Source organism: Ovis canadensis, chromosome 10 (assembly GCF_042477335.2).
Source record: "Ovis canadensis isolate MfBH-ARS-UI-01 breed Bighorn chromosome 10, ARS-UI_OviCan_v2, whole genome shotgun sequence".
In the NCBI taxonomy this organism is placed as follows: domain Eukaryota; kingdom Metazoa; phylum Chordata; class Mammalia; order Artiodactyla; family Bovidae; genus Ovis; species Ovis canadensis.
Genome location: NC_091254.1, coordinates 84436699 through 84992906, shown reverse-complemented (window position 1 = coordinate 84992906; position 556208 = coordinate 84436699). Strand labels below are relative to the sequence as shown.

At 41.0% G+C, this 556208-nt stretch overlaps 2 protein-coding genes, 2 long non-coding RNA genes and 1 pseudogene across 7 annotated transcripts; 3 read left to right on the top strand and 2 right to left on the bottom strand.

The window, feature by feature from the left end:
• Positions 1-8740: 8740 nt before the first annotated feature.
• LOC138446670 (ATP-binding cassette sub-family C member 4-like) lies at positions 8741-170307 on the bottom strand. The gene is made up of 30 exons (XM_069601899.1): positions 170203-170307; positions 169507-169627; positions 160032-160256; positions 152597-152686; positions 151125-151288; positions 149830-149955; positions 148384-148633; positions 145937-146038; positions 134382-134471; positions 132300-132491; positions 126491-126585; positions 126181-126267; positions 110088-110184; positions 107479-107676; positions 105991-106131; positions 105228-105265; positions 104468-104562; positions 101130-101276; positions 96388-96467; positions 92690-92840; positions 83804-83923; positions 82531-82641; positions 71131-71231; positions 69840-70031; positions 54179-54337; positions 38795-38884; positions 21467-21639; positions 20922-21027; positions 13369-13494; positions 8741-10608 (listed from the first exon to the last, which is right to left on the bottom strand). The coding sequence occupies exons 1-30, from the start codon at positions 170256-170258 to the stop codon at positions 10510-10512; spliced, it is 3822 nt and encodes a 1273-aa protein (XP_069458000.1). The 5' UTR covers positions 170259-170307; the 3' UTR covers positions 8741-10509.
• LOC138446675 (uncharacterized) lies at positions 119042-124344 on the top strand. Its single transcript, XR_011259507.1, has 2 exons — positions 119042-119260; positions 122891-124344. It is a non-coding gene; the product is annotated as an uncharacterized lncRNA (long non-coding RNA).
• Positions 170308-197754: 27447 nt separating the features above from the next.
• LOC138446666 (ATP-binding cassette sub-family C member 4-like) lies at positions 197755-505674 on the bottom strand. 4 transcript variants are annotated; one of them, XM_069601887.1, is made up of 32 exons: positions 505556-505674; positions 505090-505229; positions 458923-459033; positions 457734-457854; positions 435313-435537; positions 423153-423242; positions 418578-418741; positions 417293-417418; positions 415905-416154; positions 379805-379906; positions 373282-373371; positions 367595-367786; positions 349552-349646; positions 349240-349326; positions 329468-329564; positions 322218-322427; positions 320864-321004; positions 320073-320110; positions 319589-319683; positions 317597-317743; positions 291836-291915; positions 285614-285764; positions 278123-278242; positions 276719-276829; positions 275663-275763; positions 274420-274611; positions 263360-263515; positions 256989-257078; positions 247596-247768; positions 246909-247014; positions 237373-237507; positions 197755-199617 (listed from the first exon to the last, which is right to left on the bottom strand). In XM_069601887.1, exons 2-32 carry the CDS (start codon positions 505161-505163, stop codon positions 199579-199581), a joined length of 3909 nt encoding a protein of 1302 aa, XP_069457988.1. In that variant the 5' UTR covers positions 505164-505229; positions 505556-505674; the 3' UTR covers positions 197755-199578. The 4 variants fall into 4 exon arrangements, with proteins under 4 accessions (XP_069457988.1, XP_069457987.1, XP_069457990.1 ...); XM_069601886.1 differs by lacking the exon at positions 505556-505674 and having other exon boundaries at positions 505090-505351; XM_069601889.1 differs by lacking the exons at positions 197755-199617; positions 237373-237507; positions 246909-247014; ... (6 more) ...; positions 285614-285764; positions 505556-505674 and having other exon boundaries at positions 278129-278242; positions 505090-505351.
• On the top strand, positions 381057-383408 carry LOC138446977 (glutamyl-tRNA(Gln) amidotransferase subunit A, mitochondrial pseudogene; annotated as a pseudogene).
• Positions 504697-518799, top strand: LOC138446676 (uncharacterized). Its single transcript, XR_011259508.1, has 3 exons — positions 504697-505112; positions 505236-505502; positions 517740-518799. It is a non-coding gene; the product is annotated as an uncharacterized lncRNA (long non-coding RNA).
• Positions 518800-556208: the final 37409 nt, after the last annotated feature.

Sequence of the window (556208 nt, the reverse complement as noted above, 5' to 3'; positions counted from 1 at the left end):
ATAGGGAGAAATTCGTCTCTTTCTCTTCATCAAGATTATCTCCACAGGTAACAAAGGAAACAGCCATTAAAGGTAAGGTGGGGCCCTTAATATTCAGGGAGGCTGGGCTGTGATGGAACAGTTACTGACAAAGCCCATCAACAATTTCCTGGAGTAAAAGTAGAATCTGGATAATGAAATAAAGTGTCACCTTTTTTCTCTCCCTCTGTGCTGTCTTGTTTCACTTGCTCACAGGGCACCTCGTGCAGAAGCCTCACACCTGGCCCTTCAGACAAGACTCCCTGGCGTGAAAAGTCACCTCAGTTCTGAGGGCCGTGTGTCTCTGCGCCCGGCACTGTGATTCAAGATGGCGGCCCAGGGCCAAGTGCAGAGATGCGGAGCCCAGCTCTATGATTCAAAATGGCGGCAATGGAGCCGTGTGCAGAGATGCTGACCCAGCATTACAACCTGGAGCCACGAGCAGTACAGCTGAGCCTGTCCTGTGAGAACCCCTCCATCCCCCAGCTGATGAGAATCACACACAGCAGTCCCAGGAGTGCTTTTAGGAGAGGGTGTGTTCTCTAGAGCACATTCTATTGGGACAAGCCACACCTGGCAGAGGGGCTTCCCAGGTGGCTCAGCAATAAAGAACCTGCTTGCCAGTGCAGGAGACTTGTGTTGATCCCTGTATCAGGAAGATCCCTTGGAGCTGAAAATGGCAACCCACTCCAATATTCTTGCCTGGGAAATCCCACTGACAGAGGAACCTGGAGGGGTGCAGTCCATGGGGTTGCAAAAAGTCAGACATGACTGAGTGACTAAGCACACACACAAACCTGGTTAAAGGACTCCCAGCCCCCCCCGTTTGGGTCTGACTGGGGAGGGTCAATAACAAACTAGGGAGAAATCAAACCATCTTTGGTTTTCCTGGTGACTCAGATGGTAAAAAAATCTGCCTGCAATGGAGGAGACCCGGGTTTGATCCCTGGATTGAGAAGATCCCCTGGCAACCCACTCCAGTATTTTTACATGGAGAATTCCATGGAATTCTGGTGGATGGACAGGGAGGCCTGGCGTCCTGCAATTCATGGGGTCACAAAGAGTCAGACACAACTGAGCAACTGAACTGAACTAAACTGATAGTCCATGGAGTTCCAAAGAGAAAAGACGGAGTGACAAACATTTTCTAGCAATGAAAACTACTGCCATTTGGGAAGAAATGAGATCTTTTGTTTCCAACAGAGGTCCTCTCTTGGCTGCAGGGTGTAATTACCTGTGGTGTTTTAAAAAGCGTTGCCTCCTGCCTTCCCTCTCCCGAGATACTGATTTAACTGAGATGAGGCTTCAGCACTGGGATTTACAGAGCTCCCCTGGTGATTTTACAAACCACAAACCTTTGCCATGTTTAAGCTATAAGGACTCTATCTGGACAAGGAACAGAGTAAATAAATCAGGTGATTCTGTAGGAGCAGGAGTGTGTTCTTCTGTGTCTAGGGTGTAGATGAGGTGGGTGAGGTGGGGGCCTGTGATACCTCTTGCCGCTGAGAGGTCTTCCTGTCGCCTCCTTCCATGGCCTTTCCACGCTGCTCTCCTGGATACATGGATTCCTCTGCCCCCTGGTGGTGATGTTCAGTATAGCACAGTTGTCCTTGGAGGTTTCATACCAGCCCAGCTTAGTTGAGCTTCCCTGGTGGCTCTGGTCGTAAAGAATCTCCCTGCCAATACAGAAGCTACAAGGTTCAATCCCTGGTTCAGGAAGATCCCCTAGAGCAGGAAATGACAATCCATTCCAGTATTCTTGCCTGAAGAATCCCATATGGACAAAGGAGCCTAGCAGGCTACAATCCTTGGATTCACAAGAGTCGGGCATGACTTAGTGACTAAACCACCACAGCCTTAGTTCATCACAAACCTGAGCCTGAGTCCCAAGGTGTGGCTTGCTGGGAGGGAAATCCTGGGAACCTTATAGGATGAGCAGCTCAGCAGTAATTTCAGGAGTCACTCCTGCGCAGGGAAGCTCAAGGAGCTCCGGGCCACTGGCCAAGCACGAGTCTGTAACAGGGCTGTGAATGGAGTCTTCCTGTCCCTGGGGTCTGAGGGGTGTGTGTGTTCAGTCATGATGACTTTTGGGGACCCCAAGGACAGAGGATGGGATTTCCCAGGCAGGAATACTGGAGTGGGTTGACATTTCCTCTTCCAGGGGATCTTCCTGACCCAGGAATGAAACCTGCATCTCTTGGGTCTCCTATAGTTGCAGGCAGATTCCTTACCACATGCGCCCCCTGGGGGATTGAGGAAATTGATCTTATCAGGCAGTGACAGGTGCTTCCCAGCCTCAATGGCCAATGCAGGAGACACAGGAGAGGCAAGTTCCCTGTCTGGGTTAGGAAGACGCCTGGAGGAGGAAATGGCAACCCACTCCAGTATTCTTGCCTAGAGAATCCCATGAACAGAGGGGTCTAGCAGGCTACAGTCATAGGGTTGCAAAGAGTCAGACATGACTGCGCACAGCCAGTAACAAGTGGCTATGCATCAAGAAGTGCAGAGGTGTAAGGTAATGAGAGTCCCAGTAAACATCAGCTGCCCCTTATTCTGTTCTGTGTGCCAGGATGTGTTTTTACTTAACTATCACATTTCATTATTTTTTGGTATATAAAAATTTATTACTATCATGCTTTCTTCATCAGAATTTATGATCTTGGTCTTTCCTTCTTGCCTTTTATAAGGCCAAAAGAGAGACACTGGCTAATCTGACAACCTTCAAGAGGACTCCAGGAACGTCACCAACAGCATGACCTTTGCAACCAAATCCAGCAACCAGAATGTCATCATTTTCCTCAATAGAATCCAAGCAACCATCACTGGGTACAAAGGCTGTGACTTTTTGCCATTCTTGATGAGCTGAACCCTGACACATTTCCTGATGGCAGAATTTGGTTGTTTGGCTTCAACCCCTACTTTTTTGAGCACAATTCTCTTGGCATGAGAAGCATCTCCAAAAGGGTTGGGCTTCAGGGCTAATCCAAATGGGCTTTCTTGTACTACTTACCATGCCGCTTCTGGGCTTGTCGGTGGCTACAGAAATTCCTGGCAGTATGAAGACTGTGACACTTGCCCGTTCTGCCAGTGTCACGGGCCTGAACAAAAGACTATCATGTTTAATTTTAACGCAAGCTCAGAGGGTATTAGAAGCCCCATCTTACAGCACTTTAGGACCTTGATCAATGTCATAGGACTCCTAACTGACAGATGCAGCCTGTGAGCCCAGGCAGATGGGACCACACGGTCTGTCCCCACTCCACCCATGTCCCGCAGGACCAGGAGGTCTCCCTGCCCAAAGACCTGCTCAGCAGCTTCAGCCTGACTCCCCGGGTGGGTCCATGAGGTCCCTCCAGGCGCTTGCAGCCCCTTTGCTCCTACTGCCCCTGACTCACGTCCTTCCTTCTGCAGGGCAGCCCCCAAGAGCCCCACGATCGGCAGGAGGACACCCTTGTCCCATTCTGGTAGCTTCTCCCTGCAGCCAGCTCCCAGGGGTGGGATCAGGCCAGGCTGTGAGGAGAATCAGGAGAGAAGCAGGAAGGGAGTGAGCTCGTGGTCAGCACTTACCTCTGACCTGGGACCTCCCTCTCTCTCCCTGACACCTCCCACCACTCGTGGCAGCTCCCCTCCACGACACTCTCTTCATTACACGTGCTCCTGTAGCTCTGCTGTGGATCAGAGTCACCAGAGGAGGGGTCAGAATGCAGGTTCCTGGGCTCCATTCCCAAAGATCTGATCCAGAAGGTCACATAGCAGGGCCTGGGATTTGAATTTTTAACCAACAACCCAGTGGGTTTTGATGCAGAGAGTCCTCTGAACACACTTTGAGAAGCATTTAACAGACCTGTCACTCACATCTGTGGCCCCAAGTCAAGAGTACAAATGAAGCCCATACTATATGTTTAAACAGTTAAATGTTATAAATCAGTCAATCAAAATTGTCAAGTACACCTTCCTAACTATTAAAACCTGGCAGACTGGGGTTTTGGACACTGAGCTCCAAGCCAGAAGGCAAGACAGCAGAAGGAGGAGCCGCCCCAGTGCCCAGCCCTCCCCCTGCTCTTCCCACCTCTGGCTTTGAGCCTCTTTGTGCCCTGAGCAATCTGCTGCTCAGAAAGAGCACCCCCAGCCTTTAAGTCCAAGCCCAGACCACCTTCTTCTGCCTCTTAAAAAGCTGAATCTTGACCTCCTGTCGGGCTGGGACATCGGCCCTGGGAGGGAGGCCGGCACTGGCTCTAGGAGCAGGGATTTTGGGGTCCAGGTGCTCAGAGCACGGCCTGGAGGGGGCGGGGCTCCTGGTGGCCACCCCTGGTCCCCTCCGTCTGCCCCTGGAGAGGGTGCAACCACAGAATGATGGAGCAGGGCTTCTAAACCAGCGCTTCTCTGACTGTACTGTGAGCAGGAGTCACCTGGGATCTGGAGATTCTGAGTCAGTGGGTTTGGATTAGAGACAAGATTCCGTGTTCTAATAGCCTCCCAGGGCAGGCCAAGGATGCTGGTCCACAGGCCTCGCTTAGAACAGCAGGAGTCTGGAGTAGGGTGGGTGGAGTTTTCCTGTAAAGGACCAGGAAGTATATTTCCAGGCTCTGGGGGCCTTATGGTCTCTGCTCAGGAAAACATCTACTTCTGCTTCATTGACTATGCTAAAGCCTTTCTGTGGACCACAACAAACTGGAAAACTTAAAAGAGATGGGAATCCCAAACCACCTTATCTGTCTTCTGAGGAATCTGTATGCAGGTCAAGAAGCAACAGTTAGAGTCAGACATGGAACAACTGCCTGGGTCAAAACTGGGAAAGGAGTATGACAAGGCTGTATATTGTCACCCTGATTTAATTTATATGAAATAGAATGTATGTATCTCTATAACTGAATCACTGCTGTACAGCAGAAGTTAACACATTGTAAGTCAACTATACATAAATAAATTTTTAAAGAAACAAACAAACAAAAAAGCTAAGGGTGTCATTAGGTTCATTATTGTAATGTTTATTTTGGTTACTTGCTTAGCCTGGTGTTTGCCAGAGTTTTCAACTTAAAAATATAATTCTTCCCTAAAGAATTAATCTGAGAAAATATTTTGAGTCCACGAAAATGCCATGTCTCCCCCAGCCCCCAAACATTCACTGTCTATTCAGCCAATGATGAAATTTGTCTGAATTATTTATGACAATGATGGCTGCCATATGGTACTTTTCTGTCAGTCTATTTAGTTTTGTGAGTTGGCATTCTACTGCGAAAAAGAGCTTTCCCTTTCTCCTATTTTCTGTCTTATTGGAATCAATATAAATTCAGATTTTAAAAAAATTTTATTGTTGTGAAATGTAGGGTTTTAAAACCCTCAATCCTCTGTTTATCATTACTCGTGACATTTCTAATGTGATATAAACTACATCTAGGAGACTCATTCTTTGTCTAGATAGTCTGCAAAATGTAATTTGAAAAATGTATTTCACATAATGTTCTCCATAATTAAATATGATTAGATTTTGGATCAAACACTGTTTTGGAATATCCCAAGCTTCCGCCTATTGGGATGGATAATTGCGAGCATGGTTGCTGAGTGAAAGAATGAATTTAGTCAGAACCATTCAATGTATACTTTGTGTGAAGCATTTAGTGTGTCTTAACCTTGTTTCTTCTTAAAATACACACACACACACACAAACACACAATCCCAGTTTGACTCCTAAGGCAAGTCAGATGGGTCTGGAGTACAGATGGAGGTTTCATAGTGCTGGGCATGTTATTTCTTCTTGTAATGTTATTTTTTAGGTCTAAATTCAAAAAAACATATGTTTATCCCAGTTTTCAACACATATTGCTGTTTTAGTTTTTGGGAAAAAAAATTTCTTAGAACATCTGTGGGAGAGGGAAAGGGTGGGATGATTTCGGAGAATGGCATTGAAACATGTATAATATCATATATAAAATGAATCGCCAGTCCAGTTTCGATGTATGATACTGGATGCTTGGGGCTGGTGCACTGAGATGACCCAGAGGGATGGTACGGGGAGGGAGAAGGGAAGGGGGTTCAGGATGGGGAACACATGTATACCTGTGGCAGATTCATGTTGATGTATGGCAAAACCAATACAATATTGTAAAGTAATTAACCTCCAATTAAAATAAATACATTTATATTTTTAAAAAATAAAATACAAAAGCTCAGTTAATCCCTCTTCTTTCTGTTTTTAAAGGAAAATTAAGAGCTCACACATAAAATCTTTTATGTGTTTAAAAAACTCTGAAGAGCTTTAAAGTAGCCTGTTGTATTTCCAGGTACCTTCTTCAACTTTAGGACCATGTTGCTGATTCAAGAATAGCATCAGTATAAATACATGCAGAGTATTGCATTGGGGGGGGGGACCTCTAAACGTAAAGAGAAATTTAATTATTTCCAACTTTTTAATGCTATTACAAATATTGACAATGTACAGTAGGGCCTTTTGAAAGCCCATATGGTCTCATTTTAAGCATAAGTAAGATGGTAACAATTAATAAAGAGGGTAGTGCTGGAGAGGGTAGTACTGGTTGAAAGCTAATTACACATCCAGCATTGTTCAAAAGCAGTGTTTCTCACCTGTCTGGGATTAAGTATCAGTTTTATTTAATTTCACATTTTCAGCCCATTGCTGCCTGATCAGTGACCCACTATGCACTGCTAGTGTGCAGCTCAGCCCTGTGCCCCTCCCCCTGCAAGCGCAACACCCACACTGGTCTCTGGGATGTTCAGGATCCCACCATCCTGAGTGTGGATGTCACAGCCATAGCTGATGGCTGAGTTTCTCGCTTTCTTAAATTTGCTGTGCGTACTTCTAACCTGGTTACAAAGAGTTCATGGACTGGCACTAGTGCACAGACCTATTGGGGGTGTCACTGTCATAGATAATCTTTGCAACAGCCCTCTGAGAGTCATACTATCCCCACTTCAACTTTCAGACAAAGACACTGATGCACAATGGGCTTCCCAACCTTAAAAGCCCATGACTAGCAGGCAGCTGAACTTGTATCTAAAACCAGTCAGGGTCCGGAGGAGCCAGGATTTGTTCCTGGAAGGCTAACTCCAGAGCTTGCGCTCCTCCCCGTGTGCTTGTGTCATTTTAACTACATGTGAAGGAGGAATAGTTTGGTTTAGGCCATCAGATAAAGACCTCCTCAAATACACCTTCTACAGTCTATAAACCTCCTTCATCCACACCCATTTTGCTCTTTTCTCTTGGTGATTAAGAATCATCAAGGTCAGTGATTGCACCCTGTGACTTTGGATGCTCTTGGTCCACCCATCATCCCAACCAAAGCAATGGTTCAAGAGCAGGAATTATATTCATTTTCCAGACAAAGTAGCTGAGAGGCAGAGGCTAAGATACTCTCCCAAGCATGAAACTAAGTCTACATGGCTGTAGGGTGTCCAGAGCCCGCTTTATCAAGGATGGGGCCAGTTCATTTCCCTGGAATCTTGGCTGGGTATCGGTTTCCCATCACTCTCAAGCGTCCCACTCTGGACAATACATTCTTTGGACACTCACACTGCTGGTGAGAGCAGAGAAAGACCCGACAGGCAGGTCAGTGTGACTGATTCCAAAACCAGGGCTGTCTGTTATCCCAGGCTACCTCTTAGAATTTCAGAATTATAAATTTGAAAAGGCAGGTTTGTTCTCAGTCTACATTTATTCATTCAACAAACATTTACTGAACATCCCCCACATGATGCACACTGTGCTGGAAGACGTAATTAAAAAGTGGATAGGGCACAATTTCAAGTCTTTTTCTCACTTGATTTAACGAGAAAACAGACCACGTATGAACACTCACAATCAGGGTGAAAGTGAAAGTGAAGTTGCTCAGTCGTGTCCAACTCTTTGCGACCCCGTGAACTGTAGCCCACCGCCAATGGGATCCTCCAGGCAAGAATACTGGAGTGGGTTGTCATTTTCTTCTCCAGGGGATCTTCCCGACCCAGGGATCGAACCCAGGTCTCCCGCATTGTAGGCAGACGCTTTAACCTGTAGGCTACATCATATAGAAGCAGCGCATGATGGAAAGAACAGACCCCTTGTTTACAAATGAAGAATCTCAGGATGGTGACAACAGGGCACTAACCAAGCATGGTTCAGTTTAACAAACGAGAGGTGCTCAGGGTCCTACAGAAATACGAGTTACCTAGGATGACTTCCTAGAAGAGGTGACAACTGGGCTGACTCTGGAGAATGAGGATATCTCCCCTGTATGGACCTTCTCTATTTTTTAGACCAGAGGGTATTGAGAAGAATCACTAAATCACTGTTTTGACTTACATATCAGTCATCAAGAGTTTCCTCCACAGTACACCCTCATCACCTACCTCTGGAGCTGTGATACATGCTGTGGGGGGAACATGGAGACGTGCTGTCCTGACCTCCCTTCAAGGACTCACTGTCCAGCTGCTGAAGGTGCTGCCAGTGGGCAAGTTTAAACCACCAGCCTCTCCAAGAGCAGCCCATGTGCACTACCCATCCAGGGGGAGGTATGACAGCCTGGCCAGTGGACATGTCAGGACAACCCTGGAGAGCTATCATCACTCCAAGACCCTCATGTGGTCAGCTAAGGCCATCTGGCCAGTGTTCCTCTGCCCTATCCTGTTTTGTCCCTCCTGATTCCACAATGTTGACCCCAAAGCACCCCTGACACACATCCCAGCACTAAACTCCATCCGAGTCTGCATTCTAGAGAATCAGCCTGCATTTATCAGAAAACATTCCAGCACTCAGGGAGGATATTTATTTGAAAATTACTGGTTACATACATATTTATAACATTAAAAAAACCCCAAATAAAATACAAAATGTTAGAAACAATGATTTTTTGTGTGAATGTGGTTACCTTTGGTTTAAAATCCACAATCTAATGTCTGACCAAAATGAAATTGTTATACATTAATAACAAAAGAAAATGATATTTAACCATATGAAAGTGCCATTTTATAGCTTATAAAAAGACTGAATGTTAGCACGTGCACATGGTTCAATCTAATAGAAAAAATCCGTTAGCATTTGAAACTTAGAAAACATTATACTTATGAATAACCCATAGATAAAAGATAGTTAATGAATTAAATTAGTATTTAGAAAATACATAATACTTTGACTATTGATTGTAGTAGGTATCAAAACTTGTAGGTTATGGCTAAAGTGGATCTCTGAAAAAAATGTCAGCTTCATATACTTATATTAGAAAAATAATGACATTAGTAATGTTTCCAATTTAAGAGTTTAGAGAAAAAAAATCTCAAAGGAAAAGTTGAAGGGAAAAAAAATGATGTGAGGAATTAGAAAAAAAAGAAAATGGAGCCTCAATAAAACAAAAAGTTGATTTTTTGAAAATAGGAAAAAGTTATGCAAGATTGTTAATAAAAAAGCGAAAGCTTAAAGAAAACTAAAAGCCAAAAGGACAGAGATGCTGCAGAGATTAAGCATATAAGATACTGTGAATATATTTATGCTAGTCAAGCTCAAAACTCACAGGAAACAAATCCACTTCTAGAAAAATGAAATGTACCAGAATGACTCTGCAGAAATAACAACCTTTACCAAAAGTTACCTAGACAGTGATGGTTGCACAACCTTGTAAACATGATTCATGCCACTGAATCATATGATTAAAAGTGGTTATAAGGCAAATTTTATGTTATATATGTTTTACCATATTTTTTTAATGTAAAAAACATTAAGCCCTGTATCTAGAAGACAGTCATATCCCACATTTGTCCTTCTGAACAAATCCCAGGAAGGGCTCCTACTTTGAGAAAGCATATTTTCTCTTTCTTCTCTTTTAGAGGGCTTCCCCAGTGGCTCAATGGCAAAGAATCTGCCTGCAATGCACGGGACACAGATGAACATAAAATATTGTCCTATATTTTAACCATAGTTTTTTTGGATGGTGACACCTCTCTTTCCTATAATGTCACTTAAACTACATGTATCATATGTTTTCCCTATTAGTTATCTCCAGTATTTTAACCAGAGATCTTTGAGTGGAAAAATGGATCATAGTTTTAAAGGAAGTAGTGACACAAAACAGCAACTTCACACTATCTTCAAGTAAACAGAAGCCCTGACATAACTGGAAAGTAATATGTAATTCTGGAAACAGTAAAAAAAAAAAAAATTGTGACAACTTTGGCTCAACTCTTAGAAAATGAGTTTGGCTCTGGAGTCTCTCAAGACACAAAACCTGGGAGACAGGTTTATTGGTCATCTGCACTCTGATTTGGATAAGAAAGAAAAAAACTGTAACATATAAATAAAGATAATAAATCCTTTTGCAAGAGCTTGAAAGCACCGAGTGAAGGAGGAGGAAAAAATTATAGAAAAAAGTAAACATCTTGTGATATGTAAATATTTGTTGTTAGTGCAAAAAAAGTACAATTTATGCAGCACAAAAACCTATTGGAAAAATGCCTTTGGAATAGACATGAACTCATGGTAGAATCACAGAGTTGACTCAAAAATTGCTAAGGCTGAGGGCTGTCCCCTAGACATTCATAACGTTCATAAAACCACGCAGTCACTGTGAGTGATATCCGGCTATTTCCTTCAAAATGCACCTGGGGCTGGGGAAAGACAAGAACAAAATGTTTAAGCATTTTAAAGTCCTTCTCCTAAGGCAACACATTTCTAGGTGCCTTCTTCATTTGAAGCAAATCATATCTACTAGAGACACAATTTAAAGAAACAGGTGTGCTTATTCTACGGAGGAAATAGCCTCATTAGAACCCTGAACTTAATGCCAAACAACCTGTAGATCCACTTGAGTTCCGATCATTCTGATTAACAAGTTTTATCACTAGAGCAAATTGATAAGTAAAATCATTTTACTAATTCGAAGCCTGGAGATAAACACAGAGTGACAAAGAGGCTGGGAAATCTATTAATACTGTCTGCCCATGGGTTTCTCATAATATGAGCACAACAAATTTGGATGTTAATATCAGGTTGTAATCCCTCTGTTTTAAAAACTCTGCATGACAAGTATTGAAAATAAAGAGTAGGAAATGGAGAAAGTGTAACACTATGTAGCCATTAAAACGAATGAGACAACTATATGAATTGATATAACCTGAGATATAATATTAGCTGAAACAAAGGAAAAGAACAGCTGTCATTTGTGCTTAAAAACAGGAAGACCACATGTTCAAAAGTTCTTCCTGATGCACAGAACAGTCAACAAGACAGTCAACAGTGGTGCTGGGGCTCCATCTGGGGAGGAGCTGTGTGATGACAGGAGTGATGGGTGATATACTTTCTGTTCATAAATCCTTAAAAAATATGTTTAAAAGATTTTAAATTTTGTAGCAGTATATGTATCATTTGTTTCAAAACTTATTATTAAAAATACCCTTTAATCATTTGCAGCAGCAGTCCCCAACTTTTGGCAACAAGGACCCAGTTTCATGGAAGACAAGTTGTCCGCATTCAGGACAGGGGTGGGAGGGGAGGAGGTTCAGGTGCAATGTGAGTGATGGGGCACAGCAGATGAAGCTTTGTTCACCAGCCCACCACTCACCTCCTGTTGTGTGGCCCAGTTCCTAACAGCCCATGGAGTGGTACAAGTCTGTGGTCCAGTGGTTGGGGATCCATGATTTAGAGTCTCTGAAGCTACTTAGAAGAACCATGGGTATATTTATTTTATTGTTGGAGGCAAGACCTTCCTTCCCTCCATCCTCCCATCAACCCTATTCCCACTCCCACCTTCTTCCAGAAAAACTTACAGATGGCTATATGACAATGGCTAAGTCTCCTAAACTAGACCTCAGTTACCATCTCACCTTTGTTTGGAAGATGTCACATGACCTGCGTGTTACCCATCAAGCACCTTCCTCACACCATGCACAGTGCTTAGTGCCTCCTCTCTGAGAAAGTGCTCTGTAAACCTTCAGGCACCATTCAGACTACAGTATGAAGGTATTGTGAGTTCCCGATTTGTCCTGATGACAATTTCATTTTCTAGAAGGTAGAGGAAGCCTGGGGGTGGTGAGTGGCAAATACACCTAAGTCTAAACAACAAAGAATTAGGGAGAAGCTGACAGTATCATGTAGACGTTTTCTTCACAGATTGGAAAACAGAAGAGACCTACACCTTTCTCTGGAGGATCTTCCTAGAATCAAAATATTCCAAAAATTATCCCCTGAACTCTCAAATTTCCTGGATATTCCTTGACAGAACTTGCATTACAAATATGCTGAGCACCAATCAGAATGAAAGTGAAGAGGAACTAAAAAGCCTCTTGATGAAAGTGAAAGTGGAGAGTGAAAAAATTGGCTTAAAGCTCAACATTCAGAAAATGAAGATCATGGCATCCAGTCCCATCACTTCATGGGAAATAGATGGGGAAACAGTGGAAACAGTGTCAGACTTTATTTTGGGAGGCTCCAAAATCACTGCAGATGGTGACTGCAGCCATGATATTAAAAGACGCTTACTCCTTGAAAGAAAATTTATGACCAACCTAGATAGCATATTGAAAAGCAGAGACATTACTTTGCTGACTAAGGTCCGTCTAGTCAAGGCTATGGTTTTTCCTGTGGTCATGTATGGATGGCAGAGTTGGACTGTGAAGAAGGCTGAGCACCGAAGAATTGATGCTTTTGAACTGTGGTGTTGGAGAAGACTCTTGAGTCCCTTGGACTCTAAGGAGATCCAAGCAGTCCATTCTGAAGGAGATCAGCCCTGGGATTTCTTTGGAAGGAATGATGCTGAAGCTGAAACTCCAGTACTCTGGCCACCTCATGTGAAGAGTTGACTCATTGGAAAATACTCTGATGCTGGGAGGGATTGGGGGCAGGAGGAGAAGGGGATGACAGAGGATGAGATGGCTGGATGGCATCACTGACTCGATTGATGTGAGTCTGAGTGAACTCTGGGAGTTGGTGATGGACACGGAGGCCTGGCGTGCTGCGATTCATGGGGTCGCAAAGAGTCGGACATGACTGAGTGACTGAACTGAACTGAACTGAACTGAACTGAATCAGAATGAATGTAAAGGGTCTGCAAAATGAGAGTGTCCTGTGCTCTATGAGAATCTGAACGCAGAGTCCAGAAGTGTGGAAGTCCAATCTGAAATCTCTGTCACAGGCACATGTGTGTGCACACAGAAGGGTGCACACATCCTGACCCCACCCCCACCACTGCTGCAGATTCCCAGCAGACTTGCTCTTAACCCGGCATGTGCTGTTAAGACCTAGTCATGAAGCTTAGTCTCTGGAGGCTTATAAGGGCACAGAGTGCTAGTTATCAGACCCCTGATAGAGGAGATCTTGTGAAGAGAGAACCTGGAGACAAACTTTAATGACAACTCCCTGTCCTATTTTGCCCTTTCAGTGAAGACAGCTACTTCCTCTTTGCCCAGTTGTTGCACCATTTTGTAAAATAGACTGTTTCTATTCTGCAGCAAATCATTTGGCTGACCAGTTTCTTTCCGTGTCCCTGAATCCAAAACCTGTAAACAGCAAAAAGAAACCCATTAGTACATAATGTCTCCCAGTAACATATAACTCAGACAATATTTCAAAAAGTGTCAGGATAGGGAAACAGAGAATATCTATTTGGGTGGTAGAGCTGGCTGATGTTTTAATAGTTTGATTAATTTGTTTTACTAGGCAGACAAAGGCCTAACCTGACGTTTTAATATCATAATGTTACAGGAAAGAAAGAAAATAGAAGCTTTAGACTATGACTACTAGTACTCTATAGCATCTTATTTTATGTTCAGGGCATTTGGGGTTTTATCATTAGCATTTTTAGCTCTCAGACTGAGTTTTGAGATAATTTGAGTTTATTCAGATACACAGAGTTGGCAAATATCTTCATTCAAGAAAACCAAACTCCATTTACCTAAAAAGTAGGTTGGTGTCATACAAACCAGAGAGCAGTGCTCTGACAACAAATTAATGGTCGATTTGAGAATCTGAGCAATATTTGGGGAAAAACGTAAAGGCTTCCAGGATTTCTTAAGGATCTTGGATTATGCCAGCTTCTAAGAGGAACAGAATCCTTGTCCAAGGGATTGAGATGCTTCTTGAAGCTGGATGTGGTTACAGTTTATTTTTCTGAGAGAGAGAAAGCCTGGCAAAAGGAGCTGGTACATAAACAGCTTTTGCAAAACTGCTCTGTACAGAAGAAATCTCTAGAAATCCAGTTTTCTCTTTGGATAAGACTAAAGAAGCAAGTAAGAAATTGAGCTCCAAATTCCAGTGATCATGGCCTACAGAACACATGGGGCCTCTTTCTTCAGTTGCTTTCCTTTCACCCCTTTTATTGCTCATTAATAAGTCTGCTAAATGCAAACTGAAAGGGAGAGGAAGGGGTCCTTCACTCTGCCTTTCTACTTATTAGTGACTTTGATTAATAGTTCTGGATGGGGAAAAAGTGTCTGAAACAATTGTCCCAAGTGATATAATTATAAAAACAGTTCTGATGTTCAGTAGTATTTAATTCTTCATTTAGGTCATATTTGAAATAAATGCGTATTAAGAGAATATGCTGGATGGGCTTCCCTGGTGGCTCAGCGATTAAAGAATCTGCCTACTAATGCAGGAATCTTGTGTTCCATCCCTGGTCCAGAAAGCTCGCAGATGCCACAGGGCAACTAAGCCCATGTGCCATAACTACAGAGCCTGTGGTCTAGAGCCCAGGATCCTCAGCTATTGAGGCTACATGCCTAGAGCCCATGCTCTGTACCAAGAGAGCTCATGCAATGAGAAGTCTGCACATGGCAATGAAGACTGGCCCCTACTCGCTGCAACTAGAGAAAAGTCTGTGTAGCAAGGAAGACCCAGCACAGCCTAAAATAAATAAATAAATAAAAGGTTTTTGTTTTTTTTTAAAGAACAGAATATGCAGGAACTCTAAACAACACACAGGTTGTTTTTCAACATATAGATACTACAGTAAATTTAATCCTTTGCATTTAATTGGAAACATTTACTAGTCTCATAAAGGCCATTTTCCTGTTAATCATTTGTTTAGTACTGTGAATCACTGCTAAGGGCAGCTTTCTCAAAAGAGTCCGAGAAAATAAAATCTGTTTCATACACTTAATGGGCTTCCAAGGTAAAGTGGGTAAAGAATCTGCCTGCAATGCAGGAAACACAAGAGACACAGGTTCGAAACCTGGGTTGGGAAGATCCCCTGGAGAAAGGCATGGCAATCCATTCTAGTATTCTTGCCTGGAAAATCATATGGACAGAGGAGTCTGGTGGACTACAGTCCATGGGATCATAGAGAGTCAGACATGACTGAGCAACTTTCACTTTCACATCTGCATAATAATTTAAACGTTCAGTGAAAGTTGCTCAGTCATGTCCGACTCTCTATGACCCCATGGAACTGTAGTCCACCAGGCTCCTCTGTCCATGGAATTCTCCAGGTAAGAATACTGGAGTGGGTAGCCATCTCCTTCTCCAGGGGATCTTCCTGACTCAGGGATTAAACTCAAGTCTCCTGAATTGCAGGTGGAATCTTTACCATCTGAGCCACTAGGGAAGCCCTGTAACTTGGCATGTCAATTTAGATGTCTCAAATGTGAAATTCTACTTAAGCATAGCATTACAGAACATAACTACCACTCCTGATGTTGAAGAAGAAAAACTGCAGTTTTAAAACACTGGTCTCCACACATCTACATTAATTAATCTATGAAACAGTACACAAGAATTGGAGAAAAGACAGTTTCTATGGTAAATAGTACTGGGAAAGCTGAACACCTGAAAATATATGAAATTAGACACTCCCTCACATCATGCACAAAAATAAACTCAAAATGGCTTCAAAATCTAATATAAGGCTGGGAACTATAAAACTAAATGAAAACAAAGGCAAAAGACTCTTTGACAGAGTCTTTTGCAATATTTTTTTTTAGATTAGTCTCCCAAAGCAAAAGAAATAAAAGCAAAAACAAATGAAACATAATCAAACTTAAAAGCCAAGGCTCATGTAGGGGCTACAAGAGCTGAGATGGGACACAGACGAAAAAAGGCCAGAAATAGAATTTTACCAACTTAGCCTTTACATTTACTGGTTTGGTAAAAGACTCTAGATATTTCAGAACAAATAAACATAAAACAAATCCAAATTCTCATTATGTACAGAAAAATAGGTATAATTTTGGATTTTTAACATCCCTTATAAGAAAAAGCTCCTACAATCTCCCGTTAGGTCCCCAACTCTTCTCATAATCCAAGATAAACTATTAACTACGCTGGACTGGAAGAAACACAAGCTGGAATCAAGATTGCTGGGAGAAATATCAATAACCTCAGATATGCAGATGATACCACCCTTATGGCAGAAAGTGAAGAGGAACTAAAAAGCCTCTTGATGAAAGTGAAAGAGGAGAGTGAAAAAATTGGCTTAAAGCTCAACATTCAGAAAACGAAGATCATGGCATCCGGTCCCATCACTTCATGGGAAATAGATGGGGAAACAGTGGAAGCAGTGTCAGACTTTATTTTGGGGGGCTCCAAAATCACTGCAGATGGTGATTGCAGCCATGAAATTAAAAGATGCTTACTCCTTGGAAGAAAGGTTATAAGCAACCTAGATAGTATATTCAAAAGCAGAGACATTACTTTGCCAACTAAAGTCCGTCTAATCAAGGCTATGGTTTTTCCAGTAGTCATGTATGGACATGAGAATTAGACTGTGAAGAAGGCTGAGCACCGAAGAACTGATGCTTTTGAACTGTGGTGTTGGAGAAGACTCTTGAGAGTCCTTTGGACTGCAAAGAGATCCAACCAGTCCATTCTGAAGGAGATCAGTCCTGGGTGTTCATTGGGAGGACTGATGCTAAAGCTGAAACTCCAGTACTTTGGCCACCTCATGCAAAGACTTGACTCGTTGTAAAAGACTTTGATGCTGGGAGGGATTGGGGGCAGGAGAAGAAGGGGACGACTGAGGATAAGATGGCTGGATGGCATCACGGACTCGATGAACAGGAGTCTGAGTGAACTCCGGAAGATGGTGATGGACAGGGAGGCCTGGCGTGCTGCGATTCATGGGGTCGCAGAGAGTTGGACACGACTGAGCGACTGAACTGAACTGAAACCACATATTCAAGTTGGTATGATAACAATCCCCAAATCCTAAGATCTCTCCAGGAACCCCAACCCTGAACTGCTTATCAAGCTCTAGTAGGTTAAGTAAAAATTACATTATGTTGGATGAGTAAGTCAGTTACATAAGCTCAATGAAGATGTGTTTATGAAGCCTGTTTATGTGCAAATATTCCAGACAGCTGTCCTAGAAATAAAAATGAAATGGACCCACTGCAAGACAATTTGATCCTTTTCACTGGCAAGATGTCATCAGTGATAAAGAAGAATGCAGGGAGAGGTGGGTCAGTGCACTAAGAGGTGGGGGTGCCCAAGAGAGGATGGAGGAGAAGCCTGATAAGAAAGATGCTGGAAATGATGACATCAATGGAGAGTTCCCACTGTGCAACAAGCAGAGTGGGGAGGGGGAGATCTGAGTGTCAGATTTGTCTCTGGCTGCCTGGTGATGACACGGGACAGCTGTCCAACCCTGGAAGGTGGGTCCTCATTGGGAAAATGGGTGCCTGTGATTTTCTCAGTGACTGGACAATGTGGTGAGTATTAACTCAAAATCCTGTCCTGGGTCTTGAAATAGTAAATCATTCTTCTCACTGGGGAGGGATGAACGCTGGGTCAGGGTGACCTCCACAGCCGCTCTCCCAAAGCTGCTGCCTTTGCACATAAGTGCCACCCCCCATAAAGTATCTCTTCTTCCCAACTGTACTTTCTACCTCAGTGTTAGTTATCTTTCCTCTGAAAACTTGAGTGAAATCTCTTGGAGTGTTTTTGAAGGAGCTTTTCTCTTCTCAAATGTTCTAATTACAGCATATAGGTTTATGAAAGAAAAGTTCCATTAAGATAAAAAACAGAATTTAAGTAAAACTCTAGTTAGGTTGAGCTGTTTAGTCAGGTAGGGATGTTACAACCATTTCTGATTTTCACTTCTGTGGGAAAAATTCTAAAAAGAGGTTTGAGATGAGGAAGAAACAAAGAATATAAAACCATAAGATGGACTATAAACAGAAGAGGTGGGATCTGAGTTTCTCAGCTCTGCTTTTGGTTCTTCATCATTCATTTCCAGAGAATTATCTGAGGACAGTGAAAGTGTTGACCACAGATAACAGTGTTAGAGCAACTGCAGATTGTCACATGCTTCCTTTGTTCACACCAACAGGAGAATCCGGGTGATATGAAGACGTCAGTGTTCACAGACTGGAGGGAAGAGGTGGGCTGTTGGCTGCAGAGAAAGCAGGTCATGAGCACCCAGCTACTCTCAAAAACTGCAGGAAGAACCCTCTAGTGTAGAGAGTGGTGAGTCTTAGGATAAAGAGTATTTCTAATTTGTCTGTCTTGCTCCACTGTTTTGTGGCAACAGAGAAAGTAAGGAAGATTATATTGGTTGTCATTATGACTCCATCATGTTTAATAAACTTAATATTGAGAGAACTTCCTTGTGGAATCAAATTCTAAGCCTGACATATGAATGGTGCTTAATGAATCAAAGTGGCTAAATCCTTTAGGAGAGACGACACATACACAAAGCTATTAATTAAGTCACAGTTGTTTCCCAAAAAGCCCTTTCTCGGATTTACTTACAGTGAACAGAACCATATCCATCTAATCATTTCAAGATATTTGATAAAAGTGACAATTTGGAAAATATATAGATGTCTAAGTTTTAGATTAATTATGCTCTATCCCTATGATGAAATTTTAGGCAGCTTTAAGAATTGAGCTGTGGAAAATTAATAAATGACATGGGGAATTTTAAGAATATATAAAAATTCTGGTAATGAAATATTCTGTTTTACAGAATAAAACAAATTATTAAAATGGCTCTAATGTTATCCAAATAATATAGCACTATATAACTGCCACTTTCTGGTAGTGGGTATTTTGTAACCTTCCCTTTATGAGATTTTCTTTTATTTTCCTATTTCTACCTTGCACATTTATTGCTTTTTTTAACAAAAAAAATATTTTTATGGATTAGATTCAATTAAAAATATAATTTAAAAAAACATATTCATCTATCTTTCTGCAGAAGTATTCACATGCAATAAAATGTAATTATTACACCTTATCACTTGCAATGATAGGACTTTATGGTGACAACCCTGTCAGTTATGCCCTTCATGAGCATCTGACACTTCTGCAGCTACTCCTTGAGGCCGGTCACGTGCCCTCTGGAGCATCAGGCTTTGAAGCAGACTGACTCATCTTTTTACCCACATTAAAGCTTTCAGAATAGACAGTCACCTGTTTTCCAGAAAGGAACGAGGTATAGTTATCCCTCAATGTGGGTGCAGTTCCAGAACACCTCAACAAAGTGAATATGGCAGTAAAGTGAGTCATATGAATGTTCTGGTTTCCCAGAACATACAGAAGCTATGTTTACATGACACTGGCCTTTCAAGTGTGCAACAGCATTATGTCTGAGAAAACAATGTAGAGACCTTAGACTAAAAACAATGCATTGCCATAAAAAATACTAACCAACGGAGGGGACTTCAGTAAGTCAGAGCAGTAACACTGATGGTGCAGATCACCAGAGAAACTATGATTGTGAAAAAGTTTGACGTATAATGAGAATTACCCAAAGGTAAGACAGCGAACTGGAATGAGGAAATACTGTTTGAAAAATGGCGCCCATAGAGTTGCTCGATGCAGGGTTATGATAAGCTTTCAATTTGCAAAAACATAGTATCTGGGAAGTACAATAAAATAGGGGTGTCTATTTCTAAAGCAAGAAATATAAATAAGGTTCAAATTGGGAAAGGAGCACGTCAAGGTTGTATACTGTCACTCTGCTTATTTAATGTATATGCAGAGTACATTATGCTAAATGTCGGGCTGGATGAAGCTCAAGCAGGAATCAAGATTTCTGGGAGAAATATCAATAACCTCAGATATGCAGATGACACCACTCTTATGGCAGAATCAAAGAGGAACTAAAGAGCCTCTTGATGAAAGTGAAAGAAGAGAGTGAAAAAAGCTGGCTTATAACTCAGCATTCAAAAGACAAAGATCATGGCATCCAGTGCCATCACTTCATGGCAAATAGATGGGGAAACAATAGAAACAGTGACAGACTTTATTTCTTGGGCTCCAAAATCACTGTAGACAGTGACAGCAGCTAAGAAATTTAAAAGATATTGTTCCTTGGAAGAAAAGCTATGACAAACCTAGACAGTGTATTAAAAAGCTGAGACATTACTTTGGCAACCAAGGTCTGTCTAGTCAAAGCTATATGGTTTTTCCAGTAGTCATGTATGGATGTGAGAGTTTGACCATAAAGAAGGCTGAGCACCAAAGAACTGATGCTTTCAAACTGTGGTGATAGAGAAGACTCTTGAGAGTCCCTTGGACTGAAAGAATATTAAACCAGTCAATCCTAAAGGAAATCAATCCTGAATATCCATTGGAAGGACTGATGCTGAAGCTGAAGCTCCAATACTTTGGCCACCTGATGCAAAGAGCAGACTCATTGGAAAAGACCCGACTCATTGGAAAAGACCCCGATGCTAGGAAAGCTTGAAGGCAGGAGGAGAAGGGGATGACAGAGGATGAGATGGTTGGACAATGTCACAGACTGAACAGACATGAGTTTGAACAAACTGGGACATAGTGAAGCAAAGAGAGGCCTGGTATGCTGAACTCCATGGGGTCACGAACAATCAGACATGACTGAGCAAATGAACAACAACAATTTTGAGGAAAAGAGGAGAAACTAAGAGAAAATTACATTGCTGGAGGTTCCTATCAAATTTTATAAGGAAGGATACATTGAAAAATTGAACATAAATGAAAACAACTAAAGTGATGAGAGTCTTACCGATATCCGTTGACAGTCAATGACATTGCTCAACCTGTGTGTGATGGTTAGCACAGTGCAGTGAACAAATTTCTCACGAATTTTTTTTTGTATTAACTCATCAGTTCTAGAATCAAAGAAATTGATTTAGTTCAGTAAAAACAGGAAAAGCAGACTTTTGACTTAAAAAATCATGATACTTTTAATAATGTTTTTAAAAATCAATACCTTAATGTATAATCTTGTTCCTAAAAAATCTAAGTATAAAAAGTCTATTTAGAAATGTATTGTTTTTCAAAAATGGACAATAGTCTTCCCTCAAAATTGCTTGAGATTATAATGAGCTGGATTTAGGAATCTAGCTCTCTCAGGATGTCTTATAACAACATTAACCCTATATAACATGTCTTGGTTTTTCCTTTGTTTTCTGGAATTAATATTAAGAAATATCCATGAGGCCAAGAGAACACTTAGAAACATTTCTAAGCATCACTATGTGTTTTCCATTTACCACCTTTAGAATTCAAGGATTCAAATTCAAGTTTTCCTGGATCTCAGCTCCATACCTTGGATCCACATTTGATGTGGCTTTGTCAATAATCAATATCTGATTTTTCTTGAGAATAGTCCGAGCAAGGCACACCAGTTGTCTCTGTCCAACACTTAAGTTCAACCCAGATTCTGCTAATTCAGTATTCATTTTACCAGGAAGATGTTCAAAGGTGTCTTTAAGTTGCACCTGTGGATACAGAAAGAATGACATTTTCCTAAGCAAACTGTTACTGAAGTAGACAAGCCTCTTACACATTAGAACTCTGACGTCCTCAAGACTTCTTATGTATCTTACATGTACAGCCAGGTGATGTGGAGAGCTCTTTCCAAAGAGTGTTCACTGAGAAAGATGGTGGGGTCAAGTCAGGACAGAAAGATCTCAATCTCCCTCATCCGTGCCACAGGATAGCCTCCAGAAACTCCACCGAGGGATTAGTTAAGGAAGTCTCTCAAAAAATGAAGCTATTTCTCCCAATGCGGTTTAAACAGAAAAGTTAAAACAATCTTTATGGTTGAGTCAAGTTTCCCAATGTTCATTTTGCATAGGAGTTGGTACACTAAAAAAAAACTTCAAAAATTTTTACAGTAAGTGTTTTTCTCTGAAGATAAAATCTTACCGGTACATTTGGTTTTAGAAAAGGCAGAGGAACCAGAGATCAAAATGCCAACATCCGCTGGATCATGGAAAAAGCAAGAGAGTTCCAGAAAAACATCTATTTCTGTTTTATTGACTATTCCAATGCCTTTGACTGTGTGGATCACAATAAACTGTGGAAAATTCTGAAAGAGATGGGAATATCAGACCACTTGACCTGCCCCTTGAGAAACCTGTATGCAGGTCAGGAAGCAACAGTTAGAACTGGGCATGGAACAACAGACTGGTTCCAAACAGGAAAAGGAGTACATCAAGGCTGTATATTGTCACCCTGCTTATTTAACTTATATGCAGAGTACATCATGAAAATATGCTGGGCTAGAAGAAGCACAAGCTGGAATAAAGATTGCTGGGAGGAATATCAATAACCTAAGATATGCAGATGACACCACCCTTATGGCAGAAAGTGAAGAACTAAAGAGCCTCTTGATGAAAGTGAAAGAGGAGAGTGAAAAAGTTGGCTTGAAGCTCAACATTCAGAAAATGAAGATCATGGCATCCAGTCCCATCACTCCATGGCAAATAGATGGGGAAACAGTGGAAACAGTGACTGAATTTATTTTGGGAGGCTCCAAAGTCACTGCAGGTGGTGATTGCACACGTGAAATTAAAAGACACTTACTCCTTGGAAGGAAAGTTATGACCAACATAGAAAGCATGTTAAAAAGCAGAGACATTACTTTGTCAGCAAAGGTCTGTCTAGTCAAGGCTATGGTTTTTCCAGTAGTCATGTATGGATGTGAGAGCTGGACTACAAAGTAAGCTGTGTGCTGAAGAATTGATGCTTTTAAACTGTGGTGTTTTGCATACAGGGTCGTCATTGCCATCTTTCTAAATTCCATATATATGTGTTAGTATACTGTATTGGTGTTTTTCTTTCTGGCTTACTTCACTCTGTATAATCGGCTCCAGTTTCATCCATCTCATCAGAACTGATTCAAATGAATTCTTTTTAACGGCTGAGTAATACTCCATTGTGTATATGTACCACTACTTTCTTATCCATTCATCTGCTGATGGACATCTAGGTTGTTTCCATGTCCTGGCTATTATAAACAGTGCTGCGATGAACATTGGGGTACATGTGTCTCTTTCAATTCTGGTTTCCTCGGTGTGTATGCCCAGCAGTGGGATTGCTGGGTCATACGGTAGTTCTATTTGCAATTTTTTAAGGAATCTCCACACTGTTCTCCATAGTGGCTGTACTAGTTTGCATTCCCACCAACAGTGTAGGAGGGTTCCCTTTTCTCCACACCCTCTCCAACATTTATTGCTTGCAGATTTTTGGATCGCAGCCATTCCGACTGGTGTGAAGTGGTACCTCATTGTGGTTTTGATTTGCATTTCTCTAATAATGAGTGATGTTGAGCATCTTTTCATGTGTTTGTTAGCCATCCGTATGTCTTCTTTGGAGAAATGTCTATTTAGTTCTTTGGCCCATTTTTTGATTGGGTCGTTTATTTTTCTGGAATTGAGCTGCATAAGTTGCTTGTATATTTTTGAGATTAGTTGTTTGTCAGTTGCTTCATTTGCTATTATTTTCTCCCATTCCGAAGGCTGTCTTTTCACCTTGCTTATAGTTTCCTTTGTTGTGCAGAAGCTTTTAATTTTAATTAGATCCCATTTGTTTATTTTTGCTTTTATTTCCAGAATTCTGGGAGGTGGATCATAGAGGATCCTGCTGTGATTTATGTCGGAGAGTGTTTTGCCTATGTTCTCCTCTAAGAGTATTATAGTTTGGAATTTAGAAAGATGGCAATGACGACCCTGTATGCAAGACAGGAAAAAAGACACAGATGTGTATAATGGACTTTTGGACTCAGAGGGAGAGGGAGAGGGGGGGATGATTTGGGAGAATGGCATTCTAACATGTATACTATCATGTAAGAATTGAATTGCCAGTCTATGTCTGACGCAGGATACAGCATGCTTGGGGCTGGTGCATGGGGATGACCCACAGAGATGTTATGGGGAGGGAGGTGCGAGGGGGGTTCATGTTTGGGAACACCTGTAAGAATTAAAGATTTTAAAATTAAAAAAAATTTAAAAAAGTTAAAAATAAAATAAAATTTAAAAAAAAAATAAAATAAACTGTGGTGTTGGAGAAGACTCTTGAGAGTCCCTTGGACTGCAAGGAGATCCAACCAGTCCATCCTAAAGGAGATTAGTCCTGGGTGTTCATTGCAAGGACTGATGTTGAAGCTGAAACTCCAATACTTGGCCACCTGATGTGAAGAGCTGACTCATTTGAAAAGACCCTGATGCTGGGAAAGATTGAGGGCAGGAGGAGAAGGGAACGAAAGAGGATGAGATCATTGGATGGCATCACTGACTCAATGGACATATGTTTGGGTAGACTCCGGGAGTTGGTGATGGATAGGGAGTCCTGACATACTGCGGTTCATGGGGTGGCAAAGAGCCGGATATGACTGAGTGACTGAACTTAACTGAAAATACACAAATTCAAACAATTGCAAACTGCACCTTATACATTAGTAATCCTGGAACCTGCTCTGGTGATGGTTCTTTCCCAAGTTTACTTCTATAAATACTGGACCAATAAAATGCATTTTCCTCAGTGTCATAAATGTCTTGTAGCGAATGAAAACTCATGAAAAATAAAACACAACATCTTATTTCCCCCAGAATATGGATATAGGTGATGTTTATATTAATCTATCTTCATAAAGTTATACTCCAAAGATTAGAAAAAACAAACTTTTAACTGCCAAAGATAATCTGAAACTACATTTGGTGGTAGGGATAAGTTCAATAAATATTTATTTTGGAAAAGTATTATAGAGCAAGAACCAAACTCAGGCTTTACTTGAAGTTGAATAACAAAGAAGAAATACACTCCAAATTAAGAGACCAACAAATTGATGAGTCATGGCTGATAAATTACCTGACACTTTACAATGTCAGATAACAACACACCAAGGATGAGTGAGCAGTGTTTTTAATTTTTCTTTTTTCAGGTATCCTAAATGCTGGAGCACATCTATGAATGTGAACCTGAATTGTGTTCCAGATGGGAGTCTGATCCCGTGAAAAAGGAATCCTGAGTTAGAATTAAATATGGTATTTGTAGATAGTGTTAGCATGAAAAGTACATAAAATCTAAAGAGTAAGATTTAGATTGTGGTGCAAGTGGTTGGACTTGCTTAAGACTGACATCCTGACTCACACTTGCCTCTGACTTGGATGACGTCTCATCACTAATTTGATTTTATACTTTCCTTTGAGTTTGTCCATATTGGAGTCACAAGGAAAAAGGGTTGTGAGGGGAAATGTTTTTCAGAAAATGTTAATTTCTGAGATTCTGTCTTTATTTATAAATCAGGGATGGTGATGAGAATATATGAATATGAAGGCTCTCTGTAGTATAATGATAAAATCAAATTATAATTAAGTATTAAAATGGGAAAAAAAGGACAATAGAAGCAGAGACAATAATAACTAGGAGCTACAATTAGAGAATCTGAAAACATACTAGGTAATAGTATAATATTACTTTTAAATGTATTGATTGACATGACTGTGTTAGGACATATAACGGAACGTGCTTGTTCTTACAAGGTGTACATTTTTGTATTTAAAGGTGAAATCCAACTTTTAATAAACGTTTCTACAACTTAGAAACAATTCAGCAAAATGTAGATTATATTGATGGAGAAAACATGGGAAGACACTAACAGCTGATGAATGAGGTGAAGGTGTATATGTGTTATCATACTATTCCTTCCATGTTCCTATGATTTGAAAATTTTAAAACAATAAATTGGAGGCTTGGGAGTCCCTGGTAGTCCAGTGGTTAACAATCCACCTGCCAATGCACAGGACATGGGTTTCATCCCTGATCCAGGAAGATCCCACGTGGCAAGGAGCAAGTAAACCCATGTGCCACACTACTGAGCCCATACCCTAGAGCCCACGGGCTGCAACTCCTGAGCCTGCAGGCCACAGTACTGAAGCCTGTGTGCGCCAGAGCCCAGGTGCCACAACAGAAGGAGCCATGTCAGTGAGAAGCTGTATACTGCCACTAAGATTAGCCCCTGTTTGCCACAACTAGAGAAAGCCTACAAGCAGCAATGAAGAACCAGCACAGCCAAATGAAAAAAAAAAAAAAATGGAGACTTGAAGCCAGACAGCCTGGGCATAAGTCCTGCCTGGCTCTGCCAACTGGGCAAGTTTCTAAACTTACTCTACCTTAGCTTCCTAAGCTCTAAGACTATATTATTATAATTATAAAGATGGGTACCTCCTAACATTGATAGAGTATAAAATGAATCAGTACATGTAGAATATTTGACAGATCAATAGATATTGCCCAATAATAATGCTGTCAGCTGGCCTCTCTTCATGTTCTGCTCCATTGTCCTCCTTTGCATGTATCAACACTGAGACCTCGTTACATATGCATTGACTTGTTTTCTATCTTCTCCAAGAGACTTTAAGCTCCAAGGGTAGGGATTTTGTCTTTTTATGACTGTGACAGCCCTACAATCTGCAACACTGCCTGTCTAACAAGCTCTCAGGAGATATTTGTTGCCTGTATGAATGAAGGCATGAGTGAATCTCATCGTGTAACACATCTGTTCCAATAAACTAGAAAATAAATCCACATATATAAATAATTTATACATAATACTATCTTCTTATTAAGTTTAAATATAAAAGGAATATATTATAACAATTAACTGGGTCCAAGATATCACAACCTCACACTTTAAACAGTGGAAAGCACTGAAAAAGTTATGATTTAAGGAAAACAGAGTAAATAATACTATTCAAAACTATACATCTCAGTAGAGAATCCTTCACACTGTTTTTGAGTTTGGGAAAATAACAGAATATAGCAAAATTGAAAAATAATACACTGAAATTGAAGGCGCCCTGTTTCTATCACTATAAACATTTTAATGTAACCTACTACGTGTACTGAATCTACCAACCAGGCACCAACACCCCTCTCAGGAGATCAACACAGATGTCAGACGGTTTCTATATTTTGTGGAACCTTCTTACTTTTCAAAAAGAAAGGCTGGTGTGGACTGAAGGAGACACTGAAATGCAATCAACAGATGGGGAAGAACTTTCACTAGAGCAGGACTGGCAGTAAAGGAAGTAAAGGGGAGCCCGTTCACATAACACAGGCCCGGAAGTGGACATGTGACCTGTCTCCACCACAGGGACGGAACCACGTGGTTCCTGATGCAGAGGCTGCTGATGCCCAGGCTTCTGTATCTCAGTTTCCTGTGTGATGAGACACATTTCTGTCCAAACAGAGACACTATCAACATCGAACATTTGACTGCATGATTTCTTCCCCAGTTTTGACAGGACAGACCATATGCTTAACTTCATATCCCAGAATCCTAGCTGCTTTGTTTTCACTTTTTTAACAGAAGCAACACATTACTGATTAATCTTGAGAGTTTTATCTACTGTGCTCTTTTAACCTTTGAGTGATAAGGTGCTTCCTCTTCAAGTACATTCATGTTTTATTTGTGGCATTATCTTGCTTCTTAGCGCCCCAATCAGCACTAATTAACTGATGAATTTTTGTCAGTTTGTAGTAAGGTGGCTAGTTTTCAGTATACGAAAAATGTATTTTCAGCATATTTTGAAAAATAACCAAGATGAGATGGGCAGAATCCATTGCACTGCCTCCCTTCTGAATGTCCATCTCTCTCAAGGAAGAAGGAGAAAACAGAACTAGAGGACTTTAAAAAAGGAAAACATAGTGTTTCCCTCCTACTCACTCTCAGGCCACCTCTGTGAGTTTGGGTTCACGTGTCCAGTTTGGAACCATTTACACACTAATAACTATGGTTTTGAGTTCATATAAAAATTGACCTCACTGATTTAGTGATACCTCTTAGAGTGACAGGCTTTCCAGGTGGTACAGTGGTTATGAATCCTCCTACCAAATGGAGGAGATACAAGAGATGAGGGTTCAATCCCTGGTTTGGGAAGATCCCCTGGAGGAGGAAACAACAACCCACTGCAATATTTCTTGCCGGGAAAACTCCATGGACAAACGAGTCTGGCAGGCTATAGTTCCACAGAGGGTCACAAAATGTCAGACATGATCAAGCATGCACACACACACACACACTTAGAGTGATAAATCACCCCATTATCCTATTTCTTCAGGAATTTTTCTTTATCACAGGTGTATGTTTTCAATGAAAGATTTGGTAGGTTTTCTTTAAAACAGTCAAATAAGCAATTCCTAGAGAAAAACAATGATGGGATGATTTCTGTAAGTGATATTAGCAAAGTTAACATGGTAAATTCCAGAAGCAATATATGGAAACCACAAACTTCACTTTTGAAATACACTCATGTCTATTTCTTTTTATAGAAAGCTCCAAATATAGTTAAAATAAAGACAGATCTTAGTATTATCTACCCCTTCCAACACTTCATCATTTTTAGAATTTAGATAAAATTTGCCTCTCTGTCCATGGAATGTGTTCAAAAATTCTAGAGTAATTTTTCTACCTGAGAATCTGTGAAAAAATATATCAGCTGGGAAACAAATAGAAAAATAATTTACCAGTTCTTCCAGTATTTTTCTTAAGATGTCATAATTTCACCATTAAATCTGTCCTGTGAATTCAAGATCAGTTAGTTCAATTCAGTTCAGTCATTCAGTCATGTCCTACTCTTTGCGACCCCATGGATTACACAATGCCAGGCTTCCCTGTCCATCACCAACTCCTGGAGCTTACTCAAATTCATGTCCGTCAAGTCAGTGATGCCATCCAACCATCTCATCCTCTGTCACCCCCCTTCTCTTCCTGCCTTCAATCTTTTCCAGCATCAGAGTCTTTTCCAATGAGTCAGTTCTTTGCATCAGGTGGCCAAAGTATTGGAGTTACAGCTCCAGCATCAGTCCTACCAATGAATATTCAGGACTGATTTCCTTTAGGATGGACTGGTTGGATTTCCTTGCAGTTCAAGGGACTTGCAAGAGTCTTCTCCAACACCACAGTTCAAAAGCATCAATTCTTCGGTGCTCGGCTTTCCTTATAGTCCAACTCACACGTGACTACTAGAAAAATCATAGCTTTGCCAAGATGGAACTTTGTTGGCAAAGTAATGTAACATTTAAAGTAATATGCTGATTCTTGCCTGGAGAACCCCATGGACGGAGGAACCTGGTGGCTACAGTCCATGGGGTCACAAAGAGTCGGATAGGACTGAATGACTAACACTACAACAACACCTCATCTCTAGGATTCATTGGCCCGTTGTGTGGTCAGCAGAGGAGCTTGGACTTGGTAACCACATCTTCACTGTTTAATCTTTGTGCTTGGAATGGAGTTGACTGAAGCTCTGGCCCCATAGGCGGATTCTTTACTGCTGAGCCACCGGGGAAGACCTCAGACAGAGATGCGGCCTTCCTCAAAAGTATCCTCAGATTTTTAATCTTTGCTCTTAGGTGTTTATTGCCAATTTTGTACATTTAAAAACCCAAACTTCACTACCCCAGTTTACCTGAGAGCGAGATTACTGGCTTGACTACTCTCTCCTCCTCTGGACTCTCCTTTTTCTCCACCAGGTGGCCTCTGTCTCTTTTCTCCCCCATCTCTCCTCTATCCAACTCTGTGAATCTCTGTGTGTTCCAGACTGTGGGGAACACCTAAGGAACAGGTTACTGGCAGGATTTGTCTCTCTCCTACTCATTCCTCTCTCTGATCCTCCTGGTCACCTCTGTCTACTTCCTCCCTCTCCTCTTCACCGTATAACTCTGTAAATACCTCTGAGCGGTCCAGACTATAGAGCGCACATAAGGAAGTGACTACTGGCTAGCTTGTTCTCTTCTCTTTTGATCTCACCACATCTCATTCCAATTACCTCTAACTACCTCCTCCATCTTCTCTTCTCCTTATAACCCAGGGAACCTCTCTGAGTGTCCCTCAATGTGGAGAAACTTTTCATCTTTAACCTAGATGTTTTATCATCGGTGCTATATAGATGGAGAAGTCTAGAGGCTACTGTAAAAATAAAACTGAAAACCAGAAGCAGGAGGCTTAAATCCAAAGCCTGAAAACATTAGAGAACTCTTGAATTCAGGGAACATTAAGCAATAGGAGCCCATCTAATGCCTTCATACCTACACCAAAACCAAGCTCCACCCAAGGGCCAACAAGTTCCAAAACAAGACATACCACGCAAATTCTCCAGCAACACAGGAACACTCCCCTGAGCTTCAATATACAGGCAGCTCAAAATTATCCCAAAACCTTTGATGTCTCGTAACTCATTACGGGTTACTCCACTGCACTGCAGAGAGAAGAAACCCAGCTCCACCCACCAAAACTCCAACACAAGCCTCCCTAACCAGGAAACCTTGACAAGCCACTGATAGAACCCCACCCAAAGTGAGGAAGCTCCATAATAAAGAGAACTCCACAAATTACTAGAATATAAAAAGGCCACCCCCAAACACAGCAATATAACCAAGATGAAGAGACAGAGGAATACTCAGCAGGTAAAGGAACAGGTGAGTTGCCCACCAAACCAAACAAAAGAGGAAGAAGTAGGGAATCTACCGGAGAAGGAATTCCAAATATTGATAGTGAAAATGATCCAAAATCTTGAAATCAAAATGGAATCACAGATAAATAGCCTAGAGACAAGGATTGAGAAGATGCAAGAAAGGTTTAACAAGGACCTAGAAGAAATAAAAAAGAGTCAAAATATAATGAATAACGCAATAAATGAGATCAGAAACACTCTGGAGGCAACAATTAGTAGAATAACGGAGGCAGAAGATAGGATTAGTGAAATAGAAGATAGAATGGTAGAAATAAATGAATCAGAGAGGAAACAAGAAAAACGAATTAAAAGAAATGAGGACAATCTCAGAGATCTCCAGGACAATATGAAACGCTCCAACATTCGAATTATAGGAGTCCCAGAAGAAGAAGACAGAAAGAAAGATCATGAGAAAATCCTTGAGGAGATAATAGTTGAAAACTTCCCTAAAATGGGGAAGGAAATAATCACCCAAGTCCAAGAAACACAGAGAGTTCCAAATAGGATAAACCCAAGGCGAAACACCCCAAGACACATATTAATCAAATTAACAAAGATCAAACACAAAGAACAAATATTAAAAGCAGCAAGGGAAAAACAACAAATAACACACAAGGGGATTCCCATAAGGATAACAGCTGATCTTTCAATAGAAACTCTTCAGGCCAGGAGGGAATGGCAAGACATACTTAAAGTGATGAAAGACAATAACCTACAGCCCAGATTACTGTACCCAGCAAGGATCTCATTCAAATACGAAGGAGAAATCAAAAGCTTTACAGACAAGCAAAAGCTGAGAGAATTCATCACCACCAAACCAGCTCTCCAACAAATTCTAAAGGATATCCTCTAGACAGGAAACACGAAAAGGGTGTATAAACCCGAACCCAAAACAATAAAGTAAATGGTAATGGGATCATACTTATCAATAATTACCTTAAACGTAAATGGGTTGAACGCCCCAACCAAAAGACAAAGACTGGCCAAATGGATACAAAAACAAGACCCCTCTATATGCTGCTTACAAGAGACCCACCTCAAAACAAGGGACACATACAGACTGAAAGTGAAGGGCTGGAAAAAGATATACCACGCAAATAGAGACCAAAAGAAAGCAGGAGTGGCAATACTCATATCCGATAAAATAGACTTTAAAACAAAGGCTGTGAAAAGAGACAAAGAAGGCCACTACATAATGATCAAAGGAACAATCCAAGAAGAAGATATAACAATTATAAATATATATGCATCCAATATAGGAGCACCACAATATGTAAGACAAATGCTAACAAGTATGAAAGGGGAAATCAACAATAACAAAATAATAGTGGGAGACTTTAATACCCCACTCACACCTATGGACAGATCAACTAAACAGAAAATTAATAAAGAAACGCAAACTTTAAACGATACATTAGATCAGTTAGACCTAATTGATATCTACAGGACATTTCACCCCAAAACAATGAATTTCACCTTTTTTTCAAGTGCTCATGGAACCTTCTCCAGGATAGATCACATCCTGGGCCATAAATCCAAACTTGATAAATTCAAAAAAATCGAAATCATTCCAAGCATCTTTTCTGACCATAATGCATTAAGATTAGATCTCAATTACAGGAGAAAAACTATTAAAAATTCCAACATATGGAGGTTGAACAACACACTTCTGAATAACCAACAAATCACAGAAGAAATCAAAAAAGAAATCAAAATATGCATAGAAACTAATGAAAATGAAAACACAACAACCCAAAACCTGTGGGACACTATAAAAGCAGTGCTAAGAGGAAAGTTCATAGCAATACAGGCATACCTCAAGAAACAAGAAAAAAGTCAAATAAACAACCTAACTCTACAACTAAAGCAACTAGAAAAGGAAGAATTGGAGAATCCCAGAGTTAGTAGAAGGAAAGAAATCTTAAAAATTAGGGCAGAAATAAATGCAAAAGAAACAAAAGAGACCATAGCAAAGATCTACAAAGCCAAAAGCTGGTTCCTTGAAAGGATAAATAAAATTGACAAACCATTAGCCAGACTCATCAAGAAGCAAAGAGAGAAAAATCAAATCAATAAAATTAGAAATGAAAATGGAGAGATCACAACAGACAACACAGAAATACAAAGGATCATAAGAGACTACTATCAGCAGTTGTATGCCAATAAAATGGACAACGTGGAAGAAATGGACAAATTCTTAGAAAAGTACAATTTTCCAAAACTGAACCAGGAAGAAATAGAAAACCTTAACAGACCCATCACAAGCACACAAATTGAAACGGTAATCAGAAATCTTCCAGCAAACAAAAGCCCAGGTCCAGACGGCTTCACAGCTGAATTCTACCAAAAATTTCGAGAAGAGCTAACACCTATCCTCCTCAAACTCTTCCAGAAAATTGCAGAGGAAGGTAAACTTCCAAACTCATTCTATGAGGCCACCATCACCCTAATACCAAAACCTGACAAAGAGGTCACAAAAAAAGAAAACTACAGGCCAATATCACTGATGAACATAGATACAAAAATCCTCAACAAAATTCTAGCAATCAGAATCCAACAACACATTAAAAAGATCATACACCATGACCAAGTGGGCTTTATCCCAGGGATGCAAGGATTCTTCAATATCCGCAAATCAATCAATGTAATTCACCACATTAACAAATTGAAAAATAAAAACCATATGATTATCTCAATAGATGCAGAGAAGGCCTTTGACAAAATTCAACATCCATTTATGATAAAAACTCTCCAGAAAGCAGGAATAGAAGGAACATACCTCAACATAATAAAAGCTATCTATGACAAACCCACAGCAAGCATTATCCTCAACGGTGAAAAATTGAAAGCATTTCCCCTAAAGTCAGGAACAAGACAAGGGTGTCCACTTTCACCGCTACTATTCAACATAGTTCTGGAAGTTTTGGCCACAGCAATCAGAGCAGAAAAAGAAATAAAAGGAATCCAAATTGGAAAAGAAGAAGTAAAACTATCACTGTTTGCAGATGACATGATCCTCTACATGGAAAACCCTAAAGACTCCACCAGAAAATTACTAGAGCTAGTCAATGAATATAGTAAAGTTGCAGGATATAAAATCAACACACAGAAATCCCTTGCATTCCTATACACGAATAATGAGAAAGTAGAAAAAGAAATTAAGGAAACAATTCCATTCACCATTGCAACGAAAAGAATAAAATACTTAGGAATATATCTACCTAAAGAAACTAAAGACCTATATATAGAAAACTATAAAACACTGATGAAAGAAATCAAAAAGGACACTAATAGATGGAGAAATATACCATGTTCATGGATCGGAAGAATCAATATAGTGAAAATGAGTATACTACCCAAAGCAATTTACAAATTCAATGCAATCCCTGTCAAGCTACCAGCCACATTTTTCACAGAACTAGAACAAATAATTTGAAGATTTGTATGGAAATACAAAAAACCTCGAATAGCGAAAGCAATCTTGAGAAAGAAGAATGGAACTGGAGGAATCAACTTGCCTGACTTCAGGCTCTACTACAAAGCCACAGTCATCAAGACAGTATGGTACTGGCACAAAGACAGACACATAGATCAATGGAACAAAATAGAAAGCCCAGAGATAAATCCACACACATATGGACACCTTATCTTTGACAAAGAAGGCAAGAATATACAATGGAGTAAAGACAATCTCTTTAACAAGTGGTGCTGGGAAAACTGGTCAACCACTTGTAAAAGAATGAAACTAGATCACTTTCTAACACCGTACACAAAAATAAACTCAAAATGGATTAAAGATCTAAATGTAAGATCAGAAACTATAAAACTCCTAGAGGACAATATAGGCAAAACACTCAGAAATAAATCACAGCAGGATCCTCTATGATCCACCTCCCAGAATTCTGGAAATAAAAGCAAAAATAAACAAATGGGATCTAATTAAAATTAAAAGCTTCTGCACAACAAAGGAAACTATAAGCAAGGTGAAAAGACAGCCTTCGGAATGGGAGAAAATAATAGCAAATGAAGCAACTGACAAACAACTAATCTCAAAAATATACAAGCAACTTATGCAGCTCAATTCCAGAAAAATAAATGACCCAATCAAAAAATGGGCCAAAGAACTAAATAGACATTTCTCCAAAGAAGACATACGGATGGCTAACAAACATATGAAAAGATGCTCAACATCACTCGTTATTAGAGAAATGCAAATCAAAACCACAATGAGGTACCACGTCACACCAGTCAGAATGGCTGCGATCCAAAAATCTGCAAGCAATAAATGCTGGAGAGGGTGTGGAGAAAAGGGAACCCTCCTACACTGTTGGTGGGAACGCAAACTAGTACAGCCACTATGGAGAACAGTGTGGAGATTCCTTAAAAAATTGCAAATAGAACTGCCTTGTGACCCAGCAATCCCACAGCTGGGCATACACACTGAGGAAACCAGAATTGAAAGAGACACATGTGCCCCAATGTTCATCGCAGCACTGTTTATAATAGCCAGGACATGGAAACAACCTAGATGTCCATCAGCAGATGAATGGATAAGAAAGCTGTGGTACATATACACAATGGAGTATTACTCAGCCATAAAAAAGAATTCATTTGAATCAGTTCTGATGAGATGGATGAAACTGGAGCCAATTATACAGAGTGAAGTAAGCCAGAAAGAAAAACACCAATACAGTATACTAACACATATATATGGAATTTAGGAAGATGGCAATGACGACCCTGTACGCAAGACAGGAAAAAAGACACAGATGTGTATAACGGACTTTTGGACTCAGAGGGAGAGGGAGAGGGTGGGATGATTTGGGAGAATGGGAATCCTAACATGTATACTATCATGTAAGAATTGAATCACCAGTCCATGTCTGACGTAGGGTGCAGCATGCCTGGGGCTGGTGCATGGGGATGACCCAGAGAGATGTTGTGGGGAGGGAGGTGGGGGGGGTCATGTTTGGGAACGCATGTAAGAATTAAAGATTTTAAAATTAAAAAAAAAAAAATATATATATATATATATAAAAGAAAAAGAAAACTATTCGACTCTTCTCCCAGTTAAATTCTTGGTTGTATGTGCACACAGGGAGGGGCGTTTCGGGGCGGAGGGGTGGGCAGTAGACTATTTTCTAGTGTACTCCATCTTAACTATCAATAATCTTTTTGTGACTCCACTTAAAAAAAAATAAAATAAAAATAAAGTAATATGCTGTCAAGTTTGGTCACAGCTTTTCTTCCAAGGAGCTAGCGTCTTTTAATTTCATGGCTGCGGTCGCCAAGTGAAGTGATTTTGGAGACCCTCAAAATAAAGTTTTTCAGTGTTTCTATTGTTTCCCCATCTATTTGCCATGAAGTGATGGGACCAGATACCATGATCTTCGTTTTTTGAATGTTGAATTTTAAGCCAACTTTTTCACTCTCCTGTTTCACTTTCAACTGCAGCTTCTTCAGCATTCTTCAGCAAGATCATTGGATCATCCTATCTTTTATTATATTTGATAGTTAACTGCTCTCCCCTCTTCTCTTCTAGAATTTCACTATAGACTCAAAGACTTAAATGAAATCAGAGGTGCACTTCTTTTGGGGCAGGAAAAGGTAAAGCAATTGGCCTGATTTAGGAAAACAAAATCCTCATGTTGCTAGAAAGCCAGGTGGGTGTGTAAAGACTCAGTGCTGACATCCTTCAGAAACCAGAATTTCTGGCTGGAAATGTATGACCCCCCTGCTTACAGTCAAGGTTCATCTACATATTACATATTACAGATTTCAGAGCTTGCCTGTAAGGGTAACACTAAATGAAAAATACATCAATTCAAAACAACACGAACAATTACCCAGATTTGTAACGAAAAAAAATTTAAGGAACTATGCCACACTTTTCTGAAATGAAGAGAGCAATTAAAAATTTAGTATTTATGTCAAAGAGTGTTTTCCCTTTGTTTTCTCTAAGAGTTTTATTGGATCTGGTCTTACATTTAGGTCTTTAATCCATTTGAGTTTATTTTTGTATATGGTATTAGCTGCTGCTGCTGCTAAGTCACTTCAGTCGTGTCCGACTCTGTGTGACCCCATAGACAGCAGCTCACCAGCCTCCTCTGCCCACAGGATTCTCTCGGCAAGAATACTGGAGTGGGTTGCCATTTCCTTCTCCAATGCATACATGCATGCTAAGTCACTTCAGTCGTGTCTGACTCTGTGTGACGCTATGGACAGCAGCCCACCAGGCTCCTATGTCCACGGGATTCTCTAGGCAAGAATACTGGAGTGGGTTGCCATTTCCTTCTCCAATATGGTATTATGGAGTGTTCTAATTTCATTCTTTTACATGTAGCCATCCAATTTTTCCAGCACCACTTATTGAAGAGATGTCTTTTCTCCATTCTATATTCTTCCCTCTTTGTCATAGATTAGGTGATTAGGTGACCATAGGTATGTGAGTTTATCTCTGGGCTTTCTGTACTGTTCCCTTGATCTATATTTCTGCTTTGTTTTGTGTGTGTGTGTGTGTGTGCGTGTGTGTGTGTGTGCGTGTGTGTGTGTGCCAGTACCATACCATCTTGACAACTGCAGCTCTGCATTGAATTTGTCAAAAAAAGTTCATTTTGGTATTTCTATAATATCGTATGTAATGAACTTTTTGGCCAACTTAATAATGTAATCTGAAATCAGGGAACCTAATCCCCAGCTTCATATTTTCTTTCTTAAGATTGCTTTGGCTATTCAGGATCTTTCGTGTTTCCATACATATTGTAAAATTTTTGCCTTAATTCTATGAAAAAAAATGCCATTGGTAATTTGACAGGGATTGTATTAAATCTGTAGATTCTTTGGATAGTATAGTCATTTTCACAATATTGATTCTTCCAATCCAAGAATATATCTTTCAACCTGTTTGTATCAATTTTGGTTTCCTTTGTCAGTAAATTACAGTTTTCTGAGTACTTATCTTTTGCCTCCTTAAGTAGGTTTATTCTTACATATTTTATTCTTTTTGTTGCAATGGTAGTGGGATTATTTCCTAATTTCTCTTTCTGATCTTTCATTGTTAGTGTATAGGAATGCGTGTGCTTACTTTTCAGAAGCAAAAGACTGAGCTAGGTCCTATGAAAAATTCAAAGACTATCTGTGGTTTAGAAGTCTAGAGTTTCTGCCCTCAGTAGAATCAACTTGTAAAATGAGGGCAAATATACAAAATAATTTGCAATAAATATTCAAACAAACAGCAAGATAATAGTCAAAAATGTTTCATGCAAGGGTAAGGAAATTCAAAGAAGTGGGGCAAGGAGAAACATGACACAAATGACAGAAAATTCTCAAGAAATGAACCTCTCCATACAAAAGCTCAGCACATTCTCCAGGGTTCTGTTACCTGCAGTCATGCTTCAGCATTAAAATGACATAATCACCAATAAATAATCATTCTCACATTCCAGGGCTTCCCTGGTGGCTCAGACAATAATCTGCCTGCAGTGTGGGAGACTCAGGCTTGATCTCTGGGTTGGGGAGATCCCCTGGAGGATGGAATGGCAACCCACTCCAGTATTCTTGCCTGGAGAAGTCCATGTACAGAGGAGCCTGGCAAGCTACAGTCTGTGGGATCGCAAAGAGTCAGACATGACTGCATGAATCTCTTTTTTCTGTCTTCTTCTCACATTCCAGCTATAAAATATACTTTTATAGACACTTTACTATGAAACTTCCTCATTTTATTGGCCTGATCTCATTCACATCTTTCAGTTAATAATGAAAAACTACTATTTTCTCCACTTAGTGGATGTTCCCTAAGACCAGAGGAATAAAACGAACACTGGAGGGTAATTACATCACTAGATCACTAGTAGAATTTGATCCCATAACTTTAATGTCTAATTTAGTGCTCTGCAAAGGACAAGATAATGTGTCTAGTCATTCAAGGTTTTAAGGAAAAAAGCTAAGATGGAAACATGGCATTATATTGTTGGTTTTCATCATCATCAATTAATAAACATTGTAAGTATACACATGTCATCAATGTTCTTCTAGGAGGTAAACAAAGTCAGTTAAACTGTTAAGCTCCTCTTAATTACCTGCAGTGCTCTAAATGTACACACATGGATACTGATATTTAATATTAGTAAATTACCTCTTCTAAGGCATTCCACAGTTCCTCATCTGTATGTTCATTAAAAGGATCCAGATTGTTCCTCATTCTTCCAGTGAATAAAACAGGTTCCTAAATATCCCAAAATACTGAATGTTATTACCTTAACCTCTTTACATTATATCCCAATGCTTACAGAACAGAATTAAAATATAAAACATCAAAATTTAATGTAATTATTAATAATAAAATTGCAAATGTATATTTAGAAAACACTATCTATAAAATAACTTTCCAGCGTGCTACAAAATATCCTCCAGACTATTGAACATTAAGAGAAGAAAAAAATGTTGAAGAAGTTTTTTATCTTAAGAGAAACCCTGAAGAAGAGAAAGGAGGACTTGATTCTTTAAAAAACAAAACAAAAAAAGGCTTCCTGGGACCATGGGCTTAAGCACACACACGCAAACTGAGGATATAATCACTGGAGAAACTTTACATCAAAATCTACTTAAATTAATTATCAATCTTAGTGTGACTGGGAAATATCAATAGCATGATTAGTTGAGGTTTGTGCCTCAAAGCAAAACCATTAAATATTTATACACTGGCACTGAAGAATAAACTCGGCTCTTTTCTCCACTGATCAGTCTTATAGGATATGGAATCTCTCCATTTGTGTGAAAGGAACATCCTCACACGTGCGAAGAGAAGTCAGCTCCTGGGGTCTGCAGCATCTCTGTCCAAGGAGAGATCTCCTTGGATTCTACATCAACCTGATCCCCACATTCTCTCACCTGTGTGTCAGGATGACCTGCCTCACAGAGCCTCCTTACTACTAACTGCAAAGTCAGGATGACCTGAAACCCATTATGACTGGGTCATAATAAAATTATTCAAATAACTTTTCCTGTTCAACTTTTGGAGGAGCCACAAGTAAATTACTCTAGAAATGTATGTGTCCTTCCAAGTTTCAGGAATTCCCTGGTGGCTTAGAGGGTAAAGCGTCTGCCTGCAATGCGGGAGACCCAGTTTTGATCCCTGGGTCGGGAGGATCCCCTGGAGAAGGAAATGGCAACCCACTCCAGTATTCTTGCCTGGAGAATCCCATGGATGGAGGAGCCTAGTAGGCTACAGTCCACCAGTTCGCAAAGAGTCTGACACGATTAAGCAACTTCACGTTCCTTTCCTTTTTTCCAAGTTTCAAGAGAGAATCTTGTACAAAAGCTCCTGTGGATGACTTACATATTCCTCTGGAAGGCTCTAGTAAGCCAGGCCACAAGAATATGGGCAGCAGAGAAGAGCCCAACTGGCTCCTTTCAGTAAAGGGGGCAGGACAAGGGGAGAAACATGTGTGGGAACAAGAGGAGACCTGACACTTCCACAGTGCCCAGAACTGCTCGGAATCACCAGCCTCAAAATCCTGCCTGGCCTTGGGGCTAGACTTTCCTCCTCACTTCACCAAAGCCTGAGAAGATGAAGAAGACAGACATTTCTTTTCCCCAGTCATGAAAAAGAATAACACTCAGAGAGCCTCCTGTACCTTCTTTCAATATTGTCTCTGTTTTAAGTCTGGTGAGAGACGAATGCAGAAGACTCAGGGTGTGCCACCAAAAAATGTGTATCCCTAAGCAAAATCCAAAATTAAAAAGACATTATATAGGAGCTTTATTGTACAAAGTTGATTAAGTGGCCAATATGCTTCCAAAGTGGTGAAATCACTGCTCATACATTTCAAAATGATTACCGAACTGAAAACTCCAGAGACCCAAATTTAAGGTCTCCCTTAAAATTCTTGAATTTAGGACCAAGACCAAACAACCATCTGCAATGGTAAGAGTTCCTTGTTAGGGGAAGCATCATTCTACTTCAGATTTATACAAACATTTTTACTCTTTGTAATTATCAACCCTAAGATTCCTACGGGCAGGCAATTTTTCATCCTTCAGTTGTTTCCATGAGGTTAAAACAGATGACATGGTCAGGCAAGGGGAGGCTGCTCCCCAATGCTCTTCTTTTCTCTATCTTCACTTCATTTTCCAGATCATTTCAGATACGCAGCTGCTCCCTGAACATAAAATCTCAGTCAGTGTTCTTTCTGAGAAACATACTTAACTACTTCAGATACTCAGCACAAAGGATGAACATACATACTACCTGTTCTGTTCAAGGAAATAACTTAGGAAGAGCTTTCATTTTTGCTCATTCCTGAACTTTGAATGCAAATTGAGAACTACCTTCTTTAAAACACAGTATTCACCTTCGAAAGAGCCCCCAGGACTGATGGTCTATGTCCCCACTCCCCTGTCTCTGGTTCCTACCCAGGTCCTTGCTGCTATCCCATCTTCCCCAATTCTGATCTGCTCATGCAGGGTCAGCAGGATGGTGCGACGAGCCTGGGAGAGAGGTAGACAGAGGATCCCAGAAGCTCGCTGCTGTTCCAAGGATCACAGGGAGCAGGCAGCCAGGGAACATGATCCAAGTTCATTATCCAAGTGGCTCACACGAGTGGGGCACTCAAAGAAACAGCACTGGGCTCCCCTTCTGCGGAGTCTGCTCTCAGCTTCCCTAAATTAGGGTGTTGAGACACAAGCATCACTGCTTCCTACTCATTTAGGGGGAAGAGAGATTTAAGTTTTCTGCACTTAGACAACTTAACTTCATGTAACCAAACCAACAGACTTTCTTCACCTCTGAGCCAGTAAGACATTGTAAAGACAAAGAGCTCTAGCTTGGGGAGGGGTACGAGTTTGAGTATGTTTTCCTGACACTTATTAGCCCAAGACACATAAACAAATAAACCCATTTCAAAACTGATACAGTCCAAATGAGGGACAGGACAATAGGAGTAGTATCTTCTGGCTTTGCTCCATACTTATTCACTTTTGTTATGGTTTGGGGGATCCTTTTGAGGATTTTTTAACATAAAATGTTATGTTAAAAAAAATCAGGAAAATATCTGACAAGAACATAATTTAGTTTAACATTTATTGAAAAAAATAAACTTGGAGTCAGACAATTCTCAGTTCTGATTTTACTGCTCATTAGTTATTAGACTCAGGGTAAATTATTAATCTTCCCAAGACTTACTGCAAACCTGGGTTAGCCTTGCAGGGCTGCTCTGAGAATCTGGAATAACAGGGAAGCTCCTGCTGTGATGATAGCATGGACCAGAAGCCCCCAGCAGGGGGACAGTGAGGGACAGTGTTTGTCAAAATGCAGGTACAAAGAATGGATCAGGAAGTCAATTTTGTGCCTCGTGACCATCATTTTGTCATTTATATGAACTAGAATAGAACTTGCATCACAGAAAATATCAGAGCACAGAGCAAGAGTAATGTGAAATTTTTGTTCCTTTGTGTATATTTGTGTATGCACATGGAGGCACATGAATCACGATACAAATCAATTGTACATGGACCACACTCAACAGCCACTTGAAGGCACAAGCAGAGTAATTTGCTGCACAGGCTCTGGAGTTGGGAATCTCTTTAATTTTGAATCCTGTTAGTATATTTTGGAAATTAATACCTTGTTTGTTGCAACATTTGCAAATATTTTCTTCCTTTCCAGAGGCTGTCTTTTCAGTTTTATTTATGGTTTACTTTTTGCTTCAAATTCTTTTAACTAGGTCCCCTTTATTTTTGCTTTTGTTTCCATGACTTTAGGGGACAGATCCAAGAACATATTGCTGTGATTTATATAAAAGAGTATTCTATGTTTTCCTCTAGGATCTTGTCTTACAAATCTTTAGGTCTTTATAATTTATTTTGACTTTCTTTTTGTCTATGTTATTAGAGAAAGTTCTAATTTCATTCTTTTACATATAGTTGCCCAGATTTTCCAGTACTATTTATTGAAGAGACTGTCTTTTGTCCATTACATATTCTTACCTCTTTTGTCTTAGATTAACTGACCATAAGTGCATGGGTTTATATCTGGGGTTTTTAACCTGTTCCATTAATCTGTGTGCCCGGTTTCTGTGACAGGAATATACTTTTCATTATTGTGCATCTGTAGTACAGTTGGAAATCAGATCCTCCAGCTGTGTTCTTCTTTCTCAAGATGGTTTTGGCTATTTGAAGTCTTTTCTGTTGCCATATACATTTTTTTTAATTGTCTTTTGTTCTAGTTCTGTGAAAAAATGCCATTGGTAATTTGATAGGGATTGCACTGAATCTGTAAATTGCACTGTATAGTTTTGCCATTTTTAACAATATTGATCCTTTCGATTTAAGAACACAGTATATCTTTTCATCTGTTTGTATTGTCTTCAATTTCTTTCATCAGCATCTTATAGATTAAGGGTCTTTTGCCTTCTTAAGTAGGTTTATTCCTAGTTATTCCTAGCATTGTTGTTGTTTCCCCGCCCCCCACTTTTGACATGATGACCAATGAGGTTGATTCCCTAATTTCTCTTTCTGATACTTTGTTTTAGTCTATATAAATGCAACAGATTTTTGTATATACAACAGCTTCTACAGCTCAATATCAAAGATAGAAACAATCCAATCAAAAAATGGACCAAAGATCTTAAGAGACATTTCTTCAAAGAAAAACACAGGTGGCCAAAAGGCATATGAAAGATACTCGACATCACTAATTATTAGAAAAATGCAGATCAAAACTACAATGAGGTACGACTTCACACTGGTCAGAATGGCCATCATGAAAAAGTCTGCAAATAACAAATGCTGGCAAGGGTGTGGAGAAAGGGTAGCTTCCTACACTGTTGGTGGGAATGTAAACTGGTGCAGCTACTATGGAAAACAATGCAGAGGTTCCTTAAAAAGCAGAAAAAGAGTTCCCATGGGATCCAACAACTCTAATCCTCAGCATATATCCAGAAAAGATAAAAACCCTTATTAAAAAAGATATATGCACCTGAGTGTTCACATCAGAACTGCTTAACAGCCAAGATATCTCCATGGACAGATGAATGGATGAAGAAGATGTGGGGCATACACACACATGCACACACAATGGAATATTATCAGCCATATAAATGAACCAAATAATGCCACTTGCAGCAATAAGGAAGGACCCAGAGATTGTCAGGCTAAGTGAAATAAGTCAGACAGAGAAAGACAAATATCATATGAGATTGCTTATATATGGAATCTTAAAAAAATGATAGAAATTAACTTATTTACAACCCAGAAATAGACTCACAGACATAGAAAACAAATAATGGCTACCAAAAGAAAAGATATAGAGAGGGATAAATTAGAAATCTGGTAATAATAGATACACACTGCTGCTGCTGCTGCTGCTAAGTCGCTTCAGTCGTGTCCGACTCTGTGCGACCCCAGAGACGGCAGCCCACCAGGCTCCCCCGTCCCTGGGATTCTCCAGGCAAGAACACTGGAGTGGGTTGCCATTTCCTTCTCCAATGCGTGAAAGTGAAAAGTAAAACTGAAGTCGCTCAGTCGTGACTGACTCTTCGCGACCCCATGGACTGCAGCCTACCAGGCTCCTCCGCCCATGGGATTTGCCAGGCAAGAGTACTGGAGTGGGGTGCCATTGCCTTCTCACTATATACAAAATAGATAAAAAGGATCTATTGATAGAACAGGGAACTATTTGTAATATCTTGCAATAACCTATGATAAAAGTATCTGAAAAATATATATATTTGTATATACATGCATATATATAATTGTATATAAATATATATAGTATATAAATATATATAGTATATAAATATATATATTATATAAATATATACAATTATATATATTTTATATACAGTTATATATATAAATATATATAACTGAATCTCTTGGCTGTACTACTGAAACACTGTGAATCAACTGTGCTTCAATTTAAAAAAATAAACAGACACACACAAAATAAATCCTAACTCTGTCCCTTACTTAATAGGTGGGATAAACTCCCAGTGCCTCAACTTTTAAATCTGTAAGGATAACAAAAGAATTGTGAGGATTAAGCAGGAAGTGAGAGGATAAATGGCTAAGACATGTTAATGATTCCACAAACGTTAGGATTTATCAATACTCATGTCACTTGCCAGGGATTATAAGACGCACTAGAGGAACAGACATGAGAAATATAGGCTCTGTTCTCAAGGAAAGGAAGAAAAGAGTTGACAGTGTGAGGCGGACTAAGAAGGCCAGAGGTCTTGGGGTATAAGCAAGTAAATAAGAAAGTGCCAGTGTGTACAAGGTGGTGATCAGGAGAGAAGCTGGTGGGAGGGGAGCCAGAAATCAAAGCACAAAAAAATGCTAGTCTGTCTTCTTGCTCTTGGTGGAAAACATCAGATACATTTCTCTGTTACAGTTTTCCCCAAAATTCCTACTGTGTTTTTTGTTTCTTTGTTTACTATTTATATTTATAAAAACAATTTAGTTTATATTGTAACAATAAATATAAAGAAAATAACCAAGGACTATAAACATATAAGCAGAAATTAAAGAGTAAAGTCACTCCAGAAGGTGCTACTCTTTTTACTTAAGCAAAAATAATACCCAAAGGTCTGTGCCCTGATCCTTAAGAATTAGTTCTTATTGACTGAACTTTCCTAAGCACTAGACATAGGCACAAACATTTTCACACCCAGTTACATCTTCACAGCAAATCTGTGTGACAATGATTCCCAGACCTGATTTAAGGATGCAGCCAGGTGACAGCGTCAAGGTCCCACAGTCATATGAGGCAGAGCAGGAGTAAAACTATGGGTCACATTGACACTCGGTCTACACTTTTAAAAATTCTACCCCTGTCTGCCTTCTGAATGGTTTCCTGGCATCATTTACATATTACAAGTTCTCTCTAGATTTTCTCCCTTTGATCAACCAACATTGCACCTTGGAGAAAAAGGCATATAACGTGGAATTTACATGGATACAATTTCAGCTCAGTTACTCAGTCATGTCTGACTCTTCATGACCCCATGAACTGTAGCACGCCAGGCCTCACTGCCCATCACCAACTCCTGGAGTTTACCCAAACTCATCTCCGTTGAGTCAGTGATGCTATCCAACCATCTCATCCTCTGTTGTCCCCTTCTCCTGCTCTCAATCTTTCCCAGCATCAGGGTCTTTTCAAATGAGTCAGCTCTTCACATCAAGTGGCCAAAGTACTGGAGTTTTGGCTTCAGCATCAGTCTTCCATGGGACACTCAGGACTGATCTCCTTTAGAATGGACTGGTTGGATCTCTATGCAGTTCAAGAGACTCTCAAGAGTCCTCCCCAACACCACAGTTCAAAAGATTCAATTCTTCTGCACTCAACTTTCCTTATAGTCCAACTCTCACATCCATACATGACTACGGGAAAAACCATAGCCTTGACAAGACAGACCTTCATTGGTAAAGTAATGTCTCTGCTTTCTAAAATGCTGTCTAGGTTGGTCATAACTTTCCTTCCAAGGAGTAAGCATCTTTTAATTTCATGGCTGCAATCACCACCTGCAGTGATTTTGGAGCTCCCCAAAATAAAATCTGTCACTGTTTCCACTGTTTCCCCATCTATTTCACACGAAGTGATGGGACCAGTTGCCATGATTTTAGTTTTCTGAATGTTGAGCTTTAAGTCAACTTTTTCACACTCCTCTTTCACTTTCATGACGAGGCTCTTTAGTTCTTTTCACTTTCTGCCATAAGTGTGGTGTCATCTGCATATCTGAGATTATTGATATTTCTTGATCAAGATTTCTTGGCAATCTTGATTTCAGTTTCTGCTTCATCGACCCAGGTTTTCTAATGATGTACTCTGCATACAAGTTAAATAAGCAGGGTGACAATATACAGCCTTGATGTACTCCTTTTCCTATTTGGAACCAGTCATTTATCCCATGTCCAGTTCTAACTGGTGCTTCCTGACCTGCATTCAGGTTTCTCAAGAGGCAGGTCAAGTGGTCTGGTATTCCCATCTCTTTCAGAATTTTCCACAGTTTATTGTGATCCACACAGTCAAAGGTTTTGGCATAGTCAATAAAGCAGAAATAGATGTTTTTTGGAAGCTTCTTGCTTTTCCAATGATCCAGCGGATGTTGGCAATTTGATCTCTGGTTTCTCTGCCTTTTCTAAATCCAGCTTGATCATCTTGAAGTTCAGTGTTCATGTACTTTTGAAGCCTGGTTTGGAGAATTTTGAGCATTACTTTACTAGCGTGTGAGATGAGTGCAATTGTGTGGTAGTCTGAACATTCCTTTCTTTGGGATAGGAATGAAAATTGACATTTTCCAGTCCTGTGCCCACTGCTGAGTTGTCCAAATTTGCTGGCATATTGAGTGCAGCACTTTCACAGCATCATCTTTTAGAATTTGAAATAGCTCAACTGGAATTCCATCACCTCCACTAGCTTTGTTTGTAGTGATACTTCCTAAGGCAGACTTGACTTCACATTTCAGGATGTCTGGCTCTAGGTGAGTAATCACACCATCATGATTATCTGGGTCATAAGGATCTTTTTTGTACAGTTCTTTTGTGTATTCTTGCCACCTCTTCTTAATATCTTCCACTTCTGTTAGGTCTACACCATTTCTGTCCTTTATTGAGCCCATCTTTGCATGAAATGTTCCCTTGGTATCTCTAATTTTCTTGAATAGATCTCTAGTCTTTCCCATTCTATTGTTTTCCTCTATTTATTTGCACTGATCACTGAGGGAGGCTTTCTTATCTCTACTTGCTGTTCTTTGGAACTCTGCATTCAAATGGGTAGATCTTTCCTTTTCTCTTTTGCTTTTTACTTCTCTTCTTTTCACAGTTATTTGTAAGGCCTTCTCAGACAGCCATTTTGCATTTTTGCATTTCTTTTTCTTAGGAATGGTCTTGATCCCTATCTCCTGTACAAAGTCAAGGACCTCTGTCCATAGTTCATCAGGCACTGTGTCTATCAGATCTAGTCCCTTAAATCTATTTCTCACTTCCACTGTATAATCGTAAGGGATTTGATTTACATCATACCTGAATAATGTAGTGGTTTACCCTACTGTCTTCAATTTAAGTCTGAATTTGGCAATAAGGAGTTCATGATCTGAGCCATAGTCAGCTCCTGGTCTTGTTTTTGCTGACTGTATAGAGCTTCTCCATCTTTGGCTGCAAAGAATATGATCAATCTGATTTCAGTGTTGGCCATCTGGTGACGTCCATGTGTAGAGTCTTCTCTTGTGTTGTTGGAAGAAGGTATTTGCTGTAATCAGTGTGTTCTCTTGGCACAACTCTATTAGCCTTTGCCCTGCTTCATTCTGTACTCCAAGGCCAAATTTGCCTGTTACTCCAGGTGTTTCTTGACTTCCTACTTTTGCATTCCAGACCCCAATAACATCTTTTTTGGATGTTAGTTCTAAAAAGTCTTGTAGGTCTTGTTAGAACTGTTCAACTTCAGCTTCTTCAGCATTAATGGTCAGGGCATAGACTTGGATTGCTGTGATATTGAATGGTCTGCCTTGGACATGAACAGAGATCATTCTGTCGTTTTTGAGATTGCATCCAAGTACTGCATTTCAGACTCTTTTGTTGACTATGATGGCTACTCCATTTCTTTTAAGGGATTCTTGCTCACAGTAGTAGATATACTGGTCATCTTAGTCAAATTCACCCATTCCAGTCCATCTTAGTTCACTGATTCCTAGAATGTCAATATTCACTCTTGTCATCTCCTGTTTGACCACTTCCAATTTGCCTTGATCCATGGACCTAACATTCCAGGTTCCTATGCAATATTGCTCTTTACAGCATCAGACCTTGCTTCTATTACCAGTCACATCCACAACTGGGTGTTGTTTTTGCTTTGGCTCCATCTCTTCAATCTTTCTGGAGTTAGTTCTCCACTGATCTTCAGTAGCATACTGGGCACCTACCGACTTGGGGAGTTCATCTTTCAGTGTCCTATCTTTTTGCCTTTCCATACCATTGATAGGGTTCCCAAGGCAAGAATCATGGATACAAAGCTTAGGACTATTTTGTAAACATGCTGTCTGGAATGTACATATAGAGCATACTCAAAGGAAGGGTGGAAACCAACAGGACAGAACCAAAACATGTTGAGGCAAAGGTTTGCTTGGTCTTTGTTCGGATGTGCTTCCAAACATTATTAGCAGAGCCAAGAATAATCTAATGATATTTACTTATAGTGTTATTTTATGTACACAAGCATACAACTTTTTTTCCTGTTGAGAAGCATTAAAAATAATGTAGGGCATGTTTTTAAAGCCTTGTATCCAAGGACTTTACACACATGCCCTTTTTTTCTGTTAACTGATCATCTCACTTGACCACTTCAGAGAGGAATACCATCAAAACATAAAACTTGGCAATCTAAGCTCACTTATTTTCTACTGTAACCACAAGTCATAAATCTAATAGCCAGAAGAAAAATTTCTAATATAAATTTATTTTTAAAATTTATTTTAATTGGAGGCTAATTACTTTACCATATTGTATTAGTTCTGCCACACATCAACATGAATCCACCAAGGGCATACACGTGTTCCCCATCCTGAACCCTGCTGGGGACTGAATGTGGTAAAAATTTCTTCCCATTTTTCTTGAATGAACACCTTCGAATAATATTGTTTTAATTGTAGTAAAATACACATAAAATTTACTAGCTTAACCACCTTTAAGTGCACAGTTCACTGGTATTAATTACATTCACACTGTTGTACAACCATCACCACCTTCCAGCCACAGATCTCGTTTCATCTTGCAGAACTGAAAATCTGTACCCATTAACAACTCCCCTTTCTCAGCAGCTTCTGGCACCCACCATTCTACATCCTGTATCCATGAATTCAGTACTCTAGGTACCTCCCATTAGTAGAGTCATACAGTATTTGTCCTTTGTGACTGGCTTATTCCACTTAGTTTAATTTCCTCAAGGTTCATCTGTGTTATAGCATGTGTCAGAATGTTCTTCTTTTTGTAAGGGCATATAATATTCAACTCTATGTATATACGCTACACTTTATTGATTCATCTGTCAGTGGACTCTTGGGTGCCTCCACCTTTTTGCTGTTGAGAATAATGCTGTTATAACATGCATGTAGAGGTATCTCTTCAAGACCTTTCTTCCAATTCTTTTGGCTTTATACTCTAAAGTAGGATTTCTAGGTCATATGACAATTCATCTTTAACTTTTCTGAGCAAACACCAACTTGATTTCCATAGTGGCTGTACTATTTGACATTCCTACAAGCAATGAATAAGGTTTCTAATTTCTCTACATCTTTGCCAACACTTGTCATTCTCTTTCTATCTCTCTTTTCTTTCAGAGCAGACATCTTAAAGGCTGTGAGGTGGCATTTCACTACAGTCTGAAAAGAATATCTTGATTTCAAAAGTACTTAAGAGTAATTCCAGGTATTTTAGAGGTCACGGGTAGGTAGCAACAGCTGCACCCAAGCCCACATTCTCCTTCCCTTTGGGTGCCATGTTCTATATGCTTCCTAATAAACAGGCATTTCAGGGCACATTACACCCACATTCCAGGAAGCACAATTACCTGGCTCATTTTGTCTCATCTCCTTTCTGTTTTTCATCTCAAGAGGGTATTTTTTCTGAGCTTCCTTTGATGAGCAGATGATTATCAAGTATATTAAAAAATTCAAATCCTTTTTTTTAACCATTTATCATTTATTTATTATTTTATTATTATTATTTTTTTTTTACTTTACAATATTGTATTGGTTTTGCCATACATCAACATGAATTCACCACGGGTGTATACGTGTTCCCCATCCTGAACCCCCCTCCCACTTCCTTCCCCGTACCATCCCTCTGGGTCATCCCAGTGCACCAGCCCCAAGTATCCTGTATCCTGCATCGAACCTGGACTGGCGATTCGTTTCTTATGTGATATTATACATGTTTCAACGCCATTCTCCCAAATCATCCCACCCTCTCCCTCTCTACTAATGCATATATATGGAATTTAGAAAGACGATAATGATAATACTTTTTTTTTTTTTAAATCAGTGAGTCTGTCAAAACAGAGTGCAGGATGGAAGATGAGGACACAGGATCTAGGATGACTTTGGCTATATACCTGAAGGATAGTATTTTCCCAGTAAATATTCACCAAATTATGTTGAGTGAATTAACCACAAGGAATGACAGACATGTCTACTGTGCATATAATCCAGTCTCCAAAACACTCCCTGAAAATTATACTTCTTTAAGACACAAAAGAAAAGAAAACAGAATCAGAGTCCAGGAAAAGACTGGCCAATGGCCAATTCCAAGCTCCACCATCACAGCAGTCACATCTGGGGGTATGTGAAGCACTTCACAGTTAGTCACCTCAGCTCAAGGGATTGGTACTGTTAGTTACCTTGTAAGACAGAGAAAACTTTTCTGGAATTGAGCTGCATAAGTTGCTTGTATAATTTTGAGATTACTTGTTTGTCAGTTGCTTCATTTGCTATTATTTTCTCCCATTCAGAAGGCTGTCTTTTCACCTTACTTATAGTTTCCTTTGTTGTGCAGAAGCTTTTAATTAGATCCCATTTGTTTATTTTTGCTTTTATTTGCAGTATTCTGGGAGTGGATCATAGAGGATCCTGCTGTGATTTATGTCAGAGAGTGTTTTACCTATGTTCTCCTTTAGGAGTTTTATAGTTTCTGGTCTTACGTTTAGATCTTTAATCCATTTTGAGTTTATTTTTGTGTATGGTGTTAGAAAGTGACCTAGTTTCATTCTTTTACAAGTGGTTGACCAGTTTTCCCAGCACCACTTGTTAAAGAGACTGTCTTTACTCCATTGTATATTCTTGCCTCCTTTGTCGAAGATAAGGTGTCCATAGGTGTGTGGATTTATCTCTGGGCTTTCTATTTTGTTCCATTCATCTATATTTCTGTCTTTGTGCCAGTACCATACTGTCTTGATGACTGTGGCTTTGTAGTAGAGCCTGAAGTCGGGCAAGTTGATTCCTCCAGTTCCATTCTTCTTTCTCAAGATTGCTTTGGCTATTCGAGTTTTTTTGTATTTCCATACAAATTGTGAAATTATTTGTTCTAGCTCTGTGAAAAATATGGCTGGTAGCTTGATAGGGATTGCATTGAATCTGTAGATTGCTTTGGGTAGTATACTCATTTTCACTATATTGATTCTTCCGATCCATGAACATGGTATATTTCTCCATCTATTAGTGTCCTCTTTGATTTCTTTCACCAGTGTTTTATAGTTTTCTATATATAGGTCTTTAGCTTCTTTAGGTAGATATATTCCTAAGTATTTTATTCTTTTCATTGCAATGGTAAACGGACTTTTTTCCTTAATTTCTTTTTCTACTTTCTCATTATTAGTGTACAGGAATGCAAGGGATTTCTGTGTGTTGATTTTATATCCTGCAACTTTACTATATTCATTGATTAGCTCTAGTAGTTTTCTGGTGGAGTCTTTAGGGTTTTCTATGTAGAGGATCATGTCATCTGCAAACAGTGAGAGTTTTACTTCTTCTTTTCCAATTTGGATTCCTTTTATTTCTTTTTCTGCTCTGATTGCTGTGGCCAAAACTTCCAGAACTATGTCGAATAGTAGTGGTGAAAGTGGGCACCCTTGTCTTGTTCCTGACTAGGGGAAATGCTTTCAACCCAATCAGAAAATGGGCCAAAGAACTAAATAGACATTTCTCCAAAGAAGACAATACGGATGGCTAACAAACACATGAAAAGATGCTCAACATCACTCATTATCAGAGAAATGCAAATCAAGACCACAATGAGGTACCACTTCACACCAGTCAGAATGGCTATGATCCAAAAGTCTACAAGCAACAAATGCTAGAGAGGGTGTGGAGAAAAGGGAACCCTCCTACACTGTTGGTGGGAATGCAAACTAGTATAGCCACTATGGAGAACAGTGTGGAGATTCCTGAAAAAATTGCAAATAGAACTGCCTTGTGACCCAGCAATCCCACCGCTGGGCATACACACAGAGGAAACCAGAATTGAAAGAGACACGTGTACCCCAATGTTCATCACAGCACTATTTATAATAGCCAGGACATGGAAACAACCTAGATGTCCATCAGCAGATGAATGGATAAGAAAGCTGTGGTACATATACACAAAGGAGTATTACTCAGCCATTAAAAAGAATACATTTGAATCAGTTCTAATGAGATGGATGAAACTGGAGCCGATTATACAGAGTGAAGTAAGCCAGAAAGAAAAACACCAATACAGTATACTAACACATATATATGGAATTTAGAAAGATGGTAATGATAACCCTGTATGCGAGACAGCAAAAGAGACATAGATTTATAGAACGGACTTTTGGACTCTGTGGGAGAGGGAGAGGGTGGGATGATTTGGGAGAATGCCATTGAAACATGTATACTATCATGTAAGAAACGAATCACCAGTCTATGTTCAATACTGGATACAGGATGCTTGGGGCTGGTGCACGGGGATGATCTAGAGAGATGATATGGGGAGGGGAATTCAGGATTGGGAACTCATGTACACCCGTGGCGGATTCATGACAATGTATGGCAAAACCAATACAGTATTGTAAAGTAAAATAAAATTTAAATGACCCAGAGGGATGTTGTGGGGACAGAGGTGGGAGGGGGGTTCATGTTTGGGATTGCATGTACACCCATGGTGGATTCATGTTAATGTATGGCAAAACCAATACAGTATTGTAAAGTAAAATAAAGCAAAAATAAAAGTTAAAAAAAAAAAAAACAGAGAAAACTGAGGTACATAGAGACAGATTTCTCAGTTACCTGCTCTACCTCACTATTCTATACTGCCTCCCTGGTGAAAATTATTTATTAATGGATGAAATGTCAAAGTCTCCCCAGCATCTATATACCCTGTAATTCTCAAAGCTCAACAGTTTCACAGAAAGTCTTCCAAGCAGATTATCACCTTTGAAAATATGTCCTCATTTCCCACAGCAAAACTCTATCTGTAAAACACTTAAAAGTCATGTTTCCCTATAGGAACCTCTCCAGCGCTAGACAAACCATTTATCCTTTTATTCTCAGAATTATGTGGTTATCAGTGGATAAAATTGTGGCAACTGAGGAAGACTGAGTCCAGAAATCTATCTCAGTAAGTTGTCTGACGCAGGATATAGCATGCTTGGGGCTGTTGCATGGGGATGACCCAGAGAGATGTTATGGGGAGGGAGGTGGGAGGGGGTTTCATGTTTGGGAACGCATGTAAGAATTAAAGATTTTAAAATTTAAAAAATAAAAAACGAATAGAAAAATAAATAAAAATAAATAAATAAATAAATCACAGGCACACAGAACTAATGAATGAACAAAGAAAACATGGTATCCAATGAAAATATCTATGGAAAATACCTGATGCTAAAAATATGCTCTATTGGGAAAATAAGGATCAACCCTTTCATGTAACTTGAAAATAAAAATCAAATTAAAAGCAATTAAACTTATATACCTTATTAAAAGAACATGTGAGAATGCTCTGATATGCATACCTGAGGTGCAACTGACATTTTCTTCCTTAAATCATGAAGTCCAATGTTGGTTGTCCAGATCCCATCAATCCAAATGTCAGGTTCTTCAGGTTCTGACAATCTAAAAAGAGCAGCGATGAGGGAACTTTTTCCAGCTCCTGTTCTTCCCACAATGCCACGCTGTAAAGAGACCCAGAGCAATTAAACCCTGCTTGTTGAAGACGAATTTTCAAAGTTTTATTATATATAAAGTGTAGTCTATAGTTTCTCAAGCATGGTCTTGGTGACATTTGGGTCCAGATAATTCATTGTTGTGGGATCTGGGTACTATCTTGCATATTGTAAGATGTTTGATAGTAGCAATGAACTCTACCCACTAGATAACAGATGCAACCCCCAAATTGTGGCACCAAAAATGGCAGATATTTACAAGTGTCCCTCCTTGAGACCACCATCAACCCAAGCATATGTAATATAAATGTGAGTGATTTTTATGCCTTCTTACAGTTTTATTTATGTAGTTTTATTCAGATTTCCCTGAAAGTGAAAGTGAAATCACTCGTCGTGCCCAACTCTTTCTGACCCCATGGACTGTAAACCTACTAGGCTCCTCCATGGGATTTTCTGGGCAAGAGAACTGGAGTGGGTTGACATTTCCTTCTCCAGAGGATCTTCCCGACCCTGGAATTGAGCCCAGGTCTCCTGCATTGTAGGCAGAAGCTTTACCATCTGAGCGACCAGAGAAGTCAGATTTCCTGAAGGAATGCTTAATATGCTAAAAATTGTTTGTTTTCTGTGATTATCACATAGTATCCATTATGCAGTAGGTTAAAAGGGGGAGACATGTACTGTGTGTGGTGTGTGTATTTACATGTGTATGTATGTGTGTAATTAACATTCATAAATAAAGCAAGAAGATAACTTAAAAAAAAAAATCTGCTGGCATCGAAAAAACAGCAGTCTCCTAAGTGGTGCATATGGGGAGGGAGGTGGGAGGGGGGTTCATGTCTGGGAACGCATGTACACCCGTGGTGGATTCATGTCAATGTATGGCAAAACCAATACAGTATTGTAAAGTAAAATAAAGTAAAAATAAAAATTAAAAAAAAAAGAAGTCAGTTTTTAAATTAGGTTTATTCCTACTGCCTGGGTAATCTGACCTTGAGAATTACATGGGTAACTTTACAGAGATGTCAACAAGTCATAAGTGCTATATACAAACAAGTACTCACTTTCTCAGGGATCTTTTAAGAGGACTTATTCTTTGGTACAAAAAATGACATCTCTTCTTGATATCAAATATCTTAATTACATTCTATCTTAAAACAAATTAAAATATAAAATAGACAAATGCACATAATGAGATTAAAAACAGCACAAAGAAAATTTATTATTTACATGAGACCTTTCATCAGAGCAGCACAAAAGGTAGTTTATTTAAAAATTAATACCTACAATTGAATTTTGGAAAAATAAAAAAAAAAAGACATGTCAGTCTATTTATTAATACCAAAGCAGAGAGAAATTAAATGACTAACAATAAAGTTAAAGAATCTATACAGTGCAGGTTAAATGCTGGTAAGGAATAAAACTTCATTCAAATATGTATGTAGAAACTGGCCTTTTTTATCAATGAGTTTGAAAGTACAAGAAAGTATTAGTCACTCAGTCTTGTCCAGCTCTTTGCGACCCCATGGAATGTAGCCTGCCAGGCTCCTCTGTCCATGGAATTCTCAAGGCAAGTATAGTACAGAGGGTTGCCATTTCCTACTCCAGGAGATCTTCCTGACCCAGGGATGGAACAGTCTGAGCCACCAGGGAAGCCCAACTCCAAATTCCCTGAAGTAAGCTTCCCAAGTGATGATTTCATCTCTATTTAGAATCTGGAATTGATGACAGTGTAAGACATGCTTTTGATCACTTGTAAATCAGTAAAATTTTAAAACACATAGCTTTAAATGGAACAACTAAATCTTTCTGAGCAATATAACCAGAATTCTTGGAAATTTTCATATTTTCTGATTTGAATCTCTAAAGTTTTGCATCTTAGTCTGTTAAATCAATCATGGCATTTCAAAGCAGAATTTACCTTTAAAGAGATTAAACATAAGAAAAAGTGGGTTTAGCTAATTTTATTATCTTACAAAGATAATACAATGTCTATAAGATAATTTGTTGTTGTTGTTTAGTCACTCAGTCACATCCAACTCTTTGTGACCCCATGGACTACAGCACGCCAGGCCTCCCTGTCCTTCATCATCTCCCTGAGCTTGCTCAAACTCATGTCCATTGAGTCGGTGATGCCATCCAACCATCTCATCCTCTGCCATCCTCTTCTCCTCCTGCCTTCAATCTTTCCCATCAGGGTCTTTCCCAGTGAACTGGCTCTTCTCATCAGGTAACCAAAGTATTGGAGCTTCAGCTTCAGCATAAGTTTTCCAATGAATATTCAGGATTGATTTCCTTTAGGATTTACTGGTTTGATCTCCTTGCTGTTCAAGGGACTCTGAAAAGTCTTCTTCAACACCACAGTTCAAAAGCATCAATTCTTCAGCACTCAGCCTTCCTTATGTTCCAACACTCACATCCATACACGACTACTGCAAAAACCATAGCTTTCATTACATGGACTTTTGTCGGCAAAGTAATACCTCTGCTTTTTAATACACCATCTAGGTTTGTCATAGATTTTTCTTCCAAAGAGCAAGTGTCTTTTAATTTCATGGCTGCAGTCACCGACCACAGGGATTCTGGATACCAAGAAAATAAAGTCTGTCACTGTTTCCATTGTTTCCCCATCTATTTGCCACAAAGTGATAGGATTGGATGCCATGATTGTCGTTTATTGAATGTTGAATTTTAAGCCAGCTTTTTCACTCTCCTCTTTCACTTTCACTCTTTAATTCTTTTTTGCTTTCTGACATAAGGTTGGTGTTATCTGCATAACTGAGTTTATTGATATTTCTCACGGCAGTCTTGACTCCAGCTTGAGTTTCATCCAGCCCAGCATTTCACATGATGTACTTTGCATATAAGTTGAATAAGCAGAATAACAATATACCGCCTTGACACACTCTTTTCCCAATATTTTTTTGTTTTATTTTATTTTTTAAATTTTATTTTTATTTTACTTTACAATACTGTATTGGTTTTGCCATACATTGACATGAATCTGCCATGGGTGTATACGAGTTCCCGATCCTGGACCCTCCTCCCACCTCATATCATCTCTCTGGATCATCCCCGGGCCCATTGCAATGAAAAGAATAAAAACTTAGGAATATATCTACCTAAAGAAACTAAAGAGGGAGAGGGTGGGATGATTTGGGAGAATGGGAATTCTAACATGTATACTATCATGTAAGAATTGAATCGCCAGTCCATGTCTGACGTAGGGTGCAGCATGCTTGGGGCTGGTGCATGGGGATGACCCAGAGAGATGTTGTGGGGAGGGAGGTGGGAGGGGGTGTCATGTTTGGGAACGCATGTAAGAATTAAAGATTTTAAAATTTAAAAAAAAAATTCATCTGTAAAATAAATAAATAAATAAATAAATAAAATTTAAAAAAAAAAGAAACTAAAGACCTATATATCAAAAACTATAAAACACTGATGAAAGAAATCAAAGAGGACACTAATAGATGAAGAAATATACCATCTTCTTGGATCAGAAGAATCAATATAGTGAAAATGAGTATACTACCCAAAGCAATCTACAGATTCAATGCAATCCCTATCAAGCTACCAGCCATATTTTTCACAGAGCTAGAACAAATAATTTCACAATTTGTATGGAAATACAAAAAAACTCGAATAGCCAAAGCAATCTTGAGAAAGAAGAATGGAACTGGAGGAATCAACTTGCCCGACTTCAGGCTCTACTACAAAGCCACAGTCATCAAGACAGTATGGTACTGGCACAAAGACAGAAATATAGATCAATGAAACAAAATAGAAAGCCCAGAGATAAATCCACACACCTATGGACACCTTATCTTCGACAAAGGAGGCAAGAATATACAATGGAGTAAAGACAGTCTCTTTAACAAGTGGTACTGGGAAAACTGGTCAACCACTTGTAAAAGAATGAAACTAGATCACTTTCCCAATTTTTAACCAGTCTTTTGTTCCATGTCCAGTACTAACTCTTGTTTCTTGACCTGAATACAGGTTTCTCAGGACATTTTGTACCTTATTTTAAACCCTAATCTGTATAATATAGATGGGCCATTCTGTGCCCACAGACAGATTGTAGTGTGTATATATGTGGCTCATGTGTGTATACAGGCAGAACTCGAAGATATTTTGGATTTGGTTTCAGACAACCTCAATCATGTGAAAATCACAAAATAAGTTATACGAATTTTTTTTTCTCTGTTCAAATAAATTTATGTTTATACTATATTGTAGTCTACTAAGTGTATAACAGCATTATATATTAAAATGATGTGCAACCTTAATTTTCAATACTTTATTGCTAAAAGAATGCTAACCATCACCTGAGCCTTTAACATTAAAATACACTGATCACAGATCAGAATACTGTGAGAATTACAAAAATGTGACACAGAGACATGAAGTTAGCAAATGCTGTAGGAAAAATTGTGCCAATATACTTGCTTGACACAGTGTTGCCATAAATGTACAATTTGTTTTTAAAAATGTGTTATCTGTGAGGCACAATAAAACAGGTGTGCCTATATTTCTGGGTGTTCTCATACACAAATCATCACATATCAGGACACAAGTGAGAACTGTATCTGTGAGAATGTGTATATGTTCCCATGTTATCAGCTCCACTGAAACTGATCCATTTTGCAAACAGGAACATTTGTAGACTTTGGATAAATGGACTGAGATATGTAGGAGCACCGAGGACTGCTCATAACCACAGGTCTGTGAACTCTATACTCCAGTGAGGAGAATAAAAGAAAAATAGAAACAAAAAAAAAAACAAAAAACAAAAAAAATGGGGGGACCTCCCTGGCAGTCCAGTGCTTAAGATTCTGTACTCCCTCTGTTCAGTTCAGTGGCTCAGTCGTGTCCGACTCTTTGCCACCCCATGAATTGCAGCACACCAGGCCTCCCTGTCCATCACCAACTCCTGGAGTTCACTCAGACTCGCGCCCATCAAGTCAGTGATGCCATCCAGCCATCTCATCCTCTGTCATCCCCTTTTCCTCCTGCCCTCAATCCCTCCCAGCATCAGAGTCTTTTCCAATGAGTCAACTCTTCGCATGAGGTGGTCAAAGTACTAGAGTTTCAGCTTTAGCATCATTCCTTCCAAAGAAATCCAAGGGCTGATCTCCTTCAGAATGGACTGGTTGGATCTCCTTGCAGTCCAAGGGACTCTCAAGAGTCATCTCCAACACCACATTTCAAAAGCATCAATTCTTCAGTGCTCAACTTTCTTCACAGTCCACCTCTCACATCCATACATGACTACTGGAAAAACCATAGCCTTGACTAGATGGACCTTAGTCAGCAAAGTAATGTCTCTGCTTTTGAATATGCTATCTAGGTTGGTCGTAACTTTTCTTCTAAGGAGTAAGCATCTTTTAATTTCATGGCTGCAGTCACCATCTGCAGTGATTTTGGAGCCCAAAAAAATAAAGTCTGAAACTGTTTCCACTGTTTCTCCATCTATTTCCCATGGAGTGATGGGACCGGATGCCATGATCTTCGTTTTCTGAATGTTGAGCTTAAACCAACTTTTTCACTCTCTTTTACTTTCATCAAGAGGCTTTTTAGTTCCTCTTCACTTTCTGCCATAAAGGTAGTGTCATCTGCATATCTGAGGTTATTGATATTTCTCCTGGCAATCTTGATTCCAGTTTGTGTTTCTTCCAGTCCAGCGTTTCTCATGATGTACTCTGCATACAAGTTAAATAAGCAGGGTGACAATATACAGCCTTGACATACTCCTTTTCCTATTTGGAACCAGTCTGTTGCTCCATGTCCAGTTCTAACTGCTGCTTCCTGGCCTGCATACAGATTTCTCAAGAGGCAGGTTAGGTGGTCTGGTATTCCCATCTCTTTCAGAATTTTCCACAGTTTATTGTGATCCACAGTCAAAGGCTTTGGCATAGTCAATAAATCAGAAATAGATGTTTTTCTGGAACACTCTTGCTTTTTCCATGATCCAGTGGATGTTGGCAATTTGATCTCTGGTTCCTCTGCCTTTTCTAAAACCAGCTTGAACATCAGGAATTTCACAGCTCATGTATTGCTGAAGCCTGGCTTGGAGAATTTTGAGCATTACTTTACTAGCATGCGAGATGAGTGCAATTGTGTGGTAGTTTGAGCATTCTTTGGCATTGCCTTTCTTTGAGATTGGAATGAAAACTGACATTTTCCAGTCCTGTGGCCACTGCTGAGTTTTCCAAATTTGCTGGCATATTGAGTGCAGCACTTTGACTGCATCATCTTTTAGAATTTGAAATAGCTCTACTGGAATTCCATCGCCTGATGAACTATGGAATGAGCTTCGTGACATTGTACAGGAGACAGAGACAGGGATCAAGACCATCCCCATGGAAAAGAAATGCAAAAAAGCAAAGCGGCTGTCTGGGGAAGCCTTACAAATAGCTGTGAAAAGAAGAGAAGCGAAAAGCCAAGGAGAAAAGGAAAGATATAAGCATCTGAATGCAGAGTTCCAAAGAATAGCAAGAAGAGATAAGAAAGCCTTCTTCAGCGATCAATGCAAAGAAATAGAGGAAAACAACAGAATGGGAAAGACTAGAGATCTCTTCAAGAAAATTGGAGATACCAAAGGAACATTTCATGCAAAGATGGGCTCGATACAGGACAGAAATGGTATGGACCTAACAGAAGCAAAAGATATTAAGAAGAGGTGGCAAGAATACACAGAAGAATTGTACAAAAGGATCTTCACGACCCGGATAATCACGATGGTGTGATCAGTCATCTAGAGCCAGACATCCTGGAATGTGAAGTCAAGCGGGCCTTAGAAAGCATCACTACGAACTTCCTCTGTAGGAGGTGTGAATTCAGTCCCTCATCAGAGCACTAAGATCCCAGAGGCTACCTGGCCACTGGCCCCCCAAAAAGAAAGAGCCAACTCAAAGAAAATCTGGCTCTGGCTATCCTGCAGTTCAGTCATCAAAACTATAGTCTGAATGCCTTTTCTGGGTAACCAAAGGGTTTTTACCAATTGCCCATGAAGAGTGTCACCAGTATTAGTAAGCCCACATTCTTCAATTAAAGACACTTGGAGGGCTTCCCTGGTGGCTCAGTGGTGAAGAATCTACCTGCCAGTACAGGAGACATGGGTGAAATCCCTCATCCAGGAGAATCCCACATGCCACAGAGCAACTAAGCCTGTGTGCCACAACTATTGAGCCTGTGCTCTACAACCTGGGAACCCAAACTACGGAGCTACATGCCACAACTACTGAAGCCCTCATACCCTATAAACTGTGCTTTGTAACAGGAGAGACCACCACAATGAGAAGCCCAGGCACACAACTAGAGGAGTCCCCACCCACCACAACTAGAGAAAAGCCCAAGCAGCAACAAAGACCCAGCACTGCCAAAAATCAATAAATAAAATTATAAAAACACTTGGAAAAAATATTATATTTGCTTTGAAATGGCCCCTTTCTGTTTTTCCAGCCAGATTGGTCTCTGATGATGACATCAACTTGTTAGACATTTGCACCTGGATTTCTCTCTACACACCAAACTCAACATAATCAATACAAAATCCCCGACACAAAGCAACCACTTCCTCTGTCTTTCCCACATTACTCTCACGACTTCATTCCCAGCTTCAGGGGCTGAACTGTCCACCTCCCTTCCCTGAGTCCAGCATGGTGCCAAGCCTTGAAGACTCTACTCTTGCAGTGTTTTATGACTCAGTTCATTTTAAGATCCACAGTCAGCACTGCAGTGCCAGGCTGCTTTACCTTTTAAAAAACAAGTTAAAACAAACTTTATGATTTATTAAAAAAAACTATTTTATGATTATGATCCTTAATCATAATCAGTGCAAATAAATTTGAAAAATAAATAAATAGCTATACTTAGCACTCTGAAAAAAACATTTTCAAGATATTTTTACTTTCTAGACTTCTGTGTGTGTTCTTAAAGACACAAGTTCCCATATATAAACAAAATGGGATTAATATGAACATATTGCTATGTGTTTTCATTTAGTATTTCATAAGAATATTTATTTTAATGGCTACAAAATATTACAGTATATGTGATCATTTAACAAACCCCCTACTGCTGGATATTTAGGCAGTTTCCAATAATTTGCTATTATAAATAACTGCTAACTATCCTTGAAGCTAAATCTTTTTTGCAAACATTCTGAAGCATTTCCTTCAGATAAATTCTCAGATGTGAAACTGCTGAGAATCAAGTATGAACATTTTCAGAGGAAGCTCGATTCCCTGCACATTCACAAACCCGAGTGTTATATCTTGGTTTTAATCGACATCAGTTTGATTCCAAAAAAAATGGAATCACTTTCCTGGGGCATTTTCCTGGAGGCACAACAGCTCCAGGTTCCCCGCCTCCTGCATCTGCCCACTCTGGTCCTCAGGCTCTCACTTCTCAAATTAAACTCCCAAAGGCCACAGGTTCTGTGCCCATCACTCCACTCCAGAATGTTTCTTCTACAAAACTGTTCCCATTGACCTCTCCATCCTTCATGTCCACAAGTCACCTTCCTTGGGGGTGACTCGGGAGTTTTCAGGGTTGAACATGAAAATGTCTGCTACACACCTGGTAGCTGATTTTCCTGAATGCTCTGCAGGTGCCTAGTTCATTTATTGGATCAGGGAATCATGCTTTTGCTTATGTTGACTCCACCTCCTAAAGCACTTTCACATGCATTTCTGCTAAATGCATCTCCACCTGCTGAAACCCTGACCACACATCTCTAAGTTGTCTCACATGCCTAAATCCTTGGAAATGCTCTCCCTATCCCCTCATGTGGGCTTGTCCCAACCCTAACAGATGTTAGGTCATTTTTGTAAAAACATCTATAAAAATTATTATGTCTTTCTAGCTTACAAAGCTAATATAGTCATTTTCTTGTTTCTTCAGATGAACTGTAAATGTTGACCACAGAATTTGTATTGGATTTGACTGTCTTATTTGTATTACCTGTGGTGTGTTGAGAAAAAGAAGCTTCCATTGGGAACGGAGATTTCTAACTCAGGCCAGACAAATTCATGGAAAATCTATTACTGTATTATTTAAGTATATGATAAACCAGACAGAGACAGACACAATAGATGGATCCTACAGCTATAGATACAACTCCAAGTGGTCAATACCTCTTTTCTCATGGAACAGACAACTTTTGAGTATAAGTGGTTATGGTCATTTAACACCCAATGAAATGATGGCCATCTTTATCCAAGCAATTAATCTAATCCCTGCTTTACATTTACATGTCTTGTCTTAAGTTGTACAACATCCCTACAGGTTACATCCTACTGCTCCCATTTTGCAGAAGAAAAGATTGAGGCTTAGTGAGATGAATTAGTCTGCCTGAAATGTCAGAGCCCATAAGTCACAGGATGGGACTTAAATCCACATCCTCGGGCTCTTCTCCATCTGCTGATGGCCTCCTTATCACCTGGATGGCCTGGCACCTTATCATGTCCCTCTGTGTAGCCAGAACAGAGAAAGTGGGGAGAAGTGTAGCTGCACTTAAAGGCACAAGCCTAACATAGAGATCCTACAACCAGAAGGTTAGAGTATGATGTGAATACAGGCATATACATGGTGAGTGGGAGCAAGAGTGTGCCTGAGGTCAGGTGGGCTGGCTGTTAGCAGGAAGAACTGGCACCCACAGCAGGGCTGAGAGAAACCTGCAGTTGAGTGGGGCATGTGGTGCCTGGGGAACAGACCAGACAGACTTCCTGCCCTGCTTGGGGCAGCAAGACTCATATTTCATCCCGTCAGCTGGTGAAAGAGCCACACGTACGCTCAGCAATCTCTGACTGCCTTGCTCAGCTATCTCTGACTCCAGTTCAAGCCAGGGCTGAGCCCATGGGAAATTCCTCCAGTCCCTGCAGAAGGGTGGTGTAGAGAAGGACGGACAGCAGGATGAAAACTGTGATGAAGACAGACTCCAGGGAAAGATGCAAATAAATACAGTAGAATCACAGAATTAGATTATACTGTAAAGGCCCAATTTATAGAATATCAGTTCAGTTCAATCATTCAGTTGTGTCTGACTCTTTGCGACCCCATGAATCACAGCACGCCAGGCCTCCCTGTCCATCATCAGCTCCGGGAGTCCACCCAAACCCATGTCCATTGAGTTGGTGATGCCATCCAACCATCTCAACCTCTGTCATCCCCTTCTCCTCCTGCCCCCAATCTCTCCCAGCATCAGGGTCTTTTCCAATGAGTCAGCTCTTCGCATCAGGTGGCCAAAGTATTTGAGTTTCAGCTTCAACACCAGTCCTTCCAAAGAATACTCAGAACTGATCTCCTTTAGAATGGACTGGTTGGATCTCCTTGCAGTCCAAGGGACTCTCGAGAGCCTTCTCCAACACCACAGTTCAAAAGCATCAATTCTTCAGTGCTCAGCTTTCTTTATAGTCCAACTCTCACATCCATACATGACCACTGGAAAAACCATAGCCTTGACTATACAGACCTTTGTTAACAAAGTAATGTCTCTGCTTTTGAATATGCAGTTTATGTTGCTCATAACTTTCCTTCCAAGGAGTAAGTGTCTTTTAATTTCATGGCTGCAGTCACCATCTGCAGTGATTTTGAAGCCCAGAAAAATAAAGTCTGACACTGTTTCCACTGTTTCCCTGTCTATTTCCCAGAAGTGATGGGATCAGATGCCATGATCTTTGTTTTCTGAATGTTGAGCTTTAAGCCAACTTTTCCACTTTCCTCTTTCACTTTCATCAAGAGGCTCTTTAGTTCTATTTCACTTTCTGCCATAAAGGTAGTATCATCTGCATATCTGAGGTTATTGATATTTCTCCCGGCAATCTTGAGTCCAGCCTGTGCTTCTTCCAGCCCAGTGTTTCTCATGTCAAAACAAAAACAACACCCAGTTGTGGATGGGACTGGTGATATAAGCAAGGTTTGATGCTGTAAAGACCAATATTGCATAGGAACCTGGAATGTTAGGTCCATGAATCAAGGCAAATTGGAAGTGGTCAAATAGGAGATGACAAGAGTGAACATTGACATTCTAGGATAAGGTGGCCTGGAATGGGTGAATTTGACTCAGATAACCAGTATTACTGTGGGCAGGAATCCCTTAGAAGAAATGGAGTAGCCATCATAGTCAACAAAAGAGTCCGAAATGCAGTACATGGATGCAATCTGAAAAACGACAGAATGATCTCTGTTCATTTCCAAGGCAAACCATTCAATATCACAGTAATCCAAGTCTATGCCCCAACCAGTAATGCTGAAGAAGCTGAAGTTGAACAGTTCTATGAAGACCTACAAGACCTTTTAGAACTAACACCCAAAAAAGATGCCCTTTTCATTATAGGGGACTGGAATGCAAAAGTAGGAAGTCAAGAAACACCTGGAGTAACAGGTAAATTTGGCCTTGGAGTACAGAATGAAGCAGGGCAAAGGCTAATAGAGTTCTGCCAAGAGAATGCACTGGTCATAGCAAATACCCTCTTCCAACAACACAAGAGAAGACTCTACACATGGACATCACCACATGGTCGACACCAAAATCAGATTGATTATATTCTTTGCAGCCAAAGATGAAGAATCTCTATATAGTCAGCAAAAACAAGACCAGGAGCTGACTGTGGCTCAGATCATGAACTCCTTATTGCCAAATTCAGACTGAAATCAAAGAAAGTGCGGAAAACCACTACACCATTCAGATATGTCCCAAATCAAATTTATAGAATATAAACGTAAGTAAATCTGTAGGGTAAGTGGCACAGAGCTTTCTAGTGCCTCCTGCTCAGTCACAATAGGGGTTTGGGTGATTCATGAGCTCAGTTTCAAACTGTCAAAGACATTTTTTGGAAATCACAGGTCATCAATCATCAAACACTGCCCATAGAAGAGAAAGGACTTTATTAGGAGGTCCTGTTTAAATCCAATGCTGAGAAGGTGGTCTGAATGGGCCTGAGACCCTGCATTTCTAAGAAGCTCCAGGAGATGCAGGTGCTGCTGCTCTGGCACCAGAGTCTGAGTCACAAGGAATGAGATAGCTTCACAGGGGAAGCAAGACAAGCTGAGAGTAAAGGGAGGACTTTATAAGAAAACAGTACATAAAAAAAGAGAAACTATAGAAACTAATATTTTTGCACATTATAGCAAAGTCTAGTAAGCATCTGTAAAAGTGTATTATCCAAGTAAGAGCTGTGAGCAGGAACAAACAAAATCAATCTACCTCAAGAGCTGGGAAATGCTTTAATATGGCCCAGGACTTTCTAAAATGATCAAATCAACCACTGCTACTGCTACTGCTACTAAGTCGCTTCAGTCGTGTCTGACTCTGTGCGACCCCATAGATGGCAGCCCACTAGGCTCCTCTGTCCCTGGGATTCTCCAGGCAAGAATTCTGGAGTGGGTTGCCATTTCCTTCTCCAAACTCTTCACACTACACTACAGCTATTCTTAGCTGACAAAATCATCTAAATGAAAAACGCAGCCCATGTTCAGAATCTAACCAGGAAGCCTAGCATGCTATTTATTTCATGCTGTTTTTTTTTTCTAATTGTTGTTTGTTTGTTTGTTTTTTAAGTTTTTGGCTGTGCTGGGTCATGGTTGCTTTGGGCAGGCTGTCTCCAGTTGTGATGAGTGGAAGTTACTCCTTGTTGCAGTGTACGGACTTCTCACTGAGGTGGCTGCTTTTGTTGCTGAGCACAAGCTTTAGTAGTTGTGGCACGTGGGCTCAGCAGTTGTGGAGCACAGGCTCAGTTGCTCTGTGACATGTGAAATCTTCTCAGTTCAGATCAAGGATTGAACCAGTGTCCCCTGGTTCAATTGGCAGGTGAATTCTTCTCCACTGTACCACCAGGGAAGTCCTGGTTCTTTATTTTCACTTGTCATTTTTTCCATGGATTAAAGTCCTGCATAGTACCTACTACACTTTCCTATTGATGGTAACTTCCAGGAATCATGACAGGAGAGGAAATGAGGGAAAGAGAATAAAGCCCCGCTTCTGTTAGGCTGGTTCACTCCCACATCCCCTCCCCACTCACAGCAGCCTCTCTCAATCAAATCCAACACCAAAGGTGTGTCCTTGAGTGACAGGGGTGGGGACCCACGAGCAGGAGAGGAAACCTAGGGTCACATAGGTGGAGTGAAATGGCTTCATGAACATGCTGCCTGGGTTTCATCTCCCCACACAGAAATGAGGCTAATGGCGATACTGTGTCAAGTTGCTGCAGTTATTAATTCAGTCTCCAAATTTAATTTGCCCTCAAACATTTTAGAATCTCAATAATCCTATGACTTGCAGGGTTTAAGAAGGAAGAATAAGAATCTCTTATGTTCCTAAGTTTTACTACAGAGTTTCTTAGATAATTCATATTCTATGGCTTTGGGGAAATTTTAAGACAAGTTAACAGAATTACATTTACAATGGAAAATCTGATAGACTTATTGTCTGAGAGTAAACAAACATCACCTTCAGAGCTCTCAGGGACAAAACTATAGCAAGAGCTGTGGTGAATGTTTTCCTGACATGGCAGTTCACCTTCTTCCTGACCTACAGTGGAACTAGAAATAATTAGAGCCAGCTTTAGCCCTGTGACTAACTGAAGCTGCTCCCTGAGTAGCATTTATGCATTAAGTTGAATATTTATTTTTTCATTTTCATGTTACAAGGTTATCATTCATTAAATTACAGCTACAGTCCACTAGGTGGGTCTGGGGTGGTGAGAGTTTAAGAGAGCATTTCTTTTGGTTATTTACAGAGTTGTCTTCTGTGTGTGTATTGGTTCCTGATTGCTCACACCTGTATATTACTCACTCACCCTGTCATCCAGCAATCCCTCAGTACTCTCTCTGTGCCCTGCAGAATGCCAGTTTCTAGGGAACAAAGATGAAAATAAGATGCTTCCTGATTTTAAAACGCTTCAAGGTACTATGAGATACAGACCTCAAATTACAAGGCATGTCACAGGTGCTATCTTTTAATTTAATTATGATAAAATTCACATAAGATTTAATTACTTAACCATTTTATTGGACAGCTTGGTGTTCCATACATTCACATTATTGTGCAACCAAGCTCGAGAATTTATTTTTGCCTTGTAAAACTGATATTCTATACCCTTTAGACAAACAACTCCCCTCCAGCAGTCCCTGGAGACCACCATCCTACTTCCTGTCTTCTTGAATTTGACTGCTCTAGGAAACTCACATGAATGGAATCAGAGTTTTCATTTCTTTTGTGTCTGGTTTATTTCATTTAGCAAGATGTCCTCCAGGTTTATCCATAGGCCAGAATTTTCTTCCTTTTTAAGACTGAATAATATTTCATTGTAAGGAAGGATTTAGTTCCTTCTAACTTTTGCCTGCTATGACCACAAGTGTACTGTAAATGCTATGTTAAAAGAAAACATAAGACACTAAGGAAGAATTGAGTCTCGAAGATGCATTAGAGTCGCCTCAGAAAATGAGGAGACTTTCACCATCCAGATGACAGAGGGGATGGGTCTCTCAGGTTGAGGGGCAGACTGCACACTGGAAGCTGGGAAAACATAGCTTTGGGAGAAGCTACACATAACCCGAGTGCAGCGGTGTGTGTAAATCAGAAGACATACTGGCTGCAGAGGGAGATGGAGCAAGGGCTTCCTACCACCTTATCTGTTCTGGTTTGATCTCTTCTTCAAGAGTCTGCCCTGGTCCCAGTTGAGGGTCCCAATCTGAGCATGAAAGGAACATCATCAGCAGACATGGACGCCAGCAGGTCCAGGTTACTAGCCTCTTGCTGTCTCCAATGTGAATCTTCCCTGCTCCCTTCAATTTGCTTTTGACTCAAAACGAGTGTCTGGGCCCTGTCTACATCTGGGGCTCTGGTGCCTCACCTGTGACTGAATTGTGATTCTGGCTCTTCTCTAGCGGCAACGAGCTCACCCCACAGTCCCTACTGGACTGGGCTTGGGGCTGTGCTGTGGTTCTACCAGCAGCTCACCCAGGCCAGTTAAAGTCAGATCTGTGCTTCAGAAAGAAGCAGTCTGCAGGGTGGGGCAGGGTGATGGCAGTTCAGTGTCGGTGAATGGAGGACATGTCTACAGGAAAGGCTGATGGAGAAAGGAGAAAGCAGCAACCAAAGGGCACCATAGGAGGAGGAGGAGATCTCAGAAATACAAAGAAGAAAAGATGGAAAGGAGGGAAGGTGGGGGATATTGGACAGTTAGTGGCAGGGAGCCAGGGCTGACTTCCCAGACTTAGTATGAATAAGCTGGTGTCCTTGTGAGTGTCCTGGGTCAGGTTAAGATTAAGCCCTGGAGACCAGGACCCATCTACCACCATGAGGGAGCTCACTCCACAGGGAAAAAATTGCTGGTATCCCCATTCCATGTTCAGTTTCCAAGAAAGATTCACCTATGGTGTCACTGATCTAATCTGCATCCATTAGGAACAAAGAGTCTGCCTGACACACTGACAAGGAAGCCAAGAGCAGATGTGTTGCTAAATCTTTAGCTGGATTTTAAAGAGGCAAATGGCTTAAACTAACCTTTTCTCTTGGGTCAATGAGCGTGTCCAGATTCTTCAATATCAGAGGCCCATCTAGGCTGTACTTGATGTTAACATAAGTAAAGTAAATCCTTCCTTCATGAGGCCAGGACGGTGGTGGACGATACTCGAGTTCCCACGGTGCTTCTTTCTCAAGGTCTATATATTCAATCCCCCTTTCTACTGAAATCATCTGAAATGCATATGACATCACATGAGTTAGTATCAGACAGTCTTGCTTATGAATTTTAGAGATTGCAAGTGAAACCTTCTGCTTTTATATCTTCACATTTGCTTTTATACAGTATAGAATATCTCCGGTCTCAGCATCCACAAAGGACAGAAGTAGGAGTCATGGGGCCTTGGGTGATTTGCAAATTTGTTCATCATCTTCAACCCTTTTACTTACAATTACTTCCTTCAACTTTATCTTAAAGCTAAAAGAATCAGAGAAATGCATGTTTAAGATTTTATTGCTCTACCTCTCACATCTGAATATTTTAAAAAGAGAATTTTTTTCAAAGAAAAGAACACATATGGACACCAACTAGTAATGTGTGGTTACAGAAGGGCCACATGTTACAGATGAGCAGGACTGGACGGTCATCAAACTTCATTTTAATAATTAGTCACGTTCTACACTGTTAGAAGACCAAAATGAAAGACTTCATTTTTATTGTTTTTCTCCCTTTAGGAGAGGGTGCAAATATTTAGAAAGTGTATAATTTACATATTGACTAAGTCCTCTTAAACAACTAGAACTCAACACCTTTGAGAGCACATTTTGAGAGACAGCTTATCCTACCAGAAAGAAGGGCTTCCAGCAATTTCAGGTGCTCAACCCATACAAGAATAAATGATAACATGGGTGGGGGGAAAGGCAGAGGAAACTGTTAATTAAATAAACAAACCTAAAAGTACTGACTTCTTTTTTTTTTTTTTCCAAAAAATGAGGAACTACCCCTTAAGAAACAAAGATAAACAAACTGCTAAGAAATTAGCTCATATTCTCTCCAGGATTACATGACCTCCCTCCTGCAGAGACATTTATTATACTTGAGAATAGTTTGTGACTATAAAACCTGTTGACATGGAGCACATAAAACTGAGAAAAAGATGTATATATTTTATTTAACATTAACTTTAAGCAGATGGAGAAGAATATTTTTAAAAATCCCTCTGTTAACAATGATATAAAAAGGATAGTTTTACTATTTTACATTAGAATTGCTTTTATTCCATTTAACAGCAAGGAGACTTGAAAAGACTAAGAACAGAAAGATAAACATCACCATATTCTCAACTTCGGTACTTTGCCTGATACACCACTGGAACATCCCCGCAAGTGTGACGATTAGAGACAGGACCAGGCCAACCTCCCCAGGATTCAAAACTAAATGAGGAAGAAGAGGAATAGTCAGTCTCCTTCTCCACCCCCTCACCTAGTTCCTTCTGTCACTTTATGAAGAAGACTCCTTTATTTTTATAATTTTTATTGGAGCATATTTGATTTACAAAGTTGTGTTAGTTTCAGGTGTACAGTAAAATGAATTAGCCACACATATACATAAAATCCATTCATTCTAAAATTATTTTCCCATATAGGCCATTACAGAGTATTGAGTAGAGTTCCCTGTGCTATATAGTAGGTCCTTAATAATTATCTATTTTTTATTAATATATAGTAGTGAGAAGACTTCTTTATGACATGTTAATCATTTCCATGTAATGATAATATCACTCATAATATTACTGTCTATTGATTGGAACCATAATACGGTGAAAAAAACACTATGAATTTAGAAAGAACTAGAAAGGTGATTTTATTAATCCCAACTGGATTGACATATAGTTGACAGTATTATATGAGTGAGGATCATGTCATTATTCAGACTTTCATCATTATGGCTTCAATTATCATTATGTAATCTCACTTTTTATGTCCAAGGCAGCTGCAGTTGAAATCACAAAAACAAGGCAATCAATTCTAGGTGCCAGTGCTTTTAAATCTAAAGTATCATTCTCATTTTTCATTATCAAAGACTATGATTCAGAGTTATTACTATGAAATAGTTAGGGATGGTGAATTCATGCCACACATACCCACATCTGCTAATCTTGTACCCATACAGCAGTGAGGATATTGATCTTTGCTACAGAGAATATTTCTCACCCCAATGTGCCATTACCAATAACTAAGAGATCCAAGTAGACCTAAAGCTAAAACCTAAACTTTCATTTGTGGGAAAAGTTTAATAGAAAACTTGATTATCCCCTCCCAACTACAGGACATTACCTGAAATGTTCAGAATGTCATGTTGCTACAGCTGTGTAGACCTCAACTCATTCAAAGAAAGATGAAAAGATAAAAGGTTTCAACAAGGACCTACAGCAAATAAACAAAGAAACTACCCAAAGCAATCTATAGATTCAATGTAATCCCTATCAAATAACCAATGACATTTTTTACAGAATAAGAACAAAATATTTTACAATTTGTATGGCAACACAAAAGACGATGAATAGCCAAGGCAATCTTGAGAAAGAAAAACAAAGCTGAAGGAATCAGACTCCCAGTCTTAAAACTATACTACAAAGCATCAGTAATCAAAACAGTATGCTACTGGTACCAGAAACAGAAATATAGATCAATGGAATAGGATTGAAAGTACAGAGATAAACCCATGCTCTTACTGTCACCTAATCTATGACAAAGGAGGCAAGAATACATAATGGAGAAAAGACAGTCTCTTCGATAAATGGTGCTGGCAAAACTGAACAACTACTTGTAAAGGAGTGAAATTAAAACACTCCCTAACACTATACACAAAAATAAACTCAAAATGGATTACAGACATAAATGTAAGACCAGACACTATAAAACTCTCAGGTGAAAACAGACAGAACACTCTCTGACATAAACTTCAGTCATAACTTTTTAATCCACGTCTGAAAGTAGTGAAAATAAAATAAAAAATTAACAAATATGACATAATTAAACTTAAATGCTTTTATACAGCAAAGGAAACCATAAATAAAATGAAAAGACAACCCATAATATGGAGGAAAATATTTTCAGATGAAATAACTAGGAATTATTCTCCAATACATACACAGTCCATGGTTCAATATCAAAACAAACAAATAACCCAATCAAAAAATGGGCAGAAGATCAAAAATGACATTCTCCAAAGAAAACATACAAATGGCAAAAAAAAGCACATGAAAAGATGCTCAACATCTCTAATTATTAGAGAAATGTAAATCAAAACTACAATGAGGTATCGCCTCACAGCAGTCAAAATTACCATCATCAAAAAGCCTACAAACAATAAATGCTGGAGAGGATGTGGAGAAAAGGGAAACCTCCCACACTGTTAGTGTGAATATTAACTGGTATAGCCCCTATGGAGAACAATACAGAGGTTCCTTTAAAAACTAAAAACAGAACTACCATATGATCCAGCAATTTCACTTCTGGGTAAATATCCAGAGAAAACTGTAATTCCCCCCAATGTTCATTGCAGCACTATTTAAAAAAACCAGAACATAGAAGTTGGACATAAATGTCCACCAACAGAGGAAAGGATAGAGAAGAGGTGGTATATATACACAATGGACTATTACTCAGACATAAAAAGGAATAAATAATGCCATTTGCAGCAACATGGATGGACCTAGAGATTGTCATAAGTCAGATTCAGAGAAAGACAAATAGCATATGATATTGCCTATATGTAGAATCCAACAAAAGGCTACAAATGATCTTATCTACAAAACAGAAATATACTTACAGATGCAGAAAATACAAGGGCTAAGGGAGGGGAGGGATAATTTGGAAGATTGACACATACACACTACTACATATAAAATAGACAACTAATAAGGACCTACTATAAAGTACAGGGAACTCTGTAATAACTTATAGGGAAAAGAATCTAAAAAAGAGTAGATATATGTATAGCAGATTCACTTTGCTGTACACATGAAGTACTATACACTAAGACAACAGTGAAAATCAACTATACCCCTATAAAATACTTTAACAATAAAAATAAAAGAATGGCCCAAATGAGTCAAAGCAGGCACCCAAGTCACCGCAGGTCAGCTGGAACAGGAACATTCATACCTGGTCTTTGTTCCTGAAGATTCCAAAAGCCAAAAAGAAAAATTCTTTCCAAAGGGGCCATTTATTTGAAGTATTATTTAAAATGAAAACTACTAAAAATATTCATGCAGCCCAATGTTCATAAGGCAGAAAAACAGAATCCAAAAAATGGGGATATAAGTATAACAGATTTGGGTTTCCCACGTGGCTCAGTGGTAAAGAATCCACCTGCTAGGACAAGGGAGGCGATAAGTTGCAGCGACCGCACTCGCCAAACACTTGGTCACCTGAGCTGCTCGGACCTGGAAAGGGCACAAAATGCAGGCCAAACCGAGTCTGCACCTCTGAGGTGCAGGTACCCAAGTACCTGAACCTGAGCGGCTTAGACCTGGGAAGTGCAAATAACCCAGGGCCGGCCTCAGACAATTCCCGGCAGAGCAACCTAGAGCCTAAGCAGAGTGGACTGGGAAACCACACACGCCGTGAGCGGGGACAGACCCAGTGTGGCTGAGACACTGTAAGCACACACCAGTGTTATTTGTTTGCAGAGTCCCTTCCTCCCCACAGCACGACTGAACAAGTGAGCCTAAAAAAGTGTCCACCAAAAAAAAAAAAAAAAAAAGTGTCCACCACCACCCTCTTGTGTCAGGGTGGAAATTAGACACTGAAGAGACCAGCAAACAGAAAAGGCCGAAAAAGAGGGAGCCTCCTTGGAAGTGACAGGCGCAATAGATTAAAACCCTGTAGTTAGTACTGACTATATAGGAAGGGTCCTATAAATCTTGAGAAATATACGGATCAAGGAACCATCCGAAAATGAACTGACCCCACACTGCCCACAACAACACCAGAGAAAGTCCTAGATATATTTTTACTATCATTCTTCAATCTTTTTTTAATTTTTTTTTAATTTTTAAGTCCTTTATTACTCATTTAATTTTCATTTTTATAACCTACTATTACTTTGCAAAAAAAAAGATACCCTATTTTTTAAAGCAAACTTCATATATTTTATAATTTTTGTGAATTTGGTTTTTTTTTTTCTTTAATATTGTAATTTTGAAAATCCAACCTCTACTCTAGATTTTAAATCTTTGACTTTTGGTATTTGTTATCAATTTTGTACCTTTAAGAAATCAATTTTCAGTACCCATTTTTACTTGGGAGCAAGATTACTGGCTTGACTGCTCTCTCCCTCTTTGGACTCTCCTTTTTCTCCACCAGGTGGCCTCTATCTCCTCCCTCCCCCTTCTCTTCTCTACCCAACACTTGAATCTCTTTCTGAGTTCCAGATGGTGGAAAACACTTAGGGAACTGATTACTGGCTGGATCTGTCTATCTCCTTTTGATTCCCCCTTTATCCTCCTAGCCACCTCTGTCTCCTACCTCCCTCTTATCTTCTCTTCTCTGTATAACTCCATGAACATCTCTGAGTGGTCCAGACTGTGAAGCACACATAAGGAAGTGATTACTGGTTAGCTTGCTCTCTCCTCTTTTGATTCCACTTTACCTCATCCTGGTCACCTCTATCTCCCTCCTCCCTCTTCTCTTCTCTATGTAACTCTGTGAACATCTCTGAGGGATCCAGACTGTGGAGAGCACATACGAAAGTGATTACTGGCTAGATTTATCTCTCCACTTTTGATTCCCCCTCTTCTCCTCCTGGTTCCCTCTATCTCCCTCCTCCATCTTCTCTTCTCTGTGTAACTCTGTGAACATCTCTGAGCCGTCCAGACTATGGAGTGCACATAAGGAAGTGATTACTGGCTAGCTTGCTCTCACCCCTTTTGACTCCCCCTCTTCTCCTCCTGATCACCTCTATCTCCCTCCTCCCTCTTCTCTTCTCCATGTAACTCTGTGAACATCAATGGGTGTCCGTCACTGTGGAGAAACCTTGCACCTTTAACCTAGATGTTTTACCAATGGTGCTGTATAGATGGAGAAGTCTTGAGGCTACTGTAAAAATAAGACTGAAAATCAGAAGCAGGAGGCTTAAGTCCAAATCCTGAGAACACCAGAGAACTCCTGACTCCATGGAACATTAATTGATAGGAGCTCATCAAACACCTCCATACCTACACTGAAACCAAGCACCACCCAACGGCCAACAAGTTCCAGAGCAAGACATACCAGGCAAATTCTCCAGCAACACAGGAACACAGCCCTGAGCTTCAATATACAGGTTGCCCAAAGTCACTCCAAACCCATTGACATCTCATAACTCATTACTGGACACTTCATCGCACTCCAGAGAGAAGAAATTCAGCTCCACCCACCAGAACACCAACACAAGCTTCCCTAACCAGGAAACCTTGACAAGCCATCCGTACAACCCCACCCACAGAGAGGAAACTCCACAATAAAGAGAACTCCACAAACTGCCAGAATACAGAAAGGCCACCCCAAACTCAGCAATATAACAAGATGAAGAGACAGAGGAATACCCAGCAGGTAAAGGAACAGGATAAGTGCCCAATAAACCAAACAAAAGAGGAAGCGATAAGGAATCTACCTGATAAAGAATTCTGAATAATGAGAGTGAAAATGATCCAAAATCTTGAAAACAAAATGGAATCATGGATAAATAGCCTGGAGACAAGGATTGAAAAGATGCAAGAAAGGTTTAACAAGGACCTAGAAAAAAGAGTGAGTATATAATGAATAATCAAAAAATGATATAAAAAACACTCTGGAGGGAACAAATAGTAGAATAACGGAGGCAGAAGATAGGATTAGTGAGGTAGAAGATACAATGGTAGAAATAAATGAATCAGAAAGGAAGAAAGAACAAATTAAAAGAAATGAGGACAATCTCAGAGACTTCTGGGACAATGTAAAATGCCCCAACATTCAAATCATGGGAGTCCCAGAAGAAGAAGACAAAAAGAAAGACCATGAGAAAATACTTGAGGAGATAATAGTTGAAAACGTCCCTAAAATGGGGAAGGAAATAATCATCCAAGTCCAAGAAACCCAGAGAATCCCAAATAAGATAAACCCGAGGCAAAAAAAACCCAAGACACATAGTAATCAAATTAGAAAAGATCAAACACAAAGAACAAATATTAAAAGCAGCAAGGGAAAAACAACAAATAACACACAAGGGGATTCCCATAAGGATAACAGCTGATCTTTCAGTAGAAACTCTTCAGGACAGGAGGGAATGGCAGGACATACTTAAAGTGATGAAAGAAAATAACCTGAAGCCCAGATTACTGTACCCAGCAAGGATCTCATTCAAATATGAAGGAGAAATCAAAAGCTTTACAGACAAGCAAAAGTTGAGCGAATTCAGCACCACCAAACCAGCTCTCCAACAAATGCTAAAGGATCTTCTCCAGACAGGAAACACAAAAAGAGAGTATAAACTCGAACCCAAAACAATAAAGTAAATGCAACATGATCATACTTATCAATAATACCTTAAACATAAATGGGTTGAATGCCCCAACCAAAATTCAAAGACTGGCTGAATGGATACAAAAACAATACCCCTATATATGTTGTCTACAAGAGACCCACCTCAAAACAAGGGACACATACAGACTGAGAGTGAAGGGCTGGAAAAAGATATTCCATGCAAATAGAGACCAAAAGAAAGCAGGAGTAGCAATACTCATGTCAGATAAAATAGACTTTAAAACGAAGGCTGTGAAAAGAGACAAAGAAGGACACTACATAATGATCAATGGATCAACCCAAGAAGAAGATATAATAATTATAAATATATATGCACCCAACATAGGAGCACCGCAATATGTAAGACAAATGCTAACAAGCATGAAAGTGGAAATTAGATGTCAATTACAGGAGAAAAACTATTTAAAATTCCAACATAGGGAGGCTGAACAACAGGCTGCTGAATAACCAACAAATCACAGAAGAAAACCAAAAAAATCCAAATATGCACAGAAATGAATAAAAATTAAAACACAACAACCCAAAACCTGTGGGACACTGTAAAAGCATTGCTTAGGGGAAGGTTCATAGCAATACAGGCATACCTCAAGAACCAAGAAAAAAGTCAAATAAATAATCTAACTTTACACCTAAAGCAACTAGAAAAGGAAGAAACGAAGAACCCCAGGGTTAGTAGAAGGGAAGAAATCTTAACAATTAGGGCAGAAATAAATGCAAAAGAAACAAAAGGGACCACAGCAAAAATCAACAAAGCCAAAAGCTGATTCTTTGAAAGGACAAATAAAATTGACAAAACATTAGCCAGACTCATCAAGAAACAAAGGGAGAAAAACCAAATCAATAAAATTAGAAATGCAAATGGAGAGATCACAACAGACAACACAGAAATACAAAGGATCATAAGAGACTACTATCAGCAGTTATATACCAATAAAATGGACAACTTGGAAGAAATGGACAAATTCTTAGAAAAGTACAACTTTCCAAAACTGAACCAGGAAGAAATAGAAAATCTTAACAGAGCCATCACAAGCACAGACATTGAAACTGTAATCAGAAACCTTCCAGCAAACAAAAGCCCAGGTCCAGACAGCTCCACAGCTGAATTCTACCAAAAATTTAGAGAAGAGCTAACACCTATCCTACTCAAACTCTTCCAGAAAATTGCAGAGGAAGGTAAACTTCCAAACTCATTCTATGAGGCCAGCATCACCCTAATACCAAAACCTGACAAAGATGCCACAAAAAAAGGAAAACTACAGGCCAATATCACTGATGAACATAGATTCAAAAATCCTTAACAAAATTCTAGCAATCAGAATCCAACAACACATTAAAAAGATCATACATCATGACCAAATAGGCTTTGTCCCAAGGATGCAACAATTATTCAATATCCACAAATCAGTCAATGTAATTCACCACATTAACAAATTGGAAAATAAAAGCCATATGATTATCTCAATAGATGCAGAGAAGGCCTTTGACAAAATTCAACATCCATTTATGATAAAAACTCTCCAGAAAGCAGGAATAGAAGGAACATACCTCAACATAATAAAAGCTATATATGACAAACCCACAGCAAACATTATCCTCAATGGTGAAAAATTTAAAGCATTTCCCCTAAAGTTATGAACAAGACAAGGGTGCTCACTTTCACCATTACTATTCAACATAGTTTTGGAAGTTTTGGCTACAGCAATCAGAGCAGAAAAAGGAATAAAAGGAATCCAAACTGGAAAAGAAGTAAAACTCTCACTGTTTGCAGATGACATGATCCTCTACACAGAAAACCCTAAAGACTCCACCAGAAAATTATTAGAGCTAATCAATAAATATAGTAAAGTTGCAGGATATAAAATCAACACACAGAAATCTCTTGCATTCCTATGCATTAATAATGAGAAAATAGAAAGAAAAATTAAGGAAATAATTCCATTCACCATTGGAATGGAAAGAATAAAATACTTGGGAATATATCTACCTAAAGAAACTAAAGACCTATATATAGAAAACTACAAAACACTGATGAAAGAAATCAAAGAGGACACTAATAGATGGAGAAATATACCGTGTTCATGGGTTGGACGAATCAATATAGTGAAAATAAGGATATTATCCAAAGCAATTTATAGATTCAATGCAATCCCTATCAAGCTACCACTGGTATTTTTCACAGAGCTAGAACAAATAATTTCACAATTTGTATGAAAATATAAAAAAACTCGAATAGCCAAAGCAATCTTGAGAAAGAAGAATGGAACTGGAGGAATCAACCTGCCTGACATCAGGCTCTACTACAAAGCCACAGTCATCAAGACAGTATGGTACTAGCATAAAAACAGAAACATAGATGAATGGAACAAAATAGAAAGCCCAGAGATAAATCCACGCACCTATGGACACCACCCTTATGTCAGAAAGTGAAGAGGAACTAAAAAGCCTCTTGATGAAGGTGAAGGAGAGTGAAAAAGTTGGCTTAAAGCTCAACATTCAGAAAACGAAGATCATGGCATCCGGTCCCATCACTTCATGGGAAATAGATGGGGAAACAGAGGAAACAGTGTCAGAATTTATTTGGGGGGGCTCCAAAATCACTGCAAATGCTGACTGCAGCCATGAAATTAAAAGACAGTTACTCCTTGGAAGAAAAGTTATGACCAACCTAGATAGCATATTCAAAAGCAGAGACATCACTTTGCCAACTAAGGTCCGTCTTGTCAAGGCTGTTATGGTTTTTCCAGTGGTCATGTATGGATGTGAGAGTTGGACGGTGAAGAAGGCTCAGCACCGAAGAATTGATGCTTTTGAACTGTGGTGTTGGAGAAGACTCTTGAAAGTCCCTTGGACTGCAAGGAGATCCAACCAGGCCATTCTGAAGGAGATCAGCCCTGGGATTTCTTTGGAAGGAATGATGCTAAAGCTGAAACTCCAGTACTTTGGCCACCTCATGTGAAGAGTTGACTCATTGGAAAAGACTCTGATGCGGGGAGGGATTGGGGGCAGGAGAAGGGGACGACAGAGGATGAGATGGCTGGATGGCATCACTGACTCAATGGACGTGAATCTGAGTGAACTCCAGGAGTTGGTGATGGACAGGGAGGCCTGACATGCTGCGATTCATGGGGTCGCAGAGTCAAACATGACTCAGAGACTGAACTGAACTGAACTGATGGACATCTTATCTTTGACAAAGGAGGCAAGAATATACAATGGAGAAAAGATAATCTCTTTAACAAGTGGTGCTGGGAAAACTGGTCAACCACTTGTAAAAGAATGAAAGTAGAACACTTTCTAACACCATACACAAAAATAAACTCAAAATGGATTAAAGATCTAAACATAAGACCAGAAACTATAAAATTCCTAGAGGAAAACATAGGCAAAACACTCTCTGACATAAATCACAGCAGGATCTTCTATGACTCACCTCCCAAAATATTGGAAATAAAAGCAAACATAAACAAATGGGACCTAATTAAAAGCTTCTGCACAACAAAGGAAACTGTAAGCAAGGTGAAAAGACAGCTTTCAGAATGGGAGAAAATAATAGTAAATTAAGCAACTGACAAAGAATTAATCTCAAAAATATACAAGGAACACCTGCAGCTCAATTCCAGAAAAATAAAAGATCCAATCAATAAATGGGCCAAAGGACAAAACAGACATTACTCCAAAGAAGACATACAGATGGCTAACACATGAAAAGATGATCAACATCACTCATTATCAGAGAAATGCAAATCAAAACCACAATGAGGTACCATTTCATGCCAGTCAGAATGCCTGCAATCCAAAAGTCTACAAGCAATAAATGCTGGAGAGGGTGTGGAGAAAAGGGAACCCTCTTACACTGTTGGTGGGAATGCAAACTAGTACAGCCACTATGGAGAACAGTGTGGAGATTCCTTAAAAAACTGGAAATAGAACTGCCATACAACCCAGCAATCCCACTGCTGGGCATACACACTGAGGAAACCAGAATTGAAAGAGACACATGTACCCCAATATTCATCGCAGCACTGTTTATAATAGCCAGGACACGGAAGCAACCTAGATGTCCATCAGCAGACGAATGGATAAGAAAGCTGTGGTACGTATACACAATGGAGTATTACTCAGCCATTAAAAAGAATACATTTGAATCAGTTCTAATGAGGTGGATGAAACTTGAGCCTATTATACAGAGCAAAGTAAGCCAGAAAGAAAAACACCAATACAGAATACTAATGCATATATATGGAATTTAGAAAGATGGTAGCGATAACCCTGTATGCAAGACAGCAAAAGAGACAGATGTATAGAACAGTCTTTTGGACTCTGTGGGAGAGGGAGAGGGTGGGATGATTTGGGAGAATGGCATTGTAACGTGTATAATGTCATATGCGAAACAAATTGCCAGTCTAGGTTCAATGCATGATACAGGATGCTCAGGGCTGGTGCACTGGGATGACCCAAAGGGATGGTTGGGGAGGAAGGTTGGGAGCGGGGTTCAGGATGGGGAACACGTGTACACCCGTGGCAGATTCATGTTGATGTATGGCAAAACCAACACAATATTGTAATGTAATTAGCCTCCAATTAAAATAAATAAATTTATATTAAAAAATAATAAAACAAAAAATAAAATGGGTTACCAAAAAAAAACAAACAAACAAAAATAGAATCTGCCTGCTTATGCAAAAGACACAGGTTTGATCTCTGGGTCGGGAAGATCCCCTGAAGGAAATGCCAACCCACTCCAGCATTCTTGTCTGGAAAATCCCATGGACAGAGGAGCCTAGCAGGCTACAGTCCATGGAGTCTCAAAGAGCTGACATGGCTTAGAGACAAGCACACAATAACAGATTCACTTGACTGTATATTTGAAACTAATACAATATTGTAAAGCAAATAAATGCCAATAAATCTTTTTTTAAAGGTCTCAACAAGGATCTTCTGTAAATAAATAAGTGGAAAAAAAGATAAAAGTTCTCATCAAGATGCAATGACTTCACATGGACCATGGAAGTCATTTGTGGAGTCACATGCTACAAACACTTTAATACTATTCATTAGAATCAAAGAGTATATATTAGACAAGTGGCAAGAGTTTAAATTAATAACTGGAAATGAAGCTATAAACTGTAAGCATTTCATAAATATTCAGATTTTTACTTACTATCTGCCAGAATCAGGGCCGCAAAGGCAACAATAGTGACAAAGATGGCACAGATGACATCCAGATACATAGCGAGCTGTTGGGACATCGTCAGAAGCAGGAAACAAGCCTCTGGATTTGTGAACCATAATATAATGAATAAAAAACCATGTTAGCTGCTTCTAATGAAGGAGAGCATTTTTCTTAGTTAAACATTTACACAAAGTAGGACAGCAAAGTTACACATTCAAGGAAACTGAAGATTCCAGAAAGCTAAGTTCTGACAAAGACAACACATAGCACCTATAGAATCAGTCCAGCACCTTTGTGAGAAGCCTGCACTGAAAACCTCGACTCACTGGTTATCAACAGAAATACAATCACAAGGAAAAAGGGAAAAATTTATAATCCGCACATTTCCAGCAGTGCTAGACCTCAACATGAAGGTCATCCTCTCACATGTCGACTCTTCCCAGCTCTCTGATAGCAGACAACACAGCTCACACTGTTTCCAGCACCTTCTGTTCTCATTACACGACCCTACATGTGTCTACTTTTAGGAACCAATATCTAAAGGACCATCAGCTAACAAGATCTGCATGTGGCTTTTTAAATGCAGTCATTATCTTCAAAACAGAATAAAGATTTTAGAGATAGGTCAAAATTTTACAGACTTAGTGGAAATTCTGAAATTTCTTCCTAGAAAAAAATTCATTGATACAAAGTATGATCAAGTGGGTGGCAAATCAGGAAATTATATTCCTCAGTCACATCTGCCACCCTGCATACTCTGAAAAGAGAGTCAATAAACTAAAGCCTGTGGGTCAAGAACAGCCACCACCTGGTTCTGTAAAGTTTTACTGGAACACAGCCATGGCCATTTGCTGACATATTTTCTTTGCCTGTCTTTGTGCTACAACAGCAAAGGTGAGTAGCTGCATTAGAGACAGTATAGTACAAAAAGCCTACAATATATTCTACCTGGATCTTTACAAAAAAAAAAAAACAGAAAAAGTTTCTTAACTCCTGCCCTAAAGAGAGAGAAAGCCACAGGGGACAGTGATGGAAGGACAAAGGACAACGCAAACAAGGCAAGGGGGAAAAGTAGGGGACGATGGGGAAGAGGGGCACACAGAGGGATGCTGAGAGGAAGGGCTGGGGGAGGCAGGTGTGCAGAGCGGGATGAGGGGCAGCATAGAGAGAGGTAAGAGCAGCCAGACCACCTGAGAAGAAGGTCAGGCCTCAGAAGGCAGCAGATCTCATCCCTTGAAATCATCTCCAGAAACTTACAGACCTGAGTGCAAATCCTGGTGTGCGTCGAATAGTTTCTGAAACTTGTGTTCAGCTTTGTATGTCCGGATGGTCCCGAGTCCCCGGAGAGAAGATACTAAGTGAGAAAACACTGGACTCTGTGCTGGGGAAGCAGAGACAGACACATGACAGAGAAAGTCAGGAAGGCTGGATATGAGGAAACCACTGCCTCCCAGGCTCTGTGGTCACACATCCCGCCAAAGGGCACACCCAGGGCTTCCTGGAGGGCTGCCTGGGGAAGGAAGCTACTCCTTTTAGAAAGGATCCTCCATGTGACCCTGAAACTCCTGTTCACACCAACCTTCACTTTAACAACCTGGACATTAAAGATTTTCTTTGAACTCACCTTTGACCAAATTCAAACTGAAGCTAGATTTATGTAAAGGAACTCTTTATTAATTAATTCATCAAGGTCCTCTCAAATACACCTCCCTCCAAATTCTTCTGGCATCTCTCCATGTGGAAATTGTTCACAATGTTTTTTAAAACATATTGAAGGATAGTTGACTTACAACGTGTTAGTTTCAGGTATATAGTACAGTGAGTCACTTATTTTTTCTGATTATATTCTATTATAGGTTGTTACAAGATACTGAATAAAATTCCATGCTTTACAGCCAATCCTTGTTGCTTATCTATTTTACATGGTAGTGTTTATCTGTTAATCCCATGTTCCTAATTTGTTCCTCCCTCCCAGACCCCTTTGGTAACCATAAGTTTGTTTTCTGTATCTGAGTCTATTTCTGTTTTGTATATGGTCTTTTACTTTTTAGATTCCACATATAAGTGATGACATATCATATTTGTTTTTCTCTGAATTACTTTACTAAGAAAAATATTCTTTCCATCCGTGTTGCTGAAAATGGCAGTATTTCATTCTTTTTCCTCACTGAGTAATTATTCACTAATTTATGAGTCAGTGGCATTCCAAAATTTAATTCATTAGAGTCCTCACCACACTGAACTTTGGTGAGCTACCTGTATGCTGTCTTCACCTCAGATGAGTAGCCTAAAGGCTGGGATAGAGTCAGTACATGCCCCACCCTACACCAGAGCCAGACCCAGGACAGGGTGAGACGAGTAAGGGAGGGGACAGTCCCCTGCCTCCCCCGTCTTGGGCCTCCCCCTGCACCTGAGCCAGGAGCCTCTGTGCGGGTCACGGAGCACCCAGCACTGCACTGCCCTTGTGTGCTCAGGACCCGGCAGATGAGGAGCCTTTGAATGGTCTTGACTTCCATTCCGGGAACCTGATGGATATTTTTATAACTGCCCTGCTGGATACCTGTCCTGGTGTTCGGAGGCCACTGCGGCATGTGACACTCACATCACCTTTTTAGAATCTGACAGTGTCCATTCTCTTTTGAGTGGCTTCATGTGGGTTTGGGTTCTACTGTCATATGACTGGTCATTCGTTTCCTGACATCTTCTCTAAGAGCACACTGACCACGAGCACCAGGGTCAGGCTCCTGCCCATCAGGGAGCAGGTGGGCTGCAGGGCAGGGAGGACCCCTTACGGTTCTCATTCTCCACCGTAAACAAGGCTGTAACTTGCTGTTGTCAGTGGCAGACTGTGACACTGTGACCTCTGTGCGGGATGAATGATAACTTGTGTTTTATCAGCAGGAAATACCAATATCACCTTGTTACATGTGCATCTCCTGAGAAGAGCTGTTAGTAAAACCTGGGTGTTTAGAAGTTAAGATCACTTATCTTGCAGGCGGCTATGCAGATTTTATAAAATGAAAGGGGAAAAAGTCAGGGGGGAGAACTCCAAATTATTTTCAGGGCCTGACTCCTTAGCCTAACATCCGAACATCTGTCTGGGTGACAGTGTAATCAGTAGCAATGTGCACATGGGCACTGCATTGAGGGTGGGGGCTGAGGTACAAGGGGGCAAAGACACAGAGCCTCCTCTTATGCTTACTGTCCTCAGTTCTACCAGCAAGGAAGGAGCAGGCTTCCTACTGTGAGACACTGGAGCTCAGAAAGGGTAGGAACCCCTGGCTGGGGGAGGACAGCTTGGGCTGGAGGCCAGTTGAGCATCCACTGGACCCTGGTGCTCTTTCCACCTGGGGGTGTCTGACCAGGAACTATAACTATTAGGGCCCCACCTGTGACACTGACTTAAAGGAAAAACCTTCTCGGAACCAGAACATGATCTAACATTTCCCTTTTGTATGTTGTTCAGGCAGAGAGCTGAAAGTGAGTCAGTGGTGCTTTGCCTTTGGTCATCCAGTTGTGTGCCTGTGTTCTCATTTCAGCACCCGCAAGGCTCTCTGTCTTCATTAAGTTGAACAACTTTTTATTTTAACTTCCTGTAACTTTGCCCTTATAAGAGTAACACAAACACAGACCAAACTCATGCTCCAAATAAGAGAGGCTTGGATGTCTGTTCACGCTTTTTCTGCACCCCGGCAGGTGTCCCAATCCAACACCAGAACTCAGTCTGAAAGCAGGGTGCTCACAGGGATGACACAGGTGAGTTCCGGGGCCATCACCCTGTCAGGAGGATGCCAAGGCTGCAGCTCCAGAGAGCACAGAAAACTCACTACAACCAGGCTCCCATTTCCACAGCAAATGTGGTGACATCATCAACACTACTCATCACAGACAAGGCTTCTGAGAAGGAAGCAGACATGACTGTTCACCCAGGGAGATCACGGAACGAACTCTTCAGCAAGGCCTCCCTCACCTGCTTCCCTGTTGGGAGATCAAAGCTGCAACTGATTCTCTCCATCAGGGATGGTGGGCAGGGTCGATTTTAGAAACCAGGTGTCATCTCACCCTTGAACACCAGGGAACCAAACATCCCACCACCTACTTCACCTCATGCCCAAGAGTTACAGTGGGCCAGAGGGAACGCACACTTGTGAAAAGCCATTCTGTTTCTTTCAAACCCCACTTAGGGCTGAGTAGGATGCCAGGATGAGTGAATGGGAGGGTCTGCAAAGACAATTAACTTGTACAGGAGAAGAGGGGATGTCAAGGCTCTGGTATTATGTTGCCCAATGTAACATCCTTTTTCCCACAAACACTGAGCTCACTATCCTGAAGCAGATATGTAACAGACATGGCATCACTCAGCAGTCACAGACACGTGTAACTCTACATTTCATGTTACTCTACACATTTCAGTTACATTTTCCACAACCCTGAGGACACTTGGGAACAAACCCCACAAGGCCAGCACAACTTCCCCAGCAGGGGGAGGCCAGGGAATTGCATGCAAGGACCCTGGGCTGACAGCCTTCCTGCAGGTTATCATTCATGCTCCATGAGACCTGCTAGTTGTTGTTGTTCAGTCCCTAAGTCATGTCTGACTCTTTGCGACCAAATGAACTACAGCATGCTAGGCTTCCCTGTCCACTATCTCTCAGAGTTTGCTCAAATTCATGTCCATTGAGTTGGTAATACTATCTAAATATTTTATCATCTGGTGTCCCCTTCTCCTCCTGCCCTCAGTCTTTCACAGCATCAGGGTCTTATCCAGTGAGTTGGCTCTTCAGATCAGGTGGCCAAAGTACTGGAATTTCAGTTTCAGCATCAGTTCTTCCAATGAATATTCAGGATTGATTTCCTTTACAATTGACTGGTTTGATCTCCTTGCTGTCTGAGGGACTCTCAAGAGTCTCCTCCAGCACCAAAGTTCAAAAGCATCAATTCTTCCACCCTCGACCTTCTTTATGGTCCAACTTTCACATCCATACATGACTATTGGACAAAGCATACTTTGACTATACAGACCACTGTCAGCAAAGTGATATCTCTGCTATGTAATATGCTGTCTAGGTTTTTCAGTTTTTCTTCCAAGGGCAAGTATCTTTTAATTTCATGACTTTGGTCAACATCCACAGTGATTTTAGAGCCCAAGAAAATAAAGTCTGTCACTGTTTCCACTTTTTCCCCATATATTTGCGATCATTGGATGGGATTGGATACCATGATCTAGTTTTTTGAATGCTGAGTTTTAAACCAGATTTTTTTCACCCTCCTCTTTCACCTTCATCAAGAGATTCTTTAGTTCTTCTTTGCTTTCTACCATTAGAGTGGTATCACCTGCATATCTGATGTTGTTGATATTTCTCCCAGCAATTTTGATTCCAGCTTGTGATTCATCCAGCCTGGCATTTTGCATGATGTATTCTGCATATAAGTTAAATAAGCAAGGTGACAATGTACAGACTTGAAGTATTCCTTTCCCAATTTTGAACCAACCTGTTGTTCCATGACCAGTTCCTACTGTTGCTTCTTGTCTTGCATGCAGGTTTCTCAGGAGGCAGGTATGGTGGTCTGGTATTCCCATCTCTTCAGGAATTTTTCAGTTGTTGTGACCCACACAGCCAAAGGCTTCATGTAGTTAATGAAGCAGAAATAGATGCTTTTCTGGAATTCTTTTGCTTATCTATGATCCGACAGATGTTGGCAATTTGATCTCTGGCTCCTCTGCCTTTTCTAAATCCAGCTTGCACATCTGGGTAGTTCTTGGTTCATGTACTATTGAAGCCTACCTTGAAGGGTTTTGAACATTACCTTACTAGCATAGAGATTAGTGCAATTGTGCAGTAGTGTGAACATTCTCTGGCAATCCCTTTCTTTGAGATAGGAATGAAAACTGACTTTTCCAGTCCTCTGGCAACTGCTGAGTTTTCCAAATTTGCTGGCATATTGAATTTGCAGCAAATTAACAGCATCTTTTAGGATTTGAAATAACTCAGCTGGAATTTGATCACCAGCACTAGCTTTGTTTGTAGTTATGCTTCCTAAGACCCATTTGACTTCACACTCTAGGATGTCTGGTTCTAGGTAAGGGATCACATCACTAGTTGTTAATATTTTCTTATTTCTTCTTGTTCAAGGTCTGGTGTCTTTGGCAGTAGCCCGCAAGTACTTTATAAGCAACAAACTCAAGAAATTCTCATAGGAACCCCAGACACTGAGGGATTAAGAACACTCACTGCCCAAGATTAAATAAGTTAACCTACCTAAGTGGTAGAGCAGACAGATGTCAGACCCAACTCTGTTTTATTCCCAAGTCTGTACCTATGTATTAAGTCATTTCAGTCATGCCTGACTCTTGGTGACCCTATGGACTGCTATCTCCTCTATCCATGGGATTCTCCAGGCAAGAATACTGGAGTGGGTTGCCATTCCTTCTCCAGGAGATCTTCCCACCCCAGGGATCGAACCTGCATCTCTTATGTCTCCTGCACTGGGAGGCAGATTCTTAACCACCAGCGCCACCTAGTTCAGTTCAGTCTTTCTGTCATGTCCGACTCTTTGGAAGCCCTTTATTCCCAAGGCTGGGCTTTTATTCACAGCTGCAGTGTCTCTGAGGGAGAAAAATCAGGGTTAAGGATGCCCATGTGTAAATACATGCATTTTTCTCCAGACTTTATTGTTTATATTCAGAAAACTCCCAGATCTAACTCAGCTAATAACTAACAGCTTTTACCATTACCATACATCTTATTAAGCACCAGAGGTTGAACAAAGTTCCTGGAAATCTTGTATGAAAACACCTTAAAACAGCAGACTTAAGGATCCATGGTCTGAATACACCTGAACAACGTGCTAACCCACTGCTACCAAAGCCTGTGGCAGACATTGCTAGTTGATCACAGCAGCCTTTCAAACAGAATTTGCATGTGACTTCATCATTCAGGCACTGCTAAATGCAGAGTGGACCAGACCATCAAAAAGAATGAACTAATACCATTTGCAGCAACATGGATGGACCTAGAGAGTGTCACATGAATGAAGTCAGACAAAGAGGGAGAAATATCATATGAAATCCTTTATATGTGGAATCTAATAGGAAATTGTACAAGTGAACTTACAAAACAGAAATAGACTCGCATACTTAGAGAATGAACTTATCGTTGCCGGGGGAAGAATGAGAAAAGATAGAGGGCTTCAGATGGACGTGTACACAGTGCTGTATTTAAAATGGATAACCAGCAAGTATCTACTGAGTAGCACATGGAATGTTAAGTGCAGCCTGGATGGGAGAGGGGTTTGGGGTAGAATGGATCTATGTATATGTATGACTGAGTTCCTTCATTGTTCACCTGAAGCCATCACAATGTTGTTTGTAAACTGGCTCTACCCCAATACAAAATAAAGTTTAAAAGCAAACAAAAAAGAACTGGCTAGAGAAAGGCATGGAGAAGGCAATGGCACCCCACTCCAGTACTCTTGCCTGGAAAATCCCATGGGCGGAGGAGCCTGGAAGGCTGCAATCCATGGGGTCGCAAAGAGTCAGACAGGACTGAGCGACTTCACTTTCACTTTTCACTTTCATGCTTTGGAGAAGGAAATGGCAACCCACTCCAGTATTCCTGCCTGGAGAATCCCAGGGACAGAGGAGCCTGGTGGGCTGATGTCTATGGGGTCGCACAGGGTCGGACAGGACTAAAGCGACTTAGCAGCAGCAGAGAAAGGCAATCAAACACCATCCAGGTTTTATGCACTGCTCTGTGACTACTGCTATGCTCAATTTTGCAAAAATGTGCTCAATAAACCCATTATAATCAGCTGCATATTCATCATTAAGATGAAAATGTCAGCCTAAGCATCTAGAGGCAACTAGGCAGCAGGATCTGAAACAAAACCTCAGGACTTCAGTGGTCCTTCAGAGCACAAAGAAGAAGCAGGTTTATGTCTCCTGGCCACAGCAGTCAGGCAAGTGAACTTACAAAACAGATGTCAGGTGTCCTTCTTTTTGCTGGTGGTTCCAGCAGTGACCTTAAGATATACTATCAGTTACTATTTAGAGAAAACAGCAGTGTTATTATTTATGGCATAGACCCACCACCTAGAGAGAGAACATAGACAATTCTAATCAACTAGCCACCATGTGGTTATCTGGGGTGTGGAGGAGGGGGTATCTGGATTGAATTTACAGTCTAACATTGCTGCAGCCTACTAGAGTACCAAAACTTCCAATATTCCACAGAGATGGGGCCAAAATTTTCAGATTCTTCAGATGAAAGATTGAGAAAATCCTATTCTGCTTCTTCATTAAAAAAGCCTCAGGAAGTGCCCTTCTCTCCACTTCTGTGTGGATGGGGATTAGCCCTTCCCTAGATATAAATCTTAATCACATGTTCCTTCTGGAACAACCCCTCTTTGAATGTACCAGAGACCTGCTTTTTCCAATAAGACTATTGAATGACTCCAGCTCATGTGCACCCTCAAATCATAAAACGTCTGAAGCCTTGTCTACACAGAAGACTGGATGGAGCTCATCACTTCCTCTTCTGCCTCCCCAAGTCCTACCGTGCTACCAAGTCACATCAGCAGAACACCACACACCTGGACTCTACTACTCCCCATCCATCCAAACACCTCACAAGACCACACCTCACAGGAGTTCAGCTAGTTCTCTTGATGAGTGAAAACTTCTAAAGCTTTTATAAAACAGATGATCACTATTCTTTTTGCAAGTAATTAGAGTAAGTATCTCTTAAGCATTTTTTATTATTAAAAACAAAGCACACAAATGCCACAATAAAGGGAAAAAACTCCTTTGACTGGATGAACTTAGATTTTTTTCCAGTTGGTAGATACAAAGAATCATGGGACTCTATGCTTCTCTTCTTGGCTTGGTTTCTAGAAGGTTAAGTTGGTATTAATTTGTAATAATTATTCATGATTCAGGTCTCTGATATAAACATCTTCCTTCCTTATTTTGTGGCTATAGTTCTTATTACTTTTTAGAAAACATATAACAATTCTACTTTTCTTTTTGTTTTAATATTGATGAAATATGTACATTAATAATCAGATAAATTCAATTATTTCATCATCTGTGATTACCTATAGAATAGAAGGATTCATCATAAAATGCGTTCGCCATTTTTTTTTTTTTTGGCTGTGCTGTGTGAGATCTTAGTTCCCCAACCAGGGATTGAAGTTGTGCCTCCTGCAGTGGAAGCACAGAATCTTATCCACAGGACCACCAGAGAAGTCCCTGTTCCTCATTATTCTACAAGTAGGAAACTGATTGGGGTAATAGACCAAATGCCTACCAAACAGATTCCCCATCCTGGGTCCTCCTAGGGGAATATTTTTCATATAGCATCTCATATAGCTATTCCCATATAGCATCATTTATATGAGAAGTTTTGAGAAAGGAGGGACCACAAACAGTGTGGGATCACTCAAAATACTGGTGATGATAAAGAATGAAGCTGAAAATAATAGGACTTATCTTTCCAATACATTTCCCTGGAGAAGGCAATGGCAACCCACTCCAGTACTCTTGCCTGGAAAATCCCATGGACAGAGAAGCCTGGTAGACTACGGTCCATGGGATCACAAACAGTCGGACATAACTGAGCAACTTCACTTCACTTCCAACACATTTAACAGCTGCAACTTACTCGGACATGTAAATGAATGTATTTTTCAAATATATCACTTCTGATATACATTTCCTTAATGTCTCCTTTCCTTTTCTTAATCTTTTGCTATCCTTGTCATCTCTAGTAGGAGAAGAAAAAATGTAATATTTAGGAGAAGAAAAACTCCTATTTTCCTTCTACATTAGTTCCAACATGATGAAATATTTTATTTTTAAGAAAAGTATTTATAGAGTGGATAATCTGTTAGGCAGTATGTTATAAATAAGACAGAACGGTCCCTGTCCTCATCGTGCTCACATTCATCTTCTTTGTGCTAAAACGCAAAGCTGTAGCTGACCTCTTAAAGGTCACACTGACTCACAGTGGCCATCACATTCAATAATGTCAACTTAGTGAGAAATTCCAGAAGAGAGACTCTCTGGAATTTCAGGGGTATGGTTAATTACAGCATAAATGGAAGCCAGCCTGCATTGCCATCCCAACCTGAGAGCCCCGGTACTCACCTGCAGATTCCAGGCGTTTCACATCTCGTGATGTCCTCAAGAAATACCACTCGACAACAAAGAAAATGATGCCAAAGGGAATCACAAGTATAGCAACCCAAGGAATCACAGCCACCATCATGCCCATCACACCAATCACAAGTAGAAACGTCTGAAATGGCAAAAATAAATACAGAGGGCTCCTTAGGAAGGACACTTTTCAAACTTTAATTGGCTGTTTTGTTAGGATTAAACTCCTTTGCTCGAAAGACTTGTTGAAACAATAAGGAATGCTTTCACATCCTAAGAAATAAAAACTATAGGAGGTCCTCATGATGTTTATTATATGAACCAAACACTATGATAAGAACTTTCTCAGTATTCTTGTACAATTGTAAAGTAAAAAATAAATAATTTTTTTTAATTAAAAAAAAGAACTTTCTCAGTATTCTTGTTCACTTGCTAACTTGAGCCTGACTCTTTGTGACCCCATGGACTGCAACACACCAGGCTTCCCTGCCCTTCACCATCTCCCAGAGTTTGCTCCAACTCATGTCCATTGAGTCAGGTATAACATTCAACCATCTCATCCTCTGTCATCCCCTTCTCCTCCTGCCTTCAATCTTTCTCAGCATCAGGGTCTTTTCCAATGAGTTGGCTCTTTACATCAGGTGGCCAAAGTATTGGAGCTTCAGCTTCAGCATCAGTCCTTCCAATGAATAGTCAGGGTTGATTTCCTTTAGGATTGACTGGTTTGATCTCCTTGCTGTCCAAGGAATTCTCAAGAGTCTTCTCCTAACCACAGTTTAAAAGCATCGACTTTTCAGCACTCAGCTTTCTTTATGGTCCAACTGTCACATCCATACATGACTACTGGAAAAACCATAGCTTTGACTAAATGGACCTTTGTTGGCAAAGTAATGTCTCTGCTTTTAATACACTGTCTAGGTTTGTCATTGCTTTTCTTCCAAGGAACAAACATCTTTTAATTACATGGCTGTAGTCACCATCTGCAGTGATTTTCGAGCCCAAATAAATTCTGTCACTGTTTCCATTGCTTCCCCATCTATTTGCCATGAAGTGATGGGACTAGATGCCATGATCTTTATTTTTTGATAGAGCTCCCACAATTAGGAGTCCAGAAGCATCAAGGGGTGAGTTTCTAGATGTCTTCCTCCCCTGGGAGACTGGAGGAGACCCACGAGGGGAGGGCTTCATAAGTGACTCACACCTGTACCTCAGGACCTCAAATCTATCCCGTTTGTTGAAGGAAAGGAGGGAGAGAGGGAAATACCCTCACCACCTCACACATACCTGACTCACAAACTTAAAATCCAACCAACCAGCAATATATCCTCAGACCCTACATTCCAGATGGACCTCTCTCCTGCTTCAGTCAAACTCCTTCCAAAAATAGCCTGTCTTCACCTCAACGCCTTCCTTCCATGCCTCCTGGATTTGCAGCCCTTTGCAGCCTGGCCTCCTCCCATCTGTATCCTGTTCCTTGAGTCACCAGAAGCCTCCTGATTCAAAATCAACCAACAATTTTCCACAGACTCACCCTCTTATTTGAGTTGAACAGACTTGTCCTTCCTTGGCTCCCCAATCTACTTCCTCCTTTCTCCCTTGCTATTCATTGTGTGTCTCCTCTCCTCCCCTTTCTCTCTGCTTTCTTTCTGAGTATCGAACCTTCTTATCTTGACCCCTAAAACTGCTTCACTCTCCCTGGGTTGTCATCTTCACAGATTCAGCTACTACCTGCTCAGTGAAAACTACACAGGCTACATGCTCATCCCAGGTCTCTCCCTCATTCCAGGTCTCTCTCTCGAAAACCAGACTCTTACTTCCAATGACCTGCAGGATGCCTCCCCCTTCAACTTCAAGATAACTGAACTACAGGGCAAAGCTGGGATTCAAAATCAGTGAGACTAGAATTTTATCTCATTACTGAGTTTGGATCCTACAGAAATCAGGTAGCTTCTATCACTGTCCTTCTATATGTCATGCAAAAATATGTGACGATTCTGATTATGACCACTAACTAACCATATACTATGCACACGGAGGAAACCCAACCTTGGCCTAGCTTGTCATTAACAAAGATACAGAGCCTTTCATAAAATCTTTTCAAAGTTATTCACAATCACTGTTAAAATATAACATTGGTTTTAGGGAAGATTTGTTTCCGGGGATAAATTATGTAGTTAAACTCAGAAGGACGCACTTATGAAATAAGTTTGCAGAAGAGAAAAAAAAAAAAAAAAGAACAGACATCTCTGCAGTAAAAGCACTCTACCTCCAAATCTCAGCTTAATTCACATTGGTAACAGTGAAAGCCATGCCCACAGGCTACACTGTCTGCAGTCAGATATTGACTGCTGAATTTCTACACTCCGCTTTTGATAATGCATTTCACTTCTGAAATTAACAACTGGAAAGAAAATGAAAATTCCCCACAGATTTAATCACTAAAAAGTTGACAATATTAAATAACAGAAAAAAAACACTCCACATGAGCAATAGTACTGAACAAAGAAATGAGAACTGAGATGACCCAACATCATTCTTTAGAACCTCAAATTCACAGACAAAACAGGGGCTGGATAGACAGTATTCCTGTAGGTCTCTCTCTCTCTTTTTTTTAATACCCTTTAAGACAGAGCAATCAACTTGTTAAAAGAAAAACTGCCTACAAAAACAAAAGACATTTTATGAGATGGCTTTGATCATGGAATTGAATTACTGGCTTAATGGCCTTATATCTTCAATAACTGCTCTCTATTGTACTTGCTGGACTTTCCAGGTGGCTCAGTGGTAAAGAATCCACCTGCCAATGCAGGAGATACAGGTTTGATTCCTGGGTCAGGAAGATCTCCTGGGCAAGGAAATGACAACATGCTCGAGTATTCTTGCCTGAAAAATCCCATGGATGGAGGAGCCTGGTGGGCTACAGTTCATGGGGTCACAAAATAGTTGGACACAACTTAGTAACTAAACAACAACAACACTGTCCTTGCTAAAGTATGAATTTTACCTTATTTTTACCACTCTTCTCTTTGTAAGTAACCACACCTGGCTTTATCCAAATAAAATAGTGCAGTAAATATTTGTCCTCTGTGGTAATACAATGTATCAGCTCGTGTTTAATCATGTCCAACTCTTTGTGACCCCATGGACTGTAGCCCACTAGCTTCCTCTGTCCATGGAATTCCCCATGCAAGAATAGTGGAGTGGGTTGCTCTTTCCTCCTCCAGGGAATCTTCTTGACCCAGGGATCAAACAAACATCTCTTGCATCTCCGGCACTGACAAGCAAATTCTTCACCACTGAACCACCTGGGAAGCCTGATACAATGCATAATTTAGTTAATCTAGGCTATCTTTCCATGAGAGGTGATTATTTCTATATTGTGAAATGTGCTCACAGTAAAGCGAATCCAGTGAGACAGCTGGAAGGCAGAGGGAGAACCAATTGCCCAGCATGTCACTACTTCAGACCAACCTTGACGTGACTGTGTAGCCACTCCTGCCCCAGGTTTTTCCCATGTTAACTCAGCCTCCCAATCACAGCTGTACCTTTCTCTCACAAACATGACCTTACACAAGATAACAGGACACATTGCCAGGCTGAAAGGCCCACCCTCAGCCCCTCTGAAATGGCCTTGAGAAACAGGCACTCTACTATTCCCTGTAAGAACTCTGAGAGGATTGGTACATTACCTGGATGAAATCTTGAAATATCTGGGGCAGCAAGTCATCCATATGACCAATGTCTTTGGAGAAACGATTTAAAATTCTTCCTGTAAGAACAGGATACGAGAAATTACTCATTTCCTCAGATAGGAAAAAAATTCACAAACAAATCAAAACACTATTTTTTTTAAGTATATGTATTTAGGGACTTCCCTGGTGGTACAGTGTCCCCAGTGCAGAGGACATAGGTTTAATCCCTGGTCCAGGAAGATCCCACATGCCGCAGAGCAACTAAGCCTGTGTGGCACAACTACTGAAGCCCCTGTGCCTAGAGCCTGAGCTCCACAAGAGAAGCCACTGCAATGAGAAGCGGGAGCACCACAATGAAGAGCAGCCCTGCTTGCTGTAAGTAGAGAAAGCCCGTGTGCAGCAACAAAGACTCAATGCAACTATAAATAAATAAATCTTTAAAAAAAAGAAAGACACCTATTAAATATTTAATGCGCTGGATTTCCCTAGGGACTCAGTGGTGAAGAATCCACCTGCCAATGCAGGAGACAAAAGAGATGTAAGCTCAACCTCTGGGTCATCAAGATCCCCTGAGAAGGAAATAGCAACCCACTCCAGTGTTCTTGCCCAGGAAATTCCATGAACAGAGGAGCCTGATGGGCTACAGTCCATGGGACCACAAAAGAGTCGAACATGATTTAATGATTAAACAGCAAATTTTATATATTATAAATTCAAATGAAATAAGCTGGTGTCTGTGTAAAAGGAAAGAGAAAACAGGATGATACCTAAAGCGAAACAAAAGTACCACCAAATGGCAGTGCGTGGGGAGTTGAAACTGAGCCCTGATTTTTAAAAGAATGGGGGACTCTTGTGGTAGTATCAAGAAGGGTTGGTGGATTTCAGAATGTTCCCTCCCTTTAGAGCCATCCCATCTAAGACTCATTCCAAGTGCTAAGTTGGTAAATAAACAGTTGCAAAATACCTAAATCAATCCTAATGTTACACTAACTTTGCTTTAGTTATCATGATTATTTTTCCCAAGTGATACTCTTTCGGTTCGGTTCAGTTCAGTCGCTCAGTCATGTCCGACTCTTTGCGACCCCATGAATCACAGCATGCCAGGCCTCCCTGTCCATCACCAACTCCTGGAGTTCACCCAGACTCATGTCCATCGAGTCCGTGATGCCATCCAGCCATCTCATCCTCTGTCGTCCCCTTCTCCTCCTGCCCCCAATCCCTCCCAGCACGAGAGTCTTTTCCAATGAGTCAACTCTTCTCATGAGGTGGCCGAAGTACTGGAGTTTCAGCTTTAGCATCATTCCTTCCAAAGAAATCCCAGGGCTGATCTCCTTCAGAATGGACTGGTTGGATCTCCTTGCAGTCCAAGGGACTCTCAAGAGTCTTCTCCAACACCACAGTTTAAAAGCATCAATTCTTCAGCGCTCAGCTTTCTTCACAGTCCAACTCTCACATCCGTACATGACCACAGGAAAAACCATAGCCTTGACTAGACGGACCTTAGTCTGCAAAGTAATGTCTCTGCTTTTCAATATGCTATCTAGGTTGGTCATAACTTTTCTTCCAAGGAGTAGCGTCTTTTAATTTCATGGCTGCAGTCACCATCTGCAGTGGTTTTGGAGCCCCCAAAAATAAAGTCTGACACTGTTTCCACTGTTCCCCCATCTATTTCCCATGAAGTGATGGGACCGGATGCCATGATCTTCGTTTTCTGAATGTTGAGCTTTAAGCCAACTTTTTCACTCTCCTCTTTCACTTTCATCAAGAGGCTTTTTAGTTCCTCTTCACTTTCTGCCATAAGGGTGGTGTCATCTGCATATCTGAGGTTATTGATATTTCTCCCGGCAATCTTGATTCCAGCTTGTGTTTCTTCCAGTCTAGCGATACCCTTTAAATCAACATAATTATATCCTCTCTGTAATTTTTTCCCTCCAGATCATTCACAGCACCTCACATTTGGGGAAACTGTGAGTTTTGACCATTTCCAAGTTGTGAGTTTACTGCTGGGGTAATAAAGTCATTATTTTCAGAGGTGTACCAGGTGTGACAAACACAGACTTAATGAATAAGCATCTAAGAAGATCAGAGGGAAGCAGGCAGGAAAACAAATATATTACTAAATGACTAAGGATCACTTATCATTGATTTTATTTCCCTTTTCAGAATCTACAATAGTATATCCACAACAATATGTATATAAAGGTTTCAGGATTGTAATATGAGAACTAATTTCTATTAAATATCTAGTATGAACTTAAAATACCACTTGCCACATCAGTAAACAAAGGATTCTGCAGCCATGAGGACTCTGCAGCCATCCCTGCAAGGGCGGTGCACCCTGAAGAGACGGAGGAGGAGAAAGCAGAGAGTACTGGCCCCAGATAGGGGGGTGCACATCAAAGGAACTGCAACAAGGAGGAGCCAATACTGACTCCATGCTGGATCTGTTTCTTTGACCATTGCTGTTCACTGCTTTTGTCAGGAAACCCTGCCCCTCTGCCTCAAAGTTAAACTAAAGTGGCTTTTTTCAGCTCACAGGGGGACAATCTGACCCTCACCATCTGTGAATAGCTGTAGAAAAGAAAAAATTAACAAATCCCCTCCAGTTTTGCAACGTAAATGGCTTTACTTCCTCGCTTCCTCTCCTCTGTGTTCTATAAAAGAACCTGGCATCCAGGCCCCAATAAGATGGTTATTTTGAGACATTAGTCTGCAAAGTTTCCAAATAAAGTTGCTATTTCTTGCTTTAACACGTCATCTGTAAGACTTACTGGCGTTGTGAGGCGAGCAGAGCAAGCTTGAACTTGGTAACAAGTAACACTACTCCATGTGGTTCTCTCCTCATGCCATCACATTCCAGAAACAAAGACACCATAAACAGTCTATTACAAATTCTACTTTTGAAAATAAACACAGGGGAAAGTTCAACTTAAGGTACCACCAAAAGAGTAAATAAGTGATGCCCTGAAACCTTTGGGCATATCTTTGCAGCACGTAATTGGGCTTCTATTTCTTGAAAGAAAGAAGTTCTGATAATGGACACAGGATGGGGAGACAAGATATACACTGGTATGTCTGCTGCTCTAGGATTACCGACCTTGAAGATTTAAACTTGGTTCCAAATCCTTGAATAACAAATACATCAGCATCTGGAGAAGCCTACAGGTCATCATCAGCCTGTTGAACTGTGGTCAGGAGCACTCAGGGACTGTGATAACAGAAATTCAGTGCCACTTGATGCTCCCAAATTTATGACCATAGCGTTCACATTAACAGACAAACAGCTTCACAGCCACAATAGCATGGACTCCTCCAATCACTTCTTAGTATGGCTTCAAAATATGATGAGATCTGCATGAGCCTCTGCACCTTACCCATCCTGTGCTCCACACAGTGCCTGGACTAAACAACATGTGTTGAATAAATCTGTGCATTATGCAGCCCTAAACAGTCTTATTTAATCCTCAAACAACAGCCTTGTCAAACAGGAAGGACAGCAGTTATTCCCATTTCACAGGAGAGGAAGTTCCCAGACACTATGTCATTATCCTCACTAAAGTTCATTAGGTACTGCCCGTGTGCTAAAGCTGTGAATGTATTAACCTGCTTAATGCCCACAAAATCAAGATATTGGTGTGTGAATAATATTCTCATTTTATAGGTAAGAAAATTGAGACACAGAGAAATTAAATAACTTGCATATAACTATTAACATAAATATAACTGGCTATTACTATTAGCAACTAGCACCAGGACTGAACCCAAGAAGCTGGCTCCAGAGTCCATACTTATAACCATGACAATATCCTGCCTGGTGATTTGTCTCCAGTAGTATCTACCTACTTTGACCTTGATCACACAGCTAGTTGATGACCAGGCAGCTCCTGTCCTCTCTCCAGTCACATCCCTGCCTTGACAGGTCCTGTCAATCATGACCTACAAAAACAGAGCTGCCGTGGGCCTCAACACAAGTCTAACCAACTGAACAGAGTGGGCATATATGCTGATGAACTATTTGTAGAAACCCAGGTCATGAGACTACCTTCCAAAGCAAGACAGGTCAAAGGCCTCAGAGTGGAGGAAGCAACCACTGGGAAACCTTCAGGGACACTCTTAATTAGTAATGAAGATCCACCTGCTATGTACCACAAGACCTCTTAAATGTAACCAAAATTCCACTGTAAAACTAGAGGGTTGATTTTATTGAAGAGGATGTTTACATTTAACTATCTTGCATTTAAATTAATTTTCCATTACAATTCAGGTACAATTCAAAATATGAGCACAGGCCAGAGCTCTGTGGTCCCAGAAATGGAGGGGCAATGAAAGAAAGAAACACACAGCCTGTCTCCTGTAGAGACGTTTCTGGAAGAAGGTCCTTCCTAGTTAGCTTAACATCATGTAACACGGCCAGCGCCCCAACAACTAGTCAAAAACATTTCAACACATTTGCATTGTATATTGGGTATATATAACAAATGGACTCCTAAATCATCCTGCAAAGTAAACATTAATTTTTTTACAGATGTGCATAAATTGGAATAAAAGCTTATATGCTCCTATATCCAGATTTTTTCCCTACCAAGAAAAGTTATCAATGAAGCTTTTTGTAGAAAATGAAAAAACATGGACAGTGATTTTCTCCTAAGCATATCTTCCATTTTCAAATATGAAAATGTAATCAGGCACTAAATGTGTTAATAAGACATATTCATTGAGAAGCTTCATGTCTGACTTACCTATTGAATTTCTATTGAAGAATAATACCGGAGCTCTCAAAATGCTCTCCAACATTTTGTTGTGCAAAGTTTGTGAAGCATTAGCAAGGACGTAGAATAACAGCAGAGACCTTGTGATGCCAAAAAGGATGGTAGATACAGTTAACCCTGAAATAAAGAAACATCAATCAGCACAAGATCTCTGTCTAATCCTCAACAGTGCTGAAGCATGGTAGGCAGTTTATAAAGATATGATGTATTCAATTCTATAGGTAAAATTTACAGAGAAATTTACATACACATAGAATAAATAAAATTTTATATATGCAAATATATATATAGTAAATTCTGTAAGAGTTTAATGCTTTCACAAAATACATTTATAAAGAAGAATATAAAAATCAATGTTTCACTCTCACTAAATAGAAATAACACAGGGGTAAAAATATCATCTGTTACCTACAGTTTCATTCTAAACTTTCCTAATTCAATTACAAGTTGTAATAAAAACTCACCAGATTGATAATTGCAAAAAGTAGTTGATCTCTCCACATTTCAAATTTCACTATTTACAACATGTCCCACAATCTAAAAGTGAGGTATGCTTTGGTACCAGCATGTGAATTCACAGGAAATAGGAGAAATGATTTATCATTTCCCTATAATTTACAAGGAAATTTACTTCCATGTAAAGCAGCTTAAGAACCTACTGTATAGCACAGGTAACGCTACTAAATGCTCTGTGGTGACCTAAATGGGAAGGAAATCCAAAGAGAGGATATTGTATCATTGGTTCACTTTTCTGTACCACAGAAACTAGCACAACATTGGTGAATATACTGAAATAAAGATTAATAAAAATTTAAAATATTAAAAATAAAGTAGCTACTCTAGGCCCAAGTAACTTTAAAGAGTATAAAAAGACCATGTTAAGTTGCAAGTGGACAATCTCTTAAATAACTGAATTGTAAGAAACTACAAATTATATTCTGGCAGAGATAATTAATCTAAACAATTAATCTCTCACTAAGTGTTTGATAAAACCCCAAAGCATTTGTAAACAAATATAATCATGCAAATTTGTTTTATCAATAACATAAATGAACACTACTATGCATATAAAAATTAAAAGAGCCCTCTAAACATCTCTTCAACTCACAATGCTAAATAGAGTTGGGGTAACTTCTGTAATAAATATTCCATCAAACACTTTTTCCATTCAGCTGACCAGTATTATTTAAATTTTGAAAGCTGCTTAAATTCCTGAATTCCATTAACAGGCCTTTGCCTTAGCACACCATCCTATATGGATGTGCAACAGAATCCCTTCCTTCTTCTCTGAGCTCTCACTGTCCACCAGTTCAGAAGGTAAACTGCTGGTGGATTCAAGTTTCTTGACAAGAAAATAAATGCCAAATCAACAAAATAAATGCCAAATTTCAATGAGTAGATTTTTAAATAACACACTCTTTTCTTTGTACAAGCGTCTGTACAAGCAAACTTTGAAAAGCGTTTTCTGTGAGGATATTTAAATTTTTACTTTTTGTTTTAAATTGTACTAGGGCACAGTTGCTTTACACTGTTGTGTTAGTTTCTGCTGTACAATGAAGTTAACCAGCTATACGTATACATATATCCCCTCCCTCTTAGACCTCCCGTCCCCCCATCCCTCCCCTCCAGGTCATCACAGAGCACTGAGCTAAGCTCCCTGTGCTACACAGCAGCTTCCCACTAGCTATCTGTTTCACACGTGGGAGTGTATGTATGTCAATCCTAATCTCCCAGTTCATCTTCCCCACCTCCCCACCCCTCGTTGTATCTACACATCTGTTCTCTACATCTACGACTCCATTCCTTCCCTGTAAATAGGTGTGTATGTACCGTTTTTCTAGATTCCATATATATGCATTAATATAAGCATTTTGTTTGTTTTTCTCTTTCGACTTACTTTACTCTGCATGGTAGACTCTAGGTCCATCCACGTCTCTACAAATGACCCAATTTCATTACTCTCTATGGATGAGTAATATTCCAGTGTATATATGTACCATAAATGAAATGAAAAGACAGTCCTAAGAATGGGAGAAAATAACTGCAGACTAAGCAACTGACAGGGATTAATCTCCACAATATACAAGCAGCTCATGCAGCTCAATAGCAGGAAAAAAAAAAAAAAATTAAAAATGGGCAGAAGACCTAAATAGACATTTCTTCAAAGAAGACATACAGATGGCCAAGAGGCACGTGAAAAGATGGTCAATATCACTATTAGAGAAATGTAGATCAAAACTACAATAAGGTATTACCTCACACCAGTCAGAATGGCCATCACCAAAAAATACACAAACAATAAATGCTAGAGAATGTGGAGAAAAGGCAACCCCCTTGCACTGTTGGTAGGAATGTAAATTGATACAGCCACTATGGGGAACAGTATGGAGGTTCCTTAGCAAACTAAAAATACAACTACTCTTGGACCCAGCAATCTCACAACTGGGCCTATACCCTGAGAAAACCATAATTCAAAAAGACACATGTACCCCAATATTCATAGCAGCAATATTTACAAAAGCCATGGCATGGAAGCAACCTAAATGTCTATCAACAAATAAATAGATAAAGAAGATATTTAAAATTTTAGGTGAAGATACCCTTTAAGTAGTACATAAAGTGATATATATTCTAAACATTCTTGTGAATAGAGACAGTCACGCTAATATTAGTCTGATACACCAAATGTAAAATTAATCACACAGTTGGGGAGAAGACAACACTGTGATCTCAAGGTAAGAAAGAGGGGGAATCTAATCCCAGGCCCTGGATTTCCCCTGCTTAGCTTCTCTAGTAATTAGTGAAGCCCAAGAGATGACCAGTGTGGTAAAGGGGAGGTTTGCATACCTGGGAAGGAATAATGCTTTTATCTGGGGCCCATGCTGCCAGAGGATTTCACCCAAGATCAATAAAAGCCAGGGGTTATTTAGACTGAATTGGAACAACCTGAACCACAGGGTGGGGATTCATTTCTAATCCCCTTACCCATCAATATAGAGATAAAAGATTTAGCTAAAGCAATCTATTTAATAGACAATAGCCATGTATTCGCCAGGGGCTGATTTTCTGAATGTACAATCCTGGTTTAACTACCAAAATCCAGTACAGAGCAAATTAAGAGTCTTTATTCAACCTCTTTTCTTCAAGTAGATCTTTAAAATAATTACTCTAATTAATTCACAGAGTAAATGAGACTAAGACAATCAGTTAAGACATTGCTGAATTACTTTGGAAGCCCTAGTTTATCACACAGACTCATTATAAACACCTTAGACTCTGCTATAATGGAGCAGATGACACAACTTTACCTGAATAAACTCCTAAGAACCAGTTCAGCACAAACATTACATCTGCAGCTTCTTCTACATATGTCCCTAAATACAGGCCACTTTGTACATTCGCCCTATGGAACAGGGAAGAAAAAATATTACACTATAGATTATACATAGAATTTATACAAATATCAAAAAATTTACCTCAATTCAAGAAATGTATTTTATGCTGCAAAGCATTTCCCAGCTCACAAGGCCCTCTGTGTGTCTTCCTTTTAAAAATCTGAATCACGACTTTCAGCTTTCAAAACTGTCTGTGAAGACAGACTTAGAAAAGGAACTTATGGTTGCCGAGGAGAAGGATAGTTAGAGAGTTTGGATGCTCATGCACACACTGCTGGATTTAAAACAAGTAACCAACAAGGGCTTATTGTATAGCACATGGAACTCTGCCCAGTGTTATGTGGCAGCCTGGATGTGAGCGGGGTTTGGGGGAGAAAGGATACATGCATATGTATGGCTGAGTCCCTTTGAAGTTCATCTGAAACTATCACAACATTGTTGATCAGCTATATTCCAATACAATATTAAATGTTCAAAAAAAGAAAAAAAAAAACTTTCTGTGAAGCTGCTAAAAGGAGGGACATGGGAGAGATCACGGGGGATCACACACCACCCGCAGGAACTTTCATCTTTCTTCAGGGAAACTATGTGAGGGTCAGTCCCCCTGACTCTGTGGGAAAGTGAGGCTTCATGTAGACTTTCAGCACTTTCAGTCAGACCAGGAATCACTCACCAGTTTAAAAGCCACAAATCCTGCAGGACGTAGGCAACCTGGAGCAGGAAACAGCAGTCACTCAGACACAGACATCACTGAGCCTCACACCCCGCTCACCAGGATGGGGGATGGAAAAGCTCCAGAACACGGAGACGGTCCTTTCGGCTCAGGTCTTCACCAAGCCCCCTCCCCAGATGACCACAGGTCAGAGGAGGGCAACTTACAAGTTAATATCTTTAAAAGAAATCCCCTTTTCCCTAGAAGGCTTTGCTCCCCAAATATAATGTATGTCAATGCAAATCCAAGTGGACTGTAAAAGGCAGTAATAACAGTACAAATGTTGGGATTTTTCGAAGCAAAAAGCTTGACAGGTACAGTGATGGTCAGTTCCAGTGTCAGCTTGGCTGGGCCAGTCTCCAGTGTTTCAACCAAACACTCGTCTAGATGTTGCTGTGAAGGTAGTTTGTGGATGTGGTTCACATCCATCATTAGAAGTTAAGTAGAGGAGATCATCCTCAACACTGCGGTGGCCTCATCCACTCAGGCAAAGGCCCCAAGAGCAAAACCTGAGGCTTCCTGGAGGAGGAAGAAATTCTGCCTCAAGACAGCAGGGTCAGCTCCTGACTGAGGTTCCAGCCTGCAGGCCTGCCTTGCTGATTTCACATTCACCAAGCTAGATCCCACAACCTCATGAGCTAATTCATTGAGATAAATCTCTTAATACACAAAAATAATCATAAAATACAGTATAAATAGTATGTAAAGATCAACCTTTACGTACCTGAGCTGCGATGTTTACCAGAATAAGGAAGATGATGACAGGCCAGGGAGCACCAGCTGTGAAGTAACTTGCATAGGTCTTAAACTCCACGTTTCCTTCCAATTGGTCCTCTAGAGGTAGTGTAACCTGTATGTTCTCAGTCTGGAAGGGAAACATGGCAGTGAGAGATGAAATTTTATATAATGAACCCCAAATTTCAAGAGTTCAGCACTGCCCTCCACCGCAAGACTGTGGGGAAACAGACACACCACATGCACTGGCAGGAGCGCCGGATGGTCCATCTCCTACGGAAAAGGGTGTGGGAATATCTGGGCAAACCACATATGCGTTTACTCCTGGACACAGCCATCCCACTCCTAGGACTCTATTAGAAATAAAAGAACATTTGCACGAGGTTATTCACTGTTGGGTAGCTTAAAACAGATCATGACTCTCAGCACACACACAACAAAATCAATTAATGTATAAATGCAGAAGTTTGCTCTAAAATAACACACAAAATGATTGGAGCTAATATATCCCTCTAGATGACTTGTGTCACTCAATGATAGAAACAGAAAACACAGGCTCAAAATACTAGCCAAATACAGTGAACTGAGATCACAGAGAGGGCTGGAGTAATCAGTTTGGATAGCACATTGCAAATGTACGATCTGAGTCTATTTGGTTCTGAAATTTCAGAGTGATTCTTGAGTCTAGAAAGTGAAGAGCTAATCCGAGTAATTATCAGAGTCATCCAGGCTCCTGGATTTGGATATTGAAGGTTTGGATATCAAAGACTATCTGTGTATTTTAAGGGAGATCTAGTACGTTTCTGCATTTCTGTCTGGAGGACTTAGAATGCACTATAGAGTCACGGGAGCCTAAAATGTCCTACTCTATCCTGCCCACTGGGATCCAAGGTCGATAAGATGTGGTTCTTGGTCTTGAAGGGTAAGGAGGACAGGAAATAACACTGAAGTGTCTACCGTGCGTCAAGTCCTTTGCACACATTACCTCTGACTTATCACAAACTATCTGACACCGAGGTAAAATACTACCATTAGTCATATGCAGTGCTAGAACATTCCAACATGCAGGATAAGTAGATGATTTACTGTGGCAAGAGCAGGACTCAGTCTAAGGCAGTCTTCACATTAAGCTTCTGGATGCATAGGAAGTTGGGAGCCATGAGAGCAAGTAGGGCATAACCATGGTAAACTGAAGAGTTCTCAATCAGTGTGAGCCACATGTACCTAGAAATGCACAGCACACAGCAGTGCACCCAGTGCTGACCTCCATAGGATTTTCCAACGACACCCAAAGGAGAACCACTAACAGGCTTGCTCCCTTCATGCTCTTCCATGAATTCCATGGAATAAGACTTTGGGAACTTTGGGGTCTACTTTGGGAAAAATGAAGATATCATATCATTAGAGAAGCAGACTGAAGGCCCATGAGGCCACCAAGAGCAAAAAGACCAGGGCACACTGATGGATAGAAACTCACATCTTCGTCTTCTGGAGCCACATCTTTCAACGAGGGTCTATGAGACTGTAGAGACTGACCCAAAGACTTGGAGATCAGAGTGGGAGTTCCTGGAACTGGAGATGGTTCAGATTGCTTATTCCCCTTGTCGAAAAGGGAAAGAATATCTACCCTAGATTTCAGGAACTCAGAGTAAGTTCCCCTTTTCACTGTTTTGCCCTAAAATTAAAAAAAAATTGAAAGGAATTTATTTACTTTTGATAATATTAAAACAACCTAAATACTAATCAAGAAAAATTATGTGGCCTTAAATTATGGTTTTAGTAAAAATTAAAAAAAAAATGATCCCTGAGACTAGAATTCTTGTTGAAAAATCTAGTTCAGTCAACTCAGTATAGAACTGAGCATTGTGTTCTCTGCCAAACCCTGTGTTAGGTGCTGGGAGATATGAAAGAAACATGTGCTTGTGTGTTTGAAATGCAGGCCATTGACATAAGTACCCTGGGCACTTAGGGAAGCAAAAAGCACAGAGGTTAGTGGGAAGATCAGCACAATCTCTGTTACAGACAACAGGGGAATTGAGAGAAGCCTCCCTGATGGCTCAGACAGTAGAGAATCTATCTGCAATGCGGGAGACCTGGGTTCAATCCCTGGGTTGGGAAGATCCCCTGGAAGAGGGCACAGCAACCCATTCCAGTGTTCTTGCCTGGGAAATCCCATGGACAGAGGATCCATGGGGTCACAAAGAGTCAGACACGACTGAGTGACTAAGCACATATAGCACATCATGTCACAAGCAGAATTTCTTTAAAAAAAGTCAATTGGGGAGGATATTCCAGGAAAGAAATTGAAACTTAACCCAGAGGTGGGGACCAGCACATCTGCATACAGGTAAGAGTCACTCATGAAATTTCCACTGACCACTGTCACTGTCACTGTGCCCGGCTGGGATAATAGGAACCAGCCCCAGACAAAGGTGCTGAGACACAGAGGCAAACAAGCCAAAGAGTGAAGCATCAAATGACCTCTAAGTCTGAACACTTCTCACTACTCTCCACCCCACCCCTCAACCATGCTAGGGGTTGGATGATGCCCCCTCCTCAAATAGATAAGTTCAAACATGACACCTGTGAACATGACCTTATTTGGAAGCAGGGTCTTTGCAGATGTAATCAAGTTAAGATGAGGTCACTCTGGAGGAGGGTGACCCTACATCCAATATGGCTGAGGTTCTTATGAGACTCAGACAAACATGGGGACAATGACCCTGTGACATCAGAGGCAGAGACCACAGCGGTGCAGCTGGAAGCCAAGGAAGACCAAGGAAGGCCGGTGAAATAGGCTGGAGGAAAGGATTCTCCCCTGGAAAGCACAGCCCTACCAGCACCTGGGTTTGGGACTTGTAGCCTCCAGAACAGGGAGACGATAAACTTCTGTTGTTTTGATGTCACCCAGTTTGTGGTACTTGGTTGCGGCAGCTCTAGAAACTGATACTCTAGCCTGAGACCACACTTCTGTCTCCTCAGCTTTACTAAGATTCCTAATTACTTCTTCTGTCACCCCTTCAGTGACCATCAGAGGAATATTTCAAATCCACATCAGACCACATCCCTCCTCTGCTCTAGACCATCCGATGGCTTCCATCCTACAACCGCCCATTGTCCACAGCTCGGAGATCAGCTCCCTCCCATCCCCTGCTCACTCTCCTCAGACACGCTGGTCTTCCTGACATTCCTCCAACCTGCCAGGTCAGCTCCTTCCTTAGGACCCCCTGCCTCAGACCCCCTCCCCCAGGTGGCCCCCACTTTCATGTCACTCAGACCCCGTGAGGCAGCAGCTCCTCAGGGAGGCAGCCAGGATGTCAGTCCACCTCTCTGTGTCACATCCTCCCCATAAGAACAGGAGCCCCGTGAGGGCAGGGCCTTGTCTTCCTGCTGCACAGGCTCCCACACGTATCAGGCACATAGAGACCTGGGCAGGAAGACCAGCAACTGGAGACATCAGCAGAGAGGGCATCTCTGACTCGGGTGCTCAGCTACCCAACCTCACTTCTAGTGTTGATGGAAGATGCTCTTTAGGCAAACTATGTATAACAATCACTTAGATACAATCAGATGTTAGTATCTCTAATTTCTAAGTGATACATTTTGACTTAAGCTGTGAAAGAGGAAAATAAAAACTTCTAAACAAAATTGAATCATTATCCTTAACAGATTTCATCAGAACAGTGACGATTTAGCAGTACTGTTGCACTTTTATATACTTTAGGGTTTATGTGGCTTAGACTGTAGTAGTGTCATTTTTGGACTTCCCAGGTGGTGCCAGTGGTAAAGAACCTGACTGCCAATGAGACAGGATTCGATAGCAAGAGACTCGGGTTTGATCCCTGAGTCAGGAAGATCCCCTGGAGGAGGCCATGGCCACCCGCTCCAGTATTGTTGCCTGGAGATTCCCATGGACAGGAGCCTTGGGGGTTACAGGGCTTTGGTTTCATCCTCCAAGGCATGACCACCACCTGCTCTGAGAAGGGGGTGTTTACCATGAATCCAAGGAGAATGACCTGCGGGGAGGTCTGTTCTTCAACACACCTGAGAGGAAAGCAATTCCCCAGACTTCTAGAAACTACTCACATCTTTCAGTATCAGAATCTGACTTGCATCTTCTAGGTACTGCAACTGATGAGTTACTAAGATTGTGACTTTCTCCTTCAAGGCCTGACGAATACACCTACAAATGCAAAGGCACAGTATGCAAATGCACATTAATGGGGTGCTTCAAACTGGAAACTTATATTTTGAAAAAAATAAGACAAAGACTACATAGTAGTCAAAAATCTGCAGTTTAAATACCAAATCAATACTAAAAATTAAACATAAATCAATTAATCTGACTAGGTTCTTAACATTTATCCCCAGTAAATTTGAACCTAACTCTGCCTATGCCAAAGCCTTTGACTGTGTGGATCACAATAAACTGTGGAGGGAGAGGATGGGATGATTTGGGAGAATGGCATTGAAACGTATACTATCATGTAAGAAACAAAGTGCCAGTCTATGTTCGATACAGGATACAGGATGCTTGGGGCTGGTGCATGGGGACGATCCAGAGAGATGATATGGGGTGGGAGGTGAGAGGGGGATTCAGGATTGGGAGCTTGTATACACCCGTGGTGGATTCATGTCAATGTATGGCAAAACCAATACAATATTGTAAAGTAAAATAAAGTAAAAATTAAAAAAAAAAAAGAAAATTCTGAAAGAGATGGGAATACAAGACCACCTGACCTGCCTCTTGAGAAAGCTGTATGGAGGTCAGGAAGCAACAGTTAGAACTGGACATGGAACAACAGATTGGTTCCAAATAGGAAAAGGAGTACGTCAAGGCGGTATATTGACACCCTGCTTATTTAACTTATATGCAGAGTACATCATGAGAAATGCCAGGTTGGATGATGGAGAAGCTGCAATCAAGATTGCCAGGAGAGAAATATCAATAACCTCAGATATGCAGATGACACCACCCTTATGGCAGAAAGTGAAGAAGAACTAAAGGGCCTCTTGATGAACGTGAAAGAGGAGAGTGAAAAAGTTGGCTTAAAGCTCAACATTCAGAAAACTAAGATCATGGAATCTGGTCCCATCACTTCATGGGAAATAGATGAGGAAATAGTGGAATCAGTGGCTATTTTGGGGGGCTCCAAAATCACTTCAGATGGTGACTGCAGCCATGAAAGAAAAGTTACTTACTTTTCCTTACTCCTTGGAAGAAAAGTTATGACCAACCTAGACAGCATATTAAAAAGCAGAGACATGACTTTGTCAACAAAGGTCCATCTAGTAAAGGCTGTGGTTTTTCCAGTGGTCATGTATGGATGTGAGAGTTGGACTATAAAGAAAGCTGAGAGCCGAAGAATTGATGGCTATTGAACTGCGGTGTTGGAGAAGACTCTTGAGAGTCCCTTGGACTGCAAGAAGATCAGTCCTGAGTGTTCACTGGAAGGACTGATTTTGAAGCTGAAACTCCAATACTTTGGCTACCTGATGTGAAGAGCTGACTCATTTGAATTGACCCTGATGCTGGGAAAGATTGAGGGCAGGAGGAGAAGGGGATGACAGAGGATGAGATGGTTGGATGGCATCACCAACTCTATGGCTGTGAATTTCAGTGAACTCTGGGAGTTGGTGATGGACAGGGAGGCCTGGCGTGCTGCAGTTCATGGGGTCGCAAAGAGTCGGACATGACTGTGCGACTGAACTTAACTGAAAAACTTCTAAACAGTAGTTCAATTAAGGAGGCACCAACAGCTAAGTTTTTTTTTTTTTCCTAAAACTCAGCTTAACAATTATTTACATGTTTCATAAAGAAAAACAACTAAGAGTCCTAAATTTGACCGAACTAAAATACTATTTCATTGCTATGTGGGAATGAGAGAAGAGGGATCTATGTCATATAAAAATGTGTACATTCTAGGGCAACTTTCTACATGATTATAATCAATGATGTAAATATTAGCAATGGAAAAACTAATAGATTCTCTGTAATCTTTGCCACAGTGCATTTGCTAGACACTTGTTCCCAAAGAACGTTAGACAGAAACTGAATCCTAGCGTGGCCTCCATCAATCTCTGCAACATTCCCAGTCCCAATCAGGAAGCAAGACTTCTTTCATTAGGACTGAACACCTTCCAAACATGAAAATAAAAGAACAGAACCCAAAGGGCCCAAATCAAAATGGAAATCATCCAACAGCCCAGAGCACCTATCAGTTCTCTATAGTCAAGACGCCCCTCACTATTGAACCTTAAATTTTTTTCACAGAAAGAAAAAATTACAACTGCTCCTACCTTTTAAAAGCAGGACCCGAGAAACTCAGCCCCAGTCTCATCCCACAGGGTCCACAACCCCTCTAGGGAAGCGAGTGTCCAGGTCTGGCGCCCTGGTGACCACGGGCAGGGCTCCAGGCAGATACTCTGGGAACCTGAGCCCCTCGCAGAGCAAATCTCAGGAGCTTGGGCCACAGCTCAGCCTGTGAATGAGTCAGATGGAGAATCTGGAGGCAGCAGGCTGCAGCTCAGTCCCTCTCATGAGCCTGATGATGTTAGACGAGCAACTAAACCTCATTTTCTTCATCTCAGAACGTCAATGACAACTTCATCCACACGTTCTGAGAAATCAAACCACCAACACACTCATTAAACGTCAGCCCCCTTCTCCGCTCTTCCCTAACCACAAGTGGCCCTGCGCTTTGGACTCAGGACAGAAAAGTCCTAAGGAGACACTCTGGACACTGGGTCTGTGATCAGAATCAGGACCCCAGGACATAGACACACAAACCATTGTTTCATTAAGTCCAAAAGGATTCATTTTTACCCTTTAGCATGTGTTAGTTCAGTGTTCATACTAAGTTTCTTGACTAACACTTTTTTCAGATTTAGTACTAAAGCTTTTAAATATAATTTTTTTCTCCTTAATTCATAATTACCTGCCAGTAGTCTAAGAAGGCATATGTTAATTAAATCTAATGGACTGTAAAGTCCAAAATAGACCAACACAAAAGTTTTTAAATTGTTTTCTTCTTAACATTCCATCACAGATGAGGTAACATAAATAATTACAACAAAGCGATCAGTTGATGCTTTGAATTTTTCCTAGATAATGCTTTTATCCAAATCATTAGGAAAATACACTATTTTCCAGGTTTTCAGAGTAAAGATTTCCAAGTCATGCCAGAGAAATTACTGAGCAGCAACCAGTTGTTTAACTGTTATTCCTATATAAATGCTGTGTTAATCCTATAATCCCACATATAATCCTATATAAGGGCTGTCCCTGACAGCTCAGCTGGTAAAGAATCCGCCTGCAATGCAGGAGACTCTAGTTCAATTCCTGGGTTGGGAAGATATGCTGGAGAAGGGATAGACTACCCACGCCAGTATTGCTGGGATTCCCCTGTGGCTCAGCTGCTAAAGAATTGCCTACAAAGCAAGAGACCTGGATTTGATCCCTGGGTTGGGAAGATCCCTTGGAGAAGGGAAAGGCCAGCCACTTCAGTATTCTGGCCTGGAGAATTCCAATGACTGTATAGTCGTGAAGTCACAAACAGTTGGACATGACTGAGACTCACTTTTCTGGGGAGACACGGGAGCCCTGAGACTCTCTGGGGAAACATCTGGAAGAAGACACAGCAAGTGCAGGGGTCCTGGGACAGAACATGCTGGGCTGAGGCGCCTTCCTGCATTCACAGCTTGGGGGCAGTTGGGGGACTCATAAATGGTCAAGGGCACCCAGAGAGGGCTGTGGGAAGACAGAGAGGCACTGGCGCCCCCTGGAGGAGTGGGAGGAAATGGCAGGTCCCATCTTCTCTGTGGGTCCTGTGCACTGCTCCCTGGCTCTGGGACAGAGGGACCAGTGTGCACAGACAGGCGGGGTGAGAAAGGACCCCACAGAGCCAGCACAGCCAGACACCGAGTCGGGGTGGAGCTGGAAAGGCTGAAGGGGGCAGACGGCAAGGAAGCCTGTTCTCTGTCTGAGGACCTGGAGCTGCTTCCCGAATGTGAAGAGGGGTCTGAGAAGGGCTGAAGCAGGAGGGTGAGCTGTGTAAACAGCAGTGTGGGAGTCTGATCAGGACAGACCCAAAGACTTGATAATGCAGGAGGCGGGGGTGTGGGATGTGGGGCTGAACCAGGACAGGATCCACAGCTGGACACAGGTGAGACAGCATTAGTTCACCTAAGGCCCCTCACCTTCTGTGGGTGACAGAACCCATTTAGTATTCACAGCATAAACTGTAAAACTGACAAACCTTAATGACCTTCCTTCATGACTGAAGGAATCTGCTAATCATAAGTAGAAGTGTGATTCATTCACTTTTAATACAGAACCCTTCACATGACTAAGCTTCCACGTGACCACCATCTCTCACAGCATATTGTTCTATCCAGTTCTCTAGCTTGAGAACACTCTCCAGCTGCTGCTGAGTGATTTCCTAAATTGCTTTCATGCTCTCTGCTTTTGCTTTAAATCACCCTAGAGAATGTGGTTCTGATTAGCAAACAACTGTCTTAAGCCTGCTTCTCTCAAGTATATATCCAAAGTCATACACCCAAAGTATTTGAGAGGATTTTATAAATATCTCCTGTGTTCAAAAAAGAACTCAGGAGAACTTCTGTGATCAACACACTGTACTTCACTCCAATTACCTTCCCCTGTGACATGGATGCAACAGCCAGTAGGATCTGTTCCTGCCCTGATGGGGAACTTGTGCAGATGTTCACAAGATGGGATGACACACATTTGTGAGTTCAAGGTAGGATCCTGGGAATAAAGAGACTGAGATACTCACGATGCCAGGAGGGTGGGGGTAGGGAATCACTGTCACAGCACTAGCTCCTGTCTTTGAACTCATGACAAGACACAGGCACTTCTCTAAGGAAAAATTCATCAAGTCATGAACAGGAGAAGGTGGGAGGTCAGATCAGAGAACTAGAAGCCATGCCATGTGTCATCTGCCCTGTTCTCTCATGTTCTCAAAGATTCAGTGCTACTATACAGTGCCAGGGTCCAGCCCCAGTGGATCCAGGGTAATTTGAAGGGGAGACAGCATGGCATCTTAGAAAGAATTATTTAATTAGAAATATAAGAGAGATTAGGAAGAAATAGTATAGTGGGAAATTTAGTGGAGAAAAGATGCTGAATAATTTGGTTTACGTGGAGAACTAATAAAACCTCAGGACAAGAGATTTGTACCATCTACATTAGGCCACCGGTGCCCATTTGAATAGCGGAGGGTGCCCCACCTTAGGCTCCCTCTCTCATGGATCTTAGAAGCCAGGGCAAGTAAGTAGACATGGCGAGCCTCCACACCCCAAATGGGAATTCAGCCTGAAAAGCAGAGAAGGAGAATAGACCACACAGGGGAAACCAGTCTTTCCAGTGACTGGCCCATCTTCTATTGTCCAGAAAGGCCTTTTATACTTTTTTTTTGTACATAGAGACCAATGGATAATATAAAATTATGCAGCATCAGCAGCCCTGACTCTTATCGAGACCAGGCTTTCTCTCTGCATACCTGGTTGTATACACAAGTCTTAGGTGATTTACATCATCTTCTGGCCAGAGGGCCAATTAACATTTTACGGCCCTTTTCTGATAAGGGTCTGTCAACCAGAGAACTTATTTGTGTTGTTCTTCCCAAAGTCTGGTGCCACTCTCAGAAAGCACTAAATAAAGTTACATACATAGCAAGGATACAACAATTTGTAACAATGAAAGAAGTACAGTGAATTATAACAAAGAGAAAAGTAGTTAACTCAAAAGTCTAGTGTTGCTAACATCAAAACTACTATATTCCTTTTTCTATATCCCAGTTACCTTAATTAATAACCTTCAGGTGCCTAAAAGATAAAGAATATGGAGGCCTGGCTGCAGTCATTGACTCAACAGTGAAACCTGTCACCAATATAATTTTTAGCTCTTTAGAAAAGGCTCTGTATCTTTAAGATGCTTTAAGCTTTGTGCCTCTCATGGTTGGGGGGCTTTAAGCAATTCACAAATTGTAAAAGTCCGGGCAGACCGGTCAGGTAAGTTAGAAAGCTATCAGAGGGGTTTAAGCCAAGATATTCTTTTTATACGCAGGAGACTGTTAACTGAAGCCCTGAGTTAACTTTTTCCAGAGAATGTCAGAAGAGCGGAAATCACGGTACAATAAAACAGGCAGACTCTGGTTTTGGGAGGTAGATGTTCAGGAAAACCCAGGGAGAACCCCTGAAGCCAGATCATGCCTTTGCGTTTTGTCGGGCTTCCTTCCTCATGACCTTTGCCACGGGTGGGATTCCTCACACTGGCTCCCGGCAATGCAGGTTTGTATAAGTGTTACAATTTATATAACATGAAATTTACCATTTTAACAATTTTAAGCATACAGCCCAGTGGCACTAAGTACATTCACATAGTTGTGCAGCCATCACCACCATCCGTCTACATAACTCTTTCATCATCCCAACACTCAGCACATTTTACACCTGGGCAGGTCCCACCAAAGACTAACGACCCCTGTTTAGTGGACATGGAATCCCAGCTCCTTGTGTCCAGAGCTCAGAGTTCCTCACGTCTCCCTCTCACACACTGGACTCTGCTGAAGTCTCTTCACTTTGCTGTTTCTCAGATTCACTTGACACTTTAACCATCAGTTCCTTAGAATTTGGTGACAGAGACTTTAAAGAGTTAATCATTACCCTTAATTATACTGGACCTAATCTAATCTGACTGGTGTGCTTAGATGAAGTGGAGACTAAGACACAAGGACCAAGACACAGGATTGCAAATCAATGACACTGGAACACACCCTCCCACCACGCACAAAAATAGATTCAAAATGGCTTAAAGACTTAATCATAAGACACGACACCATAGAACTCTAGAAGAGATTAGAGGCAAACATTCTCTGACATAAATTATACCAACATTTTCTTAGGTCAGTCTCCTAAGGCAATAGAAACATAAGCAAAAATATACAAAAAGAGCTTTCATGGTGGCTCACTGGTAAAGAACCCATGTGCCAATGCAGGAGACATGGTTTCAATCCCTAGTCCAGGAGGGTCCCACATGCCATGGAGCTTAAGTCCATGGACCACAACTACCGGCCTGTGCTCTGGGGCCCAGGAGCCTCAACTACTGAGCCCACACACCCTAGAACCAGTGCTCTGCTCAAGGGGAGCCACTGAGATGAGAAGCCCACACACTGCCACTAGCGAGAAGCCCCTGCTCATCACAATTAGAGGGAAAGCCCCACCAACAAAGAGCCCACATAGCCATAAACAAACAATTATTTTTAATTTTAAAAAAAGTAAACAAACAGGACCTAAGCAAATTTACAAGCTTTTGCACAGTAAAGGAAACCATAAACACAATGAAGAGACAACCTACAGAATGGGAGAAAATACTACAAATAATGTGACCAACAAGGGCTTAATTTCCACAATATACAAACAGCTCATACAATTCAACAACAACAAAAAATCCAATCAAAAAATAGGCAGAACTAAATAGACATTTCTCCAAAGGACAGACGCAGATGGCCAAAAGAAGCTCACCATTGTGAATTATTGGAGAAATGCAAACCAGAACTACAATTTGGTATCACCTCACACCAGTGAGAATAATAATCATTAAAATAACAGTGGCTGAGAGGGAATGGAGTAAAGAGAACCCTCCTAGACTGCTGGTGGGATTATCAGTTGTTACAGGCATTATGGAAAACAGTATGGAGATTCCTCAGAAAACTAAAAACAGAATTATCTTATAATCCAGTGATCCCATTTCTGGACATATATCTGGGGGAAACTATAAATCAAAAAGACACATGCAACCCTATGTTCATAGCAAAACTGTTCACAATAGCCAAAACATGGAAATAACCTAAATGTCCATAGACAAATGAATGGGTAAAGAAGATGTGATACTTATAGATGATGCAATACTACTCAACCATAAAATAAAAAGAAAGAAAGAATACCATCTGCAGAAATGTTGATGGACCTAGACTTTATCATACTAAGTGAAGTAAGTCAGAAAGAGGACAGATATCACGTATCACTTATAGAGGAATCTAAAATATGGCAAAAATGAACCTACCTACAAAACAGAAACAGACTCACAGACATAGTGAACAGACTTGGGGTCGCATGGGTGGAGGGGGTGTGGGGAAGGGATGGACTGGGAATTTGGGGTTAGCAGATGAGAACTATTACGTGTATAATGGACAGACAACAAGGTCCTATGGTATAGGGCAGCAAACTATATTCAGGATATTCAATATCCTGAGGTAAACCATAATGGAAAAGAGTATTTAAAAGAATGTACAGCTGTGTATAACTGAGCCATTTTGCTGTACAAAGAAAGTAACACAATATTGTAAATTAACCACATTTCAATAAAAACTTTTTTATAAAGAAGGACAGAGACAAGGGGTACTCAAGGACAGAGGGGAGACCATGTGAGGACACCGCACGGTGGCCGCCACCAGCGGGTGAGGAGACGTGCTCAGCAGAGACCAAAGCTGCCTGCTGCTGAATTCCCAGCCTCGAGAACCATGAGAGAATTAATTAATTTCTGTTCTCTAAGCACCTCCATCTGTGACAACTTGGTAGAGTGAATGTTTCTGTCCTCAAAATTCATGCATTAAAACCTAATCCCACTCTTTATTAGGAGGTGGGGCCATCAGGAGGGGATCAGATCATGAGGGTGGAGCCTCCATGAAAGGGATTCAGTTGAGTTCAGTTCAGTCGCTCAGTCGTGTCTGACTCTTTAAGACCCCATGAATCGCCGCACGCCAGGCCTCCCTGTAGGGAACAAGGTATAAGGAAGGTTGAGAAGTGCTTGCAAACGAGACTCTCAACCAGGGCTGAACATTCTTGCAAACGAGATATTCAGCTAAGAATCCTGTTTGTTCCCATGGGAAAAGAACATTGCTTGCACACAAGGATGTTTCTCTGATTCCTCAAAAGGAACAGACCTTGGGACAAAACGGATTCTAAGTTGATAAGGAAGTTCCTCAAAACAAAGTCTTAGCTGCAGTAAATAAGCCAAGGAAAAGGTTATCTCGCCCTGCGCCTGCGCACTGTATAGTCTCTGAATCGTAGTGCTTGGCAGCTTGCCCTGTAGGTTGTTGTGCAAGGGATACAAAATAAAGCAGCTGTAAGAAGCAAGTGTTAAAATATAAAGATTTAAACCACTCTGCAGTGTGGGTGTTTCATTCCGTCGCCAGCATCTGGCGCCCAACGTGGGGCTCGACGGAACCAAAAGGGTAAGCACCCCGGGGCAAAAGGCTAAAAGGGGGACTTTGGGGAAATAGAGAAAAAGAGAAAAGAATAAAAATCTGAAAGGGTAAACACCCTGGAGCAAAAGGCTGAAAGGGGGACTTTCGAGAAAAAGAGAAATAAAAATCCGAAAGGGAGACTTTCGAGAAAATAAGAAAAATAAGAGAAAAAGAACAGAAAAAAGAAAAAGAAAAAACTATGGGGAATTCCCCGTCTTTAAAGCCACAATATATGGAGCTGGTTAAGGGGCTCCTGCATTCTATAGGAATTAAAACGTCTACTCGCCGCTTGAGTGAGTTATTCTGTCTTATAGAGCAGCATTGCTATTGGTTTCAATATCAAACAGAAGTACAGCTGAATTTGAAGGAATGGAAAGTGGTGCAGAAAGAGTTAAGAAGGCAGCATCAAAAAGGAAATGTGATTCCTTTAAGGCTGTGGACTCTATGTAGCACTATAACGCAGGCTTTAAAATTAATGGCTGCTGACAGTGAGGCTGCCTCATGTTATCTTGAGGAGGGGGCTTCACCTCGGCCTCCGCCCAAACCTCCGGATGATAGTAAAAATTCATCCACTGAGTCAGATAGAGATGTGAGTTCTGGGGAGGATTCAGATTCTGTAGAGACAATGACTGCTGCCTTTTGAAAGGTTTTATTAAATAAAAAACAAACTTCCAAGGCTGTTAACCCTTCTGCACCACCTTACGCATCCCTATTTCTGGTAGCTGCTGACAAGGCTGAGATAGGGAGAGAGAGTCAATAGTTTTAAAAGTACGGGAAAAAGTATATTTTGGGGAATGCTTATTAATGACTCTCGTCCTTTAATGTCACTGATTATTGAAGGTAAACAGTTTGAAGGATTAGTGGATACAGGAGCAGATGTTTCGGTTATTTCTCTCCAGCAGTGGCCTAATGACTGGAAAAAAGAAAAAATTCCTCTTGTTTTAACAGGCTTAGGATCAATAGCAGATGTGTGGAGAAGCGCTCAACCTTTGTCATGCCAATTGTCTAATGGAAAGAAAGTATCTATTTCTTTTTACATTGTTAATATACCTATTAATATCTGGGGAAGAGATCTTTTATTTTCTTTAGGAACAACACTCACCATCTCGTTGGAAAACTTGTAGCCACTGCTCAGATTCCTCGAGCTCTCCCTTTGAAATGGTTAACTGATGTCCCTAAATGGGTTGAGCATTGGGCCGCTTCCAAAAGTAAAGCTCTAGGCTTTAGAACAATTAGTAAAAGAACAGCTTCAATCTGACCATATTGAACCTTCTATGTCTCCTTATAATTCTCCTGTTTTTGTCATTAAGAAAAAATCTGGTAAATGGAGAACGTTGACTGATTTAACAAATGTATAGACACGTTAACAAATGTATAGAACCTATGGGAGCTTTGCAATTAGGTCTCCCTTCTCCTGCTTTGATTCCACAGGATTGGTCTTTGATGGTTTTAGATTTGAAGGATTGTTTTTTTTTTAATATTCCTTTGCAAATAAAAGATAGAAATAAATTTGCTTTTACTATTCCAGTGTATAATCATGGGCAGCACGTAAAACGTTATCAATGGACAGTGTTGCCTCAAGGAATGATTAATAGCCCTACACTTTGTCAGGAGTTTGTTGATTGTGCTCTTATTACTGTGAGACAACAATTTTCTAATTGTCTTCTCTATCATTATATGGATGATCTTCTATTGGCAGCTCCTAGTAAAGAGGAACGAGATACATTTTTTATTCATGTGAAGAAAGCTTTAAGTGATTTTAATCTTCAAATTGCTCCTAAAAAAATTCAAACTGAATTTCCTATTTCATATTTAGGTGCTATTTTGGAACGACAAAGAATAAAACCTCAAAAGGTCCAAATTAGACGAGATAATTTGAAAACTCTTAATGATTTTCAGAAGCTTTTGGGTGATATTAACTGGTTACGTCCCATGTTAGGGATTCCTACACATCAATTGCGTCATTTATTTTCTACTTTAGAGGGTGATACTGCTCTTAATAGTCCTCGATCTCTTACTTCTCAAGCAAAAGAGGAATTACACTTTGTAGAGCAATGGTTGAATGAAGGGTTTCTTACTTATCTACAACAGGATCAACCTATATATTTCATAGTGTTCCATACTCCCTATTCTCCTACTGGAGTTATTGCTCAATCTGCAGGGTTGATTGAGTGGGTGTTTTTACCCAATAACTATACAAAAAAGCTTACTACTTATATGGATAGAATTGCTTTCCTTATTTTGAAAGGTCGAGGCCGTATTACTCAGTTAATTGGAAGTGACTCTCAAACAATTATTACTCAACTTACTTCCACCCAAATTTCTAATTGCTTACAGTTTAATGAAAATTGGCAGATAGCTCTTGCATCTTATTCAGGGACTTTTTCTAATCAATATCCTCAATCTAAAATGACAGATTTTCTTCGACATACATCAATGGTTTGTAAATCTCCTATATCTAATATTCCAGTTGAAGGAAAAACTATTTTTACAGATGCCAATAAAAATACTGCTGGCTATTGGACTGATACTACTTCTAAAGTTGTTCCACATTCCTTTTCTTCTGTGCAGCCTGCTAAACTTTGGGCCATTTGTTTGGCATTACAGGATTTTTTTGATATTCCTATTAATATTGTTTCTGATTCTAAATATGCAGTCTTTTCATGTATTTATCTTCCTGAAGCCACTCTACCAGTAACTTTAAAAACTAATATTGATAAATTATTTTTTTCAGGTTCAACAATTATTAATTAGGCGAACTAACCCTGTCTTTTTTACTCATATTCGAGCTCATTCTTCTCTCCCCGGACCATTATCTCAAGGAAATGCAAATATAGATGCCTTACTTTATCCTTTACAGTCTGCAACACAAGAACATTGCTTACATCATACTAATTCTAAAGGGTTACAAAAAACTTATTCGTTAACATGAAAACAAGCTCAACGCATTGTTCGTTCTTGTTCCATATGTGCACCATTTATTTTGCCCTTTGCCCCTCCTGGAGTAAATCCCAGAGGACTACAATCTAACCAAATCTGGCAAATGGATGTTGTTTTTATTTCTTCATTTGGTAAACAGAAATATGTTCATCATACTATAGATACTTATTCTCATTTTCAATGGGCTGCAGCTTTAAGTTCAGAAAAGGCAGATTCTGTTATTACTCATTTATTATTTTGTTTTGCTATTATGGGCATACCTATAGAATTAAAAACTGATAATGCTCCCGCATATCAATCCTCTAAATTATCTCAATTTTTAGAACAATATCATATTAAGCACACTTTTGGTATTCCTTATAATAGTCAAGGACAAGCTATAATTGAAAGAGCTAATCAGACTCTTCGAGAATACATTGAAAAAATAAGAAAGGGGGAGAAAGGTGTGATATCACCAAGGGATGTATTAAATAAAACACTATTAACTCTTAACTTTTTGAATGTCTGGGGAAAAAGTAAGATTACTCCAGCAGAACAGCATTTTGGCAATTCAGAAAAGACGACAAAAAGCTTTGAACATTCCTAGGTATGGTATAAGGATGAGATAAAGGGATGGGTTCCAGCAGTACTTCACTTCTTGGGGCGAGGGTATGCTTTTATTTCTGTGAATAATTCCAGGATCTGGGTTCCATTGAGATTGGTGAAGTTGCAGGATGAGCGACCCAATCGTGTGCCAGTTTCAGGAACTGTCAATGCAGAGGACTTTCACCTTTGCGACAAGAGAGGCAAGCCCACCGACATGGGGACAGTTGACGAAGCTGACTCAAGAAGCTGAGAAAACATTGCAGGGATCATGACCCTCGTCTAGTTATGAATTTCTGATTGTAACTTGACTCAATGTATAAATCGTTCCTGGTGGGAAAATGGTAAAAACAAGATGGTCCATTCCAGTAATTACTCTTTGGTCATTGTGAAAGCACGGACTGAACTCTGGTTACCTGTTAATCTTACTCGACCTTGGTCGGACTCTTTTGCTGTCACTCATCTTGTGAATGCTGTACAAACTCTTCTCCATCGATCTCGAAGAATGCTTGGCATTGTCATCGCATCAGTTCTCGCCGTGGCTTCAGTAACAGCAACAGCAACTGTAGCAGGTCTTGCTTTGCATCAGGGCATACAGACTGCTGATTTTGTCAGGGAGTGGCATAAGGATGCTCATTTATTGTGGCAACAACAGCATGATTTGGACGCTCAATTGGCTACTGATGTATTGAATTTACAACACACAGTTTCCTGGTTAGGAGATCAAGTGACTGTGTTAGCTACAAAGAGTGTGTTAAAATGGGATTGGAACTCATCTCACCTATGTGTAACCCCTGTTCCCTTTAATATGAGTGAGGGTTAAGAAAAGGTGAAAAGGTCTTCAGTGGGACACCAGAATTTAACTGCTGAAATTATGGAATTGGAACAAACTATATTGTCAACTTTTAGTAAGACGCTGCCTGATATTCTTGGTTCTGATATACTGAAGAGTCTTCAAGAAGGATTAGATAACCTTAATCCTTTAGGGCATGTATCTACATTGTTAACAACATCCTTTGTGAATACTTTGTTAATTGTTGCTTTATGTTTTATTGCTTTTATAGTCTACCAGCGCTGGCGAAAAGGGAAACAATTGAAAGAAAAAGCTTTGCGTATTCAAGCGCTTATTCAGCATCTACAAGAAAAGAAAGGGGGAGATGTAGGGAACTAGGTTTAAGGAAGGTTGAGAAGTGCTTGCAAACGAGACTCTCAACCAGGGCTGAACATTCTTGCAAACGAGATATTCAGCTAAGAATCCTGTTTGTTCCCATGGGAAAAGAACATTGCTTGCACACAAGGATGTTTCTCTGATTCCTCAAAAGGAACAGACCTTGGGACAAAACGGATTCTAAGTTGATAAGGAAGTTCCCCAAAACAAAGTCTTAGCTGCAGTAAATAAGCCAAGGAAAAGGTTATCTCGCCCTGTGCCTGCGCACGGTATAGTCTCTGAATCGTAGTGCTTGGCAGCTTGCCCTGTAGGTTGTTGTGCAAGGGATATAAAATAAAGCAGCTGTAAGAAGCAAGTGTTAAAATATAAAGATTCAAACCACTCTGCAGTGTGGGTGTTTCATTCCGTCGCCAGCACCTCCCTGTCCATCACCAACTCCCGGAGTTCACCCAAACTCGTGTCCATTGAGTCAGTGATGCCATCCAGCCATCTCATCCTCTGTTGTCCCCTTCTCCTCCTGGTCCCAATCACTCCCAGCATCAGTCTTTTCCAATGAGTGAACTCTTCACATGAGGTGGCCAAAGTATTGGATTTGTGCCCTGATAAAAGGGACCACAGGGCTCCCTCACCCTTCCACCACGTGAGGACACAGGAATCAGACCCTCACCAGACGCTGAATCTGTCAGCACCGACTTTGACTTTCTCAGCCTCCAAAACCAAGATAGATAAACTTCCATTATTTCTAAGCCACCCAGCTCTGGTCTCCTGTGAGAGCAGCCTGGATGGACACAGTCCTAGAAACTAACATAGGACCTGACAATGAGAATTCCCAGATGGCTTCTCTCTGCCAAAAACCCTGCCTCCTCCAGGCGAGGACATGCCTGCTATTCTCACAGCCCTGCTTCCTCCTCCCTCCACACCTGAGCTTCTATCCTACCTTCAAAAAAGGACTGAGTCCTCTTCTCAGCCTCCACATACCCGCCCAGCCTGAACGCCCCCAGAGCACCACTCACCCAGCTCCGGGCACAGGGAGCTTTCCAACTTCAGGGAAAGCCTCCAGCTGACACTTCCACTTCCGCTTCCACTTAGTACTTCCTACCCTGTAGGGAAACTCTCTAAACTGTGACTCTGCTGAGCTTTCCCAGGCATCTTTTTTAACCAGCTCCATGTAGAGAGAGATTCCTCAGAGGAAGGAATAACAGCTGGGCATCCTAGTCTCCCTTATTCGGCCCAGTGTGGTCCTTCCCCTCTCCTGGCTCACCATCCTCCTTGTAAACTGAGAGGTTTTGTGTAGAAACATCTGTAAGGGCATCAATCTCAGTGTAAACAGCAGGACATTAATAAGTGCAGCTGGAAGGCTCATTGCCTTTACAAGGTGAACAAGAGCAAGGGGTAGATTGTGGAGGCTGTTTCAGAAACAGTGAATTCATGAGGCTTTCAAAGAGGCCAGTCTAGTCTCTATCAGAGGCCTTGGTCAGTGTGTGTTAGGACAGAAAAGCATCAGAGCCCTTCTCCTTCAGGAGTTCTGTGGCCAAGAAAGAGCCACTGATAACAAATTCCAGAAACAAAGTGAGAGTCAGGACTTCAACCAAGACACCAAGTTTCAAATTCAAGGTTACCCTACATGAGGGTCCAAGTATTAATTCTAGTAGGAATCCATGAAGCAATGTTAAATAATTGAGCCATATTCAGATGTGAAATAAATCATTTGTAAATTCTAGCCTTTATTATGTATTTCCAAACCAACAGATTAACCAATAAGCATAAACCAACAGTCTTTCCACAGAAGTCCTATGTCAGTACTGAAAATTTCACTTCTAATGTGTCTTCAACACATGATGGAGGAAAAGGACTGGCATCAAGTTACCAGGTTACCAAGTCCTACTCTCTGATTTACAATTTTTACATTGCCCTTTTTACCCCTGGGGTCTGGATCCATCAACTGCAAGTCATGGGGGAACCTGCCATCTATCCTTCATTCGCTAAAGCATGGACCCCACTCTCCTCCACACACTGGAAGCACCTGCTGTATTTTCCTGTCCTCCCCTCATCATGATGTAAGATTTCTCTACGATGAATCTTCTGTGGAGGGAAGGGAGGAACACCAGGGCAGCGGGAGCTAAGGCTCTTGGAGCACAAAGGCTTTCCTGAGCTCCCTTCCCTGATCCCTACAGGGTTCCTGGAAAGAAGAAATGATATAAAACAGGTGCAAACTCACTGTTCGAACAAGTGCCTGCTGACTTCTGTGTCCACTGCGCTGAGCAGATCGTCCAGGAGGTAGATGTCTGCGTCCTGATACACGGCTCTAGAAAATGTAAAGAGACACCAGGAGAGGACACTTCACACTCCCTGGGTCTCATCTCTGAATCATGACAGCATCCAGAAACCCCATGCTCATTCCAAGAGCCCAAGGAAAAGACCAAGACCCTGCTTCACACAGGCCCTCCCGGTGAGCGGAGTCTGAGTGCTCACGTCCACTAGGAGCCGCGGAGGAGGAGGGGCAGGATGGCAACTGAAACCCCATTTACCTGGCAAGGCTGACCCGGGCTTTCTGTCCTTCACTCAGTGGGGTTCCTCCATCTCCTGTTACAGTTAGATCTCTTTCCTTCAAATTCTGCAAATCCTGTGTGGAGATAGAAAAGGGAAAAAAGAAAAACATTTAAAATGTGTTCCCCTGCCATCCTAACCTTTCAGCATCAGTTCTTCATACAAGTGTTTAAGCAACAGCAATGTGCTTATTTCATAGTGACTAAACTGTAACCAGGAAATTTAAAAAAAAATCTTAGGGCTTTTTACTTGTTTTCATTCTGTATTTTTTCAAAGCATTTATGCATTTTACCACTTTAACAGGTATTTATTGAGGACTGACTATACACCAGGCACCATTCCGGGCACAATGAATTCAGCCAGGAGGAAACAGAGCTCTTAGAATTTCTTTCCACAGTGGGAGATGGGTGATATGGAAAATTAACCTGAGCACAAGGACTGAGGACAAGAAGGAAAAGAAAGCTGGCCCAGAGGGATGGAGAGTGAAGGAGGGAAGTGAGTCCACGTTGGGGCGTGAGGGCTCTGCTCAGAGAGGGTGTGAGCAGATCTGGGGAGGGGGGAGCTCAGGCAGACCCGGAGAGGCTGCTCCTCAGAGGGAGGGGCGGATGCAGGGACCATGGGGAGATGCCCAAGGTGTTCAGGACAAGGAGACAGGAGAGCAGAGTGAGAATGAGGGGGTGAGGGTGGAGACAGAGCAGGAAGAGCCTGGGGGCACTTCAGTAAAAGGGGAAGGGGGAGGGGAGGATTGACATGGTCTGAGGTTTACAAGGAAACTCCTATGCTTTGCAGAAACCAGGCAGTAAGTGGGGAAGGGTGAGGGCAGATACAAGTGAGGATGTTACTGGAATAAGCTAGAGAACAGTAGGATTGGAGAGACGGGGTCACACTCCAGACACATTTGGAAGACAGAGTTGTGAGACCTGCTGATGGGATGGGTGTGGGCTGTAAGAGGAGACTGTGATGTCTGGGGTGAGGAGGGGGAAGGACAGGGTCTCCATTTACTGAGCTGGGGAAGATGGTGGAGGCAGGTTTAGGAGACATCACTTGTGGACAAGCTGAGATGAGCTCTTGGTGATGTCACGGTGCAGCTGGACATGCAGGTGTGAAGGTCTGTGCTAGAGACACAGGTGTGAGAGCTGGTGGCCCAGGAGGCGAAGGCACAGGACTTGTTTTATCCCAAGTTACCAGTTGTCCTGATCTTGGTCTCTGCTTCTCACTTTCAGAGAAGGGATAACACCGTACCAGTGTCTTCACAGTGATACTTAAGGCAAGTCATAGAGTGACAGACAAGGTCTGTACAAGAAATGGGAGCAGAAAGAGCAGGCTGGGCAGGAAAACCAAAAGGAAAGAAAGAGTGTGCTCGACGTACACCCAGCAGATCAGCTGGACTAAGTAGATGCTTGTCTGTGAAAGCAGGATGTATGGCAAAACCAATACAGTATTGTAAAGTAAAATAAAGTAAAAATAAAAATTAAAAAAAAAGAAGGATATGAAGCTTTGACTTGAGGATCTAGGAATCTACCATAAGTTATATTTGAATATTATTTAAGAAGTAAATGGACAAATCAGTCTATTTTCCCCAGAGTACCTGGGGAAATTAAAAAAAAAAAAAAAGACAACAATATCCCCCAAATGGCAAGATAGCAATCAGGTTTAAGTTACACAATTATTATGTTAGAAATCTTTGAATTATCTACTAAACCCCTCAGGCACCAACCTAAGATACACAGCAGTACCTTTCTGCAGATGACGCCCTCACTCTCTGTCTCTACTTTAGCAAATTTGGGGGGAAAGCGGGTAGCACACTGGAGTCTGCCTGATAAACATGTCCTTTGATCTCCCTAGGTCTCACATTCTTCTTCTACAGAATGTGCTACAAAAACCAGAGTCACTAAACTCAAAAGTGCCAACACTCTCTATAAATGGAAAAAGGACTGGAGTTGATTGTAACTTGCTACTGGTGGCTGATGCCTATTTTCCCATCAAATCCACAGTGGGACCACATTCACAGCGTGGGTCATAACATGCAAAGCACATGACCATAAGGAGAAGAAAGAATGTCTATCATAACCCTCCCTGACAGTCACACAGACACACAGGTTCCCTGCTCACTCAAAGCTTAACTAGGTTATATCCAATGAAAGGCAGCAATTGATTTGTTATGAAAATCCATCATTCTTTCATCTTCTTTCTTTGTTGAGTTCAGAAGTTATTACCATGTCTTAATTTGGTTTTCATGAACAACAATGAGCCACTTTAAACAGGTTCCCAGCCCTACATTCTCTCTCTCTCTCTCTCTCTCAAACACACACCCACACACCCACACACACACCCCTTAGCACAGTTAGGGCAAAGAAACAGGCTCTCTCTGAGTCTTGTAGCAAGATTGTGACTGCGTTGTTGACTCTGAACATTATTTATGGACCAGCCCCAAATGGGAAGACCATTTCACAGGATTTGCAACAAAATCCAAGTCAGGCTAAATTCCTAGCCACCATTTTCCAATTAGGTTAAAGGGAAAAGACTGACTTAAGTATAGACTACAATTCCCTGCACTGACAGAATGGTGTTCTTATTCACGTTATTTTCCTTTAAGTTCAGTTCAGTCGCTCAGTCGTGTCTGATTCTTTGCGACCCCATGAATTGCAGCACACCAGGCCTCCCTGTCCATCACCAACTCCCGGAGTTCACTCAGATTCACGTCCATCAAGTCAGTGATGCCATCCAGCCATCTCATCCTCTGTCGTCCCCTTCTCCTCCTGCCCCTAATCCCTCCCAGCATCAAAGTCTTTTCCAATGAGTCAACTCTTCTCATGAGGTGGCCAAACGACTGGAGTTTCAGCTTTAGCATCATTCCTTCCAAAGAAATCCAAGGGCTGATCTCCTTCAGAATGGATTGGTTGGGTCTCCTTGCAGTCCAAGGGACTCTCAAGAGTCTTCTCCAACACCACAGTTCAAAAGCATCAATTCTTCGGCGCTCAGCCTTCTTCACAGTCCAACTCTCACATCCATACATGACCACAGGAAAAACCATAGCCTGGACTAGATGGACCTTAGTCGGCAAAGTAATGTCTCTGCTTTTGAATATGCTATCTAGGTTGGTCATAACTTTTCTTCCAAGGAGTAAGCGTCTTTTAATTTCATGGCTGCAGTCACCATCTGCAGTGATTTTGGAGCCCCAAAAAATAAAGTCTGACACTGTTTCCAATGTTTCCCCATCTATTTCCCATGAAGTGATGGGACCAGATGCCATGATCTTAGTTTTCTGAATGTTAAGCCAATTTTTTCACTCTCCTCTTTCACTTTCATCAAGAGGCTTTTTAGTTTCTCTTCACTTTCTGCCATAAGGGTGGTGTCCTCTGCATATCTGAGGTTATTGATATTTCTCTTGGCAATCTTGATTCCAGCTTGTGCTTCTTCCAGCCCAGCATTTCCCATGATGTACTCTGCATATAAGTTAAATAAGCAGGGTGACAATATGCAGCCTTGACGTAGTCCTTTAACAGACTGAGTCCTTTAACAGACTGAGTCCTGTAACAGACTGGTTCCTTTAAGTTTCCTCAATTCTCACTGAACAGCAGACACACACACTAGAGGCAAACTAGGAGAAGGTGATGCTAGCTTGACGCCATCCGCCCAGAAGCACATCAAGGGCCCTTCAGCAATGGTGGAGACTTACAGTAGAAGCACCAGGGAGCAGACTTCTGAAATGGTAAATGTGGGCCGGACGTGAGGCCCTGGCAGAGGAGGGCTGGACTCTAGAGTCAAGCAGCAGGAGCCCTGCTTCCTTCACAGCTTTTCTTTCTTGTGGAATCGCCCCTCCTCTCACGGCCTGTCAGCATCCTGCCCATCTTTCCAGGCTCACCCCAAGCACACTCTCCCATGAAACCATTCTGGACTCATCTCTACCTGGTGGGTTCCTAAGGCTCTGTTTACATCTCTCATATCTCACGAAGGACCATCTTATTCTGTTCCATCATTTGTACCCGTGTACATGGCTTCTCTCAGCTCCTGAGGGGTAAGATCTGTGTACCAAGCTCTGTGCTGGACCCTGACGCAGATTATCTCTAATCCTCACAACAAGCTCACAGGAAGCTCTGGCCCCATTTCACAGATGAGGAAACTGAGACTAAGTGAAGTCATATCACTGGTCTGAGGATGGTCAGCTGTTAAACAGAAAAGCTGGAATCTGAACCAGATCATGTCCTTTTGAACCACTTGATAACCTTTTGCTCTTTCACATCACATGGCCCACGGGGTGACCGAAGATTGTATCTGAAATGAAGACAACACTAAAATAACTCAAGTCTCGAAGGCCTCTATACCTAGACACAGAAGGATCTTATTATCTATGATTGTCAAGGCAACCTGAAAAGAAAATGTGCAAGTTGCCAGGAGTATGTAAATATGAGATGAAAGTATAAACTTACAGGCATCCAAGAGGGCGCTGTAAGGTCAAGCAATATATATGGGAAAATATCAAACTAGAATTTATCAATATGATACCTTTAACTAGGTAATGCTTAAAACTTTTTAAAATCCTTAAAAGTTTTATTTTTAATAAAATCTTGTTTAAAAAAAACTTAAGTTTTTAAAAGTGGTTAATGATAATATACAAATGTTACATACTATATTGCTTATGGTAACAGAATATGTTTATTGATGATTTATGTGGCATCTGCCCCCATTACTTCCTGGAAAATAGATGAGGAAAAGATAGAAACAGTGATAGATTTTATTTTCTTGGGCTCAAAAATCACTGCAGACATTGACTACAGCCATGAAATTAAAAGATGCTTGCTCCTTGGAAGAAAAGCTGTGACAAACCTAAACAGTATATTAAAAGCAGAGACATCACTTTGCCAACAAAGGTCCATATAGTCAAAGCTATGGTTTTTCCACTAGTCATATATGGATGTGAGAGCTGGACCATAAAGAAGGCAGAGTGCCAAAGAACTGATACTTTTGAATTGTGATGCTGGAGAAGACTCTTGAGAGTCCTATGGGAGATCAAACCAGTCCATCCTAAAGGAAATCAACTCTAAATATTCATTGGAAGGACTGATGCTGAAGCTGAATCTCCAATACTTTGGCCACCTGATACGAAGTGCCAACTCACTGGAAAAGACCCTGACACTGGGAAAGACTGAGGGCAGGAGGAGAAGGAAACAATGGAGGATTAGATGGTTGGATGGCATCACCAACTCAATGAACATGAGTCTGAGCAAGCTCCAGGAGATGGTGAAGGACAGGGAGGCCTGGCCTGCTGCAGTCCATGGAGTCAAAAAGAGCTGGACAGGACTTAGTGACTGAACAGCAACAACAATGAAATGTTTACAGATGAACTTACATGAGATCTAGGATCTGCTTTAGAATCCCAGGGGATGGGGTGGGGTGTTGGGTGGAGGGGTGGCACAGGGCAGGGGTAAAGACCCAGCAAGACTGGCCACCAGCTGACCCTGGCTGAACCTGGGGGTGGGAACATGAAGGTTCATTACACGGTGTTCTCTATTCTTACAAATTTTTGTAATTGTCCATTAAAAAAAGGATCTAAAAGTGAATGATACTTCACCAAATGAAACAAAGGTATTCTGTGACCATCATTATCACACCAGAATTAAAACAGCAACATATATGACTGCATACTTACGCAGAAGTCCAGCATAAAGCAACAAATAAGACCTCACAAATTCAAAAAAAAAAAAAGAACTTTTAACAAACCTTAGAGCTTAAATCAACGTTATCATTATTTGAAATTCGACTACATACAACTCAAGAGTCATTACTCACCTCTTCCAAAGCACAAGCTTTTATTACTTCTTTATATCGCTCTTCTTCATATTTCTTCCCAAATAAAATGTTACTCTTCACAGTTCCTGGAAACAACCAGGGCTGCTGAGAAACATATGCAATCTTCCCAAGCACGCTGACCTTCCCCTGGCTCGGGGGCAGCTCCCCCAGCAGAGCACTTAACAGTGAGGACTGAAATAGACGGCAACACACACACGTGAACAGGGTACACTCAGGACAGAATGTGCCCCGCAGCACAGCCGACCCCACCCGGGTGCCTGATACACGATATCAGAAGAGTATAGAAGTACAGCTTTGGATACTACAAGAAAAAAATGGAAAAGAGCATTATTGGTCACCGTAAAGGTTAATAAGGAATATTAACATGATAACAATCTACTCTGCCTGAGTTCCCTCAGATGAAATGCTCTACTCAGCAAAGACTAAGAATGTTTAATATCCTTCACTAGCAGAGCAGACCAGCAGGATGTGTATTTTCTGTATCTGATGTTTAATGCAGTTGTTCCTGCATCTGGGTATCTTTCACTTGACAAATAGTTGTTCTTAAAAAGCTATGTGGGGCTTCACTGGTGGTCCAGTGGTTAAGAATCCACCTTCTAGGATGGGGGGAAGGGATAGTTAGGGAGTTCAGGACGGACAGGTACACACTGCTGTATTTAAAATGGATCACCAGCAAGGACCTACTGCACAGCTCATGGCACTCCGAGATTCACTGTTACGTGGCAGCCTGGATGGGAGGGGGTTTGGGGGAGGATGGATGCATGTGTACGTATGGCTGACATACACCCTTCACTTTCACCTGAAACTATCACAACATTGTTAACTGGCTACACCCCAGTACAAAAGAAAATGCTAAAAGAACAATAATTATATCCAGATAATAAACACTGAAAAAAAGAAGAATCCACCTTCCAGTGCCAGAGGCTCCGGTTAGATCCCTGGTCCCCTGGTGGGGGAACTAATATTCCACATGCCCAGGGCAACTGAGCCCACATGCCACAATTAGAGATGCCATGCACTGCAACAAAGACCCAGTGCAGCCAAATACCTAAATAAGTATATTTTTTAAAAAAAATTAAGAACAATGTGTGAAGAATATATCCAAAGATTATTATTTAAAACAACTCTGCGATTGTTGTATTTGAAGAACAGAAGACCACCATGCCCAGGGAACTCAAATCCTGGGCTCTGTGACAAATAGGGGGGTGGATGGGATGAGAGGCGGGAAAGAGGTTCAAGAGAGAGGAAACATACGTATACCTACGGCTGCTTCATGCTGATATATGGCAGAAACCAACACAATACTGTAAAGCGATTATCCTCCAATTAAAAATAAATTTTTTAAAAAGTCCTTCATGGAGGAAATCATCACCCCCTCGTGTGTACACCCCACATTTAGGTTTCTGGATTTTGTTGTACAAAACACAGGACACTAAGCGCACACGTACACGTCCTTCACATCTCCTGTAACACAGAGAAATGACATGCCTGTGTCCATGCCGTCAGAGCACTCGCCACACTGGGCTAAAATAGTCTGCCTTCATATCTGTCTTGCTCCAGAACCTGGTTACCTCTGGAGGGCAGAGGTGTCAAGGTCTGGTTCATGCCTATATCTTTAGCTCTAGCACGTGGTTGCACGTTCCCTACATGTGCACTGATGGGACCAAATGAAGTCACATGAAGAAATGCTCAGAGCTTCCTGGAAGAGCCTTCACCACCTCCAGACTTCCTGGAGGGGCCACTGTGACAAAAAGAAGTCCCCACTGTCCCCGTCCATCCTGAACAGCTGCCACATAATCTCCTTCACTGAGACGTGCAAACTCCCCACGAGCAGTTCCCAAGTATTCACATGAGGCATCAAGAAGGAAAACACAATGTGCATTTATCCTGATGTATCTGGCCATGAAACCTTTTTGCAAAACTAATGTTCCTAGAGAAGCAGCTTTCTAGATAGACCCAATTCAAACTCAAACTGAGTCACACTCAGCTCTGGGCTCCACTCTGAGGACTGAACAGGGGCTGTGGCGTTACATCAGGCTGACAAAAGGCATCATAACTTACCTTTCCTGCTCCCACAGGTCCGACCACAGCTAACAGTTCACCGGGTCTGACAGTAAAGGAAAGGCCTTGTAGGGTTGGGGTTTCCGATTCCTGCAAATTAAAGTTTATAAAAATGTACCCATTTCAATAAAGTAATATACATTACTTTAAAAAGTAGAGAAAGTAACGTAATAGTCACTGATATCCTAACATTAACTCACATTTTTCTCCTTCCTATTTTAAGATACTGTGTCCCGAAGGCCTTTCCATCCAATACTAAGTCTTAGGGGGTTTGAAGTAGTTTTAAGTTGCCTTTAGAAAGCCTTCTTCTTTTACTAGATTTATATATGGACACAGCTCTAGACACCCACAGAATTGAGTAGCAGAGATGACAAGGCACCTTCCTGAAATGCAAACTGAATGATACACACTAGTTTATTAAAATAATGTACTTAATACAATATCCAGTGCGGAAGGTTTTTAATCATTTATAAGTTTTCATCAGGACCCTTGGTTTTAACTGTCTCATTAATCTCCGCAAAGTGGCAGCATAAGCACCTGGCATGCCTGGACCTTTACTAAATAAATAAATTGAAAGTGAAAGTCGCTCAGTTGCATTGCAGGAGGATTCTTTACCAACTGAGCCACAAGGGAAGCCCAAGAATACTTGACAGGTAGCCTATTCCTTCTCCAGAGGATCTTCCCGACTCAGGAATTGAACTGGGGTCTCCTGTATTGCAAATGGATTCTTTACCAACTGAGCTATAAGGGAAGCCCTAAATAATTTGAAATCTCCACTAATCTCTCCATTTTCATTTGATAGAATGAACCTCAGTAATGCTAGGCAAGCAAAGAGGCACTTTATATTAAGAAGTCACTCTTGGTAAATTAATTCTTATAAGTAATCTTCAAAGCTCTAAAGAGAGCTTTAATTCAACACCTACAACAACAACAAAAAAAATGGGTAATAAAGAAATTAATTATGACACCATGGGTCAGAGTGATAAAGCCTCAATTTTATACATGATACATGCATTACATATCCTGGCTAAACAGGGCAATAAGGTACTTCTACTGTAAGAAAAATATAAAACATGAAGGTATGTGTGACAACACATAATCCAACTCAAAGGTGAAGGACAAAGTACTCCTCATGCTGGTCACAGGTCACGTTCCTAAGAGACTTAGGGTGTCTGTGTGTCTTTACATATCCTGAGTGTTAAGAAAATAGTAACTTCCATGTTAAAAAAAAAAAGTTTATATGTGATTAAGTAAAACACTCAAAAGACTAAAAGCACACAGTCTGGATTAAAAGTCTGAATAACCTTCAAATGAAATTTTTTCTAGAAAAAACTGAACTGATTAAACAACATTCACATACTAAAAAAATGACAGTGATTTTTCATCACCCAAAAAACTAGTTTCAGATTTTAGGAATGAAAAATCTATCAAAAGAAACTGCATTTTAATATACAAGAAACATTTTTTAAGCCTTTTAAGCTTCTCCACTTTCCCCCTTAGTCAGTCTTTCCATCAAGAAGCTTCCATAAGCCTCTTATCCATCTTCATCAAAGGGCAGACAGACTGGAAACCACAATCACAGAAACTAACCAATCTGATCACATGGACCACAGCCTTGTCTAACTCAATGAAACTATTAGCCATGCCATGTGGGACCACCCAAGACAAACAGGTCATGGTGGAGAGTTCTGACAAACGTGGTCCACTGGAGAAGGGAATGGCAAACCACTTCAGTATTCTTGCCTTGAGAATCCCATGAACAGCATGAAAAGGCAAAAAGATAGGACACTGAAAGATGAACTCTCCAGGTCAATAGGTGCCCAATATACTACTGGAGGTCAGTGAAGAAATAACTCCAGAAAGAATGAAGAGACAGAGCCAAAGCAAAAACAACACCCAGTTGTGGATGTGACTGGTGATAGAAGCAAGGCCTGATGCTGTAAAGAGCAATATTGCATAGGAACCTGGAATGTTAGGTCCATGAATCAAGGCAAATTGGAAGTGGTCAAACAGGAGATGGCAAGAGTGAATGTCGACATTTTAGGAATCAGCAAAATAAAATGAATGGAATGGGTGAATTTAACTCAGATGACCATTATATCTACTACTGTGGGCAAGAATCCCTTAGAAGAAATGGAGTAGCCATCATGGTCAACAAGAGAGTCCAAAATGCAGTGAAAGTGAAAGTGAAGTCGCTCAGTCATGTCCAACTCTTTGTGACCTAGGCAAGAATACTGGAGTGGGTTACCATTTCCTTCTCCAGGGGATCTTCCCGACCCAGGGACCGAACCCAGGTCACCCACATCGGAGGCAGATGCTTTAACCTCTGAGCCACCAGGGAACCTACTTGGATGCAATCTCAAAAATGACAGAATGGTCTCTGTTCCTTTCCAAGGCAAACCATTCAATATCATGGTAATCCAAGCTTATGCCCCAACCAGTAATGCTGAAGAAGCTGAAGTTGAACAGTTCTATGAAGACCTATAAGACCTTCTAGAAAGTGAAGTGAAATCGCTCAGTTGTGTCCAACTCTTTGTGATCCCTTGGACTGTGGTCTACCAGGCTGCTCTGTCCAAGAGATTTTCCAGGCAAGAATACTGGAGTGGGCTACCATTTCCTTCTCCAGGAGATCTTCCCGACCCAGGGATTGAACCCAGGTCTTCCACATTGTAGGCAAATGTTTTACCTTCTGAGCCACCAGAACTAATACCCCCAAAAAATGTCCTTTTCATTATGGGGGACTGGAATGCAAAAGTAGGAAGTCAAGAAACACCTAGAGTAACAGGCAAATTTGGCCTTGGAGTACAGAATGAAGCAGGGCAAAGGACAATAGAGTTTTGCTAAGAGAACTCACTGCTCATAGCAAACACCTTCTTCCAAAAACACAAGACAAGACTCTACACATGGACATCACCAGATGGTCAATACCAAAATCAGACTGATTATATTCTTTGCAGCCAAAGATGGAGAAGCTCTATACAGTCAGAAAAAAAAAAAAAAAAAAACAGACGGGGAGCTGACTGTGGCTCAGATCATGAACTCCTTATTGCCAAATTCAGACTTAAATTGAAGAAAGTAGGGAAAACCAGTTAACCATTCAGGTATGACCTAAATCAAATCCCTTATGATTATACAGTAGACAAGAGAAATAGATTCAAGGGATTAGATCTGATAGACAGAGTGCTGAATGACCTATGGACAGAGGTTCATGACATTGTACAGGAGACAGGGAGCAAGACCATCCCCAAGAAAAAGAAATGCAAAAAAGCAAAATGGCTGTCTGAGGAGGGCTTACAAATAGCTGAGAAAATAAGAGAAGCAAAAAGCAAAGGAGAAAAGGAAAGATACATCCATTTGAATGTGGAGTTCCAAAGAATAGCAAGGAGAGATAAGAAAGCCTTCTTAAGTGATCAGTGCAAAGAAATAGAGGAAAACATTAGAATGGGAAAGACTACAGCTCTCTTGAAGAAAATTAGAGATAACAAGGGAATATTTCATGCAAAGATGGGCACAATAAAGGACAGAAATTGTACGGACCTAACAGAAGCAGAAGACATTAAGAAGAGGTGGCAAGAATACACAGAACTATACAGAAAATATCTTCACTACCCAGATAATCACAATGGTGTGATCACTCACTTAAAGCCAGACATCCTGGAATGTGAAGTCAAGTGGGCCTTAGGAAGCATCACTACAAACAAAGCGAGTGGAGGTGATGGAATTCTAGCTGAGCTATTCCAAATCCTAAGAGATGATGCTGTGAAAGTGCTACACTCAATATGCCAGCAAATTTGGAAAACTCAGCAGTGCCCACAGGACTGGAAAAGGTCAGTTTTCATTCCAATCTCAAAGAAAGGCAATGCCAAAGAATGTTCAAACTACTACACAATTGCACTCATCTCACACACTAGTAAAGTAATGCTCAAAATTCTCCAAGCCACCTTTAACAGTACGTGAACTGTGAACTTTCAGATGTTCAAGCTGGTTTTAGAAAAGGTAGAGGAATCAGAGATCAAATTGCCAACATAAGTTGGATTATCAAAAAAGCCAAAGAGTTCCAGAAAAACATCTATTTCTGCTTTATTGACTATGCCAAAGCCTTTGACTGTGTGGATCACAATAAACTGTGGAAAATTCCAAAAAAGATGGGAATACCAGACCACCTGACTTGCCTCTTGAGAAACCTGTATGCATGCCAGAAAGCAACAGTTAGAACTGCACATGGAACAACAGACTGGTTCCAAATAGGAAAAGGAGTACGTCAAGGCTGTATATTGTCACCCTGCTTATTTAACTTATATGCAGAGTACATTGTGAGAAATGCTGGGCTGGAGGAAGCACAAGCTGGAATCAAGATTACCAGGAGAAATATGGATAAGCTGAGATACGCAGATGACACCACGCTTATGGCAGAAAGCGAAGAAGAACTAAAGAGCCTCTTTACGGAAGTAAAGAGGAGAGTGAAAAAGTTGGCTTAAAGCTCAACATTCAGAAAACTAAGATCAAGGAATCTGGTCCCATCACTTCATGGTAAATAGATGTGGAAACAGTGAGAGACTTTATATTTTGGGACTCCAAAATCACTGCAGATGGTGACTGCAGCCATGAAATTAAAAGATGCTTGCTCCTTGGAAGGAAAGCTATGACCAACCTAGACAGCATATTATAGAACAGAGACATCAATTTACCAACAAAGAACCATCTAGTCAAGGCTATGGTTTTTCCAGTAGTGATGTATAGATGTGAGAGTTGGACTATAAAGAAAGCTGAGAGCCGAAGAATTGATGCTTTTGAACTGTGGTGTTGGAGGAGACTCTTGAGAGTCCCTTGGATTGCAAGGAGATCCAACCAGTCCATCCCAAAGGAGATCAGTCCTGAATATTCACTGGAAGGACTGATGTTGAAGCTGAAACTCCAATACTTTGGCCATGTGATGCGAAAAATTGACTCATTTGAAAAGACCCTGATGTTTGGAAAGATTGAAGGCAGGAGGAGAAGGGGATGACAGAGGATGAGATGGTTGGATGGCATCACTGAATCAATGGACATGAGTTTAAGTAAGCTCCAGGAGTTGGTGATGGACAGGGAGGCTTGGCGTGCTGCAGTCCATGGGGTCACAGAGTTGAACATGACTGAGCGACTGAACTGAACTCCTTTCTTCCTGCCTGACACTTGGGATTCCTAGTTTACTGCTTTTCATTCAGTTATGACAGCAAAATAGTGAACCACCTACAAACAGAAGAAGGAGGAAATGGCAACCCCCTCCAGTATTCTTGCCTGGAGAATCCCATGGACGGAGGAGCTTGGTGCACTACAGTCCACAGGTCACAAAGAGTCGGACACGACTGAGCAACTTCACTTACAAACATCAACGTTCTATCACAGCCCCTCAGTCTGTCAAGGACAGAGTTCACTCCGTGTTCAGGCTTTAGGATCATGCACTGCTCCGGCATGACCAGAAGGGGGCAGCACTCGACAGCTCATGGCTGCTGGGTCCCTCCCTGACTGGTTATCCAGGCTCAGGGAACACTAACTCAACAAACATCATCATCTAAGCCACTACTCTGTGCAGACACGGTTCAAAACCCCGCCCCGGGAGATCTGGAGGCTCCCACAAGACCGTTTGTTTTGCTTATTCTTTTTTTTATTATTTTGGCTGCTGCTCTGGGTCTTTGTTGGGGGTATGGGGGTTTAGTTGCTCTATAGCATGTGAGATCTTAGTTCCTCAACCAGGGATGGAACCAGAGTCCCCCATATTGGAAGGTAGATTCTTAACCACTGGACCACCATAGAAGTCCCTGGAACCATTTATTTTAAACCTTAAAGATTGAGACCAAGTCCCATCATTCCATGAATGAGACCTGGGTCCCTGAGACCTTTCCCACCTGCCCACCTGGCTGTCTAGGGGAGCAGGTTACAGAGCTCACGTCTGTCTGTCTCTTGCCTCCCAGACCAGCAGGGGCTTCATTCAGACTCAGCTTCTCTCCAAAACCCCAACGTCTTCCCATTCCCCTCCGAGGGCTCTCTCACCCATGACCTAACCCGACAGCCCTAATTACTAAAGACCCCAGCAAGGGGCAGAGTCCTTCCACAGGCAAGACCAGGACAACAGAACAGGGTGTTGTAGACCACAGTGCAATTTACACAGAAGTCTGTGACCATGTTATTAAGCTCTTGAAAGAACAAGATAGTTCATTTTAAAATGCTGCATAGTTTGGTACAAAACCACATCAGTGTGGTCACCTGCACACATTAGGGGGGAGGATGCACGGGACAGAAGGACAGACGCAGCGATGGGTCCACTTGAACATCTGCATGGAGGACGCGTTGTCGGGCTCTCCCACCCGCTGCTCCGGGCCGCAGGCTGCCTGGCCATGCTCTGTGTGATGACCAGGTCAGGACACCACCCTGGCCCTGACATGACTGTAGCCTGGCTTTACTGAGCACCAAGAGAGCCCCAGTGTCGCCACTCCTCAGGGGCACCTCTCCAGCCCCAGAAATCTGGGAAACCACAACAGCTGTGTTTCCTGTTTTGATGCTAAGACTGCTAATACTACCTGCTTTTGGACTGAATGAAAGATAAAAACTATTGTTTACATAATTCAAAGTTAGTGACTGCCAGGTGGTGAACACAGAAATCTTTCTGTATCTGTGCCTGCTGTCACACCATTGCCAACCAATTCGAGAGCTAACACCACAACTCCGCCTTCCCCTCTGCAGCTCCCACCGCAGCTGCCACATCAGGTGTAACTAAAACCACTAACTCCGAGCTCACAACCTGCACCAAAGACTGCCTCTGATGCAGCCAGGTTCTTTGGAGTAATTGTCCTTTCTTGGGTGTGTAGGCTGTAATTTTCTTTCTCCATACATTCTGCAAATCTAAAAAACAAAACTACCACACTCTGTGGACTTCCCTGATGACTCAAATGGTAAAGAATCTGCCTGCAATGTGCCGAGACCCAGGTTTGATCCCTGGGTAGGGAAGATCCTCTGGAGAAAGGAATGGCAACCCATGCCAGTATTCTTGCCTGGAGAATTCCAGGGACAGAGGAGCCTGGCGGGCTATAGTCCATGGGGTCACAAAGAGTTGGACCCAGCTGAGCGACTAACACTAACCCCACCCTCTGAAAATTGACCTGCTCAATTAACAAGGGCTGGAATGTAACTCACTGAAACCAAAATATCATCTTTCAATATGCCCCCATGGAAGATGCTATTCTGGGGTCTTTAATTTTTCAAGGGATGCATATCGGAGCATCACTCTTGAAGAAAAATCAATTAAATCATTTTGCTCAAGGGGAATATTTAAAGTAGTCTGCATAAATATTTGTGGCTTCTTCTTTTACCTTAAATGGCTGCTGCTATGGGATTAGATTCTCTCTTCCTGACATGCCAAATGTAACTCTCTAAGTGATGGAAAACACTGTCCTGCTCAGACAACCTCATGACCCTTTTGCAGGTGCAGTGAAAGTCACTTAGCAGTCCCTAGGCAAGATTACTAGAGTGGGTTGCCATTCCCTTTTCCAGGGGATTTTCCCAACCTAGGACCCGAACCTGGGTCTCCTGCACTGCAGGCAGATTCTTTACCATGGATCCACCACGGAAGCCCAATATGGTAAAGTAATTAGCCTCCAATTAAAATTCTTTTAAAAAGTAGTCATTTTAACCCCTGAAAGATGCATTATTTTTATTCAAACTCAGGATGTACTTTAGTGACCAGAATTGAGAAGAAGGTGCTAAATGAGCATCAATCAGGTGAATTTTTAGCTATCATTTAAAAAGTGGAATCAATTTTAAAATTTAGTATCTTTAGAGTAAAATTTTGTGCTTGATAACAGTTATCTTTTCTACATGGAAAAATGATGCCACATCCCAGATTTAAAGAAATGAATGGAAAGAACACAAAAATAGTAAAGTTCAACAGATTATTGTTCATACTTAAAAAGCACTTTGTATCATTTAGAAATTAAAGAACAATGCCTTAAAGTCTAGACTTAACCTAAAGTGCTGGTGATTTGCTATTTCACATTAAAGAAGGCAAAAGTTTGTCTGAGGATGTTAACTGTTGATGTGGAAGTAAAAAATCTGCTCTAAGTATAACTGAAAACTTACCTACTTTATTTCAAGCCTGAGTAACTTAAACAATTTATATGAAGTCAAAAGCCTTCATCTATTGAACCAACCTAAATTTTTATGGCTATTAAAAAGTATAAAGTTGATTTAGTTATATTTTCCTTTGTACTTCAAAAAGTATCCTAACTGTTGTACCTTAAGATTTCCACTGAGCTTTCTTAACATGTAACTTTTATAAGGCAAGAAAGAAGTTTTAGATTTACTAACTCTGTAATGAGACAATCATTTTAAGTTTTGACACAGAAAATGTGAACAGTGTAATTTCAGAAAAAAATTTTAGTTGATCGGATTACTGTCGATTTTTAATGATGATTGCCCTGGGTAACTTCTCACCCATCTTTCTCTTCTTAGTTTCAATCTGTGTGGTATGGTAAGCATGCATACTTTCATCTCTTTAGTTTCCTTGTGAATCACTACTTTTTTCAGGTTTAGAGGGATCCTTCTTCCCTGCCTTTGACACACAGGATTAGTTCAGGGGCTTAAGTCAGTTTAAAATGAGCTTTTGCTCATTAAGGCTCCAGGTCATTAAGCCTTTTTTGTTTTAGTTCCCTTACCCTACAATGGCTGGATTTAGCACTTGGTTTTCAATATTATATAGTAAGAAACAACAAGTTGCTCTTGACCATTTCTTAAGCCAAAATTCCTTACATTTAGATAATTAAAGATTCATAAAATGAAGATTTACTATTTCTTCATTGCTTGCTGGTACAGCTACAGTTTGTTTTACTCGCAAGTTTACACATATCCCTAATGTTTTCAAGTGCCTTAATTGTTAATATCTCTGGCTTCAAAGGCTTCTGGGAAAAGATATGCTTACCTCACATTTTTGTGTCTCCCTCAGTAGGGACAGTCTAGTTAACTCACAAAAAATGTTATTATGGTGCCAGGGCCATTAGTTTTTAGTGAGTGCTATTAGAGACTAGATTCAGTTGAAAATACTTAGAATTTCCATTCCATGGAAGTGGTAAAAAGTAGCTGCAATAGCATAATCATCATTTACCTAGATAGGAATACCTTTGTTTTGCTTTGCTCAGTCACTCTGCAACCCTATGGACTGTAGCCCGCCAGGCTCTTCTACCCGTGGGATTCTCCAGGCAAGAATACTGGCGGGAGTTGCCATTTCCTTCTCCAAGGAAACTTTGACACCCAACAATGTTAACCTTGTATATATTTTTATGAAAATGTAGCTGATGAAGCCTCTCATCTCTGTAATTTTGAATTCTGCTCTAACAGAATCATAATATCCCATTAGTTAGATTTTACAAGAACCTTACAACAGAAGTCATAGCCTTTTCCCCTCTTCCTTCAGCAGTTCAGTATCTTGAGTTAGTAATAAGGTTTTTTTTAACTCTAGAAGCTATATAGAAACCTTTCCAGATTTTTCATCTGATTTATTCACATGGACTGTAGTACAGCTAAAATGCCTTATTCTACCTTATAGGCATTTGCTGCACAGGCAGACTGCTGCACACTGATATTTTTATTTCAGTTAATAACTGCAGAACATATACTGAACTGATTTAAGGTAAATCTCCTGGTGGTTCAGAGGTTAAAGCGTCTGCCTCCAATGCTGGAGACCCGGGTTCGATCCCTGGGTCAGGAAGATGCCCTGGAGAAGGAAATGGCAACCCACTCCAGTATTCTTGACTGGAGAATCCCATGGACAGAGAAGCCTGGTAGGTTACAGTCCACGGGGTCGCAAAGAGTTGGACACGACTGAGCGACTTCACCTTACCTTACCTTACCTTACATGTTTGCTGGGAACAAAAGAAATCAGCTAATAAGTTCATACAAAGTATGTGTTAGCATTTACATAAAATGGTCTTTATAATGGAATTTTAGTGGTGCTTTCTATAAATGCTTCAAGAGCATTACGACGAGAAACACCAACCAGAAGGTAAATCCACCGTATTAAGGTAGCAGAAGCTCTCAGGTTAGATCAGACACCCTGTGTGAGTTTCCATGGACAGAAGGTGCAGGGACATGGTTTCATGTATCTGGGAACAAACCACTGGTGGTCGGTGGGGACGGCAGCTGCTGAGTCAGAAGCAGGTGAACAGGATGCAGGGCGCACCACAGACTCACAGGCACGGAAGACAGGGTGAGTCTACAGTCAGGACGCGTGCTCTGTGGTCCCCACTCTGACAGCCCAGCTCCTGGGCTCTGCTCTGGAGGGTGGACTCTCTGGTGGAGGTGCCACCTCCCTGAGTCCCCCCAGCCCTGGGGGTGGGCGCAGCTTCCTGCCTTTGATAACCCCTGGGTCATCTCACGCACCACCGTTTTGCCCTTACTGCTTTTTTCTCCCTCTTTCATCATCTGCGTAACTAATTCCCTGCATGGAACTCCCTCTCCTGTGGTGGGGTTCTATTTTCTTAATCAGTCCTCACTGATACAGGAGGGTGAGCACAGAAGATCACGGAACCGGGGAAAAGGTGGGGCACTTCAGTTGGTAAAGGGGCTGAACTGGGTGTGCGATACTGACAGCTTCTTGAGACTAGACCCTGTTGTTTTTTCTGTTTGACTGAACCTAACAAATAAACCAAGTGTTGGAAATCACCAGCTCTCCCTGTCAGCTTCCACACAGCGTAATCCTTTAACTAGGAATCACTGATGCTCATTATGATCACCTGCTGTCTTCTCCTACCCTGCTAAGTCACTTCAGTCGTATCCGACTCTGTGCGACCCCATAGATGGCAGCCCACCAGCCTCCCCCGCCCCTGGGATTCTCCAGGCAAGAACACTGGCGTGGGTTGCCATTTCCTTCTCCAATGCATGAAAGTGAAAAGTGAAAGTGAAGTCCCTCAGTCGTGTCCTACTCTTAGCAACCCCATGGACTGCAGCCCACCAGGCTCCTCCATCCATGGGATCTTCCAGGCAAGAGTACTGGAGTGAGGTGCCATTGCCTTCTCCGCCTCCTGCCCTGGCTGCCACCAAAGTATCCAGAACCATCCAGAAGCTCAGGATAGGAGAGCCCCCACTCTACCCCACAGCAAAGATCCAGATCATGGCCTCACTCTGTGTATAATAAACTGGTCTGAAAATCAAGGCAAAAAATATATGCTGATTCTCCAAAGCCTCTTTAAAAACTAGTTGTGTATTTTTTCAGATAACCCATATCACTGTCCAATTCTGTAAATGCTAACATTACAAATGTATGGACTTTAAGTTCAAAATGTGCTAATACTTTGAAATCTCTCTTGAAAATGAGAGAGACAGCAACATGTCAAACATCTTAGGCTGATTTTATAATTAATCTCCATTAGATACAAACATTAGTCCCTATTTTGAAAAATTTTGTAACATACTTTTAGCAAATGAGCAAGTCACATTTTACACCGTGGGTAAAATCTAAAAATTCTCCAATGAATCCTAGTCACAGTTGTCTGTTAGCAGTCATGATCTTGGAATGGAAGATCTGTTACCTCATCCCAAAAAGCAGTGAAATCTTGCATGTCCACCATCACTTCACCATCTGATGGCAGCTGAGTGTTGACCTGTGGTATTTCATCAAGTAATAAAAAATTCTACAGAAACAAGAAAAAAAAACAGATTGTTAAACTGCAGGAAGAAAGCACAAACAAAAACAACTGTTTTCCTGGGATTTGCAAACTTTGAACAGTCTAAATACTGTTTTGCTCACTGTACTTAAAGTATTAGTTCACATCAGAACATATTATGCAATACATGAGGCCCCAGTTTGATTCCTGGGTCGGGAAGATCTGCTGGAGAAGGGATAGTCTACCCACTCCAGTATTCTTGGGCTTCCCTTGTAGCTCAGCTGGTAAAGAATCCACCTGCAATGCAAGAGACCTGGGTTTGATCCCTGGGTTGGGAAGATGCCCTGGAGAAGGGAAAGGCTATCCATTCCAGTATTCTGGCCTGGAGAATTCCACAGAATCTATAGTCCTTAGGGTTGCAAAGAGTCGGACACAACTGACCAACTTTCACTTTCACTCAGAACATATTAACTAATGTATGGAATAATACATTACATAATTACTATTATTACATAATTAATAATTACTATTACAGCTCATGCTACATATAAATATAATCATATAGTGTATTTGTTGTTCCTCAGTCACTAAGTCGTGTCTGATTCTTTGCAATCCCATGGATTGCAGCACTCCAGGATCCACTGTCCATCACTATCTCCAAAAGTTTGCTCAAACTCATGTTCGTTGAGTCAGTGATGCTATCCAACCATTTCATCCTCTCTCGTCCCCTTCTCCTCTTGCCCTCAATCTTTCCCAGCATCAGGGTCTTTTCTAATGAGTTGGCTCTTGGCATTAGATGGCCAAAGTATTGGACCTTCAGCATCAGACCTTCCAATGAATACTCAGGGTTGATTTCCTTTAGGATTGGCTGATTTGATCTCCTTGCAGTCCAAGGGGCTCTCAAGAGTCTTCTCCACCACAGTTCAAAGCATCAGTTCTTCGGTGCTCAGCCTTCTTTATGGTCCAACACTCACATCCATACACGACTAATGGAAAAACCATAGCTTTAACTATAGGGAACATTTTTGGCGAAGTAATGTCTCTGCTTTTTAGTACACTGTCTAGGATTGTCATAGTTTTTCTTCAAAGAAGCAAGGGTCTTTGAAATTCATGGCTTCAGTCAGCACCTGCAGTGATTTTGGAGCCCAAGAAAATAAAGTCTGTTTCTGTTTCCATTGTTTCTCCACCTATTGCCTTGAAGTAATGGGATGAGATGCCATGACTAGTTTTCTGAATGCTGAGTTTTAAGTCAGCTTTTTCACTCTCCTCTTTCACCTTCATCAAGAGGCTCTTTAGTTCCTCTTCACTTTCTGCCATAAGGGTGGTGTCATCTGCATGTCTGAGGTTATTGATATCTCTCCCAGCAATCTTGATTCCAGCTTGAGCTTCATCCAGCCCAGCATTTCTCATGATGTACTCTACATATAAGTTAAAAAAGCAAGGTTACAATATACAGCCTTCATGTATTCCTTTCCCATTTTGGAACCAGTCCATTATTCCATGACCAGTTCTAACTGTTGCCTCTTGCCTTGCGTACAAGTTTGACAGGACACAGGTAAGGTGGTTTGATATTCCCATCTCTTTCATGATTTTCCATAGTTTGTTGTCATCCACACAGTCAAAGGCTTTAGAGTAGTCAATGAAGCAGTACCAGATGTTTTTCTGGAATTCTCTTGTTTTTCTATGATCCAATGGATGCTGGGAATTTGATCTCTGGTTCCTTTGCCTTTTCTAAATCCAGCTTGTATATCTGGAACTTCTTGGTTCACATAATGGTGGGAATTATAAATGTGAAAAGAAGAGGGCAGCTAGGGAGAGAGGATTAAGCAGTAAATAAAGAGGGGCCAGGGATGAAAAGGCAGACACAAAAGGTGGCTCAGATATCAACAAGCAAAACATCTGTGGAGGAAAGAACTCATTTTTGAACACAGAGAATTAAGTGAATCTGAGGCCACTCTTCCTGTCCAAGCAGCAGGGAGCTCTCAGCAAGCTCCTCCCCTCCCGGCCCAGAGAGGACCCCTATGCCCCAGGACTGCACAGTCGCTGCCTGGTCCCTGGAGTCAGCACAGGAGATGCACTCTGATGCTTCTCCTGCTTTTAGACATTTTAGTCACTCTGCAGGCACCACTACACTAGAGCCCTGTGCTATGCTACTTATATATACTACTGCCCCTACATGAGAACCAGTCTTACGACATCTGTAACACACTCTACCTAAGAAGAAAGGGAAGTACCTACAACATTCTGGGAAGACTGCCAGCTTTGGCACTGAGAGAGCTAAATATCTCCCAACTGGAACACAGTGATACCAAACAAATGGGCATTTTACAAAAAATCCACCGACAACTGAAAACAATTATTTGTCCCCAAACCTTGATTCTTCGGATGCTGACGACAGCCTCTGACACCTTCTCGACAGCCATGGGGAAGTAGAGGGTGCTCGAGAACCGCAGAGCCTCGATCAGCGTCACCACCACAAACACTTGGCTGGCTGAGATCCGGTTGTCAAGGAGCTCATTGGTGATGAAGGTGACAAAAATCATAATTTTGCTGATGGCAAAAAATGATGCCAAATTCATGCCCCTAAGGTAGGAACTTTTCAGAATCCTAGAAATTTCCTTCCTGAAAAGGAGAGTAGGAAAGAGGGTTTATTTTATTTTTTTATTATTATTATTTTTTACTTTACAATATTGTATTGGTTTTGCCACATATCAACATGAAGCCGCCACAGGTGTACACGTGTTCCCAATCCCAAACCCCCCTCCCACCTCCCCCCACACACCATCCATCCAGGTCATCCCAGTGCACCAGCCTCAAGCATCCTGCACCCTGCATCGAACCTAGACTGGTGATTTGTTTCTTATATGATATTATACATGTTTCAATGAAAGAGGTTTTAAAAGAAGCATCAACATCCAAGGCATGAGTTCAAGTCCTCACATGGAGACACTACACAGTGCACGCCCAGGGCTCCGTCCCAACACCAGGACACACACTTCATCACCACTTCACTCTCCCAACTAAAGAGAGGCTTCATGTCACCCTTTTAAACACTGTGGGTAAATTGGACTGGGTTTGAACATTCTTTCAACAAGCATTCATAACCACAAGTCCTGGGCCAGGCTCCCCACTTATGACAGAAAGACACAGCCCCTCTCCTCCTGGATCTCATGAACTTGTAGAGAAAGAGGATAAGACACCCCAAAACAGTGAGACACCAAGACATCAGACAGAGGCAGGCACCAAGGCCTCTATGGAAGCACATGTCCTGGCTATCGTAACTAGTGCTGCAATGAGCATTGAGGTACATGTGTCTTTTTGAATTCTGGTTTTCTCAGGGCATATGCCCAGTAGTGGGATGGCTGGGTCACATGGCGGATTTATTCCTAGTTTTCTAAGGAATCTCCAGCCTGTTTTCCATAATAGCCGTGCCAATTTGCACTCCTACCACAGTGCAGGAGGGTACTGTTTGTAGACTTTTTGTTGATGGCCATGCCTACCAGTGTGAGGTGATATTTCATTGTAGTTTTAATTTGCATTTCTCTAATAAAGAGTGATGTTGAACATTTTTTCATGTGTTTATTGGCTGTTTGCCTTCAGAAGCATACATAATTTTTCCTTTAAGAAGATCGTAAGTGGAACAGCAGGTTAAAATGACATCTCCCCTCTTCCACTTAACCCTTCTGCCACATGTTAGGTGTGGATTTCATAGTATTTAAGCTCATCTACATGTGAAAACTTGGTAAGACTTCTAATTTCAGTCGGTAAAAATAGAGGGGAAAATACAAAAATACGGTGTGATATGTACAAAAACTTACCTTCTCAGTCTGGTAATAAGGTCTATAAATGACTTTTCCCAAGCATTCATTTTTACTGTTCTGATGCCAGTTATGACTTCACTTATGATCCTGATCCTGTCATCTGTGAGAGCTGCAGTCTTACTCCTGAGGGGACAGACGTGAGATGAGCCTCAGTGACCACAGCCCAGCTTTCCTCAGCAGCAGCAGCAGGGGGCACAGGGAGGGACCAGGGGATTGATGATTCCCTACAGCTCTTCTGTGCTGACATCACAGGCAGGTCCTTCTCAAAGTGCAAATGGAGAAAAAGACTTCTAGAAGTCAACCATTCAGCCTAATTCAAGGAGTAACTTGGAGAACTCGCAGTACTGGCTGAGGAAGACCCAAAGTAAGTCAGGTATAAACTCTCTGCCCAAGGAGGTCGCAGTTGGGCAGGGAAGGCAAAAAGACACTGAATCTGATGGGAAGACAGTGTCTGTGCTGTGATAAAATAGGAGTGAAGTGCTGGGGAGCAGAAAAGATAGGGCTGTTAATTCCACTGGGAAAGGAGAACAGGAGCTTCAGAGACCTGGTACCATTGGAACAGGGCCTTGAAGGATAAGGAACATCTCTCCACAGCAGACAGGAAAGGGAATTTCAAATAGACAAAAATATCACATGTAAAGTCATGAAAAAAAAAAAAAAAGAAAAAGAAAAATCTCAAGGAAAAAAAAAAAACTACAAAGAGCACAACACCTCCATCACCTGACAGCCTGGACAACGACCCACCTCCAACCCTCTGGGACCTGCTTCAGGTCTATCTCATCGCCATTAGGTCCTTCATCACCAGCCACTGTTCTATCACATATTCCGCTGGGACTGTGGGGCCTTACTAAGACAAAGTTAATTAAGATTGACGTTGTCCTTGAGGCACTTATAAGTTAATGGAAACACTGACTTAAAAACAAGACATGAAAATAGGTACCTGAAAATTGCTCTAACATAAGAATAACAAAAATGCACGCAGCTAAATTTAAGCCTATAGGATTATTACTATTTAATAAAGTTTACATAACATCAACATAGGTACATTCTGCTTAAGGACCCTTCACTTATTCAGCTATGGTAGTGGGAGGAGCCAGTGAGTACCATCTCCTTTCCCTCTTCAAAATCAGCCTTCAGCTTAAGGCTGGAGCCTCCACCTGCAAAGCCTGAAGGGTCTACAACACACTCAAAAAAGAGACCAGAGAAGGCATTGGTGTGAACACAAGCAACAAGCAGATGCTGCAGGCTACTAAGCACATATCAGCTATTTTTTAAACCAGTGTTTCTCTTACCAAAGTGATGAAAACAACACCCCAAAGCAGCTTTGCAAAAGCAGAAGAATAATGAGAACCGCCATCCCGGCAAGACACGACATTCCTATTTCCATCCAGAGCAGGGCAGTCACTGCGACAGCCTGCAGTGGTCCCATCCACAGATAGTGCAAGAACACTGTTACCTTAAAAGAGAAAGACAAAGCCTTCTTAGGACTGCATACAATAAGACCAGTCAGGACACAGTGTGGGAACAATCTACTCTGAAGGAACAGGCAGGAATCTAAACAGAAATGATCTCAGTGAGTTTTACACCTGCTGAAGCAGAAATCCAAGTGTCCACCCCAGATGACGCTGTTCCGGGGCAGCACAGGGCCGGCCTCAGGGACATCCAGGGAGAACCTGACCAGCACCACTGACAGAAGATGTTGATTTTGTCCACAACACAGATGAGCTCAGGGGTTCCCCAAACTCTCTCTGTCCCAAAATTCAGCCCCATCTCCCCCAGAAGAGCCTGTATTATGGCACCTACCACACTCTCCAACAACTGCTTGTGCATTTACCTTTCGGACAGGCTGTGGCCTTTCCAGGGCAGAAATTAAGGCTTATTCATCCTTCAAATTAAGTAGAGGCCTTATGTGATGTTTGATGAATGAATAATTGAAGGAGAAGTGAAAGTGTTAGTCGCTTAGTCATCCAACTCTTTGCAACCCCATGGATTATAGCCCACCAGGCTCCTCTGTCCATGGAATTATCCTGGCATGATAACTGGAGCAGGGTGCCATTTGCTTCTCCAGGGAATGTTCCTGACCCAGGGATCAAACCCAGGCCTCCTGCATTGCAGGTAGACTCTTTACCATCTGAGCTACCAGGGAAGCTCCCAAACTTAAAGGCAGGATCATCCAGGAAAGAGAACTGTTCTATGCAGATCTGGCCAACAGCTCAACACCCTGGTAACGTGATCTGTTCATAAGGTAAGTGTGAAATGGGTATGATGGGACAGCAGACGGGAGGCTGTGCATGGCTTGATATCACCCACTTGGCATATTCCTCAAAGGCTCTCTGTGAAGCAGCACTGAACAGGGTGCAAAGAAAGAACAATCCCTGCCCACCAGGCCTTCATCATCCAGAGGAGGAGGAAGACAATTCAGGCAGCAACACTGACACTGCAGGCCAAGAAGGGCCACTACGAAACTTCTATGGAGGACCCCTACGAACACTAACCAAGCTGTCCAAGAACACTACTGCCTGCCTATTACTGAAGTATATTGCAGACAATGTCAGAAAAATAAACTTCTCATCTACAGGACAAAACATATTATCACATCTAAGTTGCAAACAGAGGAAATGAGCGTTGGATAAAGAGAACCCTTGTCTTATGTCCTCAACAGAACGCTGACTGACACCAAACCCTGGCACCTGGCATCCCGATAAGCTAAATCCAGTAAGGAGAAGGATGGGAATTGGAAGAGGATCCCTCAGGGGCAGCTTACCTGATCAAACCTGTTCACATCGTTGGACATCAGGTTGACTATCTGGCCTGTGGTGGTCTTCCCCATGGCGGAGCTACTCAGGTGAAGTGACTGAAATGAGAGAAAGATACAGAGAATCGGATTCCTACAGTGATACCAAGTCATTCTGAGAAGATAGCAAAATGGAGTGTGTTTTCATGGGGTCTTGTGTGGTGTCAGGACGAGAATGATGCCTGAAAGCAGGGCTTTGGGGACCCATGTTCATCCTTAGACAATTCAATGCGGCGGCTGCCCTGCCCACAAGGACAGCAAAGTGGGGAGCGGGAGACAGAAGCAAAACCCTCCACCCTGTTTCTCAGTGAACTTGGACCTGCCTGAAGGATAAATGAATGTAGGTTTAGACTTACGAACCAACTAAGTAATTTTCAGCCAAAACCTAAACAGCATATTAAAAAGCAGAGACATCATTATGCCAAGAAAGGTCCATATAGTCAAAGCTATGTTCTTTCCAGTAGTCATGTACTGATGTGAGAGCTGGACCATAAAGAAGGCTGAGCACCGAAGAATTGATGCTTTTGAAATGTGGTTCTAGAGAAGACTCTTGAAAGTCCCCTGGACAGCTAGGAGATCCAACCACTCAAACCTAAGGAAAATCAACCCTGAATACTCATTGTAAGGACTGATACTGAAACTGAAGCTCCAACAGTTTGGCTGCCTGATGCCAAGAGCTGACTCATTGGAGAAGATCATTAATGCTGGGAAACATTAAGGGCAGGAAGAGGAGGGGGCAACAGAGGATGAGATAGTTGGATGGCATCCTTGACTCAATGGACATGAGTCTGTGCAAACTCCAGGAGATAATAAACGACAGGGAAGGCTGGTGTGCTGCAGTCCATGGGGTCACAGAGTTGGACAGGACTTAGCAACTGAACAACAACAAGATGAAAGTGGAGAGGCCACCTTAAGGAAAGAGATTAGGGGACTTGGACTATAAATCTGGTCAGTCATTAATACCAGGTGTGACACCATTTAAACACTCTGGTCTTAGTTTCCTCATTCTGAAACTAACCAGTATACTATTCAAAACACTAATCCTGTGAGGAACCTATGTTCTTAACGCCAGTCTGCTGACTTTACAGAAAGACACACACTGTGCTGTACAATCCCTTGATTTGATAAAAAGCTCTGAAAAATTCCCTAGAGAACTGAGAAACCTGAACAGACCACCTTGAGCTGTTTCAACAGACCATCAACTGGAGCCACGGATCCAAACGAAATATCATGGTTCATAAATTCTTTCTATTTAGTCTTCAAGCTAAACAGAAAAATCAATGCTCAAGAGAAAATGTAAAATGATGTAGCCACAATGGAAGAGAGTATGGCATTTCCTCAAAAACCAAACATGAAATTAGTACACAGCATAGCAATTTCATTTCCCAGAATGTACCCAGAATAACTTACAGCATGAATTTCACTGGTTATTTGTGCACCCTGTTCATAGTACCATTATGTACAACAGTCAAAAGGTAGAAACAACTCAAATGTCCACTAACAGATAAATAGATACACAGTCAGTCGGTCAGTACTGAAACTCAAGTCCATCGAGTCAGTGATGCCATCATACCATCTCATCCTCTGTCGTCCCCTTCTCCTCCTGCCTTCAATCTTCCCCAGCATCAGGGTCTTTTCCAATGAGTCAGTTCTTTGCATCAGACGGCCAAACTATTGGAGTTTCAACTTCAGCATCAGTCCTTCCAATGAATATTCAGGGTTGACTTCCTTTAGGATGGACTGATTGGATCTCCTTGCAGTCCAAGGGACTCTCAGGAGTCTTCTCAAACACCACAGTCCAAAAGCATCAATTATTTGACACTCACCTTTCTTTAGATTCCAACTCTCATCCAAACATGACTACTGGAAAAATCATAGCTTTGACTAGACAGACCTTTGTTGGCAAAGTAATGTCTCTGCTTTTTCATATGCTGTCTAGGTTGATCATAGCTTTTCTTCCAAGGAGCAAGCATCATTTAATTTCATGGCTGCAATCACCATCTGCAGTGATGTTAGAGTCCAAAAAAAAATAAAATCTCTCACTCTTTCCATTGTTTCCCCATCTATTTGCTATGAAGTGATGGGATCAGATGCCATGATTGGGATTTTCTAAATGTTGAGTATTAAACCAGCTTTTTCACTCTCCTCTTTCACTTTCATTAAGAGGCTCTTTAGTTCTTCTTTGCTTTCTGGCATAAGGGTGGTGTCATCTGCGTATCTGAGGTTATTGATATTTCTCCCGGCAATCTTGATTCCAGCCTGTGCTTCATTCAGCCCGACATTTCTCATGATGTGCTTGCTATAAGTTAAATAAACAGGGTGACAATATACAGCCTTGATGTACTTCGTTCCCGATTTGGAACCAGTCTGTTGTTCCATGTCTGATTCTAACTATTGCTTCTAACTACTGCATACAAATTTCTGAGGAGGCAGGGTCAAGTGGTCTGCTATTCCCATCTCCTAAAGAATTTTACACAGTTTGTGGTAATCCACACAGTCAAAAGCTTTGGCATAGTCAATAAAGCAAATGTAGATGTATTTCTGGAACTCTTCCTTTTTTGATGATCCAACAGAGCTTGGCAATTTGACCACAGGTTCCTCTGCCTTTTCTAAACTCACCTTGAACATTTGGAAGTTCACAGTTCACGTGCTCTTAAAGCTTGGATTGTAGAATTTTGAGCATTACTTTGCTAGCATGTGAGAGGAGTGCACCTGTGGGGTAGTTTGAACATTCTTTGGCATTGCTTTCTTTGGGATTGGAATGAAAACTGACCTTTTCCAGTCCTGTGGCCACTGCTGAGTTTTCCACATTTGCTGGCATATTGAGTGCAGCACTTTCAGAGCATCATCTTTTAGGATTTGAAATAGTTCGCCTGGAATTCCATCACCTCCACTAGTTTTGTTCATAGTGATGCTTCCTAAGGCCCACTTGACTTCACATTCCAGGATGTCTGGCTCTCGTCCAGTGATCACACCATCATGGTTATCTGGGTCATGAAGATCTTTTTAGTATATTTCTTCTGTGTATTGGTGCCACCTCTTCCTAATATCTTTTGTTTCTGTCAGGTCCATACCATTTCTGTCCTTTATTGTGCCCATCTTTGCATGAAATGTTACCTTGGTATCTGTAATTTTCTTGAAGAGATCTCTAGTCTTTCCCATTCTATTGTTTTCCTCTATTTGTTTGCATTGATCACTGAGGAAGGCATTCCTATTTCTTCTTGCTATTCTTTGGAACTCTGAATTCAAATGAGTGTATCTTTGCTTTCCTCCTTTGTCTTTAGCTTCTCTTCTTTTCTCAGCTATTTTCAGGGTCTCCTCAGACAACCATTTTGCCTTGTTGCATCTCTTTTTCTTGGGAACGATCTTTATCATGGCCACCTATACAATGTCAAGAACCCCCATCCACAGTTCTTCAGGCAGTTTGTCTATCAGAGCTAATCCCTTGAATCTATTTGTAATTTCCACTGTATAATCATAAGGGATTTGATTTAGGTAATACCTGAATCAGTTCAGTTCAGTTCAGTTTCTCAGTTGTGTCCACCTCTTTGCAACCCCATGGACTGCAGCACGCCAGGCCTCCCTGTCTAACACCAACTCCCAGAGTTTACTCAAACTCATGTCCATTGAGTCAGTGATGCCATCCAACCATCTCATCCTCTGGCATCCCCTTCTCCTCGACCTTAAATCTCTCTTAACATCAGGGTCTTTTAAAATGAGTCACTTCTTCACATCAGGTGGCCAAAGTATTGGAGTTTCAGCTTCCGTATCAGTCCTTCCAATGAGCACTCAGGACTGATCTCCTTTGGGATGGATTGGTTGGATCTCCTTGCTCTCTAAGGGACTCTCAAGAGTCTTCTCCAACACCACAGTTCAAAAGCATCAATTCTTCTGTGCTCAGCTTTCTTTATAGTCAAACTCTCACACCCATACACGACTACTGGAAAAACCATAGACTTGACTAAATGGACCTTTGTTGGCAAAGTAATGTGTCTGCTTTTCAATATGCTGTCTAGTTTGGTCAAAACTTTCCTTCCAAGGGAAAGCGTCTTTTAGTTTCATGGCTGCAGTCACCATTTGCAATGATTTTGGAGCCCCCAAAAATAAAGTCTTTCACTGTTTCCCCATCTATTTGCCATAAAGTGATGGGACCAGATGTCATGATCTTAGTTTTCTCAATGTTTTCCCTACTTTCTTCAACTTATGCCTGATTTTGCCAATAAGGATATACACAATATTGTATATACATGTGAAGGAATATGATTCACCTTTAAAAAGGACTTAAATTCTGACATCTGTTCCAACATGGATGAATCTTGAAGATATTGTACTATATGACATAAAATAATAAACATTGTATGATTTCATTTAAATGAGGGACCTAGAGGAGCCAAATTCATAGAAAGATGTAGTAGAGTCGTGATGACGAAGAGGAGGTGACTGGGGAGTGAGTGTTTAATTAGTGCAGAGGTTAAGTTTTGGAAGAAGAAAAAATTCTGAAGATGCAGAGTGGTGATGGCTGCACAAGAATGTGAATGTATTTAATGTCACTAAATGGTTCACTTAAAAACAGTTAAAATGGTAAATCTTATGTTGTGTATATTTTACCACAGTTGTTAAAATTATGAACCAAAGATGATAAAAGTAATTTTATCAAAAGGTAAATAAATGACAAATCATCTTTATATATGATACATCTCCCAAAATCATTCAAAATCACAAACTATGACCATGAGCTTAGCAGCCATCCCATTTCTAAGACCCAATCTGATTTCTCCCCAGGACCAGGGGTCAGGAGGCAGAGCCTAAGCATGAACCACAGACGTTCATAGGGGCATTTCAGAGCTGCTCGGCAGCCCCAGTTTTGCCCTAAGAAATCAGCCCACCTGTTACCTGCATCTCAGTAGGAATCTAGATGCAAGGCTATCCATAAGGAAATTCCCATGTTTCTGGAATTTCAGGTTATGTACACAGTTTCTGACTTTGAAAGAAACAATTATTTTAGGCTAATTAAGCCAGTAAATGAACACTTAGGGAGATGTTCTCAATCACGTACGCAACATACAAGGTCAGATCACATTTCCCAAAAGAAGCATTCCAAAGTGTTAGTGGGAAGAGGAAGAAAACCAGGTGGACACTGGCTCACCTGTGCAGCTAAGAAAGAGCTTTGTTTGACTAAACCATCATCTCAAATCTAAGTTAAGGTTTTCACAGTACAGTTCTGGTGAAATTTACTGCATACTTATGGGAGCTAAGCATGATCTGGAAAGATAAACATCTAGCTATTTTTTGAGGGGGTTGGGGGCTCCAAAATCACTGCAGATGTGACTGCAGCCATGAAATTAAAAGAGGCTTGCTCCTTGGATGAGAAGCTATGACAAACCTCAGTTCAGTTCAGTTCAGTCTGACAACCCCAGACAGCATATTAAAAAGCAGAGTAATTATTTTGTCAGCAAAGATCCATCTAGTCAAAGCTATGGTTTTTCCACTAATCATGTATGGATGTGAGAGTCTGATATAAAGAAAGCTAAGCACCGAAGAATTGATGTTTTTGAACTATGGTGTTGGAGAAGACTCTTGAGAGTCCCCTGAACTGCAAGGAGATCCAACCAGTCCATCCTAAAGGAAATCAATCCTGAATATTCATTGGAAGGGCTGATGATGAAGGTGAAACTCCAATAGTTGGCTACCTGATGTGAAGAACTGACTCATTGGAAAAGACCCTGATGAGGGGAAAGATTGAAGGCGGGAGAAGAAGGGGATGACAGAGGATGAGATGGTTGGGTGGCATCACCCACTCAAAGGACACGAGTTTGAGTAAACTCTGGGAGTTGGTGATCGACAGGGAGACCTGGTGTGCAGCAGTCCAAAGAGGTTCCAAAGAGTCGGACATGACTGAGCAACTGAACTGAATTTGTGGGGAAATCTGAGTATTTTGTCTACTAAATGGTACAGCAAGGTGCAAAAGAATAACAAAGATGATGATGACTGACCATGAAGACCCTTAACTAGAGGGTATGTCACCCAAGGAGAATCTGGACTCATGCGCCATAGCCAAACACAGACAGTGAGATGCCAGGGCCCTGAGTTCACAGTCCCAAGATTTAACAACATTTTACTAAAGGAAAGATGGGGAAAACACATCCTACATTTTGCCCAGAAAAGTATTCCCAAGAAACAGAAGCTCTAGATAAGCAGCAAATAATAAGAGAAGCAAAACTTTTCATTTAAATTTTTTGGTTTTAGCTTTCAATGAGGATTTTTTCTTTTTGTAGTAAAAATTAAATATATTTAATATGTGCAATGTGATGTTTCGATGTAAATAAACATTGGGAAACACTACAGTAGAAAAACAAACAAACATACGCCATCATCACATGTAGTTACCCTTTTGTATGTATGGTGAGAACACTTAACATCTACTCTCTCTGCAAATTTCAACTATAAAATACAGTTATATAATTTTTTTTTCTAAAAAATTGTAAACAGCCCAGGGCAAACAGACATCCAAGATCAAGTTTATAAAGAGCCCTTCAGCTCATAACACTGGTGTATCTGTGGCAATTCCTTTATAAAATCACCAAAAATCCTTATTTCTTTTAAACTAGTTAAGACCAGGGTGAACTATGGAATAATTCTGCAGCGTTTCTCAATACAAAATCACTGAACACATTAAATCAGGTCTTATTAAAAGTGCTAAACTGCATACTTAAGAAAAAAGAAACACTGAATTAAATAACTTGAATGAATAGCAACAAATTCTCACCAAAATACTAAAAACAGGATACAATTTCAAGTTTCAGCCCAACATTCAGCTCTATTCTTTAATACCATTATAAATAATCATAACTATAGAATATAGTGAGCGAGTCTATGTTTGGCATGGATTCCCTTTATATGCTTTTCTAGTTCACACAATTATATTCAATATGATTAGCTGGGTCATTTAAAAATATAATCATTTCCTTTCTCAAATACATTTTTTGCTCCCAGATTTAATTTTATAAATCCAATCACTGAAGTTTACTTTTAAATACAACTTCAATGTAAAAGAAGGTTAATGAACAACAAAAGTTCCACAAATACAGCTATGAGATTTAAGTATGAAAACATTGAAAACCAGTTTGATAATCAGAATCCATTACAAGCTGAGTGGATATTACACAACAACCTGTGGATAAAAGTTATCAAAGGCAGTCCTGACCCAATCTCAACACAAAACTTTTCATTATTTACTGGTAAAGTTTGCTTAAATGACAAGAACAAAATTGGCCTGATGCAAATAGCAAGCCTCTCTAGGAAGGTGTAAATGATCCCAGTTACAAATTTTTAGTTTTCAGACAACTTTCCCAAAATGTTTCTGATACTCCAGGGGAGGTACACACCGTGGTACTGAGTGACTCACCTTGCGGTAGATCATATGGCACATGGCTACCCTCAGCCTCATCCCCGCACGCTGAATGTGATAGAAGTACAAGTGGTGCAGGACGGCCCACACCAGCACGCAGGCGCTCAGCCCTGCCGCGTAGCCATAGGCTTCATGTAAAGCGGCAGAATCACTGGAATCATAGTTTTCAATATAACTAACCATTTTCCCCAAAAATATGGGTTGAACTACTCTGGTGCCTTCCTGAAAGAAAAAAACCTTAATTAGAAATACAAGTGATGTCAGTGTTTCTTAATACAAGCTTTACTTTTATTAAAGTTAAAATGTTAAAAAACCATCTTGAGAAAACGCTACATTCATGGCTAATCTAAAAGAAAAATGCACAGATCCACTATCTCAAAGAAGACAAGCACACAACAGTGTTAGTTTTAATGTAAGCCAAAATCTTACAAAGACAATAAAGCCTTAGTATTGGGTTGGCTGAAAAGTTTTGGTTTTTAAGTAAAAATAAAAGGCACATTTTTCATTTTCACCAAGAACTTTGTTGAACAACCTTTTCAAAGTTCTGTTCCATTACCTTCTTCCATTTTTCAGGCAATTTCCTAATTTCATCTTCCCAAAACTTTGTATCTTTTTGAGGAAAACTCTGTATCTATTTCAGGTGCCTTTTACAGTCTTCTAGAGAATTAAAATTTTCTTCCAGTAAGAGAATTTTGTAAAAAACAAAATAAATGGAAATCTGAAAGTGCAATATCTGGTAAATATGGAAGATGAGTTAGATCCTCCAGGTCAGGCTGTAACAGTTTCTGCCTGGTCATAAAAGAAACATGCGGTCTTACATTATCCTGATGGAAGATAATGCATTTTCTGTTGACTAATTTCAGACACTTTTCATCAAGTGCTGCTTTAAGTTGATATAATTGGGAGAAGTACTCATTGGAATTAACTGTTTGGTTTTCCGGAAGAAGCTCATAATGGAGGACTCCCTTTCAGTCCCACAATATACATAACATCAACTTCTCTGGATGAAGACTGGACTTTGATGTGGCTAGTAGTGGTTCATTTCACTTATCCCATGATCTTTTCCATTCCACATCAGTGTACAGTATCTACTTTTTATCGCCTATCACAATTTGTTTTTTAAAAAGGAGCATTTTATTAATAGTTACATATCAGTAGAGAATTGAGCGTGGAAATATGGTCAAGAAGGGTTTTTTGCCCCCAGCTTAACTTAGGTGGAAACCAAACCACAAAGTGATTAACATAAACAAAATGGTAAAATGACTTTCAACTTTTTTTTTTTTTTTTGGATATTTGGAGTATGTTGACTATCTCCCACATGATATAACATTGATTGCTCTCAATCAATGTCTGGATTTGATCTCTATCAACTTCTACTATCAACTGGTCTACTCAACTGTGGAGCATCAGCCACAAAGAAACCTCCAGCACAAAACTTTTCTCTTTTTTTTTTGGCTGTGTTGAGTCTTCATTGCAGTGCGCAGGCTTCTCTTGTTGGGAACTGCCAGTTTAGTTGCCCTGAGGCATGTAATATCTTACTTCCGTGACCAGAGATCAAACTTGTGACCCCTGCATTGAAAGGCAGACTCTTAGGACCACCAGGGACGTTCCCAGATGGGTTTTCTTTTGAGAGCTCTCTACTGTCTGTACAAAGTTGAGGCACCCACACACAAGAGGAAAGGAAGGAGAATCCAAACCTCAAAATGTGAAGCATAACTAAAAAGCATTTTCTGCTCAACCAACTAGTGCCTGCTCAAATTATTTACAGCAAGCTGACCCCATCTCTCAAATGGATGAGGCACTCAAATGAATGAGGCACTCAAATGGATGAGGCCCTCCTGTATTGCTCTACATATACACGTTCATAGGCTGTAACACCTGCCTTACCTTCCACAAGGTAACGGGAGATTTCATCTACTCCAGAGAAGAGAAGACAATGTTGTGGAAGAATTATGAGTAAGATAACCATATCAGAGTAAGATGACCAGTTTTCAAGAACACAAAGGCTTACTGCTGCATTTCCAGAAAGCCCCATCATTCACCCCTAGAGGTGCTAAAAGCTTAAGAAGATTCCCTCACATCATAGATTATAAAACACACTGTTAATAGAGTTTACTGAGATAGAAGTCTGGAGGCTTACACAGAGAAGCAAGAATGTCAAACTACACAAGGCAGTCCCAGCCCAGATATGATCAAGGGAAGCCCAGTGCTACAGGCTACAAACCTGGGGCTCTCCACCAGAAGCCCAGCAGTAAACCTGCCATCCCAAAGTGTCCTAAAACTGTGATTCTCTTTGGGAATCACTGCTGTTACTTAGCTCTCTATTTGGTCCTAATATCGTAATTACAGGAAAAGTAAGAGTAATGTCACCTACTTAAAGAATAATATAAATGCAACAAATCAAGCCAAAAAAAAAATACTACAAAATAAAGGCAGGTCATTACTGCCTAAATGTCTCAATTTTTCTGCTGAGAGACAGAATTTAATATGCCAGTTGAGCAAACAGCCTCACTAAGGAGTAATGCCAGTCCGGGACCTATAGCTTCTAATCTTCTGTCTGTTCCTAATCCTAACCCTCAATTAGTGAGGTAAAAAACAACTGAGAAAGTATTCACTATCAAACTTGAAACTGGGGGCTCTCCTGATAGCTCAGTTGGTAAAGAATTCACCTGCAATGAGGAGACCCCTGTTTGACTTCTGGGTCAGGAAGATCCACTGGAGAAGGGATAGGCTACCCACTCCAGTATTCTTGGGCTTCCCTTGTGGCTCAGCTGGTAAAGAATCCACCCACAATGTGGGAGACCTGGGTTTGATCCCTGGGTTGGGAAGATCCCCTGAAGAAGGGAAAGGTACCCACTCTGTTAGTCTGGCCTGGAGAATTCCATGGACTGTATAGTCTATGGGGGTCGCAAAGAGTCAGACACAATTGAGTGACTTTCACAAACTTGAAACTAACTAAATTAAAACTTTCTGGATAAGCAGGGAGAAGATCAAAAATTGTTCCCAAAACCTTTCATCTTTGACGTCAGTCTAAGCTTGATCTGGAAAGACTCTTGAGAGTCCCTTGGACTGCAAGGAAATCCAACCAGTCTATCCTGAAGGAGATCAGCCCTGGGATTTCTTTGGAGGGAATGATGCTAAAGCTGAAACTCCAGTACTTTGGCCACCTCATGTGAAGAGTTGACTCATTGGAAAAGACTCTGATGCTGGGAGGGATTGAGGGCAGGAGGAGAAGGGGACGACAGAAGATGAGATGGCTGGATGGCATCACGGACTCGATGGACGTGAGTCTGAGTGAACTCCAGGAGTTGGTGATGGACAGGGAGGCCTGGTGTGCTGCGATTCATGGGGTCACAAAGAGTCGGATATGACTGAGCGACTGAACTGAACTGAAGCTTGATCTGTGAATATTCTTTCCACAAACCAATTGAGATTAGAGTTCTTATTCCTTCACAGGAATTCTTCACAACTGTGAAACCATAAAAGATTTTTAAAAGAGTCCAATACAATATGACAACATTCGTTCAAGTTTCCACAGGAATCTCACAGTATGAGACAGACAGACAGACATTTCACGGTGCAGTCCCTAGTATTCAACCTTCTGAAAGTACCTGACTTTCGGGCCCCATTTCCTGCTTCTTAGGGGAACTTCTCAGAGGGTTAAGTGCTAAAATTTCCTTAGTCAGTATAGTTTCTCCATTACATTTTTACATGTACTTAAAAGGTTTCTTACCCAACTCCACCATCTCCACTTCATAAGAAAAATTAAGGAAACACAGAAAATAGAAACAAGCTATCAAAGAAAAAAACGCTTGAGTGAAATATATAAGCAGAAAAGAATGAGCTTATAAAAAAAATGAATAGAAAGTTTATCTTCAGAAATGGGGGAATAGGTGACAAAGAGTAGAGCTGAGAAAGATCCAGAGCTAAGGAGGAAAAGCAGTGAATCTGGGAAAATAATAACCATTAGGATTCTAAATATAACTTCACTCCTCCTGACACAGTGGTCTTCATCCTGACTGCAGCTTAGCATCACCTGGGAGGGGTTAGGAGCACTCTGAGGCCTGAAACCCAGCCTCCAAAAACTGATATAGGTTCAAATGATTAGAGACGGAGCCTGAAGTTCCCCCTCCCTAGAAGATGCTGGATGCAGAAACTAATCCCATGTAAGCATCTGCTATTCTCCTGCATCATCCAGGCATCTGGACGTGGAGGGGTCATGAATCTGCTCTGAAGGATTTACAAGTGCCACAGAGGGTTTTAACCAGAGTCCCATGTTACATATCATCCTTCTAGGACAATTCCTTACGAATCCAAACTCTTGAGACTCCAATGATGAAATTCAGACCTTTCATTTGACACTACAGAAAAATAGTAAATGTTTATAAAATACTAAATCTACAAAATAAAAACATGAATCAAAATTTGTAATGTTACCTCTAAAAGGGAAGGGAGAATTAGAATGGAGCCAACAAGGATATCAGTCTTCCTTAAAAACAGCCTCTTCTGTTGGTAGAGTTTGAAAACATTATCAGTTCAGTTCAGTCACTCAGTCGTGTCTGATTCTTTGCAACCCCATGGACCACACACGCCAGGCCTCCCTGTCCATCACCAATTCCCAAAGTCTATTCAAACCCATCTCCACTGAGTCAGTGATGCCATCCAACCATCTCATCCTCTGTTGTCCCCTTCTCCTCCTGTCTTCAATCTTTCCCAGCAAAACATTATACAGAATTATAATTATAAAACAATAAAGTTTTAAAAAGCAATTCCTAAAATTTTAGAGTAAAATGAAACAAAAGTTATATCCATCCAGCAGGCTGAGTTATACAAAAAAGAATTATTAAAAGCAGTTGTAAAAAAATAATTTGAAAACACATTCCCTGTGTGATATGCCTAAGGACAATATGAACAGCAAAAAAAAAAAAAAAAAAGCTTCCAAAAGTCACATTATGGTTACTAGTGTTGATACTATAAGATTTTTAAAGGATTAATTATGTTGATATTGAGAACTGGGATTAGGCATGACAGAAAAGAGAACAGATGATGAAAGAAAACAGATACCAATCTAAGAGTTAAAAGATAAAGTAAAAACACTACTGTGCTGAATCTGATTCAGATTGAAAATACCCATATAAACTCAAGGTTTGTTTACTACAAAAAATGTATACTAGCTTTGTCCAATGACAAAGCTGACAAACAGTAACCAACTCAACAGCAATGAGCACCCCTAGTGCCCAGACCATAGTCTCTAAACACCATTTCCCACTAGAAGGAGCCATGGCTGCTTGGAGAAATGGAGACTCCAGGGCTGGGGCAAATTTGTACTTAAGGGTGAGCAGCTTTTTTTGTGTAACGATAAACTAGAAATATTTTGTCACATCAGAAAGCAAAAAATTAGCAAGGATTTCTACAGTATGCACAAAAGACAGGAGTCCTGGGAAGAGATGCATTCTATCCTTAATGGCAGAGGCTGGTTTCACAAAGGGCTTAGAAAACTCATTGCTGTTTATAGGCCATTATGGCTGAATGAGATCTCTTGAGAAAAGTCACTTCTGAAAGCCAACTTTTCTGGAAAGTAATTAAAAGTTTCACTTCTAAGCAGGATTTTTATTTTTTCATCATTACGAAAGTAATCTATTTAAAAAGGAGTCATCTATATCCTTGATTTTTTAAAGAAAATGGATTGAAGGGGATTGGAGGATGAGTGAAATAGGTGAGGGAGATTTAGAGACACAATGTACAACATAGGGAATACAGTCAATAACATTGGAAAAATTTATATGGTAACAAAGGATAACTAGACTGATCAGGGTGATCACTTAATAATGTATAAAAATACTGAGTCACTACACTATACACTTGAAACTAATATAATATTGTAAGTCAATCATACTTCAATTTTTAAAACTTTTTTTCAAAGAGACAATAAAAATACAGCTTTGTAAAAAATGAATTGAAAAGCATTACCCTCATATATGTCTCAATGTCATCACTGTGGATATTACTGACATCTGATGGCTAATGCTATGCTCTCAAGAAGAAGTAGGGCAGGTCTGTTCTGCAAGTCCCTGTCTGCTTGGCTCAATGCCCCCTCCTCCTCTCTCTTGCTCTGTGGTCCTCAGTGGTTGCTCTGAGCCCACATATCTCTGCCACAAGCAGCCACTCCTCAGCCTCCTGGTTGGAGCAGAAGTGAGGGACACATTGAAGAAAGGGTTGGGAAATAAATGCAAAGACCACTCAGCTCTCTGGGAGTGAGTCAAGGCACAAAGCCCTGAGTCCAGGCACAAAGCCCACTTTGGGATACACAGGATTCTACTTACTTCCTGATCATCAGTTGAGCTCCAGTGTAAAGATTTACACAAATATGTGCTTCCTACATTCTCCATCTAAAGCAGAGACAATCAGCAAAAGTGGCCTTGGACAAAGGTCAGTAATTAGACAAGCCCAGGCCATTTCTAAGGTTTCTGGGAAGAGGACATAAACCCTGGTCACTCTGCCCCTCTCAGGGGAAGGAACTGGGTGAACCCTCTCTGGTTCTCTGAGGTCACCCCACTTACACACCAGCAGGTGGAGACCTCATCTCTCACAGAGAAGCCCTGATGACCTGGGGAGGTGGTCTCTGTGTCTCTGGTCCAACAGTCTTCAGGCCCCTCCTCTCCACCCTGAGGGCCCCGGGCAGGCAGAGACCTGTTCTCCTCACCCAAGGTCCCCATGGGGGTGCACACAGGGGCCAAGGTGCTAGGAACTCGCTGGCTGTTCTGTTCTAATTAGGGGTGACCTGCACGTGCTCCAGGTTGGACATTAGCCTGGTACTGGCTTCCCCAAACATTATGATCACTCCTCAATTCGCACAGGACAGAGGTTTCACACTTTGAAATACTAACCCCAAAAGCCTCACCCTGGACTGGCATCACCCTGCCTTTTCCCACTGTGTGCCAGGAATGCCTGTGCTGTGGTTGGTCACAGCACTGTCTGGGAACCACAGGTAACCCATGAGTCATCTGTGCACCAGAGGAATTAAAAGAGGGCAGGAGGTCACAAAGTAAATGTGTTCATGTTTTAGAGAATCCAGAGCTGAGTTTAGATCTTCCAATACCTAAAATTATCACCACTTAGGGATGGTAATGACTGAGTGACTTGACTTTCACTTTTCACTTTCATGCATTGGAGAAGGAGGTGGCAACCCACTCCAGTGTTCTTGCCTGGAGAATCCCAGGGACGGGGGAGCCTTGTGGACTGCCGTCTGTCTATGGGGTTGCATAGCGTCGGACACGACTGAAGCGACGTAGCAGCAGCAGCAGCAGAGATGGTAATGAGGGGAAGCTGGCTTCTTAAGAGGCTCCCAGTCCATCTGACCACAGCATGATGTTGCCGGCATCAACATCCTAGTCAAATCTGGCACCCAGGGGACATGGTCACTTGAAATCTACTCACAATTATGATCCCAAATCTGTCTTCCTGCTCCAGGAAGTTCTTAGCACCCTATTTATTATATTAAAGTTCAAGATGCATGTGTCTGACACCCTGAAGACAAAGCTCTAAAGACAAGCCTTCCTGACCCTGGATGAGCTCTTAATCATTGAGATGATCAGGCTTATAAGTCAGAGTGCCTGAAATGAAACCTCACTTTGTCCTTTAAGCTCCCTGTAACCACAGGCAACCTATGTAATTACTTGGGTTCAGAGTCCTTTCTTCTACAATGAGGGTAACAGGAAACCTACAACTTCGCTGAGTTAGCCAAAGGAATAAAAATGTTATTACACATAAAGTGCTCATAGAAGTTCCTGATATATAACTTATTTCGAGTAATTGCTATTGCTGCACTACTAATAGTATTGTGGCTGCCACCACCAGTACTTCGCAGTGTGACCCCTTGTTACTGCCACTAGTACTTGTAGTACTACTACTGAGATAAGCCCCACCATTTACCAGGTCCTCGACTCCCCACTTTTCCGCCATGACTGCTCAACAACCAGCTCCTGAAAGAGGGGCCGGGGCTCTACCAGTTGCACTTTATGCAGCCCCCAGGCCTGGCCTTCCTGGATCCCCAGCAGGAAGTGTTACTGGGGCTGGACAACTGTGAGATCAACACTCCACCCCGCCCTTCACAAGGCACTGCAGTGCCTCGGTGGTCAGAGTCCTCTCTAAGGTGGCACTCGGCCCCACATTCCTGTCACCACCCTCTGGCACAATAGTCAAACACACCTTTGTTATCAACGAGAGCTCTATCTCCCAGGACCATCCAGTCACCTGGGAGCTGACAGATTCTCTGTCTCTCCAGTTGTGTGGGTCAGACTTCACCTGCCCAGCTGCCCACTGCCCGCAGTGCCCTTCAGTACAACACAGCCTTTAAATAAGAGCCATGCCACCCACCTGTAAACCACCTGACCCATCACCTCACCCCAACACGATGGACTGAGGACAGCACACCCCCTTCTCCACCTAAAATGCCCCTTTCAGAGCAACTGCATCTTCCATCCCTCCTGCTCCCACATACTCACAGGCCACCCGTGTCCCTAAGGCAGCACTAAGGGACCACGGAGAGCACGAGCCCCCCAGGGGCGTCTGCAGCAGACCTCCAGCAGGCTCAGCCAGGACAGGGGGATGACGGCACTGTGTCCCCAAGTAAACTGTCCTCTGGGGGATCTTGACCCAGGATCTTTAGGGTCATGGAGGTCATTGACCTCACAGCTTTCTGTCTCCTGTTTTCTCCTGCACATCCCCTCCTCCACCCTCCTCCAAAGCCAGGATACCAAGACCCGCCCTTCAACCAGCAAACCATCACCACAGCCAGAACAGATACCAGCATGGAGGGTGCATGAATTCATGGTGAAGCTGGAGCTCCTCCACACGGGGTTTCTGACCTGGGTGACCTGGCCCACGGGGAGGGCGCAGCCGAGGGAAAGGCGTGCTCTTGGAGCTCTGGCAGCTCCCGCCCAGATGCAGGGCCCAGAGTTCTGTTCCACAAGAAGAGAAGAAGCAAGGACCCCTTTTTAGGAAACCATTTATCAGATGTGACCTGGGCAAGTTAACAATTACTTGCTTGAGCACCTGTAAAATGCTTCATGTTACTGGGCTCTGATCCAAATATGAGCCTCCAAACCAGGAGGCTCACATTCCTTGAGGTTGTAGGATCTTTTTCTCAAGGATCACTTTCAGCATTTATATCAAGTACTAAGCACTAAAAGTGTCCTAATATGGTATAAAATGTCTTGTCTTGTCAGTGCCATCCTTTCCCATAAGCTGTTATGGGAAAACCTGAAAGAACTTTCAGCCAACTTAGTACTAATCCCCTGGAGGCTCACTCCTTTAAGCTCTGTCCATTCTAAAAATAAACACAACCACTGGGCTACATCATGATGAGATTTATCCTGTGACAAACCGCTGTCCTCTCTCCCCACCATCACATCCATCTCGGTACTGATCTGCATACACTTAAAAGCAACACACAGCATGTAAAAATTTTTACCTCAAGAAAAGTAAATATTCCCAAAACTAGACAGGATTTCCAGTAACACTTTACGATCGCTTTCGTTAAGGAAGGCTCCCGTGCATCCTTCTGGGCTGTCTTCACTTCCTCATCCCAGTGCCTGTGATGAGAAAGAGAGCACAGTGAAGAGCAGCGTGTCCACCAAAGGGGAAAGGGGGCGGGGCGGAGTGCACCAAAGGGGAAAGGGGGAAGGGCGAAGTGGGAGACGAGCCGCACTACAGGGCGCTCTGCAGTTGCGCAATAGATGCTGGCTACCTGCTCACAGGCTCCTGAGAGACAAGCAGTGCAGACCCTGAAGCACTAAAATAAAAGGCTTTGAGGCAGAAAAGTCCCAATTCTGGAAATAAGTTCCTTCCTAGCTTTGCTGGATTCACAGGTCATGAGCAGCTCAGAAGGGCAGACACCATTCTCAGGGACCCCACCTCCAGGGACAGAGCTCGGCCTCCAGGGCCATGGATGCGGGCTCCCTCCATGTCCACAGATGCACAGGAAACACGGGCTCCCCCAGCCTCCAAAGTGGGCTAAGCCCAGGGTCAACCTGAGTGGGTGAGTGAGCAGTGTCAGGGGAGGAGGCTCAGAAGAACCCAGAGGAAACAAAGCCCCCCCAACAGGTACCTTTAGCCCCACGTGGAAATTCTCACTCTCCCTCCCTTACTCCCTGCTGCCTGTGCTCACCCTTGCAGCTCTTCTCCGAGGTGCTGGGAGCGATCTTCCGGAAGCACTGAGTACATGTCATCTTGTTTTAATTTCTGTTCGTGACCAATTTTAAACAAGGGGTTTAGCCACCTGCTAAAAATTAAAAGGACAGTGACATATATCCAAATTCTCTCTGCTTTGCTCAGGTGCTCAATTGTACATCCAAATTATATATCCCTAATTAGAATCCTACATTTATGGGCTTTGTTAAATAAAAACAAAAAACTACATTTTAAATATAAAGAGGAACGGGGGAATAATTAGATATGTGTTTACACACTCACACACATACATACACAACAGTCCCTAACTCTGTAGTCTGAGAGGCCCTGGAAGCAATGGCACACTGGTAGCATTCTAGCCCCCTGATCTTGGGGTTTGGGGTAACATACACAATCACAATTTTTTTCTTGTTGTAAGAAATGTTAAGGTCTCTTGTCAGCTTTCAAATATTCAGAACAGTAGGATTAACTATAATCACCAGACTGCACATTACATCCCCATAACTGACTCATTTTATAATAGAAGTTTGTGCCCTTTGGCCCCCTTCACCCAGACCTTGGCTTTTTAATATCTTCTTCCCTAAAAGGAGACTTCCCTGGTGGCTCAGACGGTAGAGCATCTGCTCACAATGTGGGAGATCTGGGTTCAATCCCTGGGTCGAGAAGATATCCTGGAGAAGGGAATGGCAACCCACTCCAGTATTCTTGCCTCCCACCCACCCCCCCAAAAAAAGGGGCAAATGTCTGGTTCTAAAATTGGGGCAGTGTATGTCAGCATGTGATAATTCTTTTTTTTTTTTTTTACTGTAATATAAGTGCCTGACATGAAGCTTTGAAGACATCCATGTCAAAGACATCCATCTCCAGTGAACACGTGACAGCTACACAAAGAGATAAAGAGCCAGGCCACCCCACCCGTGAAGTTCCCGCTTTAGAAAGCTCTGGCTGACCTGATAACAGACCATCTCATTGCCTGTATGATTCTCCCTTCCTGCACTTTAATTCCCGCCCTTATTTTTTAAATTCGCCAATAAAGAGTGAAACTTTAAAATCCTAGACACCCACTCTCAACCTCAAAAAGGCAGAACCCCAAGGCCAAGCTTGCTCATGAGCTCTCTCTACTCAGGACCTCGCTGTGTCACCCCAGGGGTGCCTTGTACCCTCTAGAGCATGTGAGTGATACACCTGGCATTTCAAAGTTCCCTGATGGTTGTTGCTGAGACGTGTCTCACAATCCTATGAACCACAAGGGCCAATCCAGCCACAACACTGACTGCAAAAGGAGAATTTCTGTGGGGGCTGCTCACAACTAGTATGAGCCCTGGTGAGCAGAGCCCCAGGCAATCCCAGCAAAAGCCTCACCATCTACAGGCCAAGACCAACAGGCAGAGAAAGTCCAAGATGGGTCTGGGACATCTTGTGCCATAAAATAAGGAATCATAAGGATGTGTAGGAAGAACAGAGAAGATTGAATGGCTCTTGCTAGACAAATCTGAGATACTTTGAACACCAAAACAAATAAATGGCAATGAACCTTAACCCAGTAAATAATTAAAGAATCCATGAATCAGTACTGCTACATAAACAGGAGAGAAAGGAAAGTTCTTGCAAACAAATGCAAACACATATAAAAGGAGTAATCAATTACTTTTTACCTGTGTACATAACGGAAAATGTACTATATGAATAATTTTTAAGTGCAAGGTATTTTTTATCTTTATATGAGGAAAATCACTTGGGAACCTGTTTTCTGATTCAATCTATAAACTATGTATTCCAAGACATGTCTGTTCTAGATAGATGCTTAGTCCCTTGTGCAAATCAAGTGCTGGTCCAAAAGACTGCTGAAATTTTATATGCTTACTGATATTTTATACTTCTTTATCCTTCAAGTCCTAAAAAGTTATGTCAGCACAATAAAAATTTTTAACAATTCAAAAAAATAAAAAAGGAAAAATCAAGTCAAGAAAATCATCAATGGAAAATAAAAACTGGCTAAAAGTTTGAAGCAGAAGATGATATTTACATAATCTCAACTTATCTCTCTGCAATTATTTATTACAAAGGGAAAAAACAATAACTGTACAGATGATCCCACCAAAAAACCTATTCAGATCAATCATGCATTATTTAAATGATAATAGTTAGTATGCAGAGACAGCCCATAAGTAAACACCTTTTTACTGATTTTGCCAGGGTAAGGAAATTTCCAAGGCCAGACCATAATAACCCATGGATAGAGATCAAACCAGTCAGTCCTAAAGGAAATCAACCCTGAATATTCATTGGAAAGCCTGATGCTGAGGCTCCAATACTTTGGCCAAGCTGATACAAAGAGCTGACTGATTGGAAAAGACCCTCGTGCCAGAAAAGGTTGAAGGCAAAAGAAGAGGCGAGCAGAAGATGAGATGGCTAGATAACATCACCGACTCAATAGACATGAGTTTGAGCAAACTCCAGGAAAGAGTAAAGGACAAGGAAGCCTGGTGTGCTGGTCCATGGGGTCGCAAAGAGTCAGACACAACTGAGTGACTGAATAACAGCAACGACAGGGATCATATTTCTTTTATGCTGTTATTCCTACGACAACATGGGTACAGATGCTCAAGAAATATTTGTTGAATGTATGAATATCCATGACTCATTAAAGAAGCAATAAGACTGAACCTCAGATTTTGCTAATCCGGGTACCTTGGCACCTCTAAAGAACCCCAATCCAGGAATCAGAAGACTGGATTCTAGTCCCAGCAGTGGTGCTGAGCACCCAGGGCCTCAGCTGTCCTCTGCTCCACGTCTCCACTACAGTTCAGCAGCTCCACCACCTTTAACATCTCTAGTTCTCAGTTTCCTTCCAAAACAAAGGTGTATATCTAGGAGCTTTACCACTAAGCACATTTGAAACATGTTGGGTGATTTATTCCACACTTGTCCCCTCAGAAAATGCTCAGGGTATTAGCACTGGGACTTACCCAGATGATGACACCCTGCCCCCAAAGTGAAAGCATTAGTCACTCAGTTGCGTCTGACTCTTTGCGACCCCATGGTCTGTCCACAGAATTATCCAGGCAAAAATACTGGAGTGGGTAGCCATTCCCTTCTCCAGGGGATCTTTCTGACCTAGGGACTGAAGCAGGTTCTCCTGCATTACAGACAGATTTTTTACCATCTGAGCTACAAGGAAAGCCCACAAAAGACCCTCTTTAAAATTCTGCTTGAAGAGGAAAAGATGCTCAGCATCACTAATCATGAGGGAAATGCAAGTGAAAACCACAATGAGACATCAGCTCACACATATTAGGAGGTCTACCATGAGAAAAAAAGAAAAAAAAAATAGTGTTGGCAAGGATGTGGAGAAACTGGAAATCTGCACAGTGACAGTGGGATTATAAAATGGTGTATCCCACACACAAAAATAAACTCAAAATGGATTAAAGATCTAAACCTAAGACCAGAAACTATAAAACTCCTGGAGGAGAACATAGGCAAAACACTCTCTGACATTAATCACAGCAGGATTCTCTATGATCCACCTCCCAGAATACTGGAAATAAAAGCAAAAATAAACAAATGGGATCTAATTAAAATTAAAAGCTTCTGCACAACAAAGGAAACTATAAGCAAGGTGAAAAGACAGCCTTCTGAATGGGAGAAAACAATAGCAAATGAAGCAACTGACAAACAACTCATCTCAAAAATATACAAGCAACTTATGCAGCTCAATTCTAGAAAAATAAACAACCCAATCAAAAAATGGGCCAAAGAACTAAATAGGCATTTCTCCAAAGAAGACATACTCTAACAAACACATGAAAAGATGCTCAACATCACTCATTATCAGAGAAATGCAAATCAAAACCACTATGAGGTACCATTTCACACCAGTCAGAATGGCTGCGATCCAAAAGTCTACAAGCAATAAATGCTGGAGAGGATGTGGAGAAAAGGGATCCCTCTTACACTGTTGGTGGGAATGCAAACTAGTACAGCCACTATGGAAAACAGTGTGGAGATTCCTGAAAAAATTGCAAATAGAACTGCCTTATGACCCAGCAATCCCACTGCTGGGCATACACACTGAGGAAACCAGAACTGAAAGAGACACGTGTACCCCAATGTTCATCGCAGCACTGTTTATAATAGCCAGGACATGGAAACAACCTAGATGCCCATCAGCAGATGAATGGATAAGAAAGCTGTGGTACATATCCACAATGGAGTATTACTCAGCCATTAAAAAGAATACATTTGAATCAGTTCTAATGAGATGGATGAAACTGGAGCCGATTATACAGAGTGAAGTAAGCCAGAAAGAAAAATACCAATACAGTATACTAACACATATATATGGAATTTAGAAAGATTGTAATGATGACCCTATATGCGAGACAGCAAAAGAGACACAGATGTACAGAACGGACTTTTGGACTCTGAGGGAGAGGGCGAGGGTGGGATGATTTGAGAGAATGGCATTGAAACATGTATACTATCATGTAAGAAACGAAGTGCCAGTCTATGTTCGATACAGGATGCTTGGGGCTGGTGCATGGGGATGATCCAGAGATGATATGGGGTGGGAGGTGGGAGGGGGATTCAGGATTGGGAGTTCGTATACACCTGTGGTGGATTCATGTCAATGTATGGCAAAACCAATACAGTATTGTAAAGTAAAATAAAGTAAAAATTAAATTAAAAAATAAAAATAAAATGATGTATCACAAAGGACAAAGATTTTATGATTTGATTTACATGAAGTCCTCAGAGCAGTCAAATTCAGAGAAACAAAGTGGCCCTGTGGTTGCCAGAGGCTGGGAACAAGGGAAGTGGGCAGTTAGTGCTTTAACAGCACACTAGCACAGGATGAGAAGGCAGTGGCACCCCACTCCAGTACTCTTGCCTGGAAAATCCCATGGGCAGAGGAGCCTGGTGGGCTGCAGTCCATGAGGTCGCGAAGAGTCGGACATAACTGAACGACTTCACTTTCACTTTTCACTTTCATGCATTGGAGAAGGAAATGGCAACCCACTCCAGTGGTCTTCCCTGGAGAATCCCAGGGATGGCGGAGCCTAGTGGGCTGCCATCTGTGGGATCGCACAGAGTCGGACACGACTGAAGCAACTTGGCAGCAGCAGCAGCAGTACAGGATGCAAAGAGTTCTGGAAATTGGCTGCACAATAACGTGAATGTACTTAACAATATTGAACTGCATGCTTAAAAATAGACAAGATTGTAAATTTTATGTTGTGTGCATTTTCCACAATTTAAAAAAAATTTAATCAGAAACAAAAATGGCACCTGATGTGCCTCATTTGGAAGTGTTCCTGTGTTAGAGTCTAGACTTTGTCACTTCCTGGTTACATGACAGTGGACCAGCCACAAAACCTCTCAGTATTGGCCTCGGGAAAGTGGGGAGAAGACCTGGAGAGAACAACTCCCTGGGATGTTGAGAGGGTCAGTGATGCTCTGAACAGGACAAAGTCCCTCCAAAGAGCAGTCATCACCTTCCACAAAGTGCTCGAGTAATCCCACGTGGTCCCTAGTAGAAAGCCTCTGAAAGTTTGATACATGAGATTACAACAACAGCAGTGCCCAACAGGAAGAAGAAAGACTCCTCTCCTTTCCTGGCAAGAATTCAGGCAATGAAAAGCCATGACTCTGAAAGAGCCCTCCCAACTTCTTCACCTCTATAAAAGTGCTCTCCAGCCTTGGCACTTTGGGGACTTACACTTGGCTCTTCACAAATGCAAACCTCAAACTGCAATTCTCTGCTGATTCTGAATAAGCCCATTTTTGCTGGAGAAATATCTGACACTCTATTTGTTCAAGTGAACAGAGGGAAGGGAATCAACATGATTGGGGGACCCGTGGGATACTCCAAAGGGCAAATTATCCACTTGACACATCTGAAAGGACACTTGTCTCAGGCTGATCAGATGAAGAACTATTAAGACCAAAAAAAAAAAAAAAACAAGAATAAACTACAGGAGATAAACTTAAATTTGTTAGGAAGTTTATTTTGCCATAAGGACATACCAGTAAATTTGAATATACCATTGGGATGTTCTACCTCTTGCTTGAGGCTGTGGATATTGCATAAAATTATCAAAACTCATCAAACTAAACAGTTATTGAGAACAGGTCAAGGCCAGAGAAACAGCCCTGCAGAGCTCACCAAGCCTCCTTCTCCAACATGTGGATTTCTGACTGTTAATGAAGAATAACAAGTGGTATTCTGAAAATGGTGCAAAGAGTCCTAGTTTGAAATTTAACATTTCTATGTATTCACAATTGATAGTTACTGAGGGCCTTACAGGACCAACCTCCCTAAACCATCTCAGCACTCAGCCAGTTCACACCCCCCTCCTGTCATCAGCTTCTCTGACAAGAGTCTCTGGAGAGTCTGTCTCAACATCAGTGACAGTTTTCACATCCACACTCACTCTGCAAGGGGACAATTCACTGACTGATATGTGGCCAGTATCAGGGGAGCAAGCATGTAACCACTCCCTGAAGGGTCAAGTGCATCTGGTCCAAGACCCTGCTCCACCTCATCCCTGGGGACAGGTGCTGCACTCGCCCCCAGCCTGCTGGGCTCTGGGATGAGGGTGGAGGGAAATGCAGAGCTCACCCCAGAGGCTGCAGTGAGGACAGCGGGAAGAGTCTCAGCAGACTGGACAGTCCAGTGCCCAGAGGGACACAGTTCACAAACTAGGCCACTGATTTCCAATAATGGGGAAGAAGAATCATTCAATAAATCATAATGGGGAAATGGGCTGTTTAAGAAAAAAAAAATGGGGCCTATGTTACACCAAAAACTAAAAAAATTCTAGCTGCTTTTACTGTTAAAATAAGAAAAAGGCTAAAATTAAACACAGAGATTTAGATGATGTTAGGATTTTTAAAACACATACTACAAAAGCAGCAGGAGAAATCAAAAAGAAAAGCTTCATTTTATTTAATGATACATAATTTAAAACCTCTAAAGAACAAATGAAAATCTGAAAAAGTATTATATGCACAATTACAAGTTATTTCAAAAATATAAATGCCCTATAGGAAAAATAATCTATTAATAGACATTTGAAGAAACACAAATAAATGGTCAGTAGACATAAAAAATCTTCCATCTCTACAAATCAAATGGCAATCCACTCCAGTATTCTTGTCCTGGAAATCCCATGGACAAAGGAGCCTGACAGGCTACAGTCCATGGGGTTGCAAACAGTCAAACTGGAGTAGGTGACTGAGCACACATAAATCAAATAAATTCAAATTAAAACTCTTTTAATTATTTTTAACTTTAGGCCCAGGGAAAAAAATGTAATTCAGGTACTCAAAGTTGACAATGAAATAAGCTCACAAACAGCTGTTAAGAGGGCAAATTGACCTGAACCTAATGGAAAGCAATTCAGCCTTTCACTAATATTCTACTTCTGGGAATTTGGAAAAAGAAAAGATGCACCAAAATATATGGTCATAAATATGCATCACATCCTAATTAGCAATAAACTCTACTAAATAAAAGTGAAAGACTGCATACATTTCAATTAAACACCACATTTTGACAGAAACAGATTCACAGACTTAGAGAATGAATTTGTGGTTGCCAGGGAGAGTGATCGGAGAAAGGGATAGTTAAGGAGTTTAGTAGGAACATGTACACACTGCTGTATTTAGGATGGATAACTAACAAGGACCCACTGTATCGCCCAGGGAACTCTGCTCAATATTATGCACCAGCCTCGATGGGACGGGGGTTTAGAGGAGAATGGATACGTGTTTATATACGGCTGAGTTCCTTTGTTGTCCACCTGAAACTATCATGTTGTCAGTTGGATATATTCCTGTACAAAATAAAAAGTTTAACTAAAAAATAAATGCCACATTTTGAACATTATTTAATGCTATAAATGTTATCGATAGAAAATTAAGAAGGAATCAGGATCCAAAGATATTTAACTTTATAGAAAAGTGTGCATAACACAGCATTGTTAGCAGCTATGCTACAATAAAAATTAACTCTAAAAAAACATGAGCTATAATTTTTATTTAAAAAAAAATGCATGTGCAGATATGCACAAAAATTTCATGGGGAAAGACTAAGAAATAACCAAAGTATCAGCAAGTATAGCTGGCTAAAACACAACAAATCCTTGTTCCTTTCTTCTATGTGTTCAGTCGTGTCTGACTCTCTGCAGAGTAGCCCACCAGACTCCTCTGTTCATGGGATTCTGCAGGCAACAGTATTGGAGTGGGTTGCCATTTCCTACACCAGGGGATTTTCCTGACCCAGGGATCAAACCCATGTCTCTGTGTCTCCACATTGGCAGGTGGGTTCCTTACGTCTGGGCCACCTGGAAGCCCTTCTTCTTCCATGAATTTTTTTATAGAAATAGAAAAATATATATTCTTTTCTAAAATTCACAATTACAAATAGCCGTAATGTATGCCTTCCCTTAGACTCTAAGTCCTACCTGTGCTGTGAAAACACAAAAACCCCTGTGAGGACATTTGTATAAAGACAATAAGCTAGTTATTGGCATTATTTACAAGTTGAGAAAGCAGACGAAATGTAAGAAAAGCAAACACCCAATGAGAAGATGAAAACTCAGTTTCTCTACAAGGTAGATCTTGTCTCTGAGCAGCACTTCCTGCCTAGGTTCATTTCAATTTCCCAGGACAACAGCGGGGGACACGAGGAAATCATGAGGATACCTTGGACTTTACAAACAGGATGGTAATCATGGTCACCAACTAACTTCACAAAGTCTGGACCCCTTTTTAAAAGTTAACACTGAAGGAACAATGCCAATTGGAGGAGTGGCTTAAAGCAGAAACCAGCCTCTACCTTCCATCAGAATCTCCTGGAGCTTGTTTAACCTCATTACCAGGGTTTCTAACTTTACAGAATTGGTCTAGGTGGAGCATGGGGCAGGGGTGGGGTGGGGGTGGGGGTGGTGATTTGCGTTTCTAACAAGCTCCCAGGTGAGGGGGATGCTGCAGGTCTGAAAGCCATATTTGAGAACAGCCACCCTAAAGCTTGTTTATAGAGACGTTTCACATGCATCATCTCCAACAACAAGATCTTTAAGAACTTCCCTTGAGAAACTCCACTTAGCAGACCAAAGGTGTGTTTGGAATCACCTTCTCCCTCCATTTAAGAACAAGAATCTCAACAGAAGCAGCTCAGTACTACAGTTACATCCACAACAACACAGGCTCAGAAGCCAGACTGACTGGTTTGGTATCCAACTCTTACTAGTAGCTGTGTGACTGTAGGCAACCTGGTCAACCTATTGGAATCTGGGGCAGAATGGATACATGTTTACATATGGCTGAATCCCTTTCCTGTCCACCTGAAACTATAACAACATTGTAAATCGGCTGTGAAAGTGAACGTCATTCAGTCGTGTCCGACTCTTTGCGACTCCATAGATTATACAGTCCGTGGAATTCTCCAGGTCAGAATACTGGAGTGAGTACCCTTTCCTTTCTCCAAGGGAATCTTCCCAACCCGGGGATCGAACCCCATTTTCCTGCATTGCTGGCAGATTCTTTACCAGCTGAGCCACAAGTTTATAAAATAAAAAGTGTTTAAAAAAATTACTCAATCTCTCTGCTTCAGTGACTTCACATGTTAAATAAGAGGTAATAGCTCCTTCCACTCCAGCAGAAAAATTGGAAATGGGTGCCCACCCAAATTAATAAGAAGTCCTCACATTCCCATTTCCATTCACATACATTTTGAAAATCCACAAATAGAACATGCCTTGCCCTGAAGAGTTCCTTGCCCTGTCTGAAGTTAAGGAAGGTGTCCCTTAACTTTGTTATTATTTATTGTGGTTATTGTTTAGTCACTAAGTCATGTCCGACTCTTCTGCAACCCCATGGACTGTAGCCCACCAGGCTCCTCTATTCATGGGATTTCCCAGACAAGGATATTGGTGTGGGTTGCCATTCCCTACTCCAGGGGATCTTCCCCACCCAAGGAACAAACCCACATCTCTTGGTCTTCTGCTATGGCAGGTGAATTTTTTTACCACTGAGCCAACAAGGAAGCCTACACCCATATTTTCTCTTCTTGACCCTCTTTCCTTAAGGGCCACCAAATGGCCAAGAGATGTAGTTTCACACACTGAATACACCATCAGAACAAGCACAGAAGCTTGTTTCCTGGGAATCCCCAAGGACCTCCCATATGAAGAAAAGGAAATATCAGAATTTGTGGGAAAGATGGATGGTTTCGGGTCCAGGAAAGAAAGATATAATAATCACTCAGGTGTGATTAAACCCAAAGGTTCCGGCCCACCTAATTAGTGGTCGCAACTACCAGATGGAAAACTTTAGTTAAGAGCTTCACCTCTCTGAGATGCTTTTCATCTGTGTGTTTCCTCCCAGCTCAGGGTCCCCTCAGTGGTTTTAAAACCACAGGACTCTTGGGCAGGACCTCCTGCATCAAGACCATGCACTGTTTCTGGAAAGGCTAGAGATGCAGATAAGACCCCACAGGCTTCAGGGACCCCATCCCCAGGGTGACTCTCAAAAGTGGAAGCAGAGATTCACAGCAAGAGAAGGGGCTGCTATCCCAGATAAAAGCAAAATGGGTTCAAGAGTCATGCCCCCGTTCATTTCTTAAAAAGTGTTCTTTACACACATGAAATTTGTCACAACTAGATACTGGAATATAGTGAGAGATGCACACACACAGAGGGAGGCAGGGAGACATGGTCACAGACACAGTGACAAGGGAGCCCGGTGCAGTTGGAACTCAGCTGTCACCTCAAGAATATGGAGAAAGCTGGGAGTATTATTGGAAAATGGCAACAGAAGCAGAGCACTAATTAGATTAAGGAAGCGGTTCAGGGCTGTTTGCTTAGTGGGGAAAGTAGGAATTAGTTCAGAACTATGAATCCGGAGCTGTCCTGGGGAAGCCGGCTAAGGATGGAGGTCAGGGGTCCGGTCCTTCTCCGGCTGGCGGTGACCCTCCTAGGCAGCCTGGGTTCTCAGTCTCCCTGCCTCCTGCTCCCGGGACTAAGGAGGCTGCCAGGGCAGCGAGCTGCTAGGCAGGGGGACCCTGCGCCCCACCACCAGGTCCCTCTTCCCCTTCCTGCTACTCCTTCCCGCCGCCTCACCCAGAGGGCGCAGACAAGGACCCCCGCGGCCGGCGTGGGGAGACCCCACCCGCTACAAGCAGCCATCGGAAAGGTCCCTCGCCCTGACCCTCGACCCTCAGCCCCTGAGAGGCGCAGCTCAGGCACTGGCCTGAGGCGGCGGGGTGTCTCAGCCCAGGCGGGCTCTCACCAGAACAGCCGGGAGCAGATGTTCGCATCCTGCATCGCGTTGGGCTTCTCCTCCGGGGACACCGGCCGCATCTTGCCGGCCTGTGGGGTGAGGGCAGCCGGGGGCCACACGCAGGTGTGAGGCGAGGCTGCAGGCGCCGCTGGTGGTGGCGGCGGGGGAACCGTAAGGCGCAGGACTCCAGGCGCCCTCGCTCCCACCCTGGCTGCAAACGCTACCGCTACCGGAGGGCGCGCGCTAAGGCTGGACCCCCACACAGAAGGTGGAGAGGGAGGGGCAGGCTGCACCAGAAACGCCCCTCAGCTGTGGTGAAGACCTGGAGAAAGCTGGCAGAAGGAGATAGCAGCCCGCCCTCTGGGCACGCTGCCCTCATCAGGACCAAACCAGGGCTCTGTGGGAAGGTCTTCAACTGGAATGGAGCAGGACCCTGGGGGGCCTTTCCGGGAGAGACCCCACCCCACCACAAGATACCCTGAGCTAGTGGCCAGTACTGGACGGTGGAGGTGAGCACAGATGATGGGCACAAAGCTTCCAGGCTACTGAGATGACAGCCCCAGACTCCCTAGTGTCTGTCCTACTGCTAGGCTGGCCCTGAGGAATCCTGTTTTGATAAGTGGAGGGAAAAGGAAAGACCACAGCACATCCTTCTCGTGGCATGAAGGACAGTTACTCAGCAGTGATCTGAGCACAGAGAAAAAGACATAAGCAAGAAGTCAAGGTTTACTTTGTTTATCCCTCAAATAAATAAATTTTGAATCAGCCAATAAGCAGGTATCAGTGCAAGAGGGAAATAAAGAACTTCAAACTTTTTTTCCATAAAGCCCATATGAATATATATGAAGAAAATAAGTGTATTCAAAACTATTATTTCTGGAATGAATAAACAAAGTGTGGTATACACATACAGTGGAGTATCATTCACCCTTAAAAAGGAAGGGAACTCTGATACGTGCTACAGCGTGAATTAACCTTGAAGACTAAGTTGTGACTTATAATTAGAATACCTATTTAGTCTTCATGCTGTTGCTGGCACAGAACTCCTAAAACCCTTAGGTGCTCTAAGGTAAGAGTGAAAAAGTATCTTGATAATTTTAACAAGCCCCTTTCAACTACACCTGAGTTTTACTGAATGCATCTGTTTGTCAGAAAAACCAAACATCTAATTAAAGGGTTGGCAGTTTCAGCCCACCCCCCATGTCCAGGGAGGAGAGGGACTGGAAACAGTTCAACCAGAGTCTGTGAGCCAGGATTACAGAATGCCATAGAGGGTGATGAAGCGTGTGCCATCCAGCTGGAGAGCAGATGAGAACCAGTTACATCCTTCCTTTAAAATCCCACAGCAGAGTTGATTTTAAAAACAGAATACATTTTTAAAAACATTTGCCCAGAAAAGTGGAAACCAGACTTTGCAAAGTTTAAGAAACACCAGGAAGATAAATAAAAACTCTTCCTAAAACCAGATCATCTGCTTTATAATCAGGTTAGATTTATAGTCCCTATTCTTCATCCTCCACGTTGCAAGTGGTGCAGGAGAAGGAAATATCTCATCCTGGGAGACATGGGAGTACCAGGGACCAGCTTCCAAGTGAGGGGCTTTGGCTTCCTGTGGGAGAGAACTGAATAGGGAGCTGAAATAGAATGAAAATGGACTTTTTCAGGGAGACACACACTCCATAGTCAAAATATGGACCCTCTCAGAAGGTGAGAGGACCCAGATTGTTAGTTGTCATGGACTGGGTAATTTCACACAATAATAAGTGGGATAAATACTCTTATTATTCCAGGGAAGGAACAGAACCAAGAACTGTACCACTGCACACTTTTGAAATGGAGCAGGACCCAATGGTCCTTGCCCCCTGCCCCGTCCTCTGCCTGCCTTTTGTCTGTTAAAAATCTTTAGCCAAAAAATAAGTTTAATCCCAGAGTGAGAACATGCAGAAGCAAAAGAAAACAGTTAAATGAGACCAAATAATAATAATGTAGTCATTAAGCATAGTCAAAGACCTCTTAATTCCTTCCCAAGGGCTATAGATGATATTCTGAGCCGTATCCTGTGAGCTGTCTTATAGTTACTGAAAACCCCTCCAGGTAAAAGAACTACATGATGACCAGACTATAGTCATGATATAAGCTACCACAGTTCTGAGAATGGACCTTGAGAAATGGGAACAAACCAACCCTGGAGCTGAAGAGTAACTATACTTAATAAAGATGAAGCTGATCAGACCACCAGTGACCAATCACACGATGACTGTCAGTGCTGACTGATATTTCTACACATAAACCTCTCCCTCTGTCTATAAAATCTCTTGTCCATTCGTTCTCAAGGGAGAGGGCAGTCAGCATTTGGACAGATGCCCACCCTCCCCCTCACCACAAACTGGCATCCAAAATAAAGTAACTGTTCCTTTCTACCAATCTGGCCTCTTTATTCACTTTTGAGCGTGGAGAAGCCAGACCCGCCCTTTGCTATCACTGTTTGGCTTTCTATGGTCAGCCTGGGAACTATCACAGCACCTGACACAGTGAGAGGGGTGTGAATTTTAGTGTTATAATGAAGGTGTAACGAGTTAGAGGTTAAAGGCCAGACCGTACTCAACACCATCTTGATTTTAGCTGGTCCAAGCCAGTTTTTGTGGGATCCTGATTTTCTCAGTATCTGTGCCCCTCTTCCGTCCTGTCTCACAAGCATAGAAACACTATTTCCATAGTGATGAGGCCATCTTAGCCTGTCATCTGGAAGTCCAGACCTGGTTCTCTGTGTACCCTGATGCCTATGTCCTTTCCTTGCCCATTTAAGTAACACCAGGTTGCCTTCCTCAAATGAAGGGCACCACGGACTCCCAACTTATTTCAGGAGCAACATCAAGCCCCAGCCAAGAGGGAGTTACCTTATAAGTAAGAAAACCAAAACTGATTATATCAATACCTTCCCTTTGGGATCTTCAGGCATAGAAGAGAAATTTGTCTCTTTCTCTTCATCAAGATTATCTCCACAGGTAACAAAGGAAACAGTCATTTAAGGTAAGCTGGGACCCTTCATATTCAGGGAGGCTGGGCTGTGATGGAACAGTCACTGATAAAGCGCATCAACCATTTCCTGGGAGTAAAGTTAGAATCTGGATAATGAAGTTTACCTTTTATCTCTCCCTTTGTGTTGAGTCTTGTTTCACTTGCTTACAGGGGCCCTCGTGCAGAAGCCTTGCACCTGGTCCTCGCACCAGATGAGACTCTCTGGTGTGAAACGGCTGTGCGGACACCTCAGCTCCGAGGACTGTGTGCGGAGTCTCTGCGCCTGGTACTGTGATTCAAGATGGCGGCCAGGGGGCCGTGTGCAGAGATGCTGACCCAGCACTATGATCTGGAGCCACAGGCAGCACAGCCGAGCCGGTCCTGTGAGAACCCACCCATCCCCCAGCTGACAAGAATCACACACAGCAGTCCCAGCGGTGCTTTTAGGAGAAAGTCTGTCCTCTACAGCACATTCTATGGACACAAGCCGTACCTGACAGAGGGGCTTCCCAGGTGGCTCAGCGGTAAAGCACCTGCTTGCCTGTGCCGGAGACTCGCATTGATCCCTGGGTCAGGCAGATCTGGAGCTGAAATTGGCAGCCCGCTCCACTATTCTTGTCTGTGAAATCCTATTGACAGAGGAGTCTGGTCGGCTGCAGTCCACGGGGTTGCAAAGAGTCAGATGTGACTGAGTGACTCAACACACACTCACCTGGCAGAAAGAACCCCCTGGCCTTTGGGGTCTGACGGGGGAGGGTCGGTTACAAAATAGGAAGAAATCAAACCGTCTTTGGTTTTCCTGGCGGCTCAGATGGTAAAGAATCTGCCTGCAATAGAGGAAACCCAGGTTCGATCCCTGGGTTGAGAAGATTCCCTGGAGAAGGGAATAGCCTCCCACTCCAACGTTCTTCCCTGGAGAAGTCCATGGAATTCTGGTGGGCTATATATAGTTCGTGGAGTCACAAACAGACACAACTGAGCAACTTAAACTTATTCACACTTTCTAGCAGGGAAAGCAGCTGCCATTTGGGAAGACATGAGATCTTTTGCCTCCAACAATGGTTCTCACTTGGCTGCAGGGTGGAATCACCTGTGGGGTTTTAAAGTGTTGACGCCTGCCTCCCCTCCCCCGAGATTCTTATTCAACTGAGATGAGGCTTCAGCACTGGGATTTCAAAGAGCTCCCCTGTAGCCAAGTTTACAAACCCCTGGCCTTTCCCATACTGACGATATAAAGAACTGTACCTGTATGAGGAAACAAAGTAAACAGATAGAGTGATTCTGCAGGAGTGTGTGTTTCTGTGTATAACGCGTAGATGAGGTGGGTGAAGTGGGAGCCTGTGACCACTTTTGCCCCGTGCAAGGCATTCCTGGCCCTTCATTCCACCGGCTTTGCACACTGCTCACCTGGACACGTGGATTATGCTGCCCCCTGCTGGTGATCTTCAGTGTGGCATAGTTTTCCCTGGAAGTTTCACACAAGCCCCACCTTCAGTTCGGTTCAGTTCAGTTCAGTTCAGTCGCTCAGTCGTGTCCGACTCTTTGCGACCCCATGAAGCAGCACGCCAGGCCTCTCTGTCCATCACCAACTCCCGGAGTTCACCCAAACTCGTCCATTGAGTCAGTGATGCCATCCAGCCATCTCATCCTCTGGCGTCCCCAGCATCAGAGTCTTTTCCAATGAGTCAACTCTTCGCATGAGGAGGCCAAAGTACTGGAGTTTCAGCTTTAGCATCATTCCTTCCAAAGAAATCCCAGGGCTGATCTCCTTCAGAATGGACTGGTTGGATCTCCTTGCAGGCCAAGGGACTCTCAAGAGTCTTCTCCAACACCACAGTTCAAACGCATCAATTCTTCAGCGCTCAGCCTTCTTCACAGCCCAACTCTCACATCCATACATGACCACAGGAAAAACCATAGCCTTCAGTTCAGTTCAGTCACTCAGTCGTATCCGACTCTTTGCGACCCCATGAAGCAGCACGCCAGGCCTCTCTGTCCATCACCAACTCCCGGAGTTCACCCAAACTCGTCCATTGAGTCAGTGATGCCATCCAGCCATCTCATCCTCTGTCGTCCCCTTCTCCTCCTGCCCCCAATCTCTCCCAGCATCAGAGTCTTTTCCAATGAGTCAACTCTTCGCATGAGGTGGCCAAAGTATTAGCGTTTCAGCTTTAGCACCAGTCCTTCCAATGAACACCCAGGACTGATCTCCTTTAGAATGGACTGGTTAGGTCAGCACAAACCTGTGAGCACCTCATCTACACGCTGCACTCAGAAACGCACACTCCTGCTCCTGAAGAATCACTTTGTTTACTCTGTTTCCTCATTCAGGTACAGTTTACTACCCTCAGTATGTGCTAGTTCAGTACAACCTATGAGCTTGCTGGGAGGGAAACCCTGGGAACTGTAACAGGATGAGCAGCTCAGCAGTAACTTCAGGATCTGCTCCTTCGCAGGGAAGCTCAGGGAGCTCCAGGCCGCTGGCCAAGCACAGGTCTGGCACATGCCTGTGACTGGAACATTCCTGTGCCTGGGGTTTGAGGGGTGTGTGTGTGTACTCAGTCGTGACGACTCTCTGGGACCCCGTGGACAGAAGATGGGATTTCCCAGGCAGGAACACTTGGAGTGGGTTGCCATTTCCTCCTCCACGAACTGTTCCCATACTTAGATCTTCTGCATTGGCAGGCAGATGCTTTACCACTAGCGCCCCCTGGGGGTTTGAGGAAATTGGTCTTATCGTCCAGTGACAGGTGCTTCCCAGGCTCAGTGGTAAAGAATCCACCTGCCAATGCAGGAGACACAGGAGACGTGAGTTGGATCCCTGGGTCCGGAAGACTCCCTGGAGGAGGAAATGGCAACCCACTCCAGTATTCTTGCCTGGAGAATCCCATGGACAGAGGAGCTTGGAGGGCTACAGTCAAAAGGTCGCAAAGAGTCACGCATGACTGAGCACAGCCAGTGACAAGTATCTATGATATCAAGCATCCAAAAGTGCAGAGATGTAAGGTAATGCGCGTCCCAATAAACAGCTGCTGCTGCTGCTGCTGCTGCTGCTGCTGCTGCTGCTGCTGCTGCTGCTGCTGCTAAGTCACATCAGTCGTGTCCGACTCTGTGTAACCCCCACCAAGCTCCCCTGTCCTTGGGATTCTCCAGGCAAGAACATTGGAGTGGGTTACCATTCCCTTCTCCAATGCATGAAAGTAAGAAGTGAAAGTGAAGTCACTCGGTCGTGTCTGACTCTTAGCAACCCCATGGACTTCAGCCTAACCAGGCTCTTCCGTCCATAGGATTTTCCAGGCAAGAGTACTGGAATGGGGTGCCATTGCCTTCTCCGTGACTCCAGGCTGATAGGATTCTAATTGTCATGTGATTTACCTAAGACCACACAGGCCATTTGTGTGAGATGAGGGTTTTTTGACTCCAGGCTGACAGGATTCTAATTGGACCTGAGGGTTTGTACTTCATATGCAGTGCTGATGTGTTCAACACACTGCTTTCTTAAACAAGTTAAAGTTCTTGTTGTTTTAAAGTCTTTAAATTATACTTTTTTCTCCTGCTTGTTACTGGACTATAATATTTTTTTTCTAATTCCCATCCCTGTATCAAAAGAAAGCCCCGTCAGAAAATTTAACAATCCCAGTTTAAACTAGCAGTTGAGGGCCCTGAACATTGTTTCTCAAAGCCTGACAAACTCTTCCAAACTACTTGGAGAATATGGGAAGTCCTTCCCAGACAAACTGAATCAGAACTCCTGGGGAAGTTGAAGCAGGAATCTTAATGGTAACAAGCATCTTTCTTCCCCACAATTAGCAGTGCCATCTACTGGGGAAATGTAGTATGACAACATTTACAGAGTGCAGGACTCAGCTACTGTGGAACAAGTAAAGGATAAAAGGACAGATTAGACAGTGATTATATATTAAGGCGATGGCGAATCTATCTTCTATGAAATAAATTATAAATTCAAATTATTATATGTAATATATATATTCAAATTATTATATATATAAATGGGTATTTGATTATGTTAAAAATTATTGCTAATTGTTTTTAGGTGGGCATTTGATATTGTGGTTATTTTAAAACATCCTTGTGTTTTAGGGATTTGCACAGAAAACCATTACATTGCTGTGAGATTTCATAATGTGATTTCAGTCAGCTGTTAGCTGAGGAGGCTCAACTAGATGGGCTTAAAGATTCCATCCAAATCCCACATCCTGAGTCCTTGTTCTTCACAACAAGCTGGAGCAGGTTTGGAAAAAAAAAAAAGCTTTTATTCAGATAGTACATTTAAAATGAGTTTTAACCTGCTAAAGTGTGAATTTTATTTCATCTAGAGTTGAAATAAAATTCAGTGAAATAATGAATGTGAATCTGGTTGGTACAGGGTTTCCCAGACTGAGCCATGATCTTAACAGTCAGTTCTTTAACAACAGCAGCAGAAAACCTATGCAAGGATATATGTTCTTAAATGTAGTTTTTAAATATATATAAAAACAATGTTCGGAGAAGGTAATGGCACCCCACTCTAGTACTCTCGCCTGGAAAATCCCATGGATGGAGGAGCCTGGTAGGCTGCAGTTCATAGGGTCGCTAAGAGTAAAAAATGACTGAGCAGCTTCACTTTCACTTTTCATTCTCATGCATTGGAGAAGGAAATGTCAACCCACTTCAGTGTTCTTGCCTGGAGAATCCCAGGGATGGGGGAGCCTGGTGGGCTGCCATCTATGGGGTCGCACAGAGTCGGACACGACTGAAGTGACTTAGCAGCAGCAGCAGCAAGAACAATATTAAATATGTTCATAAGAGGTTATTACTAAAACAAGACAATGATACAGCACACCTGGGGAGATCAGGAAATAAGGGCACCTCATGTGTCCATGTACGATGCCCATGGACAGGTAAGCAACATGCTGTCTACTCAACAGTCATCAGCCTGCTATGAGTCATAATTTCAGCACATATTTGGAAGAGTTTCAGTGTTCCTTGTGTATTAAAAGATTTATTTTACTTGTCTTATGAATGGATCTGAAAGACCTGCAGTTTTAAACAAAAAGTCAATTTTGTGGCTCTGAAAACACAAAAAAATTGAACAATGCAGAATGAAGATGAATAATTTTAGCCTTCAGATCCTGAAGAGCAGCCCACTGCAAAAATGCCCCAATATTGCAAAACATGCCATTTATGGTCTTCTCCCCATTGTCATTACACATTCTGTGCTCCAACAGAAACAGAATAAATGAAGAAACTTGATGTTGCACCTGATATGAAGTCTGACACAGCCGCATTGCTCCAAATATTAGTGCCTAATAAAGGGACATACAATAGAGTTCATTAAGAATGTATTCAGTATATTGTTTTATAATACAAAGTATAAACTGAAAAGTGCTTTACTTTATTGTTATATAGATTTTTACAATTTGTTTTCAACAAAATAGTTAAATTTTTATAAATTAATTAATTATCCATTATAGTTAGTTCAGTCACTCAGTCATGTCCAACTTTTTGCGAAACCATGAATCACAGCACGCCAGGCCTTGGGGTCCATCACCAACTCCCAGAGTTCACTCAAACTCACGTCTATCGAGTCGGTGATGCCATCCAGCCATCTCATCCTCTGTTGTCCCCTTCTCCTCCTGCCCCCAATCCCTCCCAGCATCAGAGTCTTTTCCAATGAGTCAACTCTTCACATGAGGTAGCCAAAGTATTGGAGTCTCAGTTTCAGCATCATTCCTTCCAAAGAAATCCCAGGGCTGATCTCCTTCAGAATGGACTGGTTGGATCTCCTTGCAGTCTAAGGGACTCTCAAGAGTCTTCTCCAACACCACAGTTCAAAAGCATCAATTCTTTGGCGCCCAGCCTTCTTCACAGTCCAACTCTCACATCCATACATGACCACTGGGAAAACGATAGCCTTTACTACATGGACCTTTGTTGGCAAAGTAATATCTCGGCTTTTGAATATGCTATCTAGGTTGGTCATAACTTTCCTTCCAAGGAGTAAGCGTCTTTTAATTTCATGGCTGCAGTCACCATCTGCAGTGATTTGGGAGCCCAAAAAAATAAAATCTAACACTGATTCCACTGTTTCCCCATCTATCTGCCATGAAGTGATGGGACCACATGTCATCATCTTATTTTCTGAATGTTGAGATTTAAGCCAATTTTTTCGCTCTCCTCTTTCACTTTCATCAAGAGGATTTTTAGCTCCTCTTCACCTTCTGCCATAAGGGTGGTATCATCTGCATATCTGAGGTTATTGATATTTCGCCTGCCAATCTTGATTCCAGCTTGTGCTTCTTCCAGCCCAGCATTTCTCATGATGTCCTCTGCATATAAGTTAAATAAACAGGATGACAATGTACAGCCTTGATTACTCCCTTTTCCTATCTGGAACCAGTCTGTTGTTCCATGTCCAGTTCTAACTGTTGCTTCCTGACCTGCATACAGGTTTCTCAAGAAGCAGGACAGGTGGTCTGGTATGCCCATCTCTTTCAGAATTTTCCACAGTTTCTTGTGATCCACACAGTCAAAGGCTTTGGCATAGTCAATAAAGCAGAAATAGATGTTTTCTGGACTCTCTTGCTTTTTCCATGATCCAGCGGATGTTAGCAATTTGATCTCTGGTTCCTCTGCCTTTTCTAAAACCAGCTTGAACACCAGGAAGTTCACAGTTCACGTACTGCTGAAGCCTGGCTTGGAGAATTTTGAGCATTACTTTACTAGCATGTGAGATGAGTGCAATTGAGCAGTAGTTTGAGCATTCTTTGGCACTGCCTTTCTTTGGGATTGGAATGAAAACTGACCTTTTCCAGTCCTGTGGCCACTGCTGTGTTTTCCAAATTTGCTGGCATATTGAGTGCAGCACTTTCACAGCATCATCTTTTAGGATTTGAAATAGCTCAACTGGAATTCCATCACTTCCACTAGCTTTGTTTGTAGTGATGCTTTCTAAGGCCCACTTAACTTCACTTTCCAGGATGTCTGGCTCTAGATGAGTGATCACACCATCGTGATTATCTTGGTCGTGAAGCTCTTTTTTGTACAGTTCTCCTGTGTATTCTTGCCACGTCTTCTTAATATCTTCTGCTTCTGTTAGGTCCATACCATTTCTGTCTTTTATCGAGCCCATCTTTGCATGAACTGTTCCCTTGGTATCTCTAATTTTCTTGAAGAGATCTCTAGTATTTCCCATTCTGTTGTTTTCCTCTATTGCTTTGCCTTGATCACTAAGGAAGACTTTCTTATCTCCTCTTGCTATTCTTTGGAACTCTGCATTCAGATGCTTATACCTTTCCTTTTCTTCTTTGCTTTTCGCTTCTCTTCTTTTCATAGCTATTTGTAAGGCCTCCCCAGACAGCCATTTTGCTTTTTTGCATTTCTTTTCCATGGGGATGGTCTTGATGCCTGTCTCTGTCCATAGTTCATCAGGCACTCTGTCTATCAGATCTAGTCCTTTAAATCTATTTCTCACTTCCACTGTATAATCATAAGGGATTTGATTTAGGTCATACCTGAATGGTCTAGTGGTTTTCCCTACTTTCCTCAATTTCATTCTGAATTTGGCAATAAGGAGTTCATGATCTGAGCCACAGTCAGCTCCCGGTCTTGTTTTTGCTGACTGTATAGAGCTTCTCCATCTTTGGCTGCAGAGAATATAATCAGTCTGATTTCAGTGTTGACCATCTGGTGATGTCCATGTGTAGAGTCTTCTCTTGTGTTGTTGGAAGAGGGTGTTTGCTATGACCAGTGCATTCTCTTGGAAAAACTCTATTAGCCTTTGTCCTGCTTCATTCTGTACTCCAAGGCCAAATTTGCCTGTTACTCCAGGTGTGTCTAGACTTCCTACTTTTGCATTCCAGTTCTCTATAATGAAAAGGGCATCTTTTTTGGGTGTTAGTTCGAAAAGGTCTTGTAGGTCTTCATAGAACCGTTCAACTTCAGCTTCTTCAACATTACTGGTTGGGGCATAGACTTGGATTACTGTGATATTGAATGGTTTGCCTCAGAAATGAACAGAGATCATTCTGTCATTTTTGAGACTGCATCCAAGTACTGCATTTTGGACTCTTTTGTTGACCATGATGGCTACTCCATTTCTTCTAAGGGATTCCTGCCTGCAGTAGTAGATATAATGGTCATCTGAGTTAAATTCACCCATTCCAGTCCATTTTAGTTGGCTGATTCCTAGAATGTCGCCGTTCACTCTTTCCATCTCCTGTTTGACCACTTCCAATTTGCCTTGATTCATGACGTTTATTCATGACATGTCATTCATACCCGACATTCCAGGTTCCTATGCTATATTGTTCTTTACAGCATTGGACCTTGCTTCTATCACCAGTCACATCCACAGCTGGGTATTGTTTTTGTTTTGGCTCCATCCCTTCATTCTTTCTGGAGTTATTTCTCCACTGATTTCCAGTAGCATATTGGGCACCTACTGACCTGAGGAGTTCCCCTTTCAGTATCCTACCATTTGGGATAATGGATAATCCAACAAATTATCCATTATAGTGTATGCTAAATCATATAAACTATAATAAGAAACAATTCAAAAGAAAATCTACATGGCAAACAAAGGCAAAGATGTTCAACATCACTAGCCATTAAGGAAATTCAAACTAAAACTAAATGAGATACCACTACACATCCATTTGAATGGCTATGATTAAAAAGACTGACAAAACCAAGTATTGGTGAGGATGTCAGGAAGATGGAATTCTCATTTATTTCTTAACACAAGAAACATTTATTCTCTTACAGTTCTGGAGGCCAGAAGTCTGAAATTAGGGGACAGGCAGGCCCACACTCCCCCGGGAGGCTCGACCAGAGATCCTCCTCTTCCATCTTCCAGTGGCTGTTGGCTTTCCTTGACTCCTGGCTGCATCTCTCTCTGCTCAACCATCACATCACCTCTCCTCCACTTATCTACCTCTAAAGTCTCTGAACCTCTCTTACAAGGATACATGTTATGGTGTTATGGCACTTAGGATCTACCGAGATAATCTAGGATGAATTTCTCCTCTGGAGATCCTTATTTACCCACATCATTTACTGTATTAGGCAATTTTAACAGGTTCCAGGGATTAGGATACATGTGTATCTTTAGACCACTCTTGTTGTTGCACCTCATTTTATGCTGATTGGTTTAGGTCTCATTTCACTGCTATCTATAATCAATGTGTCCAGAAGATGAGAGTCCTCGGATGGACCAGGGGTTTGCCACACCCCTCTGCCCATCAGGATCACCTCTCCCTCTAGTGATCCTGATTCCATAGTTATAGGAGTTGCTGGGCATTAAAGAAACTCCTGAGGTGATTCTACCATGTAACCAGGCTTGTAAACCAGTGATTGGCAGATCCAAAGTGGAGGCTGTTCTTAGAGCAGGGCAAGAGGCCTCTTCCCTGAGCCTCACACATTAGAGAACCCCAGTCTAGTCCTCCACTGACACCCGCCTCCCAGTCCCCATAGGGTGAAGCCTCTGAGAGCCAAGGGGACACAGCCAGTCCAGAGCCCTCTCCTCCAGGCACTCGCTTGGCAAAGTGTGGTCCACAGAGCACCAGCATCAGCATCCCACATGCCCATAGCAATGAAGGAGCAGAGTTTTAACCATTCAACTGACAGGGAATTATCACTATGGTCTACTTTTAAATACAAATATGGTAACAGTAAAGAAGGTAGTTGAGCTAACCACATATCCAGTATTGTTCTAAAGCAGTGCTTCTCACATCTCAGATTAAGAATCAACTTTATTTAATTTTACATTTTCAGCCCATTGCAACCTCATCACTGATCCACTGTGCACAGCTAGTGTGCTGCTCAGCCAATTTCCCCTACCCCTGCAAGTGCAACGCTCACACTGGCCTCTGGGCTATTCAAGATCCCACCCACCCTGAGTGTGGACGTCACTGCAATAGCAGATGGCTGTGAGTTTCTAGCTTACTTGAATTTTCTGTACTTATTTCAGACTTCGTTCAAACAGGTCATGAACTGGCACTAGCTCACAGACCATATTCTGTGAGTGCAACTGCTCTCTGAGAAACATACTATTCCCATCTCAACGTTACAAAGAAACTGAAGCACAGTGGCCTTCCCAACCTTAACAGCTCACAGTTAACCGGTAGCAGAACTTGTATGCAAACCCAGTCAGCAATGCCCAGAGGAGCCAGTATTTGTCCTTAGAAGGCTGACTCCAAAGCTTGTGCTCCTCCCCATGTGCTTACATCATTTTAACTATATGTTAAATAAAGAGGAACAGTTATAACTTTGGCCATCAGATGAGAACCTACTCAAATACACCCTTTAGTCTCTTACCTACTTTCATCCATATCCATCTTGCTCTCTTCTCATGGTGATTAAGAATCACCAAGGTCAGTGATTCCATCCTTTGCTTCTTTGGATGCTTTTGGTCCACCCATCATCCAACCAAAGCAACTGCTCAAGAGCAGAATTTATATTCACTTTCCAGATGGAGAAGCTGAGATTCAGAAGTTGAGACTTACCTATGCAAGTAATTAAGGCTACATGGCTATATGGTATCCAGAGCCCATGTTGTCAAGGTTGGTGCCAGTTTATTATGTTGGTAACTTAGCTAGTTATTTCCTTTCACTCCCAAGTGTCCCAACTGGACGCTACACTTTTTGAACACCCACACTGCTAGCAAGTAACAGATAAAGAATTAGCATGCAGATCAATGTGACTGACTCCAAACCCAGGACTTTCTGTTATCTCAAGCTGCTGCTGCTGCTGCTAAGTTGCTTCAGTCGTGTCTGAGTCTATGTGACCCCATAGACAGCAGCCCACCAGGCTCCCCTGTCCCTGGGATTCTCCAGGCAAGAACACTGGAGTGGGTTGCCATTTCCTTCTCCAATGCATGAAAGTGAAAAGTGAAAGGGAAATTGCTCAGTCGTGTCCGACTGTTTGTGACCCTGTGAACTGCAGCCTACCAGGCTCCTCCGTCCGTGGGATTTTCCAGGCAAGAGTACTGAAGTGGGTCGCCATTGCTTTCTCCAGGGTACCTCTTAAAATTTCAAAATCATAACGTTCAGAAAGACTATTTGTTTTCGGTCAACATTCATTCAGCAATGAGTATCCCTTATGTGACACTGTGCTGCAAGGCTAGCCAGGTGACTCAGTGGTAAAGAATCTGCCTGCCTATGCAGGAGACGTGGGTATGATCCCTGGGTCCAGAAAATCCCCTGGAGAAGGAAATGGCAACCCACTCTGGTATTCTTACCTGGGAGATCCCGTGGACAGAGGAGTCTAGTGGCCTACAGTCCATGGGGTTGCAAAAGAATTGGACACTATTTAGCGACTAATGAACAACAAAGATGTGATACACATTGTGCTGTAAGATGTAATTAAAAAGTAAACAGGGCACAGTTTAAAGTTTTTAGAAGCTCATGGTTTAGTAAGAAAACAAACCACCTATGAATACTCATAGTCAGGGTAGGCTACATAATTTATAGAACCCAGTGCAAAATGGAAAAAGAAGGGACCCTTGTTCAAAAATTATTTCAAGATGGTGAGAACAGGCACTAGCCAAGCATGATTGGGTTTAACAAATGAGAGGTGACCAGGATATCAGAGAAACAAGCAATCACCTGACCTGCCTCTTGAGAAATCTGTATACAGGTCAGGAAGCAACAGTTAGAACTGGACATGGAACAACAGACTGGTTCCAAATAGGAAAAGGAGTATGTCAAGGCTGTATATTGTCACCCTGCTTATTTAACTTATATGCAGAGTACATCATGAGAAACGCTGGGCTGGAAGAAACACAAGCTGGAATCAAGATTGCCGGGAGAAATATCAATAACCTCAGATATGCAGATGGCATCACCCTTATGGCAGAAAGTGAAGAGGAACTAAAAAGCCTTTTGATGAAAGTAAAAGAGGAGAGTGAAAAAGTTGACTTAAAGCTCAACATTCAGAAAACGAAGATCGTGGCATCCGGCCCCATCACTTCATGGGAAATAGATGGGGAAACAGTGGAAACAGTGCCAGACTTTATTTTTGGGGGCTCCAAAATCACTGCAGATGGTGACTGCAGCCACGAAATTAAAAGACGCTTACTCCTTGGAAGACAAGTTATGACCAACCTAGATAGCATATTCAAAAGCAGAGACATTACTTTGCCAACTAAGATCCGTCTAATCAAGGTTATGGTTTTTCCAGTAGTCATGTATGGATGTGAGAGTTGGACTGTGAAGAAGGCTGAGCGCCGAAGAATTGATGCTTTTGAACTGTGGTGTTGGAGAAGACTCTTGAAAGTTCCTTGGACTGCAAGGAGATTCAACCAGTCCATTCTGAAGGAGATCAGCCCTGGGATTTCTTTGGAAGGAATGATGCTGAAGCTGAAACTCCAGTACTTTGGCCACCTCATGCGAAGAGTTGACTCATTGGAAGAGACTGTGATGCTGGGAGGGATTGGGGGCAGGAGGAGAAGGGGACAACAGAGGATGAGATGGCTGGATGGCATCACTGACTCGATGGGCATGAGTCTGAGTGAACTCCAGGATTTGGTGATGGACAGGGAGGCCTGGCGTGCTGTGATTCATGGGGTCGCAAAGAGTCGGACACGACTGAGCAACTGAACTGAACTGAACTGAGGATGATGAATGATCTTGAGATTGCTTCCTAGAAGAGGTGACAACTGGGCTGACCCTACAGAATGAGGATTTCTCCCCTACATGGACTTCCTCCTTTATTTTTTAAACCATAAGTTATTGAGGAGAATCAGTTACTCATTTTAGTTAAACATCAATCACCAAGAGTTTCTGTCACAGTACACACTCAACACCTACCTCTGGAGCTGTGACAGACCCATGAGGGGCATGCAGATGTGCTGCTCAGACCTCCCTTCATGGACTCACTGCCCAGCCACTAGAAGTGCTGCTAGTGGGCAACCTTAAGCCACCAGCCACCCTGGGCACCGCCTCTGTACAATGGCCCATCCAGGTGGATATATGAAGGCCTGGCCAGTGGATATGTCACAACAATCCCAAAGGGTCATCACATCACAGCTCCCATGGGGTTAGCTAAGGTCATCTGGCCAGTGCTCCACCTTGATTTTTTCCTCTACCCTATCCCATTTCTTCCCTCTTGATTCCACAAGTGCTGATCCTAATGGCACCTTTAATACATATGCCAGTACTGAACTCCATCCAAGTCTGCATGTCAGAGAACCAACCTGTAGCACATATCAAAAAACATTCAGTTCTTGGACAGGATTTTTATTTGAAAACACTGTTTACATACATACTTATAACATTTCTAAATCAACAAGTAAAATATAAAATTGAAACAAGGACTCTCTGTGTGAGTGTGGTTACCTTTGGTTTAAAATCCTCAACCTAATGTCTGACTAAAACAAAATTAAGTTTTAGGTTAATAACTAAAGAAAATTAGTTAATATATTAAAGAAAATTTATATGTTGAACCATATGAAATTGCCATTTTTTAATGGTTAAAAAAAAGGTTGGGTGTGATTTTCACACGGTTTAATGTCATAGTAAAAAGCAATTAGCATTTGAAATTTAGAGAACATTACACTTATGGACAACTCATGGGTAAAAGATATAGTGAATAAAATTAAAAATTAGAAAATACCTAAATACTATGGTTATTGATCAGTGCTAGGTACCAAAACTTGTAGTTGCAGCTAAAGTGAGTCTTGGGAGAAAAATGTGGGTTTTACGTACTTAACTTTTAACTTAATCACTTTTCTAATATAAGTTTCGAATTTAAGAATTTACTGAAAAAATCACAAAATAAATGAAGAAAAGTTAAAGGAAAGAAAGAATAATATAGTGAGATTAAAAAAAAACCAACAACAAACAACCCACCAAAGGATCAATCAGCAAAAAAACTTATTCTTTGAAAATTAATAGGAAAAAGTCATTCAAGATTTTTCGGGGGGGGGGGGTGGGAAACAAGGCAGAGTCACAAAGTTAAAAAGCAAAGAACAACATAATTATAGACGCTGCAGAGATTAAACATTTAAGATACTATGAATAATTTTATGCCAATCAAGCTCAAAACTCACAGAAACAAATCCACTCCTAAAGAAATAAAACTTAACCAAAAATGACTGTAGAAATAACACACTGAAAAGTACTAAAATAATTAACCAAAAATTAAGTAGATGATGATTGTTGTACAATATTGTGGATACAATTAATGCTATTGAATTGTAAGTTTAAAAATGGTAATATGACAAATTTTATGTTATCTATACTGTACCATTTAAAAAATGTAAAAAAAAAAAATCCCCAATCTAGAAGACAATCAATTATCATGTTCTTCATTATCAAATGCCCTCAGAGAGCTCCTGTTTTAGAAAGCATGTTTTCTCTCCCTTCTCTTTTAAGATATAAAATTAAATATCATCCTTCTGTATCTTAATCACATATCTTCTTTTTTGGGGCCACAACTCTCCCCTATAATATCACTTAGAGTATATTTTTTGTTTTTTCCTATCAGTTTTCTCTGAAGTATTTTAACCAGAGGTCTTTGGGTGGAATAATTGATCCTACTTATATTAAAGGCAGTTGTGAAACAAAACAGCAACTTCACAGTCTTCAAGTAAACAGAATCCTTTATATAACTGGAAAGTAATATGTAATCCTGGAAACAGTAAAAAAAAAAAAATCTGTGACAAATTTGCTTTATAACTTAGAAAATGAGCTTTAGCTCTGGACTCTCTCAAGGCACAAAACCTGGGAGACAGCTTTTATTGGTGGCTTGCTTCTCTGATTTGGATAAGGAAAAAATGAATAGTATAACCTGTAAAAATAGTGTCATTTTGTAAGAATTTGAAATCATTGTGTGAAGTTGGAGAGAGATAAATCCAAATAAACTAACATCTTGTATGTGTAAATATTTGTTGCTGGTATAAAGAAGTACAATATAGTTTATGCAATGGAAATACTATTGAAGAAATGCCTTCAAAATAGACTTGACTTCACAGGAGGATCACAATGCTATCTCAAAAACTGTTAAGATTAAGATCTGTCCATTGGAAGCATTCATAACCACATGGTTACTGAGCATCATCTGGATATTTCCTTCTGAAGTACACCTGAAAAAAAAGAAATAAAAACAACATGATTAAAAGCTGTAAATTCCTCCTAAAGCAATGCATTTCTAGGGTCACTTCTTCATGTGAAGCAAATCATAACACTAATGGAGGCACAATTTTTAAACCCAGTGATGTGTTTATTCTATGAAGGATGTAGCCCCATTAAAACCCTCAGTGGGACTGGGCTGAATGCCAAATGTGATTCCCTTGAGTTCTGATCATTCTGATTCACAGATAAGCTTTAATCAGTAATTGATAACCAAAATCATTTTATACAATTAAAACATGGAGATAAATTATAAACAAGATGACAAAGAGGCTGGGAAATCTAATGTTTGCATGAGGGTTTCTCACTTTTACACAAAAATGAGCACCATCAATCCGGATGTTAATATCAGGTTTGCCAGGCCTTTGAATTCTTGAATTTTACCAATTTCTAGCTGAGCTGGAAGAGACAGAGGTTTTCTGATAAATGTATAATCAGAACATAAAGGAAGTGAAACTCTGTCAAGTTTGTCTGTTCCACAATCATCAGTTTTTGTAGCTGCACCATATCTTGGTTTCTTGACGAATGCACATAAGAAAATGAAATAATGTCAAGGCTTGTGAGCTCTTACCTCTAAATGTGTTTAGGTGAAAAAGGACTTCAAATGTCATTTTTTTCCCGAATAAGAATGTGTAAAGTTTTGTTTGAGTGTCTAAAACAGAAAATGTGCCATCTATCTGAAGCTGACTCATGTCATGAGCTAGGTTGCCAGGTCATGTGATTCCAGAATCATTTTCTAAAACTTGATTCTAAGTCCATTTGTAGATGCTATCAACAAAGTTATCATGAGAGATAGTGGGCTTCACATATGAAACAGAAAAGCTCTGAGACACCTACCTTTATATTAGGTGTACGTTTTCTCTTATAACTTGCACATTCGCTGCTCCCTAAACAGCAATGCGTATGAAATGCTATATACCAAAATGTCCCTTAAGTTAAGCAGAAAACAAGAAATTCTCCAAGAATATTTAGGACCCATGGATGAAATCTGAGGCTAGTTCCATTACAAATGCAAGGATTATTTTTTTAAGCGTGGGGGTGGCGGGGGGAGGGGGGGGAGGTTGGTGCTTTCTATCCAGTGGTTCAGAATCCACCTGCCAACGCAGGGGACAGGTTTGATTCCTAGTCCAGGAAGATCCACATGTCATAGGGAAATTAAGCCTGTGTGCCATAACTACTGAGTCCACATATCTCTACTATGAATCCCGTATGCCACAACTACTGAAGCCAGTGCACCCTAGAGCTCATGCTCTGTAACAAGAGAAGTCAGAAAAGCCTGCACACCACAACTATAGAATAGCCCCCCTGCTCACCACAACTAGAGAAACCTTTTGTGCAGTAATGAAGACCCAGCACAGCCAAAACTAAATAGATAAATAAAATAAATAAATAATTTTAAAGTAACAAAAGTAAGCCCTTCTGAGATGGCATTGTTGGGGGCACTCAAGTTGAGGGGCAGGCCCCCATAGGAGCTTCTTTGTCTGTGTACTCTGAGGTGGCAGGATACTGCCTACATGAGCTCCAGGGGTGGGTGTAAGCTGATGCTGCCACCTCAGACTCCAGAGGCAGGCGCAGACAGATGCCACTACCGCCTCCAAGGGTCCTGTGAGTTGGTGCAGGTCACTTCCCCCACCTTCCTTGAAGTATGCATGGCTCATCACCACTGCCGAGGCACCCGTGACTGGGAGCCAAGTGCCTTCCTGGGAGAGTACACATGCCATCAGTTCAGATCAGTCGCTCAGTCGTATCTGACTCTTTGCGACCCCATGAATTGCAGCACGCCAGGCTTCCCTGTCCATCACCAACTCCCAGAGTTCACTGAAACTTATGCCCATCGAGTCAGTGATGCCATCCAGCCATCTCATCCTCTGTTGTCCCCTTTTCTTCCTGCCCCCAATCCCTCCCAGCATCAGAGTATTTTCCAATGAGTCAATACTTCGCATGAGGTGGCCAAAGAATTGGAGTTTCAGCTTTAGCATCAGTCCATCCAAAGAACACCCAGGACTGATCTCCTACAACCATGACTGATCTCCTATACCCACGACTGATCTCCTATACCCACACAACTGCACACCCCCTATCAAGGGGAAAACAGCCAGTATATGCTGAGGAAATAGGTGGCAAGCATCAAAACCTAAAACAGTCCTTCTACCAAAAAATAAATAAATAAATAAATCCACAAAAGCTACAGAGGGACACTCCCACATATAAATAACCCTCTAAGACAACAGTAGATAATTGTTTCACCTAAATTCAGAGGAAGAGAAACATAAGCAAAATGAAGAAGAGGAACCACTCTCAGTTAAAAGACCAAGAGAATTCCCCTGAAGGAATAATGAAACAGATCTCTTCAGTCTAATAGACAGCAAGCTCAAAAGGAGGCAATTAAATACTGAAGGAATTAAGAAAGCCTATCAACAGAAATGCAATTTACTGGGAAAAGGAACTAGAAACTATAAGGATTCAGGAGAATGCCTTTGCTGAGACTAAAACTGAGCTCAAGGCAATGAAAAGCAGAGTGAATAATGCTGAAGAAAGAATAAGTGACCTGGAAGATAGAATAATGGCAATTATTCAATCAAAATAGCAGACAAAAAGTCAAATGAAATATTAAAGCAATATAAGAAAGCTATGGGATAATATAAAGCAGGGCATTCTATATATAATAGGGATTCCAGAAGAAGAAAAAGAAAAGAAAATTGAAAATTTATTTGAAAAAAAAATAAAACTTCCTAGATACAAGATGCACAGAGAGCCCCAAACAATATGAACCCAAACAGTCCTATTCCAAGACATATTATGATAAAAATGGTAAAGTTAGAGATAAAGAGAAGATTCTAAGGACAGCAAGAGAAAAACAAAGCTCATTTAAGAGAACTCCCATAGGCTATCAGCTGATTTCTCTACAGAAACACTACAGGCCAGAAGGGAGTTGAAAAGTATATTGAAAGTATTAAAAGAAAAAAAAATCAACTCAATGGACATGAATTTGAGCAAAGTCCAGGAGACAGTGAAGGACAGGGAAGCCTGGCTTCCTGCAGTCCATGGGGTCACAAGGAGTTGGACATGACTGAGTGACTGAACAGCAATACTCTACCTGGAAAGATTATTTAGAATGGCAGAAGAAATAATTTCTCAGATAAGCAAAAACTAAAGGAATACAGCAATGCTAAAACTATCCTAAAAGAAATATTGAAAAGTCACCTCTAAATAGAAAAGCAGCAGGAAGATCTAGGAAGGAGGAAATCATAATTGAAAAGTAAATCACCTAAATTAGTGAGAATACAGGTCAAAAAAAAAAAAAAACCTATTTGTGAAAGCAATGATAAACACAAGGAGCAGCAAAAAGATAACCATGAAGATGTAAAAAGGGACATTAAAATCATATTATGTAGGGAAAGGTGTGAAAGTATTAGTTGCACAGTCATGTCTGACTTTTTGCAACCCCATGAACTATAGTCCACCAGGCTCCTCTGTCCATGGAATTCTCCAGGCAAGAATACCAAAGTGGGTTTCCATTCTCTTCTCCAAGGGATCTTCCCAACCCAGAGATCGAACCTGGGTCTCCCAAATTGCAGGAAGATTCTTTACCATCTGAGCCACCAAGCAAGCCCAAATATGTGGGGAAGGAGAATAAGTAAATGCAAATTCTTTTTCTTATTTTTAGAATGTGTTTGAGCCTATCTGACTAACAGTGTAAAGCAAGCAGATACATAAATGGGTTAACATACTTGAAAAATGGGGCAACCACAAGTCAAAAACATACGATAGAATGACAAAAGACAAAAAGAAGAGAATAAAATAAAGCATAAAGTTAAATCATTAAACTATGAAAAGAAAGACAAAAATAAAAAGAAAGGAACAAAGAAATAAAGAATCAACTCAGATAGGCAAAAACTAAAGGAATACAGCAATGCTAAAACTATCCTAAAAGAAATATTGAAAAGTCACCTCTAAATAGAAAAGCAGCAGGAAGATCTAGGAAGGAGGAAATCACAATTGAAAAGTAAATCACTTAAATTAGTGAGAATACAGGTCAAAAAAAAAAAAAAAAAAGAGAAACCTTGGAAAACAAGGTTTGAAATAGAAATAAATATATATGTATCAATAATTACCTTAAATGTCAATGGGTGCAGAATCAAAAGACACACAGTTGCCAACTACATTAAAAACAAGAACCTAGACTCAGGGAACTCAAACAGGGGCTCTGTGACAATCTAGAAGGGTGGGATGGGGAGGAAAATGGGAGGTCGGTTCAGGAGGGAGGTTCACTGGTGTACCTATGCCTGATTCTTGTTGATGTATGACAGGAAACCACAAAATTGTGTAAAGCAATTATCCTTCAATTAAAAAAAATAAATTAAAAAAAATTTGGAAAAAGAAAAGTACCAAGAGCCTACAAGAGACCCATGCTGCCTACAATACTCAACTTAGGCAAAAGATACACACAGATTGAAAGTGGGGAGATGAAAAAAGCTATTTCATGCAAACAGAAATGACAGGAGAGCAGGAATTGCAATACTGTACTCATCAAAAATAAATAAATAAAAAAGACTTTAAAACAAAGACAATAAAGAAAGAAAGAAGGACATTCTATAATGATTAAGAAAAGGTCATTACAAAAAGAGGATTTTACATTCAGCAACATATATGCACCTATAGGAGCATCAAAATACATAAAACAAATACTAACACACATAACAAGAGAAAGCAATAAGAATACAATAATAATAGAAGACATTAACACCCATTCACATCAATGCACAGATTTTCCATACAGAGAATCAATATGGCAACAGAGGTCCTAAATGATACAATAGAAGAGTTAGACTTAATTGATATTTTCAGAACACTACATAAAAAAAAAAACACCCAAAGTATACATTCTTATCAAGTAGACACAGAACATTCTCTAGGATTTACCATGTATTAAGGCACAAAATTAACCTTAAAAAATTTGAGTATAGAAATTATTTCAAGCATCTTCTCTGACCACATGGCATGAAACTAGAAATCAACTACAGGAAAATAAACAAGAAAAAAAAAATTACATGGAGACTAAATAACACACTACTTAAAAACCAGTGGGTCAATGAGACAATTAAAAAGGAAATTAAAAAATATCTTGAGACAAACAATGAAAATGTAACTATACAAAATCTATTTGGATTCGATTGCTCAGTCATGTCCAATTGTCTGTAGCAGTATGGACTGCAGCCCACCAGGCTTCTCTCTCCATGGGATTTTCCTGGCAAGAATACTGGAGTAGGTTGCCATGTCCTCCTCCAGGGATATTCCCAACCCAGGGGTTGAACCTGCATCTCCTGTGTCTCCTGCATTGCATGCAGATACTTTACCACTGTATGGGGCTTCCCTTGTGGCTCAGATGGTAAAGAATCCACCTGCAATGTGGGAGACCTGGGTTTGATCCCTGGATTGGGAAGATCCCCTAGAGAAGGGAAAGGCTACCCTCTCCAGTATTCTGGCCTGGAAAATTCCACGGACTTTATAGTCCATGGGGTCCCAAAGAGTCAGACACAACTGAGCATGTTTCACTTTCACTTTACCACTGAGCAACTGGGGAAGCCCCACAAAACTATGCTACGCAGCAAAAGCAATTCTTAGAGGGAAGTTTATAGTCATACAGGCCTTCATCAACAGAAAAATCTCAAGTAAACAACCTAACCCACCACCTAAAAGAATTAGAAAAAGAAGAACAAACAAATCCTAAAATCAACAGAAAGAAGGAAATAATAAAGATCAGGGGAAAATAAATAAAATAGAGATTTTTAAAAATTGAAAAAAATCAACAAAACCAAGAGCTAGTGCTTCGAAAGAGTAAACAAAATCGACATACTTCTAGCCGGGTTCACCCGGAAGAAAGAGAGAACCCAAATAAACAAAATAGAAACTCAAAAAGGAAAAATCTCAACTGGTATCACAGAAATACAAAAAACCATAAGAGAATACCAATTATGTGCCATCAAATTTTGCAGTCTAGAAAAAATGGACAATTTTCTAGAAACACATAACCCAACAAAACTGAAGCAAGAAAAAATAGATAATTTGAACAGAGAAATCACTAGAACTGAAACAGAATCTACATTTTAATAACTCTCTACAGACAAAAGTCCAGGACCAGATGGCTTCACAGGCAAATTCTACCAAACATATGAAGAAAAACGCATAGCAATTCTCCTCAACCTCTTCCAAAATATTAAAGAGGAGGGAATACTCCCAAAATCATTCTATGAAGCCACCATCACCCTGATAATAAATCAGACAAAGATAACACCAAAAAAAGAAAATGACAGGCCAAAATCTCTGATGAATCTATTGATAGATGTGAAATTTATCAACACAATGTTAGCAAATTAAATAAACCTACACATAAAAGAGATACACCATGACCAAGTAGGTATGGATATGGTGACCAAGTGGGTATTCATCCCAGATTCATAAGGATGGTTCAACACATGCAAATCAATGTAATATACCACATTAACAAAAGAAATTTTTTTAAAAAAACACCTGATCATCTCAATACATGCAGAAAAAGGATCTGATAAAACTCAATGCCTATTCATGATAAAAACTCTTACTAACATGGGAATAGAGGGAACATATCTCAACATAATAAACGCCATTTATAAAAACCCACAGCCAATATAATACTCAATAGTGAAAAGCTAAAAGCATTCCTGCTAAAATCTGGAAAAAGACAAGGATGCCCATTCTCACCACTTCTTTTCAGCATAGTATTTGAAGTCCTAGCCACAGTTAGAAGACAATTAAAGAAATAAAATTCATCCAAATCAGAAGGAAACAGGTAAAACTGTCAGTATATGCAGATTCCATGACACTGTATAAAGAGAACCCTAAAGACTCCACACCATAACTGCTAGATCTAATAAATGAATTCAACAAAGTAGCAAGATACAAGATTAACGTTCAGAAATTGTTTGCAATCCTTTACAGTAACAGTGAAATATCAGAAAGGGAATACCTTTTAAAACTCATAGCAAAAAAGAAAAAAACCTTGGAATAAACCTAACCAAGGAGTTGAAAGACATATGCTGAGAACTATAAAACACTGAAAAGGAAATTAAAGATGACTGAAATAAATTGAAAAATATTCTATGTTCTTGAATTGGAAGAATCAATATTGTTAAAATGGCAATACTATCCAAAGAAATCTAAAGATTTAATGTGATCCCTATCAAACTACCCATGACACTTTTCTCAGAACTAAAACAAATAATCTAAAAATTTATATGGAACCACAAAAGATCCAGAATTGCCAAAGAAATCTTGAGAAGGGAAAAAAGCACCGAGAGGCATAACTCTCTCAGACTTCAGGCAATACTGCAAAGCTACAATAATCAAAGCAGGGTGGTATTGGTGCAAAAATAGCATAAAAATCAATGGAATAGAATAGACAGCCCAGAAATAAACCCACATACCTACTGTCAATTAATCTTCAACAAAGGAAGTAAGAATATAAAATGGGGAAAAGATAGTCTCTGTAGCAAGTGGTGCTAAGGAAGTTGGACACCTGCATGTTAAGCAATGCAGGTAGAACACACCCTCACATCATGTGCAAAAATAAACTCACAATGACTTAAAGACTTAAACATAAGACATCACACCATACAATGCCTAGAAGAAAGCATAGGCAAACATTCTCTGACATAAATTATACCAATGTTTTCTTAAGTCAGTCTCCTAAGGCAATAGAATTAAAAATAAAAATAAACAAATGGGACCTAATCAAACTTACGAGACTTTGCACAGCAAGGGAAATGATAAAACAAAACAAAAAGACAACCTATAGAATGGGAGAAAAATATTTGTAAATGATGCAACAGACAAGGGCTTAATTTCCAAAATATACAACTGATACAGCTGATACAACTCAACAAAATAAAAACATACAACTCAACCAATAAATGGGCAGATCTTAACAGATATTACTCCAGAGAAGGCATGCAGATGGCCAGTAGGCACCTGCAAAGATATTTGACATCACTAATTATTAGAGAAATGCAAATCAAATCTACCACCTCACACTGGTCAGGATGTCCATCATTAAAACTCTACAAATAATAAATTATGGAGAGGGTGTGGAGAAAAGGGAACCCTCCCACACTAATGGTGGGAATGTAAGTTGGGCTTGATACAGCTACTATGGAAAACAATACAGAGGTTCCTCAGAAAACTAAAAATAGAATGACTTTATGATCTAGCAAACCCATTCCTGGGCATATGCCCAGAAAGAAACTAGAATTAAAAAGATGCATGCATACTTATGTTTATAGCAGCAGTATTCACAATAGCCAAAACATGAAAACAACCTAAATGTCCATCAACAAGGTAATGGATAAAGATGTGGTATTGTTGGGCATACACACCAAAAAGCCAGAACTGAAAGAGACACATATATGCCAATGTTCATTTTAGCACTGTTTACAATATCTAGGACATGAAAGCAACCTAGATGTCCATTAGCAGATGAATGGATAAGGACGTTGTGGTACACATACATGATGGAATATTACTCAGCTATAAAAAAGAATACATTTGAGTCAGTTTTAATGAGGTAGACGAAACTGGAGCCTATTACACAGAATGAGGTAAGTCAAAAAGAGAAACACCAATATTAACAAATATATATGGGATTCAGAAAGATGGTAATGGCAATTCTATATACAAGACAGCAAAAGAGACACAGGTGTAAAGAACAGACTTTTGGACTATGTGGGAGAAGGCGAGGGTGGAATGATTTAAGAGAATAGCACTGAAACATATATATTACCATATGTGAAATAGATAACCAGTGCAAGTTCGCTGTATGAAGCAGGGCACTCAAAACTGGTGTTCTGCAACAACCCAGAGAGGTGGGATGGGGAGGGAGATGGAAGAGAGGGTTAAGGATGAGGGGACACATGTGCACCTGTGGCTGATCCATGTTGATGTATGACAAAACCATCACAATATTGTAAAGCAATTAGCCTCCAATTAAAGCAAATAAAATTTTTTAAAAAGACGTGGTACATAGTGCCAAGGAAAGATACTACTCAACACGGTCTTCATTTAAAAAAAAAATGTTGTACATATACACAATGGAATACTACTCAGCCATAAAAAGAATAAAATAATATCATCTGCAGCATCATGGATGCAACTAGAGGTTATCATACTAAGTCAGAAAGAGAAAGACAAATACCATATGATATCACTTACATATGCAATGTGAAATATGGCACAAATTAACGTATCTACAAAACAGAGACAGACTCACAGTCAAGAGAACAGACTTATGGATGCCAGCGGGGCAAGGAGAAGGGAGTGGAAGGGACTAGGAGTTTAAGGTTGGTAGATGTAAATCATTACATTCAGAATGGATAAAAACAAGGTCCTGGGACTTCCCTGGTGGTCCAGTGGTTAAGATTCTCCTTGCAGTGCAGGGGGCATGGGTTTTGATCCCGGACTAGAAAAATAAGATCCCACATACTGTGGAGAAACGAAGCCTGTGTACCACAACTAGAAAGTCCATGCGCCTCAACAAAAGATTCTGCATGATACAAGGAAGATCCCACATGCCGCAACTAGGACCCAACAAAGCCAAATAAATAAATATATTACAAAAAAAAAGGCCCTAATGCATAGCGTAGGGAACTATATTCAATATCCTGTGATTAAACCATAGTGGAAAAGAACATTAAAAAAAAAGAATGTATCATCAGTTCAGTTCAGTTGCTCAGTCGTGTCCGACTCTTTGCAACCCACGGACTGCACATGCCAGGCTTCCCTGTCTATCACCAACTCCCAGAGCCTGCCCAAACTCATGTCCATCCAATTGGTGATGCCATTCAACCATTTCATTCTCTGTCATCCCCTTCTCCTCCTGCCTTCAGTCTTTCCCAGCATCAGGGTCTTTTCAAATGAGTCAGTTCTTTGCATCAGGTGGCCTAAGTATTGCAGTTTCAGCTTCAGCATCAGTCCTTCCAATGAATACTCAGGACTGATTTCCTTTAGGATTGACTGACTTGATCTCCTTGCAGTCTCCCAAGGGAATCTCAAGAGTCTTCAACACTACAGCTCACAAGCATCAGTTCTTCAGCACTCAGCTTTCTTTATGGTCCAACTCTCAAGCCATACATGACTAGTGGGAAAACTAGAGCTTTGACTAGATGGACCTTTGCCTGCAAAGTCATGTCTCTGCTTTTTATTTTTCTATTATTTTTATTTTTTGTTGTTGTTGTTGTTGTTGACTGTTTTATTGTGGTCAACCTTGAATGGTACAATGTTACAAAGCTAGGAACAAGAATAGCAGCCAAGCTGCCAAAAGGATTATGAGTACATTCTTTGCTCACCATACTTTTAAGACTCAAAACAGTCAAATTAGCCAAAGGAATTTTACAAGAGAAACTATTTTAATCATTTTTGGGGAAAGAAAAAGTTGCTTAGATTTTCTTTTTTGCAGTTAAAACTTCCTACCTCCCAAGTATCAATATATGAATATCAACTATCATATATTTTTATTTCCTTGTTTTTATTTTTTTTAATTTTTATTTTTACTTTATTTTACTTTACAATACTGTATTGGTTTTGCTATACATTGATATGAATCCGCCACGGGTGTACATGAGTTCCCAATCCTGAACCCCCCTCCCACCTCCCACCCCATATCATCTCTCTGGATCATCCCTGTGCACCAGCCCCAAGCATCCTGTATCCTGTATCGAACATAGATTGGCGATTCCTTTCTTACATGATAGTATACATGTTTCAGTGCCATTCTCCCAAATCATCCCACCCTCTCCCTCTCCCTCAGAGTCCAAAAGTCCATTCTATACATCTGTGTCTCTTTTGCTGTCTCGCATACAGGGTTATCATTACCATCTTTCTGAATTCCATATATATGTGTTAGTATACTGTATTGGTGTTTTTCTTTCTGGCTTACTTCACTCTATATAATCGGCTCCAGTTTCATCCATCTCATTAGAACTGATTCAAATGCATTCTTTTTAATGGCTGAGTAATACTCCATTGTGGATATGTACCACAGCTTTCTTATCCATTCATCTGCTGATGGGCATCTAGGTTGTTTCCATGTCCTGGCTATTATAAACAGTGCTGCGATGAACATTGGGGTACATGTGTCTCTTTCTATTCTGGTTTCCTCGGTGTACATGCCCAGCAGTGGGATTGCTGGGTCATAAGGCAGTTCTATTTGCAATTTTTTAAGGAATCTCCACACTGTTCTCCATAGTGGCTGTACTAGTTTGTATTCCCACCAACAGAGTAAGAGGGTTCCCTTTACTCCACACCCTCTCCAGCATTTATTGCTTGCTGTCTCTGGTTTTTAATATGCTATATAGTTTGGCCATAGCTTTTCTTCCAAAGAGTAAGCATCTTTTAATTTCATGGCTGCAGTCACCACCTGCAGTGATTTTGGAGCCCAGGAAAATAAAGTCTCTCACTGTTCCCATTGTTTCCCCATCTATTTGCCATGAAGTGATGGGACTGGATGCCATGATCTTAGTTTTCTGAATGTTGAACTTTAAGCCAACTTTTTCACTCTCCTCTTTCACTTTCTTTTTTTTTTTTCTCTCTCTTTCACTTTCATCAAGAGGTGCTTTAGTTCTTCTTTACTTTCTGCCATAAGGGTGGTGTCATCCGCATATCTGAGTTTATTGATATTTCTCCTAGCAATCTTGATTCCAGCTTGTGCTTCTTACAGCCCAGCATTTCTCATGATGTACTCTGCATATAAATTAAATAAGCAGAGTGACAATATACAGCCTTGATGTACACCTTTCCCGATTTGGAACCAGTCCCTTGCTCCATGTCTGATTCTAACTGTTGCTTCTTGACCTGCATACAGGTTTCTCAGGAGGCAGGTAAGGTGGTGTGGTCTCTTTAAGAATTTTCCAGTTTGTTGTGATCCACATAGTCAAAGCCTTTGGTGTACTAAATAAAGAAGAAGCACAGCAAAGTGATTCAATTATACATGTAAATACATTCTTTTCTTTGTTTTCCTGGAACTTTCTTCTTCTTCTTCTTCTTCTTCTTCTTCTTCTTCTTCTTCTTCTTCTTCTTCTTCTTCTTCTTTTGTTTTTGTTTTTTGTTTGTTTGTTTGTTTGTTTTCTGCATCTCTGTGCATCAGAGATGGACACAACATTGTAAACCAACTATATGTCAATAAAAATAAAAATAAAAGTAAGGCTTTTGGAAAGTCTAATTGCATATCATCTCCCTCTTCCATTTTATTAAGCTAGCCAGATTTTGTGTGGTTATATGCATATATATCCCCTTTTTGAAACAAAAACATCCAAAATAACAAATGGAAATATGTTTCACTTTCTGTTTGCAGTCCTCCCCGAATCAGAGGACTCTTTTTCCCATATCTCTTCTCAATGTAATTTTTATGAAGAAAATGTTATTATTATCACCTTTTAGCCAAAATGGGCTTTGCTTCATGAATGGCTTCCCTATGTATAAACTCCTTGGTTTGACCTTTCTCTCTCTCATCTGTTTGCCCTGGTGTAGATCACACTCTGGCTGACAGCAGGAGTGAGAGAAGGCATCTTTATCACAGGGCAGGTTGCGAAGGGAGTTGAGATGCTGAGCGCTTGTTAGCAGAGTCCTTGTGGATGGGCTGCGTCTGGGATGGAGAAGCCCAGTCTCACCTCTCTCCTGGGACCACTGCTGATCCTGGAAAAATCACTTAAGCTCTCTCCACACCAGCTACTTCATTTGTGAAATGAGACAGTGACCTACCTCCTAGGAACTAAGTGATGGCTACAAACTGCAGGTTGAAAACATGCTGAGCTGAGTGTTGGGTGTGATTATGATGCTGCTCAGAGTGTGGTCCCTTAGCTCATGAAAAGTAGCAGCATCACCTGGCTTGAACAATGAAAACAAAACACCTGGAAGGCACCTTAATGAATCTTCTGATTTTATCTTTAAGCAAGCCCACAGCCTTAGTGGAAAGTGAAAATGAAGTCACTCAGCCATGTCCGACTCTTTGCGACCCCGTGGACTGTAGCCTACCAGGTTCCTCCGTCCATGGGATTTTCCAGGCAATAGTACTGGGGTGGATTGCCATTTCCTTCTCCAGAGCCTTAGTGGAGATGTATTTAATTCAGTGAATATAGTGACCAAGGAGCAGAAGGTGGTTAAAAGATTACTAACTCTTTCTATCCTGTGACTTTGAGAAGTTACTTGGGGACTTCTGTCTTAGTTTCTACATCTGAGGGATTATAGCACCAGCTCAGAATAGCTGTGAAGATTCAAGTAGATACAAGGCCAAAAAAAGTTCAAATTTCAGGGCAAAAAGACCAGTGAATGGTGGGTTTCTTGGCCCTATCCTCTTCCTTCTCTTGGATTTGTTCATTATAGTTCCTCTAATATAGGCTGAAACTAAGTCCAGTATTTAAACTCCAGTTTGTAAATAAAGCCACCATCATGGAATTTGATCTTAAACTGTCTGCCTGCAATGTGGGAGACCCGGGTCTGATCCCTGGATCAGAGAAGATCTCCTGGAGATGGCAATGGCAACCCATTCCAGTGTTCTTGCCTAGAGAATCCCATGGACGGAGGAGCCTGGTAGGCTACAGTCCACCAGGTCACAAAGAGTCGGACACGACTGAGCGACTTCACTTTCACTTTCAAAAGTAACAGAGCTTTAAAAGTTCCCCTGCATGGACAAAGGCCAGCAATCAATGATTTAATATATGTACAATTCTAGCTTAAGTCTCTGACCATTCATTCTCACTAAGCTGCATGGCCCTAGTTCAATCCCAGTAATCCTCAAACTCCTCATATTTAAAGCAACTAACTTTGGTGTACATACTGGCAGATAAATTATCCAAGTTAAAAAATGCTGGAGAGTTAGAAAGGATTTCCACTTTTAACACAATGAAATAATAAAAACTTATCTCTTCAAGAAAATTAGAGATACCAAGGGAACATTTCATGCAAAGATGGGCTCGATAAAGGACAGAAATGGTAGGGACCTAACAGAAGCAGAAGATATTAAGAATAGGTGGCAAGAATACACGGAAGAACTGTACAAAAGAGATCTTCATGACCCAGATAATCATGATGATGTGATCACTAATCTAGAGCCAGACATCTTGGGATGTGAAGTCAAGTGGGCCTTAGAAAGCATCACTACAAACAAAGCTAGTGGAGGTAATGGAATTCCAGTTGAGCTGTTTCAAATCCTGAAAGATGATGTTGTGAAAGTGCTGCACTCAATATGCCAGCAAATTTGGAAAACACAGCAGTGGCCACAGGACTGTAAAAGGTCAGTTTTCATTCCAATTCCAAAGAAAGGCAATGTCAAAGAATGCTCAAACTACCGCACAATTGCACTCATCTCACATGCTAGTAAAGTAATGCTCAAAATTCTCCAAGCCAGGCTTCAGCAATATGTGAACTGTGAACTCCCTGACGTTCAAGCTGGTTTTAGAAAAGGCAGAGTAACCAGAGATCAAATTGCAAACATCTGCTGGATCATCGAAAAAGCAAGAGAGCTCCAGAAAAACATCTATTTCTGCTCTATTGACTATGCCAAAGCCTTTGACTGTGTGGATCACAAGAAACTGTGGAAAATTCTGAAAGAGATGGGAATATCAGACCACCTACCCTGCCTCTTGAGAAATCTGTATGCAGGTCAGGAAGCAACAGTTAGAACTTGACATGGAACAACAGACTGGTTCCAAATAGGAAAAGGAGTACGTCAGGCTGTATATTGTCACCCTGCTTATTCAACTTCTATGCAGAGTACATCATGAGAAACGCTGGACTGGAAGAAACACAAGCTGGAATCAAGATTGCCGGGAGAAATATCAATAACCTCAGATATGCAGATGACACCACCCTCATGGCAGAAAGTGAAGAGGAGCTAAAACGCCTCTTGATGAAAGTGAAAGAGGAGAGTGAAAAAGTTGGCTTAAAGCTCAACATTCAGAAAATGAAGATCATGGCATCCAGCCCCATCAGTTCATGTGAAATAGATGGGGAAGCAGTGGAAACAGTGTCAGACTTTATTTTGGGGGGCTCCAAAATCACTGCAGATGGTGACTGCAGCCATGAAATTAAAAGACGCTTACTCCTTGGAAGAAAAGTTATGACCAACCTAGATAGCATATTCAAAAGCAGAGACATTACTTTGCCAACTAAGGTCCGTCTAGTCAAGGCTATGGTTTTTCCTGTGGTCATGTATGTATGTCAGAGTTGGACTGTGAAAAAGGCTGAGCGCTGAAGAACTGATGCTTTTGAACTGTGGTGTTAGAGAAGACTCTTGAGATTCCCTTGGACTGCAAGGAGATCCAACCAGTCCATTCTGAAGGAGATCAGCCCTGGGATTTCTTTGGAAGGAATGATGTTAAAGCTGAAATTCCAGTACTTTGGTCACCTCATGCGAAGAGTTGACTCATTGGAAAAGACTCTGATGTTGGGAGGGATTGGGGGCAGGAGGAGAAGGGGACGACAGAGGATGAGATGGCTGGATGGCATCACTGACTCGATGGACATGAGTCTGAGTGAACTCCGGGAGATGGTGATGGACAGGGAGGCCTGGCGTGCTGCGATTCATGGGGTCGCAAAGAGTCAGACACAACTGAGCGACTGAACTGAACTGAACTTCCCTTCCCTTACCCTCTCAGAAACACAGCAAGGATATTGGGAGATTTTTAAAAATTTTTCAATCTTTGATGAAATCAGGAGTCATTTGAAAACTCAAATGACAATAAATCAGGAGAGGTTGCCTTAAGCAACTGGATCCAATGGGCTGTGCCAAGACAGAGAGAGTATATAAGGGGAGTGGATCTCAACAATCATGGAAGGCACAGTTCTCCAACTAACTGGCAAATTCTAAGGTATACCCATGAGGAAGTACATAGATAGAATCACTATCTTTGCCTGAAGGATGTACACTGGTCAGATCCTAGGAGAAGAGAAATTCTGGATTGCAAGCAGCATTGACTGCCCAACTTTGCAAGTTAGAGAGGAATACAAGCTAAATGAATACAGGTTCTCATTTGTTTCTCCCTCGCCTATATATGTTCCCTCTCTCTCTCTCTCTCTCTCTCTCTCTTTCTCTCTCTCTCAGCCATGAGGAGCTTCTGTATAAAATAGAGAGAATTCCTTTTAGCCTGAAATGGTTACCTAGCCACAACATCTGGCAAATATATGATCTAGGAAAAAAACATTAAATTCAAAGGTGAGTAGTATGAATAACAACAATAAAAAAGAAGTATAGGATCTGTAAAGACACAAAAAATGAAGAAAAATAACAAGATAAACAGATGACAGATGAAAATACTCACTGAAAGATGAAAATTATAAAAATACATAATGCAATACATTAAAAAATATATACCATAGAACAATCAATCTGTGGACAACAGATAGACAGGAACGTTGGAAAACATGACACAGCAAAAGAAGATGATGAAGCATGCGTTGATAGAGATTGAAAGTGGAGTGGAAGAGGAACACAAAAGCATCAAAGAATGATCATTCTATAAGGTGCCACAAAGATTAGTCATTGCTGAAAAAAGTATGAAACATGAAGGACAGGACTAAGAATGCAAGGCACATAACTGTAAATTAATAAAAATTTTCAAAGGATTAAGGAGATAATAGCTTTATACAATAAACAAAGTATGTACAATATATACATATAGACATTTGTAAAGAAGAGAGTCCAATGAAATAAAAGGCACTCAAAGATATAATTCAAGTAAAGTTACAGTAAAAAAAAAAAACAAAAACCTTGAATGTGCAGACTAAGGAAGTCTTATGAAAAACTAATGACCTTCAACATGGAGAAAGAATTTTTTAAGCATCCAGTAAAGATTAGGTTATTTTAAATTAGAGAGACAACAGATAAATATTTCACACAGTTGATCTTTGATCAACAAAGGGGTTAGAGGCACTGACTCTCTGAACAGTTAAAAATCTGTGAATAACATTATAGTCAGCCTTCTGTATCAACAGATTCAATCAACAATGGATGGTATAGTACTACAGCACATATTTATTGAAAATAATCCACATGTAAGTGGAACCATGCAGTCCAAACCTGTGCTTTTCAAAGATCAATGATATTTACAATTAGTCAGGAATTCTAACTCAAATGGACCCTCCTTTAAGTTTTTACAGCCTTGTTTTCAACCTTTCATTTGTACTGCTACACAGAATAGTAAATACACTTAACGTTACATTGAATCTCAGTATAGAATCACTATCTACAGTTATCTATTCTGAAAAAAGTTTCATGCAATGTTCACTGTTACTACAATGGACACATTGCTACTTTTCTTCTATTCCATTCTTTTCTATCTCATTTCTTAAAACATGCTGGTCATGACTGGACTAAATAAATTTCACAGCCCTACTAATGAATCACAATCCAGAGTTTGAACAACACTATACTAGAAGACAAACTTTAGCAAACTAGAGATGGAAGAAGTATAATTTAAAACAAGAAAGCAAAATAATAGAGGTTAAAATATTTTTAAATATTTGAAGATAAAACACAATTTAAATAACTAAAATGTGGTAGTAGAAAGGAAAAAAGGGAACTATGTTTTTGATGTTTATAATGTGGAGTCAATAATAACAAAATATTCCTAGAAGAAATGAAAGCAACACACATACAATAGTGAGAAAAAAACAAACAAACAAACAAAAAATTACAGACTGAAAACTTAAAGGTTAAAAAAAAAAGACAACACTTAAAACTGAAAGGATAACATAAAAGAATTCATGTAAAACATACCTATAAGGGCTAAGATTAAACTCAGAGCTAAACCTAACTACTTACCATTGCAGGAGACACATCTACAATCTGATATTTAAAGACAGTTAAAAACATTTCAGGCAAATGAAAACAAAGTGAAAACAGAGGACTCCATTTTAGTCTTGAACTAGCTTGGATTCAGGCAAGAAACATTAAAAATATCAAAGAAAGGCACCTCAAAAATAGTGGAAAATATAATTCCTAGTGGAAACCCAAATCATGAATATTTGTGGACTGAAAAATCACTGCATCAAAATTATCAAAACAAAAATGACAAAAACTAAACCTGAAACACGGTGCAAGGTGAGACTAACTCACCTAAGCCCAAGTCACATCAAAAGAACCAAAATAAAGAAGGATAGAGAAACCCTAAGTAATGAAATTAATAACTCAATCTAATTACAAATTAAACTCTGTATCTTGGATTCCCTGGTAGCACAGTGCATAATAATCCGCCTACCAAAGCAAGGGACACAAGTTTGATCCCTGATCTGGGAAGATTCCACATGCCACAGAGCAACTAAGCCATGTGCCACAGCTGCTGAGCCTGTCCTCTTGAGCCTGTGAGCCGCATATACTGAGCCCACACACTGAAACTACTGATGCTCAAAACCCTAGAACGTGTGCTCCATAATAAGAGAAGCCACTGAGAATGAGAAGCAAGCATACTGCAATGAAGAGTGGCCTCTGCTCACTACAACTAGAGAAAGCCTGCATGCAAAAATGAAGACCCAGCACAGTCAGAAATAGAGTTAAAATAGTTGATCTTTTTAAATGCTCAAAGAACATTCACAAAAATTATCTATATACTAGAATACAAAAAGTTATTAACAAATAAACTTTCTGGGTGAAATAGTACAGATAACATTTTTTAAATCACAAAGCAATGAAATGAGTAAAATGAAGAGTAAATTAGAAAACAAATAGGGACGGTCCTAAGATGGTGGAGGAATAGGAGGGGGAGACTGTAAGGCCAGACCTCGGGGGCCATGATGGGCCGCTTCTCTCCTGCCGGCAGGAAAATCCTTAACAGAAGGATCCTCCCAGATCCCGAGGAACAATGACAGCACACTTCACCAGCTAAAACAATCCCCACCCCAGCAGCGTAAAGGACCTATCAGCCTGCATCACCTCAAGCTAACAACCTATCTGAACCCCCATCTACTAACCGTACCTTTTTTGGTGATCTTGCCAGACCATCCCTCACAACAAACGTATATAAACCACCCTCCAACACAGTCCAGGTATGGACTTCCTCCACCTGCCTTCTTCGGGTCCAGGAACCCCGCCCGGTAGCGCTTCGCCATTAAAGCCCTGTTTTTGGAGGGCTGGTCATCTTTTCCCTAACAAAGACCACTTTCTTCCCCACAAATTCATCAAAAGAACATTTAAACGCTGAGTAAATTCCACAAAACAACTTCTGAATGCCGGCAAAGGACACAAGGCACCCAGAAAAGCAGCCCATTGTCTTCAAAAGGAGGTAGGAAAAAATAAAAAAGATGAAAAAAGAGGTAGGGATGGAGTTCCATCCCAGGAAGGGAGTCATAAAAAGAGAGAAGTTTCCAAACACCAGGAAACACTCGCATGCCGAATCTGTGGCGAGCCTTGGAAGCACAGAGGGCAACATAACAGGGAGGAAAAATAAATAAATAACTAAAACCCACAGATTATAAGCCCAAGGGTAACTCCCCCAGCGGCGAAGCAGCACAGACACCTGCAGCCGCCACTACCAAGCGGGGACTGGGCAGGGAGGAGCGGGCTGCATTGCTGCATTGCCTGAATGCCCCGAGGGCAATCTGAGTGAAGTAACTTGGGCTAGCAAACCAGACTGTGGAATAGCTACCATGCAAAAAGCCCTAACATAAGACACCTCCAGGCCCGCACACAGAACAAAGGACTGAACAGAACTAGCCAGCTGCAGGCCATTCCCCTCTGGTGACAGGCAGCCAGAGCCAGAAGGGGGCAATCGCAGCCCCAGAGAGACATTATATACAAAACTGCAAGCAGGCTTCTTTGCTAACTAAGACTTCTTGGGGTTCTGGATGGTCTGTATCCACCTGAGAAGGTGCACCGGTTGTATACCCAGAAAAACAAGCGGCAGAGATGGGGGAGGTGCTAAGTCACAGAGACCGTGCTCGCCAAACACCTCATCACCTGAGCTGTTCGGACATGGGAAGGGCACAAAATGCAGGCCCAACTGAGTCTGCACCTCTGAGGACTACCCAAGTGCCTGAACCTGAGTGGCTTAGAGCTGGGAGATACATGCAGCCCAGGGCCGGCCTCGGATGGTTCCTGGCAGAGCAACCTACAGCCTAAGCAGTGTGGGCGGGGAGGGCACATGCGCCGTGAGTGTGGGCAGGCCCAGTGTGGCTGAGACACTGTGAGCACACGCCACTGTTATTTGTTTGCAGCGTCCCTCCCTCCCCACAGCACGACTGAACAAGTGAACCTAAAAAAACTCCACCACCGGCCCCCCACCCCTTGTGTCAGGAGGGAAATCAGACACTGAAGAGACCAGCAAACAGAAAAAGCTAAAACAGAGGGAACTGCCTTGGAAGTAAACGGTGCAATAGATTAAAACCTTGTCGTTAGTACCAGCAGAGCAACTACATAGGAAGGGGCCTATAGAGCCTGAGAAATATAAGCCGGACCAAGGAACTATCCAAAAATGAACTGATCCCACACTGCCTACAACAACACGAGAGAAAGTCCTAGATGTATTTTTACTATTTTTATGATCATTCTCTTTTTTTTAATTTTTTATAAATTTTTAAGTCCTCTATTACTCCTTTAATTTTCATTTTTATAACCTACTATTACTTTGCAAAAAAAAAGACGCTATTTTTAAAGCAAACTTCATATATATTTTTTTCTATATAATTTTTGTAACTTTGTTTTGTTTTGTTTTCTTCTTTTCTTTAATATTGTATTTTTTAAAGTCCAACCTCTACTCTAGATTTTTAATCTTTGCTTTTTGGTATTTGTTATCAGTTTCATACCTTTAAGAACCCAATCTTCAGTACCCATTTTTACTTGGGAGCGAGATTACTGGCTTGACTGCTCTCTCCCTCTTTGGACTCTCGTTTTTCTCCACCAGGTGGCCTCTGTCTCCTCCCTCCCCCTTCTCTTCTCTACCCAACTCTGTGAATCACCAGTGTGTTCCGGACGGTAGAGAACGCTTACGGAATGGATCACAGGCTGGATCTTTCTCTCTCCTTTTCATTCCCCCCTTTTATCCTTCTGGCCACCTCTGTCTCCTTCTTCCCTCTTCTCTTCTCTGTATAATTCCGTGAACATTTCTGAGCTGTCCAAATTGTGGAATGTACATAAGTGATTACTGGCTAGCTTGCTCTCTCCTCTTTTGATTCCACCTTATCTCATCCGGGTCACCTCTAACTCCCTCCTCCCTCTTCTCTTCTCCATGTAACTCTGTGAACCTCTCTGGGTGTCCCTCACTGTGGAGAAACTTTTCCTCTTTAACCTAGATGTTTTATCAACGGTGCTGTATAGAAGGAGAAGTCTTGAAACTACTGTAAAAATAAGACTGAAAACGAGAAGCAGGAGGCTTAAGTCCAAATCCTGAAAACACCAGAGAACTCCTGACTCCAGGGAACATTAATCGACAGGAGCTCATCAAATGCTTCCATACCTGCACTGAAACCAAGCACCACCCAAGGGCCAACAAGTTCCAGAGCAAGGCATACCACACAAATTCTCCAGCAACACAGGAACACAGCCCTGAGCTTCAATATACAGGCTGACCAAAGTTACTCCAAAACCACTGACAGCTCATAACTCATTACTGGACACTTCATGCACTCCAGAGAGAAGAAATCCAGCTCCACCCACCAGAACACCGACACAAGCTTCCCTAACCAAGAAACCTTGACAAGCAACCCATACAACCCCACTCACAGCAAGGAAACTCCACAATAAAGAGAACTCCACAAATGGTCAGAATACAGAAAGGCCACCCCAAACTGAGCAATATAAATAAGATGAAGTGACAGAGGAATACCCAGCAGGTAAAGGAACAGGATAAATGCCCACCAAACCAACAAAAGAGGAAGAGATAGGGAATCTACCTGATAAAGAATTCCAAATAATGATAGTGAAAATGATCCAAAATCTTGAAATCAAAATGGAATCACAGATAAATAGCCTGGAGACAAGGATTGAGAAGATGCAAGAAAGGTTTAACAAGGACCTAGAAGAAATAAAAAAGAGTCAATATATAATGAATAATGCAATAAATGAGATCAGAAACACTCTGGAGGCAACAAATAGTAAAATAACGGAGGCAGAAGATAGGATTAGTGAAGTAGAAGATAGAATGGTAGAAATAAATGAATCAGAGAGGAAAAAAGAAAAACGAATTAAAAGAAATGAGGACAATCTCAGAGACTTCCAGGAAAATATTAAACACCCCAACATTCGAATCATAAGACTCCCAGAAGAAGAAGGAAAAAAACATGAGAAAATACTTGAGGAGGTAATAGTTGAAAACTTCCCTAAAATGGGAAAGGAAATAATCACCCAACTCCAAGAAACCCAGAGAGTCCCAAACAGGATAAACCCAAGGTGAAACACCCCAAGACACATATTAATCAAACTAACAAAGATCAAACACAAAGAACAAATATTAAAAGCAGCAAGGGAAAAACAACAAATAACACACAAGGGGATTCCCATAAGGATAACAGCTGAACTTTCAATAGAAACTCTTCAGGCCAGGAGGGAATGTCAAGACATGCTTAAAGTGATGAAAGAAAATAACCTACAGCCCAGATTACTGCACCCAGCAAGGATCTCATTCAAATATGAAGGAGAAATCAAGAGCTTTACAGACAAGCAAAAGCTGAGAGAATTCAGCACCACCAAACCAGCTCTCCAACAAATACTAAAGGATCTTCTCTAGACAGGAAACACAAAAATGGTGTATAAACCCAAACCCAAAACAATAAAGTAAATGGCAGTGGGATCATACTTATCAATAATTATCTTAAACGTAAGTGGGTTGAATGCCCCAACCAAAAGACAAAGATTGGCTGAATGAATACAAAAACAAGACCCCTATATATGTTGTCTACAAGAGACCCACCTCAAAACAAGGGACACATACAGACTGAAAGTGAAGGGCTGGGAAAAGATATTCCATGCAAATAGATAACAAAAGAAAGCAGGAGTAGCAATACTCATGTCAGATAAAATAGACTTTAAAACAAAGGCTGTGAAAAGAGACAAAGAAGGACACTACATAATGATCAAAGGAACAATCCAAGAAGAAGATATAACAATTATAAATATATACACACCCAACATAGGAGCATCAAATATGTAAGACAAATGCTAACAAGTATGAAAGGGGAAATTAACAATAACACAATAATAGTGGGAGACTTTAATACCCCACTCACACCTATGGATAGATCAACTAAACAGAAACTTAACAAGGAAACACAAACTTTAAGTCATACAACAGACCAGTTAGACCTAATTGATATCTATAGGACATTTCACCATAAAACAATGAATTTCACCTTTTTCTCAAGTGCACACGGAACCTTCTCCAGGATAGATCACTTCCTGGGCCATAAATCTAGCCTTGGTAAATTCAAAAAAATTGAAATCCTTCCAAGCATCTTTTCTGACCACAATGCAGTAAGATTAGATCTCAATCACAGGAGAAAAACTATTAAAAATTCCAACATATGGAAGCTGAACAACACGCTGCTGAATAACCAACAAATCACAGAAGAAATCAAAATATGCATAGAAACGAATGAAAATGAAAACACAACAACCCAAAACCTGTGGAACACTGTAAAAGCAGCGCTAAGGGGAAAGTTCATAGCAATGCAGGCATACTTCAAGAAAAAAGAAAAAAGTAAAACAAATCACCTAACTCTACATCTAAAGCAACTAGAAAAGGAAAAAATGAAGAACCCCAGGGTTAGTAGAAGGAAAGAAATCTTAAAAATTAGGGCAGAAATAAATGCAAAAGAAACAAAAGAGACCATAGCAAAAATCAACAAAGCCAAAAGCTATTTCTTTGAAAGGATAAATAAAATTGGCAAACCATTAGCCAGACTCATCAAGAAACAAAGAAAGAAAAATCAAATCAATAAAATTAGAAATGAAAATGGAGAGATCACAACAGACAACACAGAAATACAAAGGATCATAAGAGACTACTATCAGCAATTATATGCCAATAAAATAGACAACGTGGAAGAAATGGACAAATTCTTAGAAAAGTACAACTTTCCAAAACTGAACCAGGAAGAAATAGAAAATCTTAACAGACCCATCACAAGCATGGAAATAGAAACTGTAATCAGAAAATTTCCAGCAAACAAAAGCCCAGGTCCAGATGGCTGAATTCTACCAAAAATTTCGAGAAGAGCTAACACCTATCCTACTCACACTCTTCCAGAAAATTGCAGAGGAAGGTAAACTTCCAGACTCATTCTATGAGGCCACAATCACCCTAATACCAAAACCTGACAAAGATGCCACAAATAAAGAAAATTACAGGCCAATATCACTGATGAACAGAGATGCAAAAAGCCTTAACAAAATTCTAGCAATCAGAATCCAACAACACATTAAAAAGATCATACACCATGACCAAGTGGGCTTTATCCCAGGGATGCAAGGATTTTTCAATATACACAATCCAATCAATGTAATTCACCACATTAACAAATTGAAAAATAAAAGCCATATGATTATCTCAATAGATGCACAGAAAGCCTTTGACAAAATTCAATATCCATTTATGATAAAAACTCTCCAGAAAGCAGGAATAGAAAGAACATACTTCAACATAATAAAAGCTGTATATGACAAACCCACAGCAAACATTATCCTCAATGGTGAAAAATTGAAACATTTCCCCTAAAGTTAGTAACAAGACAAGGGTGCCCACTTTCACCACTACTATTCAACATAGTTTTGGAAGTTATGGCCACAGCAATCAGAGCAGAAAAAGAGATAAAGAAATCCAAATTGGAAAAGAAGAAGTAACTCACTGTTTGCAGATGACATGATCCTCTACATAGAAAACCCTAAAGACTCCACCAGAAAATTACTAGACCTAATCAATGAATATAGTAAAATCACAGGATATAAAATCAACACACAGAAATCCCTGCATTCCTCTACACTAATAATGAGAAAATAGAAAAAGAAATTAAGGAAACAATTCCATTCACCATTGCAACAAAAAGAATAAAATATTTAGGAATATATCTACCTAAAGAAACTAAAGACCTACATATACAAAACTTTAAAACACTGGTAAAAGAAATCAGTTCAGTTCAGTCACTCAGTCGTGTCTGACTCTTTGAGACTCCATGAATTGCAGCACGCCAGGCCTCCCTGTTCATCACCATCTCCCGGAATTCACTCAGACTCACGTCCATCGAGTCAGTGATGCCATCCAGCCATCTCATCCTCTGTCGTCCCCTTCTCCTCCTGCCCCCAATCCCTCCCAGCATCGGAGTCTTTTCCAATGAGTCAAAGAGGACACAAAAAGATAGAGAAATATATCGTGTTCATGGATCAGAAGAATCAATATAGTGAACATGAGTATACTACCCAAAGCAATCTATAGATTCAATGCAATCCCTATCAAGCTACCAATGGTATTTTTCACAGAGCTGGAACAAATAATTTCACAATTTGTATGGAAATACAAAAAACAAACAAACAAAAAAAAAACTCAAATAGCCAAAGCAATCTTGAGAAAGAAGAATGGAACTGGAGGAATCAACCTGCCTGACTTTAGGCTCTACTACAAAGCCACAGTCATCAAAATAGTATGGTACTGGCACAAAGACAGAAATATAGATCAATGGAACAAAATAGAAAGCCCAGAGATAAATCCACACACCTATGGACACCTTATCTTTGACAAAGGAGGCAAGAATATACAATGGATTAAAGACAATCTCTTTAACAAGTGGTGATGGGAAAACTGGTCAACCGCTTGCGAAAGAATGAAACTAGAACACTTTCTAACACCATACACAAAAATAAACTCGAAATGGATTAAAGATCTAAACGTAAGACCAGAAACTATAAAACTCCTAGAGGAGAACATAGGCAAAACACTCTCCGACATAAATCACAGGAGGATCCTCGATGACCCACCTCCCAGAATACTGGAAATAAAAGCAAAAATAAACAAATGGGATCTAATTAAACTTAAAAGCTTCTGCAGAGCAAAGGAAACGATCAAGCAAGGTGAAAAGACAGCCTTCTGAATAGGAGAAAATAATAGCAAATGAAGCAACTGACAAATAACTAATTTCAAAAATATACAAGCAACTTATGCAGCTCAATTCCAGAAAAATAAACGACCCAATCAAAAAATAGGCCAAAGAACTAAATAGACATTTCTCCAAAGAAGACATACAGATGGCTAACAAACACATGAAAAGATACTCAACATCACTCATTACCAGAGAAATGCAAATCAAAACCACAATGAGGTACCATTTCACACCAATCAGAATGGCTGCAATCCCAAAAGTCTACAGGCAATAAATGCTGGAGAGGGTGTGGAGAAAAGGGAACCCTCTTACACTATTGGTGGGAATGCAAATTAGTAAAGCCACTATGGAAAACAGTGTGCAGATTCCTTAAAAAACTGGAAATAGAACTGCCTTATGACCCAGCAATCCCACTGCTGGGCATACACACCAAGGAAACCAGAATTGAAAGAGACACATGTACCCCAATGTTCATCACAGCACTGTTTATAATAGCCAGGACATGGGAGCTATCTAGATGTCCATCAGCAGATGAATGGATAAGAAAGCTGTGGTATATATACACAATGGAGTATTACTCAGCCATTAAAAAGAATACATTTGAATTAGTTCTAATGAGATGGATGAAACTGGAGCCTATTATACAGAGTGAAGTAAGCCAGAAAGAAAAACATTAATACAGTATACTAACGCATATATATGGAATTTTGGAAGATGGTAACAATAACCCTGTATGCGAGACAGCAAAAGAGACACAGATGTATAGAACAGTCTTTTGGACTCTGTGAGAGAGGGAGAGGGTGGGATGATTTGGGAGAATGGCTTTGAAACATGTATAATATCATATAAGAAACTAATCACCAGTCCAGGTTCTATGCAGGACACAGGGTGCTTGGGGCTGATGCACTGGGATGACCCAGAGAGATGGTATGGGGAGGGGTGGGTGGGGGGTTCAGGATGGGGAACACATGTACCCCTGTGGCAGATTCATGTTGATGTATGGCAAAACCAATACAATATTGTACAGTAATTAGCCTTCAATTAAAATAAATACGTTTAAATAAAAAAAAGAAAACAAATAAATGTTAAAAATTCCTCTCTACCCAGGAAATTTTAATGACCTCCTTCTCAAATAATTCTTGGACCAAAGAGGAAATGAAAGCCAAAATTATAGAAATCTATAAGTAAAAACCTAACTATAATGAAAGGGCTACACACCAGCCCATAGGATATAACAGGAACAGTATGCAGAGAGAAGTTCACAGCCTTAAAATAGTTATATTAATAAATGAGAAAAAATAAAAATAAACACCTTCAACAAGTGAGAGGTGACAACAAAATAAACCAAAGGGAGGGTGGAATTTTTAAAGATAAAAAGCAGAAAGTGATAGATTATATTTTAAAAAAACACAAACAGTGAGTGAATTTGGGAGCTTCTTCTTAGGGGGAAAAAGCACCAAACTGTAACAGTTAACTAGAAGGGAAAATGAGTACGGAATGGAGAAATCCTAAATACTATGTACCCATTACAAAGAATAACTATGCACTGATATAATCTGAGATATAATATTAAATGAAAACAATAAGGAACAGCCACCATTTGTGCTTAAAAACAGGAAGGTCACATCTGCACAAGTTCTTCCTGATGCACAGAACAGTTAACAGAACAGCCAACAGAACAGCCAACAGTGGTGCTGAGGCTCCACCTGGGGAGAAGCTGTGTGATGACAGGAGTAGAGAGTGATTTACTTTTCATTCATGAATTTTAAAGAATTTATTTTTAAAACTGAAGTTTTAAAATTTTATAGCATTAGATGTATCACCTCTTTAAAAGCTAATTATTACAAATACATTTTATTTATTTTGAGTCTCTAAAACTTATGACCAACCTAGATAGCATATTAAAAAGCAGAGACATTACTTTACCAACAAAGGTCCATCTAGGCAAGGCTATGGTTTTCCAGCGGTCATGTATTGATGTGAGAGTTGGACTGTGAAGAAAGCTGAGCACCGAAGAATCAATGCTTTTGAACTGTGGTGTTGAAGAATACTCTTGAGAGTCCCCTGGACTGCAAGGAGATCCAATCAGTCCATTCTAAAGGAGATCAGTCCTGGGTGTTCATTGGAAGGACTGATACTAAAGCTGAAACTCCAATACTTTGGCCACCTCATGTAAAGAGTTCGTTGGAAAAGACTCTGATGCTGGGAAGGATTGGGGGCAGGAGGAGAAGCGGACGACAGAGGATGAGATGGCTGGATGGCATCACCTACTCGATGGACATGAGTTTGAGTGAACTCCGGGAGATGGTGATGGACAGGGAGGCCTGGTGTGCTGCGATTCATGGGGTCGCAGAGTCGGACACGACCGAGCAACTGAACTGAAATGAACTGAATTGAACTGGAAGCTACTCAGAAAGACTGTAGGTGCATTTTCCTATTATTGAGAAGTAAGGGTTCACTCTAAACCTTTAAAAAAATAATCCCACTTTTATACTGTAAAATGCTCTATAGTCTCAAAGCACCAAAGCATCTTCTCTTTCATCTGATCCTTGAAATAACTGTGAAGAAGCTGGGCAGGGATGTAATCTCTGCTCTATATACAGGTGAGGACTTGAGCCTCAGAGACCTTGGGGGACACAAGGCCACATGGCTGCTAAGTGCCAACTCCATTTATTTAAACTGGTCCAGGCTCCTAGATCCAGGATGAGGGCTTGGTAACTTTGGGGTTGTATCTGGTGATAACACAAATAGAAAAAATGACCCCTCTGTTACAAATTGGAAACAAAGATACTTCAAAAAAATCTCAATCAGGTCTGCTTCATCACAGAAGAAAATGAAAAAAAGCTTTCATCCTTTGTTATGGGCTGAATCCTGTCCCCTCGAATTTTATATGTAGAAGCCCCAACCTTCCCCTATGCATGGAATCTCAGAATGTGACTCCATATTGAGACAGGGTCTTTAAAGAGACAATAAAGTTAAAATGTAGTCCTATAGACAGGTCCTAATGTAATGTGACTGATGTCCTCATGGAAAGAAAGATTAGAACACAGGCACACACAGAGGAAAGACCACATGAGGACACAGAGAGAAGATGGCATCTCCAAGCCAAGAAGAGAGACCTCAGAGGAAACCACCCTACCGACACTGTGACCTCAGACTTGCAGTCTCCAAGGCTGCGAAGTAGTACATTTATGTTGTTTAAGTCACCTATTCTTTGCTGCTTTGTATGGAAGCTCTAGCAAACTAATGAACCCTGCAACTTTATATTTCTAGAAAGTATTTTCTCTACTGTTTTATGGATCACCTAAAAGGGTCAATCAGACAGTGACTGAGCTTGCCTGCACCAACAGTTTCAGAAAAGCAACTACATGGTCAAAAAAATGTGACTTGGAAGCACCTTCTCCCAGATGTTGAGTTTTCTTTTCAAATGAATGAATTTTATTCTATTAGAGTGAAAAGCTTTTTTACTTAGGCAAATGTTCCCAGTGTTACAGCTCTGAACCATGCATTGATATCTGATGCATACACTTTAAAAAAATTGACAATCTGATAGCTTGTTCACCTAAGAGGACCAAGCATATGCAGAAATAATGTCTAAAAGATACTCAGCTGGATGTGGAATCAGGATACGTATTTCCTTATGTTTTCTGCAGAGGTGACCTGAATCAGTGGTAGGACTGAAACCTAAGAGCAACTGATGCTTTGCCACCCAATGAACTTGGGCAATGACCCAACTTGGCTATCAATTAAAGAAGGAGCAGTGTTCTCAGACTCAATACAAAACATAGTACCTAGGGCAGCACCCAGCCTCTCTGCTTCCTGGACCCCCTCTGTGACTTTGTGCTTAGTCGCTCAGTAGTGTCCAACTCTTTGTGACCCCATGGACTGTAGCCTGCCAGGCTTCTTTGTCCATGGGGATTCTCCAGGCAAGAATACTGGAGTGGGTTGCCATTCCCTTCTCCAGGGGATCTGTCCAACCCAGGGATCAAACCCAGCTCTCCCACATTGAAGGTGGATTCTCTACCATCTGAGCCACCAGGGAAGCCCCCTGTGACCTTGGTGGCTTAGTCACTAAGTCATGTTTGACTCTTGTGAGCCCATAAACTGTAGCCCACAAAGCTCCCCTGTCTCTGGGATTTCCCAGGCAAGAATACCAGAGTGGGTTGTCATTTCTTTCTCTGTGACCTTATGTGTGACCAAATCTCTTCATCCATGATGTGGATAAAAAACAACCATCAAGAGGATTAAGTGAAATAATGCATGTGAGAACTATGTAAAATAATTGTAAAGAATAATACAAACATAACAGTGATATTGTTCAACTAGGTGCAAGATTATAGACCACAATCATGAGATTTCTAATTTTATGACCCATTTCTGTTTTTGTATGTCTGTTAAACTTGATTTGAAGCACATACTGAAAAAACAAGTTTCTAATTCTGTAGTATCTGCTGCAAACTAGCAAAACAATGAGTTACATACAACAGTTTCATCTTCCTTCCAAGGAGTCTTAGTTTCCTCATCTGTAAAATGATGATGATGAGCTCTGCTATTAAATATTTGGACCTACCTAAAATTCCCTGGTCTATTTTCTCATTACTCAATTTTGAAAAATATAAAATGATGACACATTTTTTAAATGAAGACTGACACACAGGTGAGGACACGTCCTTTTGATGTGGAATGCGTAAGGTCAAAGGAACAAATGTTTATGAAATTCCTGACTTCTTTGTGACTACTTATTCAAGAAGTCACAAATGATCATCAGGTCTTAGGGGGGAAGTTCTGACTGGGAGACACTCTAGTACAGAGGTCTCCAACCTTTTTAGCACCAGGGACCAGTTTTTTGGAATACAGTTTTTCCATGGATTGGGTTGGCGGGATGGTTCTGGGATGATTCAAGTGCATTACATTTATTGTGCTCTTTATTTCCATTTTGTGGCAATCTTAGGATATTTCACCTCAACTTTTGGGTTAAAGTTCATGCTCCTATGAGAATCCAATGCTGCCACTGATCTGACAGGAGACAAAGCTCAGGGGATATGCAAGCAATGGGAAAAAGCTACAAACACTGATGAAGCTTCGCTTGCTCACCTGCCACTTACCTCCTGCAGTACTGCCCAGTTCCTAACAGGACATAGATCAGTATTGGTCTGTGGCCTAGGGGTTGGGGACCTCTGCTTTGGTAGGTAAAAATGCTCTGCGAGTTTCAGGAATTAAAAATAAAACAGGGCTCCAAGTATACCTTCTCTACATCTGCACACAATATAAGTACTTATGAAAAGTTCAGAACACAGACTTCTTATCCCTATACCAAGAACTGAATTCTGACTCTGCCAACTCTTCAGCCAGCTCAATGACGCTGAGCAACTTCCCACCCTGTGAAAAGTGGAAGGTACTACTTTTCATCTCTAAGGAGAAGGAATGAGGGGAAACGGTGACAGAGGAAATTTGAGCTATATTTTAGATAAATCTCTCACATAGAAATACCGTTCAGTTCAGTGCAGTCACTCAGCCATGTCCAACTCTTTGCAACCCCATGGACTGCAACATGCCAGGCTTCCCTATCCATCACCAATTCCTGGAGCTTGCTCAAACTCATGTCCATTGAGTTGGTGATGCCATCCAACATCTCATCTTCTGTCATCCCCTTCTCCTCCTGCCTTCAACCTTTCCCAGCATCAGGGTCATTTCCCAGGAGTTAGTTCTTCACATCAGGAGGCCGAAGTACAGGAGCGTCAACTTCAGCATCAGTCCTTCCAATGAATATTCAGGACTGATTTCCTTTAGGATTGACTGGTTGGATTTGCTTGCAGTCCAAGGGACCCAAGAGTCTTCTCCAACATCACAATTCAAAAGCATCAATTCTTTGGTTCTCAGCTTCCATTGTAGTCCAACTCTCACATACATACATGACTACTGGAAAAACCATGCTTTGACTAGATGGACTTTTGTCAGCAAAGTCATGTCTCTGTTTTTTAATATGCTGTCTAGGTTGGCCATAGCTTTTCTTCCAAAGAGCAAGCATCTTTTAATTTCATGGCTGCAGTCACCATCTGCAGTGATTTTGGAGCCCAAGAAAATAAAGTCTCTCACTGTTTCCATTGTTTCCTCATCTATTTGTCATGAAGTGATGGGACTGGATACCATGATCTTAGTTTTCTGAAAGTTGAGATTTAAGCCAGCTTTTTCATCTCCTCTTTCACTTTCATTGAGATGCTCTTTAGTTCTTCTTTGCTTTCTGCTATAAGGGTGGTGTCATTTGTGTGTCTGAGGTTATTGATATTTCTCCTGGCAATCTTGATTCCAGCTTGTGCTTCATCCAACCCAGCATTTCACAAGACGTACTCTGCATATAAGTTAAATAAGCAGAGTGACAATATACAGCCTTGACATACCTCTTTCTCAGTTCGGAAGTAGTCTGTTGTTCCTTGTCCAGTTCTGTTGCTTCTTGACCTGCATACAGACTTCTCAGGAGGTAAGTAAGGTGGTCTGGTATTCCCATCTCTTGAAGAATTTTCCACAGTATATATAATAGAAATACTGTGAGATACTTGGAATATGTTTTTAAGAGATATTAAAATATTACACAAGCAAATTTATTCCTTACAAGTGAAAAATCTAGGAAATGCAAAGTATGTTTTTAAGAGATATTGTTTTTAAGAGATATTAAAATATTATACAGTAAATTTATTCTTTACAAGTAAAAAATCTGGGAAATCCAAAGTATGTTTTAAAGAAATATTAAAATATTACACTTCCAAGGAGTGGTGGCTGCACGGGCGCAGGAGGGCCTAGAGGAGCTATCCCATGTTGAAGGTCAGGAAGGGCGGCGGTGAGGAGATACCCCTCTTCCAAGGTAAGGAGCAGCGGCTGTGCTTTGCTGGAGCAGCCATGAAGAGATATCCCATGCCCAAGGTAAGAGAAACCCAAGTAAGATGGTAGGTGTTAAAAGAGGGCATCAGAGGGCAGACACACTGAAACCATACTCACAGAAAACTAGTCAATCTAATCGCACTAGGAATACAGCCTTGTCTAACTCAATGAAACTAAGCCATGCCCGCAGGGCAACCCAAGATGGGAGGGTCATGGTGGAGAGGTCTGACAGAATGTGGTCCACTGGAGAAGGGAATGGCAAGACACTTTAGTATTCTTGCCTTGAGAACCCCATGAACAGCATGAAAAGGCAAAATGATAGGATACCAAAAGAGGAACTCCCCAGGTCATTAGGTGCCCAATATGCTACTGGAGATCAGTGGAGAAATAACTCCAGAAAGAATGAAGGGATGGAGCCAAAGCAAAAACAATACCCAGCTGTGGATGTGACTGGTGATAGAAGCAAGGTCCAATGCTGTAAAGAGCAATATTGCATAGGAACCTGGAATGTCAGGTCCATGAATCAAGGCAAATTGGAAGTGGTCAAACAGGAGATGGCAGGAGTGAACGTCAACATTCTAGAAATCAGCGAACTAAAATGGACTGAAATAGGTGAATTTAACTCAGATGAGCATTATATCTACTACTGCAGGCAGGAATCCCTCAGAAGAAATGGAGTAGCCATCATAGTCAACAAAAGAGTCCAAAATGCAGTACTTGGATTCAATCTCAAAAACAACAGAATGATCTCTGTTCGTTTCCAAGGCAAACCATTCAATATCACAGTAATCCAAGTCTAAGCCCCAACCAGCAATGCTGAAAAAGCTGAAGTTGAACAGTTCTATGAAGACCTACAAGACCTTTTAGAACTAACACCCAAAAAAGATGTCCTTTTCATTATAGGGGACTGGAATGCAAAAGTAGGAAGTCAAGAAACACCTGGAGTAACAGGCAAATATGGCCTTGGAATGCAGAATGAAGCAGGGCAAAGACTAATAGAATTTTGCCAAGAAAATGCGCTGGTCATAGCAAACACCCTCTTCCAACAACACAAGAGAAGACTCTACACATGGACGTCACCAAATGGCCAACACCAAAATCAGATTGATTATATTCTTTGCAGCCAAAGATGGAGGAGCTCTATACAGTCAATAAAAATAAGACCAGGAGCTGACTGTGGCTCAGATCATGAACTCCTTATTGCCAAATTCAGACTGAAATTGAAGAAAGTAGGGAAAACCACTAGACCATTCAGGTATGACCTCAATCAAATCCCTTATGATTATACAGTGGAAGTGAGAAATAGATTTAAGGGCCTAGATCTGATAGACAGAGTGCCTGATGAACTATGGAATGAGGTTCATGACATCGTACAGGAGACAGGGATCAAGACCATCCCCATGGAAAAGAAATGCAAAAAGGCAAAATGGCTGTCTGGGGAGGCCTTACAAATAGCTGTGAAAAGAAAAGAAGCAAAAAGCAAAAGAGAAAAGGAAAGATATAAGCATCTGAATGCAGAGTTCCAAAGAATAGCAAGGAGAGATAAGAAAGCCTTCTTCAGCAATCAATGCAATGCAATAGAGGGAAAGAACAGAATGGGAAAGACTAGAGATCTCTTCAAGAATATTAGAGATACCAAGAGAACATTTCATGGAAAGATGGGCTCGATAAAGGACAGAAATAGTATGGACCTAACAGAAGCAGAAGATATTAAGAAGAGGTGGCAAGAATACACAGAAGAACTGTACAAAAAAAGATCTTCATGGCCCGGATAATCATGATGGTGTGATCACTCATCTAGAGCCAGACATCCTGGAATGTGAAGTCAAGTGGGCCTTAGAAAGCATCACTATGAACAAAGCTAGTGGAGGTGATGGAACTCCAGTTGAGCTAGTTCAAATTCTGAAAGATGATGTGATAGTGCCTCACTCAATATTCCAGCAAATTTGGAAAACTCAGCAGTGGCCACAGGACTGGAAAAGGCCAGTTTTCATTCCAATCCCAAAGAAAGGCAATGCCAAAGAATGCTCAAACTACTGCACAATTGCACTCATCTCACATGCTAATAAAATAATGCCCCAAATTTTCCAAGCCAGGCTTCAGCAATACGTGAACCATGAACTTCCAGATGTTCAAGCTGGTTTTAGAAAAGGCAGAGGAGCCAGAGGTCAAATTGCCAACATCCGCCGGATCATGGAGAAAGCAAGAGAGCTCCAGAAAAACATCTATTTCTGCTTTCTTGACTATGCCAAAGCCTTTGACTGTGTGGATCACAATAAACGCTGGAAAATTCTTCAAGAGATGGTAATACCAGACCACCTGACCTGCCTCTTGAGAAATCTGTATGCAGGTCAGGAAGCAACAGTTAGAACTGGACATGGAACAACAGACTGGTTGCAAATAGGAAAAGGAGTATGTCAAGGCTGTATATTGTCACCCTGCTTATTTAACTTATATGCAGAGTACATCATGAGAAACGCTGGACTGGAAGAAACACAAGCTGGAATCAAGATTGCCGGGAGAAATATCAATAACCTCAGATATGCAGATGACACCACCCTTATGGCAGAAAGTGAAGAGGAACTAAAAAGCCTCTTGATGAAAGTGAAAGAGGAGAATGAAAAAGTTGGCTTAAAGCTCAACATTCAGAAAACGAAGATCATGGCATCCGGCCCCATCACATCATGGGAAATAGATGGGGAAACAGTGGAAACAGTGTCAGACTTTATTTTGGGGGGCTCCAAAATCACTGCATATTGTGATTGCAGCCATGAAATTAAAAGATGCTTACTCCTTGGAAGACAACTTATGACCAACTAGATAGCATATTCAAAAGCAGAGACATTACTTTGCCGACTAAGGTCCGTCTAGTCAAGGCTATGGTTTTTCCAGTAGTCATGTATGGATGTGAGAGTTGGACTGTGAAGAAGGCTGAGCGCCAAAGAATTGATGCTTTTGAACTGTGGTGTTGGAGAAGACTCTTGAGAGTCCCTTGGACTGCAAGGAGATCCAACCAGTCCATTCTGAAGGAGATCAGCCCTGGGATTTCTTTGGAAGGAACGATGCTAAAGCTGAAACTCCAGTACTTTGGCCACGTCATGAGAAGAGTTGACTCATTGGAAAAGACTCTGATGCTGGGAGGGATTGGGGGCAGGAGGAGAAGGGGATGACAGAGGATGAGATGGCTGGATGGCATCACTGACTCGATGGACATGAGTCTGAGTGAACTCCGGGAGTTGGTGATGGACAGGGAGGCCTGGTGTGCTGCAATTCATGGGGTCGCAAAGAGTCGGACATGACTGAGTGACTGAATTGAACTGAAAATATTATAGAAGTAAATTTATTCTTTACAAGTGAAAAATCTGGGAAATGCAAAGTATGAAGTATAAAGAAGTAAGAACGTACCTATAATTTAATGATCAGAGATTTAGTTTCAATGGGGAAGCCTCACCACACCCACTTAGAAGCCTCATCCCACCTCAAGCCATGCATCTCAAGTGGCAAGAGCACCAGACCATCATTCCCTCCTTCCATCCTTCCATCAATTCTCACCTTGTTCCAGAAAGAATTACAAGCAGCTGCATGACAATGACTAAGTTCTTTAAATCAGGCCTCAGTGCAGGCATTCTTGACATTTCTGCTTGTTCCTCTAGTTATAACCACAGAAACCCAAGGCCATGAAGTCAGCAAAGCAAAAATCTCAAAGGAGGAACATTTTGACTGGGGCCAGGGGACCAAAATGACTAGGGATAACATCATGATATCCTAAAAAATAATCAACTATATGTGACACCCGTCATATAGGCACCCTAAAACTTTTCTTTAAATATACCTGCTATCTCTTAGAAGGCAGGATGATAGTTCTTAAAAAATTAGTCTGCTATCCTACTCATTTGCTAGCAAATTAACAAATTTCTTACCTTTATTCTTTGAAACTTGTCTTCATTATTCTCATTCAGCATTGGAAACAAAGACCAAATATTTCATTACAAAACCACATGACCTGAGTGTTACCCATCGAGCCCCTTCCTCACACCGTGCACAGTGCTCTTTGCTTCACACACCTCATCTCTGAGAAAGTGCTGTGTAAACCTTCAGGCACCGTTCAGACTACAGTGTGAAGGTATTGTGAGCTCTTGATTTGTCCTGATGACAATTTCATTTTCCATAAGCTAGAGAAAGCATGGGGGGCAAATGCACCTAATTTGGAACAACAAAGAACTAGAGAGAAAATGACAGTATCAGGTAGGAGTTTTATTTACAGATCAGAACACAGAAGAGACCTACATCTTTCCCTGGAAGATTTTCCTAGAATCAAAATACTCCAAATTTTTTCCCTTAAACTCTCAAATTTCCTGCATATTCTTTGACAGAACTTGTATCACAAATGTGCTGAGCACCAATCAGAATGAATATGAAAGGTCTGCAAAATGGGTGTCCTGTGCTCTGTGAGAATCTGAACCCAGAGTCTAAATGTGTGCCAAGTCCAGTTCAAGATCTCTCTCAGGTGCACGTGCGTGCACACACCCTGACCCCATCCTCATTGCTTCTGCAGAGTCCCAGCAAACCTGTCTTCCACCTGCAACCTGTTAAGATCCATTCATGAAGCTTTGTCTCTGGAGGCTTGTGATTGAAAAGGACACAGAGAGCTTGTTACTGGATCCCTGCTACCAAACTGTGAGGAGTGAACTGTGGAGATAAATTTTAATTACAACTCCCCACAGTGGGCTCACCTGTTTTGCTGTTTCAGTGAGGGCAGCGGCCTTCGCCTTGCCCAGTTGTTGCACCATCTTGTAAAACAGGCTGTCTCTATTTTGCAGCAAAACATATGGCTCATCATATTCTTCCAATCTTCCTGAATCGAAAACCTGTTAAGCGCAGAAAGAAACCTGTTAGTACACAATGTTTCATAGTAATTTATTATAACTCCAGCAATAGTTCAGAAAGGGGCAGGACAGGGAGAATACAGAGAATCTATTTGGGTGGTAAGACTGGCTGGTACTTAAATAGTTTGATCACCCTAGTTTACTAGTAGATCAAGCCCTAACCCTATGTGTTACTATTATAATGTTATAGGAACAGAAGAAAATAAAAGTTTTAGACTATGATTACAGGCACTTAGCAATCTATATCATTGATATTCTGCCAAAGGCATTCGGCGTTGTTATGATAAGTTAGTATTTTTAGCTTTCAGACTCTGAGACTTGAGGGTTGTTTATTCAGACATTCAGAGCTAGGAAATTTCTTAATTCAAGAAAATTAAACTCAGTTTATCTAAAAAGTACAGTGGTATCATATAAATCAGCCAACAGTGACCTGACAGCAAATTAACTGTCAAATTGGTTTAAAAACACTGAGCAAAACTTGGTAGATATATTCCTAAGTATTTTATTCTTTTCGTTGCAATGGTGAATGGAATTGTTTCCTTAATTTCTTTTTCTACTTTCTCATTATTCGTGTATAGGAATGCAAGGGATTTCTGTGTGTTGATTTTATATCCTGCAACTTTACTATATTCATTGATTAGCTCTAGTAATTTTCTGGTGGAGTCTTTAGGGTTTTCCATGTAGAGGATCATGTCATCTGCAAACAGTGAGAGTTTTACTTCTTCTTTTCCAATTTGGATTCCTTTTATTTCTTTTTCTGCTCTGATTGCTGTGGCCAAAACTTCCAGAACTATGTTGAATAGTAGCGGTGAAAGTGGACACCCTTGTCTTGTTCCTGACTTTAGGGGAAATGCTCTCAATTTTTCACCATTGAGGATAATGTTTGCTGTGGGTTTGTCATAGATAGCTTTTATTATGTTGAGGTATGTTCCTTCTATTCCTGCTTTCTGGAGAGTTTTTATCATAAATGGATGTTGAATTTTGTCAAAGGCCTTCTCTGCATCTATTGAGATAATCATATGGTTTTTATTTTTCAATTTGTTAATGTGGTGAATTACATTGATTGATTTGTGGATATTGAAGAATCCTTGCATCCCTGGGATAAAGCCCACTTGGTCATGATGTATGATCTTTTTAATGTGTTGTTGGATTCTGATTGCTAGAATTTTGTTGAGGATTTTTGCATCTATGTTCATCAGAGATATTGGCCTGTAGTTTTCTTTTTTTGTGACATCTTTGTCAGGTTTTGGTATTAGGGTGATGGTGGCCTCATAGAATGAGTTTGGAAGTTTACCTTCCTCTGCAATTTTCTGGAAGAGTTTGAGGAGGATAGGTGTTAGCTCTTCTCGAAATTTTTGGTAGAATTCAGCTGTGAAGCCATCTGGACCTGGGCTTTTGTTTGCTGGAAGATTTCTGATTACAGTATCAATTTCCGTGCTTGTGATGGGTCTGTTAAGATTTTCGATTTCTTCCTGGTTCAGTTTTGGAAAATTGTACTTTTCTAAGAATTTGTCCATTTCTTCCACGTTGTCCATTTTATTGGCATACAACTGCTGATAGTAGTCTCTTATGATCCTTTGTATTTCTGTGTTGTCTGTTGTGATCTCTCCATTTTCATTTCTAATTTTATTGATTTGATTTTTCTCTCTTTGCTTCTTGATGAGTCTGGCTAATGGTTTGTCAATTTTATTTATCCTTTCAAAGAACCAGCTTTTGGCTTTGTTGATTTTTGCTATGGTCTCTTTTGTTTCTTTTGCATTTATTTCTGCCCTAATTTTTAAGATTTCTTTCCTTCTACTAACTCTGGGGTTCTCCAACTCTTCCTTTTCTAGTTGATTTAGTTGTAGAGTTAGGTTATTTATTTGACTTTTTTCTTGTTTCTTGAGGTATGCCTGTATTGCTATGAACTTTCCTCTTAGCACTGCTTTTATAGTGTCCCACAGGTTTTGGGTTGTTGTGTTTTCATTTTCATTAGTTTCTATGCATATTTTGATTTCTTTTTTGATTTCTTCTGTGATTTGTTGGTTATTCAGAAGTGTGTTGTTCAACCTCCATATGTTAGAATTTTTAATAGTTTTTCTCCTGTAATTGAGATCTAATCTTAATGCATTATGGTCAGAAAAGATGCTTGGAATGATTTCGATTTTTTTGAATTTATCAAGTTTAGATTTATGGCCCAGGATGTGATCTATCCTGGAGAAGGTTCCATGAGCACTTGAAAAAAAGGTGAAATTCGTTGTTTTGGGGTGAAATGTCCTATAGATATCAATTAGGTCTAACTGATCTAATGTATCATTTAAAGTTTGCGTTTCTTTGTTAATTTTCTGTTTAGTTGATCTGTCCATAGGTGTGAGTGGGGTATTAAAGTCTCCCACTATTATTGTGTTATTGTTGATTTCCCCTTTCATACTTGTTAGCATTTGTCTTACATATTGCGGTGCTCCTATATTGGGTGCATATATATTTATAATTGTTATATCTTCTTCTTGGATTGTTCCTTTGATCATTATGTAGTGGCCTTCTTTGTCTCTTTTCACAGCCTTTGTTTTAAAGTCTATTTTATCGGATATGAGTATTGCCACTCCTGCTTTCTTTTGGTCTCTATTCGCGTGGTATATCTTTTTCCAGCCCTTCACTTTCAGTCTGTATGTGTCCCTTGTTTTGAGGTGGGTCTCTTGTAAGCAGCATATAGAGGGGTCTTGTTTTTGTATCCATTCGGCCAGTCTTTGTCTTTTGGTTGGGGCGTTCAACCCATTTACGTTTAAGGTAATTATTGATAAGTATGATCCCGTTGCCATTTACTTTATTGTTTTGGGTTTGGGTTTATACACCCTTTTCGTGTTTCCTGTCTAGAGGATATCCTTTAGAATTTGTTGGAGAGCTGGTTTGGTGGTGCTGAATTCTCTCAGCTTTTGCTTGTCTGTAAAGCTTTTGATTTCTCCTTCGTATTTGAATGAGATCCTTGCTGGGTACAGTAATCTGGGCTGTAGGTTATTGTCTTTCATCACTTTAAGTATGTCTTGCCATAAAGAAACTAAAGACCTATATATAGAAAACTATAAAACACTGATGAAAGAAATCAAAGAGGACACTAATAGATGGAGAAATATACCATGTTCATGGATTGGAAGAATCAATATAGTGAAAATGAGTATACTACCCAAAGCAATTTACAAATTCAATGCAATCCCTATCAAGCTACCAGCCACATTTTTCACAGAACTAGAACAAATAATTTCAAGCTTTGTATGGAAATACAAAAAACCTCGAATAGCCAAAGCAATCTTGAGAAAGAAGAATGGAACTGGAGGAATCAACTTGCCTGACTTCAGGCTCTACTACAAAGCCACAGTCATCAAGACAGTATGGTACTGGCACAAAGACAGACATATAGATCAATGGAACAAAATAGAAAGCCCAGAGATAAATCCACACACATATGGACACCTTATCTTTGACAAAGGAGGCAAGAATATACAATGGAGTAAAGACAATCTCTTTAACAAGTGGTGCTGGGAAAACTGGTCAACCACTTGTAAAAGAATGAAACTAGATCACTTTCTAACACCGCACACAAAAATAAACTCAAAATGGATTAAAGATCTAAATGTAAGATCAGAAACTATAAAACTCCTAGAGGAGAACATAGGCAAAACACTCTCAGACATAAATCACAGCAGGATCCTCTATGATCCACCTCCAAGAATTCTGGAAATAAAAGCAAAAATAAACAAATGGGATCTAATTAAAATTAAAAGCTTCTGCACAACAAAGGAAAATATAAGCAAGGTGAAAAGACAGCCATCTGAATGGGAGAAAATAATAGCAAATGAAGCAACTGACAAACAACTAATCTCAAAAATATACAAGCAACTTATGCAGCTCAACTCCAGAAAAATAAACGACCCAATCAAAAAATGGGCCAAAGAACTAAATAGACATTTCTCCAAAGAAGACATACGGATGGCTAACAAACACATGAAAAGATGCTCAACATCACTCATTATTAGAGAAATGCAAATCAAAACCACAATGAGGTACCACTTCACACCAGTCAGAATGGCTGCGATCCAAAAATCTGCAAGCAATAAATGCTGGAGAGGGTGTGGAGAAAAGGGAACCCTCCTACACTGTTGGTGGGAATGCAAACTAGTACAGCCACTATGGAGAACAGTGTGGAGATTCCTTAAAAAATTGCAAATAGAACTACCTTATGACCCAGCAATCCCACTGCTGGGCATACACACCGAGGAAACCAGAATTGAAAGAGACACATGTACCCCAATGTTCATTGCAGCACTGTTTATAATAGCCAGGACATGGAAACAACCTAGATGTCCATCAGCAGATGAATGGATAAGAAAGCTGTGGTACATATACACAATGGAGTATTACTCAGCCGTTAAAAAGAATTCATTTGAATCAGTTCTGATGAGATGGATGAAACTGGAGCCGATTATACAGAGTGAAGTAAGCCAGAAAGAAAAACACCAATACAGTATACTAACACATATATATGGAATTTAGGAGGATGGCAATGACGACCCTGTATGCAAGACAGGGAAAGAGACACAGATGTGTATAACGGACTTTTGGACTCAGAGGGAGAGGGAGAGGGTGGGATGATTTGGGAGAATGACATTCTAACATGTATACTATCATGTGAATTGAATCGCCAGTCTATGTCTGATGCAGGATGCAGCATGCTTGGGGCTGGTGCATGGGGATGACCCAGAAAGATGTTCTGGGGAGGGAGGTGGGAGGGGGGTTCATGTTTGGGAATGCATGTAAGAATTAAAGATTTTAAAATTTAAAAAATAAAAAACTAAAAATTAAAAAAAAAAAAACAAAAACAAAAAAAAAAGAAAAAAAAAGAAACATGTCATGAAATAATGCTTAGAAGTTCTCTGTTATGTGTGAAAAAAAAAATAAATAAAAAAAAAATAAAAACACTGAGCAAAACTTGGGAAAAAAGTAAATGCTTCCAGATTATGTCACCTCTTTGAGGCTGAATCCCTTGTCAGTGAGGTTAAAGTGCTTCTTAAAGTTGATTTTGGTTGTAGTTTATTATCCTGAGAGTGAAAGCCTGACAAAAAGGAGTTGCTACATAAGCAGCTTTAGTATAATCGCTCTGCACTGAAGAAATATCTAGAAATCCAATTTTCTCTTTGAGTAAGACTAAAGAAGCAATTTTTCCAGTAGTCATGTATGCATGTGAGAGTGAACTATAAAGAAAGCTGAGCACAGGATTGATGCTTTTGAACTGTGGTGTTGGAGAAGATTCTTGAGAGTCCCTTGGACTGCAAGGAGATCCAACCAGTCTATCCTAAAGGAAATCAGTCCTGGGTGTTCACTGGAAGGACTGATTCTGAAGCTGAAACTCCAATACTTTGGCCACCTGATGTGAAGAGCTGACTCATTTGAAAAGACCCTGATGCTGGGAAAGATTGAGGGCAGGAGGAGTAGGGGACAACAGAGGATGAGATGGTTGGATGGCATCACTGACTTAATGAACATGAGTTTGGGTAAACTCCAGGAGTTGGTGATGGACAGAGAGGCCTGGCATGCTGTGGTTCATGGGGTCGCAAAGAGTCGGACACGACAGAGCAACTGAACTGAAGACTTTGTACTAGCTTTATACATAAATTAAACAAATATGCCCATAAGCATAAATATTTCTCCTGCTTTCTACTGCAATTTTTATTACACTTAGGCTCAAATTATTTTCTCTGTATCTCTTATATATTCACAGAAAAATAAAACAAATCTGATATAGCTTTCAGGATTAATAAAGAGTTAAGTAACACTAGGCAAAACACATTTGAGGAACACAAGAAAATTTTTCATTAATTTCTGAATTATTCAGCAAATATTTATTACACATTTAATTGCATTCCTGTCACTATGCTAGATGCTGTGGAAGAGCCAAACACAAGTAAGTCACAGCCCCTGCCTTCAGGGAGCCTGTACTGAGAGGAGAGAGAGAGAAGGAAATCCTCAAATGTCTACAATGCAAGAGAAAAAAAGACACAAAAAGGAGTTTAGTAACAGATGACTCAGAGGTTCTGAGTATGAGCTTCAAGGAGGAGGTCGGGCAATGAACTGGGCCTCGAAGAATGGATAGACATGAACATGCAGAAGTGGGGGGAGGGTGGACAATGGTCATTCCAGACACAGGGAATAACCTGGGTCAAGAGGGCTGGAGGTGAGACTGGCATCTCCTTAAGTGCAGGGTATGCAATCTCTCTTGTTTGGTGTTGCATCTCAGGCCCCTGGCATTGTACATGACAGGTAACAGGGACGTTATACATGCTCATTGGAAGTTAAATGAAAAGGAAACTAAATTCGGGGCATGAATGAGTTTAGTTTCAATGGGAAAGTTTCAATGGGGAATGAGTTTAGTTTCAATGACCACCCAATGGTGTAATCTGTCAAGACTATAGGATGAGATCAGGGGGTTTGGAGAATGGGTCCAGCTGGCATGGGGAATAGCTAAGGATTAGGGATGTGGACCTGGAGGACCACATGCCCCAGATTGATGACTGTGGCCAAGAGGGACAGTGAGAGGGTAAATGAGGGAGGGACAAAGCAGGGTTGAGGATCGAAACTCATTTACATCAAATATTGGAATAAAAGAAAGAAAAAGGACAGCTCAGAGAGGAGGGAGAGTCGAAAGGAGCAAGAGTTTAGTGCAGCTCAGACTCATGTCAGGCCACAAGAGCTGAGATGGGACCCAGACTGAAAAATGTCAGGAACAGAATTTTACCAACTTAGCCTTTACATTTACGGCTTTGATCAAAGGGTCTAGATATTTCAGAACAAATTGACATAAACAACTATAATTTTTTTCTTTGTGTAAAGAAAAAATAGGTATACTTTTAACTTTTTATTTTAAAACCCTTTAATCTTGAAATTAAAAGTCTCCTGTAAATCTCCAGGTATATCTCCACTCTTCCTGTAACTCAAGTTAAACTATAAACTAAACCACACATTCAATTTGGTGTGATAAGAATCCTTCAACTCCGAACCGCAACGAATACCAACCTCAAATTGCTTGTCACTCTCTAGTAGGTTTAGGAAAAATACATTATATTATCTGAGTCAGTTATATAAGTGCAATGAAGATGTGTTTATCTGGCTTCTGTATCTGCTGATATTCCAGCTAGTTGTCCTAGACATAAAACTTAAATGGACCCAATGCAAGATAATTTAACTCATTTTCATTGGTAGGATGCCTTCAATGACAATGGGGTGGCTGCAGGGAGAGGTGGAGGGCAAGGACAGGGTGAAAGAAAAACCTGAAAAGGGGCTTGAAACAGGTAAAGGTCACAGCATCATTCACTTACTGTGGAAGAAGGATGCTTTGGGGAACAGTATGGAAATACAATGCTGAAAGATAAGAATTAACAAAGTGACAGGTAAAGAGTAGAAGGAAAATGTTACTTTTCCAATTAGCATTCAAGAACACAAATGCTCCATGCTAAACATCTCTGGATTCTAAGAGTCACTGTTCTCCAATCTTGGATTGTCACCCAGTCCCTCACAAACTCTGCGGGAAAAGCCTGCTTCCTACTGAGATGTTCTTGTCCTGTGACCAGCTGTACTGCTTGAAGCCTAGAGCATCCCTTTGGTTGGCAATCCCCTACTCCTGTCACCTGCCTCCACAGAGCTCACTTCTGTACATGTTCAGCTCAGGAAAGTGAGGCTACAGGCACTGCCTCAGTGCTGACAGTCTGGTATATATTCAGTGTCCCCACTGATGATCCCACCTGACAATGCATGGGGAGGAGGGTGGGAGGTGATTTTCTAGAAACTGCCCAAGAAGTCAAAAGCTCCATTATATCATTGGACATAAGGAATTTGAGGTATTACTGACCATTTATTCCTGATTATTACCTGTTTAGTATGGACCATCAAAATCACTGTTTAACTCCATCTGCTGCCTCTTATGCATTGTGCAGGCCTTCTTTATCTATTTACTTCATCACTGATCAGCATCAATTGTAGACTCTGGAGTCTTGTGATGACTGGTAGCTATATAATGGGTGAAATAAGCTCATTGACACAGACGAGCTTAGCCTGAAAATATCTTGCTTTCTTTGGGGCTTATTTGCTACCAAAGGTTTTTCCTTTGAGGGATGATTTCCTTGTCATTTAATAAACCACAACCTAAAATCTACTGAAACTCAGCAAGCAACAGAGGGGAAGAACAGAGAGAGAGAATAGAAAGAAAAAGAAAATGAAGGGAGGAAGAAACGGAAGAGATAAAGCTAAGGAAGGAAATATTAAATTACTAAGGAATAAAGAGCCAATCAAACCTGAAAGACAGACAGTACACAGACATCCAGAGACCAAAGTTTAGAGCTTGCTGTGTCTGCAATGCCTGGATACATTGTATAAGAGACTTGCTAGTAAAAAAAAGAGAGAGAGAGACTTGCTCGTTGTTCATCTACAGTCACTCAGTATCCATCTGCCTTTCTTTCTACAATTTCATGTGTGATGCACAAGTTATCTCTGCAAATCACATTTCAGAGGCTCTTTGGCCTGCTGGCCCTTTGTGAGGTTCTGCCAGTAGGGGGCACTAGAGGGAGGAGAAAGGTGGGAAGCAGAGCAAATGGTGTTCCTGCTTTCTGCTACTTCTGCAGCATAACCCCAGCTTCTATTAGCACGTGGAGAACTAGCCTCATCATGCTCGCTCATAAATATGACCAGTAGCTAGACAATGACCTCCCCTTGGAGGTCTCAGCACTGACTCATAAGGCTTCTTCTCTGAGTCCTTAGGTCTAGAGATCTGTCCTAGGACATAGTCATTGCTTCCTAAAATTATTACCCCAGTGATTCATTTTTCCAGTCCTCCGATTCTTATGTAACAAATTTTCTTTATTAAATCCTTTCTGTTTAAATACTTTTTCTCATTATGCCTTTTCTCCTCAACGACTCCCTTCTGACAGCACATATTGTGAATGTCCCAACAACAGGGAAATTCTGCAACTTCAGCTAACCACTGCCTGGCAGTCTAATGAAATGCTGTTTTTATTAAGGGAATACAAAAATGCTGAAAGAACTGTGACACAGTAAAAATGACTTTGTTGCACCACTCTGAAATCTGAAGTCTCATTGTGAGTTTGGAATATTTTCATGGTTGGATACCTTAAAAAAACAGCAATTCAAGTAAACTTTTAAATGGAAATAGGAAATTACTAAATGTATTACTTAATAGCACATTCTGAAACTATACTTAAGTACTTGAGTTATTGTCAAGGATGAGAGGAAAAAATAAGAATTAATTAATTAGAAGTTGTAATCAAGTTTTACAAGGAAGAACAAATTTTAAAATTGAAGGTAAATGGAAACAATGGAAATCCCACAGGTGAGGACCTTACCATTATCCTGTCACTGTCAATAATGGTGCTCAACCTGTGTGCGATGGTTAGCACAGTACACTGTGCAAATTTCTCACGGATCTTTTTTTGTATTAACTCATCAGTGCTGGAAACAAAGAATTACATTTAGTTAAGTAAAGACAGGTAAAGCAGACTTAAGACTTAAAAATATCACATGATATTTTTTATGTTTTTAAAAATCAATACTTAAGATGTAATCCTGCTCTTAAAAAACTAAGTATAAAAAGTCTTTATTGTTGTTGTTTAGTTGCTAAGTTGTGTCTGACTCCTTTGCAACCTCATGGACTATAACCCACCAGGCTCTTCTGTCCATGAGATTTCCCAGGCAAGAATACTGGAGTGGGTTGCCATTTCCTACTCCAGGAAATCTTCACAACCCAGGGGAAAGTCTACTTGGAAACTTACTATTTTTCATAAAACAATGGAAAGTTGTCTTCCCACCAAAATGCTTGAAACTATCAGGAGCTAGTCTAGCTCTCTCAGGATGCCTCATAACAACATTATTACCACGTTTTGGTTTCTTCCTCTGTTTTTTGGAATTAATGTTATCAGGAGATGTCTTTGGGGCAAATAGAGCACATAAAAAACATTTCTCAATCACTAAATAGTTCCCATTTACCATATTTAAAATTCAGATTCCAAGTTTCATGAATCTCAGCTCCATACATTGGATCCACATGTGCTGTGGCTTCATCAATAATCAATATCTGATTTTTCCTGAGAATAGCCCTGGCAAGGCACACCAGTTGTTTTTGCCCAACACTTAAATTCGATCCAAATTCCACTAATTCAGTATCCATTTTATCAGGAAGCTCTTCGATGACTTCTTTAAGTTGTACCTGTGCATATAGAAAGAAGAATGACATTTTCTTAAACAAACAACTACTGAAGTAGACAAGCCTCTTAGACATTAGAGCTTTGATGTCCTCAGGACTTATGTATCTTACATGTACAGCCAGGTGATGGGGAGAGCTCTTTCCAAAGAGTGTTCACTGAGGAAGATGGTGGAGTCAACTCAGGACAAAAAGGTCTCAGTGTCCCCCACACCTACTTAAGGATTAATTAAGAAAGTCTCTCAAAAAACTAAGCTATTTCTCTCAGTATGATTTGAATAGAAAAGTTAAAAGGATGGATGAGTTAAATTTCCCAAAAATAGAGTTTGCAAAGGATTTACTACACTAAAGTAAGTAAATTAAAAACATATATATATATATATATATATGTTGAGTGTAGGAAGTATGGTTCTCTAAATATATAATCTTATCAGTACCATGTTGCAAGGTCCAAATGTCCAAAAAAAAAAATTTTCAAACAATGGCAAATTGTACCTCATAGATCAGTAAAGCTAGAGCTATTTTGGTGATGATTTTTTCTCATGTTTAATTCTATAATTGTGAACAAGTCAAGTGCATTTTCTTCAATGTTATAATTTTAAAAAGTTTTTTTCTTGAACTATAATTTATTTACCATATTATTTTAGTTTCAGGTATATAGCAAAGTGAATCAGTTTATATGTATAATTTTTTCCTTAAGATTATTTTCCACTGTAACTTACTATCAGCCAGTTCAGTTTAGTCACTCAGTCCTGTTTCACTCTTTGCCACCCCATGAACCGCAGTGCACCAGGCTTCCATCATCAGTGTCCATCACCAACTCCCCGAGCTTGCTCAAACTCATGTCCATCAAGTTGGTGATGCCATCCAGCCATCTCATCCTCTGTCGTCTCCTTCTCCTCTTGCCTTCAATCTTTCCCAACATCAGGGTCTTTTCAAATGAGTCAGTTCTTTGCATCAGGTGGCCAAAGGATTGGAGTTTCAGCTTCAGCATCAGTCCTTCCAATGGATATTCAGGACTGATTTCCTTTAGGATGGACTGGTCGGATATCCTTGCAGGCCAAGGGACCCTCAAGAGTCTTCTCCAACATCACAGTTCAAAAGCATCAATTCTTCAGGGCTCAGCTTTTTTTATGGTCCAACTCTCACATCCACATGTGACTGCTGGAAAAACCATAGCTTTGACTAGACAGATCTTTGTCAGCAAAATAATGTCTCTGCTTTTTAATACGCCATCTAGGTTGGTCATAGGTCTTCTTCCAAGGAGTAAGAGTCTTTTAATTTCATGGCTGCAATCACCATCTGCAGTGATTTTGTAGCCCCCAAAATAAAGTTTCTCATGGTTTCCATTGTTTCCACATCTATTTGTCATGAAGTGACGTGACCAGATGCCATGATCTTTGTTTTTTGAATGTTGAGTTTTAAGCCAGCTTTTTCACTCTCCTTTTTCACTTTCATCAAGAGGTGCTTTAGTTCCTCTTCACTTTCTGCCATAAGGGTGGTGTCATCTGCATAGCGGAGGTTATTTATATTTCTCTTGGCAATCTTGATTCCAGCTTGTGCTTCATCCAGCCCAGCACCTCACATAATGTACTCTGCATGTAAGTAAATTAGCAGGGTGACAATATACAGTCTTGACATACTCCTTTCCCAATTTGGAACCAGTCCATTGTTCTATGTCTGGGTCTATCTGTTCCTTCTTGACCTGCATACAGATTTCTCGGGAGGCAGATCGGGTGGTCTGGTATTACCACCTCTTTAAGAATTTTCCATAGTTTGTTGTGATCCACACAATCAAAGGCTCTGGCATAGTCAGTAAAGCAAAGGTAGACATTTTTCTGGAACTCTCTTGCTTTTTCAATGATCCAACAGATGTTGGCGATTTGATCTGTGATTCCTCTGCCTTTTTAAATCCAGCTTGAACATCTGGAAGTTCACAGTTCACTTACTGTTGAAGCCTGGCTTGGAGAATTTTGAGCATTACTTTGCTAGCGTGTAGGATGACTGCAACTGTGAAGTAGTTTGAGCATTCTTTGGCATTGCCTTTCTTTGGGATTGGAATGAAAACTGACCTTTTCCAGTCCTGTGGGCCACTACTGAGTTTTCCGAATTTGTTGGCATATTGAGTGCAACACTTTAACAGCATCATCTTTTTGGATTTGAAATAGCTCAACTGGAATTCCATCACTTCCACTACCTTTGTTCATCGTGATGCTTCCTAAGGCTGACTTGACTTCACACTCCAGGATGTCTGGCTCTAGGTGAGGGATCACACCATCATGGTTATCTGGGTCATTAAGCTCTTCTTTGTATAGTTCTTCTGTGTATTCTTGCCACCTTTCCTTAATATCTTCTACTTCTGTTAGGTCCATAACATTTCTGTCCTTTATTGCGCTCATCTTTGATGAAACGTTCCCTTTTTATCTCTAATTTTCTTGAAGAGATCTCTAGTCTTTCCCATTCTATTGTTTTCCTTTATGTCTTTTCATTTTTCACTTAGGAAGGCTTCCTTATGTCTCCTTGTTATTCTTTGGAACTCTTCATTTAGATGAGTATATATTTCCTTTTCTCCTTTGCCTTTCACTTCTCTCTTTTCTCAGCTATTTGTAAGGCCTCCTCAGGCAACAATTTTGCCTTTTTGCATTTCTTTTTATTGGGGATGGTTTTGGTCACTACCTCCTGTACAATGTCATGAACCTCCGTACATAGTTCTTCAGGCACTCTGTCTATCAGATCTAATCCCTTACTGTAAGGTACTCTAGTTCCCTGTGCTATACAGTAAATCCTTGTTGCTTCTCTATTTTATATATATTAGTTTGTATCTGTGAATTTCATACTCCTGATTGATCCCTCTCTTTCCCCTTTGGTAATCATAAGTTTATTTTCTATGTCTGTGAGTCTGTTTCTTTTTATATATACATTAATTTGCTTTATTTTTTAGAATCCATATATAAGTGATATCATATAATATTTGTCTTTCCCTGACTTCACTTAGGATGATTTTCTAGGTCTATCCATGTTGCTGTGAATAGCAATATTTTATTGATTTTTATGTCTGTATAACACTATATACATACATATATACATATAAAATATATATATATATATATATTTATGTGTGTATGTTGCCACATCTTCTTAAACCAATTGTCTGTTGACAGAAACTTGAGTTCCTTCTATATCTTGGCTATTGAAAATAGTGCAGTAATGAACCCTGGGGTGCATGTTCTTTTCAAATTAGTATTTCCATTTTCCCCAGATATATACCCAGGAGTATAATTGCTGGATCATCTGGTAGCCCTATTTTTAGTTCTTTTAGGAACTTCCATACTGTTTTCCACACACCAATTTACATTCCCACCAACAGTGTGTTGGGGATTTCCCAAGTGGCTCAATGGTAAAAAAAATCCAGCTGCCAATGAAGGAGATGAGAGAAATGTGGTCCCTGGGTCAGGAAGATCCTCTGGAGAAGGAAATGACAACACACTCCAGTATTCCTGCCTGGAAAATCCTGTGGACAGAGAAGTGTGGCAGGCTACAGTTTATAGGGTTGCCAAGATTCAAACATGACTGAGCATACACACATACAGCAGTGTGTTAGAGTTCCATTTTTCCCACATCTTCTCTAGCATTTATTACTTATAGACTTTTTGATGACAGCCATTCTGACTGGTATGAGTTGGTACCTCATTGTGGTTTTGATTTGCATTTCTCTAATAATTAATAATTCTGAGCATCTTTTCATGTGTCTATTGGCCATCTGTATGTCTTCTTTGAAGAATTTCATAAATGTTTTTCAGTGAAAACTCAGGAAAAACAAGACCACGACACAAGAAGTTATTTCCCCCAGACTATGGGTATAGGTGATATTTGTATTAATCTATCCTCATAAAATCAAAATTGGAAGATTAAATAATCAACTTTTTAACTGCCAAAGATAATCTGAAACTATATTGAGTTGCAGGGATCAGTTCAATGAATATTTGTTTTAGAGAAATATTATAGATTAAGAACAAAATTCAGACTGTGCTTGAAATTAAAGAGCAGAGAGTAAATATACTTCAAATTAAAGGACTAAAGATTGATAAGTGATGGCCAATTAGCAGGTACACAGAATTACAAAGGCAAATTACAAAACACCAGGGTGAGAGGGCAATATTTTCATGGTATCCTAAATGCTGGAGTACTTCCATGAATGTTATCCTGAATTGTGTTCCTTATGAAAGTCTAGTCCATAGAAATGGGAATTCTGAGTAAGGATTAAATATGGTATTAGTATTTAGTGATAGCAGGAAAGGTATGCAAAATCTGAAGGATAAGATATGGACTATAAGGCAAGTGGCTGCAATGAAAATTATCAAATGGAGGTCAGCTTAATCACCCCCACCCCTGCCACCTCATTACAAGGAAGAGGTCTTACTGAATATTCTATGAAACATATTCCATAAATCTAAACTCAAGTGATAGGACTGATCAAGAGTGTAACACAGGCAAGACTTTCTCACTTTTCCTTCTGAGCTGACTTTGGTAATCCTTGTAAATGCAAATTAGTCTTTCTTAAGACTGACATCATGACTGTGAGGAAATAACCTCAAACCTACTGGTGACTCAGATGATATCTCATCACTAATCTGGTTTTTACTTTCCTTCAAGTTGTCTATATATGCCTGACAAGGAATAAGCTGTTGTGAGGTGAAAATGTTTTCCAGAACTCATGGTTTTCTGAGACTCTAACTTCATTTATGGATCAGGGATGGTTATGACAATGCTACAAATAAGAAGACCTTTTGTAGTGTAATCATATAATCAGGTTATAATTATTTAAATGGAAAAAAGACAAAAGAGACAGTAGACAATAACTAGGAGTTACAGCTGGAGAGTCTGAAAACATATTAGATAATAGTGTAATGTAGCGAACTGAAGTGAAAGTCGCTCAGTCGTATCCAACTCTGAGACCCCATGGACTACAGTCCATGGAATTTTCCAGGCCAGAATACTGGAGTGGGTAAACTTTCTCTTCTCCAGGGGATCTTCCCAACTCAGGGATCGAACCCAGGTCTCCCACATTGCAGGTGGATTCTTTACCAGCTGAGCCACAAGGGAAGCCCAAGAATACTGGAGTGGGTAGCCTATCCCTTCTCCAGCAGATCTTCCAGACCCAGGAATCCATCTGGGGTCTCCTGCATTGCAGGCAGATTCTTTACCAACTGAGCTCTCAGGGAAGCCAAATAGTGTAATATTACTATTAAATTTCTTGAGTGAGATATTAGTATAACGTTATTAGGAACATTAGGAGAATGTTTTTGTTTTTAAAAAGTGCATGTTTGCTTACTTAGGATGAGTTGCAACTTTAAAAAAAGTTTCTGCAACTTACTTTCAAACAGTTCAGCAAAATATAGATGATAGTAGAGAGAAAGAAAATACGGAAAAAAATCAACAACTGGTGAATTTTGATGAAGTTATATATGTGTTCATCATACCATTCCTTGCATGTTCCTGTGATTTGAAAAGTTTTAAAACAGAAAATTGGGACCTTGAACCTAGACAGCCTAGGCATAAGTCCTGCCTGGTCTACCAACTGGGAAATTTCCTGAGCTTAATCTATCTTAGCTTCCTAAACTCTAAATAAGACTATAATATTGAAATGAAGTGTCTTCCTCCTAACATTGTTAGAGTATAATGTGAATCAGTATGTGCAGAATCTACAGCAGAGGTTGATATGAAGAGATCAACAGACATTGTCCATTGTTAATAAGGCTGTTGACTATCCTCTCCTCATGTTCTACTTTATTCTTCTCCCTGCATGTTTCAGTACTGAGACTTCATTACACACACATTGGTGGTTTGCTTTTCACCTTCTCTATAAGAAGATAAACTCCGAAAGGATAGAGACTTTGTCTCTTCTGGTAACTGTGATAGCCCCAGAATCTGCAACACTGCCTATCCAAACAACTCTCAATACACATTTGTTAGAAGAATGAATGAAGTGACAAGTGCATCTTATCTTGTGACATAACCTGTCTCTATAAGATAGGAAATAAATCCATACATAATTTTATATAATACTATTTTCTCATTAAATATCATTGTAAAAGAAATATATTCCTTATAACAACAATTAACTGGCCCCAAGATATCATAATATCTAACTTTAAACTATGGAAACCTTTTTTTAAAAGTTGGTGATTGAAGAAAAACAGAGAAAGTAGCACTATTTGAAATTACATATCTTGTATAGAATAGTTCATATCATTTTTGAGCTTGGGAAAATAATAAACTACAGCAAAACTAAAAATAATAAGCTGAACTTATAAGACACCTCAGTTCTATCATCATAAACACTTTCAAATAACCTAGTAAATAAATCATCTTTCTCAACCAGGTGCCAATGTCCCTCACAGAAGGTTAACACAGATGTAAGATGGTTTCCACATTTTGTGAAACCTCCTTACTTTTCAAAATGAAAGGCTGGTGTGGGCTGAAAAGAGACAGTGAAATGCAATCAGCAAATGGGGAAGAGCTATTACCAGAGCAGAGCCAGCAGTAAATGAAATAAAGGGGGAGCCTGTTCACCTAAATACAAGGCCCTGGGAAATGGGCCTGTGACCTGTTGCCATAGCAAGGCTGAACCGCATGCACAGGTTGCTAATGCCCAGATTTCTGTACCTTGGCTTCCTGTGTGATGAGAGCTACTTGTATTTTAAGAGAGATACTATCAGTGGTTCACATAACTGGATGTTTTCTGCACAGTTTTGACATGACATACTATATTCTCAATTGTAAACTCCTGGATCAAAACTGTTTTGTTTTTTCAGAGAAAGCAACACACTGCTGACTCATTTCCAGAGTTTTATCTACTCTGCTCTTTTAATCTTTGAGTGATAAAGTGCTTCATCTTTAAGCACTACTCGATATATTTGTAGAGCTGCTATTTTTTTTTAGGTGCTCTAACTTCTAATGAACATTCTTCAGTGTATAGTAAGTTGGCTATTTTTCAGAAATTGAAAAACATATTTTTAACATATTTTGAAAAATAACCAAGATGAGAGGGACAGCATCCATAGGGCTATCTCCCTCATGGACGTCCATCTCTAACAGGAGAGAATGAGGAGGCAGAAATAGAGGACTTAAAAAAAATTTTTAAGCATCTTTTCCTTTTAGTTAAAGTTCCTAAAGAGTAAAATGGGTGCCCTCTTACTCTCAGGTAAACTGTATTAGTTTTGATTGGCAGTTTCACTTTGGCTTTATTTATAAAGCAATGGCTGGGGTTTTTAATCCACCTAAAAACTGACCTCATTGCTTAAACTGAGAAATCATCCCATCATGGTGTTCCTCTAGGAATTACTTCTTTATGAGATTTACATGTTTTCCAGTGGAGATCGGTAAACAATATATACAAAGGACATAAAGAAATAATTCCCAGAGGAACACAATGATGGGATGATTTCTCACTTTAAGATATATCACTAAAATAATAGGGTTAATTTCAGAAGCAATACACGGAAACCACACACTTCACTTTGTGACATAAACTCATATTTATTTCTGTGTATGGAAAGTTCCAAATGTAGTCTAAATAAATGTAGATCTTAGTATCATGTACCAGTCATCATTTTAGAATTGAGAGGCTACAAAATTTTATTTTAATTTTAGCTCCTTCAGGTGAATTAACAAGTTTTAGGGCCAAGTTCTAAGACAGTTTTTAACAGGATTTATCTCCAATTAACATTTCTTTTCTGTCCATGGAATAATGTTTTTTAAAATTTTAAAGTAATTTTTTGGAGAATCTCTGAAGAGAGATCTCAAGCTCAGAAATAAGTAGGGCTATACCAGAGCTTCCAGTTTAAAATGTGTCTCAATTTCACCAGTAAATGCATCCTATGACCTCAAGAGCAGTCTATCATCTTACCTTTATTTACACTTGGTGGTTTATTGTTCCCACCTCTTTTCTTCTAGAATGTCACTGTAGAAAGACTTACAAACTTAAACGAAATCAGAGGCCCACTGTTTTCCAATTAGGTTAAGGTGAAGTAACCAGCCTGATTTAGGAAAATAAAATTCCCACAATTGCTGGAAAGCAGGGTGGGTGTGTAAAGACCCAATGCTGACAACGTTCAGAAACCAGAATTATTGGCAGGAAATTGTCAGACCTTCAAATCTGCTGACTCATAATCAAAGGCTCTCTATAAATTACACATCTCAGTGCTATCCCTGGAAAAGTGACACCAAAAGATAAAAACACTGATTCAAAACAACAATGTGAGCAATTGCTTTCTGGTATTTTTGACACACACACACACAAAATTAAGAAATAAGGTACAATTCTCTAAAATGAGAGAAAATAAATATCAGTGCCTAAGGCAAAAGACCTGGCTAGGTATTTTCTATGAGAGCCTAGAAGTCTGCCTATTATTTAGAAGTCTAGGTAGAGTTTCTGCCATCAGTACCTTAGAATAAATTTGCAAAACTAGGGAAAATGCACAAAAATAAATAATATTAAATTTTTTTTAAAAAGAGCATCTTAACAGTCAAAATCCTTTTCATACAAGACCAAGGAGATTCAAAGTAGTGGGCCAGAGAGAAACATGGCACAAATAATAGAAAATCCTCTAGAAATGAACTTAGTACAAAGCCTCTCTTAGTACAAACTCTCAGCTCCAGAGTTCTGTTACCAGCATATGCTCTGCAGCATTGAATGATGCAACTGCTAATAAATAATTATCACTTTTCAAATGTATAATATATCTTTAATAAACTCTTTCTTATGAAATTTCATGCCATGTTACTGGCATGATCTCATTTATCTTTTTGTTAATAATGAAAAACAACTGATATCTCCACATAGTAGATACTTCCTAAGATCAAAGGAATAAAATGAATGTTGCAAATTAAGGTATTTAATTCACTAGGTCACTAGTAGAATTTGAACACATAATTTTACCTTCTAGTTTAGTGTTCTATTAAGGGCAAGAAACGTAATGTATCTAATTGCTTTGGGTTCTAGGGAAAAAGGTAAAATGGAAACATGATGCATTATACTGTTGGTTTTCATAAGTACTCATTTCATCTTACATACATTTTAAGTACACCCATGTCATCAATGTACTCCTAGGAGGTAAATGAAGTCAATTAAACTGTTAAGCACCCTTAATTACCTACAATGCTTTTAAATGTACACACACATTAGATATTGATGCTAACAAGTTTATCATATTTAATAAATTACCTCTTCTAAGACATTCCATAGTTCCTCATCTGTATGCTTATTAAAGGGATCCAGATTTTCCCTCATTGTTCCAGTGAACACAATAGGATCCTAAATACAACAAAATAGAGAATGTTATTACTGCAGTCTCTTCATTTCATTCCAGTTTTTAGAGAACAGACTTAAAATGAAAAAAACAACAACAACAAAGCTTACTACAATCATTAATAATAAGGTTGCAAATCAGTTCAATTCAGTTCAGTCACTCAGTCATGTCCAACTCTTTGTGACCCCATGGACTGCTGCAAAACACCAGGCTGCCCTGCCCTTCACCAACTCCTGGAGTTTACTCAAGCTCATGTCCATTAAGTCAGTGATGCCATCCAACCATCTCATCCTCTGTCGTCCCCTTCTCTTCCTACCTTCAGTCTTTCCCAGCATCAGGGTCTTTTCAAATGAGTCAGTTCTTCACATCAGGTGGCCAAAGTATTGGAGTTTCAGCTTCAGCATCAGTCCTTCCAATGAATATCCAGAACTGATTTCCTTTAGGAGGGACTGGTTGGATCTCCTTGCAGTCCAAGGGACTCTCAAGAGTCCTCTCCAACACCACAGTTCAAAAGCATCAATTCTTTTGTGTTCAGCTTTCTTTATACTCCAACTTTCACATCTATACATGACTACTGGAAAAACCATAGCTTTGACTAGATGGACCTTTGTCCGCAAAGTCATGTTTCTGCTTTTTAATATGCTGTCTAGGTTGGTCATAGCTTTTCTTCCAAGGAGCAAGTGTCTTTTAATTTCATGGCTGTAATTACCAACTGCAGTGATTCTGGAGCCCCCAAAAATAAAATCTCTCACTGTTTCCATTGTTTCCCCATCTGTTTGTCATGAAGTGATAGGATCGGATATCATGATCTTAGTTTTCTGAATGTTGAGTTTTAAGCCAACTTTTTCACTCTCCTTTTTCACTTTCATCAAGAGGAACTTTAGCTCTTCTTTGCTTTCTGCCATAAGGGTAACGTCATCTGCATATCTGAGGTTATTGATATTTATCCCAGCAATCTTGATTCCAGCTCGTGCTTCATCCAGCCCAGCATTTTTCATGATACCTCTGCATATAAGTTAAATAAGCAGGGTGACAATATATAACCTTGACATACACCTTTCCTGATTTGGAACCAATCTGTTATTCCATGTCCAGTTCTAACTGCTGCTTCTTGACCTGCATGCAGATTTCTCAAGAGGCAAGTAGGGTGGTCTGATATTCCCATTTCTTTAAGAATTTACCAGAGTTTGTTGTGATCCACACAATGAAAGGTTTTGGCATAGTCAATAAAGCAGAACTAGATGTTTTTCTGGAACTCTTTTGCTTTTTCAATGATCCAACAGATGCTGGCAATTTGATCTCTGGTTCCTCTGCCTTTTCTAAATCTAACTTGAACATCTAGAATTTCACAGTTCACTTACTGTCAAAGCCTGGCTTGGAGAATTTTGAGCATGACTTTGCTAGCATGTGAGATAAGTGCAATTGTGCAGTAATATGAACATTCTTTGACATTGCCTTTCTTTGAGATTTGAATGAAAACTGACCTTTTCAGTCCTGTGGCCACTCATGAGTTTTCCAAATTTGTTGGCATATTGAGTGCAGCACTCTAACAGCATCACCTTTTAGGATTTGAAATAACTCAACTGGAATTCCATCCATCACCTCCACTAACTTCGTTCATAGTGATACTTCCTAAGGTCCACTTAACTTCACACCAGCATGTCTGACTCTAGATGGGTGATCACAGCATCGTGATTATTTGGGTCATGAAGATCTTTTTTGTATAGTTCTTGTGTATTCTTGCCACCTCTTATTAATATCTTCTGCTTCTGTTAGGTCCATACCATTTCTGTCCTTTATTGTGCCCATCTTTGCATGAAATGTTCCCTCGGTATCTCTAATTTTCTTGAAGAGATCTCTAGTCTTTCCCATTCTATAGTTTTCCTCTATTTCTCTGCACTGATCACTGAGGAAGTCTTTCTTATCTCTCCTTCCTAGGACTGAGCAACTGAAACTAAAAATTAAGTTTAAGCATTTCCCATTCCAATAAGGGTACCCACTCACATCTATACTGCTAGTTTAAAAGGATATATTGGGAGATTATGCATGTTCATTTAGCTGTAGTAGATGGAAGAACATAGTTTAATAAATAAGAGTATTTCCCTTTGTTTGACATGCCAAATATATATCTCAAAATCAGTAGAATTTTCATCAAAGCTTATTGAATAAAAAGAATTATATATTAAAATATGAACTGTAGATCTGACTGTAAAAGTGCTCACAGTAGACACATATGCAAGGGCAGATAAGGATCAAAGTAATAACAACAGATATTATTATTACAGTACCCACCTCTAGGCAATGAAGTAAATAAACTAGTCTTATAAATAAGCATTATAAAGATGTTTACAGGCAGAACACTTCAGTGTAGAAATTTACAGAACATAAAAATTTCTTATAAATATACACTAAATTTATTGGTCTAAGTATATTCTTTCTGAAGGTACACAATTAAATCTCATTTAATGAGAATTAGACAGTTAGAGGAGCCTAGTGCGCTACAGGTCACAAAGTGTTGGACATAACAACTGAACAACAACAATAAGAGTTAGCTGGCAAGGCAGAGTCAGGAAAATAAATGCTCTTTGTCAATATAGTGTTTTAAATGGAGTACTAGCTTCAAACCTGTTTTTCATCATGGCATAAAGTTGATACTTTTTAAATTTAACACTTCATACCATATTTAGTAGTAATTTTTCCCTTGTTACTACTGTAAGTTCATATTAGACATGTGACACAAAAATGGCCACTCTGAATCAGAGCATTTAGTGTAGCAAATTGATAATCCCTCAACACAACTGCAAGCCTGAAAATCTCAGTCTTACCGGACCTTTTTATATGCTCCTGGAAGATAAGACTTTCATTATCTTACAAAGAATCTCTGCCCACTAACCTGATGCTTAAAACAGCCTGGGACCTAGACAAAAATCATACAGGTGGTTATAAATGGGGCAGATACAGAACAACAGTTTTAATGATTTGAGTCCCAAACCAGGAAACTGCCCTCCGCTAATGTTTATGAAGCAACACTACAGCTGCTGCTTCCTTGAGTCCTAAACGCTCTGTCCTCATTTCTAATCTGAGAACCTTTAAGGTGCAGCTCATCTCCCTGTTTTAAGAATAAGGACCCAGAGTTGTTTTAAAATCTTGGTGTGCTTCCTTTTTCTTTTTTTGTAACACTGTAGCCTCTAAACGAGTTCAATCCCTGGCTCAGGAAGATCCCTGGAGGAGAAAATGGCACTCCAGTATTCTTGCCTGGAGAATCCCATGGACAGAGGAGCCTGACAGGCTACAATCCGTGGGGTCACAAAGAGTCAGACACAACTGAAGAGACTTAGCAGCAGCAGCCTCTAAATGAACTGATCATCATCCATATTCAGAAGAAAGAATATTGCTTGCCAGCAAAAGAAATGAATATAAGTCCTGTAAAGTTCTCTTTTGGTAGCTCCAGGGAACAGTTCAAAGGGACTTAACAAAAACTTCTGACTGCATTGGTCTAGAGTCTAGTAATAGAATATCAACCTCTTCTGAGTTTTGTTCTCAATGAGGAAAAAAAGGGAAAGAAAGCCAGGTAATTTGGGATGTCTTAGAGAGAGACAGCTCTGATTTACCTCTTTCAACCTACTATAGAAAGCTCAGGAAATAGAAATACCAAAAGAGCAGAGTAGGCTATTTTAAAAAAAAATAGCTAACTTTTGCCTTGATTTTTCAAAAACCTATTACATATAAAAATGAATCCGTTTAATCATAATAAACAGATCTGTGCTGATCTGTGCCAACCCTTGGTCTGTAATCATAAACACTCAATTTGCAAGGCATCTCTCTTCAACTGAAAACATTTTCTTTGTGCCAACAGCATAAGGGTGTCTAGGTGCAGAGAGTCATCCAAAGAAGTTTTGAAATCCATTTTTTCAGATTATTTTAGATAAGCAGCTACTATTGAATGTAATCACTCCATGGTGTTCTTTCTGGGGAACATAACTACTTCACATCATGAGCATAAACGATGCACACACTTCAGCTCCCTGTTGTTTGAGGAAAGTACCTAAGAACTGCTTTCAGTTTTTACTTATTCCTGAAATTTTGAACACAAATTGAGGAGTATTTTCTTAAGAATATAGTATTTGTTTCTGAAAGCTTCCCACCACCCCCCATGACTCCAGGACTGATGCTCTAAGACACCATTTCCCTGCCTCTGGCTCCTTTGCAGGTGCTTGGTGCTATCACATCTCCCCCAGTTCTGAGTTGCTCGTGGTGGGGTCAACAGTGATGGGGATGAGCCTAGCAGGGAGAGAGAGAGAAAGAGAAATGATCCCAGAAGCTCGCTGCTGCTCCCAGGATCACAGGGAGCAGAGAGCCAGGGAAGATGGTGTGGGCCTGGCTCACCTGAGTGGGGCAACTCAAAGAAACAGCCTTGGGCTCCCCCTCTGCAGAGTCTCCTCTCAGCTTCCTAGGTTCCCTAAATCAGGGTGTTGAGACACAAGCATCACTGCTTCCTACTCCTTTGGGGAAGGGGATATGGAATTCCATATCCCATATTCTTCTTCACTACTCTACTGCTTGCCTGCTTGTTGTTGTTCAGTCACTAAGTCCTGACTCTTTGCGACCCTATAGACTGCAGCACACCAGTGAACTTGCAGAACACTTCCAAGTTCTTCACTATCTCCAGAGTTTGCTCAAACTCATGTCCATTGGGTCAATGATGCCATTCAACCACCTCATCCTCTGTCACCCCCTTCTCCTCCTTCCTGCAATCTTTCCCAGCATCAGGGTCTTTTCTAAACAGTCAGTTCTTTACATCAAGTGGCCAAAGTATTGGAGCTTCAATTTCAGCATTGGTCCTTCCAATGAATATTCAGAGTTGATTTCCTTTAGGACTGACTGGCTTGATCTCCTTGTTGAAGAGACTCTCAAGCATCTTCTCCAACACCACAGTTTGAAAGCATCAAATCTTTGGCGCTCATCCTTCTTTATGGTCCAACTCTCACATCTGTGCATGACTAATAGAAAAACCATAGCTTTGTCTATACAGACCTTTGTCAGCAAAGTGATGTCTCTGCTTTTTAATATGCTGTCTGGGTTTGTCATAGTTTTTTTCTTCCAAGGAGCAAGTGTCTCTTAATTTCATGGCTGCAGCCACCATCTGCAATGATTTTTATGAAAAGGACATCTTTTTTTGGTATTAGTTCTAGAAGGTCTTGCTTGTTCAGCATTAGGTGTTGGGGCATAGACTTGGATTACTGTGATGTAGAATGGTTTGCCTTGAAAACAAACCAAGATTATTCTGTCATTTTTGAGATTGCACCCAAGTACTGCATTTCAGACTCTTTTGTTGATTATGAAGGCTACTCCATTTCTTCTAAGAGATTCTTGCCCACAGTAGTAGATATAATGGTCATCTGAATTAAATTCACCTATTCCTCTCCATTTTAGTTCACTGATTTCTAAAATGTTGATGTTCACTCTCGCCATCTCCTGTTTGACCACTTCCAATTTACCTTGATTCATGGACCTAACATTCCAGGTTCCTCTGCAATATTGTTCTTTACAGCATCAGACTTTACTTTTACCACCAGACACATCCACAACTGGGCGTTGCTTCCACTTTGGTTCAGCCTCTTTATTCCTTCTGGAGCTATTTCTCCATTCTTCTCCAGTAGCATATTGGAAACCTACTGACCTGAGGGGTTCATCTTTCAGTATCGTATCTTTTTTGCCTTTTCATACTGTTCATTGGGTTCTCAACACAAGAATGCTGAAGTGATTTTCTTGCCTCATTAATTTTTTTTATTAATCACTCATTTATTAAAGTCTCCCCAAAGCATCCATATACTCTGTAATTCTTAAAGTCCCACAGTTCCACAAAAAGCCCTGCAGGGAGATAATCACCTTTAAAAAAGTTAACTTTATTTCCCATAGCAAAATTCCATCAGTAAGACACAACCTGTGTTTCCCTATAGAATCCTCTCCAGCGCTAAATCATTTATCATATTGTTTTCAGAATTGTGTGTTATCAGTGGATAAGACTGTGGCATCTGGCAAAATTTTAAGTCTAGAAATCTATCTGGATAAGTTATTAAATCACATACACACAAACCAAAAGAACAAACAACAAAACCTGGTTTCTGATTAAAGTATCTGCTGAAAATACCTGCTGTTAAAAATATGCTCTGCTGAGGGGGAAAATATTAACCCTTTCATTCATTTTTAAAATCAATCAAATTAAAAGCAATTAAACTTATATACTGGATGAAAAGAACATGTGAGAATGTTCTGATGTACATACTTGAGGTATGATTGACATTTTCTTCCTTAAATCATGAAGTCCAATTTCAGTTATCAAGATCTTATCAATCCAAATTCTACCTTCAGGCTCTGACAATCTAAAGAGGGCAGCAATGAAAGAACTTTTTCCAGCTCCTGTTCTTCCCACAATGCCAACCTGTGAAGAGATCCAGGAGGAATTAAGAACTAACAATATGCAACAAACCTGGGAGAAACCCTGGTGGTTGAAGATGAATTTTAAAAGCTCTATATTGAATATAGTCTATATATTTCAACCATGGCACTATTGACATTTTTGTTTAAATACTTCATTGTTATGGGGTGGGAGGCTGTCCTGTGTATTGTAGGATGGTTAGCAATAGCCATGGACTCTACCCACTAGAGGCCAGAAGCACCCCTAAACTGTCAACCAAAAATGTCAGACATTGACAAATGTCTTCTAGTTGAGATCCCCTGATCCAAAGAAGAATTAAAAATAGCAAAATCAATCTATTAGCAACAAAAAAATCACAAGTTGCTTAAGTGTTCCACAAGAAATAAATCTTTAGTTTTTATTTCTACTGTCTGCATATTTTGAACCTTGAGAATTTTGCGGATAATTTCATAGAGATATCAACAAATCAAATCAGAACTCTTACATATAAATAAGTATGCATTTTCCCAGAGTTCTATTATTTAAAAGGGCTTATACTCTGGGCTTCCCAGGTAGCACTGGTGGTAAAGAACCTGCTCATCAATGCAGGAGATGTCAACGACGCAGGTTCAATCCCTAGGTTGGAAAGATTCCCTGGAATAGGAAATGGCCACCCACTCCAGTATTCTTGCCTGGAGAATCCCATGGACAGAGGAGAATGGCAGGCTAAAGTCCATAGGGTCACAAAGAGTCAGACATGATTGAACGACTGAGCATACACACATTCTCTGGTAGAGAAACTAAATCACTTCAAGGTATTAAATGCCTTGGTTATGTTCTGTCTTGAAAGGAATCATTTTAAAATTGTAAAATACTCATCTCAGTGTCTTAAGAGACAGTAGCTAGTAAGCAAAACACATATAATAAAACCAACAACAACACAAACAACATTTGCTATTTATATGGAACCTTGCATCTGAACAGTTCAAAAGGCATTGTACAAACCAATTAATACTTACAGTTAAACCTTGGAAAGATATATGTCAAGTATCAGTCTGGTTATTTAAAACCAAGTCAGAAAGAAATTAGCACATTGAAAATAACATCAAACGATCACAATAATGCAGGTAAAATGCTGGTTAGGAATGAAACTGTATTGTAAAAGTTGGCTTTTCACTGTGTGCTATAAACATCTATGCAGAGCACTATATAAAGTAGCTTAGACATGGAAGCAGATTAAATGTCCATTAACAGAGGAATGGATAAAGAAGATGTGATACATATATAAAGGGAATACTACTCAGCCATAAAAAGTCATGAAATGTTACCATTTACAGCAACATGGATGGACCAAGAGATTATACTACGTGAAGTAAATCAGACAAAGGCAAAGCAAATGTCATGTTATCACTTACATGTGGAATCTTAAAAAAATGATACAAATGAACTTATTTACAAAACAGAAACAGACTCACAGACATAGAAAACAAATTTATGGTTACCAAAGGGGAAAGTGGTGGGGGGGGCGTAAATTAGGAATTTTGGAGTAACATATACACACTACTTCTGGAGGGCATGGAAACCCACTCTAGTATTCCTGCCTGGAGAATCCCCATGGACAGAGGAGCCTGGCGGGCTACAGACCATGGGGTCGCAGAGTCAGACACGACTGAGCGACTAAGCATAGCACAGCACGTACACATTACCATATATAAAATAAAAAAGGTCCTACCCTATAGCTTCCCTGGTGGTTCAGATGGTAAAGAATCTGCCTGCAATGTGGGAGACCCTGATTCAATCCCTGGGTCAGGAAGATCCCCTGGAGAAAGAAATGGCACCCCACTCCAGTACCCTTGCCTGGAAAAATTCCATGGATGGAGGAGCCTGGTGGGCTACAGTCCATGGAGTCACAAAGAGTAGGACACGACTGAGCAACTTCACTTCACCATATAGCACAAGAAACTATACTCAGTACTTTGTAATAACCTATATGGAAAAAGAATCTATACATCTGAATCACTTTGCTATACACCTGAAAGTAACACAACATTATAAACCAACTATACTTCAATAAAAATGAATAAAAGCATGTATGCAGAAACTGGCTTTTTCATAGCAATGAGCTTGCATAACTGCAGATTCCCTAGTGAGAGCTTCTCAAAAGATGATTTCCTCTCTATTTAGGAATTTGGAATTGATGATGGGCATAAGACATGCTTTCAATCATTTGTAAATTAATTCAGTCAGTAAATTTTTAAAATTCACAGCTTTAAATAGAGAAGAATTAAATCTTTCTGAGCACTGATTATATTCTGGGAACCTTACATATTTCCTCATTTGAATACCTTCAAAGTTCCAAAGCTTAATCTGTAAGATCAATAAGGACACGTCAAAAAGGAATTTATCTTTACAGACATTACATGTAAGAAAAGTAGCTTTAGTTGATTTATCTTTGTAGCCAGTTTTCTATCTTAATTTATTTAACACTGATAGGTCATTTTCTGCATATAGGAAGGTTCTTCTGCATACATGCACAGCTCATGTGTTCTGTGTACAGGCTGATCTGGGCAACATGGCAGGTTCAATTCCAGACCACCACAATAAAATAAGTACTGCAATAAAACAAGTCACACTTTTTTAGTTTCCCCATCTATATAAAAGTTATATGTATGCTATACTGTAGTCTGTCATGTGAGCAATAGCATTACATCTTAAAAAACAGTATTAGTATCTTAATTTTTAAAAACTTTATTGTCTAGAAATGCTAACTATCAACTAAGCCTCTAGCAAATTATAGCAGTAACATCAAAGATCATTGATCACAGATCATAACAAATATAATAATAATAATAAGTTTGAAATATTGTGAGAATTATCAAAATGTGACCCAAAGACATGAAGTTAGCAAATTCTGTAGGGAATGGTTCTGATCCACATGTTTGAGGCAGGGTTGCCGCAAATGTTCAGCTTGCAAAAAATGCAGTATCAGTAAAGCACAATAAAACCAGGTATCGCTGTATTTCTGGGTGTTCTCATATGTGAATCAAAACACATCAGGACATAGGTGAGAACTGTGTTGTAAGAACGTGTGTAAGCAGGACTATAAACTACAAACTCCAAAAAGGAGAGTAAGAAAAAGACAACTCAAATAAAATCTGGCCCGGGCTATTTCTACCAGTTTTCAAAGCTATGTCTGGAAGTCTTTCCCAGGTCACCAAAGGGTTTTGCTAAGTGCCTGTGGGGAATGTCACCAGTATCAGTAATCTTACATTCCTAAATCCAAAGGTACTTGGAAACAGTCTTACCTCAGCTTTACAACTGTTCCTTTCTGTTTTTCCAACCAGGCCAGGGTTGGTCTCTGACAACCACACCAACTTATCGACATTTGCCCCGGAACTATCTCCATACTGATACACTGAACTCCACACGATTAACATCAAATGCCCCCACAAAACAGCCACTTCTTCTGACTTTCCTACTTTAATCTCATTACTTCTTTCCCAGGCTCAACTGTCCACTTTATTTCCAGCTTTCCCTGATTCCAGCATGGTACCAAGGCCTACAGATTCTATACCTGCAGTGTTTCGTGACTCAGTCCCTTATATTAATGACCATAATCATTATGTGAGTAACAGGCTGTGGTTAGCTTTTAAAAAAACAAACAAATCTTATTAATCATAATCAGTGCAAATAAATCTAGAAAGTAAATAAATATTAGTCATCACCCCTGCATGCCAATAAATCCATTCCTAAAATATTGATGTATTTTCTTCCTGGATTTGTATGTGTCTATGTATGTGTATGTTGAAGACAAAAACTAATTTAAACAAAATGAGATATGAACATATTGCAATTTGTTTTCATTTAATATTCACTAAAAATATTTATTTTAATGACTATGTAATATTACAGTATGTGTGATAATTTATTTAATAAACCCCCTATTGGTGGATATTTAGGCAGTCTCTAATATTTTGCTGTTATAAATAACTGTGTTAAATACCCTTGAAGCCAAATCTTTGCAAACAACTGTCATTATTTTCTTAAGTTAAGTTCTCATATGTGGACTTGCCAAGAAAAAGGTATGAACATTTTTAAAGTAGACTCATAAGTACTGCCAAACTACCTCCAGAAATATGATACCAATTTCTACTTCCAGCTCTTTCCCTGCACATTCACAAATCCATGTGTTATAACTTAGTTTTAATTTACATCAGTTTGATTTCAACAAGTGGAATCACATTCCCAGGACATCTTCCTGGAGGCGCAAGAGTTCCTGGCTCCCTGCCTCTCATGTCTGCCCATTCTGGTGCATGTGCTCTCACTTCTCAGATTAACCTCACAAAGGCCGGTTCTGTGCACCTCACTCCACCCCAGGATATCTGACCTCTCCATCCTTCACGTCCATGAGTCAGTTTCCTTGGGGTCACTAGGCAGTCGTGGAGTTGAACATGAAAGTGTGTTATACATCTGATAGTTCGCTTAACTGAATATCAGGTGCCTAGGTCTTCATTCACAGAATCAGAGCATTGTGCTTTGCTTATGCTAGCCCCACTTCCTGGAATGACTTTCACATACATTTCCACTTGCTAAAATTCTAACTGCAAGTTACTAAAGCCTCCCTTACCTATGTAATTCCTTGGAAATTCTGTACTTCTCCCCTCATGGGGGCTTGTTTCAACCCTAACAGATGTTATACCATCTTTTAATAAACTTCCACAAAAGTTCTTACAAAATTAATACAGCCTTTTTCTTATTCCTCAGGTGGACTGACTGTATATGTTGACAGTAGGATCGCATTGAGTTTGCCTTTGTATTATTTGTGTTACCTATGGTGTCCTGTGCAAAAGAGGCCTCTGTAGGGAGCTGAGGTTTTTAACTCAGGCTGGAGAAATGTATGAAAGATCTATTACTATATTGTTTAGGAATGTGATCAGCTGGACAAGGAAACAGACACAGCAGATGGATTCTATAGCCATAAATACAATTGCAAATGGCTAAGCTTCTAATTTTCATGAGATATACAGTTTATAGTAAACAAAGTATAAGTGGTTATAGTCATTTTACACCTTATGAAAATGACAGCTATCTTTGTCCAAGCATGTACTGCATGCTGCTCTCCATGCTGGGTGTTTTATGTATCTTATGTTGTTTAAGTTGTACCTTAGAGATTAGGTCCTGTCACCTCCATTTTGCAAAAGAGAAGATCAAGGCTTAGTTAGATTAACTACTCTGCCTGAAATAATAAAGTTTTAAGTGCCAGGATGGGACTCATTCCACATATGTCAGGTTCTTTTCCATTCTGCTGATGGCCTCTTTATCACCTGGTTGGCCTGACTCCCTATTATGTCCCTCTGGCTAACTAGAACAGAGAAAGTGGGGAGAGGTGTAGCCACAGTTAAAGGAACAGACCTAACATGGAGATCCTATGGCCAGAGAGTTTAAGCAAGATGTGGATATGGGTGAGTATAAACTAGTGGGTAGGGCAAGAAGGACAAAATCTCTGAACAAAGAGCATGACTGAGATCAGGCGGGCAGGCTGTCATCAGGAAAAACCAGCACCTACAGGTGGGCTGGGGAAGAACCCTGCAGCTAAGTGGGACACAAGGTTCCCCAGGAAACAGGCCAAACAGACCTCGGGCACTGCTTGGGGCAGAAAGACTCATTTTTTAATCCCATCAGGTGGTAAAAGAACTGTACATACACTGCTGTGTGGGGCTGTCTCTGATTCCAGGTCCAGGCAGGGCTGAGCCTGTGGGAAATCCCTCCAATCCCTGCAGGAGACTGGTGTGGGGAAGGCTGGAGCAGGATGAAAACTGCCTGTGATAAAGACAGACTCACTGAAAAGATGTGAAGAAATGCAGTGGAATCACACAGTCTTAGATTACAATGTAAAGGCATGATTAGCAGAATATAAATATGAATCTGTAGGGTGGTAAGTGATACAGAACTTTCTAGAGTCTCATGCTCAAACACAAGAGGGGTTTGGGTGATTCATGAGCTCAATTTCAAACTGTCAAAGAATGTTTCATGGAAATCATTGGTTATGAGTCATCAAACACTGTCTATGGGAAAGAAAGGACTTTACTAGGAGTTTACTAGGAGGTCTTGTTCAAATCTGATGCTGAGTCAAGAAGTCTGTATGAGAAAGGGATTCTTCACCTCTAAGAAGCTCCAGGAGATGCAGGTGCTGTTGACCCTGGCACCACAGTCTGAGTCATGAGGAATTAGAGAGCTGGTAAAGAAAGTGGGACACTTTGGGAGTGGGGGGAGGGGTTGCTGAGGAAAACATAAACAAGGAGAAAACGTAGTGAACTAACATATTTGCACATTATATCAAGGTCTAGTAAGCATTTATAAAAATGTATTATCCAAGTAATAACTCTGAGCAAGAAAAAAAAATTAACAAACGAACATCAATCTACCTCTAGAGCTGAAAAATGCTTTAAAATAGCCTAGGACTCTCTAAAATGATCAAATAAACCATCAAATCATCTAAATGAAAAACTCAACCCATGTTCAATATCTACGCAGGAAGCCTAAGGTGCTATTTACCTCATTTTTTGCTTGCTATTTCTTTTATAAATTAGAAACCTATTAATAGTACCTATTAATTTTCCCCATTTACCCTAACTTCCAGGAATTGGGACAGCAGAGGAAATGAGGGAGAGAATAAGGCCCCATTTCTGTTGGTCTGGCTCACTCCCAGCAACCTCAGTCAATCAAATCCAACACAAAAGGATATCCAGGAGTGACGGGGCCTGGGACAAGTGAGCAGGAGAGGAAACCTGATGATGTACACAGGTGGTATGAAATCACCTCATGAATATGCTGCCTGCTTATAATCTTTAAACACAGAAATGAAACTAACAATGATACTATGAGTGAACCATGACACAAAACAAAAGTCAAGTAACTGCAGTTATTAATCCAGTCTACATATTCAATCATCCCACAAACACTTTAGAAGTTCAGATAGTCCTGTGATTTGAGAATTTTAAGGTAGAAGAATACAAATATGTTATATGTCCCTAAGATATAGATAATTCATATTTGATGTCTTTGGGGGAAATTTAAGACAGGAGCAAATTGACAGAATTATGTTTACAATGGGAAATCTGCTAGTAAGCAAACATCACCCATGGTGATTTTAAGCACAGAATTGCATCATGAGGTACAGTTACTATTTTCCCAACCTACCCTGAAACTGGAAATACTTAGGAGCAAGCTTTTGCCATGTGACTAACTGAAGCTGCTCTCTGGACTGTAGCCCACCAGGTTCCTCTGTGCATGGGGATTTTCCTGGCAAGAATACTGAAGTAGGTTGCCATGTCCTCCTCCAGGCCCTGGATGTCATTTGGGCATTAAATTTAATATTCTTTTGTGTCACAAGGGCTTCCCAAGTGGCACTAGTGGTAAAGAATCCCCCTGCCAATGCAAGTAGAGGTAAGAGACCTCTGTTCGATCTCTGGGTTGGGAAGATGCCCTGGAGAAGGAAATGGCAACCCATTCTAGTATTTTTGCTTGGAAAATCCCATGACCAGAGGAGCCTGGAGGGCTGCAGTCCATAGTGTCACACAGAGTCACAAGGGTATCATTCATTAAATATGGCTATGGTCCACTAGGTGGGTCTGAGGTAGATAGAGTTTTAAACAGCAGTTCCTAAAGTATTTAACACATCTAGGAAACTGGTTACTTACAAGCTGTTGCCTTGTGTGTATGTTTTGGTTACTGGTTGCACTTATCCATGTATTACTCATTCAGCCTCACAGCCAGCAGTCCCTCAGCACTCTCTGTGTGCCCTGCAGAACACTTTCTGGGGAACAGAGCTAAAAATAAGATGTTCCCTGATCTTTAGAAGCTTTAGGATACTCTGAGATACAGACTCAAAATTACAAAACATGTCAAGATGGTCTCTTTTATTTTAATTGTGGTAAAATACATATAACATACACTTTGCCAATTTAACCATATTTAAATTGACAGTTTAGTCTTAAGTTTTCATATTATTGTGCAACAAACCTCCAGAATATTTTTTGCCTTTTATTCTTTGTCTTGTAGAACTTAAATTCTATACTTATTAAACAATAACTCCCTACTTTCCATCCCTCTGTCCTTGGTGACCATCATTCTACTTTCTGTCTTTAGGAATTTGACTACTCTAGGAACCCCATAAAAGTGGAATTATATAGTATTTGTTTCTTGTGTGTCTGGCATATTTCATTTAGTATGATGTACTCAAGGTTTATCCATGGGTCAGAAATTCCTTCCTTTTAAAGGCTGAATAATATTACATTGTATGGATCAGGGAGCATCTTCTTTTTAGCTCGGTTCCCCAGAAAATGGCATTCTGCAGGGCACAGAGAGGGTGCTGAGGGGCTGCTGGCTGGGGCAGTGAGTGAGTAACATTCTATTCATCTATTCACCTATTGATGGATACTTATAAGCACACGTGTACGATAAATGCTATCTTAAGGGTATACAACATTAGGAAGAATTGGGAAGCAGACGCATAAGAATTAAGTCAGAAAATGAGGAGGCTTTAAGCAGAAGATGACCGAGGGGAAGGGTCTCTGAAGTAGAGAGGGCCGTGTGTGCACCCTGGAAGGGGGGAGGATGCGGTACTTTAGGAGAATCTACGCACAACCCGAGTGTTCGGGAGTGTGTGAACTTGAAGACTTGAGGCTGGAGAGGTAGGTGGGGAAGAGATGCCTACTGCCTTGTCTGTTCTGGATTAGTCTGTTCTTCAAGACTCTGCCCTGGTCCCAGCTGAGGGCCTCAAGCTGCATGGGAAAGGAACATCACTTGCCAACATGGATGCTGACAGGACCAGGTCACAAGTCTTTCTGCCATCTTCCACCTAGAATCTTCCCTGCTTCTCTCAGTTTGCTTTCATCAAATCTGAGTGAGTCTCTGGACTCTGCCTCCACGGAGGGCTCTGGTTTTTCACCCCTGACTGAATCATGATTCTGGGCTCTCCTCTGGTGGCTCTGAGCTGGCCACACAATCCCTGCTAGAATGGATCTAGGACTGCCCTATGGTTCCAACAGCAGCTCACCCAGTCCAGTAAGGATCAGATCTGTGCTTCAGAAAGAAGCAGTCTGTGGGGGCAGAGCAGGAGGATGACTGTCGGGTGGGGGTTAATGGAGGACAAGTCTATGGGAAGGGCCAAAGGACAGAGGAGGAGGCCATGGCTGAGGGGCATCATAGGAAGAAGAGAAGATTTTAGAAATACAAAGAATGGATGGGGAAAAAGGAGATATTGGAGAGTTAGAGACAGTGAGTCAAGGCTGACTTCTCAGAATCCACATGAATAATCAGGTGTTAATATAGTGTCCTGGGTCAGGACAATCAGGCTAAGTTATAGTTCAGGAGCTCAGGACCCACCAACCACCATGAAGGAGTTCACAACACAGGGAAAGAAATACTGGGATGCCCCTCCCCTGGTCAGTTTTCAAGAGAGATTCACCTGTGATATCACTGATCTAATCTGCATCCATGAAGAACTGCCAAGAGCCAGTGTGAGGAATCCCACCCATGGCAAAGGTCATGAGGAAGGAAGCCAGACATACACAAAGGCATTATCTGGCTTCAGGGGTTCCCCCTGGGTTTTCCTGAACATCTACCCCCAAAAACCAGAGTCTGCCTGCCTTATTGTACTGTGCTTTCCACTCTTCTGACATAACAGGGGGCCATCCCCGATCACCCTCCTCTAAAAGGAATTAACTTAGGGCTCCAGTTAACAGTCTCCTACATAAAAAAAGAATGTCTTGGTTTAAACTCCTCTGATAGCTTTCTAACTTACCTGACCAGTCTGCCTGGACTTTTACAACTTGTGAATTGTTTACAGCCCCCCAACCTCGAGAGGCACGAAGCTTAAAGCATCTTAAAGATACAGAGCCTTTTTTAAAGAGCTAAGAATTATATTGGTAACAGGTTTTCACTGTTGACTCAATGACTGCTGCCAGGCCTCCATATGCTTTATCTTTTAGACACCTGAAAGCTATTAATCAATGTAATTGGGATATAGAAAAAGGAATATAGTAGTTTTGATGTTAGCAACACTAGACTTTTGAGTTAATTACTTTTCTCTTTGTTATAAATCACTGTACTTCTTTCATTGTTATAAATTCTTATGTCCTTGCTATGTAAAAATGTAACTTTATTTAGTGCTTTCTGAGAGTGGCACCAGACTTTGGGAAGAACAACACAAATAAGTTCTCTGGTTGACAGACCCTTATCAGAAAAGGGCCATAAAATGTTCATTGGTCTTCTGGCCAAAAGATGATGTAAATCACCTAAGACTTGTGTATACAGCTAGGTATGCAGAGAGTAAGCCTGGTCTCAATAAGGGTCAGGGCTGCTAACGCTGCATAATTTTGTATTATCCATTGATCTCTATGTACAATCAAAAATATAAAAAGCCTTTCTGGACAATAGAGGATGGGCCAGTCACTGGAAAGACTGATTTCCCCTGTGTCTTCTTTACTCTATTTTCAGGCTGAATTCCCATCTGGAGCATGGAGGCTCACCAAGTCTACTTACTTGCCCTGGCTTCTAAGACCCACGAGAGAGGGAGCCCAAGGAGGGGCACTCTCCGCTATTCAAACGGGCACCAGTGGCCTAATGTAGATGGTGCAAACCTCTTGTCCTGAGGCTTTATTAGTTTTCTGCGTAAACCAAGTTATTCAGCATCTTTTCTCCACTAATTTTCCTACTATACTATTTCTTCCTAATCTCTTTTTATATTTCTAAATAAGCAAGTTTTTCCTCACCTACTCTGTACACCCTTCAAATTACCCTGGATCCACCAGGGCTGGACCCCGGCAAAGAACAAAGAGTCCCCCCAGCACACACAAGAAAGTCAACAGCAAATGTGGCACTAAATCTTCAGCTGAATTTTAAAGAGGCAAATGGCTTAAACAAACCTTTTCTCCTGGTTTAATGTCTGTTGTCAGGTCCTTCAATACCAGAGGCCCGTCTGAGCTGTACTTGAAGTTCACTTTGCTCAAGGCAATCATTCCATTGTTGGGCCAGTCTGGTGGTGGATGAAACTCAAGTTCCCAGGGTGCTTCTTGCTCAAGCTCTGTATATTCTATCACCCTTTCTACTGAAATCATCTGAAACATATATGATATCATGTGGGTTAGGAGCAGAGGGTTTTGTTTATGGATGTTAAGAGATTGTAAATAAGGCATTCTGCTTTTATATATATCTGCTTTTTATATGGTTAAGAATATTCCAGGTCTTAGCATCTGCAAAGGACTGAAGTAGGAGTGTGATGACTTCTTTGATGATTTGCAAACTTATTCATCATCCTGTAACAGTTTCATTTAGAGCTGCTTCCTTCAGCATTATGTTAAAACTAAAAGAATTAGATAAATGAATGCAAAGATTTTATTTATTCACTTTCCACATCTGAATAAAAAGAATTTTGTCAAAGAAAAGAATACTTATGAACACTAATTAGTGGTTATAAAAGGGCCACGTGTTATAGAGGAGTAGAACTGGATGGTCATCAAACATCATTTTAATAATTTCTCACTTTCTATTCTATTAGAAGGGAGAAATGCAAACATTGTATTTTTATTGTTTTTCTCTCTTTGGGACAATATGCGATACTCAAAGGAGAATATAATTTAAATACTGACCAAGCCTCCTAAACAAAAATAACTTGACATCTTTGATAGCACATTCAGAGAGGTAGCTTATTCTACCAAAAAGGAGGGATACCAGCACATTCAGGTGTTTAACATATACAAGAATGAATGCTAAATGAGGCAGGGACAGATATCTATCAATTAAACAAAGAACTACAAAATATTGAATTCTTCTTTTACCAATAATGAGGAATTATCAGTTAAGAAACAATAATAAACAACCTCCCCCCAAAGTGGTTTATATTCTCTCCAAGATTTCAGAACCTCCCTCCTACAGAGACATTTATTACATTTGAAGACAGTTTGTGATGAATAAAAACCTGCTGACATAGCAAACATAAAACTGAGTAAAAATGTACTTTTTTACATTAGCTTTAAACAGATGGAGGAGGATATAAAAACTTCTGTGAGCTAGATGTAAAAACAAGTTTTAATATTTTACATAAAAATTCCTTTTATACTTTTTAATGGCAAGAACTAGTACAAGGTTAAGAATTAAGATAAACATCACCATATTCTCAACTTCAACACTTAGCCTGATGCACCATGGGAACACCACCATGACGTTGAGGGCATAGGACAGTATCAGGCCAACCTGCCCGATATTCAAACCTAAATGAGGAAGAAGAAGGGGGGAAAGTCAGTCCTGTTTTTGACCTTGAGGTCAGTTCCTTCTATCACTTTATTAAGATAACTCCTTTATAATTAAATCATTTATATATAATGACAATATTACTTATACTTTTACTATCATTTGATTGAGTCCACAATACAATTAAAACCTCCCTCCCAAAAAATTAAAACTGCTATGAATTCAGAAAGACTATTAAATGAACTTAATCTCAACATTGTCAATATACAGTAGACATTGAGGAATAATGTTATTATTAAGACTTTTGTCATTGTGGTTTCAAGAACAATCAAGCAATTTCACTTTCTATGTCCAATGCAGCCATAGTTGGAAACCATGAAAAACAAGGCAACGGTTTCTAAAAGCCAGAGCTTTTAAAACTAAAATACCATTCTCATTGTTCCATATTAAATTCTGTGATTCAATATTACTCTTACAGAATATTTACGGCTGGTAAATTCATGCCATATGCACCAACACCTGCTCATCTGGTACCCACACAGTGATGAGGATGGTGTCCTTTGCTACAGAGACTCTTTCTCATCCCAGTGCACCAAGCACCTACAACCAAGAGACCCCAGTAGCCCTAAAGCCAAAATCTAAAGTCCTAACTTGGACAAAAAGCTTTATGGCAAATTTGGTTATCTCCATCCAACTACTAAACACTACCAGGAAAGTTTCTAAGGTCAGCTTGCTATCGCTGAGTAGACATCATCTCATTCAAAGAAAGAGAAAAGAATAAAAGGTCCCATCAAGACCCAAATGACCTCTCTGCATAGGCCACACTGTGGAATCACATGCTGCAAATGCTCTAATACAATTCATTAGAACCAAACTATACTTGTTAGACAAGGCAGCAAGAGTTTCATATAATAACTGTAAACATAGCTATAAATTTTAATCATACCATAAATAGTTATTTATACCCATACTTACTTTGTGCAAGAAGCAGGGACCCAAAGTCAACAAAATAGATGAAGATAAAATAGATGATATCCAGACGCAAAGAGAACCATCGGGTTATAGTCAAAAGCAAGAACCAGGCCTCTGGATTTGTGAACCATAATAAGCATAATGAATAAATTAGAAAAAACACGTTAACTGCTTTGAACAAGAAAGACCATTTTGCTCAGTTGAGCTACAGAATATTTTTACACAAAGTAGGGTGGCAAAGTTATACACCCAAGGAACATGAAGGTTCCAAAAAGCTGTTTTGATACCAGATAACATGGGACACAGAAGAATTAACCCAGGGGCTCTGTGGAACTATATTCAATAGCTTGTAATAATTTATGATGGAAATTTATCTGAAAAAATACATATATAAAACTGAATCATTTTGCTGTACATCTGAAACTAATATACTACTGTTTATCAACTATACTTCAATAAGAAAAAAATTCAACTCACAGGTCATAAACAGTAATATGATCACAATGGAGGAAATGGAAAAATGGTCTCATTGGTGCATTTCCTACAGTGCTAGGCCTCGACATAAGGCTCATCCTCTCTCAGGGCCAAATGTTCCCAGCTTTCTGACAGCAGAGAGCACAGCTCACATGCTGTTTCCAGCACCTCCATGCTTACTATAGGCCCCTGCACAGTGTTTATTCTTAGGAGCCAGTGTCTATACAACCATGAGCTAACTGGATCTGCATGTGACTTTCAAAATGCCATTTTATCTTTAAGATACAGTAAAGACTGGAGAGATCAGCTGGGATTACAGATTTAGAGGGAATTCTGAAATTTCTACCTAGGGAAAAATATTATCAATATTTGAAATAATATTAACCAAGTGAGTTAAAAATCTGTTAATTAGATAATGATTTACCTCAATGAAATCTGCTGCCCTGAATGCTCTGAAAAGAGAGTTGACAAACTATAGCCTGTGGGCCAAGAATGGCCATCATCTGCTTTTGTAAATAAAGTTTTATTGGAACACAGTCATGTGCTTTTGCTGATGCATTATCTTTGCCTGTTTTTGTGTTACAACAGCAAAGTTGATAAGTTACAACAGAGATAGAATAGCACACAAAGTCTAAAATATTTACTATCTGTTGTTTGGAAAAAAAAAAAAAGTATACTGACTCCTGTCCTAAAGGGACAGAAAGCCATAGGACACCATGATGGAAGGACAATGCAAGTTGGTCTGGGGAGAAGAGAGAAGAGGGGAGCACAGATGGGGTGGTAAGAAGAAGGGGTGGGGGAGGCAGGTGTGCAGAGGAGGACATGGGGCAGCACAGAGAGAGATGCTGGCCAGCAAGACCACCTGAGAGGGAGGTCAGGCCTCAGACGACAGCACATCCCATCCTCTGAAATCATCTCCAGAAACTCACAGACCTGAATGTAAGTCCTGGTGTGAGTCAAACAGTTCCTGAAACCTCTGCTCAGCTTTGTATGCCCGGATGGTCCAGAGTCCTTGGAGAGAAGATGCTAAGTGGGAAAACACTGGGCTCCGTGCTAGGAAAGCAGAGACAGACACATGACAGAGAAAGTCAGGGAGGCTGGATGCAAAGAAATCCATTGACTCCCGTGTGCTGTGTTTGCACGTTCTGCCAAACAGAGCACTAGAATTCCTGGTTGGGCTGCCTGGGGGAGAAAGGATGACACCATTTCTGGAGAGAATTCTCCATGTGCTGCTCAAACTCCTGCTCACATCAAGCTTCACCTTAATGACCTAGAAATGAAAGATTCTCTTTGAATCTATCTTTGTGCATCCATGTTAAGTCTTTTCAATTGTGTCTGACTCTTCACGACCCTATGGGCTCACCCACCAGGCTCCTCTGTATATGGGATTCTCCAGGCAAGAATATTGGGAGTGGGTTGCCATACCCTCTTCCAGGGCATCTTCCCAACCCAGGAATCTAACCTGTGTCTCTTGTGGCTCCTGCATTGCAGGCGGATTCTTTACCACTGAGCCACCAGGGAAGCCTGAATCTATCTTTAACCAAATTCAAATCTGACCTAGATTTAGATACTGAAACTCTTTACTAGCTTGTTCATCACAATCCTCAAACATGGCCTCTCTCCAAATTCTTCCCTGACATCTCTCTGGGTGGAAACTGTTCACAAACTTTTGATTCAATAGGATTTTCTTTGACTGCGCTGGGTCTTCATTGCGGCGTGCAAGCTTTCTTCAGTTGCAGTGCATGGGCTTCCATTATTTTAGATCACAGGCTCTAGAGCTCATGGGCTCAGTAGTTGCAGCACATGGGCTCTCTAGTTGTGGCACACAGGATTAGTTGCCCTGTGACATATAGGATCCTAGCTCACCAATCAGAGATCAAGCCTAAGTCCCCTCCATTGGAAGGCAGATTCTTAACCACTGGATTAGCAGGGTAGTCCCAATTCAATAGCATTTTTAAATTTAATTCTCTTTGAGCGTTCTTACCACACTGAATTTTGGTGAGCTATCTATGTGCTGTCTCCAACTTAGATGAGTAACCTAAGAGCCAAGCTAGAGTCAGGACATCCCCTATGCTGAACCAGAGCCAGACATAGGACAGGGGCAAGATGAGTGAGAAGAGCAGTGTGCTGTCTCCCCCATCCTGGGACTCTCCCTGCACCTGTACCAGGAGTCTCTGCATGGGTCACAGAACACCTGGTACTGCACCGCCCTTGTGCCCACAGAACTTGCTTAGCCAGGTATCTGAATGGTCTTGACTTCTGCTCTGGGAATCTAATCCAGGTTTTTAAAACTACATGCTCAATGCTTTTTCTGGCATTTGGAGGCCACTATGGCATGTGACACTCACATCACCTTGTAAAACCTGTGTCCTTAGTGATCATTCTCTTTGAGTGCCTTCATGTGGGTTTGGGGTCTGGTGTCCCTTCACTGACCATTCATTTTCTGCCATCTTCTCTAAAAGGACATTGACCACAAGCACCAGTGTTAGGCACCTGTCCATCAGGGAACAGGTGGGCTGCAGGCTGCCAGGTAGAGAGGACGCTTATGGTTCTCATTTTCACCATGAATGAGGCTGTAACCTGCTGCTGTCAGAGGCAGATAGTGAGCCTGTGACCTCTGTCTGGGGTGAGTGATAACTTGTGCTATATCAGCAGGAAATACTTAAAACCCTCTGTTACTTGTACATCTCCTAGAAAAGACCTGTTAGTAAAATCTGGACACTAAGCCAAAGTTAAAGTCACTTATCTTGTAGGAAGCCTCAGAAATTATATAAAATGATGGGGAAAGAATCAAAGGGGAGAAACTCCAAATTATTTTCAGGTTTTCACTCCTTAGCCTGGCATCCAAATGCCTGTCTGGGTAACAGTTCAGTCATTATCGACATATACACAGGCTCCACGGGGATGGAGTGGCTGTAGGGGGGCAGGGTATAAATGGGCAAAGACACAGAACTCCTCTTGTGCTTAGTATTCCTGTATCTATCATATAAGAAAGGAAGGAGCAGGCTTCCTCCTTTGAGACAGGAGCTCAGAGAGGGCGGGAAGCCCTCAGCTGGGGGAGGACAGCCTGGGCTGTGTCCTAGCTGACCATCTACTCAGCCCTGTGGCTCTTTCTACCTGGGACATCTGATCAGGAACCCTAACACTCAGCTATAATATTGCTGTAAGGAAAAAACCTTCTTTGAAACAGGACATGATATAACATTTCCCTTTGTATCTAATTCAGGCAAAGAGCCTAAAGTGGTTCAGTGGTGTTTCTGACCTTCCAAGGGCATGGCTGTGGTCTTACTTCAGCATCCACACTGTTCTCTCTCTTCATTCTATTGCATGCCAAGTTGCTTCAGTAATGTCTGACTCTGCAATCCTATAGACCGTAGTTCACCAGGCTTCTCTGTCCATGGGAATCTCAAGGCAAGAATACTGGAGTGGATTGCTGTGGCTTCCTCTAAGGGATCTTCCCAACCCAGGGATCAAACCAGCATCTCTTTAGTCTCCTGCATTGGTAGATGAGTTCTTTACCACTAGCACCACCTGGGAAACACTTATTCTCTTGAGTAACATTTATTTTTATTTTTTTTTATTTTAGCTTTAATTTTACACTTTTAAAATAGCAATATGAACTTTTAAGACTGAGCTCATGCTCAGTCCATGGGGTCACAAAGTAAATATGACTGAGCAACTAAGCACATCACAGCACAGCAAGTATTTTACAAGCATCAATTCAAGAAATCCTGAGAGCCCCAGAAGGCAGGTATTAGTATACCTGTGACAGAGGGAAAACCAGACAGGAATTAAGAGGACTTCCTGCCCAAGACTAAGTAAATTAACACACGTAACTGGTAGAGCTGAGTATCAGACCCAGTTCTGTCTTATTTCCAAAGCTGTGCTTTTAATTATAACAGCAGTGTCTCAGAGGAAGAATAATCAGGTTTAAGGATGTCCATGTGTGACTAAACGCACTTTTCTCCAGACTTTGTTTACCTTCAGGAAACCTTCAAACCTTACTTAGCTAACATCCAACAGCCTTAGCCATTACCATACATCATACTAAACACCTTAGATTGAATAAAGTCCCAGGGAATCCAGCATGAGAATGCCTTAAAACAGCAGACTTGAGGATCCATGATCTGAATAAATGTGGCACATGTGCTAAAGCTCCCTCAGCAATGTCCCTTGAAGACATTGCTAGTTGATCACAGAATCCTTACAGACAGGATTTAATACAGATTCGTAATTCAGGCACTGCCAAATGAATGTTTGGCTAGAGAAATATAACCAAATGCCATCCTGGTTTTGCATTTTGGTTATGCTCAGTTCTATAAAAATGAAAAAGTATTATGATAACTGCACATTTGTCACTAAGAGGACAAAAGTCAGCATAATGCTCCAGAAAGGTAGGCAGCTGGATCTGAATATAAACCTCAGGATTTTAGCAGTTTATCAGAGCACAGGAATGAAGTAGGCTTATGCCTTGTGGTTATAGTGATCAGATGTCTTTTTGCTGGTGGCTCCAGCAGTGGCCTTAAGATATACTATTAGTTACTGCATAGAGAAAAATTGTGGTATCATTATTTATGGCACAGACCCACAACCTGGAGAGAGAACATAAACAGTTCTAATCAACAGGCCATCTCACTTGGTTACCTGGAATGTGGAGGAGGGATATCTGCATTGAATTTACTGTTTAATATAGTTGCAGCCTTGGTTCGGTTCGGTTCAGTCGCTCAGTCATGTCCAACTCTTTGGGACCCCATGAATCACAGCACACCAGGCCTCCCTGTCCATCACCAACTCCCGGAGTTCACCCAGACTCAAATCCATCGAGTCCGTGATGCCATCCAGCCATCTCATCCTCTGTCACCCCCTTCTCCTCCTGCCCCCAATCCCTCCCAGCATCACAGTCTCTTCCAATGAGTCAACTCTTTGCATGAGGTGGCCAAAGTACTGGAGTTTCAGCTTGAGCATCAGTCCTTCCAAAGAAATCCCAGGGCTGATCTGCTTCGGAATGGACTGGTTGGATCTCCTTGCAGGCCAAGGGACTCTCAAGAGTCTTCTCCAACACCACAGTTCAAAAGCATCAATTCTTTGGCACTCAGCTTTCTTCACAGTCCAACTCTCACATCCATACATGACCACTGGAAAAACCATAGCCTTGACTAGACAGACCTCTGTTGGCAAAGTAATGTCTCTGTTTTTGAATATGCCATCTAGGTTGGTCATAACTTTTCTTCCAAGGAGTAAGTGTCTTTTAATTTCATGGCTGCAGCCACCATCTGCAGTGATTTTGGAGCCCAGCCTATTAGGTTGCAAAAAATCCAAATACTCCACAGGGATAGGGCCAAAAAGTTCTCAGACTCTACAGGTGAAATATCCTGTACTGTTTTTTGAAAAGGGCCTCAGGAGGTGCCCTTTTCTTCACTTCCATGTGGATGGGAAGTAGCCCATGCTCCAGGAAAAAGTCTCTGAAAAATACTCCTTCTGGAACCATCCCTCTTTGAATGGAACTACCTGCTTTGAACAAGACTGCTGAATGATTCCATTTCATGACTGACTTCAAATCATAAAATGATTGAAGCCCTGTCTACACAAAATACTGTATGGAGCTCATCACTTCTATTCTGTTTTCCCAGGTCCTACCACACTACCAAATCACATCAGCGAAATATCACACATGTCTGGACTCTACTTCTCCATAATCCAATCAAACACCTCACAAAACCCAGACCTCATGGGAGTTTAGCAGGTTTGCTAGACTGAAAATTTTTTCTACAGCGTTTATGATACCAACTGTATTTTATGCAAATACATAGGATGAATGCCTCTCAAGAGTTTATTATTAAAAATGAAACACATACATTTCACCACCAAAAACTGCTTTGTCTTGATTAACTGAGATTTGTCCACTTTTAAAGAATGAGACTCAATATGTTTCTCTTCTTGGCTTGGTTTCTAGAAAGTTAAGTTGGTAATAACTTCCAGTAACTATCCATAGTTAAGGTTTCTGACACAAACATCTTCCTTTATTTTCTGTCCTCATATTTTCTTTAAAAATATTTAACAATTCTACTATCATTGTAATTGTTTTAATATTGATGAAATATATCTGTGCATTAATGAGATAAGTTCCGGATTATTTCATCCTCTGATTATACTGTGGCTCAGATCATGAACTCCTTATTGCCAAATTCAGACTTAAATTAAAGAAAGTAGGGAAACCCACTAGACCATTCAGGTATGACCTAAATCAAATCCCTTATGATTCTACAGTGGAAGTGAGAAATAGATTTAAAGGCCTAGATCTGATAGACAGAGTGCCGGATGAACTATGGAATGAGGTTCATGACATTGTACAGGAGACAGGGATCAAGACCATCCCCATGGAAAAGAAATGCAAAAAAGCAAAATGGCTGACTGGGGAGGCCTTACAAATAGTTGTGAAAAGAAGAGAAGTGAAAAGCAAAGGAGAAAAGGAAAGATATAAGCATCTGAATACAGAGTTCCAAAGAATAGCAAGGAGAGATAAGGAAGCCTTTCTCGGTGATCAATTCAAAGAAATCAAGTAAAACAACAGAATGGGAAAGACTAGAGATCTCTTCAAGAAAATTAGAGATGCCAAGGGAACATTTCATGCAAAGATGGACTCGATAAAGGACAGAAATGGTATGGAGCTAACAGAAGCAGAAGATATTAAGAAGAGGTGGAAAGAATACACAGAAGAACTGTATAAAAAAGATCTTCACGACCAAGATAATCATGATAGTGTGATCACTCACCTAGAGCCAGATATCCTGGGATGTGAAGTCAAGTGGGCCTTAGGAAGTATCACTACAAACAAAGCTAGTGGTGGTGATGGCATTCCAGTTGAGCTATTTTAAATCCTGAAAGATGATGCTGTGAAAGTGCTGCCCTCAATATGCCAACAAATTTGGAAAACTCAGCAGTGGCCACAGGACTGGAAAAGGTCAGTTTTCACTCCAATCCCAAAGAAAGGCAATGCAAAAGAATGCTCAAACTACCGCACAATTGCACTCATCTCACATGCTAGTAAAGTAATGCTCAAAATTCTCCAAGCCAGGCTTCAGCAATACGTGAACCGTGAACTTCCTGATGTTCAAGCTGGTTTTAGAAAAGGCAGAGGAACCAGAGATCAGATTGCCAACATCCGCTGGATCATGGAAAAAGCAAGAGAGTTCCAGAAAAACATCTATTTCTGCTTTATTGACTATGCCAAAGCCTTTGACTGTGTGCATCACAATAAACTGTGGAAAATTCTGAAAGAGATGGGAATACCAGACCACCTAACCTGCCTCTTGAGAAACCTATATTCAGGTCAGGAAGCAACAGTTAGAACTGGACATGGAACAACAGACTGATTCCAAATAGGAAAGGAGTACATCAAGGCTGTATATTGTCACCGTGCTTATTTAACTTCTATACAGAGTACATCATGAGAAATGCTGGACTGGAAGAAGCACAATCTGGAATCAAGATTGCCGGGAGAAATATCAATAACCTTAGATATGCAGCTGACACCACCCTTATGGCAGAAAGTGAAGAGGAACTAAAAAACCTCTTGATGAAAGTGAAAGAGGAGAGTGAAAAAGTTGGCTTAAAGCTCAACATTCAGAAAACGAAGATCATGGCATCTGGTCCCATCACTTCATGAGAAATAGATGGGGAAACAGTGGAAACAGTGTCAGACTTTATTTTGGGGGGTTCCAAAACCACTGCAGATGGTGATTGTAGCCATGAAATCAAAAGATGCTTATTCCTCGGAAGGGAAGTTATGACCAACCTAGATAGCATATTCAAAAGCAGAGACATTACTTTGCCGACTAAGGTCTGTCTCGTCAAGGCTATGGTTTTTCCAGTAGTCATGTATGGATTTGAGAGTTGGACTGTGAAGAAGGCTGAGTGCCGAAGAATTGATGCTTTAGAACTGTGGTGTTGGAGAAGACTCTTGAGAGTCCCTTGGCCTGCAAGGAGATCCAACCAGTCCATTCTGAAGGAGATCAGCCCTGGGATTTCTTTGGAAGGAATGATGCTAAAGCTGAAACTCCAATACTTTGGCCACCTCATGCAAAGAGTTGACTCTTTGGAAAAGACTTTGATCCTGGGAGGGATGGGGGCAGGAGGAGAAGGGGACAACAGAGGATGAGATGGCTGGATGGCATCACTGACTCGATGGGCGTGAGTTTGAGTGAACTCTGAGAGTTGGTGATGGACAGGGAGGCCTGGCGTGCTGCGATTCATGGGGTCCCAAGAGTCGGACACGACTGAGTGACTGAATTGAACTGAACTGAATGCTGACTTAGGGAGCAATTCTAAAAGATATATTCTGCAGGACTTCAGGGGTGTGGTTAATTATGGTATAAATGCAGCCAACCTGCATTGCCATCCAAACCTGAGAGTTCCAGTACTCACTTGAACATTCCAGGCGTTTCACATCTCGTGACGTCTCTAAGAAATACCGCCGAAGAAAAAAGAAAATGATGCCAAGGGGAATCACAGGTATGGCAAGCCAAGGAATCACCACCACTGCCACACCCAACACACCAATCACTTGTAGAAATGTCTGGAAGAGTGAAAAATAGATGCAGGGGCCTCTTTATCAAGGATTCTTTTCGAAAATAAATTTTAATAAACTATTTTGTTGGGATTAAACTTCTTTTCCTGAAAGATGTATTGAAATAGTAGAGAAAGCTTTGCCACCCAAACAAATAAAATTGTAGGTGGTTCTAATGATATTTATTGCAAGATTATGTGTGTGTGCTCAGTTGCTTAGTCATGTCCAACTCTGCGATCACATGAACCGCAGCCCTCCAGGCACCTCTGTCCATGGAATTTTCCAGGCAAGAATACTGGAGTGGGTTTCCATTTCCTCCTCCAGGGGATCTTCCCGACCCAAGAATCAAATCCATGCCTCCTGCATCTCCTACACTGTCAGGTGAATTCTTTACCACTAGCCACCTGGGAAGCTCTATCACATGATTGCTGTGTGCCAAAAATCTTAAGAATCTTCTAGGTATTAGCTCTTTTAATACACGTAGTAGCCTAGAAGGTAGGAATTACTAATTTTAATAGATGAGAGAATATTTGAGGTTCAGAGAGACTAGGACTTGAACCCTAAACTATCATGAGTCAGTAGGTATTACTAGAGATGAATAAGCAGGCATCACAGATAAGGAAACCAGAAGCCTGAGTTACACAGGTAAGGATAAAGAAGTGGTTAATTACAAAGTTAGTGTCCAGTAAAGGAGGAAAAGATACAAATGTGACTTTTGGAAGTGGAAATTTTTCTTTCCTGGTTTTCTATCCATAGTTAACATTTACTGAGTGCTGACTCTGTACAGGGCTAAACATTTAATGCTTGACATGTATTAGCTTATTACTCCTCACAATAGCCCTATCAAGTAATACTATTATCTCATTTTACAGATGGAAACACTGAGCCACAGGGAAAGGAAAATTAGCTTGATGGAAACAAAGCCTGAGCCATGGAGCCAGAGAGTCTACATCATGAGCCATTAGGACATACTTAAGCTTGTTCCCCGGGGAAGGCAATGGCACCCCACTCCGGTACTCTTGCCTGGAAAATCCCATGGATGGCAGAGCCTGGTAGACTGCAGTCCATGGGGTCGCTAAGAGCTGGACACTACGGAGCAACTTCACTTTCACTTTTCACTTTCTTGCATTGGAGAAGGAAATGGCAGCCCACTCCAGTGTTCTTTCCTGGAGAATCCCAGGAACGGGGGAGCCTGGTGAGCTGCTGTCTACGGGCTCGCACAGAGTCAGACACGACTGAAGCGACTTAGCAGCAACAGCAGCAGCAGCAAGCTTGTTCCCAACATACTGCCAACTATTTATTGTCCAGGAAGATTATTTTTACTTATTTGAGCCTCCTAATTTATCTTAAATTTTTCTTCTAAATACTTTATTTAAGGAATTTCAGAGTTCATCAGCATGCCAAATAAAGAACAGACAAAATGAGAGAAATGTGGTAAAACCAATTTTTGGTATTTCCTAGAAATCTGGGGAAGAATTTTGATAATAAACAACTTATAAAACATGAAGTTTTTTTTTTTAATTTTATCCTCTGGATATACATTAAATTTTTATCATTATGATAAAAATGACTATTTTAGGGAGCAGTGATTATAACAACAGGGGGTGCCATTTACCAGGTGTTTGCATGGCACTGTGGTAAGAGTTCCATAATCATTCACTTAAGCATCACATCGTTCCATGAGGTGATTTTATCTTGGGAAATGATCTTGGTCTAAAAACACAGCAGGTAGAATAGAAGCCCAAATCATTGATTGATGCTGATTTAGATATCCATATTTATCAGGAGAAGTATGATACCCTGGTGAAAAGTTTCAGGTGATAGGAATGCAACCAGCACTTCGTATCTATGTGTAGTCTTCGTATCTATGTGTAGTATCTATCTTAGTATCTAGCCTGCTATGAAAGGGGGTCAAAAGTTGAGGATATGCAGATTCACAGAGTTTGGGCCAATGCCTCCAGAGTTTATGATCTCAGATGGAGACAATTCCATGGTGATCTGCACAAGGCACTGGGGAAACACAGGGAAGAACATGTGAATCCTTTATTGAAATTTTGAAGAAGAGATTGACAAGTGAATTTCACAGGCTAGAGAAACAGAGAAGGACATGAATAATTTGGAGTAGCAATCACAATTCCTGGAAATTTTGACCAAAAGGGAGCTGGGCTGGGAAGGTCAAATGGCTTGTCCAAGTTAGCACCAGGTGTTCTGTGTCCTCTTAGAACAAGCATCCCATTTTCACCAACCCAGGGCCTCAGCACTTTGTTGCCCAGGGCAGCTGTTCTCAGGATATCTTTGGCGGATGTATTAGCAGAGTAATGCCTATATCACAAAGACTTGGGTTATCGTTCCACAGCTCTTCCATATAAGTTTTCTCAGATGACCTTCACAACTATTTGTGAATGAGAGAAGCAAGAACTTTCATATCCATTTATAGGTAAGAAAATGGTAAGCTAGGAGGATAAGCGGTTGTCCTAAGTTTTCCCAGGAAGGTACTGCAGGTTATGAAGAAAGACAGGAAGAATCTGTACTCTGGGAATCTCAGAGACACAGTTGTATGCAGAGGAGCCTGAAAGAAGAAGGAAATGTCCAGAACTGTGACTCTGTGTCCAGGAGCCCTTGTGAATCAAACTGCATTATTTGGATGGAGACATGTGCTTTTCCTGTTTCTCCCCATCTGCTGTGGTATCAATATAAAACTCGGAGTGAAAAGCATGGAATCTGAAGGAACAAATTTCAATCATAAGTGGAGAAATATAGGTCTGTCTAACCTCTCTTCTATTATATTTTCAGTTGAACAATTTCTTACAGCCATAGGATTAACTAATGCATCCCACCTTGCTATACCCTTTTCTCATGGGGAGCAGTCCTTCCTTCTGTGTGTGATCTTAAGTCATTAGGTTTGCCATCAGTAGTTGTCAGGAAAAATGATTTGAAATGTCAATTATAAAAAATCCAAATTACAGTTTTTTAGTAGACTCACATTATTTTATTGGACAATATTCACCAGTTTCAATAGCCTGGCTGTCCCCAGGTGAGGGTCTTTTATGACCAACCCAGCATGGCAGATAACCTAGGAAGAAGAGGTAAGATCAAAATGAAGGGCTCCACTTGAGCTGTGCCAATACTTTTTCTTTGAGTCCCCATTAAAGACCTGTAACTGTTGCTCTCAAAAGCTCCCAAATTAGGTCCTTCAGATTTCATGCTCCTTAATTCTGAAGCAATTCAAATAGGCTTTTTATAAGAGTTTTATTTCTATTTACAGGCCATACCCTAATCAGCCTTATAGTGGATATTGGGCTTCCCTTGTGGCTCAGCAGGTAAAGAATCTGGCTGCAATGCAGGAGACCTGGGTTCAGTCCCTGGGTTGGGAAGATTCTCTGGAGAAGGGAAAGGCTACCCACTCCAGTATTCTAGCCTGAAGAATACCATGAACTGTATATTCCACGGAGTCACAAAGAATTGGACACAACTGAGAAATTTTCACTTTCATAGTGGATATTACATATTATATTATATTAACATATATACAATGCATCAGTTTATATTTAAATTTATTTATGCATATACATTTATGAATCTTTTATTGCCAGCTGTCTCAAACTGTTAACAGAAGCTGTCAGTTCAGTTCAGTCACTCAGTCGTGTCTGACTCTTTGCAATCCCATGAATTGCAGCAAGCCAGGCCTCCCTGTCCATCACCAACACCCGGAGTTTACTCAGACTCACATCCATTGAGTCAGTGATGACATCCAGCCATCTCATCCTCTGTCGTCCCCTTCTCCTCCTGCCCCCAATCCCTCCCAGCATCAAAGTCTTTTCCAATGAATCAACTCTTCACATGAAGTGACCAAAGAATTGGAGTTTCAGCTTTAGCATCAGTCCTCCCAAAGAACACCCAGGACTGATTTCCTTTAGAATGGACTGGTTAGATCTCCTTGCAGTCCAAGGGACTCTCAAGAGTCTTCTCCAACACCACAGTTCAAAAGCATCAATTCTTTGGTGCTCAGCTTTCTTTACAGTCCAACTCTCATATCCATACATGACTACTGGAAAAATCATAGCCTTGACTAGACGGACCTTTATTGGCAAAGTAATATCTCTGCTTTTGAGTATGCTATCTAGGTTGATCATAACTTTCCTTCCAAGGAGACAAAAATAGTATCCAAGCAAAAAGTCAACACTCTGAAGAAGGAAACAGCAGATTTCTGTGTGCGACAGAGATCCCTTCCTTGAAGCTGGCCTCATTTCTTTCTTCCTCATTCTCAGGAATTTCAAGGAGCCTAATCCTAGCTACAGACACAATTCTCCCCATCTGATTGGATTTCAGGCCCATCTGATGGCCCATATTACCATGGCCAGTGCTTCTGTACTTCTGTCTCACCATGGCACAAAGACAATGATGTGTGTACAACAAGAAATATGTTGATCCAGAAGAAGTGACCCAAGTCCTGATGATCCAGGAAATAAGGGGAATCATTATTTTGATATGCTTATTTCCCATTGGGAGCACACCAGTTGGGAATTCTATCAGAAATCATGAATCCACATGAATAAATAGAAATAATTTTTTGGATGAATCTTTCACTTGAGAGTACATGGTGATTTTTCACAATTCATAATAATTATTTAGTTTGCAGAATGTGATAACTACACCTAGAGAAGAAATTCCATTAGCCTGATATTGTGCTGAGACGGGGCTTAGTGTTAACATTCTTGAGGGTAAGACTCTATATAAGCTGGAATCAAGATTGCAGGAGAAATATCAACAACCTCAGATATGCAGATTATACCACCCTAATGGCATAAAGAGAAGAGAAACTAATGAGCCTCTTGATGAGTGTGAAAGAGGAGAGTGAAAAAGATGTGTTAAAACTCAATATTCAAAAAACACCATGGCATCCAGTTCTAACACTTCGTGACAAATAAAAGAAGGGAAAAAGGAAGCAGTAACAAGACTTTTATTTTCTTGGGCTCCAAAATCACTGCAGATAGTGACTGCAGCCATGAAATTAAAAGACGTTTGCTCCTTGGAAGAAAAGCTATGACTAACCTAGACAGCACATTAAAAAGCAAAGATGACAAAAAAAAAAGACCAAAATAAGCAAATAAATAAATAAAAAGCAAAGACATCACTTTGCCAACAAAGATCTATATAGTCAAATCTATGATTTTTCCAGTAGTCATGCATGGATGTGAGAGTTGGACCATAAAGCAGCCTGAGCACTGAAGAATTGATGCCCTTGAATTGCAGCTTTGGAGAAGGCTCTTGAGAGTCCCTTGGACTGCAAGGGGATCAAATTAGTCAATCTTAAAGGAAATCAACCCTGAATATTCATTGGAAGGACTGATGCTGAAGCTCAAAAACTTTAGCCACCTAATGCAAAGAGCCAACTCATTGGAAAAGATCCTGATGCTGGGAAAGATTGAAGACAAAAGGAGAATGGGGTGACAGAGGATGAGATGGTTGGAAGGCATCACCAACTCAATGGACATGAGCTTGAGCAAACTATGGGAGATAGTGAAGGACAAGGAAGCCTAGTGTGCTGCAGTCCATGGAGTTGCAAAGAGTCAGACACAACTTAGTGAGTGAACAACAATGACTGTTTTTGTTCAAGTATTATTGGTCACCTTATTATTATTAATCTTTTCTTTGTAACACATGCTTTATCAGAAAAAAAGGTATAGTAAATATTTGTCCTTTATGGTAATACAATACATAATTTAGTTCATCTTGGCTATCTTTTCATGAGAGATCCTTGTTTCTATTATGAAATATGCTTACAGCAAAGGGAATCCACATCAGACACCTGGAAGGCAGAAGGAGAACCACTTATCCAGCATGTCGCTGCTTCAGACCAACCCTGACATGACAGAGTAGCCACTCCTGTCCCAGGTGTTATTCATGTTAACTCAGCCTCCCAATCACAGCCACACCTTTCTCTCACAAACATGGCATTTATTTAAGATTAAAGGACACAACACGAGGCTGAAAGGCCCGCCCTCAACCCCTGTGAAAAGGCCTTGAGAAACAGGCTCTCTGTTCTTCGTGTGAGAACTCTGACAGGACTGATACATTACCTGGATGAACTTTTGAAATGATGAAGGCAGTGAGTCATCCATTTGCCCAATGTCTTTGGAGAAACGGTTTAAAATTCTTCCTGTAAGAACAAGATATGAGAAATTACTCTTTTATCCAGACAGGCCGTTTAAGACAAACAGTTCAAGATGGTGGAGGAATAGGCTGGAGAGACCACTTTCTCCCCTACAAATTCATCAAAAGAACATTTGAGCACTGAGTAAATTCCACAAAACAACTTCTGAATGCCAGCAGAGGACATCAGGCACCCAGAAAAGCAGCCCATTGTCTTCAAAAGGAGGTAGGAAAAAATATAAAAGATACGAAGAGAGAAAAAAGAGGTAGGGATGGAGCTCCATCCCGGGAAGGGAGTCTTAAAAAAAGAGAGAAGTTTCCAAACACCAGGAAACACACTCACTGCCGAGTTTGTGGTGAGCCTTGGAACCACAGAGGGCAACATAACCAGGAGGAAAAATAAATAAATAATTAAAACCCACAGATTACGTGCCCAACAGTAACTCCCCCAGCGGAGAAGCAGTGCAGACACCTGCATCCACCACTAGCAAGTGGGGGTTGGGCAGGGAGGTGTGGGCTGCATTGCTTAGAGTAAGGACCAGGCCAGAATGCCCCAAGGGCAATCTGAGGGAACTAACTTGGGATAGTAAACCAGACTGTGGAATAGCTACCACGTGAAAAGCCCTAACCTAAGACACCACCAGGCCCACTCGCAGAACAAAGAACTGAGCTGAGCTAGCCCGGCCCATCCCCCTGCTTGGTGACAGGCAGGCAAGGGTAGCCAGAGCCGGAAGGAGGCATTCATGGCCCCAAAGAGGCATTATCTACCAAACTGCAAGCAGGCTTTGTTCTAACCAAGACTTCTTGGGATTCTAGATGGTCAACATCCGCCAGAGAGGGCGCTCTGGTTGTACACCCAGAAAACCGAGTAGCTGGGATGGGGAAGGTGATAAGTCACAGCAACCGTGCTTGCCAAATACCTGGTCACCTGAGCTGCTCAGGAAGGAACTGGGAAGGGCAAAAAACGCAGGCCCAACCAAGTCTGCGCCTCTGAGGACTACCCGAGTACCTGAGCCTGAGTGGCTTAGACCTGGGAAGTGCACACAACCCAGGGCCGGCCTCAGACAGTTCCCGGCAGAGCAACCTAGAGCCTAAGCAGTGTAGACAGGGAAAGCACACATGCAGTGAGTGGGGGCAAACCCAGTATGGCCAAGACACTGCGAGCATGAGCCAGTTTTATTCATCTGCAGCGTCCCTCCCTCCCCACAGCACGGCTGAACAAGTGAGCCTAAAAAGTGTCCACCACCGCCCCTTTGTGCCAGGGTGGAAATCAGATACTGAACAGACCAGCAAACAGAAGAAGCTAAAACAGAGGGGACTGCCTTGGAAGTGACGGGTGAAATAGATTAAAACACTGTAGTTAGTACCGACTGCATAGGAAGGGGCCTATAGATCTTGAGAAATACAAGCCAGATCAAGGAACTATCTGAAAATGAACTGACCCCACACTGCCCACAACAACACCAGAGAAAGTCCTAGATATATTTTTGATATTTTTACTATCATTCTTCAATTTTTTTAAGTTTCTAAGTCATCTATTACTCCTTTATTTTCATTTTTATAACCTAATAGTATTTGCAAAAAAAAAAGAAGAGACCCCTATTTTTTAAATTAAAGTTCATATATATATTTTTAAAATAATTCTTGTGACTTTGCTTTTTTTTCTTTAATATTGTATTTTTGAAAATCCAACCTCTACTCTAGATTCTTAATATTTGCTTTTTGATATTTGTTATCAATTTTGTACCTTTAAGAACCCAATCTTCATTACCCATTTTTACTTGAGAGCAAGATCACTGGCCTGAATGCTCTCTCCCCGTTTGGACTCTCCCTTTTCTTCAACAAGTTACCTCTATCTTTTCCCTCCCTCTACTCTTCTCTACCCAACTCTGTGAATCTCTTTGTGTTCTGGACTGTGAAGAACACTTAGGGAAATGATTCCTGACTGGATCTGTCTCTCTCCTTTTGATTCCCCTCTTTTATCCTCCTGGCCACCTCTGTCTCCTTCCTACCTCTTCTCTTCTCTGTGTAACTCCATGAACATCTCTGAGGGATCCAGACTGTGAAGACCACATAGGGAATTGATTACTGGCTAGCCTGCTCTCTCCTCTTTCGATTCCACCTCATTTCATCCTGGTCACCTCTATCTCCCTCCTCCCTCTTCTCTTCTCCATGTAACTCTGTGTACCTCTCCAGGTGTCCCTCACTGTGGAGAAACTTTTCATCATTAACTTAGATGTTTTATCATCAGTGCTGTATAGATGGAGAAGTCTTGAGGCTACTGTAAAAATAAGACTAAAAACCAGAAACAGGAGGCTTAAATCCAAATCCTGAGAACACCAGAGAACTCCTGACTCCAGGGAACATTAATCGACAGGAGCTCATCAAACACTTCCATACCTACACTGAAACCGAGCACCACCCAAGGGCCAACAAGTTCCAGAGCAAGACATATCATGCAAATTCTCCAGCAACACAGGAACACAGCCCTAAGCTTCAATATACAGCTTGCCCAAAATCACTCCAAACCCATTGACATCTCATAACTTATTACAGGACACTTCACTGCACTCCAGAGAGAGGAAATCCAGCTCTACCCACAAGAACACCGACACAAGCTTCCCTAACCAGGAAACCTTGACAAACCACCCATAGAACCCCACTCACAGCAAGGAAACTCCATAATAAAGAGAACTCCACAAACTGCCAGAATACAGAAAGGCCACCCCAAACGCAGTAATATAAACAAGATGAAGTGACAGAGGAATACCCAGCAGGTAAAGGAACAGGATAAATGCCCACCAAACCAAACAAAAGAGGAAGAGATAGGGAATTTACCTGATAAAGAATTCTGAATAATGATAGTGAAAATGATCCAAAATCTTGAGAACAAAATGGAATCACAGATAAACAGCCTGGAGACAAGGATTGAGAAGATGCATGAAAGGTTTAACAAGGACATAGAAGAAATCAAAAAAGAGTCAATATAAAATGAATAATGCAATAAATGAGATAAAAAAAAAAACACTCTGGAGAGAACCAATACTAGAATAACGGAGGCAGAAGATAGGATTAGTGAGGTAGAAGAGAGAATGGCAGAAATAAATGAATCAGAGAGGAAAAAGAAAAACTAATTAAAAGAAGTGAGGACAATCTCAGAGACCTCTGGGACAATGTTAAACATCCCAACATTTGAATTATGGGAGTCCCAGAAGAAGAAAACAAAAAGAAAGACCATGAGAAAATACTTGAGGAGATAATAGTTGAAAATTTCCCTAAAATGGGGAAGGAAATAATCACCCAACTCCAAGAAACCCAGAGAGTCTCAAGCCTGATAAACCTAAGGCAGAACACCCCAAGACACATATTAATCAAATTTACAAAGATCAAACACAAAGAACAAATATTAAAAGCAGCAAGGGAAAAACAACAAATAACACACAAGGGGATTCCCATAAGGATAACAGCTGATCTTTCAATAGAAACTCTTCAGGCCAGGAGGAAATGGCAAAACATACTTAAAGTGATGAAAGAAAATAACCTACAGCCCAGATTAATGCACCCAGCAAGGATCTCATTCAAATATGAAGGAGAAATCAAAAGCTTTACAGACAAGTAAAAGCTGAGAGAATTCAGCACCACCAAACCAGCTCTCCAACAAATGCTAAGGGATCTTCTCTAGACATGAAACACAGAAAGGGTGTATAAACTCGAATCCAAAACAATAAAGTAAATGGCAACAGGATCATACTTATCAATAATTACCTTAAATGTAAATGGGTTGAATGCCCCAACCAAAAGAAAAAGACTGGCTAAATGGATACAAAAATAAGACCCCTATATAGGTTGTCTACAAGAGACCCACCTCAAAACAAGGGACAAATACAGACTGAAAGTGAAGGGCTGGAAAATTATATTCCACACAAATAGAGACCAAAAGAAAGCAGGAATAGCAATACTCATATCAGATAAAATAGACTTTAAAACAAAGGCTGTGAAAAGAGACAAAGAAGGACACAACATAATGACCAAAGGATCAATCCAAGAAGAAGATATAACAATTATAAATATATATGCACCCAACATAGGAGCACCATAATATGTAAGACAAATGCTAACAAGTATGAAAGGGGAAATTAACAATAATGCAATAATAGTGGGAGACATTAATACCCCACTCACACCTATGGACAGATCAACTAAACAGAAAATTAACAAGGAAACACAAACTTTAAATGACACAATAGACCAGTTAGATCTAATTGATATTTATAGGACATTTCACCCCAAAACAATGAATTTCACCTTTTTCTCAAGCACACACGGAATCTTCTCCAGGATAGATTACATCCTGGATCATAAATCTAGCCTTGGCAAATTCAAAAAACTTGAAATCATTCCAAGAATCTTTTCTGACCACAGTGCAGTAAGATTAGATCTCAATTACAGGAGAAAAATATTAAAAATTCCAACATATGGAGGTGAACAACACGCTGCTGAATAACCAACAAATCATAGAAGAAATCAAAAGAGAAATTAAAATATGCATAGAAATGAATGAAAATGAAAACCCAACAACCCAAAACCTGTGGGACACTATAAAAGCAGTTCTAAGAGGAAGTTTCATGGCAATACAGGCTTACCTCAAGAAACAAGAAAAAAGTCAAATAAATAACCTAACTCTACATCTAAAGCAATGAGAAAAGGAAGAAATGAAGAATCCCAGGGTTAGTAGAAAGAAAGAAATCTTAAAAATTAGGGCAGAAATAAATGCAAAAGAAACAAAAGAGACCCTAAGAAAAATCGACAAAGCCAAAAGCTGGTTCTTTGAAAGGATAAATAAAATTGACAAACCATTAGCCAGACTCATCAAGAAGCAAAGAGAGAAAAATCAAAACAATAAAGTTAGAAATGAAAATGGAGAGATCACAACAGACAACACAGAAATACAAAGATTATAAGAGAATACTATCAGCAATTTATGCCAACAAAATGGACAACCTAGAAGAAATGGACAATTTCTTAGAAAAGTACAACTTTCCAAAACTGAGCCAAGAAGAAATAGAAAATCTTAACAGACCCATCACAAGCACGGAAATTGAAACTGTAATCAGAAATCTTCCAATAAACAAAAGCTCAGGTCCAGACGTCTTCACAGCTGAATTCTACCAAAAATTTAGAGAAGAACTAACACCTGTCCTACTCAAACTCTTCCAGAAAATTGCAGAGTAAGGTAAACTTCCAAACTCATTCTATGAGGCCACCATTGCCCTAATACCAAAACCTGACAAAGATGCCACAAAAAAAGAAAACTACAGGCCAATATCACTGATGAACATAGATGCAAAAATCCTTAACAAAATTCTAGCAATCAGAATCCAACACATTAAAAAGATCATACATCATGACCAAGTGGGCTTTATTCCAGGGATACAAGCATTCTTCAATATCTGCAAATCAATCAATATAATATACCACATTAACAAATTGAAAAATAAAAGCCATATGATTATCTCAATAGATGCAGAGAAAGGCTTTGACAAAATTCAAAATCCATTTATGATAAAAAAAAAACTCTCCAGAAAGCAGGAATAGAAGGAACATACCTCAACATAATAAAAGCTATATATGACAAACCCATAGCAAACATTAATGGTGAAAAATTAAAAGCATTTCCTCTAAAGTCAGGAACAAGACAAGGGTGCTCACTTTCACCACTACCATTCAACATAGTTTTGGATGTTTTGGCCACAGCAATCAGAGAAGAAAAATAAATAAAATGAATCCAAACTGGAAAAGAAGACAGAAAACTCTCACTGTTTGCACATGAAATGATCCTCTACATAGAAAATCCTGAAGACTCCACCAGAAAATTATTAGAGCTAATCAATGAATACAATAAAGTAGCAGGATATAAAATCAACACACAGAAATCCCTTGCATTCCTATACACTTATAAAGAGAAAATAGAGAAATTAAGGAAACAATTCCATTCACCATTGCAATGAAAAGAATAAAATATTTAGGAATATATCTACCTAAAGAAACAAAAGGCCTACATATAGAAAACTATAAGACACTGGTGAAAGAAATCAAAGAGGACACAAAGAGATGGAGAAATATACCATGTTCATGGATCGGAAAAATCAACATAGTGAAAATGAGTATACCACCCCAAGCAATCTATAGATTCAATGCAATCCCTATCAAGCTACCAATGGTATTTTTCACAAAGCTAGAACAAATAACTTCACAATTTGTATGGAAATACAGAAAACCTTAAATAGCCAAAGCAATCTTGAGAAGGAAGAATGGAACTGGAGGAATCAACCTGCCTGACTTCAGGCTCTGCTACAAAGCCACAGTCATCAAGACAGTATGGTACTGGTACAAAGACAGAAACATAGATTAATGGAACAAAATAGAAAGCCCAGAGATAAACCCATGCACCTATGGACACCTTATCTTTGACAAAGGAGACAAGAATATACAGTGGAGAAGAGACAATCTCTTAAACAAGTGGTGCTGGGAAAACTGGTCAACCACTTGTAAAAGAATGAAACTAGAACACTTTATAACACCATATACAAAATAAACCTACACAAAATGTATTAAATATCTAAATGTAAGACCAGACCATAAAACTCCTAGAGGAGAACATAGGCAAAACACTGTCCGACATAAAACACAGCAGGATCCTCTATGACCCACCTCCCAGAATATGGGAAATAAAAGCAAAAATAAACAAATGGGATATAATTAAAATTAAAAGCTTCTGCACAACAAAGGAAACTATAAGTAAGGTGAAAAGACAGCCTTCAGAATAGGAGAAAATAATAGCAAATGAAGCAACTGACAAAGGATTAATCTAAGAAATATACAAGCAGCTTCTGCAGTTCAATTCCAGAAAAACAAACAACCCAATCAAAAATGGGGCAAAGAACTAAACAAACATTTCTCCAAAGAAGACATACAGATGGCTAACAAACACATGAAAAGATGCTCAACATCACTCATTATCAGAGAAATGTAAATCAAAACCACCATGAGGTACCATTTCACACCAGTCAGAATGGCTGCTATCCAAAAATCTACAAGCAATGAATGCTGGAGAGGGTGTGGAGAAAGGGAACCTCTTACGTTGTTGGTGGGAATGCAAACTAGTACAGCCACTATGGAGAACAGTGTGGAGATGCTTAAAAACCTGGAAATAGAACTGCCATACAACACAGCAATCCCAATACTGGGCATACAGACCGAGGAAACCAGAATTGAAAGACGCACGTGTACCCCAATGTTCACTGCAGCATTGTTATACTAGCCAGGGCACAGAAGTAACCTACATGTCCATTAGCAGATAAATGGATAAGAAAGCTGTGGTACATATACACAATGGGGTATTACTCAGCTATTAAAAAGAATACATTTGAATCAGTTCTAATGAGCCGGATGAAACTGGACCCATTATACAGAGTGAAGTAAGCCAGAAAGAAAAACACCAATACAGTGTCAGTTCAATTCAGTCATTCAGTCGTGTCTGACTCTTTGTGACCACGTGAATCGCAGCACACCAGGCCTCCCTGTATCACCAACACCCGGAGTTCATTCAGACTCACGTCCATCGAGTCAGTGATGCCATCCAGCCATCTCATCCTCTGTCGTCCACTTCTCCTCCTGCCTCCAATCTCTCCCAGCATCAGAGTATTTTCCAATGAGTGAACTCTTCACATGAAGTGGCCAAAGTACTGGAGTTTCAGCTTTAGCATCATTTCTTCCAAGGAAATCCCAGGGCTAATCTCCTTCAGAATGGACTGGTTGGATCTCCTTGCAGTCCAAGGGACTCTCAAGTATTCTCCAATACCACAGTTCAAAACCATCAATTCTTTAGCGCTCAGCTTTCTTCACAGTCCAACTCTCACATCCATACCTGACCACTTGAAAAACCATAGCCTTGACTAGATGGACCTTTGTTGGCAAAGTAACATCTCTGCTTTTCAGTATGCTAATTTGATCATAACTTTCCTTCCAAGGAGTTCAGTTCAGTTCAGTTCAGTCTCTCAGTCATGTCCGACTCTTTGCCACCCCATGAATTGCAGCACGCCAGGCCTCCCTGTCCATCACCAACTCCCGGAGTTCAATCAGACTCACATCCATCGAGTCAGTGATGCTATCCAGCCACCTCATCCTCTGTCGTCCCCTTCTCCTCCTGCCCCCAATCCCTCCCAGCATCAGAGTCTTTTCCAATGAGTCAACTCTTCACATGAGGTGGCCAAACTACTGGAGTTTCAGCTTTAACATCATTCCCTCCAAAGAGATCCCAGGGCTGATCTTCTTCAGAATGGATTGGTTGGATCTCCTTGCAGTCCAAGGGACTCTCAAGAGTCTTCTCCAACACCACAGTTCAAAAGCATCAATTCTTCAGTGCTCAGCCTTCTTCACAGTCCAACTCTCAAATCCATACATGACCACAGGAAAAACCATAGCCTTGATTAGACAGACCTTAGTCGGCAAAGTAATGTCTGTGCTTTTGAATATGCTATCTAGGTTGGTCATAATTTTTCTTCCAAGGAGTAAGCATCTTTTAATTTCATGGCTGCAGTCACCATCTGCAGTGATTTTGGAGCCCAGAAAAATAAAGTCTGACACTGTTTCCACTGTTTCCCCATCTACTTCCCATGAAGTGATGGGACCGGATGCCATGATCTTCATTTTCTGAATGTTGAGCTTTAAGCCAACTTTTTCACTCTCCTCTTTCACTTTCATCAAGAGGCTTTTTATTTCCACTTCATTTTCTGCCATAATAGTGGTGTCATCTGCATATTTGAGGTTATTGATATTTCTCCCGGCAATCTTGATTCCAGCTTGTGTTTCTTCCAGTCCAGCATTTCTCATGATGTACTCTGCATATAAGTTAAATAAGCAGGGTGACAATATACAGCCTTGACGTACTCCTTTTCCTATTTGGAACTAGTCTGTTGTTCCATATCCAGTTCTAGCTGTTGCTTCTTGACCTGCATACAGATTTCTCAAGAGGAAGGTCAGGTGGTCTCATATTCCCATCTCTTTCAGAATTTTCCAGTTTATTGTGATCCACACAGTCAAAGGCTTTGGCATAGTCAATAAAGCAGAAATAGATGTTTTTCTGGAACTCTCTTGCTTTTTCCATGATCCAGCGGATGTTGGCAATTTGATCTCTGGTTCCTCTGCCTTTTCTGAAACCAGCTTGAACATCAGGAAGTTCATGGTTCATGTATTGCTGAAGCCTGGCTTGGAGAATATTGAGCATTACTTTACTAGCATGTGAGATGAGTGCAATTGTGTGATAGTTTGAGCATTCTTTTGCATTGCCTTTCTTTGGGATTGGAATGAAAACTGACCTTTTCCAGTCCTGTGGCCACTGCTGAGTTTTCCAAATTTGTTGGCATATTGAGTACAGCACTTTCACAGCATCATCTGTCAGGATTTGAAATACCTCCACTGGAATGCCATCACCTCCACTAGCTTTGTTCATAGTGATGCTTTCTAAGGCCCACTTGACTTCACATCCCAGGATGTCTGGCTCTAGATGAGTGATCACACCATCGTGATTATCTGGGTCATTAAGATCTTTTTTGTACAGTTCTTCTGTGTATTCTTGCCACCTCTTCTTAATATCTTCTGCTTCTGTTAGGTCCATACAATTTCTGTCCTTTATCGAGCCCATCTTTGCATGAAATGTTCCCTTGGTGTCTCTAATTTTCTTGAAGAGATATCTAGTCTTTCCCATTCTGTTCTTTTCCTCTATTTTTTTGCATTGATCTCTGAAGAAGGCTTTCTTATCTCTTCTTGCTATTCTTTGGAACTCTGCATTCAGATGCTTATATCTTTCTTTTTCTCCTTTGTTATTCACCTCTCTTCTTTTCACAGTTATTTGTAAGTCCTCTCCAGACAGCCATTTTGCTTTTTTGCATTTCTTTTCCATGGGGATGGTCTTGATCCCTGTCTCCTGTACAATGTCATGAACCTCATTCCATAGTTTATCAGGCACTCTATCTATCAGATCTAGGCCCTTAAATCTATTTCTCACTTCTATTATATAATCATAAGGGATTTGATTTAGGTCATACCTGAATGGTCTAGCGGTTTTCCCTACTTTCTTCAATTTAAGTCCAAATTTGGACACGGTTTCCACTGTTTCCCCATCTGTTTCCCATGAAGTGATGGGACCAGATGCCATGATCTTCGTTTTTTCAATGTTGAGCTTTAAGTATAGTAGCCCATATATATGGAATTTAGAAAGATGGTAATGATAACCCTGTAGGCAAGACAGCAAAAGAGGCACAGATGTATAGAACAGTCTTATGGACTCTGTGGGAGACGGTGAGGGTGGGACGATATGGGAGAATGGCATTGAAACATGTATAATATTATGTGAAATGAATTGCCAGTCCAGGTTCAATGCATGATACAGGATGCTTGCGGCTGGTGCACTGGAGTGACCCAGTGGGATGGTATGGGAAGGGATGTGGGAGGAGCTTCAGGATGGGAAACACGTGTATACCCATGGTGGATTCATGTTGATGTATGGCAAAACCAATACAATATTGTAAAGTAATTAGCCTCCAATTAAAATAAATAAATTTATATTTTAAAAAAGAAAAGAAAGACAATTCATGTTCAAATAAAATAATGTTTTAAATGCATATTTATTTAATATATTTCAGAAGCATATGAAATAAGCTGATATCAGTGGTAAAGGAGAAAATAGGATAATACTTTAAAAGAAACCAAAATACCACAAAATAGAAGTGGGTGGGATTGAATTAGCCCTTGGTTTTTAAAAGAATGGCAGGGGGAAGGGCGGGGAATCTTGTGGAAAGGTTGATGGGTTTTAGAATATTCCCTTCTTTTAGATCCATCCCATTCAAGGCTTCATTCCAAGTGCTTCTTATCATTGATTTATTTGCTTTCTCAAAACCCACTAAAATAGTATATCCTAAATGCTGCAGAATTGGAAGATGAGAATTTCTAATATCTACTGTTTTTAATAATTTAATTCAAACAACCCTGAAGCTACACAAATACATATATGCTGCTGCTGCTGCTAAGTTGCTTCAGTCGTGTCCGACTCTGTGCGACCCCAGAGATGGCAGCCCACGAGGCTCCTTCGCCCCTTGGATTATCCAGGCAAGAACATTGGAGTGGGTTGCCATTTCCCTCTCCAATGCATGAAAGTGAAAAGTGAAAGTGAAGTCTCTTAGTCGCGTCTGACTCCTAGCAACCCCACGGACTGCAGCCTACCAGGCTTTTGCATCCATGGGATTTTCCAGGCAAGATTACTGGAGTGAGTTGCCATTGCCTTCTCCAAAATACATATATACACACAATCAATTTTGGTATATCCAAGGAAATGTCTTTATCTACCCTGGGAAATGTGTTTATCTACCCCTCTGAGCTTCATTTGTAATTGAAGCTTCAGGAAGCCAGCCTGCAGGTGAGATGTGGGACCTCTGCTCTTCCTGACCTCAGTCACAGATGACTTCCTCCCAAGGCCCTTCACATCAACCCACAACAGGATGGTGAATGAGCAGTGGTTGGGGGTTGAGTTTCCACTGCTGCTGGGATGTGAGGCTCTTCTGTTGTCCACAGGATGGGTGGCTCACCAGAAGCACAGGGTGTGCCCACACCAGGAACTGGAGTCACTGGAGGCTTTCACCTTTGGCCAGGCCAGCATTACAGACTGGGCCTCAATTTTCCCATCTCAGACTTAGGAAATACAGATGCAGAAACTGTCTTTTAGTGACACCTTTGGCAGATCTGGTGACAACTTTTCTGATATTGTAAGAATGCCTGCTTTAGAGGGTGATTCTCAGGATTAAATAGGCTCTTGCAGGTGAAAGAACCCAGTCAAGATGCCAGGTAAGTTACCAGGCAGTCAACCACCAAGGTGAGATGATGATTCTGACCACCAGGTTCTGCAGCATCACATCCCCTGGGAAAGTCCACCAGGCACTGTAGGAGGGTCCACGTGTAAAATGCAGATTCTGACTCAGGAGTTCTGGGGGAGCCAGAGAGTCTGCATTTCCTCCAAGCTGCCACATGACACCCTTTCTGCTGTTTCCCACACCACACTACGAGGGGCAAGAGGTTGGGTTATTTAATCAGTTCTGCTTTAGGAACATTAAAATCAAATGGGTTATTTTTCAAATATTCTAGAGAATTTTGTGACCTACATAGTCTTTTTTTTAACATTTATTTATTTATTTAATTTTTGGCTGTGCTGGATCTCCATTGCTGCACATGGGCTTTCTCTAGTTGCAGCACGGTGGTTTCTCTTGTTGCTGAGCATGGATTTTGGTCACACAGGCTTCAGGAATTGTGGTGCATGGACTTAGCTGCCCTATGGCATGTGGATTCTTCCCAGGCCAGGGATTGAACCAGTTATCCCTGCATTGTCAGGTGGATTCTTAACCACTAGACCACCAGGGAAGCCCTGCATGGTTATTTTTTAACTTCTCAAAGTAATAATACCAAAATAAGGGAGATGTATGCCAAAAAATGTTAGAGATACAGTTTACATGCATATAGTTTCATCAGTGGAAGAGTACAACTATTTAACATAGGCAGGATTTGGAAACACTGTAAATACAATTCAGCTTAAAAAGTGTTCAAAGCAATGATGAAATTTTTTTAAAGATGAAAAGTCTACCCAGAGATTAACAGTACATGAAAACCACCCCTTTAACGTTTCACCAGATGTGGGTGACTTAAGGTCTGAGAGACTGAGGATTAGCAAAGATTGTAATTTTTACTTGTAGAATATAAGAAAAACAAAAACAATGAGAAAAGCCATCTCTTCACATAATAACTACAAAACTGAACTAAATATCAAATATATATATATATATATATATATATATATATATATATAAACTCTTATCACCAATCAGCTGAGTGCAGAAAATGTGAGGTCAGCAGGTTTAACAGTTGCTTCTTGCACTAAGAAACGTTAAGAGAACAGATAGTGATAAGCCCACAGCAAGTATTATCCTTAATGGTGAAAAACTGAAAGCACTTCCCCTAAAGTCAGAAACAAGACTAGGATGCCCACTCTCACCACTGCTATTTAACATAGTTTTGGAAGTTTTAGCCACAGCAATCAGAGAAGAAAAAGAAATAAAAGAAATACAGATTGGAAAGAAGAAGTACAATTTTCACTGTTTGCATGACATGATCCTTTACATAGAAAACCCTAAAGACACCACCAGAAAATTACTAGAGCTAATCAAAGAATATAGTAAAGTTGCAGGATTATAAAATTAACATACAGAAATCCCTTGCATTCCTATATACTAACAATGAGAAAACAAAGAGAGAAATTAAGGAAATGATTCCATTCACCATTGCAAAGAAAAGAATAAAATACTTAGGAATAAATCTACCTAAAGAAACAAAGACCTATATATAGAAAACTATAAAATACTGAGGAAAGAAATCAAAGAGGACACAAATAGATGAAGAAATATACCATGTTCATGAATTGGAAGAATCAATATAGTGAAAATGAGTATACTACCCAAAGCAGTCTATAGATTCAATGCAATCCCTATCAAGCTACCAACGGTATTTTTCAGAGAACTAGGACAAATAATTTCACAATTTGTATGGAAATACAAAAAAACTCGAATAGCCAAAGCAATCTTGAGAAAGAAGAATAGAAAATAGAACTGGAGGAATCAACCTGCCTGACTTCAGGCTCTACTACAAAGCCACAGTCATCAAGACAGTATGGTACTGGCACAAAGACAGAAACACAGATCAGTGGAACAAAATAGAAAGCCCAGAGATAAATCCACACACATATGGACACCTTATCTTTGACAAAGGAGGCAAGAATATACAATGGAGAAAAGACAATCTCTTAAACAAGTGATGCTGGGAAAACTTCTGGTCAACCACTTGTAGAAGAATGAAACTAGAACACTTTCTAACACCATACACAAAAATAAATTCAAAATGAATTAAAGATCTAAATGTAAGACCAGAAACTATAATACTCCTAGAGGAAAACATAGGCAAAACATACTCTGATGTAAATCATAGCAGGATCCTCTATGACCCACTTCCCAGAATAATGGAAATAAAAGCAACAGTAAACAACTGGGACCTAATTAAACTTAAAAGCTTCTGCACAACAAAGGAAACTATAAGTAAGGTGAAAAGACAGCCTTCAGAATGGGAGAAAATAATAGCAAATGAAGCAACTGACAGAGAATTAATCTCAAAATATATAAGCAACTCCTGCAGCTCAATTCCAGAAAAATAAGCAACCCAATCAAAAAATGGGCCAAAGAACTAAACAGATATTTCTCCAAAGAAGACATAAAGATGGCTAACAAACACATGAAAAGATGCTCAACATCACTCATTATCAGAGAAATGCAAATCAAAACCACAGTGAGGTACCATCTCATGCCGGTCACAATAGCTGCTATCAAAAAGTCTACAAACAATAAATGTTGGAGAGGGTGCAGAGAAAAAGGAACCCTCTTACATTGTTGGTGGGAATGCAAACTAGTACAGCCACTATGGAGAACAGTGTGGAGATTTCCTTAAAAAACCGGAAATATAACTGCCATATGACCCAGCAATCCCACTGCTGGGCATACACACCGAGAAAACCAAAATTGAAAGAGATATGTGTACCCCAATGTTCATCACAGCACTGTTTCCAATAGCCAGGACAAGGAAGCAACCTAGATGTCCATCAGCAGACGAATGGATAAGAAAGCTGTGGTACATATACACAATGGAATATTACTCAGCTATCAAAAATAATGCATTTGAATTGGTTCTAATGAGGTGGATGAAACTGGAGCCTATTATACAGAGTGAAGTAAGTCAGAAAGAAAAACACCAATACAATATATTAATGCATATATATGGAATTTAGAAAGATGGAAACGATGACCCTATATGTGAGATAGCAAAAGAGACACAGATGTAAAAAACAGACTTTTGGACTCTGTGGGAGAGGGAGAGGGCAGGATGATTTGAGAGAATAGCATTGAAACATGTATATTATCATATGTGAAATAGGTCACCAATCCAAGTTCCATTCATGAGGCAGGGTGCTCAGGGCTGGTGCACTGGGATGACCCTGAGGGATGGGATGGGGAGGTAGGTGGGATGGGGAACACATGTACACCCATGGCTGGTTCATGTGAATGAATGGCAAAAAACTTCACAATATTGTAAAGTAATTAGCCTCCAATTAAAGTAAATTTAAAAAAAGAAGATAAAAAGAGAGAGAGAGAACAGATAGTTTTTCAGAATATTTATTTCCTCTGGCTTTGAGATAGATTGTTTTAATCAGAGCTGTAATTCCAACTTCATGGCCTTGCAGTATTAAAGTTCTCTCAAAGGTCTCTACGTGAAAGACTTATGATAAACTCCCTTCACACACATTCTAGGACTATTCATCTGAATGACACAGGACACATGGCCCCTACTGGAATATCTCCAGGAATACAGAGGGGAAAAGGATTCACAGTAAACAAAGGGAACCCAATCCATTTTCAGACTATTCTGTTAGGGCTTTCTCACACTAAACTGAATCTTGTCTTCCTGGAAGATCCAAACTCTGATGTTTATTCACTCCTTATAAGCACACAAAGTGAATCTAATTTCTCTCAATATGCCAGGCTTTCAAATACTTGAAGGAAGTGAATCATATCCTTTCCAGCCACTACTCCTTGGTGCCTCAGTGATCTCTAATAAGGCATGGTCCTATCCTGGCTGCTGCCTCTTGACCAGACTCAGATGGCCAGTCCCAGTTAATGCCTTGTGCTCAGGAGTAAAATCACCACCTCCTTCATCCTGCATAATCAGTCACAAAGCTGACAAACATGGTAAATTCTGGAGGCCAGATCACATTTTGAATATGGTTATAATGAAAATCCACATCAATCCCATCTACAGCACAGGTAAATTTAGGGGAACAATTAAGTAATACATATAAACAACTATAAAAGTACATCCCTTCTCACTCAGAAATTCCATTTCTAGGGATGTATCCCAGGGGTTTAAAGTGCATCAAAGATGTACAATATAAGCCTGCAATATATATGTACAATTTAAATTTTCTGTGGTGTTTTTCTACAATGACTATCTTTACTTTATAAAAGGGTAGAGTTGAGGGGAGAGCAAGAGAAAGACTGGGGGAAAGAGGGAAGGGAAATCAAGTGTTAAGGAGAGGAGGGAGGTAGTAGAAAGAGTGGAGGAAGGTAGCCTCCTTGAAGTCCATGGTATCTGAGAACCAATAAGGGTCCTCTTAACTACTATGGTCCACATTTCTCTATTTTGCTCATGAGACAGAATACTATGAAAGATGTTACTGAACTTCTCATCAAATCCAAATTCACAATGATCATATTTTATGTTGACTCTGAGTCTGGCTTCTTTTATTCAGCCTAAGGTTTTTGAGGTTCACCTGTGCGGTAGCATGTGTCTTTTTAAGCCCCATTATTATTGTTATTATTTTTACCACACAAGTGGTCTTCAGTTCAGTTCAGTTCAGTCACTCAGTCGTGTCTGACTCTTTGTGACACCATGAATAGCAGCACGCCAGCCCTCCCTGTCCATCACCAACTCCCGGAGTTCACTCAGACTCACGTCCATTGAGTCAGTGATGCCATCCAGCCACCTCATCCTCTGTCGTCCCCTTCTCCTCCTGCCCCCAATCCCTCCCAGCATCAGAGTCTTTTCCAATGAGTCAACTCTTCGCATGAGGTGTCCAAAGTACTGGAGCTTCAGCGTTAGCATCATTCCTTCCAAAGAAATCCCAGGGCTGATCTCCTTCAGAATGGATTGGTTGGATCTCCTTGCCATCCAAGGGACTCTCAGGAGTCTTCTCCAATACCACAGTTCAAAAGCATCAATTTTTCGGTGCTCAGCCTTCTTCACAGTCCAACTCTCACATCCATACATGACTACTGGAAAAACCATAGCCTTGACTAGACGGACCTTAGTCAGCAAAGTAATGTCTCTGCTTTTGAATATGCTATCTAGGTTGGTCATAACTTTTCTTCCAAGGAGTAAGTGTCTTTTAATTTCATGACTACAATCACCATCTGCAGTGATTTTGGAGCCCAGAAAAATAAAGTTCCTCGTTGTTTTCACTGTTTCTCCATCTATTTGCCATGAAGTGATGGGACCGGATGCCACGCACTTAGTTTTCTAAATGTTGGACTTTAAGCCATCTTTTTCACTCTTCTCTTCCACTTTCATCAAGAGGCTCTTTAGTTCTTCACTTTCTGCCATAAGGGTGGTGTCATCTGCATATCTGAGGTTACTGATATTTCTCACAGCAATCTTGATTCCACCTTGTGTTCCTCCAGCCCAGTGTTTCTCATGATGTACTCTGCATATAAGTTAAATAAGCAGGGTGACAATATACAGCCTTGACATACTCCTTTTCCTATTTGCAACCAGTCTCTTGTTCCATGTCCAGTTCTAACTGTTGCTTCCTGACCTGCATACAGGTTTCTCAAGAGGCAGGTCAGGTAGTCTGGTATTCCCATCTCTTTCAGAATTTTCCACAGTTTATTGTGATCCACACAGTCAAAGGCTTTGGCATAGTCAATAAAGCAGAAATAGATGTTTTTCCTGTAACTCCCTTGCTTTTTCAATGATCCAGTGAATGTTGGAAACTTGATCTCTGGTTCCTCTGCCTTTTCTAAATCCAGTTTGAACACCTGGAAATTCACAGAAGAACTGTACAAAAAAGATCTTCACGACCCAGATAACCACAATGGTGTGATCATTCACCTAGAGCCAGAAACCCTGGAATGTGAAGTCATGTGGGCCTTAGAAAGCATCACTACAAACAAAGCTAGTGGAGGTGATGGAATTCCAGTTGAACTATTTCAAATCCTAAATGGTGATGCTGTGAAAGTGGTGCATTGAATATGCCAGCAAATTTGGAAAACTCAGCAGTGGCCACAGGGACTGAAAAATGTGTTTTCATTCCAGCCCTTAAGAAAGGCAATGTCAAAGAATGCTAGGTCTTATGGTGGTTTTATTCCTAGTTTTCTAAGGAATCTCCATACCATCTTCTATAGTGTCTGTACCAATTTACATTCCCACCAACAGTGCAAGAGCATTCCCTTTTCTCCACACACTGTCCAGCATTTATTGTTTGTAGACTTTTTGATAATGGCCATGCTCACCGGCCATCTGAATGCAGAGTTACAAAGAATAGCAAAGAGAGATAAGAAAGAGTTCCTTAGCAAGCAATGCAAAGAAATCAAGGAAAACAATAGAATGGGAAAGACTAGAGATCTCTTCAAGAAAATTAGAGCTACCAAGGGAACATTTCATGCAAAGATGGGCTCGATAAAGGACAGAAATGGTATGGACCTAACAGAAGCAGAAGATATTAAGAAGAGGTGGCAAGAATACACAGAAGAACTGTACAAAAAATATCTTCACGACCCAGATAATCACGATGGTGTGATCACTCATCTAGAGCCAGACATCCTGGGATGTGAAGTCAAGTGGGCCTCAGAAAGCATCACTATGAACAAAGCTAGTGGAGGTGATGGCATTCCAGTGGAGCTATTTCAAATCCTGAAAGATGATGCTGTGAAAGTGCTGTACTCAATATGCCAGCAAATTTGGAAAACTCAGCAGTGGCCACAGGACTGGAAAAGGTCAGTTTTCATTCCAATCCCAAAGAAAGGCAATACCAGAGAATGCTCAAACTACTGCATTATTGCACTCATCTCACACACTAGTAAAGTAATGCTCAAAATTCTCCAAGCCAGGCTTCAGCAATACATGAACCGTGAACTTCCTTATGTTCAAGCTGGATTTAGAAAAGAAGGAGGAACCAGAGATCAAATTGCCAACATTCACTGGATCATGGAAAAAGCAAGAGAGTTCCAGAAAAACATCTACTTCTTCTTCATTGACTATGCCAAAGCCTTTGATTGTGTGGATCACAATGAACTGTGGAAAATTCTTCAAGAGTTGGGAATACCAGACCATCTCACCTGCCTCCTGAGAAACCTGTATGCAGGTTAGGAAGCAACAGTTAGAACTTGACACAGAACAAGGGACTGGTTCCAACTTGGGAAAGCAGTGCCTCAAGACTGTATATTGTCACCCTGTTTATTTAACTATATTCAGAGTACATCATGTGAAATGCCAGGCTGGATGAAGCACAAGATGGAATCAAGATTGCTGGGAGAAATACCAATAACCTCAGATATGGAGATAACACCACCCTTATGGCAGAAAATGAAAAGGAACTAAAGAGCTTCTTGATAAAGGTAAAAGAGGAGAGTGAAAAAAATTAAAACTTTTTCACTTAAACTCAGGGCTTAAAACTCAACATTCAAAAAACAAAGGTCATGGCACCTGGTCCCATTACTTTATGGCAAATAGGTAGGAGACAATGAAAACAGTGACACACTATTTTCTTGGGCTCCAAAATCACCATGGACAGTGAAAATCTTCTTCTATGACATACCTAGACAGTGTATTAAAAAGAAGAGACCTAACTTTGACAACAAAGGTCTGCCTAGCCAAAACTATGGTTTTTCCAACAGTCATGTATGGATGTGAGTGTTGGGGGCATAAAGAAGGCTGAGCGCTGAAAAATTGATACTTTTTAACTGTGGTGTTGGAGAAGACTCTCTAGAGTCCCTTGGACTGCAAGAAGATCAAACCAGTCAATCCTAAAGGAAATCAGTCCTGAATATTCATTAGAATGACTGATGCTGAAGCTGAAACTCCAAAACTTTGGCTGCCTGATGTGAAGAACTGACTCATTGGAAAAGATGCTGATGCTGGGAAAGATTGAAGGCAGGAGGAGAAGGGGACTACAGAGGATGACATGGTTGGATGGCATCACCAACTGGATGGACATGTGTTTGAGTAAGCTCTGGGAGTTGGTGATAGACAGGAAGCCTGGCGTGCTGCGGTCCATGGGGTCACAAAGAGTCAGGCATGAATGAATGACTGAACAGCAACAACAATATTGTCTTCCATAATGGCTGTATCAGTCTACATTCTCACCAACAGTGCAACAGAGTTCCCCTTTCTCCACACCCTCTCCAGCATTTATCGTTTGTGGACTTTTGGATGATGGCCATTCCGACTGACTTGAGATGACACCTCATTTTGGTTTTGATTTCCATTTCTCTAATAATGACTGAGGGTGAGCATCTTTCCATGTGTTTATTAGCCATTTATATATCTTCTTTGGAGAAATGTCTGTTTATGTCTTTAGTCCACTTTCTGATTAGGTTGTTTGCTTTTTTGGTATTAAGCTAAATGAGCTGCTTGTATATTTTGGAGATTAATTCTTGGTCAGTTGTTCTAGCTAGAAGGATTTGAGCATATACTTGCTGGCATATGAAATGAGTGCAATACGATTATACAGAGTGAAGTAAGCCAGAAAGAAAAACACCAATACAGTATACTAACACATATATATGGAATTTAGGAAGATGGCAATGACGACCCTGTATGCAAGACAGGGAAAGAGACACAGATGTGTATAACGGACTTTTGGACTCAGAGGGAGAGGGAGAGGGTGGGATGATTTGGGAGAATGACATTCTAACACGTATACTATCATGTGAATTGAATCGCCAGTCTATGTCTGACGCAGGATGCAGCATGCTTGGGGCTGGTGCATGGGGATGACCCAGAAAGATGTTCTGGGGAGGGAGGTGGGAGGGGGGTTCATGTTTGGGAATGCATGTAAGAATTAAAGATTTTAAAATTTAAAAAATAAAAAACTAAAAATTAAAAAAATAATAAAATAAAATAAAATAAAAATAAAAATAAAAATAAAAAAAAAGAAATTAGTGCAATAGTACAGTAGTTTGAACATTCTTTAGCATTGCCCTTATTTAGGATCGGAATGAAAACTAATCCCATGGGATACAATCTATTAAAATGCAGTTGCAAAAAAAAAAGAAAAAGAAAAAGAAAAGAAAGAAAAGGAAAATACTTCCAGAACCCAGAACTTGATTTTATAATAGCTTTTTACTCAACAACCTCTTAATAAATTTCCACTCAAAGTGTACTTGGAAGCTTGTCATCTTTTTCCTATGTATTAGAGTTTCAACTGAGGGAGAAATTTCTGAAAATTAATCCTGGTTACCAAGAATGAAAAAAACATTCAACAAGTCACAGTTAGTTTCATGACAACATTATTTATGAAGGAAACATCATTGCTTTTGTTCAGCCTACTGTCAAAACATTTGTAGCATGCTTCTAAAAGGCCAAGAGAGAAGCGTGTGTAGAGATTACCAAGGGCAACAACGAAAGTTCTGGCTTCCCTCTTCTTTCCCTAACACACTTTCTGAGATGAGCTTTAGCACCTAGACTGTCCTTGGTGGCTCAAGAAAGCATTTAAGTATCATCAGGAGTCTGGATACTGAGCTGAGTTTGCTGTAAGTTTAGAGATGATAGTTTAAAGAAAAAAAATCAGTTTCATTTCCTAAATTCCTCTCACATTCCCACTGGTGTGATATCATTTTGAAAACATTTCATCTTTAAGTTCCAGAACAGTGTTTAGAAATTTTTTGAAAATAAAGGCAACAACTTATATAATTGACTATGAAAAAGAAATGCACCACAGGGCTATGCTTATCAGTGTCTGTGTTGTGTGTACATGTGAATTGAGATCTCCAATCTACAGCTGTATTAAATTTTGGATCTGTATCTTTTCTATATGGAATCATAGAATACTGACATGACATTAAAAAAAAAAAGAATCAATCCATTGTCTGCAATTATTTACATTTTCAAATACCTTGAAGACAGGGACTTTTTCTCTAGTACTTGGGTCCACAAATAACAACAAGTAGATGACCAATAGAGTGAAAAGGCCCCCACTTCTTACATGTTAAAACCTGAGGCCAAGAGGAGAAAAGTGACTGGCACAGCAGAATTGGGACGTCACAGCATCTTCACCTACATCCCAACTCTCTGTCCGATAATAGATTTTAAGTGTCTACTGATGTTTTAAAATGGATAAATTCCAAAAGACTGCACAACCAATACAATATTGTAAAGAAAAAAAAATAATAATTTTAAAAAAGAAAAAAATAATAAAATGGATGAATTCCTCATTTTTACTTCATAAAGGCCTAAGTTTGTGAGGTAAAGCTAATTTCAGATATCAAATATTTAACCCACATAACTTCTTTAAAGCATAAATAACCCCCAGGGAAATGTATTAGTTGTTTAACAGTTTCAGTTCCTTGACTGACAGACAACAGAACTTGGAAGCCTGAATAGTCTGGATCTATGAACTGCAACTTCCAAAGGACGACTATATGTGGTTTGCTCTTCATGCCATCACATACAAGAAAGTCCACCACAAATAATTTATTATAAATTCTACTTTTGAAAATAAACTATAAAAAGGAGTTTAATTTAACCCACCATTAAAAGAGCAAATAAATAATTTTTGGCCCCTAAACTTTTGGGGCAAACTAGGCCTGTCTTTGCAGTACTTATTTAGGCTTCTATTTTCTTGAAAGAATGAAGTCCTGCTGAGAGATACAAGGAGAAGGAAGCAAGATAAACACGAGTGTGCCGACTGCTGTAAGATGAGCAACCTGAAAGATTTAAACTTGGTCCCAAACCCTTGAAAAATAAGGAAATCAGCATGTGGAGAAGCCTACAGGTCTTGAACATGATGAGCCTGGTAAACTGTGGTCATGAGCACTCAGAAGCTGTGATGAAAGAAATCCAGTCCCACTTAATGCTACAAACTTTATGACTGTAGTTTTTGCATTAACTGACAAAGTGGAACAACTTCGCAGCCATAATAGCAGAGACTCCTCCAATCACTTTCTCTCTACAGTTTCATAGTAAGACGAGATCTGTGTGGGCCTTTGCAGGTTATTATCCTGTGTTTTATCCAGTGCCTGAACTAAACAAGTGCTGAATAAATCTGCACAGGATACTACCCGAAACAGTCTTATTTAATTCTCACAAAAGTCTTATGAAACAAGGAGGGCAGCCATTATTCCCATCTCACAGAAGACAAAGTTCCCAGACACCATGTCATCATCATCACTAAGGTTCATTAGGCACTGACCATGTGCTAAGCCCTCTGAATGCATTAACCTGTTTAATTTCCATGGTATTGTGATATGGTGGATATGAATAGCATCTCTATTTTACAGGTAAGGAAACTATGACACAGAGAAATTAACACGTATTAACATAACTACAATCAGCTATCACAATTAGGAACTAGCACTGGGACTGAACCTAGGAAGGTGGCTCCAGAGTCCATACTTATATCATGACAATATCATGCCTTGATATTTGACTGCCCAAGTAGTATCCACTTGCTTTGGGCTTGGTCACATGATTAGTTCATGGCCAGTCCAAGACTACTTCCATCCTCCCTCCAGCCCACCTTCCTAACTCAGTAGGTCCTGTCAATCATCACCTGCAAAATCAAAGCTGCCCTGGGCCTCAGCACAAGTCTAATTAACTGGACAGAGTGAGCATGTCCAATTAACTGATGAACTAACTCTTCACAGAAACCCAAGTCAGGAGTATACCTTCCAAAGACAGGTGAAAGGCCTCAAGGTGGAGGCATCAACCACTGGTAAACCTCCAGGGACTATCATATTTGAAACTTACTATTGAAGATTCACCTGTTAGATAACACAAAGCCTCTTATATATAATTGGAAGTCATTACCTTCTTAGGAAAACCTCATAGTTGGAGAACATGCCACAGCTGTGTGATTCCAGGAATGAAAGGGCAATGAAAGAAAGAAACATACAGCCTGTCTTCTACAGGGAGATTACTTATAGGAAGGTTCTTCATATGTGACAACCTAACAAAATCACTGCAGATGGTGACTGCAGCCATGAAATTAAAAGATGCTTACTCCTTGGAAGAAAATTTATGACCAACCTAGATAGCATATTCAAAAGCAAAGACATTACTTTGCCAACAAAGGTCCGTCTAGTCAAGGCTATGGTTTTTCCAGTGGTCATGTGTGGATGTGAGAGTTGGACTGTGAAGAAAGCTGAGCGCCAAAGAATTGATGCTTTTGAACTGTGGTGTTGGAGAAGGCTCTTGAGAGTCCCTTGGCCTGCAAGGAGATCCAACCAGTCCATTCTGAAGGAGATTAGCCCTGGGATTTTGGAAGGAATGATGCTAAAGCTGAAACTCCAGTACTTTGGCCACATCATGCGAAGAGTTGACTCATTGGAAAAGACTCTGATGCTGGGAGGGATTGGAGGTAGGAGGAGAAGGGGACGACAAAGGATGAGATGGCTGGATGGCATCACTGACTCAATGGACGTGAGTCTGAGTGAACGTCGGGAGTTGGTGATGGACAGGGAGGCCTGGCGTGCTGCAATTCATGGGGTCGCAAAGAGTCGGACATGACTGAGTGACTGAACTGACTGAACTGAACTGAACTTAATACTATTTAAGAGTCCATGTTTTAGCAACTAGTCTAGGACATTTAAATATGTTTATATCAAATATAGGGTGTTTCCCTCTTACACTGATGGTGGGAACGCTAACTAGTACAGCAACTATGGAGAGCGGTGTGGCAATTCCTTTAAAATCTGGAAATAGAATTGCCATATGACTCAACAATCCCACTGCTGAGCATACACACTGAGGAAACCAGAATTGAAAGAGACACATGCACCTCAATGTTCTTTACAGAACTGTTTACAATACCTAGGACATGAAAGCAACCTAGATATTCATCGACAGACAAATGGATAAGGAAGTTATGATACATATACACAATGGAATATTACTCAGCTCTAAAAAAAATGCATTTTAGTCAGTTCAAATGAGGTGGATGAAACTGGAGTCTGTTATACAGAGTGAAGTAAGTCAGAAAGAGAAACACCAATATAGAATATTAATGCCTATGTATGGAATTTAGAAAGATGGTAACTCCCAGAGTTGGTGATGGACAGGGAGGCCTGGTGTGCTGCGATTTATGGGGTCACGAAGAGTCGGACACGACTGAGCGAATGAACTGATCTGAACTGAATTAAATGACAATCCTGTATGCAACGCAGCAAAAGAGACACAGAGCCTGTAAAGAACAGGCTCTTGGACTATGTGGGAGAAGGCAAGGGTAGGATGATCTGAGAAAATAGAATTAAAACATGTATATTACCATATGTAAAATAGATGACCAGTGTAAGTTCGATGAATGAAGCAGGACACTTAAGACTGTACTCTGGGACAATCCTGAGAGATGGGGTGGAGAGGGAGCTGGGAGGGGGGTTCAGGATGAAGGGACAATTGTGCACTCATGGCTGATTTATTGATGTATGGCAAGACCACCACAATATTGTAAATTAATTATCCTCCAGTTAAAATAAATACATTTTTAAAACAAATATATGGTGTTTCATAAGCCACATGACAAATGGATTCCTAAATCATTCTGCTAAGTGAACATTCATTTATCTTCCCCCACACACATAAATGAAAAGTTTATATACACCTATATTCAAATTTTCTCTAGTAAGAGAAAAATATCAGTGAAGATTTTTGTAGAAAATGAATCGACAAACACAGTGATTTCTTCCAAGCATCTCTTCCATTTTCAAATACCAGAACATGGCAAAGGGCTAAATGTGTTAAGATATATTTACTGAGAAAATTGGTGTCTGACTTACCTGCTGGATTTCTATCAAAGAACAATACTGGAACTCTCAAAATGGACTTCAACATTTTGTTGTGCAAAGTTTGTGAAGAATTAACAAGGATGTACAATGCCAACAGAGATCTTGTGACACCAAGAAGGAGACTAGATCCAGTTAAACCTGAAATAATGAAATGTCACTTATAACACAAAATTTCTGCCTTTTCTTCAATGATACTGAAGTACAGCAGGCAGTTTATAAAGATAATATGTATTTTCCACTATAAAAGAATTTACATATAAATTTTATATATAGAATGTGAAATAAGTAAGGTTAGATATATATATAGAATGGATTCTGTAAGAGCTTAATGCATTCACAAGATACCTTAAAAAGAATATGAAAATCAGTATTTTCCTTTCACTAAACAGAAACCACGTGTGAAGAAAAAATGAAGTGTAAACTACAATTTCATTCTAGGCTTTCCAAACTCAATTTGAAAGTTCTAATAAAAACTCAGAAGAAAAATTAATTATAGAAAGTAATTAATCGTTCTTTCTCCATGTTTCAAATCTCACTATTTACAAAATTTTCCATAATGTGAAATTGTGGTGTGCTTTGGTACCAGCATGTGAATTAACAGGAAACAGGAGAAATTATTTCACTTCATTGTACAAAATACCCAGTAGTTTTAAAAAATAGGAAAATACCATACTAAGTTACAAGTAGAAAATGTCTTAAATAGTTGAATTGCAAGAAAATACAAATTATATCTTAACACAAGATAATTAACCTAAAAGAGCATCTAATCTCATTGTTTTATAGAAACAAAAAGCATTTGTAAATGCATATAATTATTTAAATTTGTTTTATTAATGACATAAATGAGTATTTACTATGCATATAAATATTAAAATAGCCCTCCAAACATCTCTTGAACCCATGATACTAAGGAAACTGGAAATAACTTCTGTTATAAATATTCCATCAGGTATTTTTTCTCCTTCAGCTTTTCACATCACTGTTGTGAAGCTGTTCGAATTTCTGAATTCCATCAACAGGCATTTGCCTTAGCCCACTATCCTAAATGAATATACAACAGAATCTTTTCCTTCTTCCTTTAAGCCCCCACAGTCCACCAATTCAGAAGGTAAACAGCTAACGGATTTAGGTTTCTTAGCAAATGATCAACAAAAGAAATATCAAATTTCAATGAGTGAGTTCTTACAAAGATCTAATTCACTCTATCTTTGCAGAAAGTTAGTATGCATGTTTCTTGTGCAAATATTTTAAAATTTTAGATGAGGATTTCCTTTTGAAAGTATGAAATGCTACACATATTCTAGGCACTCTTGTGAAAACAGAGCCATATTAATTAATATTAGTCTGGCAAGCCAGATGTTAAAATAATCACACAACTGGAGGTGCAATAACATTGTGATCTCAAGGTAAGAAAGAGAAGGAATCCTAATTAATTTCCAGACACTGGATTTCTCCCTATTTAGCTTCTCTCTTAAGTAACTGGTGAAGCCCAAGAGATGAGCAGTGTGGCAAAGGGGAGTTTGCATACCTGCAAGGAAATAGTGCTTTGGCTTGGGGGCCCTTGCTGCCAGAGGAATTCATCTGAGTTCAATAAAAGACAAGGTTTATTCAGACAGAACTGGAAAAATTCAAATCACAGGGTGGGGATCCATTTCTAATCCCCTTGTCCATCCATATAATAAGATTTAGATACAGCAACCCATTAGAATAGACAGTAGCACATGTTTCCAGTGGCTGATTTTCTGAATGTTCAATTCTAGTTTAACTTCCAAAATCCAGTATAGAGCAAATTAAGAGTCTTCATTCACCTTCTTCTAGTAGATGTTTTAAATAATTATTCCAATTAATTAATAGAGTAAATGCAACTCAGACTCTTATTTGTTGAGGTATTTCTGAATTTCTCCTGGAAGTCTTAGTTGTGCATGCAGGCTCCTTGTAAGCACCTCAGACTCTAGTAAAATAGACCAGATGATTCGGCTTTACCTGAAAAAATTCCTAAGTACCAGTCCAGATCAAGCATCTCTGTTGTATTTCCTTTTTTATCTGCGATGATATTCAGAGTATGCTGTTCATTTGCCCTATGGAATAGGGAAGAAAAAAATATTATGCTATAGATAGAATGTACATATATACCAGAAAAAAATTAACCTTGATTTAGGAGATGAATTTAATGCTAGATAATGGTTCCAACCTCTAAGGGCCCTATGTCTCTCTACCTTATAGAGATACCATTTGAATCACAACTTTCAGTTCTCAAAAATATCTGTGAGAAAGCTTCTGAGAGTGAGACATGGAGAGAGACCATGGGAGGGTCACAGTCCAGCAGGAACTGTCATTTTTCTTCAGGGAAACTACATGAGGGTCAGAAGAGGAGGCTGAACAACCCCACCCCTCCCCCTGACCCTGTGGGAAGGTGAAGCTCCATGTAGCCTTCACAGCACTTTGGGTCAGAGCAGGAATCACTCACCAGTTTAAAAGCCACCAGTCCTGCAGGATGTAGGCAACCTGGAGCAGGAAACAACAGTCATTCACAAACTGACGTTACTGAGCCCTCACACCCTGCTCACCAGGATGGGGGAAGGAAAGGTTCCAGAACAGGGAGAAGGTCCTTCCGACTCAGGTCTGTGTCAAGCCCCACATCCCAGGTGATGCGCATGTTATATTTTAATATCTCTAAAAGGCATTCTTTCTTTTTTCTAGAATCTGTCACAAACACACATCAATAAGCCTCACTTATTTTGTTACCCAAAGATAGCATATTTGAATGCAAATCCAAGTACATGTCAAAAAAAAGTAGGAGTATAAATGCTCAGGGTTTTGAAGGAAGACTCTTGGCAGGTACTGTGATGGTCAGTTTTCTGTGTCACCTTGGCCATTCCAGTCTCTGGTCATTCAATCAAACACTCCTCTAGATATTAATGTGAAGGTATTTTTTGTGGATCATGGTTCATATCTATAATTAGTCAACTCGAGTAAAAATAACCATCAACAATGTGGTGGGCCCCATCCAGTCAGTTGAAGGCTGTAAGAGCACAACCTGAAGCTTCCCGGAGGAGGAAGAAATTTTGCCTTAAGACTGCAGCTCCTGCCTGAGGTTGCAGCCTGCAGGCCTGCTCTTCTGCTTTCAGATTCACCCAGGTAGATCCCACAGCTTCATGAGCCAGTTTTTTTAAAATAAAATTAAATAAATAGATACAGTATAAATAGTATGTGAATATCAAGCTAAGGGCACACACCAAAGCAAATTTCCTTACGTACCTGAGCTGCTATGCATACTAGAATAAGGAAAATGATGACAGACCAGTGAGCACCAGCTCTGAAGTAATTCTTGTAGGTCTTAAAACCAACTTTTCCTTCTAAACGTCTCTCCTTAGATAGTGTATCCTGTATATTCTCAGTCTTGAAGGGAAAAATGGCAATGAAAGACAAAATTTTAAATAATGAGTGACAAAACTACAAAAGTTCAACAATGCCCTAAATTGCAATTCTGTGGCAAAAACAGACACACCTCACATGCTGGTAGGAGTACAAGATGGTCCATCTCCTATGGACAGGGTATGGAAATATCTAACCAAACCATATATGCATTTACTCTTGGACCCAGCCATACTACTTCTAGTAATCTATTAGAAATAAGGAAATATCATTTGCACAAGGTTATTCATTGTTGTGTGGCTTTGCTTAAATTAGCAGTGCTGCGTTATGATCTAGATGTTTGGGACAGGAGTATGGGGGGAAAGGGAGTCCAAGAGGGAGGGGATATATGTATATATATAGCAGATTCATTTCATTGCACAGCAGAAAGCAACACAACATTGTAAAGCAGTTATACTCCAATTAAAAATAAATTATATGACTAAAGAATAAAAATAGGATATCATGACTTTCGGCACACTCAAAACATATCCAATTCAAATATGAATGCAGAAGTTTGTTCCAAAATAACACACAAAATGATATGCAGTTAATGTATCCCTCTAGATGACTTGTGTCATTCAAACATAAAACATAGCTGGTCCTCAAAATAGTAGTCAAACACAGTAAGCTGAGTTCACACAACAGGTTGGAGTAAGGTGAGTTTGGATAGCAGGAGGACAGCATATGATCTGAATCTACATGGTTCCTGAATTTCAGTGATTCTTGAGTGTGGAATGTGAGGGACTAATCAGTGTCTGCTGTGTGTCAGGTCCATAGCACATGTTATCGCTGGTCTATCACAAACCTTCTGACACCAAGGCAAAATATGACAATCAGTCATCTGCTGTGCCAGAACATTCTAATATGTAGGGAAAATAGCTGATTTAATGTGATCACAGCAGGATTTGATAGGAGAGGGTCTTCATAGTAAGCCTCTGGGTGTAAAAGAGAAGCTGGGAGCCATTATAAACATACACCCAGAAATTCATAGCAGTGTACCCTCTACTGATCTTGATAAGATTCATTATCCTATACCCAAAGGAGAACCCTGATCAGAGAGAAATTTAATTCTACCAATTCCATGGAATAAGGCCCTGGAAACTTATATACTTTGAGACAAAGATGTCATGAAAGGAGAAGACTGAACGGCCATCAAAAGTGGACAGACCAGGATGTTGCAGGGTGAGAAACTCACATCTTGGTCTTCTGCAGCTGCATCTTTCAACAAGGCTGTGGAAGACTGTTGAGACTGAACTGAAGACTCGGAGGATGTCTGAGTCCCCATAGTAGGAGATTCAGGAACTGGAGATAGTTCAGCCTCCTCATTCTCCTTCTTTAAAAGGGAAGCAAAATCTACCCCAGATTTCAGTAACTCAGCATAAGTCCCTTTTTGCACCATTTCACCCTAAAATACAAATTTTAAACTTGAGAGGAATGTACTTGCATTAGATAATACTAATCTAATTTAAATACTAATCAAGAAAAGTTAACTGGTATTAAACTATAACTTTTTTAAGAAAATATTTTTTGGGTCTGGAATTACGGTTCACAAATCTATTTCAGTACAAGGCTTCTGTCCTCTGCCAAACCATATACTGTGTAAGGTGCAGGCAGATGTGAAAGAAATGTGTACTTATGTGTTAAAAATAGAGGCCATTGAGATAACTACTGTGGGCACTTAGGGAAGCAAAAACTACAGATGTCAGTGGAAGTATCAGTAGTTTTCTTTTTAGACAATTCAGACAAACTTAACATGACAAACAGAATTTTTTAAAACAGTCAATTGGAGAAGACATTCCAGGAAACAAACAAGATTGACACAGAGGTGGGCACAAGCACATCTGCACAGGTAAGAGTCACTCATCAAACCTTTGCTGACCGTGTCACTGTCACAGGAGCATGTGTTCAGCTGGGACAAGACCTGTAAGAAGTAGCTCTGGACAGAGAATCCATGAGCTGTGTCTTCATTGTCTTTATAACTTCCCAACAAACTCAGAAAGTTCCCAACTGAAAATTCAATATTCTTTCTGTTCAAGTTATTAAACAAGAAGGCCATGAGACTGAAGTGGTTCTAAAGCCTTGGCAGCAAACCAAAACCTAACCCAGAATCAGTGAACTCAAATTTGAGAGGAGACCTTAAAAACAACCAATCACAAGCAGAAAACCAGGCCTCCTCAGATCAGGCAACTGCTTAAGCCACTGCCAATCTAATCAAGTTCTTTGAAAATACATGACAGTTTACTTCAGTTTCCCTTCCTCCAGTTCAGTTCAGTTCAGTCACTCAGTCGTGTCTGACTCTCCGCAACCTCACCTCCCTGTCCATCATCAACTCCCGGAGTTTACCCAAACTCATGTCCTTTGAGTCAGTGATGCCATCCAACCATCACATCCTCTGTTGTCACCTTCTCTTCCCACCTTCAATCTTTATCAGAATCAAGGCCTTTTCCAATGAGTCAGTTCTTCATATCAGGAGGCCAAAGTATCGGAGCTTCAGCTTCAGTATAATTCCTTCCTTCAGGACTGATTTCCTTGAGGACTGACTGGTTGGATCTCCTTGTAGTTCAAAGGACTCTCAAGAGTCTTCTCTAACATCATAGTTCAAAAGCATCAATTCTTCAGTGCTAGGCTTTATTTATGGTCCAACTCTCACATCCATACATGACTACTGGAAAAATCGTAGCTTTGACTAGATGGACGTTTGTTGGCAAAGTAATGTCTCTGCTTTTTAAAATGCTATCTAGATTGCTCACAGCTTTTCTTCCAAAGAGCAAGCATATTTTAATTTCATGGGTGCAGTCACTATCTGCAGTGATTTTGGAGCCAAAGAAAATAAAGTCTGTCACTGTTTCCTTTGTTTCCCCATCTATTTGCCATAAAGTGATGGGACTGGATGCCATGATCTTCGTTTTTTGAATGTTGAGTTTTAAGCCAGCTTTTTCACTCTCCTCTTTCACCTTCATCTAGAGACTGACTCTTTAGTTCTTCTTTGCTTTCTGCCATATGGGTGGTGTTATCTGCATATCTGAAGTTATTGATAAATCTCCTGGCAATCTTGATTCCAGCTTGTGCTTCATCCAGCCTAGTATTTCACATGATGTACTCTGCATAGAAGTTAAATATATAAGGTGACAATATAAAGTCTTCATATACTCCATTCCTCATTTGGAACCAGTCTGCTGTTCTTTGTCCAGTTCTGTTTCTTCTTCATCTGCATACAGATTTCTCAGGAGGCAGGTAAGATGGTCTGGTATTTCCGTCTCTTGAAGAATTTTCCACAGTTTGTTGTGATCTACACAAAGGCTTTAGCATAGTCAATACAGCAGAAGTTAATGTTTTTCTAGAACTCTCTTGCTTTTTCTGTGATCCAACAGATGTTGGCAATTAGATCGCTGATTCCTCTGCCTTTTCTAAATACAGTATGAACATCTGAAAGTTCTCAGTTCATGTACTGTTGAAGCCTAGCTTGGAGAATTTTGAGCATTACTTTGCTAGAGTGTGAGACAAGTGCAATTGTGTGGTAGTTTGAATATTCTTTGCATTGCCTTTCTTTGGGATTGGAATGAAAACTGACCCTTTCCAGTCCTGTGGCCACTGCTGAGTTTTACAAATTTGCTGGCATACTGAGTGCAGCACTTTCACAGCATCATCTTTCAGGATTTGAAATAGCTCACCTGGAATTCCATCACCACCACCAGCTTTGTTCATAGTAAGGCTTTCTAAGGCCCAGTTGACTTCGCACTCCAGGCTGTCTGGCTCTAGGTGAGTGATCACACCATCGTGTTATCTGGGTCATGAATATCTTTGTTATATAGTTCTTCTGTGTACTCTTGCCACCTCTTCTTAATATCTTCTGCTTCTATTCGGTACATACCATTTCTGTCGTTTATTGAGCCCATCTTTGCATGAAATGTTCCCTTGGTAACTCTAATTTTCTTGAAGAGATTCCTAGTCTTCCCCATTCTATTGTTTTCCTCTGTTTCTTTGCACTGATCACTGAGGAAGGCTTTCTATCTCTCCTTGCTATTCTTTGGAACTTTCATATGTAGATGCTTTCACTATTTTCTAACCCCATTAAACAAGACACAGATAATTCACTCAGTGGCAAACAAAATATGAGGCCAAAATTTCAGGATGCCAAACCAATCAAAGGAGGGCATCTGGTTCAGTTCAGTTCAGTTCAGTTCAGTCGCTCAGTCACGTTCGACTCTTTGCGACCCCATGAATGGCAGCACACCAGGCCTCCCTGTCCATCACCAACTCCCGGAGTTCACTCAGACTCACATCCATTGAGTCGGTGATGCCATCCAGCCATCTCATCCTCTGTTGCCCCCTTCTCCTCCTGCCCCCAATCCCTCCCAGCATCAGAGTCTTTTCCAGTGAGTCATCTCTTCTCATGAGGTGGCCAAAGTATTGGAGTTTCACCTTTAGCATCATTCCTTCCAAAGAAATCCCAGGGCTGATCTCCTTCAGAACGGACTGGTTGGATCTCCTTGCAGTCCAAGGGACTCTCAAGAGTCTTCTCCAACACCACAGTTCAAAAGCATCAATTCTTCAGCGCTCAGCCTTCTTCACAGTCCAACTCTCACATCCATACATGACCACAGGAAAAACCATAGCCTTGACTAGACGGACATTTGTTGGCAAAGTAATATCTCTGCTTTTGAATATGCTACCTAGATTGATCATAACTTTCCTCCCAAGGAGTAAGTGTCTTTTAATTTCATGGCTGCAGTCACCATCTGCAGTGATTTTGGAGCCCCCCAAAAATAAAGTCTGACACTGTTTCCACTGTTTCCCCATCTATTTCCCATGAAGTGATCGGACCAGATGCCATGATCTTCGTTTTCTGAATGTTGAGCTTTAAGCCAACTTTTTCACTCTCCTCTTTCACTTTCATCAAGAGGCTTTTTAGTTCCTCTTCACTTTCTGCCATAAGGGTGGTGTCAGCTGCATGTCTGAGGTTATTGATATTTCTCCCAGCAATCTTGATTCCAGCTTGTGTTTCTTCCAGTCCAGCGTTTCTCATGATGTACTCTGCATAGAAGATAAATAAGCAGGGTGACAATATACAGCCTTGACGTACTCCTTTTCCTATTTGGAAGCAGTCTCTTGTTCCATGTCCAGTTCTAACTGTTGCTTCCTGACCTGCATACAGATTTCTCAAGAGGCAGGTCAGGTGGTCTGGTATTCCCATCTCTTTCAGAATTTTCCAGTTTATTGTGATCCACACAGTCAAAAGCTTTGGCACAGTCAATAAAGCAGAAATAGATATTTTTCTGGAACTCTCTTGCTTTTTCCATGATCCAGCGGATGTTGGCAATTTGATCTCTGGTTCCTCTGCCTTTTCTAAAACCAGCTTGAACATCAGGAAGTTCACAGTTCATGTATTGCTGAAGCATCTGGTTAGGGCAGATCATATAGAAGAAAGTGCACCATGACCCTAACTTTGACCCCTCTCATCCTATCCCCTGAGGTGGTCCCCTAGAAGAAACCCTATGAAACCTTTGGGAACCATCTGATACTGAAGAATTAGAATTTTATTCAAGATATATTGTGTCTTGTGCCACTTGAGAAACAAAATGCATACACCTTATTTAATGAAATTACCACTTTCTACTTAGTATCTGTACGCTGCACAAGGAAATTACTACTGGTACAAAGAATAATTTCACTCAGCGGCCAAGCCCTGACAATTCCAAGGGGACAAGAGGGCATGCCATCCCCCCTCTGATGTGAGAGAGGGATCAGACAAATAGAAAGGATGGACCCCAACTCATCCAGGGGTGCTCCCTAGTGGACAAATTTTTGTTCTAAAATTGAGGATGGTATTCTCAAAAGAAGCAATAAAGGGGCCCCAAAACAGCTAGGGACTGGCTAAATATGTTATTGTGCCTCTCACTATTCTGTACTCAATACTGCCAATACATACTAGTATCACCTGCTCTGTGGGTTTCCCTGGTGGCTCAGCAGGTAAAGAATCCGCCTGCAATGCAGGAGACCCTGGTTCAGTCCCTGGGTTGGGATCCAGTATCCCCTGGAGAAGGGATGGGCTACCCACTCCAGTATTCTTGGACTTCTCTGATGGCATAGATGGTAAAGAATCTGCCTGCAATGCAAAGACCTCGGTTTGATCCCTGGGATGGGAAGATTCCCTGGAGGAAGGAATGGCAACCCACTTCAGTATTCTTGCCTGGAGAATCCCCATGGACAGAGGAGTCTGGGGTCACAAAGAGGTGGACATGACTGAGTGACTAAGCACAGCACATCATCTGCTCTGCACATGAAGTTAGCTGGTCTCAAGCTTAAGAAATCTGAGCTCCACATTCCTGGAGGAGTGGAGAACAGTCTATACATGGAATTGCTTTGAGAGGTAGAGATGCTATATTTTAATAATCTTTCTTAGAGCAGAAATTCATTTGATAAGTGAGAGATTTGGCCATGGGTCTGTTGAAAGAGACAAGGGTTAACAACAGAGGTGCTGAGGCACAGACACAGACAAATCAAGGGGTGAGACATCAAACAATTACCAAGTCTGAAAAATTCTCACTAATCTCCAACCCACTCCCAATCATGTGAGGTATCGTGCACTGAATGTGTTAGTTGCTCAGTCATGCCTGACTCCCTGTGACCCCGTGTACTGCAATCCACCAGGTTCCTCTGTCCATGAGATTTTCCAGGCAAGGATACCAGAGTGGGTTGCCATTTCATTCTCCATGGTGACCCCTTAAAAAGGTGTGTTCATGCCCTAAACATGAAATCTGTGAACTGACCTTATTTGGAAGCAGGGCCTTTGCAGATGCAATTAAGCTAAGACGAGGTCACACTGGAGCAGGGTGACCCTAAATCCAATATGACTGATGTCCTTATGAGAACAGAAGAGACTCAGACAAACAAGGGATGATGGCCACGTGGTTATCAGAAGCAGAGACTACAATACTGCAGCTGGAAGCCAAAGAATACAAGGAAGGCCGGTGCACACCAGTGGCAGGAAGGAAAGATTCTCCCCTGCAGCCTTCAGGGAAGAACACAGCCCTGCCAGCACCTGGACTGGGGACTTGTAGCCTCCAGACCAGGGAGACAATAAATCTCTGTTGTTTTGAGGATAGAGAGAACAGACCTGTAGTTCCCAACAGGGAGGGAGGTGGGGAGACTTTGAGTGCGAGGTTTTGGATTAGCAGATGTAAGCATTATATATGGAACTGATAAACAACAAGGTCCTACTGTGTAGCACACAAAGAATTATATTCAGTATCCTATAATAAACCATAATGGAAAAGAATATTTAAAAATAAATATATGTATATGTATAACTGAATCACTTCACTATACAGCAAAAATTAATACAATATTGTGAATCAACTATATTTCAAGAAAACAAAATAAATTTCTGTTGTTTGAAGTCACCCAGTTTGCAGTACTTTGTTACAGCAGCTCTAGAAACTGATATTCTAGCCTGAGCCCACCCTTCTGTCTTCTCAGCTTTGCTAAGACTTCTAACTGCTTCTGCTGTCACCTCTCCAGTGACCGTCAGAGGAATCTTTTAAATCCCCCACCAGACCACATCCTCTTCTACTCTGGACCATCCGAGGCTTCCACCTCACTTCTAGGCTCACTGCCCACTGCTCAGAGACCCGTTCCCTCCACATCCCCCTGTTCACTGTCCTCAGACATCCTGGTCTTCCTGCTTTTCCTCCAACCTGCCAGGTCAGCTCCTTCCTTAATACCCCCTGCCTCAGATTCCCTCTCCCCAGTGACAGCACGGTCCCCACCTTCATGTCACTCAGACCCTGTGAGGCACCAGCTCCTCAGGGAGGCAGCCAGGATGTCACCTTCTTTGTCATATCTGTCCCCATTAGAACAGGAGCCCCATGTAGGCAGGGCCTTGTCCTCCTGCTGCACAGGCTCCCACGTGTATTGGGCACATAGAGACCTGGGCAGGGAGACCAGCGACTGGCAACACCAGCAGAATGGGTGTCTCCAACCCAGGTGCTTGGCTACCCAACCTTGCTTCCTGTACTAATGGAAGATGCTCTTCAGTCAAACTGTGCATGACAATCATGTGAATACAAACAGGTCTTAGTATCTCTAATTTCCAAACAATACAATTTGACTTAAATCCTGGAAAAGGAAAACAAAAAGTTCTTAAAAACATTGCATCATTATCCTTAACAATTTCACTAGAACAGTGATGATTCAGTAGCCTTGCGGTTGTATTTCTATACACTTTAAGCTTTATGTGGCTTAGAGTGTAATAGTGACATTTCTACAGGCATTTGGATTCATCCTCAAATGTAAGAATACCACCAGCTCTGAGAAGAAGGGAGTGTACAACTGAGGGAGAAGAGGGCATTTACCATTAATCCAAGGAGAGTGACCTGTTGGGAGGGCTGGCCTTCAACACACCTGAGTGTCAGCAAGTTCCAGAGACTTCTAGAAATTACTTACCTTTTCCAATAGCAGAATCTGACTTGCATCTTTTAGGTACTGCCACTGATGAGTCACTAAGATTGCGATCTTCTCATGCAAAACTTGGCAAATACACCTACAAATGTAAAAGGTACAGTATGTAAAAACATGAATGGGGGTGCTTCCAATTGAAAACACATATTTTGAAAACATAACAAGAGAAAGATAACACAGGAGTTGAAGATCCGTCGTTTAAATATCAAATAAATAATATAAACTAAGTACCAATATAAATCAATAAATCTGACTAGTCCTCAAATTCATCAGCAGCAAAACTGAATCCAGCTCTCTTCAAATATTCTAAAAACCAGTCCAGTGAAGCAGGCACCAACAGCTAGTTGTTTTTTTTTTCCTCTCAAAAAAATCATCAATTATTTACATGTTTCATGATGATAAACAACTGACCAATACTGAGATTCCAAAACCTGACTAAACTAAAACACTATTTCATCACTATACAGGAATGGGAGAAGAGAATCTATCTGTACATTTTGCTCAGGCAGTTTTCTAAGCGATTGTTTATGATTTATAATGTACAGAGTAACAACAACAAATTAATAGACTCTTGGTAACCTTTGCCAGAGTGCATTTTCTAGACACTTCTTCCCAAATAGCACTAGATAAAAAATGAATGCTAGTGTGGCCTCCATACATCTCTGCAACATTCCATCCCAATCAGGAGTTAAACTTTTCATTTGAACCGAAAACTTTCTGAATATGAAAATGAAAGAGAGTCCAAATGCCCCAAATCAGAGGAAATCATCCAACAGCTCAAGACACACAATTCTCTTAGCCAAGAGCCCCCCTACAAACTATCCAAACTTAAGTGGTTTTTTTACACAGCAACCCCCTCAAACTCTCCCTACATCTTAAATGCAGAACCCAAGGAACTCAGCCCCAGTCTCTTCCTACAGGATCCACAACCCCTTCATAGAAGTGAGTAGCCAGGTTCGAGGCCCCAGTGAGCATGCGCAGGGCTCCAGGCAGGTACTCTGAGTGCCCTGCACCCTCACAAAGCAAATCTCAGGAACATGGGCCAGAGCATAGCCTGATGAGTGAGTCAGATGGAGAAGCTAGAGGCAGTAGACTGCAGCTTGGTTTCATCAGATGAGCCAATAAACCTCAGTTTCTTCATCTCAGAACAACATCAATGACAATCATGTGTTCTGAGAAGTCTAACCACCAGTCTGCTCAGTAAATGTCAGCTCCCTTCCCCACTCCTCCCTAACCGCAAGTGGTCATATGCTTTGGACTCAGAATAGAAAAACTCTGAGGGGACCCTCTGGACTCAGGGTCTGTGATCAGAAAGAAGATCCTGGGATGCAGACACACTCACCATCATTTCATTAATTCCAAACAGATTTATTGTTACCTTTTGACATGTCTTAGTTCAGCTTTTGTACCTAAGTTTCTTGACTGAGTAACCCCTTCCTCCAGTTAGTACTAAAGTTTTTCATGGAATTGTTGTCAACCAGTCCATAAGTCATGTCCAGCTCCTGTGACCCCATGGACTGCAGCACACCAGGCTTCCCTGTCCTCCACTGTCTCGACAGTTTGCTCAAATTCATGTCTATTAAGTCAATGATGCTATCTAACCATCTCATCCTCTGCTTCCCCCTTCTCCTTTTGCCTTCAATTTTTCCCAGTGTCAGGGTCTTTTCCAATGAGTTGGCTCTTTGCATCAGGTGGCCAAAGGATTGGAGCTGCAGCTTCAGCATCTATCCTTCCAATGAATATTCAGAATTGATTTCCTTTAGAACTGACTTGTTTGATCTTTTTGAAGTCCAAGGGACTCTCAAGAGTCTTCTCCATGACCACAATTTGAAAGCATCAATTCTTTGGCACTCAGCCTTCCTTGTGGATCAACTCTCACATCCATGTATGACTACTGGAAAAACTATAGCTATGACAACACAGACTTTTGTCCACAAAGTGATGTCTTTTTTTTTTTAATACACTGTCTAGGTTTGTCATAGTTTTCCTTCCAAAGAGCAAGTGTCTTTTAATTTCATGGCTGCAGTCACTGTCCACAGTGATTTTGGAGCCCATAAAAATAAAATGTCACTGTTTCTACATTTTTCCCTTCTATCTGGCATGAAGTGGTGGGACTGGATGTCATAATCTTTGGGTTTTTTTATGTTGAGCTTCAAGTCAGCTTTTTCACTCTCTTCTTTCATCCTCAGGTGACATAGTGATAAAGAATTTGCCTGTCAATGCAGGAGATAGGGGTTCAATTCCTGGGTTGGGAAGATCCCCTCTAGAAAGAAATGGGAACCCATTCCAGTATTCTTGCCTGGAAAACTCCATGGACAAAGGAGATTGGTGGGCTGCAGTCCATGGGGTTGCATGACATGGAGTCAGACATGACTGAGAATACACGTGTACACACTTTCATCCCCATCAAGAGGTTCTTTAGTTTTGCTTCACTTTCTTCCATTAAGGGTGGCATCATCTGCAAATCTGAGCTTGTTCATATTTATCCCAGCAATCTTGATTCTAGTTTGTGATTCATCCAGCCCAGCATTTTACATGATGTACTCTGCATAAAAGTAAAATAAGCAGGGTAACAATATACAGCCTTGACATACTCCTTGCCTAATTTTGAACCAGTCAGTTGTTTCATGTCCATTTCTAACTGTTGCTTCTTATCCACATACAGGTTTCTCAGGAGACAGGTAAAGTAGTGTGGTATTCCCATTTCTTGAAGAATTTTCCACAGTTTGTTGTGATCCACACAGTTAAACACTTTAGTATAGTCAATGAAACAGAAGTGGATTATTTTTTAGATTTCCTTGCTTTCTCTATGATTCAGTGAATAATGGCAATTTGATCTCTGGTTCCTCTGCCTTTTCTAAACCCAGCCTGTACATCTGGAAGTTCTCAGTTCACATACTCCTGAAGCCTAGCTCGGAGGTATTACTTTGCTAGCTTATGGAATGAGTCCAATTGTACAGTACTTTGAACCTTCTTGGGAATGTTCTTTGGAACCCATGAATTGTTTTTCTTTAGTTCAAAATACCTGTCAATAGTCCCCGAAGGCAGATGTTAATCAAATATGATGGGTTGCTTTATCCAAGATGGACCAACCAAAAAGTTTTAAATGTTTTATTCCTAACATTCCACCACAGATGAGGTGCTATAATTACAATGAAGTGATCAGTTGATGATTTTGAATTTCTTCCCAAATAATTTTTATCCAAATCTCTAGAAACACTACTTTATTTTTCAAGCTTTTAAGAGTAAAGTTTTCCAAGTCATGCCATAAAAAATAATTGCTTCAGTGATGAGCTGTTTACACATTATTTCTAGATAAGAGCTGTTAACCATATAATTCCCTATATCAAAATAATCCTATATAAATGCTGTGTTAAGAGGGGACATGGCAGGTTATTGTAGAAAGGATATATGTAATGCAGAGTCCCACCTTCATTCATTCGACTGGCAGACTTTGGTTAGGCAGAGGTGCTATCCCAAGTGCTGAGGATATACCCACAGGTCAAGACAGTAAACAACACTCTGCACATGGAGAGAGGAATACACTGAACTAATATAGGAAAAATGCACTATTGGGCTGTGATGTGTGCTCTCAGGGAAAAGCAAGGGAGTGCTGTTGTCTTAGATAGGGTGACATGGGAGCCCTGAGACTATCTGGGGGGAAATCCTGGAAGAAGACATAGCAGGTGCAGGGGTCCTGGGACAGAACATGCTGGGATGAGGCGCCTTCCTGCATTCACTGCTTAGGGTCGAGATTTGGGGAGGGGTGGCAGTAAGGGGGACTCATAAATGGTCAAGTGCACCCACTGAGGGCTGTGGAAAGACAGAGGGCATGGGGGCCCCCTGGAGGAGCAGGAGGGAATGGCAGCACCCATTTTCCACCTTCCTTCTGTGTGCTGGTACACTGCTCCCTGGCTCTGGGACAGAGGGACCCGTATGTACAGACAGACAGGGGTGAGAAAGGAACCCCCATAAATCCAGCACAGCCAGATACTGATTGGGTGTGGGGATGAGCTGGAAAAGTTGATGGGGCAGGCGGCAAAGAAGCCTGTTCTCTGTTTGAGTACCTGGAACTGCATCCTGAATGGGGTGGGAGGACAAGGGGGATCTATGAAGGGCTGGAACAGGAGGGTGAGCTGTGTAGAAAGCAGTGTCAGAATCTGATCAGGAAAGACCTGAAGAGCAGATGATGCAGGAGGTGGGGGGTCTGATGATGTAGAGCTGGACCAGGACACGATCCATGGCTGGACACAGGTGTCACTGTATCAGTTCACCTAAGGCCCCTCACCTTATGTAGGTGATCGAACTCACTTAGTGTAGTAAGTGTAACAACATATAAGTGTAAAACTTACGGACCTTAGTAACCTTGGATATAGATTCATGACTGAAGAAAACTGTTAATGGCTAGTAGAAATATTATTCACTCACTTTTAATACAAAATACTCCCCATTATTAAGCTTCAACACAACCACCATCTCTCATTCCATAATGTTGCTGCTAAGTAATGTCCTAAGTATTGCATTCATGCTCCTTGCCCTAAGTTTCCCCAGAAAATGTGGTTCTGATGGCAAAGGACAGTCTTAATTAACAAGCTTGCTTCTATCAAGTGTATACCCAGAGTCATTACACCCAAAATGTTGAGAGGACTTTATAAACACATCCTGGGTTCAGAAAAGAACTTGGGACAGCTTTTGTGATGAGCACAGTGACACTTGACAATCAGAACTCTGTCTTCTCCCCTCCCAGTGATGCAAATATAGCAGTCAGCAGGATCTCTTCTTACACTGATGGAGAATTTGTGCAGATGCACACAAGACAGAGTGACAGACATTTGTGTGTTCAGGAATGGGTATTGAGAACAGGGAGGCTGAACTACTCATGATGCCAGGAGGGCAAGGTGGGGAATCTCTTCCACAGCACTAGAGCCATCACTGAACTCATGACAAGACACAAGGCATTTCTCTAAGGGAAAATTCATCAAGCCATGATCAGGAGAGGGTAGGAAAGGGGGTCAGACCAGAGAGCTGGAGGCCATGCCAAGTGTCAGCTGTGCTACTCTCTTACTTTGAAAGAGTCAGTACTACTGTGCATTTTTTGTGTGGCAAAATACACATAATATGAAATCTACCATTTTAACCATTTTAAGTATATAGCACAGTAACTTTAAGTACATTTACGTTGTTGTGTAACCATCATCACCACTCATCTCCAGAGCTCTTTCATCACCCCAGTACTAAGCACAAGTTACACACAAACTTTGGTAGAACTCATACAATGACCCTGCTCAGTTCAGTTCAGTTCAGTTCAGTCACTCAGTCGTGTCCAACTCTTTGCGACCTCATGAATAGCAGCACGCCAGGCCTCCCTGTCCATCACCAACTCCCAGAGTTCACTCAAACTCATGTCCATAGAGTCGGTGATGCCATCCAGCCACCTCATCCTCTGTTGTCCCCTTCTCCTCCTGCCCCCAATCCCTCCCAGCGTCAGAGTCTTTTCCAATGAGTCAACTCTTCACATGAGGTGGCCAAAGTATTGGAGTTTCAGCTTTAGCATCAGTCCCTCCAATGAACACCTAGGACTGATCTCCTTTAGAATGGACTGGTTGGATCTCCTTGCAGTCCAAGGGACTCTCAAGAGTCTTCTCCAACACCACAGTTCAAAAGCATCAATTCTTTGGCACTCAGCTTTCTTCACAGTCCAACTCTCACATCCATACATGACCACTGGAAAAACCATAGCCTTGACTAGACACACCTTTGTTGGCAAAGTAATGTCTCTGCTTTTTAATATGCTATCTAGGTTGACTTCCCTGGTGGCTCAGATGGTAAGGCACCTGCCTACAATACGGGAGACCCAGGCTCAATCCCTGGGTCGGGAAGATCTCCTGAAGAAGGGAATGGCAACCCACTCCAGTATTCTTGCCTCCCCCGCCAAAAAAAGGACCTCAAAGAATTGACCCTGCTAGTGAATGTGAAATACCAGCTCCTTGTATCCAGAGCTCAGAGCTATCCCCATATGTCTCTCTCTCTCTCTCTCTCTCTCTCTCTCTCTCTCTCTCTCTCTCTCTCTCTCTCACACACACACACACACACACACACACACACACACTGATAACTCTGCTGAAATCTTTTTACTTTGCTAGGTAGCATGGAGAAGGCAACGGTACCCCACTCCAGCACTCTTGCCTGGAAAATCCCATCGACGGAGAAGCCTGGTAGGCTGCAGTCCATCGGGTCGCTAAGAGTCAGGCATGACTGGGCGACTTCACTTTCGCGTTTCACTTTCATGCATTGGAGAAGGAAATGGCAACCCACTCCAGTATTCTTGCCTGGAGAATCCCAGGGACAGAGGAGCCTAGTGGGCTGCTGTCTATGGAGTCGCACAGAGTCAGACATGACTGAAGCGACTTAGAAGCAACAGCAGCAGGTAGCATGAATTGTGAGTTGTGAATGAATTCTTTCCCCTGCAAATGTACATACTGATGTCTTAACCCCCAGTACTTTAGAATTTGGTGACAGGACCTTCAAAGAGGTATGTAAGTTAAATAAGGCCATAAGGGTGGGCCAAATATAATCTGACTGCTGTCCTTAGAAGAGGAGACTAAGACATAAGGACAGAGACACAGGGGTGCACGTGGACAGAGGGAGGATCATGTGAGGACCATGCAAGAAGAATGCCATTGGAAGCCAAGCAGAGAGGTCTAAAGAGAAACCAAACTGCCTACATCTTGATCTTAGACTTTCCCAGCTTTCAAAACTATGAGAGATAAACTTCTATTATTTCTAAGCTTCCCAGGCTCTGGTCTCCTGTGAGAGCAGTCTGGATGGACACAGCCCCAGCAAACTAACACAGGACCTGAAAGCAAGAATTTCTAAATAGCTTCTTTCTGCCAAACACCCTGCCTCCTCCAGGTAAGGATGTGCCTGCTGTTCTCCTCACAGTCCTGTTTCCTCCTCCCTCCACACCTGAGCTTCTACTCATCCTTCAGGAAAAGAACTGGGTCCTCAGAGGTGGTCCTAAGATGACAGAGGAATAGGATGGGGAGACCACTTTCTCCCCCCACAAATTCATCAAAAGAACATTTGAACGCTGAGCAAATTCCACAGAACAACTTCTGAATGCTGGCAGAGGACATCAGGCACCCAGAAAGGCAGCCCATTGTCTTTGAAAGGAGGTAGGGCAAAATATAAAAGATAAAAAGGGAGGCAAAAGAGGTAGGGATGGAGATCCATCCCAGGAAGGGAGTCTTAAAAAAGAGAGAAGTTTCCAAACACCAGGAAACACTCTCTCCGGCGGGTCTGTGGTGAGCCTTGGAATCTGAGAGGGCAAAATAACCAGGAGGAAAAATAAATAAATAATTAAAACCCACAGATCACGTGCCCAACAGCAACTCCCAGCAGAGCAGCAGCCCAGACGCTTGCATCTCCCACTAGCAAGGGTGGGGGGGGGGGGGAGGGATAGGGAGGAGCGGGCTGCATTGCTTAGGGTAAGGACCCTCCTGAATGCCCTGAGGGCAATCTGAGGAAACTAGCTTGAGATAGCAACCTAGACTGTGGGATAGCTACCCCACGAAAAGCCCTAACCTAAGACACCGCCAGGCATGCTCACAGAATGGACTGAGCAGAGCTAGCTGGCTGTGGACTGGCCCATCCACCGCTGGAGACAGGCAGGCGAGGGCAGCCAGAGCTGCAAGGGGGAAATCGTGGCCCCAGAGAGGCATCCTATACCAAACTGCATGCAGACTTTGTTGCTAACCAAGACTTCTTGGGATTCTGGATGGTCGAAATCTGCCAGGAGGGTCGCAGCCAGAGATCAGCTCCCCAGAAGAGATACACAGCACACCTGAAAAATGCACGCCCATTGTACACCCAGAAAACCGAGCGGCTGGGATGGGGGAGGGGATAGGCTGCAGCCTTCAACTGGGGGCAACTACACGTGCCAAGCACCTGGTCACCTCAGCTGCTCAGACCTGGGACAGGTGCAAAATGCAGGCCCAACCAAATCTGCGCCTTTGTGGAGTATCCAAGAACCTGAACCTGAGCAGCTTAGACATGAGAAGTGCATGCAAACCAGGGCCTGCACCAGACAGTTCCCAGCAGAGCAACCTAGAGTCTGAGCAGTGTAGACTGAAAAAGCACACACACTGTGAGTGGGGGCAAACCCAGTATGGCTGAATCACTGTGAGCACACACCAGTGATATTTGTTTGCAGTGTTCCTCCCTCCCCAAAGCATGACTGAACAAGCAAGCCTAAATAAAAGTGACCACCACCATGCCCTTTGTGTCAGGGCAGAAATTAGACACTGCAGAGATCAACAAACAGAAGAACCTAAAATAAACAGAGGGAACCGCTCTGGAAGTGACAGGTGCAGTAGATTAAAATCCTGTAGTTAGCACCAACTACATAGGAAGGGGCCTATAGACTTTGAGAAGTACAAGCCAGACCAAGGAACTATCTGAAAATGAACTGACCTCACACTGTCTGCAACAGCTCCAGAAAAAGTCTTAGATATGTTTTTACTATTATCATCTTTTAAATTAAAAAAAATTTTTTCTTTTATTTTTAAGTCATGTTACAGCTTTAATTTTCATTTTTATAACCTACTCAGTTCAGATCAGTTCAGTCGCTCACTCGTGTCCAACTCTTTGCGACCCCATGAATCACAGCATGCCAGGCCTCCCTGTTCATCACCATCTCCCGGAGTTCACTAAGACTCATGTCCATCAGGTCCGTGATGCCATCCAGCCATCTCATGCTTGGTCGTCCCTTTCTCCTACTGCCCTCAATCCCTCCCAGCATCAGAGTCTTTTCCAATGAGTCAACTCTTCGCATGAGGTGGCCAAATTACTGGAGTTTCAGCTTTAGCATCATTCCCTCCAAAGAGATCCCAGGGCTATCTCCTTCAGAATGGATTGGTTGGATCTCCCTGCAGTCCAAGGGACTCTCAAGAGTCTTCTCCAACACCACAGTTCAAAAGCATCAATTCTTTGGCGCTCAGCCTTCTTCGCAGTCCAACTCTCACATCCATACATAACCACTGGAAAAACCATAGCCTTGACTAGACGGACCTCAGTCGGCAAAGTAATGTCCCTGCTTTTCAATATGCTATCTAGGTTGGTCATAACTTTTCTTCCAAGGAGTAAGCGTCTTTTAATTTCATGGCTGCAGTCACCATCTGCAGTGATTTTGGAGCCCAAAAATATAAAGTCTGACACTGTTTCCACTGTTTCCCTGTCTCTTTCCCATGAAGTGATGCGACCAGATGCCATGATCTTCGTTTTCTGAATGTTGAGCTTTAAGCCAACTTTTTCACTCTCCTCTTTCACTGTCATCAAGAGGCTTTTTAGCTCCTCTTCACTTTCTCCCATAAGGATGGTGTCATCTGCATATCTGAGGTTATTGATATTTCTCCCGGCAATCTTGATTCCAGCTTGTGTTTCTTCCAGTCCAGCGTTTCTCATGATGTACTCTGCATAGAAGTTAAATAAGCAGGGTGACAATATACAGCCTTGACGTACTCCTTTTCCTATTTGGAACCAGTCTGTTGTTCCATGTCCAGTTCTAACTGTTGCTTCCTGACCTGCATACAGGTTTCTCAAGAGGCAGGTCAGGTGGTCTGGTATTCCCATCTCTTTCAGAATTTTCCACAGTTTATTGTGATCTACATAGTCAAAGGCTTTGGCATAGCCAAGAAAGTAGAAATAGATGTTTTTCTGGAACTCTCTTGCTTTTTTGATGATACAGCGGATGTTGGCAATTTGATCTCTGGTTCCTCTGCCTTTTCTAAAACCAGCTTGATCATCAGGGAGTTCATGGTTCACGTTTTGCTGAAGCCTGGCTTCGAGAATTTTGAGCATTACTTTACTAGCATGTGAGATGAGTGCAATTGTGCGATAGTTTGAGCATTCTTTGGCATTGCCTTTCTTTGGGATTGGAATGAAAACTGATCTTTTCCAGTCCTGTGACCACTGCTGAGTTTTCCAAATTTGTTGGCATATTGAGTGTAGCACTTTTACAGCATCATCTTTCAGGACTCGAAACAGCTCAACTGGAATTCCATCACCTCCACTAGCTTTGTTCGTAGTGATGCTTTCTAAGGCCCACTTGACTTCACATTCCAAGATGTCTGGCTCTAGATTAGTGATCACATCATCATGATTATCTGGGTCGTGAAGATCTTTTTTATATAGTTCTTCTGTATATTCTTGCCACCTCTTCTTAATATCTTCTGCTTCTGTTAGGTCCATACCATTTCTGTCCTTTATCAAGCCCATTTTTGCATGAAATGTTCCCTTGGTATCTCTAATTATTACCTTGCAAAAAAAGATGCTATTTTTAAAGCAAACTCATATATATATATTTTACAATTTTTGTGACTTTGTTGTTTTGTTTTTTTTTTTAATATTGTAATTTTGAGAATCTAACATCTACTCTAGATTTTTCATCTTTGTTTTTTGGGATTTGTTATCAACTTTGTACCTTTAAGAACCCAATCTTCAGTACCCATTTTAACTTGGAAGTGAGCTCACTGGCCTGATTGCTCATCCCCCTTTTGACTCTCCTTTTTCTCCAACAGGTCGCCTCTATCTCTCCCATCCCCCTTTTCTTCTCTACCCAACTCGGTGAATCTCTTTGTGTGTTCTGGGCTGTGGAGAACACTTAAGGAACTGATTACTGGCTGGATCTGTCTCTCTCCTTTTGATTCCCCCCTTCATCCTCCTGGCCACCTCTGTCTACTTCCTCCCTCTCCTCATCTCTGTGTAACTCCATGAACATCTCTGAGGGGTCCAGATTGTAGAGAGCACATAGGGAAGTGATTACTGGCTAGCTTGCTCTCTCCCCTTTTGATTCCCCCTCTTCTCCTCCTGGTCACATCTATCTTCTTCCTCCCTCTTCTCTTTTCCATGTAATTCTGTGTACCTCTCTGGGTGTCCCTCACTGTATAGAAACTTTTCTTCATTAACCTAGATGTTTTATCATTGGTGATGTGTAGATGGAGAAGTCTTGAGGCTACTGTAAGAATGAGACTGAAAACCAGAGGCAGGAAGCTTAAGTCCAAATCCTGAGTACACCAGAGAACTCCTGACTCCAGGGAACATTAATCAATAGGAGCTGATCAAATGCCTCCATACCTACACTGAAACCAAGAACCACCTAAGGGCCAACAAGCTCCAGAGCAAGACACACCATGCAAATTCTCCAGCAATACAGGAACATAACCCTGAGCCTCAATATACAGGCTGCCCAAAATCACACCAAACCCACTGACATCCCCAAACTCACTAATGGACACTTCATTGCACTCCAGAGAGAAGAAATCCAGCTCCACCCGCCAAAACACCTACACAAGCTTCCCTAACCAGGAAACATTGACAAGCCACCTGTACAACCCCACCCACAATGAGGAACCGCCACAATAAAGAGGAACCACCAACTGCCAAAATACAGAAAGACCACCACAAACACAGCAATATAAACAAGATGAAAAGGCAGAGAAATACCCAGCAGGAAAAGGAACAGGATAAATGCCCACCAAACCAAACAAAAGAGGAAGAGATAGGGAATCTACCTGAGAAAGAATTCTGAATAATGATAGTGAAAATGATCCAAAATCTTGAAAACAAATTGGAGTTACAGATAAACAGCCTGGAGACAAGGATTGAGAAGATGCAAGAAAGGTTTAACAATGACCTAGAAGAAATAAAAAGAGTCAATATATAATGAATAATGCAATAAATGAGATAAAAAACACTCTGGAGGCAACTAACAGTAGACTAACGGAGGCAGAAGATAGGACTAGTGAGGTAGAAGATAATATGATAGAAATAAATGAAACAGAGAGGAAAAAAGAATTAAAAGAAATGAGGACAAGCTCAGAGACCTCTGGGACAATGTTAAACGCTCCAACATTCGAATCATAGGAGTCCCAGAAGAAGAAGACAAAAAGAAAGACCATGAGAAAATACTTGAGGAGATAATAGTTAAATATTTCCCTAAAATGGAGAAGGAAATAATCACCCAAGTCCAAGAAACCCAGAGAGTTCCAAATAAGATAAACCCAAGGCAAAATAGCCCAAGACACATATTAATCAAAATAACAAAGATCAAACACAAAGAACAAATACTAAAAGCAGCAAGGGAAAAAGAGCAAATAACACATAATGGGATTCCCATAAGGATAACAGCTGATCTTTCAATAGAAACTCTTCAGGCCAGAAGGGAATGGCAGGACATACTTAAAGTGATGAAAGAAAATAACCTACAGCCCAGATTTCTGTACCCAGCAAGGATCTCACTCAAATATGAAGGAGAAATCAAGAGCTTTACAGACAAGCAAAAGCTGAGAGAATTCAGCACCACCAAACCAGCTCTCCAACAAATGCTAAAGGATCTTCTCTAGACAGGAAACTCAGAAAGGGTATATAACTCAAATCCAAAACAATAAAGTAGGCAATGGGATCATACTTATTAATATTTATCTTAAATGTAAATGGGTTGAATGTCCCAACCAAAAGAAAAAGACGGGCTGAATGGATACAAAAACAAGACCCCTATATATGTTGTCTACAAGAGACCCACCTCAAAACAGGGGACACATACAGACTGAAAGTGAAGGGCTGGAAAAAGATATTCCACGCAAATAGAAACCAAAAGAAAGCAGGAGTAGCAATACTCATATCAGATAAAATAGACTTTAAAACAAAGGCTGTGAAAAGAGACAAAGAAGGACACTACAGAATGATCAAAGGATAAATATATATGCACCCAACATAGGAGCACCATAATATGTAAGACAAATGCTAACAAGTATGAAAGGGAAAATTAACAATAACACAATAATAGTGGGTGACTTTAATACCCCACCCACACCTATGGATAGATCAACTAAACAGAAAGTTAATAAGGAAACACAAACTTTAAATGATACAATAGACCAGTTAGACCTAATTGATATCTACAGGACATTTCACCCCAAAACAATGAATTTCACCTTTTTCTCAAGTGCACTTGGAACCTTCTCCAGGATAGATCACACCCTAGGTCATAAATCTAGCCTTGGTAATTTAAAAAAACTTGAACTCATTCCAAGAATCTTTTCTGACCACAATACAGTAAGATTGGATGTCAATTACAGGAGAAAAACTATTAAAAATTCCAACATATGGAGGCTGAACAACACGCTGCTGAATAACCAACAAATCACAGAAGATATCAAGAAAGAAATCAACATATACATAGAAATGAATGAAAATGAAAACACAACAACCCAAAACCTGTTGGACACTGTAAAAGCAGTGCTAAGGGGAAGGGTCATAGCAATACAGGCTTACCTCAAGAAACAAGAAAAAAGTCAAATAAATAACCTAACTCTACACCTAAAGTAACTTGAAAAGGTAGAAATGAAGAGACCCAGGGTTAGTAGAAAGAAAGAAATCTTAAAATTAGAGCAGAGATAAATGCAAAAGAAACAAAAGAGACAAAGATTAATAAAACCAAAAGCTGGTTCTTTGAGAAGATAAATAAAATTCACAAACCATTAGGCAGACTCATCAAGAAGCAAAGGGAGAAAAATCAAATCAATAAAATTAAAAATGAAAATGGAGTGATCACAACAGACAACACAGAAATACAAAGGATCATAAGAGACTACTATCAGCAACTATATGCAGATAAAATGGACAACTTGGAAGAAATGGAGAAATTCTTAGAAAACTACAACTTTCCAAAACTGAACCAGGAAGAAATAGAAAATCTTAATAGACCCATCACAAGTACGGAAATTGAAACTGTAATCAGAAATCTCCCAACAAACAAAAGCCCAGGACCAGACGGCTTCACAGCTGAATTCTAACAAAAATTTAGAGAACACCTATTCTACTAAAACTCTTCCAGATAATTGCAGAGGAAGGTAAACTTCCAAACTCATTCTATGAGGCCACCATAACCCTAATACCAAAACCTGACAAAGATGACACAAAAAAAGAAAACTATAGTCCAATATCACTGATGAACATAAATGCAAAAATCCTTAATAAAATTCTAGCAAACAGAATCCAACAACATATAAAAAGATCATACATCATAACCAAGTAAGTTTTATCCCAGGGGTGCAAGGATTCTTCAATATCCGCAAATCAATCAATGTAATTCACCACATTAACAAATTGAAAAATAAAAACCATATGATTATCTCAATAGATGCAGAGAAAGCCTTTGACAAAATTCAACATCCATTTATGATTTAAAAAAAAAAAACCTTCCAGAAAGCAGGAATAGAAGGAACATACTTCAACATAATAAAAGCTATATATGACAAACTCTCAGCAAACATTATCCTCAATGGTGAAAAATTGAAAGCATTTCCCCTAAAGTCAGGAAAAAGACGAGGGTGCCCACTCTTCCCACTACTATTCAACATAGTTTTGGAAGTTTGGGCCATAGCAATCAGAGCAGAAAAAGAAATAAAAAGAATCCAGATTGGAAAAGAAGAAGTAAAACTCTCACTGTTGGCAGATGACATGATCCTCTACATAGAAAACCCTAAAGACTCCACCAGAAAATTACTAGAGCTAATCAATGAGTATAGTAAAGTTGCAGAATATAAGATCAACACACAGAAATTCCTTGCATTCGCATACACTTATAAGGAGAAAACAGAAAGAGAAATTAAGGAAACAATTCTATTCACCATTGCAATGAAAAGAACAAAATACTTAGGACTATATCTATCTAAAGAAACAAAATACCTATATATAGAAAACTGTAAAACACTAGTGAAAGAAATCAAAAGGACACTAATAGATGGAGAAATATACCGTGTTCATGGATTGGAAGAATCAATATAGTGAAAATGAGTATACTATCCAAAACAATCTATAGATTCAGTGCAATCTCTATCAAGCTACCAACGGTATTTTTCAGAGAACTAGAACAAATAATTTCATAACTTGTATGGAAATACAAAAAACCTCAAATAGCCAAAGCAATCTTGAGAAAGAAGAACAGAACTGGAGGAATCAACCTGCCTGACTTCAGGCTCTACTACAAAGCCACCATCATCAAGACAGTATGGTACCGGCACAAAGGCAGAAATATAGATCAATGGAACAAAATGGAAAGCCCAGAGATAAATCCACGCACCTATGGACACCTTATCTTCAACAAAGGAGGCAAGAACACACAATGGATTAAAGACAATCTCTTAAACAAGAGGTGCTGGGAAGACTGGTCAACCACTTGTACATGAATGAAACTAGAACACTTTCTAACACCATACAAAAAAATAAACTCAAAATGGATTAAAGATCTAAACATAAGACCAGAAAATATTAAAATCCTAGAGGAAAACATAGGAAAAACACTCTCCAACATGAACCACAGCAGGATCCTCTATGACCCACCTCCCAGAATATTGGAAACAAAAGCAAAAATAAACAAATGGGGCGAAATTAAAATTAAAAGCTTCTGCCCAACAAAGGAAACTATAATCAAGGTAAAAAGACAGACTTCGGAATGAGAGAAAATAATATCAAATGAAGCAATGGACAAAGAATTCATCTCAAAAATATACAAGCAACTCCTGCAGCTCAATTCCAGAAAAATAAAAGACCCATTCAAAAAGTAGGCCAAAGAACTAAACAGACATTTCTCCAAAGAAGACATACGGATGGCTAACAAACACATGAAAAGATGCTCAACATCACTCATTATCAGAAAAATGCAAATCAAAACCATAGTGAGGTACCATTTCATGCCAGTCAGAATGGCGGCTATCCAAAAGTCTACAAGCAGTAAATGCTGGAGAGTGTGTCAAGAAAAGGGAACCCTCTTATACTGTTGGTGGGAATGCAAACTAGTACAGCCACTATAGAGAACAGTGTGGAGATCCCTTAAAAACCTGGAAATAGAATGCCATATGACCCAGCAATCACACTGCTGGGCATACACACTGAGGAAACCAAAATTGAAAGAACGTGTATCTCAATGTTCATTGCAGCACTATTTATAATTGCTAGGACATGGGAGCAACCTAGATGCCCATCAGTAGATGAATGGATAAGAAAGCTGTGGTACATATACACAATGGAATATTACTCAGCCATTAAAAATAATACATTTGAATCAGTTCTAATGAGGTGGATGAAACTGGAGCCTATTATACAGCATGAAGTAAGCCAGAAAGTAAAACACCAATACAATATACTAAAACATATGTGTGGGGTCTTCTCTGGTGGTTCAGTGGTGAAGACTCCACATTCCCAATGCAGGGGGCCTGGGTTCAATCCCTGGTCAGGGAACTAAATCCCACATGCAACAACTATTAACAAGATCCCACATGCTGCAATGAAGAAGCAGTACAAATAAATAAATAAAAAGAAATATTTAAAAAAAATAAATAAAGTATATGTATGGAATTTAGAAAGATGGTAACAGTAAATCTGTATGCAAGACAGCAAAAGAGACACAGATGTATTGAACAGTCTTTTGGACTCTGTGGGAGAGAGCGAGGGTGGGATGATATGGAGGCATAACATTGAAACATATAAATTATCATATGTGAGACAAATCACCAGTCCAGGTTCGATTTATAATACAGGGAGCTCAGGGCTGGTGCACTGGGATGACCCAGAGGGATGGGATGGGGAACACATGTACACCCACAGTGGATTCAAGTCAATGTATGGTAAAACCAATACAATATGTAAACTAAAATTAATTAACTAATTAATTTTTTAAAAAAAGAACTGGGTCCTCTTCTCAGCCTCCACACACCTGCGCAGCGTGCAGGCCCCCAAAGCACTTTCCACCCAGCCCCGGGCACAGGGAACTTTCCAACTTCAGTGAAAGCCTCCAGCTGCCACTTCTGCTTTCACTCAGCACTTACTATCCTATATTAAAACCATCTAAATGTCAAGAAGCAACAGTTAGAACTGGACATGGAACAACAGACTAGTTCCAAATCAGGAAAGGAGTATGTCAAGGCTGTATACTGACACCCTGCTTATTTAACTTATATGCAGAGGGCATCATGAGAAATGCTGAGCTGGATGAAGCACAATCTGGAATCAAGATTGCCAGAAGAAATATCAATAACCTCAGATATGCAGATGACACCACCCTTATGGCAGAAAGCGAAGAACTAAAGAACCTCTTGATGAAAGTGAAAGAGCAGAGTGAAAAAGTTGGCTTAAAACTCAACATTCAGAAAAAGAAGATCATGGCATCTGATCCCATCACTGCATGGGAAATAGATGGGAAAACAGTGGAAACAGTGACAGACTCCATTTTGGGGGGCTCCCAAATCACTGCAGATGGTGACTGCAGCCATGAAATTAAAAGACGCTTACTCCTTAAAAGAAAAGTTATGACCAACCTAGACAGCTTCTTAAAAAGCAGAGACTTTACTTTGCCAACAAACATCCATGTAATCAAAGCTATGGTTTTTCCAGTAGTCATGTATGGATGTGAGAGTTGGACTATAAAGAAAGCTGAGCGCCGAAGAACTGATGCTTTTGAACTGTGGTATTGGAGAAGACTCTTGAGAGTCCCTTGGACTGTAAGGAGATCCAACCAGTCCATCATAAAGGAAATCAGTCCTGAATATTCACTGGAAGGACTGATGTTGAAGTTGAAACTCCAATACTTTGGCCACCTGACACAAAGAACTGACTCATTTGAAAAGACCCTGATGTTGGGAAAGATTGAAGGCAGGAGGAGAAGGGGATGACAGAGGATGAGATGGTTGGATGGCATCACCAACTCAATGGACATGAGTTCGAGTAAACTCTGGGATTTGGTGATAGACAGGGAGGCCTGGCATGCTGCAACCCATGGGGTCACAAAATGTCGAACATGACTCAATGACTGAACTGAATTGAGCTGCTTAACTTTTCCCAGCCCTCTGTCTTAACAAGCTCCACATAGAGACACGTTCCTTACAGGCAGGAATGAGAGCTGAGTGTCCTATCTCCCTTAATTCTGCCTAGTGTGGGTCCTTCCCCTCTCCTGGTTGACCATCTTGCTTTGTAAACTAAGAGGTTTTGTGCAGTGACATCTCTAAGGGCATTGATCTCAGGGCACACAGCAGGGCTTTAGTAAGTGCAGCTGGAAGGACTCGTTGGCTTCACCAAGGTGAACAACAGCAAGATGGAGTAGATGTGGATGCTGCTTCAGAAAATGCAAGTTTGTGAGACTTTCAAAAAGACCCATCTAGACTCCACCAGAGGTCTTGGTCAGCGTGTATTAGGACACATTATACACAGAAAAGCATCAGAGTCTTTCTACCTCAAGGATTCAGTGGTCAAACAAGAACTACCAACAACAAATTCCAGACACAAAGTAAGAGTCAGATTCTAGATACCTAGTTTCAAACTCAAGTTAACCCTACATGTGAGTCTAAGTATTCATTCTACTAAGTATTGATGAAGCAATGTTAATGTTTGAAGCCATATGCTGGTGAGGAATAAATCACTTTGAAATTCTAGACTTTACTAAGAATTTCAAACCAACAGAATGACAAGCAAAATAAACAAAGGCCTTTCCACAGAAGTCATATGCAGTACTAAAAACTTGGCTTCTAACGTGCCTTAAACAAATGATGGAAGAAAAGAACTGGCAGCCAAGTAGCAGGTCACCTAGTCCCATTCTCCAATTTTAAAAAACATGCATCCCTCTGGGTCATCCCAGTGAGGGATGGGATAGGGAGGAGGGAGGTGAGAGGGGGGTTCAGGATGGGGAACACATGTACACCCATGGTGGATTCATGTCAATGTATGGCAAAACCATTACAATATTGTAAAGTAATTAGCTTCCAATTAAAATTTTTAAAAATAAGTCAAAAAACAAAAAAAACCTCTAAAGTGTTACACAGAGAGGGGGAAAAAAGAACTAGAAGCTAAGGAGAGGAGAAAAGAGATGTCAGGCAGAGGGGATGGCATGAGCCAGCACTGGAGGTGAGTTTGGGACCAGCCTGGATGACTGGGGAAGTCTCAGGTCTTGTGCCCTGGACAACTTTAAGAAAAGGCTATGTCTAAACCACAAGGCTGTGTGCATAGAACATGTGATGCCAGAGGCAGAGTGAGCCTCCTATAATTTCACATCACTCTAGACTCAAGATTATGCAGAACATTTCCCCCTGACACATACACAAAAAGAAAAAAATAAAAAGCATGCATCATTTTTCTTCTTTTTAAATATTTATTTATTTATTTAGCTGTGTCAGGTCTTAGTCATTTCATGCAGCATCTTTTGCTGTGATGCAGACTCTCAAGCTGTGGTGTGCAGGCTCTGGAGCATGCAGGCTCAACAGTTGTGACCCATGGGCTTAGTTACTCCATGGCATAAGAGATCTTAGTTCTCCAACAGGGATAAAACCCATGTCCACTGCATCGCAAGGCAGATTCTTAACCACTAGACCACCAGACCACCCTATTCATCACCCTTCCTATCCCTGGGGTCTGGATTCAGCAACTACAAGTAGCAGGAGGAAATCTGCCATCTATCCCTCACACCCTAAAGCACAGATCCCACTGTCCTCCACACACTGGAAGCACCTGCTGTATTTTCCTGTCCTGGCCTCAGTATGATGCAAAATTTCTCTATGATGGATCTTCTGTGAGGGGAAGAGAGGGGAGAGAGAGACACCAGGCAGAGCAAGCTGAGTCTCCCAAAGTACAAAGGCTTTCCTGAGCTCTCTTCCCTGATCTCTACAGAGTTCCTGGAAAGCAGAGATGATAGAAAACAGGAGCAAACTCACTGTTTGAACAAGTGCCTGCTGACTTCTGCATCCACTGCGCTGAGTGGATCGTCCAGGAGGTAGACGTCTGCGTCCTGATACAGGGCTCTAGAAAATGTAGAGAGGCATCAGGAGAGCACACTTCACATTCCCTGAATCTCATCTCTGAATCGTGACAGTGTTTGAAAACTCTTTATATTCATCCCAAGAGCCTAGGGAAAGAGCCAAGACCCTGCTTTACACAGGCCCACCTGGTGAGCAGGGTCTGTGTGCTCACAACCACTAGGAGCCATGGAGAAGGAGGGGCAGGATGACAACTGAAATGCCATTTACCTGGCGAGGCTGATCCGGGCTTTCTGCCCCCCACTCAGTGTAGTTCCTCGGTCTCCTATGACAGTTAGATCTCTATTCTCCAGAAACCGTAAATCCTACATAGAGAGAGAAAAGGAAAAAAAAAAACAAATAATTAAAATGTGTTGTCGTCCTGCCATCTTAGCCCTTCAGCATTAGTACTTCATACAAGTGTTTGATCAGCAGCAGTGTATTTTTATAGCAACTAAATTGTAACTTTGAACATTTAAAAAAAATTCTTAGGGTTTAATGTGTTTTCATTCTATATTTTTTTTCACAGTATTTATGCATTTAACCATTATAACAGGTATTTATTGAGCATCAACTATACAGCAGGCATCACTCTGGGCACAAGAATTCAGCCATGAGAAAACAAAGGCTCAGAATTTCTTTCCATGGTGGGAAACGGATGGCATGGAAAATTGACCTGAGCACAAGTACTGAGGACAGGAAGGAAAAGGAAGCCAGCTCAGGCAGATGGAGAGTAAAGGGGGGAGGTGAGTCCACATCGGCATGTGAGGGCTCTGCTCAGAGGGGTGTGAGCAGACCTGGGCGGGGGTGCTCAGGGAGACCTGGAGAAGCTGCTCCACACGGAGGGAGGGATGAGTGCAGGGGCCACAGGGAGATGCCCAAGGGGTTCAGGACAAGCAAGGAGGCCAGGAGAGCAAAGCAGGGTAAGAATGAGGGGAGTGAGGGCGGAGACAGAGCAGGAGGAGCCTGGGGTCACTCCAGTAAAGGACTAAGGGGCGTATTGACATGGTTGAGGTTTTTAAGAAATCAATCCTGCCCTTTGTGGAAAACAGACAATAATGGGAGAAAGGTGAGGGCAGATACACGTGAGGAGGCTACTGGAATAATCTAGGTGAGAGATGACAGTGGCCAGGACCAGAGTGGAAGCAGCAGGAATGGAGAAAAGGGATCACACTCCAGACACACTTAGAAGGTGGAGTCTGGAAGACCTGCTGACAGGACAGGTGTGGGCTGTAAGAGAAGAGGACTATGGTGTCTGGGGTGAGGAAGGGGAAGGACAGGGTCTCCATTTACTGAGTTGGGGAAGATGGTGGAGGAATGTTTAGGAGATTTCTCTTCTGGACAAGCTGAGATGACCTCCCGGTGGTGTCACAGTGCAGCTGGACATGCAGGTGTGAAGGTCTGTGCTAGAGGCACAGGTGTGAGAGCCAGTGGCCCAGGAGGTGAAGGCACAGGTCTTAGTTTATCAAGAAGTAAATGTGTCTTAAACAATATTTTACTGATCTCAGCCTCAGCTTCCCATTCTCTCTGAAGAGATAATATCTCACCTGTGTCTTCCACAGTGATACTTAAGGCAAGTGGTAGACTGACAAGATCAGTACAAGAAATGAGAGCAGAAAAAATAAGAATATGAAAAGATATTCGACAGAAATGTCATTAGGAAATTACAAATCAAAACAAGATACTACTATATCTATTCAGTTCAGTTCAGTCCAGTTGCTCAGTCATGTTCAACTCTTTGCGACCCCATGAATTGCAGCAAGCCAGGCCTCCCTGTTCATCACCATCTCCCTGAGTTCACTCAGACTCACGTCCATCGAGTCCGTGATGCCATCCAGCCATCTCATCCTCGGTCATCCCCTTCTCCTCCTGCCCTCAATCCCTCCCAGCATCAGAGTCTTTTCCAGTGAGTCAACTCTTTGCATGAGGTGGCCAAAGTACTGGAGTTTCAGCTTTAGCATCATTCCTTCCAAAGAAATCCCAGGGCTGATCTCCTTCAGAATGGACTGGTTGGATCTCCTTGCAGTCCAAGGGACACTCAAGAGTCTTCTCCAACACCACAGTTCAAAAGCACCAATTCTTCGGCTCTCAGTCGTCTTCACAGTCCAACTCTCACATCCATACATGACCACAAGAAAAACCATAGCCTTAACTAGACGGACCTTAGTTGGCAAAGTAATGTCTCTGTTTTGAATATGCTGTCAAGGTTGGTCATAACTTTTCTTACAAGGAGTAAGCGTCTTTTAATTTCATGGCTGCAGTCACCGTCTGCAGTGATTCTGGAGCCCAAAAAAATAAAGTCTGGCACTGTTTCCACTCTTTCCCCATCAATTTCCCATGGAGTGATGGGACTGGATGCCATGATCTTCGTTTTCTGAATGTTGAGCTTTAGGCCAACTTTTTTGCTCTCCTCTGCACTTTCATCAACAGGCTTCTTAGTTCCTTTTCACTTTCTGCCATAAGGGTGGTGTCATCTGCATATCTGAGGTTATTGATATTTCTCCCGCCAATCTTGTTCCAGCTTGTGCGCCTTCCAGCCCAGCATTTCTCAAGATGCACTCTGCATATAAGTTAAATAAGCAGGGTGACAATATACAGCCTTGACGTACTCCTTTTCCTATTTGGAAGCAGTCTGTTGTTCCATGTCCAGTTCTAACTGTTGCTTCCTGACCTGCAGACTGATTTCTCAAGGGGCAGGTCAGGTGGTCTGGTATTCCCATCTCTTTCAGAATTTTCCAGTTTATTGTGATCCACACAGTCAAAGGCTTTGGCATAGTCAAGAAAGCAGAAATAGATGTTTTTCTGGAACTCTCTTGCTTTCTCCACGATCCAGCAGATGTTGGCAATTTGATCTCTGGTTCCTCTGTCTTTTCTAAAACCAGCTTGAACGTCAGGGAATTCATTGTTCATGTATTGCTGAAGCCTGGCTTGGAGAATTTTGAGCATTACTTTACTAGCATGTGAGATGAGCGCAATTGTGCAGTAGTTTGAACACTCTTTGGCATTGCCTTTCTTTGGGATTGGAATGAAAACAGATCTTTTCCAGTCCTGTGGACACTGCTGAGTTTTCCAAATTTGCTGGCATATTGAGTGCAGCACTTTCACAGCATCATCTTTCAGGATTTGAAATAGCTCAACTGGAATGCCATCACCTGCAATAGCTTTGTTCGTAGTGATGTTTTCTAAGGCCCACTTGACTTCACATTCAAGATGTCTGGCTCTAGATTAGTGATCACATCATCATGACTATCTGGGTTGTGAAGATCTTTTTTGTACAGTTCTTCCGTATATTCTTGCCACCTCTTCTTAATATCTTCTGCTTCTGTTAGGTCCATACCATTTCTGTCCTTTATCGAGCCCATCTTTGCATGAAATGTTCCCTTGGTATCTCTAATTTTCTTGAAGAGATCTCTAGTCTTTCCCATTCTGTTCTTTTCCTCTATTTCTTTGCATTGATCGCTGAAGAAGGCTTTCTTATCTCTCCTTGCTATTCTTTGGAACTCTGCATTCAGATGCTTATATCTTTCCTTTTCTCCTTTGCTTTTCGCCTCTCTTCACAGCTATTTGTAAGGCCTCCCCAGACAGCCATTTTGCTTTTTTGCATTTCTTTTCCATGGGGATGATCTTGATCCCTGTCTCCTGTACAGTGTCACAAACCTCCGTCCATAGTTCATCAGGCACTCTATCTATCAGATCTAGGCCCTTAAATCTACTTCTCACTTCCACTGTATAATCATAAGGGATTTGATTTACATCATACCTGAATGGTCTAGCGGTTTTCCCTACTTTCTTCAATTTCAGTCTGAATTTGGTAATAAGGAGTTCATGATCTGAGCCACAGTCAGCTCCTGGTCTTGTTTTTGTTGACTGTATACAGCTTCTCCATCTTTGGCTGCAGAGAATATAATCAGTCTGATTTTGGTGTTGACCATCTGGTGATGTCCATGTGTAGAGTGTTCTCCTGAGTTGTTGGAAGAGGGTGTTTGCTATGACCATGCAGTTTCTTGGCAAAACTCTATTAGTCTTTGCCCTGCTTCATTCTGCATTCCAAGGCCTAATTTGCCTGTTACTCCAGGTGTTTCTTGACTTCCTACTTTTGCATTCCAGTCCCCTATAATGAAAAGGACATCTTTTTTGGGTGTTAGTTCTAAAAGGTCTTGTAGGTCTTCATAAAACTGTTCAACTTCAGCTTCTTCAGCATTACTGGTTGGGGCATAGACTTGGATAACTGTGATATTGAATGGTTTGCCTTGGAAACAAACAGAGATCATTCTGTCGTTTTTGAAACTGCATCCAAGTACTGCATTTTGGACTCTTTTGTTGACCATGATGGCTACTCCATTTCTTCTGAGGGATTCCTGCCCACAGTAGTAGATATAATGGTCATCTGAGTTAAATTCACCCATTCCAGTCCATTTTAGTTCACTGACTCCTAGAATGTCGACGTTCACCCTTGCCATCTCTTGTTTGACCACTTCCAATTTGCCTTGATTCATGGACCTGACATTCCAGGTTCCTATGCAATATTGCTCTTTACAGCATTGGATCTTGCTTCTATCACCAGTCACATAGACATATTAGACTGGCTAAAATTCAAAACACTGAAAACACCAAATATTGAAGAGAGTGTGGAACAACAGGTACTATAATTCATTACTAATGGGATGTGAAATGGCACAGCCATTGTGGAAGATATTTTGGCACTTTTCTTTACAAAGTTTAGCATGGAACTTACTACATGATCTAGTAATCATTCTCCTAGATATTTGCCCATATGAATTGAAAATTTATGTTCACATAGGAACCTGTACGTCAATACTCATATCAATTTCTTTCATAATTTCTAAGAACTAGAAGCAAGAAAGATGGACTTCACTAGCTCCATTTAGAAACAAACTGAGGTGCAACCATACCATGAGATATTATTTAGCAATAAAAACAAATGAGTTATCAGGCCATGTGGAGAAATCTTAAATGCATTTGACTAAATTAAAGAAGCCAGTCTGAAAATGCTTCATTTTGCCATGTGGAGAAATCTTAAATGCATTTGACTAAATTAAAGAAGCCAGTTTGAAAATGCTTCATTTTCTAAAACACTATGAAAAAGGCAATCTATAAATACGTGAAAAAGATCAGTGACCACTAATGGTTGAGTGAAGTGGAAAGATGAAGATGCACAGCACAGATTTTTAGGGCAGTAAAATCTCTGTGTGATAATGTACTAGTGAATGTATGACATTACGTATTTGTCAAAACCCACAGAAATGTACAATAAAAAATGAACTTTAATGTAAAGTGTGGATTTTAGTTAATAATAATGTATTTTGGGGCATTCATCTATTGTAACAAATGTCCCACACTAATGCAGATGATAATAGAGAAAACTGCGGGAGGGGTAATCAGAAGATGGAGTGTATGGGAACTCTGCAGTACCTGCTCAATTTTTCTATAAACCTAAAACTGCTCTAAAATAAAGCATTAAAAAAAAAAAAAGACGGAACAGGCTGGACATGAAAAATCAAAGGGAAAGAAACAGTGTGTTCAAGGTACACCAAGAAAAACTGCTGGACTAAGTAGATTCTTGTTCACGGAAGCAGGAAAAACTCAAAGCTAAGGATATGAAGTTTCAACTTGAGAATCTGGGAATCTATCAAAAGTTATAATTTAACATTATTTAAGAACTAAATAGACAAATCAGAGTATCTGGTGGGGTGGGAGGGAGAGATAATAAGAACGTCCCCAAATGACAAGATAACAAACAAAGTTTATATTACACAGCATTATATTACAAATCTTAGATTGCCTGAAATTACCACTGGACAGATCCTGGCACAGACAAACAGAGTTTGGGAAGTTTGTTATCTAAACTCATCAGGCATCAATCTATGATGCCCAGCAGTACCTTTCTGCAGATAAAGCCCTCTTTTGTCTCTACTTTAGCAAATTTGGGGAGAAAGCAAGTGGCACAGTAGGGTCTCCAGGATAAGAAGTTTTCTGATCTCCCTCTCACTTTCCTCTTCTACAGAATGTACTGCAGAAACAAGAGTCACTAAACTCAATGATGTTGTGATAATCAAAACACACATATGAACACCTTCCATAAATAAAAAAAAGGACATGAACTGATTGTAATTTTCTATTGGTGACTGAGGCCTATTATCACATTAGGCTAACAATGGCACCCTGCTCATAGTCTGGATCACAATATGTAAAGCATGCGACCACAAGAAAAAGAAAGTGATTGTCTCCATCATAAACCTCCCTGACAGCCACAAAGACATACAGGTACACAGGTTCCCTGCTCATTCAAAGCTTAAACTGGAGAGCATCCAATGAAAGGCAGCAATAGCTCTGTTTTGGAAATTCATTATTTCATCTTCTTTCTCTGTGGAGCTCAGAAATTATCATCTCATGCTTTTGGCTTTAATGAAAAACAACAGGCCATTTAAGATAGGTTCCCAGCCCTGCCCCCTCCCAAAACACACACACACACACACACACACACACACACACACACTGTTTACCTGGCCTCTGTTTCACTGTTGACAGTCTTCACAAACTGTTCCACTTAGCTTTTATGCTTTGATTTTATGTTGTTTTCATTTCTTTCTCAAAACAGCACCACATTGTAGCACAGCAATCTCAACCATGCTCTAGAAAAGGTACCTGAATCCACTTCTTCATTTAGCAGTCAGAGCATAAAATGCAAGCACTCTCTCTCCAGGTCTAGTGGGAGGACTTTGAATGCCTTCTTGACTCTGACAATTCAGTTCAGTTCTCACCAATTCCCAGAGCTTGCTCAAACTCATGTCCATGGAGTCGGTGATGCCATCCAACCATCTCATCCTCTGTCGTCCCCTTCTCCTCCTGCCTTCAATCTTTCCCAGCATCAGGGTCTTTTCAAATGAGTCAGCTCTTTGCTTCAGGTGGCCTAAGTATTGCAGTTTCACCTCCAACATCAGTCCTTCCAATGAACACCCAGGACTGATCTCCTTTAGGATGGACTGATTCGATCTCCTTGCAGTCCAAAGGACTTTCAAGAGTCTTCTCCAACACCACTGTTCAAAAGCATCAATTCTTCGGTGCTCAGCCTTCTTCACAGTCCAACTCTCACATCCATACATGACTACTGGAAAAACCATAGCCTTGATTAGACGGACCTTTGTTAGCAAAGTAATGTCTCTGCTTTTTAATATGCTATCTGGGTTGGTCATAGCTTTCCTTCCAAGGAGCAAGCATCTTTTAATTTCATGGCTGCAATCACTATCTGCAGTGATTTTGGAGCACAAAAAAATAAAGTTATTCAGTTTCCCCACCTATCTGCCATAAAGTGATGAGACCAGATGCCATGATCTTCTGTTTTTGAATGTTGAGTTTTAAGCCAACTTTTTCACTCTCCTCTTTCACCTTTGTCAAGAGGCTCTTTGGTTCCTCTGGGACTTCTGCCACAAGGGTGATGTCATCTGCATATCTGAGGTTATTGATATTTCTCCCGCCAATCTTGATTCCAGCTTGTGTTTCTTCCAGCCCAGAATTTCTCATGATATACTCTGCATATAAGTTAAATAAGCAGGGTGACAATATGCAGCCTTGATGTACTCCTTTCCCAATTTGGAACCAGCCTATTGTTCCATGTCCAGTTCTAACTATTGCTTCTTGACCTGCATACAGATTTCTCAGGAGGTAGGTAAGGTGGTCTGGTATTCCCATCTCTTGAAGAATTTTCCACAATTTGTTGTGTTCCACACAATCAAAGGCTTTGGCATAGTCAATAAAGCAGAAGTAGGTGTTTTTCTGGAACTCTCTTGCTTTTTTGATGATCCAATGGATGTTGGCCATTTGATCTTTGGTTCTTCTACCATTTCTAAATCAACTTTGAACATCTGAAAGTTCACGGCTCACATACTGTTGAAGCCTGGCTTGGATAATTTTGAGGATTACTTTGCTAGCATGATAATTACTCTGACAATTATTCATGGACAAACCACAGATGGGAAAACCATTTCAAAGGATTTGTAGTAAAATCCAAGTCAGGTTAATTCCCAGCCACCATTCTCGGATTAGGTTAAAGGGAAAAGCCTGAGTTGAGCATATATTACAGTTCCTCCCACTGACAGGAAGGTGTTTTTATTCACGTTATTTTCCTCTAAGTTAAATTTAACTAATTCTCACTGAACTGCAGACACACAAACTAGGAAATGGTGATGCTGATTCTTGATGCCATCCATCCAGAAGAACATGAAGAGCCCTTCACTGATGGTGGAGACTTAGCATAGAAACACCACACAGTAGACTGTTGAAACCGTTAATGAGGCTCTGATAGAGGAAGGCTGGGTTCCAGAGTCAAACGGTGGACGTCTTGCCTTTCTTAAAGCTTTTCTCCCTTGTGGAATCGCCCTTCCTCTCACAACCTGTCAATATCCTGCCCATCTTTCCAGGCTCAGCCAAAACACACTCTCCCATGAACCCATCCTGGACTCATCTCTTCCTGCTGGTTTCCTAATGTTTTGTTTACATCTCTCATCTCTCACGAAGGACTGTCTCATTTTGGTTCATCATTTGTACACATGCACATGGTGTCTTTCAGCTCCTGGAGGGTAAGATCTGTGGTGGACCCTGATGCTGTTTATCTCTAATCCTCACAACAAGCTGCACAGGAAGTACTGGCCCCATTTCACAGATGAGGAAGCTGAAACTTTACATCACTGCTCTGAGGAATGCCTTTACATAATGTACTATGTATAGAGTACCTACATAAATATAAACTTAGATAATGGAAGTTAAATATTCAAATACCTTCTTTCTTACATGTCATATTTTATGGATCTGTTTTATCAAAAACTGACTGAGCTTAAAATTAAGAGCTAATTTTTTTCAAAACTATTCTAACATTTATAAAGTACCTGTTATGTCCCTAGTAATCAGGTGATTTAAAATCACTCCTGCATTTTGTTCTCAAAACAACATTATGAGAGGGTAACAGGCAGGAAGGCCAGGGGTCACCAAACGGAGGAAATAGCCTCAAGTGTCAGACATTTTTATCTCTCTTAAGCGGCAGGAGGAAACAAACTAGCGTTTTTGTTTTTTTTCCTTCTCTATACAAATTTAAAAGGAGGTTTCTCTTAAAATACTGTCTTGCCATAATGACACCTGGTTTCACTTGAAGTTAACTATTCTCAAACAGAGAGATAACCAATGCCTTTTTCTTATGGAAATATTTGTCTTAAGCTATGCTACTGTCAGTTCAGTTCAGTTCAGTTCAGTCGCTCAGTCGTGTCCGACTCTTTGCAACCCCATGAATCGCAGCACGCCAGGCCTCCCTGTTCATCACCATCTCCTGGAGTTCACTAAGACTCATGTCCATCGAGTCAGTGATGCCATCCAGCCATCTCATCCTCGGTCGCCCCCTTCTCCTACTGCCCCCAATCCCTCCCAGCATCAGAGTCTTTTCCAATGAGTCAACTCTTTGCATGAGGTAGCCAAAGTACTGGAGTTTCAGCTTCAGCATCATTCCTTCCAAAGAAATCCCAGGGTTGATCTCCTTCAGAATGGACTGGTTGGATCTCCTTGCAGTCCAAGGGACTCTCAAGAGTCTTCTCCAACACCACAGTTCAAAAGCATCAATTCTTCAGCGCTCAGCCTTCTTCACAGACCAACTCTCACATCCATACATGACCACAGGAAAAACCATAGCCTTAACTAGACGGACCTTAGTCGGCAAAGTATTGTCCCTGCTTTTGAATATGCTATCTAGGTTGGTCATAACTTTTCTTCCAAGGAGTAAGCGTCTTTTAATTTCATGGCTGCAGTCACCATCTGCAGTGATTTTGGAGCCAAACAAAATAAAGACTGACAATGTTTCCACTGTTTCCCCGTCTATTTCCCATGAAGTGATGGGACCGGATGCCATGATCTTCATTTTCTGAATGTTGAGCTTTAAGCCAACATTTTCACTCTCCTCTTTCACTTTCATCAAGAGGCTTTTTAGCTCCTCTTCACCTTCTGCCATAAGGGTGGTATCATCTGCATGTCTAAGGTTATTGATATTTCTCCCAACAATCTTGATTCCACCTTGTGTTTCTTCCAGTCCAGCATTTCTCATGATGTACTCTGCATATAAGTTAAATAAGCAGGGTGACAATATACAGCCTTGACGTACACCTTTCCCTATTTGGAAGCAGTCTGTTGTTCCATGTCCAGTTCTAACTGTTGCTTCCTGACCTGCATACAGATTCCTCAAGAGGCAGGTTAGGTGGTCTGGTATTCCCATTTCTTTCAGAATTTTCCACAGTTTCTTGTGATGAACACAGTCAAAGGCTTTTGCATAGTCAATAAAGCAGAAATAGATGCTTTTCTGGAACTCTCTAGTTTTTTCCATGGTCCAGCGGATGTTGGCAATTTGATCTCTGGTTCCTCTGCCTTTTCTAAAACCAGCTTGAACATCAGGAAGTTCACGGTTCATGTATTGCTGAAGCCTGGCTTGGAGAATTTTGAGCATTACTTTACTAGCATGTGAGATGAGTGCAATTGTGCAGTATTTTGAGCATTCTTTGGCGTTGCCTTTCTTTGGGATTGGAATGAAAACTGACCTTTTCCAGTCCTGTGGACACTGCTGAGTTTTCCAAATTTGTTAGCATATTGAGTACAGCACTTTCACAGCATCATCTTTCAGGATTTGAAATAGCTCAACTGGAATGCCATCACCTCCAATAGCTTTGTTCATAGCGATGCTTTCTAAGGCCCACTTGACTTCACATTCCAGGATGTCTGGCTCTAGATTAGTGATCACATCATCATGACTATCTGGGTCGTAAATATCTTTTTTGTAGAGTTCTTCCGTGTATTCTTGCCACCTCTTCTTAGTATCTTCTGTTTGGTCCATACCATTTCTGTCCTTTATCGAGCCCATCTTTGCATGAAATATTCCCTTGGTATCTCTAATTTTCTTGAAGAGATCTCTAGTCTTTCCCATTCTGTTCTTTTCCTCTACTTCTTTGCACTGATCACTGAAGAAGGCTTTCTTATCTCTTCTTGCTATTCTTTGGAACTCTGCATTCAGATGCTTATATCTTTCCTTTTCTCCTTTGCTTTTCACCTCTCTCCTTTTCACAGCTATTTGTAAGGCCTCCCCAGACAGCCATTTTGCTTTTATGCATTTCTTTTCCATGGGGATAATCTTGATCCCTGTCTCCTGTACAATGTCACAAACCTCCGTCCATAGTTCATCAGGCACTCTATCTATCAGATCTAGGCCCTTAAATCTATTTCTCACTTCCACTGTATAATCATAAGGGATTTGATTTAGGTCATACCTGAATGGTCTAGCGGTTTTCCCTACTTTCTTCAATTTCAGTCTGAATTTGGTAATAAGGAGTTCATGATCCTAGCCACAGTCTGCTCCTGGTCTTGTTTTTGTTGACTGTATACAGCTTCTCCATCTTTGGCTGCAGAGAATATAATCAGTCTGATTTTGGTGTTGACCATCTGGTGATGTCCATGTGTAGAGTCTTCTCTTGTATTGTTGGAAGAGGGTGTTTGCTATGACCAGTGCATTTTCTTGGCAAAACTCTATTAGTCTTTGTCCTGCTTCATTCCACATTCCAAGGCCTAATTTGCCTGTTACTCCAGGTGTTTCTTGACTTCCTACTTTTGCATTCCAGTCCCCTATAATGAAAAGGACATCTTTTTTGAGTGTTAGTTCTAAAAAGTCTTGTAGGTCTTCATAAAACCGTTCAACTTCAGCTTCTTCAGCATTACTGGTTGGGGCATAGACTTGGATAACTGTGATATTGAATGGTTTGCCTTGGAGATGAACAGAGATCATTGTGTCATTTTTGAGATTGCATCCAAGTACTGCATTTTGGACTATTTTGTTGACCATGATGGCTACTCCATTTCTTCTGAGAGGTTCCTGAGCTATCGCATGTTGAAGGTCAGGAATGGCGGCGGTAAGGAGATACCCCTCATCCAAGGTAAGGAACAGTGGCTGTGCTTTGCTGTAGCAGCCGTGAAGAGATACCCCACGCCCAAGGTAAGAGAAACCCAAGTAAGATGGTAGGTGTTGCAAGAGGGCATCAGAAGGCGGACACATTGAAGTCATACTCACAGAAAACTAGTCAATCTAATCACACTAGGACCACAGCCTTGTCTAACTCAATGAAACCAAGCCATGCCTGCGGGGCAACCCAAGATGGGCGGGTCATGGTAGAGAGGTCTGACAGAATGTGGTCCACTGGAGAATGGAATGGCAAACCACTTCAGTATTCTTGCCTTGAGAACCCCATGAATAGCATGAAAAGGCAAAATGATAGGATACCAAAAGAGGAACTCCCCAGGTCATTAGGTGCCCAATATGCTACTGGAGATCAGTGGTGAAGTAACTCCAGAAAGAATGAAGGGATGGAGCCAAAACAAAAAACAATACCCAGTTGTGCATGTGACTGGTGATAGAAGCAAGATCCAATGCTGTAAAGAGCAATATTGCATAGGAACCTGGAATATCAGGTCCATGAATCAAGGCAAATTGGAAGTGGTCAAACAAGAGATGGCAAGTGTGAATGTCGACATTCTAGGAATCAGCGAACTAAAAGGGACTGGAATGGGTGAATTTAACTCGGATGACCATTATATCTACTACTGCAGGCAGGAATCTCTCTATGCTAATGTACTATGCATTTACCCCAAACTCTGTCTTCAAGTTGGTTTCGCCTTTTGGCTCAGAACCTACTTGACAAACGAGTATGTTCTACTCAGATATTGTTCCTCTAATCTATGTAAATAAAACTATTTGTATGGTGATCTGCCCTTCTTCAAGAGTCAAGTTAATTATTTTATGGCCCAGGATGAAACATTTGGTGCCAAGATTATCCCAAAATACATCTTATGGGTGAGGGGCCTGGTGCCATTCTGAGTTTTAAGACATTCCTATCTTACATTAACAGACTGCTAGTGACTATATAACATCCAGCTGAAGACTAGCAGGGAGGTACTCTTTCTGCCCCCTTCTGATGCTTAAGTCAGAAGCTTTCTCTGTCTCCTTTATACTTTAATAAAACTTTATTACACAAAAGCTCTGAGTGATCAAGCCTCATCTCTGGCCCCGGATTAAATTCTTCTCCTCTGGGGGCCAAGAATCCCGGCATAACAACAACCTTTCAATTATGAGGTTGATAGTATTATTATCTCTATTTTACAGATGAGGAATCATGCACCTAGCAAACAGAGAAACAGACTCAATTCCTGAGCCTCTGACTCCTGGGCCTTGAAGTTGATGTTATCAGTCTGAATTGATATTGCCACTGTGATTACTTCATTTCTCCCTATTTTATCATATTAATAGAAAAATTTTCAGCTCAATGAACTTAAATGTTTACTTCAATTAAATCTAGTATAATATATCATGTTGTAATTAACATATGTAATACAAGAAAATTTGCTCTTTTTACTGTTTTTTCTTCCAGGATTTGGGGGCAGTGGTGTTAGGGAAAACAGTGAGGAGAAATCTTCATTTATATGTATGTATATTTATAGAAAAAAGGGCTATAAAAGTAAAAATAGCTACCATTTACTGAAACACTGGTATGTTTGCATTCCACATGCATGGCCTGTAGCCTTTACAATAATCCCATCTCTCCTTACATTCAATAAGAGAAGAAATTGAGATAAACACCCAGAGTTAATAACTAAGATTGTATCTCTCCAAAAGCCAAGCCTTTTCTACTACACATACAGTTTCTGTAACTACAGGTCAAAATAGTTCTAGAACACCCCTATTATCTATGAAAGTATTATGCCCATCCACTGATATAGGGATTCCAAAAAAGATAATCAAAGAATTTCATTAGGTGGTTCCCAGGTGTAAAAACCTTGTGGACCTCTTGCTAATCATAGTCACAGATGACATTTCAGAGCAGTAACAAAACCTTCTGATACCCTCTGATCCAGAGTCCTTGTTTTGCTGCAGATACATCAGAAGTCCAGGCAGGTAACAGGACATGTCCAGAGTGACAGTGAGCAAGCGACAAAGCTGGGGACAAGACTCTGCTATTTGATCCCTCCCTTCCTGCTAAGGAGGAAATGGACACAAGAGGCCCCAACTCCATGACCCAACCATGCAGAAAACAGCAGAGCAGTCCATGTTTATAAACATCACATCACATACAGAAGAATCACTGTGCAGGCTGGTCCTTCCCACCAGAGTCTGTGCTGCACACATGCCCTAGGCTGGGTGAAGCTCCAGGATACTCCCTGCATTACTGGTCCCGTCGCCCCATGTGGCTGCAGCAAAGCATCAGCTCCCATGGAAAATACTGAATGACAGCCACTGTCCCAGTACCTGCTCTTTTCCAGAGATGCTCAGGTGTGGGGCAAAAGATAATGCTGAGCTTTACCAGAAAGGCAAGGTCATAAAAGAAACAGCCACACAGTGGCCTGGGTCTTTGGAGCCTGATCTGGACATCAAAAACTCAACTTGATTAAAATAATTATTAACCTATTTCTTATGAAATGCCTGAAATCTATTTACTTCCCATCCCACTTTCATAAATCACCCAATTTTTTAATAAGTTGTTCCTTATAAACTTCCTCAATTGAAAGGTAGCATGGCACTGTGGAGTCTAGAGTCCTGCTGAAACAGCTCTAAACCTAAGCTGCCATTATTGAGGTGAGTCATTTCTTCTCACCAAGCCTCAGTTTTAGCAACTATAAAATGAGGTGGTAACATCAAAGACACTGGTAAAAGATTCATAACTCATATTTCTTTTTATGTGTGCACATGTGTGCACATGAGAGTGACACACAGAAAACAGATTGGCACAGGGACTCAATAAATGAGAGCTATTGTCTCACTGTCTTACCTTTGCTTTCCATCTTATTTTCTTACACAGTAAGTATGTCATTTAATAAAAATCTAGTTCATTACTGCTAATGACATCATTTCTGCAAAAGCACAATCATCCACTAACAATAACCCAGGAAAAAGAATAAGACAGTTAAACAAGCAATTTTGTTTGTCCACATCATCATAAAATGGTACTCACCTGATACAATCTATGAAATTCAAGCCATTGTTCAAGCAAAATTACTGTTTCCTCAGAAAGTGGGTCTGGAGCCTTCAACCCCACACCTTTGAAAGTCTGTCCCAGCCTTTTCTTCACAGTATAAAATAAATCAGATGTCCAGACTGCACTGAACAGACCCCAAGGGAAGCCCTTTAACATTGTTATTCACTGATTTTTCTAACCCAAGACAGTAACATAGTATTTATCAGTATTTAAATTTTTCTTTCTTTTTGCCAAATTATATTCTCCTATCAGGTAAGTTTAGTTTTCATTATTTACTAATTTATATCCCAATGTACAGTTAAACATTTCATCTTGCCATTTCCCATGAAACTCAGTGCCATTCCTGGAAACAACCTCTCCATAGTAAAAGATGCAGTATTAAAAAGAAATGTTAAAGCATTCCATTTTCTTTAAAGCATAAACCATAAGTCAAAAATGAAGTGGAGAGGGAAATCTAGAGACTGAAATGGAGCAAGAAGGCATCAACCAAGTGCAATGGACAGACCTCATACAGAGTCTGATTTCAACAATGGTGAAGGAGATTTCTCAGTCATATGATTAACAACATGTAAACACAGATTAGGAGAAAATAATAGCAAATGACAAAGAACTAATCTCAAAAATATACAGGCAGTTCATGTAGCTCAATGCCAGAAAAATAAACGACTCAATCAAAAAGTGGGCTAAAGAACTATACAGACATTTCCCCAAAGAAGACATACAGATGGCTAACAAACACATGAGAAGATGCTCAACATCACTCATTATCACAGAAATGCAAATCAAAACCACAGTGAGGTACCATCTCATGCCAGTCAGAATGACTGCTATCAAAAAGTCTACAAACAATAAATGCTGAAGAGGGTGCAGAGAAAAGGGAACCTTCTTACACTGTTGGTGGGAATGCAAACTAGTACAGCCACTATGGAGAACAGGGTGGAGATTTCCTTTAAAAACTGGAAATAGAACTGCCGTATGACCCAGTAATCACACTGCTGGGCATACACACCAAGGAAACCAGAATTGAAAGAGACATGTGTACCCTAATGTTCATCACAGCACTGTTTACAATAGCCAGGACAAGGAAGCAACCTAGATGCCCATCAGCAGATGAATGGATAAGAAAGTTATGGTACATATACACAATGGAGTATTCAGTTCAGTTCAGTCTCTCAGTCGTGTCCAACTCTTTGCGACCCCATGAATTGCAGTACGCCAGGCCTCCCTGTTCATCACCATCTCCCGGAGTTCACTAAGACTCATGTGCATCAAGTCCGTGATGCCATCCAGCCATCTCATGCTTGGTCGTCCCTTTCTCCTACTGCCCTCAATCCTTCCCAGCATCAGAGTCTTTTCCAATGAGTCAACTCTTCACATGAGGTGGCCAAATTACTGGAGCTTCAGCTTTAGCATCATTCCCTCCAAAGAGATCCCAGGGCTGATCTCCTTCAGAATGGATTGGTTGGATCTCCTTGCAGTCCAAGGGACTCTCAAGAGTCTTCTCCAACACCACAGTTCAAAAGCATCAATTCTTTGGTGCTCAGCCTTCTTCACAGTCCAACTCTCACATCCATACATGACCACAGGAAAAACCATAGCCTTGACCAGATGGACCTTAGTTGGCAAAGTAATGTCCCTGCTTTTGAATATGCTATCTAGGTTGGTCATAACTTTCCTCCCAAGGAGTAAGTGTCTTTTAATTTCATGGTTGCAGTCACCATCTGCGGTGATTTTGGAGCCAAAAAAAATAAAGTCTGACACTGTTTCCATTGTTTCCCCATCTATTTCCCATGAAGTGATGGGACCAGATGCCATGATCTTCGTTTTCTGAATGTTGAGCTTTAAGCCAACTTTTTCACTCTCCTCTTTCACTTTCATCAAGAGGCTTTTTAGTTCTCTTCACTTTCTGCCATAAGGGTGGTGTCATCTGCATATCTGAGGTTATTGACATTTCTCCCAGCAATCTTGATTCCAGCTTGTGTTTCTTCCAGTCCAGCGCTTCTCATGGTGTACTCTGCATATAAGTTAAATAAGCAGGGCGACAATATACAGCCTTGACGTACTCCTTTTCCTATTTGGAACCGGTCTGTTGTTCCATGTCCAGTTCTAAGTGTTGCTTCCTCACCTGCATACAGATTTCTCAAGAGGCAGGTTAGGTGGTCTGGTATTCCCATCTCTTTCATAATTTATTACTCAGCCATTAAAAAGAATACATTTGAATCAGTTCTAATGAGCTGGATGAAACTGGAGCCTATTATACAGAGTGAAGTAAGCCAGGAAGAAAAACACCAATACAGTATACTAACGCATATATATGGAACTTAGAAACATGGTAACGGTAACCCTGTATGCGAGACAGCAAAAGAGACGCAGATGTATTGAACAGTCTTTTGGACTCTGTGGGAGAGGGCAAGGGTGGGATGATATGGGAGAATGGTATTGAAATATGTAAATTATCATATATGAAACAAATCACCAGTCCCGGTTTGATTTATAATACAGGGTGCTCAGGGCCAATGCACTGGGATGACCCTGAGGGATGGGATGGGGAGGGTCACAGTGGGAAACACATGTACACCCATGGCTTATTCTTGTCAATGTATGGCAAAAAACACTACAATATTGTAAAATAATCAGCCTCCAATTAAAATAAATAAATTAATTTAAAAAAACACACAGACTAGAAGCTTGATGATATTCAAGAGTTTGAGCTATTTTTCAGGTGAAATAATGTGGTGATTTTTTTCCCAAAGGCTATCCTATTTTGTAGAGAAAACTAATGATATGTTTACAGATGAACAAATCTGATGTCTAGGATCTGCTTCAGAATACTCCGGGGTAGGGGTGGGGCTGGCAGGGGGCAGGGGTAGAGATGCAGCAAAACTGGCCACCAGCTGATTTTGGCTAAAGCTGGGGGTGGTACATGAGAGTTCATTATACTACACTATTTCTGTAAATTTTGGTAATCATTCATTAAAGAAAGAAATTAAAAAGTGAATAAAACATTATAAAATTAAAAACCACACACTACTTTCTAAAGGCATTTCTGTAAGTGCTGCTATTACATTGGCATGAAACAGCTGGGTTACATGTGTATATTTATCCAGAAATCTTTCAAAATTTGAAACAAAATTTTAATAAATGCTGTAGTTTAAACCAACACTATCATTATTTGAAATTTAAGTATATGCAACTCAAAAGTCATTACTCACCTCTTCCAAAGCACAAGCCTTTACTACTTTTTCATACCGTTGTTCTTCATATTCCTTCCCAAATAAAATGTTACTCCTCACAGTTCCTGAGAACACCCAGGGCTGCTGGGACACATACGCGATCCTCCCATGCACGCTGACCTGTCCCTGGCTTGGGGGCAGCTCCCCCAGCACAGCGCTTAACAGTGACGACTGCAACAGATGGCAACACACACACATGAACAGGCAGCACTCAGGATAGAACAAGACCCATAATACAGCAGACCCCACCATTGCACTTGATACACTATAGAACCCTTTCATTTAGAACAGGATGAAGTAGATCCCTGGCAACTGCAAAAAAAAAAAAGAGAAAAGAACCCCATTGGTCCACGTACTACTAATGGTTGATAAGAAACATTAATACAACACTATAACAACCTAAGCCACTCAGAATTTCCCCCAAATGAAAAATTATACTCAGAAAAGACTAGCTAAGAATGTTAAACATTCTTAACTAGCACAGCAGTGCAGCAGGATGTGTATTTCATGTATCCAACGTTTCGGATAGTTGTTTCTGCATCCAGGTATCCTTTACTTGACAAACACTTATCATTAAAAAGCTACATGTGAAGAATATATCCAAAGGCTATTATTAAAAGAACTCTGAAGTGAGTTGTGTCCAAAGAGCAAAAGTCCATCCTAAAGGAAATCATCACTCTCTTGTGTACACATCTCACATCTAGATTTACACATTTTATTGTTTCAGACCAAGTACAGCTCTGGTTCCAAATAGGAAAAGGAGTATGTCAAGGCTGTATATTGTCACCCTGCTTATTTAATTTATATATATAGTGCATCATGAGAAATGCTGGACTGGATGAAGTACAAGCTGGAAACAAGATTGCCAGGAGAAATATCAATAACCTCAGATAGGCAGATGACATCACCCTTATAGCAGAAAGTGAAGAACTAAAATGCCTCTTAATGAAAGTGAAAAAGGAGAGTGAAAAAGTTGGTTTAAAACTCAACATCCAGAAAACTAAGATCATGGCCTCTGGTCCCATCACTTCATGGCAAATAGATGGGGTAACAGTGGAAACAGTGACAGACTATTTTGGGGGGCTCCCAAATCACTGCAGATGGTGACTACAGTCATGAAATTAAAAGACACTTCCTCCTTGGAATAAAATAATGACCAACCTAGAAAGCTTATTAAAAAGCAGAGACATTACTTTGCTAACAAAGGTCCGTCTAGTCAAAGCTATGGCTTTTCCAGTAGTCATGTATGGATATGAGAGTTGGACTATAAAGAAAGCTGAGCACCGAGGAACTGATGTTTTTGAACTCTGGTGCTGGAGAAGACACTTGAGAGTGTCTTGGACTGCAAGGAGATCCAACCAGTCCATCTAAAGGAAATCAGTCCTGAATATTTATTGGAAGGACTGATGTTTAATCTGAAGCTCCAATAATTTGGCCTCCTGATGCAAAGAATTGACTTTTTTGAAAAGATCCTGATGATGAGAAAGATTGAAGGCAGGAGGAGAAGGGGACAACAGAGGATGAGATGGTTGGACGGCATCACTGACTCAATGTACATGAGTTTGAGTGGACTCTGGAAGTTGGTGATGGACAGGGAGGCCTGGCATGCTGCAGTCCATGGGGTCACAAAGAGTCAGACATAACTGAGCAACTGAATTGAACTGAACTGACAGCTGCATATTTACTTCAAATCTTTAACAACACATAGATGTGGTATGTGTGTGTCCACATCACACTAAGCTGAAATAATCTGTCTGTGTATCGGTCTCACCCAGGAATCTGGTTGCCTCTGGAGGGCAGAGGCATCAGGGTCTGCCTCACATCCGAATCTTTTGCTCCAGCACATGGCTGCACCTTTACTACATGTGCACTAGTGGGACCAAGTCAAGTCACATGAGGAAATGCTCAGAGCTTCCTGGAAGAGCCTTTGCAACCTCCAGACTTCATAGAGGGGCCACTGTAATGAAAAGGAAGTCCCCATGTCTCTGTCCATCCTGAACAGCTGTCACATAAATAATTTCCTTTAATGTGATGTCCAAATTCCCAACAAGCTGTTTTCAACTGTACAACATGAAGCACTAAGAAGGAAAACATAATGTGCATTTACCCAGATTCGTGTGGCCATGAAAGTGAAAGTAAAAGTGAAGTCATTCAGTCATGTCCGACTTTTTGTGACCCCATAGACTGTAGCCTACCAGGCTCCTCCATCCATGGGATTTTCCAGACAAGAGTACTGGAGTAGGGTGCCATTTCCTTCTCCAGAGGATCATCCTGACCCAGGGATCGAACCTAGATCTCCCACATTGTAGGCAGATGCTTTACCATCTGAGCCACCGGGGAAGCCATGAAAACTTTTAAAATAAAAGTTCCATAGAACACACCTAGAGAAATGCTGTTCTAGATACATCTAATTAGAACTGTTTTCCTTATAGCAGCATGAAAAGTCAAAGAAAAGTACTTCCCCAGTATGAAACCACTGGCAGGACTTCTCTGGTGGTACAGTGGTTAACACTCTGTGTTTCCACTGTGGGGTGCATGGTTTTTACCCCTGGTTGGGGAACGAAGATCCCACATACCTCACAGATGCAGCAAAAAATAAATAAACAAAGAAGTAAACCAGAGGCAGTCATTCTTGCAATGGATGCTGAAGGAAAGTTTTGTCTTCTTGCCAATAAAACTAATAAAGATCTTTCTCAAAGGAAGAAAAAAAATTGCATTACTAGCAACAAAAAGTCAGAGGAGAAATTAAGGAAATAATCCCATTCATCATTGTATCAAAAAGAATAAAATGCTTAGGGAAAAAAAATTACCTGAGGAGACAAAAGACCAAAATGAAGAAAACTGTAAGACACTGATGAAAGAAATCAAAGATGACATGAACAGATACACCGTGTTCTTGGACTGTAGGAATCAATATTGTGAAAATGACTATACTATCCAAAGCAATATACAGATTCAATGCAATCCCTGTCAAATTACCCATAGCATTTTTCACAAAACTGGAACAAAAATTTTTACAATTTGTTTGGAAACCCAAAAGACCCCAAAGAGCCAAAGTAATCTTGAGAAGGAAAAAAAAAAAAAAAAAACAGAGCTGGAAGAATCAAGCTCTCTGACTTCAGACTATAATACTAACTATAGTAATCAAGACAGTATGGGGCTGGCACAAAAAAAAAAAAAAAACAGAAATACAGATCAATGGAACAGTATGGCAAGCCCAGAGATAAACCCATGCACCTATGGACACCTTATCTTTGACAAAGGAGGCAAGAATATACATTGGAGAACAGATAGCCTCTTCAATAAGTGGTGCTGAGAAAACTGGACAGCTACATGTAAAATAATGAAATTAGAACACGTCCTAACATCATATTGTTCTTGTTTTAGGAGGGAGACCTGGGTTCAGTCCCCTGGAGGAGAACATGGCAACCCACTCCAGTATTTCTTCTGGAGAATCCCCATGGACAGAGGAACCTGGCAAACTACAGTCCATGGGGTAGCAAAGAGTTGGACACAACTGAGTGACTAAGCACAGCTCAGCACAGGAAGCTGCTTATATAGCACAGGGAGTTCAACTCAGTGCTCTGTGATGACCTGGAAGGGTGGGATGGGGGGAGGGTGGGAGGTTCAAAAGGGAGGGGATATATATATATATATATATATATATATACACATATACATATACATATTTACAGCTGAGTCATTTTGTTGTACAGCAGAAACTAACACAACATTGTGAAGCAATTATGTTCCAATTGAAAAATAAATTTAAAAAAAGAATGAGCATGGATGACTTTGCCGGGGTCCAGCCCCGGTAGATCCAGGGTAATTCGAAGGGATGGCATGGCGACGAAAAACTTATTTATTTAGAAATATAAAAGAAAGATTAGGAAAGAATAGTGTAGAAGGAAAATTTAGTGCAGAAAAGAGGCTGAATAACTTGGTTTACGGGGAAGGCTAATAAAATCTCGGACAAGGGATTTCACCATCTACATTAGGCCTCCGGGCGTCCATTTGAATAGCAGAGAGTGCCCCGCCTTGGGCTCCCTCTCTCATGGATCTTAGAAGCCGTGGCAAGTAAGTAGACATGGCGAGCCTCCCCACTCCAGATGGAAATTCAGCCTGAATATAGAGTAAAGAAGACATGGGGGAAACCAGTCCAGTGACTGGCCCCTCCTCTATTGTCCAGAAAGGCCTTTTATACCTTTTTTGTACATAGAGATCAATGAATAATATAAAATTATGCAGCATCAGCAGCCCTGACTCTTATGGAGACCAGGCTTTCTCTCTGCATACCTAGTTGTATACACAAGTCTTAGGTGATTTACATCATCTTCTGGCCAGAAGGCCAATTAACATTTTATGGCCCTTTTCTGATAAGGGTTGGTCAACCAGAAGACTTATTTGTCTTAAAAATGTTGTTCTTCCCAAAGTCTGGTGCCAGTCTCAGAAAGCACTAAATAAATTTACATTCTTACATAGCAAGGATACAACAATTTATAACAAGTAAAGAGTACAGTGATTTATAACAAAGAGAAAAGTAACTAACTCAAAAGTCTAGTGTTGCTAACATCAAAACTACTATATTCCTTTTTCTATATCCCAATTACATTGATTAATATCCTTCAGATGCCTAAAAGATAAAGAATATGGAGGCCTGGCAGTAGTCATTGAGTCAACAGTGAAAACCCGTTACCAATATAATTTTTAGCTCTTTAGAAAAGGCTCTGTATCTTTAATATGCTTTAAGCTGTGTGCCTCTTGTGGTTGGGGGGTGGCGGGGGGGGGGGGGTGGGGGGGGGCTGTAAGCAATTCACAAATTGTAAAAGTCCGGGGGAACCTGTCAGGCAAGTTAGAGAGCCATCAAAGGGGTTTGAGCTGAAGCATTCTTTTCATATGCAGGAGACTGTTAACTGAAGCCCTGAGTTAACTTTTTCTAGAGAATGTCAGAAGAGTGGAAAGCACAGTACGATGGCAGGCAGACTCTGGTTTCGGTGGGTAGGTGTTCAGGAAAACCCAGGGGGAACCCCTGAAGCCAGATCACGCCTTTGTGTTTTGTCGGGCTTCCTTCCACATGACCTTTGCCATGGGCAGGATTCCTCATGCTGGCTCCCAGCACGACTTATTAAAACAATGTAAACCTAGGACAACAGAATAGCATTTTTAATGAAAGATATGGACTATAATCATCATGGAGATTCCACAAGTGTGACGATCATCAAAAACTTCTCAAGAGGGTAAATCTTTATAGATCCCTCTGTGGAATGAACTTACACTTTGGCTCAGAAGGTCCCTGGGTGCTCCAATGGCTGTTCAGGACTCCTGTGCCCATGAGAAAACTATGCCAGGCCTCTCCATGCTCTTCTCAGCAACTTTCATGGCACTCACTGCAATCCTTACCAAATATCTCTTATATGACATTGTAAATTATAAGGAATCAATACACTGTGTACATGTAAAACTTTCTGAGAATCAAGATGGATGTGTGGGGCCAAAACTGAGGCAATACAGAGATGGGTTTCAGTGTAATTATTTTACTGTTATTCAATTTCAATAAACTATCATGTTTAAAAAGAAACATTGTACACACAGCTTTGGGCTCAACTCTGAGAATTTAATAGGGACTGTAGTGTTGCATCAAGCTGCCGAAAGGCACCACAACTTACCTTTCCTGCACCCATAGGTCCAACCACAGCTAACAGTTCACCAGGCCTGACAGTAAAGGAAAGGCCTTGTAGGGTTGGGGTTCTTAATTCCTGCAAATTAAAGTTTATAAAAACATACCCATTTCAATAAAGTATGCCAAATGCTACAGAAAACAGAGAAAATAATATAATATTCATTGATATGCAAATTAACCCACATTTTCCTCCTGCTTATTTTAAGACATCCTGCCCTAGAGGCCTTTTCATCCAATCATATCTCTTTGGGAGTTTCAAGTAGCTTTAGTTGCCTTTAGACACCCACAGATTTTAAGTAGGTGAAGTGACAAGGCACCCACATGAAGTGAAAACTTCATGACGCATATTAACTTATTAAAATAATATACTTTATAGAGTATCCAGTATGTGAAGTTTTTTAATCATTTATAAGTTTTCACTATGACCCTTGGCTTTAATTGACTATATCTCATTAATCTCCACAAGGGAGCTACGTAGGTATATGGCAGACCTGGCCCTTTAAATAAGTTGAATCTCCACTAATATCTCCATTTTCAATTGATAAAGAAAGAATCTCAGTAATGCTCAGCAAGCAAAGGAGCACTTTATATAAAGAAGTCATTCTCAATATGGGTTGGTCAAAAAGTGTGTTGTTTTTTCTGTAAAATGGCTCTAGCAGCACTAAGTTGTCTTTAACTTTATTCAAAACAATGTCGTTAAGATTGTATTATGACAGCTGTCACATCAGCATGCATTTTAAAAAACTTTTTAAAACTAGTGAATTTTTGTGTAGCCATTTTAATATTAAAATTTTTGGCCCATTATGTTTTACTATTTCTTTCTTTTTTTTTTTTTTTTTTTTGCTTAACTATTTCAAGAGAAGTAAAAATGCAACTGAAATGCAGAAAAAGATTTGTGCAGTGTATGGAGAATGTGCTGTGACTGATCAAATGTATCAAAAGTGGCTTGCAAAGTTTTGTGCTGGATATTTCTTGTTGGACGATGCTCTACTGTCAGGTATGCCAGTTGAAGTTGATAGAGATCACATCAAGTCATTGAGAACAAGCAACGCTATACCATGCAGGAGACAGCTGACATACTCAAAATATTCAAATATTTCATTCAAAGTATTGAATGGAAATCGTTTGCACTAGCTTGGTTATGTTAATCACCTTGATATTTGAGTTTCACAGAAGTTAAGCAAAAAAACACTTCTTGACCATATTTCTGCACGCAGTTCTCCACTTAAACGTAACAGAAATGTTCCATTTTTAAAACAAATTGTGACTGGTGATGAAAAATGGATACTATACAATACTGTGGAACAGAATAGATTTCAGGCAAGCGAAATGCACCAGCACCAACCACACCAAAAGCTAGTCCTCATCCAAAGAAGGTGATGATGTGTATATGGTGGCATTGCAATGAAATCCTCTATTATGAGCTCCTTCAGGAAAACCAAGTGATTAATCCCAACAAATACTGCTCCCATTAGACCAACCAAAAGCAGCTAGCTATGAAAAGCATCCAGAATTAGTCAACAGAAAATGCATAATCTCCCATCAGGATAATGCAAGACCACATGTTTCTTTGATGACCACGCAAAAAAACTGTTACAGATTGGCTGGGAAGTTCTGACTGATCCCCCGTATTGTACCAGACATTGTACTTTTGAAATTCCATTTATTTCAGTCTTTACAAAATTCTCTTAATGGAAAAAATTCAATTCCCTGGAAAACTGTAAAAGCTATCTGGAACAGTTCTTTACTCAAAAAATTAAAAAATTTTGAAAAGATGGAATTATGCAGTTCCCTGGAAAATGGCAGAAGGTAGTGGAACAAAATAGTGAGTATGTTGTTCAATGAAGTTCTTGGTGACAATGAAGTTCTTCAGTGTTGTTCAATGAAGTTCTTATTGCTCAATCAGAGCAATAAAAATTCTGAGAGAGGGCTCCAGGAAAAGTTATATTAGGAAGACTACCCATGCCCTTTGGCCACATGGAAAACAGTACTGAAAAGCAGCTGAATGAGGAAAGAATTATTGATGGTTTTATATACATAAACTAATCAAATGAAAAATGGATAAATTTCAGAAGGGTAGGAGGAACTTTCATAAAAAAAAAATGTGATCACTACACACTACTTTTCCTAGCAGTTAATGATATTGACATGGTCATCAGTTCAGTTCAGTTCAGTTCAGTCGCTCAGTCATGTCCGACTCTTTGCGACCCCATGCATCACAGCACCCCAGGCCTCCCTGTCCATCACCATCTCCCGGAGTTCATTCAGACTAATGTCCATCGAGTTGGTAATGCCATCCAACCATCACATCCTGTGTCGTTCCCTTTTCCTCCTGCCCCCAATCCCTCCCAGCATCTCCCAGCACCAGAGTCTTTTCCAATGAGTCAACTCTTCACATGAGGTGGCCAAACTATTGGAGTTTCAGCTTCAGCAGCAGTCCTTCCAGTGAACACCCAGGACTGATCTCCTTTAGGATGGACTGGTTGGATCTCCTTGCAGTCCAAGGGACTCTCAAGGGTCTTCTCCAATACCACAGTACAAAAGCATCAATTCTTCAGAGCTCAGCTTTCTTCACAGTCCAACTCTCACATCCATAATGACCATTGGAAAAACTATAGCCTTGACTAGATGGACCTTTGTTGGCAAAGTAATGTCTCTTCTTTTTAATATGCTGTCTAAGTTGGTTATAACTTTCCTTCCAAGGAGTAAGCATCTTTTAATTTCATGGCTGCAATCACCATCTGTGGTGATTTTGGAGCCCCAAAAAATAAAGTCAGCCACTGTTTCCACTGTTTCCCCATCTATTTCCCATGAAGTGCTGGGACCAGATGCCATGATCTTCATTTTCTGAATGTTGAGCTTTAAGCCAACTTTTCCCACTCTCCTCTTTCACTTTTATCAAGAGGTTTTTTAGTTCCTCTTCACTTTCTGCCATAAGGGTGGTGTCATCTGCATATCTGAGGTTATCAATATTTCTCCCAGCAATTTTGATTCCAGCTTGTGCGCCTTCCAGCCCAGCGTTTCTCATGATGTACTCTGCATATAAGTTAAATAAGCAGGGTGACAATATACAGGCTTGATGTACACCTTTTCCTATTTGGAACCAGTCTGTTGTTCCATGTCCAGTTCTAACTGTTGCTTCCTGACCTGCATACAGGTTTCTCAAGAGGCAGGTCAGGTAGTCTGGTATTCCCATCTCTTTCAGAATTTTCCACAGTTGATTGTGATCCACACAGTCAAAGGCTTTGGCATATCCAATAAAGCAGAAATAGATGTTTTTCTGGAACTCTCTTGCTTTTTCAATGATCCAGTGGATGTTGGCAACTTGATCTCTGGTTCCTCTGCCTTTTCTAAAACCAGCTTGAACATCTGGAATTCCATGGTTCACGTATTGCTGAAGCCTGGCTTGGAGAATTTTGAGCATTACTTTACTAGCATGTGAGATGAGTGCAATTGTGTGGTAGTTTGAGCATTCTTTGGCAAATAGCAAATAAAAATTTAACCCAGCCCCTAACTACTAATGACTCTGCCAAGGTGCACAGTCTTTCCATAGGCAAGTCTTGGAAGTTCTTGGAAGAAGAACAAAACATCTTAGTTTATAATGTTGCATAGTTTGATACAAGAGAAATTTGGTAATTGGTCATATGATGGCTCAGAAGGTAAAGAATCCACCTGCAATGCAGGAGACCTGGGTTTGATCCCTGGGTTGGGAAGGTCCCCTGGAGGAGGGCATGGAAACCCACTCCAGTATTCTTGCCTGGAGAATCCCCACAGACAGAGGAGCCTGGTGGGCAACAGTCCATGGGGTCACAAAAAGACACAACTTAGTGACTGAAAAACAACATACAAAGTATGTGTCAACACTCACATAAAGTTAACATCATAATGGAATTTTAGTGGTGCTTTCCATAAATGCTTCAAGCGGATTATGACAAGAAATACCAAGCAGGAGGCAAATCTACTCTATTAACATAGGGTAGGTCAGGCACCTTGTATGAGTTCCCATTTGCAAAAGGTGTAGGGATGTGGTTGTATATACATAGAACATACTACTGTCTTGCTGGTAGAGATGGAAGGTGCTGAGTCAGAAGCAGGTGAACACAGTGCAGATGGCACAACATTGTCACTGGCATGAAAGACAGGAGGAGTCTACAGAGCCTGGATATTTGCCCTGTGATCCCCATTCTGACAGCAGCCAGGCTCCCGGACTCTGCTCTGGAGGGTGGACCCTCTGGTAGAGGTGTCTCCTCCCTGAGTCCTTCCAGTCCTGGGGTGGGAGCAGCTTCCTGCCTTTGCTAATCGCTGAGCTGCCTCATCCACCACTGCTTTGCCATTTTTTGTTCTTTCATCTCCTACGTAACTAATTTCCTGCATGGAATCCCCTCTCCCCTGCTGCAGGTTCTCCAGATTAATCCACACTGATACAGGAGGATGCGCACAAAGAACTATAATGCCAGAGGCGGGAGGAGACTTTCAGCTATCTGTAATGGGGCTGCACTGGGAGGGCAAACTTGAGAACTTTTGGTGAGTGGTCCCTATTGTTTTTCTTATTTGCTAAATTTCAGAAATAAACCAAGTGCTGGGAAAATCTTTGTGATTTCACCAGTTCTCACTGTCAGCTTGCCACACAGTACAACCCTGCAACTTGGAATCACTAGTACTCACTATGCCCACCTGCTCTCTCCCCCTGCCCCTGGCTGCCACCAAAGTAGCCAAACCATCCAGAAGCTTAGGATAGAGGAACCCCACCCTACCCCACAGCAAAGATGCAAACACTCACACTATATAATAAGATATTTGATAACATTAAGGCAAAAAAAAACATACACTGATTGTATCCAAAGTCTCTGGTCTCTAACAACTGATTGTGCATTTGTTAGTTAACCCTTTCTATGCTGCAGCATTTTGTCTCTCCAATCCTACAAATTCTAATATTATAAATGCATTTACTTCAAGTTCAAAATATGATAACCCTTTGAAAGTTCTCTTGAAAGTGAGATAAATAATAATATGTCAAATGCCTTGGGCTGACTTTATTTTTAGTGTTAGCAAGTGTTAATTTCTCAGTCGTGTCTGACTCTTTGTGATCCCATGGATTGTAGCCGGCTAGGTTCCTCTGTCCATAAAATTCTCCAAGCAAGAATACCACAGTGGTTTGTCATTTCTTTCTCTGGAGTTCCTGTAGGGGAAATTAGAATTGGATGCCTCAAGTCCAAGGGAGCCGCCCCACCCCCAGGCATGTTCATTACCAGAGCATTCCTCTCCTTTGTAAAGAGAGGAATTTTTTTCTTTACACAAAAGTGCTTTACACTTCTTTACACAGAAATGCTTTGTAAAGCACTTCTGACTACCAGACTGCTTCATTGTGAGCCATACAGAGACCATTGCTCTTTTGATCTTAACATATCTAATATGCACCCCAAAGATCTTTCCTTTGGGACAGATGAAATATTTCCCATTTTTGCAAAACACAAAATACCAAAATACAAAAGATGCAGACAATTTCCAACAAAAATGGTATAAGACAGATTTCAGCATCAATGCATGCAGATGAACTGGCCACCGACAGTGTAAATAAACTTACCCTATAAAACAAATGAATTAATTCTATGTAGGTTACCCACTCCCACAAGAACTAGCTCCCAAATGAACTGGTTCCAACTGGACCAATTCCCAAATTAGATAAAAAAAAAATTTACCCTACATATGAGCTATGGCGGGCATGCCCCATGAGAACTAGTTCCCAATGAACTGGTTCAGGGTAGAGTCCAACAACACCTCCCCTCTGTAAACAGGTACCCAACCAAATTAGCTTGTCCTGTAAAGGAAAAGCCCAGATTGAGAGGAAAAAAATGTTCCCAGTGTGCACACCGGAGCAACTTACCCTTCAAGATCAAGCCTGTTGGCTCTTAACACAAAACGACACACAAAACAAGTGAACCAGTTGAATCAGCTATCAAATTGGGTAGACTTACCCTACAACCAAAATCAAGTCTGTTGACTCTAGAAGTTTGCCAGTTCCTTGTCTCAACTGTCAAGCTGAGGGAAGCTGGTACCCATTCAGGGAATCTTGAAGGAAAGAACCTCAGGACAAATGATCCCACCAGCTGCTATGGTCTTGCTCAAATATTCCGTGATTGGTGCCGGCTAGCCATTAATAGTAAGGCTCCTGGCTGGCTAAGCCAAATTGTTACTGAGTCCAAACTCGCTCTACTCACTGCATGATAGGCAATGAATCTGAGAGACAAGGTTTTGAGGCAAGGAAAAGACCTTAACTGGGGAGCTGGTAGACCAGGAAGACTGCAGGCTAGTGCCTCAAAACAACCATCTTTATTTTTAATCTCTGTTAATTGCAAACCTCATTCCTGATTCAGAATTTTTATAACATACTTTCATGGTAAATTGACAAGTCACATTTTATATCATGTGTAAAATCTCAAAATCCTCCAATAAATCTATGTCACAGTTGTCCTTTAGCAGTCACAATCATGAAATTAAGGATTTGTTACCTTATCCCAAAAAGCAGTGAAATTTTGCACGTTCACAACTGTTTTACCATCTGATGGCAGCTGATGGTCGCACTGTGGTAGCTCATCAAGTAACAGAAAGTTCTACAGAAAAAGAAAAAAACATAGACTGTTTAAACTATAGGAACAAAGCACAAGCAAAATAATTGCTTCCATAAAGTTTGCAATATATTTTATAACTGTATTTTGTTACATTAGGTCATTAGAAATACTAAATAATATGTAGTATAAACTATAATAACATATAGTATAGTACATACAGTATACACATATAGCTTATAGTGTGTATATACGTACACACACACACACACAAAGAGTTCCAGGCCATGCAACTATCTTTGTAACTTTCTTAACAAGTATACTGGCTCCCCTTTAAAGAACAAATATGTCTCCAAATTTGAACACATCAAGAACCGGGACATTTCTATTGTGTCATTAATAATACAAACAGGTTTTGACAGCAAATAATTCCATAAATATTTACTGAATCCCACCAGGTTCCAAGCACCATGCAACACTGCTGGGAACACAGAGCAGAAGGTCATTTCCAGGCCTTCAGCAGTCTGATGGCAAAGGACAGGCTGGGAACGTAAGACCTATGGAAGAAACTCCGAATGAAAGCCTTACTCTGCTTTCCTCCTCCTGTGTATCAAATCCCTATCACTGCTTGTCATTAACTATCATTAAAATCATCATTCTTAAAAGATAATGCTATTAAGTCTCCATCTCTCTTACTTTTCACAAGCATCTTTTCACAAACACTTGTCTCTGCTCCTTAGTCAAAGTCCTCTCCTCCTCAACAGAATGATCACATCTTCGACTTCTTGCTATTTTCCACACCAATTATTAATAGGAACTATTCAATGCAATTTAGCTGAATAAAATAAAGTCTTAAAAATCACTAGAAAACTAAGACAATCATATACAGGAAACTCCCTCTTACACTTTAAATGCTAAAAATAATTCAATGAGAAAACACACAGTGGGAAAAAAATTGAACAACAGAGACCACTCCCACCCCCACCCCCAAGTACTGTGAACATGTGGCAGAGACTACTGGCTGTCCTCAAAACCTGCACTCTTTCTTCCATGCAAACAAAACCTTGGGTTTTAGCTGCACATGGCAACCTGGAAAGAGGCCCTCTCTCTCCAGCCTCCTGAGCAGATAGGAGCAGCCATGTGACTAAATCCAGGTCAGTGGAGGGTGACAACAACCAGGACCTTTCTCCACCGCATGGCCTGGGCCTTGGAGGCTGCCAGCATGGTCAAGGTCAATGCATTTGACATGATGGAAGATCATACTAGCCATGGAGCTTGTTACAGGTTAAATTATATCCCTCTCCCAAAAGATATGCTGAAGTCCTATCTAGGAACTCCAGTTACATCAAAACGTGACTTTATTTGGAATTAGGATCTGATTACGATGCAATCATACTGGAGTCGGGTTGGCCCTGAATCCAATATGACTGATGTTCTTATAAGGAGACCCAGAGAAAACACAAGCATAGAACAGCCACCTGAAGAAAACAGAAACTGGAGTGGTAGCAGTTAAAAATCAAGGAACCCAAGGTTCCTTGACCTTGGTGGTTCCTGTAACCACCAAAATCTAGAAGAGGCAAAGAAAGATTCTCCCTGTGACCAGAAATCAGAGGGATCAGTGACCCTGCTGACACCTTGATTTCAGACTTCCAACCTCCACAACTGGGAAACAATAAATTTCTATTGTTTGAACCACCTGGTTTGTAGTACTTGGTTATGGCAGCCCCAGAAAACAGATACAAAGCCTTACAAAGTTTCTTGCATGAGTGAAAAACAAACTATATTTCTGTGAAAAGTAGCTTTACCATGCATAATTCTATGACCTACAGGCACAGAATCTTAACCAACACAGGAAGCAACTGAAACAAGCATGTGATGATGTTCGAAAAAGTAAATGGACCTGAATAGTAACCTACTACCCTAAACCTCATAAATAGCCTTCAAGTCCTTGACACCCTTATCTATTGTGCCATTAAGCTACAAATGTGATAACCACCTTCTACTTCAAAAGAACAACTGTTTCCCTTTGTCACCAGGCCCTGGTGGTGGCAGGCAGGGCACAAGGACCACGTTGGTTTGGACCCTCCAAGAAGTTTCTGCGGCACTAGAACAAGGCCAGGTTACTCCAACTGAGTTAGATAGCTCTCCTTTATCAAGAAGACCAAGTTACTGTATCCGAAGAGGTGGTCTTAGAGCAAGTTGGGGGATTTAGATGAAATTCCTACTGCAGTAAAAGACAACTTTAGTACATCTGGCATTAAGACAACATGTGCATCAAACATACTGAAAAGTTATGTATCACCTTAAATTCCACAGAGGTTGCTGGATCAGGGAGCTCTGTTAATGGTAAAAACAAACTCAGATGAGTCTGCTATGGGATACAGAAGCACAGATGACATTTTTGGACCAGTTAAAAACCCATGGAGTTATTCAAACAATATATAGAAAAGAAGACGCAGAAGTCTCATGGTGAGAGTGAGGATTCAAATTGGCTCATAACTGGAGGAAGCTCAGGGGGGAGTGCAGTGGCTGTGTCAGCATTCACTTGCTTCATTGCTTTAGGATCAGGTTCCAGAGGATCAACCAGCAATCCAGCTGCCCACTATGAGGACGTTGGTTTAAAATCCAGCTATGACTTAGTTTCTTGTCATGGCCTCATTCCCCTGGCGAATTCAGTGATGTGCCCAGAATCTTAACTAGATGTGTAGATGATGTGCCATTGTGTTGAGTATACTAGCTGGGCAGGATCTCTAAGATTCTACCACAATTTAAGATCCTGTTCAAACCATTTATGCTTCCTAGTTTAACAGATGTGAGCAAACGATGTATAGGAATTCCAAAGGAATATCTTATACCAGAATTGTCAAGTAAAGTACAATCTCTTTGGTCCAAAGCTGCTAATCTTTTTTAGTCTGAGGGGGCCAAAGTAATTGAAGTGTCCCTGCCCTAACCAGTTATTCAATTGTCTGCTACCATGTGCTGTGTACATCAGAAGTGGCATCAAATATGGCAAGATTTGATAGGTTAGAACATGGTCACTGATTTGACTTTGATGTGTCTACTGGAGCCATGTATGCTGCAACTAAACAAGAAGGGTTCAATGATGTGGGGAGGGGAAGAATCCTCCCAGGAAACTTTCTTATTAAAAGAAAAGTATGAGAACTATTTTATCAAAGCAGAGAAAGTGAGATGACTCATTGCTAATGATTTTGTGAATGTTTTTAACTCTGGAGTAGATGTTTTGCTAACTTCCACCACCTTGAGTGAGGCAGTGCCATACACAAAGTGTATCAAGGAAGACAACAGAACATGAATTGCCCAGGGTGATATTTTTACACAGACTGTAAATATGGCAGAATTGCCAGTGGTGAGTGTCCCTACCTCCCTGTCAAGCCAAGGATTGTCAATAGGACTGCAATTTAATGGTTGTGCGTTTTGTGACCAGCTGCTTTTTTACAGTTTGTAAATGGTTTGAAAACAAGTATGGTTTCCTGTTACTCAGCTTCTAAAACTAATGGATGATTGTTTATCAAACACTGAAAATTAAACGTTATCTCCACTTCTCTAAAATAGTAGTAATAACTATGCAAATTATTATGACTCTTAAAGCTTTTATATTCTAGACAATTCAAGTGATCTTGTAATCTGGTTGTCAGTACAGTCATTCCTTGAAATCACTTTTTAAAATTCTTGTGATGTAGTTAATTATAAAAAATCTGTCAGCATTTATTAAGCATCCACTAAGTATAAACAAAGTTTAGGACTTCTATTATAATACAATATACCTGTTCCTGAAAAATGATGCATTCTGCAAAAATGTTCATTAAAAACAACGCTGCCTACAGTACAAGTAAGCTTAGGGGTAAATCTTTCAAAACTTCTACATCTTTGCAACCAAAGCACTAACAAAATCACTGGTACCCTTATTTTTGACAAAGGAAGCAAGAATATACAATGAGGCAAAGACAGTCTCCTCAATAAGTGCTGCTGGGAAAACTGGATAATTACATGTAAAAGAATGAAATTAAAATACTTCCTAACACCATACACAAAGATAAACTCAAAATGGATTAAAGATCTAAATATAAGACCATAAACTATAGAATCTCAGGGGAAAACATAGAAAGAACACTAGGACATAAATCACTGCAAGATCCTCTATGACCCACCTCCTACAGTAATGGAAATAAAAATAATAAATTAACAATGGGACCTAAGTAAATTTAAAAGCTTTTGCACAGTAAAGGAAACTGTAAACAAGGTGAAAAGACAACCTTCAGAATGGGAAAAAATAATAGCAAATGAAACAACTGACAAAGGGTTAATTTCAAAAATATACAAGCAGCTTATACAAATCAATACCAGAAAAACAAATAACCCAATCAAAAAGTGGACAAAAGACCTAAGCAAACATTTCTCCAAAGCAAAGATATAGATGGCTAATAATTACATGAGAAGATGTTCAACGTCATCATTATTTAGTTCAGTTCAGTTCATTTCAGTCGCTCAGTCGTGTCCGACTGTCTGCAACCCCATGAATAGCAGCACACCAGGCCTCCCTGTCCATCACCAACTCCCAGAGTTCACCCAAACTCATATACATCAAGTCGGTGATGCCATCCAGCCATCTCATCCTCTGTCGTCCTCTTCTCCTCCTGCGCTCAATCTTTCCCAGCATCAGGAATTGGAACTATGCAAAATATTCAAAAAAGTACTAATATTTTGACCTGTTCAGGCCCCAAACAACAACCTGCCACTTTACAACCTTTAGTTGCAGATATCCCTATTAATTTATGGGGATGAGATCTATTGATGCAATGGACAGCTTATGTAATAATTCTTACTATATCTTCTCAAGCTAAACAAATTATGGTAAATATGGGATAGAATCCTATTCAAAATACACAGGCTTTTTAGTGAGGCCACTGCCAAAAAACAAAAACAGCACTAAAGTTGATATGGAAATCTGATGAGCCTACTTGGACAGAGCAGTAGCCCCTATCACATGAAAAGTTTCAGGCTCTTGAACAGCTAGTAGAGGAACAATTATTTCTTAATCATATTGCCTCAACTACTAGTCCTTAGAATTCTCCTGTCTTTGTTATTAAGAAGAAATCTGGGAAATGGAGAATGTTAACTGATTTAAGAAAAATTAATGCTACAATCAAACCTACGGGTGCTTTACAACCAGGCTTTCTGTCACCTTCTATGATACCATGAAATTGGAAAATAAAAATCATTGATCTTAAAGATTGTTTTTATACTATTCCTCTACAAGAATCTAATGCTCTCCATTTTGCTTTTACTATACCGTCAATTAATAATAAAAAACCAGTGTCTCAATATTACTGAAAGGTATTGCCATAAGGAATGCTTAATAGTCCTACATTATGCCAATTATACATCTCCCAACCACTTAAATTTATTAAGAAACAATTCCCTCATGCTTATATTATCCACTATATGAATGATATTCTTTTAGCTTCTCCTTCTGCTGAGGAACTTCAACGTGTTTTCTTAAATACAGAGATTAAATTAAAAGAATATGGGTTATATATTGCTGTTGATAAATCACAAGAGCAGGAACCATATACCTAATTAGGATATATATTGCAAAGAAATATTATTAAACCACAAAAAAATACAATTTTGAACTGATTCCTTGAAAATTTTAAATGATTTTCAGAAATTATTAGGAGATATAAATTGGTTACAACCATCTTTAGGAATTCCCAATCATTCCTTAACACATATATTTCAAATCCTACAAGGAGAATCTGATTTAAACAGATCCCATATACTAACAGAACAGGCTAAACAGAAATTGGATCTTGTAAATCAAGCTATACAACAAAGACAACTTAAACAAGTAGATCTCACTGTGCCAATTTCTTTACTTATTCTTCCTGCTTTAGATTCCCTTGCAGGAATATTGGCTTCCCTGGTGGCTCAAACGGTAAAGCGTCTGCCTGCAATGCAGGAGACCCAGGTTCAATTCCTGGGTTGAGAAGATCCCCTGCAGAAGGAAATGGCAATCCACTCCAGCACTCTTGCCTGGAAAATCCCATGGACGGAGGAGCCTGATAGGCTACAGTCCATGGGGTCGCAAAGAGTCAGACACGACTGAGCAACTTCACTTCACAGGAATATTATGACAACTGCAGGGTATCCGTGAATGGGGAATTTTATCCCACACTCCTAAGAAAATAATGACTACTTACATAATGCTTATTTCCTTTTTTATTTCAAAAATGAGATCCAGATGTATACAACTTTCTGGTTATGAGCCATATGAAATTGTTTTTTCTTTCACTAATGATCAAATCCACAGATTATTTGTTACCAGTATGGATTGGCAAATCACCATTGCTGATTTCATAGGTGAGGTTCATAACCATTTTCCAAAGTCACCTTTGATTACTACTGCTGCTAAACACAAATGGATAATTCCTATTTTTACTCTCTTGCTAATGCCCCCATGTATTTTACTGACACAAATAAAACTCTCAAAGCCGGTTATACAGGACCCACAACAAAGGTTTGTCAATCTACCATAGCCTCCGTTCAAAAAGATGAATTAGGGGAACAGCATAAAGATGGAGGAGAAATAGGATGGGAAGACCACTTTCTCCCTCACAAATTCCTCAAAAGAACATTTCAACGCTAAGCAAACTCCACAAAACAACTTCTGTAGGCTGGCAGAGGACATCAGGCAACCAGAAAGCAGACCATTGTCTTCAAAAACAGGTAGGAAAAAATATAAAAGACGAAAAAGGAGACAAAGGAGGTGGGGAGGGAGCTCGGTCCCGGGAAGGGAAGCCCGTCCCAGGAAGGGAATTTTAAGAAGAGAGGTCTCCAAACACCAGGAAACACTCTCCCTGCCGAGTCTGTGGCGAGCCTTGGAAATGCAGAGGGCAACATAACAGGAAGGAAAAATAAAGAAATAATTAAAACCAAGAGATTACAAGCCCACCAGTAACTCCCCCAGCGGAAAAGCAGCACAGACGCCTGCATCCGCCATTGGGAAGTGGGTGCAGGGCAGGGACGCGCGGGAGGCACGGGCTGCAGTGCTTTGTAAGAATCGGGCAGGAACGCCCCACGTGCAACCAGAACGATCTAACTTGGGCTAGCAAACCAGACTGTGGGATAGCTACCACACGAAAAGCTCCAACATAAGACACCGCCAGGACCGAGCACAGAACAAAGGACAGAACGGAAAAAGCCGGCTGCAGACCATCCCCCGCCGGGGACAGGCAGCCAGAGCCATAAGGACTGGAAAAGGGCAATTGCAGACCCAGAGAGACTTTACTTACCAAACTGCAAGCAGGCTCCTTTGCTAAGACTTCTGGGGGTGCTGGACAGTCACAATCTGCCTCACGGGGTGCGCCAGCAGTCCACCCAGAAAGCTGAGCAGCAGCGGCAGAAAAGGTGACAAGCTGCAGCGATCGCGCTCGCCAAACTTCTGAGCTACTCGGACCTGGGAAGGGCACAAAGCGCAGTCCCAGCCAAATCTGTGCCTCTGAGGGCTGCCTGAGCACTGAACCTGAGCACCTTGGACCGGGGAAGTGCACGCAGCCTAGGGCCAGCCCCAGACGGTTCCCGGCTGAACATCGTAGAGCCAGAGCGGTTTGTGCGCCGCGAGAAGGGACAGGTCAAGCGGGGCTGAGACACTGTGTGCACACGACAGTGCTATTTGTTTGCAGCACCCCCCGTCCCCACAGTGCGACTGAACTAGTGAGCCTTAAAAACCAGCAAACAGAAGAAGTTAAACAGAGGGAACCACCTTGGAAGTGATCCCACATAGCCCACAACATCAGAGGAGGGCTAGATATATTTTTACTATTTTTAAAATCACTCCTTTTTTTTTTCTTTTTTCTTTTTTTCTGTTTTCTATTTCTCCTCTAATTTTTATTTCTATAACCTACCATTACTATTTTTTTTTAAAGACTTTTTTTTCTTTTTTCTTTTTTTTTTAAGGCAAACACCATATATAGTCTTTGGATGATTGTTGGTGGTTTTTTGTTTTTGTTGTTGTTGTTGTTGTTGTTTTGTTTGTTTTTTTAATAATTCTTGTTTGTTTTTTCTTTCTTCCTTTATCCTTCTGCTTCTTTTCTTTAATATTGTATTTTTGAAAATCCAACCTCTGCTCTAGATTTTTAATCTTTGCTCTTAAGTTTTTGTTGTCAATTTTGTACATTTAAAAACCCAAACTTCACTACCCAAGTTTACCTCAGAGCGAGATTACTGGCTTGACCACTCTCTCCTCCTATGGACTCTCCTTTTTCTCCACCAGGTGGCCTCTGTCTCTTTTCTCCCCCATCTCTTCTCTATCCAACTCTGTGAATCTCTGTGTTCCAGATGGTGGAGAACACCTAAGGAACTGGTTACTGGCAGGATTTGTCTATCTCCTTCTCATTCCTCTCTCTTATCCTCCTGGTCACCTCTGTCTACTTCCTCCCTCTCCTCTTCCCTGTATAACTCCGTAAATACCTCTGAGCAGTCCAGACTCTGGAGCGCACATAAGGAAGTGACTACTGGCTAGCTTGCTCTCTCTCCTCTTTTGATCTCACCACGTCTCATTCCAGTTACCTCTAACTACCCCCTCCATCTTCTCTTCTCCTTGTAACTCAGTGAACCTCTCTGAGTGTCCCTCAATGTGGAGAAACTTTTCATCTTTAACCTAGATGTTTTATCATCGGTGTTGTATAGATGGAGAAGTCTAGAGGCTACTGTAAAAATAAAACTGAAAACCAGAAGCAGGAGGCTTAAATCCAAAGCCTGAAAACATTAGAGAACTCTTGAATTCAGGGAACATTAAGCAATAGGAGCTCATCAAATGCCTTCATACCTACACTGAAACCAAGTTCCACCCGAGGGCCAACAAGTTCCAAAACAAGACATACCACTCAAACTCTCCAGCAACACAGGAACACTCCCCTGAGCTTCAATATACAGGCAGCTCAAAATTCTTCCAAAACCTTTGATGTCTCATAACCCATTACTGGTCACTCCACTGCACTCCAGAGGGAAGAAACCCAGCTCCACCCACCAGAACTCCAACACAAGCCTCCCTAACCAGGAAACCTTGACAAGCCACTGATATAATCCCACCCACAGTGAGGAAGCTCCATAATAAAGAGAACTCCACAAATTACCAGAATATAAAAAGGCCACCCCAAACGCAGCAATGTAACCAAGATGAAGAGACAGAGGAATACTCAGCAGGTAAAGGAACAGGAGAGTTGCCCACCAAACCAAACAAAAGAGGAAGAAGTAGGGAATCTACCTGAGAAGGAATTCCGAATACTGATAGTGAAAATGATCCAAAATCTTGAAATCAAAATGGAATCACAGATAAATAGCCTAGAGACAAGGATTGAGAAGATGCAAGAAAGGTTTAACAAGGACCTAGAAGAAATAAAAAAGAGTCAAAATATAATGAATAACACAATAAATGAGATCAGAAACACTCTGGAGGCAACAAATAGTAGAATAACGGAGGCAGAAGATAGGATTAGTGAAATAGAGGATAGAATGGTAGAAATAAATGAATCAGAGAGGAAACAAGAAAAACGAATTAAAAGAAATGAGGACAATCTCAGAGACCTCCAGGACAATATGAAATGCTCCAACATTCAAATTATAGGAGTCCCAGAAGAAGAAGACAAAAAGAAAGATCATGAGAAAATCCTTGAGGAGATAATAGTTGAAAACTTCCCTAAAATGGGGAAGGAAATAATCACCCAAGTCCAAGAAACACAGATCCAAATAGGATAAACCCAAGGCGAAACACCCCAAGATGCATATTAATCAAATTAACAAAGATCAAACACAAAGAACAAATATTAAAAGCAGCAAGGGAAAAACAACAAATAACACACAAGGGGATTCCCATAAGGATAACAGCTGATCTTTCAATAGAAACTCTTCAGGCCAGGAGGGAATGGCAAGACATACTTAAAGTGATGAAAGACAATAACCTACAGCCCAGATTACTGTAGCCAGCAAGGATCTCATTCAAATACGAAGGAGAAATCAAAAGCTTTACAGACAAGCCAAAGCTGAGAGAATTCAGCACCACCAAACCAGCTCTCCAACAAATGCTAAAGGATATTTTCTAGACAGGAAACACAAAAAGGGTGTATAAACCCGAACCCAAAACAATAAAGTAAATGGTAATGGGATCATACTTATCAATAATTTCCTTAAAAGTAAATGGGTTGAATGCCCCAACCAAAAGGCAAAGACTGGCCGAATGGATACAAAAACAAGACCCCTCTATATGCAGCTTACAAGAGACCCACCTCAAAACAAGGGACACATACAGACTGAAAGTGAAGGGATGGAAAAAGATATACCACACAAATAGAGACCAAAAGAAAGCAGGAGTGGCAATACTCATATCCGATAAAATAGACTTTAAAACAAAGGCTGTGAAAAGAGACAAAGAAGGCCACTACATAATGATCAAAGGATCAATCCAAGAAGAAGATATAACAATTATAAATATATATGCACCCAGCATAGGAGCACCGCAATATGTAAGACAAATGCTAACAAGTATGAAAGGGGAAATCAACAATATCACAATAATAGTGGGAGACTTTAATACCCCGCTCACACCTATGGACAGATCAACTAAACAGAAAATTAACAAAGAAATGCAAACTTTAAATTATATATTAGATCAGTTAGACCTAATTGATATCTATAGGACATTTCACCCCAAAACAATGAATTTCACCTTTTTTTCAAGTGCTCATGGAACCTTCTCCAGGATAGATCACATCCTGGGCCATAAATCTAAACTTGATGAATTCAAAAAAATCGAAATCATTCCAAGCATCTTTTCTGACCATAATGCATTAAGATTAGATCTCAATTACAGGAAAAAAACTATTAAAAATTCCAACATATGGAGGTTGAACAACACACTTCTGAATAACCAACAAGTCACAGAAGAAATCAAAAAAGAAATCAAAATATGCATAGAAACTAGTGAAAATGCAAACACAACAACCCAAAACCTGTGGGACACTATAAAAGCAGTGCTAAGAGGAAAGTCCATAGCAATACAGGCATACCTCAAGAAACAAGAAAAAAGTCAAATAAATAACCTAACTCTACAACTAAAGCAACTAGAAAAGGAAGAATTGGAGAACCCCAGAGTTAGTAGAAGGAAAGAAATCTTAAAAATTAGGGCAGAAATAAATGCCAAAGAAACAAAAGAGACCATAGCAAAAATCAACAAAGCCAAAAGCTGGTTCTTTGAAAGGATAAATAAAAGTGACAAACCATTAGCCAGACTCATCAAGAAGCAAAGAGAGAAAAATCAAGTCAATAGAATTACAAATGAAAATGGAGAGATCACAGCAGACAACACAGAAATACAAAGGATCATAAGAGACTACTATCAGCAGTTGTATGCCAATAAAATGAACAACGTGGAAGAAATGGACAAATTCTTAGAAAAGTACAACTTTCCAAAACTGAACCAGGAAGAAATAGAAAATCTTAACAGACCCATCACAAGCACTAAATTGAAACTGTAATCAGAAATCTTCCAGCAAACAAAAGCACAGGTCCAGACGGCTTCACAGCTGAATTCTACCAAAAATTTCGAGAAGAGCTAACACCTATCCTCCTCAAACTCTTCCAGAAAATTGCAGAGGAAGGTAAACTTCCAAACTCATTCTATGAGGCCACCATCACCCTAATACCAAAACCTGACAAAGATGTCACAAAAAAAGAAAACTACAGGCCAATATCACTGATGAACATAGATGCAAAAATCCTTAACAAAATTCTAGCAATCAGAATCCAACAACACATTAAAAAGATCATACACCATGACCAAGTGGGCTTTATCCCAGGGATGCAAGGATTCTTCAGTATCCGCAAATCAATCAATGTAATTCACCACATTAACAAATTGAAAACTAAAAGCCATATGATTATCTCAATAGATGCAGAGAAGGCCTTTGACAAAATTCAACATCCATTTATGATAAAAACTCTCCAGAAAGCAGGAATAGAAGGAACATACCTCAACATAATAAAAGCTATCTATGACAAACCCGCGGCAAACATTATCCTCAATGGTGAAAAATGGAAAGCATTTCCCCTAAAGTCAGGAACAAGACAAGGGTGTCCACTTTCACCGCTACTATTCAACATAGTTCTGGAAGTTTTGGCCACAGCAATCAGAGCAGAAAAAGAAATAAAAGGAATCCAAATTGGAAAAGAAGAAGCAAAACTCTCACTGTTTGCAGATGACATGATCCTCTACATGGAAAACCCTAAAGACTCCACCAGAAAATTACTAGAGCTCATCAATGAATATAGTAAAGTTGCAGGATATAAAATCAACACACAGAAATCCCTTGCATTCCTATACACGAATAATGAGAAAGTAGAAAAAGAAATTAAGGAAACAATTCCATTCACCATTGCAACGAAAAGAATAAAATACTTAGGAATATATCTACCTAAAGAAACTAAAGACCTATATATAGAAAACTTAAAACACTGGTGAAAGAAATCAAAGAGAACACTAATAGATGGAGAAATATACTATGTTCATGGATCAGAAGAATCAATATAGTGAAAATGAGTATACTACCCAAAGCAATTTACAAATTCAATGCAATCCCTATCAAGCTACCAGCCATATTTTTCACAGAACTAGAACAAATAATTTCAAGATTTGTATGGAAATACAAAAAGCCTCGAATTGCCAAAGCAATCTTGAGAAAGAAGAATGGAACTGGAGGAATCAACTTGCCTGACTTCAGGCTCTACTACAAAGCCACACTCATCAAAACAGTATGGTACTGGCACAAAGACAGACATATAGATCAATGGAACAAAAGAGAAAGCCCAGAGATAAATCCACACACATATGGACACCTTATCTTTGACAAAGGAGGCAAGAATATACAATGGAGTAAAGACAATCTCTTTAACAAGTGGTGCTGGGAAAACTGGTCAACCACTTGCAAAAGAATGAAACTAGATCACTTTCTAACACTGCACACAAAAATAAACTCAAAATGGATTAAGATCTAAATGTAAGACCAGAAACTATAAAACTCCTAGAGGAGAACATAGGCAAAACACTCTCCGACATAAATCACAGCAGGATCCTCTATGATCCACCTCCCAGAATTCTGGAAATAAAAGCAAAAATAAACAAATGGGATCTAATTAAAATTAAAAGCTTCTGCACAACAAAGGAAACTATAAGCAAGGTGAAAAGACAGCCTTCGGAATGGGAGAAAATAATAGCAAATAAAGCAACTGACAAACAACTAATCTCAAAAATATACAAGCAACTTATGCAGCTCAATTCCAGAAAAATAAACGACCCAATCAAAAAATGGGCCAAAGAACTAAATAGACGTTTCTCCAAAGAAGACATATGGATGGCTAACAAACATATGAAAAGATGCTCAACATCACTCATTATTAGAGAAATGCAAATCAAAACCACAATGAGGTACCACTTCACACCAGTCAGAATGGCTGCGATCCAAAAATCTGCAAGCAATAAATGCTGGAGAGGGTGTGGAGAAAAGGGAACCCTCCTACACTGTTGGTGGGAATGCAAACTAGTACAGCCACTATGCAGAACAGTGCGGAGATTCCTTTAAAAATTGCAAATAGAACTCCCTTATGACCCAGCAATCCCACTTCTGGGCATACACACCGAGGAAACCAGAATTGAAAGAGACACATGTACCCCAATGTTCATCGCAGCACTGTTTATAATAGCCAGGACATGGAAACAACCTAGATGTCCATCAGCAGATGAATGGATAAGAAAGCTGTGGTACATATACACAATGGAGTATTACTCAGCCGTTAAAAAGAATTCATTTGAATCAGTTCTGATGAGATGGATGAAACTGGAGCCGATTATACAGAGTGAAGTAAGCCAGAAAGAAAAACACCAATACAGTATACTAACACATATATATGGAATTTAGGAAGATGGCAATGACGACCCTGTATGCAAGACAGGAAAAAAGACACAGCTGTGTATAACGGACTTTTGGACTCAGAGGGAGAGGGAGAGGGTGGGATGATTTGGGAGAATGGCATTCTATCATGTATACTATCATGTAAGAATTGAATCGCCAGTCTATGTCTGACGCAGGATACAGCATGCTTGGGGCTGGTGCATGGGGATGACCCACAGAGATGTTATGGGGAGGGAGGTGGGAGGGGGGGTTCATGTTTGGGAACACATGTAAGAATTAAAGATTTTTAAATTAAAAAAATAAAAAACTAAAAAAAAAAAGATGAATTAGAGGCTATTGCTACCTTATTACAGGATGTTTCTACAGCTTTAAATATTATATCAGATTCTCAATATGCTATACAGATAATACAAATTGTTGAAACCATATCTCTACCAAAGGCTTCTTCTAAATCATCTATTATTACAATGTTATCTCAATTACAAAATATAGTAAGGCTTCATTCTGCCCCTTTTTACATTACACATATCAGATCTCATTCTAAATTGCCTGGACCATTGGCAAAGGGCAATGATTCCATCAACTCTTTGTTAATTGCTTTTCTTCCTCCTTATGAATTTTATCAACTCACGCATATAAATATACATGGCTTGATGAATAAATTTCCACTGTCCAGACAAGAGGCCAGAAATATTGTTTCTGCCTACCCTATATATACTCTTACTCACCACATTCCTACAACTACAGGGGTTAATCCCAGAGGCCTTTATCCCAGTGATACTTGGCAGACTGATATTACTTATATCCCTTCTTTTGGACGTTTGGGAGCTGTTCATATTTCTGTTGATACATATATGGGCATGATTTATGCTTTTGCTCATTCTGAAGAAACATCTGCTTATGTTATCTCACTTTTTTTGCAGGCCTTTTCTTACATGGGCCTACCAAAACATGTTAAAACTGATAATGGCCCTGCATATGTAAGTCATGGTTTTGCAAAATTTTTGTCTGATTGGAATATTTCTCATTCTACAGGTATTCCATATAATTCTCAAGACCACTCATTGTGGTCTTGAATGCACTCATCATACTCTAAAAAAATATGTTATTTAAACAGAAAGGGGGAGAAAAGTATGGCATACTGATGACACCAAAAGAGAAATTAGCCCAAGCTAATTTACCTTAAATTTTTTGGATTTACAATTGGATCATACAACGCCAGCAACAACATTACATTTTCAGAACACCATTCTTAGTAAAAACTATATTCCTGGTCAAATAATTGCAGTTAATACTCCAGTATGGTTGGAAAATGCTATGAACAATTGGTGTAAGGGCTTTAGACTTTAAAAAGGATAAGGTTATGCTCTTGTCATTTCAGATGATGGACAACACCATTGGATACCAAGAAGGCATATCAAAGTAAGGAAAAAAGAGGACATGGTTTGACATCAATCCTCCGGGAGAGCCGCCAGTGATGGGGATAACAAAACTGATAATCAGCAACTGCCCTGAATCAGCTCCAAGGACCGACAAAGCCAAACCACCCACTTGGGGTCAATTGAAGAAATTGACCATTGAATAGGAAAAATTGGTCAAAGAACAGGGACAGCCTTTGACCTCAGCTACCTTGTTCTTGGCTATGTTATCTGTGGTAACTACCATGGTAGATGCCAATCATACTTATTGGGCATATGTGCCCAATCTTCCCCTATTAAGGCCAATTACGTGGGAGGATTCTTCTGTTCCAGTTTTCATAAATGACTCTTCTTGGTTACCCAGATCTTTTGACCCGAGCCTTCCTTTAAAACCAGAAGAAGAGGCCTGACAACTTTCAAATGTTAGTGTTAATTATACTGTGGGAACAGATCTTACCTCTATATGTATAGGAGTGGAAACTCATTGTCTTAAAAGAGGATTACAAAGTGGTAATCTATAGTTAAAGAACCTCAAGGGAACAAAACTCATTTTTTCTTATTAGAAGCATTTCATTTAATATCACAGGAGAAAATACTACTATGTTTCCACCCCATCTACCTAACTGAATTATTTCTATAAAATCTGGAATGGAACATTGGGTACAATGGAAATTATGTAAAGCTAATACTGGACACATTATGGCCAATACTTCTGGTGGAGAAATTACTGATTGGCCTCCCAAAGGAGATCCTTTGGACAAAAATAATAACTTGGATTTGCCTATATTGTTAAATAATACTTTAGACTCTATCAATAACATTGTTATTAGCTCTATATATTGGCATGGAAGGAGTTTCTCCCCTCCCTTACCTAAATCACCTTATGTGCCTTTACATTCAGAATTGTGGAAAATATCAGCTGCCTTCCAACCCATAACAGCATGGAAGGGGCAATTTAATTCTATAGCATCTGGTCATTCCTTACATTTTGATAAAAATTCAACCCATTGGATTAAAGCATCTGTTCATTTACCTTTTGTATTTTTTTATAGGACCTACTTTTTATAATGCCTCTTCTGGGTTACTTGTCAAAATTATTCCTTTTACACTTGTATCAATTCTTCTCTCCAATTTCAGAATGACTATTCTCTATATATTCTAAAAATCAGATCTGGAGTATGGCTTCCCGTAAAAATGAATAGACCATGGCAGGCTACCCAACAGTCTGTATTGTAGAAGAAATCCTTAAGAAAGTGTTAAAACACACTGAACAATTTATTGGACTGTTAATTGCTGCCGTTTTAGGAATTATTGCTATAGCTACTACAGCAGCTGTAGCAAGAGTGGCATTACTTTAGAGTGAACAGACTGCGCACTTTCTGCAAGAATGGCATAAAGACTGATGTTCTTTGGTCTACCCAGAGAAAAATGGATGGAAAATTAGCTGCACAAATGGCTGATTTACAACAGGTTTTTATACTACTAGGTGATCGAGTAAAGCAGCTGCGACCTGGCGCTCTAAGTGCGGCTGAGAGGAGTTGCCCCACATCCAAGGTCAGGGGCAGCAGCCAAGAGTGCCAGGCAACGGCGCAGGAACGGCCAAGAGGAGACACCCCGCGTCCGAGGCCAGGGGCGGTGGCCAAGAGGAGCTACCCACGTCCGAGGCCAGGGGCGGCGCCGAGAGGAGCTACCCTGTGTCCCAGGTCGCGGTGGCCAGGAGAAGCCACCTCGACCCCGAGGCCAAGGGCAGTGGCCCTGAGGAGCCACCCCGCACCCAAGGCCAGGGGCGGCGGCTGGGAGGAGCAACCCATGATGCAGGAGGGCCCAGAGGAGCTAGCCCACATTGAAGGTCAGGAAGGGCGGTGGTAAGGAGATACACCTTGTCCTACTAAGGAGCAGCGGCTGTGCTTTGCTGGAGCAGCCATCAAGAGATACCCCACACCCAAGGTAAGAGAAACCCAAGTAAGATGGTAGGTGTTGAAAGAGGACATCAGAGGGCAGACACACTGAAACCATACTCACAGAAAACTAGCCAATCTAGTCACACTAGGACCACAGCCTTGTCTAACTCAATGAAACCAAGCCATGCCCAAGGGGCAACCGAAAATGGGTGGGTCATGGTGGAGAGGTATGACAGAATGTGGTCCACTGGAGAAGGGAATCGCAAACCACTTCAGTATTCTTGCCTTGAGAACCCCATGAACAGTATGAAAAGGCAGAATGATAGGATACTGAAAGAGGAACTCCCCAGGTCATTATGTGCCCAATATACTACTGGAGATCAGTGGAGAAATTACTCCAGAAAGAATGAAGGGATGAAGCCAAAGCAAAAACAATACTCAGCTGTGGATGTGACTGGTGATAGAAGCAAGGTCTGATGCTATAAAGAGCAATATTGCATAGGAACCTGGAATGTCAGGCCCAGAATCAAGGCAAATTGGAAGTGGTCAAACAAGAGATGGCAAGAGTGAACGTCAACATTCTAGGAATCAGCGAACTAAAATGGACTGGAATGGGTGAATTTAACTCAGATGACCATTATATCTACTACTGCAGGCAGGAATCCCTCAGAAGAAATGGAGTAGCCATCATGGTCAACAAAAGAGTCCAAAATGCAGTACTTGGATGCAATCTCAAAAATGACACAATGATCTCTGTTCGTCTCCAAGGCAAACCATTCAATATCACAGTTATCCAAATCTATGCCCCAACCAGTAATGCTGAAGAAGCTGAAGTTGAACGGTTTTATGAAGACCTACAAGACCTTTTAGAACTAACACCCAAAAAAGATGTCCTTTTCATTATAGGGGACTGGAATGCAAAAGTAGGAAGTCAAGAAACACCTGGAGTAACAGGCAAATTAGGCCTTGGAATGCAGAATGAAGCAGGGCAAAGACTAATAGAGTTTTGCCAAGAGAATGCACTGGTCATAGCAAACACCCTCTTCCAACAACACAAGAGAACACTCTACACATGGACATCACCAGATGGTCAACACCGAAATCAGACTGATTATATTCTTTGCAGCCAATGATGGAGAAGCTCTATACAGTCAACAAAACCAAGATCAAGAGCTGACTGTGGCTCAGCTCATGAACTCCTTATTACCAAATTCAGACTCAAATTGAAGAAAGTAGGGAAAACCACTAGACCATTCAGGTATGACCTAAATCAAATCCCTTATGATTATACACTGGAAGTGAGAAATAGATTTAAGGGCCTAGATCTGATAGATAGAGTGCCTGGTGAACTATGGAATGAGGTTCGTGACATTGTATAGGAGAAAGGAATCAAGACCATCCCCAAGGAAAAGAAATGCAAAAAAAGCAAAATGGCTGTCTGGGGAGACCTTACAAACAGCTGTGAAGAGATGAGAGGCGAAAAGCAAAGGAGAAAAGGAAAGATATAAGCATCTGAATGCAGAGTTCCAAAGAATAGCGAGAAGAGATAAGAAAGCCTTCTTCAGCGACCAATGCAAAGAAGTAGAGGAAAAGAACAGAATGGGAAAGACTAGAGATCTCTTCAAGAAAATTAGAGATACCAAGGGAACATTTCATGCAAAGATGGGCTCGATAAAGGACAGAAATGGTATAGACCTAACAAAAGCAGACGATATTAAGGAGAGGTGGCAAGAATACACAGAAGAACTGTACAAAAAAGATCTTCACAACCCAGATAATCATGATGGTGTGATCACTCACCTAGATCCAGACATCTTGGCATGTGAAGTCAAGCAGGCCTTGGAAAGCATCACTACGAACAAAGCTAGTGGAGGTGGTGGAATTCCAGTTGAGCTGTTCAAATCCTGAAAGATGATGCTATGAAAGTGCTGCACTCAATATGCCAACAAATGTGGAAAACTCAGCAGTGTCCACAGGACTGGAAAAGATCAGTTTTCATTCCAATCCCAAAGAAAGGCAATGCCAAAGAATGCTCAAACTACCGCACAATTGCACTCATCTCACATGCTAGTAAAGTAATGTTCAAACTTCTGCAAGCCAGGCTTCAGCAATACGTGAACAGTGAACTTCCAAATGTTCAAGCTGGTTTTAGAAAAGGCAGAGGAACCAGAGATCAAATTGCCAACATCCCCTGGATCATGGAAAAAGCTAGAGAGTTCCAGAAAAACATCTATTTCTACTTTCTTGACTATGCCAAAGCCTTTGACCGTGTGGATCACAATAAACTGTGGAAAATTCTGAAAGAGATGGGAATACCAGACCACCTGACCTGCCTCTTGAGAAATCTGTATGCAGGTCAGGAAGCAACAGTTAGAACTGGACATGGAACAACAGACTGTTTCCAAATAGGAAAAGGAGTATGTCAAGGCTGTATATTGTCACCCTGCTTATTTAACTTCTATGCAGAGTACATCATGAGAAATGCTGGGCTGGAAGAAGCACAAGCTGGAATCAAGATTGCCGGGAGAAATATCAATCACCTCAGATATGCAGATGACACCACCCTTATGGCAGAAAGTGAAGAGGAACTAAAAAGCCTCTTGATGAAAGTGAAAGTGGAGAGTGTAAAAGTTGGCCTAAAGCTCAACATTCAGAAAATGAAGATCATGGCATCTGGTCGCATCACTTCATGGGAAATAGATGGGGAAACAGTGGAAACAGTGTCAGACTTTATTTTGGGGGGTCCAAAATTACTGCAGATGGTGAATTCAGCCATGAAATTAAAAGACACTTACTCCTTGGAAGAAAAGTTGTGACCAACCTGGATAGTATATTCAAAAGCAGAGACATTGCTTTGCCAACAAAGGTCCATCTAGTCAAGGCTATGGTTTTTCCAGCAGTCATGTATGGATGTGAGAGTTGGACTAGGAAGGCTGAGCACTGAAGAATTGATACTTTTGAATGTGGTGTTGGAGAAGACCCTTAAGAGTCCCTTGGACTGCAAGGAGATCCAACCAGTCCGTTCTGAAGGAGATCAGCCCTGGGATTTCTTTGGAAGGAATGATGCTAAAGCTGAAACTCCAGTACTTTGGCCACCTCATGCGAAGAGTTGACTCACTGGAAAAGACTCTGATGCTGGGAGGGATTGGGGGCCGTAGGAGAAGGGGACAACCGAGGATGAGATGGCTGGATGGCATCACGGACTCTATCGATGTGAGTCTGAGTGAATCCGGGAGATGGTGATGAACAGGGAGGCCTGGCGTGCTGCAGTTCATGGGGTCGCATAGAGTCGGACACGACTGAGCAAGTGAACTGAACTGAACTGAAAAACAGATTCGTCTTAAGTGTGATTGGAACATAACTTCTTTTTGTGTCACTCTTCACAAATATAATGAATCTTCATTTCATTGAGACATAGTTAAACAACACCTCTTAAATCAAGGTAATGTATCTCTGGATATTAATAACTTACAGCAAGAGATTATGGAAACTTTCTCTCAGAAACTACACCTTTTGCAAGGATGTAATCTGCTGGAAGCAGCAGGAAATGGAATTTCTCAATTAAATCCCATTCCACACTTGACAACTATCAATGGCTGGTTTTATGTTAATTTTTAGATGTCTTATTTTCTGTTTCTACATAGTCTGGAGGTGAATCACCAAGAAAGTCGACGGACAACAACAATTAGTGATTATCGCTTTGGCCTCTATGATGGACAACTATCATCAAAAATAAGCTTCTAAAAAAGTGGGGAGGGTGATATGCAGGGTATATGCTATGCACAGTCCTGTACTATAATTAAGAAGGCTTCTTTGAAAAATAAGAATGAGTTTCTCATGACCACCAGGCAAAGGGCCGGGAACAGTAAAAAGTACATTGTGGAAAAATATCTTGAAAGCAAGATGCTGAAGTAGTGATGTGATTGATGGAAAAATATTAGTGACTCTTCTCGTGACCAGAGCCTTGAGGGAGTTGCTGAGAAAGGTCATCACTAGCTGAAGGGCAAAGCATAGTCATGAAATGCCTGAAGGTTTGACATTGAGGACTGTGCATTGTATATCACTATCACCGATCTGAAACTGTTAAAAAAAAAAAAAAGATGTCTTTAGAGCACACACAAGAAAGTAGATGTTAGCAATAAAAAGCCTGCAAGGATCAGGATCTTGCTTTTGTCTGCAAACGGCATCAGCCCCCTGATCCTCACCTTATTTCTGAGTCTTGCTTTTCTTTACTCCTCTGTGGCACTGCTCCCTCATGTCAGTTTGTTGTTGGGCTAGTCCCAACACCTAACCAGGAAACCTTGACAAACCACTAGTCTAATCCCACCCACAGGGACCTAGCTTCACAATAAAAAGGAACCACAAACTTCCAGCCTACAGAAAAGCCACCTCAAACACAGCAATCTAAATAAAATGAAAAGGCAGAGAAATATACAGCAGGTAAAGCAACATGATAAATGCCCATCAAACCAAAAAAAGAGGTTGAGATAGGGAGAATACCAGGAGAAGAATTCAGAATAATGATAATAAAGATGGTCTAACATCTTGAAAACAAAATGGAGTTACAGATAAATAGACTGGAGACAAGATTGATAAGATGCAAGAAATGTTTAACAAAGACCTAGAAGAAATAAAGAAGAGTCAATCAATAATGAATAATGCAATAACTGAGATCAAAAGCACTCTGGAGGAAACCAACAGTAGAATAACTGAGGCAGAAGACAGGATAGGTAAGGTGGAAGATAGAATGATGGAAGTCAATGAAGCAGAGAGGAAAAAAGAAAAAAAAAAAAACTACAAGAAATGAGGACAACCTCAGAGACCTCTGGGACAATGTTAAATGCCCGACATTCAAACCATAGGAGTCCCAGAAGAAGAAAACAAAAAGAAAGGCCATGAGAAGATACTCAAGGAGATAATAGTTGAAAACTTCCCTAAAATGAGGAAGGAAATAGCCACCCAGGTCAAGAAATCCAGAGAGTCCCAAACAGGATAAACCCAAGGATAAAGACCCCAAGAAACATATTAATCAAACTAATCAAGATCAAACACAGAAAGCAAATATTAAAAGCAGCAAGGGAAAAGCAAGAAATAACATCCCCGTTAGGATAACAGCTAATCTTTCAATAGAAACTCTTCAGGCCAGAAAGGAAAGGCAGGACATACTTAAAGTGATGAAAGAGAAAAACATACAACCAAGATTATGATACCCATCAAGGATATCATTCAAATATGAAGGAAAAATCAAAAGCTTTACAGACAAGCAAAAGCTGAGAATTCAGCACCAACAAACCATCTCTTCAACAAATGCTAAAGGATACTCTCTATATAGGAAACACAGAAAAGGTTTATAAACTCAAACCCAAAACAACAAAGTAAATGGCAATGGGATCATTCAATTCAGTTCAGTTGCTCAGTCTTGTCTGACTGTTTGCGACCCGATGAATCACAGCACGCCAGGCCACCCTGTCCATCACCAACTCCCGGAGTTTACTCAAACTCATCTCCATCGAGTCGGTGATGCCATCCAGCCATCTCATCTTCTGTAATCCCCTTCTCCTCCTGCCCCCAATTCCTCCGAACATCAGAGTCTTTTCCAATGAGTCAACTCTTCACATGCGGTGGCCAAAGTATTGGGGTTTCAGCTTTAGCATCATTCCTTCCAAAGAACACCCAGGACTGATCTCCTTTAGAATGGACTGGTTGGATCTCCTTGCAGTCCAAGGGATACTTAAGAGTCTTCTCCAATACCACAATTCAAAAGCATCAATTCTTTGGTGCTCAGCTTTCTTCCCAGTCCAACTCTCACATCCATACATGACTACTGGAAAAACCATAGCCTTGACTAGACGGACCTTTGTTGGCAAAGTAATGTCTCTGCTTTTCAATATGCTATCTAGGTTGGTCATAACTTTCCTTCCAAGGAGTAAGCGTCTTTTAATTTCATGGCTGCAGTCACCATCTGCAGTAATTTTGGAGCCCAGAAAAATAAAGTCTGCCACTGTTTCCACTGTTTCCCCATCTATTTCCCATGCAGTGATGGGGCCAGATGATCATACTTATCAATAATTACCTTAAATGTAAATGGGTTGAAAGCCCCAACCAAAAGACAAAGACTGGCTGAATGGATACAAAAAAAGACTCCTATATATGCTGTCTACAAGAGACTCACCTCAAACCAAGGGACACATACAAACTGAATGTGAAGGGCTGGAAAAAGATACTTCATGCAAATGGAGACCAAAAGAAAGCAGGAGTAGCAATATTCATATCAGATAAAATAGACTTTGAAATAAAGGCCATGAAGAGAGGCAAAGAAGGATACTACGTAATGATCAAAGGATCAATCCAAGTAGAAGATATAACAATTATAAATAGATATGCACCCAACATAGGAGCACCACAATATGTAAGACAAATGCTAACAAGGATGAAAGGGGAAATTAACAGTAACACAATAATAGTGGGAGTCTCTAATACCCCACTCACTCCTATGGATAGATCAACCAAACAGAAAATTAACAAGGAAACACAAACTTGAAATGATACAATGGGCCACTTAGACCTAATTGATATCTATAGGACATTTCACCCCAAAACAATGAATTTCTCCTTTGTCTCAAGAGCACACAGAACATTCTCCAGGATAGATCACATCCTGGGCCATAAATCTAGCCTTGGTAAATTTAAAAAAAGTTAAAATCACTTCAAGCATCTTTTCTGATAACAATGCAGTAAGATTAGATGTCAACTACAGGAGAAAAAAACAACTATTAAAAATACAAATATAGCTTGTTAGGGATTGCATTGAATTTGTAAATTGCTTTGGGTAGTATACTCATTTTCACTATATTGATTCTTCCAATCCATGAACATGGTATATTTCTCCATCTATTAGTGTCCTCTTTGATTTCTTTCACCAGTGTTTTATAGTTTTCTACATATAGGTTTTAGTTTCTTTAGGTAGATACATTCCTAAGTATTTTATTCTTTTCGTTGCAATGGTGAATGGAATTGTTTCCTTAATTTCTTTTTCTACTTTCTCATTATTCGTGTATAGGAATGCAAGGGATTTCTGTGTGTTGATTTTATATCCTGCAACTTTACTATATTCATTGATTAGCTCTAGTAATTTTCTGGTAGAGTCTTTAGGGTTTTCCATGTAGAGGATCATGTCATCTGCAAACAGTGAGAGTTTTACTTCTTCTTTTCTAATTTGGATTCCTTTTATTTCTTTTTCTGCTCTGATTGCTGTGCCCAAAACTTCCAGAACTATGTTGAATAGTAGCAGTGAAAGTGGACACCCTTGTCTTGTTCCTGACTTTAGGGGAAATGTTTTCCATTTTCACCATTGAGGATAATGTTTGCTGTGGGTTTGTCATAGATAGCTTTTATTATATTGAGGTATGTTCCTTCTATTCCTGCTTTCTGGGGAGTTTTTATCATAAATGGATGTTGAATTTTGTCAAAGGCCTTCTCTGCATCTATTGAGATAATCATATGGTTTTTATTTTTCAATTTGTTAATGTGGTGAATTACATTGATTGATTTGCGGATATTGAAGAATCCTTGCATCCCTGGGATAAAGCTCACTTGGTCATGGTGTATGATCTTTTTAATGTGTTGTTGGATTCTGATTGCTAGAATTTTGTTGAGGATTTTTGCATTTATGTTCATCAGTGATATTGGCCTGTAGTTTTCTTTTTTTGTGGCATCTTTGTCAGGTTTTGGTATTAGGGTGATGGTGGCCTCATAGAATGAGTTTGGAAGTTTACCTTCCTCTGCAATTTTCTGGAAGAGTTTGAGGAGGATAGGTGTTAGCTCTTCTCGAAATTTTTGGTAGCATTCAGCTGTGAAGCCGTCTGGACCTGGGCTTTTGTTTGCTGGAAGATTTCTGATTACAGTTTCAATTTCCGTGCTTGTGATGGGTCTGTTAAGATTTTCTATTTCTTCCTGGTTCAGTTTTGGAAAATTGTACTTTTCTAAGAATTTGTCCATTTCTTCCACGTTGTTCATTTTATTGGCATACAACTGCTGATAGTAGTCTCTTATGATCCTTTGTATTTCTGTGTTGTCTGTTGTGATCTCTCCATTTTCATTTCTAATTTTATTGATTTGATTTTTCTCTCTTTGCTTCTTGATGAGTCTGGCTAATGGTTTGTCAATTTTGTTTATCCTTTCAAAGAACCAGCTTTTGGCTTTGTTGATTTTTGCTATGGTCTCTTTTGTTTCTTTTGCATTTATTTCTGCCCTAATTTTTAAGATTTCTTTCCTTCTACTAACTCTGGGGTTCTCCAATTCTTCCTTTTCTAGTTGCTTTAGTTGTAGGGTTAGGTTATTTATTTGATTTTTTTCTTTGTTTGTTTCTTGAGGTATGCCTGTATTGCTATGAACTTTCCTCTTAGCACTGCTTTTATAGTGTCCCACAGGTTTTGGGTTGTTGTGTTTTCATTTTCATTAGTTTCTATGCATATTCTGATTTCTTTTTTTATTTCTTCTGTGATTTGTTGGTTATTCAGAAGTGTGTTGTTCAACCTCCATATGTTGGAATTTTTAATAGTTTTTCTCCTGTAATTGAGATCTAATCTTAATGCATTATGGTCAGAAAAGATGCTTGGAATGATTTCGATTTTTTTGAATTTATCAAGTTTAGATTTATGGCCCAGGATGTGACCTATCCTGGAGAAGGTTCCATGAGCACTTGAAAAACTAGAACAAAGAATTTCAAGATTTGTATGGAAATACAAAAAACCTCGAATTGCCAAAGCAATCTTGAGAAAGAAGAATGGAACTGGAGGAATCAACTTGCCTGACTTCAGGCTCTACTACAAAGCCACACTCATCAAAACAGTATGGTACTGGCACAAAGACAGACACATAGATCAATGGAACAAAAGAGAAAGCCTAGAGATAAATCCACACACATATGGACACCTTATCTTTGACAAAGGAGGCAAGAATATACAATGGAGTAAAGACAATCTCTTTAACAAGTGGTGCTGGGAAAACTGGTCAACCACTTGTAAAAGAATGAAACTAGATCACTTTCTAACACCACACACAAAAATAAACTCAAAATGGATTAAAGATCTAAATGTAAGATCAGAAACTATAAAACTCCTAGAGGAGAACATAGGCAAAACACTCTCAGACATAAATCACAGCAGGATCCTCTATGATCCACCTCCCAGAATTCTGGAAATAAAAGCAAAAATAAACAAATGGGATCTAATTAAAATTAAAAGCTTCTGCACAACAAAGGAAACTATAAGCAAGGTGAAAAGACAGCCTTCTGAATGGGAGAAAATAATAGCAAATGAAGCAACTGACAAACAACTAATCTCAAAAATATACAAGCAACTCCTGCAGCTCAATTCCAGAAAAATAAACGACCCAATCAAAAAATGGGCCAAAGAACTAAATAGACATTTCTCCAAAGAAGACATACGGATGGCTAACAAACACATGAAAAGATGCTCAACATCACTCATTATTAGAGAAATGCAAATCAAAACCACAATGAGGTACCACTTCACACCAGTCAGAATGGCTGCGATCCAAAAATCTGCAAGCAATAAATGCTGGAGAGGGTGTGGAGAAAATGGAACCCTCCTACACTGTTGGTGGGAATGCAAACTAGTACAGCCACTATGGAGAACGGTGTGGAGATTCCTTAAAAAATTGCAAATAGAACTACCTTATGACCCAGCAATCCCACTTCTGGGCATACACACCGAGGAAACCAGAATTGAAAGAGACACATGTACCCCAATGTTCATCGCAGCACTGTTTATAATAGCCAGGACATGGAAACAACCTAGATGTCCATCAGCAGATGAATGGATAAGAAAGCTGTGGTACATATACACAATGGAGTATTACTCAGCCGTTAAAAAGAATTCATTTGAATCAGTTCTGATGAGATGGATGAAACTGGAGCCGATTATACAGAGTGAAGTAAGCCAGAAAGAAAAACACCAATACAGTATACTAACACATATATAAGGAATTTAGGAAGATGGCAATGACGACCCTGTATGCAAGACAGGGAAAGAGACACAGATGTGTATAACGGACTTTTGGACTCAGAGGGAGAGGGAGAGGGTGGGATGATTTGGGAGAATGACATTCTAACATGTATACTATCATGTGAATTGAATTGCCAGTCTATGTCTGATGCAGGATACAGCATGCTTGGGGCTGGTGCATGGGGATGACCCAGAAAGTTGTTATGGGGAGGGAGGTGGGAGGGGGGTTCATGTTTGGGAATGCATGTAAGAATTAAAGATTTTAAAATTTAAAAAATAAAAAACTAAAATTAAAAAAAATAAAAAAAATGCAAAAAAAATAAAAAAAAAATATACAAGCAACTTATGCAGCTCAATTCCAGAAAAATAAACGACCCAATCAAAAAATGGGCCAAAGAACTAAATAGACATTTCTCCAAAGAAGACATACAGATGGCTAACAAACACATGAAAAGATGCTCAATGTCACTCATTATTAGCGAAATGCAAATCAAGACCCCAATGAGGTACCACTTCACACCAGTCAGAATGGCTGTGATCCAAAAATCTGCAAGCAATAAATTCTGGAGAGGGTGTGGAGAAAAGGGAACCCTCCTACACTGTTGGTGGAAATGCAAACTAGTACAGCCACTATGGAGAACAGTGTGGAGATTCCTTAAAAAATTGCAAATAGAACTGCCTTGTGACCCAGCAATCCCACTTCTGGGCATACACACTGAGGAAACCAGAATTGAAAGAGACACATGTACCCCAATGTTCATCACAGCACTGTTTATAATAGCCAGGACATGGACACAACCTAGATGTCCATCAGCAGATGAATGGATAAGAAAGCTGTGGTACATATACACAATGGAGTATTACTCAGCCATTAAAAAGAATACATTTGAGTCAGTTCTAATTATATGGATGAAACTGGAGCCGATTATACAGAGTGAAGTAAGCCAGAAAGAAAAACACCAATACAGTATGCTAACACATATATATGGAATTTAGAAAGTTGGCAATGATGACCCTGTATGCGAGACAGCAAAAGAGACACAGATGTGTAGAGTGGACTTTTGGACTCCGAGGGAGAGGGAGAAGGTGGGATGATTTGGGAGAATGGCATTGAAACATGTATACTATCATGTAAGAAACGAATCACTGATTCGTCTATCTGATGCAGGATACAGGATGCTTGGGGCTGGTGCACAGGGATGACCCAGAGAAATGTTATGGGGAGGCAGGTTGAAGGGGGGTTCATGTTTGGGAACGCATGTACACCCATGGTGGATTCATGTCAATGTATGGCAAAACCAATACAGTATTGTAAAGTAAAATAAAGTAAAAATAAAAATTAAATAAATAAATAAAATAAACTTGAAATGGCTTAAATGTAAGGCCAGAAACTATAAAACTTTCAAAGGAAAAGTAGGCAGAACACTCTTTGACATAAATCACAGCAAGATTCTCTTTAACCCAATTCCTAGAGTAATGGAAATAAAAACAAAAATAAACAAATGGGATATAATTAAACTTAAAAGCTTTTGCACAGGAAAGGAAACAATAAACATGATGAAAAGACAATCATCAGAATGGGAGAAAATAATTGCAGATGAAACAACTGACAAAGGATTAATCTACAAAATATATAAGCAGCTCGTGTAATGTATCAGAAAAACAAACAACCCAATCAAAAAACGGGCAGAAGATCTAAATGGACACTTCTCCAAAGACATACAGCTACCCAATAAACACATGAAAAGATGCTCAACATTACTCATAATTCAGTTCAAAGTTCAGTCACTCAGTCATGTTCAACTCTTTGTGACCCCATGAATTACAGCACACCAGGCCTCCCTGTCCATCACCAACACCTGGAGTTCACTCAAACTCACGTCCATCAAGTCGGTAATGCCATCCAGCCATCTCATCCTCTGTCATCCCCTTCATCTCCTGACTGCAGTCCTTCCCAGCATCAAAGTCGTTTCCAGTGACTCAACTCTTCACATGAGGTGGCCAAAGTATTGAAGTTTCAGCTTCAGCATCAGTCCTTCCAAAGAAAATCCAGGACTGATCTCCCTTAGAATGAACTGGTTGGATCACCCTGCAGTCCAAGGGACTCTCAAGAGTCTTCTCCAACACCACAGTTCAAAAGCATCAATTCGTTGGCACTCAGCTTTCTTCACAGTCCAACTCTCACATCCATACATGACTACTGAAAAAACCATAGCCTTGAATAGATGAACCTTTGTTGCAAAGTAATCTCTCTGTTTTTCAATATGCTACCTAGGTTGGTCATAAGTTTCCTTCCAAGGAGTAAGCATCTTCTAATTTCATGGCTGCAATCACCATCTGCAGTGATTTTGGAGCCCAGAAAAATAAAACCTGACACTGTTTCCATTGTTTCCCCATCCATTTCCCATGAAGTGATGGGACCAGATGCCATGATAGTTTTCTGAATGTTGAGCTTTAAGCCAACTTTTTCACTCTTCTCTTTCACTTTCATCAAGAGGCTTTTTAGCTCCTCTTCACTTTCTGCCATTAGGGTGGTGTCATCTGCATACCTGAGGTTATTGATATTTCTCCTGGCAATCTTGATTCCAGCTTGTGCTTCTTCCAGCCCAGCATTTCTCATGATGTACTCCGCATAGAAGTTAAATAAGCAGGGTGACAATATACAGCCTTGACGTACTCCTTTTCCTATTTGGAACCAGTCTGTTGTTCCATGTCCAGTTCTAACTGTTGCTTCCTGACCTGCATACAGGTTTCTCAAGGGGCAGGTTAGGTGGTGTTGTATTCCCATCTCTTTCAGAATTTTCCACAGTTTCTTGTGATCCACACAGTCAAAGGCTTTAGCATAGTCAAGAAAGCAGAAATAGATGTTTTTCTGGAAGTCTCTTACTTTTTCCATGATCCAGCGGATGTTGGCAATTTGATCTCTGGTTCCTCTGCCTTTTCTAAAACCAGCTTGAACATCAGGGAGTTCACGGTTTACATATTGCTGAAGCCTGGCTTGGAGAATTTTGAGCATTACTTTACTAGCTTGTGAGATGAGTGCAATTGTGCAGTAGTTTGAGCATTCTTTGGCATTGCCTTTCTTTGGGATTGAAATGAAAACTGACCTTTTCCAGTCCTGTGGCCACTGCTGAGTTTTCCAAACTTGCTGGCATATTGAGTGCAGCACTTTCACAGCATCATCTTTCAGGATTTGAACTAGCTCAACTGGAATTCCATCACTTCCATTAGCTTTGTTCGTACTGATGCTTTCTAAGGCCCACTTGACTTCACATTCCAGGATATCTGCCTCTAGGTGAGTGATCACAGCATCATGATTATCCGGGTTGTGAAGATCTTTTTTGTACAGTTCTGTGTATTCTTGCCACCTCTTCTTAATATCATCTGCTTCTGTTAGGTCCATACCATTTCTGTCCTTTATTGAGCCCATCTTTGCATGAAATGTTCCCTTGGTATCTCTAATTTTCTTGAAGAGATCTCTAGTCTTTCCCATTCTGTTCTTTTCCTCTATTTCTTTGCACTGATTGCTGAGGAAGGCTTTCTTTTCTTGCTCTTCTTTGGAACTCTGCAATCAGATGCTTATATCCTTCCTTTTCTCCTTTGCTTTTCGCTTCTCTTCTTTTCGCAGCTATTTGTAAGTCCTCCCCAGACAGCCTTTTTGCTTTTTCACCTTTCTTTTCAAGACACATATCAAAACTAAATGAGGTACCACCTCATACCACTCAGATTAGCCATCATCAAATTACCTTCGAACAATAAATGCTGGAGAGGATGTGTAAAAGGGGGGACCCTCTTACACTGTTGTTGGGAATGTAAATCCATACAGCCACTATGGAGAACAGTATGGAAGTCCTTAAAATTCTAGGAATAAAACTACCATATGACCCAGCAATTCACAACTGAACATTCACCCTGAGAAAAACCATATTTCAAGAAGACATGTGTACCTCAATGTTCACTGTAGCACTATTTACAATAGTCAGGACATGGAAGAAATCTAGATATTCATTGACAGATGAATGGATAAAGAAATTGTGGTACATATATACAATGTAATATTTGTTGTTTTTCCATCACTAAGTCGTGTCTGACTCTTTGAAACCCCATGGACTGCAGCACACCAGGCCTCCCTGTCCTTCATCATCTCCCAGAGTTTGCCCAAGTTCAAGTCCATTGAATCAGTGATGTCATCCAACCATCTCATCCTCTGTTGCCTGCTTCATCTCCTGCCCTCAATCTTTTCCAGCATCAGTCTTTTCCATTGAGTTAGCTCTTCGCATCAGGTGGCCAAAGTATTGAAGCTGCACCTTCAACATCAGTCCTTCATATGAATAACCAGGGTTGATTTCCTTTAGGATTGACTGGTTTGATCTCCTTGCTGTCCAAGGGACTTTCACGAGTCTTCTCCAGCACCACAGTTTGAAAGCATCAATTCTTTGGTGCTCAGCCTTCTTTATGGTCCAGCTCTCACATCTATACATGACTACTAGAAAGACCATAACTTTGACTACACAGATCTTACATCTTGTTAGCAAGATGATGTCTTTCCTTTTTAATATGCTGTCTAGGTTTGTCATAGCTTTCCTTCCAAGAAACAAGCGTCTTCTACTATCAAGTCTGCAGTCACCATCTGCAGTGATTTTACAGCTCAAGAAGAGAAAATCCATCACTGCTTAGAACTTTTCCCCTCCTATTTACCATGAAGTGATGGGATCAGATGCCATGATCTTAGTTTTTTAATACTGAGTTTTAAAACAGCTTTTTCACTCTCATTTTTCACCCTCTACATATCATCTACATATCTGAGGTTGCTGATATTTCTCCCAGCATTCTTGATTCCTATTTATAACTCACAAATGCCAGTCTGGCATTTCTCATGATGTACTCTACATATAAGTTAAATAAACATGGTGACAATATACAGCCTTGCTGTATTCCTTTCCCAATTTTGAACCAGTCCATTGTTCCATGTCCAGTTCTAACTGTTGCTTCTCGACCTGCATACAGGTTTCTCAGGAGACAGGTAAGATGGTCTGATATTCCCAATTCTGTAAGAATTTTCCATTTTGTTTTGATCCATACAGTCAAAGGCTTTAGCATAGTCAATGAAGCAGAAATAAATATTTTTCTGGAATTCCCTTGCTTTCTCTAAGATCCAAAGAATGTTGGCAATTCCATAGAAAGGAATGAATTTGAGTCAGTTGTAGTGAGGTGGATGAAACTACAGCCTGTTATATACAGAGAAGTAAGTCAGAAAAAGAAAAATAAATATCATAAATTAATGCATAAATATGGAATCTAGAAAAAATGATATTGATGAATCTATTTGCAGGGAAGGAATGGAGAAGCAGATGTAGAGAACAGACTTGTGGACACAGCACAGGAAGGAGAGGGTGGGACATACATTGAGAGAGAAAAATAGCACTGACATATATACACTATCATGTGTAAAACAGAGGTGGCTCAGTGGTAAAGAATCAACCTGCCAATGCAGGAGACACAGCTTCAATCCCTAGGTTGGGAAAATCCCCTGGAGTAGGAAATGGCAACCCACTTCAGTATTCTTGCCTGGAGAATCCCATGGACAGAGGAGCCTAGTGGGCTACAGTCCAGGGGGTAGCAAAGAGTTGGACATGACTGAGCAACTTAGCTAGAGAGAAGTTGCTGTGTAACACAGGGAGCTCAACCTGGTGCTCTGTGACAACCTAGAGGGGTGGGATGTGGAGGGGAGGGAGGTTTAAGAGGGAGGTGATATATATGTTTAATTATGACTGATTCATGATATTGCATGACAGAAACCAACATAACATTGTAAAGTAATTATCCTCCAATTAAAAATAAATAAATAAATAAATAAAATGAAAATAGGACTTCCCTGGTAGCTAAGATGGTAAAGAATCTACCTACAATGTGGGAGACCTGGGTTCGATCCTTGGGTTGGGAAGAACTGCTGGAAAAGTAAATGGCACCAACTTCAGTATTCTTGCCTGGAGAATTCCACGGACAGAGGAGTCTGATGGGCTACAGTCCACAGGATTGAAAAGAGTTGGAGGTTTAAGAGGGGATATATGTGTAATTATGACTGATTCATGATCTTGTACAGTAGAAATCAATACAACATTGTAAAGCAATTATCCTCCAGTTAAAAATAAATAAATAAAATATAAACAAGAAAGAAAAAAAAAAAAGAGAAAAAAGACTGGCCAACTCCAAACAGGAGGAAATTCTGTGTCAAGATCATCTTTGGACTCCAGATACATTTTAGCATAAAGTCTGGTGGTTTTAATCTTCTTTTATCTCATGATGGCTGGCAAGACTTTCTGGCTAACTTTGTTAATCAAGACTGAGTGTTCCTAATTATCTACAAGACTCAAGAGCCCAGACCAGGAGCCAGGCCAGCAGAGTCTACATGAACACCGGGCTGCGCTAGCCACAACTCCTCTCTTTAGAGAGCAGGCCTAGTGAGTCCAGTTGGGCTGGTTTGATACACAGACAGACACAGAAAACAAAGGGAAGATTCAGATCTATTTCCATTCTTGATAAGATCCAGCTTCCCTAAGTTGAAACACACTACCACATACACACACCAAAGATCAATGTTCCAGGAAGGCTGACCCCGGTCTCCTCCCTCCCTCTGCATTTCTCTGGCTTCTAGTGCAGGTTGAGCCACCCTGGGCCTCTGTAGGCTCCCAGACATTTCCTGTAACTGTTGTTTCAGTCAATCCAGTATGTATTTGATGCCCATGATATGTCCAGTATGGTCCAGGCACTACACTAAAGAATCAGACACAGTCTACCAGACACAGTCAGCTGTCACGGGGCTTGGAACACTACCAGGGAGTTAACATCAGCCCACCCGACATGATGCTGGGTGGCGCTGGACTGGCTATGTACATAAATGGAAGCCCTGGATCAGCGTGAATGAAAGTGCTGGGAGAGGCTCATGGGGCTACTGGAGGCTCTGCAGTATTTGCTTAAATCAATGAGAGAAGAGAAGGCGACCCAGGGGGCCCAACACAGTGAGCCCAGACCCCAAAGTGGGGGTGATTGTGGCAGTCACAGAGACAACCTAACCACCTCCCTCCCTCCTCACTTGTCAGAGTGCTGGGAAACAAACAGAATGGCCAGTGGAGCTAACAGTTAAAATTTTTAATTTTTCAGGAAGCAGGGAACCTTTGCATATCTTCAGAGTGAGACTAGTTGATGTAAATCACACTTAAGGAGTTACTCCACTTGGCAGAAGGTACTAAGAAGACAATAATGTAACAATCGCTAAGAAACCAGGCTTTGGGTAGAATCCTAGAATGTCATTTGCAGGCTATTTGAGGATTGATGAGTTGTTTCACCTGATACAGAAACCTGTTTCCTTAATTGTAAAGCAGGGACACATGCTAATCTCATTCAATTGCTGTCAGGATTAAATGAGAAAACCTGTAAGACTTTGTGTGTACCGAGACCACATAGTGAGCCCTGGCAACAGCGATCAAAGATAGTGGCTGTGTCAAAATCACAGCACTATAACAAAATCACAGCAGTACAGCACATGTATGAAGCCTCCATCTGGACACATTACCCTGTCATTGACAATGTGACTATGGTCCATGGATATTCCTAAGTGTTTTCTTTCAAGATGTGAAAGCTAAGGGGGAAAAAAAATTGTTGAACTGAATGGACCATCCCTTAACAGTGTTGCTAGAAGCCCCTGGCAGAAAGAATGACAAAACTCAGGGGACCAGAACTAACCCTGTACGACTGATGTGCTTTGTGAATAATCTTTTTTTTTTATAGTATATAGAAACTTCATCATTAAAAAATTCAACTTTTATCATAAGACCCAAAAATAAAATAAAATCACACCCAGATAAAATCACACCCAGACCTATCTAACTTCACTATGGATCTGTTACTGTCTGTCCATCACTAAGGAGAAGTACAAAAGAAATTAAATATTTTATAAAGCTCAGACACTCAAAGTCATGCCCAGGCTGGCTCACAAAGCCAGTTTACCTTCATTTTAGACCTACTTATAAACATTCAAGTATTTTAGAGCCTACTGTATGCCAGGCTCTTATTTTGGTGATGTAAATTATTTGCCCTTGGCAATACAGAGACAGAAAAAAAGAGACAGTGGGTATGGTGGAAATCACAAATCTGAAAGGAAGAAGCCAATTAGAGATAGGATTAAAGAGTAAGGGTAAAGAGGACAAGTCAGATCCAAAAGGCATGTTCAGAAATCAACAAGAAAACCATCTGTGGAGGAAAGAAACCATTTTTAAAGAGTGAATTAAGTGAATCTGAGGCCACTCTTCCTGTCCAAGGAGCAGGACCTCTCAGCAAGTTCTTTCCCTCCAGACTCAGAGAGGAATCCAATTCACCCCAGGACTAAACACGGTTGCTAGTCATTAAAGTTAACACAGGAGATGCAATCTGTTTAGTTCTTTTGCTTTTAGACATTTCGGTTGCCCTGCAGCCATCACTTGTACATCAAGAACCCTGTGCCTCTGCTACTGCTGCTCATAAATGAGCAGTGATCTTACATTATTTGTAATGTGATCTACCAAAGAAGAGAGGGGAGTACGTATGACATATTGGAACAGCTACCAGCTATGTCCGAAAGCATTAAATCTCACCTAACTGACACACAGTGACACCAAATAAAAGGAATCATTTTACCTAAAATCTACCTAAAACTTTAAAAAGTTATGTCACCAAACCTTGATTCTTCGGACACTGGCGATTGTTTCTGCTATGTTCTCAATGGCTATAGGGAAGAGGAGGATGCCTGTAAACTGCACAACTTGGTACAGTGTTATGGCCAAAAACACTTGGTTAACTGTGATCATGTTGCCAAGAAGCACATAGGTGGTAAAGGTAACAAACAGGATGACTTTGCTTGCAGTGTCAAAGAATATCAAATTCATTCCATCAAGGTAGGAACTTCTCAGAATCTTGGAAATTTCCTTCCTGTAAAAGAGAGAAGGGAATAGATTTTAAAAGAAGCATCAACATCCAAGCTATGAATTCAAGTGCCCTGTGTGAGTGGCCCCTTTCTAGGGAGTGAACACAGATTAAGATGAACCATCCCTCACATCATGGAGACACTGTACAGTGCACACTTGGGGCTCTGCCCCAACCCAAGGACCACACACTTCATCACCACTTCACTCTCCCAACTAAATGGAGGCTTAATGTCACACTTTTAAACATTTTGGGTTAATAACACTTGAGTTTGAACATTCATTCTACAAACATTTGTAATCACAAGTCGTGTGCAGGGTACCTTGAGGATGACAGAAAGAGAGAACTTGTCCCTTCCAGGAGTTCATGAACTTAGAAAAGAAGATGAGCGACCCAGTGGTTATGATTCCATGCTTCTAATGCAGCAGCCATGGATTTGATCCCCAGTCAGGGAACTAAGATTTCATATGTCCACCAAGACATTAGACAGAGGCAGCCAGCATGGCCCCCATGGGAGCATAGAGCAGAGATGTGTAACCCAAAGCAGTAAAGTTAGGGCAATTCACACATACATGGACCCTGAGATGAGAGGGAGTCAATCAGGGTTGGTGGAAGCCAGAGAAAAAGGAAGACGAGAGAGTGTATTCCCAGCAGAGGGAGGGGCCCTCACAAAGGTGCAAAGGTGAGAGGTAACAGGGTGAAGCCAGAGAATTATGAATACCTTGTGCTGGAGTATAAACACTCATCAGATATTTAAATGAAAGATGGACAAAACTGCTATAAACCTAAAGCAAATTCAAAAGGAATGGTATTTTCATGGCTCTGGAATAAAAAATACTGATTCATAAAGTTTGGCCCAATACAAATATACAATCTCTACAATCTTCCCATTTGTTCTATATTAACATAAATTGTAGTTTTAGTTTAAATGTCATCAACTCAAATACTAACATTTTAGGATCATTGCTTCCTTGGGATTTGGGGTATTGATATGTGAAATTTCATTTATATATAAGAAAGAAGCATATATATTTTTTCCTTTAGGAAGATGGTAAATAAAAGAACAGTAATACTTTTAAACCATTCAGTAAAAACAGGAAATAAAAAAAGTACGAACTGTGGTTTGACATATACAGAAAGTTACCTTCTTAATCTGGTAATAAGCTCTGCAAATGACTTTTCCCAAGCATACATTTTTATTGTTCTGATGCCAGTTATAACCTCATTCATGGCCCTGAGCCTGGTGTCTGTGAAAGCTGCAGTCTTACTCCTAAGGGAACAAATGTGAGAGATAAGCCTTAGTGATCACAGCAAAAATTTCCTTACTGACAGCAGCAGTGGCACAGTCAGAAACCAGGGATCAAATTATTTCCTACAGCTCTCCTAGGCTGACAACATAGGCAGGTCCTACTCAGAGTACAAATGGAGGAAGACTTCAATTAGGAAGTCAACCATTCAGCCCAATTCAACAAATAACTTGGAGAACTTGCAGTATTGACTAAGGAAGACCTGAAGTAAGTCAAGTACAAACCACCTGCCCAAGGAGGTTGTGGTCAGGTAGGGAGGGCAGAAGACACCAAATCTAACGGAAAGACAATGTGCTATAATAAAATAGGATTAAAGTCCTGGGGAACAGAAAAGATGGGCCTGTGAATTCCACTGGGAAAGGAGAGCAAGAAAAGCTTCAGAGATCTGATAGCACTCACACAGGGCTTCAAAGGATAAGGAACATCTTTCTGTGGTAAAGATAAGAAATTAAATTCCAAGTAGAGAAAAATAACATGCATAAAGTCACCAAAAAAAGGAAAAGAGCTCAATGTGCTTCAAACAGTGCATCTTCATAACCTGACAATCTGAACAACACCACACCTCCAATCCCCTGATATATGCTTCAAGTCTGACTCATCACCATTAGACCCTTCATCACTAGACACTCTTTTATCACATAAGCTGCTGGTACTATGGGGCTTTATAAATGTATGTCTTTATGCCCTTGGAGTTCTGATAACTTAATGCAAACAATGAATTAAAAACAAGCCATGAACTTAAATAACTGAAAATGATCCTAATACAAGCATAGCAAAAATATATGCAGCTTGAATTGGGCCTATTGGATGATTACTATTTAATAATGTTTAAATAACTTGGACTTAGGTAAATTCTGCTTACAGACACTATACTTATTCAAGTACAATTCCAGGAAGTCAGGAAATGACTTCACCTTTCCCCCTTCAAGATCACTCTTTGGTTTAAGGATGGAGCCTCCACTAGCTAAGCCTGAAGGGTCTACAACACATGCAAAAAAGGAGATGATAGAAGGTTGTGTTTTTTGGTTTTTGGTTTTGTTTTTTTTTTAACAAAAGCATAGAGTAGACTGTGGATTCACCAAGTACATATCATCTATTTTTTTAAACCAGTGTTTCTCTTACCGGAGTGATAAAAACAACTTCCCAGAGAAGCTTTGCAAAAGCATAAAAATAATGAGGAGTGCCATCCCTGCAAGAGATGATATTCCTATTTCCATCCAGAGCAGGATGATCACTGTGATAGCATTAAGTGGCCCAATCCACAGGATGTGCAAGCGCATCGTTACCTTAAAAGAAAAAGACAAAATCTTCTTAGAACTGTATAAAAGCAAAACTATAAGCACACATTTAGAAACAATCTGCTCTGAAGGAAGAGACAGGAGCCTAAATAGAAATGATCTCAGTGGGTTTTAAACCTGCTGAAGCAGAAATCGAAGCATCCTCCCCAGATGATGCTGTTCTGGGGCAGCACAAGGCTGGGTTCAGGGATGTCCAGGGAGAAGCAGACAGGCACATTGGAAGGAAAATGATTTTGTCAACAACGCAAATGATCTCAGGGCATCCCTAAACTCTCTCTCTGTCCCAAAATTTAGACTCCTTTTTCCCTGGGGCTCCCTGAGACCCCAGGAAAGTCTACATTATGGTACCTACCACTCCCTCCAGTAATGACTTGTGTATTTACCTCCCTGATGGGCTTTGACTTCTCCAGGGCAGAAACTAAGCCTTATTCATCCCTGAAATTGAAGAGGTACCTGACTTCATGTCTGATGAATGAATAACTGAAAGACAAGTTGTTGTTGTTCATCACTTAGTCATTTCTGACTCTTTGTGACCCCCCGTGGACTGCAGCACACCAGACTTCCCTGTCCTTCACTATCTCCAAGAGCTTGCTCAAACTCATGTCCATTGAGACAGTGATGCCATCCAACTATCTCATCCTCTGTTGTCCCCTTCTCCTCTTGCCTTCAATCTTTCCCAGCATCAGGGTCTTTTCTAGTGAGTCAACTCTTCACATCATGTGGCCAAAGGATTAAAGCTTTAGCTTCACCATCAGTCAATCCAGTGAATGTTCAGGGTTGATTTCCTTTAGAATTGACTGGTTTAATCTCTTTCCTATCCAAGGGACTCTCAGGAGTTTTCTCCAGCACCACAATTTGAAAGTATTAATTCTTTGGTGCTCAGACTTCATGATATGGTCAAACTCTCATATCCATATAAGACTAGGAAAAAAAAAAAAAAAACATAGCTTTCACCACATGGACCTTTGTCAGAAAAGTGATGTCTCTCCTTGTTAATAGGCCATCTAGGTTTGTTATAACATTTTTTTTCCCAAGGAACAAGCATCTTTTAATTTCATGGCTACAGTTACCATCTACAGCGATTTGGGAGCCCAAGAAAACAAAGTGAGTCACTGTTTCCATTGTTTCCCCATCTATTTGCCATGAATTGATGGGACTGGGTGCCATGATCTTAGTTTGTTGAATGTTGAGTTTTAAGTCAGCTTTTTAACTCTCCTCTCTCACCTTCATCAAGAGGCTTTTTAGTTCTTCTTTGTTTTTGGCCATTAGGGTGGTGTCATTTGCACATCTGAGGTTATTGATATTTCTCCCAGCAATCTTGATTCCAGCTTGAGCTTCACCCCCAGGATTCCACATGCTATACTCTGTATGAAAGTTGAATAAGCAGGGTGACAATATACAGATTTGCCATATTCCTTTCCTCATTTGGACCAGTCCGTTATTCTGTGTACAATTCTAACTCTCTCTTCTTGACCTGCATACAGGTTTCTTGAGAGGCAGGTAGGTGGTCTAGTATTCCTATCTCTTAAAGAATTTCCCACATTTTATTGGGTTCCACACAGTGAAAGGCTTTAGGATAGTTAATGAAGCAGAAGTAGATGTTCTTCTAGAATTCCCTTCCTTTTTCTATGACCCAAGGAATGTTGGCAATATGATCTATGATTCCTCTGCCTTTTCTGAATCCAGCTTATACATCTGGAATTTCTTTGTTCCTGTACTGTTGGAGCCTAGCTTGAAGGATTTTGAGCATTACCTTGCTAGCATGTGAAATGAGTGCAACTGTGTGGTACTCGGAATATTCTTTGACATTGTCCTTCTTTGAGACTGGGATGAAAACTGACCTTTTCCAGTCCAGTGGTCGCTCCTTAGTTTTCCAAAGTTGCTGGCATTTTGTGTGGAGTACTTTAACAGCATCATTTTTTAGGATTTAAAATAGCTCAACTGGAATTCCATCATGCCCACTAGCTTAGTTGGTAGTAATGCTTCCCAAGGTGCACTTGACTTCACACTCCAGGATATTTGGTTCGAGGTAAGTGATGGTGCTATCATGTTTATCTGTGTCATTAAGATCTTTTTTGTAGAGCTTGCGCTTCATCCAGCCCAGCTTTTCAATTGATGTACTCTACATATAAGTTAAATAAGCAGGGTGACAACATACAGCCTTGACACACTCCCTTCCTGATTTGGAACCAGTCTGTTGTTCCATGTCCAGTTCTAACTTGCTTTTTGACTTGCATATAAATTTCTCAGGAGGCATGTCATGGGGTCTGGTATTCCCATCTCTTGAAGAATTTTCCACAGTTTGTTGTGATTCACACAAAGGCTTTGGAATAGTCAATAAGGCAGAAGTAGATATTTTTCTAGAACTCTCTTGCTTTTTCTATGATCCAATGGATGTTGGCAATTTGGTTCCTCTGTCTTTTCTAAATCCAGCTTGAACTTCTGGACCATTCACATACTGTTGAAGCATGGTTTGAAGAATTTTGAGCATTACTTTGCTAGTGTGTGAGATGAGTGCAACTGTGTGGTAGTTTGAACATTCTTTGGCATTGAGTTTCTTTGGGATTGGAATGAAAACTGACCTTTTCCAGTCCTGTGGCCATCAAAATCTTGTGCACACCAGGAGACCCCACAGAGACTGAGCCAGTACCTGCCTTTGAGTGTTTCAGGGTCTCCTGAGGAGGTACAGGTCAGCAGTGGCCTGCCACAGGGGCAGGGACTCTGGGTGCAGCAGACTTGGGTATGGCATAAGCCCTCTTGGAGGAGATCACCATTAACCCCACCATAGGGCCACCAAAACTTACACAGGACTGGGGAAACAGACTCTTGGAGAGCAGAAGGAAAAAAAAAAAAAAAACAAAAACAAAAACAAAAAAAAAACCTTGTGTGCACAAGGACCAAGGAGAAAAAAGCAGTGACCCCACAAGAGACTAACCCAGACTTGCCCATGAGTGTCCGCGAGTCGCTGGCAGAGGCATGGGTTGGCTGTGACCTGCTACAGGGTTGGGGACACTGACTGTGGCAGTGCATACACAGGACCTTTTGAAGGAGGTCACCATTATCTTCATTCAGTTCAGTCACTCAGTCATGTCTGACTCTTTGCAACCCCATGGAATGAAGCATGCCAGGCTTCCATGTCCATCAGAAAATCGAAGAGATTGCTCAAACTCATGTTCATTGAGTTCGTGATGCCATCCAACCATCTCATCCTCTGACGTCCCCTTCTCCTCCCTCCTTCAATCTTTCCCAGCATCACAGTCTTTTCAAATGAGTGAGTTTTTCCCACCAGGTGGCCAAAGTATTAGAATTTCAGTATCAGTCCTTCCAGTGAATATTCAGGACTGATTTCCTTTAGGATGGACTGGTTGGATCTCCTTGCAGTCCAAGGGACTCTCAAGAGTCTTCTCAATCACCACAGTTCAAAAGCATCAATTCTTTGGCACTCAGCTTTCTTTATAGTCCAACTCTCACATCCAAACATGACTACTGGAAAAACCATAGCCTTGATTAGATGGACGTTTGTTGGCAAAGTAATGTCTCTGCTTTTGAATATGCTGTCTATTTTGGTCATAACTTTTCTTTCAAGGAGCAAGCATCTTTTACTTTAATGGCTGCAGTCACCATCTGCAGTGATTTTGGAGCCCAAAAATATATGCAAAGTACATCATGAGAAATGCTGGACTGGATGAAGCACAAGCTTGAATCAAGATTGCCAGGAGAAATATCAATAACCTCAGATATGCAGATGACACCACAATTAAGGAGAAAGTGAAGAAGAACTAAAGAGCCTCTTGATAAAATGTGAAAGAAGATAGTGAAAAAGTTGGCTTAAAACTCAACATTCAGAAAACTAAGATCTTGGCATCTAGTCCCATCACTTCATGGCAAATTGATGGGGAAACAGTGGAAACAAGTACTGCATAGTCATAAGGTAAGTGTGAAAAAAAAAAAAAAGAGTGTGGGGTTGACAGCTGAGAGGAAGTTGAGTCTGGCTGGAGACCACCTACTTGGCATATTCCTCACAGGCTCCCTGTGCAGCAGCACTGAACAGGGCACAGGGGAAATAACAATCTCTGCCCACCAAGCCTTCACCATCCAGAGAAGGAGGAAGACAGTTCAGCAACACTGACAACATGTGCCAAGAAGGGCTACACCAGGAGGCCCTTTAGGGACACTAACCGAGCTGGGATAGAACACTGCTGCCTATCTAGTATTAGAAAAATAAAATTCTAATCCACAGGACAATACATATTTTTACATGTAAGTTGCACACAGAAAAGATGAGAGCTGGATAACGACAACCCTTATCTTAGAACCCTGGCTGACACCAAACCCTGGCACTTGGCTCCCAAAAAGCTGAACCCAGTGAAAAATGAAAGAGGATCCCTTGGGCACTTACAATGTCAAACCTGTTCACATCGTTGGATAGCAGGTTGACTATCTGGCCTGTGGTGGTCTTCCCTATGGCCGAGTTACTCAGGCGAAGAGTCTGAAATAAGACAGGGAGACAGAAAATTGGATTCCCATGTTGATACAAATTCATACTTAAAACGTAGCAAAATGGATAACACTTTCTTGGGGACATGCATGGTGTCAGGATGAGCAGGATAACCCCTGACAGGAGAGCTCTAGGGACCCATGTTCATCCTTCATCTCCTCAATGTGGCAAAAGCCTGGCCACAAGGATAGCAAAGGGAGGAGTAGGAGGGAGAAACAAAATCCCCCACCCTGTTTCTCAATTAACTTGGGTCTGCCCAGAGTGTAAAGGATGTAGGTTTAGACTTAGGAGCAAAATAAAGTAAATTTGAGCCTAACTAGATGAGAGTGGAAAAACTGCCTTAAAGCAAGAAATTAGAGGACTTGGACTATAAATTAGGGAACTTGGAATCAATCATTAACACCATATGTGAAATCATTTAAAAACTTTTATCTTAGTTTCCTCATTCCAATATGAGCAGAGGACTTCCCGGGTGGTTCAGTGGTTAAGCATCAGCCTGCCAATGCAGGGGACACAGCTTTGATCCCTCATCTGGAAAGATCCCACATGCTGCAGGGCAACTAAGCCTGTGCACCACAATTACTGGGCCTGAGCACCCTATAGCCTGTGTTCTGTAATAAGAGAAGCCATCTGCACATTGCAATTAGAGAGCAGCCCTCAACAAGAGAAACAACAAGAGAAAGCCCATACAAAGCAACAAAGGCCCAGCACAAACAAAAATAAATACTTGTTAAATTCTTTTTTAAAAAAAGTTTTTAAAAATATACAATAAAATGAACAGAAAATAATGTTCAAAATAATATTCTGGTGAGAAATCTATGGCCTTTAATGCCTGACTTTACAAAAAATAGCCTGTTTTACACGATCCCTTTATTTGGTAAAAAGTTCCAAAATATGCCCTAGAGATCAGGAATCTGAAGTGACCACTGTGAGATGTTTCAGTGGACTACAAACTGGAGCCATGGATCAAAAAAAATGTCAGAATTCATGAAAACTTTTCATTTAGTTCTCAAGTTAAAAAGAAAAATAAGTGATCAAGTAGAAAATATAAAATTATGTGGCCATGATGGAAAAGGAACTATAAAGCCTCTTGATGAAACTGAAAGAGGAGAGTGAAAAAGTTGGCTTAAAGCTCAACATTCAGAAAACAAAGATCATGGCATCTGGTCCCATCACTTCATGGCAGATAGATGGGGAAACAGTGGAAACAGTGTCAGACTTTATTTGGGGGGCTCCAAAATCACTGCAGATGGTGACTGCAGCCATGAAATTAAAAGACGCTTACTCCTTGGAAGGAAAGTTATGAACCAACCTAGATAGCATATTCAAAAGCAGAGACATTACTTTGCCAACAAAGGTCCGTCTAGTCAAGGCTATGGTTTTTCCAGTAGTCATGTATGGCTGTGAGAGTTGGACTGTGAAGAAAGCTGAGTGCCAAAGAATTGATGCTTTTGAACTGTGGTGTTGGAGAACTCTTGAGAGTCCCTTGGACTGCAAGGAGATCCAACAAGTCCATTCTAAAGGAGATCAGTCCTGGGTGTTCTTTGGAAGGAATGATGCTAAAGATGAAACTCCAGTACTTTGACCACCTCATGTGAAGAGTTGACTCATTGGAAAAGACTCTGATGCTTGGAGGGATTGGGGGCAGGAGGAGAAGGGGACGATAGAGGATGAGGTGGCTGGATGGCATCACCGACTCGATGGACATGAGTCTGAGTGAACTCCGGGAGTTGGTGATGGACAGGGAGGCCTGGCGTGCTGCGATTCATAAGGTCGCAAAGAGTCGGACATGACAGAGCGACTGAACTGAACTGAACTGATGGAAGAGGGTATGGCGGTTTCTCAAAAAATTAAACATAAGATTAGTATATAGCACAATAGTTCTACTACTGGGAATGTACTCAAAAGAACTGAAAGCACAACCCTGAACAGATATTTGTTTACCTGTGTTCATAGCAGCACTATTCACAATAGATATAAGATGGAAACAACCCAAACGTTTATTAACAGATGAATGAATACACAAAATATTGTATATACCTATCATGAAATATCATTCAGTCTTAAAAAGGAATTAAATTCTGACACCTGATACAACATGGATAAACCTTGAAAACATTATGCTAGGTGACATAATCTGGACATTATATGCTTTCATGTATATGAGGCACCAGAAGTGATGAAATTCATAAAGAGAAGTAGAATGGTGATGGTGGTGAAGGGACAGGAGTAGAAACTTAGTGTTTAATGGGTGCAGATTTGGGAAGATGAAAAAGTTCTGGAGATGCATAATGGTGATAACTCCACAAAAATGCAAATGTCCCTGATGTCCCTAAATGGTGCACTTAAAAAGAGTTAAAACTGTAAATTATGTTGTGTATATTTTGTTGCAACTTTTTAAAAAATCAGTGATCAAAAGCCAAAAGTTATTTTACCACAGTTGTGGAAAAGTAATTAAAAGACAAGCCATTTCTGTATATCATACATCCCACAAGATCACTCAACAATACAAACTATGACTATAAGCTTAGCAGCCATTCCATTTCTAACACTCAATCTGATTTCTTTCCAGGACTAGGGATGAGCAAGTAGGGCCTCAGCATAAACCAGAACATTCAGATGGGCCTTTTAGAGCTGCTCTGCAGCACCAGCTTTTGCCCTAAAGAGTCAGCCTACCTGTAACCTACAAAAAAGAAACATCTTATATCTTCACCTCAGCAAGATTCTAGATGCATGAAAGTGCATGAGGAAACTGTCTCTCCCATGTGTCTGGAGGGGCTTCCCTAGTAGCTCAGCTGGTATAGAATCCACCTGCAATGCAGGAGACCCCAGTTCAATTCCTGGGTCAGGAAGATTTCCTGGAGAAGGGATAGGCTATCCACTGCAGTATTCTTGGGCTTCCCTGGTGGTTCAGCTGGTAAAGAAATCTGCCTGCAATGTGGGGAGACCTGAGCTCAATCACTGGGTTAGGAAGATCCTCTGGAGGAGGGAACAGCTACCCACTCCAGTATTCTGGCCTGGAGAATTCCATGGACTGTATAGTCCATGGGGTCACAAAGAGTTAGACATGACTGAGTGATGTTTCTGGAAATCCACGTTACCTCTGTGGTTTTACCTCAGCAATTCCTGACTTTGTAAAAAGACAATTCTTTTAAGTACAAAGACTAAATTGGAAAGGAAGAAGTCAAACTGTCACTATTTGTAGATGACATGATACTATACATAGGAAATCCTAAAGACACTACCAGAAAACTATTAGAGTTCATCAATGAATTAAGTAAATTCACTAGAGTTTCAGGATATAAAATTAATATACAAAAATGTGCTGGATTTCTATGCATTATTAGCAAAGTATCAAAAAGGGAAATTAAGGAAACAATCCCATTTACCATTGCATCAAAAAGACTAAAATGCCCAGGAATAAACCTACCTAAGGAGGTAAAAGATCTGTACCCCCAAAACTATAAGGCACTGATGAAAGAAATTGAAGACGACAAAACAGATGGAAAGATATACCATGTTCTTGGATTGGAAAAATTAGTATTGTCAAAATGACTGTACTACCCAAGGCAATCTACAGATTCAATGCAACACCTATCAAATTACCAATGGCATTTTTCACAGAGCTGGAACCAAAAAAATAAAATTTGTATGGAAAAACAAATGACACAAATAGTCCAAAAAAAAAAAAGAAGAACAACAAAGCTGGAGGAATCACACTCCTTGAGTTTGACCATAGGACAAAGCTACAGTAATCAAAATAATAGTATGAAAGTGAAGTGAAAGTCACTCAGCCATGTCCAACTCTTTGTGACCCCACTGACTATACAGTCCATGGAATTCTCTAGGCCAGAATACTAGAGTGGGTGGCCTTTCTTTTCTCCAGGGGATCTTCCCAACCCAGGGATCAAACCCAGGTCTCCCGCATTGCAGGCAGATTCTTTACCAGCTGAGCCACAGGGGAAGCCCAAGGGAAGAGAGTATGATACTGGCACAAAAACAGACACATAGAACAATGGAACAGCATAGAGAGGCCAGAAATAAACCCATACACTTAGGGTCAACTAATTTAAGACAAAGGAGGCAAGAATACACAATGGAGAAAGCACAATCTCTTCAATAACATGCTGAAAAACTGCACAGTTCAGTTTAGTCACTCATTCATTTCCAACTCTTTGTGACCCCCATGGACTGCAGCACACCAGGCTTCCCAGCCCATCACCCACTCCCAGAGCTTGCTTAAACTCATGTCCATCAAGTCAGTGATGTTATCCAACCATCTCATCCTCTGTTGTCTCTTTCTCTTACTGCCTTCAGTCTTTACCAGAATCAGGGCCTTTTCCAATGAATCAGTTCTTCACATCACTTCACATCAAAATGTTGGAGCTTCAACTTGAGCATCAGTCCTCCCAGTGAATATTCAGGACTGATTTTCTTTAGGAGTGACTGGCTTGATCTCCTTGCTGTCCAAGGGAATCTCAAAGAGTCTTCTCCAACACAATAGTTCAAAAGCATCAATACTTTGGCACTCAGCTTTCTTTATCGTTCAACTCTCACATCCATACATGACTGCTGGAAAAACCATAATTGACTAGATGGACCTTTGTCGGTAAAGTACCATCTCTGCTTTTTAATATACTGTCTAGATTGATCATAGCTTTTCTTTCCAGAAGCAGGCATCTTTTAATTTCATGGCTGCAGTCACCATCTGCGGTGATTTTGGAGCCCAAGAAAATTAAGTCTGTCACTGTTTCCATTGTTTTCCCATCTATTTGCCATGAAATGATGAGACCAAATGCCATGATCTTCATTTTTTGAAAGTTTTATGCCAGCTTTTACACTCTCTTCTTTCACTTTCATCAAGAGGCTCTTTCGTTTCTCTTTGCTTCATGCCATAAGGGTGGTGTCATCTGTATATCTGAGGTTATTGATACTTCTCCCTGCAATCTTGGTTACAGCTTATGCTTCATTCAGCCCAACATTTCACATGATGTACTCTACATGTAAGTTAAATTAGCAGGGTGACAATATACAGCCTTGATGTACTCCTTCCCCAATTTGGAACCAGTCCATTGTTCTATGTCTGGTTCTAACTGTTGCTTCTTGACCTGCATACAGGTTTCTCAGAAGGCAGGTCAGGTGGTCTGGTATTCCCATCTCTTAAAGAATTTTTCCAGAGTTTGATGTGACCCACAAAGTAAAAGGCTTGAGTGTAGCCAATGAAGCAGAAGTAAATGTTTTTCTGTATTCCCTTGCTTTTTCTATGATCCAATGGATGTTGGCAATTTATCTCTGTCTTTTTCCTCTGTCTTTTCTAAATATGGCTTGTACATCTGGAAGTTCTCGATTCATGTACTGCTGAAGCCTAGCTTGGAGAATTTTGAACATTAATTTGATTGCATGTGAAATGAGTGCAATTGTGCAGTAGATGGAACATTCTTTGGCATTGTCTTTCTTTGGGATTGGAATGAAAACTGACTTTTCCAGCCCTGTAGTCACTGCTGAGTTTTCCAAATTTGCTGGCATATTGAGTGCAGCACTTTCACAGCATATTTCAGGATTTGAAATAGCTCAACTGGAATTCCATTGCCTCCACTAGCTTTGTTCATAGTGATATTTCCTAAGGCCCATTTGACTTCACATTCCAAGATGTCTGGCTCTAGGTGAGTGATCACACCATCGTGATTATCTGTGTCGTGAAGATCTTTTTTGTACAGTTCTTCTGCATATTCTTGCCATCTCTTCTTAATATTTTCTGCTTCTGTTAGGTCCATACCATTTCTGTCTTTTATTGTGCCCATCTTTGCATGAAATGTTCCCTTGGTGTCTCTAATTTTCTTGAAAAGATCTCTGTCTTTCCCATTCTATTATTTTTCTCTATTTCTTTGCACTGATTACTGAGGAAGGCTTTCTCATCCCTCCTTGCTATTCTTTGGAACTCTGCATTCAAATGGGTATATCTTTCCTTTTCTCCTTTGCCTTTCACTTCTCTTCTTTCCTCAGCTATTTGAAAGGTCTCCTCAGACAATCATTTTGCCTTTTTGCATTTCTTCTTCTTGGGAATGGTTTTGATCACTGCCTCCTGTACAGTGTTACAAACTTCCATCCATAGTTCTTCAGGCATTGTATCTATCAGATCTAATGCCTTCAATCTATTTGCCACATCTACTGCATAATCATAAAGGATTTCATTTAGGTCATACCTGAATGGCACATTGGTTTTCCCTACTTTCTTCAATTTAAGTCTGAATTTGACAATAAGGAGTTCATGAACTCAGCCACAGTCAGCTCCCAGTCTTGTTTATGCTGACTGTATAGAGCTTATCCATCTTCGGTTGCAAAGAATAAAACCAATCTCATTTTGGTATTGACCATCTTGTGATGTCCGTGTGCATAGCTGTCTATTGTGTTGTTCGAAGAGAGTATTTGCTATGACCATTGCATTCTCTTGGCAAAACAATGTTAGCCTTTGCCCTGCTTCATTTTGTACTCCAAGGCCAAATTTGTCTGTTATTACAGGTATCTCTTGACTTCCTACTTTTGCATTCCAGTCCCCTATAATGAAGAGAACATCTTTTTTGGCTGTAAATTCTGGAAGTTCTTATAGGTCTTCATAGAACCATTCAACTTTAGCTTCTTCAGCATTACTGGTTGGGGCATAGACTTAGATTACTGTGATATTAAATGGTTTGCCTTGGAAATGAACAGAAATCATTCTGTCATTTTTGAGACTGGATCCAAGTACTGCATTTCAGAATCTTTTGTTGACTATGAGGGCTACTCCATTTCTCCTAAGGTATTCATGTCCACAGTAGTAGATATATGTGTGAATTAAATTTGCACATTCCAGCTCATTTTATTTTACTGATTCCTAAAATGTTGATGTTTACTCTTGCCATACCTATTTGACTACTTCCAATTTACCATGATTCATAGATGGAACATTCCAGGTTCCTATGCAATACTGTTCTTTACAGCATCAGAATTTACTTCCATCACCAGTCACATCCACAACTAGGTGTCATTTTCATTTTGGCTCAGCCTCTTCATTCCTTCTGGAGCTATTTCTCCACTCTTCTCCAGTAGCATATTGGGCACCTACTGACCTGGAGAGTTCATCTTTCAGTGTCCTGTCTTTTTGCCTTTTCATGTCTTCATGGAGTCCTCAAGGAAAGAATGCTGAAGTGGTTTTTCCATTTCCTTCTCCAGTGGACCTCATTTTGTCAGAAACCTCCACCATGACCCATCCATTTTGGGTGGCCCTACATGGCATGGCTCATAGTTTCACTGAGTTAGACAAGGCTGTGATTCAAGTGATCAGTTTGGTTATTTTTAAATGTAGCTTGCTCCTTGGAAGAAAAGCTGTGACCAACCTAGACAGCATATTAAAAAGCAGAGACATTACTTTGCCAACAAAGGTCTGTCTAGTCAAGGCGATGGTTTTTCCAGTAGTTATGTATGGATGTGAGAGTTGGACCACAAAGAAAGATGAGCACTGAAGAATTGATGCTTTTGAACTGTGGTGTTGGAGAAGACTCTTGAGAGTCCCTTGGACTGCAAGGAGATCAATCCTAGTCAATCCCAAAGGAAATCAATCCTAAATATTCATTAGAAGGACTAATGCTGAAGCTGAAACTCCAATACCTTGGCCACATAATGCCAAGAACTGACTCATTGGAAAAGACCCTAATGCTGGGAAAAGTGGAAGGCGGGAGGAGAAGAGGATGACAGAGGATGAGATGATTGTATGGCATCACCAACTCGATGGTCATGAGTTTGAGCAAGCTCCAGAAGTTGGTGATGGACAAGGAAGCCTGGCTTGCTGCCATCCATCGTGTCACAAAGAGTCAGACATGACTGGGTGACTGAACTGAATGGAACTGATGCTAAATGAAACAAGTCAGAGAGAGAAAGATAAATACTGCATGATATTGCTTATAAGTGGAGCCTAAAAATACAACAAACTAGTGAATAAAACAAAAGAGAAATAGGCTCATAGATATGGAGAACAAACTAGTGGTTACCAGTGAAGTGGGAGAGCCATATAGTGCTGGGGGAGAGGGACGTACAAACTATTGGGTGTAAGGTAGCCTACAACAATATATAGTACAACACAGGGAATACAGCCCATATCTTATAATACCTGTAAATGGAGTGTAATCTTTAAATATTATATAAAATTTTCTAAAAAAATGGAAAAAGAAACTATTCCTTAAGGCTAATCAAGGAGGCAAATTAATGCCTTTGGCAAATGTTTCCTTTCATGTAAGCAACATGCCCTTTGGAGAAGGGCATGGCAACCCACTCCAGTATTCTTGCCTGGAGAATTCCATAGACAGAGGAGCCTGGCAGGTTACAGTCCATGGAGTTGCAAAGAGTTGGACATGACTGAGCAACAAAGACTGTCAGTTTCACTTTCAAGCAGCATGCCAGGAAGGATCCAATTTCTCAAAGGCAACATTTCAAAGAACTAGTGGGAAGAGAAAGAAAACCAGGTAGACAATAGCTTACATGTGGAACAAAGAGTAAACTGTGAGTGAAACATCACCTCACAAGTAATATGAGAGTTTCCTAGTGTACTTCTGGTGAAATTTCCTATTCATTTATTTATAGGAGTTAAACATGATCTGCAAAGACAAACTTCTAGATAATTTGTAGGGAAACCTGAGTATTCATCTTCTAAATAGTAGAAGGTGCAACAGAATAACAAACATAATGATAGAGGATAAGGAAGATGCTTGACTGGAGTGTATGGGCATCGTTGCATTTCCACATCACTTAGGAACAAATTAGCTTATGTTCTACAGTCTATGACTGACAGTAACACGCCAGGCCCCCAGATTCACACTTGTTGTTGTTCTTCAATTGCTCAGTCATGTCAGACTCTTTGCAACCCCATGGACTGCAGCACATCAGGCTTTCCTGTCCATCAACAATTCCCGGAGCTTGTTCATAATCATGTCCATGGAGTTGGTGATGCCATTCAACCATCTCATCCTCTGTCACCCCCTTCTCCTCCTGCCCTCAATTTTTGCCAGCAACAGGATCTTTTCCTGTAAGTCAGCTCTTCGCATCAGGTAGCCAAAATGTTCGAGTTTCAGCTTTAGCATCAGTCCTTCCAATGAATATTCAGGATTGATTTTCTTTAGGATTGACTGGTTTGATCTCCTTGCAGTCCCAGGGACTTTCAAGAGCCTTCTCCAACACCACAGTTCGAAAGCATCAATTCTTTGGTGCTCATCTTTCTTTATGGTCCAACTCTCATGCCTACATGACTACTGGAAAAAAAAAAACATAGCTTTGACTAGACCTTTGTTGGTAAAGTAATGTCTTAGCTTTTCATTATGCTCTCTAGGTTGGTCATAGCTTTTCTTCCAAGGAGCAAGCATCTTTTAATTTCAAGAATGTAATCACCACCTGTGGTGATTTTGGAGCCCCCCCCCCCAAAAAAAAAAATTTAGTCTGAAACTGTTTCCATTTTTTCCCCATCTATTTGCCATGAAGCAACAGGACTGGATGCCATGATCTTTGTTTTTTGAATGCTGAGTTTCAAGCTAGCTTTTTAACTCTCCTCTTCCACTTTCATCAAGAGGCTCTTTAGTTTCTCTTTGCTTTCTTCCATAAGGGTGGTATCGTCTACATATTTGAGGTTATTGATATTTCTCCCAGCAGTCTTGATTTTAGGTTGTGTTTCATTCAGCCTGGCATTTTGCATGATGTGCTCTGAATAGAAGTTAAATAACAAGGGTGACAATATACAGCCTTGCCGTACTCCCTTCCCATTTTGGAATCAGCCCATTTTTCCATGTTTAGTTTTAACTGTGGTTTCTTGACTTGCATACAGATTTCTCAGGAGGCAGGTATGGTGTTCTGGTATTCCCATCATTTTAAGAATTTTCCAGAGTTTTTTGTGATCCACAAAGTAAACAGCTTTAGTGTAGTCAACGAAGCAGAAGTAGATGTTTTCTGGAATTCTCTTGCGTTTTCTATGATTCAACGGATATTGGCAATTTGATCTCTGGTTCCTCTGCCTTTTCTAAATCTAGCTTGAAAATCTGGAAGCTTTTGGTCCATGTACTGTTGAAGCCTAGCTTGGAGAGTTTTGAACATTACTTTGCTAGCACGTGAAATGAGTGCAATTGTGCAGTAGTCTGAAAATTATTTGGCATTGCCTTTCTTTGGGATTGGTATGAAAACTGACCTATTCCAGTGCTGTGGCCACTGCTGTGTTTTCCAAAATTGCTGGCATACAGAGTGCAGCATTTTAACAGCATCATCTTTTAGAATTTGAAACAGCTCAGCTGAAAAAAAAAAAAAGTGGTCCACTGGAGAAGGGAATGCAAACCACTTCAGCATTCTTGCCTTGAGAATCCGATGAACAGTATGAAAAGGCAAAAAGATTTGACACGAAGAAATATGTACATTGGATATTTTCTTAAAAAACAAAAAACACGGGACATACGCACATAGCAAAAAAAAAAAAATGAACTCCCCAAGTCAGTAGATGACCAACATGCTACTGGAGAAGAGCGAAGAAATAGCTCCAGAAGGAATGAAGAGGCTGAGCCAAAGCAAAAACAACGCCCCATTGTAGATGTGTCTGGTGGTGAAAGGAAAGTCCAATGCTGTAAAAAGCAATATTGCAAAGGAACCTGGAATGTTAGGTCCATGAATCAGGTTCACATAGCCCAAAGATTAACAAGACTGTGCTCAAAAAAGAATGAGGAAAGATATCTTTAATTTAATGAGAAAAGTATTCGTAAAAAATGGAAGCTCTAGATAAGTAGCAGCCAAGTAAAAGAAGTGCTTTTTTTCATTTAACTTGCTTGGTTTCATTTAACTTGCTTGGTTTTATCTTTCAATGAGGATTTTGTTTATTTTTAATGATATATATATATATATATATATATATATATATATATATATATATGTGTGTGTGTGTGTGTGTGTGTGCACAACAAGATGTTTGACCTAAATGTACACTTGGAAATTATTACTGTAGTTAAAACAGTTAGCGTATCCATTGCTTCATGTAATTATCTTTTTGTGTGTGCAGTGAAAACACTTATAATCTACTCTCTCAGAAATTTTCAAGTATATACATTGGTTAAATAAGGATTTCTTTTTTAATGAAACAGCCCAGAACAAAGAGAGATCTAAGATCTTGTTTATCAAGAGCTCTCCAGCATATGACACTGGTGTATCTGTGGCAGTTCATTTGTAAAGACATCTGAAATACTTAACTCCTTTTATGATAGATAAGATTAGAATAAAATATAGAATAATTTTATAGTGTTTCTCAATACAAAAACACTAGAAACATCAAACCAGATTTTATTAAAGCTGCTGTAATGCATACTAAAAAAAGCAAATATTGTATTAAGAAAATAACTTCAATGAATAGCAACATAAATACCCTCTAAAATTACTAAAAACAAATTAAAATTTCAAGTTTTCTCCCAAACACTCAACCATTTTCTTTAATATTATCAAAAACAATCATAACTACAGAATATCATGAGTGAGTCTAATTTGGCACAGATTTCAGCACAATTATATTAAACATGACTAGATGCATCATTTAAAATATAATCATTTATTTTATTAAATACATATTTTTCTCCTAAATTTAATGTTATAGATCCAATCACTGAAGTCACTTTTAAAGATAACTTTGATGTAAATGAAGGTTTAAATGAAAAACAACAAAATTTCCATAAATACCACAATAAGATTTAGGCAAGAAAACATTGAGAATGAGTTTGATAATTTTGATACCTATTTTTTAATTAGATTTCAATAAAAGTTTAGTGGGTATTATGCACCAGCCTATGCATAAAGTTATCAAAGGCAGCCCTGGTCTGATCTCCAAACAAAACTTTTCATTATATATTGGTAAACTTTGCTCAAACAACAACAAATAGGCTTGAAACAAATATCGAGTATCTCTGTTAAGGAGTAAATGACACCAGTTACAAAATTTTTAGTCTACAGAGAACTTCCCCAAAATGCTTCTTATTCTTCAGAGGAGGTACAAACTTTTGTACCAAATGACACTTACCTTGCGGTAAATCATATGGCACACGGCTACTCTTAATCTCATTCCTATACGTTGAACGTAATAGAAGAAAAAGTGCACCAGAATTGCCCAAATGACAAGGCAGACATTCAGTACAGCAGTGTAGCCATAGGCTTTAAACACAGCCCCAGAATCAGAGGGATCATAATTTTGAAAGTAAGTAAGTAAATCCTCAAAATATGTCGGTAATAGTACTCTGAAGGTTTCCTAAAAGGAAAGGAAAAGAAACCTTAATTAGAAATACAAGCCATACCAGTTTTTCTTACCACAAGCTTCACTTTTTTTTAATTGAATTTTTACTGTTGTTCAGTTGCTAAGTCATGTCCATTTCTTTGTGACCCCCATGAACTACAGCATGCTAGGCTTCCCTGTCCTTCACTGTCTTTTGGAGTTTGCTCATACTCATGTCCATTGAGTCAGTGATGCCATTTAACTATATCATCCTCTGTTGCCCCCTTCTCCTTGTGCCCTCAATCTTTCCTAGCATCAAGATCTTTTCCAGTGAGTTGACTCTTTGCATCAGGTGGCCAAAGGATTGGATCTTCAGCTTCAGCATCAGTCCTTCCAATGAATATTTAGGACTGATTTCCTTTAGGATGGACTGGTTGGATCTCCTTGAAGTCAAAGGGACTCTCAAGAGTCTTCTCCAGCACTAGTTTGAAAGCATTAACTCTTCAGTGCTCAAACTTCTTTACAGTCCAACTCTCACATCTGTACATGACTACTGGAAAAACCAAAGCTTTGACTATGTGGACCTTTACTTGCACAGTAAAGTATAGTTGATTTCCAATGCTATGTTTCAGATGTACAGCAAAGTGATTCAGTTATACATATATATATGTATATACATATATATACATATATGTATTCTTTTTCAGATTCTTTTCCTATATAGGTTATCACAGATTATTAAGTAGAGTACCCTGTGCTACATAGTGCTGTCTGCTCACTGTCTGATGCTTTGCAACCTTATAGACTGTAGCCTGCAAGGCTCCTCTGTCCATGGGATTCTCCAGGCAAGAATACTGGAGCAGGTTGCCATTTCCCCTCTAGGGGATCTTCCTGACACAGGGATTGAAACCACATCTCCTGCATCTCCTACATTAGCAGGTGGATACTTCACCGCTAAACTACATGGGAAGCCCCATGCTATACAGTAGATCCTTGTCAATTATTAATATCAATTTCATATATAGTAGAGTGTATATGTTCACCTCAAAGTCCTAATTTATTCCTCCCCCTGCCTTTCCCCTTTGAAAACCATGTTTGTTTTTGAAGTCTGTTTGGAACAATGTTCATTTGTATCATTTTTTTTAGATTCAGCATATAACTGATACTATATGTATTTGTCCTTCTCTATCTGACTTACTTCACTCAGTATTATCATCTCCAAGCCCATCCATGTGGTTGCAAATGGTATTTTCTCATTCTTTTTTGTGACTGAGTAATATTTCATTGTATATACATACCACATCTTCTTTATCCATTGCTCTGTCAATAGATTTTTATATTGCTTCAAGACTATTGTAGAGGAGACAGGGATCAAGACCATCCCCATGGAAAAGAAATGAAAAAAAGCAAAATGGCTGTCTGGGGGGGCCATATAAATAGCTGTGAAAAGAAGAAAAGTGAAAAGTAAAGGAGAAAAGTAATGATATAAGCATCTGAATGCAGAGTTCCAAAGAATAGCAAGAAGAGATAAGAAAGCCTTCTTCAGCGATCAATGCAAAGAAATAGAGGAAAGCAACAGAATGGGAAAGACTAGAGATCTCTCCAAGAAATTTAGAGATACCAAGGAAACATTTCATGCAAAGATGGGCTCGATAAAGGACAGAAATGGTATGGACCTAACAGAAGCAGAAGATATTAAGAAGAGGTGGCAAGAATACACAGAAGAATTGGACAAAAAAGATCTTCACGACCCAGATAATCATGATGGTGTGATCACTCATCTAGAGCCAGACATCCTGGAATGTGAAGTCAAGTGGGCCTTGGAAAGCATCACTACGAACAAAGCTAATGGAGGTAATGGAATTCCAGTTGAGCTATTTCAAATCCTGAAAGATGATGCTGTGAAAGTGTTGCACTCAATATGCCAACAAATGTGGAAAACTCAGCAGTGGCCACAGGACTGGAAAAGGTCAGTTTTCATTCCAATCTCAAAGAAAGGCAACGCCAAAGAATGCTCAAAATACTGCACAATTGCACTCATCTCACATGCTAGTAAAGTAATGCTCAAAATTCTCCAAGCCAGGCTTCAGAAATACATGAACCATGAATTCCCTGACGTTCAAACTGGTTTTAGAAAAGGCAGAGGAACCAGAGATCAAATCAACATCCCCTGGATCATGGAAAAACCAAGAGAGTTCCAGAAAAACATCTATTTCTGCTTTCTTGACTATGCCAAAACCTTTGACTGTGTGGATCAAAAGAAACTGTGGAAAATTCTGAAAGAGATGGGAATACCAGACCACCCAACCTGCCTCTTGAGAAATCTGTATGCAGGTCAGGAAGCAACAGTTAGAACTGGACATGGAAATCCAGACTGGCTCCAAATAGGGAAAGGAGTGCATCAAGGCCGTATATTGTCACCCTGCTTATTTAACTTCTATGCAGAGTACATCATGAGAAATGCTGGACTGGAAGAAACACAAGCTGGAATCAAGATTGCCGGGAGAAATATCAATAACCTCAGATATGCAGACGACACCACCCTTATGGCAGAAAGTGAAGAGGAACTAAAAAGCCTCTTGATGAAAGTGAAAGTAGAGAGTGAAAAAGTTGGCTTAAAGCTCAACATTCAGAAAACAAAGATCATGGCATCCGGTCCCGTCACTTCATGGGAAATAGACGGGTAAACAGTGGAAACAGTGTCAGACTATTTTTGGGGCGGGCTCCAGAATCACTGCGGATGGTGACTGCAGCCATGAAATTAAAAGACGCTTACTCCTTGGAAGAAAAGTTATGACCAACCTAGATAGCATATTCAAAAGCAAAGACATTACTTTGCCAACAAAGGTTCGTCTAGTCAAGGCTATGGTTTTTCCTGTGGTCATGTATGGATGTGAGAGTTGGACTGTGAAGAAAGCTGAGCACCGAAGAATTGATGCTTTTGAACTGTGGTGTTGGAGAAGACTCTTGAGAGTCCCTTGGACTGCAAGGAGATCCAACCAGTCCATTCTGAAGATCAGCCCTGGGATTTCTTTGGAAGGAATGATGCTGAAGCTGAAACTCCAGTACTTGGCCACCTCATGTGAAGAGCTGACTCATTGGAAAACACTCTGATGCTGGAAGGGGATTGGGGGCAGGAGGAGAAGGGGACGACAGAGGATGAGATGGCTGAATGGCATCACTGACTCAATGGACGTGAGTCTGGGTGAACTCCAGCAATTGGTGATGGACAGGGAGGCCTGGCGTGCTGCAATTCATGGTGTCGCAAAGATTTGGACACGACTGAGCGACTGAACTGAACTGAACTGAGACTATTGTAAATAGTGATGCAATAAACACTGAGGTGCATTTGTCTTTTTCAAAATATGGTTTCCTCCAGATACACGCCCAGTAGAGGGATTGCTGGATCATGTGGTAGTTCTATTTTTTAGTTTTTTTGAGGAACCTCCACTCTCACCAACAGTGTAAGAGGTTTCCTTTCTCTCCACATCTTCCCCAGCATTTATTATTTGCAGACTTTTTGATGATGGTTATTCTGACTACTGTCAAGTGACAACTCATAGAAGTTTGATTTGCATTTCTCTAATAAATAACAATGTTAAAGCATCTTTTCATGTGCTTTTTGGCCATATGTATGTTTTCTTTTGAGATATGTCTATTAGACCTTCTGCCAATTTTTCTGATTGGGTTTTTTTTAATATATTGAGCTGCATGAGCTGTTATATATTTTTGAGATTAATCCCTTATCAATCACTTCATTTGCAAATATTTTCTTCCATTCTGTGGGTTGTCTTTTCATAAAAGGAGAAATCAACATTGGCACAAGAAAAGTGGGGGACTTTAGCACTCCACTTACATCAATGGACAGATCATACAGACAGAACAATCAATAAGGAAACAGAGGCCTTAAATGACATTTTAAACCTTATGGACATAATTTATATTTATATGACATTCTATATGAATGCAGCAGAATACACATTCTCCTCAAGTGCACATGGAACATTCTCCATGACAGCTAACATGCTGGGCCACAAAGCAACCCTCAGTAAATTTAAGAACACTGAAATCATATCAAGCATCTTATCTGACCACAACATTATGGATTACAAATCAACTACAAGGGAAAAACTATCAAAAAAAAAAAAACAGATATGAAAGCTAACTAATAACTTACTAAGCAACCAATGCATCACTGAAGAAATCAAAGAGGAAACCAAAAAATACCTAGAAACAAATGAAAATACAATGATCCTAAACCTATGGGATGCAACAAAAGCAGTTCTAAGAGAGAAGTTTATACTAATACAATCTTATCTCAGGAAATAAGAAGTTCAGTTCGGTTCAGTTCAGTCACTCAGTTGTGTCCGAATCTTTGCGACCCCATGAATCACAGCACGCCAGGCCTCCCTGTCCATCACCAATTCCAGGAGTCCACTCAGACTCACATCCATTGAGTCTGTGATGCCATCCAGCCGTCTCATCTTCGGTCGTCCCCTTCTCCTCCTGTCCCCAATCTCTCCCAGCATCAGAGTCTTTTCCAATGAGTCAACTCTTTGCATGAGGTGGCCAAAGTACTGGAGCTTCAGCTTCAGCATCATTCCTTCCAAAGAAATCCCAGGGCTGAGCTCCTTCAGAATGGATTGGTTGGATCTCCTTGCAGTCCAAGGGACTCTCAAGAGTCTTCTCCAACACCACAGTTCAAAAGCATCAATTCTTCAGTGCTCAGCCTTCTTCACAGTCCAATTCTCACATCCATACATGACCACTGGAAAAACCATAGCCTTGAATAGACGGACCTTAGTTGACAAAGTAATGTCTCTGCTTTTGAATATGCTATCTAGGTTGATCATAACTTTTCTTCCAAGGAGTAAGCGTCTTTTAATTTCATGGCTGCAGTCACCATCTGCAGTGATTCTGGAGCCCAAAAAAAAAAAGGCTCAAATAAACAACCTAAGCTTACACCTCAAGCATCTAGAGAAAAAAGTACAAAAAAAAATCAAAGTTAGGAGAAGGAAAAAAATTATAAATATCAGTGCAGAAATGAATTAAATAGAGATAAAGAAAACAATAGAACAGATCAACGAAACTAAAAGCTGGTTCATCAAAAATATAAGCAAAATTGATAAGCCTTTAACCAGACTTATCAAGAAAAAAAAGGAAGAGGACTCAAATCAACCAAGTTAGAAATGAAAAAGGAGAAGTTACGATGGACACTAAAGAAATACAAAGACATATGAGAGACTACTACAAGCAAATATATGCCAATAAAGTGGACAATCTCGAAGAAATGGACAAGTGTTTAGAAAAGTAAAACCGTGCAAGATTGATGTTTGAACCAGGAAGAAATAGAAAATATGAACAGACTAGTCATAAGTACTGAAATTGAAGCTGTGAGTAAAAAGCTCCCAAGAAACAAAAGTCCAGGACCTGATGGCTTCACAGACAAAGATACCACAAAAAAAGAAAATTACAAGCCAATCTCACTGATGAACATAGAAACAAAAATCCTCAACAAAATACTAGCAAATCGAATCCAACAACACATTAAAAAGATCACACACCATGATCAAGTGGGATTTATCTCAGGGAGGCAAGGACTCTTCAGTATATGCAAATCAATCAATATGATATATTATATTAAAAAATTGAAAAATAAAAGCCATATGATCATCTCAATAGATGCAGAAAAAGCTTTCAACAAAATTCAACACCCATTTATGATTAAAAAAAAAAAAAACTCTGCAGAGAGTGGACATAGAAGGAACTTACCTAAACAAAATAAAGGCCATATGCCACAAACCCACAGCTAACATACTCAATGGTGAAAAGTTGAAAGTATTTCCTCTAAGATCAGGAACAAAAAAAGGATGTCCATTCTTGCCACTCTTATTCAACATAGTTTTTAAAGCCCTAGCCACAGCAATAAGAGAAGAAAAAGAAATAAAGGAATCCAAATTGGAAAAGAAGTAAAATTTTCACTGTTTGCAAATGACATGATACTATACATAGAAATTGCTAAAGCTGCTAACAGAAAACTACTAAAGCTCATCAATGAATTCAGTAAGCTTTCAAGAAACAAAATCAACACCCATAAATTGCCAGGAGTTAGCACAGGAGATCCCACCCATGACAAGGTCATGTGGAAGAGACCTGATGAGCAAGGCAGATCAGGACTCGAGGGACCCCCTGGACCTGCTCAAGCATCTACCCCAAAACCATAATCTGTCCGTCTTACTATTTTGTGCCTTTCACCAACTCTTCTGACATTAACAGGGGGCTATCCCCAACCACCTTTCTCTGGAGAAAATCAACTTAGGGCTCTAGTTGATAAGTCTCTTGGGCATGAAAGGAATATTTCCATTCAAACCCTCTCTGTTGGCATTCTAACTTGCTTGGCAGGTTTATCCAGACTCCTGCAGCTACACTTGTGATTGTTCACAGCCTCCCAACTGTGAGAGACACAGGAAGCCTAAAACATTTTAAAAATATAGAGCCTTTCAAAGAGTTAAAAACTATTAGAGTAGTGCTTGTGTAGGATTTCACTGTTGAGCCAATGCTTGCTGCCAAGTTCCCATATCCCTAATCCACTGTGCACCTGGGAGTGCATTAGTTAACATAATTGGAATGTAAGAAAAACAAGTAGTCACCTTGGAATTAACTACATCAGACCTTTGAGCTAATTGGTTGTTTCTTTGTTGTAACTCACTGCACCTTTGCTCCGTGAGAATGTAACTTTGTTTAGCATTTTCTGAGGCTGACATAGATTAGAAATATAAATAAAAAACACTTCAAGGGAAAATAAGTTTTCTGGTTGAGCAGCCTTTACCAAAAGAGGGTCATAAAGTGTCCACAGGCCTCCAAGGCCAGAAAATAATGTATACAACATTGTTTATTGGAAAGGTGTGCAGAAAAAATCCTGGTTTCAATAAAGACAAAACAGATGTAATGTTTGGGCTGACTCTGCATTTCCCTCTATGTACAAGTCAAGGTATAAAAGTTCCTTTTGAAAATAAAGTTACGGGGGAGGAACTGTAAAGATGGCAGAGGAATACGACAGGAAGACCACTTTCTCCCTCACAAATTCCTCAAAAGAACATTTCAACGCTGAGCAAACTCCACAAAACAACTTCTGTAGGCTGGCAGAGGACATCAGGCAACCAGAAAAGCAGACCATTGTCTTCAAAAACAGGTAGGAAAAAATATAAAAGATGAAAAAGGAGACAAAGGAGGTGGGGAGGGAGCTCCGTCCCGGGAAGGGAAGCCCGTCCCAGGAAGGGAATTTTAAGAAGAGAGGTCTCCAAACACCAGGAAACACTATCCCTACCAAGTCTGTGGTGAGCCTCGGAAACACAGAGGGCAACATAACAGGAAGGGAAAAATAAATAAATAATTAAAACCAACAGATTACAAGCCCAACAGTAACTCCCCCAGCGGAAAAGCAGCACAGACGCCTGCATCCGCCACAAGCTAGTGGGGGCAGGGCAGGGAAGCACGAGAGGCGCGGGCTGCAGAGATTTGTAAGAATCAGGCAAGAATGCCCCACGCGCAACCAGAACGATCTAACTTGGGCTAGCAAACCAGACTGTGGGATAGCTACCACACGAAAAGCTCGAACATAAGACACCGACAGGACCGAGCACAGAACAAAGGACGGAACGGAAAAAGCCGGCTACAGACCATCCCCTGCCGGGGACAGGCAGCCAAAGCCGTAAGGACTGGAAAGGGGCAATTGCAGACCCAGAGAGACTTTGCTTACCTAACTGCAAGCAGGCTTCTTTGCTAAGACTTCTGGGGGTGCTGGACAGTCACCATCTGCCTCACAAGGGGCGCCAACAGTCCACCCAGAAAGCTGAGCAGCAGCGGCAGAAAAGGTGACAAGTCGTGGCGATCGCGCTCGCCAAACTCCTGCGCTACTCGGACCTGGGAAGGGCACAAAGCGCAGTCCCAGCCGAATCTGTGCCTCTGAGGGCTGCCTGAGCACCGAACCTGAGCGCCTTGGACCGGGGAAGTGCACGCAGCCTAGGGCTGGCCCCAGACGGTTCCCAGCTGAGCATCGTAGAGCCGAAGCGGTTTGTGCGCCACGAGAAGGGACAGGTCAAGGGGGGCTGAGACACTGTGTGCACACGACAGTGCTATTTGTTTGCAGCACCCCCCGTCCCCACAGCGTGACTGAACTAGTGAGCCTAAAAAACCAGCAAACAGAAGAAGTTAAACACAGGGAACCACCTTGGAAGTGATCCCACACGGCCCACAACATCAGAGAAGGGCCAGATATTTTTACTATTTTTAAAATAATTCCTTTTTTTTCTTTTCTTTTGCTTTTTTTTTCTAACTTTTTTTAAATTGTTAAGTCTTCTATTTCTCCTCTAATTTTTATTTCTGTAACCTACTATTACTATTTTTTTTAAAAAAAGACTTTTTTTTTTTTTTAAGGCAAACACCATATATAGTCTTTGGATGGTTGGTGGTGGGTTTTTTTTTTAATAATTCTTGTTTTTTTATTTCTTTTTTCCTTTCTTCCTTTTTCCTTCTGCTTCTTTTCTTTAATATTGTATTTTTGAAAATCCAACCTGTACTCTAGATTTTTAATCTTTGCTGTTAGGTTTTTGTTGTCAATTTTAAAAACCCAAACTTCACTACCCAAGTTTACCTCAGAGCGAGATTACTGGCTTGACCACTCTCTCCTCCTTTGGACTCTCCTTTTTCTCCACCAGGTGGCCTCTGTCTCTTTTCTCCCCCATCTCTTCTCTATCCAACTCTGTGAATCTCTGTGTGTTCCAGACGGTGGAGAACACCCAAGGAACTGGTTACTGGCAGGATTTGTCTATCTCCTTCTCATTCCTCTCTCTTATCCTCCTGGTCACCTCTGTCTACTTCCTCCCTCTCCTCTTCCCCGTATAACTCCATAAATACCTCTGAGCGGTCCAGACTATGGAGCGCACATAAGGAAGTGACTACTGGCTAGCTTGTTCTCTCCTCTTTTGATCTCACCGCATCTCATTCCAGGTACCTCTAACTACCCCCTCCATCTTCTCTTCTCCTTGTAACTCAGTGAACCTCTCTGAGTGTCCCTCAATGTGGAGAAACTTTTCATCTTTAACCTAGATGTTTTATCATCGGTGTTGCATAGATGGAGAAGTCTAGAGGCTACTGTAAAAATAAAACTGAAAACCAGAAGCAGGAGGCTTAAATCCAAAGCCTGAAAACATTAGAGAACTCTTGAATTCAGGGAACATTAAGCAATAGGAGCTCATCAAGTGCCTTCATACCTACACTGAAACCAAGCTCCACCCAAGGGCCAACAAGTTCCAAAACAAGACATACCACTCAAACTCTCCAGCAACACAGGAACACTCCCCTGAGCTTCAATATACAGGCAGCTCAAAATTCTTCCAAAACCTTTGATGTCTCATAACCCATTACTGGTCACTCCACTGCACTCCAGAGAGAAGAAACCCAGCTCCACCCACCAGAACTCCAACACAAGCCTCCCTAACCAGGAAACCTTGACAAGCCACTGATATAATCCCACCCACAGTGAGGAAGCTCCATAATAAAGAGAACTCCACAAATTACCAGAATATAAAAAGGCCACCCCAAACGCAGCAATGTAACCAAGATGAAGAGACAGAGTAATACACAGCAGGTAAAGGAGCAGGAGAGTTGCCCACCAAACCAAACGAAAGAGGAAGAAGGAGGAAATCTACCTGAGAAGGAATTCTGAATATTGATAGTGAAAATGATCCAAAATCTTGAAATCAAAATGGAATCACAGATAAACAGCCTAGAGACAAGGATTGAGAAGATGCAAGAAAGGTTTAACAAGGACCTAGAAGAAATAAAAAAGAGTCAAAATATAATGCATAACGCAATAAATGAGACCAGAAACACACTGGAGGCAACAAATAGTAGAATAACAGAGGCAGAAGATAGGATTAGTGAAATAGAAGATAGAATGGTAGAAATAAATGAATCAGAGAGGAAAGAAATGAGGACAATCTCAGAGACCTCCAGGACAATATGAAACGCTCCAACATTCGAATTATAGGAGTCCCAGAAGAAGAAGACAGAAAGAAAGACCATGAGAAAATCCTTGAGGAGATAATAGTTGAAAACTTCCCTAAAATGGGGAAGGAAATAATCACCCAAGTCCAAGAAACACAGAGAGTTCCAAATAGGATAAACCCAAGGCGAAACACCCCAAGACACATATTAATCAAATTAACAAAGATCAAACACAAAGAACAAATATTAAAAGCAGCAAGGGAAAAACAACAAATAACACACAAGGGGATTCCCATAAGGATAACAGCTGATCTTTCAATAGAAACTCTTCAGGCCAGGAGGGAATGGCAAGACATACTTAAAGTGATGAAAGACAATAACCTACGGCCAGGATTACTGTAGCCAGCAAGGATCTCATTCAAATACGAAGGAAAAATCAAAAGCTTTACAGACAAGCAAAAGCTGAGAGAATTCAGCACCACCAAACCAGCTTGCCAACAAATTCTAAAGGATATTCTCTAGACAGGAAACACAAAAAGGGTGTATAAACCCGAACCCAAAACAATAAAGTAAATGGTAACAGGATCATACTTATCAACAATTACCTTAAAAGTAAATGGGTTGAACGCCCCAACCAAAAGGCAAAGACTGGCTGAATGGATACAAAAACAAGACCCCTCTATATGCTGCTTACAAGAGACCCACCTCAAAACAAGGGACACATACAGACTGAAAGTGAAGGGCTGGAAAAAGATATACCAGGCAAATAGAGACCAAAAGAAAGCAGAAGTGGCAATACTCATATCCGTTAAAATAGACTTTAAAACAAAGGCTGTGAAAAGAGACAAAGAAGGCCACTACATAATGATCAAAGGATTAATCCAAGAAGAAGATATAACAGTTATAAATATATATGCACCCAGCATAGGAGCACCGCAATATGTAAGACAAATGCTAACAAGTATGAAAGGGGAAATCAAAAATAACACAATAATAGTGGGAGACTTTAATATCCCACTCACACCTATGGACAGATCAACTAAACAGAAAATTAACAAAGAAATGCAAACTTTAAATGATACATTAGATCAGTTAGACCTAATTGATATCTATAGGACATTTTACCCCAAAACAATGAATTTCACCTTTTTTTCAAGTGCTCATGGAACCTTCTCCAGGATAGATCACATCCTGGGCCATAAATCTAAACTTGATAAATTCAAAAAAATCGAAATCATTCCAAGCATCTTTTCTGACCATAATGCATTAAGATTAGATCTCAATTACAGGAGAAAAACTATTAAAAATTCCAACATATGGAGGTTGAACAACACACTTCTGAATAACCAACAAGTCACAGAAGAAATCAAAAAAGAAATCAAAATATGCATAGAAACTAATGAAAATGAAAACACAACAACCCAAAACCTGTGGGACACTATAAAAGCAGTGCTAAGAGGAAAGTTCATAGCAATACAGGCATACCTCAAGAAACGAGAAAAAAGTCAAATAAGTCACCTAACTCTACAACTAAAGCAACTTTAAAAGGAAGAATTGGAGAACCCCAGAGTTAGTAGAAGGAAAGAAATCTTACAAATTAGGGCAGAAATAAATGCAAAAGAAACAAAAGAGACCCTAGCAAAAATCAACAAAGCCAAAAGCTGGTTCTTTTAAAGGATAAATAAAATTGACAAACCATTAGCCAGACTCATCAAGAAGCAAAGAGAGAAAATCAAATCAATAAAATTAGAAATGAAAATGGAGAGATCACAACAGACAACACAGAAAGACAAAGGATCATAAGAGACTACTATCAGCAGTTGTATGCCAATAAAATGGACAACGTGGAAGAAATGGACAAATTCTTAGAAAAGTACAACTTTCCAAAACTGAACCAGGAAGAAATAGAATATCTTAACAGACCCATCACAAGCACGGAAATTGAAACTGTAATCAGAAATCTTCCAGCAAACAAAAGCCGAGGTCCAGACGGCTTCAAAGCTGAATTCTACCAAAAATTTCGAGAAGAGCTAACACCTATCCTACTCAAACTCTTCCAGAAAATTGCAGAAGAAGGTAAACTTCCAAACTCATTCTATGAGGCCACCATCACCCTAATACCAAAACCTGACAAAGATGCCACAAAAAAAGAAAACTACAGGCCAATATCACTGATGAACATAGATGCAAAAATCCTTAACAAAATTCTAGCAATCAGAATCCAACAACACATTAAAAAGGTCATACACCATGACCAAGTGGGCTTTATCCCAGGGATGCAAAGATTCTTCAATATCCGCAAATCAATCAATGTAATTCACCACATTAACAAATTGAAAAATAAAAACCATATGATTATCTCAATAGATGCAGAGAAGGCCTTTGACAAAATTCAACATCCATTGATGATAAAAACTCTCCAGAAAGCAGGAATAGAAGGAACATACCTCAACATAATAAAAGCTATCTATGACAAACCCACAGCAAACATTATCCTCAATGGTGAAAAATGGAAAGCATTTCCCCTAAAGTCAGGAGCAAGACAAGGGTGCCCACTTTCACTGCTACTATTCAACATAGTTCTGGAAGTTTGGGCCACAGCAATTAGAGCAGAAAAAGAAATAAAAGGAATCCAAATTGGAAAAGAAGAAGTAAAACTTTCACTGTTTGCAGATGACATGATCCTCTACATGGAAAACCCTAAAGACTCCACCAGAAAATTACTAGAGCTCATCAATGAATATAGTAAAGTTGCAGGATATAAAATCAACACACAGAAATCCCTTGCATTCCTATACACTAATAATGAGAAAGTAGAAAAAGAAATTAAGGAAACAAATCCATTCACCATTGCAATGAAAAGAATAAAATACTTAGGAATATATCTACCTAAAGAAACTAAAGACCTATATATAGAAAACTATAAAACACTGATGAAAGAAATGAAAGAGGACACTAATAGATGGAGAAATATACCATGTTCATGGATCGGAAGAATCAATATAGTGAAAATGAGTATACTACCCAAAGCAACTTGCAAATTCAATGCAATCCCTATCAAGCTACCAGCCATATTTTTCACAGAACTAGAAAAAATAATTTCAAGATTTGTATGGAAATACAAAAAACCTCGAATAGCCAAAGCAATCTTGAGAAAGAAGAATGGGACTGGAGGAATCAACTTGCCTGACTTCAGGCTCTGCTACAAAGCCACAGTCATCAAGACAGTATGGTACTGGCACAAAGACAGACATATAGATCAATGGAACAAAATAGAAAGCCCAGAGATAAATCCACACACATATGGATACCTTATCTTTGACAAAGGAGGCAAGAATATACAATGGAGTAAAGACAATCTCTTTAACAAATGGTGCTGGGAAAACTGGTCAACCACTTGTAAAAGAATGAAACTAGATCACTTTCTAACACTGCACACAAAAATAAACTCAAAATGGATTAAAGATCTAAATGTAAGACCAGAAACTATAAAACTCCTAGAGGAGAACATAGGCAAAACAATCTCTGACATAAATCACAGCAGGATCCTCTATGATCCACCTCCCAGAATACTGGAAATAAAAGCAAAAATAAACAAATGGGATCTAATTAAAATTAAAAGCTTCTGCACAACAAAGGAAAATATAAGCAAGGTGAAAAGACAGCCTTCGGAATGGGAGAAAATAATAGCAAATGAAGCAACTGACAAACAACTAATCTCAAAAATATACAAGCAACTTATGCAGCTCAATTCCAGAAAAATAAACGACCCAATCAAAAAATAGGCCAAAGAACTAAATAGACATTTCTCCAAAGAAGACATACAGATGGCTAACAAACACATGAAAAGATGCTCAACATCACTCATTATTACAGAAATGCAAATCAAAACCACAATGAGGTACCACTTCACACCAGTCAGAATGGCTGCGATCCAAAAATCTGCAAGCAATAAATGCTGGAGAGGGTGTGGAGAAAAGGGAACCCTCCTACACTGTTGGTGCAAATGCAAACTAGTACAGCCACTATGGAGAACAGTGTGGAGATTCCTTAAAAAATTGCAAATAGAACTACCTTATGACCCAGCAATCCCACTTCTGGGCATACACACCGAGGAAACCAGAATTGAAAGAGACACATGTACCCCAATGTTCATCGCAGCACTGTTTATAATAGCCAGGACATGGAAACAACCTAGATGTCCATCAGCAGATGAATGGATAAGAAAGCTGTGGTATATATACACAATGGAGTATTACTCAGCCGTTAAAAAGAATTCATTTGAATCAGTTCTGATGAGATGGATGAAACTGGAGCCGATTATACAGAGTGAAGTAAGCCAGAAAGAAAAACACCAATACAGTATACTAACACATATATATGGAATTTAGAAAGTTGGCAATGACGACCCTGTATGCAAGACAGCAAAAAAGACACAGATGTGTATAACAGACTTTTGGACTCAGAGGGAGAGGGAGAGGGTGTGATGATTTGGGAGAATGGCATTGTAACATGTATACTATCATGTAAGAATCGAATCGCCAGTCTATGCCCGACGCAGGATACAGCATGCTTGGGGCTGGTGCATGGGGATGACCCAGAGAGATGTTATGGGGAGGGAGGTGGGAGGGGGGTTCATGTTTGGGAATGCATGTAAGAATTAAAGATTTTAAAATTAAAAATAAATAAATAAATAATAAATTGTTAAAAATAAAATAAAATAAAGTTACGGGCCTCACTCACGGAAGCTTGGTAATCCCGTGTCATTTTTTCTCTCTCCTCTTTCCTTTCCTTTTCAGGCTGATCCCTTGGAGCGCAGAGGCTCTCTGAGTTCACTTTCCTGCCCGGGCTTCTAAGACCCTCTTGTGAAGGTGCTCTGCACCTTCTTCCCATCAAGAGGGCGCCTGTGACCTACGTGAACAGAGCAAGTCCCATGCTGGGGCTTTATTGGCTTTCTGCGTCAACCAAGGAATATCAACCTCTTTCTCTCCTCTATTTTCTTATCTGCAACATTCTTTCTTTATCTCTCTCTAAATCTCTCTTGCCAACGCCGTCTCGCCTGAGGGTACCCCTTGGATCCTGCTGGGGTTGGACCCCAGCAATAAATCTCTGGCATTTCTATACACAAACCAGCTTCACTTTTATTAGCATATTAAAATGGCATTTTTACAAAATGCTGCACTCATGGCTAATCTAAAAGAAAAATATACAGATCCACTCTATTCGGTAAGACAAGCAGACAATAGCTTTAAACTTAAGCCAAATTTTTTCAAGGTAATAAATCCTTGGTACATTGTGTTTGGTACACTGTGGATGCTCAATAAATATTACATCCAGTATTTTAGAACACATTTAGTAAAACACCAAGTGAGTCTTTGTCTAAGATGAATGAGGAAAAGGTGACAGAAGAAGGATAAGAGATTTGTTTCCATATGAACAAGCCCTACTGGTAGCCTGTCCCAGTCCCCTGTAGTCTCAATGTCCCAGCCGGACAGAAAGTCAAGATGGCACATGTAGGTAAGACACACTCCTGTTATCATCTTTTGCTTTAAGAGCCTTTACGAACTGACACATTGGCACAAAAACAGATCCAATCTTTCCCAGCCAGAATTCTACATGTCAGGAGATCAAGATATAAGACTTTAGCTTTTGTTGGGAGTATCACAAATAAACCAGGCTTGGGAGGTTACCAGATTTTCAGCTCCATGTGGCACTGCATCAGTATATCTCTAGACCTTAGAAGCTGGGATGTTCCTTGGAGTTAAAAATTAAACACAGCAGAAGACAAGCTAAAAATAACATATCCATGGTTCCCCATCATCCACACACTGCAGATGTTGGTTTGGAAGAAATTATTTCTTCCCCAGAGCAAAAATTTAAAATACTAAACAAATCAGTTGAGAGGCATTAGGGCTTAACTCCTGAGTAAGACTTACAGAAAACAATTGTCTTTCTCCAAAGAAATAGCAACACTTGCCCACCCTGCCAAATAGCCACTCCACCAACATCCTACTACTTCCTCCCTGTAGTCACCGCTTGAGAAAGTACCCTTTTTCTCCAGCAAGGAAAACCAAACTCTCAACACGTGTTCAGGTCACAAAAAGTCAACACTTAGGCCCTCAACATCATTTCCTCCACAGACTTGTCAAAAGACAAAATGCCAAAAGTTTGGAAATATTTCTAGAATTCCATTTTGAGATAAATTTTTCCTTTTAAGCAATCGCCTTACTAACACAGACAAGGCAAACAACTGACAGGCCTCCTTTGATAGTCTCTTCTGTCTATCTGAAGTTGAGGAGCCCATGCACAAGAGGAAGGGAAAGTAGAATCTAAAACACCAAACATAAGACAAAACTAACAAGCATTTTCTGCTCAGCCAACTAGTACCCAATCAGGGCATTTACAGAAAGCTATCCTCATCCCTCAGATGCGTGTGACATTGAACTCCAATACTCCTGTTTTGTTGCATGCACATGTTCACACCCTGCATCAACTGCTTTTTCTTCCAAGAGATCAAAGAAGTTTTAATCTACTATAGAGAAGTAGGGCTTCCCCAAAGGCTCAGTATTAAAAAATGCAGGGGATGCAGCAGGAGCTGCAGGTTCGATCCCTGGGTCAGGAAGATCCCTTGGAAAAGGAAATGGCAACCCATTCCAGTATTCTTGCCCAGAGAATTCCATGGACAGTAGAGCCTGGCAGGCTATAATCCATGGGATTGCAAGAATCAGACATGACTTAACAACTAAACAGCAACAATAGAGAAGTAAGCAAATAATGCTTAGTTAAATATGAGTAAGATGATCAAATCAGAGCAAAATGTTCAGTTCTCAAAAGCACAAAGGCTCACTATTACTTTTCCAGCATGCTTCATCATTCATTCCAAGGGGCATGAAGAGTTTAAAAGAGCCCTTCATACAATGGACAGTAAAACAGACTTTTTATAGAGTTTACTGAGATGAAACGGGAGGCTTGCACAGAGAAGCAAGAACGTCAAACTGGACACATGCACAGTTCCAGCCCAAGTACGGCCAAGGACAGCCCAGTGCTGCAGCCTGCAAACCTGGGGCTCTCCACTAGAAGCCCAGCACCAACACCTGCTTTCCCAGACTGTCCTGAAACTTATGATTGTCTCTGGGAATCACTGTTGCCTGTTACTCAGTGCTTTGATTGAGCCTAACATTGGTTTTCCCCATGGAAAAGAAATGCAAAAAAGCAAAATGGCTGTCTGGGGAGGCCTTACAAATAGCTGTGAAAAGAAGAGAGGCAAAAAGCAAAGGAGAAAAGGAAAGATATAAGCATGTGAATGCAGAGTTCCAAAGAATAGCAAGAAGAGATAAGAAAGCCTTCTTCAGCAATCAATGAAAAGAAATCGAGGAAAACAACAGAATGGGAAAGACTAGAGATCTCTTCAAGAAAATTAGAGACACCAAGGGAACATTTCATGCAAAGATGGGCTCGATAAAGGACAAAAATGGTATGGACCTAACAGAAGCAGAAAATATTAAGAAGGGTGGCAAGAATACACGGAAGAACTGTACAAAAAAGATCTTCATGACCCAGGTAATCATGATGGTGTGATCACTCATCTAGAGCCAGAAATCTTGGAATGTGAAGTCAAGCGGGCCTTAGAAAGCATCACTATGAACAAAGCTAGGGGAGGTGATGGAATTCCAGTGGAGCTGTTTCAAATCCTGAAAGATGACGCTGTGAAAGTGCTGCACTCAATATGCCAGCAAATGTGGAAAACTCAGCAGTGGCCACAGGACTGGAAAAGGTCAGTTTTCGTTCCAATCCCAAAGAAAGGCAATGCAAAAGAATGCTCAAACTACCACACAATTGCACTCATCTCACATGCTAGTAAAATAATGCTCAAAATTCTCCAAGCCAGGCTTCAGCAATATGTGAACCGTGAACTCCCTGATGTTCAAGCTGGTTTTAGAAACAGCAGAGGAACCAGAGATCAAATTGCCAACATCCACTGGATCATCGAAAAAGCAAGAGAGTTCTGGAAAAACATTTATTTCTGCTTTCTTGACTATGTCAAAGCCTTTGACTGTGTGGATCACAATAAACGCTAGAAAATTCTGAAAGAGATGGGAACACCAGACCACCTGACCTGCCTCTTGAGAAACCTGTATGCAGGTCAGGAAGCAACAATTAGAACTGGACATGGAACAACAGACTGGTTCCAAATAGGAAAAGGAGGATTTCAAGGCTGTATATTGTCACCCTGCTTATTTAACTTCTATGCAGAGTACATCATGAGAAACGCTGGACTGGAAGAAACACAAGCTGGAATCAAGATTGCCGGGAGAGATATCAATAACCTCAGATATGCAGATGACACCACCCTTATGGCAGAAAGTGAAGAGGAATTAAAAAGCCTCTTGATGAAAGTGAAAGAGAAGAGTGAAAAAGTTGGCCTAAAGCTCAGCATTCAGAAAACGAAGATCATGGCATCTGGTCCCATCACTTCATGGGAAATAGATGGGGAAACAGTAGAGACAGTGTCAGACTTTATTTTGGGGGGCTCCAGAATCACTGCAGATGGTGACTGCAGCCATGAAATTAAAAGACGCTTACTCCTTGGAAGAAAAGTTATGACCAACCTAGATAGTATATTCAAAAGCAGAGACATTACTTTGCCAACAAAGGTCCGTCTAGTCAAGGCTATGGTTTTTCCTGTGGTCATGTATGGATGTGAGAGTTGGACTGTGAAGAAGGCTGAGCACTGAAGAATTGATGCTTTTGAACTGTGGTGTTGGAGAAGACCCTTGAGAGTCCCTTGGACTGCAAGGAGATCAAATCAATCCATTCTGAAGGAGATCAGCCCTGGGATTTCTTTGGAAGGAATGATGCTGAAGCTGAAGCTCCAGTACTTTGGACACCTCATGCGAAGAGCTGACTCATTGGAAAAGACTCTGATGCTGGGAGAGATTGGGGGCAGGAGGAGAAGGGGACGACCAAGGATGAGATGGCTGGATGGCATCACAGACTCGATGGACGTGAGTCTGGGTGAACTCCGGGAGATGGTGATGGACAGGGAGACCTGGCATGCTGCGATTCATGGGGTCTCAAAGAGTCGGACACGACTGAGTGACTGAACTGAACTGAACTGAACATTGGTGTAATTATAAAAGAAGTAAGAGCAATATCACCCACCAAAGAGCATACCAACAGATGCTACAAATTCAGCAAAAAAAAAAAAAAAAAGCAAATAAAGGTACGTCATTACTGCTTAAGTGTCAGGATTTTTATACTAAAAGATATCATTTAATAACCCAGTTGAGAAAACAGTCTCATTAAGGAGTAATGCCAGTTCATGGCCCATAGCTTCAACTCCTCTATGTATTCTTGATTCTGAACCTCAACTAGTAAGAAATACAACAGCTAAGAAAATATTCACTATCAAACCTGAAACTAACCAAATTAAAATTTTCTGGATAAGTAGGAACAAGGACAAAAATTACCCCCATAAATCCTTCACTTTTGACACCAATCTTTGACCCAATGAAAACTTTTTCCACAAACCAACTGAAAATACTTTTATTCCTTCACAAGTATTCTTCACAACTGTAAAACCATAAAAGATTTCTTTTTTAAGCCCAACTTAATTCCACAATGCTCATCATTCAAAGTTCTCTGAGAGTCTCAGAGTCTCTGAGGCAAACATTTCTTGATGGAATCCTTCATATTAAGCCTCCTAGAAGTATCATCTGTTTGACCCCATGTCTTGTTCAGGGGAACTTCTTACATGTTTGATGCTAGAACTTCCTCAGTGGGTACAATGCCTCCTCCATGTTTCCCCATGAAACATTTCTTGCCCAATTCCATGATCAAAAAAAAAGGAAAATACAGGATATAGAAATAAGCAATCAGGCAAAGAAAGACTGCTTGAGTTAAACATAGGCAGAAAAGAGTGAGTTTGTGGGAAAATGAAGGCAGTTAATCTTTAGAAAAGGGGAACAGGTGACAAGAGAACTAAGGAGGAAAAGCAGTGAATCTGGGGAAATCATAACCACCAGGATCCTAGATACACCTTCACTCCTCTTTTACACAGTGGTCTTCATCCTGACTGCACCTTAGCATCACCTGGGGGAGCAATGCAGTTAAGAGCACTCAAAGGCCTGAGGCCCCGCCTCCAGAATCTGGTTTAGATTCAACTGGTTAGGGATGGATCATGAAGTTCCCTCTCCATGGACAATTCTGGGTACAGGAACTAATTCCATGTAAGTATCTACTATCCTCCTCTCCCACAATGTCATGGCATTTGAGCCTGGAAAAGCTACAGACCTACTTATAAGTACCACAAAGGCTGACTGGATTGGTAGGTGGATTGATTGGTTGGCTAATTGATTGGCTGTGCTTGGTCTTCATTACTGCAAATGAGCTTTCTCTAGTTGGAGCAAGCAAGGGCTACTCTGTAGTTACAGTGCCCAGGCTTCTCATTGTGGTGGCTTCTCTTGTTGCCTAGCATGGGCTCTATGCACGTGGATTTCTTTAGTTGTGGCTTCCAAGCTCTAGAGCACAGGCTCAGTGGTTGTGGTGCAGTGGGGCTTAGTTACCTTGTAGCATGGGGAATCTTTCCAGACCAGGGATATAACCAGTGTCCCCTGCACTGGCAGGCAGATTCCTAACCACTGGAGCACCAGGGATGTCTACCACAAAGGGTTTTAATCAGAATTCAATGTAACATATCATACTTCCAAGAAAAATCCTTATGACCCCAAGTCCTGAGGTTCCAATAATGAAATTACAACCTTTCTGTACATTAGGAAAGATTGAGTGTTCAGAAAACACTACATTTACAAAACGAAAAGATAAATCCAAATGGGTTTGTTAAGTTGCCTCTAAAAGGAGAAGGAATTAGAATGGAACAAGGATATCAAACTTTTTTTTTAAGTAGTTTCTTCTGTTGATTTAACTTTAGAAGCATGAAAACATTATACAGAATTATAATTATAAAACAACTAATTTTTAAAAAAGCAATTCCTAAAATCTCAGAGTAAAATGAAACAAAAGCAACTAAATATATACTCATCCAATTGGTTGGCAGAGCCATATTAAAAAGAACTATTCTTGATGAAAGTGAAAGAGGAGAGTGAAAAAGTTGGCTTAAAGCTCAACATTCAGAAAATGAAGATCATGGCATCTGGTCCCATCACTTCATGGCAAATAGATGGGGAAACAGTGGAAACAGTGTCAGACTTTATTTTGGAGGGCTCCAAAATCACTGCAGATGGTGACTGCAGCCATGAAATTAAAAGAAAGCTAACTCCTTAGAAGGAAAGTTATGACCAACCTAGACAGCACATTCAAAAGCAGTGACATTACTTTACCAACAAAGGCCCATCTAGTCAAGGCTATGATTTTTCCAGTAGTCATGTATGGATATGAGAGGTGGACTATAAAGAAAACTGAGCACTGAAGAATTGATGCTTTTGAACTGGGGTGTTGGAGAAGACTCTTGAGAGTCCCTTGGACTGCAAGGAAATCCAACCAGTCCCTCCTAAAGGAGATCAGTCCTGGGTGTTCACTGGAAGGACTGATGTTGAAGCTGAAACTCCAATACTTTGGCCACCTGATGCAAAGAGCAGACTCATTTGAAAAGACCCTGATGCTGGGAAAGATTGAAGGCAGGAAGAGAAGGGGACGACAGAGGATGAGATGGTTGGGTGGCATCACTGACTCAATGGACATGAGTCTGGGTAAACTCCAGGAGCTGGTGATAGACAGGGAGGCCTGGCATGCTGCAGTTCATGGGATCACAAACAGTTGAACTGAGGGACTGAACTGAACTGAACAATATCGTAACTTGGAATAAAACGTCTTTTCTTTTCAGTCCTTCTTTCCAGGATACTACATTTTAATCAGTTAAAAGGAAAAGAGGAATCCCCCAGAGGTCCAATCCTTTAAGTATCTTCGTATCCTAAAAATAAATACAACCATTGAACTACATCATGTTTCCTAGACATTTTATCCTCTGATCTTAAACCACTGGCCTCTTTCCCTATCAGTTGCATCCATCTCAGTACTGATCTCGGATAAGGCAATGGCAATCCACTCCAGTGTTCTTGCTTGGAGAATCCCAGGGACAGGGAAGCCTGGTGGGCTGCCGTCTATGGGGCTGCACAGAGTCAGACACGACTGAAACGACTTAGCAGCAGCAGCAGCAGTACTGATCTGCATGTATACAGCAATGCACTGTATATAAAAGATTTTACCTCAAAAAGCTTAAAAATTGCAAAAGGCAAATAGGATTTCCAGTAACACTTTATGATTGCTTTCATTAAAGAAGGCTCCCGTGCATCTTTCTCAGCTCTGTTCACTTCTTGATCCCAGTACCTGTGATGAGAAACAAAGCACAGTAAAGAACAGCGCGTCCTCCAAAGGGAAGACAGGGAAGGGCCGGAGTGGGAGATGAGCCTTCACTACAGGGCGCTCTGTGGCTGCCCCATAGATGCTGGCTAACTGCCCACAGGGCTTCTGTGAGCAAAGATGAACAGTGCAGACCCTGAAGTACCAGGCCTGTTTCCCTTCAACAAGCCTTGGGAAATGAGTTCCTGCCAAACTTTGCTGGATTCACAGCACCATGAACAGCTTAAGAGGGCAGACACCTTCCTCCTGTTGCAGAAAAGAAGCTAATTCTGACTACATGTTGGAAACTGTTTCTCTGACTTGCTTTTTGTTGCTTTTGTTTTTACAGTCATACATAATGGCCTGCCTCAGAGGACCCTGCCACTCTGCCTGACTGTAAACTAAAGTGCTTTTGTCCAGCTCTTAGATAATCTAACCTCCCCACCTGTGAATAGAAGAGATTAACACTCCCCTTCCAAAGGCTGGCCATTCCCTTGGAGATGTGTTATAGGACTGAAAATCCTTTCACTTTACTTCCCCACTGCCTCTCCCTCTCTATTCTGCATTTTGGCTTTAGTTCCTCATTGCTTCCTTCTCTCTGACTCTACAAAAGAACCTGGCATCCAGACCTTGACAAGATGGTTACTCTGAGTCACCAGTTTGCCATCTTCTGGGTCAGCCAGCTTTCTGAATAGTCATAGTCCTTGCCTCAATACCTTGTCTCTCAGATTCATTGGTCTGTCATGCGGTGAGCAGAGTGAGCTTGGACTCAGTAACACTCCAGCGATCCCACCTCCCAGGACAGAGCTCAGCCTCCAAGGCCTTGACTGTGGGCTCCCTCCACTTGCACAGATGCACAGGGAACATAGACTCCTCGAAACCTCCAAAGTGGGCTAAGACCAGGATTAGCCTGAGACGGGTGAGTATGCCAGGTCAGGAGAGGAGGCTCAGAAGAACCCAGAGGAAGGCAAAGCCCCCCCACACACACACACACACCTTTAGCCCCACGTGGAAATTCTCACTCTCCCTCCCCTTCTCCCTGCTGCCTGTGCTTACCCTTGCAGCTCTTCTCCAAGGTGCTGGGAGCGATCTTCTGGAAGCACCGAGTACATGTCATCTTCTTCTAATCTCCGTTTATGACCAATTTTAAACAAGGGATTTATCCACCTGTTAAAAATTAAGAGAAAAGAAGAGAGATGGAAATTCAGACTACACATCTTGTTGCACAGATGAAGCCAATTCTGACTCCATGTTGAAAACTGTTTCTTTGACTTGCTTTTATTAGTAAAATCATACACAATGGCCTCCTAAAAGAACCCTTGCTCTTCTGTTTGACTGTAAACTACAGTGCCTTTGTTCAGTTCATGGAGAGATAATTTGTCCCTGCCTACCTGTGAGTAGAAGAGCTTAACACACCCCTTCCAAAGGCTGGCCATTCCCTTGGAGATGTTTTGCAGGACTGAAGACTCTTTTACTTTACTGCCTCTCACTCTCTATTTTGCCTTTTGACTTTAGCTCCTTATTGTTTTTCTCTGTGATCTATAAAAGAATCTGGTATCCAGACCCCAATAAGATGGTTATTTTGAGGCATTAGCCTGACATTGTACAGGAGACAGGGATCAAGACCATCCCCAAGAAAAAAATGCAAAAAAGCAAAATGGCTGTCTGAGGAGGCCTTACAAATAGCTCTGAAAAGAAGAGAAGCAAAAAGCAAAGGAAGAAAAGAAAGATATACCCATTTGAATGCAGAGTTCCAAAAAAATAGCAAGGAGAGATAAGAAAACCTTTCTCAGGGATCAATGCAAAGAAATAGAGGGAAACAATAGAATGGGAAAGACTAGAGATCTCTTCAAGAAAATTAGAGATACCAAGGGAACATTTCATGCAAGATGGACTCAATAAAGGGCAGAAATGGTACGGACCTAACGGAAGCAGAAGATATTGAGAAGAGGTGGCAAGAATACACAGAACTATTCAAAACAGATCTTCATGACCTAGATAATCACGATGGTGTGATCACTCAACTAGAGCCAGACATCCTGGAATGTGAAGTCAAGTGGGCCTTAGGAAGCATCACTACGAACAAAGCTAGTGGAGGTGATGGAATTCCAGTGGAGTTGTTTCAAATCCTGAAAGATGATGCTGTGAAAATGCTGCATTCAACATGCCAGCAAATTTGGAAAACTCAGCAGTGGCCACAGGACTGGAAAAGGTCAGTTTTTATTCCAATCCCAAAGAAAGGCAATGTCAAAGAATGCTCAAAGTATCACACGATTGCACTCATCTCACACGCTAGTAATGCTCAAAATTCTCCAAGCCAGGCTTCAGCAATATGTGAACCATGAACTCCCTGATGTTCAAGCTGGTTTTAGAAAAGGCAGAGGAACCAGAGATCAAATTGCCAACATCCACTGGACCATCAAAAAAGCAAGAGAGTTCCAGAAAAACATCTATTTCTGCTTTATTGACTATGCCAAAGCCTTTGACTGTGTGGATCACAATAAACTGTGGAAAATTCTGAAAGAGATGGGAATACCAGACCACCAGACCTGCCTCTTGAGAAACCTATATGTAGGTCAGGAAGCAACAATTAGAACTGGACATGGAACAACAGACTGGTTTCAAATAGAAAAAGGAGTACGTCGAGGCTGTATGTTGTCACCCTGCTTATTTAACTTCTATGCAGAGTACATCATGAGAAACGCTGGGCTGGAAGAAGCACAAGCTGGAATCAAGATTGCCAGGAGAAATATCAATCACCTCAGATATGCAGATGACACCACCCTTATGGCAGAAAGTGAAGAAGAACTAAAGAGTCTCTTGATGAAAGTGAAAAAGGGGAGTGAAAAAGTTGGCTTAAAGCTCAACATACAGAAAACTAAGATCATGGTATCTGGTCCCATCACTTCATGGCAAATAGATGTGGAAACAGTGGAAACAGTGGCTGACTATTTTGGGGGACTCCAAAATTACTATAGATGGTGATTGCAGCCATGAAATTAAAAGAAAGCTTGCTCCTTAGAAGGAAAGTTATGACCAACCTAGACAGCATATTGAAAAGCAGAGACATTACTCTGTCAACAAAGGTCCGTCTAGTCAGGCTATGGTTTTTCCAGTAGTCATGTATGGATGTGAGAGCTGTACTATAAAGAAAGCTGAGTGCTAAAGAATTGATGCTTTTGAACTGTGGTGTTGGAGAAGACTCTTGAGAGTCCCTTGGACTGCAAGGAAATCCAATCAGTCCCTCCTAAAAGAGATCAGTCCTGGGTGTTCATTGGAAGGACCGATGTTGAAGCTGAAACTCCAATCCTTTGGCCACCTGATGTGAAGGGCTGACTCATTTGAAAAGACTTGATGCTGGGAAAGATTGAGGGTAGGAGGAGAAGGGGACCACAGAGGATGAAATGGTTGGATGACATCACTGACTCAATGGACATGAGTAAATGGGTAAATTTCAGGTGTTGATGATAGACAGGGAGGCTTGGCATTCTGTGGTTCATGGGGTCACAAAGAGTCAGACATAACTGAGCAACTGAACTGAACTGAGCCTGCCATCTTCTCTGTCTGTCAGTTCCCCAATTAAAGTCTCTACCTTGCCTCAGCAGCTCGTCTGTCAGATTCATCAGCCTATTATGAGGCGAGCATAGCAAGCTTGGATTCAGTAACAATCTCTAATTAGAACCCTATATTAATGGGCTTTATTAAAAAGAAAAGTCTACATTTTAAATATATAGAGATATGACTGGGGGGAATATATGGGCATCCCTGGTGGCTCAGTGGTAAAGAATCCACCTGCTAATGCAGAAGACAGGATTTGATCCCTGGGTCAGAAAGATCCCCTGGAGAAGGAAATGGTAACCCCCTCCAGCATCTTCCCTCGGAAATCCCAGGCACACAGGAGCCTGGCAGGCTATCGTGCATGGGATCACAAAACACAACTTAATGACTAAACATCAATACATGCATATATATGCCCCTAGCTCTACACACTGCTACTGCTGCTGCTGTTAAGTCACTTCAGTCGTGTCTGACTCTGTGCGACCCCATAGACGGCAGCCCACCAGGCTCCCCAGTCCCTGGGATTCTCCAGGCAAGAACACTGGAGTGTGTTGCCATTTCCTTCTCCACACTGAAGGGGTCCTAAAAGCAAAGACACACCAGCTGCAAAGAACATTTCGGCACCCAAATATTAGAAGTTTTGTTTCTTTAACCTACACAATTACAAAATATTTTCTCATGATGAGAACTTTCACAATTGAGAAATAAAATACTGCTTCCCATATTAGTAAACAAAAGATATCAGAGTCATCAATGATTGCAGCCGCCTCCCTCTGAATGAGTGAACTGGTGAGTCCCTTGGGAACACAGGAAGGAAACAAACAAACAAAAACAAAAACCCTGCTGTATGTTGTTGCTGTTCAGTCACTCAGTCATGTCTGACTCATTGCGACCCCATGGACTGCAGCACGCCAGGGTTTCCTGCCCTTCATGATCTCCCAGAGTTTGCTCAAACTCATACCCATTGAGCTGATGATGCCATCCAACCATTTCATCCTCTGTTGCCCCTCCTCCTCCTGCCTTCAATCCTTCCCAGCAACAGGGTCAAACTGCAGCAACCCCTAATAGTGACTCCAGAGGGAGCTCAGGATGACAAAACACAGGATACTGGCCCCAGATAACTGAGGTGCATATCAAAGGAATGATTTCCATGAGTGCAGATTCCTGCATCTTCCCATTCAAAGAAAAGCACTATATTCTTTAATCTGAGATATCTGGCTTTCTTTCATTAAGAATATTTTGACATTCAGACTACCTTTGCTTTAGGGAAAAACTCCTATATAACTGGGCTCTACACCCTCACCTCCTCAGAGCACTTTTCTCAGGGTTACTTAAGATGCTTCCTCCTAGACTTGAAGTCTTAAGAATATCTACTGAATAAAACATAATTGTCAATATTTAGGCTCTGCAATTTTTTTTTCAATCGACTCTCTTAGGTACTTTGCTGCTGCTGCTGCTAAGTAGCTTCAGTCATGTCCGACTCTGTGCAACCCCATAGACAGCAGCCCACCAGGCTCCCCCATCCCTGGGATTCTCCAGGCAAGAATGTTGGAGTGGGTTGCCATTTCCTTCTCCAGTGCATGTGAAAGTGAAGTCGCTCAGTCATGTCTGACTCTTAGAAACCCCATGGACCACAGCCTACCAGGCTCCTCCACCCATGGGATTTTCCAGGCAAGAGTACTGGAGTGGATTGCCATTGCCTTCTCCCTTAGGCACTTTAGGTGCTTTCAGATATGCAGTATAGTAATTTTTCAATGTATTAGTAGTATGGGGGAGGTAATTTTAACTTTATTTATTTATGATTGCACTGGCTCTTCATTGCTGTGAATGGGCTTTCTTGAGTTGTGTCGAGCAGGGGCTACTCTCTGGTTGTGGTGCTCAGGCTTCTCATTGTGATACCTTTCTTTATTGGGGAGCATGGGCTCCATGCTGCATGGGCTTAGTTGCCCCTCAGCATGTGAGATATTCCCAGACCAGGGACTGAAACTGTGTTCCCTGTATTGGCAGGTGGACTCTTTATGAATGAACCACCAGGAAAGTCTGCAATACAGTATTATCAACTATAGTTACTAACCTGGACATTAAGTCTTCATGATTTATTTGTAACTGGAATTTTGTGCCTTTTGTTCCCCTTCACCTAGATCCTGGTTTTTAATATATTTTTTCATTAAAGGAAACAGGCTCGTTGAAGCAATGGCTAACTCCAAGGTTGGGATACTGTGTGCAAGCACCTGACAATTAGCTGTTTTGATTATAATGTAATTTCCTAACATCAAGCTATGGAGACATCCATTTCAAAAACATTCACCTCCAATGACCACATGCCAGCTACACGACTAGATAAAGAGCCAGGCCAACTCACCCATGAAGTTTCCTTTTGTAGAAAGCTCAGGTTGACATGAAAACAGACTATCTCACTGCCTGCTTGCTCCTCCCTTCCTATTTTTTTTAATTCCCACTCTCATGTTTTAATTAACCAATAAAGAGTGAACCTGCTGAATACTAGACACCACACTCTCAACCCCAAAGAGGCAGAAACCCAGATCCAAATACTCTCTCCTTAGACTATGCTAAAGCCTTTAATTGTGTGGATCACAACAAACTGTGGAAAATTCTTCAAGAGATTGGGAATACCAGACCAACTTACCTGCCTCCTTAGGAATCTGAATGCAGGTCAAGAACAACAGTAGAACTGGACACAGAACAATGAACTGGTTCCAAATTGGGAAAGGAGTACGTCAAGGCTATATATTGTCACCCTGCTTATTTAACTTATATGCAGATTACATCCTGTGAAATGCTGGGCTAGAAGAAGCACAGCTGAAATTAAGATTACTAGGAGAAATATCAATAACCTCAGATATGCCGATGACACCATCCTTATGGCAAAAAGTCAAGAGTAACTAAAGAGCCTCTTCATAAATGTGAAAGAGGAGAGTGAAAAAGTGGGCTTAAAGCCCAGCATTCAAAAAACAAAGATCATGGCATCCAGTCCCATCACTTCATGGCAAATAGTTGCGGAAACAATGAAAACAGTGACAGAATTTATTTTCTTGGTCTCCAAAATTACTACAGATGGTGACTGCAGCCACGAAAATATAAGATGATTGCTCCTTGGAAGAAAAGCTATGACAAACCTAGATAGCATATTATAAAGTAGAGACATTACTTCACTGACACAGTTTCGTCTAGTCAAAGATATGGTTTTTCCAGTAGTTATGTAAGGATGTGAGAGTTGGACTATAAAGGAAGCTGCTGCTGCTGCTGCTAAATCACTTCAGTCATGTCCGACTCTGTGCGACCCCAGAGATGACAGTCTACCAGGCTCCTCTGTCCCTGAGATTCTCCAGGCAAGAACTCGAGTGGGTTGCCATTTCCTTCTCCAATGCATCAGAGTGAAAAGTGAAAGTGAAGTCACTCAGTCATGTCCAACTCTTCGCAATCCCATGGACTGTAGCCCACCAGGCTCCTCTGTCCATGGGATTTTCCAGGCAAGAGTACTGGAGTGGGGTGCCATTGCCTTCTCCGAAAGAAAGCTGAATGCCGAAGAATTGATGTTTTTGAACTGTGGTGTTGGAGAAGACTCTTGAGAGTCCCTCGGACTGCAAGGAGATCCAACCAGTCCATCCTAAGGGAAATCAGTCCTAAATATTCATTGGAAGGACTGATGCTGAAGCTGAAACTCCAATACTTTGGCCACCTGCACAAAGAACTGACTCATTGGAAAAGACTCTGATGCTAGGAACGATTGAAGGCAGAAGGAGAAGGGGACGACAGAGAATGAAATGGTTGGATGGCATTACCTACTCGATGGACATGAATTTGAGTGAGCTCTGGGATCTGGTGATGGACAGGGAAGCCTGGCGTGCTGCAGTCCATGGGGTCACAAACAGTTGGACACAACTGAGTGAACTGAAGTGAATTCTCTCTCTTTCATCCAGGACATCACTGTGTCACCCACCATGTACCTTGTGCCCTCCAGGACATGTGAGTAATAAACCTTGCCTTTTCAAAGTTCCCTAATGATTGTTGCTGAGACTCGTCTCACAATCCTAAGAACTACAAGTACAGGTCAGGTCACAACACTGGCTCCAAAAAGGGAACATCTGTGGGTGCTGCTATAACTAGCATGAACCCAGGTGAGCAAAGCCCCAGGCATTTCCAGCAGCAGAACCACTATCAGGAGGTGAAAAACAACAGCCAGAGAAAGTACAAGCCAGGCCTGGAACACCTTGCAGTATAAAATAAGGAAGTGCTCAAGGAATTGAGAGATGAAATTATTTTAAGAAATAAAATATTTCCTGCAATATCAGTAAACAAGGATGTCACAAACATCAGCAGGAACTGGTTAGCTCTGAGGAAATTCAGGAAGGAAACGAATACCTGCCTTCTAGCAGCCAAAGACTGCAGCCACTCTCTGCAGCCATTCCCTGTGATGAGCCCTAAGGAAATTCAACATATGAAAACACAGGATACTAGTTCCAGATAACAGAGATACATATCAAAGGAATAACTTCAGTGAGCCCAGACTCTTGTCTTCCCATACATAGAAAAGCGCTAAATTCCTTAGCTTGGGATATTGGATTTACTTTAAGTTACAGTAATCTTTTGATGTTTCTGACTACTTGCCCTTTGTTGCAAAACTCCTATCTATCCTAGCTCCTCCTCTTGCCTCCCTGGAGCCATTTCTCTAAGGCTGTCTCCCAGACTGCAGTCCTCATTCTGCCTCAAATAAACTGTAATTCCCAACTTTCATGTTGTGCAAATTTTTTTCAAAAGAATCATGAGGATGTGTAGAAAGGACAGAGAAGTCAGCTTGAAGGGCTCTCACTAGACAAACCTGGGATACTTCAAGCACAGAAATAAATAAATGGGGCTTCCTTGGTGGTAAAGAATCTGCCTGCCAATACAGGCAAGACAGCTTTGATCCCTGGTCCAGGAGGATCCCACATGTCACAGGATAACCACTGAGCCAGCACTCTAGAGCCCTTAAGCTGCAACTGCTGAGCCCAAGAACTGCAACTACTGAAGCCCACTCACTCTAGGGCCCATGCTCGAAAACAAGAGAGACCACTGCTCACAAACCACAACTAGAAAGTAGCCCCTGTTCTTCACAAGGAAAGCCCATGCACATCAATAAAGACCCAGCACAGCCAGAAATAATAAATAAATAAAAGAAACAATCTTGCCTTTAGGAAAAAAAAAAAAATATATATATATATATATATGGCAATGAATCATAACCCATTAAATAATGAATGAATCCACAAATCCTTACTGTGACATAAACAAGAGAGAAGGGAAAACTTTTCCATTCTAGAATGCAAACAAACATAGATGGAACAATGGAGTTAGAAAATTATCCATGGAACTTAAAACTAATGGGTAAACATTTGATGTAGAGTATGATATTTACATAATCTCAAATTATCTCTCTGCAAACTATTTATTAATTTTAACAGGAGAAAACAGTAACTATATGGAACATCACCCCACAAAACCCTATTCTAATCCAGTATGCCCTATGTAAGTGATAATAATTAATATGCAGAGATAGCCCAAAGACTAAGATCAATTTACTGATTTTTGCCAGGGTTAGGAAATTTTCAAGGCAAGACAATAATAACCGGTAAAAGTGGAGATCTGATTTCTTATACCTATTGCTTTATTCCTAGCACAATATAGTTATAGTGCAGAGAAGATACTCAAGAATTATATGTTGAATAAATGAATGTCTATGAATTATTAAATAAGCAATAAAAGACTGAGCTTCAGATTGTGCAAACCCTGCGTGACATGCCTAAAGGACCCTGGTCCAAGAGTCAGAAGACTGGATTCTACTCCCAACAGTGGTAATGAGGACCCAGGGCCTTGAAGGTCCACCTCCCCACTGCTCCCCTACTCCATTCCAGTTCAGTACGTTCATGACCCTTAATATTTCTAGGTCTCAATTTCCTTCCAAAACAAAAGTATAAATCTATGAGTTTTATTACCAAACTGGCTTAAAAGATGTTGGGTCATTTATCCTACAGTTATTCCCTACAGAAATCACTCAGGAAATTAGCACTGGTACTTACCCAGACAATGACATCCTGCCTGAGAGGTCCTCTGTAAAATTCTGCTTGAGCAGGAAAGATGCTCAACATCACTAACCATTAAGGAAATGAGACACCACCTCCCATTTTAGAAGAGCTAATATGGGGAGCGGGGAGAAGAAAAGAGAAGATTTGTCAAGGATGTGAAGAAACTGGCCCTTACACACTGATGGTGAGGGAGGGGGTGTAAAATGGACACAGGACAAATACTGTATGATTCTACTTACATAAAGGTACGCAGAGCAGTCAAATTTAGAGAGAAACAGAGTGGCCCTGTGATTCCCAGGGGCTGGAAAGGAACTGGGGAGTTAGTGTTTAATGATACACTAATGCAGGATGAAAAGGGTTCTGAAAATAGGTTGTATAATAATGTGAATGTACATAACAACCCTGAATCAAATGCTTAAAAGTGGTTAAGATGGTAAATTTATGGTTTGTGCATTTTACCACTATTTTTTAAAACTTAAAGAGAAAAAAATTTGTACTTGGTGTACCTCAGGCAGAAATCTTCCTGCGTTAAGAGTCTAGGTCTTACCACTCTCTGGCTGTATGACCTTGAACTAGTCAAGTAACCTCTCAGTATTGGTCTTTGGAAAATGGAGAGAACACCTGGAGATAATAACACCCACCTGAGCTGCTGAGTTATTAACTGGATCAATGTTGCTCTGAACAGGACAAAGTCAGACAAAGAGCAGCTGTCACCATGACACCACTTTTGAGTAATCCCATGCAGAAAAGAGATGAATTTGCTCAATTAGGCAAATTTCTTTCCCCATGGCTCTTGATTTATGGACTTTCACAAATGCCTTTGCTGCCAAATCTCAAAATGCCAGACAGAGCCCTCTGGATACCATTAAGGGATGAAGATTTTCACCTCCCTTAGATGACTGACAGGAACCTAAATCACATGTCACCACCAAAATAAGGATTTGGACCTGTAGACCTGGGTCAATTGACTCCTTAATTCCAATTTATCCCTGAGGGCATATACTCAACAATTCAACCACTGCCATGAGCTATCCCTCAACCCAGTTCCACCCCAAGAATTGTCCTCTCCACCATGATCCTTTCTCCTTCCCTCTCCTCCTACAACTCTTCATCCAGTAGCAGTATTTCCCACTAACTGTCCCACCAGAGACCACACTCCTTCAGGGCAATGACTGCTTACATACTACATGGAATCTCCATGACCAAGCACAGTACCTGGCACAGATGTCACTGGAACCCATCCAGGATGATATCAGAACACCCACATTGCTAGTGAGCTATGGGTCACCACCCTGGCTTTCTCAGAGTGGCCCAAGCCAAATCCAATTAGTCATGAGTGTCAATGCTCAAGCTAGAATCATTCTCTCCTTTCCTCTGAGACTTTCCTTGGTTCCTAAAACTTGCTCAAAATCCATTTTCCCTTCCGCGTGCATCCGCTCTCTGTTCTTTCCACTTCAAAATAATTGAAGCAGCAGTGCAGGCTGCATGCCCCACCCTCCCCAAGGCTCTCCAGTTTTCTCCATACCCTCTGCCCTGGGGTCCACCAGACTGTGGGCATTGCAGAGCCTTCCTGCCTCAGAACTTCTAGGCCTTCTCTGCTTCATGCCTGGCTTTTTGTCTCCCTTCTTTCCTTGATAGGAGAGAAGACTTTTACTAATCAAAGACTTTTACTTCTTCACAGCATCCCTTGTCTTATCAACACACGTGTTCCCAACACTTTTTCCCACACTACAGCTAACACCAAGAATTCACTATTACACACAGATAACTGTTTTAAATCCTCTTCTTTAAGAGGAAAACAAAGACACACACATTTGATACATTTGCAAAAATTCAGTAACAGTGAGAGTAAAAAATGAGGAGTCACAAGTAAAATACTGTTCTTGTTGACCAACTCCCAACGTTGTGATGGGATTAAAGTACTGCTCATTGAAACCAGTAAGCAATGAGCAGGTGATGCCCTATCTGCATGTACAGGTGCATGGCCACCACTAGGTAGAGGACTCAATCATTACCAAAGTCCTTCTGAGTGCCTAGTACTGATTCACCTCAGAATATCTAGTCTTTAGTATCTGTTCCAATCAACCACTTTCTTCTAAACTATTAAACTTCTTCCCCATGAGGAATGACAGAGCTCTTGCTTCCAAGTTCCAGGTATCCTTCCTGAAAGTAGGGAGTATATCTACCTACCCAAGCAAGCCTTTGATGCCACTCACTGGGATTTGAGAAACCAAAGCATAGGAAAGAAACTACTTTACTTGGATCAAATAATCATTCCAGAACCTGAATTAAATGCACATGAAAATGTAATTCATATTTTCATAATTAAAGGACACAACTCAAGACCAAAGAACTGATAGAATCTTGTGAGTTATCTTGGTGCTTTAACAGAGTGCTCAAAGTTTATATCAGTCCCTGAGAAATAAACATCGGTGCATTTAGGTGAATTTAGGAGATATGTCATCTTATGCAGCTTGCAAAGCCAAGCCTCCTGCCTCAGTACAATCAGGACCAATGTGAGTGCCTGCATATCTGCAGTAGCCCCAACCTGCTTTTCCCATCACATATCTCTCTGTCCCAACAGGAACCTTTTCTCACAGCCAGGTTGGTTTCCATCTTGTTCCTGAAGACTCACTGACATGCCTACCTTTATCCTCCCACCCTGCATCCACCCCAGTCCTTCATAGGCCTTTATCTGTAACTGAGCAGGACCCTATGGGGTCTTCCCAAGACAGATCCCTTCCCCATATCCTCTGTTTTAACTCCTCTCTGAAGCACCTAGATGACAGTATTTGAATCATATTTCCTGAGTTGTTTTACAGATGTGAAAACCGCCACCAAGGAAGATGTTAACTAGTTGATGACCATGAGTATATATATAGCTCCCAGGTCCCCTGAAGCCTAAGGATTGATAATGTTAACTTCTGTGACACTGTCCTTTTACCTCACCATTAACCAATCAAGAGAATTGTACATGAGCTGATCACATACCCTGTGACCCCTCTCCCTTACCTAGCCTTTAAAAATACTTTCCTGAAATCCTTCAGGGATTTTGGAGTTTCGGATGCATGAGCCACCCATCTCCTTGCATGGCCCTACAATAAACCTTGCTCTGCTCCAAACTCTGACATTTCCTTATTGTTTGGCCTCACTGTACATCAGGCATATGAACTTGCTTTCAGTTACAATTTTGGCAAGGCAGCCAAGAGTCTCTGCCCATAGTAGGTCAACTCCAGCCTCAGAAAGCCCCTTCTCTGAGTCCCCAGAGGCTGCTGGAGCTCATTTGCTCCAGGGAACTAGGAGGCACTGTCCTTGAGAGGTACCAACTGCCTCATGGCACAAGATTGTTTGGAGCAAAGAAATGTCCAGAGCTGCAGTCCACATTCAGTGTTGCTTGGAAGGTAAGTCATCCCAGCTTATGCAAGCTGGGAACTCTTTCTACTCCATTTGGGCTGCTCCCCTTATAGGAAGTGAGCCACTCTGGGCCTGTTCTCTTTAGACAGCTGGGCCAATCTGTTTAGAGGCCTCTATCTGGGAGTGGATGTAAAATTTTTACACCTTCTCTGAATTTCTGTCTGTGCAACCATATTTTATATGCTCTGTATCATTTTGGGGTGAATCACTCTGTGTCCATTCTCTTTTGGGAGCCAGGTCACTCTGTGGCCTCCATCTGGAAATGGAGGTGGAATTTGGGGGCTATACCTGGGCTGATTCTTTGTATGTGGGACCATATGTTTGTTGTTGTTTGTATGTGTGTCAGTATTGCACTGGCCAACTGAGATGTCTTTGGTGAGTAATGTAGCTCATGTGTGATGATGCATGAGTTGGGCTTAGCCTGTGGTGCAGCACTGGTTAGCATTTTCCCTTTTGGACTAGCCTTGGTCATTCATTCAGGTTTGTTTCTGATGGGACGTTGGTTGAGTTTCTCCCCCATTTTGACTAAAGGGACATGGTTTTGGAATCTCCCTTTTGGGGGCTAGGGAACTGTGATCCTCAAAGAACATTTTGAAATGCTGTTTGCTTGATATTTGATGACACCAGCCATGAATAATGGATGATCAGAGCTCTGTTCCATCTTAGAGTCCCGCTAGGGTATATGTTGCAAAACTGGGAGATCTTCCGCTATGTTCATGTAAATGAAAGAAAATTCTATTTTTATTGTAACTCTGTGTATGCTCAGTACTCTCTAAGATCTGGAGAACAATGATCCCTAATGGCTCTGCTATTATATCAAAATGGGCCTTTTGCAATTTGGCTTATATTGGAGGATATGTGTGTGGGTATCTGTGTTGTCTTCCTGCCTGAGTCCAAATCCTGTTCCCTCTTTGTGGTTTTGCTTAAAGTGAGCCATGTGAATGTGAGCAAATGATATACATTATGGTCTATTACTATTATCTGTTTTTTAAAACTTAAGTGGATACTTGAGAACTGGAGAAAAAAAATTTACTGAAAATAGCCAAGATGATTGAGTTTTATATAATGAGTTAGAAGAGAAATTTACATTTCTCTTTTTATGCCTTTTAGATATAAATGATCTTTACAGATATTTGGTAATGTAAAATTTTAGAGTTGTGCTAAATCAAGTTAAATGATGGAAGTTTATGCAGTTGTTTCAACATGGGATAATTTTAAAACAACATAACATAGATACAGAAAATGATGAAAGGTTTGTAGAAAGGCAACACTGAAAAAAGAACTTTGTGCATGGTACAGATGGGCTAAGTTTATACTGAATTTAATTAAGTAAATAACTTTTATTATTAAAAGCAAACTTGTACAAGACTAGATTTGGTTTTCTCTTTCTGTTAGAAGGACAAAGTTCTCCTGGAATGCTGACTTTGATAACAGATTGTGTGAGCTTCTGTGCCTTTAAGTGATCCATATTTGCGTTTGAGATGTCTTCTCACTTTGGTTAAGGAATAAGTAATGTTTCACAGTGATCTATGACCTTATTTGACCAAGTGTTTTGAAATTTTTTCACAAACTTTCCAAATATACAATTTTCATTAAAGTTGTTTTTACTTCCAGACAGCTTCAAAATGCTTTAGAGAGCCCCTGATGCATCTAAAAGAAATACTTAACTAGTATTATTTGGTACGTAAAATTACTGGAGAGCATTACCACATAAGTGATAAAGCTACTTAGAGTATACTTTATGAATGAATATTATTAACACAGACATGGTAAAAGTTAGATAAAGTTTCTGAAATTTGGATATGTACTGGTATAATTGTATCAGTCATAATTCTAGTTGTTATCTTAAAATACTGTATGTCCCAACAACTTGGTTAAACTTCCTTGTCAAAAAACACTGTAATCAGATCTCTAACTTAGCTTTTTTAAGTCCTTAATCATCTGCAGACAGTTTAAGCTGAAGCTTTCCAAATTGCTCCATCTTTAAAAAGAGTCACAGGAAGGACTTCTGACAAGAACAGGTTTCTGATAACTTTCATATCATGCTGCTGAACCAGGTAAGATATTTTAAATTTAACAGAATTTCTCATTTCATGAAAATGCTAGTAAAAATGATTAATTCTATAAGATTGAGTAAACTAATGAATGGGCTTCCCAAGTGGTACAGTGGTAAAGAACTCGCTGGAGATGTGGGTTCAATCCCTGGGTCAGGAAGATCCTCTGGAGTAGAAAATGGGAACCCACTCTAGTATTCTTCCCTGGAAAATCTGATGGACAGAGAAATCTGGCAGGCTACAGTCCGTGGGGTTGCAAAGTGTCGGACTTCACTGAACACACACATTCACACAAACTGATACATATGGGTTATAATTTTGAGATTTTGTCTGAAATATTACCAGTCCTTAATTTGTGTTTCTACAGATATAAGGAAATGTTAGGTAGTTTGAGAAAGGAGTCCAAAATGGCAATTAAAAAGTGGCAACTAAAAGGCAAACAAAGAAATTAAAAAGCCTCAATAAAACAGAACAAAGGAAAAATCTTCAGCCCGGAGTAAAAACCTTTGGTGGAAAAAACACATCCAACATGACCCCTTCCCTGGTTGGTCTCAGGTACAAGCCCTGATTGACGCTGCTGTTGTTCTTCAGCGGCTCAGTCCTTTCCGACTCATTGCAATCCCATGGACTGCAGCACACCAGGCTTACCTGTCCTTCATCATCTCTCAGAGCTTGCTCAAACTCATGTCCATCGAGTCAGTGATGCCATCCAACCATCTCATCCTCTGTCATCCCCTTCTCCTCCTGCCCTCTATCTTTCCCAGCATCAGGGTCTTTTCCAATGAGTCAGCTTCTTCACATCAGGTGACCAAAGTACTGGAGCTTCAGCTTCAACATCAGTCCTTCCAATGAATATTCAGGATTGATTTCCTTTAGGATTTGATCTCCTGGTAGTCCAAGGGACTCTCAAGAGTCTTATCCAGCACCACAGTTCAAAAGCATCAATTCTTTGGTGCTCAGCCTTCTTTATAGTCCAAATCTCACATCCATACATGATTACTGGAAAAAGCTTTGACTATTTGGACTTTTGTTGGCAAAGTGATGTCTCTGCTTTTCCATATGCTGTCTAGGTTTGTCATAGCTTTTCTTCAAATGAACAAGCGTCTTTTCATTTAATGGCTGCAGTCACCAACTACAGTGATTTTGGAGCCCAAGAAAATAAAATCTATCACTGTTTCCATTGTTTCCCCATCTATTTGCCATGAAGTGATGGGACCAGATGCCATGATTTTCATGTTTTAAATGTTAAGTTTTAAACCAGCTTTTTCACTTTCCTCTTTCACCTTAATCAAGAGGCTCTTTAGTTCTTCTTTGCTTTCTGCCATTAGAGTAGTGACATCTGTATATCTGAGGTTATTGACACTTCCCCTGGAAACCTTGTGATATTGCTTGTAATATCTTTAAGATGGCAGAATAGAAGGACACGAGCTCATTTTCTATGTGAACACCAAAATCACAACTAGCTGTTTGACATAGGGCAGAATAAATCAGGCTCCATGGACTGCTTAGGAGATGGAACAAAGGACATTAAAAGAAAGCCTAAGACAGGGTGGGACCACTCTAACAGAGGTCAGTCTGCTCTCACACCTCAAGAGTGTGTTTCATGTCACTTGTTTAATAAACCCTGCCTGCATGAGCTTTCTTGATCTGTAATTTTAATTTTTTACTACAACAAGACAAGGATGGAGGAAAAAGAACCACACCTGACAATTTGGTGCCATGCCTCAGATGCAAGGTAAACTGCAGGTCTCGCCCAAACCTCTGGCTGGAGACTTCTGACTTTTCTCCCTCTTTCTCTCACTCTGCCTAAACTACAACCCCCAGTATGCCTTGTGCACTAGGATTGTGTTTTTCCCAACAGGGCAAACAATGTGCTGGGAGTTAGAGCTTGGCGCCTGCTGCTACCTGCAACAAATTTGCACCACTGAATGACAAACTTGTTTTCCTGGGATAAAAAAAATTTACCTCCCCCAGGTCCTGCTGCCTCACAGAATCTTTCTCCCCAGAAACATTCTCCCAGAATCTTGCTAGTGCTCGTACCATCTCACCAGCCAGCATGCTCTGCCCTTTACTTTTTCCTGGGATTTTCTTACCCACTCTACTTGGGAAAAATAATCTCCCATCTTACTCTGTGTTCAAAAATCCTCTGTTAAACTACTAGGACTTTCTCCTATAATCCATAGCCTGAAAAATCAGAAAACTCTCCTAACATCGTAAAGAATTCCCATCTAACTTCTCCTGTCTCTCAGGGGAAGGAGAGCCCAGATTCCCTCATTCCATCCCCTAACCAGTTTCTTTACCCCATCAGTTTCTTCTGATCAAACAAAAAAATTATAAAGTCTCCAGTTTCATCCACCTCACTAGAACTGACTCAAATGTATTCTTTTTAATGGCTGAGTAATACGGGGAGAGAGGTGGGAGGGGGGTTCAGGATGGGGAACACATGTACACCCGTGGCGGATTCATGTTGATGTATGGCAAAACCAATACAATATTGTAAAGTAATTAGCCTCCAATTAAAATAAATAAATTTAAATTTTAAAAACAATTTGAAAAAATTATAAAGTCTCTATGTGGACATATATGTATGTCTCAGTGTGTATCTTTGTCTTTGGATAATATTACTGAGGCTAATTTATAAATATGCTCTAATGACAGAAATGGTATGGACCTAACAGAAGCAGACGATATTAAGAAGAGGTGGCAAGAATACACGAAAGAACTGTATAAAAAATATCTTCACAACCCAGATAATCATGATGGTGTGATCACTCATCTAGAACCAGACATCCTGGAATGTGAAGTCAGGTGGGCCTTAGAAAGCATCACTACGAACAAAGCTAGTGGAGGTGATGGAATTCCAGCAGAGCTATTTCAAACCCTGAAGGATGATGCTGTGAAAGTGCTGCACTCAATATGCCAGCAAATTTGGAAAACTCAGCAGTGGCCACAGGACTGGAAAAGGTCAGTTTTCATTCCAATCCCAAAGAAAGGCAATGCCAAAGAATGATCAAACTACTGCACAATTGCATTCATCTCACATGCTAGTAAAGTAATGCTCAAAATTCTCCAAGCCAGGCTTCAGCAATACGTGAACCATGAACTTCCAGATGTTCAAGCTGGTTTTAGAAAAGGCAGAGGAACCAGAGATCAAATTGCCAACATCTGCTGGATCATGGAAAAAGCAAGAGAGTTCCAGAAAAACATCTATTTCTGCTTTACTGACTATGCTAAAGCCTTTGACTGTGTGGATCACAATAAACTGTGGAAAATTCTGAAAGAGATGGGAATACCAGACCACCTGACCTCTTCTTGAGAAATCAGTATGCAGGTCAGGAAGCAACAGTTAGAACTGGACATGAACAACAGATTGGTTCCAAATAGGAAAAGGAGTACGTCAAGTCTGTATATTGTCACCCTGCTTATTTAACTTATATGCAGAGTACATCATGAGAAACGCTGGACTGGAAGAAACACAAGCTGGAATCAAGATTGCTAGATATGCAGATGATACCACCCTTATGGCAGAAAGTGAAGAGGTGCTAAAAAGCCTCTTGATGAAACTGAAAGAGGAGAATGAAAAAGTTGGCTTAAAGCTCAACATTCAGAAAACGAAGATCATGGCATCCAGTCCCATCACTTCATGGGAAATAGACGGGGAAACAGTGCAAAGAGTGTCAGACTTTATTTTTGGGGGCTCCAAAATCACTGCAGATGGTGACTGCAGCCATGAAATTAAAAGACGCTTACTCCTTGGAAGGAAAGTTATGACCAACCTAGACAGCATATTCAAAAGCAGAGACATTACTTTGCCAACTAAGGTCCGTCTAGTCAAGGCTATGGTTTTTCCTGTGGTCATGTATGGATGTGAGAGTTGGACTGTGAAGAAGGCTGAGCGCCAAAGAACTGATGCTTTTGAACTGTGGTGTTGGAGAAGACTCTTGAGAGGCCCTTGGACTGCAAGGAGATCCAACCAGTCCATTCTGAAGGAGATCAGCCCTGGGATTTCTTTGGAAGGAATGATGCTGAAACTGAAGCTCCAGTACTTTGACCACCTCATCTGAAGAGTTGACTCATTGGAAAAGACTCTGATGCTGGGAGGGATTGGGGGCAGGAAGAGAAGGGGACGACCGAGGATGAGATGTCTGGATGGCATCATGGACTCGATGGATGTGAGTCTGAGTGAGCTCCGGGAGATGGTAATAGACAGGGAGGCCTGGGTGCTGTGATTCATGGGATCGCAGAGTCGGACACGACTGAGCGACTGAAATGAACTGAACTGAACTGAAAGAAAAGTAAGTGCTTACAAACCAAATAATTCTAAATTCAAAAAAATTAAATTAAATGAATTTCAGGTTCATGTGAACTGTTTGTGTTTGTTTGCTGATCTAATTAACAGAGACGTGTCTTGAGTCATCAACATTGTGTAATACTTTTACTGTGCATAGGTTTATATCTGTTGCAAACTATCAGCAAGGAAAGTGACAATGTAAAGAAACTTTGCTGCTGCTAAGTCACTTCAGTCGTATCCGACTCTGTGTGACCCCAGAGATGGCAGCCCACCAGGCTCCCCCATCCCTGGGATCCTCCAGGCAAGAACACTGGAGTGGGTTGCCATTTACTTCTCCAGTGCAGGAAAGTGAAAAGTGAAAGTGAAGTCGCTCAGTCGTGTCCGACTCTTAACGTTCCCATAGACTGCAGCCTCCCAGGCTCCTTCATCCACGGGATTTTCCAGGCAAGAGTACTGGAGTGGGGTGCCATTAAAGGAAAGAAAATGCAAATGAGGTAAGAGCTTTAAGTAATTTATATTTACCAATCTACAGAGTACTGTACTGATATAAAGGATACTTCATGGTTGCTTAAGAAATGTAGGGTGCATGGTACAAGTTTTCTTAAAATGTTAAACTGCCTTTGATAATGGATATTAAGTTTGTTTTCCTTTTAAATGATCTGTTCTATGTTTACCTTTGAAATCTCTTATTAGTATTGCTAAGTGAATAACTATTGTTTCACAGTGAACTGCATGATCTTATTTCACTGAATGTTATAAACCCTTTAGATATTTTTGGAAAAACTGCCTTAAATTAAAGTTGAATGAAGTTGTTTTGACTTCTAGCTAACTTTGAGGTGTTTCTGAGGGCCCCTGAGGCATCCCAAAGAAGGATATTAAACTAATTAGGTTCATTTAATATGTTAAAGGTACATGGGAAGTACTGTCAATAAGTAACAAATCTTTTTAGGCTATATTATATGGTGAATGACAGTAATACAGGTAGTTTAAAAATTATGTGAAATTCATAAAGATCTGATATGTCCTGAAAAAATATTGTCATTTATAATTCTAATTATCATATTAAAGTGTTACATGACACAGCAATAATCAGGTTGCTTTGTCAACTGCAGTGTAACCAGATTCTAAACTGTCTTCTATGGTTTCACTCTCATGCCTTTGCAAAAATACTGCTGCTTCTTTAAGGTTTATGGCAAACATTTTCTAAGATTAATCAGATAAACAAATTTTATAATTAATAGTAGCCTGGTGCCAGACTGAATTTTTTTTTCTCTCTGTTAAGAAAACAAAGGTATCTAGGAATGCAGTATTTAATAACAGACAATGTGAATTTCTTTGCTTTTAACTGATTTATATTTGTTTTTAAAATCTTTCCTTACTCTGGTAAAGTAAATAAGGCTGAGCTCTATCTACATGTACCATAATCTTTATTTTGCTTTTACAAAAATTAACCCCTCATTGTCAGATGCTTGCTATCCTGATGTCCTTAAAACATGGCAACAGTCTACTCCTAAATTGGGGAAATTAAAATGGGTAAACTAACTATATATCAAATAGGGTTGTGGGAAACACAAGATGGTCACTTGGCTTCCCCCAGCCCCATGACAAACCTCATTTGATGGGATAAAGCCTTCCCTGGCTGCAGAGTTAATATGTCCTCATGAAGGAAAAATTTCTTTATGTTTCACTAAATATTAAATTCTAGTTTTGTTAATTAATGTCTATGTTTGCCAAGGCTCACTTCCCGGGTCTTCCTTTGCTGTTTTGTTATATTACTAAAAACTTCAATTGAGTTATTAAGAGATACTCTAAATTTGTTTCTAAAGCTTATCTCAGTAATCTGTCTTTGGAGGGTGATCAGATGCCCTGTGGCCTACAACCAGAGGATTATAGGTTCTAGAAAAGACACAATGCAAAGGACTATCACCAACCTGGACAGAAAGACACTTATCAGGTATTAACTAGCTCAGGTACAGTGAAACTAAAAGAAAATTAACTCTAGGGTTAACTTCCACTGACAAAGGGTCCCTGCACTGGAGTGGCCTATAGAGAGAACTGCTGACCTCAAAATCACCTTAAAACAATGCTCAAGCAGAGGGAAAAACTACGCTCACACAAGAATAAAAAGATGACATCAGAAGTAGGACAACTCACCCAAGAGCCTTAACCTGATTTGTATGATTCACCACGTTTTCTTTATAATGATTTCTTGATTTCTGAGATCTTTGCATTTAAATCAAATATTTTTCTATCATAGACATGATCCTATGCTAATTTTAAAAATCAACCGAATTGTTGGGTTTGTGGCCAGTTATCTATGTCTAGCACTTCTGGGTCACCTTGGTGGATTTCTCCATTCCAAGGCTCTAATTGGTTGACAAAGAAAATTTTTCTAAAAAAATTAAAAATCAATGACTTACATCCCTCAGGACAATACAAAATTAGATTTGCAGCTATTCCACCAGGTTCCCAGTTTCAGGGCATAGGCTTGAATTGCTCTATATCATGCTATTTATTTCCAACTGAGGTGGACAAACTAGCAACAAGTCTGACCACTTCTTCCATTCAGGTCCATGTGACACTCCTCTCCTGGAAACCCTGGGGAAACCCAATTCCAGTAAAGGGGATCCCAAGAAGTCTCTTGAGCTCCCTTGGCATCCATGTCCTGACCGAGGGATGCTTGGCTCTCAGAACACAATCTCTTAATCCTACTCAGCACTAGTCATGCTGGAGACCTTGGGGAATACCTAACTCCACCTCTGGGATCCTAGGAGGTTGGCTTGCCTTCACCTGTCCAAGGATCTGCATCTTGACACAAGGACGCTCAGTTCTCAGGTTGCCCTAGTGCTGGGAAGGATAAGCGTCAGCCCAGGGAAGTCCACCCATAGGATCCTATTAGCTTTTCCTGTCATAGCAATTTCAAATCCTAAAAGATGATGCTGTTAAACTGCTGCACTCTATATTCCAGCAAATATGGAAAATTCAGGAGTGGCCACAGGACTGGAGAAGATCAGTTTTCATTCCAATCACAAAGAAAGACAATGCCATAGAATGTTCAAACTACCACACGACTGCACTTATTTCACATACTAGCAAAGTAATGCTAAAAATTTTCCAAGCCAGACTTCAACAGTACACGAATCGTGAACTTTCAGATGTTCAAGCTGGATTTAGAAAAGGCAAAGGAACCAGAGATCAAATTGCCAACATCCACTGGATCACAGAAAAAGCAAGAAAATTCCAGAAAAATATCTACCTCTGCTTCCTTGAATATGCTAAAGCCTTTGAATGTATGGATCACAACAAACTCTGAAAAATTATTAAAGAAATGGGAATACCACACCACCTTACCTGCCTCCTGAGAAACCTGTATGCAGGTCAAGAAGGAACAGTTAGAATTGGACATGGCTCAAAGGACTGGTTCCAAATTAGGAAAGGAGTACATCAAAGCTGTATATTGTCACCTTGCTTATTTATCTTATATGCGGAGTACATCATGTGAAATGCCGGGCTGGATGAAGCACAAGCTGGAATCAAGATTGTGAGGAGAAATATCAATAACCTCAGACATGCAGATGACACCACATTTATGTCAGAAAGCCAAGAGGAACGAAAGAGCCTCTTGACAAAAATGAAAGAGGAGAGTGAAAAAGCTGGCTTAAAACTCAACATTCAAAAAACAAAGATCGTGGCATCTGGTCCCATCACTTCATGGCAAATAGATGGGGAAACAAAGGAAACCATGACAGAATTTATTTTTCTTGGGCTCCAAAATCACTGCAGATGGTGACTACAGCTATGAAATTAAAAGACACTTGCTCCTTGGAAGAAAAGCTATGACAAACCTAGACAGCATATTAAAAAGCAGAGACAGTACTTTACCTACAAAAGGTCCGTCTAGTCAAAGCTACGGTTTTTCCAGTAGTCGTGTATTGATGTGAGAGTTAGACCATAAGGAAGGTTGAACACTGAAGAATTAATGCTTTTGAACTGTGGTGTTGGAGAAGACCCTTGGACTGCAAGGAGATCCAACCAGTCAATCCTAAAGGAGATCAATCCTGAATATTCATTAGAAGGACTGATGTTGAAGCTGAAGCTCCAGTGCTTTGGTCCCCTGATGGGAAGAGTCAACTCACTGCAAAAGACCCTGAAGCTGGGAAAGATTGAAGGCAGGAGAAGGGGATGACAGAGGACGAGATGGTTAGATGGCATCACTGACTCAATGGACATGAGTTTGAGCAAGCTTCAGGAGATGGTGAAGGACAGGGAAGCCTGGTGTGCTGCAGTCCATGGGGTTGCAAAGAGTCGGAGACAACAGAGTGACTGAACAGCAAGGCAGAATTTCCCTTCATATAACCTCGCTCCTGAGAGATTTGGACCCCTCAGTTACCAATATAGCCCTATCTTGGACCCAGAATTGGACACAATATTATTCGGGGCTTTATCTGGTCTAAGGAAATACCTCACTTGGAAAGAGAAATCATAAATTTTTCCGTGATGATGCAGCAGGGATAAAAAGCCACAGTATTGACTTTAGAGACCCAACAAAATCTATCAACAGCTTGACAGGGGTTGTACTCCAAAATAGGAGGGCAGTTTATCTCCTGAAGGCTGAACAAGGAGGGGCTTGTGCCATCTTAAATGAGACGTGTTGCTTTTGGGTAAACCTCTTCAGCCAAGTTGAAAAAAGTCTCACAGTCCTCAAGGAAACAATTTAGATCCTACAGGATCTTAAAGAATGAGCTAGAGAGTCCTCAGGATGGCTACAATCTCTCTTTGGGGAATTCCTCTCCTGGTAAAGAAGGATTTGGAATTGGCTGATGCCCCTATTAAAACCCGTTATTACCATATTAATACTACTTAGGATTGCTTCATATGTTATCAATTGTTTAACCTGTTTTATCTCTGCCCAGGTCAGCAAGCTACAAAATGTGGAGTTAATTCAACAAGGATATGTAGAACGACACCTGACCACAGAAAATATCTACCACTCGCCCTTAACCAGACACCACCATAAGGTCCCTGAAGCTTGAAGCTAACAAGAGGGAAAGGCCCAACACCCCTTGTCGTCCCAACTCAGGAAGAAGTAGCCAGAGAGACATCAGTGTCCCTATTCCCAAAGAACTGGGCCTCCCATCTCCTGAGGGAGGAATGTTAGGTAATTAGAATAAAGAGTCCAGAATGGCAATTAAACAGTAGCAGCTAAAAGGCAAACAAAGATATGAAATAGCCCTCAAAAAACAGAACAAACGGAAAATCTGCATCATGGAGTAAAAACCTTTGGCAGGAAAAACACACTCAACACTCCCCCTTCCCTGGTTGGCCTAAGGTACAAGGCTGTTTGACATGCATGAGTGCGTGCTAAGTCACTTCAGTGGTGCCCGACTCTTTCAACCCTATGCACTGTAGACCACCAGGCTCCTCTGTCCATGGAATTCTCCAGGCAAGAATACTGGAGTGGGTTGCTGTGCCCTACTCCAGGGGATCTTCCCAACTCAGGGATTGAATCCACATCTCTTACATCTCCTGCATTGCCAGGCAGTGCCACCTGGGAAGTTCCCTGTTTGACATGGGGCAGAAAAAATCAGGTTCTGGGATCTGTTTGGGGGACAAAAGACATAGAAAGGAAAGCCTGAAACAGGGTGGGACCACTTCTATGAGGGTCAGTCCACCCCTCACATCTCAGGAGTATATTTCATGTCACTTGTTTAATAAATCCTGCCTGTGCGAGCTTTCCTGGTTTGTCATTTCAATTTTTCGCTATGACAAGACAAAGACCAAGGAAAAAGAACCACACCCAAAAGGAAACTTTCCTCTTAAGCCAATTATGACTTCTATCAATTTGGTAAAGTATACTTTGTAAGCACAGTTGAAACAGTTACCTTTTCTCTTTGCTTGATCTCTCCAGAGATTCAAAACTCTCAGGTTCCCAACAGCTTTATCAGGTAAATTAGGAAGGCCACTTCCTAACAGGTGAAAAAAAATCTCAAAGTATTTTAGGGACCTCAAAAAGGGAGAAATTCACCTAAATTTGTGTGTATCTATGACAAGTCCTTCATATGGCTTTCCTAACCCTGAAAGGCCCTTTAAATTTCAGTCTGAGATTCCATATGAAAAGTTGCAGCACAGCCAGTTTAAAGGAACCAACAAGCTCAATTAACCAGACTCATTTTGCAAACAAGCTAGTCTTAATTTAACTGTTTTTTGATAAAAATTAGGGTTTTAGAGAAAGATTATGTTTCAGTGGATGTCAAATTCTGATTCCATTAACTGAGGTCTGCATGTACTGTCTAAGACTCACTTCCCAGATAATTCCTTGCTGTCATCCTACATAATTGTAAAGTTTAACTGAATTATTAAGGACATTCTAAGTCTATATTTCTGAGGTTTAATCTACCTTTGGATGAGTATCAGATGCCTTATGACCTGCATCCAGGAATTATACATACTGGAAGGAGCATCATTTAAGGGGCTATTTCCAACCCAGATTTTAAAAAAAAAAAAAAAAAGACCCTTATCAGGCACTCTTAACTAGCTCATACACAATGGAACTGAAGAGAACTGAATCTTGGATTAACAGTTCCACTTATACAGGGGCTCTTTACTGGACTTGCCTATAGAGAGGACTGCTGATCTCAAAATTACCTTTAAATAACACTCAGAATGAAAACTGGCTTCCCTGATGGCTCAGATGGTAAAGAGTCTGCCTGCAGTGTGGGAGACCTGGGTTTGATCCCTGGGTCGGAAAGACCCCCTGGAGAAGGAAATGGCAGCCCACTCCAGTATTCTTGCCTGGAGAATTCCATGGACAGAGGAGCCCGGTGGGCTACAATCCACCAGGGGTCACAAAAAGTTGGACACTACTGAATGACTGACTTTCTTTTCTTTCTTTTTCAGAGGGGAAACTACCATACCAGGATAAGAAGACATCTTAAGTGGACAACAGATGTAAGATGCTGGAACAGGAATGTGTACCAATTACTTTGATAATTGCTTGCACCTTTCTTATGTACCAACTGTATTTCACAATCTTATGCAGAGTTGAAGTAATCCAATTACTTTATATTTATGGTCACTACCTATATGCAGTACTTCTGGGTTACCCTGGTGGATTTCTTCACTCCAAATCTCTTATTGGTTGGCCCTTAGGAAATTTGTTCTAGAAGGAAGAAATTATAATTCTATTCAGGCCACTATTGATATTACCAGGTGGGATTCCCTCACCTGGTCAATTAATAATACCTGCTCCAATCAGTATTGTTAGGAGAACAGCAGGCCATTGCCCACCTTCAGCTTGTAATGTGGAAAGAACTGAACTAAAGCAATTTTATAATAACTAAAAATAAAAATAATAATTCTCTGAACCCAGCCATAAATATGAGTTTTCTTCTAAAGTTACTCGCACTCTATCAGAGCAACAAGCAATAGTTCAGCCACAGAAAATAACCTCCCAAAACTATGGGATGGATTTATATAGTTAACACTTGGCTTTGGTCTTTTAAATTTAAAGGATCCCTTTAAACCATGCTAGAATAACCAGCCTAGTAATAGTAATAAATTGGACTGGGTATCTTATGGACAATGCCAATATACAATTTCCCTTAAAGAAAAGGACAAGTATGAAACAAACTCAGATAACCTGTGGATATACCCAGCTGCAGCTAATGGAAGTTCGTTTTTGTTTTGTTTTGTTTTGTTTTGTTTACAATACTGTATTCTTACTTATCAGTTCAGTTCATTTCAGTCGCTCAGTCATGTCCCACTCTTTGCAACCCCATGGACTGCAGCACACCAGGTTTCCATGTCCATCACCAACTCCAGCAGTTTACTCAGACTCACGTCCATCGAGTCAGTGATGCCATCCGACCATCTCATCCTCTGTCTTCTCCTTTTCTTCCTGTCCTTAATCTTTCCCAGCATCAGGGTCTTTTCCAAAGAGTCAGTTCTTCACATCAGGTGGCCAAAATATTGGAGTTTCAGCTTCAGCATGAGTCCTTCCAATGTATATTCAGGACTGATTTCCTTGAGGATTGACTGGTTTGATGCCCTTGCAGTCCAAAGGACCCTCAAGAGTCTTCTCCAACACCACAGTTAAAAAGCATCAATTCTTCAGCACTCAGCTTTCTTTATGGTCCAACTCTCACATCCATACATGACTACTGGAAAAACCATAGCTTTGACTAGACAGATCTTTGTCAGCAAAGTAATGTCTCTGCTTTTTAATATGCTATCTAGGTTGGTCATACTTTTTCTTCCAAGGAGCAAGCATCTTTTAATTTCATGGCTGCAATTGTCTTAAATCAGATATTAGCAGAAAAAGAATACATATGTACTAGCCAATATCTCCTGTTATGAATATGTTAATACCACACCAGAAGTCAAAACCTATAGAAGATAAAAATAGACAAGCAGCTACCTGGCTACACGTCTCCCCAAAAGAGCCAGGTCCAGACTGGTCTTTAGACTTTTTCCCCTGAATTCCTCAGCAAATGAGATCTATTTTGTTCTGGCTGTCACTCCTCCATCTATTTCTACTTGAGTCTGTTGGCACCAAAAGGGCAGACTAAGTGACTGAGATCTTAATCACACAAGACTCCGAAACTTGAAACTTGGGAATATTTCCAATTTGCTGTCCAGTCCCCAAACTGAGGCAGGACTACATCCCATTTCAGCAGCAAGTAGCCAGACCAGTTATTGCCTCATTCCCTGAAAGATTTGGGGAAGGATGAGATAGGGTTGGAGAGTGAAACTAAGTTCCCCTAAAATCTAGTTGTTTTGTTGAGTTTATGATTAAACTCTTTATCCAAAAATAATTCCTTTTTCTTGTCCAACACATATTTTCCTCAAGATTGAGGAGTATCGAAGAGAAAGGGGGTATTGCAATCAAGCAGGATCCATGGGGCCTTCCTGGGGCAAGCTTTTCCCCCATATCCTCTGCTTTAAGTGAAGTGAAAGTCACTCAGTCGTGTCCGACTCTCTGCGACCCCATGGACTATACAGTCCATGGAATTCTCCAGGCCAGAATACTGGAGAGGGTAGCCTTTCCCTTCTCCAGGGGATCTTCCCAACCCAAGGACTGAACCCAAGTCTCTGGCATTGCAGGCAGATTCTTTACCAGCTGAGCTACAATGGAAGACCATCCTCTGCTTTAGCTCCTCTCTAAAGTACCTGGGAAAAGGAGTACATCAAGGCTGTATACTGTCACCCTGCTTATTTAACTTATATGTAGAGTACATCATGAGAAATGCAGGGCTGGAAGAAGCACAAGCTGGAATCAACATTGCCGGGAGAAATATCAATAACCTCAGATATGCAGATGACACCACCCTTATGGCAGAAAGTGAAGAGGAACTAAAAAGCCTCTTGATGAAAGTGAAAGAGGAGAGTGAAAAAGTTGGCTTAAAGCTCAACATTCAAAAAACGATCATCTGGTCCCATCACTTCCTGGGAAATAGATGGGGAAACAGTGGAAACAGTGGCAGACTTTATTTTGGGGGGCTCCAAAATCACTGCAGATGGTGATGGCAGCCATGAAATTAAAAGATGCTTACTTCTTGAAAGGAAAGTTATGAGCAACCTAGATAGCATATTCAAAAGCAGAGACATTACTTTGCTAACAAAGGTCTGCCTAGTCAAGGCTATGGTTTTTCCTGTGGTCATGTATGGATGTGAGAGTTGGACTGTGAAGAAAGCCGAGCGCCGAAGAATTGATGCTTTTGAACTGTGGTGTTGGAGAAGACTCTTGAGAGTCCCTTGGACTGCAAGGAGATCCAACCAGTCCCTCCTAAAGGAGACCAGTCCTGGGTGTTCATTGGAAGGACTGATGCTAAAGCTGAAACTCCAGTACTTTGGCCACCTCATGCGAAGACTTGACTCATTGGAAAAGACTCTGATGCTGGGAGGGATTGGGGGCAGGGGGAGAAGGGGATGACAGAGGATGAGATGGCTGGATGGCATCACGGACTCCATGGACGTGAGTCTGAGTGAACTCCGGGAGTTGGTGATGAACAGGGAGGCCTGGCATGCTGCGATTCATGGGGTTGCAGAGTCAGATGACTGAGCCACTGAACTGAACTGAAAGTACCTAGATAACAGTATCTGATGTACATTCCTGAGTTGTTTTACAAATTTACCCAGCCCCCAACCAAAAGAAGATGTTAACTACTTGATACTATGAGCATATAGCCTCCAGGCCTCCTGAAGCTTAAAGATTGATAATGTTAATCCGTGACACAATCAACCAACCAGAGAACTGTGCATGAGCTAATTATATACCCTATAATGCCCCTTCCCTTACCTGGCCTTTAAAATTGCTTTGCTGAAACTCTGGGAAATCTAGGGTTTGGGGGGCATAAGTCACCTGTCTCTTTGCATGGCCCTGCAATAAACCTTTCTCTGCTTCAAACTTCAGTATTTCAGTACTGTTTCACTGTGTGTCATGTACATAAACTTGCTTTCAGTAATACACCCTTTTTGTTTCAACAGACTTAATTTTTTTCAGCACAGTTATACAGTCACAGCAACACTGAGCAGTACAGAGTTCCTATACCTATACAAAAAAGTTGCCTGCCATATCAGTAAACAAAGGATATTGCAGTCCTCAAGTCACTACATTATAGTTGTCCCAACAGTGTGCCGTGAGGGAACTCAGGATAGGAACAAAACACCCCCTATCTAGCAGTCAGCTGCCACAACCACCCCTGAGGGCACACCCTAAGACTGAGGAAGAGAAAGTATAGGATATAAGCCCCAGATTGTTGAGGTGCATATCACAGGAAAGATTTCAATGGGCTCACGCTTGCATCTTATATCTTCCCAAACATAGAAAAGTGCTCAGTTCCTTAACTTTGGGTATCTGATTTTCTTTAATTAACTATAATCATTTGGTGTTCCAACAACCTGGAGTTTTCTTTTGCAAACACTGCTATATAATCTGGTGCCTCCCTTACCTCTTCAGAGATGTCTCTCAGAGCTACTTGAGAGGCCACATGGACTTGAAGTCCTCAGTTTTATCTGCCTAACTAAAACATAATCCTCGGCTTTTAGATTGTGTGTTTTTACTTTCAGATGATATAGTCTTTCCCCACAAATATGTACAACCTCCCCCATTATCAACAACACCCATCAGATAGGTATACTTGTTACAAACAATGAACCTACACTGATCTGTCATTATCACTCAAAGTTCATATACATTAAAGTTCACTCTTGGTGTTGTACATTCTATAGGTTTGGACAAGTGTATAAGGACTTTTATCCATCATTACTGTATAATACAAAGTAGTTTCACTGCCACAGAGAATCAGAATCATATCAGTACCCTTGGTCTCTTACCTTGCTCTAAAAGAGAAATGGACATTGAGGGCTAAGAAAGACCTGAGAAGTGGTTCCAAAATTTTAGCATCTGAATCACTCAGGAAACAAGTTTAAAAATTCAGGTTTCAGGATAACACTTCTTTCCTCACTCCAACCTCGACATAATCACAAGAGATTATGATCCTATGAGTAAGAAATGGGATTCATAATTTTATATTTTTAATCCATTTGGGAAATAAACCATGGCAATTTACAGAAGAAAATGTTATCTTACAATTGTTAAGAAATAAAAGGAAGGTGGCATGACTATCTTTTAGTATTTATTTACCATTTACAAATGGCAACCTGCTCAACTATTCTTGCCTGGAGAATCCCATGGACAGAGAAGCCTGGTGGGCTACAGTCAGACATGACTTAGTGACTAACACTTACTTACTTACTTGCCAGACTCTATTTTAAATGTTTCACCAGTGTGTCTGATTCATTTAATGTTTTTCACCATCTGATAAGGTGGGTATGATGATCAGGTAAGCAGCAGAGGTCAGATCTGTATTCGGACAATCTGGCTTCAGATGAGGTGCCACTCCATTGTACTACCCAACCAGGATGAGGGCACAGTGTTGTGTAAATGAGCCTCTGGCCATGGTGCTGGGAAAACAACGTGGGCATTGGCCTGCTATCTTGCATTCACTCCCATGGCCCTAGTAATCCAACAGCTCACTCAGAGGGACATGCCTTTCAGCAGACAGGACCCCAATCCTAGCTCTGATAGCCCTCCAAAGACAGGATAGTTATAAGATCTGCCTCAACTCATCATAAGTGCAACTGTGTAAGAAACGATGGAAGATAAGGATCAGAAAGCAGACTCAGAAGAATCCTTGAAGGCTCAGTTCAGTTCAGTCACTCAGTAGTGTCCAACTCTTTGCAACCCCATGAATCGCAGCACACCAGGCCTCCCTGTCCATCACCAACTCCCGGAGTTCACTCAGACTAATGTCCATCGAGTCAGTGATGCCATCCAGCCATCTCATCCTCTGTCCTCCCCTTCTCCTCCTGCCCCTAATCCTTCCCAGCATCAGGGTCTTTTCCAATGAGTCAACTCTTCACATGAGGTGGCCAAAGTATTGGAGTTTCAGCTTTAGCATCAGTCCTTCCAAAGAAATCCCAGGACTGTTCTCTTTTAGGATGGACTGGTTGGATCTCCTTGCAGCCCAAGGGACTCTCAAGAGTCTTCTCCAACACCACAGTTCAAAAGCATCAATTCTTTGGTGATCATCTTTCTTCACAATCCAACTCTCACATCCATACATGACCACAGGAAAAATCATAGCCTTGACTAGATGGACCTTTGTTGGCAAAGTAATGTCTCTGCTTTTGAATATGCTATCTAGGTTGGTCATAACTTTCCTTCCAAGGAGTAAGCGTCTTTTAATTTCATGGCTGCAGTCACCATCTGCAGTGATTTTGGAACCCAAAAAAGTAAAGTCTGACACTGTTTCCACTGTTTCCCCATCTATTTCCCATGAAGTGATGGAATCAGATGCCATGATCTTAGTTTTCTGAATGTTGAGCTTTAAGCCAAATTATTCACTCTCCTCTTTCACTTTCATCAAGAGGCTTTTTAGTTCCTCTTCACTTTCTGCCATAAGGGTGGTGTCATCTGCATATCTGAGGCTATTGATATTTCTCCCAGCAATCTTGATTCTAGCCTGTGCTTCTTCCAGTCCAGTGTTTCTCATGATGTACTCTGCATATAAGTTAAATGAGCAGGGTGAAGACTAGGGCTAAAGAATCACTCTTGAGAGCAGGAGGTGGGAAAGGTTTTTAAGCAAGAGTACGGCATAGGTTTGTTTTAGGGGAAAGACTGGTAGCAGGAATGCACGTTGGGAGGAAGAGAAGCCAAAAGCATTAGGTGAGGACTGGGGGGGGGGGGGGAGCAGGGGGGGTGAGGAACACAAACTCCAGAAGCTGCCTTCCCTGTGGGCCCCACACATCCACACTCAGGAGACATTTACTGAAAGAATGAGTGACTCCAAGGGCCTGTCTAAAGTTGAATCAGTAGGATGTGATGTCAGCAGATGAGAGTGAAGAAGTCAAGGAGAACTGATAGCTTGATGCCTTCTGGACTGGATGGATAAGGATTCCAACAACACCTCCAGCAATCAAGAGTCACCATAATAAAGTAGGAGAACATACTCCAGATGTGTTCTATATAAAAAGCATATAAAAGCATATTCAGTCACTATATAAAAAGCATATTCAGTCACTAACATGACTGTTAAATGTCTGCTAGATTGAGTTAGCATATTCACTTAATATTCACTCAACCTGCGGGAGTTAAAGCCAGGTAAATAGGAACCTGAGGACTGCCAGCCTCAGTGTGTGCTGAAGATCTGAGTACAGTTGCAGTTAGGGCACAGACACTTCCCAGCTATGAGGCTCCTAAAAAGCTGCCCACACTTTCTGGATGTATATTTCCTTATTTGTAAAGTAAGTATTCATATGATGCCTGCCTCATAGGAATGTCTGAGGATTAAATAAGACATATGTATAAATGGTAACAGAAATTCTGAGCCCTCATGAAGCATTCAATAGGTTTGATTATCAGTAATGTCATCTCTAGATATATACCTAATATAAGAGTTTTTTTTAAAGCATTAATCTTTGTGTGTATGTTAGTTGCTCAGTTATGTCCAACTCTTTGAACCCCATGGACTGTAGCCACCAGGCTTCTCTTTCCAAAGGATGCTCCAGGCAAGAATACTGGAGGGGGTTGTCATTTCCTACTCCAGGGGATCTTCCTCATCCGGGGATAGAACCTGGGTCTCCTGCATTGCAGGTGAATTCTTTACTGTCTGAGCCACCAGGGAAGCCCTATGAATCTTTATATGGATCTAAAAGTTACCTTCCTGTCTTCAGGTATCCCCTAGCCCCAACAACATGAGGCTTTAACCCTAGAATGGGTGAATACATTAAGATCATCCCATCCTTCCAATTTTAAGGCCAGCTAAAGCTGAGCTTCACTCATATGTAGCGGCACAGAATTTTCAGGGGCAAGATAAGACCATCCTGTCATTCAGTAGCCTACACTTTTTCACTGTACTACAGGCATCCATCTTCACCCATGGTGGACACAGAAACACAGAAAATGTCTACAGGGGCTTATCTTTCACAAAGAAGAAATCCACGGAGATATCTTCATGATAAGACAGGGTTCCCTGGCCCCATCAAAAAGTTGTAATAGGGAAGAACTCCACATTAGACCTGTTTCCTTTACTTTAATCTCTATATTCTTTTACTTTTGCATAAAGTTAAGAACATTGCCTATAGCCTGAAATATAAAGGACAGCCCATTCTCAAGGCTCTGATCTTTAAGGATATAGCACTTTTCCAGTCATACAGAGATTTAAAAATTGCAAAACAGAGAATAATATTTGTCTTGTTGGAGATTCACAGGAACTTCGTGGCCTGAAATATAGATAGCTGCAAGAACAAAGGATTATGACACCAAAAATTTGCACCAACCAACCGTGTCCCTTCCTCATCTTGCCTTTTAAAACACTTTGCTGAAACCCTTTGGGGACTTCGGGGTTTGAATAAGGCAGAAACCACCCATCTCCTTGCATGGCCCTGCAATAAACATTGATCTGCTCCAAATTCTGACATTTACACTCATTTACCCTCACTGTGCTTAGAGCACACAAATTTGTGTACAGTAACAGTTATAGGCAAGATTAGGATAAAGGTGATCTACACCCCACAGAGAAGACAAAGCCTGGGAGACAGACAATGAGGTGTAAATAAAGCTTCAAATAGTCAGAAGACCAGAAGTGGGATGTCACACCTACAACACTAGCAAAGTCCAACAGCAAGAAGAAAGATTTTTCTTTCCTTACAAGGATTCAGCCAATGAAAAGTTATGGACCACAACAACCCTCTCAACTTTCTTTCCCTCTATAAAAGAGTTCTCCTTCCCTTGCCCTTTGGAGACTTGCATGTGACTCACCATGGTTGCAGACACTGAATTGCAATTCTCTGCTGATCCCAAATAAACCCACCTTTGCTGGAGAAATATCTGATAGTCTATGAGCTTTGGGTCAACAGAGAAAGGGAGTCAACACATTGGGAGACACCTGGAAGACTCAGTAAGACAAATTATCCACTTGACACACCTGAATGGACGCTAGTTGACACTTCTCAGGCTGACCAGATGCAGGACTATAAAGATCCCAAAAATCAAGAATAAACTACAGGAGACAAACTTATACTTGTTATACTATTTATTCCACTATAAGGAATTAGTTGTAAATTTTAATGCACCTTTAGTCTGTTCTACATCTTGTTTGGAGCTGTAGTTATTGTATAAAATTGCCAGAACTCATCAAACTAAATGCTTAAGGGAAACAGAGAAAGAGCCCTTGAGAGCTCACCTAGCCTCCATTTACAACACATGGATTTCTGACTGTTAATGAAAAACAACAAGATTAACACATATCATATTCTGAAAATAATGTAAAGAATCCTGGTTTGAAATTAAACATTTCTATATTCATGATCACTAGTTACTGAAAGCCTAAACCATCTCAGCCCTCAGGCAGTTCACATCCCTGCTCCTGTCATCAGCTTCTCTGACAAAAGCCTCCAGAGAGTCTGTCTTGACACCAGTGGGAGTTTCCACATTTGCACTCCCTTTGTAAGTGGAGAGTTTGAAGTAGAAGATAGATGGACCCCGGGCTAGACAACTAGTGTTTGTCAGTTCAGTTCAGTTCAGTCACTCAGTCGTGTCTGACTCTTTGCGACCCCATGAATCACAGCACGCCAGGCCTCCCTGTCCATCACCAACTCCCGGAGTTCACTCAGACTCGCGTCCATCGAGTCCGTGATGCCATTCAGCCATCTCATCCTCAGTCGACCCCTTCTCCTCCTGCCCCCAATCCCTCCCAGCATCAAAGTCTTTTCCAATGTGTCAACCCTTCACATGAGGTGGCCAAAATACCGGAGTTCCAGCGTTAGCATCATTCCTTCCAAAGAAATCCCAGAGTTGATCTCCTTCAGAATGGACTGGTTGGATCTCCTTGCAGTCCAAGGGACTCTCAAGAGTCTTCTCCAACACCACAATTCAAAAGCATCAATTCTTTGGTGCTCAGCCTTCTTCACAGTCCAACTCTCACATCCATACATGACCACAGGAAAAACCATAGCCTTGACTAGATGGATCTTAATCGGCAAAGTAATGTCTCTGCTTTTGAATATGCTATCTAGGTTAGTCATAACTTTTCTTCCAAGGAGTAAGCATCTTTTAATTTCATGGCTGCAGTCACCATCTGCAGTGATTTTGGAGCCCAAAAAAATAAAGTCTGACACTGTTTCCAGTGTTTCTCCATCTATTTCCCATGGAGTCAGGGGCAGTGGCCTAGAGTGCCAGGCTGCGACAGCGCAGGAACGGCCGAAAGGAGCTACCCTGCGGCCGAGGTCAGGGGCGATGGCCGAGAGGAGCCACCCCAAGTCTGAGGCCAGGGGCGGTAGCCAGGAGGAGCTACCCCGCGTCCGAGTCCAGGGGCAGCACCCGAGAGGAGCCACCCCGCATCTGAGGCCAGGGGCCGCGTCCAAGGCCAGGGGCGGCGGCAGGAAGGAGCAACCTAACACCCGAGGCTAGGGCAGCGACCTGGAGGAGCAACCGCACGCCCAAGGCCAGGGGCGGCAGCCAGGAGGAGCAACCCCACATCCAAGGAGTGGTGGCTGTGCGGGAGCAGAAGAGCCTAGAGGAGCCATCCCAAGGTGAAGGTCAGGAAGGGCGGATGGGAGGAGATACCCCTCATCCAAGGTAAGGAGCAGAGGCTATGCTTTGCTGGAGCAGCTGTGAAGAGATACCCCACGCCCAAGTAAGATGGTAAGTGTTTCAAGAGGGCATCAGAGGGCAGACACACTGAAACCACACTCACAGAAATCTAGTCAATCTAATCACACTAGGACCACAGCTTTGTCTAACTCAATGAAACTAAGCCAGGTCCGCGAGGCAACCCAAGATGGGCAGGTAACGGTGGAAAGGTCTGACAGAATGTGGTCCACTGGAGAAGGGAATGGCAAACCACTTCAGTATTCTTGCCTTGAGAACCCCATGAACAGTATGAAAAGGCAAAATTATAGGATACTGAAAGAGGTACTGTCCAGGTCAGTAGGTGCCCAATATGCTACTGGAGATCAGTGGAGAAATAACTCCAGAAAGAATGAAGGGATGGAGCCAAAGCAAAAACAACACCCAGCTGTGGATGTGACTGGTGATAGAAGCAAGGTCTGATGCTGTAAAGAGCAATATTGCATAGGAACCTGGAATGTCAGGTCCATGAATCAAGGCAAATTGGAAGTGGTCAAACAGGAGATGGCAAGAGTGAACGTCGACATTCTAGGAATCCGTGAACTAAAATGGACTGGAATGGGTGAATTTAACTCAGATGACCATTATATCCACTACTGTGGGCAGGAATCCCTCAGAAGTGTTTGTCAAGAGGAGTAAAATTCAAGCTTTGTTCTCACCCAAACACTCCAGTGACAAAGCTAGTGGTAAAAGTGGAGCTCTGCTAAAACAAAAAGATAAGGTGCCCACTCCTGAGGTCAAGGGAAACTTTCCCTTCCACACATGCACAGAAGGCTCCTTAGAGTTCGAAAAGGGAGGGAACTTCACCCCATAATAAGTATAGACATGCACCTATAGGCCTCTGCAGTGGGATCCATCTTGGCAAAATCTTGGGGAGGGTCCAAGGACCAGTCAGGTGTGAAGAAAGAAACAAGATAATTGGCCAAGTAAACAAAGACCCACACAATTGCACTCATCTCACACACAATCAAAATTATGCTCAAAGTTCTCCAAGTCAGGCTTTAACAGCACCTGAACCAAGAACTTCCAGATGTTCAAGTTGTATTTTAAAAAGGCAGAGGAACCAGAGATCAAATTGCCAATATCTGTGATCATACAAAAAGCAAGAGAATTCTGGGAAAATGTCTACTTCTCCTTCAATGACTATGCTAAAGCCTTTAACTGTGTGGATCACAACAAACTCAGGAAAATTCTTAAAGAGATGGGAATACCCAATCACCTTACCTGCCTCCTGAGAAACCTGTATGCAGGTCAAGAAGCAACAGTTAGAATTGGACATGGTACAAACTGGTTCCAAATGAGGAAAGGAGTACATCAAAGCTGTATATTGCCACCCTGCTTATTTAACTTATATGCAGAGTAAGGCTTCTTAGAACCCAAAAGTCTCCAGTTTCTGAAGGAACCAGCCTCCCACTCAAAAAAAGAAAACTATTTCATTTTATTCACAGAGGGATAATTTACCAAATTGCTAAAAGACATGAGTAACTTGAGGGGAAGATTTCCCTGTATCTGGAAAATAGATCAAAACCAATAGCATTCCAGAAAAAAAGACATAAACATTATAACCACATTCACCAGTTTACTTGGTAATCAATACCTTCATTAATTTCTTTAGAAGCCATCACGTTTTCCATTAGGATTCTTAATGTGGTACCAGTTTAGCAGTATCATTTAAAATTTATCAGAGACCTGCACTTGTCAAAAAGTCCTATGAATGTCATGTTGATGTATGGCAAAACCAATATAATATTGTAAAGTAATTCAGTTCAGTCACTCAGTCGTGTCCGACTCTTTGTGACACCATGAACCTCAGCATGCCAGGCCTCCCTGTCCATCACCGACTCCCAGAGTTCACTCAGACTCACGTCCATTGAGTCAGTGATGCCATCCAGCCATCTCATCCTCTGTCCTCCCCTTCTCCTCCTGCCCCCAATCCCTCCCAGCATCAGAGTCTTTTCCAATGAGTCAACTCTTCACATGAGGTGGCCAAAGTACCGGAGCTTCAGCGTTAGCATCATTCCTTCCAAAGAAATCCCAGGGCTGATCTCCTTCAGAATGGACTGGTTGGATCTCCTTGCAGTCCAAGGGACTCTCAAGAGTCTTCTCCAACACCACAGTTCAAAAGCATCAATTCTTTGGCGCTCAGCCTTCTTCACAGTCCATCTCTCACATCCATACATGACTACTGGAAAAACCATAGCCTTAACAAGACAGACCTTAGTCGACAAAGTAATGTCTCTGCTTTTGAATATGCTATCTAGGTTGGTCATAACTTTCCTTCCAAGGAGTAAGCGTCTTTTAATTTCATGGCTGTAATCACCATCTGTAGTGATTTTGGAGCCCCCCAAAATAAAGTCTGACACTGTTTCCACTGTTTCCCCATCTATTTCCCATGAAGTGATATAAAGTAATTAACCTCCAATTAAAATAAATAAATTTGTATTTTTTTTAAAAAGTCCTATGAAGCTTCTTGAAGATGAGGCACTTTTGCAAAAGCATCAGAACCATCTATAAACAGTAGAGTTAAAAGGCACAGTTAAAGACTTAATTACAATGTAACAACTAGATTATGACTAGTAACATTTTATCAGAAGATATTCAAATTTTAGAACCTATATATAATTTCTGTGATATTTATATTAATAATATTTATCTATACTATATAATCTGAGGGGGTTAAAATTCATTTGACAATGCTTCCTGTATAATTTAACATACAAACCAATCCTAGTTAAAATTTTTTTTCTCTGAGATGGTTCAGAGGCTCTCTGAAGCAACCGAAAGTTAGCTGAAATCAAAAGAACTTTGGAATTTGGTAGTAAGTCTGTAAAAACTATCAAAAAGTTTTCAAAACATTTGGTCAGATAAAATCATATTCCACTGTGCCCAGTAATCCCACTACTGGACATATACCCTGAGAAAACCATAATTGAAAAAGATACATGTATTCCAATGTTCATTGCAGCACTATTAACAATAGTTAGGACATGGAAGCAACATAAATGTCCATCAACAGATGAATGCATAAAGAAGTTGTGGTACATATATGCAATGGAATATTACTCAGCCATAAAAAGGAACACATTTGAGGCTGTTCTAATGAGGTGGATGAACCCAGAGCCTGTTACGCAGACTGAAGTCAGAAAGACGAAAACAAATATTGTATTTTAATGCATATTATATATGGAATCTACAAAGATGGTTACTGATGAACCTATTTGCAAGGCAGAAATGGAGACACAGACATAGAGAACACACTTGTGGACAAAGTGAGGGAAGGAGAGGATGGGATTAATTGAGAGAATAACAAGGAAACAGCTATATTACCATATGTAAAATAGATAACCAGTGGGAATTTACTGTATGACAACTCAGGGAGCTCAAGCTGGTGCTCTGTGTCAACCTAGAGGGGTGGATGCAGTGGGAGGTAGGAGAGAGGTTCAAGAGGAAGGGGACATATATAAACCTATGGCCAATTCATGTCAATGTATGGCACAAACCAACAAGATATTGTAGAGCAATTATCCTCCAATCAAAAATAAATAATTAAAAAAAAAGAATCATAGGTCACTGTGAATATTTACAAACAAATACAGATCACTCAAAGGCAATGAAGCTCACAAAATCTGTTATCAAAAGCAATATTCTAAGTAAAACTTATTTTCTTAGCAGAGTGGAAACAAATCTAATACTGTACCAGCCTACTTTTAATAACAAAATCCATTTACTTAATCAAGTTTAACCTAACCTCAGTTCTGGAGAAGGAAATGGCAATCCACTCCAGTACTATTGCCTGGAAAATCCCATGGACAGAAAAGCCTGGTAGGCTACAGTCCATGGGGTTGCACAGAGTCGGACAGGACTGAGCAACTTCATTTTCACTTTCACTTTCACTTTCAACCTCAGTTCAACCATGTATAAAACTCCTTTTTCTACTCAAAACATATTTCCTACTATATACTGAAATGTTTCTTTTATTATTTTTAGCAGCTTAACTTCTATGCAGAGTACATCATGAGAAACGCTGGACTGGAAGAAACACAAGCTGGAATCAAGATTGCCGGGAGAAATATCAATAACCTCAAATATGCAGGTGACACCACCCTTATGGCAGAAAGTGAAGAGGAACTAAAAAGCCTCTTGATGAAAGTAAAAGAGGAGAGTGAAAAAGTTGGCTTAAAGCTCAACATTCAGAAAATGAAGATCATGACATCTGGTCCCATCACTCCATGGGAAATAGATGGGGAAACAGTGGAAACAGTGCCAGGCTTTATTTTCGGGGGCTCCAAAATCACTGCAGATGGCGATTGCAGCCATGAAAAGACGCTTACTCCTTGGAAGAAAAGTTATGAGCAACCTAGATAGCATATTCAAAAGCAGAGACATTACTTTGCCGACTAAGGTCCTTCTAGGCAAGGCTATGGTTTTTCCTGTGGTCATGTATGGATGTGAGAGTCAGACTGTGAAGAAGGCTGAGCGCCGAAGAATTGATGCTTTTGAACTGCGGTGTTGGAGAAGACTCTTGAGAGTCCCTTGGGCTGCAAGGAGATCCAACCAGTCCATTCTAAAGGAGATCAACTCAGATTTCTCTGGAAGGAATGATGCTAATGCTGAAACTCCAGTACTTTGGCCACCTCATGCAAAGAGTTGACTCATTGGAGAAGACTTTGATGCTGGGAGGGATTGGGGGCAGGAGGAGAAGGGGACAACAGAGGATGAGATGGCTGGATGGCATCACTGACTCGATGGACGTGAGTCTTAGTGAACTCTGGGAGTTGGTGATAGAAGGGAGGCCTGGCGTGCTGCAATTCATGGGGTCGCAAAGAGTCGGACACGACTAAGCGACTGAACTGAACTGAACTGAACTTAGAGTCCCTTGGAGTGCAAGGAGATCCAACCAGTCCATTCTGAAGGAGATCAGCCCTGGGATTTCTTTGGAAGGAATGATGCTAAAGCTGAAACTCCAGTACTTTGGCCACCTCATGTGAAGAGTTGACTCATTGGAAAAGACTCTGATGCTGGAAGGGATTGGGGGCAGGAGGAGAAGGGGACATGAGGATAAGATGGCTGAATGGCATCACTGACTCGATGGACATGAGTCTGAGTAAACTCCAGGAGTTGGTGATGGACAGGGAGGCCTAGAATGCTGCGATTCATGGGGTCTCAAAGAGTCAGACACGACTGAGCAACTGAACTGAACTGAATTGAACTGAGTCACATATTTAAAATAGAATCCTCAACTCTTAAAAATCTTACTAATTCCTAGTGAAAACCAAATGGCAAGTAATTGTGACCTGTTTGTCATACCAGCACTTCCTGATTGGAAACTTATGCTTTATTTTTCCTTTCCTGCTAAGTCACTTCAGTCATGTCTGTGCAACCCCATAGACGGCAGCCCACCAGGCTCCCCAGTCCCTGGGACTCTCCAGGCAAGAACACTGGAGTGGGTTGCCATTTCCTTTCCTAACAAGGCAAATAAAGGTAGATCAACTTAGACCTGCCCAGCAACAAATGTTCCAATATTTTATTCTATTTGAAATGGCACAGATAGTCACTGAATTCTTATCATTCAGCTTTAGTTTCAGTTTATCAAAATCTGAAGAGATTTGAGATGATGTTTTCAAAATATAAGTATTGCTATAGAGTTTACCTTTTATCATATCAAGTTATTTTTCCTGTTGACAAATGCTTATGTTAATCAAACTAACAAGCTTAAGCTAGCTTCAATAGTACATGATTCAGTACTAAATATTACCCAGATCATATGAACCTGCAATATATTTGGCCAATGTTTTAAAGATTTGCAAGTAGTATTTAATTTGTAAGGGTTTACTTTTAAGTCAATTAAGTAGAGCTCATTTATGAATTAATTTTTACATAAGGATGGCACCAGAGATCTGTTTTTCTGCTTGAGTTTAAAAAGGCCTTTCTCTCAAAACTTCCTTGGTTGGCCCAGTGTTAAGAATCTGCCTGCCAGTGCAGGAAACAGGGGTTTGATCCCTAGTCCAGGAACTATGATCCTACATGCTGTGGGGCAACTAAGACTGAGCATCACAACTGCTGAGCCTGCCTGCTACAACAACTCGCATACCCTAGAACCTGTGTTCCACAACAGGAGAAGCCACCTCCATGTGAAGCCCATGCACCACAGCTCAAAAGCAGCCCCTGCCCGCTGCAATTAAAGAAAGCTCACATGCAGCAACAAGGACCCCATATGTTGCAACAAAGACCCAGAACAGCCAAATAAATAAATAAATAAATATAAATAACTTGCTAAAAAAAAATTTTAAAGCCTTTCTCTATTTTTTCTCCATGAGAGCCCAAGTTAGATTATTTACCTCTCATGGTGAGGTAGAAATCGCTAGGCAGTCAGTGTAGGTCTGAGACCTCAGTTCCTTTTTTTAATTGCAACCCTCTCAAATAAACATCTCAACCCATTAACCTAAAGCTATACTTGTTCCAGTTTCTAGGCACCCAAAAGAATGCCACCTCAGTCTGGTTGGTCATAAAATATCCAGACCCAAGACAGGACAATCATTACCTGCTGTCCAATTTATCAAGAAGAAAAACACCAGGTGAACCATTAACTCTTAACCCATACATCTAGTCTTTAAACAGTGGCCTGGGGTCATGAGAAAGAATCACAAGGGGCAACTCAATGTCTAAAAGAACTGAAAAACTGAGAATCAAAAAAAAAAAAAAACCATAAAGATGACAAACTGTACATAGGGGCCTTCAAACTGATTGGTCAAAGATTACATATGTCAGGGACACGAGCCAACCAAAAAGGAACAGATCAATACTAATAAAGACATGAACTGTTATAATTCTCACCTTTTGGGGCACTCTCAGTGTCTATGCTGGGGATTTGTACTTTTCTTTACCTTAAAATAAATCCTGCTTATTTGCTACCATGAGGGTTTGCATGTTCGTGAAGTTCATTCTTGGACTCCATGAACAAGAACTCAGATCCCCATTTCAAAGGTACAGGGAGAAATATAAACTCCTTTTATTAATGGAAATTGAAGAGTTCCCAGCTTTGCAAATATACCCACCAAGGGGATTATAAGATAGAACTATCAAAGTATAGCTTTGATCATCCATACGTAATTATCCACAGCTAGTGTTATTATTGGAGAAGGCAATGTCAACCCACTCCAGTACTCTTGCCTGGGAAATCCCATGGATGGAGGAGCCTGGTAGGCTGCAGTCCATGGGATCACTAAGAGTCAGACACGACTGAGTTACTTCACTTTCACTTTTCACTTTCATGAATTGGAGAAGCAAATGGCAACCCACTCCAGTGTTCTTGCCTGGAGAATCCCAGGGATGGGGGAACCTGGTGGGCTGCCATCTATGGGGTTGCACAGAGCCAGACATGAATGAAGCGACTTAGCAGCAGCAGCAGCAGCAGCAGTGTTATTACTATCAAATATCAAACAATTCAAAGAGGTCTCTCAGGGTCACAGTTTCCTAGTCCAAAATTAGAAGTCTTCATCTTCCCATTTCCAAGCACATACACTTTGAAACTCACGAACAGAACATGCTTGGAGAGTTCTTTGCCCTGCTATTGCAGCAAAAATAGAAATGAAGTTTTTCCTCTCCTGAAAACAAGGGAAGTAAGAACAGTGAACAGTCTAGGGAAGAAACATGGACAGGCCTGAAAGAGTTAATCACTTCTAGTTTTACTTTAACTGTTACTAACCTGTAGTATAACCAGAAGCTAACCTATCACCCCCTAATACTAGGTAAATTACACCCTGCACTTGGTATTTGCTCTCCCTGACCTCTCTTACAGAAAACTACTCTTTACAGTTGTTTGCATTTCAGAAAGAAGACTGCAGGCCAAAAATCCAGAGACAAGTGGACCCCAGTTACCAGGCTGCCTGATGCCAGCTGTGACAGTTTTGAAATAATGCAGGAAGAAAAAAAAATGCAAAAACTTCACTGTGCTGTGTGTGTTCAGTCATGTCCGACTCTTTGCAAACCCATGGACTCTGGCCCATCAGGCTCCTCTGTCCATGGAGTCTTCCAGGCAAGAATGTGAAGTGGGTTTTCATTTCCTACTCTAGGGGATCTTCCTGACCCAGGGATCAAACCCACCTGTCTTGCATCTTCTGCATTGGCAGGCAGATTCTTTACCACTGCGCCACCTTGGAAGCCCAAAAACATCATTACTCTGAACTTTATCATTTACCCTAAGACCACAAGAGCCAGGCTACATAAAGTCTCTTGGTTCCCCGGGGTAGGGATACATGGCTCTTGAGGCACTAGCCTGCTGTGTTCTTCCCTCTGCTAGCTGATTTTTAAAGCCATCTTTCTATTCCCTCCAAACTCTGTCTCCATATTTTTTTATTTGGCATCAGTAGGCAGAGAAAGCCAAGATTTTGGCTGTAGCACTGCCTGAAGTAAGGAGACAGTTGCCTACTTTGTTACCATATAAGGTAACCGTATCCATATTCCTTCCTCCAGGCCCCTCTTTCCTTAAGAGCCACCAAATAACCCAGAAATGCAGCTAGACAAACTGAACACCACAATGGAAAAAAGCATAGGAACTCCCATCCCCCTGAGGTCCTCTAGGTGGTCCCATAAAGAGGAAATATCAGAATATAGAGGAAAGAGGAAAAGATTGGGTTCTCAGCACAAAAAATCTAATAATCACCCAAGTGTGATCAAAGCCCAAAGGCTGTGACCCACCTAGTTAATAGTCTCAGCTACTAGATGGAAAACCTGAAGTTTCTGGGACTTCCCTGGTGGTTCAATGGTTAAGAGTCTGAACTTCCACTGCAAGGAGTGTGGGTTCAATCCCTGGCTGGGGAACTAAAATCCCAGCAGGCCCCACAGCATGGCCTAAGAGAGTGGGAGAAGAGTTTCACCTCTGAGCCCTTTTTCATCTATGTTTCCTCCCAGCTCAAGGACCTTCAGTGCTTTCAAGAACAAAGGACTCCAGAGCAGGACTATAACAGTGAAGAAAAAATTAGATTCCATGTTAGATCTGTTTCTTTTATTTTAACCTTTGTATTCTATTGATTTTGCTACAAGTTAATCAGGAAAGGGATGTCTACAGCTCAAAGTATACATAATGGCCCCTCAAGTCTTAATGTTAAACTAAAATACCTTTGTTTAGCTCACAGGAAACATCCTGACCCAGACCATCTATGAATGGCTTCAGGAGGAAAGATATTAACACATCCCCTCTCAGAGGAAACCAGGAGATATTTGCAATAACTTAGGACATTTGGGGGTTTCCCAGGTGGTTCAGTGACTGCCAATGCAGAAGATGTGGGTTTGATCCCTGGGTGGGGAAGATCCTGTTGAGAAGGAAATGGCAACCCTCACCAGTATTCTTGCCTGGGAAATCACATGGACAGAGGAACCTGGCAGGCTACAGTCCACGGGGTCACAAAAGAGTCAGACATGACTTAGCAACTTAACAACAACAAATGGCCTTTCTACTTTACCTCCTCACTTCCCTCCTTTTTGTTCTATAAAAGAAACTAGTGTCCAGACCTTGGTAAGATGGTTTTCTAGGATTTTAATCTGCAGTCTACTCAGACTTCTGACTTTCCAAATAGAGTCACTAACCCTTGCCCAAACAACCCTTCTCCCAATTTACTGGCCTGTCCTAGGGCAAGGAGAAGGAGGTCTAACTAGGTAGCAGGACCACCTGCTTCAAGACCATGTACCACTTCCCTAAAGGCTAGAGATAAGACCCCACAGGCTTCAGGGACCCCATCCCCAGGGTTGTCCTCAAAGGAGGAAGCACAAATACTAGCAATTAAGGAAATGCTCAGTTGCTCAGTTGTGTCAGACTCTTTGCAACCCCGTGGACTGTAGCTTCAAAGGCTCCCCTGTCCATGGGATTCTCCAGGCAAGAACACTGGAGTGGGTTGCCATTTCCTACTCCAAATTAAGAAAAGGGGCTGGTCAAATACATTCTTCAGTCGTGGCTGTGTCCCAGGCAAAAGCAAAAGGTGTCAAGAATATTGTTCCCATTCGTTAAATACAAAATAACTGTTTTTCACCCACATGAAATTTGCCACAACCAAATACCAGAATATACAGTAACAGGTGTACCGAGAGAGAGGGAGACAGGGAGATGGTCATAGACACAGGGAGGAAGGGGCCGGGTGAAGTTGGAACTCAGCTGTCACCCAAGGAATATGGAAGGTGACGACAGTCCAGGGCACTAATTAGATAAAGGAAGCTGTTCATAAGCTGCTTGTTTGGAGGGTAAACGAGTGCAACTTTAGTTCAGAACTGCGAACTCCGGAGCTGTAACTGAGGAAGCCGGCTAAGGATGGAGTGTGGGGATCCAGTCCTTCTCCAGCTGGGCGGTGACTCTCCCAGGGCACCGTCCCAGCCTCCCGCTCCCGGGAACTGGAGGTTAGCGGGCCTTCGAGTGGAAAGAGATGCGCCCCAGTCACCAGGTCCCTGGCACCCTCCCCACCTCCGTCAGGTTCCCGCCCGCCGCGCGCGCCCAGTCGCAGGCAGAAATCACCCCGCCGGCGTGGGAGGGCTCCACCAAAAGCAAGAAGCCGGGCAGTAGGAGCGCCCCCGGAAAGCGCTCCCTCGTCCCGACCCTCGGTCCCGGGAAAAGCGCCTGCATCTCAGCTCAGGCAAGGAGCTCACCAGAATACCAGGCGTGAGCAGAGGTTCGCGTCCTGCAGTGGGTTGGGCTTCCCCTCCGGGAACACCTGCAACATCTTGCTGGCCGGGGGTGCGGGTGTGGGTGCAGGTCGTGGCCATCCTTGCAATCGCTGCCGCTGTTCCTGTAGGGCCCGACAGAGATGTTGGAGACCTGGCCGCCTCGCCGGTCTGCTTGGCGTGAACTGAGAACCACCTGCGTCTCTGGGAGTGGAGTGCCAGCTGCCTGTCGGGCCCCGCCCCCCTCCAGGTCGCCCGCTGCGCGCCTCTGCCACAGCTGAGTGCCCGGGCCGGGAGCGATGGGAGCGCCGCCCAACCCTCAACCCCAGGCTAGGGAGGATGCTACAAGGAGCCACGCAGGGGGAAGGCAAGGCCATGAGGGCAGCTGATAGAAGTGGGTAAGTGAATTACCCGCCGCACTGGGTCCTCCCAGACGCCCGAACCTACTCACCTGAATTCAGACTCTAGCAAAGTGCTTGCTGTGAACCCAGGCACCCACCAAGGAGGTGCAGAGAAGCATAGACCACCACTCACCCCTACCACGGCCCACCACCCTCGCCGCACCCCGCCGCCGCCGCTGCTTAGAAACGCCCCCTTCAGCTTTGGATAAGACCTAGAGAAAGCTGGTAAAAGGAGATAGCAGCCCGACCTCTGGGCAAGCTGCCCTCATCAGTACCAAAAAAGGGCACTGTGGGAGAACTGTAGTGGAGCAGCACCTTTCCTAGGGTATGTGCGCCTCCCCACGCCCTTTTCCTCTGCCTGTCTCTTGTAGAAAAGCTTTACTCTCCCAGGCCTCCCCTGAGTCATAAAAGGCCAACTCAGGATTAATGGTTAAAAGAATGTGAACATATTATCAAAAAAAATTTAAACAGTAGATCAGCCACATAACAGTCTATAGTTCCCCCCTGAAGAACCTAGTAACAGTCTCTGATGCATATCTTGAGTTGTTTTGCTAGAAACCCCACCAGATGCAGTTGACTGCAAAAACCCTGACCGCTGGGAGCCTAAGAATTGATGATGCTAAACCCTGTGACACTAGCTTTGTTACCAACCAGTTAAAGAATAGAGCAGTAGCTGATCACACACCCTGAACTCTCTCCTTCACTGTGCTTTTAAAGAGCCTCCCCTGAAATCCATCAGAGAGTTCAGATCTTTTGAGCATGAGCTGCCTGTATTCCTTGCTTTGACCCTTACAGTAAATCTTTGTCTGCTCTGAACTCCTATGTTTTGGTTTGTTTGGCCTCACTTTGCCTCCATCTTAGTAACTTGGGTTATGCACAATTTATGGCCAAGCATTTGACCTCAAACAACAGCAGGGTTTAACACAGTTTGTTTGTTGACCTACAAACACATAAGGAAAGATAACAGAACGTTAGAAAAGCTCAAATGATTTTGGAAGATGAATCCATGCAGTTATTGGGAAAGGCTTTTGGCATCTCACATGTATTGTGTGGGGGATCTCTGTGAGTTTTTGCTGCCCTCTTGGATTGGGAAAGGAGAATATGGGGAGAGAGAGGCTGCCTTATGATTTCTTTCATCATGAGCTCAGGGTCTGGCAGAATAAGAGTGACAGACGGTAAAGCATCTGCCCACAATGCGGGAGACCCAGGTTTGATCCCTGGGTTGGGAAGATCCCCTGGAGAAGGAAATGGCAACCCACGCCAGTACTCTTGCCTAGAAAATTCCATGGATGGAGGAGCCTGGTGAGCTATAGTCTATGGGGTTGCAAAGAGTCGGACACGACTGAGCAACTTCAGTTCACTTCATGTTATAGAGCACAGGACGTATGCTTTTCTGGGGGTCTTACCTCATGTTTAACTCTAACAATGCCCTATTCAAGAAAGTAGTATCATCAGTACTTTACAGATGAGAAAAATGAGGCTCAAGGACAGCATTTGTCCAAGGTCTTCAAATAAGTGAATGATGAATCCTAATTTAGACTCAAGTGAGATTCCAGCATGGTCTGTCTCACTGGTGGATGGATAGTGTGTGTGAAAAGTGTCTTGAATATGCTGTTCGAATGAGTGACTTCAGAACTGAAAGAATAAGATCTTGGGCTCTCACTCAAATCTTTAGTAGTTTGTATGGCTCTCTTACTAGCTCAGCAGCTTCCCTTCCCTTTCACCCTAAATGAAGAAAGATCAACGTTTGTGGTGCTTATAACAAGATCACTTTATTATTCTTTGATAATTGTCCATCTTCCTTGGCTAAAACATTGTTATTAATAATGGCTTTTAGCTTCAGTTATTCAAAAATGAATAAGCTCTACAGAACTGATGTACAGGAGTTAATAATACAGTACTGCATGCTTTTAATTTTCTAAGAGAGTACATCCTAAGTGTTCTCAACATAAAAAAGAAAAAAAGGGAAAATGGATAAAGTGTGAAGTATGCTTACATTTCACAATGTATACATGTATCTATCTAGTCATCAGACTACAACTTAACTATATACAATTTTTGACTCTCAACTGTACCTCAGTAAAGCTGGAAGGAAAATGGCTTTTGAGGAAGGCCTTAATGTATTCAAATACTTTTTAAGTCAAATGTATAAGAATGGCAAAATGTTGATAATTTTAAATTAATGCATGATAGGGGTTTACTATACTATTTTCTTGATATTTCATGCATGTTTGAAATTTTCTGTTACAAAAAGGAAGACAATGAGAGCTGAAATTTGTAATTTTTCAATTACCTGCTTTCTGATGCTAGTTCTTTCTCAGATAACACAATCTACAACCTTTATAGTCAGTCCTCACATCTGATTTACAGTTCTCTTTGATGGTCTCTTTGACATTGCCTACATTTTCCAGCCCTAGTTCTACTTCAAAGATGAAGACATTTCTTGCTGAAGATGGAAGTTTAGTGACTGCCCCAGACTGTTGTCTCCAGTCCCCGCCACTATCTCAGGATCCTAACTAGCCATCTCTAAACTGCTAAATACACTCAGTCCATTCTCTTGTCTTTTTTTAAATTAACATCTTCTGAAACTTAACATTTTTTCTGAACATTAACTAATGTGCTTTTTAGTAGAGATATTGAGAAACAGTGTTGAATTATACAAAAAAGACTGTATATGAAGCCAGGGACCAGAGATCTTGATGTTTTGCTTGTTATCTAAATTTCTCAGGTCTAAAATGAGAAACCCATATGTCTCCTACTTCCTACAGGGTTATTGTAAGCCTCAGAAATTGTGAATACACTTTGTAAAAAACGTTAGGTTTTAAGGCAATATACAAGAAAAATGTGGTGTTTTTTTAATTATTATTCATTGAACAAATGAAGGCCTTCTAGGTACATGACCACTAGGCCAGGAACAAGCTTGTAAACATGGGAACGATGTCATAAGGCCTCTATCTGCAATTGTTTACTGATGTTAATGGACCAACTCAATGGTTATGAGTTGGAGCAAGCTCTCAGTTCAGTTCAGTCACTCAGTCGTGTCCAACTCTTTGCAACCCCATGAATTGCAGCACACCAGGCCTCCCTGTCCATCACCAACGCCCAGAGTTCACTAAGACTCACGTCCACCGAGTCAGTGATGCCATCCAGCCATCTCATCCTCTGTCGTCCCCTTCTCCTCCTGCCCCCAATTCTTCCCAGCATCAGAGTCTTTTCCAATGAGTCAACTCTTCGCATGAGGTGGCCAAAGTACTGGAGTTTCAGCTTTAGCATCATTCCTTCCAAAGAAATCCCAGGGCTGATCTCCTTCAGAATGGACTAGTTGGATCTCCTTGCAGTCCAAGGGACTCTCAAAAGTCTTCTCCAACACCACAGTTCAAAAGCATCAATTCTTCGGCGCTCAGCCTTCTTCACAGTCCAAATCTCACATCCATACATGGCCACTGGAAAAACCATAGCCTTGACTAGACGGACCTTAGTCGGCAAAGTAATGTCTCTGCTTTTGAATATGCTATCTAGGTCGGTCATAACTTTTCTTTCAAGGAGTAAGCGACTTTTAATTTCATGGCTGCAGTTACCATCTGCAGTGATTTTGGAGCCTCCTAAAAATAAAGTCTGCCACTGTTTCCACTGTTTCCCCATCTATTTCCCATGGAGTGATGGGATCAGATGCCATGATCTTAGTTTTCTGAATGTTGAGCTTTAAGCCAACTTTTGCACTCTCCTCTTTCACTTTCATCAAGAGGCTTTTTAGTTCCTCTTCACTTTCTACTCTAGGAGATGGTAAAAGACAAGGAAGCCTGGTGTGATGCAGTCCATGGAGTCTCAAAGAGTCAGACATGACTGAGCGACTGAACAACAACTGATCTTAAATGGTTCGGTGCTATAACTAAAAAGACAATAGCAAGTGGAAAGGATATAGAGAAACTGGAACCCTCATACATCACTGGTAGGAATGTAAAATAGTACAGCCGCAGAGGTACTGTATGACCCAGGAATACTACTCCTAGTTTTCTACCCAAGGTAAATGAAAATGTATGTCTATACAAAAACCTTGATATGAAGTCATAGTAGCATTATTCAAAAAGAGTCCAAAAGTATACTAGGGGTGTGCAGAACCATGTGTACATCAACTGATGAGTGGATAAATAAAATGTGATATTACATGCAATGGAATATTATTTGGCAAGATAGACATCCTGATGTATGCTACAACAGGGATGAACACTGAAAACATTATGCTGAGTTAGTGAAGGCAAACACTGACTCTAGTGAGGATGATGAGACAACTTCTAAGGAGAGATTCAGTGTTGTTGGACTTGATAATTCCTTCCCAAACAAACTTCAGGAACATGTGATACAAATTTGTATCTGTGCAATCTATAAATTATTAAATGGTCTAAAGGATCCTGTCAAAAAATCAAAAAAGCATGTTAATCTAAAGTAGGTTTACAGTCGTGTCCAACTCTTTGCAACTACATGCACTGTAGCCCACCAGGCTCCTCTGTCAATGGGATTTTCCAGGCAAGAATACTGGAGTGGGTTGCCATTTATTTCTCCTGGAGATCTTCCCAACCCAGGGACTGAACCCCTGTCTCCTAAGTCTCCTGCATTGGCAAGCAGACTCTTTACCACCAAGCCACATAGAAAGCCCAGGTATAAGAGTGGTACTATTAATAAAATGTTTCAGTTAAGACAGTGCTGATCCTCAAGCATTTTTCTACCAAGGCACATAGGAGAGATGACGTTCAGAATTTGAATATACTCCAGTGAATAGCCATAGTTCTGAATATGGTAACAATTCTTTTGTTACTGCAACTTCTATCAATCTATTCACCTCTGTAAGCTCAGGAGTCAGCCCTCAAATCAAATATAGCCAATCATAATACACCATGTCGTTTTTGAGATTGCATCCAACTACTGCATTTCAGACTCTTTTGTTGACCATGATGGCTATTCCATTTCTTCTGAGGGATTCCTGCCCGCAGTAGTAGATATAATGGTCATCTGAGTTAAATTCACCCATTCCAGTCCATTTTAGTTCACAGATTCCTAGAATGTCAACGTTCACCCTTGTCATCTCTTGTTTGACCACTTCCAATTTGCCTTGATCATGGATCTGACATTCCAGGTTCCTATGCAATATTGCTCTTTACAGCATCAGATCTTGCGTCTATCACCAGTCAAATCCACAACTGGGTATTGTTTTTGCTTTGGCTGCATCCCTTCATTCTTTCTGGAGTTATTTCTCCACTGATCTCCAGTAGCATATTGGGCACCTAATGACCTGGGGAGTTCCTCTTTTGGTATCCCATCATTTTGCCTTTTCCTACTGTTCATGGGGTTCTCAAGGCAAAAATACTGAAGTGGCTTGCCATTCCCTTCTCCAATGGACCACATTCTGTCAGACCTTTCCAGCATGACCCGCCCATCTTGGATTGCCCTGCAGGCATGGCTTAGTTTCATTGAGTTAGACAAGGCTGTGGTCCTAGTGTGATTAGATTGACTAGTTTTCTGTGAGTATGGTTTCAGTGTGTCTGCCTTCTGATGCTCTCTTGCAACACCTACCATCTTACTTGGGTTTCTCTTACCTTGGGCGTGAGATATTTCTTCACAGCTGCTCCAGCAAAGCACAGCCTCTGCTCCTTACCTTGGATGAGGGGTATCTTCTTACCGCTGCCATTCCTGACCTTCAATGTGGGATAGCTTCTCTAGGCCCTCCTGTGCCTGCGCAGCCACCACTCCTCAGGTTGCTCCCCCGGCCGACGGCCCTGGCCTCGGGCGTGGTGGCCTCAGGCTCGGGGTGGCTCCACAGGGTCACCGTCCCTGGCATCAGGTGCGAGGTGGCTTCTCCTGGCCGCCACTGGCCTCGGACATGGGGTAGCTCCTCTCGGCCACGCTTAGTGCACCAGTTTTATGAAGACCTACAAGACCTTTTAGAACTAACACCCAAAAAAGATGTCCTTTACATTATAGGGGACTGGAATGCAAAATTAGGAAGTCAAGAAACACCTGGAGTAACAGGCAAATTTGGCCTTGGAATGCAGAATGAAGCAGGGCAAAGACTAATAGAGTTTTGCCAAGAAAATGCACTGGTCATAGCAAACACCCTCTTCCAACAACACAAGAGAAGACTCTACACATGGACATCACCAGATGGTCAACACTGAAATCAGATTGATTACATTCTCTGCAGCCAAAGATGGAGAAGCTCTATACAGTCAACAAAAACAAGACCAGGAGCTGACTATGCCTCAGATCATGAACTCCTTATTACCAAACTCAGACTCAAATTGAAGAAATTAGGGAAAACCACTAGACCATTCAGGTATGACCTAAATTAAATCCCTTATGATTATACAGTGGAAGTGAGAAATAGATTTAAGGGCCTAGATCTGATAGAGTGCCTGATGAACTATGGAATGAGGTTCGTGACATTGTACAGGAGACAGGGATCAAGACCATCCCCATGGAAAAGAAATGCAAAAAAGCAAAATGGCTGTCTGGGGAGGCCTTACAAATAGCTGTGAAAAGAAGAGAGGCGAAAAGAAAAGGAGAAAAGGAAAGATATAAGCATCTGAATGCAGAGTTCCAAAGAATAGCAAGAAGAGATAAGAAAGCCTTCTTCAGCGATCAATGCAAAGAAATCGAGGAAAACAACAGAATGGGAAAGACTAGAGATCTCTTCAAGAAAATTAGACTTACCAAGGGAACACGTCATGCAAAGATGGGCTCGATAAAGGACAGAAATGGTATGGACCTAACAGAAGCAGAAGATATTAAGAAGAGGTGGCAAGAATACACGGAAGAACTTTACAAAGAAGATCTTCACGACCCAGATAGTCATGATGATGTGATCACTAATCTAGAGCCAGATATCTTGGAATGTGAAGTCAAGTGGGCCTTAGAAAGCATCACTACAAACAAAGCTAGTGGAGGTGATGGAATTCCAGTGGAGCTGTTTCAAATCCTGAAAGATGATGCTGTGAAAGTGCTGCACTCAATATGCCAGCAAATTTGGAAAACTCAGCAGTGGCCACAGGACTGGAAAAGGTAAATTTTCATTCCAATCCCAAAGAAAGGCAATGCCAAAGAATGCTCAAACTACGGCACAGTTGCACTCATCTCACATGCTAGTAAAGTAATGCTCAAAATTCTCCAAGCCAGGCTTCAGCAGTACGTGAACCGTGAACTTCCTGATGTTCAAGCTGGTTTTAGAAAAGGCAGAGGAACCAGAGATCAAATTGCCAGCATCCACTGGATCATGGAAAAAGCAAGAGAGTTCCAGAAAAACATCCATTTCTGCTTTATTGACTATACCAAAGCCTTTGACTGTGTGGATCACAAGAAACTGTGGAAAATTCTTTAAGAGATGGGAATACCAGACCACCTAACCTGTCTCTTGAGAAATCTGTATGCAGGTCAGGAAGCAACAGTTAGAACTGGACATGGAACAGACTGGTTCCAAATAGGAAAAGGAGTACGTCAAGGCTGTATATTGTCACCCTGCTTATTTAACTTCTGTGCAGAGTACATCATGAGAAATGCTGGACTGGAAGAAACACAGGCTGGAATCAAGATTGGCAGGAGAAATATCAATAAGCTCAGATATGCAGATGATACCACCCTTATGGCAGAAGGTGAAGAGGAACTAAAAAGCCTCTTGATGAAACTGAAAGAGGAGAGCGAAAAAATTACCTTAAAGCTCAACATTCAGAAAACGAAGATCATGGCATCTGGTCCCATCACTTCATGGGAAATAGATGGGGAAACAGTAGAAACAGTGTCAGACTTTATTTTGGGGGGCTCCAAAATCACTGCAGATGGTGATTGCAGCCATGAAATTAAAAGATGCTTACTCCTTGGAAGGAAAGTTATGACCAACCTAGACAGCATATTCAAAAGCAGAGATATTACTTTGCCGACTAAGGTCCCTCTAGTCAAGGCTATGGTTTTTTTCCTGTGGTCATGTATGGATGTGAGAGTTGGACTGTGAAGAAGGCTGAGCGCTGAAGAATTGATGCTTTTGAACTGTGGTGTTGGAGAAGACTCTTGAGAGTCCCTTGGACTGCAAGGAGATCCAACCAGTCCATTCTGAAGATCAGCCCTGGGATTTCTTTGGAAGGAATGATGCTAAAGCTGAAACTCCAGTACTTTGACCACCTCATGCAAAGAATTGACTCATTGGAAAAGACTCTGATGCTGGGAGGGATTGGGGGCAGGAGGAGAAGGGGGCGACAGAGGATGAGATGGCTGGATGGCATCACCAACTCAATGGATGTGAGTCTGAGTGAACTCCGGGAGATGGTGATAGACAGGGAGGCCTGGCGTGCTGCGATTCATGGGGTCTCAAAGAGTGTGACACAACTGAGTGACTGAACTGAGTACAGCATGTTCTTATCCAGAGGGTTTGGCACAGAAATAACCTCGTGGCCTACACCGGACTAACTTGCTTTCCTCCTTGAGAATCTTTTTTCTTTTCCTGAAGTTAGAAAGGGAAAGGCCTGTCTTTCATTTCTAATGAGGGAGTTATAAGGATATGACCAAACGATGCTGGTAGCCATGTGCCCCATTTATGTGGAGATGCCTAAAAGAATAAAGTAGGTATTCAAGGGAAAGTCATACAGTCATGGCTATTTATTAAACATCTACTGTGTGCCAACAACTGTTCCAGGAGCAAGGAATATATAAGTGAACAGGACAAGTGGTGTAACGGATAGTCTTAGTGGCATCAAGTCTCTGGGGCTCCTGAGGCTAAGGGGATCCCTTGTTGGCTGGGGTGACCTGGAGCAGAAAAAGAAGCTGGAGCAGAAACTGTCACTTCCCAGCTCATGTCCTCTGACAGTCATTCAAAATTCAGGCAACTCACTGCTTACCTGCAGTTCTGTGCTGAAGGGCTTTTTTCTGCCCGCGGGAGGACACTGGAGACATATGCAAGACATGCCAAAACCCCTGGATTCAGCCCTCAACAATGATGGATAGGGAGTGGGTAGATAAACGCCCCAGTGCCTTTGCCTATCAGTTGGAACAATTCTGTCTCCCAGGGTGACCCCACAGGAAGGAGTCCAGTAACCCAAACAGTAACTTCCTTGTTAATACACATTTTTTTTGAATTTTTTTTTTTTACTTTACATTATTGTATTGGTTTTGCCATACATCAACATGAATCCACCATGGGTGTACATGTGTTCCCCATCCTGAACCCCCCTCCCACCTCCCTCCCCATACTATCCCTCTGGGTCATCCCAGTGCACCAGCCCCAAGCATCCTGTATCCTGCATTGAACCTGGACTGGTGCTTCATTTCTTATATGATATTATACACACTTTTTATTGATTTAATATCATCTCTGTCTCACTTCTCCACTTCCTACAAATGTTTCCTGGGATCACTTCTAAATTAACCACGTTCACTCAAATCCTTGTCTCAGAGTTTATGGGAGGCCTGATTAAGACACCTAACAGAAATGTCCTTCTAAAAGCTGAAGAATATGGTCCTTTGCTTGCAATCATAAAAATCCTAACAATAATATAATAATTTATATTTTAAAAACTTACAAAATTGATACAATATATGATAATATAATTTATATTTCATAAATTTATTGAATGAGTTTCAGTTCAGTACAGTTGCTCAGTCGTGTCTGACTCTTTGCGACCCCATCAACCACAGCACACCAGGCCTCCCTGTCCATCACCAACTCCCAGAGTCTACCCAAACCCATGTCCATCGAATTGGTGATGCCATCCAGCCATCTCATCCTCTGTCGTCCCCTTCTCCTCCTGTCCCAAATCCTTCCCACCATCAGAGTCTTTTCCAATGAGTCAACTCTCCGCATCAGGTGACCAAAGTATTGGAGTTTCAGCTTCAGCGTCAGTCCTTCCAATGAACACCCAGGATTGATCTCCTTTAAGGTAGATTGGTTGGATCTCCTTGCAGTCCAAGGGACCCTCAAGAGTCTTCTCCAACACCACAGTTCAAAAGCATCAATTCTTTGGCCCTCAGCTTTCTTCACAGTCGAACTCTCACATCCATACATGACCACAGGAAAAACCATATCCTTGACTAGACGGAACTTAGTCAGCAAAGTAATGTCTCTGCTTTTTAATATGCTATCAAGGTTGGTCATAACTTTCCTTCCAAGGAGTAAACATCTTTTAATTCCATGGCTGCAATCCCATCTGCAGTGATTTTGGAGCCCCCTAAAGAACCTGTCACTGTTTCCACTGTTTCCCCGTCTATTTCCCATGAAGTGATGGGACCGGATGCCATGATCTTCGTTTTCTGAATGTTGAGCTTTAAGCCAACTTTTTCACTCTCCTCTTTCACTTTCATCAAGAGGCTTTTCAGCTCCTCTTCACTTTCTGCCATAAGGATGGTGTCATCTGCATATCTGAGGTTATTGATATTTCTCCTGCCAATCTTGATTCCAGCTTGTGCTTCTTCCAGCCCAGCGTTTCTCATGATGTACTCTGCATATAAGTTAAATAAGCAGGGTGACAATATACAGCCTTGACGTACTCCTTTTCCTATTTGGAACCAGTCTGCTGTTCCATATCCAGTTCATACAATAAACTCTGCTTTATTGAACACAGAAGCACTATTCACAATAGGATGCTGACCACCTGAAGTATGTCTACTGAAAACTGAGATATGCAATAATGGTAAAACACAAAGAGCTTTTGAAGACAGTATACATTTCCTGATCTCAGTGATATTTACATTGAATATATGGAAAATAATATAATTTTGCACATGTTGGTTTAAACACTAATAAGTTTAAATTTTGTTTTTTTGTGTTTGAATATAGATACTAAATTTTTTTAATTTCAGATGTGGTTCAACTTATTTTTCACTGTAAAATTCTGAATATATAATTCTATGGCATCTGGTCCCATCACTTCATGGGAAATAGATGGGGAAACAGTGGAAACAGTGTCAGACTTTATTTTTTGGAGCTCCAAAATCACTGCTGATGGTGACTGCAGCCATCAAATTAAAAGACGCTTACTCCTTGGAAGAGAAGTTATGACCAACCTAGATAGCATATTCAAAAGCAGAGACATTACTTTGCCAACAAAGGTCCTTCTAGTCAAGGCTATGGTTTTTCCAGTGGCCATGTACGGATGTGAGAGTTGGACTGTGAAGAAGACTGAGCGCTGAAGAATTGAAGCTTTTGAACTGTGGTGTTGGAGAAGACTCTTGAGAGTCCCTTGGACTGCAAGGAGATCCAACCAGTCCACTCAAAAGGAGATCAGCCCTTGGTGTTCTTTGGAAGGAATCATGCTAAGGCTGAAACTCCAGTATTTTGGCCACCTCATGCGAAGAGTTGACTCATTGGAAAAGACTCTGATGCTGGGAAGAATTGGGGGCAGGAGGAGAAGGGAACGACAGAGGATAAGATGGCTAGATGGCGTCACCAACTCGATGGACATGAGTCTGAGTGAACTCCGGGAGTTGGTGATGGACAGGGAGGCCTGGCATGCTGCGATTCATGGGATCGCAAAGAGTTGGACACAACTGAGCAACTGAACTGAACTGAACTGATGTATATATTAAGGTTCTAACAACAAAACGAGGGTGCCAACATTAGATAAGAAGCAACTGGGAAGGGTAACTGGCCTTAGGTCCCAACATAGCAGTTCTAGTCAGAAAGTCTCAGGTCAAACTTCATCAAAGGAGCTGTTCTGTAATGATACATTTGACCCCCCCCATGTTTGGGCTTCCCTGGTGGCTCAAAGGTTAAAGCGTCTGCTTGAAATGCAGGAGACCTGGGTTTGATCCCTGGGTCGGGAAGATCCCCTGGAGAAGTAAATGGCAACCCACTCCAGGATTCTTGCCTGGAAAATCCCATGGACGGAGGAGCCTGGTGGGCTATAGTCCACGGGGTCGCAAAGAGTCGGACACGACTGAGTAACTTCGCTTTCACTTTCTATGTATCCATACACAGTTCAGAAGCCAACAAGGTAGTATAGCTTGCTTGTATCCCACAAGAAATGCCACTCTCTCTAGATTCATACCAAATTCTGGACCAAAGGTTTGCACCCCTCTCCCCAACAATGATGTGTGTATATGCACATATCACTTAGCATTTATCAGCAGTCCTGAAACTTAGGTCTTCACTTGTTAATCAAAACAGCCAGAGAGGCTATTTCTACCACACCACTGTATGTCCTACAGGACTGTAACCGTTACTCTGCTATCCTAAAACCACTTTTCTTTTTTCACATTTAGGATTTCATCCTTCAGCTATCAAGCATTGCCACCCATCTCTGCCCATCAGTCTACTTGGTCCGTTTCCAGAAAACAGCCATCTCTGCTTGTAACGGCACTTGTTGGTAGATTCATTTGGGTGTTTTAATACATTTTCCTGGTTTCCTTAAAATAAAGGAATAGAAGATGGATAAAATTTATGGGATGATATTACCGACAATGCAATTAACACAAGATGGACAGAGCATGAAGTAGAAGAAAGGCTGATTTGAATGTTCATGGGAAGTAAGCCTGTTGATTATATGTTTAACTTTGAAGGGAAAGAAACAGTTTGTTTCTTTTTTTTGTAATCCATGGACTGCCGATAGCACACTTAATCATATTTGACAAAAGTTGGAAGTGACCAAGATGATAGCCAGTAAGTAAACGGAGAAACAAACTGATCTATCCAGATATGGACTATTATTCCGCACTAAAAAGAAACAAGCTGTGAAGTCAGAAAACCAACAGGAGGAAACTTAAATGCTATTACCAAGTGAAGGAAGCCCATTTGATACGCCACGTGGTGTATATAATTCTATCTGTATGACATCGTCAATAGGCAAAACTGCGGAGACAATGGAAAGATCCATAGTTGCCAGCAGGTGGTGGTGGGGCTGAGAGATGAATATGTGGAAGACAGAGGATCCTTCTTCTTTTGGGACAAAGAAAATGTTCTGTACAATACCAAAATTATGGTAATGGCATTGTACATTTGTCCAGCCTCATAGAATGCACAACACCAAGAGTGAACCCTAATGTAAACCACGGTTTCGGGGACATTGACGAGTCAGTGTAGATTCACTAGATGTAGCCGATCTCTCAGTCTGGTGGGGGTCGCTGGTAATCAGTGGCTGTGGCATGTGGGGACACGGATTAGGGAAAAACTCTGCACAAGCCCCTCAAAAGAAAAAAATACACTAGAGAAGAAAAGCGAGAAAACAATCTATGAAATGCTGGTAATATATTGGTGACGTTTATATATCCAAAATGTGAAGTGTTACATTACAGGATATGGAGAATAAATTTTTTTTAAGTCATAGACTGAGGGTCTATATTAACAAAATATCCCCCCATTACCCCTTAGAGAATTTCATGGGCTTATACAAGATCTGATTAGAGCCACAGCTTTCTTCAACACAATCAAGAAAACTAGAGAAGAAAAAAAAAGAGAAAAAACTAGAGAGCCAAACTTAACCTTGCTCTTGTCAATTTTTAAAAAGAATTTATAAAACACTACCAAAATTATCCTCATAATCTCCTTTCCAGCCCTTGCAAATCATCCTCTGTGGGCCATTTCTCCTTCATCAAACTCTATTTCTGGGTTTATTAAGTGTGACTTCCATTGAGCTAGGAGAAACAGAAGTTGAGCTAAGAAATACACTTATAAGATTAATTTGCAGATTTCCCTAGTGGCACGGTGGATTAAAATCTGTTTGCCAGTGCAGAGAACACAGGTTCAATACCCGGACTGGGAAAATTGTACATGCTGACAAGCAACTAAGTCCCTGCACCGCAACCACTAAGCCCTCACTCTTGAGCCCGTGAGCCACAACTGCTGAGCCTGGGTAGTGCAACAACTGAAGTCCACACGCCTACAGCCTGTGCTGCCCAGCAAGAAAAGCAACAAGAAGAGCCCCTGCAGTGAGGCTACACAAGGCAGCAAAGAGTAGCCCCCGATCCCCGCAAGCAGAAAAGAGCCAGCACAAAGCAACAAAGGCCCACTGCGGCCAAAAGTTAATGAACAAAATTTGGTTTTCAATTCACTAGCAGTGCTTGATTATTAATATTTAGTCTCTGTTTTGGATACCCATAGATGTATTATAGAACACTCGGGCCTTTAAAAGCTGAAGCACTCTTTCTCTACATAAAGAAATTTAGGATTCTTTTTTGTTCTCCAAAAACAGACTACCCTTCATTCTGCTTAGACAGTCCACTTGCAACTGTACTCTCAGGGAAGCTGTAGGTACAAAAGTAGCAAATTGCATCTAAATGAAATGTATGTGTCCTACCTTCACCGAGCTTACAGCGTGTGCTGGGTCTGCAATTCCCATCCTTGGGGTCACACTTTGTCCAACGGGTTTCATTATAATGTGGACAACTGAAATGAAGTCCATTATGTCTTAATATTAACACAAAAGTTGTTGACTTTTTTGCTTGGCTTTTTTCTAAAATGTGTTTCTCATGTACCTCCATTCTTAAAGTATGCAGAACATGACAATCGTTATTGATTATTTGGTAGCCTTACCATCATAATGTATTGTGCCATTTGGAACAATACTAATAGCCTAATGTAGCACAGGTATAAGATTTATGGATTTACTTCTTTACATTTGGTGCTGTTGTTGTTCAGTGGCTGAGTCCTGTTTGACTCCTTGTGACCCCATGGACTGCAGCACCCCAGGCTTTCCTGTCCTTCATTATCTGCTGCATTTTGCTCAAACTCATGTCCATTGAGCAGTGACGTCATCCAACCATCTCATCCTCTGTTGCCACCTTCTTCTCCTGCCCTCAATCTTTCCCAGCATCAGGGTCTTTTCCAGTGAGTCAGCTCTTCGATCAGGTGGCCAAGGTATTGGACCTTCAGCATCAGCATCAGTCCTCCCAGTGAATATTCAGGGTTGATTTCCTTTATGATTGACCGGTCTTTGCAGTCCAAGGGAGTCTCACGAGTCTTCTCCAACACCACAATTGGAAAGCATCAATTCTTCAGTGTTCAGCCTTCTGTATGGTCCAATCTCACTTAAACTCATGACTCCTGGAAAAACTATAGCTTTGACTATACAGACCTTTGTGGACAAAGTGACATCTCTGCTTTTTAATACACTCTCTAGTGTATACACATACACTTAATAGCAACCATTTATCCTTTAAAACTTCCATGTCTGTAACATTTCTTCTCTGCTTTTCTGCCAGCATTTTACTTTTTACTATTTTTAAGATGCTCTGTAAGTTAAGAATTAATAGGTTTTAAATAAGGATCTGAGGGCCTCTACTAGGAATAATAAGGATGAGTTTGGACATATAATTTGGGCAACTTAGGTGCCTCTTCTCCTCAGCTGTCTTCTGTGAGACTGAACTGCCCAAAGAATGACAGCCGAAGACATGAATGTTTCTGCCAGTAGGTGCTTTGGTTTGCTAATGTCTTTAGACCTGTTCCTAAATGATTAGTAAAATTTCCCTCTCCTTTTAACATGAGATATTTCAAGAATGCTAAAAAGAAAAATTTTTTTAAGTCCTAACTAATACTGGATACTGTGGGTTGACCAATTTGTGGTTGCTTTGGTGCAGTTGCTAAGCCACGTCTGACTCTTGGTGACCCCACGGACTGCACCACTCCAGGTCCTCTGTCCTCCATTAGCTCCAGGAGTTTGCTCAAGTTCATGGCCACTGAGTCGGTGATGGTGTCTGGCCATCTCATCCTCAGCTGCTCCATTCTCTTTTGGCCTGCAATCTTTCCCAGCATCAGGGTCATTTCCAGTGAGTCAGCTTCTCCTATCAGGTGGCCAAAGTATTAGAGCTTCAGCTTCAGCATCAGTCAGTGAGTATAAAGGGTTGATAATCTTAGGATTGACTAGTCTGACCTCCTTGCAGTCCAACAGACTTTCAAGAGTCTTCTCCAGCACCACACTTGGAAAACATCAGTTCTTTGGCTCTCAGCCTTCTTTATAGTTCAGCTTTTATAGTAGCGTGATCCACATGTGGGTTTTGAAACTTGAAATGCATTCGGGTCCAAATGAGATGTCTTGTATGTGTAAAAGACACAGTGGATTTCAAAGACAGTATAAAATACTTGTTGGTCTCATTAATAATACTTTATATTTGATTACATGCTTAAGTAATATTATTTGGACACAAAGGTTTAAAAACATCTTCCTAATATCAACTCCACTAGTTCCTTTTTCCTTTTTAACATGGTTATTATAAATTTAAAATTAGACATGGGGTTCACTTTATAGCTCTGTGGACAGAATATAGGGTGGTAACTCTAGATAAGAAGCAAGTGGGAAAGGGCGGCTGGCCTTTGGCCCAAAGATGACAGTTTCGGTCAGAAAGCCTGAGGTGCCACCTCTTCAAAGGAGCTGTTCTGTAATGATACATTTAACCCCATGTTATGTATCCATACACAGTTCAGAAGCCAACAAGGTAGTATAGCTTGCTAGTATCCCACAAGAGATGCCACTCTCTCTAGATTCATACCAAATTCTGGACCAAAGGTTTGCACCCCTCTCACCAACAAAGATGTGTGTATATGTACATATCACTTAGCATGTTTTAGCAGTCCTGAAACTTAGGTCTTCACTTGTTAATCAAAACAGCCAGGGAGGCTATTTCTACCACACCACTGTATGTCCTACAGGACTGTAACCATTACTCTGCTATCCTGAAACCACTTTCCTTATCTCACATTTAGAATTTCATCCTTCAGCTATCAAGCATTGCCACCCATCTCTGCCTATCCGTCTACTTGGTCAGTTTCCAGGAAACAGCCATCTCTGCTTATAACTTCTTGGTAGATTCATTTGGGAGTTTTAATACATTTTCCTAGTTTCCTTAAAATAAATGAATAGAAAATGGATAAAATCAACATGATGATATTATTGACCATGCAGTTAACACAAGATGGACACAGCATGGAAGCAGAAGAAAGGAGGTTCCTGTTCAGTCTAGTTTGGATGCTCATGAGTAAGTCTGTTGATTATATGTTTAATTTGGAAGGGAAATAGTTTCTTTTTAGTTAATGGAATACCTATAGTACATTTAAATAAGTTATTATTGTTGTTCCTTAGTAAGTCGTGTCCAGCTCTTTTGTGACTCCATGAACTTCAAACTACCAGCCTCCTCTGTCCATGGGATTTTTAAGGCAAGGATACTGGAATGGGTTGCCATTTCATTTTCCAACATTTAATCATATTTCACAATATTTGGAATTCATCAAGTGATCTTCAGTAAATGAATGGAGAAATAAATTGGTCCATCCAGATATGGAATATTATTCAGTACTGAAAATTAATGAGCTACCAAGTTAGGACACCACATGCAAGAAACTTAAACGCTTATCACTAAGGGAAAGAAGCCAGCCTGAGAAGGCTACATAGTGTGTGAGTCTCACTACATTATATCGTCGCACAGGCAAAACCATGAAGACAATGAAAAGATCAGTAGTTGCTAGCAGGTGGTGGACAGGGTGAGAGATGAATAGGCGGAGCACAAAGGATTTTTAAGGAGAAAGAAAATACTATCTATGATACCAAAATGATGGAAATGTCATTGTACATTTGTCCAACCTCATAGAATGTACAAGACCAAGAGTGAACCCTAAGGTAAACCATGGAGCTTGGTGGACATGATGTGTCAGGGTAGATTCGTTAGATGTTGCCAACATATCACTCTGGTGGGGAATGCAGGTAATTGGCAGATGTGGAGCACAGGGATATGAGTTAGGACAAATCTCTGTACATGCCCTCCAAAAAACAAAGAGGAAGAAAAAGGGAGAAAACATCTATGAAATTCTGGTAACATACTAGTGAATTTTTTATACCCAAAATGTGGAATGTTATAAAACAGGAAATGGAGAACGTTTTTTTTTGTTTGTTTGTTTGCTTTTAAGTTATAGACTGCTGCTGCAGCTGCTAAGTTGCATCGGTCGTGTCCGACTCTTCACGACCCCATGGACTGCAGTCCACCAGGTTTCTCCATCCATGGGATTCTCCAGGCAAAAGTACTGGAGTGAGTTGCCATTACCTTCTCCGGTTATAGACTGAGGGTCTATATTAACAAACTATCCCCCTATCGACCCCTTAGAGAATTTCACAGATTTATACACCATCTGATAGAAACATAGCTTTCTTCAACACAATCAAGAAAAGCAGAAGGGAAACACTAAAGACTCAGTCCTGAGGCCCTCCACCATTGGCAGGTAGAGAACCCACCCCAGGAGACTAAGGTGGGAGAACTGTGCAGTCACAGAAGTGAAGACAGTGTTTCTAGAAGGAAGACCTGGAATCTATGCTTCTGAGAGGCTGGCTGATGACAAGCGTAACAAGTTTTTTGACAAAATGGAGGTTTGTGGCAAGTTACTAAAAGTGGTGTTTTAAAGAGAGAGATAAGACTTATAAACCATGTTGAGCAGAGAACAGTGTGTGAAGATGTGGAGACAGTGGTTGTACGTAACTCCTGTGAGAAATTTTGCTATGAGGAGGAAGAGAAAATAGGAAAAGAAGTTACTGCAGGAGCGTACATCTTGAGGAGGTACTCATCCACACTGGGGACTCTTCTACAGTCAGCTTTTAATAACACGGGTGAGTTGCTGTTGTCAGTGTCTGCCCATAAACCCCGGTTCCTTCCATGTCACACTAGCCTGACTTCCTGCAACTCTGCCTGAGGGCTTTGTCTGCCACCAGAGCCAGCTCTGCTAAAGCACAAGGCAGCCATGAGTGCTGGGGAACTGAATGTCTTCCTCTGCTCTCCACCCCTGGCAGCCTTCAGTCAACAGACAGACAGGAGCTGGTAGATAAGTACCCCAACTCCCTCATGCAGGGATGTTAACCTTGAAGCGTGTGCTCCACACTGTCTCCTGAAGTTTCCCAGCAGGACTATATTCCAGTAGTGCATCCTGGGAACTTGCTTGATAATATAGCATTTGCTGCCTTCATTCACTTTCTTATCTTACTTCCCCATTAACTGTGTTTTCTGGTACCACCTCCTAGATAACCTACTGCATTTTTTTTTAATTCATCTCTTAGAATTTAGTTTCAGGGAAGAACCCAGACTAAGACAACAGAAAATATTTGTGTGGTGACGTGAAACCATTATATAAATTACATACAAGAATTTATGAAACAAGAAACATCAAAAGAAGATATTCCAAAGTGATAGCAATGACTATTTACTTCTGTATTGTGAGATTGTGGGTGATTTAAAACCCAAACAAACTTTGTTTCCTCAAGAAAAAAAAAAGTTCTTTTTAAGATGTGCTTTAATTACAGTATACAGAGTAACAGAGGTTTTCTGAAATTCAGAAGATAGTTTTGAGAGAATAAAAACTGTTAATTAAACCATGGCTGATATTAGCTTTCTCAGCAGCAAATAGCAAGTGAAATACCAATATTCACATGAAAAATGTACCAATAATACAACATTTCAAGGAATTTAGAGTCAGTCTAAAATTATGCTTCAGACCAAATGCTATATCATTTAAGGCAATTGTTTCATAAGACACAACAGCTTTTATTCAGTGACAATGGCTGCCCTTTACTGAATGTGTAAATATACCCTTTTGTTATCTCACTAAATACTTGCAATACTACTATAAGGTATGTATTATTATCATTTTATAGACAGTAAAGTTTAGAGAAAAGTGAAGTGAATTCTCCAAAATGGGAAAAGCACAAGATTTGTACCCAGGTATTGGTCTCAAACCCCATGAACTTTCTGCCACTTTGGGCTACCTCTCTCTGAACGTTCAGATATTATTTTAGAGTCACCAATCAAAAGTCAAACAGTAATCATTGTGTCAGCATTTCTGATGTGCTTGATGAAATTTAGACCCAGAAGGCTAGATGTGCATGGGACAGTTTGGTTACCAGGGTCAGGATTGGAGCTCTGTGCTCTCCAGACCCTGGAACCAGGGCCAGTATGATCACAACAGCAGAAAAGTCAACCTGTGCACCAGAGACATGGATTTTTTTTTTAATTGCCCAGGCCAAGAAAACACAATTGTAAAGTATTTCTTATATTTAAAGGCTAAAAATGGCACCGATTCTATAATTACCTGTTGTAGAATAGATTTTTGGTCAGAATTAGATTATTTGGTCACACTTTACATGAGAACAGCTCTTACCTACCTACCAGCAGTATTTCTGAGTATCTGCTAGATGCCAGTCACTCACTACTTAATTACAAATAAAATGTAGACTAATCTTTAGGAGACAAGGGAGAAAGAATCCTGTTAATTCTGTTTTCAGTAAAAAAAAAAAAAAGAAAAAGAAAAGAAAGTTAAGAGTTCTAATTGCTGAATCTGCACTGGTTCACCACACCTGGACCATGGACTTCCTAAAGCAGGTGAGAAGGACTGCTCCCTGGGACTCCAGTGCCCACTCAATACCCTGCCCACAGGAGGTCTTAGGAAACACCTGTCTAGTGAATGACGAGGATACCCACACCCTGCCAGAAAGAAGAGGACACTACAACTTCTGAAAATATTTAATGTGACTCAAAAAAGTTCCTCTGTCTGTGGACCAACATGGGGAATATTCTTCCTGCACTGCCTGAGATGCACAGAGCTCTTGGCCAATACTGGCCAGTGGAGGTGACCATAAATGACTGGCCACTTAGATGACAACCCCAGACTCCCTAGTGTCTAGTATACTGCCAGGAATCCTGTCTTGATAAGATAGGAAAGATGAAAAGCCAAAGCACATTCTTCTCCTGGCACGAAGGACAGTTACTCAGCAGTCAACTTACTATTCACAGAGAGAACTGCTTGAGATAGAAATAAATGTTATTTTGTTTAACCCTCAAATAAATATTTTAAAATAAGCTAATAAATGGATATCAGTACAAGAAAGAAATAAATAGTTTCAGACTTTTTCCTTATATATGAAACCAATCTGAATATATATGTCAAGATTTATCTGAAGAAAATAAGTGAATTCAAAAGCATTATTTCTGGAAGGAAAAAACAAAGTGTGGTATAAGCATAAAAGTGAAAAGCATTGAGCCTTAGAAAGGAAGGAAATTCTGACACATGCTATAGCATGGAAAAACCTTGAATACTGTGCAATTGTGAACTTATAATCAGAAACATATATTTGATTTTCATGTTGTTCCTGACACATGCGTGGGTATGCTAAGTCGCTTCAGTCATGTCTAACTCTTATGCGACCCTATGGACCGCAGCCCACCAGGCTCCTCTGTCCATGGGATTCTCCAGGCAAAAATACTGGAGTGGGTTGCCATGCTCTTCTCCAGGGGATCTTCCTAACCCAGGAATCGAACCCAGGTTTGCCTACATTGCAGGTCTCCTACATTGCAGGTAAATTCTTTCCCACTGAGCCACTGGGGAAACAGCTCAAAGAGTGGAGTAATCAGGAAGGTTTTTGTTTTTATAACAAACCCCTTTCAACCACACCTGAGTTCTTGTGAATGAGTCTGCTTGTCAGAGAAACTAAACACCTGATTAAAGGGATGGAATTTTCAGCACCCCCTCTAGCTCCAGGGAGAAGACAGGCATGCCAAAGCCAATGCTTTATTTAACCATACCTAAGTAATGATCCACTCCAGTATTCTTGCCTGGAGAATCCCATGGATGGAGGAGTTTGGTGGGCTACACTCCACGGGTTGCAAAGAGTCAGACACGACTGAGTGACTTCACTTTCGCTAAGTAATGATTCAGGCTTTCCCTGTGGCTCAACGGTAAAGAATCCGCCAGCAATGCAGGAGACACAGGAGACATGTGTTCGATCCCTGGGCCAGGAAGACCCCCTGGGGGACGGCATGGCAACCCACTCCAGCAGTCTTGCCTAGAGAATACCATGGACAGAGGAGCTTGTTGGGCTACAGTCCATAGAGTCACAAAGAGTTGGACACAACTGAAGCAACTAAGCAGGCATGCACTCACATATGCAATAATGATCCATGCTGTTAAAGTATTGCACTCGATATGTCAGCAAATTTGGAAAACTCAGCAGTGGCCACAGGACTAGAAAAGGTCAGTTTTCATTCCAATCCCAAAGAAGGGCAAAGTCAAAAAGTGTTCAAACTACCATACATTTGCACTCTTATATACTAGTAAGGTTATTTATGCTCAAAGTCCTTCAGGCTAGGCTTCACAGTCTGTGAACCAAGAACTTTCAGATGTTCAAGCTGGGTTTATAAAAGGCAGAGGAACCAGAGATAAAATTGCCAACATTCGCTGGGTCATGGAGAAAGCAAGGAAATTCTACTTGCTTCAGAAGTAGAAAAACATCTACTTCTGCTTCATTGACTACACTAAAGCCTTTGTGTGGATCACAACAAACTGTGGAAAATTCTTGAAGAGATGGGAATACCAGACCACGTCACCTGAAAAAGCTGTACGTGAGTCAAGAAGCAACAGTTAGACCTGGACACTGAACAACTGACGGGTTCAAAATTGGAAAGGAGCACAACAAGGCTGTATATTGTCACCCTGCTTATTTAACTTATATGCAGAGTACATCATGAGAAGTGTCGGGCTGAATGAATCACAAGCTGGAATCAAGATTGCCACGAGAAATAGCAACTTCAGATATGCAGATGACACCACCCCTATGGCAGAAAGCCAAGAGGAAGTCAAGAGCCTCTTGATGAGGGTAAAGGAGAAGAGTGAAAAAGTTGGCTTAAAACTCAACATTCAAAAAACAAAGATCATGACATCTGGTCCATCACTTCCTGTCACACAGAAGGAGAAAAAGTAGAAGCAGTGACAGATTTTATTTTCTCGGGCTACATAATCTCTGCAGATGGTGACAGCAGCCATGAAATTAAAAGACAATTTCTCCTTAGAAAGAAAGCTATGACAAACCTAGACAGTGTATTAAAAAGCAAAGACATCATTTTGCCAACAAACATCTGTATAATCAAAGCTATGGTTTTTCCAGTAGTCATGTATGGATGTGAGAGTTGGAGCATAAAGAAGACTAAGCACTGATGAATTGATGCTTTCAAATTGTGGAGCTGGAGGAGACTTGAGACTCCCTTGGACAGCAAGGAGATCAAATCAGTCAATCCTAAAGGAAATCAACCCTGAATATTAACTGGAAGGACTGATGCTGAAGCTAAAGCTCCAATACTTTGACCACCTAATGTGAAGAGCTGACTCACTGGAAAAGACCTGATGCTGGGAAAGATTGAAGGTAGCCGAAGAAGGTGGCAGAGGTTGTGATGGTTGGATGGCATCACTGACTCAATGGACATGAATCTGAGCAAACTCTAGAAGATGGTAGAGGACAGAGGAGCCTGGTGTGCTGCAGTCCATGGGGTCACAAAGAGCTGGACACAACTTAACAACAGCAAAGTAATAAAGCCTCCACAAAAAACGCAAAAGGGTGGGATTCAGAGTGCTTCCGGGTTGGTGAACATGTGGAGGTGCTTGGAGGGAGACTCACCAAGAGAGGGCTTAGGAACACCATGCTTCTTCCCCCATCTCTTGCTCTATGCATGTCTTCCAGCTGATTGTTCCTGAGTTGACTCCTTCTGTAATAAACTGTTTTCCTGAACTCTGTGAACCACTCTAGAAAATCAAACCTGAGGAGGGAGATGTGGGAATCTCCATTTATAACTAGCCAATAAGAAGCACAGGTAAGCCACCTAGACTCATGACTGGCCAGAAGTTGGGAAGAGGGGCAGTCTTGAAGGACTGAGTCCTTAACCCATGAAATCTGACACTGACTCCAGGTAGACAATGTCAGAATTGTCTTAAATTGAGGACATAGTTGGTGTCTGAAGAGCTGGAGAATGGGTTAGTATGGGAGAAAAGCCCACACATTTGGTGTCCAGAAGTTTTGAGTTACCAAAAGTCAAAACCTGTGATTCCAGTTTTATGCAGTACCTAGAGTAGTCAAATTCCTAGAAAATGAAAGTAGAATGGTGTTTGCCAGGAGATAGGGAGGGGGAGTTGTTTAATGGATGCAGCTGGGGAAGATGAAAAATGTTTGGAGATGGATGGTACTGACCACTGTACAATAATGTGAATGTATTTAGTACACGTGCTGCCGAAGCGAGCACGATGTGAATGTACTTAAAGTGACAGAACAGTACACTGAAAAAATTATTCAAATGGTACATTTACATTATGTATATTTTACTATGTAGGAGAGGGGGAAATTCCTTTTTCTTGTACCTTTCTAGACTCTCTGGCTGGGGCTGTGGAAATTCAACTTACATAAGACAGAGAAACAAGAGAAAGAGTTTATCAAGCTGTGCAGCAAGCACATGTACTTAGAAGAGTGTCTTTTGTCATTTACAAACAGTTATCGTTGTACTCATACTGTTTATGGGGTTCATAAGGCAAGAATACTGAAGTGATCCGCCTTTCCCTTCTCCAGTGGACCACATTTTGTCAGAACTCTCCATCAAGACCCGTCCATCTTGGGTGGCCCTGCATGGCATGGCTCATAGTAAAGGACAGGAAAGCCTGGCATGCAGTGGTCCATGAAGTTGCAAAGAGTCAGACATGACTTAGCGACTGAACAACAACTTGTTATACTGGGGCTTCCCTGGTGGCTCAGTGGTAAAGAACTCGCCTGCCAATGCAGGAGACAGAAGTTCTATCTCTGGGTCAGGAGGATTCCCTGAAGGAGGAAATGGCAACCCTCTCCAGTATTCTTGCCGGGGAAACCCCATGGACAGAGGAGCCTGGCAGGCTATTGTCCATGGGATCACAAAGAGTCAGAAATGACTTAGTGGCTAAAGAACAAAACAACAACATTGTTGTACTTGGTTGTTTTTGCAAAAGTGCTTCATCTTCAAGAAAATTCATAGGAAAGACTTTGACAAGTACAGGTTTCTGGTAAGTTTCAGATCATACTACTGAACTAGGTAAGCAATTAAAATAATTTTTAAAAGTCCAGATCCCTTCCTTAGTTTGCTATATAGTTGCAAGAAGATGTTGGTCTTGGGGTAAATCTGGTGAGAACTAACTGTCAAGAGCAAGGTTTAGGGCCTGCCCTCCACAGAGGAGGAGAAAGGACATTCTAGTATTGTGTTAATTTGAATATAGATGGCAAGGATGACAAATGACAGAATTACTATGACATCTGCTGGAAAGAACCATGTATGCTGCCCATTAGAAATATAATACAAAAAATATATATATAATACAGGCTAATTTCTTAAGGTTGCTAACTTCTTTCTAGGAAATTACAAGATGTGAACTCAAGTGGAAGCAGAGCAAAAAAAAAAAGATCTTGTTTGGCCATAGCAATACTCAATAAACATTTGCTGATTATATTTAATGGACAGAAAAGAAGAGGATTAACTACACAATTTGGATTTTATGCAATTGAAATATTTGCATTATTTAATATTTGCACAGGTATATAAATGTAAAATATTTGAATGAAAATGAAATATTATTATTAATCAGTAGTTAGATATTGTTAGTAGTTTATGCTCATTGCAGGGTAGGGGTGAAGGCAAGAAGGGAAGCTCATTGGCAGAAAGATGGCAGACTGCACAGAAAATCTTCACACTGTAGGGTGATTTCATACTGAGATTTCAGTCTGCTATTAGCTGAGGGGCCTTAAAGATTCCATGGTAATCTTAGATCCTGATTCCTTGCTCTTTAGAACATACTTACACCAAGTTTGGGAAAGAAACTCTTTCATTCAGAGGTAGGAACACAATACAATTCAGACAGTACATTGTAATGAGTATTTAACATTTAGATCACTTGTACAAATAGATTCTATTTGCTTTGTTCTTAAGCAGAAGAATATAAAAAACATAAGGGCCTCCATTATTTAACACTAAAAATGTTGACCTCTGAAAATAAACCTCAATACAGAGACAGGGGTTTCCCATGTTCCTTTTTACTTTTTTAACAAATTGAAATTTGACATCAAAAATTTTTCTTTTCAATTGGAATGTAGTAAAGTTTTATACATGTTACACAGAGTAAACAGCTTATTTTCAATTTTTGTGTTCATACATTCACCTATAATTGCAAATTGCATACAAACGATATTTTCTCTAACTGCCAAAGGAAGTCAGCAAAGGTAAAGATTATAGAGCCATCTATTGGTGAAATGTAATATGATGTTTATGGGGATGCAAGCCACTGAGCCACTCTGTGGACAAGGAAAGGATAAAAGGACAGATTGGGATACAGTGATTATACATTAAGACTGTGGTGAATTATCTTCTATGAGAATTAGAAATTTTAACACTGAAAAGGTACTTGATAATATTAAATATTGCTACTGCTAAGTCGCTTCAGTCGTGTCTGACTCTGTGCAGCCCCATAGACGGCAGCCCACCAGGCTCCACCGTCCCTGGGATTGTCCAGGCAAGAACACTGGAGTGGGTTGCCATTCCCTTCTCCAATGCAGGAAAGTGAAAAGTGAAAGTGAAGTCACTCAGTCGTGTCCAACTCTTCGCTACCCCGTGGACTGCAGCCTACCAGGCTCCTCCATCCATGGGATTTTCCAGGTAAGAGTACTGGAGTGGAGTGCCATTGCCTTCTCTGATATATTAAATATTACTACTAATCATTTTTATGTGTGATGTTAGTATTGCAGCTATGTTAAAACATCCTTATGTTTTAGAAATCTGGGGCCATGACTGGCCCACTATCTGTTTTAGTATGGCACACCAGCTAAGAACAGTTTTTACTTTTTTTTTTTTAATTTTTGACCACACCACCCAGCTTGCGAGATAGTTCTGCAGCCAGGGATTGAACCCAGACCACTGCAGTGAAAGGGCCAAGTCCTAACCACTAGACCACCAGGGAATCCCCAATTTTTACATTTTTAAATAGTTGAAAGAATGCACAGAAAAATACTTTTTTGTCATAGGATAATTAAATGAAATTCAAAATTCAGTGTCTAAAAATAAGATTTCATTGGCGCACAGCCATGCTCATTCATTGACGTTTGTCTGTGGCCACGTTTGTGCTTGGCCAGCAGAGCTGAGGGCTTGAGGCCAGCAGAGACTATGAGGCCAGCATAGCCTGGAAATGGACTTCCTGGTCCTTTATAGGAAAACTCCGCCCACCTTCCCTAGGGCTCTGCTGTTCTAAGTGTGGCCTGTGGGCCAACAGTATTGGCTTGCCCTGGGAGGCTGTTAGGAACGTGGAATCTTGTCTCTACCTCAGACCTACTGACTCAGAATCTCCAGATCCCAGGTGAGTTCTGCTCACGCTACAGTTAGAGAAGCGCTGGTTTAGAGGCCCTGCTCGGGTCACCCTGTGGTTGCACCCTCCCGCCCGGTGCAGGCAGCCAGAGAGGACAAGGGGGTGTGGCCACCTGGAGCCCCGCCCCCTCCGGGCCGTGCTATGACCACCTGGACCCTAGCATCCCTGCTCCCAGCGCCAATGCAGGTCTCCTCCTGGGCCCATCTCCCAGCAGGATAGGTGATCAAGATGCAGCTGTTTATGGGTGGGAAGAGGGTGGGCTGAGCTTGAACTTGAAGGCCGGGGGTGCTCTTGCTTGAGCAACAGATTTCTCAGGGCACAAAGAGGGTCAAAGCCAGAGATGGGAAGAGCAGGGGGAGGACTGGGGGCTGGGACGGCCCCTCCTTCTGCTGTCCTGCCTTCTGGCTCCAAACTCCAGGGTCCAGGAATCCCAGCCTGCCAGGTGGTTACCAAGGTGTACTTGACAGTGTGTTAGCTTGATTCACAACTCTTAAATATTTAAACATGGGCATTTTTTATACTCTTGACCTGGGGTCACAGATGTGAGTGGCAGTTCTGTTAAATGCTTTTCAAAAGTATTCAGAGGACCCTGTTCATCAGAATTTGCTGGGTTGTTTAGTAATAATTCAAATTTTCAGGTCCCACTTGAGTGACCCCCTGGATCAGAATCTTCAGGGCTGGAGCCTAGGAATCTGCATTCTACCCCCACCCCCAGTGACTCTGACCCACAGCAGAGCTATAGGAGCACTCATCCTGGGGGGCGGGGGCGAGGGGAGGCATAGAGAGGAGCTGATCTGAGTGGCGGGAAACATCAGGGAGAAGAGAGGGAGGTCCCAGGTCAGAGGAATGTGCTGACCACAAGCTCACACCCTTCCTGCTTCTCTCCTGATTCTCCTCACAACCTGGCCTGACCCCACCCCAGAAGCTGGCTGCAGGGAGAAGCTACCAGAATGCGGCAAGGGTGTCCTCCTGCCGACCTTGAGGCTCTCCGGGGCTGCCCTGCAGAAGGAAGGATCCAAGTCAGGGGCATTAGGAGCAAAAGGGGCTGCAGGCGCCTGGAGGCACCACACGGACTCACCCGGGAGTCAGGCTAAAGCTGCTGAGCAGGTCTTTGAACAGGGAGACCTCCCGATCCTGCCAGGACACAGGAGGAGCTGGAACAGACTGTGTGGTCCCACCGGGGCTCAGAGGCTCCACCTGTCAGTTAGGAGTCGTATAACCTTGAGCAAGGTCCTTAAGCTCTTAGACTTGTTTCCCTGTCTGTGAGATGTGTGTCCTAACACATACCCTCTAGGCATGTGTTACAATTAGAAATGGTAATTAAGTAAAAATATATCTTTACTATACAGAACAGAATAAAGGGCAGTTGCTGTTTACTGTGAAGTTTGTCACTTTCCACCTCTGTACTTCCTGATGCTTGATATCACAGGCACTTGTCACTGGCTGATAAGACCAATTTCCTCAAACCCCTGGCACGGGAAGTCACAGGCGCGTGAAGTCACAGGCACGTGCCAGACCCGTGCTTGATCAGTGACCTAGAGTTCCCTGAGCTTCCCTGTGCAGGAGCGACTCCTGAAATTACTGCTAAGCTGCTCATCATGTATAGCTCTCAGGATTTCCCTCCCAGCAAGCCACACCTTGGGAATCCTGGTCATCGGTTTGTGATGAACTAAGGCGGGGCTTGAATGAAACCTCCAGAGACAACTGTGCCATACTGAAAATCACCACCAGGGGGCAGCAGAATCCAGGCGTCCAGGTGAGGAGAGTGGACATGCAGTGGAATGAGCAGCCTTCTGAGTGGACAGGCAGTGGAATGAGCAGCCTTCTGGTCACACAGCCAGCAAGAGGAGTGGAGGGCCCTCGCCTCACCTTCCTCATTCACCCAACTCTCCACACACAGAAACACACACTATTGGTCCTGCTGAATCACCTGATCTGTTTACCCTGTTTCCTCGTCCAGATAGAATCTTTTATATCTTAAACATGACAAACGCCAGTGGTTTGTAAAATCACCAGGGGAGCTCTGTGAAATCCCAGTGCTGAAGCCTCATCTCAGTTAAATCAATGTCTCGGGGAGGGGAGGCAGAAGTCAACACTTTTTAAAACCCGACAGGTGATTCCACCCTGCAGTCAAGTGAGAATCACTGATGGAGGCAAAAGATCTCATTTCTTCCCAAATGGCATCAGCTTGCATTGCTGGAGGCCTCCTCCAAGAAGCCTTCCTTACTAGTCACACTTCTTCTCCCTCATCTGTCCATGAGTTTGTCTGTAGTTGGGACCATTACTTTCCATATCTGAATGTGCCTGTGGGTCCCCTAGGGACACTGTTAGCATGCAGATTTATACTCAGGAGGTCCAAGGGGGCCGAGGGTTGGCATCACTAGGAAGCTCCCAGGTGCTGCCCCCTGCTGGTGTGAGGCCCCCACGTGCAGGGTCTGCAGGAGAGCAGCCTCTGTCTGCACAGGCGTCTTTGCGATTGTTCTTGGGCTGTTTACGCTCCTTTTCTGCCTTCCCCGCACACGGGGAGAGTGGCTGGTCTCCAGCTCTTTCCTGTCCTGCCTCTCATCACACTCCAGTCCCCACCACACTGCCCACGGTGTGAACACAGACCTCCACACATGCGCACGCGCACGCGCGCACACACACACGCACACACACGCGCGTTAAGTTCTCCAATGACTGTTGAATGAATAAGTGAACAAATGTGCTGAGAATCTCTGCTGCTGCTGCTGCTGCTGCTGCTGCTGCTGCTGCTGCTGCGTCGCTTCAGTCGTGTCCGACTCTGTGCGACCCCATAGATGGCAGCCCACCAGGCTCCCCCGTCCCTGGGATTCTCCAGGCAAGAACACTGGAGTGGGTTGCCGTTTCCTTCTCCAATGCATCCAAGTGAAAAGTGAAACTGGAGTCGCTCAGTCGTATCCGACTCTTAGTGACCTCATGGACTGCAGCCCACCAGGCTCCTCCGTCCATGAGATTTTCCAGTCAAGATTACTCTGGAGTGGGGTTCCATAGCTTTCTCCTGTTAAAATACACAAAGGTCTCAGGAGTGCCTTGAGGAATCTCAATGTCCCAGGAGCCCTGGGTGCTAAGCACCATGGTCGGTGCAGTCAGGCTCCACTGTGCGGTCATGGTGCCGAGCTTCGCATTCACAGATTAAAACATTTTATGAGAAACAAACAAATAGGGCTTCCCTGGTGCCTCAGTGGTAAAGAGTCCACCTGCCAATACAGGAGACATGGGTTCCATCTCTGATCTGCGAAGATTCCACACGCCATGGAGTAACTAAGCCCCTGCCACAACTCCGGAAACCCAAGCGCCTAGAGCCCGATTTCTGCAAGGAGAGAAACCACTGCAGTGAGAAGCCCCAGCGCTGTAACTAGAGGGCAGCTGCTGCTGGTGGCAGCTGGAGGAGGCCCTCCAGTAGCAAAGAAGACCCAGCACCTGCACAAATAAAGTGTAAAAATAATAATAAAAACTAAAAATTAAGTTAAAAACCATGAAAACCGAGCTCATAGATACAGAAAACAGACTGGTGGTCCCCAGAGGCAGAAGGCTGGGGATGGCTGAAATTGAGGAAGGCGGTCAAAAGGCGCAAACTTGCTGTCAGTAAGGTAAACGAGTCCTGGGCGTGTAATGTACAACCCGGGGAGTATAGTTACCCACACTCTACTGTATACTCGAAAGTTGCCAAGGGAGTAGATCTTAAAAGTTCTTACCACACACAAAAATTTCTAACTGCATAGTCATGAATATCAACCCAATTAGGGAGTTTGGGATGGACATGCACACACTACTATATTTAAAATGGATAACTGAGGGACTTCCCTGGTGGTCCAATGGCTAAGACTCCATACTCCCAATACAGGGGGCTTGGGTTTGATCCCTGGTCAGGGAACTGGATCCCACATGCCTTACCTAAGAGTCTGCATGCCGTGACTATTAATAAGATCCCATGAGCCACAGTGAAGACCCAGTGCAGCCAAGTAAATAAACAAAAACAAATATTTTGAAAAATGAATAATCAACAAGGACCTACTGTATAGCACATGGAACTCTGCTCAGTGTTTTGTGGGAGCCTGGATCGGAGGGGAGTTTGGGGAAGAATGGATACATGTATGACTGAGTCCCTTCACTGTTCGTCTGAAACTATCACAACATTTGTTAATCGGTTATACTCCAGTACAAAATGAAAGTGTTTTTTTTTTAAAAAAAAAAAAAAAAAAAGAGTGGCTTTTAGCATAAACCAAGGCCTTGAGAAGTGTCCTTCCCTCTGGAAACTGGAGTCATCTCTAGGGATGAGGAGGTGACCAGGAACCAGATCTGCCATCAGATGCCAGGTTTAAGGTACAGTCCTCCTCAAGTAATGGGCAAATGCATAACTGGCAACAACAGAGGTGGACAGGAGACGGATACAGTGAAAGGCTACGTGAAGACGCTGTGGGATGACAGCCACATGGGGAAGGCTGGAAAAGGAAGCGGTTTGTGGGGGACATGATGAGTTTGGTTTGGGATATTTTTATGACCGGGTAGGGTCTCTATGTGTCTTATATTTATATATATATCATCTCCATCTTTCTCCTGTTCCCCCTTCTGCTTCAATCTGTCCTTCAATTTAAGTCTCTCTTGAATAGAAACAATAATTTGATTTCCTTTGATCTGTCCTCACAAAACAAGCAAAATGCCTTACACATAGAAGATGGTTAATGGACATTTGTTGAGTGGATGGGTGGGTGGATGGATGGATGGATGAATGGATGGGTGGATGGATGGGTGGATGAATGGATGGATGGATGGGTGGGTGGATAGATGTATGAATGGGAATGAGTGAGTGGATGGATGGATGGATGGATGGATTGGAAGGGGTGAGTGGATGGGTGGATGGATGGATGGGTGGGAGGGGATGGATGGGTGGATAGGTGGATGGACGGGTAGGGATGGCTGGATGAATGGGTGGACAGTTGCATGCACGGATGGATGCAGAGTCAAATGTTCTTGAGCTGATGCTTTGCCTTTGATTCTTGAAGTTCCTTAGAACAAAGTGGGACAGGATAGGAAAGCAGAGGTTGGAAAGAGTTAGGATCTGTGTGGGGACAACAAACAGATGTAAATGATCAGAAAGAAGAGTTGGCAGAACCTAAAAAGAAGTTGCATTTCGAGAAATAAGGAAAGAGAGTAAATATGGCTAGACCACCTACTTGATGTGCAAATAGCAAATGTTGTTTTATATTTTAAAAGTGTGAAATTAAAGTTCAACCCCAAATGACACAGAATGATATCGCTCCTGGCATCACATTAAATAAGTCATCCCAGCCTGCTTGGCTCCGTCTCTGATAGGCCTGGTGCAGGCATTGTTATTGCTCTAGATGGCATCTGGTTATCAAAGCAGAGACTTTCTGCTTAGTCATCTTGGAGTCCAACTTAACCTACACAACGTGTTGTCTTATAATTAAATTAGAATCACGGGATGTTGGATTAGAGGAATCTTCTTTCAACCAGACCTGAGGTTAGTGAGGGAGTGTGACCTGTCTGGGATAGAATTCCCTCACCCAAAAATACACAGAATGTTTCACTGGATTAATTGGCAACTGGGAGATTCAGGGTCCAAGATTTTCTGTTTCCATCTTTCTTTTCAAATCAGGTCAATATGCATTTATTCAGCTCTCTTATTGAAAATAATATGAAAAGTATTACCAAGTCCAAAAATTAAAGAAAATAGAGATAAAATGCAAGGAAAGGAAGAAAAGTAATGGATGAATAAATAAGTTCATTCGTGAATAAACAATTTATTCATGAATAAATAAATTCATTCATCCAACAAATGAACTTACAGAGCTCTTATTTGTACCAGGCATTGAACGAGGTAAGTGCTGTGCAATAGAGAAATATAAGCCATTGGTTCCGTCCCTAGGAGTTTAGGATTTGCTTAATTTTTTATAAATAAAATTCCCATTGGATAGTTTAAATTCAGTTTATAGTGGTGTTTTAATTCAATCAAAAACTTCACAAAGAAATAACAACAAACAATTTGCTTGGACCTTTAAGGAGATGTTGAACATTCTGTGAGGGAAAAGGCTAAACAAAACCACACTGAACCACTGAATAAAATGTGGGTGTTTTGGTTGGATTGAATCCTAGGGCCCCTGGCCAGTAGGCTTCAGGAAGAGAATTTTTAAAATCTATTTTTCCACTAACAAGCTATAGAAAATATCCTTGGTACAGTGTATCAGGCATATTTTCTTCATTGTACATTCCCATGAACCTCTGTAGGCTTTAAAAGGAATGACCTTTAGCAAAAACTAATTGGCAAGCAGGACCATATATACTTATAGTTTTGAAACATACTGAGAAAATGATCACGTAATCCATCAATCAGTTCCTCAACCTCGGTTCCTTGTTGGTTAAACTCTGTTCTTCAAAATTCAATGAAAGAAGGTTCTGAAAGCAAGAGAGGACTTCCCTGGTGGTCTAGTGCTTAAGAATCCTCCTGCCAATGCAGGGGACACTGATTCAATCCCTGGTCCAGGAAGATCCCATATGCCCTGCAGCAACCAAACCCGCCCTACAGCTGCAAATACTGAGGCCCTCGAGCCTAGAGCCGTGCTCCAAAACAAGAAAAGCGACAGCAATGAGAAGCCCACGCACCACGACTAGAGAGTAGCCGCCGCTTGCTGCAGCTAGAGAAAACTCATAAGAAGCGGTGAAGACCCAGGGCAGCTGAAGAAGGAAAGCAACAGAAGTGCCACAATAGAATGTTGCTAAAAAAGTTTAGAGAGGTGAGGCTAATGAGCACTCATCTAGAAAGGATAGTTATAACATACATGGGATCTGAGAGCTGTGCCCCAAGTCCCCATCAGTTCAAGATGCTAAATACTGCAGACTGGGGACTTATAAAAAACAGGAATGTATTCTTACAGCTCTGACAGCTGGAAGTCTGAGATCAGAGCGCCAGCATAGTCGCGTTCTGGTGAGGACCCTTTTCTGAGTGGCAGAGGGCCAACCCCCCACTGTGTCCCCATGTGATAGAAAAAGAGAGGGAGAGAGCTCTCCGGTATCCCTTTTATAAAGAAACTAAAAGTGAAAGAAAGTGAAGTCGCTCAGTCAGACTCCTTGCAACCCCATGGACTATAACCTACCAGGCTCCTCCATCCATGGGATTCTCCAGGCAAGAATACTGGAGTGGGTAGCCATTTCCTTCTCCAGAGGATCTTCCTGACCCAGGGATCAAACTCAGGTCTCCTGCATCACAGGCAGACGCTTTACCATCTGAGCCGCCAGGGAAGCCCTTATAAACTAATCACCTCCCACAGGCCCCATCTCCTAACACCATCACATAGGAGGTTAGGATTTTAACATATGAATATGGGGAGACATTCAGTCAATTGAACCCCTCATTTCCTCCTGTTCCCACTAAACCCTCAGCTGCATGAGGGCAAGGTTTGCTGTGTTCTCTGTTGTGTCTCCAGTGCTAAACAATGAGTAGTACATGGAGGGGCTCCATTAGTGTCTTCAGACTGAATGAATGTCAGCCTCTGCAGACCCCCCACAATGGCACATCCTGAGGACACTCAGGAAGAGAAAGCCCAGGACACTGGCCCCAGATAGCTGACGTGTATGTCAGAGGAATGACTTCAGGGAGCCCAGACTCCTGTATCTTCCCCATACACGGAAAAGCACTAAACTCCTTAACTTGAGATGTCCAGTTTTCTTTAAGGAGCAATAATCTTTTGATGTTCAGATAACCTGGTCTTTGTTGCAGAAACTCCTCTCTCTCCTGGCTCCTCCCTAACCTCTTTCAAGCGATCTTTCAGAGTTATCTGAGAAGCTGTATACAGGGCTTAAGTCCTTAGGTTTTAGCCGCATTGCATGGCTTGTGAGATCTTAGTTCCCTGACAGGGGACCAAACCCTGGAACCCTTGGAAGTGAAAGCATGCAGTCCTAACTACTTGACTGCCAGGGAATTCCCGTGTCTTCAGTTTTGCCCACCAAACAAAATATAATTCTCAGCTTTTAGGCTGGATACTGTTTTTTTTAAGTCGACAAGGTCAAGTTTTCTGAGAGGCACTGGGACCCTGACATCATCCCCAGGCCCCCTCGCATCCTTCCCTCCTCACACACACCACCCACTCTGCTAGCGTCCTCCCTGAATCGCTAAGATGAGGCCAGAGTGTAGAAAGGACAGCACTTCCCTTCCCACCCTGCCATCAACCCCATAAAAGGGTGGGGAGAGTGGGCGAGGAGCCTGAACAGTGGCGTGGTCTCAGCATCAGCCTTCTTTTTAAATCGTTGGAGAGGAGGGCCAGGTCTTGCTCCAGTGTGGCAGCAACACTAAAACCTGTCCTGCCTTGGCCACCCCGGCTGTGGTGTCTCTGTGGGAAACACCTGCCCATACAGTGTCACCGTCTTGGGGCCCTTGGGACAGGTGTGTCTGCAGTTGAAGGAGAAGCAGCCAGGTAGACTCAGAAGCCAGCAGTGGTGGAACATGGCCTTGAGGAGCAATGTGGGCCCTGGATTTCTTGGTGGGAGGAGCTTGTGCATAGTGATGTCATTGGGAGACATATGCCTAGGGGTCTTTTCTAGAAGCCATGTTGCATAGAAAGCATAGGTTTTCCTCTGCTGCTGCTGCTAAGTCACTTCAGTCGTGTCCGACTCTGTGCGACCCCATAGACAGCAGCCCACCAGGCTCCCCCATCCCTGGGATTCTCCAGGCAAGAACACTGGAGTGGGTTGCCATTTCCTTCTCCAATGCATGAAAATGAAAAGTGAAAGGGAAGTCACTCTGTCGTGTCCGACCCTCAGCGACCCCATGGACTGCAGCCCACCAGGCTCCCCCATCCCTGGGATTCTCCAGGCAAGAACACTGGAGTGGGTTGCCATTTCCTTCTCCAATGCATGAAAGTGAAAAGTTAAAGGGAAGTGACTCTGTCGTGTCCGACCCTCAGCAACCCCATGGACTGCAGCCTACCAGGCTCCTCCATCCATGGGATTTTCCAGGCAGGAGTACTGGAGTGGGGTGCCATTGCCTTCTCCCATAGGTTTTCCTCTACTTTGTATTTATTTAGAGGAAAGGCTGAAGGAGTCTGAGGTGGAGCAGTGGTGGGTGGTGGTGGGACTTGAACCCTACTGAGTAGAATCTAAGTTCTCCCCTGAGACAAGAGCAAGTAGGAGTTGAGATCATTACAAGCAATGCCAACAAGCTTGGAGATATTTAGGGCAGGGGTCCCTGGAAAAGTCTAGAGCTTCTGTCTGGATTCCTTTTGAATGGGGGCAGAAATGTAAAGATTTAGCATTTGTTCCCATAGACTGATCTAATGTAGAGCATAACTTTTACCCACAGAAAAAAACCAAAAGTATGAGATATAAGACAGGTTGAAATGTTAAAGGATCACATGCCAATTAAGGGAAGAATCAAGATTTATAAATAGGAAGAGAAGACCTGCCAATTAAGTTAATAATCAAAGATAATTACAAATATTTTAAGAAGCTAAGGCAGCACAGTTGAGTTGTGGGCTGTGTATACTCAGAGAACAGGGAAATGAAGAGAAAATCCTGACAGGAAAAAAATTCAGGAAGGAAATAACTTATTGTTGGAAAATGATTTCCTCTCCTTATCTCAACCATTTGAGTTAAAGTAAGACCCGTGAAAGAACCACTGTTTCCAGAGAAGTCATCTTTAGACGTGTTTTATAACACAGATAACCCGAGTGGTAGCAGGCTATCTCGAGGAGGTGACGGCTTGTAATCTGGTCTGCTTGCAGTGAAGGGAATTTATGCTTACCCTGCACTTTTTACCCAGTTGCTTATAACATGCAGAAAGTAACCCTCACAGAAAGGGCCCCGCAGTCCAGCCCCTCTTCAGAATTCAGCAGATGGGGAGCTGGGAAGCTCTTTTTTTTGCTGACGGTGGTCACACAGGGCTGGATGATTCGTAAGACCAAGAGCCACATCCATATCTCAGAGTCACTAATTACCAAGAGAAGGACGCAGCCCACAACCACTCAGAGGATAGAAAGTTCTCAGAGAGTAAATCTGTCCAAATAATCAGAGCCATTTTTTTTAAATCACATCCTGATTCATGTTGAGGTTTGACAGAAAACAAAATTTTGTTTGACAGCAAATTTCTGGAAAGCAACTATCCTTCAATAAAAAATAAATAAATTTTTAAAAATCACATTCTGATTTCTCAGCTGCCCCTTTCAAATATAAACTGTTCCCTATGACCCAAAGGAAACACTGAATGGTGTCTGAGACTTTTCGTAATGTTAGCACTTGGATGAAAGGACCAGATGTGATCTTAGAATGAAAGCAATGACCAGGGAGAAGGGCAGGGGTAAAGGAAATGCCCCAAATTTCAAAAGGTTGCATTTCAGAAATGGCCATTGGTAAGCTTGCTAGCAAGCCCCAGATTAATTCTAAAATAGACAAAGAGATGGTTTTAAAGCTCTGAGTAAAGCAAGAAGCTCCCAGTAGGAGCCAGTATGATTTGCTAAGAGCAAGAAACACCATATTAGACACTTTCTCTTCTGATGAGTTTACTAGGATGCTTTGAAACGTCTATCATGCTGTGTTGTTGGACAAGGAGGAGAAACGTGTGCCTGATCACCACCCACACAGACTCTACGATAGCACCAAGGATGGTTGACCAGGCCCTGCGGTCCCTTCCTTGCTCCTATTCATTCAAACTCAACAAAAACCTCCCAAATTCAATGTACACCTTATAGAGCATGGACTTAATGGATTTTTATCTTCTAGGCCAGAGATAGAAATTGTTCAACGCATGTCCTCACAGGGCTTATAACCTAGTGGTGGACAATCAGTACACAAGTAACCACAATCCAAGCCAGAAAAACAAAGTCACAAAAAGAAAAGTACAGAGTTGTGTGGGCATCAATGAAGACAGAGGTGCCATCTGCTTAGAAGATTAAGAAGACTTTGCATGGGAGATGGCCTTGGAGGTGGAGTTTAAGGAGAGAGATGGGGATGAGGAAGAATGATATTTGCCCCACATGGTGTGAGCACAGACACAAACTAGGGAAGGAAAGATTAAGCAGAAAGTCGGTAGAAGCAGGGGGACGAGAAAGGCAAGTCAGGACAGTTGGAACACATTCCTCTTGCTGAGAACCAGCCTCGGCGAGTCCTTCAATTGAGTGTTTGGGTTTGGGAGTCACATGGTCTGGCATGAATCTTGCCGTGACTGCCACCTCCACGTGAAACAGAGCAAGTTATGTAATTTCTCCAAGCTTTAGGTACCTCACCTGTAGAACAGGCATGGCTAGAGTGCCCAATGCTGCTGCTGCTGCTGCTGCTGCTGCTAAGTCGCTTCAGTCATGTCCGACTCTGTGCGACCCCATCGACGGCAGCCCACCAGGCTCCCCCGTCCCTGGGATGCTCCAGGCAAGAACGCTGGAGTGGGTTTCCATTTCCTTCTCCAATTCATGAAAGTGAAAATGAAGCTCAGTCATGTCCGACTCTTAGTGACCCCATGGACTGCAGCGTACCAGGCTTCTCCATCCAAGGGATTTTCCAGGCAAGAGGACTGGAGTGGGTCACCAGTGCCTTCTCCAAGCACCCAATGCAGATGAACTTATTTCAAGACCTCTCATCCTCCTAGTTATTCTCCTCTCGAATCAATGAATGTGGTTTATCTACATATCTTTTAAAATACGGTACCCAAGACTAGCCCTGTGCAATCTGACTATGGGATATGTGGGGAGGCGGGTATCACCTCCCAATTCAGATCCCTGTCCTATTAATGGTACTTCAAATTACACTAACCTTTATGACTGCCAGCTTTTCCTGTTGGTTTTTACTAAACATCTAAGAAGCAGTCTTTTTTTTTTTTAATTCAACCAAATTGTTCATTCTGTCCAATGGATTTTTTTCCCCAAAGAGATAATTAACTTTATTTTTCTTTGTAATGTTTGACTCTCCTTATGAAAGATTGTTTTTCAAACTTTTTATTTTGTGTTGGGGTGTATATAGCTGCACTCCCCAGGTGGTGCTAGTGATAAAGAACCTGCCTGCCAGCGCAAGAGACATAAAGAGATGAGGGTTTCAGCACTGGGTCGGGAAGATCCCCTGGATGAGGGGATGGCAGCCCACTCCAGTATTCTTGCTTGGAGAATCCCATGGACTGAGGAGCCTGGTGGGCTAGAGTCCATTGGGTTGCAAAGAGTTGGACACGACTGAAGTGATTTAGCATGCACACACGCTCACATATATAGCTAATTAACAATGTTGTGACTGCTTCCGGTGCACAGCAAAGGGATCCAACCATAGATATTCATGTATCCATTCTCCCCAAATACTCCTCCCACCCAGGCTAGTGTCCAAAGGATTTTTAAAGCCAGACATTAAGCTGAGGATCTGATAGGTTGAGATCCTGCGTGTATTGGTCATCACTGTCCTGGGAGAAGGAATGGAGCTTAGGTTGGGGCCTGCTCCGCAGCCAGCTTCCTCTTCCACTGCCCACAAGTTTCTGGGCAGGAACCTCAGAGCGTCCATGACCCCGTCATCCCCTGTGGGTCACCAAGTTACTTGGTCTCCTCTAAGCACCCTCCTTGTCAGTTCCCAATGCTGCCCTCTTGGTTCAGGTCCTCACGTGAAATACTGCAGGATCTTTCTGAAATGCAAGTCCCATCAGAAATTCTCTGCTCAGAATGTTTCAGTGGCTTTTCAGCTCCTCTAAGACAAAGTCTAAATCCCCTAATGGAGCTTAAAGGTCTCTTCGCAAGTTCCCTCTCTGCACCTGTGCCCCTTCTGAGCCGCCTCCTGCACGTCCACGTGTCAGCCTTTCCAGTGTGCTGGCTGGTCCCTGATGCACTTGGCTCCTCTTACCTTGAGGACTTTGCTTGTAGGTGCTTCAGGCCCTGCTCTGAATTCTCTGCACAAATCAACTCACTTCCTCCTCACCACCACCCTCTAAAGTAGATAAAATTACTTCCATTTTATAGACGGGGGAGCTCATATGTTAAGCATTTTGCCTGGAGTCACACAGCTAATAAATTGTAGAGCTGGATAAGTCCCCTGACCTGAAATGTCCTTCCTTCCTTTCTCTGGGCCAACTTCTACGCATCTTTCAAGTCAGTTTAAGCGCCGGCTTTGCTGGGAAGTCTGCCTGTGCCCTGAACTTAACCCCAGACAGCACTTATCGTCCCGGGCTGATCACTTGCTACGTGATCATCTCCTCTAAGCAGTATATCCACAGAGGATAGGCCTGGGTCCTGTCCTCACTTCCCCATATTCTACACCGGGAATCTAATGAAGGGAAAGGAACTCATACTGAATAAGTGAATTAACCACTTCCAGGGTTCCTTTGTAGTTGTAATCTGATACCGTAGTCAATAGCCAAATTGTAAAATTTCGGTCATCCATTTTTGCCATAATGTGTACAGAAATTTGGCCAAAGCATACTTGCAGACCAGTTGTCTCCTGAAAATCAGCTCAACTATCTCAAGTTTATTCAAGAGCATTACTGCTTTGCCAAGTGTTCTGGAATCACCTCAAAATGCACCGCTACAGGAAATTAAAGCTCCCAATCCCAGTATGTTCTTTGACCAGATGCCCTTTGAGTTCACTCACTTGAGGATGTGAGTTAGTCTGTGGTGAGTCATGGAATCAGAGCAGAGGAGACTCAGGAGTGCCAGCTGGCCCCACATGGGGTCAGAGGGGCAATGAGCAAGAGAGGAGCAGTGGACCCGGTGAGAAACACACCTGAACCTTTTCTACACAAAACGCTCACCACGAGAAAGCAAATACTAAAAAAAAAAAAAGAGAGAGAAAGCAAATACTGACAATCAGATAACCATGTTGCTGTTGTGTTCAGTCAATAAGTCGTACCTGACTCTTTGCAACCTCATGGACTGCAGCACGCCAGGCTTCCCTGTCCTTCACTATCTCCTGGAGTTTACTCAAACTCATGTTCATTGTGTTAGTGATGCCATCCAACCATCTCATACTCTGTCACCCCCTTCTCCTCCTGCCTTCAATCTTTCTCAGCATCAGGGTGCTTTCCAATGAGTCAGCTCTTCACATCAGGTAACCAAAGTATTATTAGTATGAGAAGCCGTAAAGAGGAGTTGGAATAGTGAGCACTTGCCTTCCTGACTTGCCTACACAAATACCACCAAAGGGTCTTGTATCCGTACTGTATTCTTTGTATTTTCTTATATTCTGCGTTCTCTGTGTTCTGGCATCTAGTGCTTTGCTGCGGCAGGTGAGGGGACAGGGAGCTGCCCTCCCAGGGCCAGCGGATTCTTAGAGATAACACACACGTGCAGCTTTCAGAGACAAATCAACTAACCCAAAGTCCATATCCCAGTGGCCTCCTTTCTCAAGCTTTTACACTTCAAGCTGATATTCCTCCACCCTTATCAACCTGGGGCTGGGAACGATTCCCACCCTTTATGCTGAGCAGGGGCTTCCCTGGAGGCTCAGGTGGTAAAGAATCTGCCAATGCAGGAGACACGGGTTCAATCCCTGAGTCTAGAAGATCCCTGGAGAGAGAAACAGCAATCCATTTCAGTATTCTTTCCTGGAAAGTTCCATGGACAGAGGAGCCTGGCAGGCTACAGACCATGGGGTCGCCAAGAGTCAGACACGACTGAGCAACTAAACAACAATGGTGAGTGCCTCTGTGTCTGGCATTGGAGAAGGCACTCATGTCATCACCATTTCACAGGCAAGAAAAACAAAACAAGACAGAACAAGGGACAGAGCCTAGAGTGGATATTGCATCTAAAGACAGTGAAATGCTTTTGAAATTGAGTCAGGAAGCTTTGGGGCCACAGTGAGGACTGAATTGTACATGTCCCTGTGGTGATCTCCTGAAACTGATTCCACAGAACTGTTGTTGAAGGGGGCCTGTATTTTTCACAATAGCAATACATGCTCCTTGTCCAAAGAGGTGCTGTGCTGTGCTCAGTCGCTCAGTCGTGTCCAACTCTTTGCAACCCCAGGAACTATAGCCCGCCAGGCTCCTTTGTCCATGAGGATTCTCCAGGCATGAATACTGGAGTGGGTTCCTGCTCCCTTCTCCAGGGGATCTTCCCGACCAAGGAATCGAACCGGGGTCTCCTGCATTGCAGGTGGATTCTTTACCATCTGAGCCACCAGGGAAGCCCAAGAATACTGGAGTGGATTGCCATACCCTCCTCCAGGGGATCTTGCCAACCTAGCAATCAAACCAGGGTCTCCTGCTTTGCAGGTAAGTTGTTTACCAGCTGAGGTACCAGGTGCTAGATTACATAAAATCATTAAAGGACATAGTCACTACTAGTCTAAATGATTTCCTAAAAGCCCATGGCTATACTGGGGCATCTAAGAGGGTTAGCAACAAGAAAGTATAACTTTGACAATGGAGCTATGCAACCAGGAAGGAAAAAAAACATCTGCCAACTTAAAAAGGTTTTCTGTTTTTCAGGAGGCTTAATCTGGCCCAAGCCTAAGAAGGTTTGTCTCCAATCGTCAATGTAGGCTTAAATCACTTACTATATTAAAATGTGATGTAACCATTTTCGTTCCACTTTGTCTTGTGAGTTCTTTTCTCAATTTGGAATTACTGTGACGTTTGAGAGCCTATTGGCATACAAAGCTTTCCCGACACCTCACTGTTGTGTTTTCAAATAAGAATAAAGGAAAAGCAATCAGCACCGTCAGCAATGACTCCGTGTGAATGAGGAAATCCCATTTCCTTTGTGGAGAAGGAAATGGCAACCCACTGCAGTATTCTCGCCTGGAGAATCCCATGGACAGAGGAGCCTGCTGGGTGGGCTACAGCCCATGGGATCACAAAAAGTAGGACATGACTGCAGCGACTTACCACGCCACATAAGTAATTTACAATATTAGTTTCACATGTACAACCTAATGATTCAATATTCTCATAGAATATGCTGAAATGACCTTAAAATTTTTCTGTGTTTAAGATACATATGCTTGTAATAGTTTCTAATATGTAAAGCAACTGAAAGCTTGTCTACATATATATTTTTAATAAGACTGAGTAACAGGGGCTTTCCTGTTGGTCCAGGGGTTGAGAGTCCACCTTGCAATACAAAGGACACTGGTTCGATGCCTGGGCTGGGAAGATCCCACATGCCACGGGGCAGCTAAGCCACAAATACTGGTTCTGCACTCTGGAGCCCACAGGCCGCAACCAGTGAACCCACAAGCCACAGCCACTGAAGCCCACGCAGCAGTGGCTTCACAGCAAGAGAAGCCACTGCAAGGAAAGAGAAGCCCTAACTCTCTGCAACTAGAAAAAGCCAGCGGCAACAGAGGGCCAGCTCAGCCAAAAATAAATGAATAAATAAACTGAGTAACAACAAGGGAAAGCTCATGGGCATTTTCTCCCACTTAATTTTTTTTTTTTTTTTCACTCTCTGCTATTTTACCACTAAATATGGTGATTTGCGACTGTGAGCTCATGTTCCTTGCAAGCGCATTCATGGAAACGAAAGGGAAGGGAGAGAGGAAGAGGAAAAACGATGAACACAGCTTAGCTTGGAAGCTGCTGCTGCTGCTGCTAAGTCACTTCAGTCGTGTCCGACTCTGTGCGACCCCATAGACGGCAGCCCACCAGGCTCCCCTGTCCCTGGGATTCTCCAGGCAAGAACGCTCGAGTGGGTTGCCATTTCCTTCTCCAATAAATGAAAGTGAAAAGTGAAAGGGAAGTCGCTCAGTCGTGTCCGACTCTTAGCCACCCCATGGACCGCAGCCTACCAGGCTCCTCTGTCCATGGGATTTTCCAGGCAAGAGTACTGGAGCGGGGTGCCATCGCCTTCTCCGAAGAGCAGTGTATTAAGACTTCGTGGGAGGCGAAAGTGGTTCATGGGGTGGAGCTCGGAATACAGTCAGCAGGGGAGGAGTGTGCCCTCTGCCGGCAGCTGCTGAGTGGTGCAGAGAGCAGCACGTCCGGATGGAGCCTCGGGCATTCAGCGCATTGTGCTGACTTGTCCCCAAGAACAAGAAGTTCTCTTTTGCAGGCAATGTGATGGCAAGATAGGGTAGAAACAGGAACTGCTGGGCATCTGACAAGAGATTACCGTTTGACTGTGGGAAATAGGAATTCACTGACTTTCCTCCACCCTCCTCGACATCAACCAAAAGCTGAAAACCTGGAACTATTTACGTCCTGGGAGTGAACGGATTCGCAGAACACAGGCAGGACGTGAATGACTCTAACCTAAGTCACAGTGTCAAAATATAGACAACTTTCTTTTTTTTTAGTTTTTTGAATGCTTCATTGTCCAGTTTATTTCTTTTTTGTTTGTTTGTTTAATTTTTATTTTTACTTTATTTTACTTTACAATACTGTATTGGTTTTGCCATACATTGACATGAATCCGCCGCAGGTGTACATGAGTTCCCAATCCTGAACCCTTTCAAATGGCTCAGAAAAAACAAGCAAAGGTGAATCCAGATGAAAGTATCTGCATTTTCTTTGTGCTATACACTCAGCTTCTCTGGTTTAAAATTTTCAAAATAAAATGTTGGGGGAGAAGAAAGAGGAAATCATGAAATATTAACAGCGCACATTGAGAACTGAATGTGAAAAGGCCTGCTTGTCCTCAGGAACGACCGTCCGTCTCCCAGGGCTGGAGTGGAGATGGCATTTGGTGACTTTTGAACTGTGGTGTTGGAGAAGACTCTTGAGAGTCACTTGGACTGCAAGGAGATCCAACCAGTCCATCTAAAGGAAATCAGTCCTGAATATTCGTTGGAAGGACTGATGCTGAAGCTGAAACCCCAATACTTTGGCCACCTGATGCGAAGAACGGACTCTCTGGAAAAGATCCTGATGCAGGAAAGATTGAAGGTGGGAGGAGAAGGGCACGACAGAGGGTGAGATTGTTGGATGGCATCACCGACTCAATGGACATGAGTTTGAGCAGGCTCCGGGAGTTGGTGATGGACAGGGAAGCCTGGCATGCTGCAGTCCATGGGGTCGCAAAGAGTCGGACACGACTGAGCCACTGAACTGAACCGACCACCGGGGGCAGCCTCCTGCTGCCCCGAGGTGAGCACGGTCCTGTGCAGGCTTACTCTCCTGGGAGGCTGGAGCCCTGGCTCTTTGTCCAGTGTCTTCTGGGTCTGTTTCCCTCACACTTAGGGTTCTCTCCAGGGACTAGGCAGAACTTGACCTGCCAGGTTTGCAGCTCCCAGGTCTTCACAGTGAAGAAATCCAAGTTCAGCACCCCCACAGTTCTCCAAGCCAGGCTTCAACAGTGAACCATGAACTTCCAGATGTTCAAGCTGGACTTGGAAAAGGCAGAGGAACCAGAGATCAAATTGCCAACAACCACTGGATCATCAAAAAGGCAAGAGAGTTCCAGAAAAACATCGATTTATGCTTTATTGACTATGCCCAAGCCTTTGACTGTGTGGATCACAACAAACTGTGGAAAATTCTGACAGAGATGGGAATATCAGACCACCTGACCTGCCTCTTGAGAAACCTGTATGCAGATCAGGAAGCAACAGTTAGAACTGGACATGGAACAACAGATTGGTTCCAAATCGGGAAAGGAGTACGACTAGGCTGTATATTGTCACCCTGCTTATTTAACTTATATGCAGAGTACATAATGCAAAATGCTGGGCTGGATGAAGCACAAGCTGGAATGAAGATTGCTGAGAGGAATATCAATAACCTCAGATATGCAGATGACACCACCCTTATGGCACAAAACAAGGAACTAAACAGCCTGTTGAAGAAAGTAAAAGAGGAGAGTGGAAAAGTTGGCTTAAAACTCAACATTCAGAAAACTAAGATCATGGCATCTGCTCCCATCACTTCATGGCAAAAAGATGGGGAAACAGTGGAAACAGTGACAGTTTATTTGGGGGGGGGAGGCTCCAAAATCACCACAGATGGTGATTACAGCCATGAAATTAAAAGATTCTTACTCCTTTGAAGAAAAGTTATGACCAACCCATACAGCATGTTAAAAAGCAGAGACATTTGCTTTGCCAACAAAGGTCTATCTAGTCAAAGCTATGGTTTTTCCAGTAGTCATGTATGGATGTGAGAGTTGGACTATACAGAAAGCTGAGCACAGAATAACTGATGCTTTTGAACTGTGGTGTTGGAGAAGACTTGTGAGAGTCCCTTGGGCTGCAAGGAGATCCAACCAGTCCATCGTAAAGTAGATCAGTCCTGAGTATTTATTGGAAGGACAGATGTTGAAGCTGAAACTCCAATACTTTGGCCACCTGATGAGAAGAACTGACTCACTGGAAAAGACCCTGATGCTGGGAAAGACTGAAGGTAGGAGGAGAAGGGGATGACAGAGGATGAGATGGTTGGATGGCACCACTGACTCGATGGACATGAGTTTGAGCAGACTCCAGGAGTTGGTGAGGGACAGGGAGGCCTGGTGTGTCGCAGTCCATGGGGTCGCAAAGAGTCGGACACGACTGAACTGAAATGAGCTAAACAGTGCCCCTGGCTATCCAGATATTCCTGCCCTCCTTCTGAAAGGTTGATGTTGCTATTTATTCACAGATCAGAGATGGATTTGGCAGGAAGAGAAAGATGCTTAAGGCTCAAAGCCCCTCGTTTGCCCACACCCTGGGGTTCCTGAGCATAGCTGGGAGTTGTAGAATGTTCTAGGTGGGGAAAGAGAGGCAGGTTGCCATCAGCCAGTATCTCTAAGCAAGACATTTAGTAAAAGGGACCCAAACATCCACGACTCCAGTGTTTTGTCGTGCTTTCTTTTCTCATTCTTAAAAACTATTCACTTTCAGGCCTAATTTTGAATTTCTTCAAGAGAGCCCTCAAAACTACATAAACCCTGATTCCTCCCTGGGTGGAACTTTATTTTCCTACCTACATTTTAGAATAAGAGTTTGAATAACTCCGGGAGTTGGTGATGAACAGGGAGGGCTGGCATGCTGCAGTCCATGGGGTCGCAAAGAGTCGGACACAACTGAGCGACTGAACCGAACATTTTAGAGTAAGTTTACCAACTCTTCACAACATCATAGTATAATGAAATTTTAGTGTTTTTAGGCACCAGTAAGATAAAGGGGACCAGGTACCTGGAAAGAATGTAAATCTTGAAACATAAACTTTCACTTTTAGGTCACCTGAAAAGAGTTATTCTTGTGATTATGTTTGGACTTAGGGAAAAACTGATCTCTTAAACCCTTTGCCCAGGATTTCACAACCATCACCTATCTTGAGTGAGGAGGTCTGGGTGAGAAATAGTGAGATATTGACACTGGGCAGATAAGGGGAGGTAAAGAGGTGTCTATTGTGTTCCCGCATCTCCCTTACAGAAAGTCATTACCAACAATAACTACTTCTTGTTCAGTGTCATTAAAAATCAGGTAAATCAGACTTATTGCTGTCCCACATCTGTTTTTTTGATGCTATACTAATGTAATCTCAAACCATGGTTGTGGTTTTGATGCAGGAAATTATAAATGTAGTGTTTGCCAAATGGGTTTTCGCTTTAGTGCATTTATTTGTAAGTGGCTTTCAAAGCAAATATAATGAAGGGCTCATTAAAGGAGGTAAATTGAACGCAAGTGTGCTTAAGCAATCAGTGCTGGGATGAATTAGCACAGCAACCCAGCCCAGGACTGTGGCGGTCAAAAAACGAGGGCCGGGTGGGAGGGGGGTTCATGTTTGGGAACGCATGTAAGGATTAAAGATTTTAAAATTTAAAAAATAAAAAATAAAAAAAATAAATAAATAAAAAATAAAAATAAAAAAACGAGGGCCGTTGAATGATTTGTCACTTTCATTCAACAAATAACTTGATGCGGGTATGACACACATAGGAAGAATCAGAAAGTTCAGATTTATAGATTTCAACTGAATTTTCCAGAAAGGCATTGTCTTCACCCAGTTCTTGCTTCTTACTCTGAAGTTGGTCAAAGTGGTAAAGAATCTGCCTGCCAGTGCAGAAGACATGGGTTCGACCCCTGAGTCGGGAAGATTCCCCTGAAGGAGGGCATGGCAACCCACCCCAGTATTCTTGCCTGGAGAATCCCATGGACAGAGGAGCCTGGGGGGCTACAGTCCATGGGGTTGCAAAGGAGGACATGACTGAGCGACTGAGCTCACACGCATGCATACGTCTGCCGTCCACCTGCAAGGCTGCTTCCAAATTCTTCTTCTTCGTGGATGTGTCAGTTATCTGGGCAATCTGACTATTTTGCTATACGGGTCTGCGATTAACTTTTTTTTTAAAGCACACTCCAGTTCTTTCTCCTCCTTAATTGCCATCGGTTACTAACTTCAGGCAGACTCCCCAGCTCACCCCAATAGCATGGTAGCCAAGAGAGATTACTCCGGAACCTCATATGTAGTGTCTACACCTCCCAGGACAGATGGAGAGTCTGTCTCACTCACATAAACAATTCGAGTTACAGCCTGCGTTGCTGCCGACTTGCTAGCTCACAGAAAACCTCCCTAGTTTCCCTTTAGAAACACTTTTCTGAGTTCTTTAGGGAGATTAAAGATTTTTGAAAGCAAATGATTATGCTGGTTCAATAGTTTATACCATTGGACAGCTTCTTCCAAAATGAATCCTCATCTCCCAATTACTTGTCAAAACCTCATTCTCTCTCTGTAAATCTTTCTGAATTAATACAAATTTCCGTAAATTCTAGACAGGATGTTTGATGATAATTTCATGACCATACTATCATTTGGTGCTGGAACTGCCTTTTCTTGATTATTTTGTAATGATTCAAACTCAATCTAGAGTTTCCAAACATCATTCTATTTTATTTGGAGATGGGTTCGCTTTCAAGGCTGGTCCCATCGTCAAACCACGTCCAATAATGGACTCTGAGCAAAAGGCTTGGGGACAGAGGGGTGAAGAGGAGGAAACAATACATCCAACCTTGTAAGCCCCTTCTCCTATTCATGATGCCTGGGACAGACATGAACTTTTAGGAGCAGGGTCTTGTGGTGGTGAGGAGCAGGCAGGGCTTTGGAGGCCAATGAAGCTAGGCTGGCCTCATTACTTACTAGCAGATGTGATTTAAGGCAAGTTTATTTATGTTTAGCTTTCAAAGAAAAGTGTGGTAAAATATAACTAACATAAACTTTCCCATTTTAACATGCTTGAGTGTACCATTAAGTACTATCACATTGCATTACAATCGTCACCACCATCCATCCCCAGAATGTTTTCATCTTCCCAACAGCTACTCTGTGCCCATTAAACAAGAGCTCGCCATCATCCAGCCCCTGGCAACCACCCTTCTCCTTAAGTGACACACACAATATTCATCCTTTTGTGACTTGCTTATTTCACTCAGTGTAATGTCCTCAAGGTTCATTCATGTTACAGCAGGTGTCAGAGCTTCCTTCCTTTTTAAGGCCCAATAAATACTGTATTGTATGTAATAAATGAAACCACATTTCGTTTATCCATCCATCTGTCAATGGACAGTTGGTTGCTTTCATATTTTGGCCACTGTGAATATAGCTGCTATGAACACAAGTGTACCAATACCTGCTGGAGTCCCTGCTTTCAGTTCTTTGGAGTATATTCCCAGAAGTGGAATTGCTGAATCATCTGGTAGTTCCATGTGTGTTTCATTTTTGGAGGAAATTTTGAGCTGTTTTATTTATTATGTATAATATACTATTAGAAAGTGGACGTAAGTGTACTGTTTGAGTTTTCACAAGCTAAGCACTATGTAACAAGGACACAAGGGTTGTCAAGATGATTCATTTCCTCATTCAGCAGATATTTATGAAGTGCTTACTTTGTGCAGGGTATTGTGAACAAGACAGATAAAACCTCTCCTGGAGTGAAATTAGTAAACATGCCTGAAAAGCAAGCACGGGCGCTTGGCTCATAATTGGTACCTCGTAACTGCTCACAGTTTGCTCTCTCCCCTCCCCAACCTACTCCTAGTCACTGCTATCATACAAGCAGCCTCATCTCTACCTTCTTCAAGTGAGATCCCATCTGGCTGGCAGATCAGAGAGGGCACCAGGGTCAGATGAACACAGAGCAACCCAGGCAACGTCTCCTCTTGATAAGCGTCGGAGCCGCAGACCGGTAGCATACCTGTTAACGTTATTCTGTTAGAAAAGGAAAGGAAGGAAGAGACTAGAGATCTCTGTCGTCACCTCAAATAAAGCGCTGATGTGCCCCAAACTGGGCTTCCCTAGTGGCTCAGCAGTAAAGAATCACAAAGAGTCTGACAAGTGAGCAATTGAGCGTGCTCACTTTGAGGTCCCAAATACAGTAAGTGCAGTGTTGATCCCGACAGTTGCTGGTTTGGCCACCAGGTGGCGCCATACACAAGTAAGATGCCATGACTACCGCGGCACAGGCTCCTCTGCAGGCTTGAATCCCAGGAAGGGCTGGTGGTCCACAGCATGGATCATTAATAGATCCCTTTCCCATTTTAAAATTAAGTTTTCAATGGAACAATTGGGCAGAGATAAAGAGGCACAGAATGAGGAACCGTAGGAAGTGAGTGAAGGCTAAGAACGTGGAGGCAGTGCAGAGCAGAGGCAGGAAATGTAGACTCTGGGATCAAATGGCTCTTTTGGGAGTCCCTGCTCAGACTCCTCTACCTTCCTAGCCCCTGGCCTTGGA

Excerpts from the sequence above, each read along its gene's own strand:
- LOC138446670 (XM_069601899.1), bottom strand. The coding sequence starts at position 170,258 with ATGTACTCAGTGCTTCCGGAAGATCGCTCCCAGCACCTCGGAGAAGAG. Across the intron at positions 70,032-71,130 it reads GTACCGAAGTTGAGAATATG|ATGATTTCAGTAGAAAGGGG; the intron begins GTGATGTTTATC and ends TATGCATTTCAG. Across the intron at positions 54,338-69,839 it reads TCATTGACCCAAGAGAAAAG|CGTGGCATTGTGGGAAGAAC; the intron begins GTTAGTTTAAGC and ends GTCTCTTTACAG.
- LOC138446666 (XM_069601887.1), bottom strand. The coding sequence starts at position 505,163 with ATGTTGCAGGTGTTCCCGGAGGGGAAGCCCAACCCACTGCAGGACGCG. Across the intron at positions 373,372-379,804 it reads TCACTGCTTTTTGGGATAAG|GAATTAAGAACCCCAACCCT; the intron begins GTAACAAATCCT and ends TTTAATTTGCAG. Across the intron at positions 321,005-322,217 it reads CAGCTGCAGAAGACCAAGAT|ACTGAGAATATACAGGATAC; the intron begins GTGAGTTTCTCA and ends TTTCCCTTCAAG.